The 576,716-nt window shown below is 40.4% G+C and overlaps 3 protein-coding genes across 9 annotated transcripts; 1 reads left to right on the top strand and 2 right to left on the bottom strand.

Annotated features, from left to right (window-relative positions):
- Positions 1-172,579: 172,579 nt before the first annotated feature.
- On the bottom strand, positions 172,580-255,819 carry aebp2 (AE binding protein 2). 3 transcript variants are annotated; one of them, XM_052033803.1, is made up of 9 exons: positions 255,168-255,819; positions 223,390-223,594; positions 217,907-218,014; positions 215,726-215,912; positions 209,526-209,650; positions 195,717-195,784; positions 186,482-186,595; positions 176,862-176,951; positions 172,580-173,963 (listed from the first exon to the last, which is right to left on the bottom strand). In XM_052033803.1, the coding sequence occupies exons 1-8, from the start codon at positions 255,776-255,778 to the stop codon at positions 176,900-176,902; spliced, it is 1,470 nt and encodes a 489-aa protein (XP_051889763.1). In that variant the 5' UTR covers positions 255,779-255,819; the 3' UTR covers positions 172,580-173,963; positions 176,862-176,899. The 3 variants fall into 3 exon arrangements, 2 of the variants coding, with proteins under 2 accessions (XP_051889763.1, XP_051889764.1); XM_052033804.1 differs by lacking the exon at positions 176,862-176,951; XR_007957817.1 differs by lacking the exons at positions 172,580-173,963; positions 176,862-176,951 and adding an exon at positions 191,390-191,514.
- A 16,990-nt stretch (positions 255,820-272,809) lies between these two features.
- Positions 272,810-484,715, bottom strand: plekha5 (pleckstrin homology domain containing, family A member 5). Of its 5 annotated transcripts, XM_052033631.1 has the most exons (28): positions 484,488-484,715; positions 484,276-484,352; positions 483,461-483,518; positions 390,654-390,737; positions 379,491-379,522; positions 365,721-365,809; positions 349,531-349,635; positions 348,112-348,184; positions 339,902-340,002; positions 335,705-335,820; positions 331,097-331,594; positions 324,800-325,268; positions 324,151-324,234; positions 306,789-306,854; positions 303,477-303,557; positions 303,224-303,373; positions 302,788-302,889; positions 302,357-302,459; positions 298,865-298,917; positions 298,121-298,309; positions 296,523-296,643; positions 293,577-293,701; positions 292,441-292,665; positions 285,081-285,242; positions 284,329-284,444; positions 280,163-280,296; positions 275,462-275,566; positions 272,810-273,748 (listed from the first exon to the last, which is right to left on the bottom strand). In XM_052033631.1, the coding sequence occupies exons 1-27, from the start codon at positions 484,571-484,573 to the stop codon at positions 275,475-275,477; spliced, it is 3,591 nt and encodes a 1,196-aa protein (XP_051889591.1). In that variant the 5' UTR covers positions 484,574-484,715; the 3' UTR covers positions 272,810-273,748; positions 275,462-275,474. The 5 variants fall into 5 exon arrangements, 4 of the variants coding, with proteins under 4 accessions (XP_051889591.1, XP_051889588.1, XP_051889589.1 ...); XM_052033628.1 differs by lacking the exons at positions 298,121-298,309; positions 379,491-379,522; positions 390,654-390,737; ... (1 more) ...; positions 484,276-484,352; positions 484,488-484,715 and adding an exon at positions 311,994-312,113 and having other exon boundaries at positions 365,721-365,758; XM_052033629.1 differs by lacking the exons at positions 339,902-340,002; positions 348,112-348,184; positions 349,531-349,635; ... (4 more) ...; positions 484,276-484,352; positions 484,488-484,715 and adding exons at positions 311,994-312,113; positions 338,515-338,590; positions 339,170-339,271 and having other exon boundaries at positions 335,705-335,858.
- Positions 484,716-511,759: 27,044 nt separating this feature from the next.
- LOC127580579 (1-phosphatidylinositol 4,5-bisphosphate phosphodiesterase zeta-1-like) lies at positions 511,760-562,097 on the top strand. The gene is made up of 10 exons (XM_052034167.1): positions 511,760-511,837; positions 512,322-512,553; positions 514,960-515,161; positions 533,874-534,018; positions 536,681-536,833; positions 550,650-550,832; positions 556,848-556,956; positions 557,977-558,093; positions 559,239-559,408; positions 561,906-562,097. Exons 1-10 carry the CDS (start codon positions 511,760-511,762, stop codon positions 562,095-562,097), a joined length of 1,581 nt encoding a protein of 526 aa, XP_051890127.1.
- Positions 562,098-576,716: the final 14,619 nt, after the last annotated feature.

Below are 576,716 nucleotides of genomic sequence, written 5' to 3'. Positions count from 1 at the left end.
AGTCCCTCCAATTACATTTTTTCCAAGATCATCCCCTCTTGTGATTTGACCAAACAAACACATTATCTATATTTCTGATACCTCAAAATAATCCTTTGCACCACAGTAACCATTCAGGATCAATGCTTTCTGTTACATCCATCTGTAAGTCTCCTTGAACTAATTATTTCTAAGTAGCTCAGTTTTTGGCCCAGTTTGCATTAACCTTATCTAGAAATTCAGCAAACTTACAATTAGTTTCCATTTCCATATCATTTGTGAAGATAATTGATGGTGCCTGAGCCATGAATCGGAAGTTTCTGATCATCTAATCTAGATTAGTGACCGATTCATTTTGTTTGAAGGTCAAAAACCACATTTTCTTCTGGCTAAGGTGCAAAGCAGCAATAGTCTTTGCTTCACTGAACTTTGTACAATAGGGCCACAGGAAACATTGAATACCCACAACAGCTGGGTAATGATTGTTGAGGAAGAGGGGCAAAAATCTTTTTAAAACTCAGGAACTGCAAGGTGGACCCACCCCACACACAGCTGTTGCTACGCTAACAGTGGCGGATTGGAGAGTTAGGTCTATGTCCATATCTCAAGCGGTGATACATTGCACTGTAATCTTTAAATTGGACTCTTGCACTTGGAGCTCCCACAGTTAAAATTAAGCAGTAAAATGAAAATGGGAGCAGGAAGCGGGGGATAAAACACTGCTTTAGAATCACAAGGTATGGGACTACTTCCTCATTATCCCAAAACAAATTTACCATTATTGACAGCCAACCACTGCCTTCCCTCTCCAAACCCGTAAACCTAAATTTTCAAGTCCATACCTTCACCCAAGCCCATAGCTCCCAACCTCCAGCAACCTGGGAATCTCCTTCTAAGGAGCAGGGATCGGTTTCTATGTGTTCAGTAATCAAAACTGTGCTTTGATCAGCGGCAGTGTAACCCAGCTGGTGCCAACAGTGCACTGTTCACTGGCTGGTCTCAGCAAGGTCAACATCTGCCTCTGCCAAGGAGTTGGTGCCAATCTCAGGGAGCTGAGCCTCACAGTTGCCACAACTGTGTGCCCAGCATCTTGCCTTTTCCACAAATTGGTATCTAATATGTTGAGCTATTCAAAGAAGATACCTGGGCTATGAATAATATTTACAATTAAAAATGTTTTAAGTTTATTCATTCACAGTTGTGAACATCACTGGCGAGGCTACCATTTCTTACCTAATTGATGCACCATAGAAAGCATCCTATCTGGATGCATCACAGATTGGTATGGCAACTGCTCTGCCCGTGACTGCAAGAAACTGCAGAGAATTGTGAACACAGCCCAGCACATCACAGAAACCAGCCTCCCCTCCCTGGACTCTGTCTACACTTCTTGCTGCCTTGGTGAAGAAGCCAGCATAATCAAAGACCCTGCCCACCCAGGTCATTCTCTCTTCTCCCCTCTCCCATCAGGCAGAAGATACAGGAGCCTGAAGGCACATATCACCAGGCTCAAGGACAGCTTCTATCCCACTGTGATAAGACTATTGAATAGTTGGTTCCCTAATACGATGAGATGGACTCTTGACCTCACAATCTACCTTGTCATGACCTTGCACCTTATTGTCTACCTGCAATGCACTTCCCTGAAGCTGTGACATTTTACTCTGTATTCCCATATTGTCTTTACCCTGGACTTCCTCAGTGCGCTGTTTAATGAATTGATCTGTACAAGACAAGTTTTTCACTGTACCTCAGTACAAGTGACAATAATAAACCAATACCAAAACCCACTTACTAGGCCATTTCAGAGAGGACTTAAGAGTCAACCACATGGCTATAAACTTGGAGTCATAAACTGGCCAAAACCAGATAAGGACAGGGGATTTCCTTCGCTGAAGAAGATTAGTGAACCAGATGGATTTTACTACATTCCAGTCGCTTCGTGTCCGTCATTACTGATATTAGCTTTTTAATCAAATTTATTCCTTAATTGCTTGAATTTAAATTCTCTGGTTGATTCAAAATGAATTCCACTATCATGTTCTAATGCAAAGGAGAAAAACAACAAAAGACAGTGCACATTACTTTGGAAAATGTCTTCCATAACTAATGCATGCAAGTGACACAAAACTGACACACCAGTGTTCTGATTCACCATCAAAACTTTGGCAATTTACTTTTGAGAATGCGATTTTATCTTATAGCCAGTCTTTTGAAATTGGAAGAAGTGTGAGCATGTCTCTTCCAACTTACAGAGTGTGATTAACAAAAGCAACAACATAGCAGCTTTAAGCATCCCAAGGCACTTCACAGGAGAGTTTTCAAACAAATGTTGACATTGATACACACGGAAAGGTATTAGATCAGGGTAGGCATTAGACAGGATATCAAAGGATGCAGCAAGGTGCAGAAGCAAAGTGAGTTCCATTGCTTGGGAAAAGCCTCCAATGGTGGAGCAGAAGGCGATAACTGGAGAAGCAGAGAAATCTCAAGAATGGAGACTACAAGGACATGGAAGGATGTGAACTGTCTGCAATTTAAACCAACTTCTTTTCTTTCATCCCTGGTTCTGATGAAGGTTCTTTCACCTGAAACATTAACTCTTTCTTTCTCCCTAGATGCTGCCTGAGCTTTGCAACATTTTCTGTTTTATTTCAGATTTCCAGTGTCTGCAATTATTTAATTTTCACAAGAGACATGCAGGAGTTTGTTACAGGCTAGTATTGGCAGACTGCAATAAACATCTCACTGCTTGATCCATCAGTGATGTAAAATATCAATATCAGGTGAACATATCAAGTAATCTGACTGTAACCCAGGGTAAAGCTCTTCATATAAAGTACCAACTAACTTGCAATTGCTCAATAGATGCTGCCTAACTGCTGAGTTAGGCCACCATTATCGGTTTGTGTTTCTGATTGTCCTTGATTGAATATGTAATGGAAATACTAATCCTTTGTTAGTTGTTGCAATGTAAGCAACATAATGATTTACCCGTGGTCATTCAATGCATCAAAAATGAGCTGTACATTGGAGCAGGAAGTACCGGGACTTTGGCCAAATTCAACTCCCTCCAAAGCAGCCCACGCAGATCCCAAGGAAGCATCAGGGCTCCGTTTTAATCCCATCCATCTTGAGTGCTGTTCACACATTTCTGCATTTGACACAAGGCAAATTTTTTCCTCCATCAGACTAACATTTGGTCTCAATATCACTGTGTTAATCAGGACAAGGATTCCAATTCTCACCACTTAACATGGACCCAAAAGTAAAAGGACATATGCACACAGAAGGAATTCTGAAATTTTGGTCACAGTGGTCAGCCCTTCAACAGTTGCTACTCTTCAAGAAGTATTTCCATGCTCTTTTCAAATATTATCTAATTCCCGTTCCAATGGCATTAAAGTCCTTGCCTTAACAGCTACTCATGATAAAACCTCATATTCTAATGGCTCCATATGGCTCCTTTAATATTCTAGTGATGGTGAACAGAATCTATATATGTAAACAGCAAATGATGGAAGGCATGGAACTGAAAGGAGAATGGGGTTTCCATTAACTGCAGGACCATTTATTGCATTGATCTTGCATTTACCCAAGGTCTTTTATGGCATTTATCTCAGGCATCCTGCCTGAAAAAGGACTGCCTAGAGTGCAACTTGGCCACCTCCTCCTCCAACCTTCTCTTCCCTGGACAGCTGGTGGCAAGAGCTGAATACTCATGGTTGTGAAGTTGTGTAGCAACACAAACCCTGAACTTCAAACATACCACTCCCTGTAAAGTCTACAGAGCCTAAAGAGGTCTGGCAGCAATAAATACCCCTTTATGGTGAGGGGGGGATGGGGGGGAGGGGGTGAAGAAATCCCCCACTGTTGAATGATCAATCCTCCATGTGGTGAGATTTATACAGTCATCGAGTTATACAGCAGGGAAACAGGCTGATCAAGATTTCTATCTACGCTAATCAAATTCGCCCGTTCGGCCCATATCCTTCTTAACCTCGGAGACACAAGAGACTGCAGATGCTGGAAGCTGGAGCAACAAACCATCTGCTGGAGGCAGAGGATCGATGCAGGGTTTCGACCCGAAACGTTAACAATTCCTTTCCTCCCACAGCTGCTGCTCGACCAGCTGAGTTCCTCCAGCAGATTGTTTGTTGCTCTTTCTAAACCTTTCCTATCCATGTACTTGTCCAAATGTTTTTGAAATGTCGTAATTGTACCAACTTCTATCACTTCCTCTGGCAGCTCGCTCCATGTACCCACCACCCTCTATGTGGAAAAACCTGCCCCTTAGATCCCCTTTTCCCTCTTACCTTAAACCTGTGTCCTCAAGTTTTAGACTCCCCTTAGGCCCTAACTTTAGACCCTAACCCCACATAATTTTATAAAACTCTGTAAGGTCACCCCTTAGCTACCTTCCTTCCAGAGAAGGAAAGTCCCAAGCTATCCAACTCAAGCCCTCCAGTCCAATCTTTTCTGTACCCTCTCTAGCTTAATCACATCGTTCCTGTAGTATGGTGACCAGAACTGCACACAAAACTCCGTGCTCTCCAACCATTCTGTACAACCGTAACATGACATCCCAACTCTTGTACTCATTGTCACCCCCAATTGAAGGCAAGCATGACATAAGCTTTCTTCACCACCCTGTCAACCCGTGTTGCCACTTTCAGGGAACTATTTACAGGTGATCCCCACATTACCACTGTTCAGTTTGCAGAAGTTTGCCCTGAGGGAATTCACAAAGCACTATCCAAAAATTTGAGATACTGGATAAAATTCACTCTCACCGAATTTATGTAAAAAAATGTATATAAGTCAACACAAATTTTTTTTTCCATTTGCATTTCTTGACACACATGCAGCTTCATTTTATGGAAAATCACGATACAGTCCGTCTTCTTGGAATGCAGTCCCCCACCGCATCAGCTGTACTTGTACCCACTGGTCTCTCCAATCAACGACATTCCCCAGGGCTCTGCCATTCAGTCTGTATGTCCTGGCCTGCTTTAACTTCCCAAAATTCATTGCTTTATACTTGTCTGAGTTAAATTCCATCTGCTGGCCCTTTGCCCTCATTCCCAATTGATCAATATCCTGTTGTAAACTCAGTCAATCTTCATCGCTGTCCACTCTACCACCAATTTTGGTGTTATCTACAAACTTACCAACCATGCCACCTACATTCCCTACTAAATCATTAATCTGTATGACAAACAACGGGGAAACTAGCACCGATCCCCGTGGCACACCATTGGATACAGGCCTCCACTCTGAAAAGCAACCCTGCTCTACTACCCTATGTTCCTACCACCAAGCTAATTTTGTATCCAATTGGCTAGCCCACCGTGGATCCCATGTGTTCTAACCTTCGGACCAGCTTACTTTGAGGGACCTTGTTAAAGACCTTCCTAAAGTCCAAGTAGACAACGTCTACCACCCTGCTCTCTTCAATCCTCTTGGTCAACTCTTCAGAAAACTCAATTAGGTTCATGAGACATGATTTCCCATGCACAAAGTCATGCTGAGTATCCCTAATCTGCCCTTGCCTTTCCAAATGCAAATAAGTCCTGACTCCTTGAACACATCGTATTGTTGAGTTCCAATTTACAAGCTCTGGTGTTAAAATCAGGGTTACATATCAATTTCCATCATGGTCTGCCTTCTTCCCATGTTTACAGCAGTTAAGAATCTCACACGTTAGTTCCCTTTCCAATAAGATAGCATATTGTGTGAAAAATTTGCACTGGATATCAAACTGGAAATTTTATTTAAATGTTGGAAACACTCAGCGGGTCAGGCTACATCTGCAGACCGAGAAACTGCTAATGCTTCAGGTCAAGGACGTTTGATCAGAATTGTACTTCTGGACATCAGTCCTGATGAAGAGTCCCAGACCCAAAATGTTAACTATTTCTCTTTCCACAGATGCCATCTGATCTGCTGAGTGTTTCCAGCATTTTCTGGTTTTATTTCAGATTTCCAGATTTTCATTTACAGCGGAAGCTTCATCTATATAGGCAAGAGAGACTTGAGTAGTGTTGTGTGGCTGGTTGGTCTGAACTGACGGACATTCCATCTTAAAACTGCTGTCACTGCAAATTCATTATACAAAAAAGTCCCGGCATTCTGTGAACTGTGTCTACAGTTCTCACTGCCTCAGTAAAGTAGCCAGCATAATCAAAGACCACACCCACCCCGGACATTCTTTCTTCTCCCACCTCCAAAAGGCCTGAAAGCACGTACAACCAGGCTCAAGGACAACTTCTATCCCGCTGTTATGAGACTATTGCACGGTTCCCTAGTGCAATAAGATGGACTCTTGACCTCACAATCTACCTCGTTATGACCTTTCACCTTATTGTCCACCAGCACTGCACTTTCTCTGCAACTTTAACACTTTATTCTGTATTCTATTATTGTTTTACCTTTTTCTACCTCAATGCACTGTGTAATGAATTGATCTGTACAAACAGTATGCAAGACAAGTTTTTCACTATACCTCGGTACATGTGACAATAATAAACCAATACCAATACCAAATATAAATAGAAGCTATTTTCTTCAGAGAATCTGTTTGAAAAGAATTCATCAGGTTGGAACTTCTGAAAGAAAGATAGTAAATCTGAATGGCAAAGAAACAATCAAATAGGCTTCTACAATAACTAGCTCTACAGTAGAAAGAGGTATGAATGTAGCGTGAGAGAAGGAAATCTGCCCCTGGTATCTTGTATCCAAAACATTGTGTGGTTCTCTCTTGTGTGGAGCATTGCAGTGGTCACCACCACATATTCACTGTGAGGTGATAGCTTCCACTTGTACTTGGTTCATTGGGTACCAGGTGCTTTCTGGCACCTTCACCCACAGGCCATTGTTCATTTGAAAGCTGTGGCCATCGTGACCAAACCTATCTGGATTTTCTTTGTATTGTCACATGTAGGAATCAGTGATGGATATTATCTGCTTTATCTGGAATCATCAGCCATGTTCAGGCCAATCATTCAAACATCCTGCTCAAATCTGAATTCGTCATCTCCTCCACACCTTATAAATAAAGCACCCAGCTTGGTATCCATTGCCAGCTGCCACATTGGGAAGGGCACTGGCATGTGTGAGACTCTCAACCACTCTAAACTTGGAAAATAAGCAAAGCACTGGAAGGACTCAGCGGGTCAGGCAGCATCCGTGGAGGGAAGTGGACAGTCAACATTTCGGGTTGGGACCCTTCATCTGGACTGAAAGATGACGGGGAGGTAGCCAATATAAAAAGGTGGAGGGAAGGGGCGGAGCAAGAGTTGACAGGTTTTAGGTAGATCCAGGTGAGGGGGGGGGGGTCGACTGTCTACTTTTCACCATAGATGCTGTCTGACCCACTGAGTTTCTTCAACGCTTTGTGTGTTACTCCAGGTTCCAGAGGGCATGCATTTAAGGTGAGAGGGGGAAAGTTCAAAGGAGATATGCAGGGCAAGATTTTTTTTCACACAGAGAGTGGTGGGTGCCTGGAATGCACTGCCTGGGTTGGTGGTGGAGGCAGATATGATAGGGTCATTCAAGAAGCTCTTAGATAGGCACATGAATGTAAGGGAAATGATAGGATATGGACATTGTGCAGGCAGAAGAGATTAGTTTAGTCAGGCATTTTATTACTAATGTAATTTGTTCGGCACAACATTGTGGGCTGAAGGGCCTGTTCCTGTGCTGGACTGTTCTATGTCCTACTCCAGCATCTGCAGTCTCTTGTGTCTCCATCTTGCTCCATCCCTTCCCCTCACCTCTTTATATTGGTTATCAGACTACCACAGGAAATGGTGTGCAATCCTGATTAGCTTTTCCAAAGTGAACCTCAGCAATAGATCTGATCCCATGTGTTCAGCATGGATGGAGGATCAAGCATTCAGCAGCAGGAGGGATTATCCCCCACCACTTTGTCTGGCCTGTCTCCTACTTGCTGAGTCCAGCTACCAGTATAGTTACCCAACTACCAGCCAATTTGAAAGAGAATATATCAGCACAAACTGGGAATAATGTCATCCTATCTGTTCTATAGTTTAACTTGAAAATGTGTTGTGAACACTTCTGTTCCTTACATCTATTTTTCGGAACTTTCCATTGCCTCGACTCTCTTTCTAAATACGTGTTTTCTTCAAACAACCTGTTGGGTTATCTGCACTGTGTATCGACAAGTGAGTGAACAGCAAGGGCTCCACAGGTGGTCTCTTTCTGACCTGTTGCCTTCATAAGCAAGAAGATAGAGTCACAGAGTCACGCAGCATGGAAACAGGCCCTCAGCCCAATGAATCCAAGCTGACAATTGACACTAAACCTATGCTAATCCCATTTTTTATTCTCCCTACATTCACATCAACTCTCCATAGATTCTACCACTGACATACACACTGGGGGCAATTAACAGCGGTCAATTAACCCACTAGTCTTTGGGATATTGGAAGAAACCGGAGCACCTGGAGGAAACCCACGCTGGAGAATGTTCAAACTCCACACAGAAGGCACCTGAGGGGAGGCGTGCGCTGATGTAAAGTCAGTAAGAGGCAGAAGTAGGGTGGGGTCTGCTTGTGCTGTAATGGAAGCCATCAAGGCATTGTGTCCTGGTTGGGGTTCCCAAGTGCTGAAACGGTTCCTGTTTCCGTGCTGAAATAGATGGGTTCCAAGTTCTGCAAAAGTCCATTCTAACACTGGCACTGTGCAACCTCATTTCCTCAGCTCTCAGGCAGGCCTGCCAATGGCCGAGCATTTTGGAAACGCTGCCCATGGGCATTCTGTGTGTTGCCTCAGATTTGTCACCCGTGTCCTTTGCACTGATCCTGCAGGGTGATTGCACTGCTCCGTTCTTTCACCCTGCACTGACGGCAGGGCGCATGTCCAATGACTTACCACACACAGATGCTGCCTCCAATGAATGCAACAGACCAAATATTTCCCAAGCAAGGCCTCTAGTTTTGAGTGGAACTGCTGGCATTTACCTTCATGTCTTTCAGGAAGCTCTGGATTGTCACACAGTGCACAAGTCCTGAGTTTCCTCCCAGCTGATGTTTGGTCTTATTTCCTGGGAAAACTTCCTGCTGAGTTCGCACTGGTACCCGTCACTTCATTCATTTCAAAGAAGAAGAACAGCTGAGAGGGAGAGTGGCAAGGTTCAGGTAATGTACACTTTCTCTGATTTACTCGAGTTAATTTAAATGCATTTGATTCTTTTCAGATTTTTCTAATGTTTTTAAGCACTTTTAATCATATAAATAAGTGTGATGATATAATTAACTTTAAAAAATCACCCAAGAGTGTAGAACTCACTGCCTGCCTGAAACGTACTCAAAGTGCAGTAACTTGGAGCAATGGAGCAAGTGCAGGAAGGTGGTATTTATTCTGCTGGGGAGCTCTTTTTTGACCTGCCCACCCTCTAGGAATCAAATACCCTCATCCCGTGTCATAAGTTTTCCACAATTTTAAGAAAATGGTTCCAAAATATGGTGATAGTTATAGGAGGGGACTGGGTAACTAAAACAATCTTACACATATTTACAGGAGAGTTTCGAGCTTTATCATTCTAATCCTGTTGAGCATGTGAAAAAAATTGGTGCACAGAGGGCTGGCTCATGTTAATTTGGCCCCGAGTTTCCTGAGGTTGTCCTCCTACGAGTGCACTCTATCAACATGGGACATTACCACCATTCCACACCTGAAAGTTCAGCTTTTTTCCTCATTTTGTTAAAAGGAAAAGTCAGGCAGCATTCCTGTGAAGTTTTTCTGATTGAGCAAGGGAGAGGTGGTGCTCAGGGGACAGAGAGTTGTGGGGGTGGGGGGTGGTGGCTGATATATAAAAAGAATTCATCCTTCGAGGATCCTGGCTCTTCCCTCTCCTGTTGCACCAGACAGTTGCTTTTGCAGAGACGAGTATGCTCACATTCATTCCTCTGCTGCCAGTGTCAGGCCCCCACTGTGGAGTAGGAGCATGAAACTCCTGCCATGTGTTGCGATCATCATTTACTTTACAAGAGGTGTAGAGCTCTGCACCTTACAAACCAACGGCAAAGCTCTCAGAAGTCACAGAAACCCAACTGGAGTCTCATTGATTTCAGGGTTGATGACAATCCTATTTGCCTGTGTACATGGAAATCATTCCATTCATTGTCAAACATACATAGATTACGCAGACAGTACAAGTTGCTCTGACCCAACCATACTTTCGAAAAGAAATTATTCCATTGTTAACTAAACAGCTATTTATATTTTAAGTATAAATATTTTAAGTTTGCATGTTTTTGGAATATTACTTAAATAAATCCTTTTGATTATGCCAATCAATTGCTTAGTTTTCAATGGTCCAAATAATTTCTGGTTTGTATATGATGTATTGGTATGGGTTGATTATTGTCACTTCTACCGAGGTACACTGAAAAACTTGTCTTGCATGCTGTTCGTACAGATCAATTCATTACACAGTGCATTGAGGTAGCACAGGGTAAAAACAATAACAGAATGCAGAGTAAAGTGTCACAGCTACAGTGTCATTGTATATTACTTCTCTTTCTTTTGGAAGCCCCTTGTTTGTTTCCCAGTTCTTGGAGAAACTGCAAAGCTGCAGAATATCCAAAATGAAAGCCAGCAAAGAGTGCAAAATGTCAATGTTATCTGTGCCAAATTCAGAGTGTAGACAACATAATGGATCAAAACTATTGCTACAAGTGTTGTTCTTAAATAGAAATATTGCTAATGCAATGCAATTTTGCAATCCTACTGTTTAAAATGTGGATATTTGGCATTTTAGTCACTTTGAATATTTGGTAGCAGCAGGTCAACAACTATTTGGACTCACGTGACAATTTTGAAATAGAAAATGATGCTGAGCAGAACAAGACACAAAGGGAGACAATAAAAACAATTGGTTTCTGTTTTTTATTATAGACTACAAGCAAAAAATATCTGCATTTGCTGGCATATTTCTCTTTTATTGATGTTGTTTTAAGGATAAGCATTGGCCAGAACATGTCAGTTTTATGCTCTGACAGCAAGTTTAATTCTAACCCAACATCTCTTACCATGTGTGTGTGTGTGTGGCTGGTTTTAAACATGGGAGGCACGGAGTGCTCTCTGAAACTGGGACTGAGGCTCATTGTTTGGAAAAGAATAAATGGAGTTTTAACTTGCACTTAACTTAGTCACACTTGCTGCAGGAGTGCTCAATGTTTGAATGAAAGGTATTCTATTTCCCCAACGTTATAAGCTTCATCATGATGAGGAAAGAAGGATACATGTTGCTTTAAAACTGGAATCATCTGTAGCTGTCATGGACTTTGCTTCTGATAATGGAATGTGCTCTGTTTGATATAAGTTGTGATATTAACACAAACACTAAGTGCTTAATAAAACAACAAATTCTTTTTTTGAATCATTTGTTTAAAGAAGAACAGATGCGACTCTGCATAGAAATCTTGTTTTAACCCTCTCTTCTCAAGCACTGATTTGATAAAAGACGTGGCTTTCAGAAGCATTATTTCACTAGTGATATTAAACAAAAAAAAGGGAGTTACTTGCCTAATCAAATATATCGGATAAAAAAAAGTTCTACAGATATTTGAAGAGATTAAACCATGTTCCAAGAAAATCACACATTTGTAACAACCACCAAGAAAATATAATCAACCAGTTTGATACCATGTTTACATAAAACTTTGTTGATTAGCGACAATTTTCATTAGGTCCAGTGAGGATTAGATTCAGGCTGAACAAATTCCACTGCACTCGAATCTACATTTGTTGCTGATCTACCAAGGGCATCATCACTTTGAGCTCTGTGGTGGACTGATAACATGGGTCATGAGTTCTTTGTATTGTGGGTACAGGAAAAGTCATTTACAATGGGCAGATTGTCATCATCCTCTGCAAATCACTGCCCACCACAAATATTTGCTTGTACTTTTGTAAATATCCATCAGGCAATATCCAACACCATAAACTGCCTTCAAAAACCTGGATACTTTAACACCATGGATCTAATCATCATGTGATAGAAAATACCAAATTCATGCAGCCAGAAAGCAGATGAGAGTCCTCGTCCCTATAAGTGAGTTTGAATCCAGTTATGGAGGCCATTGTTTTTTTCAAATAATGAACAAATCTACTTACACTGTGGCACGACTATTGAGGAGCATGAAATCAATGTTGGATGATGTACAACAAGTTTTCAATAAACCCCTTTCTACCTATTTTAGGGAATCATCACCCATTTAAAATAAGGTTAACATTGCAAAGGGGGGGGGGGATTTTAATTTCAGCATTTACAAAGGATCTCTAAAATAAAATTTCCATATCGTGTTGGTTCTCATTCACACCACGAGGGTAGTCCTTTCTCTTTGAACACATTAATGAGACTGTCCTGATGATCAACAACTACCCAGAACGCAAGTCTTTCAACAACTCCTCCTTGCTTTAAGTTAGAACATAGAGCAGTACAGCACAGGAACAGGCCCTTCAGCCTACAGTGTTGTGTTGAAATAATTAAACTAATGATGCCTAATTATACTAATCCATTCTGCCTGTATATAGTCCATATCCTTCCATTCTCTGCATATTCACATGCCTATCTAAAAGCCCCTTAAAACACCTCTGTCGTATCTGCCTCCACCACCACCCCTGGCAGCGCATTCCAAACACCCACCACTCTCTGTGTAAAAAAAACTTGCCCCGCACATCTCCTTTGAACTTTCCCCTTCTCACCTTAAATGCATGCCCGATGCATACACATTAAATGCATGTCTACTCTATCTGTGCCTCTCATAATTTTATAAACTTCCATCAGGTTGTTCAAAGTATGTGGGCCACACTGTTGAGACATTAATTTCCCATCTTTAGCCTAATTTTAAACAGCTTTTCTTCCTTCAAAATGTGTTATTTGATTGATGGTATTTAAAGAACATTAAACAGATATTACAGAAATCCTAAAACGATGTTTATTTTCCATAATTCTTACTTTATCAGTTATTGATCAATTTTGATTATATCATAAGTATCTCCATGAAGTTGGGAGGTAACTGGTCTTACCTTTAATGAATGTCTTTGATTGAGTGACTGATTTTGAGAAAGTCACTTACTGTATTTTCTCACAGTAATCCACAGAACAGGAAGTAGAAACAGATGGCATTTTACTGCTGACTTTTAAAATTGCAACATGAGTCTAGATGATGGCAGCTGGAATACAGCTGTGTGATTGACTGCACTGTACTCTTCCTTGCTGGCTCCATGAGTGTATGTTATAAACACTGGTTAATCACGGTATAAGTGGTTTTCAGTCCCATATCAGATCAGGGCCTCCACAAAGACAACATTAATATGCTCCCTATTGCTGGTGTGGATTTAATATGTTCTTCCAGTTTAACACATCATAGATATTTCACATATGAAATGTAAATAATCAAATTAATCTTAAACACGAACGCTAAGAAATTCAATCGTGTAACTTTTGCTTGAGCATTATATGACTGAAACTTGACTCTGACCAACCATTGCAGGTCACTTCAGAAATTCAACCTGATACTTCCTGAAGTCATTGACCCTAAGATGCTTGACATGGCTTCTGTGTTAGTTGCCCACTAGAAGATATAATTCCATTCTGTTTGAGGCTTGCAGAGGAAATTAGACCAGGAATAACCATGTCAGTAAAGTGGTGCTGGATTGAGACCCCTGTAAGTTGACCCATGCTAATTTTGATCCTTGGACACACTCCAAATGGCATTGACCTACACCCCTGACCTTGCTCCCGATACCCAACCCTGCTGAGCTTCATACCCTCAACCAGAAACATTCATTCTTTCGATGATTGATACACCACAGCGACCGAGCGCATTTTCTACCAAATCCACTGCAGTTACTCCCTCAGGCTACTCCGGCAGCACCTCTGTAACAAATCTAACATTGGCCTTATGTCTGGATCGGGCCAATTTTCTGCAGAAGTCTGCACATCAATCCAGATATGTCCCTTGAAGTGAAGAGACTGCTGAATCTCAAAGTTTCTTTCGTTGCTCACTCACAAGCTTATGCAAAGAAGGCAGGCATTATGCTCACGACAAAAGCAGGGGGGATACAACTTGGACTCTGAGAACTTTGCAGGAACATCGGAACAGCCTGCCAATTCCAAAGAGTGGACTTTGATTCTGGCAATCAGTGGTGCACAACTACAAAGGGAAGCTTGTGTAAAATGGTGGGTCAAGCAACACCTACGTACACTGGGAAGCTCAGAGAGTGCACAAAGATTCAAGAAAAGTTTGGTACCTACTTGGAACTATGGAACTTTTCTTCTGTGTCAACATATCAGAGGTACTGAGAGGTAGTGATAGTGATAACAAAGCTAACTAGGAATAAAAAAAAAGCCACACTTCTAATGGGAATGGACCCAGACACTTGTGCCACATTGACTAATCCATGAGCACCTCACGGCCTGAGAGATGCCCAGTTTTAGCGACATGACAGGACTACTGTAATCCAGTGCTCTCAGAAATGTTTCAACTTTTCAAGTTTGAAACCCACAACCAAAATCCAGGGAAACCAACAGTCGCTTCACTGATGAACAGGAAAATTTGTCATGGCACGGTAACTCAGCATGTTTCTGATCTGTATACGATATGATTGATTTATATGTGGCCTTGCTGAGGAGCATATTCAGACTAAGCTCTGAAATACACCAGAACTCATGTTTGAAAAGGCGAGTAGGATTGAAACAGACATGGAAACAGCATTGGAAAAACCTGAGCAAAGTCCATTTGGAGCAGGAAGCAGGTACATAAACGCACGCTGTGAGTAAAACAGTGACTGCAGCAACGGCAGCTTCTCCTTCACTGGCTGCTGGTCACACGACCACAGGGGCAGTCTCTACAGGGAACCTGTTCAGATTGTCAGGGCAACCATTCAAATCAATTGTGTTCATTTGGAACAGGAAAAAAAATGCAGAACACAAGGAACGGGTTTGCAAAGACATACTAAACACGGTAAGTACAGAATCCACGAGAACTTTGACAACATGGAAGCATCTTTATGAAGCTATAACCAAGGGCCACTCCAAAGTTGTGGGAGTAAATGTGGGCCAATGGTACTTATGTCATGGTAACGGTAAAAAGACAAAGACCAGCGATTTTAAGATCGCAATGAAGGTGGTAAGTAGTTACTGCTGCAAGTTGTTCAAACTCAGGAAGAGTAAACAGTTCAGCAGGATCCCATTAAAGAACGGCAACATAGCACCACACGCATACTCAGCCGAGATAGTGAAACATTAGTTCAGATGATGTGCGAGACTCATCACAATTTTCCAGAAGTTGAATTGCCAATCATAGTGTTAGACTGCAGACATAGACAGCCGGATCTGGGCAGAGACTGGACAATAGTTCTCAACCTCAACTGGAAAAGAATAATCAGTCTTCATCCTAACCACCCAAGTCAGATGGCAGTCAAGTACCATGGCATTCAGGAGCACTGGCTCCACTCAGTGGAGTACTGGTCTGTTCATTGAGGGTCTTGATCTTACGCCTTCGTCATGAGGGGCAGTTGATACTCCACCACATCTGGGAAAACAAGGGCAGGCATGGTAAAAGGAGATGGACAGGAAGGCAGGAAACAGTGTCTCAGGCTGAAGTGTCGCTTTGCTATTCTTTGGAGAATTTTGGGGAAATGAAGGAATCATTGACTGATGTTTTCATTGAAAAGGATCTGCCTCTCCTCACAGTGAGCTTGGCCACTGCCTCCTTCCAAGTGTACCTGGCTGTAGCTCAAGGTGGCCTCCTAATGATGACCCTAACCAGGGACCTCATGTTGGTCTCCTCCACGAAGATTCCCTGACTGCAATCACTGAAGCAGGAGTCTAGCTCTCTGTCTCTGTCAGTCTTTCTCTCTCTTTCTATCAAACTGCACTTACAGCAGTGGTGTATGTCAGATGCACAGGTCCCTTTAAAGACTCAATCCCCCAAAAGTCTTTGAACGTCAAGTTGCTCAGTTACAGTTTTCTTTGCTTCACCTTCCAAAACTCAAAGCATTTTATAAAAAATACACTGCTGCACAACTGCCCAAGGACCATGATCCATTGACTGTGCTTAAAAGTGGCACTAGTGCTGGGTGTTCCTACTTAGGAACAAATGAATTCCAATGCCATGGTCTAACATCCAGCTGCTCACATTGGGCAGATGTCTCTGGCTAAAATGTGCTAAAAGCCCCAGCTTCAGGTCACTTTCGACATCCTTTCCCCTCCCCCCGTTTCTTTGTACTTCTGGCCTGCTTCCCTTTGACAGACACATTCACGGCCTCCTTTGTTTAGTCTCATCTGCTTTGCTCTTGCCTGTTGCTCAGTTCCTCTGTCACTCCAGTGGTGATCCACTGTTGTGCTTCCAGCTGACATCTGTGCTCCATTCAAAGGTCAGTCACCCTGTGCATATACTTGGGGCATTGCCATATGTTGGACAGCTTCCAGCAATCATATTCTCCCGTAAGTGCTTCCATTTCCCCTCACACCCCAAGGCAAATCTCTAATCATGCATAGATGCTGCCTGACCTGCTGAGTTCCTCCAACATTTTGTGTGTGTTGTCATATATGTATTTTCTGAAACACCAACACATGGGATCAAGCTTTTGTCAAGATTTCCCAACAGCTGTTTCATTTCTTACCATCTGTCTATTCGAACATTAGAAACAAGTCAAGATATTAAGTGGCTACAATGGATAGTGGGCACTCTTGTCAATCGAGGGTGGCTGTGTATCGTATCTTCACAGAGGCTTTGATCTGTTCACACCAGCATTATATACAATTCCACAGAATTTACAACAAAGGAGACCATTCAGCCCAATTGGTCTATGCCAGTCACCCTTATGTTCCACCATAAGACTCCTCCTACCTTACTTTGTCAAACCTCATCAACACATCCTTCCATTTTTTTTACCTCATGTTTTTATCCAGCAACCCCTTAAATCCCTCTGTGCACCTGACTGACTCCATGTGGTAGGGAGGTCCACATTCTAATCTTTCATTGGACAAAGAAGCATCTCCATTATCAATCATTGAACTTAATAGTGACAATGTTTTGTTTATAGCCCCCAGTTATGATCACCTTGGGGACTACTTCTCAACTACTCTATGGAATCTTTCCAATGTTTTAAAGGCTCCAATCAAATCACCCTTGGCTTTATGGAAGATAGAACAGATTTTCCTGTTCTATGACCTCAATCCTGAGTTTTAGATTTGAAAATTAAGAATGGGCTCATCAGTTTTTGGTGATATCAGAAAAGAGAATTCTCCTTTGACTATATCCACTGGAATATGAAACAAAAACAGAACGTTTTGAACAAAGGGTCTTCTGAAATTTTAGCTCCGTTTCTCTCTCCACAGATGCTGCTCGTCCTGTTGAGTGTTTCAAGCATTATCAGTATTTCATTCAGATTTCCAGCATCAGCAAGCTTTTATTTTGGTTTTCATCCTCTGGAATATTACCATGATTTAACATGATCGTCCACTAAGCTATGTGAGCAACAGATCTAGTAAAAACATCCAGTTGGATCTGCGATTGCTTTACTAACACATTTCCTGTTGTCCTAATCCTGAGAGATCTCTATAAAATGTTCCCTATATCATCCTGTTAATCAAAAATATAATATGAATAATCCTTGGGTACCTTCATTTCAGGAGTCCACATCTCTCATCACACATATCCTTTTCTTCATTCGTTCTGCTAACATGCTTCTGTCTCACTTCTACCCATAGGCTCTTTTGATATGTACATATACAGAATACAGTTTTTTATCATGAACTCATAGAGATACAGAATGGAAACAGGCCCTTCAGCCCATTGAGTCCAGTCTGACCATCAACCACCCATTTACACTCATCCTGTTTTATTCTCCCTCCATTCCCATCAATTCCGTCAAGATTCAACCAACACACTAGGGGTGACTTCCAGTGGCCAATTAATCTGACCATCCCACGCATCTTTGAGATGTGAAGGAGACTGGAGCACCCAGAGGAAACTCATGCCATTGCAGGGAGAACCTGTAAACTCCACACAGACAGCACCCAAAGTCAGGATTGAACCTGGGTCTCTGGCGCTATGAGGCAGCAGCTCTACCAACTGCGCCACTGTACTGTTGTGAAACAACAACAGAAAACGCTGGAAACACGCAGCAGTTCAGGCTGAGTGGACCCTGTGAAGGTGAGGGCAGGACGGAAATTGGCAACAAAAGTGATGACATTTTCAAGACTAAGCTCATAGCAAACATTGTGAAGCAAGAAGCAAAAGTAATCAATTAGTAAACACAGGAGAAACAGCAACATAATAAATGTCAATCAGAATCCGTTCACTGGAAGAGTGGAAACAGGACAAAATGGCTGCTCAGATTGAAGGTGGTTACAATGGAAACCTTGGTGAATACAATTAGGTGCCTGAGTCATTCAGGTCTTATGAAGAATGTGTGGAAGTGTGTTGTTCACCGCAAATAACAGAGTGGAAATTAATGGTAATAGTGAAAATGTGCCTACACAAAACAAGAAAGCTATTCTTCTAACTGAAATGGGTTCCAAAACATGTGTTACATTGGCAAAGATTTTAACACCATTAAACTCAAATGATGATCAGCACAGTAATCCAAAAGTAATAGGACCCTGTAACCATCAGGAATTGTGGTGAGCCACATGTTTAGAACCAGCAGTCAAAAGTCCAAATCCATAGCTCCCTGAAAGTGGCTGTACAAGTCGATCTGGTGGTAAAAAAGGAGCATGGCATGCTTGCCTTTATTAGTTGAGGCACTGAGTTCAAGAGTCAGGAACTTATGTTGCAGCTTTATAAAACTCTAGTTAGGCAGCATCTGGAGTACTGCATTCAATTCTGGTCACCCCATTATAGAAAGGATGTGGAAGCTTTGGAGAGGGTGCAGAAGAGTTTACCAGGATGCTGCCTGGATTAGAGGGCATGTGCTACAGGGAGAGGTTAGACAGTCTTAGGTTGTTTTCTCTGGAGTGGCAGAGGCTGAGGAGAGACCTGATAAAGTTTATTTTTTTTTAAATTTCAAAAATAAACTTTATTCATAACAAAAAAAATACAGAAGAAGAAACACTGCAAAACCTTGAAATTCATGGTCAATACATTCAGTAGTGTTAACTCATTTTTTTCAACTATAGCACCATAGCCATTTACATACACCCCTGGGGTGATACACCCTTGGCTTCCCCACCCAACTGAGAGGCATAGATGGAGTAGACAGCAGGCATCTTTTTCCCAGGGTCAGAACATCTAATACAAGAGGGCATGCATTGAAGGTGAGAGGGAGAAAGTTTAAAGGAGATTTGTAGGGCGAGTTTTCTTTTCACATAGAGAGTGGCGGGTGCCTGGAATGCACTGCCAGAGGTGGTGGTGGAGGCAGATACGATAGAGGCATTTAAGAGACACTTAGATAAGCACAGGAATATGCAGAGAATGGAAGGATTTGGACCATGTGCAGGCAGAAGGGATTAGGTGTCAGTAGCTTAATTAGTTCAGCACAATATTGTGGGCCAAAGGGCCTGTTTCAGTGCTGTACTGTTCTGTGTTTGTTCTATGTTCTAAGTCAGGTGAAACTGTTAGTGAGTCCACATCTCATTGATGGACGTGTGCTGGGATGACAACTTTTGCACCTTCTTGGATCATGCAATGCATGACACGTTTCCCCTGTGGATTTAGTGATGATTCAATTCAATCAAAGTTATTAAGTACACAGAATTGCACATTTGAAATTGCATTCAAAATTACTATGTCTCTGGCAAACAGCATTGATAAGTGGCAGGAGAAGTTCATTCAAGGTACAGATATAGTCGCAATTTATAGCCACAAAGTGATAGCAAAAGCTCGAGTTCCAAAGCAGAGACTGGTGTAAATTGCTGCTTTCAATGTGGTAATGAAAGCCATCCATTGCAAGTGTATCAATCTAAACTGCTAACAAAAAGCCACATAAGGACAATCAAGCCTAAAACCCAAGGTAGCGATTTCTTTAGAGATGGGAAGTTTTCATAGTAAAAAGGCACAGAGGAACTCCAGTGTGAAGCCATCCTGTGGAGAACTGGGCTTATACAACGTGTAAGCCATCAATGGCAGAAAGTTGAACGATTCCAAGTCAAAGTATCGTTCAATGGTCAGTTTTTCAACATGAGCATCAATGCAGCAGCAGATCAGGCAGTTTGTGGAAAGAGAAACAGAGTTAACCTTTCAGGTCAATTACCTTGCACCAATTTTGTTTTTAAGATTGTAGATTTATTTAGTTATTAGATTTCGAATTCCCAGCTGCCAGGGTGGGATTCCAATTCATATTTTTGGATCAATGATTTAGAACTCTAGCTGTTAGCCCAGTAATTTAACCACAATGCTACCACACCTTACTGAATGTGTGATCTTCACATTGACTACAGTGGAAGATGAGTTACTGATTACAGCAAGGGTTTACGTCAGATACATGAAAGTTATGTAGCAGGCCATTCAGCTGAACAGTCAATGCCAGAGATAGTGAAGACGACACTAAAAAATTCACATACACTGTTTTGCCAATGTTAAAATTACACACACACAATCTCCTTAACATTATTTTGAAAAGCTCTTAAAAAAGGAACACAAAATTCAAACAGTGTTAGCAGGTTCTCCTGTAACGATATTCTGTTTCATGAACACCAACATTAGGGATCAAGTGCACCACGTTAATAGTATCTTTCATCACAACTCTCACTTCAGGAAGTTGTCTTTAAAGGGTCATACCACAACACAACCAGCACACCACCAGCTACTGGGGAGTTTGGGCATGAAATGAGTGTGTTCTACAGCAATGGGAAGTGAGTGGTTGCTGCTTGAGGTTTGATGAGCAAATGCAAGTGCCTGCTCTATCTTCAGTCAATATCTGGGTCATCTTCACTCTCGGAAATGCTGCCTCAGGGTCCTTGCAGGCTGTCTCTGTAGCTACATGCCACATACAGTATTTTGCTTCTCAATGCCGCATTCACGTTTGGAAGGATTATTCAGCTGCAGTTCAGGACAAACAATCACACAGGATACATTTGTCCTCACTCACTTCTCCCTGGCAACTTCCAGCCACGAATGTAACTTGTTATTTCTGACACCATTCTCCATTTGTCTCACTTGTTTCTGAGCTGTTGACGATGGAAACACATCTCTTTTTGCAGATTTTTTTTATTATTCATTCAAGGGCTGTGGGCTTTGTGGGCTGAGCCAGCACTTAAAAGCCCATCTCTAACTTCCCTTGGAAAGGTGGTGATGAGCTGCCTTCTGGAACCGCTGTGGTCCTTGAGGGGTGGGTATACACACAACATTGCTAGGGAGAGAGTTCCAGGATTTCTCCTGGCATTTCTGGCCACAATTTTAAGAGGGAAGTTGCTGAAACCACCCGAGGATGTGGTGAGTAGGATTGGGTCAGTCTACTTGAGGTTTGGATGGAAGAAAGTTGTGTAGCACTCTGCTATGGCTGTAGGAAAGGCGAGCCAAGCCCCTTAGATCACATTCAGTCTGAGTCTTTAGCATCAGGAAGAGTGGGTTCTTCTGCATGTTGTGGTTCAGATCGGCATGGTTGCCAGGTACAAGGTTTAAGTGCGCACAACTGTTGACATTATCTAGGTGAGCTTAACACCAGACAAACAGCAACACAGGGTATCTTTAATCTTCCAACAAGAGATCCATACCTTGTAAATGCAACATCGGTTAACATTATATCAATGTATTTTCACTTGTGCAATACTGTATTTTGGGTAGTGTGGAGATAAATTTCTAGGACATCATTCAATACAAATGTACTTTGAAAGTTTTAATAAGAATGGACTGAATCACAGAGAGACTGTACTGGCAATATAGAGTCATAGTCATACAGCACAGAAACAGGCCCCTTAGCCCAACTGGTCCATGCCGACCAAGATTCCCATCCAAGTTAGTCCCACTTTTCCACATTTGGCCCATATCCCTCTGAAACTTTCCCTTCCATGTACATGTCCAAGTAACTTGTAAATGTTGTTAATGTACCTGCCTCAACCACTTCCTCTGGCAGAACATTGATAGAACAAAGTTGGGTTAAACGGAGAGATAGAGTCATCACATCAAATGTATCATGAAGACAAGTTTCAGAACCTGGTATTGTGAGCGTGGCAGTGATAGCCAGGAGAGTTGATTATTGGCCAGGATTGGACAAAGATCTTGAAGGGCTTGCAGGTAAGTGTACTATAGGTCCATTTTGCCTTCAGAGTTGGGAACGGCCAATGAGACCTTCCAAAGTTTACACATTGATTATAGTGGGAAGGAGGATTGAAACTTCTTCAAAAGGTGATAGGAAAACTTTCACAGAAAGATGTTGGAATCAGTGTTACAAGAGAGCGTAATATTAAAAAACTGAGTTTCAGTTGCTTACATTATGATGCACCGAAGAACTAGCCAAAATGTTTTTATTTATTTCTACATTTTTGGGGGATCTGAGTGTGACAGGCAAGGCCAGCATTTCTTACCCATTCCAAATTGCCCTTGAACTGTAATGTTTGCTTGGTTTTGCCAGAGGGCAGCTAAGAACCAATCACATTGGTCACAAACAAGACAGAGGACAATTCTGGAGGATTGGTAACTCCAGCCGTGGAACAAAGACTCTTTCAGCTATATTTCACAGCAGAATGCAGGCCCCATCAAGGACGAACTTTCCCTCTCCAGGATTTTTCTCACATGTCAATCTTAAAATGGACCGCAACTAAAGATGGTTGACCATCAGATTACAAACTGTAACCCACTCATAACTCCATGATGTGTGAAACTTCTTTATATCTAATGGCCTTTCATCTTTTAACAGGTAACATATAGATATGGCAGGAGATGAAATTTCAAAGACAATTCATAATTTTGGGAATCTCACTAAATAAAATGTTTGTCCAATCCAATAAACAAAATATTGGTTAAGCAATCCTTGGACCCTCTCTGACTCATTCCATGCAATATGAGTTTCTAGAAAACTGAATGTTGCATAAACGCAAGTTGATTTATTTTTTAAATTCATCATCCACTTCTCATCAAGTTCAGGATCACAGTAAACGATGTAAATGAGAACAGAAAGTTACAAACAGACAAGATCAGATAAAGTGAGTGGGACAATAATGACAAAAATAAAGTTCAGTGCAGGGTCATGAGAGGTCATCCACTTTGGATTCAAGAAGGACAAATTGTATTATGTCCTCAATGGTGTGAAATTAAGCACGGTGGCAAATGAACGAGGTTTGGGTGACCAGACGTATAAATCAGTAAAAACAACAAGGCAGGTACAAAGAGTAATTAAAAGGCAAATGAAATATTGGCCTTGATTTCAAAAGGACTTGCCAGCAAAACAGAAGGAAAGGTTCTTTGGATCCTCAGTCAGACTCTAGCCACCTTACTTCAAGAGGACTGTTTTGATCTTGGAAGACATAATGTAGATTCACCAGAATGATAATAAGGGTTCAAGAAAGAAAGATTTGCATGTTTGCAATTGCTAAATGTCTCAAAGCACTTCACAGTCAATTAAATACATGATTGCATTGCTGGAAACATAGCAACAAATTTGCACACACTGCAAGCCCCCACAAACAGCAGTGAACTACACAGCAAGATAGACTGCTTTAGCTGCTGATCGAGGAATAAGTATTACCTTGGACACCAGGTGAATTCCAGCTTTTCTTTAAATAATGGGCTTCACACTGGCACTGCTAATAAAGCCGCTGCCTCATGGGTCCAGAGACCCGGGTTCAATCCTGACCTCAGGTGCTGTCTGCGTGGTTTGCACCTTCTCCCTGTGAATGGTGGGTGCTCTCATTTCTTCCCATGTTCCAAAGACGTGGGGATTGGTCAGTTAATAGGCCACTGTAAATTCCTCCTAATACGTGTAGGTAAGTCAATAGAATCTGGGGGGGGGGGGGGGGGGGAGGTTGATAAGAATGTGGGGAGAATAATATATGCTTAGTGTAGGATGAATGTAAATGGTCGGTGTGGATTCGATGGGCCTGTTTTGGTGCTGTATCTCCTGTAATGTCTTGGGATCGTTGATCTTCACTTGACTGGAGCTCAGTTTAGCATCTCATTGAGCAGTTCAGGATTTTCACAACATGGCTCCATTGTATTGGTCTTTTGACCAAGTCCTGAATCCATAAACCTTCCAACTCAAAGGCAAGAATGTACCACTGAGGCAAAACTGGTATTTTTTAAGAGTTAAATTATGAGGATGAGCAGTATCATCTTAATTTGAAGACTAGTGGATTATCTGAACAAGGTGTTTTCAAAGAATACACACAAAAAAAAGGTTAGGTTAAGACAATTATTTCTTCATGATGCAATCCAGAACAAAAGGACAAAAGAGAAAATTCAGAGTCAAATGATCCAGGCGTAGAAATCGGAAAGTGTGTTGTTATACTAAGGACAGAAGAAATGTAAAACCATCTTCCCCCAACTGCTAGGATGCTGATTCAGTTAAAGCTTTGAAGACTGACTTCTACAGATGGATATTTGGTAAGGGCTTGAGAGACCTTGTCAAAGGTGGGTTATTGAGGTTAAGATTCAATTGAGTAGTGCAATTGGTACAAGGGACCGAGTAACCTACTCCTGTTTGATATTTGAGGAAAATAACTAGCAATGGAAGCTTAGAGAATTTTTTCTTATTCCCGATCTGTCTTTGCAGTCAAACGAATTAACAGGTAATCTGACCCAGTCCCCTGCCCCTTGAACATTTGAATGGAGTTACATTACTGTACTTAATATGACGAGACAGAAGTAGACCTTTCCTCCCATCAAGTCCATACTGGCTCCCACAGAGCAATCCTATCAGTCCAATTCTTCTGCAGCCCTGAAACTTATTCTGTCTGTCTACCCATCAGGTCCCCTTTTGAACTCTTTGCCACCTACACACCAGAGGCAATTTGCAATGGCCAATTAACTTTCCAGCCTGCACGTCGCTGGGATGTGGGAGAAAACTGGCGCCCCCCCCCCCCCCGAAAAGGAAGCCCACAAAGTCACAGAGAGACAGACAAACACCACATGGACAGCTCCACAGATCAGGATCGGATCAGCGTCACTGGAGCCATGAGACAGCAGCACTCCCTGCAGCACCACTGTGGCACCTACTTAAATTCCCCTGTTGCCATTGTGGGACTCAAACCAGTCTTCCTGAATCAGTGGTCCAGTCTACGACAGCCTAACCACACTTCCTTTTATACCTTTTTTTGAATAGTTGCAGTTAGCTTACAGCACTAAAATGTTCCATGCTTACCTGTGAGGAATGACATTTTGCTTGGTAACTGTCCCCAGATGTGTTAACCATCACTGAAATGGAAGACAGCCTTGACCTTGACATTAACTGATATTTACAATGTTGGCTTTAACTGATTTAATTAAAAAGTTCAAACCATTTCTCCTCTGTGAAGTATCACTGTGTGGAGTATCACAACATTTATTGATCAATACCAGTGTAAGTGTGTAGTCAGGACTATGTGGTTACAAAATTTATGAATAGCACCACAACTGTTCCCATTTACAAAAGACTGCACTGGTAGGCAATGTATATGCCTGGAAAATTGGGAATGTCCATTTTTCAAGACTAGTGACGATCCCTCAGAATAACTGAAAATGTTTGTTAAATGCAGCAAGACGAAATGGCTTGAATCAAATCAGTCGATAGTCTATCCGTCTCCATTGTGCTGTATGAAAGGGATGAATGAATGTACGGAGTAGAAGTGCAAAGCTCCATCATGTTTGTTCTTGTTCCAGTAAGTTATACTGCACCTCTTTACATCAACCCCATGCTATCTTGATGTGTCCACTCTCCCTCTGCACTGCCTTCCTACCACCAGATATCAGACTCCTTGATTTTTGATTGGATCACTCTTAACTTTTGTTCACCATCTCTGATGAACTGTGTTGACATAAAATAAGCATTGAAACAATTATTAGCAATGAACAGACTTCAGATGAGCTCAGAAATATCATGCACACACCCACTGAAATAAGTTGGACAAGTCCTCTCAAATCACTTTCTTCCCAAGCCTGCAGTGAAAAATTATCTTTACACTAATCTAACTTTTCCACGTCTTTCAAATAAGACATTAAACCAAGGTTTACCCTCACTGGTGCTCCCCGGGGTACCTTCCTGAAGAGCTGATTTATTCCTAGCCAATATTTATCCCTCAACCAACATTGCTATATCAGATTATCTAATTAAAATCACATTGCTGTTTGTGATACCTAAATTGCTAGCTTTCTTTTTTTGCATTGCATCAGTGGCACACATCAGAAGATATTTCATTGGATATAAAGGACTATGGGATTTCCTGAGGCTATTAAAGGCACCATGTAAATGCAAATATTTTAGTCATAAAATCACAGAGTACAGAATCAGGCCCTTCAGCCTACTATATCCATACTGACCATCAAATACTTATCTGTAGGTTCTCGCCAACTATGTACAACCCAATTATTGGACAGCCCATACATACAAATGAGCATTTCGGAGACCGGTGGGAGAGACTTGCTGGTGGCTATGGAGCTGCATGCATCTTCTGCCCCGTAGGAACTCGGTTCACAGCCACATTTCCGACTTGCAAACTGCTTGGGTTACGAACAGTTCACAGGAATGGAACTGCCGTAACCTAGGGAGGACCTATATACCACTCCCATTTACCAGCATTTGGTCCACAGCCTACTACTCTTTTGCAATTCAAGTTCTAGTCCAGACGCTTCTTTAATGCTGTGAGACTCTCTGCTTCCACCACCTTCTCAGGTTTAGTTTATGTTTTATTTGCAGTTCCAGCGCTATCACACTTTGAAGTAGTTGGGCTGTTGCAGTACTCCCTGTAAGGTACAGAACCACAGTGAGCACACTCTAATAAACTTCCACAGATGCACTGTTGAAAATATCCTGACTGGTTGCATCATGGTCTGGTACAGCAATTCGAATGCGCAGGAACATAAGAAGCTGCAGAGAGTAGTGGACTCAGCCTAATGCATCATGGACACATCCCTCCCCACCATCGGTGGTATCTACAGGAGGTGCTGCCTCAAGAAGGCAACAGCCATCATCAAAAATCCCCACCATCCAGGTCATGTCGTCAGGCAGGAGGTACGGAAGCCTGAAGTACCACACCACCAGGTTTGAGAACAGCTACTTCCCTTCGACTATTTGGTTCTTGAACCAACCTGCACAACCCTAATCACTAGTTTAGCAACACTGTTACCACTTTGATCACTTTGCACTACAATAGTTGCTTATTCTAATTGTGTTCTTTCTTGTAAAAATTGTGTATGATTTGTGTTTAATTTATGTTTTTCTTGTGAATGCTGCTTATATGACGCTATGTGCCTGTGATGCTGCTGCAAGTTTTTCATTGCACCTGTGCATACATGTACTTGTGCAGATGACAATAAATTCGACTTTGACATTGAGAAATTACAGTTGAAAGCCCATGGTTTAGTGTCCATTCGCTTTCATGGACAAACGTCCATAGCTTCCACCTATGGTTCTCCTGAGAGTGCTGTTCCTCATTTGAAAAGCTGGATCACAGAACTAATTCAACTTATCAAAGGCCTTTCCCAAGTCTAGTCAGTAATGTGTTTAAACTACTTTACTGAGTACATAATGTCCTTAAGTGTTTTCGGTAATATGGATAGGAAATAAAACCAGTTCCAAAGTGCATCTGAAAGTACATTCAATAACAATTACTTTGCATTTATTCAGCAATTTTATCAAAGTAAAACCTCCTGTGCCACTTCACAGAAACAAAAGTAGACAAAATTTGGCATTGAATCACCTAAAAGAGTATTGGAATGGGTGACCAAAAGATTGGTCAAAGTGGGGTTTAAGCAATATAAAGCAGAAGATCTTCGGAGAGCATGAGGTCCAAGAGCGGAAATCCATGCAGAGATTTGAACACAGAGATTGAGAATTTCAAAATCACTGGAGGAGCATTAATTTCTGGTTTGATATCTAGAGATTCACAACGGCATAAAATAAAACAGCAATATTCTGTTTTTTTCTGAAAAGTCAAAATAATGTAAAAACAGATGCCTTCTAATGAATTTTATTTCTCAGCTGCTTGGACAAAAACATGTTTAAAAGCAACAAGGAAGCCTGAAACAGCCTGTGCTGCTGAACTGGGAACAACTTTAATCTGGAATAAATTTAATATAAACTGCATATGAAATTGGCCTCTGGAGAACACACTTACTGAGTCTCAAATCTGCCAATAAAAACAAGTTGACTGAAAATTCTGGGAAAGAAATCAATGGAAAAAGGTCATGAATATTTGGACCTGCTGGCTGATATATTGTTTCTAAGTACTGTGGATATAAGTACACTTATATCACTTCTCATAATTGCATTTGCACTACCTCTTATGAATGCAGTTCGAACCGATGCTTCTGTACACATTAATATCATTGCTTTTTGACTGCACTTGCACTATTCCTGAAGAGTGCATTATACTTTTTCTCACCAATGTACCTACAACTGTTCCCTCTCAATATTTAAACAGGAAATGTTTAAAATGAATCTATTTCCTATAAACGTGTCAGCCTATAGTCATTTCTTCTCAGGGGTTCCCATACTACTAACAATTACAAAATAAATTACAAGTCATTGCAATTATCTGCCATTACAACCAGCAAAACAACCATTTGTCAATTTTTGTAATCGGTTTAAAAATAACGCAGACTACATTACTAAATCCGCAGACTACAAAAAACAATCACTAGGATGTGCAAGTTCTAAATCAGGTATTGGAATCATGGTGCATTATTGACCTTGTCTGTTTATTGCAATATGCACAGCACACAAACATCATACTGCCTGTCAATATATTGGTTTCAACAACCTGCCAGAGCGAAGCATGCCATTTCTTGGTTGGCTGCTTCAGGAAGGGGCAAATATCAGGAGGCAGCTCCAGTTAAAGCAGGTCTTCACTGCTTAAAGCAAGCCCACACTTCCCAAACAGGCGAGGTGCACTGTGTGTGGAGTTCCACTGTATCTGGAGCAGATCTTAGCTGGCGTTCCACGATAGAAGCTGACAAGGGAAGTACTGAGGAATGATCCTCCATGGAAGACCACAGGTGCACAACATTTCAGACACAGAAAGCCTTGATGGATGAGGTGGAAAGTGGGAGAAGCATTCTGTCTGCCCAGTGGGCCAGGAGGCATTCAGAAGGCATTGGAGTCAATGTCAAGAGTCAAGCCACAAGGAACAGAGCCACGAGAAGTTCAGCGACTTCATTACAGTAGTCACGATCAGTGAATGTCACATCACATCAGCTCAGATACTACTCAATTCACCACTCCATCATCACTTCCTTGCAACAATTTATTTCACTCATGATTGATATCTGACATTCATACACTCCACTGCATCATCCAACACTTTGCAATGCTGCAGACTCACACCCACAATTCACATTCTGCACTCACTGCCAGCTTTTAAGCTGTGGTTCCAAGATTATCTGAAACCCTTACTGTAATCAACATAACTGCTTCTTTGAAGGAAGTTTCCCAATTGCAATGAAAACTGAAAATAAGAACTCTTTGATCTATCAGGATCAAAGAGCTCTTTTATATCCAGTTGTAAAGACTGAACCCAAGGGGAGGAATGTGACCATGTTTATCTTCAGGTGATTAGTGAATTTATGACACAAAAGTATATCCTTACGCAAAAGACAAGCACATAGAGCTTAATCACATACTATGAATGAAGCACCCTCCTTCCTTGAAAAAGACTTAACTACCTTGAGTTACAAATTAGAACTTGCTAAAGCTACAAACTTCCAAGATTCTGATAAGCATATTTTAATGAAATCTGAGATGAGAGTAAATCTTAAATCATGAACACACCCACCCTGTCATAATGTCGATTAGATACAAGTATGCACAGTTCCACAAATAAAAATGAAGACCTAACCAGAAGCCTTATAAATGTTAAAGTTTGGAGGACCCAGGAATTCTGATATATAAAGACCAATCTAATGTCACTTAATTTTGATAAACTCCATGTCATTTCCATCAAACATCAAAAATAACCAAAGTATCAATCCACCACCTACGATTGAACAAATTTAAATTACTTCTAAAAAAAATATGCAAGAGTTATACTTCAGCAAATCAGAAATAATATTTAAAAGCTTTAAAAAAGCATTCCTATCATCGGTGTAGCATCCAAAAGAAAGCAGCTTAAATTTTGGAATCTCCTTTAAAGTCGAGAACTGTGTATAGTTATGGGAAACTCCCATATGTGATTAATTCACACTGGGGACGTGGCCAGTTTGTGGGCAAGATCCGTTTCTCGAGCAACCTCTTTTTAAACTTTCACAAATGATTGAGGAAACTCAAATTGAACTGAACATAATTTGTGTTTAAAATTCCATGATTTTTTTTTTAATTCAATGCATCCAAGAAGAAACTCGAGGCCAAGCTATGTAATGTTAGAAGCCAGGGAAACTGTTACTTGTTTGATGCTCCCCAGGGTACCTGCCTTTGAGTATGAACCTGGATTCAGGAGACCACATGTAAATCTTTACAAAGAGAGTTTCTTTCTTTAATAGACACATTAATGGAAAGAAAATGTACATGGAGAAATGCTCATAGTTCTTTGAATAATGCAGGCATTTATCACAGAATTACATAGAACATTACAGCATAGAGAAAGACCCTTTGATTGTACAATCACTGCCAGTGTTAATACTCCACCCAAGCTTCTTTCAAACCATATTTACTCATCTGGTAGTCCTGTTCTTCCAAGGGTCAAGTATTTGTATCCTGGCTTGTTGTGCCTTACTATATAAGAAAAATGATTCAGTCACATTTATTAAGGCAATCTTTATTCCTCAGCTTTTAAACTTGACGTAAAGTTTACTGCTGATGCAAAAAGCATGAGGAAGATTTTCAACATGTTTTTAATAGGAACTACTCAAGTTTCCTATCTTCTATTCTACATAAATTTCAGATTATCCCATATTCTACTGCCTGTGCCCTATCTTGCACCAAACCTCATTCATGTACCCTCTTCTTCAAAAGTCCCTCAGGACTGTGTGCAGTTCTGGTCACCACACTGCAGGCAGGATGTGATCAAACTAGAGGGAGTGCAGAAGAGATTCACAAGGGTGTTGCTGGGACTGGAGGGCTTGAATTATCAAGAGAGACTGAATAGGCTGGGACTGTTTTCCCTGAAGTGAAGGAGGCTGAGGGGTGAACTTAGGTTTATAAAATGAAGGGCATAAATAGTGTAGATAGTCACAGGTGGAAAGCATTCTGACTGGTTGCATCACAGCCTGGTATGGGAACTCAAATGCACAGGAACGCAAGAGGTTATAGAGAGTGGTGGACTCAGCCAGTTCCATTGTGGGTATAGCTACTATCAAGCAGGAGGCATAGGAGCGTGAAGACCCACACCTCAAATTTCAACAACAGCTTCTTCCCCACTGTCATCAGGTTCTTGAACCAACCTGAAAAACCCTAATTCTACCTCAGACTATATTTCCCTCAACTTTCACAAATGCGTTATGTTTTTTTTTGTCATGCAAGTTATGTATAACTTCTGTTAAATTTAAGTTTTATGTAATTTATGTTTGTAATGTACTGTGCCGCTGCTGCAAAAAGTGAATTTTCATGGCATTGATACCCTAGGTATGTATGCCCATGGCAATAAATTTTAACTTGAACTTGAGCCTTTTTACCAAGGTAGGGGAGTCTAAAACTAAAGTGCATAGGTTTAAGGTGAGAGGGGAAAGATTTAAAGGAGATCTGAGGGACAAGTTTTTCCATAGAGGGTGGTGCGTATATGGAACAAGCTGCCAGAGGAGGTGGTAGAGGCAGCTACAATTACAATATCAAAAAAAAATTTGGACAGATACATGGATAGGGAAGGTTCAGAGGGATATGCAGCAAATGCAAGCAAATGGGCTTAGCTTAGATTGGCATCGTGGTTGGCATGGATGAGTTGGGCTGAATGACCTGTTTCTATGCTGTATAACTATGAATCTATAAAAGATGACTTGATTCTGCTCCATTTCTGTGGATTGAGGTGACTGATGAGGGAACCACAGACTCTTCCGTAGATAGTTCAGAAGGTAGCTGATGGGCAGGTAGGTGTGTAATTTGTGAGATGGTGTATTCATCCATACTGGGCCTCAAGTATGCTCCTGATGCATGGACTCAAAGCTTTTGATACCAACCAAATGCTTCTTCTTCACTTCGAGCGGTCCGGATAGGGATTCCCAGAAGTCAGGGGATGTTGTAGTTTTTCCAAGGAAGCTTCAAGAACCTCCTTGGCTCTTTTCCTCAGTTCACCTGCTCTCCTCTTCTCATAGAAGAGGTTGGAATAGATTGTTTCAGCTGGGCGTGTGAATGACCTGCCTAACAAATGGATTATATCGAGTGTAATTGTGGCCTCAATACTGGGGATGTTGGCCCGGGAGAGGACACTAACATTGATTCACCTGTCCTTTCTAATGACTTGGATGACTTTGCAGAGACATCATTGGTCATATCTTTCCAATGCCTTGTAGTACCTGCTGTAGGTGGTCCATGTCTCAGAAGCATACAGGAAGACAACAATTACAGCAGCCTGGTAGAACATGAGTTTTGTGCCAGATCTGAGGTCTTGTTCTTCAAATACCTTTTTCCTCAATTGAGAAAAAGTTGTGCAGGTGCATTGAAGGTAATGGTGAACTCCATCACCGATGTTTGTTTTCATTGAAAGGTGGCTCCTGAGAAGTAAGAATTCCACATTTTCCAAGATCTTGCTTGAATCACTCCTATGTTTGCTAACATACATTGGCTGCCAGATTGGTAATTATAACAATTTCATTTTTGTTTTCAAACCTTCAGATGACTTCACCTCATCCACAGTGGTGCAGTCAGTAGAGCTGCTGCTTCACAGCTCCAGCAGCCCGGGTTCAATCCTGACTTCTGGTGCTGTCTGTGTGAAGTTTGCATGTTCTTCCTGTGACGCGTGGTTTTCTCCCACGTTCCAAAGGTGTGTTGGTTGGTAAGTTAATCAGCCACTGTAATTTGTTCCTAGTGTGCAGGTGAGCGGTAGAACCTGTTAAGAATTGAGGGGAATGTGGGGAGAATAAAATGGGATTAATTTAGGATTAGTGTGTATGGGTGCTTGATGGTTGGCGTGGACTCAATGGAGGGAAGAGCCGGTTTCCGTGCTGAGTAACTCTATCAGTGTAACCCCACTCTCTCCCCTCAGTCCTACAGCCTTCATAATCTTTATTATCCTCCAATTCTGTCTTCTTGCCCATTGCCCATATCTCCACCAAGGATCTTGTGCCACCATGCCTTTTTACTTCTCTTTCCTCCTTTCAGATGCTGGTTAAAATTTATTTTTTTACTCAAGCTTCTTATCATCTGTCCTAGTATCTCTTTATATGGGTCAGAATCAAATGCCATAAGACATTTTACTACATTAATAATGCTGTATGAATGCAAGTTGCACTTGTTGTTGTCAAAAGATTGAGGTTATTTCAGGAGAAAAATAAGATAAGATAAACGATCAATATAAGTGTTCAACTATTGCAAATTTTCAATTAAAGTCAAACCCAGAATTGAAAGTTATGATTCTCAGAAATGTCTTTAAACATTAACTTGGAACCAAAACCCATTATGACTCATCAGTTCAGGCTGAGCCCCGTTAGCTCAACATCTGTTTAGAGCTGCAACAATTATTGTAAACAAATTTTCTTATAGTTTCCTTAAATTGTACCTTTTTTAAAAAAAAACCTTTCTCTCCAGAAATTATGATGTCTCGGAATTCTCCAATAAACATTAAATGTCACTGAATAAATTGCTATTTATGTCTTCAAAATAACTCTCTTTGTGCTTTGGAAAGCATGTTATTTCATAAGAAAGCAAAGTTAGAGGAACCTTCTTTGTAAAATCTACCTCTAAAAAAATCATGATCTCTGAATGTAGAGTTCAATGCATTTCCTAATTCTGTGGGTATTATTCACCTACTTCTCCTGCTTGGCATATTGCTGTTCATTAAAAAAAAACTTTAAACTGTTCAAATTCTCAACAACATTTCTGAGATGGCTTGTTTATACGTGGGGAATACAAATATGGTAATCTCAAAAATTCCCATTTTCACAAACAAAGGGATGTTTTACTAGTACCACTTTTGTAACCAGACCATTTGATTCATCGGAATAATTTCACTCAACCGAACTTTCATCTCCTTTGACCAGGATAGATATGATTAATATATAGAAACCAAACCTTACTCCTGCTAGATACCTTGACCAAATATGTGCAAGGACACTATATAATTGTAACAGCCCCAGGCAACCTTTTCTGCTGTCTGTAGTGGGGGATTTTCATTCTAATCTGTTGGCTCAAGTTCTAACTTTGTTCTCTAACTCTGTTCCTTTTGTCACTTCCTAAATTTGACTTCAGTAGTGAGAACTTTGTTGGCGACTGTCTTATGGGAAACAGACATCAGTTGTGCTAATGTTCCACCATCAAGAGGAGGGTTTGATGAGGTATTAGGGAAGTTGCCAATTTGTGATCCAATGATAATGGTCCTTCTTTGAATTTGGATCCAGAATTTAGTTGATGAGGGCAGATTTAATCATTTGGATTATGCATTCAAATTGAAGCAGGGTGATACAATGGAAACTCCATGTGTCTTATATTAGTCCTGCTCATGAATGTGCAAGTTCTGAGCAAAACTTTCAGCAATCTGCTGTAGCTAAGGATTGTAATTCTGTTCCAACTTTGTCAAAATGTACCTCACCATTCAACTTTGTTGGGACAGGCAAATATTTAAGATTCTGTCAACCTCAAAGGCCTCCTACAGTTAAAAATATTTTCTCTTCAACATTACCAGTTGTTTAAAATTAAAAACATTTCTCATTGTTCCACATCAGCACCAGAACTCTCTTGGTCACAGCTTTAGTCTCCCAATTACTCCCACAGGCAGAGTCATTCCAAAATGATATGTGTACACTCTTGTACTGGCCTCTCTACCTCATCCATTCTCAGGCTCCATTCTACTCTGTAGGCCTCAAAATAGATTCGGTGTTATTTTACCTTCAGCAAGTTAAAAAACATCAGAGGTCTCCCTTGTTTGTTAAAATAATTCTCCAACAAAAACTTTCAACCAGAGAATCCATGATACTATCCCCTGGTCACCAAACTGTATTATTTCCATGGGCAGTACATCACTGGTGCACACAATGGCTGACAAGTTCAGTCCATGCAGAGCAGCAGTTTAACCCTCCAGCCATAAGAAGGCGCTATTGATAAGTAACTGCAGTGAATGGTACACAAGTGCAACTATGATAGTCAATGGATTGGGTGTTTACCATTGTGGAAGTGGAGCCAGATCAATAGGTTTTTTCTGTCTTGTGTCTTGCAATTGATGGAAAAATTCTGGGCAGTTGGGAGAGGTGCATTGCTGCTCAATATAAAACATAGAGTTATAATGTAGGAAGTGACCTTTTTGTCCAATTAATACATGCCAATATTTATGCAGTCAATGACCCACTTCCCATCCAATTGTACCTCGGATTATGATATTTTGTGTCCCTTTCTCCTTCATGCACTTATCCAGCTGCTTTTAAATATATGTCTATTTTTCAATTCAGTTCTCCTTATTGTTAACTCTTTCTAACGATGGATAAGGAGGTTTCTGCTAAATTCCTTTTTAGGTTTAACAGTGATCTCTGGTTTTTGATTCCAACCACATCTCCCCTGCATCTAATTCTTATAATCATCAGAAGCCACCATCAGTTTACAAGAATAGGCAAGAAATTCTTCAGCATCCATTGAAGAGGTGCTGAGCAAAGAGCCTGGGCAAGATCAGTGCAAGGTCCTGACAATCTGGCATTCTACAGCATAACTTTGTAAGTGTAAGGATGGTCATGCATCTTTTGTGGCAGAAACATCCTTGCAAGTACAACTTGCACATATAAACCTTTCCTTTGCAATGTTCCACCAGCACAGAGGCTAGAAATTTATGAGACAGCATTAGGCAGAAAACTGGGTGTTATAATCAGTGGGGAGTAAGGAGCGAGAGCGTGGAAAGAGGATTGTGGAGAGTTGATGGGAATGGCCTGGGAGATGATTGGGGGGGAAACCAAGTGGATGATAATGGTAATGTTAGAGTAATGGGGGGAGACTTGTGCTGGAGAGATGATTAAGAGGTCATTGAGGATATCAGAAAATTGAAGTGTGGGGAGGGGGAGAGGATCCAGTAGAAGTTTGTTGCAGAGAGAAGTCTTAAGCACGACGAGACCAGATATGGGAGGTGCAGAAGATAGCAGCAGGGAGAAGATTTAAAAAAAACTAATTCAAGGAAGGTTGTGGCCATCAGGTGGGGACAGGCTATTGAATTAATGCAGATTACAAACCCCAATCCTTCAGTTGAGGGCCACTCTATTTGCAAACTACATACGTGCATTAAAAATCACATCACTGTGCATGGCATGATCTGCCTGGATGGCACACAGACAAAGCTTTTCCACTGTATCTCAGTAGGTGTGACAGTAGTAAACCAATTCCAATTCCAATGTGCGTGGACAAACTGGATCAAGTTTATTGAACTGTGCTATGCATGCATTAAAACCTGGTCATGGTTGATAAAAAAAGGTCCTGTTTCCATGTTGTTTGTCTCTCTGACTCTATGACTATTGAGAATAGGGTGCAAGTAGTTTCACAGCCTTGCTTGAACCCCTGTTTGCATGAGGATTGGTTCCATTAACATGATCAAAGACACTCCCACCCCAGACATTCTCCCTTCTCCCCCCTCCCATCGGGCAGAATATACAAAAGCCTGAAAGCATGTATCACCAGGTTCAAGGACAGCTTCTATCCCACTGTTATAAGTCTATTGAATGGACCTCTTGTATGATAAGATGGATTCTTGACCTCACAATCTACCTCATCATGGCCTTGCACCTTCTTGCCTGCCTGCACTGCACTTTCTCTGTAACTGTAACACTATATTCTGCATTCTGTTATTGCTTTTCCCTTGTACGATCTCAATGTACTGATGTGATGAAATGATCTGTATGGATGACATGCAAAAAAAACAGTTTTTTATTGAGACTCAAGAGATTCTGCAGATGCTGGAATCCAGAGCAACACACACAAAGTGCTGGAGGAACTCAGCAGATCAGGCAGTATCTATGGAGGGAAATAAACAGTTAACGTTTAGGGTCGAGACCCTTCATCAGGACTCAGTTTTTTATGGTATCTTGGTACATGTGACAATAATAAACCAATTTACCATTACACCGTTTGTGGAAATCATGAACATAATCTGAAAGCAGATACAACAAAAGAGGGATTACGGAACCATCAGGTCAGTTGGCAATTATTTAGAAGTCTCAACATGTCAAATAAATTCAGGTAATAAGCATTTTCTGGACTTTGTATCTCCCACTTCCAGCTACAACTACAGCAGCAAAAGAAATGGATTGTAGGCTCTTCTCTGTAACCAGCACATGGAGGTACCGATCTCTCTGGTTCCCATGGAAGTTCTGCAACCAACACTTCTGCAAGGGAATTAGTCACAAGTTAGAAGGTTGGTGGCACACACGACACTTCAGTGCGAAGATGAAATGTGTTGCAAGTATTATTTTTTTCTCTCTGTGCTAGTAATTGAAGACAATTATTCATCCTCTCCTGACGTACCTTTTGCTCTTCACTCATACCTTTACCACCCTCCTTTAGCCAGCTCTATCAGTCTTTCAGTCACTTAATTCTCCTGTCTTCCGCACTCTCACAAACCATACTCTATCTTCCCTCCTCCTCTCCACACGTCCACTGCACATTAAAACTTATTCATCCTCTAACTTTTCCCCATTCTGTTGAAAGGTCATGGATCTGAAAAATTAACTCTATTACTCTCTCTCTCTCAACAGACGCTGCCCGGCCTGCTGAATATTTCTAGTATTTTATGTTTAATTTCAGTTTTCCTGTGTCTGTAGTACTTGGCTTTTGTTTCAAAGTATTAGGCTAGGTTTTGCAGATAGTCACCCTAAATAAAGATTCCCTGTTGGAGAAGTGATAAACCAAGAACCTCACATTTTCATTTTTCCTTATGATATAAAAAGGAGGCTATTCAGCGCACTGAGTCCATGCCAGTTCCCATGACATGGTCATCAATTCTATTCCCCCACTTATTTCCCTGTCATTTATTCTTTCTCATATGCCCAATAACTCCTCCCTGATTCTGCTATCACCCACTTACACTCAGGGTAAACAATTAACCTTCCAGCCAACACACCTTTGGGATGTAGGAGAAACTGGAGCACTGAGGGGAAACCCACGTGGTCAGAGGGAGAATGTGCAAACTCCACACTGATAGCTAGGAGGTTAGGATTGAACTAGGCCGCTGTACCACTGAAGGAATCTGCGGACCCTGACAGGAAGAGGATAGGCAGTCAGAATGACCAGAGTACTAAACATTAATCCGAGCTTAATGGTTGAATTCTCCTGCAAGGAACACCCCCACTGGGTGAAGCTAAGAAAATAATTCAAAGCACCTTCTTTAATGCACTGACCTCTAAACTTACTCAGCCATCAATGCCCACTGTATGCTATGCCCTCATCTCCACACATTCACAGAAAACCCTGCTCAACGCTCCAATGTACTCTGACCAATTAATATTTACACTGCAATGTGTTTCCTCTTCACACTAATATGTTGTGTGTTCCATCTCGCTCCTAAAGTGACTTCTTCCAAGTAATTCCTTTGCAGAAGGGCTGACTGTGGAATTTCCATGGGAACCAGCTGCAATTCAGAGGCTCCAGTTCTCCTTGTCCTCATTGATAAGAATCCATATCTATTGCTTCTATAGGTTGGCTGGTCTTGATTCCAGTCACTTATCCATGTTGCTGGGCACACAGCCCTGAGATAATCTTATCATCTGTGCTTGCTCCAAATGTGCCCTCTTTCCTGGTTCACATCCACAGGGCCTAATCCAACGAGAATTTCCTGTCAAAGCCTGTTGAAATTCCTGCCCAGCAGCATGACATCTTTAATTCTAAGGTCTGTAAGCTACAGTCTGGTTATGAATGCTAAACACCAAATAGAATGTGAGACTCCAAGTATGACTGAGCAGGAGTATTGCATACAATGCAATAAGTTGTATTTATGGGTCAGGTGTTCAAGAATGAAAACTGCACTGTGGCCTTGCATTGATAACTTCTTAACCCGTCTCCAACTGAGTTACTGGGCATCAGACATGTGAATGGACGTGCCTTGCCTAAAGATAGATAACTGAGTACAACTAGGGACACAGTACTGGGGATCTTGGCCAGACAGAAAGCACTGGCCTTGATTTTTCTATCCTTCCAGTGAATATGGAGGATTTCGTGGACACAGATATGATGGTGTCTTTCCAGTGTCTCGCTGGAGGTAATCCAAGTCTCAGAAGTATTTCAGAAGACAGGGATCACTGTTGCCCAATAGACCAAGAGGGTTAGTGCCAGAAATGCAAGAGACCGCAGAATTAGAATTGGAGCAACACACAAAATGTTGGAGGAACTCAGCGGGTCAGGCAGCATCTATTGGAGGGCAATGGATAGTCGAGGAGTACAGGAAGGAGACAGAGAGCTTAGTGACATGGTGTCATGACAACAACCTTTCCCTCAATGTCAGCAAAACAAAAGAGCTAGTCATTGACTTCAGGAAAGGGGGAGGTGTACATGGACCTGTGTACATCAATGGTGCTGAGGTCGAGAGGGTTGATAGTTTCAAGTTCTTGAGAGTGAACATCATCAATAGCCTGTCCTGGTCCAACCACGTAGATGCCATGGCCTAGAAAGCTCACCAGCACTTCTACTTCTTCAAGAGGCTAAAGAAATTCATCATGTCCCCTTTGACACTCACCAACTCTTATCGATGCACCATAGAAAGCATCCTATATGGATGCATCACGGCTTGGTTTGGCAACTGCTCTGCCCAGGACTGCAAGAAACTGCAGAGGGTTGTGGACACAGCCCTGTGCATCACAGAAACCAGCCTCCCCTCCATGGACTCTGTCTATACCTCTTGCTGCCTTGGCGAAGCAGCCAGCATAATCAAAGCCCCCACCCACCTGGGTCATTCTCTCTTCTCTCCTCTCCCATCAGGCACAGGAGCCTGAGGGCACATACCAGACTCAAGGACAGCTTCTATCGCACTGTGATAAGACTATTGAATGGTTCCCTGATACGATGAGATGGACTCTTGACCTCACAATCCACCTTGTTTGACCTTGAACCTTATTGTCTACCTGCAATGCACTTCCTCTGTAGCTGTGACACTTTACTCTGTATTCTGTTGTTGTTTTTACCCTGTACTACCTCAATGCACTGTGTAATGAATTGATCTGCATGAACAGTATGCAAGACAAGTTCTTCACTGTACCTCGGTACAAGTGGCAATAATAAACCAATACCAATACCCTTCATCTGAACCAAAAGAAAGAGGGGAGACAGCCAGTATAAAAGGGTGGAGGGAAGGGGTGGAGCAAGAGCTGGCGGGTGATAGGTGGATCCAGGTGAGGGGGGGGGGGAGGGTGGGAATGATGTCAGAAGCTGAAAGGTGAAAGGCGGAAGTGGCAAAGGGCTGAAGATGATGGAATCTGATAGGAGAGGACGGTGGAGCCTGGAATGAAGGGAGGGAGGTGGGGAGGGGAACCAGTGGGAGGAGCGCATGGGTGATGGGCAGATAGGGAGGGTGGAAGAGATAGGGTGATGGGGGCGAGGTGGATCGGGAGGAGAGAGAAGAGAGAAAAGGGAAAGAGGGACAGAGAGGGAGCGGTTACCAGAAGTTTGAGAATTCGATTTTCAAGCCATCAGGTTGGAGACTGCCCAGGAGGAATATGAGGTGCTGTTCCTCTAATTTGCGTTTAGTCTCGACCTGGCAGTGGAGGAGGCCGTGGACACACATGTCGGTGTGGGAATGGGAAATGGAATTAAAATGGCTGGCCTATTTCCCTTCTTTCTTTCAGTCCAATATGAAGGGTCTCGACCCGAAACATCAACTGTCCATTTCCCACCGCAGATGCTGCCTGACCTGCTGAGTTCCTCCAGCATCTCAAGGGTTAATACCAGATCTGAGTTCTTGACCTTTGAATACACTTTTTCTCAGTCAACCAGTGGTTGTGCTGGGACTTTGAGGGCAGTGGTGAATTTTATCATCTGCTGCTTTTGCCAAGAGAGGGCTCCCAAGATGCGGTAAGTGGTCCATGTTTTTCAGGGTCACTTTATCTTCCTTTTTAAAACTTCCTGCAACAATGGCCACAGAATAACAGAAATCTCCTGTTTGCTGAAGTTTCAGAATGCTAATTCTATCACACTATCCACAGCCCACAGGAGCCAATTTAAATCACTGCTTAAGGCCATTTAAATGCTGCTCAGTTACTTTACAACTGCAGATGCATCTCTGACTGAACCACTGTGCTGATAGCTTGCATGATTCAACTGGGCTGAAAATCTACAAGAGCATCACATTAACAGCCGGTCAGCACAGTAACAGGAATGTCCAGCCCTTCATTCTTCGAGAACTAAAGAACAAGTTGAAAAAACCCATATAAATGCATTTAAAAGCAAGTCAGACAATTGCATAAGAGAGAAAAGGAACCAAAGGTTATGGTGCTAGGGAGGTAGAGAGAAAGTCAGGAGACTCATGCATGGAATAAACATCAACTGGCCCGACCAACATGGTTTGTGCTGTAAATGCTGTGTAATTTGAGGACATCGGCTCCATTTGCAGAGGACCACACAGAACGACAAAGATTAGGTAATTTATTGTCAATCCTTCTGTTGTCAACCACACTGCTGTCAGGGATCAAAGTTAAAGCTATATAAGGTGAGATAAGATCTTTATTAGTCACATGTACATTGAAACACACAGTGAAATACATCTTTTGCGTAGAGTGTTCTGGGGCAGCCCACAAGTGTTGCCACGCTTCCGGTGCCAACATAGCATGTCCACAACTTCTTAACCCGTACGTCTTTGGAATGTGGGAGGAAACTGGAGCATCTGGACGAAACCCAGGCAGACACGGGGAGAACGTATAAACTCCTTACAGACAGTGGCCGAAATTGAACCTGGGTCTCTGGTGCTGTAAACTGCCCTCTGTCACTTCATTTTTCTGGAGAAACTGCCCTGATTTTACTGGCAGAAAATGCAACATAGAGCAGTACAGCACAGGAACAGGCCCTTCAGCCCACCATATCTGCACTGACCATGATGCTAATCTCAACTAATCTCATCTGCCTGCACATGGTCTGTATCCCACTATTCTCTGCCTGTTCATATGTCTGTCTAGATGCCTCTTAAACATTTCTGTGGTATCTGTTTCTACCATTTGCCCTGGCAACACATTCCAGGCAGCTACCACTCTCTGTAAACAACTTGCCTTGCACGTCTTCTTTAAGCTTTCTCCCTCTAACCTTATACCAATGCCCTCTAGTACTTGAAATTTCCAGCCTGGGAAAATGAGTCTGACTATCTACCCGATCTATGGAGACACAAGAGATTCTGCCAATGCTGGAATCTGGAGCAACACACACAAATTGCTGGAGGAACTCAGCAGGTCAGGCAGCATCTATGGAGGGAAATAAACAGTCGACATTTCAGGTCGAGACCCTTCATCAGGACTGGTGACTTCTCAGCTTTTATACTCAATGCCCCAACTAATGAAGGCAAGCATGCCGTATGCTTTCTTTACCAACCTATCCACTTGAGTTGCCACTTTCAGGGAGCTATGGGCTTGCGCCCCAAGATCCCTCTGTATATCAATGCTCCTAAAGCTTTTGCTGTTTACTGAACACTCTCCTCTTACATTTGACCCCCCAAAATGCGTCGCCTCACACTTGTCTGGATTAAACTCCATGTGTTATTTCTCTACCCAAATCTCCAACTGATCTATATTCTGCTGTATTCTTCCTCACTATCCACAACTCCACCAATGTTTGTGCTGTCTGCAAACTTACCGATCAGACCACCAACATTCTCATTCACATCATTAATATATATTACAAACACAGAGGGTCCAAGCACTGATCCTTGTAGAACACTACTAGTCACAGACCTCCAGTCAGAAAAACATCCCCCTACAACTACCCTCTGTGTTCTATGACCAAGCCAACTTTGGATCCAATTTACCAACTCAATATGGACCCCATGTGACCTCAAATTGTGAATCAGCCTACCATGAAGAACCTTGTCAAATGCTTTAAAGTCCACGTAGACAACATCCACTGCTCTACCCTCACCAATCATCTTCATCGCATCCTCAAAAAACTCAATCAAATTTGTGTGACAGGACCTACCCAGCACAAAACCATGTTGACTATCTCAAATATATCCATGCTTTACCGAATAGAGAAAATCACGGACCTATAATTTCCTGGTTGATCTCTCTTGCCCTTCTTAAACAAAGGAAGAACACAGGCTATACTCCCATCTTCTGGCACCTCACCCATGGCTAAAGAGTTTATAAAGATCTTGGTCAAGGCCCCAGCAATCCCCTTCCTTGCTTCCCTCAGTATCCTGGGATAAAGTCCATCAGTCCCTGGGGACTTATCCACTATGGTCTTTAAGACACCCAACACCTCCTCCTTCTTAATATTGGCGTGCCCTAGAATATCAACGTACCCCTCCCCAGTCTCACCATCATCCATGTCCTTCTCCTTGGTGAATACCAATGCGAATTACTCATTAAGGATTTTGCTTGCTTCCTCTGGCTCGTTGCATAAACGTCCTCCTTTGTTCTTAATTGAACCAACCTTTTCTTTAGATACTCTCCTGCTCTGAATTTATGTATAAAATGCCTTGGGATTCTCTTCAATCCTACTTGCCAAGGACATGTAATGGCCCCTATAGCCTCCTAATTTTCTTGTTGAAGTTCTTTCCTGCTTCCCTTATATCCCTCAAAGGCTTTATCTGGTTTCAGCTTCCTAAACCTTACACACAGTCCTCTAGGTTCTAATTTTTCCACCCTTTTGATTGTGTGACTGCTGAGTCCAAGGTGCTTGTTCTGTGCTGTCACTGATGTGAAAGCGGAGCGCTTGATGGCTCTGGATCAGAACTCGATGGTAAGTTGACAATATTTGCTCAAATACAGACTGCTTGCCATCAATCCAGCATCCCACCACATTGTGACAATTGTGGCATGTCAAACACCTGGACACTTCCAGCTTTCTGAATGGTCAGCTCCTTTCCTTCTGGATCTTGGAGATAGTTTCAGTAACTTGGTTCAAAGTCAACAGAGAGAGACATGAATAATAAATTGCTCACTGGAATAGAAGACACAAAAAATGATATGTCTTTCTTTTATTCCTTGTGTAACAGCAAAATTAATGTGTAGGTTAAAAAGCCCCAATTTTCTTCTCACTGTTAGTTTTATGTCATGATTGACTGATTTACTTAAGTGACTTATGCAGCATTCCGCCAATCTGCAATTCTAGTTTAAGGTGGGGGGGAGGGGGTCACATTTAAGCAATGCTATTTTATGTACATAAACCAAACTCTCGCAAAAGACTGCTAGTAACCTTTAGTTGTTTTCAGTCCCATGTTTATAAATTGATTTAATTAATGCCAATTACAAAGTCAGGAAAGTGACCTGGAGGAATAGTCCAACCCTATAAAAAAATCCCCCTAGTCTTCTATGTTAATTGCATACACTGCTCTCAAATTGTCAGCCTCAGTAACTTTTCCACACCAGTTCACTAATCTCATCAGATCTCACTATTTAAATGGATAATGCTTGTCATCAAGACTGACAGTTTATGTAAATCTCAAAGGTACCAGGCTTAAAGTGTCTATTTTTTTGAAAGGCAAAGAGAGACTGTTTTCCTGGGAAATTCACGACCTGCCACTCAAATTTTAGATAGGTTAGCTTTGAAAAAACACAATTAACTGGCTTACTTAAGAAGGCACAAAAGCATTTTCAGAGTTTCCATTCCAAGGGAATGAAGGGGCAAATACTTTTCGGGCCAGCACACTAACCCATAAACATTCGGCAGGGCTATGAATTTAGCCTGGGCTGAGGACAGTTGCACTATACAGTCTGCTTCAAATGCTCCGGCTTAATGCGTTTCATATGAAAGGCTGAGTCCAAGGAGCTTGTTCTGTGCTGTCACTGATGTGAAAGTGGAGCGTTTGAAGGCTCTGGAATTGTACTCAACGAAGTTCAGAAGGATGAGGGGGAAATCTCATTGAAGCCTACCGAATACTGATAGGCCCGGATAGAATGGACGTGGAGAGGATGTTTCCAGTAGTGGGAGAGTCTAGGATCTGAGGGCAAAGCCTCAGAATAAAGGGACGTCTCTTTAGAACTGAGATAAGGAGGAATTTCTTCAGCCAGAAGGTGGTGAATCTATGGAATATGTTGCCAAGGAGGGCTGTGCAGGTCAAGTCATTGTGTGCATAAAGGTAAAGATTGATAGGTTCTTGGTTGGTAAAAAAAAAGTTGAGGGTTACGGGGAGAAGGCAGTAGAATGGGGTTGAAAGAAAATCAGCCACGATTGAATGGTGGAGCAGACTCGATGGGCTGAATGGCCTAATTCTGCTCTTATATCTTATGGTCTTAAATTTTGAGACATTGGCTCTGTTTCAAACCCAATGCTGCCATCAAATCTGGTGACTCAAACTCTACTAATCTTCAAATTGGTAACAATGCATTACTAATGGTGTTTAGAGAACATGAAATTTAGGATTAGATTTTGCATCGATTAGTATACGGCATTCAAATGCCAATATTGAAATTGATTTCCACACATTATAAGTCCCTCCATCTTTCCACCAAATGATAATTAACCATTCGTTGTATTGTGCTCAACTACTGAATGCTTCTTCGACTTCAGCTCTCTTTCCTTTCACATTAACAATCTTTTGTTTTGTGTCACACCTCCATCGTTCACCATTCTATATTCATGTTGCAATGCCTTTGTCTCTGAGCAGTGGTTCTTTGATGCATCAACCATGGAGCAATTAATAAATAATTACCAGACAATCAGCAGTACCAGCTCACACTACAATGAAACAGATTCTGTAATTTGCCCCATTTAGCTGTGAAAATTTAATTTCCATCCCTTTTAACATAGTAAAATATTCCATTGCAAATTTTAGTTACTCCTTAATGCAGATTGATCAAACTTCATTCAACTGACATGATAAGAGATACAAAAACCTGCTAAGAGGTCGATTTTAATCTACAGAATGAAGAAAAGGTACGGGAGCAGCGAGGGCTCAGGCAGATGAACGCTGCGAAGGAAGGACGAGAGAAATCAGGATGCAGTAAAGACTAGAATTAGAGTGAAAGGGACACGGGGGCAACTTTTTCACATAGAGGGTGGTGCATACATGGAACGAGCTACCAGAGGAAGTGGTAAAGGCGGGTACAATTATGACATTGAAAGGACATTTGGACAAGCACATGGACGGGTAAGGTTTAGAGGGATATGGGCCAAATGCAGGCAAACGGGATCAGCACAGTTGGTCAGCATCGACCAGTTGGGCCAAAGGGCCTGTTTCCATGCTGTAGAGCTCCATGACTCTATGAGTCCAATGCAAAGTTCCCAGACGGCTGAAGTGCGAGGTACGATAGGAACTCAGGGAGGGGCAAGGCCACAGATTACTTTAAAACAAGGATAAGAATTTTAAATTTGAAGCATTGTGAGACCAGGAACTAATGAAGGGAATAGTGCAAATGACGATATGAATCTTACTTCACTTTGGTAAAATAAACTTCACTTCCAAACAACCATTTTTACATAAAATCGGAAGTTAGAACAAATTGATTGATTGTTTATTGGGATCTAGATGTTGCTAGCAAGACCACTATTTATTGCCCATCCATTATTGTTCTTGAGAAAGTGCTGGTGAGCTGCCTTCTTGAAGCACTGCAGTGTTTTTAGTGGAGCTACTGTTTCTCGGTCTCAATGCCAAGGTAACAGTACAACTAAGCAGCTGGCTCGGCCTTTTCCAAACCGATCACATTGCTGGGTTTGGAGTCAATATAGGCCAGACCAGCAATGAACATTATTGAACCAGATGGGTTTTTACAAAATCCAGTAGTTTTGTAGTCAACATTAATAAAACTAGTTATTGTCTATTTTTCCTCAAATTCCAGATTATTAACTGAATTTAAATTCCACAGCTACCATGGTGAGATTTGAACTCCAGTCTCAGAATTGCTAGAGCAGACTTCCCAATCACAAGTCTAGCAACTTGGCCAATGCCATACCATCCAAAACATAACACCCAAAACACACCATTGAGTTCATTGCATCAGGTTAAACGTTGTTGTACAATAAATGTCTGGCTACGATGACTTCCGAAAACTGATTTGTTTAATTTCCTCAATTTAAAGTTTCTTCTGCTTTTGCCAACTGAGAATTTTACTGGTTGAGACCGTAAAGTAACAGAATCCTTCTGTGCCTTGATTGTTGATCTGCTGGCTGTCCCTCCCCACAATTACCAAGTTCAAAGGGATTGCTGGATGCACTTGGCTGTAGTAAAAGCAACTTTGGTTCGACGCACAGAAAGCATTGGCACTTTCCGTATGGGAAGCAAGCTTGACAATACATGTAATTAGGCCAGTTTCCAGAGGTTTCTCTTGACCCACAGCTGAGTAAAGAAATGCACATCAAGGGATTTCTGTGCCAAGGATGCCACAGAAGAGCCAATGATGGAAGTCCATGTACCCACAGCCAATGGCCAGGGGCCCCAGAAACAAGCTAAGGGCAACAGAAAGCTGGAGTAGCAAGACGCTAGGTTGTCTGCTGGCTCTTACTAGATTAGAAGAAGCAGAGTGTGCAATTAAGCTTGGGCTTCTTCCAAATACATCACAGAAGTTCATCAATCAAACTATTAAAGGCACCCCTTTTATGATTGTTTCCCTTCTGTTTGATGATGCATGTATCATTAAAAGTATAGTGTGCATAGAAAATGCATGTAAATGTTCAAGCTTTGCACATATAATTGGCTTGAATAACTGTTGGGAAGGAAAAATACATTAATCACAATCCATCAACTCATACACCACCATTTAATTCTCTGATGTATTTTCAGAACCTACCAGCCAACAACCAGAACCGGGAGAAATCAGTCCAAATACGTTGTTCACATATTGTGCATTTTATTTCAGTTGCTGTGCTACTTCCTTAAACAGTTCATTTTTATGGTTTAAAAATGTTCTCTTAGAGTAACAAATACATTAGAGTTTATGTTATCAGCAATGCAATTCTTATGTTTTTCTTTAAAGTGTTCTAGTAAAGCTGCAGTCCATGATGCAAGATCTGGAGCAAAGTCCAAGGCTACAAAACTGAGCTGGAAGTAACAGTGAAGCCAGTTCAGTCAGTTGCTATCATAGCAATGTCCATCCCTCAGATTAGAACAGCTAATTGTTTCTGTTAACATAGAACATAGAACATAGAACATAGAACATACAGCACAGTACAGGCCCCTTGACCCACAATGTTGTGCCAACATTTCATCCTGCTCTAAGATCTATCTAACCCTTCCCTCCCACATAGCCCCCTATTTTTCTATCACTCATGTGTCTATATAAGAGTCTCTTAAAAGTCCCTAATGTATGTGTCCCCAGAACCTCTGCAGGCAGTGCATTCCACGCACCCACCACTCTCGGTATAAAAAACCTACCCCTGCCATCCTCCTTATACCTTCCTCCAATCACCTTAAAATTACATCCCCTCGCGTTAGCCATTGTCACCCTGAGAAAAAGTCTCTGACTGTCCATTCGATCTATGCCTCTTATCATCCTGTACATCTTGTCAAAAGAAAGGTCACATTTTGCAGTCTGCAGATCCAAGCAACAAAAGCAAATTCAGTATCAATCCAAAATGATAACAGAAAGGAGGACTTCATTATTTGGAAGTTTATTCACACGGTGAGGAACTGAGATTGCACAGTATCTATTTCACTACCAGTATCACAGCAAACAGGGAGATGTTTGAGAAAAGATATTCATCAGCAACCATTGCACAGACATACAAATTGGTACTGATACAGCTTATTTGGTAATGACCAAGTTCAACTAGATGCCATTGATGAAAAGTGCCATTAAACTAAAAAGCTATTCCCATGATTTCTTATGGACACTGGGGCAAGTGAAGTGTACAGCAAAAGAGACAGCAAAATAGCCACCTATCATTATGGATGGCCATGGAAACAATCTAACTTTAATGGGAAGGGACTAGCTGACAAACCTCAAGCCAGACTAGAAGAATGTTTTCAGCATTGATGATCTAGAGTTGCACCTTGACAAATTGATGGAATGGTGTGATGTTATGTTTGAAAAGAGCTCCACTGGCATAACAGGGAAAGCCAGTGCACTGCAAACCCAGACCAGTCCCAAATGCTTGAAGGAGTCGAATTGAGAAGAAATTTAAAAGGCTCGAAAAAAAATGGAATGCTTGTGAAAACTAACCAGAGTGAGTGGGTCAGGCCATCACTGGATGTGCCTTAGGTTGACAAAATGGTATGAGTGTGAAGAGATTACGTCACACTAAACCAGACTCTAGATGACAAACACTGCCTGCAGGGAAGACCCTCCATTCCCGAAAGTTAATCACTGATCTAGATACACCATTCAGTTCAGAGAACAAGAATGGACTTCTTTTCACCCAGAAAATGGCCCAGGACACTTACTTTCTTTTTTAGGTGTCTGATTAATTTCTGACTAGCAGTTAGTTAAACAAAAATGTCTTGCTTCTTGCTTCACAAGAATAGTATGCCATAAGAAATAGTATAATAGCAAATAAGAGTAAATAGGTTTATTATCAATTAACTCTGCAATGGCCATCATGGTTAAGAGTTCATTCGACATGGGGAGACCAGTCCCTTTTACACATTTCCACTCAGACAGTCAGCATGGTCCTGAAAAATAGAACAAAATCCTTTACAGATGTTACCAATAGAACATAGGCACAGATCAGAAAACAGGGGCTGGTCCAGCACAGCGGAAGTGATAAAGGGTTGGGGGTGGCATCATTCAGACCCTGTTGTTTAACAAACTGCCCTGCAGATACCTGAAGAAGATAACCGTCCTGGTGTGGGTTCCTGGGTGAAGAGAAGTCTGTCCTACAATTGGAGGTAATGGGTGTATCCAGATAAGGAATTGATTTGGGGTCTTCCTGTCCCCAGTAATAACAATGACAATAGACAGTACAATGTCAGAGGTGGGGAGCTACTGGGAGAGAGATCATTGATGTGAAACCATGCAAGCATTGACCTGCTTCGGTTTATTGGCATTGGTGTTGGTATTGGTTTATTATTGTCACTTGTACCAAGGTACAGTGAAAAACTTGTCTTGCAAACCTATCATACAGGTCAATTCATTACACAGTGCAGTTACACTGAGTTAGTACAGACTGCATTGATGTAGTACAGGTAAAAACAATAACAGTACAGAGTAAAGTGTCACAGCTACAGAGAAAGTGCAGTGCAATAAGGTGCAAGGTCACAACAAGGTAGATCTGGTAGACCTTAACTAGCTCAAAACAATGGACCAGATCTTGATCCATATGAAAATGCTCATCTCTTTATGAACTAATAACTTTGGGCCTCACATTTAGGGTAGTCTGTGATCTTAGAAGAAGTATGAAATCTCATATTGCAAAGTTAGAAGGATGAAAGGTACTCACAAAATTGGACCGCCCCCACACCTATTGAACGTCAACAAAGGTCGATCATCGGTACCTGACAGTCAACATGTAAAGGCTCCACGAATACACAACATTACCCCATGGAGTCAAGTCTAAATCCAAGGTTTTCCAGGGCACAATGAATAAAATATTGCAAGGAGTGGACATTGTTTGTGTGACCAAGGTGGTCTGTTGATTACCTTTAGCACAGAAGAAACAAATCATCTGATTTTGAAGGATGTGTTCAGGAGATTACAATAGTATAATGTGAAGCAAATCCAGTGAGAAGTAGAGGACCTTGGTCTGAGTGTTGATGTCAGTGACCTGCAACCAGTGAAAGAAAAGGAGAAAGCTATCACCAATGCACCAATGCCCGAAAATATTAGCAGATCTGTGGTCATTCCTGGGGATGGTGCAGTATTCCATCAGATTCCTTCCAGACTTTGCAATGGTGTGCTTGCTATTTCATCACATGTTGAAATGGATGTGGAACAAAGAGCAACAAAGTTCATATGATGAATGCAAGAGAAATTTTGAAAGTGAAGCTGTCCCTGTTCACTGTGACACTACATGAGTTCAAATTGGCAAGTGATGCGGCAAATGATGGTGCAAAAATAACTCACGAGATTGTTGACGTTCAGGACAAATCATAACTGCACTCACACTAAATGGGAGTGCATTTCTTGCCTTCCACATAATATGAATGCAATTCTGTTCAGATCGAGAAGAAAACCCTTTGAATATTGTTTGGAGTCATCAAAATCTTTCAGATTTTACCAAGCAGATTCTTTACCCCAGTAGTAGATCATGAGTCACTCTGAGGTCCTAAATCAGCAGAAGCAACATCAAAGATGCAGAGGTGGGCAATCTTTTGATCACATTATGATTATACAATTGAGTTCAGGCAGAACACCATTGCAGACAGTATGTTTGAAAGTGTGAATGTGATTTACATGTTAAATGTGGTCAATGATGACCGATGAAGACCCAGTATGGTAAAGAGTCTCTAGACAGATATTGAAGAGATGGACTGAATTTAACCAGTGCATAAGCGAGGAACCAAAACCATTCCAAAATTGTCGAAAATCGGCTGTCAAGAGCAAGGATGTAAGAAATTGGGACACAAGCTGGTCGTCGCTAGCATTTTGACAGAACAGATTTTGGCTGAACATCATATTGAACACACAGGAATATACACTTTGAATGTAATTGCCAGAAGCTTTGTTTACTGGCTCCATTTAGAAACTGGCCTCAAATCAGTATTTGCCAAATTTTGGAGGAAAAAACCACGAAAAGTTCACTTGCAGAAGAGGTCTTGGCCTACAGAGAGTAAATGTAGCCTTCTGTGAAAAGGAGGATGAGAAATTCCTGGTACTGATCGATAGTCACTCAAAGTAAATTTTAATACAACACATGATTTCATGTACCACCACTGACCACAATAGATTTTATAGGGCTGGGAATACAGGGTGCAGAGGAGATTCATCAGGACGTTGTCTGGGATGGAATGTTTCAGATATGAGGAGAGACTGGAGAGTCTGTTTTCCCTGGAGCAGAGGAGGTTGAGAGTGGATATGATTGAGGTATACAAAATTATGAGGGGTCTAGATTGGGTAAACTGCAGGAAACTTTTTCCCACATCAGAGGCAGATAAAACTAAGGACATAGATTTAGGGTAAGGGTAAGGGTAGATTTAGAGGGCATGTGAAGGGGACCTTTTCCACTCAGGGAATGGTGAGTACCTGGAACATACCGCCTGAGAGAGTGGTGGAAGCAGAGTCCCTGACAGTATTTAAGAAGTGTGCAGACAAGCACTTGAATCGCCTACGTATAGTAGGCTTTGAGTCAAGTGCTGGAAGACGGGATTAATAAAGATGGGTGCCCACTGGTCATTGTGGACGTGGTGGGCCAAATGGCCTATTTCCCTGCTGTATGACTCTATGACAATGAGACCAGTTAATGTGCATGCAACATTTACCTGAAGAGTTAGCTGCAGACAATGGCCCTCTGTTTCAGTCTGGTCTGTTTGCAGATTTTATAAAATGGCATGGTACCAAGATACTCTAATTCCTCCTCATCACCCAGTTTCAAATGGCGCAGCTGAGAAACCAGTCAGAATCGCAAGGGCAGCCCTCAAAAAGCTGGTTTAGCAGGGATATTCAAAATGCAGCATGAAACATCCCTAGGCTAATTTCTAGCCGAAGTATAGAACAGATCGATCCAGTGGTATGGTGTACACATGTGCAGAACTTGATGAGGAGAAGATTGAGAACATGCCTGAGCTTTCTTAAATCCATTTTGATTCTGGAGTTAACAGTTGAGTCAAAAAATGTCACCATGACATCAAGCAGAAAGAATAAGTTTGTTCACGTTCTTAGTCTCAACCTCCCGAAGCAAGTTGAAAGGCAGGAGGTTTGCAGTATTAATAGGCATTTCATCGAAAATGGTGTTCATGTAAATCAAATGATTTCTGTTGGAGATGAACCAAGTCTGGATGGTGAATCATTTAGTCATGAAGTTGTGTCTGAGTTGGATCCAGTGCAGACTTCAGGAAGTGAGGCAGTAAACCCAAGCAGGTCTGACAAAGAAACTAAATCTTCTCTGAGTTCAAATCCAGAACCAAACATTCTGAAAATGCATTCAATGCCACAACTTGTCACGAGATAAAGAAGATTCTGAGAAACAATTACTATATTAGATTTATAATTGTTGTTCATTTAAAAGAGAACACCCATTATAATTATGTGAAATGAGCATATTAGATATGTAATTCTTGACAAAAATAGCATACTTTTAAAAATTAGGAGCAGTGTAATGTGCTTATATTAGTATACATATTAAAGTCTCGGTATCCATCTGTATAGCCCTCAATCCTGTTGGACAGGAGAATCATGTGACATTCATGCTTTTTAACAATGACATTGGAACAAGCAGTCCATAGCAGGAGCATGAAGACTCAACATATTCTGCTTTGCAAATAAACCACTACCTCTTTGATGTACAAAGAACAATACAGCACAGGAACAGGCCCTTCAGCCCACCAGGTATGTGCTGACCACGATGCCAAATTAAACTAAACCTATCTGCCTGCACATGATCCATATCCCTATATTCCCTGCATTTTCATGTGTCTATCTAAATGCTTCTTTAATGCCACTACCGTGTCTGCTTTCACCACCACCCAAAGCAGTGCGCTACAAGCACCTCTGTGTAAACAGCTTAACGTGCTATCTCTTTCAATCTTTCCTCCTCTCATCTTCAAGCTACGTCTGCATAGACTGTATTTGTGCTTCACTGCATACAAAGACATAACAGGTGAAAATTGCAATCAAGAAATCTTTTAGGTTGGTCAATAATCATTTCAGTCCACTTCAGTCACCCTCCTGGTAACAGTTGCAAAAAGCTACTCTGTTAACCAACAATGAAAGAAGATGTGAAACTGGCAATAGGGCATCTAATGAAGCTTTGAATATATAGAATCCTCCCTGCTGAACTAGTTTCAGCTCTCAGCCATATCAGTATTGCTCACTTACAGTCTGAACACTACTAAATGCAAAGATCAACAAAATCCAATCTCTCAGATGGATTACAGTCCATGCTATGTGTGGACATCACGCCATGGAAATATAACACAAGTAACAAATAGAAAGAGGAATCAGCATTGGGTCTCTCCACCGAGGAAACAAAAAATAAAATTGTTTGCCACAATCAGAATCAATTTAACAACTTGTCAAAGAATAAAACACCTCAGCCTTGAAACTGCAACAAACCAAAATTAAATTCTTGATTTGGCACAACACAGGAGATCCCTCTGAAGTACAACAATGGAGTAGAACATTCTGTTATTCAAGAGACACAAGCGACTGCAGATGCTGGGATCTGGATCAAAAAATAAATTGCTGGAGGAACTCAGTGGGTCAGGCAGCATCTGTGGAGGCGAGAGGGATATGTTGATGCTTCGGGTCTGGAACCTGCATCATAACTGATGCAGGGTCTTGATCCAAAATTATTACTTCTCTTTCAGTTTGCTATTCAAGGTGGACTTACACTTAACAGCCTGGGACCACTCATTGCAGGCTGGATGTAACTCATGTGTAGCCTCTGAAATTCCAGTACTGCACCTCTGGGGATACGCGAGTGCTGAGGTGCATTAAGTCCTTTACAAATAACAAAGATACGAGCCACAGCATTTGAAATCGGTTCAAGAAAAACTATTCTGTCCTCCCAGAATTAGTTAACATTCATCTCTTGAAGGGATGTGGACATTGCTGGCAAGGTCAAAACCTACTGCTTATCCAAATTGCTGCTGAGCTGAGTGGCGTCTTTGACAATTTTAGAGGGTAAATAGAGTTAACAACACTGGAGTGTGCGTTGGATCAGGTACAGGCCAGGATGGAACACTTCCTTCCCTGAAAAACATTAAAAACTGAATGTGTTTTTACAATACAGTTATTTCATGGTCACCAGTACAGAGACTTGCTTTTTGAATTATGGATTGATTTTAATTAGTTTAATTAAAATTTCTCGTCTTTCATGTCTCCAAACCAATGGTTCAACCACTGTGCTACCATACTTTAATCTATCAAGGCCACTGAAACCTTGCTTCCAGAAACCTATTGGCCTTCTAATGACATCTCTCGTTGAGAACACACTTTTAGTTAGCATTGTCCTGTTGGTAAATTTGCCAGTCTCCAGTCTAAGTGAGGTCATAAGTGACAAGTTTATGTCTGGTCTCCTAGAATGCACTCTACTACCTCTCTGGTCGCTGAGTGCAGCTCAGAGGCTGGAGTTCTTTGCGAGCAGAAACAAAGTAACAGCCTTCTGGAAATCCATCTGTGACTTGGAGGATTTTCTACAGCTGGTTATAAGGATTTGACCATTCAGGAAATTGATTCAGTTCATAGCAATGGCCAGCAGTGAATCAGTGGTGTCCTTATGCTGAACTGACAGAAAATTACCAATGTGGTAGAACTGGGGACCAATACATTTACTTTAGAGTCACCCATTCACTCAGTGAGGCAGGACAGAATGATTTTGGATTAAATTATAGTCCTGTTTACACACAGCAAAACGATACATTGGATGATATTTTCACTTTATTTGTATGATCATTGAAGAATATTTAAATTGCCAGGCATGGTCAATTCTTAACTCCTACTCAAGGAAAATAACATCTATTGTGTTCTATGGAGTATCATGAAAGTGGTACAGAAGTGCTGGACAATGATAATCTCATTGAGAGAGAGAATCTAACCTCCTACCCTTGACATTCAATGGCATTACCATGAATGAGACTCCGCCGTCAACACCTTAGGCATCACCCTGGATCAAAAATTCAACTGGACCAACCACATATTTACTATGGCAAGAAATCAAGTCAGAGGCTGAGTATCTGTGGAAACTGACTCACCTACTGGCACCCCAAAGCCTTTCCACCATCTACAGGGCACAAGTCTCACTGGCCTGGATGAATGCAGCTCTAACAACGTTGAAGAAGCTCAACATCATCCAAGACAATGCAATCTGCTTACCCCATTAGCCACCCTGAGTATTCATTATCTCCACCAACAGCACACAACGGCTACACTTTTTACCATCTACAAAATGCACTGCTTTTACTCACCTAGACTACTCCAACAACACCTCCTAAGCCCAAAACCTCTTTCACCAAGAAGGACAAGGACAGCTGGCACATAGGAACACTACCACCTGCAGATTCCTTTCCAAATTACACACCATCCTGACTTGGAAATGTATCTCCAGTCATTCAACATCACTGGGTCTAAATCCTGGAACTCCCTCCCCAACAGCACTATAGGATTCATCAGAAGGACTGCTGAAGTTATAGAAAGCAGATCACCATTACCTTCTCAAGTAGAGTTAAAGGCAATAAATGCTGATCTTGTCCAAAATGTGAAAAATCAATAAATGAAATAAAGATCTGCTAACAGGAAGTAGATTTTGAGCCATTGCTCGGAAATGAGTCAGAAACATAGTTTGCATTTCCAAGTGTGCTGTCACGGTGGACCTTCCTAAGCCCAAAGCTTAGCTTTGTATTATGAACTCAGATGCACTGATGTATTTTCATGTGTTCAATTAACACCACTGCTTTGGTGTCAAGCTTCAGATTTGTTAAATGCTACCAATACACATTTAGAGAGATGAGCAACTTAAGACTTGATTTATAACCGAGGCTCCTTAGTACTAGGCTCAAACTTTCTTGTTCCAGTTGATTTGAAATTGGCCTTTCATCTTGATTTTCATTTCCAGTTGTCCTGAGCCCACTCGCTATTGGAACCTAGAGCAAATTCCCAGTCCCCCACCATTCTGCTCTTCCCAAGCAGCCTTCAATTCATCATGTATTCCTCGCAATCGTTGCCAAATAGCAGATGTTGTTGTGACAGATTTTTGACTCTGGGTATTGAAATTTTTCCATCTGTAGAGATGATAGTTTGCAGCAAATGTGCCAATACAATAGAGATGGCAATTTCCCTCAAATGAATGAGATCGTTGTCCCTTTTTGTCCAGAATTATGCTGCTTTATTTCACTAGATTGTACTTCAGAGATCCATGCTTGACCTGAACAGTAAAAGCACAGCTAGTTTCACATAAAATTGACCAGCAGCACTTGCATTATTACACAAGTCAAAAATAATGCCAACTCTTCAAATGGATCGACCATGCTGTTTTTGTGTACATTCTATAATTTTGATATCTTCCTGAAATCCACAATGCTCCAATGACCTTATCAAATTCTTGCATAAGTTCAACATCACCTGGTTGCCACAATACTCAGTGCCCAACACAAAACTGAAAGGAAGAAGAGGACAGTGACAAATGAATGCAAACATGGAAACACCAAGATTTCTGGTTGCAATTCATCGCTTCGGTACTGGACATGACTCAGAGACAATCCTAGTGAGGGAATTTGCACTAGATCTTCTAAGTTCATCCCTTGGGATTGAGGATGACTTGCTTCCACTCCATTTTGGAAGAATGGAAGATGTCTGTGTTTGAATATTTTTAATGTGGGATAGATATTGCATACCAGCTATCACACAGAATCTACAGTGAGGACTTGGTCCAATGGCAAGGAGGTGCAAGATGATTGGAGACCATATTCTGCTGCATAAACCACACACCAGCACCCATGCACAAGCAGGTATATGCAAGTACACAAACAAATACTGTGCACAGATAGATGCACTCAGATCACGCACATGTGAATACCAGACACAATCTTGCTTAAATACTCTTCCTCAGTCTCTCTCCCTTACACTGTTCCTCCACCCCCCCCACATCAAGCACCCTTCCCCAGTCTTCCAAACTCTGTCACCCTTACCCTGACTGGCCCCTCCACCCTCCACTAAAAAACTCCATAGAATCCCGCACTAATTCCAATTCTTGTAAATCTCCCCCTGAATTGAACAACATGAAAAATCCGTAAGAAACCCAGGAAAGAATTTAGTAATTTAAAAGCACTCTTTGATAATTTATTAGATTAATAATATACAGTTAATTTTACCAAGATGCTTTTGTAAATCTCCAACTGGATTATTAATTTACTTTTTAAAAAGTATTTAACTGTATTTAAAATTGTTTTTGGTTTCTGTGATATGTTCTTTGCTTTTATTTCAAGCTTTTAATGCATTTGAAGGTCTCTGGGTATTTTAGAATTATTTTGAGTGCTTTTCAAAGAATTTTAACATTTTCATGATTCTAAGTCTGGGGGCCTGGCTTAGGCAGTTGTCGACATTTCGGGTTCAGACCCTTCATCTGGATGTTCCAACACCTGCAGCCTCTTGTGTCTCCGTTAAACTAGTTGATACCCTGCTCACCCTGAATGTTGTCCATTTGGACTTCTATCAATCTTTGATAAGGTTCAGCACAAGAGGTTATTGGCAAGTATAATGCTTATGGCTTTGGAGATAACCTTGTGATAATGGGTTGGTTATTAGTTGGGTGGTTGGAGGTAGAGTGTAAATGTCATGGCCTAGATATTGTCAAGTGCTATTAAAAGTGCAGAGTATGGTCATTGTGCAACCATCGATCTACAAACTTTAGTATCATCAGAATACAGTGTGGCGTACTCCATGGCGCTCTCTATGACCAAGGCCTGTCCTGGTCTCAATGAAGAGAAAGAATCATAGGTCAGAGGCCCAATTGAGTGGGTTGTGATGGAGATTTCAGCCATTGGAAGTCATTAGAGGAATGAGGTCCGAGTGGATGGTGGTGGGGGGAGCACTTGGGGGGAGGATGTTTTCAGTCATGAGAGGCTATTGGAAAGTTTAATCCAAGGGTGATCGGAGGGTCAGGCCCAGAGGACAATGGGGCAGTTGAGAGTTGAGACTGATGCAAGTGGTCATCAGCGACCTGTGGTTGAGGTGAGGGGATCCTGAGAGATAGAAGGTAGATACTGGGGCTTACCCCGGTTGGGTTGCTGTTCCACCAGGCTAGCTTCTTTCAGGAGTGACCAACAAAGCTCTGATGAACTGCATCAGATACACAAGCAGGACTGGAGACACAGGAGACGACAGATGCTGGAATCTGGAGCACCACACAAAATACTGGAGGAACTCAGCAGGTCAGGCAGTATATACGGAGGGAAATGGACAGTCGGCATTTCGGGTGAGACCCTTCATCTGGAGTCCAGAGTCCAGAGGAAAGGTCATGACCTGACACACCGACTGTCCACTTCCCTCCACAGATGCTGCCTGACCTGCTAAGTTCCTTCAGCGTCCTGTGTGTTACACAAGCAGGATGCATGCTTGGTCAAATTTCCAAACCAACACAAAGTGACATGGAAATGATCATTAAAACACTTCTCTCCAGAAAAAAGATGCACTGAAATCTACAAAGCTGCAATTTTGAGGCCAATGTATTTTTTTAACAGGATGTGAAAAATAACGTTCTACATAAAACCTGCACTGGGACATCAGCTTTTGAGCGACTTGGATGAAGGTATAGAGAATGCTGTGTATCCAGATTTGCTGATGATTCTTAGTTGGGAAGAGAGCAGCATTGTGTAATTGGAACCTGGAGTTTGATTGTGTTAAATCATAACAGATGGAGTTTGGTGTGTGGATATGTGAGATCATCTACTTTGGACACAACGAAGTAAAATCAGAATGTTTTCTTCATGGTAGAAAACCAGGATCTGTGAAAGACTGTGAAAGATTTTCAGTCAAAGAATCAGAGAAAGGTTATGGCTCAAAATGAGGCCATTGGGCTTGAGGTGGCTGTGTCAGTCGAGGAAGAACTGCCTGACTTCATCTCACTTTCCAACAGTGGGTCCATAGCCCTGCAGGTCATGGTTCTTCAAGTACAGATCTAAGTATTGTTTCAATGAATGAGGGTTTCACAACCCTTTCAGGCAGTGAGTTCCAGACAACCACCATCCTCTGACTGAAACATGCTTTCTCACCTCCCCTCTAATTCTTCTGCTATTTACTTCAAAGTTATGCCCCCTGGTTTTTGACCCCTCTGCTAAGGGAAGTAGATCCTTTTTATTTGTTGTCTTTGCCCTTCTTCATTTTGTTCAAATCAATTAAGTCTCTCCTCAACTGTTCCAAGGGAAACAACTGCAAGCAATCCAATCTTTTCTCACTTCTGCAGTTTTCCAGTCCCAGCAACATCCTTGTACATCTCCTCTCCATTCTCCTCTGTGCAATTACATCATTTCTGTGGTGTGGTGACCAGAGTACCCAAGCTATGACCCAACCAATGCTGGATACAATTCTAGTTTAACCTACCTGCACTTACATTCTCTGGCTCATAAAGAAAGCATCGCATATGCTTTTTTTAAAACTCCTTATTGACTATGATGGATCTTTGTTCATGCATTCCAAAGTAATAGAGAGATACAGCATGGAATCAGGCCCATCAGCCCACTGAGTCCCCACCATTCGTCCTACATTAATCCCATGTTTTAAATTCTCCCCACATTTTCATCAATTCCACCCCACCCCCAGGTCTACCACCCATTTACACACTAAGGACATCCCACAGTATCCAATTATCCTACCAACCCGCACACCTTAGGATGTGGGAGGGAGCTGGAGGACCCAGAGGAAACCTACGCAGTCACAGGGAGTAAGTGCACGCTCCACATAGACAGTGTCTGAGGTCGTAGTTGAATCCAGGACTCTGACACTGTGAGGCAGCAATTCCACCAGCTACTAGCTGTTCTTCTGTCCTGTCCTTCTGTTTCCTCACACTATGCAGTATCTTTCCCATAACTTGTGTTTTGCTTGCCTTATTGTCCCTCCCCAAATGCATTGCCTCACTCTTCTCTGAATTAGATTTCATTTATCACTTTTCTGACCAACTGGTCATATTATCTATATCTTTTTACAGCCTGAAGCTTTCCTCCTCACTCTCAACCACATGGCCAATTTTTGAATACCCAGTCTCACAAAAAACTTTTATACAAGAAAAATAATCAAACCAGTACAAAGGGTTTGATGGAGTATTGGCTGTTATCCTAATGAGGTTGGAACTACAAAGAAGAGGAAATGATTCATTGGTTGATTAAAGTCTTGGCTCCCTACTTCAGGAAACATTTATTGATTCTGGCGTGTAGGTTCCAGAACAAGAGTGCAGAAGTTAGAGCTGGGCCATTCAGGAAGCACTTCCTCCACACAAAGTGTAACGCAAATAAAACACTCTTGCCCAAATCAGGTTGCCATTGAATCAACTGAAATTTTTACGGCTGCATTAATGAGTTTTATTACCAGACAAGCAATGCAAAGGTGTGATCTAATCATCTGGAAGTATAACTACGAATCCTACTGTGACAGCTGAGTTACTTAAATTCAGTTATCTCAGTAATCAAATATGAAAACCTAATAGGAGTAATGGAAACCATGAAGCCACCAGATTGCCATAAAAAACCAATCTGGTTCATCAACATCCTTCAGGGAAGAACATCTGGATCTTGACCTAATTTACACTTTATATGATTGTAGATACACAGCAATGTGATTGACTCGTCATTGTCCTCTGAACTGGGAAAACATGACACCCCAAGAAAATATAGAGGAACCACTGCAAGGAACAGTGCTTAATCAAGGAAGGGTGTGCACAGACTTGACCAAAATTTGACGTGCAGTCAGGTTTTGGGGACATAAAGTGTACAGAGGCTGAGGAAAACAGGCAGCAAGCAACACCAAAGCTGATCGTCAAGAGGTCTCTGTTCATTGTTCGAGCATTGGCTACTAATATATTGTATTTATAATAAAGTTCTTCTGGGGTTCCTGAAAAAGTATGATAATGCAATTGAAATAATTTTAAAAGAGAAGTGAAACAAAAGTCGCACAACGAAATGGGGTTAATTATCTGGCTGACTGGAAGATGCACAGTTTATATATATTATGTCGTAACCAAGAGCTTTCTGTTCATTGCAATTACTTGTCTGCATCATTATGCTACATATCAAATACATTGTAACCTTTAGAATTAGCATTGCTGATGCAAGCTTTGCAGAAGCATATGTTGAGGCATTTAAGGCTTTTGTCACCACAAGAGTACCTCAGGGAAGCACCCTGGGCCCAAAGTCTTCGATGACCTTCCCTCCACCATAAGGTAAGAAGTGGTGATGCTGGCGCATGTGTGCATGGTGATCAGCTCTGTTCACAACACCTCAGGGAATGAAGCAAACCGTGACTGCATACTACAAGACAGGAACAGCAAAATGGCAAGCAATGTTCACACTGCATAAGTGCCAGGCAATGACCACCTCCAACAACAACTTGACACCTGCTATTTCACAATGAAATTGTCATCAGCTAATTCCCCACCATTCTGTGCCCAGAATCCTTGGCCCATGGCCATTCAAAGTGCAGGTGGAACATTCAGGATGGCACCAAGGGCCTCGAGTTCATGCATCAGGAATACACAGAACCCAACATTAATCAACATAAGGAGCGCAGCACCTAACTGCCCATCTGCACAACTTGTCAGTCACCTCCTGTCTCCTTTGTGCAAGCCTCTGCGGATCCCACATCGGTCTCACCAGTCACCTCAGCAGCCACACACTGAGTGAAAGTGAGTCATCCTTGATCCTGAGGGTCTGCCTAAGAAGAAGGACCCGCAACAGCAGATATTACACCATTAGACCAGATTATTGAATATTGTAGCTGCAATGGCAGGTTAGAATTTGGATATTCCTACAGCAAGTTATTCACCCTCTGATTCCCTGAAGCCTTTCAGTAATCCGTGAGGCACAAGTCAGAAGTGTGGCAGAATCCCCTCCACTTGCCTGGATAATTGCTGATTGAGCGACATTCAATACAGTTCAGGGGAAAGCAGCCCCCTTAACCGGCAGCTCACCCACCATCCTAAATGTTCAATCCCTCCATCACCGCTACACTGGATAGGTAGGTCTGCTCGTGTTTTTGTTCCAAAAGCCCTATGGAATTCTATCATTTGGTTTATGAACCCATTCCTCACTCTCCTGACGAAACATTTCACACTGTGTTAGACTTTATCTTCCCTGTATCTTCCATTTCTTCGGTCTGTTTATGCTGATGCCTGTGCTTCCTTGAAGTGATGTTCTCCCATCTGTTAACTGCATTGCTGAGTTTCATATCATCTGCAGACTGAAATTTTGCCCCATGTCCAGTTATACAAGCAAAATAAGCAGTGGTTTACTACCAAGCCTTGGAAAACAACAATCCTTGCTGACTTCCAAAATAGATATAGAAAATGCTCAAAATACTCAGCACAGCATCTGTGGGAAGAGAAACAGAGTTACATTTCAGCTCAAAGAATCTTCGGCAGAGGGCTGAAGAAGTGTCTACTAACTTCCAGTCTGAATAATAACCATTCACCATCAGGCCCTGCTTTTTCTCCTTTAAAGAACATTGTGTCCCTTAGCCACTGTCGATTTAACCCTGGAGTTATCAATTTTCTAATGTCCATTTTGTGGTATTTCATCAAATACTTCTGAATATCCACACATGCTGCATTAACTTCACCATCCTCAAAGAACTTAGAAGAAGTTAGTCCAGCATGAGCTGCCTTTATCAAATTTCTACTGGCTCCATTTTGTGCTGGAGGATGCCCCCAAAAGAATACCCAGCCCTGATGTTAGATGGACTATCCTGTATTTGTTAGCTTATCCCTCACCTTTTTTATAAACAGGGTGTAAGCATTTGCATTTCCAAATATTCTTACACTTCTACCAGGACCAGAAGGGCTTCCATTATTTTTGCCCTTACTTTCCTCAGGAACCTAGAAAGCATTACGTTATATTATGCACCTATTTCTCTATGACTTTCCTTTGGAAAAGATTTGTTCTGCAGCTCCAGCAAAATGTGTAACTGCGATTGAGAACAAATCAGAGGAATAATTTCAAATCCTGCCACAGTGTATGGCATAGTGTATTGATACAACGACTAATGTGTGCATAAGTAATCTGATAAAATAATTTCTGTGGAACAGCTTCCATACTGAGGCCACCTAAAGGCACTTAGAGATAGCTCATCAATTCTTCGTCATGTTTTCCATCGTCATATTTGTATTTTTCGTCAGATTAACACTTTAATGTGTTTGCTGTTGTCATAAGCCAAAGTTATTATGAGCAATTAACAAAACTACTGAGACGATAACATAGAGACCTCTTTGTCATTGGTAGTTTGGCAAGGATTTGCATGGACTGAACACAGTTCCATTTTAGTAATAGAAATTTGTGATGTTCGAAGTGCTCTTGGTAACTGAAAGCTAGGTCAGTATGGCAGTAACATTTCCAGTGAAGAGTTATAAATTAATATTGATGTTCTGAAAAGCATTGCTAGATTAAATTACCCTAACAGTAATGGATTGCTCTGCGGCGTGGCTCTATGCAAATTGTGGGACTTGGTAATGCAGGGGAGAGGACGGGCCTTTTGAGTTTGGAAGCCAGGGCAGAAATATTCTTCAGCAATGGTGCTTCTTGTATACAACAATCGTGGGATCATAGAATGGTTACAACAAAGTAAGGGGCCATTCAGCCCATCATGTTCACTTCAGCTATCCTGATGGCAGTCTACATCCCACCACAGATGGACATGAAGCCTGCACTCAATGAGCCATACTCCATGGTCAACAACCTTGAGACAGGATACCCTGAGGCCCTCTTCATTATCACAGGTGACTTCAATCAGGCCAACCTCAAGAGTGTGTTACCAAAATACTACTAGCACATCTCCTGCTCCACCAGGGGCACCAACACCCTTGACCACTGCTATACAACCGTCAAAGATGCCTTCTGAGCCACCCCTCATCCTCATTTCGGGAAATCAGACCACCAAGCTGTACTTCTTCTCCCAGCATACAAACAGAAACTGAAATGGGAGGATCCGGTACAGAGAGTCATGCAGTGCTGGTCTGAGGAAACAGATGAGCTCCTACGTGACTGCTTTGAGACAGTGGACTGGTCCATGTTCAAAGACTCAGCTGCCAGCCTTGATGACTATGCCACCACCATCACAGACTTTATCAGCAAATGTGTGGAGGACTGTGTACCAAAGAGGACAATACAGGTGTTCCCAAACAGGAAACCATGGATGAACTAGGAGATCCACTCCCTACTGAAGTCGAGGACTGCTGCACACAAATCTGGTGATCCTGATCTGTACAAGAAATCCAGATATGACCTTCGGAAAGCTATCAGGGATGCCAAGAGACAATACCAACTCAAAATAGAGTCCCAGACCAGCCGTCAGCTATGGCAGGCCTTACATGCCATAACAGACTACAAGATGAAGACGGGCTGCATAGTTAACAACAGTGCATCCTTTCCTGATGAACTTAATGCATTCTATGTGCATTTTGAACAGAAGGGAAGTGGATTGTCACCACCCACCCTATCAGCTTCCAATGCAACTGAACCTGTGATCACCGTTGAGGACATAAGATCAGTCTTCAGGAGAGTGAACACGAGGACAGCATCTGGCCCAGATGGTGTCCCTGGCTGTGTGCTCAGATCTTGTGCTGATCAGATGGCAGAAGTATTTGCAGACATATTTAACCTCTCTCTGCTTCAATCTCAGGTTCCCACCTGTTTTAAGAAGACCACTATCATCCCAGTACCGAAGAAAAGCAAGGTAACATGCCTCAATGACCACCGACCAGTGGCTCTGACATCCACCATCATGAAGTGCTTTGAGAGGTTGGTCATGGCACACATCAACTCCAGCCTACCAGACAATCTTGACCCACTGCAATTCGCCTATCGCCGAAACAGGTCCACAGTGGACGCCATCTCCCTGGCCCTACACTCAGCTCTGGAGCATCTGGACAGTAAAGACACCTATGTTAGACTATTGTTTATTGACTACAGCTCTGCATTCAATACAATAATCCCAAGCAAACTTGTCACCAAACTCCGAGACCGAGGACTCAACACCTCCCTCTGTAACTGGATCCTTGACTTGCTAACCAACAGACCGCAATCAGTGAGGATAGGCAGCAATACCTCCGGCACAATTATTCTCGACACTGGTACCCCACAAGGCTGCGTCCTCAGCCCTCTACTCTACTCCCTATACACTCATGACTGTGTGGCCAGATTCTGATCTAATTCTATCTACAAGTTTGCAGATGATACCACCGTTGTAGGCTGTATCTCAAATGACGATGAATTAGAGTACAGGAAGGAGATAGAGAGCTTAGTGGAATGGTGTCACGACAACAATCTTTCCCTCAAAGTCAACAAAATGAAAGAGCTGGTCATTGACTTCAGGAAAGGGGGCAGTGTACATGCACCCGTCTAAATCAACGGTGCTGAGGTCAAGAGGGCTGAGAGCTTCAAGTTCCTAGGAGTGAACATCACCAACAGCCTGTCCTGGTCAAATCACGTAGATGCCACGGCCAAGAAAGCTCACCAGTGCCTCTACTTCCTCAGGAGGCTAAAGAAATTTGGTTTGTCCCCTTTGACTCTCACCAACTTCTATCGATGCACCATAGAAAGCATCCTATCTGGATGTATCACGGCTTGTTATGGCAACTGCTCTGCCCAGGACCACAAGAAACTGCAGAGAGTTGTGGACACAGCCCAGCACATCATGCATACCAGCCTCCCCTCCTTGGACTCTGTCTTTACCTCTCGCTGTCTTGGTGCAGCAGCCAGCATAATCAAAGATCCCCACCCACCCGGGACATTCTCCCTTCTCTCCTCTTCCATCGGGTAGAAGATACAGGAGCCTGAGGGCACATACCACCAGACTTAAGGACAGCTTCTACCCCACTGTGATAAGACTATTGAATGGTTCCCTTATACGATGAGATGGACTCTGACCTCACGATCTACCTTGTTGTGACCTTGCACCTTAGTGCACTGCACTTTCTCTGTAGCTGTGACACTTTGCACTGTTATTGTTTTTACCTGTTCTACATCAATGCACTCTGTACTAACTCAATGAACTCTGTACTAACTCAATGTCACTGCACTGTGTAATGAATTGATCTGTACGATCTGTATGCAAGACAAGTTTTTCACTGTACCTCGGTACAAGCAACATTAATAAACCAATACCAATACCAATGTCTACTTGTCTTCCAGATCAACTCACAAGTTCCAATCCTGGCCCCTTCTCGATACCCTACTTTGCAGAATATCCCTCACTTTTTATCCAATTCCCCTTGAAGGCCACCATGGAACCCATCTCCTCTATATCTGCAACAATTTTGTGTTTTCCCAGCAAAGAAGATGTGATTATTTACTTTCTCTCTGGATTTATTTTCAACACCCTCACATCCCAAATACAATAAATCACTAAACAGTGATGAGAACGTTAAATGTCTGAACATAATATCTCCGTTTATTGTTTTAAATCCAAACAAATCTTGACAATGTTAGATTGTCAAAGGCATTAAGATTCTTCATACTTAGCTCATTTTTCCTTACATTTTTCTCGTTATTATTTTGTCTTCTAGTTCAAGAATCGAGGCTACTCATTTAAAACTGTGGTCCTTTCGAACTACTTCTCACAGAGGGCCATGAATTCCCTACCTCTGAGGGTTGCAGAAGCTAGATCATTGGGGGAATGTAAAGAGGAGCTTGATATATCTTTGAAAGATTAAGGAATTGAGGGCTATGGGGAACTGGCACAGAAGAGGAGATGAGACATGGGACAGGTCAGCCACAATCATGCTGAATGGCAGGGCAGCCTCCTACTTTGTTCTGGTCTTTTGTTCCGCTAGAGCAGAATGATAGCTCCCAATTTTCAGAGACAGGGAATATTTATGCCTATCTGCAAGATTTTTCCAAATGTTTATACTGAAATACTCCAGACTTTCAAGTGACAGTTCAGCATATAAATATTTGTTCCCAAATAGTAACCCCAGGATTAGCCTTCTCCATGAAGCCCTGTATCATATTCTCCAGGCTTTTCTAACATAGCAGTCAACACTCACAGCTTCAGTTTAGGTTTCCTTCCGTTTTACAATCACTCACATTACAGGTGAAGTTTTTGGAAGTATTGCCATGACCCCTTTAACAATACCAAGTTATGAGAGTAATTCTTACAAGCTTACAAACTAAACATTTTAAATACTATTTTCAGCCTTTGTCTTTCCCTCTGAGGAAGACAGGAAGTGTGTTTGTTCATGTCAAAACACAGAAATCTCCTCATATTAGAAGTCAGCAGAAGAGTCTAACATTTTATCACAATGGTATCACATTAAGAAAGGCAATTCAAGGATCTTTATGAGCAAGATCAGAAAGAAGAGTGGATTATTAGGTCAAAGGCATATAAAACAGATCCCCCTATGTCAAGCGGAGACTTTTTCTTTTTTTGTGAGCTATTGCCTACATTTAATGTGCCCACTCAATGGGACAAGTATGGCTGGAGGATTAACATGGTGGATTCAGATGAGCTGTTCTCACATCTTAGCAACACTCCCAGCAGAATTAATGAACACCTTATAACCATTGGGCTCATTCCAATGTGGAACCACATTACACCATGGTCATCAATGCAATCCTGGAAGCTTCAGATGAGCCCACGGAGGACTTTTACTCCAACTTTGAAAAAGTCCTGCTCTGCGTCCCAAAGGGAAACAAACCAATGACAGGGTGGGAAGAGACACAATCCTCCGGCAAGATGTGATCAGCAAGAAAGTAGTAGGGAAGGCTAACTCAAATGAGGTTCTTCTCCTGACAAAATGCTTGGACACGATCTTATGACGACAAACACCCTGTTGGGTCAGAGGGACAAACACAAGACATTATGGTAACACTCCCAATCCAAGCAGTGGCCCCTGTAAGATTATAATTTGACCAAGCAAGGGACCACAAAGATGTTCACACTTCACCTACCTCACAACAATCACCGATGACTGCTGGACTGATGCAGGGAGCAGCACAGATGCTAAATGTGACCTGTTTTGACCTCACTAGTTTAGTTCAGTTTAGTGTAGTTTATTGTTATATACACCAGGGTGCAATGAAACTCCTTGCTCGCGTGAAGCTCGCAGAGTAGACAATACACATGGTAATAATAAATACAACAATAAATACAGTGACAGGCACAAAACAATTGAACGGTGTGAAGTACAGTAGTGCAAGCAGAAGTGTAAAGTGAAATGCCAAATTGACGACAAAATAAGAGGTAGAATTAAGGGTTCGAAAATGTGGCAGCATCACTGGGAAGGGGATGTGATAGAGGTGATTGGTTCAGAAGTCTGATAGCAATGGGGAAGAAGCTGTCCTTGAGTTCATAAACTATTCTTAAAGCCTTTAACTTAATCATTTAGAAGGGACTGTGGAAATTCGGCTCCCACAGAAATTCATCTCATCCTATGTTTGTTCTACAAAGGCTTTCAAGCCTTCACAGTATCCAATATGTCTGAAACAAAGCACAAATCAATGGAATGGACAAAAGAGCCGAAGAAAGTTGAATAAAATTTAATTTTCTTTTGAGTCCTTCAGGTCAGGAGCAGTACAAACCCATCCAAAAATCAACTGGGAGTCTTTAGCACCAGCTCTGTCTATCCATCCCAGTGCTACAGACTTCACCCAAACCCCATCCCTCAGCAGTACCAAGCTTTGTGGCCCAAGACTCCTTACACACCCACTCTCTGGCCCTGTCTGACATGAATCTGGTCAATTTGAAGCAGCAAACAGTGGCCAAGAGTTAAAATGATGTAGGTCTCACTGAGCAGCCTCCCGTCCTGCACCCCAAGTGAAACTCACTTTAATTTGCATCTATTCCTGACAATAATGGATCCAGGCTGACCAGATTTAAATGTTCTTGGTTAAGAAGGCTATGGCTTCAAAAACAGTCCAAAACTCTGTATCAACAAAATTTAAGAAGGTCAAATGAGAAACGTGAAGTGCAGACTTGGTTGTGCAGGTTTCAAATGCAGATTGGTGAAGCTCAAGATTAGTAAGTGATCTACAGGCTGTAGTATACAACTCTTGCCTCATAATATTAGCAAACTGTACCACGGAAACATGGCAATTGCCATTGATTGTTAACAGAGAGAACATGCAACACTTCATCTTCCATTAACTTTAATGAATAATCCAAATAAATAACTATGATGAAACAAAAACAGATCTTCAGATCGTACCATTAACTTTACAGTATATCTCTCTCCACAGATGGTGTCAGACCTCTTGACTATTTTGCCGTTTTCTGTTGTTATTTCAGATTTCCAGCCTCAACTGCATTTTGTTTTTGTAATAAAACTACCTACAGTTGTTACTTTCGACAGTAAAACGGACAGTTTATAATAAAATGTATTAAAACTGTCATTGCAACAAAGGATTTTTTTTGTTATTACTCCCTCCTGGCAAATAAATCTAAAGGATTTATTTCCAAGCCATGATAGTGTTTGCAACACAAATTGTTGTATTGGAATATAAACATAAAACATAGAAAATATGTTGGTGTGTGTGTGTGTGTGTGTGTGTGTGTGTGTGTGTGTGTGTGTGTGTGTGTGTGTGTGTGTGTGTGTGTGTGTGTGTGTGTGTGTGTGTGTGTGTGTGTGAATAAAAAAATCTTCACATAAATTTTGTGGCCAAACATTGTGATACAAAGTGAACTGAACTCTCACAATATTGAAGAATTCCAGTTGTAACAGTTAAGTACAGAAGAAAACTAAGATATGGGGCAGTACAAACATGCTCCTCCTTTGATGAAATTGATCATTTGTTAACTACAAGCATCATTAGTTTTCTGTAACCTGTGGTAGGTTTAATCAGTAAAGAAAAAAAATTCTAGGATGTGCTCAAAGCCTCTGAAGAAATACAACATCCCCACTAAGTCCTGGGAATCTCTGGCCCACGGCCACTCAAAGTGGCAAAGGAGAATTTGGAATGCTCTTGGGAACCTTGAGTTTGTCCATCAGGTGTACACTGAGACCCTGTGTGCATACAGGAAAGTGCAGACCACTTCACAAACTACCCACCCCCTCCAGCTGCTGCCTGTCACATCTGTGGAAGAGTCTGTGGTTCCCACATCAGCCTCATCAGGCACCTCAGAACCCATAGAACATCAGTGGAAGCAAGTCAGCCTTAATCCCAAGGTACTGCCTAAGAAAAGAAGAATCAATATAGCGCCAGTGAACTCTTTGAGGTGAACAACAACTTAATAAAACTAAGACAGTACAACACAGCCAAAGCTTTTATGGCTACATGTCAGGCTGAGGACATCAGGGAAAGCTCTCTGGAAAACAGGGAGTACTGGACTTGCTGCGGGAAAAGCCATGCATCTCATGATATTATAAGGCAGGAAACAACACTTTTCATTGAAAAGCTGCTGCAGTGATGGCTGAATTTTATTCTGAGAGTAGTGCTAACCATTGTTGATTGCAATGAATATTTCTGAACTATCAAACTTCCAAATTATGGTTTCAAATCCAGAAGCCTACCTCAGTAATGACAACAAACACACATTTATGGAGCTCCACACTTTACAAGTGCTGTTTTATGTTTTCTCCCAGTTTATCACCTGCTAAGAACTTTTGTTCTGAACCAGTCACAGGTGAACAGGAAACCAGATGTTTCAGCTTCCATCATTTCCACCATTATTGCTCCTTCATAAGTAAAGTGAAAGTTGAAAGAAAGGATTGTAGGGTGGTACAATGATGCAGCAGTTAGTATGACTACCTCACAGCTCCAGTAATACAGGTTCGGGACTGACCAGATAGCCTCTTTTCTCCCCTCTCCCATTGGGCAGAAGATACAAAAGCCTGAGAGCACGTACCACCAGACTCAAGGACAGCTTCTATCATGCTGTTATCAGACTCTCGAACAGACCTCTCATATGCTAAAGGATAAACTTTTGATCTCCCAATCTACCTCATCATGGCCCTTGCACTTTATTTGTCTACCTGCACTGCACTTTCTTTGCAACTGTAACATTTTATTCTGCATTCTGTTTTGCTTTTTACTACCTCAATGTACTTATGTGTGGAATGATGTGTCTGGATGGCATGCAAACAAAAGCTTTTCACTGTATCTTGATACAGGTGACAATAGTAAACCAATTACCAATACCAATCTTGGGTGTGAAATTTGCATGTTTTCCCTCTGACCGTGTTCCATCAGGTGCTCTTGTTTCCTCCGACATCCCCAAAACATGCTGCTAGGTTAATTGGCGGCAGTAAGTTACCTCTTAGTGTAGGTGTGTGGCAAAAGAATTCAAGGGGGAGTTAATGTGTGCGTGCAAGAGAAAACATTGAAGGGCTACAGGGAATTACAGAGAGAAGGGACTGATGGGCTTGGTCTGTTGGGAGCTGGCATGGACTCAATGGGCTGAATGGTCTCCATTTGTGTCATAATAATACAGTAAGTATATGGAACTTCTGCAAAAGGACTGCTGAACCAATATATTCCAGCACATCCCCTTGCCATACACTCCCTTCTCTCCTCCTAAACCCATCCTGGAGCCCCTCAATACCTTGCTATAAAATATATTGACAGAATTTTAAGAGTAAACCTTATTTTTGATCTAACAAAAGAACTGCAAAATTGAACGAACAATATTTGAACAGAAACTTGCAGTGTTGTGGATTTACAGTTGAACTCAGCCTCACAGCCAAGATGAACATTGTTTTTTTTCAGATGAGCGAGTTCACAGACATTACAGGAACTTAATTTATCTTAAACTTTTCAATGTCGTGACAACAACTCTCTTAAGAAACAGAACTTGGCTTTTCTCTTTTCAATTTTTATTAAGTTGCTCTTTACAGGTCAGTCCTTTGCACACAGCCTCTTCCAGTCAAGAGTGCACAATGATCTAAACTGGCAGCAGGCACACACAGAAGGTGAAACTCACTTTCATTCCACTAACAAATTAAACTGTGTCAAGGATAAGGTAATATATAAAATTATCAAGAACTGAAATGGTGTAGCAAAGTTCCACAGAAAGTTTACTGTCAAACTTCCATTGTGCCAGTTGATTCTTGTCCCCCAGTCAACAATATTGAGAAAGTTAGTCAAACAGCATGGAAACGTGCACTTCAGCCCACTAATTCCATACTCAGCTTCAAACACCAACTTACACTAATCATTTTATTCTCCCCCAAGATGCAACCACTCACCAATACTTTAGGGGTGACTTACAATGGCCAATTAATTGACCGACTCACGTCTTTGGAATGTGAGAAGAAACCAGAGCACCCGGGAGGAAACTCATGCAGTCACAGGGAGAACATAGAACACTACAGCACAGTACAGGCCCTTTGGCCCACAATGTTGTGCCAACATGTCATCCTGCTTCAAGACCTATCTAACCCTTCCCTGCCACATAGCCCTCTATTTTTCTATCATTCACATGTCTATCTAAGAGTCTCTTAAATGTCCCTAATGTACCTGCCCCTACAACCTCTGCCGGCAGTGCGTTCCACGCACCCACCACTCTCTGTGTAAAAAACTTACCCTGACATCTCCCTTATTCCTTCCTCCAGTCACCTTAAAATTATTTCCCCTCATGTTAGGCATTGTTGTGAAAACTCCACACAGACAGCATCCTGGGTTGCGATTGAACCCAGTCTACTGCAGTTGTGGGACAGTGGCTCTACTAGCTGTGCCACTGTGCTACCCTAGATATTATCACCTTGCAGGTTATTGTGCACAAACTGTCTTTCTTACATTACAATTGTCCACACACTTCAAAAGTACTTCACTGGCTGCAAAGCTCTTTGAGACAAACTGATAAAGCAAAACATGTTAAATAAATAGAATAATATAAAACAAAATCAGAAAGAGTTGAAAATACTAGGTCTGGCTGTATCTACAGGAAGAGAAACAGAGCTATTGTTTCAGGTTGAAGACCTTTCATCAGAACTGCCGAACATTTAAATAGATGCAAGTCTTTCTTTCAGTGATGGCGTGGAGCTTCTTTTTCCTGAATTGGCTTAATTTCCTTTTTTGTTCAACTAGGAGATGGTGTCAAATGAGGAGACTTAGTTACAAAGGGACAATCATTTAAAACCGAGATGTGTCGGAATTTCTTCCCATAGAGGGCAGTTGATCTCTGGAACTCTCTCCCAGGGAGGATTATGAAGACTAGACCATTGGGGTACTTAAAGAGGAGATTGATACATTTTTGAAAGATTGAGGAATTGAGGGCTCCAGGGAACTGGCACAGAAGAGGAATTGAGGCCTTGGATATGTCAGCCATGAACATATTGAATAGTAGGACAGGCTTGAGGGGCCTGGTGGGCTACTCCTGCTCTTGTGTTTCTTGTGTTCCTGTGTTCTTGAGAGGGTTGTGATTCGGAGCATTCATTGAGTACAATGAGCCAAAGTCAGACCATGACAATATAGGGCAGGCTTTCTGCTTCAGCTCCTCTCTTCCTGTCTTCTCATCTCTAACTGTCCATATGTTTTTTCTCTTCCCTGCATTAGCATGACCACATACACATATATACACTTCATCACTTGTATTTTGGCACCAACATTAACAACAACAGAAAACAGGAAGTAGTTTTGAAAGAGACCTTGCATCAAAGTTTTACAAATTTATTCCTCGCTTTATCTCAACATTTTTCCATATATCATTTCAGGTTGACTTCTATATTTGTACCACAACCATCAATAATTGATGTATTGCACACATGTATAAACAAGTAGCAATGAGAGATAGCCAGAGGGAGCGATGATATGCATCACAGAGCATGATTATACAAGGATTTAATAAGGTCACGAGGACTGGTGTAGCTGAAAGCAGCAGGAGGACTCTAGTTATGCAATATGTTTGCTTTATTAATGGTGGCGAATCAGAATTGAGAGATTTTCCAGCTGTGGTTTGATGCCACATCTGGATTTCACTCAGTTGCAGTATCAGCAGCTTGAGTGATTAGCCTGTACAATATGAGCTGCTGACAGGGGCAACAGAGCTCCCAGAGTAAAAGCAAATGGAACCAAAATGACTTTGGCCCCTTTGCCATATTGGGACCCATTGTGTCATATATCATTGAATGGCAGTGCAGGCTCGACAGAAGAGATGGTCCTGCTCCTGTTTCCTTGTGAGGCAAATGAATTGGACCATCCAGAGACCATAATGTACCAAAGTCATACCATGATGATATGGAGCAGACTTTGTGGTTCAGCTGTGGGCCTGACATGGGTCTGATCTCCCCTCTGTCTTTGACTGAATACCATTTGATTTACAGTTGCATTAAATGCTGCAAGGAGTGACTCAACAATTGGTCGATATATGGTAGATATATTTCTAATAAGTGGAAAAAAATTAAACATTCTTTATGTCTCCTTCTATTGAAGTAAAATTAAGTCCAGCTCACTGCGCCAATTTCTAAAACCATTCATAACTGTAGTATCTTCAGGCTGTACTACATTCTGTTTTCAATCATGACAGGATGAGGAAAGTGCATTCATACTCTATCTGTATGTTTTAAATTGAAAACAGGTACTTTGACACAATTATCCAAATCAGTAGGTGGCCATTGAAAACTTGAAGGACAAACAAGGTGTGTGAACAATATAACAATAGAGAGGTGTATTACAAGGAGAGGTTGCGTAGACTAGGACTTTATTCCCTGGAACATAGGAGATTGAGGGTTGATCTGATCGAGGTATATAAGATCATGAGGGGCATAGACAGGGTGAAAGCACATTGTCTTTTTCCCAGGGAGGAGGTGCTAAAAATAAAAGAGCATAAGCTTAAGATCAGAGATTTAAAAGGGACATCAGGGGCAGCTTCTTCACTCAAAGAATGGGGCATATTTGGAATGAGCTGCCAGAAATAGTGGTTGAGGCGGGCACATTAGCAACATTTAAAAGCCGTCTAGATAAGTATATGGATAGGAGAGGTTTAGAGGGCTGTGGGCCAAATGCAGGCAGATGGGACTAGCTCTCTGGCAATACAATCGACATGGATGAGTTGGGCCAAAGGGCCTGTTTCCATGCTGTATGACTCCAATACGCCATAGACATCCTATTGCAGGGGTCACAGGAACTTACTAGGAGAAAACAGTAAGCAATTGGGAAGGTACTTTGACCTACATTGCAAGGGGATCACAGAATAAGTGTGGAAGTCTTGCCATAATTGTGTAGAGATTTAATAAGACCTCACCTGGAACATAGATTTGACTAAAAATACAAAAAAAACTGCAGATGCTGGAAATCTGAAATAAAAACAGAAAATGCTGGAAACACTCAGCAGGTCAGGTGGCATCTGTGGAAAGAGAAAAAGAGCTAATGTTTCAGATGGAAGACCCCTCAGCAGAATTGGGATTGAGAAATAAATAAAAGCAGTTTTAAATTGCAGAGAAGATGGTGGGAGGAAATAATTAATCTATTCGACTCGATTTGTCTGTGTTATTACTCTCTAACTTTGACCTGAAATATTATCTCTGTTTCTCTTTTCACAGGTGCTCTTGACCTGCTGAGTTTTTCCAGAATTTTTTTTTTGTTTTATTGAAGAGTTTTGACCTCCTTATTTTGGAATGGATATATTTGCCTTAGGGGCAGTATAACGAAGATTTACTAGATTGACTCCAGGATGTGAGGGATACCCTAACAGGAAAGAGCCGGTGGAATGGCTCTATATTCTCCAGGGTTTGGGGTGATCTCACTGAAGCACAAAAAGATGACAGGAGCAATACTGAGAGATTGTATCATCAGGCTGGAGAGGCTGGAACAAGGGAATATAGTTTCACAATACAGATGCAGACATTTGGGGCTGAGGTCTGGTGGAATTTTCTTCATTAACAGCGCTGTGAATCTTTGAAAGTCTCTACCATATTGGGATATTGTTCATCAGTCTTTGAGTATATGAAAGGTCAATATTGAGAGATCTTTTGCATCCAGGAGGTCCGGGAGGATGGGGATTTGTTGAGAAATTGGTTAGGAGAAGATCAGACATGATGTGTTGAATGGTGGAGTTGTATGGATCAAATGTTGAATGGATGAAAGAACCGTGTGGCTCCTACTCCCCCTGATTCTTAAGCTCTCATCTTTTGGCGTCATTGTTGAAATACTTTTAAAAAATGGTCTTTTTTAACTGTCTGCATCTTAAACAAATATAAGTTGAAGGGTAAGTTTTACAAATAAGTTGCTTCAGAAGAGGTGAAGAGAAGAAGAGGGAGAGAGCAGTAACTCTTTTGAAAGTGGATGGGAAATCTCAGCCAAGATGCACTTCCAGTGAAATCCACTCCACACCCAAAATGCAGGGTCAGGGAATAACTCAGGAGGACCATAAGACCTTAAGACGTATGAGCAGAATCAGGCCATTTGGACCAGTGAGTCTGCTTCGCAATTTGAACATGGCTGATTTATTATTCCCTCTCAACCCCATTCTCCTGCCTTCTCCCCATAATTTTTGACACTCTTACTAATCAAGAACCTATCAACCTCTGTTTTAAATATACCCAATGACTTGGCCTCCACAGCCATTCGTGGCAACGAATTCCACAGATTCACCACCCTCTGGCTGAAGAAATTCCTCCTCATCTCTGTTCTAAAGGGACATCCTTTTATTCTGAGGCTATGCCCCCTGGTCCTAGAGGAATTTACTTCTAGTAATCCAAAAGTTGCTTCTTTTATTACCAGCTTCATAAAAGATACAGGGATGCAATATGCTTCCATCTTGACTTAAAAAAAACTTGTTTCATTCACAAGAGATTCTGCAGATGCTGGAAATCTGGAGCAACAACTGTGTAATGAATTGACCTGTATGATCGGTATGCAAGACAAGTTTTTCACTGTACCTTGGTACAAGTGACAATAATAAACCAATACTAATACCAATACAAAATGCTGGAGGAACTCAGCAGGTCAGGCAGCATCTATGGAGGGAAATAAACAGTCGACATTTCAGCTCGAGACCCTTCATCCCAAAACGTTGACTGTTTATTTCCCTCCGGAGATGCTGCCTGACTTGCTGAGTTCCTCCAACATTTTGTGTGTGTTGAACTTATTTCATTCATTGTCTTTTTATCTGCAAGTACTTTTCATTCATAATATGATTCTGAGATGTTAACAGGTGTGAATTACCCTCCTTCTATTCTGCAAGCAATACATGAAAGAGTTAAACTACCAAAGAGCTGTTTTTTTTTCCATTTCTTATCTTGAAATTCAATAGCATCCAATTAAAAACATGTGGGCTGACTGCTATTTGGTTGCAAGAATTCAGACTGAGTTCTTCAATGCAGGATTTAAATTTTATTCAGATATTAAGAGATCAAAGAGATATAAATACAATTGTTTCCAGTGATGTCATGTCAATCAGAGGCCTGTTCTATGGGAAATGAAGCATTATTCATTTAATGAATAGTTTCAGCCCCTTTCGAAGTTGGTGGGAATCCACCTCCCACTTCCAGTGATGGAATGAAATTCATTTTATTTTAAAGTGGGAGCATTTTTGTATTTGTGACCTTCACTGAAATCTGCCTTCCACCGGCAGGTTTACATCAATAAAGTGCTGACAAAAATTGTTCAAAATGCAATCCATTTAGATTACAATGTGATATATAAATTGCATTTTATAAACCAACCCAGAGGACCATAACCACTCTGCTCAGAGCCACTAACAGTAACTTTTATTTTGACAGCCATGGTTCATCTTCCTTCTTTCACCCTTATCTGTTGCATCCTCCGCCATCACATCACTCATCCTAACCAAGAGTCTGCAAGCTCCTCTTATGTGACATGTGCAACTACCTATCAGCAAACCAAGCAGAAAGATGAGCTGTCACTCACTCACGTCTACACTTCTGCTGCTGTTATCGATTCCAGGATGTTGCTGACTGCCTGCTATTAGGTGCTCGATGAGTCATAACCATCTTCAGCAGAGCTGCTGCTATCTGCGTACCTGTTGACAGCAGCCATCTGCTTCCCTCACCCTTCACTTATGCTTAACCTGATGATGAGCAACCTCAGGCTCCAAACTTGAACAAAGTTTTCTTATCCCATAGGCGGTCTGCCAATAAAATCTGTAACTTCCAGTGGGATATCAGACTTCTGCATCCCTCCTTCAATTGTCACTCTTATAACTAATCAAAGCAGCCAAATTGGCAGATGCTCTCTTCAATTGACCTCCCCTCATTGAGGATTTCAAATATTCTGAATTCAGCGGCCAAGCTTTCTCCTGAATAACATTTGTCACCTTCTGACCCCTCAGCTGCAGTTGCCCTCTGTCCATACAACCTCTTCCTTCCACTATGAATGACCTTTTTCAGTATAAATCTTCATCTTAATCCGGGTTATCACTAGTCCTCTAAAAGTGTTCCCATGGACCTTACAATCGTCAACCTCCTCTCCTCCGGGTGCTCCGGTTTCCTCCCACATTCCAAAGACCTATGGGTTAGGAAGTTGTGGGTGTGCTATGTTGGCGCCGGAAGCGTGGCGACACTTGCGGGCTGCCCCCAGGACACTCTACGCAGAAGATGCATTTCACTGTGTGTTTCAATCTACATGTGACTAATAAAGATATCTTATCTTACTATAGCTACCTTAGCATTTTCTTCTTCCTTATCTTTGAACGGATCTTCAAACCCTTTTCAACTCTGTCTTTAATCTTTCCTCCACATTCCTTATAATCTACCAAGTATTCACTTTGCCACCATCTTGAGAAGCTTTTACATGAGCAGCACAGTATAAAGACAATCAATTACCAACTAGATAAAAGATTTAAATGACATAACTTAAAAGCAGTAAATTTTGGAAACACTCAGCTGGCTAGGTAGCTTCTGCAAAGATAACAGAGTTAATATTCTGGTGAATGGTTATTCATCTTAAATGTTAATACTGTTTCTCTCTCTACAGAAGTGGCCTGGCTGTTAAATGCATCCAGCATTTTCTGTTTTCTCAACAGGCTTAATGCTCAGGTTCTTTAAAGTTTAAGTTTTACTTGGTTTTCCATAATACAGAACTGTCAAATCTGCCAAACTCAACTTGAAACCTGTGTTCCATTTTACTCAAATGCAGTTGGCAAAAAAAGTGGTAGTGAGTTGCCTTTGGTAACTCCCATTATCCCATGGGTGACCCCCATTATCCAGAACCTCAAGGGAGGATGTCTTTCCCCTCTATCTCACAGAGCTATTTTTTGGAGCTGAATCCTGCTCACTGCAACCAAGAATTCCACTGGGAGCTGCTGGCTAAGAGTTGTTCAACATCTAGGACATTCACCCTGAGGGATGAGAGAACTAATTTTGGTGTCAAGGCAGCCATAGGTCATTGAAGACTGAGAGGTGACACGATAGAAGCATGTAAAACTATGAGAGGCAGAGATGGAGTAAATAGCCAGTATCTTTTCCCATGGGACAGGTGTCTAAAACTAGAGGTGCATAGGTCAAAAGTGAGAGGGAGGAAGTTTAAAGGGGATCTGAGAGGTAAATTTTTCACATAAAGAGCAGTTGGCATCTGGAATGAGCTGCCAGAGGAGGGAGACAGAAACATTTAAGAGGCATCTTGGCAGGTACTTAAATGAGCTGGGCATAGAGGGATGTGGAATTAGGATAGATAGACTCAGTGGGCCAAAGGGCCTGTTTCTCTGCTCGTCAGCTTTCACTAAACTCCACAGTTGCTGACCCTGGCCATCAAGACAATCAAACGCATAGTTTGACAGCAGAGATTTTATAAATCATCTGAGAATCACTCGGTCACAAATTATGAACAGCTTTCTATAGCAGAGCCCCGTCCACTGGAATCTGATTGAGATCTACTTACAACTGCTTTGATCCTTTCTAGACTGTGTCATCTAAACCCCTGAAAACTCTCTTGTAATTCATACGAATTTAGATACTACTAATAACGTTCAGGACAAGCACAATTATGCAGGAACTAATAGGCACGGTTACATGTTTATCAGGCAAATCCTGAAGCCTTCTGATGTAAGAGAATGCATGTACAGTAGAATCTTGTGGTCACAAAGTAAGAATGGTATGAGTAAAAAGGTGAAGATTGAGAGGACATATTTGAAATGCATGATATAAGTGGCTTCTCTTAGCAAAGATGGATATGACAGCTGTGCAAAACAGCATATTTTTACTGAACAAGCCAGAGTGAAATTATTTACAGAAAGACATAAAGTTGACAGAATAAATATTTTTTCAATCATTAAGCTTACTTCAGCAAGAGTTTTTCTTTGCAAAGGAGAATGAAAATAATGTGAGGTCTTTCAAGAGGGAAGGACCCTGATCTCTTGACTTTAGACTGGACAGGGACTGATGCTGAATGGAGTCTGACATGCCACCTGTCAATTGCATGGGAAAGAAGTGAGAGCTGGCTCGGGGCAGCTCGGGTCTATTCACAGGAATTAAACCCCACAAATACAGTGCAACCTCAGTATAATGCACCTCATTTTATTGTGGTTTTAGATATACCGAGGGTGTTACCATGTCTCACAAGATGTTGTGCACTTTCACTCCAGGGTCACAGAGAGGCAGTGATATTCCCAGCAGAACGTAAAAAAAATCCTGGAGCGAAAAAAACAAGCTGATGGAGAAACTCAGCTGGACAGGTAGCATCTGCAGAGAGAAATGGACGGTTGACATTTCGGGTCAAGACGCTTCATCTGGGCTCATGTCAATTTGTCCATCTCCTTCCACAGACGCTGCTTGGACCTCTGAGTTCCTCCAGCAGTTTGTTTTTTTGCTCCATATTCCAGCATCTGCAATCTCTTGTGTCTCCATGTGAAATAACCTCTTTGACAATGGTAACATTGAGGAGTGAGCAAATAGAAACATAGAAGAACCTACAGCACAATTCAGGCCCTTCGGCCCACAAAGCTGTGCCAAACATGTCCCTACCTTAGAAATTACTAGGCTTACCCATAGCCCTCTATTTTTCTCATCTCCATGTACCTATCCAACAGTCTCTTAAAAGACCCTATCGTATCCGCCTCCACCACTGTTGCCGGCAGCCCATTCCACACACTCACCACTCTCTGAGTAAAAAACTTACTCCTGACATCTCCTCTATACCTACTCCCCAGATTCTGGGAAAGGATAGATAACCAGCACTGTGGATCTGTTCTACACACTGTGGGATACAATAATGAAGACAGTGTGGAAACATTGGGGGTAGACATTACTGTAATATGTTCACATTGACTGTGAATGTACTGCACCATATTAAGAAAAGAAAGTCGATTCCAAAAATTGGTGTCAATTTCACTTATAAAGACGGGTGGGTTATAATGCAGGTGTTGTCCACGACCCCTATTTGTTATCAAAGTTGCATTCTATCATTGGCATGTGTATTAATTTACTTTCTTAATCGTCACACCCACCACACCCTCTTGCTCTAACAGCAAACTGATTAGTTGTGACTCAGCTGAGGTACGTCAACTGTTTATTTCTCTTCATAGATGCTGCCTGACCCGCTGAGTTCCTCCAGCATTTTGTGTGTGTTGCTCCAGATTCCAGCATCTGCAGAATCTCTTGTGTCAACGCCACACTCCTGGTTCTTCTCCAAGAATGGACCAGCTAAGCCATTATTTACTTATTAGAATGAGGCCATTCATGCCAGCTCCCAGTAGAGCAAACCACTCTGCCCCATTCCACCTCTCTTTATTCCCTGTGGTTTTGCAACTTATTCTTTCTCATACGCCCATCAACTCACCTTTGCCACTCACCTTCTGTACTGTACAGCAGACAATTAACCTCACAATATGTCTGGGATGTGGAGGAAATCAGAGCACAGCAAATACCCACACAGTCACAGGGAGAACGTGCAAACTCCACACAAACAACAGCTACGCTCAGGATTGAACCAGGTCCCCGCTGCTATGGGGCAGCAGTGCTCACTGTTGCACCACTGTACTGCCCTTTGGGAAGAGAAACCAGGTGGGGCTGAGACTCAGCAATTAATGGTGGAGGATATCCACCAGGTATTAAATGAGAAAAACACAGGTATCCAAATTGCTCAAGCACCTAACTGGAAGCAATATGTATTCCCACAACACTCAAGGTTCCTGGACATAACTGGTAACACACAGCTTTCATTTCTAACCTACATAGAACATAGAACAGTACAGCACAGGAACAGGCCCTTTGGCCCACAATGTCTGTGCTGATCATGATGCTCATCCTATCAGCAAACCTGCCCTTGTGCACAGTTCTTTGAGCGTGCAAACATTCTTGAAGATGACAGAAAATCCACGCAGATTTTCAATGGCATAACATATTTGCACATTAGACTGTAAGGCTGAGTTCTAAACACTTGAAATAAGTAGTTTCTTGTAGGCAAGCAGAAGGACTGGGAAACAGCAGTAATGAAAGGCTAGGACAGCATGAACAAGGTGCAGAACTGGAAGAGTTTGCAGAAATACAATGAGAGATAATTTGTGGATTAGAATTAGATTTAAAAGTAGAGGAAGAAAGCATTGTTTGAGTAATGTTGCTTTCTGGAGGGTGAAACATTACATGCCAAACTTTCTGTTGCAGTAAATGATGGAAAAAATGTTACCCAAATCCTCAAGGGACAGATCACTGTTTATTATGAAGATGATTTAGTGGAAGTACCATAATCTGCGAGACAGTGCTTACACTGAATTATGCTGACAAATGGCTGGCTATAAACGTTATTTCTTGTTACATAGCACTGTCAGTTGTAGCTCAACAAGGAGAAGTCGTCCAATGTGTTTTAAGGTTGCAGGTTAAGAGAATAACTTCGGCTGATGTTCACGCATAGGACTGAGGGTATGCTGTATTGCTGGAGGGGTATCATTCAAATGAATGACAAAACCAAGGACCTACCTGCCCTCTCAGGTGGACCAAAGCAGTAACATAGTGTGATTTAGATAAAGAGCAGGAAACTTATCCCTCATGCCTGATTCAATGGTTATTCCTCAATCATGTGCTGTCCTTGAAGAAAGTAACCAACAAAAGCTAGGTGGCAGTGTAGGCTGTGAGGAGAAGGCAGAGAAGCTTCAGGGGATATAGACAGGCTAAGAGAATGGGCAAGGGCACGGCAGATGGAATATAATATGAAGGTATGTGTTGTCATCCACTTTGGTAGAAAAAAATGGAAAGGATGGCATACATTTTAAATGGTGAGAGACAGAAAGGTATTGAGCAGAACCTGGATAAATTTGTACAGTAGTGGTATATGGAACAAGCTGCCAGAGGAAGTGTTAAGGGTACAATTACAATACTTAAAAGGTATTTAGACAGGTACATGGACAGGAAAGGCTTAGAGAGATATGGGCCAAACGGACAAATGCGACCAGCTCAGTCAGGCACTGATGAGTTGGGCTGAAGGGCCTGTGTCCATGCTGTATAGCTCTATGACTTTATGACTCTACTCGCTGGAAGTAGATATGCAGGTATAGCAAGATGGCAAGTGATATGTTCAGCTTTATTGCAGAAAGTTTCAGTGCAAGAGTAAAGATGTCTTCCTAGAGAACTCCAAGGAAACCACACCTGGAATATTTTATACAGTTAAGATCTCCACACTAAAGGAAGGATGATGCTGTGATTGAGGGAAGGCAGCAAAGGTTCACCAGATTAATTCCTGGGATGATGGGCTGCCTGAAGAATTTTGGGAAATCTGCCCATCCCACCAGTTAGTGGTAATCAGGGCCAGTGGGACCTAGACCCAGGGCTGGACTGGGCTAAGTGTTGGGACTTGATGTAAGAGGGAGTGAGGCACACCTTCCCTTCCCACCCTGCACCATCACTGCTTAATGGTGGCCCTTTCACTCTCTTGCTGAACAATGATGGCTGGAAGCTGAGGAAAGACAGTAGCTGGCTCTCAAAAGAAGTAATAATATTATTGTCGCAGAAATTCTCTCTCTTCTCAGCGCATCCAAGGATGCAAACAGCGCATGCAAACAGGATTCACATCCTGTTTATACGAAGAGTCTAGTTTCAGCAGTTCCTGTAGGACTGCTGACTATAGGCCCATTTCCCTAAAACAATGTCAAGTATCCTATCAGCCCCAGCATTGTCAAAGAAGGCTATTTAATTCTTTCACAATTAATATAATGTTATTTAAATAGTGTATCAAGTGTTTCTGCAGTTTAAGCTTCACCCCACAATCAAATGTGCCTACTTCTCAAACTATATCATGTTTAAACTTGGAAAAAATTAGGAGTGGTACTGTTGATCCTTCGCTTAAATTTGAAGATATTTGGAGTCCACTTATTCAATATTTTCACATAATGTAGATCCCCTTTCAATAACTTTCCAACTTGGAGGAGCGGAGTTGACAACATAATATTGCTCTGTTTCTACTGAGAAATTTTAGCCCAGTTTTTTTTTTCTCTTTTTTTTGTTGTTTGTTTTTTTTTGAAATTTTTTTTGTTTGGTTTAGTTTATATTGTTTACAATTTTTCTTATTGATTTGGTTTTTTTTAATGTATATAATAAATCTTTTTCTTTCCTTTCTTTTATATTATATTCATTTACTAAGGGATCATTGGATCTACAGATTTTTTTTATATTTTATTGTTCTTTATGATTATCTATGCCATGATTGTTCTCCTGATCTCTTTGTATTACATGTATAAATATTGCTGCTATATATCAACCTGTATTAATTTGAAAACTAATAAAAAGATTGAAAAAGAACAAATGTGCCTACTATTTTTGTAATTTACTGCTATTAATAGAAACTTAACAATACTTAACTGCAATTTTGTCTGTCTTGTCTGCAACTCAGGTGCAATGTTTTTGAAGTTCATTTTCAATTTAGATAGGGTGTCATAATTATCTGAAATTTTCATCGGTACCCTGATGTCCCTTGATTGCGTGGAAAAGGTTCCAATGGAGGCACGATGAATCTCAAACAACAACCTTATGATCTCTATGTTAGGAAAGTCCCCAAAGCTAATTCAGTCCATGGTGTAGTGAAGGCAAAGGCAGATATCTGATCATTATTGAGAGAGTTTGCTGAGTGCAAGTTGACTGCCTTTCTTAGATTTCAACAGTCACCGCTTTCAAAGTATTTCATTGACTGTAACACATTTTGGAAAGTCCTGAGATTAATATAGATATAAAAATGCAAGTCTTTTTTCTCTGTTTGACAATGTTGAAAATTCAGCATGTTCATAATAGCATATAACCTATAACTATAGATTTATCCAGCCTACAAGCAATAGTATGGGGATAATCTGAAAACTTTATCCACGACAACTGTGCAGTTATCCAAGAGATATGTTCAAGCAGTGAGACATGAACAGAACAAACACTACATCTACTAATGTTAGGATAAATTCCAAGTCACAGAAGCCTCATGGTAAATCTCCAAACACACAACATTGGTTCCAATTTTCCATGGAATGCTGGAATTTTTGTATCATGTGTCGGGAAATGTGGAATTATCCACTTTGATCGAAATAGAAAAGCAGAACATTTTTTAAGATGAAAGTCTACTAATGATGGCTTACAGAGGAAATCGGGTGACTTCGTCAAAAACAAAATCACAGAAAGTTAATTCACAGGTCAAGCAAGCAATTAGGAAGGGAAATGCTACATCTGCCTTTACTGCAAGGGGCTTGAAGGAAAAGAATGAGGAAATCTTGCTGCAATTATCCAGGGTTTTGATAAGACCACACTAGGAGTACTCAAAAAGCCACATATCTAGGAAACAGGGCCTTTGGGCCACTTAGTTCATGCTGACTATCAAGCACTCAGTTACACTAACCCCATATTAATTCCATTTTATTCTCCTCACATTCCCACCAACTCCCCCAATTCTACCACGCACCAACATACTGGGGGGAATTTACAGCAGACAAATAACCCGTTAACCTGAACATCTTTGGGATGTGGGAGGGAACCAGAGCACCTGGAGGAAACCCACACAGGTCACAGGGAGAGCATGAAAATTCCACACGGATGGCACCAGAGATCAGGATTGACCACAGGTCCAAAGAGCTATGAGGCAGCAGCTCTACCAGCTGTGCTGTTGTGCCAGTATATGTGCAGTGTTGTCCACCTTACTCGTGGAAGGCTGTACCTGTCTTAGAAAGCCCTTGACGTTGGTTCAATGGATCAATTCCATTCGCTCTGGCTGGTGGCATGATGGCAGGATACGGAATTGGGAATTTAGACCTGACAAAAGGAGAAATTGCTTCACTCAATGGGACCTCCATCATATGGCTGTGGATTACATTCCAGAATAAGACCAATAAATTTCTGATCAGTAAAGAAACAGAGTTACAAGGATGGAACAGGAAGCAGTGGTTGAGACAGAAGATTACTCATGTAATGTTGAAGGGTGGAGCTGATTTTATGATCATTGCTCCCAAATACTAATTGTGTTCTCATTTTCTCAAAGCCATCTACTAGTTCAACCTTGTCATATATGTCTGGAAATTCTACCCACGAGAATTATAATTAATGATCAAAAATAGAGAGCAACCTGCCCTTAATTTGATAGCACGTTCAGCCAGCAGTCAAGAACGTCTGTCAGTCAACCCTGTTTGGAAAACTGAGTTTTTAATCCTTATTTTGAATCTGTTGCACAATCCTATTAAGGAAAAAGAGAAATAACTTTTCTTTTAACGTTAGCAACATGTTTTGCTTCTTCTGACAAAGACAGAAGTTGCTTTTATCCAGTGTACATACTGTAAGTTACGGCATGCAGAAAACTATCTGGATGATCTTAATTCACCCACCCAGAAAGACTCTACACCTAAACCTAAAAAAGAACTCAGTCATACACAGTCTATCACAGAGTGTGGCAGAATGTGAAATTATTCTTGTCCCAAGTCTATAACCAAAGAAATGCAGGGTTGCATGAACGTAAGCTGCAACTCTTTTTAACTACTGTGACTGAATTTAAATGTACAGCACAAAATAAAACTTTACTCAGCTCTTGAGTTTTGTCTGCAATTTTCATAATAATTTTAGGCTTGGCTAAAGTACAGAGCCTGAACTTCTGCCTCTCAAATTAGCTGACTGCCTAAACCCCCATTAGTATATGCAAAGTAAAATAAGGAAATTATTACACAATAAATATTCCTTTCCACTCAATAAACCAAACTAAAATAGTAGCCTAATGTTTCTTAATGAAATGACCTGAAAAAAACAACAGTTGCCTGGCAAATATTTACCTAGTTACTAACTTTATATGTAGAAAATAAGCAACAAGCTGTGTAAACAGAACACTAAAGTTAAAATACATGATAAAATGTATTTTTTCCACAACATTAGCTTTATCCCATCTGCACAATTAAGCAATAGCTTTTCAGACTCAAATGACACACAAGTCAGTCTGGCTAATCTGCTGATGGTCTAGAATCAAAAGTAAACTAAATGTATGTATATACAGTATATATATGTGTGTGTACATATATATATATATATATATACACACACACACACACACATATATATATATATATATATATATATATATATATATATATCAATTGCATTTTCAATTCCAGTAATTTATATGTTAATAAATTCTTGTCTGATTTCTTACAGGCTTTTTAACAGTATTTAACAGGCTTTTTAGCAGTACTTAACTGGCTTTTCTTAAACTGGCAACAATGTTCAGTTTAGAGCGACATGCTTCTTAACTTCTTTAACCAAACTACCATGTAAACATATTAATAACTAGGTTTCCTCTCTCGATCTATAAAACACCTTACAAATGTTGTCAAATTCGTAGTTAAATTAAATCTATGACAATGTGGTGATTTCATCTCAATTTACCATTTATGAGTTTAGAATGTAAATACTTCAAAACTTCTCAACTTATTGCATTTGCAGAGGTCTTATTTGATAAACGTTATTTCTGGTAAAAATTCTACTACTCCACCTATCTACAAATCAACTAAAAACTATACATTTAGAGCAGCCTTCCCCTAGAGTGATGCTTACTTTGTCAACCACTTCCCCATCACATTTTGACAGGTAGAAATCAATTGTTCTGATAGTGATGTGGGTGTGCTATTTCGGATAGCACGCCATTCATTCATTAGCATTACCACAGAAGTTCTGGAGGCACATTACAAGTACGTTGAGGACATCAAGGACATTAGGAATATTCATATGGAGGAAGAATGATAACTATTTTGTGCTGACATCAATCCATGACCAGAAGGATCACTGGGAGAAGTACCTGAAGCACATGGATGCTGGTGGAAACCAAAAAAGGATAATTTCAATTCAGCTTACATTGAGAGGAGGAAATTGTCATTCATCCATGATTCAAAATTGGAAAAGTATTCAGATAATCCCATGGGAGTCATTACATCCATTAGTAACTTATGGGAAAAGTGATTTATGTGGCATTGGAAAATGAGAGCATTTCACAGGTGTGAAAAGTGGATGATAAATGGTAACAGGTTCAAGCTAGGCAGCTATTTAAAGACATGCGCCAAAGACTATATTTTACAGAATTATAGAGGTAGCAGGGTCAGAAATTCCAAATTGTGGAGCAGGTGAGTTAAAGGTAGAGAACAAAAATGAAAGGATGAAATGAAAGCCAAAATAAGAAAGAACTTTCAATGCAACTGTAAGAAACTGCAGAGCAAGGGAGGGACAAAGCTGGCAATAGATTTAGAGTTATCGAGTAATTCAGCACAGAAACAGGCCCTTCAGTCCAACTTGTCCATGCCGGCAAAGGTGCCCATCTAAGCTAGACATTTCTACATGACAAAGTTTTGCAATTCAGCGTGCTGGGGAGTGAATGCTGCTGATAACAGTGGGGATCTGGGAGCTAGACTTTGTGTGAAATAGGATTCATGTTGTATGTTGTTTAGAATGGGACTTGAGTTGAACAGGTTGTGTTTGGATGAGCATGTTTGAGCAAGAGTGGAGTGGAGGAAAGGGAGCTGACAAGAGATGTGGGAAATGGGCAGCACTGATTTTGAACAGGACATGAGAGATGCACCTGAATGTCGAAGGGGACAGTCACACCAGCAGGCTCTTCAGTGTTGGTACTTACTAAGGTAAGTAACAGAGGTAGACTGATTAACAGAACACCCTTTAATGAAGGCAGTGAACCATCAGCTGATCATCAGTGCCTGGTACAATGTATCAAAAGTTGTACCACAGGTACACTTACTTCTTCAAGGTAGACTAATCCTTTAGGAATAGTAATAAACTCAAACAGGCTACAAATTATCTTAATGCATAAAATTTTATTATCAGTTAACTTGTTACCGAAATAAAATTATATAATTACCTAAAGTTACACAGCAATAAAGGTAACTAATTCTAAATTCCCTCAAGCTTCGTGTTAATAAAACTCTTCACTATAAACTGCATTTAGCACCTCCATATTATCACTCCAAGCACTGATAATTCCAGTGGATTACTTCTCCACATACATTTCAATACACATGTGGTCTCAATTGTGATTATGCAATTGTTACTTCAACATAATTATCTCCATAACTATAAATATGTTGTGTGATATGTTCTTTATCACTACCATGTTAGTGTCATCCATAATCATGAAACTTAACCTAATCTAGTAGTTACAATTGTTCATTATATTTAGTACTTAACTGGGTACCATAAATTGATCAAGAATGTCCACCTTGATTGCTTCTTAAAGCTCTCCATCTTGGTGCCTCTGTTTACACGCCACTTTGCATCCTGACTCTCACTCTGGCTTTTTCTAGATGCTGAACTTTACTCCTTCTTGCTGAACCTTTTGAAATCATTGTCAAGGGTCTCCACTCTGCCCTAATTCTGGCCTTACTGCATTCAACTGCAAAGTGCATTACTACTGGGATGTCCCACAGAGCTCTTGCAGATCTCTGATGACACCATATCAAAAGGCCTGTTACGGACTCAGTGAAAGTCCCTTTAAGATAGAGAGTGTGTGTGTATGTGTGTGTGGGGCGTGCTTACGTCAATAGAAGATAAAGGACGTAATGACGTTGTTGAAGAAGTAAGAAGAAGAAGAAGAGAGAGAGAGAAGGGAGAGAGACACCAGCCTGCTTGTTTTTCTCTATCGATGGATGAGAAACAATAACTGTGTTTGCCACTGAAATCCATGTATGGAAGTTGGAAGTAATCCGGTGGAGTTCACTTTGTTGCTGACCTGTAGAAGGAAACAGGTATTTGTGTGTGGACGACCACGGTTCGGATGCTTTTCAGGGTGAGCAAGTCACTACCGAGTAAACACTGAAGTGTCGTTTGGGTTCCATCGTGGAACATTTGGATTTCGTATGTACTCTCTCTATGTTTTTCTACATCTACATCTTATCTTCAGACAACGGTGGTTGTTGAAGAAGCCCTTGCTCATGTTTCACCTTATGGCTTGCGGAACTGAACTTTAAGAACCATTCAGGAACTGGGAGTTTTGGACTTTGTCACACACACACACGAAGAGTTTAGTTTTGGGGTTAACGTTCGAGGTTTAACATTCTTGAATTCTAACATACTAACATTTTTACTTTTATTTTACGTATTAACATAAGTAGTGATTAATAAAATAGTTTTTAACACTGAATCATGCTCAGTGTGTTTCCTTTGTTGCTGGTTTGTGACAAAATTGGGGCCTTCCTCAACATCAACATCAGGCATTCTAGAAACAACCTTTACACCATCCACCAAGGCCACCACTGAATCCCTCTCATAATAAGGTTTTAGCATGTTTACATGACAGAGTTGTGTTTTCTTGCGTCTATCTGGTGTTTTGATTATATATGTTAGATCAGTCACTCGAGATTCAATAACATAGGGTCCAGAAAAACGAGCTTGCAAGGGATTATTTTGGCTAGGGAAAAATACCAACACCTTTTGCCCCACTGCGAATGTCCTAGGCCGAGCACGTCTATCAAAATATGTCTTCATTCTTATCTGGCTTGTTTTCAGATTCTCTCTCGCTAGCTGGCAGACTCTCTCCAACCGAGTTTTAAATTTTTGGACATAGTCCAACAGACTCAAGTGAACTTCCTCATTAACCCATTGCTCTCTTAACAACTCCAAAGGTCCTCTCACCCTATGTCCAAACACAAGCTCAAACGGACTAAATCCTATTGACTCCTGGATCGATTCTCTAACGGCAAACAAAAGTAAATGGATACCTTCTTCCCAATCCTTGGTGTTTTCAAAGCAATAAGTCTTCAGCATATTTTTGAGAGTAGAATGAAATCTCTCCAGAGCTCCTTGAGATTCTGGGTGATATGCAGATGATACAATCTGCTTTGCTCCCAGCTCATGGACTATTTGTTGAAAAATTTTTGACATAAAATTACTACCTTGATCAGATTGTATTTCTTTTGGCAAACCAAACAAGGTAAAAAATTTTACAAGAGCCTTTGACACCGTCTTGGCCTTAATATTTCTAAGGGGTATTGCCTCTGGAAATCTAGAAGTGGCACACATGATGGTTAACAAATACTGATTTCCAGTCTTAGACTTTGGTAAGGGGCCAACACAGTCCACAATCACCTTCGAAAAGGGTTCACCAAAAGCAGGAATTGGTTTCAAAGGAGCCACAGGGGGTTTTTGATTTGGTTTACCTACCATCTGACATGTGTGGCAGGTTCGACAAAACATCACCACATCTTTTCTCAAACCAGGCCAATAGAATTGTTTCAAGATCTTCCCTACAGTTTTATTCACACCAAAATGACCACCCAAAGGCATACTATGGGCCAGGTTTAAAATCTCATCCCTATAAACTTTTGGAACAACAACCTGATGAATAACTTCCCATTCCTCAGTAACAGGAACATGAGGAGGTCTCCATTTCCTCATTAACACTCCATTTTTGACATAGTATCCAATTGGCACTTTTTCAATCTCCTCACATGAGAGTGCTTTTTCTTTCAATTCTGTCAACTCAGGGTCCTTTGTCTGTTCCACCATAAAATCCTTCCTTGACAAAGACAAATCTTTAAATTCAGGCTCACTATAAGGATGTTGATCCTCCAGTGAAGACAGAAAAGTCTCAGATAAGGCATCAAAATTTTCTTCCTGTTTAGGACTGTCACAAGGAACTACATCAGACTGCACCGGACTGTCTGTCTTGGCTAATTCTCTAGCTCTAGCTCGAGTCACCGCACATGATGGGTAAACATCTGAATCATCCTCAGACTCATCAATCCTTGGTTTGGTTGTTAACCGTACCACAGGATCACTTTCTCCATTTGCAAGGTCATTTCCCAATAACAAAGAAACTCCTTCCACTGGCAAACTAGGTCTTATCCCTATCTCGACTGGTCCTTCTACGAACTTTGACTTTAAAATCACCCTGTGAAAAGGGACAGACATGGTCTCACCTGTAACGCCTCGTACTAGATTTACTTCACCAGTGTCACTTTCTTCACCAAAATTTAAAACACTGTCCAGCAAGAGAGATTGACTAGCCCCAGTATCTCTAAGAATTTTCACTGGCACCTGGGGTGACTCATCATTCAGTGAAACAAAACCCTCTGATACATACGAACGGAATTCTTTTCTCACCTCCTCCAACTTTTCCGCTTTTCCCTCTTGCAAGGACTGATCTTTAACAGCATCTCCTGAACCTTTTTGATTTTTAATTGCCTGAAAGCAAGCATTGGGCCCGGCTTCCTTCTTTTTCTTCAAAAGGGCACAATTAGATATCACGTGGCCAGGTTTCCTACAGTAATAACAAGTACGCTCAACAGGTTTCTCCAGCCCTGGCTTCTTTTCATCCTTTCCTTTTTGATTACCTCCCAATTTAATCTCTGGTTTACCTGGATTGTCTTTGTAACTCTTTTGAAAGGTTTTAGGTTGTCCCCATTTGGATTTTAGGTTGTCCCCATTGGTGGATGGTGTAAAGGTTGTTTCTAGAATGCCTGATGTTGATGTTGAGGAAGGCCCCAATTTTGTCACAAACCAGCAACAAAGGAAACACACTGAGCATGATTCAGTAATAAAAACTATTTTATTAATCACTACTTATGTTAATACGTAAAATAAAAGTAAAAATGTTAGTATGTTAGAATTCAAGAATGTTAAACCTCGAACGTTAACCCCAAAACTAAACTCTTCGTGTGTGTGTGTGACAAAGTCCAAAACTCCCAGTTCCTGAATGGTTCTTAAAGTTCAGTTCCGCAAGCCATAAGGTGAAACATGAGCAAGGGCTTCTTCAACAACCACCGTTGTCTGAAGATAAGATGTAGATGTAGAAAAACATAGAGAGAGTACATACGAAATCCAAATGTTCCACGATGGAACCCAAACGACACTTCAGTGTTTACTCGGTAGTGACTTGCTCACCCTGAAAAGCATCCGAACCGTGGTCGTCCACACACAAATACCTGTTTCCTTCTACAGGTCAGCAACAAAGTGAACTCCACCGGATTACTTCCAACTTCCATACATGGATTTCAGTGGCAAACACAGTTATTGTTTCTCATCCATCGATAGAGAAAAACAAGCAGGCTGGTGTCTCTCTCCCTTCTCTCTCTCTCTTCTTCTTCTTCTTACTTCTTCAACAACGTCATTACGTCCTTTATCTTCTATTGACGTAAGCACGCCCCACACACACATACACACACACTCTCTATCTTAAAGGGACTTTCACTGAGTCCGTAACAGGCCCATCAATGTGTTCACTATGCCCTCATATGAGACCTTCTCTGTATACAAGACAAATGTCTGAGTGCACTGGCATCACTTGAGCTCACCATAACCATTGCCTGCCATTGAAAACAATCCAGTCCTCTATTTCCTTTCCATTGAATCACTATCCTCAAGCAACAGCATCCCATCCTCATTAACATAGCATCTGTGTGCTCTTTAATATTGCTTATTATTAAGGTAAATAATAGGGGTAGAGACCGTCAATGGCTCATTGTTTATTAAAAGCAGTAAACTCTCAACCAATGGTGGTGCCTGGTGCAGCAATGTATTCAAAATTATACCACATAAATCACTTAGTTCTTAAAGCTCTATTTATACTCCTGTACAACACTGGGACAGCATGCACTGCTGTGCCTGAGCAGGGGACAGAATCAGGTCCAACCATGTACTGAAGTTCAACTGTTGCCATTGATCATTTTATTTTTACCTTCCCAAACAGTTCTAGTTCTGTGCTGATGTGATTGACTGTGTGGAGCATCATTCAAAAATCTATTATTACAAGGAATGTTCTTGCTGACTTTGATGAAGGTGCAGTCAATGAATCTCCAAATGCTTCCCATGTGTAAGAAGAGAAACTCAGACTCTGCATCAAATAGATGAGATCCTGATGCTTCAGGACTGCTCATCACCGGGAGCTAATGTGTCCAGTGATACGGTGGTGCCTCACAGCTCCAGTGACCCAGGTTCGATTCTGATCAGAGTGGAGTTTGAACCTTCTTCCTGTGATTGTGTAGGTTTCCTGCAGGTGATCCGGTTTCTACCCCCCATCCCAAGGATGTGCTGGTTATGGGTTAATATTTGCTACTGCAAATTAACCTTTCTGTGGTTGGGTGATAAGTGATTCAGTGGGTGCTAAGGGGCATGTGCGAGAGAAAAAGTTATAGAGAAATTAGTGGGTGAATGCAATTGATCTGAATGAATGCTCTGAGTGCTGGCATATACTCAATGGGCTGAATGGCCTCTTTCCATGTGGTAAAGATGGTTGTGCTGATCAGAGGTCAATCACCTCATCCACAGGACATTTCTGCGGGAGTTCATCAAGGCCCAACCACCTTCAGCTGTTTCATCACTGACCTTTCTTCAGTCATAAGGTCAGAAGTGAGGACGTTCGCTGATGATTGAACAATGTTCAGCATCATTCGTGACTCTTCAGGTAATGAAGCAGTCCACATGCAAATACAGCAAGACCTGGACAATATCCAAGCCTCGGCTGATAGGTGGCAAGTAACATTCGCGCCACACAAGTGCCTGGCAATAACGATATCCAACAAGAGAAATTCCAGCTATTGCCCATGACATTCAATGGTATTACCATCACTCAATTCCCCCACTATCAAATTTCTGGGGGTTAGCATTGACCAGAAACAGGACTGGAGTAGCCACGTACATAATGTAGCTACAAGAGCAGGTCAGAGGCTAGGAATCCCGCAGTAACTCACTCCGTAACTTCTCGAAGCCTGTACATCATCTATGAGGCTCAAGTCGGGAGCGTAATGGAACACCCTCCACGTGCCTGGATGAGTGCAGCTTCAACAGCACTCAAAAAGCTCGACATCATACAGGACATAGCAGCCCATTTGATAGGCATTCCATTCACAATCATTTACTCACTGTACCACTGACACACAGCAGCAGCAGTTTGTACCAGCTACAGGATGCACTGCAGAAACTCACCAAGATTCCTTAGCCAGCACATTCCAAACCCATGACCTCCACCAGCTAGAAGAACAAGGACAGCAAAAGCATGGGGAACACCACCTGGAAGCTGCCCTGCAAGCCACACAGCATCCTGACTTGCAAATATATCACTGTTCCTCCACCATCGCTGAGTCAAAACCCTGGAACTCTTTCACCAACAGCATTGTGGGTTTTCCCACACCTCAAGGACTGCAGCAGTTCAAGAAGGCAGCTCACAACCACCACCTTCTCAAGGGCAACTAAGGATGGGTTGCTAGCTGAGCCTGCAAAGCCCACATCCCTTGAATGAATAAAAAAAATTAGTGGGTATAATTGGTGCTAATAATGATTGTCCCAAGAGCAGGAGAAGAGTTGGTGACGTCAAGGTAACGATAAGAGGAAAAATGTAGCAGAGCCAAATGCAGAGAATGTGAATGAGCACAGCAGAAAGCAGGAAACAAACATCAGAGGGATGGAATGGAAGTCAACCAGAGGGCAGAGAAAGGATGAGGAAAATGTACACTCTGGGAGAGAAGTTAAAACAAAATAAATAATTTTTGTCAATAAAATACAGAGCCCTATGGAGACCCAATCAGAGAAGCAAGGAGAGGAAAGAAAGCCCTGAGAAAGAGAGCAGCAAGGTTGGTGAGAAAAAGGCTATCGAAGAAGCTAAAATGAAGGGAAGAAAATGAGAGTAGGAGAGATGATTAACAGTAAAACTGACGTGAGACAGAAAGAATATGGGAACAGAGACATATTTCTGTAAACGAATAATTTGATGGTTTCCTTAGCAATGGCAGGAAAGGTTTGTCGGGTATCCTTTAACCCTCAATTTTGATTTATGTATTCAATTCTGATAAATCTATTTAATTTCATCACAAGTTTTTGATTAAAACCAGTCAAAAATTGTAGATATAAGATCTGCATGGTTAAAAATGTTTTTCTGTCCATTTGAAATGTGCTTTTCTCAAGAAGTTGCACTTTTACTCAATCAGATATTTTTTTTATCTTTGCCCAGTCACAGTCCAATTAGAAATTAGGTATGTGCTTCTCAATTTTCAGATTTAACCTCTGTGCTAATTTAAAACATAGAAGTAAATTTTACTTAAATTATAAATGTGTTGAATATTTTTCACATGAATGACTTTCTTCCGGTTCTTGGTTGCATTAGCTGATACTGAGTGATGTTTCATTTCCCTAAAATTGAATGGCACTCTGGTTGTTATACTTCACAACTATTTTATTGTAATTTGGTTGAAAGGACAGGGCAATGAGCTCTGCTCACAGGAGACAATTACTAAAGCTCCTGCTACACGATTATCACTGCTTCCTAGTTGTGTGCAATAATGCACCATTGTAGTCGCTCAAAATACTGCTTGACAAGTTGAGTATGGTGCAGCAGAAGGCTTCTACACAAGTTGAGCACATTGAGTTAATCTGCAAAACCAGACAATGATGCCAAAATGGCTGAGGTCTGTGGTAAATCATGATTAAACTTGTTTCACTTCGACCACTCAGCATGGGGCTCTCCAACAGACGCAGTGCAGTATCTTTAGTATATGACAAGAACACCAGATGAGTTGGCATCTGATCTAACAACCACAGTGAGGACACATGCACATCAAAGTGCAAGAGCAAAAGGCATTGTGATCATAGTGAAGCTCAGCTATAGTGAAATATTATTATATGGTAAAATATTACTGTATGACCCAGTGCACCTGTTGTTCTGCTTTTGGGCAGAGCAGAAGGTCATGAAAATAAGAAAGAACTGCCTCTGTTTTCTCCAGCTTTGTATTTGGTTTGGCCAGAAAGTTATGAGTTCAAGTCCTTCTCCAGGGATTTGAGCACAAGGGTGGCTGACATTTTGGTGAAGGTGTGTTGGAAGATTAAATTTGCTGTCTTTTGGATAAGGCATGACAGTGAAGGCCTGCCAGCCACCTTCGGTGGATAATGTTTGACGGCAAGACAGTATAATGAAGAAGACCAGAAGAGTTCTCCCCAATGTCCTGGACAACATTTATCCCTCGACTAAGTCACTAAGACAGAGTACTTGCTCAATCGCATATCGAACTTTATGTGACCTTGCTGTATTTCTTGTTTCAGCATTTGATACAGTTCAATACTATTTGGTTGGCTCTTAATCACTTTATATCATCCTGAAGTTTTAAAAGTTGCAGTTTTTCTTTCGTTGTAGATCATGCAATAAGAAATATGCTCACCCCCAAATTCAAAGCTGCACCATTGGCAGCTAGGTTGTTAAAGCTCCCTCCATAAACATCTCTGACTCTCTATCTCTCTTTCCTCCTTTAACACGCTCTTTAAAACTTAAACTTATTTGGCCATCTGTCTCAATATGCTCTTATGCGATGAACTTTAAGACATTTTACTATATTAAGGGTGTTATATAAATAGAGATTGCAGTTGTTATCTAATAAGTGATGGTATGTGCCATACCCAAGAAACAGTGAATATCAGTTGCAATTTTCTGATTCTTTGAGTTTTGCAGGTTAATCTGATTTCTTTTCTATGCACTTCATTAAGGGAGACTATTTATTAAAGTTAAGCAGACATCTACTTAGAATGGGGCATTAGGTATAAAAATCGGGTAGTGGGGCATTGAGTATAAAAGTCATGTTGTAGCTGTATAAAACTTCGGTAGGGCCATATTTGCATGTATTATGTTCTTAAATGAAATTGGATAGCTTCAAGAATTTAGTCCATTTGTAATGAAGAAACGAACAATTGTCCAAACTATAGCCACAAGCAGACAATTTTCTCTTGAAGCTCCAAAAAATCAGTTTTATTTTGTACATATCTGTTTTTTGTTGCCATGTCCTATTTAAATTTTCTGATCCTGGAGATCTTAGGAAGCCATAAGATGCTGAATGTGTCACTCCTACAAAGAGCACATTAGCCTGGGGATGCACAAGTGAGAAAGCTTCCAACTATTCCCAGCACAAATTTATTGCTTTACAGTGTTAAAGTAGTTACATATTGTGACAGCATAGCATATTGAAAAGACTCCTTTGAATTCTAGGGTCAAGTTCACAAAGATGGGAATCATTTCGCTGATATTTGTTGTTCACTCTTAATGTTATCTATGAAGGCCAATCAGTTGTTTGGTGTAAATACCCTTAGTCTAACAATCACAATTTTCTATGGCGTCATATACCTTTGCAATATGTTAAAAATATCAAATAATTTAGCCAGGGACATTTAGTGGCAGGAGGATAATGTCTAGTCCTCCATTTCACACAGAAGATTAAACTTGATCTGTGCAATAGGCTTAATTTTGTGATTGATGAGGTAAGAAAGCAGTACAACGCTTATGTGCCAGTAATGTTACTTCTGAATCCTGCATTGGGAACTCACTGATGAAGGATATCTACTCATGTTGGTTTTATAAGTACATTTTTCTGATCCCCTTTATACAATAAGCATTGCATCTAGATAATAATCTGTTCTCAATAGAAATGTTTTCTTTCAAATTATTTCTTATGTCAAGAACATACATTGTTAATGCTGCTCCCACAATGTTCTTCTTAAACTTTATCAACGTTAAAGGATATTCTAAATTGCAGCACCAGCGACCCGGGTTCAATTCTGGCCGCTGACTGTAAGGAGTTTGTATGTTCTCGCATTGTGTACATGGGTTTCCTCTGGGTGCTCCAGTTTCCTCCCACATTTCAAAGTTAGGGTATGCTATGTTGGTGCCAGAAGCGTGGCAACACTTGCAGGCTGCCCCCAGAACACTCTACGCAAAAGAACTATTTTACTGTGTGTTTCAATGTACATGTAGCTAATAAAGGTATCTTATAAATTGATACCATTCTCATTTTAGGCATGATATCTCATGATTTTACATTTATATTTGAGCAGCAGTTGCTTTATTGTCCATACTATTAAAAACTGACAAGCTGTAGTGTGTGTAAGGGATGGGAGCAACAAAGAGGTCGTGTTTGTACTGTTTCTCAACTTCAGAACATCTAGGTGTACTTCGAGTAAACTACCTGATTTCTAAGTGTATTCAATACCATTATGTAGACAAAAATGGCTGTCAATGTACCCACATCATTTGCAGATGAAATCTATGACCAGAGAATCTTGTAGGGTTTTCATTGAGAGATAAATGTTATCCAAGACATGAGGAGAAATCCTGTTCTCCTCTTCATATGGAGCCTGAGACCTTTTGCCCTCCCCTAAAGAAGCAAGCAGGGCCTGAGTCCGAGCCAGAAGTTGATACCTCTGGACAATGCAGTATTCCCTCTATGCTCAGTCTAGACTGGTGTTGATTGGACGCAAAATGTGCACTGTGTATTTAGGTATGTTGGTTGATGTGCTCCTCTAGTATGCGTTCCACAAGTTTAAGGGATAACCATTTGACAGCTATTGCAAAGCCAACTGGCGAGCTACAGAGATGCAGCTGTGCCTGTGAGTAATCCCGACAGACCAGCATCAATGTGCGAGTTCTCCTTTGCTAGAGTCACTGTGGGCTCTTTGATTTCATAATGTACATCTAATGCCAATTTTGCAGTGCCTTATGTTGCTAATGAATCAGCTACAAGCCAAATCAAATCCAGCTGCTCCTGTGCTTTTCCACCTAACTCCGTTGTTTGGGAGCATTTATCATTGGGCAAGTACAGAGTACCAGGCATTCACTAAAGCCTTGCAGTCCACCCACTTGGCCACCTGTAATACTTTCCCAGGTGAAGTCCAAATGAGCTTAACCGTTCAAGGAGTTTTGTTCCCAGCAGCTCCATTGCAATTGTTGGGCATTTATTAGGACATCCTGTTGTGATCATTATCAACATTCCTCAGGTCACCACGAACAGCAGTGATCCTGTGCATTCCAATCACCAAAACTATGAAGTCAGTTCTAAAGTATAGCCATCGTCAGTATCTGTATTGCTGCACTTACAGTAAAGTTGCAAGCGTTTCTCCCCCATTTATTTTTAGATCAGAGTAAATACTGACGCTACTGAGTTGGAGGTGGAGAGGGGGTGCGTGCGGGGAACTTGTAGTAGTTTCAAAACTTATGACTGGAATGAGTGGAAGATTTCTGCACGTAAATTACGTGTGTAAACTCAGTCCCAGTCACTTTGAGGGGTGTGGACATCGGTCATAAATGACAGGAAAATTTCCTGTTCATCCATATTGCAACTATTTGTGGTCTTTTTATACATTAACAGCTTTCTTTTTTCTCATATTTTATGTGCTGGTACTTTACAGTAATTTCTTAATTATACTTTTGTTTCACTTATTTGGTTGTGCCACCTCTTCTAAGCTTCCAACTGGGTTCTCAGAATAGGAGGTACAATGCACTCTGATGCCTAGTCACTCTACTGCCTAGAAATTGGATCCATAAATGCCCAATTTTTTAAGCCACACATGAAAGTACTTTTTTTTCCAGGATAGATTGTGCTGTCATTTCTGGATGAAATCACGCCCAGGCACTTTCATGCAAGATTCACCTCAGCACAGCTCCCATTCTTGTGTTCCCATCACGTCACACACTAACACTACCAATCTTGAAAGCATAAATCAGAGCTATTGGGTACAACTGAAGGATTTTGTTGGACAGTCATAATACTAACTGCTGCTGACTGGCTGCCAAGGGGTCTGTACCTTTAAGTGTTGACACCCTTCTCAGGTTGCTCCTCTGAAGCATCAGGAGATGCATTAAATGGGTGAGCTTCATCGGGAATCTCATTGGTCCTGTTTCAAACACAATGATTCTGGGTGTAAACTACCTTAGTGCTTTATCTTATATGTTCTTTGCTAATTCATGATTTTTTGCAGGGATTTAATTGGGCTTTAGTGTCATACACAGATCAAGTTTAGTGCACCCAAAAAAGTACAATTTCTAGGCAACAATATGCAGATCCTATCTCCCAACCACCTCTAATGTATGCAAAGTGCTAGGATCTGAGCTGCCAGATTCATGTGATAGATGCAGGGTCATTTTCTTCGACCTCCAATGGCTGAAGCTGTCAAGGCCTGGCTGGGTGGTAGGACCTGGATATCCGAAACCAGAAGGATCCAAGGATGTGGTCATGTTGAGAGGAGGGGCAGGTATGAATGACACATTCTGACCATCAGGATGAGAGGGAATGGAGATATGGGAAAGAGATGTTAAAATTATCTTGGCATCATCCCCAATGGCTTCCAAATGATCAATGAATCAGTGGTGAATGAGCTCATGATTAGTCACTCTCTATATCAAATTACTGAACCTATGGACATCGGTAAGGTTCTCCTCCAGTACGGAGCTGCATTTTGCAATTGTGAGTAACCTGCTGCTGAAAGGCTGGGGAAGACTGTTAGTGAGTTGAGCCAATATATTTGTATGGTATGCCTACTATAGTCAAAAAGCTAGGAGTGAGAGGGTGAGAGAGTGAGAGAGAGAAATCGTAGTAAGTACTTAAATGTTGTAGGAAAGTTTTGGTAGATGGGAATCTTTGTTGTTTCCACTTACCTAGAATGCACGTATGAGGTCATTAAAATTTTCTTGTGGCACTGGGAGCAGGTCCTTGGGGTTCCTTGTGTGTATTGACCATTTAGCCTCTGTCTCAGCTTCATATCAGTCCTTAGGCCCTCTGGAAGGTTGGGAAATTTTCTGTGCATCCTCCTCATCCACTGGAGCCTGAGTTGTGTCAATGAAAGGGCTGTCCACTCTCAGACTGTGCCGTCATTGTTGTCAGTGCTCCACAGGTTGTACCACAAGTACAAGCAGAGGTTGGAGCCGTTATCAACTGCCCTTTAAAAGGCGTAGGCATGATGTCAATCAGCAGTGGTTAGTTACAGTGGATACACAGGATGTGCACTTAACTTCATGCACAGGGTCCACACATGGAAATTATGTACCAGTGACACCACAGCAAAATGATAGGGGTCCTTCATACAGAGAAACAGTAGAGCATATCTCCATGTGCAATTAAACTTCTAGTTCATGGTATATTAGCAACCTTCATGTCCTAATACATAGCATTCATTCCTGCACAAAACTTAACCTCAACTCATTTACCTTGAATGTGATTCTGATTTCACAACAACTTTTGTTCTTAACTGCCTCCTGAATTGGTTCAATGGCCACTCAGCTCTACAGACTCACAATAGCCATGGCTTCCTCCTTACTCAACAGGGTATGAATGATAATCCTGGAATAAAACTATTCACTTTCCCCATTTATTTCTGGTAATATGAGCATTCCTGGCAAGGCCACAATTATCACTCATACCCTGTTGAGTAAGGAGGAAGCCATGTGATTCTGTGAAGGTAAATGAGTTGTGGTTAAGATTCCTTGCCAATAATATCAGAGACATGTAAACTGATAACACTATTTTATTCCCAGAATTTTTTAAGCCAACTCCAAGTTCTCAGACTACCTTGTGATGGTGTATTATATTTTGCAATGAATCTTGCACCTTCATTTCCAATTTCTTTTTTTTAATACGTACAATACTCAACCCAAAGAGAGAGAAATAAAAAAATAAGTATTTTTTCTCTTAAATCTTGTACTCTTATGTATTTTTTAACACAGATCAAATTAACTAGCGACCTAAATGAGACTGAGGAGATTTGTTTTTTTCACTGCAGCTGTGCAATTTCAAGATCCAGTATATAGTGCTTCCGGGGTAAGATTGGTTCGGATGAGAGTAACAGTGAGATCATGTCAATTGATTGCTGAGGCAGTAACCAGAAGTCAGAATTTTATGGGGAATTAAAAAGTAGTTTAAAGTGACAGAAACCACTATTCAAACAGGCTGAACAAATTCCTCTAAAACAGAATTGGAAGTCGATGTGGGTATTAAAGAGTGAAAGGAACATACAATGGAGTGGGTTTGGACTACATGTTTCATGCAGAGGAAAACACTGGCATGGGTTTTATGGACCAACTCATCTGTAATATTCTCAGGTTCTATAATTTTATATTAACAGGCAACCAAATATAATTAAGAGGGAAACACTAAATCAACACTGCATCTGAGCCATATTTGTCTGCAAGATCTGAGAAAATTAAACTGACCAAGTCTTTAATCAGTTTTAATATATTATTAGATTTCACTAATGTGCTGAAAGCCCACTTCAGAATTGCACACTTCAGGCTTTACTGTCTGATAATGTCATCCTTTGATTGACTTATTAATATATTCAGGTCACTAGTGGAACACCCCGCATTTGCCAAAGTTTTTGAACATGGACCATAGAACAACACAGCACAGGAACAGGCCCTTCACTTGCCATGTCTGCCCCAACTTTGATGCCAGTCTAATTAATGGTCTGTATTCCTCAATTCCCTGCCCATTTATGTGTTGGTCTAAATGCATCTTAAATGTTGCAATAGTATCTGCTTCTACCACCACCCCAGCAATGCATTCTAGGTACCTAACACTCTCTGTGTAAAAAAAACTTACACATTTTCTTTAAATTTTCCCCCTCTCACCTTAAACCTATACCATCTAGTATTTGATATTTCTACCCTGGGAAAAAGACTCTGATTATCTGCCCTATTTATGACTCTCATAATTTTATATTCTTCTATAAAGTCACCCCTTTGCCCACTTGTATAATCTATTAAGAGCACATTGTAAATGAATGCATCCATTAGCAGTGATTACAATGCCATCTTTCCCCTGTATCACTGCAAAATTGAATATGTAGCTTTCTATTCCACTAAGTCTTAATGGCTGGGGCTCCAATATGCATTGTCACATCCCATCCCTAAGAATTCCTGTCCATTATCTTTACTCCTCATCTCCTGTTACTCAGTCAGCTTCCTAACCAAATCAATAATTTGCCTTGAATCCAAGAGCTGTAACATGAGTAAATATTCTTTTGAAGGACCTTGTCAAATGCCTTATGGAAGCCCATAAAAATACCATGATAGACATTGCCCCGCTTTCTGCCTCATTCTCCTCTTCAAAATGTTTAGTTATTTTCATCAGGCATGTCCAACACTTTACAAATCCCTGATAAAAACAGAAAATGTGGAAATACTCAACAGGTCAGATAGCATCTGTGTAGACAGAAACAAAGTTTTCAATTCACGTAGATGACCTTTCATCAGGATGAATCACTGCAACCATTTAGAGTGGCTGTCTGAAACTTTTCAATTCAGAGTTAAGTCCATAGGGGGGCAGCATGCCCAATTGTTTGGCGAGATGTTGTTCCTCATGCTTGCATTGGGCTTTGTGGAGACAAAGGGATCAACAGGTGGAGAATTGTAGCTACACCTTCCTGTTTTTATTTCAGATTTCCAACTGTTTCCCCAAATAATCCATGTTGGTTCCTTCTGATCAGCTGACCAAGGTGCTCAGTCACTCTGCCCTTAATTATAAGGCTCCAGTAATTGCCCAACAATGGTATTTAACCTTATTATAATTACTTAGTTTTCCTCATTCAGCTTTGTTAAATAGCTGCAATTTTTCAATCTGAAAAAATTTCTCAAATTGAGAGAACTTCGGAGGACTATTATCCAAGCACTTGCAATGTTCTTGCCCACTTCTTTTAAAATCCTGGGATGCAAACCATTTGGCCCTGGGGATTTGTCACTCTTTATTCCCATTATTTTCTTCATTACCATTACTTTGTTCATGTTAATTTTGATCAATACCTATCTGTGACTCCATATTAGTTTCCTTGGGCTGTCTCTATAGCAAATACCGATGCAAAGTAATCATTCAACATGTCTTCCAGTCTTCCCATTTTCAAGGGGCCTGCACTACCTCTGACCACTTATTCTTTATGTCATTAGAGTAAAATCAGATTCATTTTAATGTTCCCTGCAATTTTCTATTTTTCTCCATTATTAGCTCTTACTATTTGTTCTGTCATTTTTTTTTGTTCTTTGTCACCAGGATCTGTTCTAGATCATGCAGTTTTGTATCTTTTCTTTAGTTTTATGTTGTACCTTACCTCTTTAACCATTCATGGATGGGTACCTGCATCTCATGCTCCTCAGGTCATAGAATTGTAGAGTCACAGTGATACAGTACAGAAAATGGCCCTTCAACCCACCAAGTCCATGCCAACCATCAAGTGCCCATTTACTCTAAGCCTATATAAATCCAACATGCCCATCAACAAACCCTCTCCCCCAGAATCTACCACTCACCATTACATTTTGGGCACTTACAGCGGCCAATTAACCTACTGGCCTGTGTGTCTTTGGGATGTGAGAGGAAACCAAAGCGCCTGGAGGAAGCCCATGCAGTCATAGGGAGAACGTGCAACCTCTACACAGACAGCACCCAAGGGCAAGATTGAATCTGGGCCTCCAGCACAGTGAGGCAGCAGCTCTTTTAGCTGCTCTACAGGTGGAAATATTAGTTTTGTATAATGTTAACTTCTTTTAATGATTTCCATTAATATTCTGTCATTCCGATCAAACGATTTGCCCAATTTACAGGTTGCAGTTAACAGGTTTCAGGCAACCTCACTTAAGTTTGGAATCTTATTCACTGTCTTGCTTAACTCCCTATCTATAACTACACTGAACTTGATGATATTACTTATGCAATTAGATCAATGATTATGCTCCATTAACTAAATCCTTCAGGGATGTCTTGAGAGTTGAGATAAGGCACCATACAAGTTCTTCCTTCTTTCACCACTTTAAAATGTATCACTTACGATGCACTATTGGGATTAAATGCAGTGTGAGGAGTTCATAAGATTGCTGAATACATAAGCGAATAGATAGTTGCCAGAGTCACCAGGCACCAAGCCAATCAAATAGTTCCAATGGTATCAAGAACAAAGCTGGATTTTATGAATAGTTCAAAGACAGTAAAGGATCTCCAATCTGAACTCCTTGAGACCAAGCAGTATTTGAAGTATGGATTTATTCAGATACCAAGGTGTCTCACTCCTTATCAGTGGTATTTTTGATTACATGATGCAATTTTAAAATTTGCTCTATACATGAATATATACCTTATAAAATATTTTAAAAACATTTATTATACATTTACAATGCAAGATTCGTCATTGCGTGGAAAACTAAGTGATGACCTTTGGAAACTCATGGTGCATGAAAGGAATCCTGAATGCATGACCATTTGGATTTTTGATATATTCAGACAACGGCTATTCGAACTGGAAATCAAGTCAAGTCAAGCTTATTCTCATATGCACAAGTACAGTGAGGTACAGGCACAATGAAAAGCTTGCTTGCAGCATCATCACAAGCACATAGATTCAGACAACACGCAGAACTTAAGTTATATGTAAATTATACAAGAGTGAAAAAAATTGTGCAAAACGAGACATTAGTGCAAAAAAGAACATGATCAGAGACAAGTTCATGGTAGTGCAAGAGGTGGTCCATAGTGTTTGGTAGCTGAGGTAGGATTCCTTCTCCAATATTATCTTCTCCTATATTACCATAAACAGATTGCTGTTCTTTTACTCTCTGGTAGTCCCTCGGGATTGAGGTGCTTTGCTCCACTCCAGCTCTAAGAGTTCTGAGGTGACAGACTGAGGTGTCTGTGCTGACCACAATTCCAATTTAAACTGCACATCTGCCTGCACAAGGTCCATATCCCTCCATTCCCTGTCTGTTCATGTGTCTGTCTAAATGCCTCTTAAACATTGCTATCATATCCGCTTCCACTACTGCCCAGATCACTGAAAGGACAATAATTATTGCTTGATACTATAAAAATTGTACAAAAACATATGACTATGCAATGACTTACAATATCCTTCCGAGAACTTCACATACAAGCATTACCTCTGAAAGGCAGTCACTGTTTCTAATAAAGAGCTGATGCCTAGTTTTACCTTGCTGCTGGACTAACTGTAACTAGAACATCCTGAATGTCAAACCAGTTGCATTATCGTAAGAACGACTTCATATTCTGAGTCCATTTGTTGTAGTGTATCTTGCAATTATCAGTTTATGTTGGACTGACCTTCCAAAAAGGCCTGAAGTAGCAAAACGGTGTGGCGCAGACACCTGATAGAGGGGATAACAGTGGGACTGATTAACAGTAAGGATTAAAGATGCATTGAAGATAGCTTATCTGTAAACACAGAAAATAACGCACAATATACAGGAAACTCCAAAACAAACATGCATTACAGAGACAGAGACAAACAGAAAATAAAAATAATCCATGTTGAGCAACCCCAACCCAGTTTTTACAGAAAACACATGAAACATTATGAGTTGGTTATGGGAAACTAATTTTACTTACATAGCAAGGCTAGAAAGGAAGTGTTCCCTACAAAAGTGTAACATTGGATAGCAGCAGAGTAAAGCCCCCTTCACTCGGGCCTCGGTAACTTGCCTTGATCAGCAGCTCTGAAGGTAGTTTAAACTTTTCTCATGCACTTTCTATACCAGTTAACCCACAGCCCCACTTAACAGTCTGCAGTTCCAAACTGGATATAATCCAGCAATCCTGCTCTAAAAGGCTATAGAATGGCTGGATTGGAAATATCAAAAATTACACTCAGGAGGTTGGGTGGTATCTGTGGACAGAAAAGCAGTTAATGTTTCTCAGTAACGATCTGTGTTCTGATGAGACAGGTCATCTAACTGAAATATTAGATCTACTTTAACTTCTACTGTTGGGGCTTGATCTTCTGTTTCCTGCATGTTTGGGTTACATTTCAGATTTAGAACATAGAAAAACTACAGCACAATTCAGGCCCTTCGGCCCACAAAGCTGTGCTGAACATGTCCCTACCCTAAAAATTACTAGGCTTACCCATAGCCCTCTATTTTACTCAGCTCCATGCACCTATCTAACAGTCTCTTGTAAGACCCTATCGTATCAGCCTCCACCAACATTTCCGGCAGCCCATTCCACGCACTCACCACTCTCTGACTAAAAAACTTACCCCTGACATCTCCTCTATATCTACTCCCCAGCACCTTAAACTTATGTCCTCTTGTGGCCACCAATCCAGCCCTGGGGAAAAGCCTCTGACTACCTACCCTATTTCTGGCACTTTTTCTCTTTTTAACTTATTCCTACGCAGAAGTTCATTCAGCACATTGGGTCCATGCTGGTTCCCAATAGAGCTATCCCAACAGTCCCATTCTCCCTCTTTTATTTTCTTGTAGACCTGCAACTACTTCTCTCTCACGTGCCGAACAACACCCCTTTGACTGTTTTGCAACTCACCTACACTAAAGAGTACCTTACAGTAAATAATTACCCATCAGCTCATTTCTGGCACGTGGGAGGAAACCAGAGAACCTGGAACAAACATTGTTATAAGAAGAACATGCAAACTCCACACAGACAGCACCCAAGGTCAGGATTGAACCCTGGTCACTGGAGCTGCACAGCAACAGCACAAACTGCTGTGCCGCCCCAATTCACATGGAGCATCTGCTGCAATAACATAGGATTAAATTAAATATAAAACAGTTTAATAAAAACATCTGTGTTTGCTAATGGTATTTGGTGAGAAATAAGCCAAACAAACTGCTGCAGGGTGCAATCATCTGAATGCCTTTGTCAAATACGTTTCATTTCATTATTGTTGTTAGTGTTCCAGCAGTAACATCCACGATGAACAGTGTAGACACCACCAGTAATTATTGCTCTTGTTATCTCGTATCTCCCAAGTGTCAGCACCAGCTCAGTCTGGAACAATGAGTGAGATAAACAGTAATCGTGCTCTTCATTAAACTGCTTGAATCGTCGAGTTGTGAGATTGCATGTTGTTCCATCTGGTGCATGTTGAGGAGCAATGGGTGACTCATTTGGTCTCAGTCACTGAGGGCAGGTCAGCTCTCCCCTGACTGTTTATACACATATTACTAAGCCTCAGTTGATGAGCAGGTAGCTACAGGTTGCACTGAAACCAATTACTTGACCTTTAAAGCTCAAGTAATGGCCAATTCAGAAATCTAATCAGATGGTTGGGTCTCAACAGCTAGTGGGTAAGAGCACACACGTGTCAAGAAAGATAAAGGACAATGCTAAATATCAACACGCATTGCGGAAATGAAGAACAACTGATTTGCCTGGCATTTGTTGCAATACAACTTAGAAAAGACACAAAAAAAAATCACCTGACACTTTTAGGTAAATAAGATAAAACTGTACTAAACGTGTCTTTAAGTATGCCTTCTCCAGTATTTACTATTTAATATTCCCTGATTATTCACTCTATGGTAAGCAATTAGAACAATCCATATACTGTTTAAAATTATCTTGCGGATGGTGTACACTTCCTATCTATAAGTTTTACTGTCCATTGTGATTTTTGCTCACATTTTCCATTCACAGTTCCCACTCAATCTTTCTCAGTCAACGTTTACAATGTAGTGGCAAGCTTGATTTAAATGGTTCCATGAACTGAGTTTATAAAATCTCCCTCCCAGTTCTGCAAACATTTTGTATATATTGTAAACTTCTCGCTATCTGCTGACAACAGTTGGAGTCATGGGCAGGTGACTGGTACTTGTATAACTCCAGGGTCACATAGGTTTAATTTAACATAGAACAATTTGCTTAATTTTAAGACTGATGTTTATTTGGATTGCTACTCAGCTTTTGGAATATTTGGAGAAAATGATAGGGTACTGCTAATAATGGCATTTGATTATTACTATGTTTGCATATCAATCTGCTTGGTTCCATGCAGTTTCTGTCAGCTTCTTTGCTCCAATTCCTAAGCCTTATGTAACATCTTCATGTATGATTGAGTTATATATCTATGTATTCAAATATTCATAGTTTATCTGATGGGCAGCATGGTGGTGTAGCAGTTAGTGCTGCTGCCTCACAGCTCCAGGGACCTGGATTCAATCCTGACTTCAAGTGCTGTCTGTATGGAGTTTGCACACTCTCCCTGTGAGCACACGGGTTTCTTCCCACATTCCAAAGACGTGAAGGTTGGTAGGTTAATTGGCTACTATAAATTACCCGTTGGTGCAGGGTAATGGCAAAATGAATCAAAGGGGAGTTGGCAGGCGTGTGTGGAAGAGAATAAGTTGCAGGTGTGGAGGGAAACAAGGAGAGGGGGAAGGAGACTAATGGGATTGCTCCCCTGGGAGCTGGCATGAAGCCAATGGGCCAAATGGTCTCCTTCTGGTCACACCACATGACTCTCCTGCGCAATAGGATTACAATGTGAACACACACACGAAAATACAGCTAGAACAAAACATTCCTACTGAGAGGTACACTGCAGCTAAGTAATTCTTCCACATGTCATAAGACACACTAAAGAGACATTACAAGGGTACCAGAGACGTTAATGCAATGTGCCTCAGCAGTTAAACATTACCTCACATGATGTCCGAGGCCTTAAGCATGTTAAATCAAGCCTCCTTGTATGTGGAAATGAACACAAAGTCCTTTACCCCAACACTGCGAGTTAGTGGAATAGAACAGGCAGGCTGCAAATAACCAGTGGGGGTGGGGGTGGGAGAGAACAGGGGATGAGAGGTGGGATGGGTGGTAGGCTGGATCAGGTATGAAACTGCTGGCAGCTACAAGGCAAAGGTAGAAGCAGCATCAGTGGGTGGGCACTTTCAGAGCCATGGTGCGGATTGGTGCATGGGTGGAGCATCAAAGAATGAGCCAGCGTTAGAAGAATGTGGTGCATCAGAGGATGGAATATTGGATAAGGGGCAGTGGAAGGAAATGGAGCAGCAGCAGAGGATGGGGCTCCAACACTGGACTCCCAGGGAGCAGACCACATAAAGCTGGCCTCCTTTAACACCACCAAAGCGAGCCTTGTCTCCAGTCGAGGCCCATCTGTGCAAGTGGCCATGCTGTTCTCAGGCCTGAGAAAAGCATGGCCACTAAAATGATAGCAACACAAGCTCTTCTTGCAATGGCTATTTACGTCCATAGCTTCTGATGAGGCCATATGGATGGACGTTCTGCCAAAGCATCAGTTAAGATATAAATTCATGACCATACCCTGAATGGCAGAGCCACAGTTGGAGTTGGGCATTCCTCACCTGTGTAGCAGGTGGCCTCATCTTCCCTGGCCCAATCTCAAACTGTTTAAGGTAAGTTACATTTTTTAAAACTAAACCCCGAGCGATCTATACACCTATACACAGTCGCTGTACCAGAGCACAAGTTGTGACATTTCTGATTAACCAAGAGTTAGCTGGTTAAGTAAAGTAAAAATGTGTCTGAAGCCTGTTGACCACACAGGGAAGACAGTAACTTTTATGTGGTCCTCCTGTTAAAGCAAGCTTTCCCACCTCCTCCGCATCCTTGACTTTGTCAACTAATGTTGTCACAAAGGCAATAGGACACCTGACATCAGGCACGTGGCCTCAGCATCACTCACTCTGGATTCTTTACTGGTGACACAAACTACTCAATGGGATTATTTCTATTCTTATATTACAAGGAGCAAATGGAAAATAAAAGAATCCATTTTAGAATGAAGCTCACAGAAGACTTGTTTCCAAATACGTACCCACACCTTCAATATTCACAAGATGAAAATGTCTTACATCAAACATTCCAAATGTCAGTGCTCTGAATGCTGATCTTCCCCAGAAGCTGTTTGGGATGTATGTCAACATTCACCACTGCCTTAAATTTCTTTGCCTTGCATCCTTCCTGGCAGTGTTATCTGCTGCATCAGACAGTCAACAACTCAGCATAATTGCTCTTTTCTGGAGGGCACTGCATTTCAAGTCCTTGCCAGTGAAAACAAACACAGCAAGAGTAAGCCACAAAGTCAGAAGTTACTCCAGAGCAAGCAGCAATTGATGGAATGCATGTAATATCCATTTTCCCAGATGGCAACACTTTGATTTTATGAGCAGACAAGCCTGGGTTAGTGTGTGTTGCTAATCACTGCATTCAGTGTGTGAATACCAGACACCCTCACTGAAAAAGGCAGAGTATATTTCTCTTCAAAGACAGCATTCCTTGGTCTTTGGCCAGAAGTTTTCAAGGATATATGTAGAAGAATATGTCTTCATATGGTTTAAATAACCTGCCACTGCTTTTAAAATTAATAAAGGCACTGCTCGCGAAATGGTAGAATGTTAAAAACATTGCAGTGATGGGTGATTACACTTGTGACGATGAGTTGATGTGATGTGTGGATGTATCACTGTTGAACTTATGCAGAAAATAAGCTCACGGATTCAGGGAGGCTGGTAATTTGGACCAAGTTTATGTCGGGGCCATTCTTGCAACTGTTGTTGCTGCTCTACAGTGCAGGTGATAAAAGAATAAGAAGCCTCTTATATTCCAGATCTCTTCCCTGAGGTGTTCAATGGGATGGAATATGTTGCTATGGTGTCCTGTGACTTGAAATCTTCAGGGCTGACAAAGCCTTAGTGCCCATCTTATATCAGCATGTGAAGGATTAGACTATCTCATCCAAATACAACTTTTCTCTTTTTATTCCATCCAATGCAGTAAACTGAAGAGTTGAAAAGCACTTTTTTTTTGAAAGCATTGTTCTTATAGAGTAGGTTTATTAGATTGTGATACTCTCAGACCAAGCTTGGTACACAGTCCAGTTGGAAGCTAACCTTGAGACACAGAGGAGTTCTAAGTCCCTTGGAGATAACAATTAGTCCACCAATCTCACGACCTTTATTACTGATCTTTCCTCCCCTCTTCATGTTGTTCTGGTATAAAATGGCACAGGCATCTCTTATTCTGGCTGAAGTGCTTTGCACTCAGTTCTACAATTTTTTTATACACTATTTTGCTTATTGACAGCATTTTCTGATTAAATTTCATATTCTTTCATAGATAATTCCTTGGTAATGATCACTAGTGTCCATTTCCATTGGTTCTCAGGTGATCAAAGAGTTCTATGCAGCATCTATAACTCTTGTAAGTAGTTGCTTTTGTAAGTAAGGCTTGGTATCTTCAAATACTCTATATTGTTCAATGTTCATCTAGCATTGATAATTTTTGTGTTGTTATTTGGTTTGTTAAGATGCAAACTATAACTGCAAGGCATGATGGTAAAGCTTTGGTTAAAAAATGTCAGTGTGTATTTGTAATAGTTTGTAAGGTTGATATCAGTGTTGTTCAATGCTGACGTTGTGCAGGATGTATCTGCATGGGTTTACAAGAGCAGGAGTTCATAGAAATGTTTGGGAAACTGCAGACTTGCAGAAAGCAAGGAGTATTTGAGGAAATGTGAACTTTGAGCCGCTTCAGATAAAGGATGCAGGAGGACCATCTGACACCATCATGAGCAAAAGATGATCACAATCGAATCGTTTGCAGGCAAAGCAATACTTTACCTTTTATGGTAAGTCACTTAATACACAGGAAGATAAAAGAGACGAGTTGTGTGACATTACCAGCACGTCTGGAGAAGGGAAGCAGACTGTAGTCAACAGAACAAAGCAAGAAGACTGTGACCTAGGGAACGTGGATGGGAGAGCTGCTGGAGCCAAGTCTCCGTATAGAGGAATTGCCATTGTTGAGTATTGAGTTTGTATATCCCTGCAATACTCAATAAAATTAATTGGAGAGCTTGAGTTCATATCTTGCAGGTCAAAACTGATCAATAATACTAAACAAGATGGGTTATGTCTCTGTCAAGATGGTTTGTGTCCTCTGTTTCACCAAAGTTGTTATATCCAAAGAGGAAAGAAAAATTCTCCCTCAGTGTTAGAGTTACAATGGACGAGAGAGATGGAGCCTAACTAGGCAAGTGTGTGAATTGTTTGGATCATTGTGCACTTCTTCTACTTTTTGTGCTTGGGGACAGAGCTTGGCTTTTCTGGAGATGAAGTACTTGGAGCTTTCTTCAATGTTTCCCTGCCAGTTTCAGCAGCCACAGGCTGGAAATTCCCATAAGTTGGTGAAGATGTTACACCTTTACAAGAAGACTTTGACTGTGTCTTTGATGCGTTTTTTCTGTACTCCTGCAGATTGCTTACCAAAACTCAAGGCAGAGTATTTGATTCAGCTGTCTTGCTTCAAGCTGACCTTGTAACTAGTTACAAAAGCCAATAAAGAAATAGGACATATTTATAAGGCACTGTCCAATATCACACGATAAACAGGAGGTTTCTTATACTTAAGTAAAAAACTTATACTGAAAATCTAAAATAGAAACAGAGAATGTTGAACATCCTCAGCAAATCAGGCAGCAGCTAGAGTGAGTTAATATGTCAGGACCTTTCACAATAATCATTGTATTACTGAATTAATAATGAAACACAAAACACATGCCCAACCACTGAAAATACTGGGGCCTGAATCTTCATATTCCAAAGTGTCAACCAAAAATACTTGTAAGTTATTGGGTCTGTAAATATGGTCAATAAAACCTTCTTTAATAGTCTTCAAGAATCTCTGCACCAGTTTTATTTGCTTTCAGCCTGACTCATTCCTCTCTCTGTCTGACTCATTGTCTGGTGGCGATGTGGACTCGGGTTTCATGTGAGTTTCGACTGAGAGAAAGATACGTTGTCTTTTTCCAGGAAATGAAGGCAGTTCGGAGAGGAAGAACAGAGATAAAGGACCCATTAAACAGAAACCAAGTATATCAATGTACTTTTTCTTGCTTCACCCATTGATCAAAGTGGATGACAATTATATGACAAACAATCTTTTAAGACAGCTATTAGATTAGTGGGTTCACCATGCTTTGTGAAAAGATATGAATGAAAATAAAAGTACCAAATAAATATTTTACATAAAAGAAATGAAAATCAAAAAAAAACCTGCAGATGCCAAAGATTTGAAATAAAAACAGAGAATGTTGGAAACACTTCACAAAACAGGCAGCATCCGTGGAGAGAGAAACCACTAACATGTTGGGTCCGAGACCCTACACCCGAAGGTCTAAGACCTCAGATGTTAACAGTTTTTCTTTCCACAGATGTTGCCTGACTGCCTGAGCGTCTCCAGCATTTTGCATGTTTATTATAAGGAGAACTTAGATTAACTCCTTCTATTACCCCAGACTATACCAAACAGTTCTACTGATAATTAAAAACTTTTTATCACATTTCTGATATGGGAAATATGGTAGCCAATTTGCAATAATGCAAGCTGCCATGAACAGCAACATTCATTTCTTCTTGGTGATGTTGAATGAGGGACAGAAGTTGGTGAGGATACTGAGCAGTGCTGACTCTCCTCTTTGAATAAAGTCAAGGGATCTTCTGCACCCATCTGAGAGGGCAGAAGATGGCATCTCCAACAGTACAGTGCTGCCTCAATACTGCAAGTATCTACAAACTTCAGAGGCAATATTGCCCCCACTGATTCTTGGCTGCTTACCTTTATCATTTGATTGTCACTGGCACAATGCAATGTTTTCTTTTACAGTTAACAATATTATAGAGTTATAGAGTTGTGCTGCATAGAAATAGGCTCTTCAGCCCACTGTGTCAATCTAACCATCGTGCGTCCATGCCAACCATCATGCCTATTCATACTAATCCCACTTGCCTGTATTAATTCCATATCCCTTTATGCCCTGTCAAGATGCCTCTTAAATGTTGTAACCATTCCTGCCTCTACCACCTCATTCCAGATTCCAATTACTCTTTGTGTGAAAAATTTACCTCTCGGATCTCCTCCCTCTCACCTTAAACTTATGCCCTTGAGTTTTAGACACCCCTGTGGGAAACAGACACTGGCTAACTATCCTACCTATACCTCATAATTTTATGTACCTCTCGCATGACACTTCTCAGCTTCCTTTGCTCCAGGGGAACAAAGACTTAGCCTGTCCGATCTTTCCTGATAACTCAAGCCCTCCAAGCCAGGCAACGTCTTAGTGAATCTTTGCTGGACCCCCTGTAGCTCAAACATGTCCTTCCTATAGTGTGGCAACTTGAACAAAGCTATTCAAGTATATCATCCAGTGAAAATAAACTGTTCAATAGTGGACTGGCATGATATTTAAAAGCAGTTTCTTGCATCACTCTTCCAAAATCTTAATGTCTTCTGGACTATTCCAGTGGACTATACTTCCTCAGATGTTGGGTCAAGATCTTTTCTCCGTACACATAGAACAGGCTCCTCCTAGTGATATCTCTACACTGTATGGGAATCCTGCCATTGTTATTCCTGGTGTCTGAGAAACAGGAATGTCTGAAGCTAATGGTCGAGTGGACAGAAGCCAAGTGGTGGTATAAGATAAATTTTAAAGATAAGCCTTTGTGGATCAATTTATTAACTTGCTGTGGTGGACAAGTAGGTGGGAGGAGATGTGTTTACAATCAGATCCCCTCGCCCCATGGCCAGAATAGTCCTACTCTCCCCAATTTTGAACAGGGAGAAGAGAAATTACGCAGTGTGATGGCCAATACCTTTTATTTAAGTCATAACTTGTCTGAATGATGTTTTGAGAGAATTGTGGTCAATTCATCTCTCATTCTTCACCATTTTCAACTTGTTTTCTACATACTGATAACATGAAAGTCCTGTAGATAGATTTCATCCCTGACTCAGTTTTGTCCACAATTTGATCAGAATGGAATCAATATAATATTCAACTAGACTACTAGTGTATGAAAGTATTATGATATTTTCTACTTAAGCATTTTGTTTTAAAGTTATCAGTCTTAGCCAATCATTGTTTCCTAATTTACCTCAGCTCTTTTACTATAGGTGAAGTGGACGACTTTAAATATGGGTCCCTCATCTCATCTTCCCAGGTTTAAAGAAAGAACAGTGAAGTGTATTGAGTAACAATCTGCTGGAGGAACTCAGTGGGTCGACGTGCATCTCACGCTGCTTGACCTGTTGAGCTCCTCCAGCAGATTGTTTGTTGCTCCAGATTCCAGCATCTGCAGTCTCTTGTGTCTCCAGTGGTGAAGTCTATTAACTGCCAGTGAGTTTAACTAGTGTTCAGATTAAGAGAGGCTGAAATTCAATCTTAATGCATGGGAGCTAAGTCTATTCAGTTAGAGACGGGAAGGGTGGAAGGAGGGAATCAGTCAGAATCACTACTCCCGGATAATCAACTAATGTCTTGCTTGCTGTCTCACCACTTGGGCAAAGTGTCAGCAGCCAACAGGCAGTATAATTGGCACTATGGCCTCATACCTCCAGCAACCCAGGTTCAATCCTGACCTCAGGTACTGTCTGTGTGCAGTTTGCACATACTCCTTGTCACTGCATGGGTTTTCTTCGGGTGTTCTGGTTTCCTCCCACATTCCAAAATCACGCTGATTGGTTCATTTGCTGTGTAAACTACCCATTAGTGTAGATGGGTGGCAGAAGAATCAGGAGAGAGTTGATTAGCACATGAGAGGGAGTAGGGTACAGGGACAAAAGGAGATGGGGAATGGGACTGTTGGGTTTGCTCCGTTAGGAGCCACCATGAACCTGATGGGCAGAATGGCCTGTGTCCTAAACTGTAACACAGCAAATAACCAACATTGTATAAAGAGGAGGCAAGAGGAAGGAATTATTTTTTATTAAAAGTGAATAATTTTGCTTCTTCCAACATTTAACAGCGAGCAGTTGATTCTGCACTGAGGAAACTGCTTTATTTAAATCTGATTCGGTCTTGGACTTTATTGTAGGAGCTCATTACCTTCTAAACTTCCTTTCTGGGGCTGTAGGGCTCTGCTTTCGTTCATGAAGGCTTAAATTGCTAACAAGTTTGTTGTCTGGTTGTCAGTTGTTCATCTGCCTGATCTTTCGTTTTGTCTGTGTTCCCTTTTTCTGCCACCTTGTTAGTGTCATTGGAGATAGCACACTCAGTTATGTTTATTTAATATCTATCCAACTATTTCACAGTTCTTGCCAACATGCTAAAAAAACAGTCGGATCCCCAGAGGAAGAAAATATATTAACAGCTTATTTTGGCCTGTTCCTATTCAGAATTAAACTGGAGATTAAAGGCCATTTTCTCTCACTCTAAAATGTGGTAGCAATTTACAAACCTCCCCCCACGGAAAAGATAACTGCAACACTGAAACAGAGGCTTTGAGCTCTGTTAATTCAGGGGATTAAGTACACCCCAATGGAGATTATCATCCTAAAGTTTTAAGTAAAGTAGCTAATTGAACAGAAAAAATAAAATACGTCCTCAACCAGCTCATCATCTATTCCCACTAATTCTGAACGTTAAGCAAACTGAATTCAAGCAAAGTAAATAACACAACAGGATGGAATTTATTGAGGAGAGTTATCAGATGCTTTAATTAAGGAGATTTTAATGAATTTACTGCATTGCCATATTTAGTGAAATGAACTTTTATCAACTGTTTCAGCACGGTACAGAGGAAATAAAGTTCTGTCAGTGGTACTGGTTTTTTCACATTAAGCCCAAATTCAAGGATAGGGTGAAGGGTCCATGTCAAAGGAGAGACAGGAATTATTCCTGCTCTCGGCCATCATTACATTGATTCCACCACAAATCGATTAACCATTGCACATACTGACTACAAAAGTGACTACCTATCAAAGTTCTGCATTGGTTTTGAGGTACTTTGCATTTGCTTAAATTGGGGAACAGAATATATAATTTTTTTCACTTTTATCAGTATTTACTCTTCTACTACACAAGTTACCATACAGACCTCACAGATGGCAATGATGTCCAAAATGAGTGGAGGGTCAGTTCTGCTGCATTAGAGACACACACACACACAGACTGAAAATCTTGCCTCCACCCTCTTCCTCAGCCTCCCACTCTCATCCCCTCCCTAATTCACCCTCGCACCCTGTATTGTCTCTAAACCCACAGGACCTCCGTGTCACACTTGCCAGGACCACTAATTCAAGACCTGAACACAACTAAGGAGCTAAATTCCACAATGAGTTATTACCCTTGGCATTCAGGCAGCATTTGGAAATGTGGCATCAAGGCACCCTTATAAAATGAAGTCAATATACATGAAGGGGGGAAAGACTCCAATGATTGGAGTCATACCTTGACAAAAGAAAGATGGCTTTGGTTGTTGAAGATCAATCATCCAGCCCCAGAAGATCAACGCAGGAGTTCACTGCTTCACCAATGTCCTTCCTTCCACCATAAGGTCAGAAGTGGGGATGTTCACGGATGATTGAACACCGTTCAATTCCATTAGGAACTCCTCAGCAAATGAAGCAGTCCATGCCTGCATGCAGCAGAACCTAAAAGAAAACATTCATGCCACAAAAGTACCAGGCAATGACCATCTCCAACAACAGAGTCTAATCACTTCCCCTAGATATTCATTGGCATTACCGTCACTGAGCCCCCCACCATGAATAGAGTCACAAAGTTGTACTGCATAGAAACAGGCCCTTTGGCCCAACTTGTCCAGGCTGATTGCAATGTCAATCTAGCCCATTTGCCGTATCCTTCTACTCCTTTCCTAAGTGCCTATCCAAATGCCCTTTAAACATTTCTCCAGGAGAGTCACCATTGACCAGAAACTCAGCTGAATCAGCCACATAAATATCATGGCTACATGGGCAGGTCAGAGGCAGGACGACCTGTGGTGAGTCACTCTCCTAATGCAGGCAAATGGGATTAGTGTCGATGAGCAAAAACGTCGGCATGGATGTGTTGGGCCGAAGGGCCTGTTTCTGTGACTCCTCCTCACAACCAAGCCCTTTTCACTTTCCACTAACCACCAGTCACCAGCAAGATGGAATACTTTCTACTTGCCTAGCTGAGTGCAGCTCTACATTTATGTCCAATCCTGAAGAATTGGAAACAAAATCTTGACTGATATTCAAGTGCAGTATAAAAGGACTGCTACACGGTTGGCGGTGCGTACTTTCAAGTCAGATACCTCATCTTTCCTCTGTGGTGGATAGAAAATACCTCATGGACCTATTTTGAAAAAGAGCAGGGGATTGATCCTTTCCTACCAATTGACCAATCACCAACCACCCCTCAACCAACATCATTAAACATAGTTTACCTGGCTGCTGTCAATGCTGTAAAATTGACTGCCTTACTTCCCCATTCAAACCATGACTACACATCCGTGGTAATTCATTGGCTACATTGTTTTTGGGATGTCCTATGGTCATAAAAGGTGCTTCATAAATGCAAACCTTTCTTTTAAGCTCCTTAAAAATGAGATACTTCCATTCCATTTGGTATTCCAGCAACAAAATGTCAAAATATCTCGAGAAAAGTCGCAGTGACTCAGAGCGACATTTAAACGGTACAGTTTGGTTTAAACCAGTCTGATGCAAATTGCCCTAGATGCTGTGAAGAGTTAAGTGAAGCTCTCCAGAGATTGATTGCTGCACATATTTACACCGACCAGCGAACCTCACATAAAAATGCCACTTTCGAGTATTGAATTAGATTATTGCAAGGCAGAGTAAATGTAAACTAAATTGCAACCACAACATCTGTGATTAATCTGTTAATTTGCCCATACCCAAATAAATAAAAAGCCAATACATATACTCAGCAAAACAAGTGCTGCAACTATGATTTGAACGCAAAGGCAAAATACCATAGATGCTGGAAAAGTTTATAATCCGTCTATCTGAACTGCTTGCATTTGTAGTGGTGGATACATTTAACGGTCGTAGGAATAAAATGGATGCTCACTGACTCTGAAGCTGCATTGATCTTGCCAAGACTCTTGTCTGAGCTCCACAGGAGCTTCAAACAGATCAGTGTTGCCAAGGCGTATCCAAAATGGTGGACTCAATGTCACAAGGGTTGCAAATTGTGGGAGGGGGTGTTCCTGGACCTTTCAGAAGGAGGTCTGTCTCCTCCAGCCTTACCATTAAAAAGTCTTTCATAGATATCCAATGGTGTAATAATTGCAAAAAGAAAGGGTTTCCCCACAGTGTCTGGGAAATTAATCTTTAATCCCAAAGAGGTGCAACCTTGAATTCCAGTGACAAGTATCGATCAGCTTTAAAACAGCTGGTGTTTTCAGTCAGTGACAAGAAGTGACTTGCCCTGACCCCTCTGTATGCTGACAACCAGTGTGAAGTGATGCCAGGTTCTCAGTGCCTTACGGTAGTCTGTGGCTGACACAAGGTGCTTTCTCATTCAGAAGCAGAGACTTTTCACAAAGTCAAATACAAAAAGAACCTATTTACAAATCTGTGTCAGTCAATAAATTGGATTGGGGGGGGGGGGGGAGGGAGCATGGCGAACATCTGGATTTACAGTAAAAAGTTGATAACAATAGTAATTTACTCAGGCAACAAGTCTATTAAAGGAGCAGAGGAAACAGAACTTGTGAAAGAAGCACCAGGAACTTCTCCCACTTTTGGCAGGGCCCTTTTACGAGAGATGCACGGAGCAGGAGATAGACAAATTACACGATTCAATTCAATTGCAATCAATTACAGCAAAGAGAGCAACAAGTTTGACTGACAATGGAATCACCCAATCATATCCAATCTGTCTGAAGAAACCTAAATTGGGAGCAGGAAAAAGGCGAAAGGGACTGCAGATGCTGGAAACTAAAAGCAGACAGCTGGAAGAACTCAGTGGGTCAAGCAGTATCTGTTGAGGCAAAAGGGGAAGGTCGACATTTCGGGTCAAGACCCTGCATCACAACTGAGAAGGAACATGAAAGATTGGCAGTATACAGCAGTACGAGGGGGGTCGGGATGGAAGTTGGTGAGTGATAGGAGAAACCAGATGGGGAGGGGTTGATGGGCAGATGTAACCAGGTGGGGAGATGGGATGGGAGTGATGAACAAAGGGAGAAGAAAATTCAATGTGGGAGGAGAGCACCAAAAGGTTACCTGAAATAGGAAAATTTGATCTTCTTACCATTGGTTTGTAAGCTCCCCAAGTGGAATATGAGATGTTGTTCTTCCAAATTGCAGTTGGCATCTCCGTAGCAATGGAGAAGGCTGAGGACAGGCAGGTCGGTGTGGGAGTGAGAAGCCCAAGATAGCCATTGCGGACAAAGCGCAGGTGCTCTGCAAAATGATCACCTAGCCTGTGCTTCATTACACCAATGTAGAGGAGGTGACATCGCAAGCACTGAATGCAATTGACCAGGTTGAAAGAGGTGCAGGTGAACCTCTGCCTTGCCTGGAAGGGCTATTTGGGTCCCTCTTGAGGGAGCAGGAGTAGGGTGCAGAACCCCTTGAACCATTTAGTGTGATCGTGGCTAATCTGAGCTCCACTTTCCTGCCCATTTCCCACTACCCCTTCCTGCCCCTGTTGGCCAAAGATCTACCTGCCTCAACCTTGAATATATTCAATGTCTCAGCCTGAAGTAGAGAATTGCGAAGATTTATGGCCCTCTCATATTTTCTTACAATACAAAACAAGACCATTTATCCCATTGACTCTATGCCAACTCTGTGAGCATTCCCATCAATCTCATTCTCCCACTCATTTCCTTGCATCCCCTCCTCTCTCACAAGCTTGTCAACTCCCCCCAAGTTCTCCAACCACCCAACCACATTAGGGGTAATTTACAGTGGGCAATTAATCTACCAACCAGCATGTCTTTGGGATGTGGGAGGAAACTGGAGCATCTGGGGAAAACCCATGCAGTTACAGGGAATAACATGAAAACTCCACACTAGACAACACCAGAGGTCAGGATTGAACCCAGGTTACTGGGCCTGAGGCAGTAGCACCACCTGACAACCTCATAAAAGGAAATTCCTCTTTATCTCCATCTTAAATAGATGGCACCTTTTGTTGAAACTGTCCCATATCAAGATGAAAATACATCATCTCAGTATCTGCCTTATCAAGCCCCCTCAGAATCATATATATTTCAGTATGAACTCGTTCTTCTGAGCTTCACTGAGTGTTGTTTCTACAGGCAGTCCATAATAAACATCTTTTAACAGCAACAGGGCATTGAACTAATACATGGAGAGCTTCACAATGAGGAAAAAAAAGTCTCACAAGAAACTAAATCATTCACTTGTTGAGGTGACTGTGGGCATAATTTCATATTGTCATGAATGGTGAACACATATCTAAAGGCAAATCTTGAACCAAGGGAAGATTACACAAAGTGAGAAAGTGGGAAACTGAATCAAATGAATAGGATATAGAAAATCAAAGAAGTGGGAAGCAAATTTGAACTCCAGAAACTACAAAAGCCACAATTCCAGAGCTAATGCCTGCTGAGTTGTATCATTAGCCACCATTTAAAAGGCTTATACATCATACCTCATGAACTTCATTTATGTAGTTTAAAGAAAATAAACATGGATGAGATGGTCATTAATGCTGAGTTAAAGGACATTCTGTTTCTTCTATGACGTGATGTCCACCATGATGTCAGAGAAGTGGTGAGGAGGCCACCAGTTATATACGTATGGAAACTGACTTCCCATTTGCAGATGTTAAGGGACAATTTAGCTGAGAAATGGAAAGTGATTTTAGAGAGCCTGAAGATACCATAATGCAGACAAGTTTTGATGAGTATACACTTTCCTATGTTTTCCATTTCTTATTCCCCATTATTTGTCAGTGACTGAGGCAGGGCCAACATTTTATGTCCATCTCTACAGATCTTTAAGGTGGTGGTGATAGGTTGCATTTTTGAACAGTTGTGGTCCTTGAGATGAGGTAGTACATATTTGCTGTACAACACAAGGTGGATTTAATGAAAAATCCTTCCAAGCTTCTAATTCTATCCTTGCAAGAGTACTGATCATTGCAGCATTCACTTCTCAACAGATCATGTAACTCATTCCTTAACTGACCTGGTAATCTAGTACAAGCTGTGGACTGTTCTATGTTCAATGAGATATTTCCTGAGCTCTGTCCAGAACTTGCCCTTTAAACTGTCTACCTGTGGCCATTGCTCCCATGGCATTGATGTGAGTGTTGAATCCTTTCTGAACTGTCTTCCTCAGTTCACAAGGAAATAGGCAGCAAATTTAAAACTTACACACTTTGAAACTGGACATACATGAGTATGCATTGATTAGCCATCTGGAAAATGCCAAATCATTAAAAAGTTATGGATTCTGACTAGTTTCATTGCAGTTTTAAAATTCCAATGCCAATAATTTATGCTGATGTGTGTGTTGTTTGGCAATACCCTATCTTACTGTAAAATTACATTGACTTTGAAAACTGTTCCATGCTCCCAGGATCCTGCCCCATAAAAGATGCAGGTAGTCTTGGCAGAGATTCATTCCATATTGATTGCATTCTGCATCCCTGTGCTTGAGGCAGCCTTTGTTCCTGAATTCGATCCACACGTCCTGCAGTACATACTAAGGAACCTATCCAGCAGTCCAAGGCCCATCTCCACACATATAATATCTTCCCAAACTGATCCAGCACTCCCAGCTTGGAACTTGAAATCTGCTCTTGAAAAACTGACCTTATGGCTAACCTAGATTAACAACTCATTCCTCATAACCCTCTGTTCCAATATTAGGGATCAGAGCCTTTACAACTGCCTTTTTTATGGTGAGCAGAATCATGCACTCTACTTCATCTCCATCCTGACTAAAGGATTCAGCAACATAATCCAGCATTTCCTATGCTTAGTTGGGCTTAGTGAGCAAACAAACATTTTACACTCCCCCACATTCCCAAGGACTCTTGCTTCTTGTAAAGTTCTATCCCACCATGGAGAATTCATACTTCCAGTAGCTAACTCCAATTTATGCAGCACGTTACATTTGGCTGTGTTATACTGACCAGTCCAAGGACAAGTCAGGTCAAGCTCCCATAGGTCCACATTCTCCCCACCTTGGTGTCACGGTCAAGTCCCACACTGAGAGAATTTTAGCTCAGGATTTGGATCAGGATCAGGACTTGAGTTCACAAAAAAATACCCCAGGGATTTTATTTCCCAGCAGGGATTTTATCTGTAAGTACTCAATTGACTCCCCATCTACTTCCAGCCCAGCTTTATGTTGGTATGATAGTCACAAATATTCTCTCTCACTCAATCCTGATGCAGGGTTTCGACATGAAACGTCGACAATTCCTTCCCACCCACAGATGCTGCTCGACCCACTGAGTTCCTCCAGCAGATTGTTTGTTGCTCCAGATATCAGCATCTGTAGTCTCGTGTCTCTCTCATTCAACCAGCCTGTAACTCAAAAGCTGAAGCCCATGAATGAGAGACAGGCAGAGTGAACCAGTAGTGTTTCCAATTAGTGTTCATTGTTTTAAAATGTCGTGAATGCAAGTGAGATTTGCAACAAAATGTATTTCAGGGATACCACTGCAATATCCAATATCCTTGTGAAATCAATCTTGTGGGTCGGGATTCAATCTATGCCAATATCATTGAGCTAATTTCACACTCTCTTTCTTACCTGCCCAAAGTGCATTTGAATCCTTCAGATGAATCCTTCATTTCTCTCGAGTCCAAGGTTTGATTTCCACTTTTGACCATCACCTTCCACCTACATCAATTATATCAATGTCGGTGTCATCCACACTTGACCGGGAGGCAGTTGTTCTACCACTGTTAATCCTGTCACCCTCTCCCTACCCAGCAATGAGTCTCCATCACCCTTGAACTGTGCACTGTAATGTTACCCAATCTCTCAGACTGGAGACCATCTCCTCACTTTTGCTCAAAGCAATAAATGAACATTAACTACCTTAGCATTCTCTGCTTCAGGAAGCAATGTGAAAGGCACTGGTAAATTATAATCTTTAATCTTAAAGTGCTTGGTAACCAAAAGTGAGAGAGGATTTGATTGAAACATATAGGATCCTGAGGGGCCTTGACAGGGTGGACGTGGTGAGGGTGTTTCCTCATGTGGGACAATTTAGAAACAGGGATCACTGTCTAAAATATAGGATCACCTATTTAAGAGATTAGGCAATTCTTTTCCTCTCAGAGAGTCATCCTCTTCTTCAAAGTGCAGTGGAAGCAGAGTCTTTGAATACTTTTAATGCAGAGGCATATAGATTCTTGATTAGCTGGGGGGGTGGTAGTGGTGAAATGTTTTTCGGGGTAGGCAGAAATGGGAAAAGTTTCAACAAGATCAGCCATGAAAGCTCGAGAAGGCTTGAGGTGACGAACTGGCTACTCTTGCTCCTAATCGCACGTTTGTAGGTACCTGCAATTGACCAAGCTTGTTGTAAAGCTTCCAAAGGTCAATTTGTCTTTGGTTCTAAAACACAAAATGCTATCACTTCTTTCATGAGGTTTCAGCAGCCATCTTCCATGCTGAGTGCTTCTGTGATGCTGCCATGGTTATGATCACATTGCTGTCAGTGGGAGCTTGGTGTGTGCACATTGACTGCTGTGTTTCCTATGTTATAATAGTGACTGCAGACATTTCAATCGTGCATAGCAATTGCAATGCCCTGAACTCAGAAAGGAACTACATCAATGGAAGTCGTACCTTTTTATTTCACACACTGCACCTGGTGTGGATCCTCTTTCTGTGTGCTGCTTCATTCTTTGTTTACAATCATTTTAATATAACCATCAACACGTACAGCAGAATTTTTAAATCATAGGTAGGGTAAGGATACATCCTAATAAAATATCACACAGACAAAAGCAGCTAATTCTGACCTTACCTGCAACTCAACTGTCATGTTAGGTCATTCCATCTCACCCTATCAGGGAAATTCCCTCTGTCCCATCCATCCCCCTTCCCCACCTTCTCTCCTACCTACACTGAATAGTTTGTCTTGTTCCCAGCTCTGATGAAGAATCCCATACCCGAAACAATAACTGTTTCTCTTTCCACAGATGCTGTCTGACCTGCTGAGCGTTTCCAGCATTTGCAGTTTTTTTTTTATTTCCAGTAAAATCAGGAGCTTTGTTCCATCCCACTCAAGATTCTAATTTATCTGTAAAACTCAAAAACTCCAGGTTGTCATACATGCAAGTTCATATCTCATTAAAATTGATAGTGGATAGGGTAGTGAAGAAGGCATTTGGTGTGCTTGTCATCATAGGCAGGTTTTTGCAGCTGCACAAAACATTGGTTAGACATCATTTCAAGTAGTGTGTACAGTTTCAGTTGCCAGGCTACAGGAGGGATGTGGAAGCAATAGAAAGAGTGCAGAAGAAACTCACCAGATCATTGCCTGGAATGGAGGGCTGCAAGTGTAAGGAGAGATTGGATGGGCTGGGTTTATTCTCACTGGAACACTGGAAACTGAGGGGTGACCTTACAGAGATTTACAAAATTATGAGAGGCATGGCAAAGAGAGATATCAGAATCTTTTTCCCAGGGCAGAGGAGCTGAGAACTAAAGGGCACAGGTTTAAGGTGAGAGTGGAGAAGTTTAAAGGAGATCTGAGGGGTAGGTTTATCACACTGAAGGTGGTGGTTATCGGGAGCGAGCTGCCAGAGGAAGTGGTAGAGGCAGGTAAAACTACAACATTTAAAAGGCATTTGGACAGGTATATCAGTCCAACTGTGCAGGAAAAAGCATGTGGCAGAGTGCAGAAAAATAATCTGAGGAACCAAAGAGACAAAACAACGGAGAAAAATAACAAAAGACTCAGCTGTATGAAATGCAATTTGCAGAATACTAATCTGTGCAGTGCTCTGTTATATAAATAGTGTTTGATCTCCACTTATAAATATTGTACCGAGGGGTCAGGGATTGAAGTGAGTCTATGACACATGCATTAAAACCACTTAAGAACAAAATTAAAATCTGTAGTCTTAAGCAGAGCACTAATCTATCAAAAACTAAGGGATCTGCCACAAAGCCTCCAAGGACAGTTTGCATTTATAATCAATGGTTCAACGCAAGCAAATAATAAGCTTGGGGGTTGCCTATCTGAACCTTCATTTGCACTAACAAGTGTGGTGATTCACAAATATCTTCAGGTCCCTTGTTGTTTACAGAGTCCCCTGTTACCAATGATAGAATTGAATTAAGTGAACCAAGTTTTCCTCGCTTGATCCACACAGGCAGCACTGGAACCCAGCCCAGACCAGAGACGATGGATATCTAAAGCATTCATAGCATCTCCCACACCAAAAGCACCGGAAAATAGTAGAATCTGCAGCTGATGAATGCAGACTGATAAAGCATCATTAAAATAAACTGCCCTTCCTCCTGGGTACCAATGAAACTTCAAATAGTAAAAATATTTTTGCACATCTGCAGATACACATTAATAGATATGCATATATAACACACACTGACACAATCATACACTAACACAGACACTGACTAATATGTGCATACACACACCACCACTTGCCACTGCCTGAAAAGACTCACTAAATTTTCACACTTTCTCTCTATTGTCCTGGGAAATGAATCCAACACCATTGTGACTGTTTTTGATTTCTACATACAAAATGGATCAATTGACTACCTCACTACCAGCCTTTCAGGTCTTGTAGGTAAATACCTTCTGATCAGTATCTCAGCAGGAAATGTCTTCTTCGCTCCCTTGCAGGCGTCAAGGTTGTTATTTTTAAATCCTACCTTCATTGTAGTCTTTTGGGGACACTAGGTAATTAATATTAAAGTTGCGGGAAGCAGTTTGTGCTCGTTTTCTGCACAATGTTTCTTACACAGGCACACTGTTCAAACTTCTCCAAATCTAAATTGAGGTGCAAGAGTCTCACTTTAATCTGAAGTTTCATGTTCTGGGTCTTCTTTCAGATCACTGCTGTACAAGTACATGCTAATTAACCTTCAGTACTCAGCTAATACAGCCGCAGAAACCCAGGTTTGATCCCGACCTCTGGAGCTGCCTGTGTGGAGTTCGTACATGCTCCCTGTGACTGTGTGAGTTTCCCCTGGGTGCTCTGGTTTCCTCCCACATATGAAAGACGTGCAGGTTGGTAGGTAAATTGGCCACTGCAAAATTCCCCATAGTGTGTGGGTGAGTGGTTGAATCTGGGAGGAGTTGATGGGAATGAGGTGAATAAATCAGCATTAGTGTAGGATGAGTGCAAATAGATAATTGATGGACTCTGTTGGCCAAAGGGTCTGGTTTTGTGCTGAAGAACTTTCAGTAGTATTGCTGGAGGGGTGGTCACCTTGACTTCATCCAAGTGAGTAAAGTTAATTCCTTTCTTCAGAAAAGGGAGCCCATCACATGGTAACATTGGAGTGAACTGATGCAGACACTTAGCACTGGATATCTTGCTTGTCAATGCAAGAATATGTATTAGCCACTATTACAATTTTTAGCAGCATCTGTTTTATTGCAAGATTTCATTTTATCTTTGTTCCCTTTGATAGTCTTCTGCTGGCACTACATCAACAAGGCTCTCAGTTATAATGGGAATCTCATCCACCTACATTATTGATACAAATGTCTCTGGTCAACTATTTCTTTCCTTTCTAAGGCAAATGTCTTCCCTAAAGAGCTATAGAGATACTGAAAGACAAGTGTTTTCCAACTAGTACTGACAAAGATGGTCAGTCAAATTCTCTCCCTCCCCAATACAACAAGCCAAAACACAATTGTTGCATTGGACAATTGTGAATAATATTGCTTTTATTAGTTCAGCCGGAACAACATCAAAGTGGGTAGTGATTACATCTGAGGCCATTGTTAAATAGCCTTGGATCAATGCACAAGTGCACTTTTGCAATTCCTTTCATTACCGCCTAGTCAATGCTTTGCACAGATTTTTCAAGCCTCTTTGATGTTGTACTTTATGGCCCATGTGATAAAAAAGCCCAATATGCTATTGGCAAAACAACAGTAGAGGCTGGGAATCTGTAGCTAAAATAAAGCTGATAGATAAACTTTTTATGTTGGTGTCACAGAATCACCAGTGAACCTAATGTTTACTGACCACACTTAGTTGCCTTGAGAAAGTTTCATCTAACTGTGTACCTTGCTGGACTACTACAGAGAGCAGCTGAAACACAATCAGGCTGGTGTAAAGGCTTCTGAAACAACATCAGCTTTCCTTCCCTAAAAGATGTTACTGTCTTTACCTCTCACTGCCTTGGTGAAGCAGCCAGCATAATCAAAGACCCCACCCACCCGAGGCATTCTCTCTTCTCTCCTCTCCCATCAGGTAGAAGATACAGGAGCCTGAAGGCACATACCACCAGGCTGAAGGACAGCTTCTACCGTGATAAGACTAGTGAACGGTTCTTTATACGATGAGATGGACTCTGACCTCACAATCTACCTTGTTGCAACTTTGCACCCTATTGTCTACCTGCACTGCACTTCCTCTGCAGCTGTGACACTTTACTGCTATTGTTTTTACCTGTACTACATCAATGCACTCTGTACTAACTTAATGTAACTGTACTGTGTAATGAATTGATCTGTATGATCAGTATGCAAGACAAGTTTTTCACTGCACCTCGGTACAAGTGACAATAATAAACTAATACCAAGTTGGGCTCTTTGACAATCTGAAAGATTCACGTTGAGTTACTTAGTTGAAGCATTAGAACATAGTCCAGAGGCAGTTGTGACAAACACTGAAGTGCTCCCAGTAGAGGCACTGTGTTCAGTGTCCTGTGTTTTCATAATACAAGGGAAACATTTGAGCCTGGGAGGAGTGCCGAATGCAGTCATAATTCTGGTTCTTGGTTTCAACACTCTAATTTAGGAGGAAAATTTAGGAGTCATGCTGGCTTTGAGTTTGGAAAGGATAGACTAGAAATTGGACCCGTCCGCACTCATTTGTCATTCATGAATCACCTAGGTGACGTGACGCCCATTGGAAACTGGCCCGGGCAATTCACCTGAGCATAGCTGACATCTGCCTGTCATTGGCCACGTGCCCAATGACATCACAGGTGATGCAGCATGCATTTCTTCCTCTGCTGGCAGAAAGTGGAGCTTCTGGGGAAAGCCCACGACCTTCACCAGGAGCACATTGCAACAAATAATTGGCTGAAGGAACTCAGCAGGTCATACAGCATCCGTGGGAAGAAAGGAACTGTCAACATTTCGGGTCGAGACCCTGCATCGGGGCTCACTGCACACCGCAGAGGGATCAGGAAAAAGATGGTAATCGAAAGGTCTGGACTGTGACGTCAATGTCTTGACCAGCACCCTTGATCCTCAGTTTTCAATGGTCAGCATAAGTATTGCTCCTTTCACTGATTGTTGCCTCTTTATGCAATCAGCTGCAAGCTGCATGATGTGATTGGTGGGCCCTGATCAGTTTGAGACCAGTCACGACACAAGAGCTGATCAGGGTTGACTACCACCTCCTGGAGTCTAACCCTGGCCCTAGACAGAGAGCAGCGCACCATCTCCCCTCCTTCCTCCACTTTTCTCCCCCCTCACTTCTATGGCATCCCTTTTGGATGCTGCCCTGAAGAGAATTCTTTAATTTTGACTCACTTCCCTGTGGTTAACACAGCTGCAAACACTTTAGGTAGCTTCCAAATGGAGAGTGACAGGACCTGGTTTGGGGCATGGTGTGCTGTTCATTGTGTAGTGCACCAAAAGAGGATAAATCCATATTCGCAGCATGTGTGCCCATGATCTGACCTTACAGAATTGTTTGAGGTGGGAAAGGTAAATCCAGGATATTATTTTAAGGTATAAGATAAGATCTTTATTAGTCACATGTACATCGAAACACACAGTGAAATGCACTTTTGCATAGTGTTCTGGGGGCAGCCTGCAAGTGTCGCCACACTTCCAATGCCAACATAGCATGCCCACAATTTCCTAACCTGTACGTCTTTGGAACGTGGGACGAAACCGGAGCACCTGGAGGAAACCCATGCAGACACAGGGAGAACATACAAACTCCTTACAGACAGTGGCGGGAATTGAACCCGGGTCGCTGGCGCTGCAAAGCGTTACGCTAACCGCTACACTACCGTGCCTGCCTAATATATAAGGTTAATAAAAGGGAACATTTACAAGCACATGAATAGAACTACATCAATTGATCCATCAAGCCAATCCCATTCCCCCCACAAGGCAGCTATAGATCAAGATCGCCCATATCTCAAACCCACCAGCTGTACAATCTTCTGAAAGTGCTGAGCCATTTCACCACGTGAAAGGTACTATGTTAACACAGCTGAGAAGCAAAGACTTGTTTTTTTTTGTTAAAAAGAACATTTGAACAATCCTAAACCTTCTGGCATCTAATCTAATTTTACAGTTACTTGTAATTGACCTCCCCTAAGGAATTTTGAAAATCATTGCACATGGATGCAGAATTGTACTCTCAATGCTCTAAATATTTCAATTCAGTTTCCATAAAATCTATGATTTGCTCGAGTAAAAAAAAAATCACTGACCCTATCATGGCCACAGATGAAATTTTGAATTACTGATAACCCAAAGACCTTCCTCTCAACTATTTTTAGGGCTTTTAATACCTTTCACTCTGGCACTAACAAAAGTGAATTTGTACCCTTTGGTCTTCAAGAGGGACTTGCATTTGGATTTTGACAACGATAGACATAGTGTTTAGGGCAAACAGAACTCAGGGAACAACTTAATACCCCAGCTCTCACACCTGCCTCTGAACCATGACTCTGCCACTGAATGCGGGGCCATTGTCCCCCAGACTGTCACCATGTTATTCTGCCAGCCTTGCTGCAGTCTTGCCTCAGCACTTAGCATGCTCTTGCCGCTTTCCTGGGTTCAAAGAAAGCAAGGGCCATTGCAATTTGCCATCTGCGTAATGGTAGGGTGAAAGCTACACAAATATTCAGTGGAGAAGAACGGTAGGGAATTACTCTCCAAATCCCATCTCAATCCCGACTCACTATAAAGACTGTAAATGTTGGTCACACTTTACGTAATATAAAGAGGCCAAGTCTTTCTTCCTCCTACTTCCAGCAACAATATCCATTTTCTTGCTGCTCTCATTTTATTCCGGATGCTGAATGGACCCTTTTGTTTTGCGTGATTTAAGTCTCCAGGAGTACTTCTGGTGTTTGATGCAGCATCACAGTTTCTGCCTCATCCGCGCACACAAGCTGTTGTGGAAACCACAAGGGCCTCCGTTCTTAATGTTCCTGAACACACAGGTTTAGCTTCCTTCACACGTGGACTGCATCTGAAGGATGCTCTGGGTGCCACTTGGCCATCCATAGAAATAGCACAGGAAAAGCCCACAGAGGTCTTGAACAGAACTACTCCTGAAATACCATTCCAATATCCTTAATGTCCATGGCGACACAACTGATTTTCTGTGCTTGGTTTAATTTATACCATAGTAATTCAATTTTTATGCCATTTCATCCCATGAAATGGTAAAATTGATCATAAAACAGGTTTACAAATTTGCATTTCATTGTATAGGATGCTTCTACTAATTTAATCTAAGTAATAACTTTAAAACCACTACTGCACAAATGAAGCAACAAAATGAAAAGCACAGGCGAGGGCTGGTGCTGCTGCTCCTGCTCAACAATCCAGCAATTGTCTGTCCTTATCTTCTAATCCAAAATGCTGCCGATGCATAAAGAAGCACTTTATGTTTCTCTGCCGTGAGGAGGTACCAGAATGATTTCATTTCTCTTGTTCTGCTTCGTTTCCCAGCCTCTGGCAAAATATTGGAGCTAATCAGTTACCTGATACAAGTCACAAAATAACTTTTGTTTCTCTAACTGCAAATGTGATTAGCAATCAAATACCTTTTTGCAATGAAAGGTTATTGAATTTAACAACTCATTAAATGTTTCCAGTACAGTTCAATTCAATAAGTAAAAGGCAGCCTAAAATTCTTTTGATCACAGGTGCAGAGAAAAGTTATACCCAGTACAGCTAAAATTCATGGGAATAGTTCTCGGAATAGAGCCCCGATTTATTGCTTATGTGACCTTAACAGCTGTAATTGGATAAATGGAACATTTTCATCAAGTTATCTATTAAGAAGTATCCACTGAAGTACAGGCAGAGATTAGATGAAGTGATAAGGTGCACACCTCGTCATATTAATAGACATGGTATCTGATACAGTTAAGCTAGCAACCTCGCAAGCAAATTATCAAATGTACGCAGGGACTTGGTGATGACGCAGGACTGAACTAACCAAGCAGCAATTGATAAAAATTTAATTTTTTTTTGTTAGAGAGTGAAAGGCTTTCTGAATGGATGGGCAATGTGATTAGTGGCCTCTAAGGGAGAGCTCAGATGCATTCTTTTGAAGCAAAGCAAGCACTTGAGGCAAGATTTGTAGAACAATGAGCCCAAAGAAAAAAAAGTCAAAAGGGAAAAAAAATCATTGTCAAAAGGAATAAAACTGAAAAAGTGTTACACAACCATAGAAAACTGGAAACCTGATTAAACCAGCTTAATTTTTTTTAAAAGGATGGTTCAACTATTATAGAAGTTAGTACAGAACATGGAACATAGAACGTAGAGCACAAGAACAGGCCTTTCGGCCCACCATGTCTGTGCCAACCAGGATGCCAATTTAAGCTAATCCAATCTGTCTGCGCTTGGTCTATATCCCTCTATCCCCTGCCTGTTCATGTGTCTGTTTAAACACCTCTCAATATAGTTTAAATGCAAATAAATGAGCCCTAATACTCCACCTCAGTCAGATATTTAACTAAAATAGAAAATGCTCTTAATACGCAGCAGGTATGACATTAACTATGAAAAGAGATCAGAAGATTGTTTCAGACCAGTGACTTTTCATCAGAACCTGAGATGTTAACTCTGCTTCCCTCTCTCTACAGGTACCATCTAAAATGCTGCATACTCTTAGCATTGTCTGTTTGTAATACTGGGATTCCAACAACAAGAAATTCATGGACTCTTTACACAACCTGCATCCTGGTTCACATGGGATGCAACAGAGATCAGAAGCAATGTGTTATTGCTATTTCAACTGTGTAATAAAAGATGACATTTTATTTCAAACCTTGATATTTTCAATGTAGACACAACAAAAGCAGCTTGACATGTCAATCCAGCCTCTTGTTGACTTTAGACCTTACTCGGATGAGAGGGTTGTCCTATTGAGGGTTGCTGGACGGTTTGGGTTTGTATTCCTTAAAGTTTAGAAGAATGAAGGGTGATCTTATTCAAACATACAAGATCCTAAAGGGGCGTGACAGGGTAGACGTTGAGACGTTTCCACTAGTGGGGTATGCATGAACAAGGGGACATAGCAACAAAATAAGGGGCCAGTTAACTAAAAATGAGGTGCATATTCTCTCCAAGGGTAGAGAACATCTGAAATTCTCTGAAGGTGGTGGAGGCCAGATCAATAGATATTTTTCAGGTAGAGATAGATAGATATTTGAAAGATTGAAGGGTTGAAGACTGAAGCACAGAAGAAGGGTCGAGGCCAGCACAGATCAGCCATGATCATATCGAATGGTGGGGCAATGAGCTTGAGTGGCTTATTCCTGCTCCTATCTTGTGTTCTTCTACAGCCTGCACAAAAAGGCTGCCAATCCTTGCCTCGAGGACATAGACATAAAAAACACGTCACAGGTTCCAGTTTACAAGATCAGGTGAAACCAGGGTGAAGTTGAACGTGGATATGGTCACAAAACAAGAATATAATGCTGCCTGACCTTCTGTGCGTTTCCAACATTTTTTGTTTTTATTTAAGAATATAACATCTGCTGCCCATTTTAAGTCCAGTTTGATGCGTTATGCTGAACTTCATTGGTCCAATACAACAATTATCTAAAATAATAGAATCCTACAACACAGAAGGCAGCCATTCACACTGCTTCTCCTTTGCCAGTTCTTTAGGATAGACCCACCACCACATTGCTCTTTCCCCGAAGCCATGGAATTTTTTTTGATAATATACCCAATTCTCATTGATAGAATATAACCATTAATTATCTCCACAACTGCCTTATTTATCTGCAAAATCTGAGGCAACATTCTCTCATATCCTCCCACCTGGACACTATCCTGTCCCCCCGTCCAATCCCTTCCCACCTACGTCCGTGACACATCACACGCTCTCCAACTCTCTCATAGCTTTAAGTTCTCTGGCACGCACAACCTCATCTTCACCATGGAAGTCCAGTCCCTAGAAACCTCCATTCCCCATCATGACAGCCTCACTGCCCTCCGCTTCCTTCTCGACCAGAGATAGTCCCCTTCCACTAACACTCTCCTCCGCTTGTCTGAACTTGTCCTCACCCTTAACAACGTCACTTCCGATTCCTCTTACTTTCTACAGACCAAGGGCGTAGCTATGGGCACTGACATGGGCCCCAACTATGCCTGCCTCGTCATTGGCTACATTGAACAGTCTCTGTTCCAAGCCTACTCCGGCCCCATTCCTCAACTCTTTCTCCGCTATATCGACAATGCACTGGTGCCATCTCTTGTACCCATGCGGAACTCAACAGTTTCATAAATTTCACCAGTAATTTTTACCCTGCTCTCCAATTCACTTGGACTATCTCTGACACCTCTCTCTCCTTCCTCGATCTTTCCGTCTCCATCTCAGGAGATACTTTATCCACTGACATCTTCTTCAAACCCACTGACGCCCACAGCCTCCTCGATTACAGCTCCTCCCACCCTGTCTCTTGCAACGATGCTATCCCTTTTTCTCAATTTCTCCACCTCATCTGCTCCCATGATGAGGCTTTCCACTCCAGGACATCCGAGATGTCCAACTTCTTTTCTAACCGGGGCTTCACCCCGACTGTGGTTGAGAGACTCACACCCATATCTCTGCCATTTCCCGAATCTCCGCTCTCACCTCCAACCCTCCCAGACCCAACAGGGATAGGGTCCCCCTTGTCCTCACATTTCATCCCACCAGCCTACATATCCAACACATCATTCTCCGCTACTTCCATCACCTCCAACGGGACCCCACCACACTGACACTGCTCTCTCTGCGTCTCCCTATTTCACTCCCCTCCCCCCACCCATCCCACTCCCGCTCCCACTTTCCACTGCCCCCACCATAGGTGCAACACCTGCCCCTACACCACCTCCATCCAGGATTCACCTGCACCTCCCTTAATATCATCTACTGCATTCGATGCTCTAAGTGTGGCCTCCGCTACATCGGTGAGACCAAACGCAGACTAGGTGACTGTATTGCAGAACACCTGCGCTCTGTCCGTAACCACAATCTACATCATGCCAGTCACTTCAACTCCCCCTCCCACACTATCACTGATATGTCAGTCCTTGGCCTCCTCCACTGCCAGGAGAATTCCAAGTGCAAACTGGAGGAACAGCACCTCATTTTTCGTCTTGGAACCTTGCAGCCTAATGGCATGAACATTGAATTCTCTCACTTTAAGTAAACACCACCCCTTTCCCTCCTTACTTTGACCCATCCCCTGGTGGATCTGCTCTCCCCTCCTCCCCCATACTTGCCTATCACTATCTCTTACCTGCAGCTACCTATCACTATCTTGTGCCCACCCTGTCTCCCCTCTTTTGTCCACTTATCACTGCTCTGCTTTTCCCTCCTATATATTGGGCTTCCTCTTTTCCTATCTTCAGTCCTGAGGAAGGGTCCTGACCCGAAATGTTGGCCGCCTGCTTTTCTCCACGGATGCTGCCTGGTCTGCTGAGTTCCTCCAGCATCATCATGTTTTTCATCTAGATTCCAGCATCTGCAGTCCTTTGTTTCTCTCATGTTGGTTTGATTCTGGAACTAGGATAAGTGTCTCAAGCTGGCTGCAGACTCCACATCCCAGAATGCACTGACTTAACTTCCTGGGGGCAAAGTTGCCTTCAGAGTTAAATGAAAAACACACTCTGGAGCTGATGAGCAAATGAAGGAAAGGCAGAAAGCCAGGATTATTGTGTGGCTGTCACACTATTATGGCCATTTGCAAAACATGCAAAATAGTTCTGTTTGTGAGCCTTCATCCTAATTTCCTTACTACAGGTTGAAACACCGCAAGTCTGGTAACTCTTGTGGTCTGGCATGTTTGGAATCTGTAGTACACATCCAGCTGAGATCCAAGACCGAACTGAGATCCAAGATTATCTAAGATCTGCATTAACCTGTAACCCCAGTGCAATTTTTCTGATCTCAGCCAAAATAGTTTGTGACTTACTTCAGGTTACAGACAGTTCTTGGAACCTTTACATAACCCTGGGAGTGGCTATACTAAAAAAGAACAGCTCTCCTGTTCAGAGGAAGATCAATGGAAATTTGTGGTCTGACACTGGTCAGGTCTCAAGGGTGCCGGAGCACAGAGTTTCAACCCGTATTAACATTCTCTTATGACATAAGGAGCCATTCCACCCGTCACATCCATGCCAGCTTGAAGAGCAATCCTATCAATCCGTTTCCTCCACTTAACTCCCACATGCCCATCAACTCCATCTTGGTTCTCCAGCCACAAAAGGATAATTTACAGCGACCAATCACCCCAGCAGCCAACAAGCCTTTGGATGTGGGAGGAAACCAGAGAACCTCGGGGGGAAAACCCACAGGGTCAGAGTGAGAACATGCAAACTCCATACAGACAGAACCGGAGGTCAGGATCGAAGCTGATCACTGGAGCTGCAAGGCAGCAGCACCACCTGCTGCAACACCCTGCTGGCCCCAATGGAAGGGTTGTAATGAGCCGGTCCTTCTGGTAACTGTGAGCCACACCAGCTTGCCAGGTACCTGCCACAGAAGCCAAACCTCACTCAGAGCAGGTGCCCATGCCCACTCATCTATTGGAAAGCTGGCTTCCAGCAGAGTGGCCACATGGAGCTTTTCCAATCAAAGTCATAGGCACTGTACTGAGATGCTGGTCGAAGAGTTACAGCAGCACGCAAAACAGGCTCTTCAGTCTATCAGGTCCACGCTGATAATCAATCCTTTTGAGATGTATTCAACACTAATCCCATTTTATTCTCCCCATATTCCCATGATTCCCCCCCCCCCACCCCCCAAAATTCAACAACCACTCACCCACGAGGGGCAATTTATAGAGGCCAATTAAGCTACTGACCCGTGCATATTCGGGACCCGAAGGAATCCCACACGGTCTCAAGGAGAAGATGCAAACTCCATGCTGCCAACACTGGAAACCGGGATCAAATCTGGGTCGCTGGAGCAGTGAGGCAGCATCGATACCAGCTACACCACTGTACTGCCCTGAAAGCACTGTGCTTTGAGAACTGGTCAGAAACTGCCACCAAGCTTACTGTCTGTCAATAATAAATAAAAACAGAAAATGTTGGAAGCTCGGTAGGTCAGGTTGCATGTGTGGAAGAAGCAGCAGAATTCACGTTTCAGATCAAAGACCCTTCCTCAGAACAGTCAGCTGCATTTTCTTCCTTTTCATTTACTGGCCACCAAGGGGATTGAATGCCAGAGCCATTTATACCATTAAAATATACTCAAAATGATAAACAAAAAAACAAAAAATATGAACATTTAAAATATTAAACAAACTGGGAAACAATTTTTAAAAATAGGCAGTTAAAAGTTCATAACATTTAAAACAAATGAATTTTTCTTAAAAACGGGACATTAGCTCCAGCCATTTTCCACCTTTGAGATGTTTGGAATTTGTCCACCAGTGGACCAGGTTTCTCAGTCAAAATCTGTAGAAGTTGTATTATATCAGGAGAACAGCAGCAGAACATCTCTGCCCAGTAAGTAGCAATCAGCTGATCACAGGTTCAGCACATCCATCCTATCTCTGCAGTTCCAAACTTCCATTCAATTGTGGAGGGAACAGCCAATACTTCCAGGCCATCATGATAACTGAGGGGTTATTTATATAACACAAATTGATTTGACTGCTTCCAGTTAAAAGTAGAGTCACAGAGTCAGACAGCTCGGAAACAGGCCTTTCAGTCCACCAAATCTGTGCTGACCATTACACACCCACTCACATTAATGCCATTTTATTCTCCCCACATTGCCATCAAATTTTAACCACTCACCCACACAAGGGACAATTACCTTACCAACCAGCATGTCTTTGGGATATGGGAGGTAATCAGAGCAGCCGGAGGAAACTCACGCATTCACGAGGAGAATGTGCAAATTCCACACAAAGAGCACTAGAGGTCAGGATCGAACCTTGGTCACTGGAAGAGTGAGGCAGCAGTTCTATTACTTATGCCACTGTGCTGCCCTACTTGTCCATTCGCCCTGGACAGAGCCAGGGTTTTGTCTAAATATACCACAACACTTGGTTACTTCCTGTATCATAGTGAAAATGCCTTGTACTTTCCAACTTAGCATAGAACTAAAGGGTGGTCATATTTAAGACTGAAATAAGGAAGAATTCCTTCTGTCAGAGGGCTGTGAATCTTTGGAATTCCCTGCCCCTCACAGTTGTGGACCCCAAGTCTTTAAGAAGACTTCAGGCTGAGACAGATGGCTTTTAGGATCAAGGCAGGGCAAGCAGAGGGGAGGCCAACAATCAGGTCAGTCATGATCATATTGAATGGAGGAATAGGCTTAAGAAGCTGGGAGACCAAGCTCCGCTCTTCTCTCTTGTACTCTCAGAAATAGTCATCATCTTCTGCATTTTTCTCTTGGGATTGAGCACAACTCATTTCTACTCCAGTTCTGTAGATTTCTAAAGAGGCTGATCTGCCACTGGTGAGATAGGATGTGCTTGACAGGATGGATGGGTGGGTGATTTGGAAGGTCACATGCTCTTTCTGCTGTTAACAGTGGGCTTCTGAATGCTCCCAATGAATCAGCTCACTCTCAAAGCCAACTGGAAGGCTTATCCATTTTGAGGGGTCATGCACCAGGGCCTGTTACACTTTTTCCAAGGAGACTTTGAGAACATATTTGAATTTTGTCCCAGTCATCTCTTGCTGTAACGGAATTCAGAATAGTATATCTGCTTTGGACGTCTGGTATGGTGCATGTGAACAAAGTGATCTGCCTCTCAGAGCTGAATGAGTGTAATTAGGGACTCAGTGCTAAGGATTTTATCCTGGAGAAGATATTTATGTAGTTTAATTTGTCCTGTCAGTGGATTTGGATGATTTTATGGATACAGTATTGATGGTATCTCTCCAGGGGTTTGCTGTGTCACTGCATTTAGTCCAGGTCTCAGAAGCATACAGGAGGGCATTAGAGATTGCCAATTAGTCCACTGAGTCTCTGTCAGCTCTCCAAGCAATCCCATCAATCCCCTTCCTTGTTCACTCCAACACACCCATCAACTCCTCCCTGATTCTGCTACCATCCATCCACACTTGCAGGAAGTTACACCAGCCAATTAACCCACTGATCAGCATATCTTTGAGATGTGGGAGGAAAGTAGAGCAAGCGGGAGAAATGCATGTGGTCACACAGACAGTACCCGAAGTTAGAATCGAACCTGGGTCATTGGAGCTGAGAAGCAGCAACTCTATCTGCTATGCAACCATTTTTTGCTCTGTGACCACAGGCTTTGCTCTATGTTGGAGGTCTTCATCGTCAAACACTTTTTATACAGATGACCAAAGGCACATTGAAGCCAGTAATAAATTTCATCATCAATTCTACCTTCATTGAAGGGTGGCTCCTGAGAGTCCCCTCTCTTCAGCTTCTTGATAAGGACTTTTATTGTGAAGACACAGTGTTGTACAGAGGAGGGTTGGAGGAGGACTTTTGTTTTGTGGAATCACAAGGGCCCATCCCCTTGTGTACGTTAGGAAACAAGGCTACAATGACTAGGAACTTGACCTCAATGTATGCATACACAATGCTTGGCTGTGGACTGCAGATGGAATTGTCTTGATTCTGGAACGGATGCAATGTAGGTTGAAGAGCTTCCAATTTGCCCTGTGGACCTGCTCCACCCCACCTTTCTCAGAATCAAGTGACAACATTGCAGTAAGATGGGTGCTTGATGGTTGGCAAAGAGCAACTCTATTGCTCTAAAGATTAAAGGTTGGGGTGATGATACAGCTTTACCCGGCATCAGTCTGCATTGAGATTGGCTCTCTTGTGAACCTGTAGATTTCGATAATGACATGCACGTCATCAGACAGCAGACACAAGATGGGAACCAATTCCTACTGATAGTCATTGAGGAATATGTTCCACAGTGACCAAGGCTTCAGCAATGTCAAAGAAAAAGAAACCCATGTATAACGGTTGATGCTTCTCTTTGCATTTCTACCGGAGCAGAGGTCCAAGAAAGATGTCTATTGCTTCGTTAGATGGACGGAATCCACACCGTGATTCAAGGAGCAGCTCTTCATCCACTAGTAGGTGGCAGTTGAGGAGGACCCTGGCAATGACTTTCCCCGTGGCAGACAGCAAGAGAGCCCTCATTAGTTAGAATGATTCTTCTCATCTCCTCCCTTGAAAATAGTCACAATTACAGCATCCTCTTTTATCCAGATGTGTGAGAAGAGGTTTTGAATTTATTATCAAAGTTCCTTGCTGCCAAGTTTTAGAACTTCAGCTAGTATGTTACCTGCTCATACTTGCTTTTTTCCCTAGTTGGTAAATGACCTTTTTGACTTCTTGTTGATGTATTAATGTTTATTCAAACTAATTAAGTTTAATCACTCTAAAATCTATATTTGCAGTGATCTTTTTCATTTACTCATACAATGCTTAATAAATCAATGGATTAGGCAAGTGAAGTGTTTATTCCGCCAGCTTCTGATGCAGAAGGAGAAATGCAAGGCAGTACATAAAATTCCCTCTCTAAGCCCTGGCAATTGGAACTGCATTTTGAGTTGGGGACTCTGTTGCAGGGGTAGCTTTCCACAGTACACTGAAGAACACATTTGGGCCTGAACAGTCCCAGTCTCCCAGTATATGGCTGCACATGTGCCCCAGTTCCAAAGATTACAAATACGTTTAATTTACTCTATATTGGTTAAAAATGTTGAGGACCTGTGTTCACAAGGTACAGCAATTATCTTTCACAATCTGTAAACCTCATCAACTTGTATGCAGAGTTGCATGGATGTGAATTTATAAATATACCAGTAATTACTATTAGAAAGTCACTCAAAACCAGTCACCATAATAAAGCTTATAGAATTCATATTTTAAGTACTCAGCTTCATTTTGTGCAAGATTCTATTCCTCAATCAAATATTTACCCACCTCCACTTTAAATATTTCTAGTGATCCATCCTCCACCATTCACCGGAGCAAAGAATTCCAGAGATTGCAGGGTGATTTAGTTTGCTCTTTTATTTTCCATTTGTCCTTTTTTATTCTCTCTCTCCCAGCAGCCCATTCTCAGCAGGCAATCAATCCTAATCACTCACAGGGGCCACCTCATCTCCAGTACCTCACTTACATGGTCATTCTGAGATTAAACTTGCCCAAAGCCTGTTTGACTGCAATGGGCAACAAAGTCATTGAAATATTGGAAATGCTGGACATGAGAAAAATCACAGTTGATCTCGACTGTTGGTGAATGGAGGGGAGCACAGGCAGGCACTGGGGGTCAGTGGAGTCAGAATCATACAGCAGGGAAACAGGTTCTTCAGCCCAAGTCTGTGGTAACCGTCAGGCACCCATTTTACCTCAAACCCTACCCTAACCAATCTCATTCTCCCCACATTCCCATCAATTCCTCTCGAGATTCTACTCCACACTTGCACATGGGGGACAATTTACAGTGGCTAATTAACCTCCCAACCTACACTCTTTGGAGAAACCAGAGAGGAATAGGAGAGAATAGCCACATAGTCACAGGGAGAATGTGCAAGCTCCACACAGACAGCACCAGAAGTCAGGATTGAATCTGGGTCACTGGCACTGCAAGGCAGTGGCTCTACCAGCTGAATCAGCCAGAGATGATGGGCTAAAGTTACTACATTGTGATAACAGATCACAACTCCTTTAAACATTGAATTGATCTAATTTGAGATCTGATCAAGGGCATGGATAGCTACGTAAGACTGGGATATTATAGCCATTGCAGAAACATGGCTAAGGGAGGGACAGGACTGGCAGCTTAACACTTCAGAGTACAGGTGTTTTTGGCAGGATAGAGGTGGGGGAAAAGAGAGGAGGGGGTGTTGCATTTTTGATCAAGGGGGATATCACAGCAGTAGTGAGAGATGAAATTACTGAAAGATCACTCAGCGAAACTTGATGGGTGGAACTGAGAAATAAGGGGATGATCACGTTGTTGGGGTTGTACAATAGGCCCTCAAGTAGCCAATGAAAATTAGAAGAACAAACATGCAGGGAGATTGTGGAGAGTTGCAAAAATAATAGAGTTGTCATAGTCAGGGATTTTTAACTTTCCTAACATAGACTGGGACTGCCACACTGTTAATGGTTCAGATAGGGTGGAATTTGTTCGGTGTGTTCAGGGCAGTTTCCTTGGGTAATATCCAGAGGGCCCTACCAGGGAGAGGGCAAAGCTTGACCTACTCCTGGGTAATAGGGTGGGGCAGGTGACTGAGGTGACAGTGGGGGAGCACTTTGGGACCAGTGACCATAGTTCTATTAGCTTTAAACTCGTTATGGAAAGGGACAGAACTGGTCCACAGGTTCAAGTTCTAAACTGTGGCAAGGCGAATTTTGACAGTTTGAGACAGGAGCTTGCAAAGGTTGATTGGAGTAAGTTGTCTGTGGGCAAAGGGACCACAGTCAAGTGGGAGGCTTTTAAAAGGTGAGATAGTGAGAGCTCAAGGTCTGCATTTTCCTGTTAGAGTGAAGGGCAAGGCTGGTAGGAGTGTGGAACCCTGGATTATGAGGGATATTGAGGCCCTGGCCAGGAAAAAGGCTGCATGGGATTAAGCAAATCCCTGGAGGAAACTGGGATTATGCAAATCCCTAGAGTACTGGGGATACAAGAGGAAGGAAATCAGGAGAGCAAAAAAGGGGGCATGAGATAGCTTTGGCAGAGAAGATTAAGGAAAATCCAAAGAGATTTTATATGAGTACGTCAAGGAAAAAGGAGTAACCAGAGGGGGAAAATGGGGCCCCTCAAAGATCAAAGGGGACATTTTTATGTGGAGCCACAGGAAATGGACAAGGTCTTTAATGAATATTTCTCCTGTTTTTACTATGGAGGAAGATATGAAGACTTGGGAACTTGAAAAAGTAAACAGAGAGATCTTGAGAATAGTCTGAATTACAGTAGTGGAGGTGCTGGATGTCTTAAAAGGTATGAAAGTAGACACATCTCAAGGGCCTGACCAGGTATATTCAAGAACACTGAAGAAATTGAGTGAGTCCTGGCTGAAACATTTACATCATCGTGAGCCACAGGTTAGGCGCCAGTAGACTGGAGGGTAGCAAATGTTCTATCTTTATTTAAGATGGGTGGTAAAGAAAACTAGGAACTATAGACCAGTAAGTCTAACATCCGTGGTAGGCAAGTTACTGGAGAGGATTCTGAGGGATAAGATATACGTACATCTGGAAAGATAGGAGTTGATCTAGTCAGCATGGATTGGTGTGAGAGATCATGTCTGATGAACTTGATTGAGTTTTTTTGATAATACGACCAAGAAAGTCAATAAAGGCAGGATGGTAGGTATGGTTTATCTGGACTTCAAGTAAGGCCTTTGATAAGGTTCCACATGGTAGGCTGCTCTGGAAGATTAGACTGCATGGAGCCCAGGAAGATCTGGCTAATTGGATACACAATTGGCTTGATGGTAGAAAGCAAATGGTGGAAGGTTGTTTCTCGGACTGGAGGCCTGTGACTAGTGGTGTGCCTCAGGGGTCAGCGCTGGGCCCATTGTTGTTTGTCATCTATATCAATGATCTGGATAAAAACAAGGCATGGTAGTAAGTTTGCAGATGACACTAAAATAGGTGGTATAGTGAACAATGAGGAAGGTTATCTTGAGCAGGGATCTTGAGCAGCTAAGTAAGTAGACCAAGGAAATGGCAACTGGAGTTTAATTTGGATAAGTGCGAGGTGTTGCATTTTGGAACCCTGGAGAGGCTTGTAGAAGAGGGACCTTGGAGTACAAGCACATGGTTCACTGAAAGTTACCACAGATAGACAGGGTGGTAAAGCTTTTGGCATGCTGGCCACCATAAGTCAGGGCATTGAGTATAAAAGTTGTGAAGTCATGGTGTGGTTGTTCAGAACGCTGGTGAGGCCGCACTTGGAGTGTTGTATTCAGTTTTGGTTGCCCTGATAAAGGAAACATGCTATTAAACGGGAAAGAGTGCAGAAATGATTTACAAGGATGTTGCCAGGACTTGAGGGACCAAGTTAAAGGGTGAGGTTGGACAGGCTAGGACTTTATTCCTTAGAGTGTAGGAGACTGAAAGGTGATCTGAAAGAGGTGCATAAAATCATGAGGGGCATAGATAGGGTGAATGCATTCAGTCTTTTTCCAAGGGTTGGGGAATCAAGAACTAGAGGGCATAGGTTTAAAGATGAGAAGGAAAAGATTTAATTGGAACTTGAGGGGGAACTGCCAGAGGAAGTGGTTGAGGCAGGTACAATAATGACTTTTAAAAGAGAGTTGGACAGGTACATGGATTGGAAAGGTTATGAGCCAAACTCTAACATATAGGACTAGCTTCGATGGGGCATCTTGGTCAGCATGGACCAGCAGGCCTGAAAAGCCTGTTTCATTGCTGTATAACTCTGACTCTAAGCAAGGTGATCAAAGCAATTGATTGTGTAGACAGAGAGAAAAAGGACAAAGTATTTCCTCTGCTAAGGAGATCCGACAAGGGAGCAAGCCCGTCAGATTATAAAAGGCCACTCAAGGTTGATATTAGGAAGCACAACATAGAGCGTGACAGATTTTTGTTGGGACATGATAGAGGAAGAGAGATGGATTTCAGAAATGGATCGATCATAATCTGTTTGAATGTTGCAATCAGCTCAAAGGGCTGAATGACCTCTTTCTGAAACTACATTCCCTGCTTTGCTATCTCCCATCCTGACAGTTGCAATGATACGGCCTTGGTGATATTGCTTGCCAATCATGATTGATATCTAATGATTAGTCTAAAATAGACCTAATCACGCCTTAAATCAAGTGCAGCGAAATTCTCATCTTATGACCAACTGTAACGAAATCCCCTGAAATGCGATAAGGATAGCAATTTATGCTGAGTACATCCTCTAAAGAGAGCAAAGACTGTAAGGCAATATTAGAAGAGTCACTATAAATTGGAGGTTTACCATATACATGAACAATTTAGTCAGCATTGCTGAATATCAGTCACAAAAAGGTGATCATTGAACCCATCAGCGAATTCTTCTGGTAACTTTCTTTTTAGGCTAAGGCAATGGAATTGATATTAAAGACAAGGAAACCACTGAAAATTTCTGGAATAGCTATCTATTCAGAACGTATCCCTTACATTACCAGCGGCTTTATTTTAATCTCTCCTTATAAACAAACGTTATAACTTGACACTAAATACATTTGTGTTGAAATCCAAATTCATACTGTAATTCAGTTGCAGAAACAGTCTTGATGTTTGCTCAGAAACATAGGTAAGCTGGTCAGCTTAACAGGCCAATACAACTATTTAATTAGATCAGGGGCAGCACAGTGGCCCAGCTGAGAGAGCTGCTGCCTCACATTGTTAGAAACTCAGATTCAATCCTGACCCCTGGTGCTGTGTGGAGTTTGCATGTTTTCGCTGAGACCACTTGGGTTTCCCTCTGGGTGTTTCAGTTGCCTCCATCGTCCCAAAGATGTGCAGGTTGATAGGTTAATTTGCCATTGTAAATTACCGCCGAGTATCAAGGGAAGTGGCAGAATCTGGGTGGAATTGATGGGGATGTGATGAGAATACATTGTATAATCCAATTAACCTACCAGCACTTCTTCAACATGTAGGATGAAACCAGAGCATCCAACAGAATCCCAAGTGACCACGTGGAAAAATAATGTAAACTCCAAGCCAACACCACCCAAAGGCCAAAAACTGAGATCAAACCAGAGGTCCTGGAGTGACACGAACTGCTGCACTGCCATGCCACTTTTGCATTCACCTGACTGCATAATAGGGAGCCTTGAAGTACAGGCTCTTACAGACTAGTCCTTGGTAACGTCTTCCACAAGAGTCCTTTGCAGAGGGAGATTGCTTCCTGTGTGCCCTGTTCTTCAGGAGCCTGTGTTAGTACCTCTGCCTCTCTGGAAGGACTCTGCCACCCATCCCCCAAGCATTGTGCCTCACTAATGCTCCCCTGTAGTTGAAAGAGCGTTAGTTATATTGTGGTGTGACCTTTACAGGACACTCAGAAGCTAAAACTTTGAGGAAAACTAATGCAGGAAATTCATCCCTTTGTCCCTCCTATTTATGAAATGGACTAGTGTTAGAAGAGGGAACTTGTTAACACTAGTTCCAAATCGCATCAACAAGCGTCATGTTTTCTCTTGAGGATTTTTTAAATGATGACAGGAAGGTTCTAAACTTTCTTTTGACGCCAGACAATTAGAAATCATAACAAACAAGTTTCTAAGCCCAAGTATCCAGCTTGGAGATCACCACGTCTGCACTGATGTGGCAAAAACATAAACCCTATGTGTAAATGCTCAGAACTGTGCTTGAGCATTTATCTTATACAGAGAGGATAAAGGATTGGAGGCAAGCAAAGAGTACAAAGTCCAGAGTCAACGTGAAGTAAAAGGCATTGCAGTGAGAAGTGACAGAAATCGATGGATTGAATGAATGAAGAGCAGTAACAACGTTATCAATATTATGACCCAAGTACTAGTATTAATGCTTTTTTTCTGGTCTGGGAAATTTGATTCTTGGCTTTAAAGCAAAGTTGGTCAAGGAATGGCTGAAATAGCTGGAAGATATATGGCCCTATAAGGATTAGCTAATGTTTCTATCTGTTGGCCAAGTTGACTCTAAAATAACAATGTCTCTTGCAAATAAATAACCAAACATGTTCGCATTTGTGCACATTGGGAACACATGTCCAGATATAAAATTGCTCCATTAGAGAACAAATTTTGGCACACTCAACGTTTCCAGCAATGAGACATACATAAAATGGAGTAGAAATTTAATAGTGTGTTATTCTTCAGGGTTCAGAGCCATTTTTGCAGGTTTCAAACTCAAATCCAACTTTTCTTCAGAAATTCTAAGCATTACTCAGAAAGGGTCTATTAAATGTACATGACTTCAAGAGCTTGAACAGCTTCAGCTGCATTAACAATATATATGCAACACTGAATCTTGTTAAGAGACAGTGTATTAATCAGTTCACATATCCAACAGCCAACAATATTTCTGTTCAAGTCTTACATGACAGTGACAAGGAAAAACATGTTTAAGTGCATTCCCCTGGGCTTCACCTTTGGTGGAATAAGTGTGAGGAATGGTTTGCACTCATGGGTGAAAGTTGTTACAATTTTTCCTTAATGCTTCTGAAGTTGTCATGCTGTCCAAAATACCATGTGAGCACTTACCAAGGGTTGGAGCTTTACTTCAACACCCACAGAGAGTCATCCTCTCAGTAGGTACCATTATAGTGCAGACAGTGCTGATTCACAAGAGTGCAGGAGAGGGGCTAGATTATAGAGACATTTCACAAGCCAGGATAATGACAGCTTAACAGATGAATAGACAAATGACCCCAATCACATATCACGATCTTTGGCCTTAACTATTTCCCTACCAAAGACCCATCACTTCTGTAATACAGCAGATTTGGAATATACCTTAGCACATCCACAGATCTCTTGAGGTAGAGAATTCCAAGGACTCAACCTTCTGGAGGTAAGAAATTCCTCTTTGCCTCAAGTGGCCAGCCTCTGATTGCGAGACTTTGGTTCCAAGTTTTAGATTCTCCCATGAGGAAACACCCAATGTCAAACCTGTGATGCAAGGTGGTACCAACATGAGAATTTCAACATCTCATGACCACTGTTCTTGAAACACAGTGTTGTTACACAAGGGAACCTGGTAGCACTGATTTGGAACCAGCACTAATGCATTCCACTATAATACTTTTAAGAGCTTAATTTAAAAAAAAACATTCAAGAGATCTCTTATAGGATTGCAATACTGGAATAATAATCTTGATGAATTTCTAGATTGTGTCCCCTCATAACTTACTCATCAGTTTGTGTATCAGAAGTAAACTTCAGGATATCATACCGACACCTTCAGGCAATGGGAATAAAAAGAACTGCAGTTGCAGGAAATCTGAAATGAAAACAGAAAATGTCAAGTCCCTTCTATTCAGTCCCAATATTTTCAGTCGAGTCTCCAATAATAGATTGGAAATTGTTAAGGTCCCAGAACTGATCTCTGAGGCTCCCACTCATTGGAGCTTGTCGATTTGAAAATGATCCATCTATCTCAAATCCTTGCTTTCTGTCTGTTCACCTATCCTCCAATCCATGATAATGTTAGCCTCAACCCCATGAGCCCCATTGTCTTCTTGTGGCATCTGATGAAATGTCTTTCAGAAATCCTTGACCATCAACTCCTCCTCCTCTATCATGCTTGTTATATCTTCAAAAGATTCTCATAAACCTGTCAACATAATGCTTCCCTTATGAAACCTCTGCTGAACTATACTCTGCTTTGCTAGGTTATTTGAATCCTTAATTATGGATTTCAGCATTTTCCTGACCACTAAGGTTAGGCGAACTGGTTTACATCTCCCTGGTTTACTTTTGCTAATTCTTTTCCTTTTCGTGTATAAGCTGTTTTTCTAATTCTTTCTCATTTACTGTCCTTATCTTGACTCTCTCTTTATCAATGTTTTGTGAATCCTGACTAATGGTCTTTGACCCAGAGATCAAGTTTGTCTGCTCTCTCTCCAAAGATGCTGCCTGATCTGCAAAATATTCCTGCAACCTCTATTTTGGTCACGCTCTGCTGGGTTTTAAAAATACTTCCGACACTTGGGTCTAGTACTTTTCATTCAAAGTAAGACCATCTTTCTCTTTAGTCATGGTTAGATCATTTTTCCCCATATCTTACTTAAGAATGTATATTCATTGAAATATTTCTTGAAATGGCCACCTCCGTTCAGTTTTTAATCTGGTTCCTGATCTACTTTAACCAACTCACCCTTCATACAATTACCTTTATGACTAATTTGAGGTTAACTTCCATAACGATGAAGTGATATTCAACTATTGTGTGATCACTCTTCCCCAAACAGTACTGAACTATGAAATTTCTATTTCATCCCACATATTCATAAGAACAGATTTAAAGCAATCTGAAACCTAGAGGGTAGAAGAAATTTTCCTTATCCTTCCTCCCCGTGTGAGAATAAAGAGCATTTGGCTCTAGCACTTTGTAAATGTGGCCTCAACAAGTTTATAGAAGAATAATTTTAGTATACGAGATCCCTTCTGCCTTCTCATTAAGTTGCTATTTGAACAGCTTAGCTAAATGAAATGCATTTAGAGCTACAGAGAGCAAAGCAAATTCCCTGTATATTTAAATCTTACTTTCTGCAGGGAAATTAGATCTAAAGCTAGATTTCATTCTATTGAAGCCTTGTTTTTTTTCTTATTCTAATAAAATTGAGATGGAAATTCTAACAACCTTTCTTGAAAATCAAATCACTGATGCTGATAGTGTCTCCAAGGGAACTAAACCAACTTAAGCTAGTTGCACATAATGCGTCATTCTTCATTTTAAAAAAAGTTTCCTTTGTGCAGAATGTATTGTTCTTGCTCAAAAAGAATAGAAAGAGTCTTACAGGAAGTATCAACTTTATTGCCAACAGTTGGGGTTACCTGATAGATCTACAAACACTTAGTCATCTTCACTGCTGCATTCTGGAGACCTCCATTTCATGGTTCCTGCCATGAAACAAGGCTATCTAACATTAATGCTGGTTACGTTTCAATACCATATGGTACACATTTCTAAATACAAAAATGGAACCAATGACACAAGACAGAAGCCTCATCAAGTCACCTCCTATACCATTTTATTTTCATCTACACTGAAGCCCATCCAATTGACCTCTGGATAAGCTGTGCAAAAGTAATCACTAGAATGAGTATTTGTTGAGTCTTACATGAACAGGCAAAAAACCTGGAAATCGAAACAGAAAGGAACTTACAGCTCAGTCAGCATCCATAGAAAGAAAGGAGCATGTATTTTGGATACAAGTCTTCTATGTTACATGGCCAGCTTCATTAGAACCCAGCTTGTGACAACTACTACACATCTCTGGGAGGAAGGGGGAAAGAACTGTATCACAAGAGACTCATGGTACACTATCATGGAGGGAGGAAGTATGAGTTAATCATTGGTATTTGTTCTATGTACACAGGAATGGAAGTTTCAATTCTAAAACTGAATCTTTGCAATCAAGTCAAATGTAACTTGCTGATCTTTGGCTCTTAACAATGTAAACAAATCTCAAATAAATTTTTTCCAAAGAAAACAGGTTGATTTTAGATTTCTCTCAGCAATTTGTTTTGTGATACATGGGCATGAAAACTCAAATCAGAAGGGTCCCTATCCCTTGATTTCTATAAGTATTCAGCAAATTCAAATAACATGGCAAAGTTGCTTGATCTCAGTAGTGCATCACAATGCAGCCATTTTCAACGTTTAGTTTGTTTGTTCAAGCCCCTTTCCTCAATAAGGTATTTTGTAATGAAGTTACTGGTCTTTCACAGCTGTACTTCACATCACTTACCTGAGGGATAGAACAGCTGACAACAGTTGACATGATCTCATGATTGGTATTCTGTGAAGGCTGACAGCCAGGAATCTGAAGTCTGGGCAAAAATTCTTTGGTTCACGAGGACTTTTATAAGTAACAGACTATTTCATAAGTTTACATCCATAAAGAATAAATCCTTAAACAGAACTCAGTGCCAAAACATTTCAAGAGCTTTAAATATATAATTGTTGGGTGTCTGATAAAGTTCAGCATTAAGTCAAAGTGGGCTCAGAAATCCAGCACCTTTGAAGTATCAACTGGACAAAATGAATCCCTGGCAATGTAACAGTCATACTATTTTCTCACTCCATTAATCCCCTCAAGTCTAGAATTGTTGATATAATTTCTGCAGTGTTAATACCATCTGCTACATAACTTCAACTTTTATACAAGCAATATAATTTCCAAAGCTGATGTTGATGTTTTTCCTCTCAGGTTGAAAATCTTGTGGCAAATTTCGGGCATCACACGGTATGCTTTAAAGTTAGAAACATTCACAGCCCTGTTTTCGTGGATCATCAGAAACAAAATTCAAGATTCTGATGCAGGACCCTTGCAAGCCAATTCAGATTCCAGTCACATTGCTATTATATACACATACATACATACACACACACATATACTATATTTTATATATCAAGATAAATAAAATGGAACTTAAAGCACATCTCACACAGAAACATTGAATAACATTCATCCTTCTGCAACACATATATATGCTGAAAGCATATCAAGCTCAAGACAGTACAGGCCGCACCATGGAAATTAAGCTGAAGAGTCAGTTGTTATGGCACAGAAAGTAGCCGTGCAGCTTACCAAATCTATGCCAACTCTCTTTAAAGCAATCCAGTCAGTAAAATTCTCCCTTTCTATCCTCTCAGCCGTGCAAGCGGATTTCTGTGGAGTGCCAACCAATTATCTTATGAAATCATTCATCAGTTCTGCTTCTGCCATCCTTGTAGGTGGAGTGTTCCAGGTCATTACCACTCACTGTGCAAAGAAATCTCTTCCTCACATCCACATCTCCTCCCACCCCCAACCTTTTCTCTTGCACGAAATCTTACATCTTTACCCCCTGGTCCTTGTTCCGTTAGCTTATAGAATAGCATTTCTTTGCCAATCTTACCAAAATCTATTATAATCTTGTACACCTTCATCATATCTCTTCAAGATCCTTAGCTCCAAGGAAAACCCCAGCTTCTCCAACCTGGCCTCAAAGCCACATTTCCTCATCCCTGGAACTATTCTGGTAAATTTCCTCCGCACCCGTTCAATGACCTTCACATCTGTCGTAAGAGTGAAGGCAGAACTGGATACTTAACCAGAACTGTAAAGATTCAGCAACATTTCCTAGCTTTTACACTCGATACCTATATTTATGAATCCCATATGCTTTATATGTCCTGCTGCATGAACTCCCAGCACTCACTTTTCATACATATTAGAACTATACCATTAATTCTGCATAGTCTCTCTGCTCCCCACTCCTGCCAAAATGCTTCACCTCACACTTCCGTGTATTGAATTCCATCCCCAACTTTTGTGCACAATCTGCCAACCTTGGTCTTCTTGCATTTGGTTTTCTGCACTTTACCACAACTCCTAGTTTGGTGTCTAAAAATATTACTATCCCTATTGAATTATTTGCACACTTCTTAGAAAACAGAGGTGTTAAAGCAGAAGTCTGGAGGACCTCACTGCCTTCCATCCTCCAGTTTGAAAAAACATATCATGGCCTATTACTTTGTACTTATTTTCCTTTATTCAAGCTGATGCCATCCATCAACAAACCCCACACGTATAAGGGGACTGCAGGTTACATGTCAGTTTATAATTTACTCGTGGTCTATTGGGGACCAATTGGAGCAGACTTTGGAGTCAACAACACAGAAGTTGAGTTGCAAAGTATCTAGAAATGTCATAGCATTTAGCAGTTTAAATCTTCCATTTTACAAAGAATTGCTACTTAAGTCAGGATCTCGTGGAGCCTCTTGTACATTTGAGGCTGGAGAGGGAAATGAAGGCAAAGCTTCTTTGCCAGGAGGCAGCAAATGTGGAAGAGGGAGAAGGGATCTGGCAGGGGCCACCTAACCCTGAAAAAGATCTTCTGGGATCATCACTCCTACGTGATCTGGTGTAAAGAACCATTGTTGCCTTGATTTTCTAAGGCAACAATGACAAAAATTTCCCACCTTCTGCAGGCAGAGCTCCAGGGATTCACTCATGCCCAATGGTTTCACCTGTTGAATGATCATCCTGAATTTGCCGGCCTCTGGGTCATTCTTGTCTGAGGATAATGTAACAGTTTGCAGCTCTCTTCTTAAATGGAAGCAGCACTTGCAGGATATTGTAAATTCTGCAGAGCAACCGTCGTTAAACCAGCTTTAAACCTTGCAGAGATTTAGTAGAGGGATATTTTTGCTCATTGCGGATTCAGGTTTCTTCCACTCCAGACTTTCCCCAAAAGTGGCACCTTCATTCTTGCGATTTTATTTTTATTCAATTACTGGACCAGTTGTCGAGCTTTAAGTATAACTTCCCTGCTTCCAAGGCAGACTTCTGCCATTAACTTTGAAAATATTCTTGATGAGGTGTCAAATTTTAACCTGATGATGCTCTATTAGTCTTGGATATTTACACCTATAACAGCAATAAATTGTCAGATCTCCTTTGAGCAATAAACTATTAAACTGTTATTTAGCTTTCTGATGTTTGCATCTATCTTGCACTCATCTGAAATGCAAATGTTTAATGCTTCACCTGGCTGGATATAGCCAGGTTCCTCCCCCTTCCCCACCCCAGACACGTTGCTGGGTGTTCAGCCCTGCCTTAAGGACTGTCATTTTCACTGAGGCAAGTGAAAAAGGATGCAACAGACATATGGAAACTTGGGCTCAATGCTTGCAACTGAACTTCTTTTGCACTTTGAGACAAATCTAACCAAGTCATCTTTAAGTAGCTGGTATTCTACAATTACAAGAAAATCGTTGCAGCATTAAGCACGGAACAGTACAGCACAGGAACAGGCCCTTCGGCCCACGATACCTGTGCCAAGCCAGATGCCAAATTAAACTAATCCCTTCTGCCTGCAATGTAATCCATATCCCTGCATATTAATGGGGCTATCTGAAAGCCATTTTGGTAAACTTCTGTCCATCCATCTGCAATTCAGGCTACATCACAAATCACACTCAAAAGCAATGTCTGCAGTTGATCTCCTCCATATCTGGACAATGTCAACATACCTCCTCTTGCACATCTGAATTTTTTTTCCTTCAGTGACTGCTATCTGTAAATGATAAACAAGGATGTTCCTTCCCTCATCACCTTTCTCTCTCATCAAAAATCAACCTCATTAATTAAGGTTCCGATCATGTTCTAAAATCTCCAATTAGTTTGGTGCCCGCCTTTGTTTGCAAGTGCTCCTATTGCATGAATGCAATCTATTCTGATCAGAGTTTCAAGTTGCCCAAAAATGCAGTGTAGTCAATTATGACGGTTAAAAAATCTTGCTACAGACTGTATAAATTTTGATAAATATTACTTCCAAATGCAATCAATTTGTCCATGTATCAGTACGGGAGAAGCGTATTGCACATTTGTAGGAGCTTTTTCAACATGTCATCAAAAAGCCGATGAAGGGGGTGAAACTGCAACTGTCACACTGATTCATAGCTGTTCAATAACTATCCAGTGATCCAGAAACCTGGATTAGTGATCTAGAGACCAGAGTTCAAGTCATACCATGGCAGGTGATAGCCACTATGAAGAGGCGAGGGCGAGAAGTATGACAAGAGCTGACAGACCATATGGACAAGCCAGGTGGATCCTGGTCAGGAAGGGTTGCATGACAGCTTTAGAAACAGAAATGGAGTTTAGCTTTGTGTCAGCAGCTTGCTTCCCAATCTTGAAATAAATTCTTCTATCTTGAAGTAGCCAGGCAAGAAATTCAACAATGACCAATTATTAATATTAGGGAGGGGTGAAGTGCAGAGGCCAGGATCTCAGACTAGATGAGAGTAGGAACAGACTACTGTGCAGTTTCATTTTGGCCCGAGGTCAGGATGCCTCTGGAATACATGTACAGTGTGTGTTTACTCTGTATTTATCTTCAAGGTAGAGCTGGAATGTTCTCAACTCCACATCGTACCTCCAGAGATAATACAGACCATCAATATCTTTATTGATAATACCAGACTCTGTGATCCAGCTGAACTTGTAAAATTCTTGTGACCCTCACAGAGTATATTAACAGTCCTGGATATCTTTCCTATTGTCTTTTGTTTGGTCTCTCCTAAGACACAAAATATCTGCAGGCATGAGTGCAAGGTGGCTGAGACGCTTGAAGAGCTTAGCCATGACAGTCCAATCATCGGGGTGGGCAAGCTTAAAAGGACTAGCTGTTCTTTTCCTGCCTGTCTTATTCATATGTTCATCTGCTTGTAACCTTAGCAATAACCTCAATAATAAACTGAAGTCTTCCAAGTATATTTGTCATAAGGGCCGAGCACGGGACGTTGTTCTAATGGGAATTTGCATGATGACAACTTTGGTCTTGGCCAAATTCAATCAGGGTCCTTGGCCAAAAAGAGACCTTGTATCAGGGTAAAGTTTCTTCTAGTGCTTACTTGGATTTACATTTTCCTGGGGGAAGCAACATAAGAATGCAAGATCATGCAGCAATAAATATAAACATAGTTCACAAAAATCTCACTAAAAATGGTCTTGCAGAATATCACTCATTTGAAAATATCAAGTAAAATAAATACACATTTCAGGTTTTAATCAGAATCTAAATAAGTCAAAGTAACAATCCATTTTGGTGCAAATGGCATGTGTAATCATGCTTCTGCTCCTTGTCCATTCGATTTTTTAATAAATCCCCTAATGAAAATGTTCAGTGGAATTTTATAATCAAGGCCATCCCTTCAGTGGTCAACACTTCCTCGCCCTTCCTGCAGGTTAAAGCCACATCGAAATTTGTCCCTGACCTATTCCTTTGGACAAATTCTTAGGGATTGCCATTACACTTTATTTTAATAATTCCACGCTAAATTATTGAACACTTAAAGATCACATTACAGCATCTTTCTTGGAGTCAAGGACAGAAGTTAACGAGAAATGAGATTGACAATGGAAATCAGCAATGCCAAGAAATAAAAGAGGCTCCTTTGTGCCAAATATTGAGATAAGTGCAGCACCAACACTTAGAAAACCAAAATCATCCAGGACAAAGCAAGCTGTTTAACACCCTGCTACACTAAACATTCACTCCACAGATGCACAGGAGCTACTGCATGCAACATCGACAAAATGTACTGCACCAACTTGCCAAAGCTGCTTCAACAGCAGCTCCTGGAAGGATAAGAGCAGGAGCAGAAGCATAAGCACACCACGAACTAGAGGTTCCCCATTAAGCTGCACACCATCTTGACTAGGAAGTATATCGTTCCTTGGAAATCACTGGGACCCTATGAAACAGCATTGGGAGTTCCCTCGCTGAATTGGCTACAGCAGTTCAAGATGGTGGCCCACATCATGCAAATGAAGTCCATTATGCATTTTAGGTATATTTATGCACTAAATGTGCAGTTGCTGTGCTACAGCTTGCTGCATGTTTGCATCATACGAGGAGTGTAAATGGACTCTGAATTTAGAGCCAAGATCTTATGGGAGCCATGGAACACAGCAAAACAAAACTCCATGCAAGAAGTAGCACCTTGCTGCCTTATTTCAGAGACAATTCAGGGCTTAATCTCTAAATTTGCAGTGCACTCTAATGACAGAACCTACATGTTTTAAAATTCGAGCTGACAAATTAGAACATATCAGTTATTTACCGACATTTTAATTTGACTACTCAAAGTTTGCAATTGAGGGGATCCCCAATGTCATTGTTTGAGTTTGACAGTGTAATTATTTTAGAAAGTTAAATTCAGTAATCCAAGAGACAATGGTAGTAACAAAGTCCTAAAGATGATAAGCACATGGTTAATTGGTCCAGCAAGCATCCATTACACTTGATGGCTGAGGCATCATGAATAAATGCTTCCAAACTACTGGCTTCACCTCTATCTATAACCCCCACTCCCCACCCTGACAAACCCTGCAGCCATGTAACTAATTCTCTGTTACAGATAAAAGTATGCAGAACACCCATGGCCAATAAGGGAAAAGTACAATGAAAAGTTCTTCTCCCAACTACTCTGCCATCTTCAACCACTCCGAACCATTTGGTGAAAGTATACAAGTTTATTTGGAAACTGAGAAGGAGCATAAATAAAACTGTTAACATTAGTGTGACACAGCTCATTTCAGAGAAGTCCCATTTATTTATTGTGTGAAGAAAGAGTTGAAGCTCAAGCTTAGTAAAGGTCCTTTTGAAACCAATACATTTGTTATCTGCAAATTTGGCAGAAGTCAAAGGAGCTGTTCATTAATGCTAAACACTGAATCAGACATTAAGACCAAAAAGGAAGTAAAACAATGTCTAAGGTAACTTAATCCATTTTAAACGGGTCCTAACCCAACCCGACCATTACATACAGGCTCAATAGGCTAACTGAGGCTTAGGTGCCTGACAACTTTCACTTCAGATCTCTCGTTAAAGGAAGTTCACATTGAGTGATGAGGATTTGGCAGAACCCATTGACTCTTCTCCTTGAAGCATCCTTGTGAAGCGAGTGGCCTGCCTGTTCACCAGTGGCCTCCAGAACACCCTACCTTTATGTGTGTTCGAAAACCAATTTAGTGAACACCTTGTAGTTTATGTAGAATAAAATCAGATCGACAGATCTTCTTCTAAATGGTCACATCCATAAATGCAGTGAAGCTGAGATATCTCCACGCAAAGGTGTTTTGCTTTATTTGTGGCATTTCAAATTGTATCCGTCAGCAACCCATTATATGAAGCAATTTAGCTCGAGGTTATTTTATGATACATGGCCCTTTTAAAAATTAACAGTGAGCCAATCTAACCATAAAGATAATTATGGAATTTTTTCCTGGCTACTTGGAAGTTCCTGCCTCCTTCCTCAATTAAGATAAACATAATATTAATAAGCTTCATCCAACTTAATGTTGCAATTTTACTTCAGATCACCCAGTTATTTGAAATCATAATTCATTGCACTATTACCCCGTTGCAAACAAATTACTTGTGCCTGTGACTTGTCACATTCCCTTCAGAAAACAGCTTTCTTGTGCTTGCATAATTGGTTTAGAAAAATGTGAACTGCAATGTTCAACTTAATGGTGTTCAGGGAATCATTAGGACAAGGATTTCTCACTTCATAGAAGCACTGAGTGATTACTTCAGTAAATTTTATAACTCTGATGAATTACTATTTATAGAATAAAATTCTCTGATCATCTCTGGAGAGATGGGATCAAACAATGCAGCGGCCTATCACACTTCACATAGTGGTCATGGATTACTGTAATTAACAAGGGACTGAAAAACCACGTGTCAGAACATCCATTAGCAAAACAAGTGCGAAAGTGCACACACAGAAACAATTGCAAGCAAGGTTACCTGGAGAACACCTTCTCCCTCAGTCTGACCAGAGAACTGGAAAGGAAGTGATCTTAAATAAACTCTTAAATACTCTGATCAGAGAACCTCTATGGAGTGAGAAGTACTGATCAGTGTTAATCACGTGGGAGCATTCAATTGCTGCCAGATATTCAAGAGATAGTTAGAAACACTTCAATTTTGCTCTTTTGTTTGATCACATCAGTGAAGTGACTCAATCATGTGGTAACTTTACAAACCATTCTCAGTTTGTCATGCATCAGGAACTGGATAATTGTAGGAAATTTACTTGAATACTGCATCCAGCCATTTCAAATCTAATGTTTGCAAAACAAATTTCTTTTAATTATGGCATAATCTGTAACTAATTGACTCATAATCTCAACAACTGTGATTCGAGATATGATGTTCAGTTAAGCAATTACTTGATACATTAAATATTTAAACAAAATGCAACTTCAAATTGGTTGTGCCTCATAAAGCAATTTGATAAAGGATAAATCCATACCCTAATCTTTTAATATTCTCTTAAAATGGACACCTCGGACAACACAAAGCAAGTCAGGGTGGGTTTAGAACTAACACTTTAAAATCTTTACGTGTTATCATTCAGTTTCCGATTTCTGCATTACAAGTTTATAAATCCATCCAGCAATTGGGCTGTGCATGCGGAATTCCAGTAGCAGCAGTTTAATCAAAGAAAACAGGACTTCAAAACAAACCGAGAGCTTTGAGATATTAGTGCTTGCAACAACAGTATCATCTACTGCCATTACCTTTCCTGGTTGTTAAGAAGTCTTCAATAATTCAGAATGAAAAGGACACAACCTTTGAGATGTCAGTCAACAAATTAATAGCATGCCAAGATATTGTGCAGATACAAAGCTTTCACTTCAATCATTTTCAATATGAATAGTTTGGTAATTATTAGATACATGTTCTATCAATCTGAATTTTGCTTATTGAACAAGACTTTAACACAAATGCCACTGTAACAATTTTAAGGAATAACTGATGGATTCAATGGTACCTCTATGGGACACAAATTTTAGTTTGAGAGATAATTCAATTTTGTATTAAGAAAGGAATAAAAGTGCTGATGTTTTGATGTCATGCAGCTCTCGACTGTGTTTGCAGTCCTTTTATAATAGATGGTTGTAGTTCCTCTGTGAGTGACCTAGAACCATGAATGCGAATCTCCTCAGGCTCTTGGACCAGAAAGAAAGCATCTGGACTATGGGGTCTGAAATGATTAAACATTTATGGCTGTCAGGAATGATGCACATCAGTCTGTGCACGACAGTAAAGAATCAAAGGCGGCGGCTTTTTCTCCCCCTCACGCCACAGCTCCAGCAAAGCTTGGGGAAAAAAAGGCAACCCAAGGTCTTCTAACTATAGAATAATGCTCTTGCAAATGCCGTCAAGGTTGTTTTGCCACAGTAGTAAATGACTGCCCTGTTGACAGCATTATTGAATCAATGCTAACACAAGTTACTGCCTCAGATTCAATATTCTCCACCACAATGATTTAACAAACAACTCATATGCAGTTAACTTTAGGTCATATAGAAGGCAGTGAAAATTGTGTAATTAAAACGCACTTTGCCAGGAACAATTGTGTTTTTGAAAAAGAATTCCTCTTATCGTTGATGCAGAGACATGCTTTAAGGTCAGGCTTAGACAGCCACTGTGAAGCAGGAGGCAATTACATCTCAATTTGCAGCAGTGTGCAATCTACCCTATGAAAAACATTTTGCAAGAGATTTGAGTGCAATCACTTAGGAAACCAGATACTCACTACCCTCTGCATCCATATTGTTTGCAGCTCTCACTGCACTATGTAGTTATATACAATTCAGTCCCCTGGTATCTAATGTATTCATACAAGGCCCAGCCAAAGTGACTAATGCAGTCATAAGACTCAGCTCATTATTCAATACACACGTCCCGACTCCCATTGTTCTAGATTATATGGAGAAAATTTCTATCGGCTAACTCTTTTCTGGTGAACATTAAACCAAACTACCATTAACCTATGTCAACATGGAATACAGCTCTCATTATCATTTAAGGACACAAAGCCATGCCAGAATTTTCCAAAATCTTTCAAGCTGCTTGAAATTGAACTCTTGAAAACTGAAGAAAGCTGAGGCATAAGAACAGTGGCCTCCTTCACATTATATGCTTTAAACTTTGAAAACTGAATCAGAAAAAAAAATTAAAAATCCTGAAAGAAGTTGTCAACCTCCTCTGAAATCAATTATGAAAGTGAAAAAAATTGCTTGCATTGGTACTTGTAAAAAGTATTATATAAAAATTATAAATTATTGGAAAAGGACTTTATCTATAAAAGCATAGATTTGTTTAGGTTGTCTTGTATGAAATACATCTTTTCAAGCAAGTCTCCTCAATCTGGCATTGCTGTGCTCATGCATAGATAATTACTGGAACAAGGAACATTTTGCAAGTAGATTTTTTGAAAAGATAAAAGTGTAAATACCAACACTGGCATGCTGGGCTGCCCATCATTCTTCTGTATGGTTGGATGTGATTGTTGAAAGAAGGTCTTGAAATGGTGAAGTGCAATGTGTTATGTGATCATATTTTCTAATTGACTCAAGTGCCAATTATGTTACATTCTCTATGAAAATGCTAACAACTTTCTCATAGCCACAGGGTATGGTTGATTGTAGGATATACATCTGACACCAACTTTAACGTATTGGTCAAAAGCTTTTATTGACAGACAATCCAATACATTTCCATATCATTTTACCATGAAATCTCTGCCTGTCTGGTGGGAACATTCAGTTGATGCAATTAAAAATTGTGCAACCACCTCAGTGGAAAATGAACAGCTGTATCCACATGTGGATATAGTAAACCACAATCACTTCATTTTCAATGTACTTAATACATTAAAACAAGGTTGGATTAAAATAACAAAGGTCAATTTTCTCCTCTAATAAAACAATTTCAATTGCCTCAATCCCTCATCAAAAGTTTCAATGCAGGAACCTAAATTTTTTGCCTGTTCACTTCCAATAAAATTAGGCTTTCCAATAAAATTTGAAAATACAATATTTTTATTCAGTTCATTGAAGAATTCACTTGGGTGTGCAGTTTTTGAATACAAGGTCCAATAAATCTCACCACTCAATATAAAATGGCAATATCACTTCTTCCAGATAGCCTCAAATAAGGAACACACTAATTCAATTACATACAGAATAGGGAAAGATGGCACAATGCTCAAAATATTCATTTTCTCCTTTACTCCATACTCCGGTGAGCATGAAGATGCATTTGCATTTGGAGCAAACTGGGTTTTACAAATCATAGAACCCAGAACAGTACAGCGCAGGAACAGGCCCTTTGGCCCAGCTCGTCTGTGCAAGTCACGATGTCCATCGAACTAATCCCATCTGCCTGCAAGTAGCCTGTACCCTCCTTCTCTGCTTCATCGGGACAAATTTATCCCCAACATCCTGCAAGAGATCCCTGAACAACGACCACATCTCCATAGTACATTTCCCTTCAAAAATGTCATCCCAATTTACACTCGCAAGTCCTAGCCTTATAGTCTCATAATTTGCCCTTCCCCAATTAAATATCTTCCTGTCCTCTCTGCTCCTATCCTTGTCCATGACAATGCTAAAGTTTAGGGAGCGGTGGTCACTGTCCCCCAAATGCTTACCCACTGACAAATCTGTCACCTGACCCGGTTCATTACCTAATATTAGATCTAATATGCATTCCCTCTCATCGGCCTGTCCACATACTGTGACAGGAATCTGTCCTGGACACACTTAACAAACTCTGCCCCATCTAAACCTTTGGTACTAAACAGGTGCCAATCAATATTTGGGAAGTTGAAGTCTCCCATGATAACAACCCTGTTATTTTTGCGCCTTTCCAAAATCTGCCCCTCAGTATCCTTGCTGCTATCAGGGGGGCTATAGATCACAAGACAAAGGAGCAGAAGTAGGCCATTCGACCCATCGAGTCTGCTCCAAAGAAAAGGGGAAAAAGAAAAGAGAAATGGGGGGGGGGGGGGTGGAGGAGTCTTCTTCATGAGCAAAAAAAACTCTTCTAACCCCAATTTCTGGCCTTGTCCCCATGTCCCTTGATACCTTGACTAATTACATATCTATCTCCTCCTTAAGCGCCTCCAGTGATCTGGCCTCCACTACTGTACATGGCAAGGAATTCCATAAATTCACTACCCTCTGGCTGAAGAAATTTCTCCTCATCTCTGTTTTAAACTTGTACCCTCTAATTCTAAGATTGTGCCCTCTGGTCCTGGACTCACCCACCAAGGGAAATAGCTTGGCCACATCTACTCTGTCCAGTCCTTTCAACATTTTAAATGTTTCTATGAGGTCCCCTCTCGTTCTTCTGTACTCCAGTGAGTACAGTCCAAGAGCCAACAAACGCTCATCATATGTAAGCCCTTTCATTCTGGGAATCATCCTCGTAAATCTCCTCTGAACCCTCTCCAACATCAGCACATCCTTCCTAAGATATGGGGCCCAAAACTGCACACAGTATTCCAAATGAGGCCTCACTAGTGCCCCGTAGAGCCTCATCAACACGTCCTTCCTTACTTTTATACACTATACCTCTCGAAATGAATGCCAACAAAGCACTCACTTTCTTTACCACCAATCCGACCTGGTGGTTAACCTTTAGGGTATCCTGCACGAATACCCCCAAGTCCCTTTGTACTTCTGTACTTTGAATTTTCTCCCCTTCTAGATAATAATCCACCCGTTTATTTCGGTTTCCAAACTGTACAACGGCACATTTCTCAACATTGAATCTCATCTGCTATTTCCTTGCCCATTCTCCTAAACTATCTAGGTCTCTCTGCAACCTTCCTGTCTCCTCAATACTCCCTACTCCTCCACGTATCTTGGTGTCATCCGCAAACTTAGCCACAAAACCATTTACTCCATCATCCAAATCGTTAATGTACAAAGTAAAAGGAAACAGCCCCAGCACCGACCCCCGCGGAACACCACTAGTAACCGGTAGCCAACTAGAACAGGTTCCTTTTATTCCCACCCTTTGCTTCCTGCCAACCAGCCAATGCTCCACCCATTCTGTTATCCTACCTGTAATTCCATGACCTTTCATCTTATTAATCAGTCTCTTATGTGGCACCTTGTCGAAGGCCTTTTGGAAGTCTAAATACACAACATCTACTGCCTCTCCCTTATCCACCCTACCCGAGATTTCCTCAAAAAACTCCAATAGGTTGGTCAGGCAGGATCTTCCCTTCACGAAACCATGTTGGCTTGGACCTATCTTGCCTTGCACCTCCAGGTATTCCATAACCTCATTCTTGAGGATCGATTCTAATAACTTTCCCACCACCGACGTCATACTAATAGGTCTGTAATTTCCTTTATGTTGCCTCCCACCTTTCTTATACAGCGGAACTACATTTGCGACCTTCCAGTCCTCCAGAACCATGCTGGAGTCTATCGATTCCTGGAAAATGATCACCAGTGCCTCCGCTATCTCTAAAGCCACCTCCTTCAGAACCTGGGGATGCACCTCATCCGGTTCGGGAGACTTATCAGTCTTTAGTCCATTTAGTTTTCCTAGCACCTTCTCTCTAGTAATCTTAACTGAACTCAGTTCCATTCCTTGAGACCCCTGACTATCCGGTATATTGCTGACGTCCTCCACAGTGCAGACTGATGCAAAAGACTCATTTAGTTCCTCTGCCATCTCTTTATCATCCATTATAATCTCTCCTGCACCATTATCGATTGGTCCTATATCAACCCGTGTCTCTTTTACTCCTTATATATTTAAAAAAAACTTAGTATCCTTTCGAATGTTATCTGCCAACTTCCTTTCATAATTCATCTTTTCTTTCCTAATGACCTTCTTAGTTTCTTTCTGCAGGTTTTTAAAAGTTTCCTAGTCTTCTGTTTTCCCACTAATTTTTGCTCCCTTGTATGCCCTCTCTTTTGCTCTTATTTTAGCCTTCACCTCTCTCGTTATCCACATTTGCCTTTTTTCCATTCAAAACCTTTTTTCTTGGAGTATATCTATCCTGCATTTTCCTTATTTCTTGTAGAAATTCCATCCATTTCTGCTCTGCCATCCCTCCAGCTAGCTTACTCTTCCAATCAATTTGGGCCAGCTCCTCTCTCACGCCACTGTAATTTCCTTTGTTCCACTGAAATATCGATACACCAGTTATCAGCTTCTCCTTCTCAAATTTGAAACTGAACTCAATCATATTGTGATCACTAGTTCCTAATAATTCCTTTACCTTTGGTTTGTTACACAGCACCCAATCCAAAACAGCCTATCCCCTGGTGGGCTCATCAATAAGTTGCTCCAAAAAGCCATCCCGTAGACATTCCACAAACTCACCCTCCTGAGATCTACTGCCTTGCTGGATTTCCCAGTCCACCTTCATGTTAAAATCCTTCATAATTATCTTAACATTAGTTAACGTTAGAGGAGTATAGAATATTCCCAGTAGAGTAACCATTCCTTTCTTATTCTCAACTTCCACCCATACTAACTCTAGAGATCTAGAGAGGATCTTTCTACAGCTGTAATAGTATCCCTGGCCAGTAACGCCACCCCTCTTCTTCTTCCCACCACCACCCCCCCCCCTCCCCCAAATGAAAACACTGAAATCCAGGAACATTCAGTATCCATTTCTGCCCTGGTGACAGCCAAGTCTCTGCAAGAGCCACAAAATCATTGTTCCATGTATTTATCCAAGCTCTCAGTTCACCCTCATTCCTGATACTTCTTGCATATAAGTAAATGCACTTTAGCCCATCCACCTTTCTACTTTTATACCCTGTACTCTGCTTCTCCTTCCTCAAAGCTTCTCTATATGTTAGATCTGAATTTACTCCATGCACTTCTTCCACTGACCTATCCCTCTGGTTCCCATCCCCCTTGCAAACTAGTTTAAACCCTCCCGAACCACACTAGCAAACCTGCCTGCAAGGATATTGGTCCCCCTCGAGTTCAGGTGTACCCATCCACTCTGTACAGGTTCCACCTTCCCCAGAAGAGATCCCAATGATCCAAAAATCTAAAACCTTGCCCCCTGCACCAACTCCTCAGCCACACATTCATCTGCCATCTCCTCCTATTCTTACTTTCACTCCATGGCACTGGCAGCAATCCTGAGATTGCTACCCTTGAGGTCCTGTTCTTCAGCATTCTGCCTAGCTCCCTAAATTCACTTTTCAGGACCTCATCCCCCTTCCTACCTATGTCATTGGTACCAACATGTACCACGACTTCTGGCTGCTTTCCCTCCCGCTCAAGAATGCTGTGGACCCAATCAGAGACATCCTGAACCCTGGCACCTGGGAGGCAACATACCATCTGGGATTTTCACTCACGTCCACAGAACCTCCTGTGTGTTCCCCTATCGAGTCCCCTTATCACTATTGCCCTCCTCTTCTCCTCCCTTCCCTTCTGAGCAGCAGGACCAGTCCCCGTGCCAGAGACCTGGCTTCTGCCGCTTGATCCCTGTAGGTCATCCCCCTCAACAGCATCCAAAGCGGAATACCTGTTATTGAGGGGAACAGCCTCCGGGGTCCTCTGCACTGTCTGCCCATTCCCTTTCTCTTCCCTGACAGTCACCCATCTATCTGCCTCCTGGACCTTAGAAGTACCTGCTCTTGGGGGGGGGGGGGGGGGGGAGTGGTGACTGCTTCCCGATGCACAGCATCTACATATCTCTCTCCCTCCCCGATGCTTCGCAGTGTTTGAAGCTGCGACTCCAGCTCATCAATTCTGAGCCGAAGTTCCTCCAGCCTCAAGCACTTACTGCAGATTGTGTCACCGTGCACCACAGCAGGGTCCACTAGCTCCCACATCATTCAGCTGCAGCACATCGCCTTGCCCTCCATCTGAACTATTTTTTTCTTCTTACCTAGCTGTAGTCTACTTAAAAGCTGTAACAATAACAATAAACCTTACCTTTACTTACCAGCTACTCACCAGTGTTGTTGCAGATGGCCTCTGCCTCTTGATGCCGAAGCTCGTTGTGCCAAAGCCACTCACTCTGACCCTGTCCTCTCCGACAATGGCCACTCCACTTGACATGACCTCCTTTTTATTGGCCCTTCTTAATTAGCCCATACCTGTGAGGGACCCACTGCTCCAATGTCTCCCGGGCCGATTCTGCACATTTTGTAAAGTGGTGAGAGAATAGCCTGACATAAATTGCATCCATGCAGCCTGGTAGCTTTTACCTCAAATGTCAAGATAGATGGATCAGTGAGAGCCATGGCCAAGTTGACAGCCCATTTGCTTGAGTCAAAGGGCTGTGTGTTCATATCTTAGCCCAAAGTGCAGAACACAAATGTCTACACTGACACACTGAATGAGTTCTGCTACATCATAGGGGCTATCTTTTACATGAGATTTTGAAACAAATGCTTCAACTTCTCCTCTCAAGGGTGTCACTTACTTTCTCATGCATAACTTTGTTCCTCTTTGAAGTCAGTTGATATTTACAAATAATGTGATAAGGACCAAAAAAAAGTGCAAGAGTTTGGTGTTCATAAATTGACTACTACGTTACCCAAATTATAACAGTGACTACTCCATTGCTGCAATTTGGAATAATGCAAAGGCACTGCAACAATTTATCTTAATTCCCATTGTATCAGCAACGTGATATCCTGTTTCTGAGAAGCATAACATTTAAACTTGAGTGATCAGACTTCAGGTCCTGAAGTAGTGGCAAACAATGCCATGTAGAAAAACAAATTAAAAGATGGCAAAATTTACTGCCAAAATATATACCCAAATGTTATCAGCACACATTACTTTGGCAGTAGTTAAAGTATAAATAGAGATTAAGTTCCTCAATTATGAAAACCAGTTTAAATGCTACCTCAATAAGCATTCAACACAGACAAGTTTATTTTAACAACTCTTGTTGAAAATAGATAGTTTTTATAAATTGAGGATGCTGAAAGAACTGATCCAGAGACACCTCACTCCCATTAAATCACTCAATCACTAGTTCACTAGTTTTCCCAAAATAATAGAAATCCTGATATATATATATTTTTAATTAACACACAGTCAACTAAAGCTCGGCAACAACATTTTATACCATGGCAAAACATTTGCCAACTGAAACTCTTACTGACATCAAGGAGTAAAGCTTCAAATGTGAGTGGAGCGGGAACATCAGCATAAGAAGTTGGACAAGTATCACTCAACAAGTATCTGAGCAGCAAATTTTTAAACTAAATTATTCCAATGCTATGCAGAATTCATTTAATGTAATAGCTATTAACTGGTTCTCCCTCGTGCCATGTGAATACTAATCCCAATTTTAAAACATTACCCAACCAAATGATTTCGCCCAAACAGCGGAATCAGGATGTACAAGTATGCACATGGTCAAATTCAGATCCCAGTGTCTCTGCCAGCATTTAAAATTTGCATCAACTCACATTCCAAAACTCTTCAATAGTTAACACAATCCTTTCGGCCCCAGTGTCATGGACATTTTACTGAACTATTGTGCAGGAAGTCCTGGCTCTTTGGGTTAAGGTCTGCTGAATTTACAGAGTATTAAGTGGCTCTAACAATTAATAACTTTGGGAGGGCAACAAATATTGGCCTTCTCGGATAGTGCGATGAGAAAAGTATGCTTAGCCAAGTTTTCTGTGATAATGCATAGATAGCAGGTGACTGTTAAAGATTCCAAAGTACACTTAAAATTTTCAGCAATTTGGTACCCCTGCAAACATTGATCCTGTTTTAAAGGCTGGCAAAAAATAGATGAATTGGTCACTCTGTGTTGCTTGGAAACTTTAACAGCCACCTGACATCCATGCATGGCAATTTGGCTAAGCATGCTTTTCCCTAAGCACCACCTGAGAAGGATAATTAATATTTGATTCCTTCATGAAATTATAAATTACAGGAGCTACTTAAAACTCTGAGTTAAGCTCTGATGAAGCAGTTAAAACCTAGGGCTTCCTGCAGAGTTCAGGATCACAGCATTTAACACATCTGTAAGTAATCATGTAAGTGTTTAATCTTTTTTGTATGATTCTTGCATTTCAAAAAGCTTTCTAAATTTTTCCCAAAACATATTCCTTCCAATGGATCCAGAAAACTGCTCATTCCACTCAAATGACAGTACATCCATGCCATTCTGGTATATAGAACATTTGCCACCCTGGACCAGTTGAAATAGTTTCCTAGTATAATCCCACCTAGAATCAGCTTTGAAAACAACCGTCTGACCAAAGTCTTCCTTTATTACTTTGTAGCTCGTCTTAAACAGGCTCTTTGGCACACAAAAGCTTTTGACCAATTTCTTCTTAGCTTATAGTGCATTTAATTGTAACCCAAACCAGTGAGCAATTAAGTCAGTAGTTTTTTTTAGCTGAGCCAAAATGAGTGAACAACCAGATCACTGATGCTTCCATTTGTTTTAAAAACATCCACCTTGTCTCTGAACTTTGGAAATGGTTAGACCCCTTTTCAAAGCCCAGTAATCAAGGATCATGACAGACTTGAACACATTTCTGTGATACTCTCAGCAAAATGTTGAGGTTCAGAGACTTTGCTCTTAAAAGCATATTGTAGATCCAAATCACAAAACTTAATTACTAAGACTAAGTTGTTGCTCATAGCACCAAAGGAGAGATGAGAAACTAAACTGGATTGGATTACACTGTACCTGGACTGCAACTCATGTTTGTCTCTCACAGATACCTGCTCTTACCTTTGCAGCCTCGTTGTTCCCAGTGCCCTGCCTGCCTCAATGCTGCAGCTGTTCCATGGGCCTCGCCCACATAACGCCACAATGGCCTTCTGACATGACAAGTGCTATGAGACGCCCCTTTCCATTGTTTCCAAGTGACTATGATCAGAGAAATTTAGAAACAGTGGAAAACGGTTAAGATTAGGGAAATTTAGAAACTGTTGAAAAATATCTAAATTAATTCAATTAAAAAAAAGACATTTGACTTACCCAATGTAAATAATTAACTTACCAGTATTTTCATTCATATACTCTATTAGTTTGCAAATGATTAATACATGTTCTAAGCTCACACTTGCGCTCAGAAGAGCAATGTTTTTAGTTGATATTATGAATGGCTCTCAAATCCTTCATCTTTATTAGTCTTTAAAATTGAGAAAGCCTGTCTTTATACAATGAAAATGATGAAATGGTCATATGACTAAATATATGAATTTTACAAGACCTTTGTCTATCGGAGCATTCATTGGGGAATTACAGACACAGATTATGAAGTTGATAAAACTTGTAGCAAGTCACCAATTCATTTGAAGAGAAACTAGGTACATTTACAAGAAAGGAGGAAGAAAGGATGAGATGGGTGGGGATGCAAGAAAGACTCCCATGTAGAGGGGGAGCACCTTGGCTCAATACAATCTACAGCACAAATTGGGTAACTCATTTTAGGGGCTTCTGCCTTCACTGGATAAACTGCATTCCAACTGGTTGCATTGACCAACTTCCACTTAATGGTATAACTATTTGATTCAAACAAATCACACAATTATCCATAAACTAAAGATGACAGGAAATACAAAACCTTCCAGTTGGTACTTTATTATATAAAAAAAATAGCCGATAAAGCAGTGGCGTTGATTTAGATGCAGAACAAAGCAGTGGATACAGATGAAGTGCTCGGGTACATTGCATGAACGGCTTACAACTGAATGAAACAAGGGTACTTTACTGAAGGCCTTTTTAAAGAAAGCCTGCCTCTGTCCATGAAAACTAGCCTTCTGTACAGTTTAAAGACACAATCCAAGTCATGCTGATTACATCCTGAACAAAACTTTAAGACATTAGCAGTAGTATTAGGCAGTTGCAGCAAACTGCAAATGTCCCTTTATATTTATAATTAGGAAAGGTGCTACTTTTCTGGGATCCAGGGAGGGTTTGTTAACAGATATTCTGCCAGCTCAAGTGAATTACATTATCCTTCAACATTTGTTCTACCATAATATATACATTTCAAAATTTGCTTCCATGCTCCTAAAAGATAAACCAAAATTAAAATCTACAGTACATTTTAAAGTATAAAAATATATTACAAATCTGCAGAAATATTTACAGGCAATTTACTATTAACTATATGCAACTCTTTACGCCTTCTGAAACTATGTCTAGGATGTTACAGAATATTCTAGAAATCTTCTCATTTTCATACAAGTAAAAATACAGGCTCTTTTCATGTGTACACAAGCATGAAGATTAACAACTATGCAAACAGTTGGTTAATTTCGACTCTAAGATCTTCTATGCAGCAAGCTTTGGTGCATTGAATTAAAACTTTCCAGCCTTTACTCCCCCAGAAGATTGGCATCCTAAATTGGCGGTAGAAAGTAATCCATTTTCAATGTCTAAGATCCGTTTCATTTTAAAAGACTGATGTCATGTTTAAATGTTCCCGGATCTTAAACTCATGACCTTTTACTATCAAGATGTTTAAAAGATACAGATTAAAGAAAAACAATACAATGAGTCCCGTTACATTGAGGCATTACTCCACACGTAACAAACAGGAGACAAAAAAAGTTGTCTGTACTTCAACCAGAAGATAGACAGATATTTTTTTGTTTGGAAACCCTTGTGAAATTTGAAATCCTGATTTGAGATTAGAAAGGGGCACAGCCTGAAGCAGCAAGCAAACGAATCGCAGGAGAAAGTTTCTCATTGCACTTTCTCCCAATAGATACCAAGCGTTCCCTGTAGAGTTTTTCCATTGTACCGTTGAAAAGGGTGGAGTGCGAACCCAACTGAAGCTTCAGATCCATTCTCCCAAAGTCTGCTTTTAGTACAAATAATGAGCTAAGACTGGGGGAACAACTGATTCTAATGTGCAATATTCTATCCCAGTCTTGGCGGCTAAATTTGACACCATTTTGGTTCCTGGATCGGGCCTTACCTCCTTTTCAGCCTCTTCTGTGGCATTGTCCTGTGGGAGGGATTGTGGGATGGGTGGGAGAAAAAGACCAAAGTTATTTTAAAAATCAAATAACAACAGTGTTTCTAAAGTCAGTTATGATAGGAACAGAAAATAACTGTGCAGCTTTTAATGGATATTAAATGATTTAACTTCTGCCAATGACATTTAAAAAAAAATATCCATTAGATAAACTGTGTCCCTATACTGAAAATTTATTCTCAACATTATTTCACTGATGCACACTGGTTTCTTTATTAAAAGACTGCTTTGCCACAGACTAGTTGATAATTGCATCCTTTTTAAAATGTAGAGTTTAAACATCGGAACCATTGGAAGATACTGGTATCAGGAGGGAGCAAAGCAAGGCAGTGGACTTAGCTGGACTTCTCCAGCAAAGACGCAAAGAACCTCAAAAGTTCATCTCTGCCATCAACATCTGTGGATCAGTAACAAAAAAAAAAATCAAACAATTTACATGCTGATTTTGTTCATCAGGTTGAAGTGTCCACAAATCTTAAAGAAGGAAATGAGAAATAAAAATCTGCAAAATAATGGAGAAATAAATGCAGAAAGAATTTTTAAATACTTAAAATTTCCATCCCCTTTCCTCCAAAAACCCTCCCAGAAAAAGGCAAAAGGTGACCATCTCACCACTGGGCTCCCCAGACTTTCCAACACATACAAGTGCACATACAACTCCTAAATCAGATTCCCAGTCAAAATCAAGCCTTGAATTTACAAAACACGACACCAGAAACATCAAACCATATTGTGGTGGACTCTTCTGATAGAGATTATTTAATCCTCTTCTTTGAGGAATGGAGGTCTGATGAGATTATAAAAAGACTGGTTGCCTTCATATGATCAATTTTAGTTAAATGATTGCCTGGCCAAAATTTACTGTTTATCACTAATCTTGATCAAATTCAAACTTGCTCCAGGTTGGGGAAAAATGACATCTTTGAAGTTGGCAATTTAGAAACCTTTCAGGGAAATGTTCTCTCTTTAAAATATGGGAGCTCAGAACCAGTAATTAAGTCTATTTGCTATCCAATTATTCTGCAAATTATGAAACAACAGAAGCAAAAGCCCCATGTTCCCTTCTTCAGATTGTACTGCTACTGCTATTGCAGGAATCACCTTAACCACCAGCTCTGCCTCAAGAGATAGACTATTGGTTAGAAGTGCTGTTATTCAGTCTCTTGCACTTGTTGTGTCATTCAATGAGATCATGACTATCCTTAACTCCATCTACCTGCTTTGCTCCATAGTTATATACACCTGTCCAGCAAAAACTCCAAATTTAAAGCAACTGAGAAAACATCTACTGCTTTTTGAGGATGTTTCCCAATTTCCTTCCTAAATGGCCTGGCTCTGACTTTGTGTCCTTGACATTGAATTCTCATCCTTCAGTAGGAGAAAGTTGTTCACCAATAATCAATTCCTTTCAAAACACCAAAAATCAAATAAAAATCAATATTTCAAGCAATAAAAGCTTTGTGTTTTGGAAATCTCTCCTCATGAATGACTCTCTTACAAACCTTGGTATAATTCTTGGTGAAGGTAAACCTTGAAGGTAAAACACATAAGTACAAAATGATCACATGGGTCCAACAGCTTCTCTGGAGAAATAGAGCAAATATTTTAAGTCAATGACTTTTCACTGGTTCTGAAGAAAGGTCATCAATCTGAAAATGTTAACTCTGTTTCTCTTTTCACAGATGCTGCCTGCCTTGCTGAGGATTCCAATGAGTCTTTATTTCAAATTTCTAGCACCTATGGTGCTTTGAACATTTTGGTGAATCTGTATTGTACTCTAACCACATATTCCTCCCAATATATGGTAGAATTATTCCAGACATAACTAACCAGTACTTTGTATTGGTGTGGCAAAATACCTTTACCACAATATTTTCAGACCTCTAATTACAGAAATTTACATTTGATTAGCCTTGTAGATGTTTTCTGGACCCAACCACTACACGTTGGACATCTGTGTAAATTGATGCTCAAATTTTTAGACCTCCAGAGGGGAACAACTACAGGAAAGGTAAAAATGACAAAACCAAAACCATGTTTCTTGAAGCTGGGAAGGGGCGGAATTAGGAAAAGAACACCACCACCAAGATCAGGGTGTACCTAGCAGTATTGTCGTTTTCTGGCATTTCTGTGACGTCAGGATTCTTGGCAGAGGGACAAGGGTGTATTACAGAACAAGGCCTTGCATACACAGTGAAAAAAGGTAGATGGCTTGATAAAGAATGTTTTTGCCACATTCTGAAAGAATTAACATCGTTCTGCTCTCTTTGTACAAATAGCAAAGAATACAACCAATGACTTCAAATCAGCATGTCAGCCCGGACAGACTCTTTGAACCTCAACAATTTTTTTTAAAAAAATGGAACCTGGGATTAGCTTTTATACTTTCAATATTCTCTTCCTTGAATTTGTATCACTAAGCCATTTATTGCAAGTAATGAATATAAGGTAAAGTTGTTTTTGAATTGATTAAATAGGTTGGTTTACAAGTCTACAAGTTTTGATATGTGAAACCATAAATGCAATCCAAAACTTCAAAATTAGTGTGGCTTAGGTCTTAACATTTTTTAAAATTATTGTTAATGTTCTTGAAACTGCAAAGTTATTTTCCTACACTTCAATTTATGGGTAGACTTAGGTTTGGTGGTGAGGAGTCAAATGGAAAATACAAACAAAAGATAGATAAATATATTATGATTCATCGAAGGCTGTATTAAGTTTCTTTCTGTGACACACGAAATTAATTTTGTAAAATACTACTACTTTAAGGATCAAGAACGAAACCTTTCTGTAAAAATGTGACCTGCCTTTCGGGTACACTTGCAACAATACTAGTAGAATGCAGATCGAGTTTTATTTTAGCCCTACCTGTGCTGCTTCTTCTAGACTTATATGAAGTTTAGTTGTCATGTGTCAACCATGGAGCCATGTTCATAATGTTGTAGGAAGCCAGTCGGCCTGTCAGCACAAGTAAAAACAGCTCAAAGCCGAATTATTCAGAAGTACAATACACTGCTGCAGCACAAAATTGTACTATTTGATTTGCAGTGATAAAGACCTCATTCTACATGTGACCCATTGAAAAGACAGGCTCTTAAAAGGATGGCAATATATATCATTTCATAAATCTCAAGAATACAGGCAAGATATTAAATATATCACCTATCTATCGTTATTCTTAAAGTCTTTTAAGACAGATTTAGGCAACTATTGATATAAAGCTTTAAGAAAATTCAAAAGCATTTTCTATCAAGCACAAATGCAGCATTTTAAGTGCAACAGTTCCATTCTTCCTGAACTTGGGAATGAGCCACAGAAACTATGATTAAAATACAACAAAGAACGTTCCTATCTATCACAGGGGCAAAGCATGACAAAGTTAATGATTGATACTGCTCAAGTGACATGCCCAGTTCACAAGGAACTTCTACATACACAATAAATAGTTAACACTTGGAGTGCTAAGTTGCCCAGGATATTCATCTTTCAGAAAATTTATTTGCAATGTTTCCAAATCAATGTTGGGGTGATTGTGTCACTGATACAACAATATTTTTGCATGATATTCAATGAATACCAATCTTTGGAGAGTTCTTTAAGCAGAATGTAACAAAGCAGGTGAGTAACTGATTTTGCATTTAATTAGTAGTAAAAGGTGTTGCAAGGAAAATGTTAAAATGTAAAGGGAATACAGGAAGGATGGAAAGAACAAAACATGCTTCTACTGCTTTAAGGCTAAAAAAATTGTGAAAATTTGATTAGCTTAGTTTCAATGTTACAATGAGTATTAGAAAGTCAATGATCAACAGAAATCCGGTCAGCACTGGAAAAATAGGTACTTTCTCAGATTTGTTAGCACCTTAGTCAATAACTTATTTTAAAGAGTAGAATGCCACCTCCTGCAAGTCAAACAGTAAAAAAATGAAAAGAGGTGCAAGGCCAAGAGATATTTGGAGACAAAATGTTTAGGTCAGTGTGTAATAAATGACCATAATTATACATTGATTGTCCACCTTACATTCACATATTTTTGAATATGCTATAGAATAAATCAGCAAAACTCAATCAAATTTGGGAAGCTTAGTTGGCTCAATGTTGAATTTATTCTGTGCAACCAGCTGAAGAGTTAGGAGATGCAAAAATAACAGAAGCACTGTGACATCATTACTGACTTGAGGGTGTAATGCAAGCCCAAGTTTTACACAAGCAGTTTCTTCCAGAAACAGGCACAAGAACTGAAATAGTGAAAACAAAGATACAGAGATCATAACATCAGGGTTGGCAGACAGCTGTTTTACCAGATGTGTCTTTTATTTAAAAAAATAGCTTAACTGGCAAATTTTATCCACATCTCAGAAGTTCAAAAGAGTATTGTCTGTATCGTTTAATAATGCCAGCCCCATTTTTTTTTAAAGCATGCCTCCCACTTTCCTGAAATACTGGATGCATGAATGTTTTTTTCCTACCCAGCTTCACTTAAAAAAAAGAACATGTAATCTGCAGGACAGACATTGCACTCATGGAGCCTACTAGGAATGAAAAATGATCCACTGCATGCTATTTTCAAACATATGGGAGGAAATTGCCATTGCAGCCAACAAGATCATAGCTGATCCTCTAGCCAAGGTCCTCACCTGATTGCCAAATCCAACAAGTTCACAAAAATCTATCAATCTCAGCCTTGAAAATGCTCAACTACTTAGCCTCTGCAGCTTTCTGATCAAACATTTACAAAGACTCAGTCTTAGAAAAAAGAACTTTCTTATTTTGTCCTGTATGGTTCAGGCCCAGTCTTGAGACTATGCCTCCTAGTTTCAGATTTCTTCAGCCCTGGGTTTCCCAAGGAACTTTCCAATAGAAGTATTTTCATAGATGGAATTTCACACAAGTCTTGGATCCAACCAAATTAAAATAGTGCAGAACAAGGTCTGTAAACAACAATGTCATCGCAGACAGATTTATTATAGTGATGCTGATTTTGGATAAGTATTAGTCAGGGCACCAAAAACACCTCCGTATTCCTCCAATGATTGTTTTCCTCAAACATTGGTATTTGTTTGTACCATCGGAGCAAACAGACCTGCTCTGTTTAAAGATGGCACCTCTGACTGTGTAACACTCTCTCAGGAGTGCATTTGATTTCTAACCTTAATTTTGTGCTCAATTCTCTTGACAGTGGATCTGGATCCACTGCATTCAGATTCAATGTTGAGGATTCAACTTAGAGTTGGCCAAATCCAAATTCTACCACAACCTATACAGAGACTCTCAAAAATCAATGTATTACAATTCCCAGTAATGGATTCCCAGCCTGTCAGAAAACGCAAGCTCCAAACAGGAAATGCAACACATGTACAACACCTCTCCTAAGATTCCCCTTCCCCCATTCCAAAGGCTCTTCTTTGTGAGTTAGTTTCAAGACAATGAGCTTGAAATGAACACGCTTAGGCAGTGGACATGGTAGAGTTAGCAAATGTGTACCCTTTCCCAATTAGGCTATTGAGGGAAGGTGGCATGGGGGGGGGGGGGGGGGGGGGTGGTGCTTTGGGGGATGGAGGGAGAAAGATCAGTCCAGTGGAAGGGGGTTCTAGCAGTGAAGCAACGTGATGGGCCATCTCAGACACTTCTGGCAGTTGTGTCTGTTCCCTTGTGAAGGGAGATACAATATTTACTATCTCAGCCAGTTTCCTTTCTCTTTTCTAGTTTCTTGCTTGTAAGAGCTGATTTTTGCTTGTGTCTTTTTTTAAACAAGCATTTTCTAGTTGTGACACAAAGTCAGTTTCTTAAATGTAAAAAATGTTTTGCAGGTGCTGCTCAGTAAATGAAAATATAGTAACATTCTCTGCCTACCATTCTGCAAAAAAACCATGGATGCCATTTTTCTTTGCAGTCATATCAAAACTTGCACCTCAATGCAGAATTTTATGACTTTGGAAAATAGACATGGATCCCCCAACCTAATCAGTTTAATTTGCTAGACTACTCAAACTAAAAGCATGAAGCTGTGGCAGTCAAATTCTACTGGCACCCTTTGAGCAAAAAAATATACACAAACTTATGGTATGAAATAGACTCCAAATAATCAAAGTGCTTGGTTTGTTTGCCACGTCCAAAGGCTCGGTGAGGGATCTGGTTTCTCAGGGAAGCATTCTATCCAACATATTATTATAATCTCAGAATCAATCAAAGGGAACACCCTCTGGGCTTCACACCAGTGCAGGCCTCATTCTTACTTCCTACCCCTATTTGCTGAGAAGCTGAAGCATTATTCTCTTTAGACTGCACATGATCAAAGATCAGATTTAAATTGTCATAACCAATCCAGCCACAAATCAATTCTCCCTGCACCTAGCCATCAGCACTTGCCATATTTTGCCATATACACTCAATCTCAGATTTTTCTATGCCCACACCGCTCAACCTTTTATCTATACCAAGCAATTTCAGCCATTAAACAAACATTTTGAGATTGTTGATTTATGACATGCAGGCCTCATTACTCCAGAACTGGGTACTTTTCTTTCGGGTGATACCCAACAACTTCCTTACACAAATGTGTGTAAATGCTTAAAACCTGAAATAAAAGCAAGGATAGAAATGTACATTTCAGGTAGCATCTTTGGTGGGGGAAAAAAAGCTCACATCAAATTAATGAAGTTTTATCAGGAGCTATGGCAGGTCATTGCCCCGTAAAGTTTACTTTCCTCCATATTTTCAAAAACATTCATTGACAGTACATGGATGGGAAAGGTTGAGGGATATGGGCAAAACGCTGGCAAATGGGACTAGCTCAGGTAGACAATTTGGTTGGCATGGACAAGTTGGGCCGAATGGCCTGTTTCCATGCTGTATAACTCTATGACATCGCAGCCTTCAGCATCAGACCAAAATGCTGTCTCAAAAATATCAAATCCAACCACAGTATGGCATTTCTCATTCAAGTGTACCCTTTTACTAACTTGGAAGCACCTCAGAAATATTTTCATATCTTAGCCCAAATCACCTTTCGAGTTCAATTTCTCTTGGTAATGACAGCATGAACACGATATCGCACAATTCAACGTTTCTTAGCTTGGAACCAAATAAACTTGCCCAATAGCAAGCAACAATTGGCATTGGTACTTCTCAAGATGGCAAAGTTAGCAGCTAGAGGACATGAGATCAGGATCAGTCATCTGCTTGGTACCACCTAATACATTGCAACTCCATGACTTTGTGCTCTAATAGACCACAAATGGAAATGGCAACAATGAGTTACTTCTACCTCCACTGTGCTTCACCAAGTTTACAATACTTTGAACTTTAAATGACCAAAGACAAAGAACATTAAGAACCTGTGCCCACAAGGCTGCATTAAAAAAAACTTATAATTGCACCAGAGAATGCAGAGTACATTTTTTACCCATGACCCCAGTGATGCCATGTACATGAGTCCCACAACATCATTAGTGTAAGAAATCTGATTAGGAGAGAGAATTGGAGGCAGAAGGTCATTTGAAATTATTTTTATAACACTGTAGTTTGCCATATCAAATGTTACTTATTTTACTATTTTCTTTTGGGGGTTTTATAGAATTGCAATTATTTGCAATGGACAAGGAGTATTTTACCGAGGTGTGAAGCACAATCCCACTAAGGATGCAATATCATTTGTTTACTTCCACTGAGCATTCATGCCAGGGAGTTATAGGCAGTGAGCCAAAATGCAAGCATCTCTGGTCAGCAGTTCCTTGGAGATGAGCAGCAGATTCTGTTTCTTCACATGAAATGACCCATAGGTCTGAGAGCAAAGTATAAACTGCTTGGGCTAAAGATTCCAGATCCTGCCACTCTATGGCAAAGGATGGCTGACCCAAATAATGAGCCAGTATTCACTTTAAGGGGTGCATTCTCTAATGTTTAATTAATTTCTTGTGGTTTAAGTTTTTTTCCCCAAATAATTTGACCTTCGCGGTGTACAAAATTAGGAGGGGCAGAGACAAGGTGAATGCACAAATCTTTTTCCCCAGGGAGAGGGAACCAAAAACTAGAAGGCACAGTTTTAAGGGACTCAAGGGGCTACTTCTTCATGAAGAGGATGGTGCGTATACGGAACAAGCTGCCAGAGGAAGTAGCTGAGGCAGGTTACAATAACAACATTTAAAAAAACATTTTGATAAAGTATATGTACGGGAAAAGTTTAGAAGGATATAAGCCAAATGTGGGCACCTTGGTCGGCATGGACGATTTGGGCCAAAGGGCCTGTTTCCGTGCTCTCTAACTTTCAAAAAGAATCATTTAATTATTTAAATCACTTTATACCTTTTTTCCCAAAAATGTCTTTGACTATTACAAACATTTAGAACCAGCTGCAAGGTCACTGGCAGCAATAAGGTGCCAACTGGCTATTAGGGTATTCCTGGGCAGGGTTAGAAAATCTGCTGCTCCAAACCCTGTCATTGCTCAGAATTTGCTGACCTTCACAAAAGGGTTTTGGTATGCGGCTAAGCTCAATTAGAACCACAGAGCTGCACGTGGTTATTGCGGCTGTGGGAGGAGCCTTGGGGTGAGCATAGCTGGTGGTACAGATTGAGCATGGCAAGAGTAACAGGACCCTAACTCAAATCAAAAGCAATTGGGATAAAATTAAATCACACACAGGTAAGGAAAATCTTCTTTTACCTTCTACTTTCCTTGGGCTGACTCAGTATTCATTTTCAACACCACTGGAAGAATAGAGGGTAGCAAGTGCACAAAATGCACATTGAATGGGGAACTTCAATCTCCATCACTGGCTCAGTCGCATCAGTTCTAATATAACTGGCCAATTCCTGAAGGATGCGGCAGCCAGAGTGGACCTGCGGCAGGTGATAAGTATCAACACCTCACACTCGCCAGCTGCAAATGAATCTGTTCGTGTTGTAAAGGTGACGTGGTACAGTCCTTGTGAAGACAAAGCACCACCTTCATGCTCAAGTTACCATTCATTATTTGCGCATGGCCTTAACAACATGCATAATGGGAGCAATTGAGATCAGATGAACCCCAATTGTATGTGTTCTGTAGGATGGAATGCCATTAACAGCAGTCTTATTTTATTTAGTCACAGATGTGGACATCACTGGCAAGACTGACATATATTAGCCATCACTAATTGCTCTACGAGTTGAGTGCCTTACTGGGGCAATTTGGAGGGCAGTTAAATCACATTGGTAGGTTTAGAATTAGATATAGGATGCACATAAGGATGGCAGATTTTCTTCCATGCACAACACTGGTGAATCAACTGGGTTTATGCAACAATTCGGCAGTTTCATGTTTATCACTACTGATACGATATCATTCCAGATAGAATTACTTGAATTTAAAGTCATGACTCTCTTTTCATTGTTCAGGTTTCTGGATACCAATCCAGGGATGTAAGAATTGTTGCTATAATACTGAAAGTGAGGAACCAACAAAGCTCTTTACAGCATCTCATTTATTCCCTGCACCTTTGCTCTCAACCCCTTCTCCCAGAAAGCAAGACTAGAATTCCCCACGTCCTCATTTTTCACCCCACCAGCTTCCACATTCAATGGAACAGCCTTCTGAGTTTCTGTTCACTTCAATGAGATTTCATCACCAGACATATCTTTGTTCCTGTATCCTTACAGCATTAAGGGACTATTCCCTTTGCGACTCCCTGTTCTGTCTTCTGCTCTACCCCACTCTCAGCCCATCACATCTCCTTCCCAGATCCAAGCAACTGCAGGAGATGCAACTCCTAGCCTTTTACCTCTTCCTTTCACAGCATCTAGGGACTCTAACTATCTTTCCAGGTGAAACAGCAATTCATTTGCACTTCTTCCAATCGAGAGTACTGTATTCATCACAATGTGGGCTTTTCTACATTGGAGAACCAAACACAGACTGGGGACAGCTTTGCAGAACATCTGCATTCAGTTGGCAGGGGTGACCCTGAGCTGCTTCTTGTCTGCCACTCCATTCCACTCTGATCTATTGGTCTGTGGCCTTCTGCATTGTTATAACAAAGCCCAAAGCAAGTTTGATGAACATAGCACCCGATCTTCTGTCTGGAGACGTTGCAGCATTCTAGGCTGTATGTGGAATTCTACAACTTCTGGTACAACAGAATGATTAAACTGAACTGGCCATTTTGCTATAGATCATATTTCTGCATCATTTTTCATCACTCTAATAGCATCTGCTTGACCTGTTGGGCATTCGTTCAGCTTTGCATTTTACAGCTTTTGAACTCCTTTGTGTCTTCTCCCTCTCTCCCATTGCTCTCATAAACCTAACAACTGAGTGAGCTCATCTAAAGCTTATCCCCACAGCAACCTAACAGAGATTCCTCTGTCCAATCTATCCCTCGCTCATCCTTACTACAACTTAAAACTAACTTATTCTCTCTCATTCCCAGCTCTGTCAAAAGGTCACTACTATGAAACTTTCACTGTTTTCCTTTCCACTGCTGTTTTGCTTTTTTTTAAGATTGAAGGCCAAATTATGCTCTGGTCACCAACACACCTACCAACTCTGCAACACCTTTCCACCATTTAAAAGGCACAAAGCAAGTGCATTATGGAATACTCTCCCCTTGCCTGGATGAATGGTGCTGTTCTAACACCATATTTTGACCCATCCTGGACAAAGCTTGATCAGCACTAAACATTCACTCCCTCCATGCTGACACTCTGTGGCAGCAGCATATTTATAAAACATTACAGCAACTGACCAAGGCTCTGTCATCAACAACGACCAACCGAGAATTACTACTAATTAGTGGGACAAGAGCACAGGAACACCACATATCTGTCTCCTAAAAGTAGTACACCATCTTATCTTGTAAGTTATCACCTTTGATTTATAACTGCTACGTTGAAGTCTTCAAGCTTCTTACCCAGCAGAACAGTGACTGCCCCTTCATGACTTCATGGTGGCAGCCCACCAACAACATATTAACGTCAATAAGTTTTGGACTTGCCTTCAAAGTCCACAGGAAATTAAAAAAAGGGCTCCACTCAGATAGGGAGTTTCATCGTATTATTCTCATTTCCGTGGGGCAAAAATGTATCTTGAACTTCCAAAATTGGTTCCTTTGCATCAAACAGAGGAATAGGAATGTCAATTTACTAAAGGAATTCTTTCGAAATGAAAGCTGAAATAGTGAGCATAACAATGGGCAAGGGATGCCCGCTATATGGTAGCTGGCTAGTGCATTTTTGATCATAAATGCAGAAAATAGTGGCTGTGCTGCATTCTCAAACCTTTCAATTTCAATGCGTATGAAGATAATTCCAATGTTTTTAATCTAAATATACCCAAATGACGCCAGGGTCCAAAAATTTGCATTATGCAGCATTTCAAAACACTCACTCCTTCAAAATGCAACTCAAGCCCTAATGCAAATTCCCTGCTGCTGCCTACCCAAATATTAAAAGGTCTGCAGACAATATTCAAATGCCTATGTTCAATATCTCAACATTCAAATATGTGAGATCAGCCAGATATTATTACAGTTTTGCAAAATAAATTTCAAGCAGACATCGATGGGAATGTAGGTGATACTGCAGAAAGATGTGTGTATAAAAAAAATTGGATGTGAAAAGAATGCAGAAAACTTGGATGTAGTTCTTAAAAAGGTGTGGGGCCACAGAAGGAGCAACTGAGACATTGGAGGTTCAGGATAATTAATCACAAGCATAAAGGATAGGTTAAGAAACAGGAGGGGAATCCAAGGGGCTGAAGGTAGTTGGCTATGGCAGCAAGTGCAACTTAAATCAACTACCAAATCAGTGAAGCAAACAGTGAAAGAAGTTTGTCTAACTTTATCATTTGCCACCTTAAATAACAATGAGACACTGGATGTTATCAAATGCTTGAAATTCATTTTCAATTTGCTTGACTCAGTCCTTCATAAATTTTCCAGCTAAACTCACCCAACAAAACAAAAAAAAAATCACAATCTTGCAAAAAATCTAAACTGTCAGAACGTGAAGTTGCATTGAAAAATGCAGCTCACGTGGCCTTATCCTACCAGACTTCAAAAAAAAATCAAATTGCCACATCATTTTGAAACAGGAAATGCATGTTCCAATGGATTATTAATACGATACATTTTCAAATTAGAGTGATTTTAGTCAATTAAACCTCACTATAGTATCTCCACATCTTCTCTGCTCATTATGAAAATGAGAAACAAATTTGCTTATGTGCCCTTTAGGTAAATGAAATGAATTCTCGAAGGATAAAGTCCTCAAATTTTACCCAGGCATACAGGTTACAGAAAGTTTTAGAAATTTTTCCAAAACATAAACTGCACACATCAGGAGCGATGGGTAGACAGTAATTTTAAAAGGAAAATTGGGATGTTTATCTGAACTACTGTTCCCCTCAGGCAAGGCATAGATTGGTACAATTTGGGCCATGGATACCAACTTACTACACAAGGTACAACGGATAACACGCACTGCACTAAGTTAGAAAATATACTTCAACCGTACCGGTATATGTTTGGGTCAAGGAGTAAAGCAGCATCCTGTGGTAGTTTTGATAAATGAACTGTTTTTGTCCTCAGTTGAGATCTGTCATTTTCATTCACCCATACATCGGGCAAACTGTAAAAGAAATCAAACAATTACTACAAAACACATTTGCTTTACCTAAATGCACGGTAAAGTAACTCACTTGCATTATCAGATGCCAGTTCTTCTGGCAAATTAACTCAGCCAAGGACACCCATTTTATTGCTAAGAGCTTAGATCGCTTCTGTTCCCTTGTTTGTGGTCCATCCACACACTTCCAGATATGAGAAGGCTGAATAAACAAACACCACTAACTTCAGAACACTGCAGATACATGTGCTCTGTTTCTCTCTCCACAGATGCTGCCTGACCTGCTGAGTATTTCCAACGTTTTCAGTTTTTGCTTCACATTTCCCACATCTGGTGTGTTATTTGCTCTTTGATAACAAATGATTTAAAAAAATCTTTTTCTTGCACTTAGCTAATCATATATACACCACCCACCCTATTTATTAGGGAGGAGTTACTTTGAATGTTCTCATGTCAGACCGGTGAAAGCATAAATAGGTTTTGAATTAACTGATCAGCTATTACAGTACCAGCTAGGAGTGGGGTTAAAAAAAAAATCTGAAAAAGAGGAACATTATATTTACTGATCAAATTTAACCATAGTTTTCGTAGCTATTCAGCAGCATTTCAAAATCATGCAAGGTCAATGTTAAGCAGATCCATGGGTTTACTTTGGACCAGTTCACAACCAGGGCCTTGACCCGAAACATCGACCATCCCTTTGCCTCCACAGATGCTTCCTAAGTTCCTCCAGCAGCTCATACAGAAAGGCTAAAAGGGCCTCTTGACTAGTGTAATCTTTATCTTCCTGGTAACTTCCACAGGCCAGTTGGAAAGTAGAGTCAGAGTCAAAGTAAGTGGTTTCAAGATAGAACTGGGCATCCCCATACGTGTGGGGGCTAACCATGAATTCTGGAAAATTAACATGGTTTTAAACATTCCCCTCACATTCACTAATTAGGAATAATTAACTAAGCAAAGACATTTCAGAGATGAAGTTAAAATAAGGTTTGAAGTAATAGTGCTTGCTGTGAAAACAATTCTGTTTTTAAAATTTGATATTGCAGACAATTAAAAGTGAACAGCGTATTGTCTTCTGGTGAGTGTGTGGAACTCCAGTATTCTACAATGTTTTAAATATTAACCAGTTGATAGGAAATTGGGGTAGATTCTATAATAACTTGGTTTTATGCATCCAAAAAATGTCATCAAGTTTTGTACTGCATTTTGATGAAATATAATCTTAATACTTAAATGCACAAATTATTTAATGAGTTGAGATGGATATATTTAGAATTGGGCTTTCAAAGAAAACTGGGATAAAACTAACCATTTTGATCCTTCACTGTTATGGACTAATTTCCCATCACGAACACGAATGAGAAGATCCCATCTTAAGTGGCATGCATGGTGAACTCAAAAGAATCAGATACTAGCCCATTTCTAGCAGAGGACAAAAGAAAAATTAACAACCAGACACTGAGTCGGTAGAATAGGTTAATTTCTCACCTACCTAATAACAATAGTCCGTAAGTCAGTGAAGAATGGGATAGGAAAGAGATGGTGATTGGAGGCTGAAGGACAGGGATGAAAAGGAGGCACAATTTAGTCTCTTTTCCTTAAGTGTTCAACCCGTTTCTAATTTTTTTTTCCAGAAAATACAATGATTTAGACATCCAGATCAGCAGCTTCAACTATGGGAAGGCACTATAATTTTTATATCTGGCATATGAGCAGTATCCTTATTCTGCCACTTGATGTCTCTGTAGTCCTTCATACAACACAGGTGTTCATGTAGAGGAACAAATGAAGGTGATTAAATAATCTTCATTGATTGTATATTGGACTTCCACTGGAACAGCATACAAAACCAAAATGAGAGGTCTTAGTGGAGTGTGATGGGCATCTAAAATGAATGACAACTGGAAGCTGAAGATCATCCTTGCAAACTGAATGGAGATGGTCTGTAAGGTAGTCATGCCATCTGCATGTAGTTTCCCCAAATGTAGATTAGACTGCATTTTAAGCACAGTTTGCAGTAATTAGTAGTAGTACAGCTAAATAGTTGTTTCACTGGGTAAGTGTTTGGGCTCTTGGACAAAGTAAAAGGTGGTTTCATTGCCTGCTTTTGCACAGCAAGGTGCCATAAGAGGAGGGGTATTGGCAGAGATGAAGAGTGGACCAGAGCATTGTGGATGAAATGATTCCCTTGGAATGCCGAAGGGAGAGTGGGGTGACGGTGTGTCTGGTTCTTACCACATTTTATTTCAGAGTTTGAGCACTATGCTTTTGGATAGTGCAGTGAGCAGTTGGAAACTGCTCAAGATGCCAAAATCTATGTGATGATGTTAAAACTGTTTAGGTTATGGCTCGGACAGCGTCTTCAAAGTGCCCAATCTTCAAAAGTAATGAATTCAAGATCATTGGTAAATACGTTAACATTAACCAGCTGGCCTGTAGCTCCAGAAAACCAATGATGCTTATGGACATGCAATTCCTTCCCTCTTTTCCTCGCCATCTCCCTGTGTGGGAAATGGAATGTATCATTGGGTCCTCATGCATTTCCAGGACCTGTCATTCCCTACAATTAAATTGCAGTAATGAAGGGTGGTGGGATTGATTTCCTCCCAATTTTTCCATTCTTAGTCTCCACTAAGCAAGTAGCTAGCTAAAACTTTATGCCACTAAAAGAACTGTACTTTAGGTTTCTCAACTGTACTCTGCTTTTGCACTACTGCACAAGTATCGGCCTCCTATACCAACAGGGTCACAGAACTGTTTTTGTTTCTGAAAAACAAATAAATTGAAGTATTTACGGCAGAGAAATGGGCCATGCAACCAATCAGGTTCATGCTGGTGATGCAAATAAGTCATCTAATACTTGATTCAACAAATCGTAATGGCTGTCCCCACTCTCTCTCATGTACTTATCTAGCTTCTCCTTAAGTGTATCCATGCCAGCGCCTTAACAACTTTGTTGTAACACTAAAGGAAAAAATATTCCGAACTGCTTACTGAATTTATTAGTACATTGTATTTATGGTACACTGTTGCTTTAAGCTGCAAAAGCATCAGTTCTACATTACCCCTATCATGGTATCAGTTCACTTAGCAGTCTTCCAAAGATCAAAGAACTGCAGTTGCTGGAAATCACAAATAAGAACAGCAAACATGGGAAGTGTGCAGTTGAACATTCTGGGTTGAAGACCCTTCTTTTCCACAATTGCTGCCTGACCTGCAGTGTTCCTAGCTGCTCGTTTCTTGATTTCTCAAAAGCTCTGCAGCAGTTAACAATTCCTGTGCTCTAGCATAATTCAAGTTAATTCTTTTTCATGGAAAATCAAGAGTATTGTATTCCAAATGAAATCTATCCACGGCTTAATAAATTTAATGCAACTTGTCTATTTCCCAAATCTAGACCACTGGAAAGGAATTCAAACATTAAAAAAAGTATACACTCTCCACTTTCAGAAGGGACCAGCCTCTCCGCGACTCCCTTGTACACTCATCCCTCCCCACCGATAACCACCCCACCTCCACCCCCCACCCCCGGCACTTATGCCTGCAACCGCACCGAGTGCTACACCTGACCCTACACCTCCTCCCTCACCACCATTCAGGGCCCCAGACAATCCTTCCAGGTGAGGCAGCGCTTCACCTGCGAGACCAAGGGTGTAATTTATTGCATCTGGTACTTCCGGCGCGGCCACCTGTACATTGGTGAGACCAGACGCAGATCAGGTGACTGCTTCATCAAGCGCCTTCACTCCCTCCGCCGCAACAGCCAGGACCTCCCGGTGGCCACCCACTTCAATTCCACATCCCATTCCCATACTGACATGTCTATCCGTGGCCTCCTCCACTGTCATGTTGAGGCCAGGCACAGGTTGGAGGAACAACACCTCATATTCCACCTTGGGAGTCTCCAACCTGATGGCCTCAACATCTATTTCTCTAACTTCCAGTAACCCCCATCCCTTCTTTTTCTCTCCCCCCACTCCTTCCTCTTCCCTTATTCCTATAGCTCCCTTCCCCTTTTGATGACCTGCCCATCTCCTCTCCTCCCTTCCCCCATCATTTATTCCATGGTCCACTGGCCTCTCCTACCAGATTCCTCCTCCTTCAGTCCTTTGCCTCTTCTACCCATTACCTCTCAGCTTATTACATTTCTCCACATCTCTCCATTCAGACATAGTTTTCAAGTAGTGCATGACCTCATTTCTCTTTTCAAAATGCAGAACCACAACAATGTAGTGTGGAACAATACCTTGTATAAAAGTCTCAAACACCAGCAGTAACAAGTCCTTTTACTTTCAGAAGCAGGACAACAAAACATATTTCTACATTCCTTTCAAAAGTGTAAGTTTTCCTTTTCAAAGCTGTAATTTGAAATCATTTAAATATAAAAATCAGCTTTGAATGCATGACAATAATATTCAACAATGTCTTTTGCATATTTACCAGATTCATTTCCGCTAATCAGTTGTTTTATAATTACTTCCACAACCAATCACTAAATACATGCATGCTGCCAGATGAGTGTTTTTTTAAAATTTATTTCAAGGTACTGGCAGAACATCAGCAAACTGGGTGGCTTTCAAATCATCTTAAGGAAACATAAAGAAAAAGTAACCTCAGTTATCCAGAAAATTCCTTAGAGGCGCCAAGACAACATGCTCTTTTATTAAAGTGTTAAAGCAGTATCAGTTTAAAGGCTGTGCTAACAATTACCCAAACAAAAAAAATCACAAGGAATAACTCTGGGAGAATATCGGCAATGCAATTGATGAGAACAGTGGTGTTGGCCCACTAAATTACCTTCTGGAGTCTAGAATTCTGTGTTTTATCTTCTAAGTTCCAAATGTGTTTGTTAGCATCTTTCAGAAAAAAACAATACGAAAGCAAAATACTGCTGATAGAAATACTCAACAGGTCAGACGCATCTGTGGAGAGAGAAAGAGAGTTAACATTTCAGGTCAATGACCTTTCATCAAAACTGGAAAAACAGATGTACATGATTTGAAATGAAGAGAAAAGGGGCAAGGCAGAGCAGGGAAGATCAGCTGTAGGACAGCATCAAGGAGAGATTAAATAACGAGGACAATGGTGCAAAATGAAAGAATGGCAATGGCATGTATAGAAACAAGGATCAGTCTAGAGAAGAGGTAAATGGGAGAATAATCTGAAATTGAACTCAATGGCAAGTCTGTAAGGCTGTAATATGCTGAAAGTAAGATAATGTGCTGTTTCTTGAGCTTACGCCAAACTTCATTTGAACAATGTGGGGGCCAAGGACAGAATGGGAGTGAGACGGAGAATTGGAGTGACTAATTCTCTGTCCCACTTGCAAACTGACCTCTACCCTCAGCTTCCCACACTGATCCAGTGCAATGCAAGCTCTTTGAACAGCACCTCATCTTTCAACCAATACAACCTTCTGCCTCTCTGCTGAGTTCAATTTCAGAGAAACTTTCTATCACCATTTACGCCACCTCCCCCATGCCTTCGTTTCTGTACTTGCCCAACCTTACGTCTTGCACCATCCCTTTGTTACATTAATCTCCCCTCTATTCCATCCTATCATTGTTCTTCTCTTTCAACTCATCCTCCCTTTGCCTCCTTTCCTGCATTTCAAAACTTATCTGCAAAACTTTATAGTTTTGATGAAAAGTCACTGACGTGAAACTTTTACCTCTCCAATAAATGCTACCCAACTTGAGCATTTCCAGCAGGCTGCCTTTAGACCAAATCAGTGATATAGTTTTATGGCAGGGCAAATGTCAGAATATTTATTGCAATTTCAAATTCAACCTTTGCAGAGGAAGTAGTCAGCACGAAGGTGATCTCCAAGGATCAGGACTACAATACCCACCATCTCTAGCTCATAATATTTTGGTAGTAGAATCTCAATGCAAACTGGTCAAACTTACTAGATGAATGTGACTGGGGACAAATGGCGATGTTGACTCAAACGCGACTGCTTGAAATGAATCAAATAATATCTAAGCTCATATTTCAATAAAGGGTAACATTTACAACACGGGGTGCAGCATTATGAAAACCAGACTAGGAGCTGTGTTGATATCTTGTGAATGGTGTGTTAGGATAAACTAACTGGAAAGAATTAAGCATTTTACTCTGAAATTTCCAACAACTGCAGAGCAAAGGCAACCAGAATGTTGAAACCGAGAAGGGCAAGTTCTTACGACAGAAACGTAAATTTTTTTTTTGTAACAGCCTTCTATATACTTCCATTATTTTCTGTGTTACGTCCTTGTTGGAGTTTGAATAAAATCTTGTACAAATCAGAAAGTTTAACTGACAAAGAATACCTGTTGCAAGTTCCGACATACATCCCAATTTAAATGTTCCTTGACAAAGCATTATAAGATGTGACCTGACCAGAAAGCAAGCTGAAGTTTATGGACACCAAGTGATTAGAGACCAACTGGGAGATTATAATCCATTCCCGATGGCAATAAGATGGCCTGAAAATCAACTGATGTGTTGGCAGAGGAGAAAATCACAGTTGTGCAAGTAGGAAATGCCAGTGACAGGGATGGGGACTCAGTTCAGAGCCAAACTGCAATACTTGTGACCCAACAGGTTGATAAACAGATCAGACACAGCGATGTTAATACAAACTCTGCATACCCAGACACCCCTTGTCTGAAGGACACTCCTAATCAAAAGATAGTTGTTTGAAAAAACAATTAGATTAACTTTCCAAAGAAGTGCCAACAGTTCCATGCAAAAATGAGAGGGGTTCATGGCACAGGAGGCAGTCATTCATCCCAATGCGTCAACAGGAGCCAAAAATGGAGCTCTTTAGATCATTCCATTTCTCAGCCCACAGTCTTGTCATTATGACTCGGGCAGTCACCCTTTTAATGTGATGAGGGTTTCTGTCTCCATCACCAGGCAATTAGTTCCAGACTCTCAGCATTCTTTTGGTGGGAAATATTTTCTTAACTCCCCATCAAAGGAAGCATCCTTCCTGTTCACTCCAAGACTCTCAATTTTGTATACCTCAGACCCTGTCAGCCAGAAACATCTATGCATTACAGTCAGAGCTGTACAGCACAGAAACAGGCCCTTCAGTCCCCCATGACTTCCACCTTCTTGCCATCTACACTAATCCCATCTGACCGCACTAGGTCCGTATCCCTTTATACCTTGCCTATTTAAGTGCCTGTCTAAATATCTCTTAAAACTTGTGATTGATTCTGATTCCAGCAAATTCTCTGGCAGCAAGTTCCAGATACCAACAACTTAAAAAAAACTCTTCAAATCCTCTTTGGAACTCTTTCCTCTAACCTTGTTGTTTTGATACACCAATCATAGGGAAAAGATTCTGACTATCTGTGCCTCTTACAATTTTATATACCTCTATCTTGTCATCCCGCAGCCTCCTTCACTCTGGGGAAAACAAACCCAGCCTGTCCAATCTCTCCCCAGAACTAAAATCTTCCAATCCAGGCAGCATCCTGGTGAATCTCCTCTGTACATTCTCCAACACAACCATGTCCTTCCTATAGTGTGGTGACCAGAACTGCACATGATACTCCAAGTGCTGTCTAACCAATGTTTAGTAAAGTTGCAACATAATGCCCCAACCTTTATATTCTATGCCCAAACCTGTGAAGGCAAGCATACCATATGTCTTCTTCACCACCTTCGTTGTCACTTTCAGATAACTATGGACTTGAACCCCAAGATCCCTCCATTTATCAATATTCCTTAGCATCCTGCTACTTCCTGTTTTGTCCTACCCCTATTTGACTTCTCAAAATGCATCACCTCACTTTCCACAACACCAACACTTGTGTCATTCGTAAACTTACAAATCATACCTTCTACATTCACATCCAAGTTGGTAACAATAAGGGTCTCAACACCAATCTCTGTGGTACACCACTGGTCATCGACTTCCAATCAGAAAAGTATCTTTCTATCACTACCCTCTACCTCTGATCACTGAGCCATTTTTGGACCCTATCAGCCAGTTTGCCTTGGATCTCACACGGCTTAACTTTTTGGACTAACGTACCACGCAGGACCTTGTCAAATGCCTTTATGTCTATACAGATAATGTTTACTGCCCCACCTTCGATCTTCTCAGCTAAGTCCTCAAAAAAAAACTCAGTCAAATTAGAGAGACAGGATTTCCGCCACACAAAGCCACGCTGACTTTCCATGATCAGCCCCTGCATTTCTACATGTACATAAATACCATTCCTTAGGATTTTCTCCGAAAATTTTCCAACCACTGCCAATAGCCCAATCTTGCCCATTTTTAAGCCATGCTATACTTCCATGAGTATCCTCATTTGCCCCAACACAAATTAAAGACTTTGGTTTCATTTATTACTGTTTCCTTTCTTTCTTCTGCCCCAAAAGCCCTTTTTGCTGCTTTATGGATTTGTTTACCTTGCACGTAATTCTGTTCCTAAAATTCATTCAACTGTTAAAATATATACAGTATAAACCTAGATATAGATAGTGTAACATCTCCCAAAAGCAAATCTCTTTACAACAAAAGAGGTCTCCACCTGCCAGCTTGAACAGACCTTGCCTCCCCCAGAACTGGTCCCATTAGCCCATTAATCTCTTTCGTGATGCATTCATTGTCACTCTCTTTGTCTTTACCAACTCCTAGCACCAGGAATAATCTCAGCATTCCTACATTTGAGGTCCTACTTTTTAACTCTACAACCCATTTCCTTGTAATTTGCCTGAAGGAGCTCATTGTTCTTTTAATTTTTGTAATTGGTACAAAAATGAACCACCGTCTCTGGGTTGTACATGCTCCCCCTTAATATCTACTTCACGTTATTCTTGACTCCAGCACGACAAAGGCAATATAACATTCTGGAATCATTCCTGTGGCCATAAAAATATCTATCTGCATTTCTTAACTGTTGAATACCTCATGAGTGCAGATCTCCTGTTCTTTCTCCTCTTACCCCATAAAGTTTAGTTACAGCTGTACAGCCACAAGGAACCACATTCTTTTGCCTTCATGAGTTTAGAGTAATATAATAATTAGCCTCTATAGAAATCTTGCATTAAACTAGTGACATTTGAACATGAATACATCAATTTTCAATCTGAAAGAACATGGTACTTAATTTCAATAACTTACATGTCTTCTGGCGTCCAGTGAAGCAGCACTTTCACCTTCCCAGAATCCTCTTTCCTCCGTGCTATTACCTGAAAAAATATTAAAAGTTTAGGTCTAGGGAACAGTTGCTGTAATTTCATAATGAACCAACAATAAATACGGACCTAGCACAAGATTAAGAGCACTTGCACTTTGCCTTTACCAGTGAATGCTTCCCAAAATAAAAGATAATCCAACTGACGTCTCTATTTCAAACTCAAAATCTCAAAAGAATAGTGCTGATACAACTCAAACTTGTGGACTGTGAACTTTCATTTTCAAGGCAAAAATATTTGAGACCAAGAATGCTCAAGGAAGAAAACTTCTCTCAATCACCCAGTGTTAACACCAAACACACTCTGAGCGTCCATGGATAGTGTATTGCTCACCACCGTATCCAATTAGTGGTTGAAATCTGGTAAACAAAGACAATTCAATGACAGTTATGGAGTTTGCTCACACCACCCTATGCAATGCAGACTAGAATATATTAGGATTCCAATGCATTCATGATTTTCCAAAATCACAAAAAAAAATGGTTTATCAATTTTGTTCAGAATTGCACAATCTGAAGCAGCACCACAGTTCAGAACAGTGCTGATTGTGGATGCTGCATTTCAAAAGAATCACTGGTGTTTAGCTGTTCCCAATGAGTCCTGAATTTGGTCTTGCTGAGCAGCACCACGTCTGTCACTCCGTATCATCTCAGGACTCCACATGAAGTCCAATGGAGGGCACCCGAAGCGTAATCCTGGGGATTCCACCCCTTCGATCCTATGGCAACAGAGCTGAAGTAGGCTCAAAGAGCAGGGAAGGTGTGTGATGTTATTTTTATTTTAATATTTCTATTGATTTAAAATCGATAGCATTTTATTTCATTTACTCAATTTTGGAAGTTTTGATTCGTTTCCAATAGGCATTTTATAACTATGAAGTACTTCTCATCCACAGCTTTGCCTGTCAGGGTGCTCCAGTAACAGAGACCTGGTTATGTGCCTCCTGAGGCACCTTCAGTGCTGAATGCAGACAGTCTTCTGTAACCAGCCTACTTTAACTGTGGATGGCTGGGGACCACAAGCGGTGGCCTGGAAAAAGGACAACTAAGCCCTAAATTTATTCCACAAAATTAAATTCCTGCATAGAACAATTCTCTACAATCAAGCACAAGATCAAAAAGCCCTCAAACCAATAGCGCTGGAAGTGAATAAAGCACCTTAAATACCCAGGTTTCCATGTGCAATATTAACAAAATTATTTAAGAAAGCAAGCGTCCAAGTGTAAAATTTGCAACATTGGGAATCTGAGATTGTTCACATGATAATTATGCATCCAAAACATGCCCAAACGCAATGGCATACTGCAGATACATCACATGACCATGGCACAGAAGTATATCAATTTGGAAATGGCAGTGCAAATATCCATTTATGCAATTACAGATCACTGCATTTATAGCCAAATTAAAGAGTCACCTTCTATACAATAGAACTCATGGTTCAAAAGACATTTGAAGTTATCTTGGAAAAATAAAATTCTTTCACAGAATAATTTAAACACCTGTGACAAACTGATCAATTATTGCTCCAACAATCCAAGTACCTTAAGTACTCCACAATTAGCCAAAAAAATACAGTCATTAACTTTTATCTGCACAGTTGGGTTCCTTCAATGAAATAAAATGGAGCAGCAAACAATCCCTCCTGTCAACTGTACCATTTTCTTTTAAGAAAGAAAGGCCATTCCCTATTCACGAAACACTAATTTGTCTTAGGGTTGATTCAAACTCCTCGCCTCCCACAAATCTTTTGCAGGTGGGAGATTGACCTTCTATTTTATATCCAGGCTATATTCTTATCAGACGGTATGACTAAGAGCTTGCTCACACCAAACAATACCATAAAGATGTCCGAGAGACATCCAAGTTCAGGCCATTGGCACCAGTTTGATCTGACCATTACCTAATGTAATGCACTTAATATCCTCCATACAGTCATTACTGCTGAGTGCAATATGAATCAGTCCTCACGTGCATCAAATTCAGGATGTAACTCTTCCAAATACAAAGGCTGTAATCACACCAATGCCAGCCAGTCTGCCCATGCAGGAAATAAGAGTTCTTCGACTCTACCGACCAAGCACTTTCTGGAGTTTCCCCATACAGAGTGCAGAATTGAGTTTAAATTATTCTGAGGCACTATTTACAACACTGTATGGAATGCAAGTGACATTCCATGTGTTCAGGGGGTACAAGCAATGCTGGTAAGCCCTATATCTCAATTACCTCTCTGAAGTACTTTTGTGCTATGCAGCGAAGGGATATATTGCACTGTTGGGTAGGGTTCTCCTTGAAACTATTACTCACACCCTGACAGTTCACATGCACAGCCCTCAGCACAACTCTGTCAAATCCAAGGGACACAACCACTGATCAGATATACCTGGACCACATGAAAAGTCATTGGGTCCAAATCTCACTCGCTGAAACTATTCAATTCCACAACAGAAGCAGGAGTAAGCCATTTGACTGCACCGTACAATACGGGGTCCTAATTCAGTACACTGTTCCTGATATCTCCCCATATACTTGATCTCATTACCCTTTAGAACCATATCTAACTGTTCCTTGAATAATGACTGGCCTCAGCTACCTTCTGTGACAGAGAATTCAACAGGTTAACAACAGATGGGTGAAGAACTTTCTCTGCATCCAAGTCCCAAATGGCAATTGCCAGCCTTCTTTCTCTAGTTTCCTCCAACCTCACCAACTGTGCAAAACTCACTACCTCTTTTGAACTATCCATCTGATGTTATCAGGTTGTCTGACATACAGCATGAAAGGAGTAATTTCCTTGAAACTATTGTTTTTAGTCCCAATCACAAAGTCCATCATCTGACCGACAACAACAAAACTGAAACCAGGCTTAATAACCTTAGTTGTACTCAACTCCTAGATAAGCTCCAGATAATATAATGAGATCGGCTAAACTGCTAATTTCTACTTACTCCTGCTCCAGCCAACTTGCTGCAGAGTCCCTCATCTATTCCTTGGTTACCTTCAAACCTATCTACCTCTGGTTAATTTTCCTCACTAGTCCTTCTGTAGACTTGGGCAGAGTGTTGGATATGCTCATATCCTAGCTTGCACAAAGTCACACTCACACATCATCCATATACCTAGTGATTTACACCAGCTCCCGATTAACCAAAAGTGATGTTGGACATCCAGAAAATGCTGGAAATACTCATCAAGTCAGGCCGCATCTGTGAGAAGAGAAACAGAAGTAATGTTTCAGATTGTATTTCCAGTATTTTCTGTTTTTATTTTAGATTTCCAGCATCTGCAGTTCTGAATTCACTAGGATATCCAGAGACCATTCAAGGATGCCATTCAAATTCTTTCCACGTGATCTTGAATTACATTACTGAAAACGTCAAAAAGATGCTACCACTGGAGAATATTTTGAAACAGATCAGTTTATGAAAGATTGAGAGAGGGTTGCCCTCTTGTGGACAAATGAACAGATAATGGCTGAAACAGAATTCTGACAGCCAAATGTTGTAATTTGTACAGTTTACCATTTCATAATGTAAGAAGATACTTGCTACAGTAATACTTTGGGTTTTGCAAATCAATGTAGAATAGGAAGGAGACCTTAAGCAAAGATAAAGCAGAGTACTTCCTCCTTATCAACTTCAACAAGAACCTATGATGGTGTATGGTGAGACGTCATCTCATTACTGGCTGTGAAGAATTGCACACAGACAAGGTCGTGTGTAGGGCCAGTCATCTCAATTGATAATCTATAAATCACTATCTGAGATACAAAGTTTACAATACCACAAATCAACCATTAGCCAACCATTCAGAATGGATACAAGAGTTCCTGCATGCGTAGAAAATGATTGCTCAGCACACTGGGACTGGTTGTGACATCAGACAGGAGCATTCTGCACTACCAATACACCCTTCCAAATACATCCAGCATCAGTTTTATCTGCAAAGTCAAAATAAAAATGAGGCTCTCCTCTTTGGTTTCCTGCTGAACAATAGCTTGGGGTTTTATGTTACGAAAGAAATCCACGGACAAATATGGAGAAAGATCACAACATGCCTCTCGAGACGACAAGTAGCTTTTTCAGAGCTAAACTGCCTGATGGTCTTTATATCCTCACATTTCTGCATCCACATATCCGAGCCCGGATTCTGAGCTATTCTTGCTACTTTCCCCGAACCACCTTTTAAGTTCTTGTCAGAATGGAAACACAACAGAACTACAGTTGACTTTCTTGACATAAAAAGGCCAAGGTCCTAATTCAAGAGTATTTCTAATCTAAATCAGATATCCTTTGACTTGTAGGCAGATTATGAAATGGACGTGAACTATTCAACAACACCTTCCTTTACACATTTATCTTCTGAGTTCAAAGATGAGCATGATATTGTTGACCGATTAGGTTTCCATGAACAAGTGGCCACTATGGGCAAGTTTGCACTTTGAACTGAAGTACACTGAGCACGGTTGGGTTGTACAATTACTTGCAGCCATGCTGCTACTGCAAGGTATACACTGCATACACCTCAGCCATTCTTATAGGCAGTACCTCTACTTTATAGAACCAGAGTCATACAGCATGAAAAGAGGCCCTTCAGCCACTGAGCCCATACTGACCATCAAGCAGCCATTTACACCAATGTGACACTAATTCATTTTATTCACTGACATTCCCATTATCCTCCCAGATTCTATCACTCACCAACACAGTAGGGGCAATTTACAATGGCCAATTAACCAATCAACCCACACATCATTGGGAAGTGGGAAGAAACCAGAGCACCGGAGGAAATCGATGTGGTCACAGAGTACATACAAAATTTACAGAGACAGCATAGGTGGTCAGGATTGAACCTGGATTGCTGGAACTGTGTAGCAGCAGCACCATAAGCTGTGCCACTGTGCTGCCCTCTTGATGGAATGGTGAGAATGACTCTCCCTACACCAGGGACAAACACAGAAGCATCAAGTATGAATTACGAAATTCTTAAAAAAAAAATTCCAGCTTCAACAAGCGTTTTCCCTGTTGCTCATTTGACATCTTGGGTGACATGGCCTGGCCACATCAGCACTGTGGATACTTGGAATGTCTTCTCACGCTGCAAACCTTCTGGTTTCTCTGTAAAAATGGTTCAAACATAGTATCAGCAAACTATCTAGATTTTGCGTAGATTTACCATACATGCTGGAAGCATGTCAAGAACAGATCATATGAAAGGTGGGTAGGAGAGAGAGGATGATGCATGACCAACTTACTTCTAGTATTTTGTTTACATTGGGCATACTCTGGAGACCTTCATGATTTGTTTGTTAACTGCTGCATCTGCAATCACACCTATTTGCATCTAACATGAAGGTCATAACTGCTTTGACAATTCAATCTTTGACTCTCTGGCATTTCATATTTATAAGGTAAACAACCAAGCCGTGCAGCATGTGCCAATTATTACAATGGAACACTCCAAATAATTATGTCTTTCCTGTTGCACAACTCATCTTGATGTGGTTTCAGAGATCCAAGTTATCACAAGCCAAACAAAAATGGTTCACACTTGCTGGGATGACAAGCTCGGAACAGTGGTCAAGAACAAGATCATAAACAGTTGGTTCCTGAGCTTGCCTTTGTTTCCCAACAACTTAATATCTTGTGGCAATCCCAATGTCACATCCAGATGTGGAATCTGTATGCATGGCAGAAAGATCATAATGAAAGAGAACAATGCCACCACACAGCACTGACTCCACTGTTGATTGGGAATGTTTCAGATGACTCACTGTAGAACATAACACAACCGAACATTCCATTGTTGAAATACTGAACTTCAGCCGTAAGTTTCCAAAGGCAACCACATTTTGCTACGATGCCTTCTTGGTCAACTGTAAAATGCTTTTGTCAGGTCAAAATTGTATAAAGATTAGAGTTTCATTCGTTTCTCTCCTCTGAAAGTGCATAAGCTTCAAACACATCTCTATGGTCCAGTATCCTTTCCTGAAGGCTTGTATGAATGGATGGACACATCCTTATATTCGTGGGGCAGAGATACACTGTACATTGATAGGAAGAGTTCAGCCAGCATCGGAGCCATGTAGACTTCTGCTGGTTTCGCATTTGCTTCAGTTGCTTTTCCTTTTGACACAAGGTCAATTGCATTCGCAGTTTCAATCAGCAGTGGAGGGTCAGCAAGAGAATGTTGATGATTACCTCTGGCAGAATATCAATTGCTTACTGACTAATAGCTGATTGGTTTAGTAATATCAGTCAATCAATATCTTTCATTTAACTCCCAAACCAAGAAGGGGGTTAAGGAGAATCTCAGAGAGGGAAAATAGTTGTAAAGACCACAAGGTTTGGCAAGAAAATTCCAGGGCTGTCCACTAATAGTAGAACAAATAAAGTTGGCAAGGAGCACAGAAGGCCACAATTAACCTGTCTGGGCAGGTATAGAGGTAGTGACTAGATTGGAAGGAATTTTAAAAACAAGGAGGCCATGATTAGATCAAGTATGGGTCACTTGGGGAAAGACCAGAGTAAAGAATGAAGTATCAGTCGATTGACACAGCTGCTCTAACAGCAATATTTTCTTGTAGAATTCTTCTTCCTCTTCAACAATTTTTTCCCCTTCTACCGAGTTTCAGCAACATCAGCAACTGCAATTGTTTCCCTTTATCCGCCACTTCTTCATTATGCGCTATTTTGTGCTGTGGGCATCAATAAAATGTTTCAAAAGCAATGATGATGCACAGAATCTAGCTCAATATCCAACTGGTAGTGGGCAATCCACATCTATCCCAAGGTTCAAACATTAAAAATGAAAGATTTTTTTTTGGGGGGGGGGGGGGGCGAAATTGAACAAATGCTCACTGTAAATTCACCCAATTTTTTAAGATTTTGCATTCACAATACACTTATTTCATGCCTTAACAAAAAGTCTATATACCGGTTAATCACAGCACTTGAAATGACAGCTTGGATACAGCAGCGATCCTTTCATATAAAGGTTGTTCCAAATCATGCAGTTCACAATTTGAATAAAATGAGGTACCTGTGGCACCCAGGGCACTTAATATTAAAGTGATGTTGGGTGAAGCAGTATGTCAGATATCCATCTCAATAATTGCAAATTTGTTCCAATGCCCCTCCAATCTCTTAACCACAGCAGTGACATTTTCCATTTTCTGCACCTGTTTCCCCAAAAGCAAACCTGTTTCCCAAAAGCAAGACTGACAATTTAATGCCATTTTGTACTGAGTCAGTCAGAAAGGAATGGGAAAAGCAACAGATGGCAACCAACCCCTTTGGAAAATAAGTCTAAAACTTCATTACAAGTTGTGATGTGGAATTAGATTAAAGAGAGGGGTGTTATTACAAGCTTTACAAAAAACCAAAACAAGACACTTCCTTCCATTAAACCATTCACCCGTACAACACACAAATTAAGCATTATTGGATTCCTGGCTCTTATCCACAATGTTGATTAATCCACAAAGCGGGCAGCATCATTCACACCTGTTACAACTGGTGAATGTCCCTTTAAGATAGAGCATAGTGGTGTGTGTGTGGGCGTGGTTACGACAACATAAGATAAAGGACGTAAAGACGTTTTTTGAAGGAGTCAGTCGGGGGGGGGGGGGGGGGGGGGGGGAAAGAGGGATACCAGCCTACTAGTCTCCATCGATGGATGGAAGACAGTAACTGTGTCTGTCATTACAATCCACATATGGATTTTTGGAGTAATCCAGTGGAGTCCACTTTGTCGTTAACCTGTAGAGGGAAACAGGTATTTGTGTGGACGGCCACTTCTCGGATGCCTTTCGGGGTGGCAGATGCTACGGAACAAAGCAGTGGAGTTCACTTTGTTGTTGACCTGTAGAAGGAAACAGGTATTTGTGTGGACGGCCACGTTTGAGTAGACACTGAGGTGTAGCGTGGGTTCCAGAGTGGAACATTTGGATTTCGTAATTACTCTCTATTTTCTCTCTACATCTATGTTTTGTCTTCAGTCAACGGTGGTTGTTGAAGAAGCCTTTGATCACATTTCACCTTATGGCTTGCTGAACTGAACTTTGAGAATCATTCCTAGACTTGGAGTTTGGGAATTTGCCACACACACACTACGAGTTTAGGTTCTGGGGTTGATGTTTAAGATTTAACATTTTTACTTTTATTTTTCTTATCATAAGTAGTTATTAATAAAATAGTTTTTAACACTTATACTTGACTTGGTGTGTTTCTTTTGTTGCTGGTTCGTAACAACACCACCACTAGATGGCACCCAATAATTTTCTCAGACAAAAGTGAATTGAAGTTCAAAAGAATGACTCATTTTTCAAATTGTAAAGGAAAGCTTTTGGAGCTGCAAAATGGCCCCGAACTGAGGAATGATGATCTTGAAACACGTGTCATGAAATGAGGGCACGACATGTTACTCACACACTTTGCAGAAATGCTGCATCATGCAGCAAATTTAACAAAGTGAAGGAGAAAAATGCAACAACTTGCAAGTATTCTGTACTCTGAATTCTTGTCTCAAGAGCTCTTGTTAGCAAATTTCTGCTCTTAACAGAAGACCTGTTTTATTCCATTTTGTTATTCTCGGATTAATTTAAGATGTACTAATTGAAATATCTTCAAAAATCCGAACCTCATGCACAAATGTGTTAGAAATGTGTGATGATCCTGCTTCAGAGAACGTGCAATCTCAAGTACAGAATACAGTTACCTGGTGTTGTTCAGAGATTACCAAAAATTAAGACACTGCATTGGAGCATTACTTTAGCAAGTGTTTATAGTTGGTTCACAGCTTGTAAACAACAAACTTTTGAGTTGGTCAGATTTAATTTGGAGTGCTACAACGATCAGTGCTTCAGCCTCATCCACCACTTTAATCAATGACTATATCCAGCATTTTATAGGCTTCCAAGAGAAGAGAAAGCAGGTCCAGTTAAGTCACTGGAATAGAAAGTGACAATGAAAATGTAGCAAATATACCATTATGATTTATTAAAGACAAATATTTTAATCAGATGTTAACAAAAAACTCAGTTTCCAAAACGAAGATGCATGATTGTGGAAAAGCATCTTAATATTCAACAGAACACAGACACTGTGTCAGTATTTAATTCATTAATATAAAACATTAGTAGTGTTTTTTTTTCCAGAAAGAAGTTATTATTAAATGAACTATGTCCCCAAAGTTCGAGGAAGAAATCTATTCTACATCAATGTCCAGGTAAGCACCTCAACAGTCAACTCCTAAGAAACTTGATAATTGAATTTTTTTTCCCTCTTTACTCCTCTTGTGAAGCAGACATTAAATCACTAATGAATCATCTCTTCATAATCATAATGACTCACTTGCTTCACTTCGCATAACACATTTTGCAAATGACTCCTTTTAAAGGTCAACCTGCAAATTTTAGTTTTGAGGATTGCAAGGACTTGGTTAGCTGAACAATACAAATGGCACCTTCAACTATATATGCATCTCAAGGACCAGACTGATTTCAAAACTTATCTCTGAGTACACAGCAATACAGCTGGAATCTTCTGACAAACTGAATTTAAAGCTGTGTGTGAACTAGTGCCTGGGACACAATATCAGCATTTAATTACGTGCAACCTCTAGTATAATGCATATAGTTCAATAAAACAAAGAAAATCAATTTTACCTGGTCTGACCTGTGACACCATAAAATCATAATTATTACAATAATGGAAGCAGTCATTTGGCCTGTTAAGTTTATACCAGCTTCAGCAGAGTGACATCACTCCCATTCCCGACCTTTCCGCCTCTCAAGGTCTTACTAGGTTCCCTTTTGACGCTATCTATTCTGTTTCCACCATTCCTCAAGGTAGTGAATTCCAGATCATAAACCACCCACAGAGCCAACCATGCTGCTGTTAACTAACCGGAAGTAAAATGAGCCATGAAATCATGTGTTTTGTTTAAAATACAGTTCCTTTCTTCAGCATTCAAGTACCTTCAAAATTACAGCATGGATTGCCACAAGATTTGGACGTGCTCAGAAGCTTTTGGGTAGTTGAGCAAAATGCCTAAATATTATGAAAGCTGCCAGGAGCAACTAGCGTTGCACTACCAATGTTCCAAATATTACTTGACATTTTCTGTAGCTGTAACCTAAAAGGTAGATTGACAATTTAATGTAATTTTGTAGTAACATGGGATGACACCAAAAACACTTAACGCTCAAGACTGGACAGGACTTCACTTACACTATAAACTGATTTGGCAAATGAACTGGGGTTTAGGTCAGGAAGAATTACAGGAGATGGGCAAGGTCTTAAATGAATACATCTGTATTTACCATGGAAACTTAGGAATTCAGCAAACAGAATGGTGATATCATGAAACATATTGATATTACAAGAGAGGTCTGGACAGTCCTGAGGCGCGTAAAGGTGGATAAATCCCCAGGGCATGACCAAGTGCATCCTAGGACACTGTGGGAAGCTAGGGAAGAAATTGTTACGGGCGCTGGCAGAGAATTTTGCATTTTCTAAGGCAAGGTACCAAGCAGACTGAAGGGTGGTTAATGCTGTGCCTTCATTTAATAAGGGCTGCAATGACAAGCCAGGGAACTACAAGTCAATGAGCCCAACATCGGTGGTGGGAAACTTACTGGAGGGACTTCTGAGGGTCAGGATCTATGTGCATTTGGAATGGCAAGGACTGATGACGGATAGTCAGCATGGCTTGTGTGGGGGAAATAAGATATCTTTATTTGCCACATGTACATTGAAACACACAGTGAAATGCATCTTTTGTGTACAGTGCTCTGTGGGCAGCTTCCGGTGACAAAATAGCATGCCCACAACTTCCTAACCCATACGTCTTTGGAATGTGGGAGGAAACTGGAGCACCCGGAGGAAACCTACGCAGACAAACGTACAAACTCCTTACAGACAGCGGCCAGAATTGAACCTGGGTCGCTAGCACTGTAATAGCGTTATGCTGACCTCTACACTACCATGCCTCACAGATATATTTTTTTTTGAAGAGGTGACCAAGATGATTGACAAGGGTGGGGCAGTATACATTGAAAACACAGACTTCAGTAAGAGCAACAAACAATCTGCTGGAAGAACTCAGCAGGTTGAGCAGCAACTGAGAGCGGAAAGGTAGGGAAGTCTAAAATTAGAGGACAAAAGTTTATAATGTTTAAAGATGTTTGGACAGGAAAATGGATAGGAAAGGTTTAGAAGGATATGGGAAAACATGGGCAAATGGGACTAGCTCAGCAAAGCAGCTTGGTCAGCAAGGACTAGATGGGCTGAAAAGGTCCGTTTCTGTACCGTACAACTCAATGATTGATTGACATTCTCATTGAAGAGCACATCTTCACATTGCCAGAGGCCAAGTAAACTGTCAGGTTTGCATTGTCTAAAACAGTTACACCTTTTGAGCTTGTCATTCCGCTATGAGAAGTGTGTGATGATCTATCCTCACAGATCACTGCCATCTCAAATACAGAATACATGAATTACAAGCTGCCACACAAGATGTAAGTATCAAAAATTAGGACATTGGATTGGTGCATTACTGTAGCAAGGATTTAAGGCTGGTTCACACCTAGTAAACAGCAAAATGAATTGATCACTTTCAGGTTGGTCAGATTTAATTAGAGTTCCACAAGAATTCGTGCTTTGACCTCACCCAACATTTTAATCAATGACTTGGATATAGGGGCTGTGTGTGGTATATCTAGCTTTGCAGACGACACAAAGCAAAGTAGGACTGCAGGCTTTGAAGACAAGAGAAAGAAGCTCCAGTTAAGTCACTGGAAAAGAAAGTGACAGTGATAAATGATGCAATGTAAATGCAGAATTTGAGAAACTAGTTAAACATAGGTATTCAACATTGATTTACCATGTGTTGTTAGCTAAATTAATAGCTGCAGCAACCACTTAAGATGACAAATAGAGAGTTTGCAAAATCAAGTTTTGCTGAGAAAACACAGCTGAAATACTGCGCAGTTTTCATTTCCTTGTTCTGGGAAAGATATGGTCATCTCAGAGCCAGAATGCAACAAAGCTTCACTGGGATGAAGGGTTGTCTGGGAGGAATAATTTAGTATAATGGGCCAATATCTTCCAAAAGAAACAAATTTCTTCAGGTGACTGACTGGCTAGATGTTGAGAGATTGAATTTTCCAAGTGGGAGGAAAACCAAATCAATTTCAGGATGAGAGGTCAACTATTTAGGTCCAAAGACAACTCTTCACACAGAAGATGCAAACCTGTGGAAGTCTCTATCCTAAAGGGACATTGCTGCTCCCACAAATATATTCAGAACCAAGACAAATGGGTACTTTAGATTATAAATTGAACTTGGTTGTATGAATGAATAAGAGGGCAAGTGCATTTGATGTGATCTTACAAAATGGTGCTGCAGGCTTGATGAGCCAGTTCATTCCCTCTGCAAATAACGTTAAGCAGGCACCTATGAACCTTCACAGGTGTGTGTAGTAGACAAGAGAAGCAAGAAACCCAAAGAGTAGATGAGGGTGTCATGAGCATCTTTCTCCAGAACCACTGCAACACAAGACAGACCCAGGATTGCTCAAAAGAATTCTGTTTTATGCTTCCTAGTCATTAATTTTATTCAGACAACTCTCACTCCATGTCTAATGGCAAATTTCCAAATTTTATGAATCAAGGTCCTCAGAGCAGTCAAAAATCAAATATTTTTGCTCTTACACAATTTTCAACATAAAAGATGAAGTCAACTATACTGCAGAGTTGGATGCAGTGTGACATCAAAAACATAAATTACTGTATACCAGTCAGCACAAGTTAAAGTCTTTGAACCAGCTGCATTGTGTATATGTAAAAATTCTCCCTTCTTTCTCCATTACCCTTATTTTGGCTTAGTCCCAAGTGTGCCAGCAGTTGTAATGCCTTGCCCTAGAAAACATTCATATGTAATCCAGCATAGGGAACATTGGAAGGCATTTTGAATCAAGGCCATCTTACTCCAGAAGTACTTCTTATACCAGAAATTTGCTTCATAGAAAGCACTGGGAATGATCAGGTCGGGCAATTGTCTTTTCATCAGAACAGAAAAAACTTTCCCAGTTCTTTCTCTTAGGATGCTGCCCGACCTGTTGAGTGGTTAAACCATATTCTTTTTCTCTATCTAACTTTGAGGTCGAATTCCATCCTTGCCTCATGTGCATTCCTCACAATGCAAATAACATGTAATGGACTTTTACCACTTGCCAATCCAGGGCTGCACTGGATAATTAATAACTCCAATTGCTACCTCACTGGACTGATTAACCCCAAAACAAATCAATTCTTTGGGTTATTAGTTAGTATTACACTCAGCACAGGTTAACATACAAAGCCAAATTCTTAAATGTGTGTGTAGTTCTGGAATATGAGAAGATACACAATTCATTCTATAATTTACAGGACATGACCTTCATAGCAACACAGTCAATTTCCCAGTTTGTAAATATCAGCATGCCACTGTGTCGGGAGAGGAAAATGGCCAGGACTAGCATGACGTTACTGATGTGGTGGTCTCATTCTGGTCAATGAACAGTATTGTCTCGATGACAAAGTCAAAATATTATCTAACCTTCTTTAATCGAGGCTATTTTTAGTTTTCGCTAAACTGACAGGAATGGAAGGACAAGTGATAGCAATAAATTATTTTTATTAGTGAACGAACCTCTTCATTGTTGGAAGAGCTATTGGCAAAACTTTACTCACTGTGCTATGGAACACAACACTATGCCCATTTCCATGACTTTCAATATGGGTCGACAGATTAAAGCAGATGGCACGATGTCTTATGGCATCCATTGTTTGAGCATCAAAAAAGTCATGTGGTCTTGCTGTAAAGACAAAACACAAAAAGGGGCAGGTCACCAATGGGCATACTGTCATTTTAAACAAGCATTCCAGTTAAAGTTGTGGTGAAATGCAGTACTGGAAATGTAAAGCGACAATTGACATTGGAAAACTGGTCAATATTAAAGAATTCTATCCTGAATTACAGATTAGTATCTTAGACAAGTCAAACAAGTGTATTACCATACTGAAGTCATTGCTTTGCACACCATCTGAAAGAGGATGAAATGGAGAGTGCAAAATTGGTACAATACTGCTTTTCAACACCAGTTACTGAGTACATCTGTATGCCATTTAGTTAAGTATTTATATGCCGTTTCTTCAATAACAGCAAGCCTCAAAATAATTCAATCTAAAAACTCATTTTACTGCAAAGTCACCTCAGCTCCAGAAGCCAAATGCAGCTACCTAAATCCATGAGTTTACAGCCAGCTTCTGACAAATACAAACATTTTACCTCAACCCAAACATACCTCATCATCTTACAACAACTCGTGTTACAAAGCCTGTAATTCATCTCTCTACCATCTGTTGCTGGTTTGTTTAGCCTGTTTCCCTTTTGAATTGTAACCATGTCACAAACTGAGGATGCAAGACCAAATGTTAAACACTCATTTGAAAAGTGTGGCTATTATGAACTGACAAATATATATTTCAGGATTTAATTTAATTTATAACCAAGTGAGCAGTAAATATGAAAATCTTAGCTACAGCACAGAAAAAACCCTTCAGCCCACTGAGTCTATGCCAACCATCAAGCAACCATTTACACTGATATTTTTGAGTCCAATCACATTCTTCAGATTCCACTCCTCACGAGGGGCAATTTACAGTGCCCATTTCACATACCAACCCATACATCTTTGGGATGTGGGAGACAATCTGGGCACAAGATACTCATGCAAGAAGAACATACAAACTGTACACAGACAGCACTGGAGGTCCAGATTAAAGCCAGGTCCCTGGAGCTGTGAGGCAGCAGCTCCACCTGCTGTGCCACTGTATCCAAATCTCTAGAAGAAAAGTAAATTCATACACGATGAATAGTTAAATCATGAGGCTTCTTTCTGATTCTAAACAAGTTCCAGAATACGAAAGGAATCTGGGTGGGGAGGAGAGAACTTGAGGGAAGGCAGATAATGAAGGTGGCAGGAAAAATTAAGTAAGGGGATGACAGAGGAAAGTGAAAAAGGACAACAATGAATCATGAAATAAAAAGATTAATTTCAAAGAGCTGCAAATGGAATCATCTAAAAGTTCAAAGAAAAATATTGCAAAAACTGCTTATCTGAGATTGATCTCAGTTGAGTCCAGAAGGCTACAGTGCGTTTTTGCAGAAGATGAGGTACCACTCCGTAATATTAGGTTATACTTCATTAGAACAGGTGAGGAGGCAATGGACAGAGTTTAGAGTGGGAGTGAGACAGAACTGAAGTGACAGGGGTCTGGAGGCTTGTGGGTTTAGTTGCAAACAGAAGGGAGCAGTTTCTGCAAAGTGCTTACCCAAGCTTGTTTGATCTCCCCAGTGCAGAGATGGATATATCACAAGCAATGACAACTGTAAACTATATTGAAAGTTCAAGCAAATCACTGACTGCTTCATCGGGATCTTGGATAGAGATAAGGAGGATGCGACAGGGCAGGGGTCCCAAAGGCTGATTGCTGCCACATTGCCTTACTCCTTCCTTTACATTCTATCCCTTAGTTAGTCTGTACTTCACTCCTGGGAAGATTAGAAGGGAATACATGGCGAGGAAAGTAGTTAAGGATGCTGTATCTTTGGAGAGGAATATCATTAAATAAAAGGGCACAGTAAATCCATTCCTGCAATCCTGAGACCGTTCAACCATTTTAAATGGGTTGCAACAATGACAGCATTAGCAGGCAGAACCAGAAAGAGGAGAGAAGGGAGATAAAAATTATGGGCCACAAATCTGAGAGTTATCCCACTCAAATTGTTGTTGAATGATGAAAATTATCTGCCCTGATTCACGATGGTGCTAAGCTGGGAAATCTGTAAAGCAACTTGATCCATTCAAGACAATCCATTTCAGAGTCTGTCTCACCCCACAGCAAATAAGAATCTAATTTTGTCATCCAATCCTTACTACACTAACACTAGTGGTCATACAATAGCTACTGCAAAATAAAAAAAAACAGAAAATAGTACTTTAAGTTTACTCATTCATGCCCTTTCATTAAAAAATTGTAGCAACACACAGGCTTATCAAAGATTTGCTTTTGAACTGATCTTTGTATACTGATGTTACTCAACCAACTTAACTCCCAAGTACAGGTGGGATTCAATACAAAATTGAAGAGAAACCAACTGGAAGCCAATTCACACGACTGCAGAGGGCACTACAGTAAAAATCAAGAACAGAACATCTGAATAACCTCCATGATATTACAATTGATATTCTTTACTTGAACCTTTCTATAATTTTAGTTTCAATTATGGTCAGTTGTTTTGCTGTATGTGAAAAGCAATGTATTATTTGTACTGTTATGACTTATGCTGGTCAGGCAAGAGGAATTTCCAAAACTAGAAACTACAACCAACTTATCACTAAAATACACATGGGCACAATCATTGGAATACATCAGTTAGTCAGGGTTTATTTGATAGAGTTCAGGCGATTTCATGTATTGCAAGCACACTGGTCAACTGTGTAAACTGTTGCCTTTTACACCATGGGCAGATATTTTTTAAAAACTTTTTTCCTATTCTTGATTAACTACATTGTAATAATTTTCCAGTTTGAAGATTCAGATAGGGTTCATTTGGTTACCATTCCATGTCTGCACTATCAAATAAAATGGAAAATTAAACTATTGCCAAGTTATTTCAGATTTGTGGACAGATCCCTGTCCTCACTGGCTGTTACTTTGAAGTTTCATGTCAGTGAACATCTGGTACCAAGTTCTAGTATATAATTGAAGCTGTTAATCCAAAACAAGTTTCAGCATACAAGGAGGAAAGGTGCTTTGTACAAAAGCTTTTACAGGCATGTAAAAAGGGAAAAAAACTGTTGACTCTTACAGACAGGCAAATTTCATATTGGGGCTAGGGAAATGGCCGATGAATTAAACAATTTTATTATACTTGAATTCACAAAAGACACAAGACCTGTTCTATATATCAGAGGAAAAAGTCTAGCAGTGGCAGAGAAGGAACTATTAGGTAAAAAATGTACTAGAGAAATCGGTGAGCTGATAAAATGCCAAAGAGCCAATGATGTAAGAAGTGGATGTTCTGCTTATCATATTCCAAAGTTCTATGGATTTTGGAATTGATCCCATGGATTAGGGGGTAGCAAATGTGACCCCACTAATCAAGGGGAAGGGGGGGGGGGTGAAAAAAGACAGACTTATGACTTGTTAGCCTCATGCCAGTGGTAGGGAGAAAGTTGGAATCTATGAAGGGTATAGCAAAACTCCTTAAAAAAAACAAAAAGCATTGAAGACAACATGGATTTATGAAAGGAAAATAGTGTTTGACTAACGTGCTGGAGTTCTTTGAAGATGTGTTCTTTGAAGGAATAAAAGGCCGTGGAATCAGTAGGTGCTGTATATTTGAATTTTTGGAATTCATTTAACAAGGTCACAGGTAGAGCTTGATCAATAGGAATAGAACATAGCAAATTGAGAAGTAACATACAGAAATTGATTGGGAATTAGTTATTGGACAAAAAACAAAACGGGAATGAGTGGATCCTTCTCAGGTTGGCAGGCTATGAACGGTAGGATATCATGGACATCGGCCCAAATTCTTCACAATCTGTACAAGCTGTTTGAGCAAGGGGACCAGATGTCATACTTCCAAGCTTGCTGATGATACTAAATTAGGCAGTAGTGAGAGAGTTATGGAGAAGGATACAGAGGCTTGAAGGTGATATGGACAAGCTAAGTGGGTGAGAACATGGCTGATCGTATATAGTGTGTAAAAATATTGCTATCTAAAAGCGGAGTCGTTATAAATTGCTGTGTGGTGGGGCAGTATTCATGCTCAAAATCGACACTAGTGCATTTATACACAAGTTGAAAAGCAACACAGGAGGTGCAGCAAGTGATTAAGAGGGCAATATATTCACTTTTATCACAGCAGGATCTGAATGCAGGAGTAAGGAACTCTTATTGCAATCAAATAAGGCACTAGTGAAACCACAGCTGGTGCTATTTTGTATAGTTTTAATCTCCTCAAAAAAAGGATCAACTTGCCAAAGGAGGATGGCAGGTTGTTTTGAGTACATTTGAGATCTCATCAAAATGCAATTTTTCTTCTATATAGGGTAGATGCAAGGAAGGATGTTTCCCATGGCTATGTCGATAACCAGAGATTCAGATTTAGGGAGAGAAGACTTGAAGGCCAACTTTCACTTACTTTAGCTGCTGGAATACCCATTATTGAGTGATCAAGGTTCCAGCTACAGAAAAATGACCATGGGTTGAAGTTTTTGCTCATAAATTAACATTTGGCAATAATGGATTTTTCTGAACTAGCTGGATTATAATGTTCCATTGTTTAAAAAAAAGTGCACTTCTCAAATGCACATAATTTAAGATACCCTCGTGCAAACTCTGGGGTGGTAACTATAACAAAACCAACAAGGCTTTCCACATCATTGCCAATCAACTTTAAATTTTCAGCAGTGTTCAGCTTAGTTTTATAGAATCAAAGTAGATAGCCCATCATTCCTGCTTTGAAAGGGATATGCAATTAACCTCACACCCTGCTTTTTGTCCAGAACTCTGCAGATATTTCCTTTAATAGTTATCCACTTTCCGTTTGAAAATTACGGTTGAATCTGCTTCACTACCCCTTCAGGCAGTTCATTCACAATTCACTGTGTAAAAAATCCTCTGGTTATTTTTTTTTAAATTGCCTTAAACACTGCCAATGGAAATAGTTGCCAGCAATTACTCCATCAAAACCATTTTCATCATCTCTTTAAAAATTCCCCTTACTTAACCTCCACACTTCCAAGGAGAATTCCACATTTTCTCCTCTCTCCATTCAGCAGAAACTCTATCATTAGTACCATTCTTGTAAATTTCTTTTACATTTCCCAAGGCCTTGACATCCCTTAGGGCATATCACATTCAAGTTCCAAACTCCATTAAATATCTATCACATCAAGGCTAGCTTGATATTCTTTGTGCAGAGTTTTATGAACAGTTCATCAAAATTTGAATCACTTCCAATTAACAGATGTTCCTCTACTTCATTTGAGGAGGAAGGATTTTAAATCATCCAAGTCTGCTTCTTTTTCAAGTTGGTGAGAATAAGCTATCATTCGAATTGAGAACTACTTACATTTCCAATAACAAGGAACACACTATTTGGCTACATGCCCAATTCAAGTACAGCATTCCTACAGCAAACTACATTTGTCAGAGTCCTCAGACTGAGCAACACTACTTCTGCACCATTCCATAAGAAAACAAGTCACTTAATTCACAAGACTTTGAAACAATGCAGAACTGCGGCATGCGAGGTCACTTCAGAAGGCATTTAAATATTATCTATATAAAATGAGTCTTAAGTCACATGCAAGCCAGAGAAGGTAGTAGTAAATACCCTTTCAAGAAAGACACCCACAAACCAGTTTGGTTTTTAAACAGGAAGATTGGAATGAGCAGGGGAGACAAAACATCCAGCCAAGAATAGGTACGTATACATTTAATCTCTTTAGTTTCTATCTGCTCCGGACTGCACACAAGCATTCTCATCGCACATAAATATTTCCTATGCCAGCCACCTCACAAATCACTGGCAATATTATATCCAAAAAGCACTATGCTGACAGTGCCTAAACTTGCATCGTCCACAACACGTAACAACAAAGAACAAAAGACTTCCATCTTCAATTCAGGAAGAGGTTTACCCACACTACTTCCTTCAGCTACAACCACCTAATCAGTGAGGCATCAAATGCTGAATACAATAATGCAGCAACAAAGCACTGTAGTGTAAACCATGAATAATGTAAAGAGTTCGAGAAATCACCTCATGAACACCTGATACTGGTTGTGGACATGTTTAAAAAAAAACTTACGTAATGAGCGTCGTCGCTTATTTTTTAGCCTCCTTCGTTTATTCATTACTGCTTTAGAAGGGGACTCTTCCTTAACCTTCGGCTGACTAGTGACCTTTGCAGAGTTTTGTTGGCTGAAGTGAGTGGGGACATGACGAGCAAGGCCACCTTGAGATGCAAAGCTAGCAGTGCACCCACCAACAACACACTGGAAAAAAAACGAAAGTTCTTGTTATAGCAAAATGAAGTCACCACAAAGCCAGTTCAAAATTCTGAATGTTGAACAAATGAAACTGTTATGATTAGCTAGAGAATAATTGAAGTGTCGCGCTCCACTCAAAATCACTTCAGATCTTAAACAGTTCAGTTACATCAAATAGTTTATTAAGCACTTGTGAAAAATTTTGAAGATGCTGAAATGGCATCTGGATGCCAATTCATGTGCATGCAATTATCCACAAAATCAGTTTGTGCATAATAAGTGAAAAGCATGTTCCAAAACTGGCAAGGAAACTGGGTAATTTTTTTTTAAATTGAATGCCCTGGCCTTAATTAGCAAGTTGGAAACATTAACTCTGGAAGAATCCAACCCGGTAGGTATAAATTGAGATAAGGTATAGCTTTGCAGAACACTGAACATTTAATGCTTCTGCAGAACATACTCAAGGGAGAGGACAAAGATGTATTGGATTTGGAGGTGTACTGTTCAGTTTGCAAGATGACAAGAATATGAACAGATAAGATACAAGGACAATTTGCATGGTCAGACCTGCATTCTTTTGGGAGTGAGAAATGATCAAATCAAGATCAGCAGGAAATCATTTATATGGTAAAACTACTTCCCCCTGGTGAGGTAACCCAGAACAAGAGGGTAAGCTCTCAAAATTAGACACAAGCCATGTAGCAATAAAATCCAGAAACTCAGTCATGTAAGCGCTAGACAAAATCTGCAACTGGCTCCAATCAAAACCTGTGACCTATGAGGTCAAAGAGATTTGTTATTTAAAAAAAAGCAACAAGTGATTTGAAGCAAAATTGAAATACACAGTGAGAGAACACTGAGGAACTGAAAAAATTAATCCTGTCCCCTATGGAAAAATGGGGTGGTGGTATTGGTTTTGCCTCCTGAGCAGCAAAATATGATCAGAGGGTTTGATATCATGAAATCCAAACCACTCTTATCAGCCTACCTGATCAGTTTCAGCTACTGTCCATTTAGGTTTCCTTTTCAGTTTCCTTCATTAATAACTTTCAAGTAGTAACTCACCACTTGTTTTTAACAGAAACAACAAATGCCAGTTTATTAAATAGTTTACAAATGGACATTTGACTTCAGGGTTATAGGGATAGTAATGAAGTCTGTTGTCAATTTATAGCCAACTCATAACCATATACTTTTAAACCATTATCCAAGCTATTGGAGAACATTGATGAAATAGACAAAATTACAGTAAAAGATGACTGGTCGTGGTTCCAACTTATGATAAACTCCATTCCAGGCATTAATTGCTGTTTTTTTTAAAAAGTGTAATGCTAGTTTCTCATTTACAAGTGTTAATAATCCACTAGGACCTAATCTTCAAGTGGCAAGTATCTGGTGACACAATGTACAGTAATAAAACAATGTTATTGACTCTGTGGCTTTTATAATAACATGATGTTCCAGAAACAAGTTCGGCTGCAGTTGTCAACTTTTCATTTCAATGCACAGCAACACATTCCAGCTTGAAACCCATGACCACAAAAGCAAAGAATTGAGATCCAAACAAGCAGTAGTCCTGCACCATCCAAATATCAAAATGTGTCTTGCACAGGTGCTTTTTAGATAGCACACTGGCCCATACCATTCAGATTGTAAAATTTGGCTCAGCCTTCCAGACACATTTTCAAGTTCTCTGGCACAAAGCTCCTTTGTGGGTCAATCACGTGCAACCCAGACAGGTGTTTAGCCAGCATTATTTCATATGCAACATCCACAGATAGGCTGGCCAGTACCAAAAAGCAACCATATATTCAGACATTATGATCTGCATATTCAAGCCCAATATCACCTGCTCAATTAAAGGATAGCCTTTTGGGATCCCCAGGGTCCATTAACAATCCTTAAACACATAGGACTTCTGGTTCATTCCACAAGAAAGTTATCCAAAGCTGTTTCTGCATTGTGACTGGTTTAGAATTTGCCCAAGTTTTCACACCTACCTTAAATGGCTTGTCTCCGCTGTGTGTGAGCATGTGCCTCTGCAACCAGCTCTGGCTAGTAGATGGCGTGTTGTACACTTTGCACCCTTTCCATAGGCAAACAAACACCTGAAAAACAAATTTACAAAGTTTGAAACACTATTTGAAAGTCAAGATTCAAGGAACATGCCTGTTCTTTAACATCATTTATTTTGGCAAAATGAGTAAGGATATCAATCCTCAGTAATGGAACATTTTTCTCCCATTATCATGGCACCCCAATATGTACAAAGTAAAATGTAATCTCCTCTGCATTTGGTCACAATGAGCTTTGAAGCCTTAAAAACGTTCATTCTTACATTGAAGTTGCCCAGTATCCAACATTCCATACTGTACACCTTTGACATCTTTTGTCTATTAATTATAATCAAATGACTGGCCTTGTACTTATGCCAAGATTTCCCCACACATTGAACACCTAAGTAATTTCACATCGGACTTTTGCAAATCGTCGACAGGTTGTACAGCACGGTAAGATCAATCACATCAGGCCTGGTTACTTCAGACTAGCATTAAAGAACACATTTTTTCAAGGCTCTAATTGAGAGTCACATAAATACATTACACACACTTTGGATGCACACCAGAAAATCTCAAATTTTAGTACACACTTTAGTGTAGAGTAATTTTCTTCAACTATCTAAAGATGGATGATCGATACAAAAACAACAGAATTCAGGTTAGTAGGCTGGATGCCTTTTCCACAAACTTGCCAAGGAATGTTAACTGATTGTTAATGGACGAGAAATGAAGGTGTTGCAGTGAAGCAGTGAAGATTTCAAGGTCAGCACAACAAGATTTCCACTAGGGATAGTGATAAATGGAAGTCAAATGGCACCGACAAATGGAGACTGACCATTGTCAATTATGAAATTCATGTTGAAAGGAATCTACAAGTTATTGGCTAAATAATTCCTCAGCATCTTCAGCATGAGCCATAGACAAGATGGACCATCACAATTCCAAGGTCACTTCAAATCTCAAGACAATACATATAATTATCTAGTCAGACAAATGAACTACCAAAACCTAATTAAAAAAAAGGCCTACAGATATCATACATGCAGGCCAAAGTAATGAGGCTAATATTGAATCATGAGGGATGAACTGCGGGAATAAGATTTGAAAAATAGACTACCCTTAAGATCTTACCATGATACGAGTTATCTAAAGAATTAGAGAACTTGGAATAGTAACAGGGCTTTCAGATCTGCCTGTCTTTTAAAAAGTCACAAATTTGGCTCAATTATAGATGGCAATTCCCCTTATAAAGCATAAATGATTACATTTCTGGAAAAAGCAGTTGGTATCAGTACACTGCACAGATTTAGTACCAGGTGGATGCAGAAACTGATAGATATATGGGTTGGTTCTCTGGAAATATGAAATCAATTGGAATGAAAGGCAATAACAAATTTAACATCCAATAATTTCTTAGTAATATTTAGGCAATTTGTAAATTGCTGAGAAAAAGAAAAGAAATATTCTTTAACAATTCACTTTTATGTTTTAAGAACTGGGGATGAAGGAAAAAGATGAGATTGGATTTCAACCAAAGTTTTACCATGGAATGATGCAGTTTCTTTGGCAAGCAATAGCAATGATCTTGCTGCTCTGTAAATTTGAGTGATCAAGCAAAAAACGAGCTGCTGGAGGAACTCAGGTGAGGGCAGCATCTGCAGGGAGAAATGGACAGTAAGATGCTGCCTTATCCGTTGTTCCTCCAGCAGCTTGTTTTGCTCCAGATTCCAGCATATGCATTATCATATCTCCATTTCTCCGAGTGATCAAAGCAGCTTTCAATTACCTTCGATAAAGTGCCACTCTAGCAATTCAATAGCCAAGAGATTCTCAATGGAAAACACTGCATTTGAACCAGTAACTTGTATTTCAATCTGAACAGATATACAAACAGCTAATCCTTCACAATTGAGCCATTTCTAATCTTTACCTCAAGGGAAACAATGCATCATGTTAGTGTTAGAAAGCACTAAATGACTAATTAGATTTCTTGCTATCCTTCCAGAATAAATTTAGTAGTCACTCAACTATCGTGTTTTGTTTGCATCGAATTGGAACACTCAATTCAGTACACACAAGACTGCCTATAGCTTTGTACCAATACAAAGTGTCAAATGAGGTTGCAGGTCAAACAATGGATGGCCACAGGGTACTGAGACAAGTTCTGGAGCAGGTACGTGTTGAGCATAGTGCAATTGACTTCTCTCCTCTGTCTCCCAAACTAGTATCACACCAGCAACAAAATTGATCAGTTTCTCAGCATACATTTGAGGATAAACCCAATTACAAAGAAACTCCAATCGTCTAGCATCCAACTGTTCAGAAATCCTGATGGCCTGGCGTCATGAGCTGTGCGTCTGGACGTTCGGCTGAGTATTCGGTGGGAGCTGGGACCAAAAGTGCTTGTATATTTCCCACTTCCTTTAAACTTAATGTGTTAACGGGAAAATTTATATTACTGTGTAACATGTACAAAGGGTGAAATAAAACTGCATTTAAAGGAGTAATATCCAATAGTCCAGAAAATCTGCTGGTCCATCTGGCACCAATTACCACAGGATAATTGTTCAATCTGAAAGGCTACTTGTACAATTGTAATCATGCTTAAACTATCATTAAGGCCTAATAATTAAACACCTAAACGATCATATGACTGATTTTAGACCAGACTTTTGCAACCTTCAAGTTTTATTTTCCCCTCACTCAAGGTTTACTTGTCCACCAATACATTCTGCTTCCACAAGGACTGCTGTATTTTGCCAAAACACACACACTAAAGAATGTAATATCCAAAAGAGGATTTCAATTTACAGTCAAAACAATAATAGGCTTTTTGAGCCTACTCCAAAATTCAATGTCATGGCTGATCTCTGTAATATATCTGCTTCCCCAATACCCCTTGATGCCTTTCGTCTGGAGATTTTTCTACCTCCTCAAATATATTCACTTTGCCTCCACAGCCCTGTGGTAGCAAGTTCTGCAGGTTCACCACCATATGAGCAAAGAAATTTATCCTCATACCAGTCCCTGTCGTTTTTCTTCCCCCACATATCCTGAGACCATCAACTCTCGTTCTCAGCACCCCAGCTGAGGGAAAACATCCTCCTCTCATTCAGTATGTCTAACCCTGCCGGAATTTTGTACGTTTCAATTAGATCCTCCCCTCATTCTTCCGAGCTCCAGCAAAGGCAAACCTCATCAACTTAATCTTTCATCATATGGTAGTCCCACCATTACTTCTTTACCTCCAAGACATGTGTATCCTTTCTTAGGTGAGGAAGTTGGGTCTCAACAAGCCTGATTAATTGGAGCAATACATCTCTGCTCCCGTACACAAATCTCTTGCCATGAAGGTCAATATACTATTTGCGTTCTTAACTGCTTGCTGAATTCGAATGTTTGTATTCATTGACTGACACACAAAGACACTATTTGTACATCAACACTTCCCAATTGAACACTATTTAAATGATTATGCCTTCGGTTTTTCCTATTAACACCACTTGTGCCAATTTTAAGTGAACGGAACCAAACAATCCATCCCAGCAGAAATTATGTCTATTTACCCAAAGATTTAAAAAAAAAACTGAAGACAAATCATAAATAATATTAGTTAAATTTAACTTTGCCTTGGCCATCAGAAAATGTATCTATCCCTCTTTACCTATTTTTAAATTCAAAAACTAGTTATTGTTTTTGAGGGAAAGCATTTACAACACAACTGCCAGATAATTCAAGATAGTGTGTCCCAAGTAATAAGTGGTACAGCTAAGCTATTCACTTTGCCTGCAGCGATGTGAAGTGCTTGTAGCTACAATGCAAACATTCTTCCACGAGAATCATTATGCCATTGTCTGCATCAGCCCCACGGATCCAGAAGCCAAGTAACCTCTAAACGCCATACCTACAAAAGGATTAAGGCTGGGTGCCCTGTGGTGAATGACTTGCCATCTGACTCTTCAAAAAGCTTTTCACCACCTATACGGGACAATTCATGAAGTACAATGTAAACACATTGCTTGCCTGGTTGTATGTCCCTAATACTCAAGCAGCTTAGATCTGTGCAGGCATATCAAGAGATATTCCAGGGAAGGAGGAAAATTTCAAACTAACACAATATTTTTAATACTAATTGGTAAAACATCTTGATTAGGGTTACTGAATCTTCACGGAACATTTGGCAGTTACGCTGGTCTGTGTGGGCAGCTACTACTGAAAGACTGCAATCAGGCAAGTAACTAGATAGAAACTAGTCCAGGAAACAGAAAAAACAGAGACATTTCAAGAACAGGTTATGGAAAGATAGCATGTAGGATGGGCATATTGCAAAAAACACCAAATGCTGTTAATTGATATCAACCATGATTAAAAAGTGACATTTGCATGATTATCAAAGTATAACCACAATAATTTAAACTAAGTGTTCAATAGCATGCAATATTGAACACAAATCAGAAATGCTGCAACATTACATTGGAGAGTTAGAGTATGAACCAGTTGCTTATTAAAATAATTCAGTGTTGTACCAACTTTTAATTACTATTCTAAATATTTGAAGAACAGTACCAAATCCACTTCAGTTCTGATGAAACACAGTTAAGCATTGTTTCAGCATGTGTTCCATAAGGACTTTTAACAGTGTACCATGTAGCAGATAGTCAACTTCACCCTCCAAACTCAGCACAATTAAAAAGGAAATCAGATCCTTTCTCTGTTTTAAAACGTGTTTTCCATGTGGGCAACTGCATTCAGAAAATGAGATGGAAAGGGAGGACAAAAATTTAGAAGTCCTGTACAGTACAGGGAGAATAGATATATAAACAGATCAAACCACACGTGGACATCGAGTAGCTCAGTGGACCACCAATGACATGTATACAGACTTTAACAGGAGGAAACTGATGCATGAAATTTGGAAGTTAAATGAAGGAAGCATGTGAACGATTACTTGAAGTTCAATCTTCCAGATTGATTAATGATCTGATATTCTTACAGGGAAATTACACATCACCCATAGAGCATGCTGCTCACAAGCTCCATGATACATGGCTGCAGAACCTTAAAAGACATGCTATGAGAGGGGGTGGGGGGGGAGGAGAGAGAAGTTAGTCGCAGCAAAGTCAACGTCTTAATCAATCACTTAATACCTGTAAACCCAAAAAATGAACTTAGCCAACATTTCATTGGCAGCAAATACAAAATATCAAATCAGAGATAAAATGACAAACCTATAATCAGTAAAAACAGGTTCTTCAAAAACAAATCCAAACTGGGATCAAGCAATTTATACAGAAGAACATAGTTGGCAAGTAACCGACTTTGAAAATAAAATTTTAAGCAGCCACCACTGAACCTTACAAAAAACTGAATTACATTTTGGTACTTAGCTATCCAAATGCATAGGAATAAAGAGAAAAACAGACCCCTCCGCGTTGCCCATCCACATGAATTGAACGGATGTGATCTGCCAAATCTGGACTGGAGCAGAAACTGGTCTGGCATTGGTCCCAACAGCAGTTGTAAGTGATATTCTTTCCTGAAGTAGTGCTTCCATGACCATTTATCAGCGCTGGAGTAGAGCGTCCACTGGAGATAGTACTGTCCATATCCATTAAGGTGCTGCTGATACTTTGAAGAGAAAGCAGTATTTTTAATAGAGTGCAAGGTCATCAAATCTACAATACAAAACGTAATTCTCTATTTCCCCCTTCCCTGGGATACCTCTCTCGATGGGACTATACTAAGCTGAGCTGAACAGCCAATGTGGGTTTCTGGAAAAATTGCCCTAATGCCACGGGCAGTAAACTTCCCAGAGCAACTTCAAAGGAATTGTAAGCCTGTTAGAAAATGGGTTCCACTCAATAATATCTAATACACAAAATTCAAACCTGGGAATCAATACAAAGTGGCACCAAGATGAGCAAAAGTACTCCGTGCAATTTTAAGCTCCACACAAATGAAATAGTCAGACTACATCTAAGGTACACTGCATATTCATTAAGTTGCTGACTAGAATAAGAAAAACCAGGCAGACTTGAAAATGTGGCTATTCCAACCGAGGTCAACTTTGAGAGGTTCTTCAAATTGCAAATCAGTAGGACAGAGTCAATGTTCAAATGATTTACATGCCTAGAACAGGAGAAAGTTTGATTAAAAAGTCACGTTTCAGAGATTTCTACCCCCACACAAGATCCACCATATGGTTTATCTTTTGAAGTAGACTACCATTTCTTAAGAATATAGTAGGGGTGGTGGTGATGGTGGGGAGGGTGAGCTGAAAAAATAGAACCTGGGTTCATGGTAAACATGATTTAGAGCCACTGCCTATGCAGAAAAGAAACATCAATACTGAGTGGTCAATACAAACAGCATATTGCAGTCTTTCAATTTCCTTGCTTATAATACAATTTCCTTGCTTATAATACAACCTCCATGAATTAAAATGCTATATCAGAAAGTACATTTAGTCCCTGAAAAGTCAAGTTTTACTCATCTGATGAAAGGTCACTGATCCAAAACTGTTTCTTTCTCAATAGATTCTGCCTGCATGCTACAGATTTCCAGCATTTATTCCTTTCGTGCTTCTGGATGGAATTTGGATAGTATATGGAAGTGACCTAGTTTGTCTCATTGCTCTTTGTGCAATCTAAAATATCAACCTCTCTTCATAATTGATAATAAAATTCTATCCTGGGGGTATTTCATCTTACTGGCCAATTCCCACGATAAGTTATAAAAGCTTGTATCAACATATATAAAAGGCAGAGAACTGCCAAAATTACTGACCATGTTCAGACATCACTGGCAAAATATCTGCAGAAAGAAGGTGATGAAGGAGAAGAATGTATCTTTCATGAGAATATTTAAATGGCAGGGATCTAAATCACCATTTCATGTGGGTTTCATTACTCCTGGCATAGGCATGTGCAAGTTGGTCAAGTTATTTTGCTGAACACTTTCATTTAAGTGCACGCAGTTCATTAGCACAAACCTTAAGTTCCAGATGCTTTTCGATTCTCGACTCAACACTATTCTCATGGAAATCAAGGAACTGCATCTAATCTTCTGAAGCAGCTTTCCTGATGTTTTGATGAAACCCAAGATATACATGATTAGTGAAGTTAATCAAGTTTTTTCTCACTTCGTAAGTACTGCCAGACATGCATTTCCAGCAATGGCCCCTAGCTCGCTTTTACATTTATCCCAGTCTGATTGCCTGTCTTGCATCATTAATCTCTGAATCATTTAATGACTCCTATATTCTACCCCCAAGTACTGTTTATTTTTTTTATCCCTTTTCCATCCCGTGTCTTGGGATTTAAACTTTATTACATCTGAAATGTTATCTGTTTCTTTCTCCACAGATGCTACCTTGGTAGAGGTTTAGTACATCACTTCACAAGACTCTAGATGTGAACTTACCAGATCTTAGTATATCTACATTGTTCCACCTGTGCCCTTCACTCTCCCACATTTAATTATCCGTACCTTTTCATTACTATTTAATAACTAATAAAAAGATTCCCAAGACTCTCTGGACTTCTGCTGTTGATTATTCAGACAGTACCCTGTTATAACCTTTTAGTTCCCAAGTGCAAAAACATTTGAGAGCTTCAAAATCCATTTGCCATGATTTTATTTGCTGAATACCTAATTTGGTACTTTGATATGCACCACTTACAATGGTAGCTGACAATCTGCCTTTAATTCCATGCCACTCAACTTTAATCAACTTGGTCTCTTGCATGAGACTATTAAATGCCTTCCGGTCGTGGAAATAAATTACATTCATGAGTACCTATCTGCTGCTTCAGTTTTATCTTCGAAGTACAAATAAAAGTGATCAGACTCATTTGAGAGCGTGACAGAACATGCCGAAATTCTGAACTTGTCAGATGAGCCTGATCATCAGGGTAGTGTTCAAAGTCAATTTCAGATCTAACAAGAATAGGGCATTGCACACCAAACAAAACCAAGTATCTCGCTTTGATATTCAATGGCATTACCATAACTGATTCCTGCACCATCAACATCCTGGGAATCACTTTGACCAGAAATGCATCTACATCATCCATATAGATGTCGCTACAAGGGCAGATCATAGGCTGGGTAGCCAGCAGCGAGCAAGTCATCACAAGAGGTGGTCGTCCGTGAGGCACAAGTCAGGAATGTGATGGAGCACTTTCCACTTGCCTGAATGAGAGCAGTATCAACGATATTCAAGAAACATGACACCAACCACAGCAAAACAGCCTGCTTGATTGGTACCTCAACTATCATCCAAAACATTCCATTCCATCCAATACCCATGTACACCGTAGACATTCTTTGCAAAATGCACTGTAGTTGCTTACCCAGGCCATTTCAATAGCATCTCGCATACTGATGGCGCAAGGACAAGGGCAGCAGGCACATGGGAAATCTACACTTGTAGTTTCCCCTTATGTAGCACACTGTCCTCATAAAAATATAGCACGATCCCCTCATCACCCGATCCAAATTCGTTAAGTTCCCACTCTACAAAACAGAGTGTACTTTCATTGGAAGGATTCCAGCAATTCAAATTGGCAGTTCACAACGTTTGTCCCAGTGATAATTAGGGGTGGATAACAAATGTCAGTCTTTCCTGTGTTGCCCCATCTCCAAAAATAAATTATACAAATAAGCAATTTATTGACAAGAGATATTAAGCTAATAGTTTCTGATCTTTTTTTAAAAAAAATAGAAGTGATACAAGTAGCTTTCCAATCTAAATGTGCACAAAAGGCAGTTTTAGTTGGGGCATCTAATATATTCATAACTTCCTTTAAAATTCTGGAATGGAAACTTAAGCCCTGTGAATGTCACACTTTAGGCAGCTTATTTTTCAGACATTAGTTCTGGCTAGTCTCCAGGGTCAATATGATTCACTCAAGTTGTCCAACACATTATCCTTCCCTGTAACTGCACTGGACCAATTTTGTGGGACCCAGCATCCTGCTCGGGAGTCACTGCCACCTTAATTGGAATTTTAAATTCATTCTGAAAAAAGGTAATTAAACTGCGAACAATTCACAGACTACTTATGCTTTGCCTCCCTGTCAACATTATCTGTAATTGTACATCAAGTCTGACCAACCACTGGGAAGTCAACTACTCAATGAGATGCTGGAGAATCACAGCAAAACTTGGCCCTCCCTTCCATTGGGTTCCCTGCAGAGTCCAGCAGTGGAGCTCAGGGACAGGTAAGGTGCTATCAGTCACCAAGTCTCAGACCGTGTTCCGGTTGCCCTGCAGAACAACTGAAAGTCAATATATGCGACCCCCACCCCCCCCAACCATTTAACCATTCAGGTTCCGGAAATTCACCCTTGCGGAATTCATAAATCAAAACCCAACTGTGGTATTCATCATTACTGTTGGGAGAAAAAGCATCCTATAGGAACACATCTCCACTTATAATATGGAATTCAATGGGAAACAGAGTTTCAGATCATGGAAAATCATGGTATGGACTTCTGGGAATACAACCCCCCTCTAAAGGGGTCACCTTTATAAATACAGTGGCATGCAAAAGTTTGGGCACCCCTGGTCAAAATTTCTGTTACTGTGAATAGTTAAGTGAGTAGAAGATGAACTGATCTCCAAAAGTCATAAAGTTAAAGATGAAACATTCTTTTCAACACTTTAAGCAAGATTAATGTATTATTTTTGTTTCGTACAATTTTAGAGTGAAAAAAGGAAAGGAGCACCATGCAAAAGTTTGGGCACCCCAAGAGATTTGAGCTCTCAGATAACTTTTGCCAAGGCCTCAGACCTTCATTAGCTTGTTAGGGCTATGGCTTGTTCATAGTCATCGTTAGGAAAGGCCAGGTGATACAAATTTCAAAGTTTTATAAATACCCTGACTCCTCAAACATTGTCCCAACAATCAGCAGCCATGGGTTCCTCTAAGCAGCTGCCTAGCACTGAAAATTAAAACAAATGATGCCCACAAAGCAGAAGGCTATAAGAAGATAGCAAAGCATTTTCAGGTAGCCGTTTCCTCAGTTTGTAATGTAATTAAGAAATGGCAGTTAACAGGAATGGTGGAGTTCAAGTTGAGGTCTGGAAGACCAAGAAAACTGAGAGAGCTGCTCGTAGGATTGCTAGAAAGGCAAATCAAAACCCCTGTTTGACTGCAAAAGACCTTCAGGAAGATTTAGCAGACTCTGGAGTGGTGGTGCACTGTTCCACTGTGCAGTGACACCTTCATGGAAGACTCATCAGAAGAAAACTGTTCCTGCATCCTCATCACAAGATTCAGCGTCAGAAGTTTGCAAAGGAACATCTAAACAAGCCTGATGCATTTTGGAAACAAGTCCTGTGGACTGAAGTTAAAATAGAACTTTTTGGCCGCAATGAGCAAAGGTATGTTTGGAGAAAAAAGGGTGCAGACTTTCATGAAAAGAACCCCTCTCCAACTGTTAAGTTGTTAACAGAGGTGTTGGGGGTGGATTGATCATGCCTTGGGCTTGTGTTGCAGCCAGTGGCACGGGGAACATTTCACTGGTAAAGGGAAGAATGAATTCAATTAAATACCAGAAAATCCTGGAAGCAAACATCACACCGTCTGTAAAAAAGCTGAAGATGAAAAGAGGATGGCTTCTACAACAGGATAACGATGCTAAACACACCTCAAAATCCACAATGGACTACCACAAGAGGCACAAACTGAAGGTTTTGCCGTGGCCCTCACAGTCCCCCGACCTAAACATCATCGAAAATCTGTGGATAGACCTCAAAAGAGCAGTGCATGCAAGACGGCCCAAGAATCTCACAGAACTAGAAGCCTTTTGCAAGGAAGAATGGGCGAAAATCCCCCAAACAAGAATTGAAAGACTTTTAGCTGGCTGCAGAAAGCGTTTACAAGCTGTGATACTTGGCAAAGGGGGTGTTACAAAGTACTGACCATGCAGAGTGCCCTAACTTTTGTTTCGGGCCCTTTTCCTTTTTTGTTATATTGAAACTATAAAAGATGGAAATAAAAAAGTAATCTTGCTTAAAATATGAAAGAAATGTGTCATCTTTAACTTTATGCTTTTTGGAAATCAGGTCATCTTTTACTCGCTTAGCTATTCACAGTAACAGAAATTTTGACCAGGGGTGCCCAAACTTTTGCATGTCACTGTATCTATCAATTCTACTCTGTCATGCAGGATATTTTGCTACCAGTATTAAAATAATACATTCACATCAAGTATCATTCAAAATAAAATTGTCAATTGGTTTTGCCAATCAGGACTTTTCTGACAGCATTCCCTTAAGTCAGTCTTGGCAGAATCTGGAAGGCTGATCTTGCAGGCCCAGATTGTTCCTGAGCTGATCAGCAATGCCTTGAGCAGTAGCAGGGTCTCAAAAGATAAAATGCTTCTGGCAGAAAGGCTTAGGCATTTTTGTACTTTACATCTTGGTAGCTCCACAATAGGTCATTAGAGTCATACAGCATGGAAACAGGCCCTTTGGCCCAACTGGTCCATGCTGACCAAGATGCCCCATCCAAGCGAATCCCATTTACCAGCATTTGGCCTATCATGTTCTAAACCTTTCCAATCCAAAAACCTGTCCAACTGTCTTTTGAAGGTTGTTATTGAACCTGCCTCACCCACTTCCTCTGGCAGCTATTTCCAAAGAGATACCACCCTGTGTGTAAAAATGTTATCCCTCAAGTTCCTATTACATCTTTCCCCTCTCACCTTTTAACTTACGTCCTCTGATTCTTGATTCCCCAACTCTGGGAAAAAGATTGAGTGCGTTGACCCTATCTATGCCCCTCATAATTTTATACACCTCTATAAGATCACCTCTCAGTTTCCTACGCTCCAAGGAATGAAGTCCTAGTCTATCCAACTTCTCCTTGTAACTCAGTCACCCATGTCCTGGCAGCATCCTTGTAAATCTTTTCTGCACTTTCCAGTTTACTAACCTCTTTCTTATAAGAGGGTGACCAAAACTGAACATGATAAAGTGCGGCTTCAGTAAAACAGTAAAAAAAAAACTGCTGATTTTAAACTCGTTTCAACCTCCACTTGAAAATTCAATTGATTTGCAAATGCAGCAACCCCTGAAAAGAAGCATGGATTGCAATTTGGCACCAATTCTGAACTTCATATTGATTAAAAAAATCTTTTCCTCAAATCTACACCTTATTTAGTAGTACTATCATACATGCTTTGCAGCTCTCTTCCCTCCACATCTTACAAACAGAATAACAAAATTATTCAATTTATTCAAACAAAAATCAAGTCAAGAAGGTGCTTTGTGCAATGGTGAACAGGGGAAGCTAATTTGATTTCAAATGCGAGTCCACGATGCAAGCAATGTCTTTCTTTCAATATAAAAAATAACAAAATTGAGCTTCAAGGCAGTTGGACAAGTGCAGATATGACGGCATGAGAATTGATACAATTCCTTCACTCAGTTCTGTGTTAACTCTTTGGCATTTAAATCCAGAATTTGTATGCCAAATCATTAAACTATTTGCTATCCTAATCAGGCTCCAGTTCCAATAACAGGCAAGTGTCTAAGAAGTATACAAATAAAATTTTTATTGTATCCAAGATGCTATAACTCTTTGGCAGTAACACACATCTGGTTCCTATATTTTCTTTAAGCTTAATTAAAAACCTGTATAGGAATAATTGAATATTATGAGTAATATGGAAACTGATCAGAAACTTGCAACAAAAACTATGAACTGGAGATTCCCACCGGTCGCTGCTTAATGTGCCTGCACTGTGAAAATAGCACTTCTCATGCTTCTTTTCAGGAGGTTGCTGCACTTGCAAATCAATTGACTATTTAAAATAGTCACAAAGTAAAAGTCTTATCATTGACAGTGCCAAGTAGACTTTTAACAATACAATAATGGTTAATGCTGCCAATCAAACGGAACCCAGAAATTGAAAAAAAATGTTGCCACATTCCTTTGAGAATTGCTGTAGCACAACTCGTGTCAAATTTTAACAAATCTTTTCTCTCAATTTCTTATTCTGTGGGTTTCTAATAGGTCAAAGAGAAGCACCACTTCTGACCATGCAGACCAGTCTGGCCAGTAACCTTGCTGCAAACTGGACATTGTCTAATCAAATGCAGTCCACTTTGTTGTTTTTCAGATATTGTGCTAAAAATAAACAAGCAGATGCTGAATGAAGAAAAAATAAGAAAATCCAATTTAATTAAGGGCAGCCAAGCTACAATGACATACAAGGTAATTAAAAAAAAATGATTTTCCTCATCATTAAGGCAAATGAAACAGTAATTAAAGCCAAACATGCAAAGAACATTAGGTAGACTTTGTGTATGAAATCTATATTTTTTTTTAAAAGAACAGAAGCACTGGAGAATGTGCACAAAGAACAGCTAGAATGATACAAGAAATAAGAGGATATACCCATCACCAAATAGCCGGACCTCTTTCCTCCAATAAAATAGGGTCATCTGATTACACCCTTTCATAACCTTAAAAATGTTAAGGTGGATAGAAAGGAGATGGAAGCTCTGCAAGTGCAGCCAAGACCTGTATTCGAGTGACAAATGAATTCCATATTTTGACAGTGGTAGAACTACTTTATTTCTACACTAAAGAGTGTAGCAAGAAATCTACCACATTTCTGTGGATCAATGTGCACATTTTGGCCAAACCAAGGAGAATGGCAGATTTCCTTCATTAAAGGTTATTCATGAATCAGATGGTTTATGACAAGCCAGTAGTTTCATACAGCCCCATTAACTATTAGTTTTCCATTCCAGGTTTTGAATACTTGCCACAGTAAGATTCAAGTATCTCCAGATGAATGGTCCAGCATCTGGATAAAGTAGCTTAACTATTATGCTGCCATTCCTCCAATGAAGTAGGATGTTCCTGATTTAGCTCTTTTATTTCACCATTTGGTATAGTTTCTTTGCTGAAGATACTCCATTGTGTTTGCAAATCAAACTGTTCACAAATCACATGGCTCAAGGTACTCATGTTTCCTCCTCCTTCTACACACACGACTTTTGTAAAAGGTACCTATTGGTCTTGGATTTTAAAAGATTATAAACCCAATTGTACCCTTTTAGGACTCAAGCACATCTGTGAGATTGAGTACATAGGAGCTCCCCTGAAGACTTGTCTGGGAAGGATACCATACTGTCAGCACGATTCATGAAATAACACTGATTTGAAGGTTCCAGATTCAAATCAATATTTTTGTTGTCACAGAATCTCAAGGGAAACTGTATATAAAACAACTGGGTTGTTGGGGAAGTAAGAAAGAAAGAAAATGTTTCAGAAGGCTTCCATCTGTTATTCAGTGACTCCTGCTGGAAGACAGGAAGAAAATATAAACTATAATTACTGGATGTATAAAGTGAACCCTGTGAAGAATTCAGAATCTTATTTAGATTGGGGAGAGGTAGAACTCACAAGCAGAATAGGCAACTTGTTATTAGCAGGTGAACCAAACTAATTGAGAGAGTAAACTGGGTAAGTACAAGGCAGAAAGGAAAGCAGGATTCATTGACTAGGTAAGGTGAAGAATGGGAGGGTACTTCTGCAGAGTAAATGCTACCAGCTTGGTACAGTCAGGTTGAATGATGCATTTTTGTGTCATATGCACTATTTCATAGTATCAAACATCCTCTTATTCCTATCACTCATGTACTCAGAGGTTACCTTCAATTGGATTCACACAATTCAAATTATTCATTCTAAGTGTCACATCAGTTGAAATTATGGTGACTAATGCATAGGACAAACATCTGCATTACTGAATATTCATTCACAAATCCCTAAAACTCTCCCGTGCAGTAGTGTACACAAGAATGAAAAATAAGACAGCAGATTCAAAGAGCTGCTGTTGCCATTGAACAAGACCCTGACCAATTTGGCTCACATATCAATTCCTCTTTCCCACCTGTTCTCCACAACATTTCACTCCGCTTTGGACCAAGAACTGTCTTGGCCTTGAATATATTCAATTATTCAGCCTCTACAGCTCTCTGGGGTAGAGAATTCCAAAGATTTGTGGCTCTCACTAAATCCCTCTTCACGTGTTAAATAGAAGCAGCTTTTACTAGATTCAAGTCCCTCCTCTCCGCCAACCCCTCCCATACATACCCCCATCCCAACTCTGCCAAGAATCAAATTCTGTCAAAATTCTTCTCGTCCAGCACACACACTTCAAAAAGATTGCCTCGTTCTAAATTCCAAGAAGAACACCACAACTTGCTCAATAATTCCTCTTTAAAGACAACCCTTCGTGTCTTGATTAAACCTCATGAACCTTCTCTAAACTGCCTACAATGCATCTCCCTCTTAAGGAGACCAGAAATGTATCCAGTAATTCAAGAAGTCTCATTAACAGGTGCAGCAAGACTTTTGTGCTCAACCCCCCTTTGCAATCCAAGACCAATAATCTATTGGTCTTCCTAATGACTTGTTGTGGCTGCATGTTAACTTTCATTTGCAAGGAAACCAAATATGCCTCCATTAATCCAAGTGTGGTTTAACCAACACTTCAGAAATAGCAAAAGTCCCTCTGCACTGCAGCATTATAATCTCTCACCCCATTTAAAAACATTCTGCTTTTCTATTCTTCCTATTAAGTGTAAATCACATATTTCTACTTTGTATGTCAATTGCTGAATGTGTGCCCCCCCTACAACCTTTATCCTTTTCAACTTTTTTCCTCAATTATGACACAGGAGGACATTTGCCCATGCTAGCTCCCAAGAGAGCAAGACCAATCCCATTCCCACCTCCCCCATTTCTCTCCATGTCCATTAATTCCCCTTTGATTCTCCAGCCACTTACATACACCAAGTGGTAATTTACAGTAGCCAACATACTAGCATGTCTTTGGGATATAGGAAGAAACTGGAGCACCTGGCAGAAACTCAACAGGTACAAAGATAACATGCAAACTCCACACAGAGAGTACCCCAGGTCAGGATCAAACCTGGTTTCCTGAAGCTGAGACATCAACACTACCTGCTTTGTCACTGTGCCCCTCCCTATCTTTGCAGTGTTAGAAACTGTGTCGACATTGTGTCTTCATCCAAAACATTAAAATAAAATGCAGATAGTCAAGGCTCAAGCAATGATCACTGTGGTATCTAATTATGGCTTGCCAACCTAAAATGTAGTCATTTAACAGATGTTTTTGTTTGCTAACCAATTCTCCATAGGTGCCAATGCATTACTCCCAATATCGTGAGCTACCTTGTGCCATAACTCTGAATGAGGCACCTTATTGATTGCCTTTTAGAAATTCAATTAAACTACATCTACTGCTTCCCCTTTATCTGTTATGCTCACTACAATAAATAACACTTCAAAATTTACTTAAAACCAACCATGTTGTTTTCCAACTTTCTAAATGATCTACTGGTAGGTTGATAATGGATTCCAACATCTTCCCAATGATAAATGTTAGGACAAACACCTATAGCTTGCTTTGTTCCCTCATTTCTTGAATTGAAGTCTTTACCAATCAACTGCCCTCTTTTCAGAACCCAAGGATTGGGTTTCAGAATCCAGTAGTCTGGATGTACTGGTAGTGATCCTTGGGTTCTTTTCAGAAGAGCCCAAGGATCTGGGTTCTCTGCCTCTGGCAAGGCTCTGGAATATAAATTAAAAGAAAAATCAGGGAATTTGTCACTCTTCATATCCATTTGTTTGCCTAATGTTAATTACAATGATGGTTTTGAGATCCTTCCCCTCCTCCTTCTGCCAGTAATTTTCTGTTATTAGAATGTTTTTAAATATCTTTAATCATGAACACTGATACAAAATATCTGTTCAAAGTTTTAACCATTTCCTTATTTCTGAATATTTTTTCCAGCTTCATTCTCTAAGGAATCAACATTTACTTTACTTATTCCTTTTTACATATAAATGTTTTTATTTCATGCACATTTTGCCTAATTTTTCCTCCCTCACAAGTCATCCTTCATTTCCTTTAAATCTTTATACCCATATGCTGACCTACCACTGAGCTTCACCTTTCTTTTCAACTTGATGCCATCTTTAAATTCAGTCAGCCACAGGCATATTATCACTTTAGTAGAATGTTTATTTTTCGATATCTTTGTTGAGAATTGGGAAGTCTCAAGTGTCTGCTGTTGCTTATCTTCGGGTTTTGATCTAATTTCTAAGCCACTGCGTGCCCATCTTTAACTGCTTTTAAGATAAGAGATGCTTATCAATATTTTCCATTCACACCAAATATGAAATTTGGTGGGGGGGAAGAATCTTGTATCATTAATTAATCCCATTTTATTACTCATGACCACATCTAAGTAACTAGTTCCAAGGTTGGTTCTACAATATTGTACTAAAAGAACTTTGTTCCTTTCATCTTTGAGACCACTTTTGCTAATTTGAGTTGTTCAATCTGCAATATTAAGATTGCCTTCTATCATTCTAGTACTTTCCCTATACGCCTCCATTTCTGGATTTGTACCAGTGCAGCTACCATTGGGTGGACTATGAGCTATTCTCTCCAGTGACTTATTTTCCTTGCTGCTTCTTAATTCACCTGAAGTGATTCTACATCCTCATCTATCAGCCAAGATTTTAACACTATGGTTCTAATCTCATCCTTTAATCAACCCCACCTTTTCCTTTTTGACTATGCTTCCTAAATGTGATTGACCCCAAAATATTCCATTCCCTCCAGATTACCTCAAAACCAGACAGCACAAATATCAAGTTTTATGTATCAGTATGGCAGGCTAAATATAGCTGCTAACAATCATCACACCGAATGTCATAAAAGCTTCAATTTTTTCCTGGTGCATGCTGTTTGCTACTTGTGTATTTGGTTTGAATAATTAGAACAGAGGGCTCTCAGAAGTGACTAAGCTATTTGCAGAGTTTTTCTCTGAAAAGTTAACCACCAATGTAGTTTAGTTTCATTCCCTAAAAGAACCAAGATGTTGTGTTTTTATTTTGGGGGGGGGGGGGGGGGGGGTGGTGGTGGTGAGTGGTGTGGAGGTGGAGAGGTGGAGGAGGAAGTAAAGGTTGAAGCATAACACAGTGTCAGTGCTGTTATATTTTGCAGACCAGTTCTGTTGTGTGTCAATGCTTTATTACCAATTTTATAGTAAATGATCTGTCTGTATATTAAATATTTTAGAGGGTTTACTGCAACTGCTAGGTGTAATAAATGCAAGTATTTAATAGGTTCCATAGAAAACTAATCCATTAAGCTATTTCGAATAGTACTGTATTGAGTTCAATGGCAAGTCATGTTTAATTTAGGTTGTTGAATTTAAATGTGGTCCTGCCCCCTTGAAAGAGTCAAGGAAAACATGGATTATCCTCTGACACAAAAGGCGATAACTTTTTCCCCAAATGTTTTATTATATCAGCTGCTCTGGCTAGTCATTCATTTTTCTCCAGAAAGTATTTACAGCCTAGATTCAAAAGCTTTCTGATAGTTTGGAAGAAAATGCAGGGTCCTGAATTTTAGTATTACCTGCCATCTACAGTATGCATCTTTTATATTATTCATATTAAGCTTGCATTAAATGCGCCCTTCAATTATTCCAACATTTTGATTTCTTGGTTCTGAATGTTTTAATACAGTCTAGTTATTGAGAAACAGATTCCAATTTAAAACATACCAAACAAAACTCCAGGATAAAAAGCCAATTGCAAAGCTTACAGACCAAAATGATTAAAGAAGGGAAGTTTTTAATAAGTATCTGAAGTCATCTCCTGTTATTTCATCTATTTCAAAGTTGCCCCCGCCCCTCAATCACCAGGCTGTGCAGTAAACTTTCTGGTTCAGAATCACTTACCAAAAATATTAACATTATCTCTTGGTCAAACAAGACTGCATTCACTGTAACAGATGACCAATTCCTACCCTCATTACAAAAAAAAGCAATGTATTCTTGCAGACAGATAAACTGAAGGGACAAATTTCCTATATTTGATGTACTGTAATTTTTCTGGCGATACTGTCACGTTGGGTCACAATTGCATACAACCCTAAAGGATCAAAAACAAAGGAAAATGCTCCGGCAGACAGGAGTTCTGGATTGATATCCTAAATAAAATTCATAGTTGTAGATGTTGGTACAAACCAATTCAACAGCAATACTTCTTAACATTGTGCTCAAAGTTACAAATAGTTGTAAAAATGAATGCCCGAAAGAATCACAAAATTGGGGGAAAAAATATATAAATGGAAAACCCAAATGAACAAACATTACCGGCAACCCTGGTGTCACCTAGAAAACACTCCATATCATGATTTTCTGGAACATGAAGCAGAATCATCTGCATGTAAGCCAAGAAATGTGAGTTAAAATAAATAGTGTTTATTTTTCACATAAATTCTGCATGAGTGAATTTTAATCCATTTCTCAAATTTTTGGGCATTTGTGAGGGTGAATTTCTGTAACATTAACGGCCAAAATGCGGTGGTCACCCATATACATAACTGCAGCAAGAAGAGTGCTTTCTCTGCATGCATTCAAGACAACTGACAATATGTAAAAACAGTCATTATCTACAGGGTTTGTGCCAAAGTGATTAGTTGCTCAGTTTGAACAAGTGTTCAAGAGCATGAGACAACTGAATAGCTACTCCTGACACCACTTGTGCTACTCAACTGAACGAAAAATCAGCTAACTTCACAAATAAATTCCACTTTGCCTTGCAGCAGCAGCAGGTTGGCAAATTTGGCACTTTTGCCTCTTTAATGTCACTACATTTCCCAGGTGTTATTCTTACTACAAGCCAAATACAAAGCTGTAGGATTTAGTAACACAGGCTGGCAGGAAAGAGCTTCGAAACCAAGTCTTAGGAGCTCCTATTAATGAACCCCAGCAGTTAAAGGTTCAACTTGCAGCATCCACTGACTGACCTGCAAAAATACATTGCCTAGATTTTTTGACCGCCAAGTCAATTCTGGATTTCTTTCTCCCCCCTTGTGACTAAATCCAGTTATAAATCAGTAAACCCTGACTTCTACAAGAGTGCTACAAGAAATGTGGATATCATGAGTCAAAGCAAGTAAACAGGGCAAGATAGTACAGGAATGTCATCTTTTAGATTGGTAACAAATAAATCCAGTCACAATGGAGTTTAATGGTTTATTAAGTGTGCTAATAGACTTGAAATACCCACATCAAAACAAAATTATTCAAACTTTCAGTACCTCTTTCATGTCTTTCCACTATATATAGTCATTTATACAAGCAATGAAGCAGAACTTCTGATTTGCCATTTGAAACTAAAATAGCTACGAATCACAAAATAAATTTAATTAATGGAGTAAACCAATGATGCTGCCTGAAAGATTCTTAAAACTTAGCTTGTAAATTCAGCCTTTAACATGAAGACATGGAATCCTTGAGTGACAGGATTAAACTTTGAAAATTTTAATTCTTCCAGAAAATTTGCAAAAGACCAAAGTGATAATCTTGCTTAAATGCAAGTAGGAAGTTTAAAAATCTGTTTGCATAATACAATCATGTAAAATTACTGGTTATCTTTTGCCTTTTCAAATCTGTCTATTTATAAATAGCAATAGTTCAAATAAAACATTCAACAGGTTTTTTACAAGTATTCTTTACTGCTCATTAAAATTACAATCGCAAGCTGCAATTTCAAAATCTTCAATATTTCACAAGAACAGTTCTATCAATTAACCTTGGACAATGTTACACAAAGATTAATACAGAACTTAAACATTAGTTTTTCATAAGTAGCTTTAGCGTTTGTAATTATGTGATAAGCTTAATGCTTGCATACAAAGAAACAAAGCACCCTGCATTCAATTCTGTGCAAAAATCAAGAAATCTGGCAGCAGAGTGGCACAGCTATGACAGCTGCCATCTCAGACCACCAGAGAACTGGATTCAATCCTGATCTTGGGTGTTGTGTGGAATTTGCACATTCCTGCAGTTTTGTGGTTTGTTAGGTTAATCGGCTAATGTAAAATGCCCCCAGGGAGTAGATGAGTGGTAGAATCTGGCTGGGGGATGGTGGGGGGGGGGGGGTGAGTTTGATGAGGATGTGGCAGAATAAAAATGGGATTAATGTGGGATTAGTGTAAATGGGTAAATTAATGGTCAGTACAGAATCCATGGGCTGGAGAGCCCATTTCAATGATGTACGACTCCATAACCAGTTGCTCAGCTGTTCTGCTCCTTCAGAAACTTGCATCCCTTGTATTATTTTAACGATTAATGAAATTCAAGGAAGGGACCGTCTTTGATAGCTTGTAGCGGCTAGCTACACTACTATGAAATGAGTTGGTTGTTTGGAGCCAGAAGTCGAAGGAAGGACAGGGTCGCAGTGCGCCTTTAATACCCGAAATCTTCCCACGCTACAGTTCCCGTGCTGATGTCGCGCACGGGCTTTCCTAGCCCAACGATGGAGAAGGAGGGCCCCGCGCCATCTTGGGTCGGAGCCTCCGACAATACTTGTGATCTCGGGAGCCGGTTCAATACTGGTGAGTCGCCACGTAACTCCTCCCTCTCCCACCCTGCAGAACAGACGATACCATCACGAAAACCAGAATTAAATAAACTATGACTTGGGTGGCCTGCCCCTGCGTCGCGCTCGCTGGACCACTACGGGTTGGTCCAAGTTTAAATGAGTCGGCTTCAGCCAGTCAATTGTAAAAACCTCCTCACACCCCCCAATGTCCAGCACAAATATAGACCCATTGTTCTTGACGACCCAGAATGGCCCTTCGTATGGCCGCTGCAGCGGTGTTCGGTGCAGGCCCCTCCTGACAAAGACAAACTTACAGTCTCGGAGGGACGTCGGCATACGTGTCGGGGCTTGTCCGTGTCGTGAGGTAGGCATCGGGGCCAGGTTTCCAAGCCGCTCGTGCGGCCAGTTGAGTGTCGCAGCAGGTTCTTCCTCTGGCCCCCGAGGGGCTGGTAGGAACTCGTCCGGGACGGCCAAGGGCGTTCCGTAGACCATCTCCGCGGACGAGGTATGCAGGTCCTCTTTTGGCGCAGTACGTATCCCCAGCAAGACCCAGGGGAGTTCGTCCACCCAGTTGGGCCCCTTAAGGCGGGCCATGAGTGCCGACTTCAGGTGTTGATGGAACCTCTCCACCAGCTCATTGGATTACGGATGATAGGCGGAGGTGAGGTGGATCTGGGAACGCCACAAGTCGGTGATGGCAGACCACAGGCCGAAGGTGAATTGAGCTCCCCTGTCTGAGGTGATATGTGCCAGGACACCGAAATGGGTCATCCAAGTTGACAAAAGGGCCCATGCGCAGGACTGGGTGGAGGTGTCTGCGAGGGGAATGGCTTCAGGCCAGCGGGTAAAGTGGTTGACAATCGTGAGGAGGTACCGCGCTCCTCAGGAGACTGGGAGGGGACCGACAAGGTAGACATGGATATGGTCGAACCTCCAACAGGTAGGTTGAAAGTCCTGCAGGGGGACCTTGACATGCTGCTGTACTTTCGAGGTTTGGCAGTGTGTGCAGGACCGGGCCCATTCGGAAACCTGTTTACGCAGGCCATGCCACACGAACTTGTCGGACACCAGCTGGACAGTAGACCGGATGGATGGGTGTGCCAGGCCATGGATGGAATCAAACACCCGTCGACGCCAGGCAGCTGGACCAATGGGGCGGGGTTTACCTGTGGAGATATCGCAGAGCAGGGTGTGCTCACCAGGGCTTACCAGTAGGTCTTGCAGCTGCAGGCCCGAGACCGCGGTGCAATAGCTGGGCACCTCCATGTCTGTTTACTGTGCCTCCGCCAAGGCGCCAAAATCCACCCCGGGACAAAACTTGGATGGTGGGCCGTGAAAGTGCATCCGTGACCAAATTCTCTTTCCCGGACAGATAGCAGACGTCAGTGGTGTACTCTGAGATGTACAAGTGCCGCTGTTGCCGTGCTGACCAGGGATCTGAGACCTTGTTGAAAGCGAAGGTCAACGGCTTGTGGTCGGTGAAAGCTGTAAACGGCCTGCCCTCCAAGAAGTATCGGAAGTGTCTGATGGCCAGGTACAACGCTAACAGCTCGCAGTCGAAGGCGCTATATTTGAGCTCTGGTAGTTGAAAGTGTCTGCTGAAGAACGCCAGCGGTTGCCAACGCCCTTCGATGAGCTGCTTTAGAACACCTCCGACTGCTGTGCTGGAGGCGTCGACCGTGAGGGCAGCCAGGATGTCCATACGAGGGTGCACCAGCATGACCGCGTACGCCAAGGCCTGCCTGGTTTTGACGAATGCGGTGTGAGCCTCCTCTGACCAAACAATGTCCTTGCTTCCGCCCGACGGGAGAGCAAACAACGGGCGAATGATGTGGGCCGCGGATGGTATGAACCGGTGATAAACGTTTACCGTACCGAGAAATTCCTGCAGGCCCTTGATGGAGGTGGGTCTGCTGAAGTGGCGGATGGCGTTGACCTTTGCAGGCGGGGCGAGGAGCCTTGTTTGTCGATCCGATGGCCCAGGAAATCGATCGTCTCGAGCCCGAACTGGCATTTGGCTGGGTTGATGGTCAGGTTGAAATCCCTCAGGCAAGAAAAGAATTGGCGGAGGTGCGTGACATGTTCCTGGCAGCTGCTGCTGGCGATCAAGATGTCATCGAGGTATAGGAAGACGAAGTCAAGGTCGCACCCGACTGCGTCCGTCGGTCGCTGGAAGGACTGAGCAGCGTTCTTGAGGCCAAGGGGCATCCGGACCAATTCAAAGAGGCCGAAAGGTGTGATCAGCGCCACCTTTGGAATGTCATCCGGATGCACCGGGATCTGGTGATAGCCGCGGACGAGGTCGACCTTGGAAAAAATGGATCGCCCGTGCAGGTTGGCAGCAAAGTCCTGAATATGCGGCACGGGGTACTGGTCCGGGGTAGTTATGTCATTCAGGCGTCGGTAATCGCCGCAGGGTCGTCAGCCTCTGGCTGCCTTCGGGACCATGAGCAGCAGAGAGGCCCATGGGCTGTCCGACCTGCGGATGATCCCCAACTCCTCCATCCTTTTGAATTCCTCTTTCACGAGGCAGAGCTTGTCCGGGGGTAGCTGTTGGGTATGGGCATGGAGGGGTGGGGATGTGATGCTGGACGCCGTGCTTGGGCAAGGTGGTGGAGAACTGGGGCGTTAGTACAGACGGGAACTCTGCCAGGACCCTGGCGAACTCGTTGGTCGACATGGTGACGGAGTTGAGGTGTGGGGCCGGTAGCTTGGCCTCACCCAAAAAGAACGTTTAGAAGGTCCTGGCATGTACCAAATGCTTACCCCGCAGGTCAACCAGCAGACTGTTGGCGCGAGGAAGTCTACCCCGAGGAGTGGTTGTGCAACGGCGGCCAGGGTGAATTTCCAAGTAAAGTTGCAGGTGCCGAACTGGAGTCGCACCAAACGGGTGCCAAAGGTCCAGATGGCACTGCCATTGGCGGCTCTGAGGGCAGGTCCTGGTGTGCAGTTGCCAGTCTCGTGGCTGTTGGGAGGCATGACGCTGACTTCGGCTCCAGTATCCACCAGAAACGACAGCCGAAACACCTGTCCCACACATGCAAGAGGCAATCCGGGTGGCAAGCTGCCGTAGCCATCAGCGGCGGCTGGCCCTGGCATTTCCCGGAAACCTGCACGGTGGCCGGCACCTGCGGGTGTCTGCGTCCCACTGCTGGTGGTAGAAACACCATTGGTCAGTAGGTGCCTCAGACCTGGTGGCAGGTGGGGTGCAGTTGATTGCCGGGTCTGGCCTGCTGGGCCCATGGTGTGGTAATGCACTCGACAGACACCCAGCTCTCCTTCGGCCGTCAAAGAACATCAGTACGGGTGGCCACCTTCCCGGGGGGGGGTTGCTGAAGTTGGCATCCGCCAGGAGCAGGTGGATGTCATTGGGTAACTGCTCTAGAAAGGCCTGCTCAAACATCAGGCAGGGTTTGTGGCAGTCTGCCAGGGCCAACATCTCGTTCATGAGCGCAGAGGGGGGTCTGTCACCCAACCCATTGAGGTGGAGGCGGCGGGAGGCCTGTTCACGTCGGGAAAGGCCAGAAGTCTCCAGAAGGAGGGTCTTGAACTTATCATACTTCTCCTCCTGGAGGCGCCTGGATGAAGTCCTCGACCTGGGCTGCGGTGTCTTGGTCGAGGGCACTCACCATGTAGTAGTTACTTGGTGTCGTCCCTGGTGATCTGACGAATCTGGAACTGGGTCTCGGCCTGGTCGAACCAGACACAAGGCCAGAGGGTCCAAAAGGTGGGCAGTTTAAGGGCTACTGCCTGTACCTCTCGTTGCGCAGACATCGTGGGTCCAAAAATGTTTGGGCCCGTCGGGGTCACCAATGTAGCGGCTAGCTACTACTATGAAATGAAGACACGGAGTCAGTTGTTTGGAGTCAGAAGTCGAATGAACGACAGGGGCACAGTGCACCTTTAATACCCGAAATCTTCCCGCGCTACAGTTCCCGTGCTGACGTCACGCGTGAGTCACCTGGCCTTCCTGAGCGCAGGCTTTCCTAACCCAATGATGGAGAAGGAGGGCCCTGCATCATCTGGGGTCAAGGCCTCCGACGACGCTGGCGATCTCGGGAGCCAGTTCGATACCAGTGAGTCGCCACAAGCTAAGCATTTTCCTGATCCATTTAATAGTAACAAGCTTGTTCATTTAAACATTGGGTACTTTTCTCCTCAAAATCTGCACAATTTGCTTCAATTACTATCAAACAAGCCTTCTGGCACTGAAAATTAGCTTTCACAAGTGTGGAGTCTTATTGGAGATTTAAGCTATAATATATTGAAAATTGTTAATCCCATAAAAAGGTTCCATTCTTTAGCCATTTGGCTTAAAACTGATTATAACACACACTTCCTGGCTTTGACAGCACAAGACTCAATATGACTTCGTCCATTTGACTAGTTATGGTAAGAACAGTGCCAAGAAAGGCAGCAAACTCAGGGGATGGGGAGTTTTAGATATAGCAATAATGACCAAAAGGAAAACTCTTTCACACACTTCAATTTATGAGAGAGAATTATTTAACATGTTTGACTTACACCCAGGTAAGGTTAGATCTAATCTTATAAGATATGGATCTCAAAAGTATGAGAAGATGCTGAGACACATTTCCTCTAACTAAAAAAAAACTACAGCTTGGTCTGAAATGAGAAATGTCCTTAGGTTTACAGATCTTTGGAATTCTCTTGCTTAGTTGATTGTCTGAGTATATTTCTGGACACTATGGGATTGGGTGGGACAGTAATATGAATGCATAAAATCCACCATGATCTTACCAAACAGCAGAGTAGACACGGCTAGCTTTATAACCTACTGATTCTGAACAGTACTAAACTGTCAGACCACAACTAAAATTCTGGCCATCACACTGCAGGGGTGGAGGACTGGGGATATGACAGCACTAAGGTCCAGAGGAGATGCAAGGATGTTGCCAGGCTAAAGAACTGCAGTTATGAGTAAAGTCTAGTTAGGTCAGGGCTGTCATCTTTAAAGGTAAAAAAAAAAGACAAGTACAGATTTGACTGACGTACATGAAATGATAATGGAAGTCCAGAGAGCGCCTCAGCAGTCAATACCAGAGAGCACAGGCAAGTTAATTGGAAGGAGGATTAGAGGGTAGTTAAGGATATTTTGATTTCTTCTATTCAACAAAAAGTTGGGTCTGAAATATGCTCCTGGAAAAAATGTTGGAGGAAGAAGCCCCAAACAGATTCTTAAATGAGCTCTTTAGGTATGCCATAACTAGCAAGGCTGAAGTCAGAGGTGGGAAGTATAACCATACCAAAGTTAACTTCTGTGAAGCATAGACTGCTGGACTGGATGGCCTCCATTAGTACTTCAAATTGCTGCGTTACATCAACTGACACCAGCGGTCTCCAGCAATAACTGGTGACACAGGTAGCGTCAGGCATGCACCTCCACTGAACCGCTGATCTTCAGATTATTTTGGATGACACTGCAAGGCCCTCACTGCAGTGCTTAATGACCATAGGGTTAGGCATCCAAATGGGATGTCTCACCCCTTGCATCGACCAACAGCCTCTGCTACCTCGACATCACTGACAAGCGGGCACACATAGACTGCCGAATAGCCAGGCATGCCTTGGAGTCAAGGGAGCCCTCAAGAAGGGACAGTCTATCTAGCTCAGTCTTAGTTAATCCTGATCTTAACACTCCCAGCTTGCTTAAAAAGTGTGAAGATCCAAATTGCCAGACTCAAATTCTGTTGCTTCATTGTTTAGTTGACTTGTTCATCTGTTCAGTCGACTTTCTCATCTGTTCACAAATCTCCAGCTAAGTGCAACTGATTCACTGGATGAAAATGCCAATCCCATGTATGCTATTTGTCCAGCTATGAATAAACAAGGTCTAAAAATGTTTCAACTCTCCACTGACCACATTCACAAATGTCAAACTGCATCATATTTCTCAGTTCTGGTTTAATTCCATGATGCAATATTCTCTGCTTTGAATGTTCCTGAAAAGGTCCTCTCATTCCAGTTAATAGAGGTCAAAAGCAGTAAAGAGGAAAAAGTAGAGGAGGCAGAGCATCAATTTAATCACAATGTCTATTTACAATAAAAGGCAATATATTTATTGTCCGGGAACAAATCTCTTTCATTGCACTTAATTTAACGGAATACAGGAGAGGTACCTGGAAGTACTTGGATAAAATCCTTGAAGGACACAGGACAGGTTGAGTGGTTAAAGCACAAGGTCTTGGGACTAAAAAGTACAAAGGCAGGAAGTTAATTTGCATAAAACACTGATTAAGACCATAACTGGAGTATTGCATTCCAAGTCTACTCACATCACTAAGCATTGACGTGAAGATCCTGGTGAGGATACAGAAAAGATTTTCCAATATGGTTCCAGGAATGAGGAATACCAGCTACTGGAGAACCTGGACTTCTAGTTGAAGCAGGAAAGGTTGTGGGGACATTTTATTCAGACAGAGAACTGCCTGGTTTAGTAACAAACATGGAGGAAAATTGTACCTAGATTCAAGGACCGGAGGATAGAGATTTAAAATTCTGGCTTTAGGCAAAACACATGAAAAACTTATATGCAGCAGTGACAATCATGAACATACCATCTGTCAAGGGTATGAAGACAGAATCTAATCAGGTCTTTCAAATAAAAATGGATAGGTATGTGAGGAAAAAATTTGCAGAGCTATTTGGGGGGGGGGGGGGTGGTGAGTACAAGGAAATGACATATGGGATGGTTCTAGGAGCTGGCACAGGCTTGTTGAGCCAAATGACCACTGCCCTAATTACCTTAGTATTCTAAACATTTGATGCCTTATCCCAAGACTAATGTGAAATTCTCAAAGGAAACTAGCTCAGTATCTACACTCAATCCTTCCATAGCTTATTTTAGTGATGTTATCCTCATTCTACCAAACTCCAGTGAGAATAGGTTAGCCCTACTTGATCCTTAGAGATCAACCTTCTTAATCCAGGGCCATGCCCACATATTGGGAAGAGTAAATTTATCACTTCACAGCCTGCAAGCATATCCATCTATGGGCAGGGAGAGCAAAATTGCATAATATTCCATGTACAGTCCACTAAAGCAGCATTGAGGCAGGATAACATCTTAGTCCTTTTAATCGATCTTTTAGTCACATGAATACTAGTCCAAGCCTGAGCTTATGTCCCACTGTCAGACCACAATAAGCACCCTGTGAAAAGACCAGAACTGCTATAGCCACATTAATATCACATCTCCCATTATCTATCCTGCCAGTTAATTATTAAAGCCAAACACTATTTCTCCTTCACAATACGATTAGGTAGTCGACATGATTAAGTTCTTCGTTACCAATTTTTAAAAAATGTCGTCTTGCACTTCTCCATTATCTGATGTCAATTTACTACTTTGCATTTTAATATGGGAGAAAATATGTAGTAATGCATTTGCTATCTTACAATTGGCTCCAATGGTTCCAGATTCTAAGGAATTCTGAAATGTTATTGCTTATGTATCCATTATTTCTGTAGCTACCTCCAAGCCAAGTCAAAGAGACTTGATCGATTTTAGACTTGTTCATGTCTCTTTACTGTTGCTATCCTTTACATAACTCTTTCATCAACAGCGCCATAACAATGTATGTACTAAACCATTCACGTCCTTTGAGGTTTTGTGTCCAAAATAAAATGCAGCAACCCCAGATAGGGTCTGAAGCTCCATGCAGTTTTGCCAATCTACCAAATTGCTGCTTACAATTTCAGGAGAAGATATCCACCATGCTAATGCACTAATGAATAAATCCAACTAGCGTAGATGCAATTGACAAATACACCAAAATGGAAAGAACAGCAATACAGAAATGAACATTTGTTTTCCAATTTGTCAATATGCCTTAGTTACAAATTTGTATTGATGCATTAAGAGGCAAGGAAAAAAAAAATCAAATGCAACATTGCTGATAATTGTCACAACTTAAATAAATTTAATGCCATCACTTGAGCACCTTATCAGTATTTAAACCAAAAGGCTCTCTGTGCATGCAAATAACTTCAATAGACTATTTTTAGTCAAATCACAAACCCACTAAAGGACTTCTGAGCCAGAGCTGAAACAGTCTCTTTTTATTTTAAGTATAGCATCCAATTCAAACACACAACAAAGATTTCAAGAAGGGACCATTCCCTCCCAACATTCACCAAGATCCAGTCCCCATCTCTTGCAACTTCCCACGCAGTACCTGCCTTTTACTTCTTTCCTTCTTACCATCCCAGAACTCTGAACACTCCTTTCACATGAAGCAGTAATTCACTTGCATCTCTTCCAATTTAATATGTTGCATTCAGCGCTCAAAATGTGGTTAGGCTCCTTTACATTGCAGGAGCCAAATACAAGATGGAGAAATATTTTGTAGACGATATTTGTTCAGTTCATGAAAGTCCTGTGCTTCCATTTCTTTATCATTTCAATTCTTTAATTTAACCTTGGCGATTAACATTTCACATTGTAAGCTGGCACAATACAGGCCACAGGACTCAGTGAATTCACAATAATTATCAAACTTTCCCGTTTGCATCAGAACAGGCCTTAGCCACCGATGTTGTCTGAACAACTATTTCAAACATTTGTTTTCATTATCCTTGTTAACAAACGTTATGTTACTTGAGGAACAGGCTTGCCGGGCTACTGGTGGCATTAAGGAATACCAAGCAGGCAAATAAAACCTTAGCTAAAAAACCTTGTCAAAACACAGCAGCACGTACTGAAATATCATTTTGCACAGCCTTGGACTGAAGCTTAAATCAATGTTCCAATACTGGAGTGTGCTGCCAACTTTGCTAAACATTGAATAGAAAGCAAATACTACAGAATCCTTTCCGCAATTTATCCAACAAATTTTCAAAAACATTTATGCCATTACAAATTGGTTTACTAAAGTTTTCACATTCCGAGCATTATATTGTTGAGCAAAAATGACTTGGTAATCCCCTTTCCAATCCCAAACCTTCCATTCGCACAATTAGCAACTCACACTCATTACCAGCTGCTGATAGAATCCTCCTTGCACTAAACAGTTTTTTTTTCCCTTGTTCAGATTTTATTCCTGTCCATCTACTATTGTAAAAATGAAATCAGTAGTGTTCTTTCATCAAGTAACTTCTTGAAATTCACAAGAAAATCTTTTTTGTTTCATTCTTGATCAGTTGGTTTGAAAAATTATCCAGCCAATAAAACCCAAAACAGACTGGAAGAAAGGGCACATTGTAATAGGGCTTTTCTCAACCATGGTGATCGAAGTAAACTGTATAAATCTGTTACAAGATAATTAAAAAGAAAACTTATTCCTTGGAATATTAAGTGCACATGTAAAACACTATAAATGCAGAATGCACACGCATGACAAGTCAGGACCATGTAGCATTAAAATCCTTAAAGATCAGGTTTTTCTAACTGCTGCTATTACAGTTTAAAAAACTAGGCTAATAAACATTCTAGCCATTTTGTACGAGCCAACATCAGAATGGCAGGCAATAAAGAATGTAATTTAAAACCATGCCACTGGAAGCTTTAGACACTGTTCTCAAATCTTTAGGGACAAAAGTGCTCAATTCAGTTGAGCACTACTAGATGCTCTTAGAAAGATGTTAAACAAATCATTTGGACTGAAGAAAGAATACGACTTTGAAAAGGTTTTTGTAGAAACAAGCATGGTCCGGTGGGCAGACAAGTCATAACCCTTGCACACTAAAAAACAGTCTGTGACCCACTTCCTCCTACAATTAAAGACCAGAAAACTACAGCTGAAAAACAGACCCAAACAAATACCAATGTGGCAAAAGGACTTTTGTTCTGCCATTCTGTACAGCCTTATGGCAAAAAAAGAAGAACAAAAGACTGCATGCACCTTAAAACTGTAATGAATAATGTCATAACGCTGATATCATGTAGAAGATAATCACTTCACCATAAAAAACTGGCAAACAATTATGGATAGATCATACTAAACTCATTGCATCCTCCTGTATCAATTTTATGCATAATATGAAAAATTATTATGTATACTTGTCAAAATAATCCAGATTTAAAGAGGCGGCATTACATACACATCATGTTAAAAGTGAAACCAAACCTGTTTTTCATTTTACAACCGAAAATGCAATCTTCCAGACCATATTCCAAAGCAAATGGAAAATTAACAATGGCAGAATAGATGATCAGGAAGTTAAAGAAGATAACAGAAAAGGGATAAAGACAAACTCACCATGAAAAAAAACCAAAATGACTGGATTTTGGGGACTGAGCAATGAAATTGTACTAACTGAAAAGAAACAAGATGTGCCCATTTACAAATCTGGGCTGAACTCAGTCCAAGCCTTCTGTGACTGGGAATTGTGGTGGGGCAAATTCAGATGGAGAATTGGGATTATAAATGTATTTATTTATCTTCTACCTCAAACTTTCCTTTCACTAGTGGATTTTGAGCTTCAACTTAACATTTCTAAATCACCTTAGTTATCCACAATATATGTTGAAAGCTTCAATAACTCAGAATTCCAATTCCATTCTTAAAAATGATTTACACACTCCCTAATACAATTTCAAGAAAGTAAGCAACTCCATAAAACATTTGGAAGTAAAGAAAACAAAACACTGCACTGAGGATATTTAAGCAAATCAGGCAGAGTCCCAAAGAAAAACATCATACTTTCTACAGGAAAAGACAGACCATACCCCATTGTCATTTTAAATCACTGACTACCCCGGAATATGGGAAATGTGTTTGCTTTCTTCAAGAATTTCTGTTCACAAGTCAGATGCAATTTTAACCATTCCAGCCTACTGTGATCCCCACACAGAAATTTACTCATCACATCAGAAGTCTCAGAAGGCAGGGTATCAAACATGGTAAAAAAAGTGAAAAGCAAATGACATTTCATTTCCAAATTAAACATGATGCACCCAAAACCAGTAAGCATCTCCATAAATGTGTAAATCTGAAATCAAAACAAAAATTGCTGGAAACACTCTGGAAACCGGTCTGTTCTCTATCAATTGATGAGATCCAAGTTAACATTTCAGGTCAAAGACCCTTAATCATCTTGTGTTTTTATTTAATAACTTATTTTCTTCAACTTTACACATTTATCCATTTATTAAAAGTCATTAACATCTCTTGCAGTAAAGTTAATGGTCTGGATACACAAGCGACTGCAGACACTGGAACCTGGAACAACACAAAAGTTAGTGGTATTGTGTTTCGACAGCAGTTGTACTTTCTCTGCGCAAGCAGCTCCCAGGATATAAATTTTCAGGAGCCAGCAACAAGTAGCAAGAAGAAAAGCTGATGATCATAATCTTCTAACCAAGCAATTTAAGAGGGCCTCGGTGTTCAAAGTAAACCACACATTCTTTTATTTTGGGGAACTCTTCAAATAAAGTGTGTCAATTCTGTAATTAAATTCTTAAAGCTATGTATAGAAACTGCATAACAGCTTTCTGCCAGGAATACTCTGCAAGCCTAGATTTCAAACTGCATCAACAAGGGCACAGGAATTCCAACCAAGTTACCTTGGGTGCCATGAACATGTTCTTTTGAGTTAAAAATGGTTGTAAATTAATGACAGCTAACACACAAGATAGGATGAAGGTTGCTCAAAGACAATATCTGCCGACAAATTTTTATAAACAGTATCTGTTTTTACAGCATTTAGTCACATCTTGGCTTCATTCAAAATTTTATTCTCAAACCAAATTCTCCAACTATCCTTTCTTCCTATTCCAATAATTGATATTCTGCAGTTTTTATACAAGTCAAACATGCAAACTTGATCTTTCAATTACATCTTTTACTTTCAAAGTTAAATCTGTGCAATTTATGCAAATAGGGTATTGAATATACAGGGACATGATTAAATATTTGAATATACAGCTTATGCTTCCATTTATAGTAATTTCAGAACCAATAGGTTGTTTCCCCATTCTTTAAATCCAAGAGATCAAATCATTGAACTTGAACCCAAGCAAATGTATTCAGATGGTTTCTCACATGACAGGAAGAAGCTCACTCCCCTCCACCCACCCCTTAGATGGTTAAAAGGTGAAGTTTATGATGATTTTTCCACATATCCAAATCATAACCATTTCCAAAGGAAACAAAACACCTTCTGGAACCAGATTATCATACTGATGGAGGAAACATACTTGGCACATTCGGGAGATATAAAGGACAGTCTAAAACATGATAGGTTAACAATAGTTGCACGTGGAGAAAATCTTTGTATACTTACATGACTGACAATAGCAACTGAACAATGCATATCAATGCATCATATTAAACACTGAACTGTTCTTACAGTCAATACCAAAGGAAGGTGCTAGATAATAGAGACAAGAGGTTGGGGACTGTCCCCACTTCAAACACATTAAAAGTTGCTCGACTTATATATTCTTTAGAGCATGAAAAAAGTAGCAGCACTGGTACAAAAAGCTATTCAAAATACAAGAGCACTATTCTGCATTGCACAAATCAACTCCTAAAATGCTATTTTCAGATCAGTTACTCAAGTCCTAAATAGTCAACATTTTGATTAATACATCAGTGTATTTAAAATATGAAGGACATTAGCCACAATAAATTAATAGATTGTTCAGTAAAAGTTTCATTCAAAATGGTTAATGTTGGCACTGCTATTTTGAAATGTGTACATTTGTCAAATCGATGTCTCCAAATTAATTTCACAGAAAGAGACCTGGAAACTTCAAGGTATTTGCAACAGATGACTTATTAAAAAAGCAAGGTAACATGAATAGTTATGGAAGTTTGTTTGAAATTGTTTCCCTAACTATGTCCGTCAGAGGATAGCTTGAAATCAAAATCGTTTGCCTCCACCTTTTTATTCATAAGACCATTCTTCTTGTTAACTGTTTGAGTGCAATTTGTTGACAAGCCTGAACTTTCATTAAAACAAAAAAGCAGACTTTAGTTGATGCTATCACATGGTTTATCACTTGCTTTTTTGTAGACTTCCCCCAAATCTGAAACCACTGGACAATCAGACCTTCCTGTTTTCTAGTGCTTCCTTGTGGTTCTCCAGACTAACTCAGGACTTGTATCTTGCTGACAAAAATCAACATAATGCTCAAGACGATTGCTCCATCTGAAACACTATCCAAGATGGCATTGCAAAGTTCAGTGTTCAGATGTACGTTTATTATTCCTTGGAATGAGATTTGATGTTTAAACTTAGTAATCTAGTCCCAAAAATATTTTATTTAGAAAAACGTCCACGTAAATATTTAAAACAACTGTGCTGAATGAATGGACAATGCAGACAACAAAAAAGGACTGAAAGACGCACGACGACCTATCAAGATACGCCCACGTAAATTTGTATCCTCACTTCAACTTTAGACAAGTTCTGGATAAAATGTTAATGAATGGTGGTGGGGATGGAGAGAAAGAACATCACAACTAAATTCATAAGAACTTTGTTAAATTATAATTCATGTTTTACACTATTTAACTCTTAAAATGTGGTTTACCTTCCATACGCCCAAGTCACAAGTGCAACAGCAATTTCCACAACATTCTTGGACATTAGAAAAAATCTTTCCCTAAACAGCCCAATCAGCCATAAGATCCAGTTCACATTTCTCAAAGTCAGTATGATCAAATTTAAGATGCAATAACTGAATTGATGGACCACCCCCTCAACAAAAATAAGCTCATTTTACTTGTACTGCATTTCTATTTGGGATGAAAACTGGTACAGAAAGAACCTTTTGAACACAGGTAACAGTCGCACTCAAAATATCCAGCTGGAAAGAGTGCATAAGATAACAAACAGGATTTTGTAAAGGCTGTAAAAATTTTGCACTGACAACCAAGTCAATGGGTGGCAACTTCATTAGACTAGTGTCAAAAATTATCCCAAATAATTATTCTTCCCCCCCTCACAATTGTACACATAGTATAAAAATATTCAACTTGATGAATGAGATAGAAACCATTTCCAAATAAATTAGATGTCAATTGTGATCAATCTCAATTTTTTTTTGCTGTCAACAGTCTTTAAATTTCAAACTTCCACAACTATTTGTGTCATGAGATCAGCAAAATGTAGAAAGCCATATTGGAGTTTTAAAACAATTTGATTGAACTTCAAAATGAAATAATCAATATCTTCTTTGCAATAATCACTGATGATCAAGCTCCAAATTACAGGTCACAAGATGCCAAAAACTATACCTCATTTGTTGAGAATTAACATGTATACGTATAGGCCTATTTATTAGCTATTTTTATTACTTGCATAAACTGCACCTTGTTCCCAAAGCAACAATGTGCTGGAAAACTCAACAGGTCATGTAACATTTGTGGGAGGAAAGAAAATGTCGACGTTTCAAATTGAAACCCTGCATCAGGACAGGGGTCTGCTCCCCACCTCCACCTTGTTCCCAAAGTTGGTGATAACAGTTAAATCACTCCCGTGTCAAATCCCCAGAACAATGGTTAGTTTGGGATTCTATTTCTCTCATTCTCCAAGGAATTTAAGTTGAACTTAGTTACATCCCATAACATTTCACATTCTGCACGTTATTTTTATAACATATTTACTTACGTAGAAAATCAAAATAAATATTAGGCTGACAGTTAAAATTATTAACTGCAAGCTGGGGGAGGAACCTTAACTTGGATAAGAGTGAAATCCCTCCTCCTCAAACCAGCAGATTTTATGCTTTTGTTCAGGGTCTCATCTGAAAGACAGCAGTTCTGATAATACAGCACTCCCTCAATACTGATGTCAAATTAGATTACATGCTTAAGTACGGCACTGGCATTTAGGCCACTACCTTGAGCCAGATGCAAGTTCTATCATCTATGCCAAACTGACACACAATTGATCTCGTGTTCAAAATGCAAAACAGAATAACTCCAAACTGAAAAATGATAACTCAATACACTAAATGCTATCTTAGCATCCCAGTCTGGGGACCAATGATACCTCAAACAACACTTGTTTTGCAACATTTTGATCTTCACGTGCATGTAGAGGATAATTCTCAAACGCTGGAGACCTAAATCACACCCACATGCTTATTTACAACAAACAGATCGAGGGTCCGATTATCTATATGAATACATCACCGCCCCTTTTTCTGTTAACTGTTTGCTGTAAGTCACCGGTATCATCAATACTTTAGATGTTACGGTTACTTAAACTTGGGAATTTCCATTCAACATCGCGAAACCACCATCTCGTAAGATATGAAAATTACGTCTCAAAACTCCAATGATATACACGAATCACTAACGTACAGCAGGGCTTCCAAAGTCAGACTTCCTAATCTATTTACAAAACCTATAAGTATCCACTCAGACAAAACGACGACAGGAGGTAAAACTTTTCACCCGAAATACGAAAAGGGAAAACACAAGGAGCATTCAGAGCAGAGTTGGCTCTTGAAAGACGGGGAGGGGAAAAGAGTTGGCGTGGAGCCGAGGAATAATACAGAGCGGGAGGGGGGGGGGGTGGTGGAAGAGGCTGCTGCATCTTCTCCGGGAGTTGGTGAATGAGTTTGGGACAAACTATTCAACTTGGTCTCATCACACTGAAGCTTAACAGCGAGGCGAAGGCTGGACCGGGGGGGGGGGGGGGGGAGGGGGGGGAGGTGGAAGCGGCTGATTTTACACCAACGGACATCCTCTCCCCGTACATACGCCCCAACACCCCCAGACCATCCCACAGAGGCCGAGTCCGAGCCCCGGCTCTCCTCACCTGTCCTCCGAGTCCATGCGGCTGAGCGGCTCCCCGTCCGACGAGTTCTCCAAACTCTGCCTCCTGTTGCCCGAGGCCGGTGCCGCCGTCTCGTCCCGGCCGCGCTGCTGCTGTTGCTGGTGGTGCTGCTGGTGGCCGCCGCCACCCCTGGCCCCGGTCCGGGACGCCGCGTTGGCCGCCGGCTGGTGCTGGGGGCCGCGGGCCGGGCCCGGGGGAGCGGGTTGCCCACCGCCCGAGTGGGAGCGGGCCCTGCCGGGCTCACTCTCCTCCTCCTCGTCCTCGTCGTCCTCTTCCTCCTCCTCCTCGTCGTCCTCGTCCTCTTCCTCCTCGTCTTCCTCCTCCTCTTCCTCGTCGTCGTCGTCGTCGTCCTCCTCCTCCTCCTCGTCCTCCCGCCGCCGCCGCTGCCGCCGCCGCTGCTGCTGCTTCGAGGCCTGGCAACGGCCGCCGCTCTTCGCCTCCGAGCGGCAGCTCTTGCCACCCGACGCCGCGCCGTTCAGCAGGGCGGCTGCCGCGGCCGCTGGCTCGCTCGGGGCGCCCGGGGTGAGGTGAGTATCGGCCAGCGGAAGGGCCGCGGGGCCGCAGGCGGCTGACGGAGCGGCGGCTGCGGCCATTTCTCGGCGCGGCTTTCAGCGGCCTGGAAGAGGGGCGGGGGGGTCACGTGCAGCGCCCGCGCCTGCGCCGCAGCGCGCGACGGGGTCCCGGCCGCCCAACGGCGACCGCGCGCCGCCCTTTCGAAACCGGCGGGCGGGGAGCGCGAGGCAGCCGCCTCGAGCCCCAACGACCATGTCGGTCAAGGCTCCACCAAGCCCGTCAGCGGGGCAACAGGTAGGACAGACTGAGTGAGCTTCACCAATCGGCATCGGTGCAACTTTTAACCAAATGTTTATTCAGTTTTATTTTTTAACCAAAACAAACTTCATTCATAATGATAGACAAACTACATACAATAATAAAACAGTGCAAACCTTTACATTCGTGTACAGATCAATCATGAATGTTACTTCTTATTAAAAAAACAGCACCGATGCCACTCGTGATACCCCAATCCCATATTTACAATCTTTAAGGGGCTTCCTCGCCTGACCCTCCCCCCCCCCACCACCCCTCCTCCCTCCCCAGTAGCAGAAGAACCCTGAACTGTAGCCCTTCCCCACCCAGCCCTTGAGTCGGCTGCGCCCAGCCTCAGTGCGTCCCTCAGCGCGTACTCCTGCGGCCTGGAACGTGCCAGTCGGCAGCGTTCCCCGACGGACATCTCGCAGTGCTGGGGGAGACCAGCAAGTTTCGGGCAGACCAAAGGGCGTCTTTCAGCGAGTTGATGACCTTCCAGCGAGTTGATGACCTTCCAGCATTTTGTTGGATTTGCCACAGCACCAGTTGTAGCTCTCCCCCCCCCCCCCCCCCCCCCCCCCATTACAACTACTCACTTTCCCTTTGGACCTCCCAATAACTCCTCACCTTGAGGGTGCTTGCTTAGCCCGCTGCTCTACTAAGATAAGATACCTTTATTAGTCACATGTAAATAGGAACTTCTAAATAAAAAGAACTGCAGATGCTGGGAATCAAAAATAAAAACAGAAAATCTACCTGCTGGAGATAATCAGCAGGTCAGGCTGCATCTTTGGGAAGAGGAACAGAGTTAACATTTCAGGTCAAAAACCCTTCCTCAGAACTCAGAAGATAAGATTTCTTTATTAGTCACACGTACATCAAAACACACAGTGAAATGCATCTTTTTGTGTAGAGCGTTCTGGGGTCAGCTGCAAATGTCGCCACGCTTCCGGCGCCAACATAGCATGCCCACGACTTCCTAACCCATACGTCTTTGGAATGTGGGAGGAAACCGGAGCACCCGCAGGAGACCCACGCAGACACAGGGAGAACGTACAAACTCCTTACAGACAGCGTCAGGAATTGACCCTGGGTCGCTGGCACTGTAATAGCGTTACGATAAACAACACTACCATGCCTGCACCCATGACCACGTGGCTAAGCCCAGCTTGAGCGCCATCTGCGAGTTCGCCGATTGCACCGCCATTGTCGGTGGAAGGGCAGGTGGCGGTGGGGAGACGTACAGGAGTGAGGTGGAGCGGCTGGTTGAGCAGTGTCAACAGCAACAGCTGCGCACTCAACGTCAGCGAGGGACCGAGGAACTGATTGTGGACTTCAGGAAGGGGAAATCGGGAGTACACACACCAGTCCTCGTTAAGGGGTCAGTGGTGGAAAGGGTGAGCAGCTTCAAGTTCCTGGTCGTCAACATCTTGGAGGATCTGTCCTAGGTCCAATACATTGATGCAATCACGAAGAAGGTGTCTCTACTTCGTTAGGAGTTTGAGGAGATTTGGTATGTCAGCAAAGACTTACAAATTTCTACAGATGTACGGTGGAGAGCATTCTGATTGGTTGCATCACAGCCTGGTATGGAGGCTCCAATGCCTAGGATCATAAGAGGCGGTAGAGGGTTGTAGACTCAGCCAGCTCCATCATGGGCACAACCCTCCCCACCATCGAGGGCATCTTCAAGAGGCGGTGCCATCCATTGCTGAGGACCCTCAGCATCTGGGATAAGCCCTCTTCTTGTTCCTACCATTGGGGAGAAGGTACAGGAGCCTGAAGATCCACACTCAACAATTCAGAAACAGCTTCTTCACCTGTCCTATCAGATTTCTGAATAGTCCATGAACACTACCTCGTTATTCTTATTTTTTTGCACTATTTATTTTCATAATATATACTTTTATGTCTTTGTACAGTACTGCCACTGCAAAATAACAAATTTCACATTATGTAAGTCAGTGATAATAAATCTGATTCTGATTCAACCCAGAATGAAACTCAATGCAGATGGTTGCATTTCCTTGCAGTGGATTTTGAGGGGATTTGTCTTCAAATTAATGAGGATTTGGTACTGATTTGATACTGAGGGACTTTCTGCTTTATTTTTGTTCTGCCCTTTAAAATTTAATCAGTATCTGATTACTGATGCAAAGGTGGGGAAGTTTCAAGGAAATTTTGCTGAATTATGAAAGTATCGATCAGATAATAAAATCTGTATTGTTTTATATATGTATATGAGCAATGAAATAGAGCCAGCTTCAGCTAAGATCATCATTAATCATCAAACTAACTGACAGAGATTAGCTTGTTGCATCCCAAAGTATTGGTCACACCTTTGTTTTTAGTACATAGGACAGGCCGATCAGCTCAGCTTTGAAATGTGATATGCCTCAAAGATCCTCCCCATGAGGCGTCTAGACTTGTACTGAGTGGTTGCAAATAAATAGATGACCCCAGGCAGGAAAGCAAAATTTTGTGGACGTTGAAATTTTGAAATAAAACAAGAGTAATTCCATTCACGTGGTCTGAGGAAATGTTAGGTAACTTAGAGCTTGTTCCAGCACATACTTTGAAGATACCAGGATTATACAGAGTTCTATTGTGTTCATCACATTCACAACAACTTTTGCAGCTGCATTAAACACTGAGCATTGATCAAAAGGACAGATGGTGGGGAGGAGCAATGATTAGAAACAGGAAACAGAAAAAGTTCTTAGCTTTTGAAGGCAGGAAGGGATGTGATACAGTTGAGTTGTCAAATGAGGCAATCTCCAGCATTACAGCAGGAATGAAAAGTATTTTTGATAACTTGGGATGTCCCTCATGCTTCATGATCAATGAAGTATTTTTGAAACACATTCACTGTTGGTCAGTATTCAATGACAGGCCAAAGAGAAAAGCTGTTGTTAGGGATCAATGGAGTGGGGTGGAGATTGTGATGGAAGGGTCAGGAATGGATCAATGGGTCGTGGAAGGAGACATGAGGGTAACAGGGAAAGGCGACTGGACGTGACTGGGGCAGGGACATCCAAGGTAAGAACAGGGATCAATGTGGGTTCAGGATACTAGTACAAGAGTGGAACATTAGATGAGGGATCAGGGAATGAGTGGACAGGGCATTAGAGGGAGGACAGGGTATCGGAGAAGAGAGAAGATGGTATTGGAGTGAAGCAAGGATTGTCTGTGGGATGAGAGATGGGATAGGCTACTGAGGGAAGAGAGGATGAGGTATCAAAGGAGAAAGAGGGTGATACAGGAGGGGAGCGAGGGAGGAGACTATCAGAGTGGAGAGACAGGATAGAAAGAGGTTAGTTTATTGGAAGGCAGAGTAGACATGCCATTATATTGGGGGGAGAGAGAAAGATTATGAAGTATTATAGGGGTGAGAAGGTACAGGGTGTTGGAGGGGAGAGAAGATATGGTATCAACAGAGTGAGAGGAAGCAGGGTATTGGAGGAGAGAGTGAGTGGGCAGTATCAGCGAGGGGATAGGATGGTGAAAATGATAAAAAAAAAAGTGGGCAGGGTCCTGGAGTGGAGAGAAAAGACGAGATTTGAGCAGAGGGAAGACATGGACTATAAGAGGGGAGAAAGAAGATCAATGTGAGGGGTACAAAACAAAGGAAAATGGAACCAATGCAACTGGCAGACTCAAACCTCACACAGCTTCCACCATGCATACAAATTCTGCACTTCGTCAACGTACAGCACCCTCTGACAGTTGCTCGAATGAGTCTGAACAATGTTACTGTATTACACACAACACAATCTGAATGTGCTTCAATTGTGTGATATCACACCTTTAGTAATTATTTGCATAATTTATATGTATCTGTGGTTAAAATATAGGCTGTTAAAGATTTCCCTTTAAGATGTTGCAAATTCTACATTTTCAATCCTGGCAAATTAATGTGCCAACACTCCATGTCTTCATAGATTTAGTTTTGAAAACTTAGTCACTCTGTCCTAACAACTTTATACAGGAACAAGAACAGGCCATGGGTTCCTCAAATCTGCTCCACTAATCTGATCATGGTCTCAGCTCCACTTTTTTGCCTGTTCCCCACAACCCCTGAATCACTCCTCCGTAGACAAACAAACATCTGGCCAGCCCTGACTACATCAGGTGATTCAGCCTCGTTGCCCCTCTGGAATGGGGAGTTCATGACCCTCTGAGAAATTCTTCCTCATCTCCATCTTAAATGGGTGATGCCTTATTTTGAATCTGTGTTGGTGCAGTTCGAAATTCTACAATGAGGAGTAACAGTCTCACAGAACCTTAGAAGTAATATGTAGCATCCAGGGCACTCCTTCAAGCAGAGCAAGGACTGTTTACGGTCACCTGAGATCCCCAGAATGTTCCTGGAGGGGAATGGGCAGTGGTAACGCCGTGAATGCCAAGGGGTAATGACTGAACTTCCTCTTGTTGGCTGTCATCATTATCAGCCACTTACCATTCAAAGTCCATTTATGGGCAAGGTCTAGCCACAAGCCGGTACAAACTGTTTCCTGATGCTGGCTGACTCACTGAGTTCCTCCAGAATCTTGAGTGTTGCTCCAGATTCTAGCATCTGCAGTCTCTTGTGTGTCTCTCAACTGCTGCTTTGTCTGAGCTCTTCTTCTGAGCTCTTCTTTGTTTGAGCGCTTACTTTGTGGAGTGAGCGAGCTGAACCACCAAGCAATTATGGTTGTGGGTAACAAAACCAGAGAGGATCTTTCTCCTCATTTTTTCATCCTCCTTCTCCAGCAGTGTGAAGGGGCTGTACTGCATTGTGGCCAGATTGTGAAGGATACAGCAGGTGGCAACCAAGTGAGAGATCCTGTCTTGTGAGTACTAATAAACCCATGCCACAAAATCTCTGCTTGAAGATCCTGAAGGTTATTTTCACAATGTGGACCTTGGGCTCTGGTTGTAATTGTACTCCCAGCATTTCCAGGAATCTGCACTACGCTGAGGAGTATTAGACACAGGAAACAGGACTTGTCCCCCAACAATTACACCTGGCATGTGGTGGTTACACTGCAAAGTGTCAGACTGAATAAACCATGCAAGGTTCCTGGGTGTGTAGCGTTGACCATGTGTAGCTTTTAATGGTGGTCACACACGAGTGTGGTTGACATCTAGAATGTGCTGCCAGAGGTGGTGGTGGAATCGAATACAATTGTGACCATTTAAGACAGACACTTGAATAGGCAAAACATAGAAGGATATGGTCCTAATACAGGCAAAAGGGATGAGGGTAGAAGGACAAAAAGGTCAGCATCAACATGGTGGGCTGAAAGCCCTGTTTCTGCACTGTACGACTCTATGGTCTTTAAGTGCTGGTCTGTACTCAGAAGCAGAAGGAGATGAATTCCCTTCTCCCAAAGGAGAGAGCCTCAGTCTTGCTGATAATGCAATGAGCTGTAAACTGTGAAGATAGCATCAATCAGCTGTGTCACTGAACATGATCCATAGTTCAGGGTAACTGTGACTTTCATGTTGACAGGCAGAGCAGTACGTGTGGGTCAAGGGCTGGAACTCCACCTGCAGCAGGTGGGAAATCTTTGCTTTAACTTGTAAATAAAAAAAAATGAAAAGAAGTGCAGATACTGGGAATCAAAAATAAAAACAGAAAATCTACCTGCTGGAGATAATCAGCAGGTCAGGCTGCATCTGTGGGAAGAGGAACAGAATTAACATTTCAGGTCAAAAACCCTTCTTCAGAACTCTGAAGATAAGATATCTTTATTAGTCACATGTACATTGAAACACAGTGAAATGCATCTTTTCTGTAGTGTTCTGGGGGCAGCCCGCAAGTGTCGCCATGCTTCCGGCGCCAACATAGCATGCCCACAACTTCCTAACCCGTACGTCTTTGGAATGTGGGAGGAAACCAGAGCACCCAGAAGAAACCCACACAGACACGGGAAGAACATACAAACTCCTTACAGACAGTGGCCGGAATTGAACCCGGGTCGCTGGCGCTGTAAAGTGTTACGCTAACCGCTACACTACTGTGCCTGCCTACAAAACTTGTTAAGCAGCAGGGATGGTGGGAGAGGGAGATGTCTCTGAAAGGATAAAACCAGGGTGACCATGGGATAAGCTGTAAGCAAGGATATCTGGCCAATGAGTGGATCTTAGCTTTAACTTGTTTTGTAAACTCTGACCTCTGGATACATTGCTTTCTCGATGAAACCCTTCCATCATATTGTCCACTTCTTCTCCTGTTGTATTGGAGGCTCAGTGGAACCAATACCAGTGCGGCCTTATTTAACCAAACATTTTACTGCCCACATCTTGGCACTGAGAGTAAATCTCAGCAACCCTTGGATATTATAGCCCTGTGGAGTAAACTGAGCTCTCACCCACGTATATCCTCAAAGAACTTTGCAAGTAATTGATGATTTCTTTTAATGGTGCAGCTGTGGGACTTCTTCCTGCCGTTCAGATCTAATTTCCTGTGAGAGTCCACATTTTATATTAGGTGCACACACGTGGGCAATTATGGCAGAGAATACATTGAGAGCTACAGAGGGTTGATATTAGTCTTGCATACTCTGCATGTGTAATGTGCACAGAACTGCCTCATTTCAAGCAGTGTAAAGCACAATGTAATAGAGTCATACAGCAGAGAAACATCAGTCTGTCAACTTGCAGCTGACCATCTAATAACCATCTATACTAATCCCCTTTACAGGCACTCAGTCCATGATTTATTATTGTAGATTCAGGTGCTCATTGATATACTTCTTAAATGTGAGAGTACCTGTCTCCACCGCCCCCTCAGACAGTACGTTCCAGGATCCAACCAACCTCTGGGTGAAAAGATTTCTTGTGCAGATCCTCTCTAAACCTCTTGCCCTTTACCTTAGACCTGTGCCCTCTAGTTTTGGACACATCTGCTACGGGAACTCTGCTATTACAATCTACCCTATCGATGCCCCTCATAATTTTGGATAGCTCTGTTTGCCCTCACCCCCCCCCCCCCCCGGCCTCCTACACTGCAAAGAAAATAAACCCAGCCTATCCAGTCTCTCCTCATAACCGAAATACTCCATCTCAGGCAACATCTGGGAGAATCTCCTCTGCACCCTCTCCAATGCAATCATGTCCTTACTGTAGTGTGACAGCCAGAATTGTGCACAATACTCTAGTGTGACTTAAACAATGTTTTATAAAACTATACCATAACCACCCTGCTCAAATATTCTATGCACAGATTAATAAAGGCAAGTATCTTAAATACCTCTCTCACCACCTTGTCTACCTGTGCTGCCACCATAATATTATAATCACTATTCATAATCCCACCTACATGGGGACATTGGTGATAATAGATGTACTGCTGTGTTGTCAGATTTCTGGGCCTGAGGAGGAAGTAAGTGATTTTAATAACATTGTTATTTAAGTAGATGATCTGGTTGCTTACTGTCCTGTTGTTTGGGGAACTTCCAATGTGCAAATTAGCCACTGTGTTTATTACATTACAGTCACTACATTTAACATACTCACTTGGTGCAAATTGCTTTGGGAAGTTTAGCCATCATCAATGGTGTTACATAAACACAAGTTATTTATTTTCTTTTATAGATATACATATACAACATGTCTATATGCGGATATATATGCAATTAGAGTTCATTGGAGCATTTCTGTTCAGTTTTTGGTCAGATGGTAGATTAGGTCACCAGCACCCTCTACTATCTATTTTTATTGTAGGTTCTCATCCATAGTGATATGGTTTCTCCTCAATTTGGGTTGAAGGACTTCTCGACATGCTGCAGGATAGCATCTTCCATTTTGACTAACTTTTATTCAATTATGACTTTGCTGCCATACCTATGATCACTCAGCTAAGCTCAAAATGAAGTTAAATATTCCACTATTTTTCTAATTTATGGGAAATATGCTCTTTGCAAGCTTTGTTTTTCACTTTGGGACCACTAATGTTGAGCTAGACATCTGAAGAATTATTGTTATTGATTTTCCACGAGCTTGCTAGTTGGAATGCCACTTCAGTAGTTCAAAACAAGCTACTAGCTTTACAACCCTGTCCTCATTCATAAAAAAGCCCATTGCTCATTGCTCAGTGCTCCATCTATTGGCATTGCTAAGCAACATGAACTGAGGCTGGAATCCAAACTCAGGAAAACTAAGACCTCAAACACTATTACCCTGTGAAACCTCGAACAAAAGCTTAGTCCCAGCACTGCTGCAACAATGCCAACATTCCTTTCTTTTTAGGTACATAATTTGACGTAACATAAAAACAGAAAAGGAAACCCAAACCTCTGCAAAAGTCGTAAGAGGTACCCACTGTAAAATTAATACTTCCTTCATAATTAAAGAAAATTGAGGAGGATCAGTGGGGAGACCATTTAAGTAGCCCCTAACCCATGGATTCAAAGCCTGCAGTTTATTGAATCAACACTGCATTAATATCAATTTCAAATACCATATTTTCCAAAATGGCAACATACCTCATGATGGGAGGAGAAAAAACTTTTACCTACCATCCTCTGAGTTTAGCCTTGCCCATTGAAAAGCAGTTAAAAAAAGTTTATCACTGGTCAGTAACAAAGATGTCCAAATAAAAAGCAATCAATTTTCAAATTGGTAAATTCATCAAGCTGTAACATTTTCTCTAGAAATCAATTTCAAAATGAATATATTTGTCATCACTGAGCATAATTTATATTTGCAATGGGACTCTTAAACCTAATCATAAATTTATTGGATTAGACCAGAGGAACCAACCTTTGTGCGGAGGGCCATTTTCAGGTTAGAACAGAATACTGTGAGTCACCTCTATTCACATGACATACAAGCATACACAGGCTGCTGGGGATACACAGTGATGTCAAAAGACATACAATGCTTGTTTAACATCAATTGTGCAAAACTGCAAAGATATGAAGCCTGCGAAAGGCACAGGACTTCAGTGGAGTTTGTCCGAACCAGCTGTTTAAATCTTTCCACGTATTAAAGAGGCTGATCTGACAAGCTATTGGTAGAGGTGATCTTTAACTTTTATCCCTTAGAGATTTTCCCACCCAGCCTTAATCCCCATACTGGTGATGTCCTTGGGTATCCTTCCCTGCACCCATAAGACCACAAATAATCTTTCTGAAGTAAACATCCTCAAAAATGCTATCAAAAGGTACTTTACGTAACCTATTCACCAATGCCGAGTTTGTGTTTCGTCATCTCCATACTTCATCTCAGTCTTGGTCTAAACATGGACCAAAGAGTTGAATTCTGAAGGTGAGGTGAGATTAACTGCCCTTGGCGTCAAGATAACATTTAACCTATTCTGGCATCAAGGAACCCTGGTAAAATTGAGGTCAATGGGCATCAAAGGAAAACATTCCAGAGGTTGGAGTCTTAACTTGCACAAAGAAAATGGTTGTGGTTGTTGGAGTCAATTATCCAAACCCCAGGACATCACTGTAGGAGTTCCTCAGTTGAGTGTCCTGGGCCCAAGCATTTTCAACATGTTGAAGTGGGGATGTTTGCTGATGATTGCATAATGTTCAATTCCATTCACAACTGCTCAGCAAATAAAGATGTTGATGCCTGCAAAGGTAAGACCTAGACAACATGCAGGCATAGGTGATAAGTGGCAAGTAAAATTTGTACCACAGAAGTGTCAGGCAGTCATGATCTCCAACAAGGGAGAGAGAGTCTAACCACGTACCCTTGACACTTAATGGCATTACCATCACAGCGTCGCCTAACATCGCCATATCATTGTCAATATTGGAGGTGGGGGGGGGGGGGGTTAAGGGGGTGACTATTTACCAGCTGCACCAGCCACATAAACATCATGGCTCCTGAAGTGAATAATTCATCTCCCAAAACCCCAAGGCCTTTCCACTATCTGCAAGGCACAAGTCTCAATGTGTGTAGTGCCAACAACTTCTAAGTTCAACGTCATCCAAGACGAAGCAGGCCACGTTACTAGCACTCCATCATCCACCCAGAACATTGATTCTCCGCACCACTGGTGTACAGTTGCGGCAGTGCATACCACCTACAAAATACACTGCAGTTGCTCACATTCGCTACTCGGACAGCACCTCCCAAACCTGGGACCCCAACCACCGAGGAGGACAAGAGCAGTAGATGGATGTGAGCATCACCACAAGCAGGCTTCCCTCCAAGTCACTCACCATCCTGACTTGGAAATATATCATAAGTTCTTCATCGTTATTGGGTCAAAATCCTGGAACTCCCTATAACCACCTTCTCAAAGGCAATTAGGAATGGGCAAGTGATACCCATATCCTGAGAACGAATGAAAAAATCAAGGCCTGTGCAGCAAAATGAATGCCAACATCAGTGGAATGGTGGAAATCAGCCGAAGATCCATCATGTCAGCAGAAGTAGTGGAGATCAATATCCTTGTCAGTAAAATGTTATAATCCAGAAACTCTGGAGGAAATGCAAGAAACAAAAGATTAGTTTTGCCAGCATGCAAACACCCTTACCACTTTGAGAGACAGACTTTGAACCAAGAATTAGCTTTAGCAAACAAAGCCTACAATAATGTATTTTCTCTTTAAATATAACCCTTAAACTCGCACGTCAGCCCGAGCACAGCAATGTCTGTAATGAATTTCTTCGGCCATGAGGTGGTTGATCTAACTGAAAGTAAAATCTGGCTTTGCCAGTGGTGCACAGATGCCCAATAAATAAATAATTCTCTCTCTTTATCAATTTCTTGTCCATCCTTGGCTGACTTAATACTGTTCCAGTTCTCAGGCTTACTACCTGGCAGCATTGTAAGCCTCTTTTTGACATAATATTATTGCTAACTTCCCAAGTTATCCATAGCAACGCCATTATTTCAATGGAGTTTTTATTCAAGAGAGTGAGTAGGGAGAGTTAAGATTTTATCAATTGTTGGGAAATTGTAGGAAGTACCACATGAATTGCCATTACTTTTCCTTTGTGGGCAAGGCACCCTGAGGGGGAGAAGAAAAAGAGAAAGGAACCCTTAAAGACAAACCAAGCCATGCTGTTTTATCTATAAACTGGGCAGTATTTCCTGTTACTTTAACTCCACTTCAAATTAAGGCCAGATGACTGGAGCATTCATGCAGAGATTAACGGAGAGCAGGACCAATGATCTTACCTACAAACAAGTTTAAGAGGTCTGAACTAGTTTGATTAAAAAAAAAGGAACCCATTTAAAACTTTAGGTCTAGTTTGGAACCACAAAGAACTCTAACCATTGTTGCTATTACCTTTATTTTGTGTCAGGCATAAACCCCATTGAAGTGATCCCTTATCATTACAGAAAGGAATGTTTCCTAATGCCACTGGTCATTCTAATATCAAATGCAATAGGAACATGATTTTTAATTCTTTTGTTACTTCTGACAACAATATTATCTATAAATGTAGAGTAACAGCTTCAAACAAGTTGCTGAACAAATGAGCTGAATTGCATGAATCACAAGCAGTGAAATCACAAGCACATATGCCCAGGTTTAGGATTAAATTTGGTAGAAAGTGTGAAAGGTGGGTTCTTCCCTGTACAAAAACTTATCTGAACATATCTGATTTTTTTTACTCCTCTTCCTGAGAAGTTAATGTTGTTTTGATTTGATGATATAACTGTAAATTCATTATTTTTATAAGATCATGTATAAAGATTCAATGGCTTTTAGATTGGAACATGAGAAAAGTTGTGTTTATTAATGATGATAACTTAAAATTAAAGAATAGTCTGCTATTCAAAAGTAGCATAAAATGAATTCCTGTAATGCCACAGACATTGGGTGAATGAGCTGTGCAATATTGAAGAATTGCATAGACTTTCAAGTTAAATTATCTAAAGCATTAACAACTGAGCTAATATCCTTTCATCACCGCGACCCAGATAAAATCCAGCCCAGAGCAATGAAATGAAAATCTGTTCCATCTGCTGACTTTCTATATTAAGAGACTGGAAGTCTCTACCCCTTGGCAACGCCAATATAAAGTACCTTTGGTAAGTATTGTTTGACCCTCTAACTTATAAACACAGGTAAAGATTTATATTTACTGCATAATGCTACTCATGTCCTAACATTATTTCAGTTTTGTTGAATACACAAATGATTTGAGTGATTTAGAGTGAACACATCAATTTAAAGCACCGATCTCTACTCTTTAATAAATGCAATTTTGGAATCTTCCACACAACTCAATGCCGCTCAACTTTCCTGCCATTCATTCTGGCACATCTCGGCTATGATGGGGACCACGTACATTGTGGTCACTTACCTGGGCTACTCCAACAGCACTTCCCAAATCTGTGACATGTACCACAAGGACAAGGAGAAAGGCAGTGAGGATATCACTTTTTGCATGTTCCCCTCCAATCATTCTGAATTCTAAATACATTACCGTTCCTTTATCGGTGCTCGTTTGAAACTCTGAAATTCCCTAACAGTTTGCGAGAGCACCTTCACTCGGAGGACAGGCAGCTCATCACCATCTCCTCGAATGCAATTAGTGATGGATAGTAAGAGCTGGCTAATCCAGTGTTACCCATATCCTAGAAGATTAATAAATTTTAAAATCTCATTTGAAGTGTGCACTAATTGCCAACATCTCAAATTCACACAGGTCTCCTACCTTAGCTGCTGCAATTCTTTATCCTCAGAACTTCAGTCTGTACTCTAACTCTTCAGCTTTTCTTCTCAGACTTGTGTTTTGATTCATTCCTATTCTGCATAAACCCCCTGTCAATACCCACACCCTCTCCTGTGGCCTCTCTGTGCCTGAGGTCTCAAACCTGACTAGCACGTCTTACCTACATAACTACACCTTCCCAAATCCCCTCTAACCTCACTAATTCCTTCATGGAATGAAAACTGCTAGCTCAGGCACAAAGTCCTAACTTCCTTTCTTTTGGCCCTTCAACTAACAGCTGCTGTCAGTCTTCAGAACAGTCCCAGCAGTACATTTGATGCCATCATCGATGACAACCGAATAATTGGATCATGATGTTATTTTTATGCCTACGTTCACATCTTCAACCCAGAGGTAATCAAATGCGTGCTATCAGCCACAATTAATTTTTCCATTAATTGCCCTGTTTGGCATGTACTGCCACGTTTATTTTTCCTTACCCCCTACTTTCTAGGCCATGATCTCCCTCAAGAGGAAAAACTTCCTGTAGTTTCTCTTCAACGGCGACATACGTTTTCTGTAAACCCATTCACTCGCCCGTTCCATTCTTAATTTAAATATTAAGAATATCTGTCCAGCTAGCTCTGCTGTTGCCTTTGTCCATCTAACCCAACTGCCCTCATAAGAGCACAACCACTCAATTTTGAACCACGATTGTTTTACAGTTAATTCCACCCCCCCACTGTCTTTGTCATCCTATCTTCTGTGTATTCACGCCATAGAGCATATGCAAGACAGAGATCGACATATCTTTCGGTATTCAGAGAATCAAGGGATCTGGGATCAGTGCAGGAAAATGGGGCCAATAAAAGATGAGCTGATTTTAATAAATGGCACAACAGGTGCGAGGTGCTAAATGTCCCAGTCCTGCTTCTATTTCTTATGTTCTTATTTCCATCCCTTAGCTCCTCCCATGCCGCCTTGTAGTAAGTGTGCAAAGAAATGGGATTGGAGGAAGTTTCGTAGGTAGAATGGTGACAATATATTGGTGAGTTCAACAGGAAACATGACAATTTTAAAGTTAACTTTCAGTGACGGGGACACCAGTGGTACATGACAAGGATAAAGTTGATGGTTGTGGGAAAATAGACCACAACAATTAGCATGATGTCCTCTGGGATTGGTAGGCATGATAAAATTGTTTACAAAAATGTGTACCGATATTAGTGGGACTACAAAAAGCATGGGTTATAACAAGGTGTATACAACTAGATTTCCTCAGTATATAGACCTCGACTTAATTATAAAGGTTTGCTCAGAATAATTTTAGACCAACTAGTTCCCAAAGAGTTTTCTTTCATGCATTTGCTTACTTAAATTTCTTATATCCAATCTCCATCCTTACTTATACTGTCGTAAACTAAAATCAGCTTCTCTGACATCTGATTAAAGTTTACTAAACACATAACCAATTAACTGGACCCTTGATTTTGATAGTGGCTTGAACAATGATGCCCAGACACAGCTTGCCACCAAAACCAGTGGTTTGATAGATTGAATAATCGCTTGCATTAAAAAATTTTGTTCACGTCTTTGTTCTGCACCTTTTGACCAAAAATGGAAGCGTGGCGATAAAAACTTTTGGACAAAATGGATCTGTAACCAATGCATTTTCCTGCTTCAAATGAATTTTCCCAGGGCTTTATACTTGTCCAGAATTTGTGCATCCACTTGATGGAGGACAACCTGACCAAAAGTCTGATCAAAGAGGTGGTTTCTAAAGAGGAAGGAGCTGCAGAATTGTGGGGAAGGAATTATAGTTTGGGACACAAGGCAGATAGCATGATTCCAATAGTTCACTGAAGATAAAGGAGATCAGAGTTAGAGGGAATGTATAATTCGGCTGGAGTGGATTAGAGCTTGAGAGCAATGATATCTTGAAAAGAATTTATGCACAAAGACAGAATTTGACATTGACTCGAGAGGTTCAACCAACTTTAAAGAGAAAATCAAAAAAAAAAATTCTAAGTGTTGGAAATCTGAAATGAAATCAAAATGCTGGAAACACTCAGCAGGTCAGGCAGTGTCAGTGCAAAGAGAAACCAAATCAACGTTCCAGGTCAGAGGGCCCTCATTAAAAAGATATTTACTCACCTTGTGCAAATAATATAATGCAGTGAAGGAAGCCCGTGGAAAGTGAACTGGTTTGATCTTCCAGCTGAGACTATGGGAACTCCTTTGCTGCCAACACACATCAAGTGCTCAGGTATACATTTACAAACTGATGAGAAGAAATTGTTTACAGAGATAGCAGGTTGAACTTTAAAGATGACATCCCCGATTGATAATCATTCCGACATGACAGACAAATGCGTTCTCTTTTGATACATTTGAAGAGTGTGATGTTGGCACTAATGACATTTACTTTGCCCATTCCCAGATTTGCAATTTGTGATTATCACTAGATTAAAATATGTATGAAGGATTCTTCCTTCCTATTTTGCAGAAGGCTCACTTTTCTCCTCCAGTGGAATTGGAGACATTAACACTTCTGAACAGTCAGCGTAACGTTTCTAAGACTTGTCCTTTTAATTTTCCATTCTTCCCCATTCTAATCATGGTAAACACCATCCAATACACTGTTGCAGTCAGTCTTAGTAAAAACCTGAGCAATACCTTGCCTTTTGATTTGACACTTTCAATCTTCCAGGCTCAACGTTTAGTCCAGGAATGAGAGACTATTCTTTGAACAACAACGATTGCCAATGATGTTAACAATTCCTCATACATCTCTTCCAGACCCATCTATTACCAACTCTCTGTGGAGAGATTCCTGTCGGTTTGTTCCTGTGATATTCTGATCACATGATGTCCAAATACGTGACTTCTGAGAGCTATATTTATATTAAGATTGGGTCCAGTGCAGCTGAATATCTCTGCTTGTGCTGTCCTTCCTACCAGCATGCCACTCATGACTAATCAAAGTGGAGAATATTTGCAGGGAAGAGAGGAGGAAGGCTTGTGAGGAGAGAAAATGCATGCAGGTGAGGATAGAAAGATGACCAAGTGCAGCTGTAGGAGACAGAGGCAAAATTGAGGGCAGAGGAAGGGGGTGACAGACAAAGATGGGAGAGTGAAATAGAGAATGGGAGAAGGAAATGAAGAGGTGGGTGGACTGTGATGCAAGAAAATAGGATTGTGTAAATGAGTTTAGTGGAGAAACTAATAATCAAAAATTCCCTTCATTCTGTGTGTTGCTGTAGGCAAGATCATCAGTGAAAAGCAACTAACCAAGGTTAAACAGGACACTATCAGGACAGACAAATATTAAGCAATTTTACTTCATTATTTTTGGGAATCAGGGAGATATTGTGAAAAGATTAAATGGATTTATCATTGGGTAGATTGTACATGGGCTTTAATAAGAATCGCCTTTTCTAATTTATCTGTTGTGAGGATTTAGCACCATTATCACGCTAACTAATCCTGCTCACGCTTTACTTTTCCGGTACCTGCATTTAAAATTAAGAAAATTTTTTCAGGCTAAATGTATATGATCAAAGGGACAGAGTGATCAAAGAAAGAGAGAACATTTTTTCTGTGGGCAGACATATGTCAATCAGAGGACCTAGAATCACAAGGCAAAGGGAGGGAGGGAGGGAGGGAGGGAGGGAGGGGGAGAGAGAGAGAGAGAGAGAGAGAGAGAGAAAGAGACAACTCGTTACATTAAAGCCAGATTCAGCATCATAATTAAAAGGTTGGTATAGTCCCTTGTGGTGGAGCCTTGTGATTTATTGCTAATTTTATACTACACACAGGATTGTTAAGATTTGTTGCTTGCCAAGTATTCCTGTCATAGTAAGAACCCTGATTGGTTCTTTTTAAATGTTCTGTCAGAAGCAAAAGTACCAATTAAATGGTCCATTGCAACACAGTACTCAGGTTCACATGTCCGGCTCAATCTTTTGCTACTGTGCTACAGTAGAGAAGAGATATTTAGTAATTACCCCAGGGTTAATACAGTGCTCTATTCATACTGTCTTGAAGGGTACACTATTAATATTTTTGTAACTTTAATGAAAAAAATCAATATTCATGAATAGTGAAAAATTAAGTTTGATACCTTAACAAGTATTCCTTTTGGGCATTTTTCCCACTTGATATATAACAACATTAAACACATTTTAAAATACCACCACCAAAATAGCATTACCATTTATTATAACATGATATAAAACAGGATGTGATATGGACAAGGCATATTAACACTTGTAATTAGCATTTTATAATTATAGACTCTGCTCATTGTACGCTATGTACACAATGAACATAATTACAATTTTTACATACAATGGGGTACTGAATATTAAGCCCTCTACATATTGCTTTGCATTTGAGCTATACTGGCATAGTGGAGTTGCAGCAAATCCTCCACAAAGCTTGTATGAAAAGTTCACGAAAGATAAAGAACATAGGGAAACTGGAAAAAAAACAGTGGAACAGTTTTCATTATGCTGAGAGCAGTTTGGCAGTAACTGCATTCATTACAACATTAAGTATAAATAGTTACAGCAGATGGCATTACCAAATAACAGCATTATTCTGCACCAGTACAATGGCACTGCAATCATTGAAAGTAGTAACAAAACAAATATGAATCCACTTCCTATTTTATATCTTAAACTTTAGTGATTTTATAAAAGATATGGCAACAGTTACAAGTAAACTTAAGGTCAGGCATTAAATTAAACATACTACACAATTTAAAATGCAAACAAAATTCTAACATATGAACCAAATTAAGATCCTAATCACCATTTATGCTAATGTACCATGATCTCTACATATGGTCAATTTAAAAAGAGTAAGTTACAAAACTGCCGTGAACCAATACATGCTCCTGAAGTAAGCAAAATATCGGTATTATATCCAACAAAATGGTATTTCCTATAAGGAGTGTTTAATAGTGAGTCAAGTGTCGCTGCCTACACTTCCTTGAATTCTTGTGCTCTGGTGCACTTGATTTCCACATACAGGTGCTGACTTTTGACCACAGTCCCATAGCGCTTCTGAATGTAGTCAAAGTCCTTCAAACTTGTGTTGTATGGGTTATAATTTTCCTGTGTCGATGGCCTGAGCTGCATTATCAAAAAGAAAGTCCTTTAAAACTTATTCAATGAAATGTATTGTTCAGTATATACCAAAATTCATCATAAAGATACACAATTATCTTTTTAACCCAACTCAAAATGAACATCATATTAATAAGCCCAAAGTGCCACAATTAAAAGTTAAAAAGTAATGTCCAAAAAATCATTTTTCTTTGAAATTGCTTTTATTTCTTTTCTAAAATTTGCACTTTGATTTATTTTGTAACAGCAGAATCCAAAGCAAAAATAAAAATCATCCAAAGTTATTAAAGACATGACAACTAAAATTTCATTTCATAGTTGTACTTTATGAGAAATTTCTCTCTTTCTTTCAAGTGCCAAGACTAAGGTTCAATAATTATGAGATATTGAATAGCCTTCTATGGTCATTACCTTTTAATCACTCCATTCAATCTCATCCACTAGTATTTTCTTTAATATTCTGACTTTTCCCTGCATGACTCTCCTCACCAAAATCCTCAGTTTCATCACATGGCCCACACCTCAGTAAACTTCAGACACAGCAACATGGGGAGCTCATTTCCTATCAACCTCGACTCCCCATCCACTTTCTTCCCATCACAAAATATAACCTTTGAGCATCTTGAAATTTCTCACTCCACCTGCGTCCCTCTATGTCAACTCTTTTCCCCCTTTCAATGTTTTAATTTGGAGTTTTTAATTTGATATTGGCAGTCTCATTTTATCTACTCCCTTCCTCACCCTGAACTTGAAGTGGCATGTTCTCTTGGGTCAAACCCTAATATTGTCATTAAATGTACTGACAAGAACAATATTGCTGTTTGATGGCCAGAGCCCTGCTTGTCAGAGGCTAAATCCTATGATAAAGCATCTTCTCCAAGACCACTATATTATCACAGAACATCAATGCTATTGTTTCCCTGACCATCACTGCTCCCACCTGTAGATCTTAATCCAATAGCTTTCAACATCCTAAACCTATTTCTACTTCAACCTCAAGATTTACGATCAGAACTACCCTGGTAAATAAAGTGTTTCAACTTATTCATATCTCTAAAGAAACTTTTTCTTTTTATCTTGACTTTTTTCTTTCCTTGTACAATCTTCTAACTCACACACAGGATACCTCTGTACCTCTCGTCACCAACAGTTCTTAGTTTTCTGGCTCTGTCTCTTCTTTATTAAGAATGTATAAGCCCCTCCAAATTCCGTCCCCAAAAAGGAGTAAAAAAAAGTCTGGAGCTCCTCTGCTTCTTCCTTGAATGGAGGCTTATCTTTCAAGGACCAGATTTGATGCATGTTGTTAGTTTGTTTAAAGAATCAATACCAAGAAAAACTTCTTAACTAACTTTTCTAGCTCTGAAATTTTCTATGCCACTATTAAGAAAGGACTATGGTTGTGGTAAATAGACCAAGCTAGTTACTAGCAAGTTGAAATGATGATTCTGGCCTTCACTGCCATTACTGTGCCTGTTGGACTAAAACTAAAGTCAACTGGTCCTGATAAAGTGGAGCTTGTCAATTTTCTAGCCCTGGAGCAAACATCTGGAGGAAGTAGAAGCATAAAAATCAAATGACTTGATGAGAATTTGCACCAAGAATGCAACAGGACAACATTAGCAGTACCTTGCAATTAAAACAAACTATTGCACATACACTGCTTATGTGATGAAGACAAGTACAAAGTAGATAAAAGAAAAACAAATAAATTAAGCTTACTTTTTTCTAAACCTCATACACACATGAAATGAGATCCTTCAGTGAGCTGTGGGTGTGATGGAGATGGAGATTTTGGGGACTGAGGTGGAAAAGACAAATTATTTTCTGAAAAGAACAAGGAATGTGAAAAATAAGCAAAAATATTCTTAAAAAATAAACAGCCACTTAAGACTATAATCAGAAAGCACAAGAAACAGTTTTCCAACTTAATATACTTTCGGTATATACAATGTAACCTGAATATCAAAAAATCCCCAATGATTAATACATTATATTGAACAAGCCACATTTAGTAACAAGGCTTGTAGATGTAACATTTAACGATCACACACCATGCCTATTTTAATACATGAAGCAAAGCTATGACTAAATTAGCTAAAATCTCTAAATTGTATCTCAATCCCTTTACTGCATGTGTACAAAAACAGAAGCAATGCTCACAAAATACAGCTAATGTAATGAAGCCACAGCCAACAATTAAAAGAGCTCCATCTTAGAAAGATGGAGAAATTTGTGCAATGGAAAGTTCAGAGAGAATGACTTTCTAGACTACAGTGTCAATGTCATTATTTGATACTTGTTCTGAATCACAATTAGAATTGGCCATATTAGCTATGTTCTCGTCTTTCCTGAAGGTGGTGGCAGATGTGGAAGAAAAAACTGCATGCTTTCATACAAAGGTAAAAATGGAAAATAGTCCATATAACATCATAAAGTGCTGCTCCACCTACATTAATTTTCTAAGGATTCAAGCAACATTTGAGTGAAATTATTAACATTGAGACATAAGAAAATTACATAATGTAGTAACTATTTTGCATACCCAGATTTTAAAATATATTTAGCATCTTGTGTCAAATCCTTCACCAATAAATGATTGCAGGTCAAACACAGAGCAGAACTGGCCAAATGCAGAAAGCACTGCCAGTAAAAGACCATCAGCCCTCAATAACTCAGCCATCCAAAATGGGACTTCCCACACATCTCAAATGTTGTCACCTCTGCCTACAATCCCTGTGACATTTCCACTTCTCACATCAGCCTTCTGGCCTCTCGTTGGCAGCTTAGCACTAATTAATGGTGCTGGAACTTCAGCAACACTTCAAACAATTCTGTGACCACATCTTCTTGGCTTAAATTCTTCCAACATGTTGTTGTGTTACAGACAGTTCCTTCTGAGTTTTGTTGTAACAACATCTGGATATAAGCCTGATAGGAGGAGAATATTAATTGAGGAGGAAAAAACAAAAACATTTGCTTACCTATAAGGGGCATTAATTCACACATAAGTATTACCTGGAGTCCATACTGAGAGCACAAGAATGAACCCTTCCCCTACATTCTACGCCAATTTATTTTAATAGAATCAAAACCGAGGAGGAGGAAAGTTCTCAAATTTCTGAACTGCATTCTGTCAACACAAATTCTGCGTGTTTGCGATGAATTTTTAAAATTGCCAATAGACACATTTTCAAAAGATCATATTGTTTGAAGGAAAATCAAATGAAGCTTGAATCCAGCATTTTCTGAGCTCTGATGAATGCTGAAGAGATGGCAGGACCTGGCAAATTGAAATCGTCCTGTTTTTGTTTGGGCAATGACCAAATCCAGAATGATTCCTAAAAACTGATTTCAAATTCAGAGAAAACTGGAAGGTGTTGTGCTTTGCTGTTTCAGTCTTTAATATCATTCTGATATAATTCTTTCAGTATCATTCTAGATGGAACAAATATTCACAAATGATTAAAATCTGAAAAGAATCTATTAAATAGAGATCAAAGAAAGAACAAATTTAATGAACATCTTTCTCAATTTCAGTTGTCCCTATTATATTAGAAATATTAAATAATGCTGTAATGCAGACAATTGTAGCTGCTGGTTTAACTACAGCAAAGCCCCACATGGTTAAAATTCTCATTTTTTTCTGCTTGCTGAATTAGAGAAAGCGTGTATTGTGTTGCTATATAAAACCAGACATTCAGGCAATGCATATGCAGTAAAGACGGACAACCAGATAATGTTTGCTTCGTATCCAACAAATCCCTTTTGATCTTTTGTGAATGAATAGTTGTAAAATTGTAATCATAAGCCATGATGGGAAACTTGGCTACATAAGTTAAACATTAAATAATTGTAGCTAATATGTAAACCATACATCTGCTGGTGTAACTGTGATTATAATCTTTGGTCTTGTAATTAACCAAGATACTGCAGAGCTGAGACAATGCACAAGTACCTCTTTGTTGAAGTGGCCTTTCTATGCAATCAGTTTTATGAACATTATTTTGTCAGAATCAATTGTTCACAAGATCAGAAAGAGGGTGGGGGTGGGTGTGACTGTAGCATTGATAGAGCAGAAACAACTTAACAAACTGGGGTGTACAAACAATTGTGTGTCGTCACACAAATTTTTCATAAGGATTGCAGATTGGTAATTGAGGGGGCTTTAAACTGAGCAGAATTGGAACATCCTCAGATACGTCTGAGGAGACAGACCACAATCAAGAGAATGTAGCAAAGAATGGATGGAAGCAGTGTCCCAAAGGAGCTTGGAAACATAGAAAATGGTGCTGTGTCACTGATAACCAGGTGCGATTGATCAGTATTTCCATTTTTACTTTATGGGAACTTAATCAACCTCAGCTTAATATGAATCCTGAGTCTGTACCTACGAGGTCAAAGTGGACACTTCCACCACTTTCCTATTTAATTGCTGGCAGTTGCTTTTGGAAAATCCAGTGTCTTTCTCTACCTCATCCCTCTTTCTCCTCTACTCCTACCCTCATTGTCATCCTGCCCCCTTCTACCCTTGTTTTATTACTGGTCCTGTGAGTCTTCTATCATTCAAAGAGTGCACCTGGGGTACTCAGCAATTCAACTGATTTCAGCTGAGCTATGAACATAAACACGTTTTGCTCAGGGCTCAAGATGGCAATCAATCTAGGTCAAGACTAAAACAGCAGCAAAAATAGGTTAATATTTTTAATTATTTAAACATATTTTGAAGTGGTTTTAGTTGACTTCTTAAGATATTTTTAATAATTATTTTCAACGGTGTTTCAATCTTTCTGAAGGTCAGAGGCAACAGAGCTTGAGAGACTCGGGTTGCTCTGCCTGCTGTCAATGGCTTCCAGAGAAATTTCATGGCCTTCTGGGTCTGACGAATGAAAGTTCAGGGGGTGGTATACTCTGGCAGTGAGCGAGTACAGGAGAAGATACATGTGAAGTGGATTTCCAATAATACCTGAACAGATAGTTCACAGTCCCAAGCAAATAAAAGGCACAGCTCACGGCAGGGTGAGGGGTTCTTAGTCACTGTGAACCTGGACTGCACAAATCAAATTTTCTGTGGCCTTTTTTTAAGCACCAGCAACTTTTGTCAGCGGTGTTCATTATAGGTGACTTAATGTGAGTAAGGGGACAAACTCTCACTTGTAAAATGGGGTCTGGAAGAACTGAAATTGTACATGAAGCTTTTTCAATAGCACTTCTTGTCAACAAGAAAATATGCAGGAGTTGAAGTGATACTTTGACAGGAAATACAAGAAATTGGAATATGTGTCCAACAAAAAGATGTTTGCGAGGATAGGATGCCTAATTTCTTGAAGGACAAGTTCACGTACATAATCCATTAACTAAGTCATTACCTTTTAAATTTTCACAGAGACGGGCACAAGGCACAAAACCAAAGAGTTAACAACTAGTTAGTAAAAGATAATAGGTCACAGTGAGCAACTTTGAATGTTTGATTACACCAGATAGCTCAGCAAAGCAGAGGAGAATAAACTCAGCACAGATTCATTAAAATGTCATCAAGGATGGAAAATACAGCAAACAATAGCTCTGCAACTCTATAGACGCAAAGGTGCCAAAGCAGGAAATATTAAATTAACATAGAGAATGCTGGAAAACCTTAGCAGGTCAAAAGCATTCCTGGAGAAAGAAACAGAATCAAGGTTCCAGATCAGCGACCTTCTATCAGAATCTAATGTTAATGACAAACTATAATCCTCAAAAGGTATGGCACTAAATCTATTTCCAAGGGCAGGAAAGGTAGTGTAGATTTTGAGAACTGATTCCTTGGGGGCCTTAACTGATCTTTATTCTGTTAAGAGGAATATTTTGGTGGGTACAGTGAGGAAAGATGGGATATTGATTATGAACACGATGAGAAATGAGGTGAGTGCTTGTTGACCAGATGGCTTTTCCTCAACCAGAATACATCACAAAATTTGTTGTTGTCAGGAATGGACACAGAATGCAAGTTACCGTCAGATCCACTCTTCAAGTAGAATGGAGAAATACAGAAATGAAGTAAAATTGTGTGTTGTTTCTCACACGGTAGCCAGCTGCATATATATAGGTCATTCAGACTGCCATTTATTCTAAAACCACACAGGAAGCAGATACAGAATTGTGATAATGCAGTGCAATAAAAATGATCACTATTAGAGACCACATTGAGTGTGAACTACCATAAACAGAAAACTATAAAATATATAGTACGAGTAAATTAAAACACCAGTGCAGATTTTATTTGGCATTTTCTGATTTAATACCTGCTCTACATGGTGTCTGTGCAATAAAACAACACAACAACTACCAGGTCATGCAAAGACAGAAGATTAAAATCTAGTAGTTTTGCAGTATTACTATTTGTTTTAATGTATTCACTTGACTCAAAACTGAAGCTTAACCTACCTCTCACAAGCTTGCTGCTTCTTGGTACATCAGTTGCTACTTCATTGGAGATATTAATCAACCTTACTCCTTCCTCTGCATTTTCCTCATCAGTATTGGTTTTGCGGTTAACAACTGGGGCCACAGTTTGCACACTAAAAGGAAAAGAAACAAGAAAGATTTTTGCCAAGTTGTGGACCTTCATTAAGATACTTGGTCAAAGGATGGTTTATCACATGAACTACATCATTGAGTAAATTTGGGATGTGCTCTTCAACCAAGAAGCAAATTCTCAAAATTTTAGAGCAAAAGCATTCAACTCAAAGCCAAGGACATGTTACTAAAGGCATTCATCAATGAACGCAAGCATAATGGACTCGAGAGAAAGTACACTGTATGGAAACATTTAGAAAAGGGTAACGTTGGGATATCGAAAGCAAATAAAAGCTGATGATGTTGAAATCTGAAATAGCAAACAAGAATACTGGAAATACACTGGAAAAACACTGGTCAGGCAGCTGGAAAAAGAAACAGAATTAATGTTGTGTCACAACTTTCATCAGGCCTGGGAAACGTTAGAAATCAAACATGATCTAAATTGCAGTGAAAGAGGTGGAGAGAATAAAGGGAATGCCTGTGACAGGGTTGGAGACCAGAAGAGACTGAACGACACAAATGGTGGTGGTGCTGAGTGAGGGAAGATGGTGCAGGCTTGTAACTGTAGACGACTGGACTATAGGGAATGTAACAAGGCCAATGAAAACAGAGGAGAACACCTCTGTTACAGAAAAACTCCATTCAATCTGCAGAGGTGAACCGATGTTTCTAATTAACTGTTACTTAAATTCTTCATCATTCTCCCACCTCTCTTTCTTTGACCTCTTATACTGTGCCAATGAAGCCAGCTAGAAGATCATCTTTTCTGACTCAGCAAATTACTGCCCGCAGGACTTAACAGTGCAAACAGGCCTATTCTGATCAAAGGTCATTGATCGACAGCATTAACTCTGTTTCACTCTTCATCGATGCTGCATCACCTGCTGAGTATTGCCAGCATCCTTTCTTTTGATTTCAGACTTAAAGCATCTGCACAGGTTTATTTCTTTGGTTTGTACTTTTTTTCCTCTCACCTTCATTTTAATTCATTTCCTATTTAGATCTCGAAACAGAACATCTACAACTAACAAGCCTTCACCATCCTCTCTCAGCTGGTACCCCACCAACGTGTCATTCACTATCTCCTTGTCACCATCCTCTCCCAGACACTCCCTTTGTTCTCTCCATTCTGTGCACACATCTGCAGAAAGCCACAATTATTTAGAAAGAGAAAATATTCTGCTGCTCAATGATGCAGATACCATTTTTTTCCCCTAAATTAGGGTTGCGTTTTCAAAATATTGCAACGCTATTGTTTCCCTTATACTGCACGGACTGCTTGTACAGAGAATTTGTCAGTTTTAAGTGGCTATCAATTCTGGAGTATGTTTGCCAGTGGACTTTGATTTTAATTGGACTATTATGGGAAGATTTGCTGGATGCATTATAACTGATTAATGGCAAATAAACTGAGCGCAGGACTACAGAATGAAGGTGGCCGATTAGCCAATTATTTCTGTGCTAATTCTATAAACGAGCTCTCCAATTCGTCCCATTACCTGCTATTTTTCCATATCCTTGCACTTTTTTTGTTCCTTTTTAAGTATACAATCAATTTCTTTTGAAAGTTACTGTTGAATCAGTTTTCGGACAAAGCATAAACTATTGTCCTAAAAAAAAAAGTTACCCTCATCAGACCTTTAGCTCTCACCAACGATCTTAATTCTGTTCCATTCACAACACCTCAGGTCATTATATCAAATCTACTTTACAAAACACTTTCATCTCTTGATTAAATTTCTCCTTTACTTTCCAGATCATCTCAACCACAAAAGCAAAAGTTTAAATCCCTGATCTTGTCCTTGTAAATTTCTTCTGCACACTCACCAAGGCTTCAACATTCTTATTCCTGTGTGGCACACACTCCAGCCGTGGCACAACTGTGTTTTATAATGTTCAAAATTAACTTCCTTGCTTTTGTACCCTTGCCTTTGTTGAGAAAAGGAATGGTACCAGAAAAGTAGATTTTATTTCATTTGGAGCTTCACATTACAGATCACTTTTTGCATTTATGCTCATTAGCCAATTAAAGGGGTCTTAATCCAAATTTTAAGAGGACAGGAAAGCATTTATATAGCACTTTCCTCAACTTCAGAACATCTGAAAGTATTTTACAAACAATGACATGCATTTGAAGTGCAGTTACTCGGGACTAAATTGAATAGCATCGGTAAGTGTGTGCTGGGAATGCAATGCATAATTAAGTTCAACATAATGCAAGCAGCAATAACAGTTCCTGCCGTCTTCTCTTCATCACGTTTCATTGATCAGCCCACACGAAACGTGCTGTTTATTGCTCTAGGCCATCACAAGGAAGCTCGATTTCATAAACAATTAGCACCAGTGGTAGCTAGGTGGTTGTGATTAAGCCAGGTTGTCCTAATTAATGGTGAGGTCCATTACTGCTAGAATTAGTTGCAAAAGTTATTCCAGTTTGCTGGAAGCCAGGTTGAAAATAAGCAAAAGCTGGCATCAACATTTACTTCGACAGGTTCTCTACTCACTAGGAGCAGGAAGCCCAGCAGATATACACTTAAGTGGAAGTGAATTCGGGTTAGGAATCCATGGCCAACTGCAGTAGAAACACTGAAGAATGTGATATGTTTAGGCATCCTCCTCTTCACATTCCTCTTGACTGTTGCCCCACAATCACGTTTGATTACAGGCTGCAGATGGTGTCAGCCGAGTACCTCTCACTTTCCTTCTTCAACATAACTCTACTAAGTCATTCTCTCCATTTAGATGACAAAGAGTACCAAGCTGGCCAGGCAATGGTGCAACAACAGAAGTACAAAGATGACATTTGATCTGACGCTTGCATTACTGTGGAGAGTAACTTGGAGATGGAATCGGTATATGATAAATTACAGGGCAAAAGTAAAGGGTAACATAGGGGTCAGCTGTCCAGATGGGAAAAATTCTGCTACAGATGATTCAAATGAGGATTTTGGTGAGATAATCTATAAAGGTGGCTAATGAGTGTGCATGGTGAACTGCTTGGTAGATTGGCAGGCCTGCCAGAAAGCATGCGTGCAATGTTAGAGGTCCCAAGGAAGTGCAGCTCCAACCTTGCACAGTGTTTTACAGTGGAGCTTGAAACCTCCACCTCCTTCCGCTGTGGAAGTTGTAGCCAACACTCACAGACCCAATTCTTACGTAGCAGGCCAAGCTACATCTGTTGTAACTCCAGATACCACTGTAATCTCATCACTGTATTTCTGCAATTGCTCTCCCCGTTGTCTGTCAAGTGCCCAACCAGCCTCGGCCGCCACTGCTCATGGCAAGGTACTCATCTGAAGCTGAGATTCCCTGGCGCTGAGCTATTCAAAGTCACCCTCCAGAGCATTCGCAGTCTCGTCTACTGCAAATCATCAGCCTTTTAACAAGCCCCAACCACTGGAAACACAGTGAGCAGAAGCATTAAGGCTTTGGACTGCACATGGAAGACAGGCAGAAATGGGAAGCACAGGAACGATTAGTTGATGTTAGTCAAAGGAGGGTTATAATTTTGATTTAGCATTGGTTTTTGTTCTATCATTGTGGTCAGACAGATACTGCGATGATCAGCAACAAAGAACAGAGGAATTGCTGAGTTAGCATGGAATTGGATCGCAGCCCAATCTGTTAGTCAGAAAGGAGCTGCTGTTACTGGTTCCTCCCCCTCCACAGCTGCAGGCAAAGGTTGGGCACAAATTATTGTCAGGTCATGGCATTCACATCAGACAACCACGGGTTTGGATACTCTGCTGCATAATGCAAGGTACTTGCAGAGTGATCCAGATGTTTTCTGTTTGAGGAAATGTTTGAGTGCACCGATAGTTGCTTGAGGTTGTGGGCACAACATAGGTCTCATTCTAATCCAAATCAGCTTTCGTACATTGGATTGCACTGAAGTCCTGAGTCAGGTGGTGAGACTTTAAGCCTCTTCTTGAAATGATTCCCCAGACTATCTATTCCTTTGGGACAACCTACCTCGACCCTTAAAGATTTAATGAATTCTTTCATTCTTTACATATCAATCAAAAACATACCTGCTTCTGATTTCTATTCCATCAATGTTCTTTGATTTATTCATGATTTTGTCAGGACTCAGCATTTCAGATTCAGCTTCATTGCACCTTTCAATCTTGAGCACTTGGCTTGGAAACTGTCAAGTTGCAAACACAAAGAATAGTTTTAAAGATGCCTGAAGTGTGTTAACATTTTCCTTTGTTAATCTGAGACCCAGGAACAGCAGGTCTCAGGCTTGACAGCCATGAAAATGGAAAGAATTTTCACATCTTTGAATGCCCATAGGTTGAGTTCCATTACTTTGCTGTGTCAGAACTGAAATAAGCTGAGCATGCAGAGTATCTAACCAGGAGACCAAGGCTGGCTCAAAATATTGCTGTGGGCCTCATTAGTATTAATTGAGTGAGCCTCATTATAAAAGATGGATGTGATTTCTAAATTAATGCCACTTTTCATTTTTGATAATCAATCTTTGTCTCTTCGTATTGATCTAAAATTATGTTGGTCTCCATGAGATCATCCCTCCACCATCAGAACACTTGTGAGTAGACATCAAACTTCTCAACTTCCTTTCCATAAGTTTAAGACCCTCCCTGTTAACGTATGAGTGAATCTCAGCAACATTTTGTAACTTTTTATAACATTTTATTTCTTTCAATTATTGACATGCCCAAACTTGACACATATCTATTCCCCAGCATTTTTGAACTAATGGAGGATGTAAAATGAAATGAAGCGAAGAAAAATTCAGCATAAAATGACCTGAACTCACATCTTTCCTGCTTTCTGACTGCTGCTGGTTTGACTCAACGTTCCCTTCCTTTAAACGGGCAATTTCTTCGGCTGCAGTTTCTCGATGTTGATCACAATTATCATTTCGAACAGCAGCTTCCAACTCCTTGATATTGCTTTCAGCTGTTCTATTTCTGTAGAGCTGAAACAAGCAACATCTACATTTTACTGTGGAAAAAGAGGCACGTTCTTGGACCAGCTGTCCAGAGGCCCCAGTATAGTCCACAGAATACAAGTTCCAATCTGAGAATTTGCATTCGGTTTAGAAATAAAAAGCAGTAATGGTCACCAGTGTAGCTGCTGGATAACTGTAAAAACCCAACTAGTTCACAAAGTTCCTTCAGGATAGCTACAATCCTTACGCTGGTCTGTCCTATACTGGCAATTGTACAAAACCACTGAATGGACATCAGCAGCCCAACAGGACGGGTAGAAGACAGTAGATGCCAATCTTGACAGCAGTAGTCAAATCCCAAAAATGATTCAGAAAGTTCACGAAACTCTCATCACAACTCACTATTCTTTCTGAATCACAAAATTTTGCATTTTAATTAAGCTAATTTTATTCATGAACGAGTGAAATTTAATTTCTTGCCAAAGTAAGATGAACAAAAATAGTAGCCTGGAAACTGGTTTCCACAGTGCTGTTTTTTTTTTCAAACATTCAAAATCCAATTTTACCCAGAGGAAATTGCACGAATGATCATATGCCAGTTAGAGGATTGGACCAGGCATTTCCAGTCACGGCGCACATTGATGTGCCTCTTAAAAACTTAAGAATCACATGCCCCATCAATGTCAATATTCAACACAATGCCCTTTTCTGTCCCTACCGAAATAAACGAGAGCTCAGAGCTTCACGATATGACCGTGGAAGTTTGCTGCTTATCTTGCTAATTAAAGAGACATGCTGCTAACATCAGGCGGCCTGACTGGGTAGCTTCAGATGTGACTGCACGCTATTCAAGCATATTCCAAATTCTGAAGGGAACGCTTACGGTGTTTCCTTCAGCATTCAGCTGTGGAGATGCTCATCCCACGCATTTCTCAGTCATGACACTGCCAGCAGGGAACGTTGTGGCCGTGACTACCACACAGGGAGGGTTGGCAATCTCAAGGCATGAAGCAAAGACATGTTTATCTGTGAAAGGCCTACTGCTGGAGTCTTCATGGAAACACACTGAACTGAGTGTCCCTGATGAACAATGTATTCATGGGCTGAGCTTTTCCACGTTCATTATCACCGAGGTACGAGACATTCAGTTGCAAGACCACTGGCCATGCTTTTCTGCCTATATCGCTCTCTCCATGGAGATCAAGGTGACGTTGACTCTCAACTTCCTCCACACAGAATCATTCCAAGCAGCAGCAGCGAATTCCAGTCTCATTTTCCAATCTTCTGCTCATGGCTGCATCAGAGGGATCACCCAGGGACCGTATTCGTGAAGAAACTAATTTCAGTGAAGCGCGGGTGGCAGGTTAGATACTGGGTTTTGCAAGAATTGCTGACTTCCCGTAAGTGCAGTCTGCCATTGAGCCCATAGGAGCTCCCATTAACAATCCAAAACTTATTAATCAACAGAAAAGATTTCCACTCCTTCAATGTGCAAGTTATTCTGGATCACTGAGAAGCATTTCCTGATGGTGAATGCCATCTTTCTAGGAGACACACAACTCATTCGACCTGAGGGAGTCCACGTTGCCAGTTATTTTCACTGGCCAGCACTGTTCGGAAGCTGTGGAGACGCTCAACTTTCAGGGTTACTCACTCCAATTTGGGTTCCTAACAAAGTAGATGAGTGCCAATGCAGCAAGAGCCAGACAAATATCAGAGTCATTGTGGAAAATACCACCGGTCTTCTGCTAATGAGATTTCTCTGTCTGCATCAGTCCAGGGATGTCAGTAAGGTGTGGGGGTTTTATCATGTTGCAATGCATAACTTTGAAATCAGGGCATTGAGGAGATGCCAGACCTGTCTTTTCAGTTCTTCCCTTCTCGCCAACCAATGACCCAAACATCTTTCCAGGTGAAGCAGCAATTCACTTGTAGTAGGAACTGCATTTGATGTCCCCCATGTGGTCTTCTCAATGCAACACCTGCATTTGGTCTGGAGGGGCCATCCTGAGCTCCCAGCTGCTTTGATTCTCCATCCTATCCCGTTATGACCTGCTTGAGGCCTTCTGCACTGTTACATCACAGCTCAAGACAAGCTAGAGGGGCAACACCTGACTTCCACCTGGTCATGTTGCAGCCTTCAGGACTCGTGTTGAATTCTCCAACTTTCAGCAACCTGCTTTCTTGGCCTGTATCAGAACTGGCCATTTCTGCTGTAAGCTGTCCATCTGCGACATTGGCTGAGTTCTTCTTTCTCCATCAGCTCAGCCTGACCTGGTGGGCGTGTATGACAGCTATGCATTTTGCGTCATTTTACATTCCTTTGTCCATGTGATCACTTTCTAACTGTTAACCCATCAACCAGTACTTATCCCACAACAATGCTGGCCTCACCAATCTCTGGTGAAGATCAACAGCCTCATCCTCCAGGCAAAAAGGACAGACACAAAATCTGCATGGGATGGCACAGCTAAATCACTGTCCCCAATGCAAAACATGCGACCGTCTCCACACTCTCGTCCTTAACATCAATGCAGCAATGAATACAATCTATCAATGCATGAGTCACCGTTCCTATAAGCTTACTGGCTTGCTGCAAAATTCTGGTAAGTGGCATCCAGTTTAAAGAATTATGCGTTCCCCGTTGTTGTTCCTTGTTACCCTGTTCAAAAATCCTGAACCCTTTAGACTGCTGCTCAACATCGATGGTGGCCAGGCATCTCTGTATGCACAGCAGCCAAGAGTATTGCACATAAAACATACTGATCAAATTATCATTCATTTGGTAAAGAGATACATTGAGTGGCTAATGTTTTAATATAATCAATTGATTTACCAATGAGAAACCACGCAGCTCCCAGTATATTTTAAGTCATTGCTCCCTCGCACAAAGAGTTCAGATCTCCTTGATGGCCCAAGAGAAGCATTTGACTATTTCAAGGTGCACAATGGGACAGAAATGATGAAATCTCAGCATTAGAGGCACCACGTTTCACTCAGCTTGCGACAATTGGACTGTGTTGTCTTGACGTCCCAAGAGAAGCTCTTGCCTTAGATATGCTGGCTTCAGGCTGCTCCGCAGGTCCATTTGAAACAAAAATCTCGACAGTGGTGCAACAAGCTGCTGCCTTTCAAAACTGGTTCTTACCCCTGCTTCAAACCCCAGATCTGGAGCTAACCCAATTTTATGCAACCACAAAACATTAGTTCACACACATTATAACTAGGACAAACCAACTTTCCAGGCTAATATATTTTATTTACCATAAAATATTCAATGGAAGTTCACATCACTGCAAAAGCTGACTGCTCAGTGAAGTTTGATATTAAATGAAGAAATGGAAGCTACTGACAATGCTGTGGCGAAACAGGGCCCTGTGACTTCCCTACTGCTGCTCGAATATTCTATCAAAGCGCTGCAAGAGGGATTAAGAACAAGGGGGACAACGTGACTAATGACTGCAGGGATATAACGGCTTCAGTTTACAAGTGTAGTATGTAAGATGAGAAAAAAGAAACCAGGGCAGGGGAGAGTATTGCCACTTTGCAACACTTCACTTGAAAGCAACAGTAGAAAAGTAGTATAAGAACCCTTCACAGAATATCACAAATGGCACTTTTACACTACCAGTGTTACCGAAAACTAAATTTAACTAATCAAATGTTGCTTCTCTTTAGCAAATTAAAAATAGCTGTTCAATGTTTCCTTTACTAATTCAAGTGAGTTACACGCTAAAGCTGTTAACATGCTTTTCTAAGAATTTTTACATACAGTCACTGAACTTTAAACAAATTCCTAATTTAGACATTCCTGTGGCTGACTTGGAAGGCCCAACAATCCAACATAAGTACAAGACTATTTTTGTGCATTCCCAAAGACATTGTTATTTGTGCTTGTAATTAGGTAAATCTCAGCACACTTGTGCACTAAAAAATGCATCGCAACAGCTGCAACTTGTGAATGTCTAGTGTTTCAATAATCAAATAAATTAGGCCATCAAAAAAAATCCCTTGCCACAATCGTACTTAACTGCAAGAAAAAAATAAATAAAGGGTACCCTGGGGAATGTTATCCCACTAAAATTCTACAATCATTGTCTTATTGAAAGACACCAATTTATTGAATATTCTTTCCCACAGCAACTCAACCCCTCCCCCACAAAAGAGCTCCCTTCGTTATTACTTAATGAGTACAACTTTACATTTATTAGATGTGATCCCTGGAGGGAGCAGGATATATGGATTAAATGGGATTTTGACATTTCCACTTAATGGTCATTCTACTTCAGGCAGAATAGTTCTTAAATTACAACCAATCTTAAATTTTATTGACATGTTCATCCAAGAAATATATATTCTAGAAATAAAAGAAAGCAAAAGTTCTCCAAGGAGGTTTTTTTGGGAGGGAATATCAATACAACTATACACTTATTTGGTCATCAGTTTTCAGCTACTGAAGGCTAAACAAACAACACAACAGTATATTTTGTTAAAGATGCTGCAATGCAATTGAAGTATTATAATTCTGCTATGAATTATGATTACCCTCATTAACTGGCTGCATTACAGAGAAACAGCAGGAAACAGCTGTGAATAATAGTTTCCTTGCTGGGTACTGGATTGTTGACATAAGATCATTATGCATTTTTCTATCCAGCTCAAATTCTCAACAACTCATATTTGCATAATATCTTTAACTAAATAAGATATCCAGGGTGATTCACAGTAGAGTTGGCACACAGAATTTGGCACCGAGCCACACTCAAGAGATATTGGAGGAAGATGGACATTGAAAGGGTTAAGGAGCATCCTAGAGCAGGAGAAAAGGGTTAAGAAACCTGGAGACGTGGAAAAATTCAGGATGCTTAGGCCAAGCTGGATGAGCAGAGATACAGTATGTCAGAGATATGAAGGGAGGAGGAGATAACAGAGATAGGGAGGGGTGAGGCCATGCAGAGATTTGACAACAAGGTTGATAATTTTGTCAGTGTATAACCAGAAGTCAATGTAGGTCAAGCTGGCTTAGGGAGTGATGGATTAACAGGACTTGGTGGGAGTTAAGAGTGCAGTATTTTGGATGGAAAAGTATTTCAATAAGTCTTATCCAGCGCTGCAATTGTTGGCTATTAAAACTGTTTAATGAATGAAGATTTCAACCAAGCTGGAAACCAAATTCATAACAGAAAGAAAGCTGAAAATCAAACTAATTTATTTTTATACTGTTTTAGTAACACATGAAGTCCAGTGAACAGTTCCTTTTAACAGCATTTCCTTCCATGCAAACCAACCTTTGTTGGCAAAATGATGGTGCTGTTAATTATTTCAGCCACTAAGCTCCAGCTGCAAAGGTTTAAATTATCAATTTGTAGCGTGACAAATTCTTGCTGATAGGCAGTTTTCTAAAGGTTTTGCTTTGGCTCAGTTACTGAAAACTCGAGTCACTAATCCTTATCTTACTACATAAAGCAATATAAAAATGTCAAGGGTAAGGAATTCTGTATTTTCTTTTCAAACTTGCCTCTAAACTGATCTCTTTTAGAAGATTTCAAAATATGAAAGAAGTTTCTTCTGAAAAGAGTCTGAGTTTTGAACAGGACAAGCTCCACTTTCAGCAGCCAATCTTTTCTAAAGAAAACATTATGAATGACTCATTCTAGTAAAGATCATTCAGTCTCAATGGGAAATTTATATAGGACAAGATAGACATGTAGAATTGTTAGTCATCACGCAGAAATAGGGAATCTTAACCTTGCTTGAAGGTGTCTTGTGGACCATTTGGAAGTAAATATTCCAACATACATGAGAAATTCTAGTTTGAACCCTGCATTAAAATGCTACAAAGAGCATTCAAAATATCTGAGTCATCATAGTTTATAACTTAGTTGGTGAATGACAGTCATGGTAATTTCCAGACATCCAAAACCAATTTCAAATTACTGCAGACTATACCAAAATGCACAAAGATTATTTCAATTTCTCAAAATTCTACAGTGGTTATTCAGATTCAGTCACGTACCAAAGACAAGCTAATCAGCTGAATGGCTGGCTCACGAAGAAATCTAATGCCATGCTCGAGTCTCCAAAACAATTTACTGAAAAATCTATATGAGCAGAGGTCATACAAAAGAAAAAAATACTGCAGATTCTGGAAACAGAATGTTCTGGTAAAAATCAGTAGGACAGGCAACATCTGGAGAGAGAGCGAGATGGAATTTTTGCTTCAGGTCAATGAGCTTTCATCAGAACTGGAAAAAATTGGACATAAAAACAAGTTACTTGCCTGAAACATTAATTCAGTTTCTCTCTCCACAGACACTGCCTGATCAGCTGAGTATTTTTAGCTTTTACGACGTACTGGTTATATTTTCTTTGAAATATGGAATATTTAGAGAGGTTAGTTACTGATTAACACAGTAAAGGCTTAGAGATTCCCATTTATGCACTTGGATACTTAAGTTGAAGTAGTTCATGTCACACAACCTATCAAGAGGTGACACCAGCAAGCTTCTTGTTATTTGTCCAATCAGGAACAACCTTACCCATTATAACAATGGTTTTTGAGTTACCTGAAGACAAGGGGGAAGCTTCCCTATGTCAGGTCCACTCCCCCACGCACTAAACTGACTGCTCAATTGGCCAGCAATAATGGTCAACTATGGACTTGCCTGGTTCAGGGTTGAGCTTTCAGAGGATTCACCAACTCCTCAATTTACATCATGGGGTAAGTCACTGAAGACATGCTTATCATTGCTGTCCTTCACCCAGTTTATCCCCAGAGAGCGGTCTCTAGTTTTGAGCAAAATCAAATGTTTGTATCTGCCAGGAAACAGGGCCGATTAATTTTGTCCAATTCTTCCAGACAATCTGTTATGTGACGATTATGTTTTTCTAAAATTGATGGTAGTGCAAGTTCAACAAGCTTGGGGGTACAGATTAATTTTCAGATTCCGTTCAGAACTAACATGGTGAAGAGCAATAGTTTAACGAGTTGGCAGGAGACACGAGGATAAACATAGCTGGGTGGGATGGATGTGAAGGCTCCAAGATCCTTATCTCATAAGCAGAAGTTAAATTTAAGGATAAGTACTTTGCGGTAATAAATTAAATGGTTGATTAATTATTCTTTTTTATAAAAGGGCACAGCAGTATTTCCAGAAATATTTATTGCAGCCATCTTCTCTAGTTCCAAATATCACAAAATCATTTCCATAAATACAGAACTTACTGAGTACTTGTCCATGGGATGAAGAGGCTTTGTCTGGCTGTTTTCTCTCGACAGATTCTTTGCTGGTGATTGATCTTGCAGAGTTATCAAACTCAATCCCTTCCTTTTATCTTTTAGAGAAGCCTGCTGATGGCGTTTTATCCTCTCGAGCTGCTCTTCAACACTCATTCTTGGCCGTGGACCCTCTGCCAGGAAGAGCTGCTCGACTGCACTCCTGGGCCGTTCCTGCAATAACACCCCTCAGATTTAGCAAATCAGCATGAACAATCCTGCAGAAAGTGTTGCCAACACTTTGGATAATACTGTTCACTGAAGGAAAAAACAGTCCCAAAGCATTTTGATTTGTAGAAATGACACAGTAGTGGCGCTGCTGCCTCAAGCTCCAGCAACCCAGGTTCAAACCCGACCCCCCAGTGCTGTCCTTGGGGAGTTTGCATGCTCTCCCCATGTGCACATGGGCTTCCTTTGCATGCTCTCGTTACCTCCCACATCCCAAAGACAGGTTAGTAGGTAATGAGAGCACGCAAAGGAAACCCATGGGTATGTGTGGAGAGCATGCAAACTCCACAAGGACAGCACTGGGAGGTCAGGTTTGAACCTGGGTTGCTGGAGCCCTCCACCTCCCCTTTAATCTCTCCCCCTCTCCCCCAGATTCTATCACCCACCTATGTACTAGGCCACTGTAAAGTCCTCCTAGTATATAGGTGAGTGATAGAATCCGCTGGGGCGGGGTGGCAATTAAAGGGGAGGTGAGGAGAACAGTGTACAAGGAAAACTAGTGGAGCAATGCGACTGGTCTATGAACTGGCATTGACTCGATGGGTTAAAGTGGCCTATGTCATCAGGAAATATGTGCTTATGGCATTAAACAAGCAATGAAATAAAACAGAATGAAAGTATGACTAAGTCATGCCTGGATGCCAAAGAGTTTGATTTCGAGGATAAATACAGGCGGAAGGAGATAATTACAAGAATCACAGAGTTCTCAACACACAATGAAGAGATCTAGAAATACATTTACTGACTGCACTAAATATTCCATACAAAGAAAGGAAAACATACCCAAGTTACACTAAATTCTAGAGTTCTGCACTTTGGTTCATACAATTTTTGTAGGGTACACTCTTTACACATACCACTTGAGGCACAGCTCCATCCATCTTTTTATGTTTTCTTAATGTGACATATGATGCAATCGTGGAAGATTCAGGCATTGGAGATTTGCTTCTAGGTGGAACTATCCCAACTGGAAAAGACAAGCCTGCAAATATAGAAAAGTATTTTGTAACTAAACTCTCTCAAAAATTACAATAACATGCAACATAATGACTGACGAGAAACTATAAACATATACGTTTATATTCAGTTTGCAAACTCTTGCCAACTATCAAAAAAAATCAACAAATTTAGTTAAAAATATTAGCAGCTACTAGATGGAGCACTGTTACTTCACAAGTGCAATAGCAATCAGAAATTGCTCACGAGGTCACAGGCTCACTTGATCAGTGCTACCTCAGAAAGTGATGAACGAAAGTATTCTTAGTCCTGGAGTCCAAGCACTCCAGGAATGTACCCACTGAATTTAAAAAAGAAAGGCTGCTCAGTGCTGTGCTGGGTACCTGTTGCAAACTGCTGTCCTCTGCTGGCACGCCCGCAGCAGGAACACAGTGTAACACATTGCCAGGTGGTTTGGCATGGAGCGAACCACCAAGGCAAAGTGCAGAGGCTGCCTGTGAGGGTTGGTGATGGGCAGGCTGGGGCGAGTGGTGCTGTGATGTGAGGCTTGGGGCTGCATACTGGCTGGCACAGCTAAGCCTTTGCTGAGGACTGGCAGTAGCTGGTCTCTGTGTTGACAGACTGCCCAAATCCTGTGATCTCTCTCATCACCTCCAGTTGATTTTTCTGGGGTAGCAACCTCAATAGCCACTGACCACCGTTGAATGTGTTATAATAAAGAAATGTCAAGTTAATCTGGACCATTTCCTCAGAAAGTCACTGCACTGGCACCTGACCTCCAGCTTTTAACAACAGACAATCAGGTAGCTTGACTTGTTTGAAAGTGGCAATGGAAGTGGATAGGATGGTAAAGAAGGTGTATGGCAAAATTGGTGGGAAAATTGAGTATAAAAGTTGGCATGTCAAGCTGCAGATGTATAAAACTTTGGTTAGGCCATATTTTAAGTATTATATGTGCAGTTCTGGTCACCACACAAGAGGAAGGCTTTGGAGGAAGTGCAGAAGAGGTTCACCAGGATGTTGCCAGTATTGGAGTGTATTAGATATAATGAAGGGGTTGGACAAACTTGGATTGTTTTCTCTGGACTGTCAGTGGCTGAGGGGCGACCTGCTAGAAGTATTGAAAATTCTAAGAGGCATAGATAGGGAAGATAGACACAGTCTTTTTCCCTGGGTGCAAAAGTCAAATACGAGAGGGGACAGGTTTAAGGTGAGAGGGGGAATGTTTGAAGGAGATTTATGAGCCAAGATTTTTTTGTAAACACAGAGACCTGTAGGTATCTGGAACATGCTGGCAGGAGAAGTGGTTGAAGCATTTATGATAGCAATGCTTTACGAGGCATTTAGACAGACACGTGAACAGAGAATAGAGGGATACAGACCATGCATGTGCAGGCAAATGGGATTAGCGAGATTGGCATCGTGGTTGGTGCAGACATGGTGGACATGGTATGTTCCTGTGCTGTTCTATGATGACAGAGTCTGGTAACCCAAAGGAGACCCATTACTGGTATGGAGGAGATGCTGTGCCCCATGACAGGAGGATCCTTGATTTGAATCAGCATCGAGCATTGTCCTTGGAAACTAATAAAGTTAACTGATGTGAGGTCATCTAATCTGCTTTAGCTGACTGTTAGATGAGACCAGAGCAGCGTGAATAGCAGCCAGTTACAAAAACTTCAGCGTTTTGAATTGTTTTGCTATTAACTCGCAAATAAACTGTAAATTTGCTTCTGACAAAGGCTGATTACAGGAAAAGATTTTTCCCCCTTTTCTACATTAATTCTACATTTTTCACAGTTCTACTGTTGCTTTAGGGGTTATTTAGGTGGAGATTTCCAGACAGAAAATGCCTTCTTCTTACTGACTTTACCATTATGAATTTCCCTTTGTGAACAAACTTGATTATTTCATCTCATTTATTCACACAATTCTCCTACTTCCCCACCTTTCCAACATATGCTCCTTCTTACGTATAGAACGTGACAGTCTTTAGGCATTGGTGTATTTCTTTTAAGGTATGGGACCATTTTAAGGGGTTTGGAAAGGAATTTTATAGGAAGGTGTTCCCTTCTTTCCACAGCTGATCTGATCAAACTGCAGAACTAAGATTTTAACTGATTAATTGATATGCTGTTATTGGGGTGCACTTTTAGTAAACCTATTAAAGACCAGGTCTTTCATATGTCCTAAGAGAACAAAGGCTTGCTAGTGACTTAAATATCAGCCCATCTGGATGCAATTATAAAATGTAATTAAAAAAAATCTATGAAAAGGCAGCTCTATATTTAATCTACATTAGGCCTTGGAATATCAATTCAGATCTGAACCAGTTTAAAGGTTCTTGTCCTTGATAAGGTGTGGACCAAACCCAGCCTGGCCTGCCAGGCAGTTCTTCCTGCTCTGCATTTTGTAGCTCCCACATTCTTCTGTCTATGTTCTCATTCTCTAACTGCTCCCAGATGTTGATCAGATAACCTCGTTTACAGTGTTATCTTCATGGTCACACTGGTTTTTACCTAATCAGAGACATCCCCCTTCCCAACTCTCCCTGCAGCTTAACAAACTTCTTTTGTCTCCTTCCCAGTTCTGACGAAAGGCCTTCGACCTGCAATATTAACTCTGTTTCTCTTCCCACAGATGTAGCCTGACGCTTAAAGTATTTACAGCATTTTCTGTTTTTATTTTAGATTTCCAGCATCTGCAGTTATTTTGACTTTCCCTTGAAGGTTCCCATGAATAGTGATCTTCAAGAATGTTAACTCATTCTGAACACATGAACATGAGAAAAGTAGTTTAGGTGGAATCTGAATAAATGAAACTCAATCTGTAAATATTACAACTACCTTTAGACATGACACTTTCTTTGTCAGGTGCCACTTCTGACTTCTCATCAACATTTGATTCATCAACCTCTGTGACAGTTGTCAATTCTGGTTCACTCTTGTATTGTCGATAATCAGGACCCTGTAATTGTAAAACAAATTATTCATCTTAAAATCTTTCTTAAAATCAGTTAAATTCTAATCTAGAAGAATTATTTTGATAAAAAAGTAAACAAATTATAGCCCACAAAAAGAAATATAGAGAACTGCACCATTTTTGTTTGTTTTGGTAACCAAGCTTGAGACAAGAATAAAAAATACAAGTAACTTTGCACAAATGCCAAAAAATACAATTAAAAACCATCTGTACAAAAAAATTATTACATTTTTGCTCAAAAAGCATTTTTTCGACCTCATGTCAAGTATTTGATAACTAACCTCAGAGGCATCCTACTTATTATTCTGGTGTTAGGACCACCGCTAAATTTTTAATTGCTTGTGTACAGTGCGTTTTTTTATTGAAAAAAATAATTTGAAGGAGTAATCCAAAGGCAATTTAAGAATCTTATCAAGAATCAAGGTTTCAAAAGCCAGTAGTTCTTAGCATGCACCCCTGATATATATCCATTTTACTGTCAACATAAATCTATTTTATGTGAGTTTTTATGTCAGCCTAGCGGCTGAGTCTTAAAGTCTTTGGAGTCAAGTTTTATACTGACTTTCAAGAGCAGTAAAGCCCTGAGCTGAATGGACTATTTATAAAGCAGGTCGCTTCACACTAGATACAGGTTCCGATGAAGGGTCTTTTAATCTGAAATGTTAACTCTGATTTCTCCACAGATGCTGCCTGACCTGCTGAGTGTTTCCAGCATTTTCTGGTTTAATTTCAAGCTTACTCTGCTGAGATTTGCACAGTATTGTATATGTTAATGAATGGCACATTGAAGTTCCAAAACTTTATATTAACATATTACTTGTGTTTGCCTCCAATGACATAGAACATGAATGAGGCAGAGTTCCATGTGTCTAACCAGAAATCTGCATAATTTGTCACTGAAACCAAAGTGACAGAGTTCAATTTAACAGTGCATTCCAGTGATACCAGTTATCTAAGATAGTTTCACATTGTTAACTACATCAATAACCTTAATACACAACCTATTGATGGAATTCACTTTAAAAGTAACATAAAAGTCAAATTTACTAAATGAATTGTCTTGCCAAAAAGCAACTGAACAGCCATTAAGGTTTTAACATACTTGTGTAACTGTGGTGTAAAAACATAAGGTATCTTATCAGATGTCGGTACCGTGACAGGACATTTGAGACAACCTGTCTGAGGAACAATGAAAATATCCCAAAACTAAAAATATTATTTACAATGTATAATTCTATTTTAGGATTTTTTCCCAATAGTTTACGTAAGCTGCAATTATGCAAGACAGCTCATTCACATGTATGAAAGACAAAACAAAAAGCACCAATGGTAAAATTATAAGTAAAACCACCAAGAAAAAAGTGAGGAAGCAAAATAACTTTATGGCAAAAAAACAATGAAGAAGGAAATGTGGATGGAGCAGGTTTAAAAAGGTAAACAGTGGCAGTTGTCAGCCACTTACTGAATCTGCACCATTCCTTGGATCTTCCAGTTCAGGGTGGATCTTCGTTTTGTCTAGTTGATGCACCAGGTTTCTGGTAGAACAAGGGTAAAGATTTCTCTCACTGGGAAGAGGAGGAATTGAGGGACCCTTCTCTGTCAAGTCAAATAATTGGGGGAGAGGAGGACGAGGAGGGGCTGTTTCATCTTCCTAAAGAGTGTAAGATGGCCACCACATAATAAGTGCACAACACAGTTTGAGATATGCCAGATGTTGCTTACTTTATATGTATGCAAATTAACTCATGATCATGTTCTGTATATAAAGATACATGAAAGCAAATATTGCACTACAGTCTATTCCTTAATTCAAAGTCAGCTAATTTAAATACAATCCAATTATTGTTACACTTTTTGACAATGACATTTTAATTCTGTTGTCTGATTTATATTATTTAATGATTCAATTTTTCCATACCAAAATGACTTTGAATAATCAGAAATAAAGTGTATAAGCTCAAAGAGATGGGTCTGAATAATGACCATATCTCTGTTTATTCTTTCCACTTTAAAAACATGTGAGTGAAAAGTAAATGCCCCATAATAAAGCAGCCAGCAAATTAATTTAAAACATTTTACCTATAAATGTGAGATTATTAATGTGAGACTACAAACTTTTTTTCACCTTCCGATCATTTTCAAATTTATCTTAATATTATTCCCATTCTAACAGGTTACACATCAGTGACTGAGAACAGCTCCTTACCTCCTGTCTATGCCTTAAGGCAGAAGCAGGCCCAGATTGCGACACAGCAATGGCTTTGAACAGAAATAAAAACACAAATTAGATTATTCGTGTCAAGGGCAATATCAGACTTTTTTTTCCAATTTGCTGGCAGGAAGTCTTTTTATTTTTAGATTCCATGTGATACATTGTTATTCTGGAAAAGGTTGTTATCTTCGTCTTCTACATAATTAGAAGTAAATGATGTGGATGAACAAACATTGTTTTCTGTGCTTTGCAAGAACAAAACTGAATTTGTGTAAAATGGTTAAGTTGGGAGAAAAATTCAGAGGTTTAATGTTTCAGAAGCTGTGAAGACTGGACCAATAAACATTGATTAAATCAGTCTGAAAGATTCCTTTGACAAGTGCTTAAGGGCCTCTCACCTACTTTTCCTTAGAAATTGATACTAGTCACAACAGTAGAAGTGAGGCCAACATTGCTACAATGCTGCATGTTCCCATTCAACATCACATTGATCACAATCAAGTTACTAACTTCTTGCAGGGTAAACTCACTTGTGTTTCAGATATAGTAAGATCCTTTAAATACCGATAACAAAGGAAAGTCGGGCCTCCAACCGAAAATGCTTTACTTTCAAAAAGGAAAATCTAATCGACATTATTGTCGAAAAATTGACTTGTGTATTCGTGTGAACGGAAAGGATGCTGCAAAAATTAATTTTCCTTCAAGTAAGTTTTTTTGTGTAAGCATCACAAACTGGAAAATGAAGCTGGACACAGATGCCCTCTACTTAGACGTGTAGCAGGGAGCCTTTCCAACACGGAGACAATTTCCAGCTTTCGGTCTCTGTAAACACTGAGCAATGTCTCCAGTGAAGGTAGACCCCACAGGACCATACCAATACACTCTAGTCAACCACTGGACTGCTCCACCAATCCAGCATACTGCTATTTCAACAAAAACCCTTGTACTCACTCCCTGAATTAAACTCAGGCTTCAGGTAATTAAGAATCACACACAACAGAAAGAAGATTTTAAACCAACTACAGACAGGGAGGTAAGAGAGTTGCATGTTTACCACCAGAATTGAAAAGAAAACAGCCAAACAATATGCGATTGGAAGGTACAGATTGAACATAGAGAATATAGTTGTACACGCCAACCAAGATAAGGTAAAAAAATTGGGTGCGTGAATTTTAAAATTTATTTCTCAAAAGCATTTGCTAGTGGATTATGATTAAATAAGAGGATAAGCAGAAGACTGGAAGAAAACTGGCTGCAAAACATAAACTATTAGTTGGATTGGAAAATGTTAGGAAATGATCCGCAAGGTTTAATGCCAGGAATATTGTTGTTCACCATTTATATTTAGACAGGAATCAGAAGGACAATTTCAAAACTTAAGGATGGCATTAAATCAAATATGTTTAAAATCTTTCATGGAATGAGTGTGACTTGTAATACCATAATATATTGCATTACTTTTATGTTGATTGAGAGTAGACGCATGCTATTGTCTCTGGGTAGATTGGATTTTCCTTGTTTTTCTATGGCCAGGACTTACTGTGGAAACCTCCACATTGTTGGGTAAGTATTGTTTCTGTACTGGAACAGCTTGACTAGTAGGGCAGCAAGTTTTGTCGCATCTAAGTGGGGTGTCACTGAATCCCATAACATTTGCTATGCGGTGTACGTTCAGCTATTTCTTGATATCTCAGAGTGAATTAAATTGGCTATAATGCTTTAATGATTGCGAGGCCCTCAGAAGGCTGTCTTGGGGGATTATTCACTCAACACTTCTGGATGAAGCTGGTCACAAAAGCTTCAGCCTGCTCTTTGGCACTCGTGCACTGCTTCTGCCATGGAACCACCTTCTTCTGTTCATTGTTTAATTGTCTGCTGCCATTCATGATAGGTGTAATAAAACAAAGAAGTACTGCAACTGAATTACCTTACCAAATGCATGTATAATTGCCAAATGCACTTCAACATGGAAAAGTACAAAATATTACATTTTGGTAAGATATATGAGGCCACATATTCCTTGAAAAATAAGCATCTAAGTAGGTTAGAGGAATAAAGGGATGTAGTAGTACAGATGCACAAATCACTAAAATTAATGGGAGAGATTAATAAGGTTGTGAAAATAACCAAACTATGCATTATGTTTATTCAAGTAGGACAGAACCGAAAACCAGAACACTTGCGTCAACTTTGTGACCACACTTCAGAGTACAGTGAACAATTCTGGTCATCAAAACATTGAGCTACTGGAAAAAGGTTAAAAAAAAATGTTTGACCATACTGATACTAGAACTGAGAAATTATACAGTATATTGTGGGAAGGAATAAATAGGTGGTGACCTTTTCTTAAGCAAAAAGATTCACTGGTGACCTAAAAGAGATTTTCACACTGATCAAAGGGTTTGATAGGATAGATGCCCTTTCCACTTGTGCATGAAAGCAGACTGGACTTCATTAATACATGGCAGTTAATAATGGGCTGAATTGGTGCTCGACCTAAGCTTGCCCCATGTGTTCACCTGCCTACTGTATGCCGACATTCGCACTTAGCTTTGGCAGCCACGCTGCCCCCAGTGTCATTAAGGACATACCACTGGAGCTATCCCATGAGATGGAACAATGACTGGACCTCAGGCAGAGCAATTCATGGCCCCACCCTGGCACCGCCCTGATGACTTCCTGAAAGGCCATTCCCACTGTCTCTAAATTCCACTGATGATCAGAGAAATTTAGACACAGTTGAAATATATTTAAATAGTTCAAAACAAAATGGAGCTGAAAAAAATTCAAAATAATACATTTAAAAACACAATGTATGTGATTTTGATAAAAATACTGATATTAATTGAAGGAAAAAAACAATTAGCCTTATAATGAAGATAAGCAATTCCGTTAAACTCTGAGGAGCCGGTCATGGTGTATTTAACCCCCTCAGCTCAGTATGATAGGGAACCATCCCTGATGCAGTATGCAGCAGCTAGCGACATGAAACACGCTAACACGCACACTGCAGCTGGCCGGTAATTCTCTCAGGAACAGGGCGCTAACAACCAGAGCCATCTGGCCCAATTAATCCATTCAGATTTTTCACTTCTTTACCCAGAATGTGGGTTATGATGTTGAACTTTCCATCACATCATAGTTGAGGTGAATGGTATAAATGCAGTGAAGATGTTGTGCAAGTACAAGGGAGAAAGAAATAGAAGAATATATTAATTAGATGAGGGAAAGTAAAGGTTTGTGTGGAGCATAAACAAGGGCATGGATCTATTGACCTAGTTTTGTGCTGCAAATGCATCAAAAGATGTTGCAATAATGCTGCACATTTTTGCTTAATGCTGGGCAAAAGGAAATCATTTTCTCAGAATATTTTAGTGTTAAGGACTAGAAAAAGATAAATAAAACCTCGCTGGTCACTTCTGGAAACCACAATACTATTCTACAGTGTGAAATGCTGTATAAATATATACGGTAAGCTTCTCTTACCAATGTTTCTTTGCTGTTTGTTCTTGTTGAGTCCTTCCATAACATCCTCAATTCTCCAGAGTTCCTTTTGGATCTGAGAGCGTTGGTGGGCAGCTAAATCCGCCTTGTGAGAAATATAAAAGCTCATCAAATGACAAGAACAGTACTTGTGGAAAGTTTGCTGAAGTGTATTATATACACAAGGAGAATCTAACTATTTTATCCAATGCCCTACAAAAGCTTTAAAAATATTTACTTGGGTATCCTGTGTACCAATAATACTGTAAATGAAATATGCTTGCCACAAATGCATAAAATACAAGGAAATAATGCATGTAACATGCCCTCTCATTTTGCTCCACTGGATTTATGGTTGGAAGAGGAAGATTACTCCATTGTAAGTATAAAAGTGCCCAGACACCAAGTTTATTTGATCAAAACGTGGTGAGTACCTGAACTCCTTCACATCTGTCCAGTTGCTCATGTAAGTGGCTTCTTGCAAGAGTTACATCATATTCTAATTTGTCATATTCTCTCCACATTCTTTCGAGTTCCTAAATCACAAGATACATAAAGCTCTATAAATAATTGTTACTGTAAAAACAGAAAAACTCTGCAACTAAACAATAATTTCTGTAGTAGAAATAACCCTATATACCACTGGGAGTGGGGATAGTGCCTGCACCTAGGACTTCGACTTTCTGGCACACACACCATCCACCAGGTGGGGTGCATGAGCTGACGAATAGTAAATGTCCTGCCCCTTCCCTCCGCACCTCACTCCCTGCTTCCTTTGGGAATAGCGTCCTGCTCAATACCTTCCACACAAACGGGACCTGCCTTCAGATCACAACAGCAGCAATTATCAGTAAGACTGTTACAACTTACTGCAGTGGCTCTTGATACTTCCCGACAAGTGCTGAGCAATCCATTTTGTAAGACATCTCTCTGCAAGGCCACACTTTGCACCACACTAGGGTTGTCTGCATTCATTTCAATCTCTTGACTGGCTGCTAGCAATGCCTGTTCCAGTGTATGCTACAGGGGACAGAAGGCACACTTAGTATTTTTAGACCAACAGTGGCACATTAACTGGATGTTCTTTATGTTCAAGCTCAGGAATTTAATCTCAATTATTTACTTTTTCCTTGTGTAGCTGCTGCAGTTTCTCCTCCTGCTCATGAACAACCTTATCCTGTTCACACAGCTGGCTCAGTTTTGCCTGAAAAGGAAATCACAAAGATGGAAAACGTGAAGGGTTGACACACAAATCAGTGTTATAACTTCAAATGAAAATCAAAAACCTGCAGGCATTAAAAATCTGAAGTAAAAACAGAAAATGCTGGAAACACTTAGCAGGTCAGACAGCATCTGTGGAACAGTGTTAGTATATCAGGTCGAAAATCCTCCATTTTAACAAAGGTTCTTCCACTTGAAACATTAACTTTGGTTCTCGTCCTCCAGTTTTGTGTTTCCAGTATTTACTTACGGTAACTTCAAACAGGTTCTCAGGATTGGCAGGTACTAAGAATATGCACCCAGAAAAATGTCACCTCAAGCTTTACTTTAGTGAAATAGTGGGAAAGTGCATTTAACAGAAAAATAAAGGAGTGCAATATCAGACGACGACAACTTGTATTTACATAGAGACTTTACCATAGGAAGACAAACCAAAGCATTTCACAAGAATGTTAGCAAACAATGGTCAACAGTGTGCCTCATGTGAATAATGCAGGTAGATGACCAAAAGCTTGGTCAAATTTAATTTAAGGGAGCATTGTGGAAGAGGAAAGAGAGAGGGCAGCAGAATGTTTTAGGGAGGGAATTCTAAAACATGGGGTCTTGACAGCTGAAGCACATGGTGGGTCAAATGTGCCCGAGAGGCCAGAATTGGAGAAGCACAATATCTCTGCAGGTTGTATGAATGGAAGGGGAACGGTGCTTGACAAACACAAAGATGCATCTGGCAGAGGTGATAAGGGAAAAATCAGCGGATGTGGTGCACTTGGTTTCCAGAAAGCCTTTGATAAAATCCCACATAAAATGTTAGTATGTAATAGTAAAGTGTTTGGGATTCGGAGTAATGTATTGACATGGATTGAAATCAGTTGACTGAGTGGAAACAGCAACAAGAAAAAATGCCTTTTGCAGAGTGACAGCCAAATCCAAGTGGGGTACCACAGGCTCAGCGTTAGGGCCACAACTATCCATAACATACGTCAATCATTTGGATAAAGGAACCAAATGTAATATTTCAAACTTTGCTGATGAAAATAAACTGGCCACAATTGTGAGGAAGGTGCAAAGAGGTTTCAAAGGGAAACAGACTGAGGAAGAGGCCAGGGACATTGCAGATGCAGTATAATGTGGATAAAGTTAGAAAAAACAGACAGGTGGTGTATTATTTAAAAGCTGTCAGATAGGGAAGTGTGGATGTACAGATACTTTAGTGTCCTTGCACAGCAGTCATTGAAAGCAAACATATATGTGCAGCTGGCAGTTAAGAAGGTAAATGGTATGTTGACCTTCATGGGAAGAAGATTTGAGTACTGGAGCGAGGATGTCTTGCTATGATGATGCAGGACCTTGGCGAGACCATACTTGGGAGCATGGTGTTCAGTTTTGATCTCCACACCTCAGCAAGGTTGTGCTTGCCGCAGAGGGAGTGCAACAAAAGTTCACCAGGCTGATTCCTGGCACGGTGGGACTGCTGTGCAAGGAGAGTTTAGGTCAACTAGGTAAGTATTCACTAGAATTTGGAATGAGAGGGGATCTAATTGAAACTTACAAAATTCTGATAGGGCCAAAACAAACTGGATATGGTGAGAATGTATTTTTGGGTTGAATGGCCTTCTCCTGTTTCTGTTTTCTGTGTTTCAGTAGTTCAGGGGGAATAGGGCCATGCATCGTATTGACAAGAAGAGCATGGAAGGGCAGAATAGAAATTAATGCCCTTGGAGGGAAAACCTTGGAGGAAGCTAGGCTCTGCGTTCCAGAAGGGAGGCAACTGACTGAGATAATCGATTTTAGTCACAATCAGAGCAACAAAAGAGTTTGTGTTTGTTGCTTGTGGCGAGGGTGTAGGGACACAGGTGAATTGGGAGCTTTCTTCAGACACACAATAGTAGCAGGAATAGGCCACCTGGCTCCAAAAGCTTTCCCCATCTTCCCATACAATCATGGCTGATCTGTCCCAGGCCTTTTCTGTGCCAATTCCACATCGTCCTCAATTTTCCCCATCCTCCTCTTCAAATACCTCTCCAGTGATCTGGCCTCCACTATTCTCCAGTGTAGAGAATTACAGAGATTGACCATCCTCTGCAGGAAGTTTTCCCATGCAGCTCAGCCTCAAATGACTGTCCTCTTATTTTGTAACAACATCCCCTTGTTCGAGATTCTCCTGTTAGTGGATACATCCAAACATCTATGCTGTCATGCCCCCTTATGATCTTCTGTTTAAATAAGATCATTCATTTCTTCCGAATTCCAAGGAATACAGGCCAAACTTTTTTTTAGCCACTTGTGACAGGACAATCCTCTCAACCCAGGAATTAGCCTAATGAATCTCTTCTGGACCATCTTCAATGCTAATATATCCTTTCTTACATAAGGGGACCCAAACTGTACACTGTACTCACCAACACCCGTACAATTGTAACGAAACTTCTCAATTTCTGAACTCCAATCCCTTTGCAATAAATGCCATGTCTTCCAACAGCTGCAGCTGAATGCTCGCTTTTTGTGTTTCATGCACAAGGGGACTTAGATCCCCCTGTTCTCCACGCAGTTGCAATCTCTATTTAGTTAATAGTCGGCTTTCTGATTCCTCTAGAGAGGAACAGAGGAAACAAGGTCGGGTGGGGGAAAGAAGATGTGGGCGAAGTACACAGCAGTGCCATGAGAAAAGGCAAGATCATGGGGCAATAATGAAATACAAGATGCACTCTTTTTCAAACCAATTTTCACAGCAAACTAGTGAACATCTATGTATCCCTTAAATGACAGTGGATGCTGTTTCCTTGTCCCTAGAAACTTTACAGGAGGAAGCTGGTGGTTTAATATCACCCACAACCAGAAAAAAACAGGATAAATCTCTGCTGCTCAGAGCAAAATGGCAGGAAAAGGGGCAACGTAAATTTCACATCTGGGAGATTGTTGAAGGTCAATTAATTGAATGGGAACAGAGAAAAAAAATATTCCTGCCATCCAGAAGGAACTTGGTATTGTGCAACTCATATAATAATGTTTAATATGGAACAAATTTTAGATGTACATCGAGAGAACAATGACTCAAAGTAGCATTTACCAGTTAAGTTGCAGTGATGAAAGCATCTCCATTATGACTTTAAAATACCTCAGAACCTGCTACATTGTCTCCCACCACATATAGAATCAAAGTAGAGTGCATAATTAATAAATGAACTAACACAAAAAAGGTAACATTTTTACATACATCTACATCTAGATCTTCGCTTCTGTGGCTGTATACGGTTTCTCTGTATTCATCATGCTGAGCCAGCTACAAGGAAACGATTAAGAAAAAGTGACAAGTGTTAAAATTTCAACAGATTAACTGGAGAAAACAGGTTCAGTGATGTGGTGCTCCCAGCAGGAAGCCTAATTTGAAGCAAGTGTGAGTTAAAGATAGGGCTACGATACTGCAGTGCCAATACTTCAATCAGTATTCTGTTCAGACAAGATTCCCACTGAGAATGTGGGACAGGTAAGTTTAATCTGAGAATTGCATTAGTTTATTTTTCCTTGAAGTATGACAACAAAAGTTACCATTGGTAAAAAAGATGAACAGGTAATTTTATTCCAGAGGGAAGGAATACTTTTCACAAATAAATGTAATCTCAGCAAAGGACTAAACAATGCATCACACCTCTAAAATTATAATATTTAGACATAATATAGCATACTAGGAAAAACATGTTGAAATTAGGCTCTTTGAAAAATATTGTACCAATGCAGACCACAATTGCACCATATTGTTCAGCCTACCATCTGAATTGCTAACCTGCAAGGAATTGTAGGGCAATATTCAAGAATTAAATTACAGTAAACCATTTTTAGAGACACATAGCTTCAAATTTAAAGTATTCCTAATTTACCAGTTAAACAATAAATTTTACCATTATCTTCCAAGTAATTAAGTAAAACTTTAAGCTTGCTCAAAGCATAAAGAGAGAACAAATTGTAAACACCATGGTCAAATTTACTACATGACAGAAGTACAATCCTTGATGATTCTTGCTTCAGGGCTGTGGCACAGGCTGTGCACTGAGGTCCCAGTTGCATCATGAAACAAGAACAGTCATCACTATTGGGCAAATCATACACAAAGGCTGAAATCATACTTCCATCAACTCCAGAGCTATCAAGTAGTAGCAACATTACATTCAGTTAGTTTTAATTTTGAGAAAATTCAATGTTATATATTTTGTCTAGGTTAAGTGATGTTAAAAAAGACAAAAAGGCGAGGTTTTCTCATCAGCATTACAACACCAGTATTAATAAATATATTGTCTGTGAGGCAACAGAATAGTAAAATACGACCCTAATGTGGTGCATTAAAGTATCCTTGGTGCTATTTAAGATAGGTCAATAAAACAGGCTATGGAAACTGGAATAAAATTGAACTCCAGCTGTAACATAAATGTGCTTGCAGCTTTTTTTAAACACTGCCCCATTTTCTTTTCTGCTATTGCAACTGGAACAGAAAGTTGAATGAACGGGGGGGGTAGAAATGAGGGAATCCCATTGAAGCTCTTTACATGAATAAGTTTTCTGCAACTGGCATGACAATTTTCACACCAGTGAGTGGATAATTACCAAAGTGGTACAGGATATTTGCACAAATAATTTGACCACAACTTGTTTCACTGTTGCTTTAAATCATTACTCATGCATATACTGATCAAGTTTAATGATTTGCTATTTTAAAAAATAAAATTGAGGTTAATGTGTAATACATAAGTCGAACTGCTTTTCATTCATTTTACTGCATTAAAATATGTTTCAGGGTTGGTTAAATTACAATAGTAGCTAATATAAACTGCAATTTACTGAGCTACTTGCCAACTCTCAAACCCTTTACAACAAACAAAGCTGAAATACTCATTTCACTGTCCCTTTACAACACAGGAAGAGACCATTTCGGCCCATCGATTCCATGCCGCCTCACAGAGGAATCCCATTTCCCACTAATTTCCCCGTAACCTATGCTCCCCACATTCCCATCATTTCCCCCATATTTTACCATTCAGCTAACACCAGGGGTAATTTATGGTGACAAACTAACCTACCAACCTGTACATCTTTGGGATGTGGGAGGAAATGGGAGCAGCCGGAGGAACCTTGGTGGTCAAAGGGAGAATATGCAAACTCCACACATACAGCACCAGAGGTCAGGATTGAAGCCAGGTCGCTGGAGCTGCATCACTGCAAACCACAGCCAGTTGGGCTGCCAGCATAGACAGTCTCTAAAGTTAAGGCTACCCATTTTTAAAATATAGCAGTTTTTCAGAATGTTATATACATGGGGTTATTAATCTCCTAAACCAACAAAAGATACCACAAAGCTCAATTCATATTGGAAAGGCATAAAAGAGTTAAGATGACAGTCGTAGAATTGCATATGTCATAATCATTTAAAATTTCTATCCGACAGTGCACAGAATTACAACTTTGCATAATAAGTGCCCATAGCATCGTAAAACATACCTTGGATCTGATCTTAAAGACGTGGGAGTTAAAGAAAGTATTGGCGCAAAATGCAAACATGTTTCTTCAGGTTCTATCATGAACTATATACATTTAAGCATGCAGTCACAACCACCATGCAGAAACGATGAGCCATGTTTAAGGAAAAATACAGTAGGAAAGCACAACGCTTGCGATCAACTTTGTGGGTACGTACTTAGGGTGGAACAGTGGGGGCCAGTGTATGAATAAGCGATAACATTTTGTTTATATCAGAGTAAAAGTTTACAAAATCATTATGCTTTTGGTGTTGATAAATGTCTTATTTTTCCAAAACTCGACACAAATGGAATTAGATACCTTTGGCAACAGAATACCAGCCTAGCTTCATGAACCTCAGGGTTGAAAATTGACCTACATTTCCTCAAGATACAAACCCACTTCACCAATTTATTTCAGTTTGACTTGTTACTGTTAACAAGTCAATGGGATTCTCTTTGGCACAGTTTATTTCACACTCTGTTCTAGGTGAGATTAGATTCAGACAGGAGCTCGTCAAATATGAGCCTTCTATACAATTACAAAAACCAGATTGCAAAACATATCCGAGCATCTACAGTAGAGATTGAAGTAAAGCATAACAGATCTTGCAGATGGTAAAATAAGCCATGCTAACACTGTTGCAGCATGGTTCAAAGCATGGATGAATGTCACTGGAGTAAAATAAAAACTCTAGGGTATGATTCAAGTGTAATAAACTGAAAGCTGCCATACACAGGGCTTTGTGATTAAGCAAAGCAACCAACATCCAAGACCTTACTTGCTTGTATACTTGTGGCCTTGGTGCTGAGTTCTCAATCATAGTGTGAACTGTGGCGATTAAAGGTTCATTTTCTTTCATCTATTTCAAATCAGGAGGAGCATACAGTAAACATCAGTTTACAGCATGGCTGGATTTAAAAGATGAAACAGTGATTATAGCTCCTGCTTTTTAGAATAGATATCAAAGCCTTTTGCAAGCATTATACATTAAACCAAAAAAAAAATCACAGTACGGGGATTTGCTATGATCAAGCAGATAAAAAAAAGTTGGAAATCATTTTACAGGTCTGATCATGAAATTCCATGAACAATGTACTGGGGAGAATTAATCAACCAAGTTTTCTTTTAGTAAATTTGTCATAATGCAGAAGTTTGCATTTTATTCAAAAAATAAATAAATTTGGAACAATACCAAGATGAACTGCTTGAAACTTGGACAAAATACTTCTTTTTCCTGCAGTAAGAGGTAAAAATATGGCGTTTTCTTTGTTTCTCAGCACTTCAATGTTTTTTTTTAAATGGAGCTATAACTGGTTCAAAAATATCATCTCTTACCTCCCACAACAGCCAGAAATTTATCAATATATATAGTTTCAGTTAATGAGAAGGAATTCTCACAAAATCCTAAATGATGACACAAGGAGGCACATACTGGGTCTGCCTCAGTCCTCTTTTGAGGAAGATTTTAAGATGACACATAGTACAAAACATTGCATTTTTACAATTAGGCAGAAACCTTTACGTACACTAACTGCTGACAAGGATCCAAAGTATAAACTACAGGAAAAAAGAACTGCAGCACACTTACATGCATATACACCAATTTTAATAGCATAATGTTTTATATTAACTAGAAGCCACGGTTAACACTTAAAGGTTAACTTCACAGTTTGTTTTCAAAACAACACATATATTTAAAGTTATAGTTAATATTTGTGTACCATCAACTTGCTAATAAAGCATTAAGGAAGTTAGTAGGGAGAATCAAAAATAACAAATAAACTAACTCAAGATATTAGCTAGTTACTTATCATCAACTATCTAAGTAACCTTTGAAGATCTCTTGACTAGTGAACTTTAAAAAATGCATTAAACTCAAACAGGCTTTTAAACTTACAGGAATTTCTCATGTGTGTCCTTTTATAGGAAATGGGGCACTGAGGCAAGGATTGCAGCAACAAATGCATCAGAGAGCCCTGAACTGCAATCATTGGCAGATTAAAAGGTTCCCAAGATTTTCTACATTTGAGCTGGGGGTTCATTAGCTACCAGATTGGTTGAGGTATTTGTGGTGGCATGCACTGGGAACTAAAGATGATGAAAAATTCATTTCTAGTGCTCCCACCTGATAATCCAAATACACGAGATTTCTTTGAAGGTGATGAATGAGGATATCATTCTAAGAGGCAGCAGTAAATAAGAACAAAGAATGTGAAATTAGAAAGAAGAGGAACAGCAGCAGACTATAGTTAATTCAAAAAGAAATAACAGGAATTTAAGGAAACTAATTAATTGTCACTACAAGATTACACCTGCATAACTCAATTTGAAAAAAACACAACTCATTCATTCATAAGGCAAAGCTAGGTTGAACAAGTTGTTGAGAAGTGTTTCAATTTGCCCTGAATAAGAGAAACGAAACAGAAAAATTCCAGTGTGATGAGGAATAAGCAAGGAAATGCGACTAAAAATGACAAACCTGTACAATTTAAAAATGGTAAGTAAGCTCTTGGGCGAATGTACATTTGCACTACAATGCTTTAATACTTTAGGACCAAGCTACAAAAATGCTGTTAATAGAACAATAGCTTTCTGTGCACACACAGTCAGGCACAAAATAATTAATTTCAGCATTTTGATTTATATCTCCCCTTCAATAATGAAATGCATTTGCAGAAGTATCCAGATGCAACTTCTCTTCACAAAACATGGCTATCTTCACAACACACTGGTGAGCAGTTTGCCATCTTTAAAGTCTACAAAATAAGACTTGGAATATAATTTTATCCCAGAAGGTGCAAAATAAAACGACAGAGCATAACAACTGAACACCAACTATACAGATCAGTAATGGATGACTAGATTATAAAACAGTGGTAATGGAGTATGACAGATCATTTTAGCAGCTGACCTTGGGATTTGCATCACTGAGATTCAGTTGCATGAGCTGAGCTGCTGTGTGCTCCCGGATGCTGTTCAGTTCCGCTTGCTGCCGCCTCAGTTTGATTAGCAGTAATGTCAGCTCCTCCGGCTGCAGGAATGCAGTTTGGGGAGCCAAGGGGAAAGAAACACATTAATTTATCACCCACATACCTGGATTATCTGAATCTGCCGGCTGAACAAAATATTAACACTGGGCATCATCAGCTGGGATGCAAAGGGTTAAAAAGATTAATCTGTCAGTGATAACAGCTCAGCATTTTTGGCAGATGGTTGTGTAGGAGCAGGGAGATATCTTGGAATAATTCATAACAAAATGTTTCCCATTTTACCATGTGCAAATTCTAACAACAAAAAATAACACACAATCAATAGTACTTAAAAAAACATGGAGATTTCTAACTGCTCTAGACATATGTCACAGCATGTTGTATGCAGTCCATCAGAAACAGTTCAAGCATTATTCCTCTGGGGACTTTCATTGAGATTTGACTGCAATAGGTCCAGTTACATTTTTACTGAAATGCATCTCACATAGTTAAAGTTTATTACCATTTTTGAAACTAAGAAGTTGCAGAATGGTATTGAAATCAAAGATCAGCCACAATTGCACTGAATGGCAGAGCAGGTTTAAAGAGAAGACTGGCCTACTCCTGTTCCTATTTTCTATGGTACTGTCCTGTTCCAGGTGATCAAATGCAGGAGATCAAAGGCAAAATTACTTTGGTACCTCCATCTCAGTTTCTTTTACTTACGTTCAAATTATCCTAATAATAAAAAAAGTGTTCTATTTTCATCACTGTTTTGCAATCTCATATAATAGTCGTCAAGTTAAAGACCAATACCACACAGAAACAGGCCCTTCGGCCAAACTCGTTCATGCCGACCAAGGTGCTCAACTGAGATAGTCACAGTTGCTTGTGTTTGGCCCATATCCCTCTAAACCTTTCCCATCCATATATTTATCCAGATGTCTTTGAAACATCATTATTATACCTGCCTCAACTATTTCTACTAGCAACTCGTTCCATATACACACCACCCTCTGCATGAAGAAATTGCTCCTCATGTCCCTTCTAAATCTTTCCCCTCTCACCTTAAACCTATGCCCCCTAGTTTTTGATTCCCCTTTTGCTGGGAAAAAGACTGTGTGCATTCACCTTATCTATGCCCCTCATGATTTTATACACCTCTGTAAGTCACCCCTCAGTCTCCTACGTTTCAGAGAATGAAGTCCTAGTCTGCCCAACCTTTCCCTACAACTCATGGCCCTCGAATCCTGACAACATTCTCGTCAATCTTCTTTGCACTCTTTCCTATAGCAGGGCGACCAAAACTGTACACAGTATTCTAAATGTGCCCTCATCAATGTCTTGTACAACTGCAGCATAACATCTCAGCTCTTATACTCAATGTCCTGACTGATGAAGGCCAGCATGCCAAATGCCTTCTTCGCCACCCTATCTTCTTGTGACACCTCTTTCAGCGAATTATGTACCTGTAACTCCTAGGTCCCTCTGTTCCACAACATTGTCCAGGGTGCCACCATTCACTGCGCAAGTCCTACCCTGGTTTGACTTCCCAAAATGCAACACCTCACACTTATCTAGATTGAAAGCCATTTGTCAATCCTCAACCCACTAATCTTGCTGATCAAAATCCCCCTGTAATTTTTGACAACTTTCTTCACTGTCTACAATACCACCAATTTTAGTATCATCTGCAAACTTACCAACCATTCCCTGTACATTCTAATCCAAATTGTTTATATAAATAATGAACAACGGTCCCACCACCAATCCCTGTGGCACACTACTAGTCACAGGCCTCCAGTCCGAGAAACAATCTTTCACCATCACCCTCTGCTTTCTACCATTAAGCCAATTAGGAATCCAGTTAGGCAACTCTCCCTGGATCCCTTGCGATCTAACCTTCCAGACTAGCCCAATGCATTGAAAAGATGCAACCTGCATACCAGGTACTGTAAATGAGAATATTTTCCCCAAGAGGCTGTACTCAACCATAACTCAGATACATGATTCCCTCTTAAAGCAATCTGCAGTGGGGCAACCAGAACAACAGACAATACTCCAGGTGAGGCCATGTGCCCATGGTGTCTCTGCCAACCACGATGCCAACAGAAACTACTCCCATCTGCCTGCACATAGTCTCTGTCCCTCCATTCCCTGCCAGTTCATGTGTCTGTCTAAATGCCTCTTAAACATTGCTACTGTAGCTGCTTCCACCATTTCCCCCGGCACCACGTTCCAGGCACCTACCACTCTCTGTGTAAAAAAAACTTGCCTCATAAATATCCTTCCAACTTTCCCCCTCTCACCTTAAACCTGTGCCCTATTATATCTACCATTTCCACCCAGGGGAATAAGACTCTGACCATCTATCTTTTCTACGCCTCTTATAATCTTATATATTTGTATCAGGTCACCCCGCAGCCTCCGACACTCCAGAGAAAACAATCCGAGCTTTGCCACTCTCTCAATATGGCTAATACTCTCCAATCCAGGCAGCATCCTGGTGAACCTCTTCTGCACCCTCCGCATCCCTCCAGGAATGCGGCAACCAGAACTGCATGCAGTACTCCAAATGTAGCCTAACCAAAGTTTTATACAGCCGCAACATAACTTCCTGACTTTTATACTCAGCAGCCCGACCGATGAATGCAAATATGCCGTATACCTTCTTTACCAACCTATCTACTCGTGTTGCCACATACACGGAGCTATGAACCTACATCCCAAGAACGCTCTGTACTTCAATGCTCCTGAGGGTTCTGCCATTTACTGCATACTTTCCCCTTGTATTTGAACCCCTCCCCACCCACCACCCCCCCCCCCCCCATTGCAACACATCACATTTGTCAACATTAAACTCTATCTGCAATTTCTCTGCCAACATTTCCAACTGGCCTATAACCTGCTGAATCCTTTGACAACCTTCCTCCATAATTTCAACTCTGCCAATTGAAGGAATCAGAAGACATGACCATGCTACAGGAAAATGGTGTTGAGGTAGAGGACCTGCCTTGATCTTGTTGAATGGCAGAGCAGATTCAAGGAGCTAAATGGCCTAGTCTGCTCCTAATTTTTATGTTCTTATTTCTCAATAGCAGTTGCCATATAAGTAGCTTTTAGAAAATAACGACATTGTAAAAAGAGCTTATCACCTTCATTCTGCCTTTTAAATCCACACCCAATTATAAATTCTAATCCATCTTTTCTGATTGGAAACGATGTAACAATAAGCTTGCTTTTATGCAGTTACAGTATTTGTCAGAGCCTCAGAAGATCCCAGTGGGACCTACAGTAAATTAAGTATTTTGCACTGTTGTCCCTTTTAGCTGTACTGCATTCCCACAAACAGCAGTTCTCTGATAACACACTTAGTGATAATTGGTTCAGGACCACCCAGGACACATCAAAAACTCCTTTTCGACCTGCTGAGTTCCTCCAGCAGTTTGTTTTTTGCTCCAGATTCCAGCATCTGCAATCTTTTGTGTCTCAAAAACTCCTTCACTTTCAAATACTGTGAAGAGTTTGTTTTTAAACCCATGACTCTCTGACTTAAAGCTAAGATTGCTGGGTCAACAAGTTTCTGGTAAAAATATTCTGACCTTCTACTTCCATTGCAGAATTTCTTCTAGTAGTGTCGTCAAGGATGCCTGCCACCCTGGCCATTCCCTGTCCTTTCTTCGACCTTCTGGGAGAAGACACACGAGCTTGCAAGCCCAGATGTCCAGACTCAACAGCTTCTTCCCTACTGCTATCAGACTCCTGAACAAATCACCTCTGAGACGCTCCCTTCCGGTGGTGCTGCCATTCTTAAATTTACCTCTCTCAGTTATTCCTCTATTGTCACTTCAGTGTTTTTTTTTTGCACTACTCCAGATTGCACTACAATCTTTGTACCTTTCTGCTGTTTTGCACTCATCGTTGTATTTATTATTACCGTATATACTCTTTATTCTGTGAGCTACATGCAAACGAGGAATTTCATTGCATCCTGGTTTATATAACGATGAATAAATTTAATTTCATATGATCGGAACTCAGACCTGGAATTCAAGGTCTGACGTCTGAAGGCTAATTTGCAGGCTGAACAATTTCTTGTGCATTATGAGCAGGAAATATTTCAAGCTAGGAAATTGGTCACACTGGGAATGGTTTGCCAAATAGCCATCATGTCCTCTCATTGAAGAGCCCTTCCAAGTACTGGTCACAATATTTGAAATTTCTAAAAATGTATTTTCCCAGTAGAACTCCAAGACAAATCTATCATCCAATGTAACAGCTCAAAGCGAATTTTTAGATGCAGTTCTTTTCTTCAATAAGACATTCCAAGAATAAAAATGGCACGAGGCACTTTTGCAATATTTGTCACCCTTTACATTAACATCGATAAATTTAAATCTCCATTTGTGTTCTGGCTCCATGCCAAAATCTAGACTTTTAGAACTGAAATTCTTTCAGTGAGCATTTATAAGTTATGGTTTGTGGCAGGTGTAAAGCTAATGGCATCACATTTTGAAAAAAAAACAGGTCATATCTCAGTGATTTCTGAAGTAAGTTTTCCCATTAGGGCTCCAAGCAGATTACAGCAATTCATCTTCCATCGACGTGACAGCAGGGAGTAATTATACACAGCATCATACTTGATATACAAAATGTTAGTCTCTACTTTCAGCACTATTGAGGTTAGCCAAAATGGCACAAGTCTATCAAAATCCAGGGTATCCTGACTCAAAATGGGTCATCTCTTAATGTATGCCACTTAAGAAGTGCAAAATAATAAAGGGGAACTTTCACCATCTGATAAAGACAAAACGACAAAAAATGGTTTAAAGTCCCAATCATGGCTTCTTTCTTGCTTTTATGACTGGAGATATAATATTCTGGGATAGCTGCATGGACAAATAAATGGCTTATCAAATTGAAGCATTATCAAAATACCCATTAAATACTTAAGTATTAAAATAATTTTCAAACTGCAAGCTTTATATTTTGCACTGAACAGAAACAAAATAAAAGCATGTCGTTTTGGAGAAGCCATGTATAAGAAAACAACATGGAGTCTCTTAGAAGCAGCAGGAATACAGCTGGGAATGATTATTTTGAAACATAAGGAATATAGCTGGCAATGATTATCTTGAAACGTCAGGAATACAGTTGAGAATGATTATTTTGATACCCATATGTATCGCATGCTTCCTGCGGTCATTTGACTACTTATCTCTGGAAGAACAGTTTTCTTTTGCTGTGAGACCTCTTAAGCATCTTGTCGCATGCTTCACTGATTCCAGAATGCATTATTTTTGGTTAAATTATTTCAGGTTTCTCAGAGTATGTCACCTTTGCTAAGTCTTCACTTTAGGTTGTTCCTGAATCATTTCATATGACTCCTATTGATTTTCCAATTAACATCTGGCTGAGGAACTTGGCTTTAGGAAGATACTCATCCGATAAGCAGACAGCTCCAATACTGACCAACAAATCTGAGTTCTTACAAATGTTAGGAACACGTCTTTTTTTTAAACTAACAGTTGTGTAAGAACATGTGCATACATTGGATAACAACATTTCTCACAAGCTCTTGGTTCTGAAGTAGTTTGCTGAAGTTCAGCCGCACTGCAGCAGGCTCTTCACTCACTGGAATTCTTTCACAATCACAAAGGATGTGAAGGAGGAAATTGAAAACTTTGTCCAAGAAGGTATTGCATTTAATTAAGTATTAATAGAAAGCACTGATCTGCTTCCGTAAGGAAGCTAAATGATAGAAGAAGCAAGTGCAACGAAGTGCGCTGAAGACAGAGGACCAAACTTTTCTTCATCAAAAAATCCAGTTAGCTTCTTATAATAAAGCAATTTCCTTTCTTAAAAAATATATGGTCCATTGATAAGGAACATTTTATGTAAAGATAAAGGCCTTGTAAAATGTGCAAAGGATCTCTGGTTAAAGTGCTCCCATGGAACACACACGAAAATGACATTGACACACTATGTTTTCCAAATATAGACATGTGGTAGTGAACAAAAAACGGCTAGACCTTAGTCAAAGAACACAAGAGCTTTTTAGTTTATGGATGTGATCTGACCCCAGATATTAAATTACAGCTTTTGGCATTTGTGATATCTACCATTATTTCAAAATGATGAAAGCTAGGCCAATTGTAGTTGAGTGGAGATGTAGTTAGATTAACTGGAAACCATGAAGCTATCATAATGTAATCATTGCGACATAATATCACAAGAGGAAAAAGAGTCTTCAGTTTAAAGAAAAATTTGAGGGCACATCAGACCCACAAATTTATAGGAAAGACAAAGGCCTCAAAATTCTTATGGTACTATTTCACAGGGCCTTTGCAAACTTACAGCCCATCGTGTCCAAGTCAGTCAGAAGTCTACCAACACAAGTTATCTTCACTTCCCAGTTCTTGCTTGGTTCATTACCTAAAAGGTTAAACTTCTTCAAGGAGTCATACAGGTACCTTGTAATGAGGGTTTCCGCCTCCACCACCTTTTCAAGAAGTGACTTCCAGACCCAAACTACTCTTTGCAAGAATTTTTGTCCCCAACTTCCCTCTAACCCTTTCACCAATTAATTGAAATCCATGCCCCATAGTTAGTGACCATTCTTCCATGGAAAGTACGTCCTCCTGTTCAACCTGTCAAGGCCTCGAAAAATTTTGTATATCTCAATAAAATCTCTCCCTTCCGCTACTCTGCCCCAATCTTCTCTGTTCCAAAGATCTCCAGCCCAGTCAGTTTGCAACGATAAATCTCCAGCCCTGGCAACATCCTCATGAATCACCTGCGGAATCCCACAGCATACACCTCTGCAGTTGATAGAACTTCTGCTGTCCATTATCATTTGCCCACTGGACCAATGCTTAATCCAACTTCACTTTCCCTTGGATTACCTGGGGTTTTACTTTCTGCCATGCAGAACTTTGTCAACTGCCTTGACAAAACCTACGTAACCTATATCAACCAAGTTATCTCTGTCTCCCTCCTCAAAAACAATAGACTGGACACAACTTTTTATTAAACAAATCCACGCCGACTGTTGCTGGCTAACCTGTGCCCCTCATGTTGTCCCTCAGAGGTTTTACCAAAAACTTGCTCGTCATTAAAGTTGGAGTGACTTGCCTCTTCTTACACACCTGTTGTTTTATCCTTTTTTAAACAACCGTACCATACGAGTTATCTCCCAGTCCTCCAGCATCTTGCCAGCAGACAAAAGCAACTGGAAAATTACACTCAGACCTAGAATATCTATTCTCTTCTTTTAAGATTCTGGGATATAATTTACATTGCCAACTTACCTATGTTTAAAAATACTACATCCTTAATGTGTCCTTCCTCTGTTCATTATTTTCCAATCCTTCAGATTCTTCCTCCTTTATGGCAAAGTGTGTATCACCCTCTCTTCCATCTCCCACTCTCCTTCCATGTATTTACAAAGACCTTGGGGTTTTCCTTGGTTTTAACTTCCCATTATTATTTCATACACCCTCTTTGCTTTCTTAATTTCCCTTCTAATTTTACCCCTTTCCTTTCTTTATTGCTTCAAACTTTCTGGAGAGTGCCTCTAGGTACCAGTCATTTGTTTCACTTTTTGCCTTGTGGCTGCACTTTGTACTTCTTGACATGCATTGTGTTTAGATTTGGAAATTCTTCTTTCCTTATATTAAAAATATATATTGTCTGAATTCTTAATATCTTCTCCTTGGGTGCCTCCCACCACTCTGACACTGATGTGGCAGCTGTTTTCAGTCCATTTTTGCTAAATACCTCAGTCTGGCATTTTCAGCTTGTCTATCTTTGAACATTTTCATAACTAACTGAGTCATGATTACTGTCTCTAAAATGTTCTCACACTGTCACTCTTTGTTTGTCTTGGGTCATTCACTAAAACCAAGCATCATACCATCAACTCTTGTGTTGGACTTACTGTGCACTGATTAAAAAGGTTCTCTTGCATGCAGTTCCATGAAATACTGTACACTTTGTTCTGCTACTGTCCCAGCTGTAATCCTTTACTGTCTCATTATTTATACACCTGTCAGAACTTACCTCTGTATTTGCTCTTCTATCTCCCCCTGACTTGGTTGGGATCTACAATACACTCCCAGCAACATGACTGTCAGGAAATCAGATATTTTGTGGGGGGTGGGTCTAGTTGGAGATGGAGGTTTAGAAGGATAGGAAGGAGGTTTGACAAGGAGATGACAGGATAGGAAGGAGGTTTGACATGTGATCAGCATGGAGGGATGAGGTTACAACCAACAGTGGCAGTGAGGTGGGAGTAAACTTCAAGCAACATACCCAGAGGACCTACACAAAAGAAAATTAACTCAACTCTCAGACAGTAGACCAAATAAAATTGTTCCTCTTTTCTGCTGAAGTAGGTCTGGAATCTCCAGTTAAGACCTGCTTCAGTGTGAGTGGCTCACACCACTCACAGTCCTTGGATGTGCAAAAGAATTCATCTCGAGTGACAGCAAAACATATGTTGTATTCCACTTGACACTGCTGAGCATGCCCAGCAGGTTCTGTGCACATGGACAACATACACATGGAGGTCCTGAGCCATATCTCCAGGAATGCAATTCACTCATGAAAAGAATCCAATCATGCTTAATAATCATGTTTCGATAAAATGTATTTCCATAGCAGACAAAGATATTATGATGCACAAAAATTCTGCTCCATTCACCAGTCAGTGAATCACAGACTGTACCATGTGACAGCCCTGTAAGTGTTATATTGCAGGTGACTGCACTAGAGAGGCTTGAAGAACCAACATTAATTTATTTTATACAATACATGGTAGTCCCACTGCAAAATAAAAAACTGTCACATCTTTCCTTCTGTAACTATATGTTTTTCAATTTTCATCTCAATCATTTTTTGCCTTCTTACGTTTCATTTTTTCCTCATCTCCTTCTGCCCCTTGTGCAAGCCTCGCCGGTCTGAGTCAACAACTTGCATTTATTCAAGGGCCACCAATGTTGTAAAACGTCCCACTGTGCTTTACAAAAGCATTATGAGGTGAAAATTCAACCAAGCCACAAACAGACTGATGGAAGTTAACCACAAAGAAAATATTGAAGGAAAGGTAGTGGGTGGAGATGTTTATTAAGGATTTCCAGAGCTTGGATTCTTAGCAGCTGAGGTCAGTGATAACCCAATTAAAATTGAGGTAAAAAAAAATAGATAAATGCAATAGCATGAAAAGATTTGAAGAAAAGGATGAGTATTTCAAAATTGGAGTGCTGTTCAACCAGAACTTATGGTAACACATGTGGAGAGAAGACAAGGTTGCTTCAGGTAAAATTTTAGGATTAGATAGACCGATTACTGAAGGAGAAATCAAGATGTGGACACAGCACAAGATTGCTCAGTATCATGGATAGGAAACACAAACTGAGAAAAGGTTAGCTGTAATTAAAACCAAGGTCCATCTGCTAATTTGTTCTCCCCTGAGACAGAAGATAACTTTGCAATCTCCATATTATGATGAAAAACTGGGAAGAGGCCTTATAACAAATGACTCTATGATGTCAGAGATCAAAAAGCAAAGACATGTTACACTTCTACTTAGGTGATGCTGTTGGGTATAAGTATGTGGGTACTGATCTTGAATAAAGGTATAAAAGGATGTTTTTGTGTTGGTGCCGGATGCATATGAAGCTCATGGATTTCATATTTTATGCATGCATCTAGGCATTACATGTAAAGACTTGGACTCTATTAATAAAATCCATGCTGGAATCAGAATGGTCTGCTTTGTCAAGTAACCCAAGAGCAGCACTCAAAGAAAAATGACAACTAATTGTAAGAAAAATAAATTATAAAGGGATGAATATGGGTCAACAAACAGACCCTATATGTAAACAGAAATCGTCGAGAGTTAGTAAATGTGTGCCAAAGAATTAAGATTAAGACTATCTTTATTAGTCACATGTACATCGAAACACACAGTGAAATGCATCTTTTTTGCATAGTTTGTTTTGGGGGCAGCCCACAAGTGTCGCCACGCTTCTGGCACCAACAAAGCATGCCCACAGCTTCCTAACCCGTCTCTGGAATGTGGGAGGAAACCCACGCAGACACGGGGAGAACGTACAAACTCCTAACAGACAGCGGCAGGAATTGAACCTGGGTCGCTGGCACTGTAATAGCGTTATGCTAACCGCTACACTACTGTGCCTGCCCTGAGGGAGAATAATACACGGGAGCTGCCAGAGGTGTTGGTGTGAGAGCAAACATGATGCTACTGAGGTGACTCACTGGTTACAACTGGACAATCAGAAAGTAATTGGGCAGTTCTACTGAAATGGATGCCAGAAAGGAGATGTTTGATCAGGAAGACATGGTTAACCATATCAAAGTCTGTGGACCAATTGAGAAGGATGAGAATGGATAGCTGACCTTGGCCAGATCACACAGAATGACATTTGTGAATTTGAAAAGAGACTGTTGGAGTTATGGAAATTTAAAATGGAGCCATTCAGAAAAGAAGGGTATGTATTTTGGAGAACACAGGACTGGAGGAGAAAGTTGGAGGTCAACTAACCATTTGCCAGGACTGAGGGTCAAAGATGACACCAGTAAAGGGGAAGTGGATAGTATCTAGGGAAGAGAACTACTGATGATAACAGCTATGATAGGGGCAGAATAGGACATTAAGTGGGTTATAAAAACAAGGCGAGCGTGGGGAGAATATGAAATAAATTAGTTCAGCTCAAGAGAAATGAAACTGCAGGGATAGGGCAGGAAGGATCCTTGCTGGAAGTTTTATACAGTGGATCTGGGGGAAGGAAGGAAACAACAGATGCAGATATTTGGATCATGACAATCATAGTGACAAACCCATAACCTCCATAAGTTTCCTGATAACAATAAGATTGGAGGAGGCAGGGTAAGTGGTTTCAGAAAAGAGAGAATAGCGAAAAGTTGGGAGAAGGGTTATCTCTCAATTCCAGGGCGAGCAGCTGGCATATGAAAGCAGAACCCAATGGTGCTTATTTTTGTGTCCTTCCTTATTTACTACATGTCACTTCCTATCCCCCCCCCCCATGTATATATTTACTTTAACTTCAGCCTACTTTACATATCAAATACTTTCTTTTTCTTTTGCTGGAACTCGTTTCATCTGTTGTGGAAATTCTACACTTGACTCATGGCTCCAAATATCTGATATTTTTCTGACAGAAAATTGCTTTAGCTTGAAAACATGCAAAGCCAGTGCCTGGATTTGCAGAACCACAGGAGCAATGTGAAGGATTAGTTGCAGAGTGATGGCATGGAGATGGATGGTTGGGTGCTTGTTAATGACAATCGAATACAAAGATCAGATTGATGGAGAAACTTCTATGAACCTTCTATGAATACAGGTTACTTACAATTTTAAATTAATATACAATAATTCAACATACAATTATAAATTACAAGCCATTACATTTGCTTTGCTAAGTATCCTGAACAAATTCTCTCACCACAAATGGAAACTTTGAGGAGACATGTAGGTAGGAAAGAAAAGTAAGAACTTTAGGCAACTTAAGAACATGAAAGTCAAATTTCAGGAAAGGTTTTTAAAGGGGAGGGAATAGGAATAAGTTTGAAAACTGAGGCCAGGAGGGGGTGAAGACAATACAAGTAGCTAAAATGGCTTTGGCATATGATTGTTGTAGAAAGGCTGAATTTATCATAAAAAACTGAATTTCTTCCAACATGTTTGATCTAATTGCTCTGTGGTATCACAAGGTTAATAAAGACCAATCATTAACAATCATTTTAGATAAAAGACAGGAAAAATATAATTGAAAGACTAATCTTTGCACATCAAATCATAAAAATTTTAGCACTTAGTCACAATCAAATTTTTTTTTTACAATGAAACAATTGAGGTGCTTTCTCGAAATTTTCTCTTTCCCTTATTAACAATCCTACACTATTTACAAGCCATATAGTGGTACTTCAACTGAAAATCAAAAATGCTGAAACAAACCTAAGGAAGATGTCTAAGTGGCATACTGCATGAAGATTATGCCTCAAATCAACAAACTTAAAGGGAATCTTTCATAACAGGACTCCAGTGTGACTCACCGTTTTGCCCTGTAGGTTCTCTGGTGTGAAGGTCTGTACAGGTAAACTAGCTGGCATTGACTTTCTTTCAGGCGGACAAACAATCTGGGAAGTGCAGAACAGAGGCAGAAATTTACTATTTTACCACCCTTGCCTGCTTTATAAATATTAAATCCATTGGAAATTCACCAGATACAATCCAAGAGGAAGAGCACTCGACCTGCACACAATCCCTCACCAAATCTTCATAGTTCATTTGCACACACACTGGTTACAAAATTCTCCCTTTAATACTTTAGATATTGATTGTTATGGATTATTCAGATGTTACATTTTCTAATGTTCCATGTGGTATTGTTTTATCAAAATAAGTACATTTCTAGTGCATTATTTAGTTAAATATAACTTAAAGTATTCCCTTCTTGGAAACAAATACTGTTTCCACCATCCCAGAAAGAAACGTCAGCAACCGTATCAGTTTTGATTTTCACCAACATGATTTTTTTACTTATTGAAGGACAACAACATTATGCAACCACATTTTCCTGGAACAAAGGAATAATGCCGTATTCTACCTAGTAAAATAAAATTAAACTGATTAGTAGTGCTAAATCTCAATTTTGAGAATGGTGTTTCAGAATGAATGGCAAAATCAACAAAACTGCTTTACCCTGTTAACAGGTGTTCTATGACGCCGAGACTTAATGGAATCAATTGTCATGTCTCCTCTTAAAACAGGCGGTGAAAGTTCCAATCTTGATTCCATGTTGTAGGATCTTAGGGGAGAGTATACCTGATAAGGAGCCAGTGAACCATGGGAAGGTGATGGAGGAATGGAGCGTGATTGTTCAACAAGATTTACCATAGTGAGAGGAGTACTATGTCTGCTTAGTGTTCCATGCTTATGATAAACTTGCCGCTGTTGCCATTCATATAGTTGCCACATGGTATCATCCCGCATCGACTTCCGTTTTTCTTGTGATGAAGGTGGTCGAATCACCCTGTCATATGCAGAAGGCAACACCGTACAGATGCCGTCAGTTCTTGTGGTGCTATGGCGAGGCAATGTTCTGTAACATGGCATGGCCTGAGCCCGATAACTTGGCAAGTTTCTTGGTAGTGTCTGATAACAGGTGATGCTGTTAAAGAAATAGAAAATCATTTAATCAATTTTAAACTGCTCTATTGATATCCCCAAAGCCATAAAGCCCTTCAACTCAATTTATTGGAATAGTTGCCATTGAAATTTTTCTCTAAGGGTCGCGAGTCTTTGGAACGCTCTTCCTCAGATACTTGGTCAACAAGGGATGAGAGAATATTGTGGGTAGATGGGAATGCAGAGTTGAGGTTACAATCAGATCAGCCGTGATCTCATTAAATGGTGGAGCAAGTTGGAGGCTTGCTCCTGCTCCTAGTTTGTTTGTATGCCTTGAACCTAACAGCATTCATTCCAAGCGCTAGTGATGATCTTCTAACTTTTCTAACTTCTGGAGCAGGCCCGGCAGATTGAAAGGTTGCAAGTGTTACATTGCTATTCAAGAGAGCGAGAAAAGTAGTAAAGAACTGGAGACCAATTAGCCTGACATCAAATGCCTGCATAATACTACAATACATTATTATGAGAATGATAATATGGCACCAAGAAGCTGAAAGCATGATTGGAGAGAATCAATATGAAAATCAATATGAAAAATATGAAAATGGAAAATCGTGCTTGCCAAACATTTTCCTAGGATACAGGTGGTAACATGATAAATAGAACCAGTGGATGGACTGCTTTTGGATTTTCAAAGACCATTTGGTAAGGTGTTACACAAAATGTTATTGTACAAAATAAGGACACAGAGGACTGAAGGGAACATATTGGAATAGCTGGAGGATTGGTTAAAGAAGAGAGATCAGGGAACTGGAATACACATATCAGTCTTAGAACACAGGGTCAACAATTTAGCACGAAGTTGGGATTTTTGTCCTCAGAGAGAAGTATTTGGAATTCTGCACCACAGGAGGAAATGGATGCTGAGTAGTTGCATATACTCAGGGCTGACATTGACAGAATCAGACAATGGATACCAAATGGTGGAACAGCCTCAGGGGGTTCATTAATCCTCCACCTGCTTCTATCCCTCAAGACAACTGCTTTTCTTGATTTTTTTTTCCAAGTGGCAACTGTGTTCATACAACATCACTTATGACGTCGTAAAGGACTTGAGTTAAATTAGCAACTGGAGGTGTGCTTTATTTTGGGGAAGGGGAACAGAAGGAGGGAAGGACACCCTCCAGAATAAAAAAAACAATTCTGGTGAAAAGTCATTGCCCTGAAATATCGTTTGTATTAATACTAACTGTTTTCTGCACTTTCTGCTTTTATTCCAACATTGGTTGGCAGAGTGGTGCGGGAATTAGTGTTTCTGCCATACAATTCCAGTGACCCAGGTTTGATTCTGACCTTGAGTGCTGGTTGTGTGGGTTTCCTCTCACATTCTGAAGACTAGCTAGTAAATTACTTCTTCTATAGGTGTATAGTAAGGGGATCAGGTAGCAAGAGTTAATGAGCATGTGAGAATTGACGTAAGGGAAACATGTAGTGGAATGGGAATGTTCTGAGACCTGGGTATGTCCTGAGATCTGGCACAGACTTGATTGGCAAAATGGCCTCTATCTGTGTCATAAGAAAACAAAATATAACAAAAGTGAGGTGGATTAGCAAATGAACCATTCCCCCATCGCATCTGTGACACAGCAGAGATCAGTTTGGATATACTACCATTTTACTCTTCTGAAAACAGGTTCTCCCAACAACAAAATACACCTCCTTTATTGCATCCGTAACTCATTTCTAATCTTTTTAGTTCTTACTGAACAGCACTGAACAATACAACTTAGATGTGCTTGAGAATTACAACCGGAATGGGTGATGCAGGGAATTTCTCACATAATACCAATATGCTGCAATTTATAAACAGCTGAACTGGGGACATGCAGCATTCAGAAGATGCAGCAAAAGAATGCTAATTGTGCCTGAAAGCAACATCAATAATTCAAGTTGAAACTCGCACAATGAGCAGCTTTTTCTTGTTCCATGATCTTCTGATATCTACACATAAACAGGTGAAAGTAGGCGATTTACTGAAACTGCACATTTCAAGTAATTCAGCCAAAGTTGGTTTTACATTAGTCTGAACTGGCCTCAGGCTGTCCTCATTCTTCTCAGGCTGCTGAGTCTGCCTTGCCAAGTCAGAATAGTCTTGTTAGAGCTAAAAAACGGTCCTCAAACCAACTCATCGGGAAGATGATAGCAAATAAAATTTGATTAAGCATTAGCTAACAACACACTTAAAATTTTATTGCCAGTGACAATAATCCAAATATACCAAGTTTCTTGGTATATTTAAATAAAGTTTAATTTGGCAGTATTTATCCATTTCAGGATACATTTATTCAGAGCAGAATGGTAAATTCAATAGTTCTGCAGAATATACAAGACAGTGAAAGAGAATTTTAGGTATAAATTAGGATTATCATCTGATTTGGTTAGGTAAACATTAGCTTCCTATCCAAGAAACCATTAATTTGATTTAGAGGTGCCTTAATCTGAATGAAACACTTTTGATTGGAGATAGAAGATTCCCTCCTTGTCAATCAATGACACACCTAATCATGAGTGATTCAGAACCTGTACTTCCAGCTCATGGTGGTGGAAATCCAATGCCGTGATGGGAACCCTCCTCCTCCAGCCTCTGAAGTGGTATTTACCAGCATTTTCTACTCTCATTGTAAAATAAGCAAACACACTTACAGAATAAATTCTAATGCTTTTTCACACTGCAATATGCTCCAAATTGTTTAGAGACAGTGCATTTACCCACTTAGCACAGGCAACCCATGCAGATCTGAACATACAGATAACATTTAAACAAATTTAAATTTAACAAATCAATCTCACAGTATCCAGATCCCCCTCTCTATTTGGTTTTAATTTCAAATTAAATTTTGCACAATGATTTTACTTTCAGATTGGGTGATGGGATAAGTGAAAGGGATCGCAATATAATCACTATTTTTGCCTGACAAATTGTATTTTTCCCTGTAGATGACAGCTAACATGAAGCATGACTCCGAAATGTATCGTAGATCATAATAATGGTGGATGACATAGATGCAATAGAAAGATTATGTTTAATCGATTGCTTAAAAATGATCTATTATTGACTATTTATTCAGTATTTAGACTGTGCTGGCTGCAGTTAGACCAGTTACACTGCAGCACTGCCATGCACCAACATGAACTAAATGTGCTTTGTATACTATGGTGGTTTTGTTTGTTGGAAAACACCTGGAACTTGGTCAGAAAGAGGATATTATTTGCCACAATGCTGAATTAAGCAGCCCTAGATGTAAAATCTAACAAAGATTGACTATAGGAATTAATAATGAACACAAATTACATTGTAACAAATTTTAATCCTCAAGCACATATACCAAAAACGAAGAAATTTCAGTCAAGAGTGGCAACAGATTTGAATATTTAAGAATTCCTTGGTATAAACTGCTGCTTTCAACCAGCACACAGCAAGACTATTTAAATTGTTTGAAGTGTTGTCCCGATTTATACTGCAAGGTTCACATGATCAATTTCTATATTAACTGTAGGCACTAAAATTTATAACAAAAATAAAAAAAGACAGTCATTGTATGGCTTTGAAGTGATGACTGAATTCGAAGTGTGGCTCTGGATAAAATAACTATATTTTTTCACCTTCATTTCAACTTCAAATGATCATTACATTCCACATGCAAAATCATGGGAGTTCAATTATCTATGCATGTAGCACCCTCCCTTGTTTGACTGCCGTTTATTAAAACTATGGTTCACATGTGAACCTTGACGATCCTTAAACTTCCAGTCACACAATCATTCTTGCAAATGGACATTTCAATTGTGGCTAAGAGAAACAAAGATACCAGTGTTTCTGCTCTGTCCACCACTAATAATTCTAAAGCTTCTAATTTTATTCATGATTTAGTAGGTTCCACTTGCAATTTTTAATTCTAAATTTTAATTTTTGCACATTTGGACTGAGAGCACATTTTGTCCTCAGTAGCAAGTTCAAATGATTTCAAAAAGAATTTAAAGTGAATACTGCACAATAGGTTAAATTCACTGGAGACTTTACAGGCATATTAATTTGGTAATAGGTCTGTTACTTGCCCATTCAGCAATGCCTATTTCTGGGCATTTCTGAGCTCACCTCATGCATCGGAATTCCACACTCTGTACAGAGTATGCACAGGAAAGCTGGTATGTCCTGAGCTATTATGGGGTCCAGGAGGAGGGACTGGGGATGTGGAGGGAGAGGCATAGATTGGAAATGGGTCAGACAAGATACTAGTGAAAAGTGAGCTAGGGGTCTGAGCGCATAAGTTTTGATATATTTCCCCTCAAAGTTGTCTGAAGAACAGCTGCCTTTAACCCCTAACCAAACAACAGTTATAAGTAGTGCAAATGTTTTAAAGAAATCTCATCAATGTCAGACTTTGCTATCCTGCTTCAATGCAGAATTGTGTGCAGATTGCAACAGCTGTTTGCACACACTGTTGTAGAAAAAGATGGAAAAGTTGTTTAAATATTTTTTCAATAGGAAACATCTAATGTATCTGCAATCAGTACATCGCATGACATATTTCCAAGATTTGGCAGTCCCTGGGTTATGTAAGGGTTCTGTTCCTGAGAACCATCTATAAACTGATTTCTCCCCAAGTCAGATAGTCTGTTCTCTATAGCAACCCATATCGCATCACTTCACATACACTTGCTGTGATTCTTACACTTAAATCAAATATTCATCTGAAACTACCCGTAATTACACTAATGGAATATGTACAGTATCCAGTCATTAATAAATACCATGAAACATTTTATTATTCTTAGAACTTGATTGAAAAATGCTTTAAAATGTATGGGAGAATTGGCATAAAGTCAGATTTCTGCTAGTAAGGTCATTCGCAACCTGGAGAGCCCCTGTACTTGCACGATACATGATAACTCCTCACATAAAGGCTCTGAATCAGTGTTATTTTGAGTTATGGCACAGGACAAATCTTTTCAATGGAGATTAAATGATTAGCCAGGGCTTCAAATGTTAGTACATTACCACCTCACAACACTTCATTCCCAGTCAAAAAGGCATGAAGGTCGATGTGGTCCAGGATACGGTTAATTATTTAAAAGAAAACTATGGTGCATGAAATTGAAAAAAATGCACTCCACTTTTACTCTTGAACATAGTAGATAAAATGAGCAGAAATGCAGTGAAAGCAAAGATAAGTACACTTAGAAAAACTGAATGCTTAAGGCTTGCTTCCCAAAGTCAATGCCTTTAAGTTGAAAAGCAAATCAAATCCATTAAGACTGCCATGTTTGTAGAAGCTGTTAAAATTATGCAGCAAAAAACTCCTCTCCTTCCTCCACTTGGTGGGCAGTAAGGTGGAATAAAGCAATTTAAATTCATGGGAACTATCCCAGCACATCATACTGCATTGCAGCACCAAGATGTTTCTTTGTCACATTGTTTTAAAAACTATTAATTTGTGACAATAAATCCAAAAGAACCAGACTGAAATTATCACATTTTGTTCACTGCTCAATTACAAGTTAGAAATATGCACTGTGAATAAAAGGTAATTACACCTAAATCAGAAATATTGCCAGTCTTCATTAATGCAAACAAAGTTGCATTTTTTTAAAACAATTATTTTCTTTCTGCTTCTGTGGAATGCAAAAACAAAAGGATATATATTTACCTTTTGACTGCTGAGTTTCATGTACACTTAATAAAAGAAAATCAGTCAAGGTGCAGAGGTTCTGATTATTTTACCAAATGCACTCAAAACAAAAATGTGAATTTTGATTTTTCTATTTGAAGTTGTATAATCAAGTCTTTCAAAGAAAAGAAATCCTCCATACCTCCTGGGTTCTTCCTCTTGGCCCTTTCCTTTCTGCGTTCTCACCCACTGTTCCAATTGCACCATTGAATTAGTCCTTTGGATTCCCCTTCCAGTGTCATTTTGACTAACCAGCCTCTCTCTTCCAGAGGTCACATTTCCTACAGGGTCAAAGATGGGCCCAATTGGACTGTGCTCATTGGAACAATTTGCTTGCAAAGACTTATATTGTTGAGATTGAACAGTCGTGGTACTTGATACAACACTTCCGGTTTCTGATTTTGCAGGATGCAGTTTTGCGCTATTGATCTTAGTTAAGGGCTTGTGCTGGTCCTGTCCATCTGTCTCAAAACCATATTTGTCAGTATGAGTGATGTTTGTATTGTCCGTTGATTTAAGACCTAACGTGAAGTCTATATTTTGCTGGTTGTTCTGAAGGTCAGGCTTCACTAATATTTTGTGGTTTGCAACATGGTTAACCTCTTGTCGTGGTACAATTTCGGTTGCAACTTTTTCCGTCCTGTGGGTATAAGAGAGCAAGAGTGTGGTTATCATTGACATCAATTAGTATTGTCAGCAACATGTGTTTTGAAGTAGGCATCTTCTGCAGCACATTGCATTCCCAGCTGCAAGCAGTGCAGAGAAAATCATTCATTAATAGTGAGGTTAAAGATACATTAAGTTCACAGTACTAAAGAGTAACCGATCTTAAATTATAATCCATTGCAAATTTTGCCTCAAATTTCTGCAAATGTCCATTAATATTGCTTGCTTGAGCTTACATCAACTTGAAAACAAAATTAGTTAAATTTTATGCTCTCAGAATCTTATGCACAAAATTCAGCAAAATAGCTTCCACAGGCAAAATCAGCAATTAGAAGGCAATATTCAGCCTCAGTGCTTGCTTATTATGAGGTAAATTCCACTCAACAGAAAGAGAAATCATTTGGGCTTCTGTGGCTAGAATAACTTTTTACCTCGTCCTGCCTCAAGAGGCCACAAACAAAGCCAATAACAAATGTTCTACAAAACTGGGGCATTGCAGGCAGCACGAACCTGGGAGGTTAAATAATACTCATTTTTGAACAATAACAAAAGAAAGCTTTCAACCGTATTCATCAGGGCACCTGGAACATATGTTTCAAATGACTGAAGATAAATTAAAGGGTGCAATTGCAAAAACCGTTCCGATCAATAATTTAGCTGCCTTAGCTATTTGTGGTCTGGTCTCAAGAGGTAACATGATCAGTGCAGAATCAGGGATGTGTCAAACTCATACATATACACACACACATATACACTTAAACTGGAGATGGTGTCAAAGTTACAAGCTGCTGCAACTATACAGGATGTGATGCATCATTATTATAACCAATCAGGTTTTTAGGAGGTGCCAAAGCATTACAAGGTCATATCCCAGAGTCTTCCTGCTCCAAAATCTGAGTGTCAGTCTATGCATTTGCACAAGAAGCTTAAATTGAAATTCTTTTCATTCCAGAGATCAAAGATTTCCTACATTGGAGGTGTGGAAAATAATACAGGAACACAAGAAATGGAAGTAGGAGTTCTCCATTCAGTCCATGCAGCCTGCTTACATTCAATATTAATGTGGGTAAATTTTAACACTGAGGGATGGGAGGGGGGAGAGGGACGGCGGGTGGGGGAGAGGGAGAGGGACGGGGGGGGGAGAAGGACGGAGGGGTGAAAGGGACGAGGGGAGGAGAGAGACAGGGAGACGAGGCTTGCACACAATTTTCTAGATCAGTCTTACCAGGATTCCATGAAACTTAAGCAAGACATCTCTCCTCTCGTACTCAAATCAACATGTCATTTGCTTTCCAAAAAGCTTGCTAAACCTGTGAGCTTTCAGTAATTTGTTTACAAGGACACAAAGGTCTCTGAAATATCAACACTTTCCAATTTCTCTCCATTTAAGCAATACTACACTTTTTATATTTCATATTTTGCAATTTTTCCTGGTATTCCATGCACCATGCCTTTACCCATTCAATTAGCCTGAAGGCTCTCTGCATTTTCCTTGGAGCACACACTGTCACCTATTTTTGCAGCAACCACAAACCTGGATAAATTACAAATGGCCTCCTCCTCCAAATCACTGATTAAGAATGTGAGCAGCTGGAGGGTCAGCAGCAATCCTTGGGGCACCCCTCGGGTCACAATCTCCCAAACATAAAATTATCTGCTTATCCTTTGTTTTCTGTCTGTTTGCTCGTCCTCAATCCACACCAGTATATTACCTGGGGCTGTGAGGGTCAGGTGCAATACAATGCACTCTCATTTTGTTTAGTAATCTACTGTCTGATACTTTACTGAAGACCTGTTGAAAGTTCAAATATACCACTAACGAGTTTACCCTTATCTATTTTGCAAGTTAAACCTCAAACAATTCCAACACATTTGTCAAAAATTATTTCCCTTTCATAAATCCATGTTGACATTCCTCAGTTCTTATTAATATTTTCCAAGTACCTGTTACCACTTCCTTAATAACAGTTTCTAGCATCTTCCCTATTACTGATATCAAGCTAACTTGCCTCAAGTTTCCCGTTTACTCTCTCCCTCCTTTTACATTAGTGGGGTTACATCTGCTACCATTCAGTCTGTGGGAATATCTAAAAATCTATGGAATTTTGGAAGATGGCAACTTATGCATCCACTCTCCCCCTCACCAGCTCCTTCAAAACTCTAGGATGCAGGTCTTCAACTCCTGGGATCCCTCACGTTTCATACTCATCTTCTCTAACACTAGTTTTGTGTCAATGCTAGTTTTCTTTGATCTTATTTACTCTAGATTTTAAGTCTGTCACAATTTCTGGGAGGTACTTTTTGTACTTTCTTCGACGAAGGCAGGCACAACATATTTGTTTAATTTCAATGCCATTTCCTTCCTTCCCAATATAATTTCTCCTCTCTGTAATTGGCTTACATTAACCTTAGTTAACATTTTTCTTTTCACATTTTCTATAGAACTCTTACAATTTACTTTTGTTTCTCGCCAGTGTACTCTCACGTTTCACGTTCCATCTTCCCTTTCCTCATCAATGCCTTGGTTCTCCTTTGCTGAACTCTGAAATTATCCTAATCTTTGGGTTTACTGCTTTCGTCATCATCAATTTTCCCCTTCTCATTTCACAATACTGAATCTAAAGTAGCTTGTTCTCTCATTGGCTCAACATACTTATCTAGATGACCATCTCTTAAACACTGCATGAATTCATCGTCCACTCTAATACTGTTAATTTGTTTTTTCCCCCCAGTCATTACATTAAATACATTAAATTGAAGTCTTCCATCATTACTGAGTCAATATTACACATGACTCTAATTTTCTGATCTATAGTATGTCCTCCACCATTGCTGCTTTTGGTGGGCTGAAAGAAATCTCTCACCAATTGACCCTTGCTATCTTTTAACTCCACCCAAACTGATTCCACTCCTGGATTTCCTGAGCTGATCCCCTTTCTCTGAACTGCCTTTGTCCCATTCTTTGACATCAGGGCTGCCCTCCTTTTCCATTTTGGGAATATCTCTTCTAAAAATTAAGCATCCTGAAATTTTTAATTCCCTACCTTAGTTACTAATGGTTTTTAGATCATCCCTATTTATTTCTATTTGTGCTATTAATTAACCTGTCTTATTACAAATACTATGTGCAATTAGATAAAAAGCCTTCAAATTAGTCTGATTTCTCCTTGTTCTGACTCTAATTGGAGGAAATTTCAAATATTTGCATTCATTTTCCATTCCTGAATGATAATTACCTATTTTACTATCCTGTAATATGGCTTTGTCCTTCTTGTTTAACTTTTTAGATTTCCCCTCACTAGGTTCTGACCTTCCCTCCAATGCCCACCTCATCACCACCTGCTGTTTCATTTAAAGCATTATCTGGAGCCAGATTATTCAATTTCCTGGGACACAATTTAAGTGAAGCCCACTCCATTGGAACGGCTCTCTCTTTCCCCAGTTCTGGTGTCACTGGCTCATGAACTGAAACCCATTTCTCCCACACCAATCCTTAATCCACACAAGATATAATAAATTGAAATAAAATGCGGAAGATCAAAGTAAATTAAGCACTGTCCCATAATAAGGTCAAATGCTAGTTCTGATAAACAATTACTCTTGGAACAATAAACGAGTAATTTTGATCAGCAGTTAGCTACTGGGGTCTAATTAATGTGATTTCTCAGTGGATCCCCTCAATATTCCTTATGACATTGCAGCCTTGTGAATCAAGATTCATCCTTTGTCCTCTGCAGTTGGGCAGTTATTGGAACGTGTGTTCCCACCCCAATAAATCAAGGCAATATGCACAGAGTAGTATTGCTTCAAATATCTTACCTTCTTCCATCATTCTCATTCCCTAATTAATTCAACTGATACTGTTCACTAAGGAACAGTGAATGTTCTTTAGGTATTAGTGAGTAAATATTAACTTCCTAAGAGCAATTGAATGGTAATAATTTCAGATTTGAACCACAACCTGACGAACTCGGTAAATGTGCAAATTTAAACCTCTTTCTGAGGTTCTGCTCTGATATGGTGTTTGAAATATACGGGGAGATGGTGCTGGGGCTGTGAGGGTAGGGTGCAAGCAGTCACGTACCTCTTCACTGGCTCTGTCTGGACAAGCGCAGCTTCAATCATGGCCTTCATCCAGGACTCCATCTCCTTCGCAGTTTCCGTGTAGAAATAATAGGTTCGCATATTTGGATGAGCAGCCTGGTCAAAATGATAGTGGTTATTAAATTGTGCGATTCCTGCAAAAGAAAATAGAAAAAATCAATGGATAATTATCACAAAATTTATTTCGAATGGAAATAGAAACAAGTGCAGTGTCTTAAGCCTATAAGAAACATTGGCCTAGATTGAGATGCTGTTTGTCCCCACCACCACGTTTGAAAGTTGATTTTTCTGCCCAACTGGAATGCATTTCTGGCATGAAACACGAATGCAAAAACTGCAACCAGGAATTGGTTGTGATACCCATTTGGACATCCCATTCAAATCCTTTTGGAGAATTTCAGAGGAAATAAGATCAAGGTGTCCTTCCGATGCGCTCCGAGACACCACAGTGCTGGACTGGGGACCCCACTAAGCTAAGTCCTATACTTGCCTTTATTCCTTCCGAAATTGCCCCACTCCCTACCCGCTGACCTCCATCCTGACACACTGATCAGCCAAGGCCGAAGAATGGCCGAGTCCCACACTGCAGACTCCAACCCAACCCCCTCACTCCAAACACCTCCCTGATGGATTGCCAGCCGCTTACCTGACTTCCGGATGCCCCTCCACTCACTCCTTCCCTAAAGTTTGCTCACCAACACCCAACCTCCCAAGGAGACACAAGAGCCAGGTGCTGGGATCTAGAGCAATGAACAACCTGAAGCAACAACATCCCAACCTCCCAATCTTGTTTTCCCTCCCCCAACTGATTATGATCTCTCTTTCCTCGTCAAAGCCTGTTCATCTGGCCTCTTTCCTGATTTCAACATTCTCAGGCCTGATTTTGCTCCCCTCACTTACCCCGTTTGCCTACAGACCTAAGTCCTGATATTTGGCTTACAGTCACTGGTTGTTGGCAGATCTTTGCTTTGACGATTTAAGTAAAACTCTAAATTATCCGGTATCTGATTATTTGGAAATCCTGATGGTCCGGTATCAGGCTCATTCATTGGTCCAGAATGTGAGCCAGGGGTCCAGAATGCAAGCCAGAGCTGGGAGCGGAGGGGTGGCGGGAGGTGCCCAGAGTGTGGCTGGGTCTGGGATCAGGACGTGGGCTGAGTGTGCAGTCACAGTCAGAGTTGGGATTGGGAACACCAGGGCTCAGGAATGCAGGTAGGTCTGCAGCTGAAGACAGGATCCAGAGCACTCAGTCTGGAAAAATCTGCTGGTCTGGCACTACCAAAGGCAATGGATTATTGGAGCTTTACTATTTTGTTCACCTATGAGGGTATACGATAATCCCTGGGCCACTGAGATTCCAACTTGACCAAAATGCATTATTGCGATATGTCTGATGTTAAATTAAGCTACATAACATGCTAAAAACAACAAAATCATATTTTCTTGAGTCCCTCTCTCAGTTTTTGTTCAACTCTCTCTCTACAGTTATCACATATTTTAACACATGGTTTCTACTTGGGTGACTAATCTTCATAACCATTACGTTTTTTTTTGCAAATGGCTCATTTTTTTGCTTTTTTCTGTCTCCCAATGCCTCTTGATGCTTCTCATAATTTTTTCCTACCAATGTATTCAATTTTGATGACTTATTTTTATCATGGCATGTCTCACCATGCCAGGTTGTTTCAATATATAAATTTATAACTATACTACTGATAGAAGATATTGCGACTTCAGTTTGATGACGCTGTACCTACTTATCTGCCTGACTTTGTTCAAAGCCCTCTAGTCTTTTGTCTGGACTGGAGGCTGAGCAGACTCACTCACTCACTGAGTCAGTGAAGCCAGCTGGCGGTCACTCTTCCCACGCCTGCTCATTCTCCCATCACAGCTGTTTCTGTGATCCTCTCCCACACAGTGTTAATTCATATCTGACTTATGGAAAAACTCAGGTTACGAACAATTCTCAGAAACTGAACGCTATCATAACCTGCCTGTGAGGAGGAATTGGCTAGGCCGGGACCGTGTTCCCTGGAGCAGAGGCTGACAGGTGACCTTAGAAGTTTATAAGATTATGAGGGGCATAGAGAGGGTAGGGGAGTCTTTTTCCTAGGGTAGGGGAGTCTAAAGGTTTAAGGTGAGAAGTGAAAGATTCAAAATGGACCCGAGGGGCAAGTTTTTCCACACAGAGGATGGTGGGTACATGGAATGAGCTGCCAAAGGATGTGGTAGAGGCAAGAACAATTACAAAGTTAAAAAGAAATTTGGACAGGTACATGAATAAGAAAGGTTTGGAGGGATATGGGCTAAACGTAGGCAAATAGGATCAGCTCAGATCAGCATGGATAAGTTGGGCAGAATGGCCTGTTTCCGTGCTGGATAATTCTCTGAATCTCTATGAATCAACTGTTTAAAGGAGAGCACCAGTTGGTGCAGTGAACATATATCAACCTTTAGCTCCTTCAATGTGGACTATGGGTCCACCTGTTTTCTCCTGCATCCTAAAGATGTGCAGCCTGATAGGTTAATTGGCCAGTGGAAACTGCCCTTGGTCTGGAGGTGAGTGGTAAAATCTTGTGGAAGTTAATGGGAATGTGAGGGGAATAAAATTGGGATTGGTGTAAATGATGGTCAGTGTGGATTCAGTGGGCCTTCTTTCTCGCTGTACGACTCTGTGGCTCTACTTTGTCCCAAGGCCAACGAGCAGATGCACCAGGACGACATGTGCTGGTCAAGAAATTCTGTTCTTAAATTTTTCAAATATCTCTTCAAAATTGATTGGTTGACAACCTCTGGGATATATTCAGGAGGCCTTTTTCTATGCCTTTAGTTCATTTTTGATTGAATCCACAGCAATGTATGAGCTCTGTAGTGGAAAGCAAGAACACTATCTTACTCACAAACAGATCAGGAGGTCAAATAAAGTCACTGGTCTACACTTATAAGAAATATATTTTTAATTGTTAAAGACTTGCTTAATCCTTGTTGCATTAATCTGAAGATCATACTTATTGTTTTCTATTCTTATGTACAAATCACCATGTAAATTTGACTTGTGGTTTTAATGTGAATAAGGAATAGTCTAATTACATGATATTCTTCCACCTGCCAGAAAGATGAGCTGTGTTTGATGAGAAGTCTGAATCATCTTAGTAAAAAAGGCAATAGTAGCACGTTAGTCCTGTTCAAAGCAAACAAAACAATGTATGCTTGTGATCACAGGATACACTGGACTGTGTACAGAAACTGTATTTTGCTGTGTATTTTGAATTAGGAGTTAGCCAAGTTGCAACACTAACGGCATGAGAGGTTGTTTTCACTTTCAAAAGGCATATTGTTTTACAATCATTTCCCTGTAATGAGACATTTCAGCCAATCATTTTGCCTATGTGAGCCAGGCACCTAACCTGGATAGGTATTTGTAGCAGATGTAAAGCATACTTACTTGGCTGTTTCAAGCAAACTTCCAATGGCGATGAAACATCCTGAGCCCAGCAGTTGCTCGAAGTCCAATTGTAAGTTGAAAATAAACAAAGATATATTAATAATTATTTATTCTATTTATATTAATAACAACAGTAATGCTATTGGACATCACGACAGACTGTACATATTTACAATGACTATAAAATGACAGAATTCACACACCATTACACCTAGCTACCAAACCTGCAACTTTTAAAAAAAAGACAAAGTCAAAAACCAGAATGAAATTCAAAGGGAGACAATGTCAGGCTTTTTTCTGTCCATTCAGATCAGACAATGCACCTTAGTTGACTTAAGATTCAGCAGTTCAGTGACCAGAGTTGCTGAGCTGTCAGAGATGTGTCTATTTTAAATTACAGACAAAAATTAGAATGTCAAATTTGAATTTCTAATTACTCCATACATATTAATTAGTACAATACATTAACAATTAGAACAGCTTAAAATATCACTCCATTTCTTCAAGTATCTCAGATTTTCAAGGTGGATTGTGAATCAGTCAAAACTCACTCTTGGATATTTAAAATAACTAAAAATAGATTTTACAAAGCACTTCTGAGCTGCAAATGGAGAGATAGATACATATTCCTGAAATAAATGCTCATGGTTTATTTGACTCAAGCTATCCAACTTTAAGCTTTCTGAGTACAATTCTCGCACAAAAGACCATGAATGGAATGAAAACACTGACCTTAAATGCATATTTTCGGTTTATATGATCTTCAGGCATAACTGGAGTTATTTTAAAACTAGGAAGAAGAATGCTTCCTAGAATGCCTTCTTCCTTTTCATCTGGCAGGAAAGAAGAAAAATTAACTACCTTTTGCATTCATGTACTACTTGCAAACAACATCCAAAAGCCATTCTCAAAGACATAATTAGAAACCCCACAAAGGTTGATTTCAATTCGGACCTTTAAGCTGGAGAGAGGTGGGGAAGCGGGGTAGAGTAGGGAGGAGCAGCAGAGAATTCCAGGGCAGAGGGTCCAGGTGGCCAAAAGATTTTTTGCCAATAATGGGCAAAACACAAAGTGGAGGAACAAAAATTCAGAGAAGACTTCAGGGTACGGGACAGTTGCAGGAGATTACAGAGACAGTGGGGGAGCTTGGCTGAGATACTTGAGCACAAGGATGTGATTAATAAATTGGCCACAACATACATCAGTGAGGAGATGAGTGACAGATGTGAAGGACCTCATGTGGGACAGACAATAGCCGAGTGATTGAATCACTGGGTTTGCACTTCAGATGCCTGGATTAATGACCCAGAGGTAGAAATCAAAAATCAAGAAAGTACTGATGCTGCAAATATGAAATATAAACAAAAAGTGATGGAAACATTCAGCAGGTCAGGCAGCATCTGCTTCCAGCATTTTCTGTTCTAATCCAGAGACCAAGTACAAGTAAGCTTAAGGAGATAAATTCAATTCATTTAAATTTCATGATGTCACTCCATCTGGTTCAGTAAGATCCTCTCTGAGGGAAGGAAATTCCCAGTTTATAACCTGGTCGAGCCAAAACATGACTCCAGTTCCACAGTGTTGTCGATTCTCCAACTTTTCTCCTGAATAAACAAACCACTCAAATGGTACAAAAAATCGCTCCAACATGATCGTAAAACCAGGCAAAATCCCTAATGTTAGGCAATGCACTGGATTTGGCTACAACAACACGTGCAGCGGTGTCCACGAAAGTAGGACAAGTTCAATCTGGGAAATTATTGCTCCAATCAGTCTACTCACAATCATCACCAAAGTGATGGAGGATACAGACAGGTTTCAGCAGGATAAAGCAGGATAATGACACGGCAGATAAAATATCATGTGGAGAAATGCTAGGTCACCTTTCAGGTAGGAACAACACAAAAGCAGAGTATTTGCGAATAATGAGTGGTATAAATGCAATGCCAACAACACTGAAGAGGTTCAACACCATCCAGGATAATGCTGCCATTCTGAATATTCATTCAATCTAACACTAACACATGGTGGACATCGTGCGCTTCATGAACAAAATATACAGGTCACTCAGACTTCCTCGATGGCACCTTCCAAACCTATTTCACCAAGGACATCAGAACATGTACTAACATCTGCAAGTTCTTATCTAACTGACTTGAACATATATCACTGTTCCTCAAAATCCAGGAACACCCTACCCGATGGCATTATGGGACAGACTGCAGCAGTTCAAGCTGGCTCACCATTCCCTTCTCAAGAGTATCCAATGACATGTATTACAAATTGGGCTTGCCAATGATACCCACACCCCGTGAATGGAGAGCAAAATTTTGAATAAATGGAAGTCTATAGAAGATGGGTTTTGGTGGGGACACTGATCACCAGAAAAATCCAGTGATCAAACTCAAAAGCCCTGATGAGGACAAGTTGCAAAAACTAAACTTGCATTCCTTTTGATTTTGATTGAGTAGACAGAGAAGCAATTTTCTCTGGAGAAATCCAGAACATGGCATGCTCCCTTAAAATTAGCATTAGACCATTTAAAAGTGAAGTCAGGAAACACTTCTTTCACACAAAGAACACTGTAAATTTGGAATTACCACACTTAAATGTTGGGCTACTTAGACTTTTTTTTAAGACCTAGGTTAACAGTTTATAACTAGGTAAAGTTTTCAAGGGATTATCAGGGTAAAAGGTATCAAAGAAAAGAAATGCAGTTAAAGTGCAAACCAAATATTAAATTGAGTAACAGAATGCTCAAATGGGTTCAATGATCCGAATGTCTCATTCCCGTTCCTATGTTTCTGTAATCAACTATTTGACTTTTGCACCCAAATCTAATTTCACACTTGGTTTGTGCCAACCATTTTTTCTTATTTTTAGGAATTATTAAAACAGATAAGAAATTAGCATAATAGGTTTTACAATTTAATTTCTTCAATTAAAGTTTACTTCCAATATCCATTGCCAGGAGTGGCTTTATTGCACTATCACTAGCCAAGCTGGCCAAGACCTGAAGGCATGGCTGCTGGACTGGGACTGTGGGAGAGAACATGAGGGATAAGCCGACGATTTTGTCTTTCCTGATCTATCCGTGGCAGATGCATCTGTCCATATAGCACTGGTAGAAGTGACCACTGTAGAGTCATTGTGGAGACAAAGTCCTGTCTTCCCACCAAGTAATCCTCCACTATGTTCTGTGGCACTGTGATACATGGCATTGACTGAGCACACAGTGGCTCAGCAGTTATTGTTGCTGTTTCACAGCTTCAGGTATCTAGGTTGAATCCTGGCTTCTAGTGCTGTGGATAGCACATTCTCTGCAATGTGGATTTCTTCTGGGTGCTCCAAAAGACATGCTGGAAGGTTAACTGGATATTGTAAATTCCTCCTTAGTGCAGGTTAATGACAAAAGAACCAAAGGGGAGTTGATGGGTCTGTGAAAGGGAATATGTTGAGGGGCTATGGGGGGGGGGGGGGGGGGGGGGGGGGGAGGGGGGTGGCTATGGGGTTGCTCCACTGGGAGAATCACCTTCTTCTGTGCTGTAATAAGTGAGCAAGCAACAGACCTGGCATGTCAAAGCTGGGCATTCGTGAGGCAATGTAGACGATCAACAGCAGTAGAAATATCCACCTGCATAATCCGTAACCTCAAGGCCTGACATAATCCTCACACTACCATTTCTATCAAGTCATGAGATCACATTAGTTCAATGATGAATGCAGAAGTGTATCCAAAGAATGGACACATGCCTAAAAATGATGTGCCATCCTAGTGAAGATGCAAAAAAAAAAGGACAACATGCAAGCTAAACAGCAATAGCAGAGCTAGGCAATCTCATAACCAATGCTAGATTGTAGCTCTGCAAACCTACCAAATCTAGTGATGAATAGTGATAGAAAATTAAACAGCGTATGGGAGGAATGGACTCCAGGAACAGCCCCATCCTCAATGTTGGTGGGGCCCAGCATGCAAGTGCTAAGGAAAAGACCGAAGAATTCATAAGAATGCTCAGCCAGAAGTGCTGCATAAATGATTCTTCTCAGCTTCCTGCAAAGATACTCACCGTCACTCCAGGCAATTCAACTCACTCCATGTGATATCAAGAAATGACTGAGACCACTGGCACAAAAAAGATGACAGGAATGAGACAACATCCCAGATACAGTTCTGAAGACCTGCATCCGGAATTAGTTGCACTGCTGTCCCGGTACAGTTACAACAATAGCATGTATTCAGCAATGTGGAAAGTTGCCCAGGTATGTCCTACCACAAAACCTCCAGTCCAGCCAATTACTCTCAATCATCAGCAGCGTGATGGAAGTTGTTATCGGCAGTGCTTTTGTGCAGCACTTCGTCACTGATACTCACCGAGGCCCAATGTGTTTTTTTTTGCCAGGAACACTCAACTCCAGACCTCGTCTCAGCTTTGGTCTAAACGTGGACCAAAGAGCTGAATTCCAGAACTGAGGTACGAGTAACTGCTCTGAACATCAAGGCAGCATTTGACCAAGTGTAGCATCAGGGTTCCCTGGTACTGAAATCCATGACACCAGAGGGAAAGCACTCCTTAGCTGGAGTCATACTTTGCACAGAGGAAGACAGTTGTGGTTTTTGGAAGTCAGTCACTCCAGCCCCAGGACATTGTTGCAGGAGTTCCTCAGGACAGGGACATAGGCCCAACCATTTTCAACTGCTTCATCAATGACCTTCCTTCCATCATAAAGTCAAACTTTCACACCACAGAATCAATGAGTTTCTCCAGCCAGAGGGAACCAAACCTCCTCAATAGCATTGCCAAGTCTTCACAATCAACATCCTGGAGGGGTGGGTGGGCAGGGGAGGGGGAGGTGGTGTCACCAGTGAACAAAACCTTAGCTGGATCAGCCACACAGATATCATGGCTGCAAGAGCAGGTCAAACTCTGGGTTTCTGTGGTAAGTACCTCACATCCTGACATCCCGAGGCCTTTCCATTATAGACAATGTTTTCCACTTGCTTGGATGAGTGGAGTGCCAGCAATTGTCAAGAAGCTCAACACCATCCAGGACAAAGCTGCCCAGTTGATTGGCATCCCATCAATCACTCCAAGCTGGCATTTTTTCCATTGCCAGCACACCTTGGCAGCAGTGTGTGCCATGTACAAAATGCATGGCAGTTAAACTTACCCAAGCTACTCCAATAGCCACTCTTTAACATGGGACCTCAACCACAAAGGAGGAAAAGGGCAAATGGCACAGTGGAACCACCACCCTGCAGGTTCTCCTCCAGTCGCATACCACGTCCACTTAGAAAGCAGTTCTTGAATTCACTATCCAAAGCCACTGTGGGAGCACCTTCCCCAGAAGGATTGTAGAGGTTCTTGAAGGCAGCTCACCATCACCTTCTGAAAGACAATTAGAGATGGGCAATAAATTGCCCGCGATGCCCAGATCTCAAGAAAGGATGTTCAAAAAAAGGGTTTACTTCCTCAGGCTAAAATTTGCTTCCAATGAACAGTCTAAACAGGAGATGCAATTTGCAAAACTAGATTAAAAATCTATTTGCCAAGTATAATCTTGCTACAAATGTGAGATCACATGAGCAAATAAATAAGATAGTTTATGTAAATATGATATATGTGCATGCTCAAGATTATTTGAGATACAAACTGGTTCAATATTTAAGAGAATAAATTTCCATAGCTTCTGATCAAGAATCCAGACCATGATGAAAGAAAATTCTGGACTTCATGATGGACAAAGAAAAGTGCTTTTCTTCAAGTAATCCAGAAGCAAATGCCCATAGCAATGAGCATTTATGATTTATAGCGAACAAAATTATCAATGCAGAATTAAAGATCAAGTAATATCAGAGAAACACCTTCGAAAGCTCTTCCACAAAATGCAGGTACGAAGAGCCTGTTTGTCGCAAATTAGCATGCTGACATGATAAACATCTGTCCAAGTAAAACTTGTTACAGTCTTATCACTTGCCCTAATGTTACACTTTGAAAGATAAATGCCATTCCCAAACAAATGCTAGCAGTGTGAAAACAGTGAGCCATGCAACAGCTTAGCAGCTTAGACGCCTCCAAGTGTCTAACAGAGCTGAGCAGCAAGAAGTGTGACACTGTTTTTAGAGACTGAGAAGCTATGCTCAAGATTTCAAAATCAAGTCAGTTCATGTAATCTGTTCATCTTTAGCTGTGGATAAAATACATACGAGACATTTTGTAGCTAATCCCTTGATGTAACTTGTGATTTTTCAAGGAAAGATGTAACATTCACAAAAAAAATATGGGAATCTAAAATTTGCCTTAATAAAACAAACTTGCTTGGTAGACATTGGTATCAGTTGCTTTTCTACATAAAATGAATACAAAAATGAAGATATCTAGCTATCCTTTGTTGAAAAAAAATAAATAAATGATCTTAAAATGTATCTGATGAACGCCATCAAAAACACACTCCATAGCAATTCAACTGAATAGCACTCAGGACAAATCAGTCAAATCATCCCATGTAGTGCCTTTTTCCTCCAATTTAAGGCCAAAGGAAATACAAAAGCACTGTTATAAAGCAGAGCGAAGTGTGAGCTAAATGCAGTTAATGGTCACGCAAACTTTCATTTAAAACAGTAACTCTGAATTAATTATGTTTTGGTCCTGCAGTACATGAAAATGTTTGTACAGTATATCCATAATGTTTGTACAGTATATCAATAATGTACTCTGATCAATTAATAGAGCTATTTAGGAATGGAACCCTCTCAATGACCACCCAGAATTATGATCAAGACATGTAGGGCATACACAAGAGTGCACCACATCTGTGAATTAAAGGACGACTTTGAATCCAGGTTCCAAAGGTGGAAAACTCATGACTGCATTTCAGACCCTATGCAGGGGCAAGCAGGAAGAAGTAAATAAAAAAATACAACACAGGGATTTCAAAGAGCATTTGGGATGCTCAACTTCAGATTACCAATTAAATCATAATCCACCCGTTATTAAAATTCCAAGATTACACAGCAAGGATTTTTCCACCATTTTTGTTTTGCTCAACTGAACTTTCATGTGCAAATCCCAAACAAAATTCAATAATACTAGTCCTCATTTCTGAATATCTCAATGAGTCAGATGCAGAGGTTTACCAAGACAGTGTTGCATTCTTTTGAATCAACAGTTAATCAATGTCACTGTCAAGATTTATGATTTAAACATTTTGAATAATTTATTCTTCAATTTACCCTTATGAACTATTTCTAAGTTAGTGCAACCCTTAAAATGTCCTCAATAAATTGTTTGCTGTATGAAAACACATGAACTTGTTGTGCTCTTGGGATGCACATCCTGAAAGCAGTTTTAAAAAGGTCATGGATTATTAACTGTAAAAGAACAAATTCCAGAGTTTAGAGAAAGGATAGGGACGGAGGATTAATTTAATTGTTCAAATTACTAGCAGGGATGCAATGAACCAAATTCTCTTTTCATTGTATATAGTTCTAATTTACCCACAACCATTCAACTTTTAGCCTAGTCATTTATTTTGCACTTCTAGTTGAGCAATTAATGCTCTTCACATTTTGGGAAAAATTAAAATTAAAAGAATTGCTTGCATCACTTTGTTACCCTGCATATCAACTGTTGTTGTTTGATTCGTCAATTTCAGAAATCCATCAGTTTTGTTTTTAAATTCATTTTGGCTGAACAATTCAGCAGAAAAATAACTGGATTTCTGTCATGCTTTTCATGTCTTCACAAGATCTTAATCTACTTCAAAATCAATTGGTTGGTTTTGAAGATAAGTCACTCAAAGTAAATAAATATGACAATTTAAACACACACAGGTTCCATGAGCAATAAATCAGATAAATGACCCATAAATGATGGATAAATAATAAATAACAATGCCATAATTAATTGGGCATTGTTATTTCTAAAACTTGGGCAGGAATCCAAAGGCTGTTAATTGCAGTATCTTGGTAAAGAGTTCTCATTGCCAGTGCTATAACTATTATGGGCCTCATTGTTGGTGATTATTTTATCACTGGTAAAAATGGCTTGAATATAATGGGAGAAGTGCATTTGCAAAGACAGATACAATGCTAAAGTCACATTTGGTTCAGTTTTATCAGAAATCAAACAACTTGAATTCCACATGGAAACTCATTTATTCTATTTTTGCCCAAACATCTTCACAGCAACAGTTTAGCACATTAGCAATCTACAGAATAATAATCACTCATGCTCCACCTCCTCCTATCGCACCTACGCAGAGCAAAAATGCTGGCGATTAGGGTGGGGGGGAAGGAGAGTTATTTGGCAGCTTGCTGGAGAGGTGTTATATGGATAGTGCTCTGAAAAATAATTTATGTGCACAAATCACCTGAGTAGGTTAATTATTACAAACATTTGCTGCAAAACTGGAGACACAATACATTTTGAATAAAACTAGTTTTCTTTTAATGTGTATTTCTTTCTTTTTCAATCTTTTTATTAGTTTCCAAATTAATACAGGTTAATATATAACATCAATGTTTGTACACGTAATACAAAGAGATCAGGAGAACAATCATGGCATAGATAATCATAAAGAATAGTAAAATATAAACAAAATCTGTAGATCCCACGACCTCTTAGTAAATGAATATATAAAAGAAAGAAAAAGATTTATTGTGTATATAAAAGGAAAGGAAAAAAAATCCCCAAATCAATAAGAAAAATTATAAACAATATATCAAACCAAACTGAAAAAAATTTTTTAAAAAAGACAAAAAAAAAAGAAAAAAAAGACTGGACTGAAATTTCTCAATAGAATCAGAGCAATATTATGTCGTCAACTCTGTTCCTCTAAATTGGAAAGTTATTGAATGTATTTCATATATTTTATTTTCAGCAAAATAGATCACTGCATTAAATAAAAATGGATTTGTCTCTCCATTTTACTGCACATCTTACCTCGATAATAGAACAGGCAGAGATCAGCAAGTACAAACCAGCGTTTTTTCCAGAGCTTCATACCAGTACTGTCCTACAAAACAAGCAGAGATGATATGAGAGCAGGCTCTGCCAGATAACCAATTAAAGATAAGAAGACAACAGAAAGCAATGAAGGTGAACAAAAGAAGACAAACAGAGGCTTGGAGAAAAGAGCATAATTTCTTTTTAAGGTTAGCATTACAGGAATTGAAATGTCAGTGAATAAAACAATGATGCAGAAAGACCACATTAATGTTTCAAATCAATGACCTTTCACCAGAACCTTTTCTGTGTTTCTCTCCACAGTTATTGCCTGATCTCTCAAGTATTTCCAGCACATTCTATTTTAATTAGAAATGCAACATCAGGGATGTTAAATATTAAATGCATCTTTATAGGCTGATGGGGAGGGGATGATGCATTTGGTGGCAGAATCCCATGGAAGTGACAGAGATTATCCACTGAGTGTGGAGGCTACAGGGTGGATGAAGATAAGAGGAAGCCTATCGTGCTTCCAGGAGGAGGGGGATGGTTAAAAGCAGGAGAGCAGGAAATGCAATGGACACTATCAAAGACTCCTCTAATGACAATGGAGGGGAATCCTTAGTTGAGGTAAAATGAAGACATAACAGAAGCACTGCGTGGAAGATGACATTGCCAGAACATGTAACAACAAAAGTAACCTGGGAGAAAGAAATGAAGCTCTTGCAAGTAGTTCAAGAAATTTTGTACAGGCTTAAAATCCAGAAAAAAATTACTATTTAATTACATTAAGCAGAGTTGGTGAGAATGTGAAATACAACACCAGGATTGGTAGGTAACAGATATATAAAAAAACAAAATGATGAAAATATTCAGTAAGTCAGGCAATACCTGTGAAAAGAGAAACAAAATTAAGAACTCAAGTCAATAACTTTGATCCAGTCGTATTTCTCTCTCCACAGATACTGCTCAACTTGCTACCAATCTCCAGTGTTTCCTGTTGTTTCAATTTTCCAGCCTCAACAGTCACTCTGAGTATTACACAAGTATCACTTCAGTAAACCAGGGAGATAGAAAGCTATTTAGCATAAAAACTACTGGAGAAACACAGTGGAGAGGGATTGATTTTCCAGGCTTGTGCATTAATCCGGCTGGCATGAATATTTTTCTGCTCTCCTGTGCTTTAAATCTCATCTCTTTAAAACTTAGATCTCAAGAAGCTGAAACATATTGGAGATGGAATGATAGTAACTATTTCCATTATTAATAGTTTTGAATGCTGCTTTAGCATTTAAGAAAAATCTTGATGTTCCATCATAACTTCTATACATTATATATTAAAATCATTTAATTAGATGTCACACATCAATAGATCCCTCCCCAGTTCCCAGTTAAGTGGTGTCTAATTAGCAGTACCTGTTTGTAAAGCCAGCCGTGCTTTATAACTGGTGCATTTGTATTCCTCTTAATTGAATTCGACCTTTTCCCAAAGTTGTGAATTTTCTTCGAAGGTCTTGATGACTGCAAAAATATTGCAAAAAAAAACATTCAAGTGGGTGTGCTAAATAAATAAATAATGTAATAGAAATTGGAAATAAAAGAACTTTTGACACTTCAGTGACTGATGGTTGAAAATACTTAAATGTAGCCATATATTCTCTGCATATTAGAGTAGAACTGTTAGAATACCCGACTAATTACTGCGCATTGCGGCAATCTGCAGCTAGGGCTGCTTCATGTTGGAAAATGTAATGTCCTGATTCAAAATTATTAAAAGCATCTCTGCACCAATTTCACGAAGCACCACTCAAGATTTTTAACAGAAAGAACACAATTTCAAAAGAATATCTTTGGTCAAATTGCCTACATTTAGAAATAGTGCCAGCCTTTCCTCTCATTTTCATGTCTTAACTAAAGCCTTCCCTCCAAGTAATAGAACCAGAGGGCTGGAACTCACTGGCTGACGTTGACAGTTCTGAACAGAAGGCTGAATTTGACAGTTTGTTCTGCTGGACTCCAGTGCCATGTCTTGCTTACATGCCCCAGCATTATGCTGGGGTAACTCTCTCTCATATCCTCCATCAGATGAAATCTGACACAGATTCTGAGACACTAAATATCAAATGGGATTGCAGGTTCTGTATAAAGCGGCTTCAGTCTAATGTTTTAAATTATTGCAAGTGCTTTTAGGTATTTTTTTTAATGAACTTTATTTTAAAATGTATCAATAATTTCAATGTTTAAAAAAAGTTGCTTCAATTTTCTTAGTTCTTATATCTACATGTCAGAGACACTTAAAAAACTATCAAAAATTATTCACAGCTTCTACAGCCTGCAGCATAAAAACAGGCCCTTCAGCCCAACTCGTTCATGCTGATCAAGATGCCCATCTAAGCTTGTTTTGGCTCATTTTGCTCTAAATCTTTCCTATCTATGCACCCATCCAAATGTCTTTTAAATGTTGTTATTGTACCTGCCTCAACCACTTCCTTTGGTAGCTCGCTCCATATACACAACACCCTCTGTGTTAAGAAGTTGCCCCTCTCACCTTAAATCTGTGTCCCCTAGTTTTTGATTGCCTTTCCTTGGGAAGACAACTGAGTACATTCACCTTATCTACACCCCTCATGATTTTATGCACCTCGATCAGGTCAGCCCTCAGTCTCCTACACTCCAAGGATTAAGGTCCTAGCCTGCCCAACCTCTCCCTATAAATCAGGCCCTTGAGTCCTGGCAACATTCTTGTAAATCTTCTTTGCACTCTCTCCAGCTTAATGAAGTCCTTCATACAACAGGGTAACCAAAACTCCAAGTGTGGCCTCTCCACAGATACAACTGCAACATAACGCCCCACCTTCTATATTCAATACCCTGACTGATGAAAGCCAGTGTGCCAAATGCCTTCTTCACCATCCAGTCCACCTGTGATGCCAGTCAAAACCTTCAGGAATAATTTGGGAGTGGAGTTTTCTTTGTGCCATCGGAATCCAGTCACTGTTCAGACCATTTCATTGGAATCTCGCAAGGTTGGCTCATTACGTTCAGATCACGTAAGCACGGCAAGTTCAATGTGGTCTGGCCAACGGAATCGTGTTGAAGCATTAGATAACTACCACCAACATTGTCTTCATTAAATGCGCTGAATTATACAGGGGGGTGGATCACCGCTGCGAGGTGGATCACGAGTTCAGTTCCAGGTTCGAGGTCTTTGTCTTCTCCAGTCGATCAAAGACAATGCTGGCAAACTTGAGAACACGGCGAGCTCCATCAATGATCTTTGCCTTCGATGAGAGGTGGCCACCTGGTCAACTGAATCAATCTGTGTACTTTGATGAACAACCCAGTTAACCACATTCCATTCCCTCCCAGTAACTCTGCAAACTCTGAAATCTCCCTTGGGTAGTGTGCTTTTAATTCCTTTCTGAAAGGCCTGATTAACGTGCTTTCCACCACTCCGATCTGGCAGTGAGTTCCAGATCACATCCTCTCTGGTTTTCTTTGAGGATCAAAGACGACTTGCTTCCATTTCAATTCTGTGGATTCTGAGGTGGGACTTATCAGAGATGAGCTAGGTGGAGCTTAAGGGGATTATTTGGGATGTTGTGCGCGCTCCTTCTGCTGTTCATGCACTCCTGTTGCAAAGGGTTGTGGTGCTCAGTGATCCTCCTCCATTTTGACTGGGAACCATCACGAATCAAGAGAGTGTTACATTTATTCAAGAGGACTTTGAGGTTGTCCTTGAGATGTTTTCTTTGTCTTCCAAGATAAGATAAGATTTCTTTATTAGTTACATGTATATCGAAACACACAGTGAAATGTATTTTTCGCGTAGAGTTTTCCGGGGGCAGCCCACAAGCGTCACCACGATTCCGGTGCCAACATAGCATGCCCACAACTTCCTAACCCGTACATCTTTGTAAAGTGGGAGGAAGCTGGAGCACCCGGAGGAAACCCACGCAGACACGGGGAGAAAGTACAAACTCCTTACAGACAGCGGCCAGAATTGAACCTGGGTCACTGGCACTGCAAAGCGTTACGCCAACCACTACACTTCCATGCCTGCCCATGACTTGATAAAGCTTACAGCAAAGTAGTTGTGTTAGTAGGCCTGCTAGGAACATTGGCTTGGAAAAGGACACTAACTTTGATTTGTCAATGTTGCCAAATGGATTTGGAGCATTTAATGGAGACAATGTTGGTGGTTCTTAATGAATGTTTTGCAGTGCCTGCAATAGGTTGCACATCACTCTGAAGCATCCAGTAGGATGGGACCTTTGCTGCTCAGTAGAATATGAGCTTGACTCCAGGTTTGAAGTCTTGGTCTTCTTCAGTTGACCAGGGGCTGTGCTGGCACACTAGAGGACATGCAGAACTTCAACAACGAGATTTGCCTTCACTGAAATGTAACTCCCAAGATATGATATGTGACCACTATTTTCCAAGATCTCATCATGTAGCTTCATTGTTGTGGGATGGAAGTTGGGGCTGGTTCTCAGAGGACCTTATTTTCTGAATGTTTACTGTAAGATCATTTCTCTCACATGCTTCACTGAAGAATTCAATGCTGACTTGAACTCAGCTGCGAAACGTACAGATTCATCTACATACTGTAAATTAGAAACTGATACATGAAATATCTGCACTGAAATCTACTGAAACTGGGTATATCAGACATGTTACACTCTGTTGTTTCCTGCAACCTTCTGCTTCATGTTATAATACTGCATGTCAAGAGAAATCTACTGTAATAGTTGACCAAAAAGGCACAGAATTGGACCAAGTAAATAACAAATCCTCACACATTAATTAACGCAGACTAGGAATTTTCACATATTAATCTGCAAAGAATACTTAAAAAGTCCAGAGTTTTGAATGACTCAACATGTTGTCCTAAAAACATTATCCAATACCTAATGAAATGCCAAAAGTCAACAGCACTTGAAATCGCAGACACGTTGCTAGATGATTCATTAGAAGTCAAAAAAACAGTGAATTAATACAAACCACTTCATAGCTGAAATTCAATCAAATTACAGATTAGATTGCAAGTCTCCAGAACAAGGTGCAATCTGGAATTCTCAAAATGTACTTTTTTAAAAATTAATTTACAAGATGAGCATATTGTCAGCAAGGCTGATACTTATTATCCATCCCTAATTGTCCTGAAAAAGGTGGTTGTGTGCCACCTTCTTGAACTGCTGCAGCTTGTCAAGTGAAGGAACACATACAGTGCTTCTTGGCAGAAGATTCCAGGATTCACACCTGGTGACAATGAAGGAACACTTCCTCATCAGGAGTGTGCAAACCATGCACCTGCAACCTTTGGTACTCTTGGTAACAGAGGTCACGGGTTTGGTTGGTGTTGAAGTAGTCTTGTATCTGGAGGGAATGCACTGGTAATGGAGAATGCCATTTACCTGCAAATCAAGCGGACTGCTTTTTAGCCTGCATAGAATGCAGCTTCTTGGGTGTTGCAATCTTATCCAGGCAAGTGCAGAGTATTTAATCACACTCCTGACTCGTGTCTTGTGGAAGGTAGAACGGCTCTGGGTCATCAGGTGGTGAGTAACTCGCTGCAGGATCCCCAGCCGCTCTGTGGCCACTCCAGTTGAATTGCTGGTCAATGATGACGCCCAATCAAGCGAAGATAATACCACTGAATATCAAGTGAGATGGTTGGCCTCTCCCTTATGGGGAATACTCACGACATGGCACTTGTGTGACATTAATTTTACTTGTCACTTATCGGTCCCCACCTGATTGCTGCTCAGCTCCTCTTGCCTGCAGGCACGACCTGTTTCAGTTTTCTGAGGTGCTACAAGTGAAATGAGTAATTCTGCAATCATCAGCAAACAGCTCCATTTCTGACATTATGATGGAGGGAAGATTATTGATTTAGCAGCTGATGATGGCTGTGTAGAGGACACTGCCCTGAGGAACTCCTGTAATGATGCCTTATGACTGAGACGATCGACCTTCAACAAGGAGAAATAGCTTCCTTTGTGCAAGGTATAATTCCAGTCAGTGGTGAGCATTCACTTGGACTTCAGTTTTTAACAGGGGCCCTTGGTGCAACACTCTGTCTGAGGCTGCCTTGGTATCATGGACAGCTATTCTCAACTCACCTCTGAATTTTTTTTCCCCACGTTTGGATCAAAGCTGCAATGATTCCTGGAGCCAAGTGCATTTGGTGAAATCATAAATGAGATCCAGTGGGCAGGTGGCAGGTGAGTAAGTGCTGTTTGACTGGACTGCCAGAGACACCTTCCATCATATTACTCATTGTGTGGTAATGGGCCAGATTGGACGTGTCCTGCTTTTTGTGGACAGGATACCTGAGCAATGTTCCACACTAAAGGGTAGATGCCAGTTTTGTAAGAGTGCTGAAACAGCCTGACGAGAGTTGCGGCTGATTCTGGGAAAGGAGTCCACAGCACGACAGCTGGAATATTGCCTGGGGCTTTGCCCCTGATGTATCCTGCACTCTCAGCCATTTCTTAATATCATGGTGTGAATCAGACTGACTTCTGTGATGGTGGGAATGTCAGGAGGAAGCCGAGATGGATCATCAAGATGAATGAGTTCAATATTTGATATTGCATGAAAATATCTGAACATTTTCCGACTTTGTCGAATACCAATACATAATTCTGTTTTTCAGTTTACAGTTTAGTTTCCTGTCAAGCAAACTGACACAAAAGGAAAGGCACATAATTACAATTCAGTTATTGTACTAAACATAATTCAATTATTTAAAAGATCAAATGATAGCCGACAGAAGTAGTTACTCAATTTAACTACGTCACTGATAGAAGAAAATTGACAACTGCAACCAAGTTTAATTCAGCTTTCCATTATCATTTGCAGTTATGCAATGCAGTGATCATATATTTGATGAGAAACTTCAAGTAGAAGATAGATTAGTGATGTGGTATTGTTCTCAAATCTTCATTTTCATTTCAGCATAGCAATTTTTCTTTCTTTAATGTTTGACTTAACAATTAGTTGTGAACTAAAATGGGTATCACCCAATAGGTATTTTATGGAATTGTTGGGAAATTAATTATGAAGGAAATGTTGTACAGACAGCATCGTGTCACGATTCAAAAAGGGAGGCAGGGATAAACCAATTAATTACAGAGCAATTAGTCTCATTTCAGAAGTGAGCAAATTTTTGAAATCCAGTTCTGAGTGAAAAGGATAAACCTTCATTTGGAGAGGCACAAATTATTCAAGGACAGCCAGCATGGATTTGATGGGGGAAGTTCATGTGGGGGCAACTTGATTCAATATTTTAATGAAGTAACAAGAATGGATAATGAGGTCAGTGCAGATGATGTAGTCCACATCACTTTCAGTCAGGCTTTTGACAAGCTCCCACATAGAAGAATGGGCAAGGATCCAAGGGAGTACAGTTAAATGGATCCAAAAATGATCCATTAAGAAGGAAGCAGAATGTAATGATTGAAGGCTGTTCCTGGGTTCAAATCCCAGTTCAAATCCGGCCACTGTCTGTAAGGAGTTTGTACGTTCTTCCTGTGTCTGTGTGGGTTTCCTCTGGGTGCTCCGGTTTCCTCCACAACCAAAGACATACAGGGTTAGGAAGTTAAGGGCATGCTATGTTGGCGCCAGAATTGTGGCGACACTTGCGGGCTGCCCCCCAAAAATCACTACGCAAAAGATGTATATCACTGTGTGTTTCGATGTACATGTGACTAATAAAGATCTTATCTTATCTGTGACTGACAGATTGTTACAGGTGAAGTTCCTGATGTCTCAGTACATGATTCCTTGATGTTATTGTGTCTATTAATGATTTTAAATTAGCATAAGGGGCATTTAAGAAATTTGCATGTGAGAAAGAAATTATTTGAGACAGAGGTGGAAAGATTTTAAATTCAGAAGGATATGGTTGGTCTGGTCAGTCAAGCAGAAAGTGGCGAGTGCAATTCAATCCAGACGAGGTGTGAGGTAATGCATTTGGCAAGTTGCAACAAGGCAATTTCAATAAATAGGAGGATGTGGATAAACAGAGAGACCTTAGGACGAATATTCACAGATCATTAAAGGTAGCAGGATAGGTAAAAATGGGTGGTTAAGGCATTCCAGATTCATTCTCACACAGCAGAGGCATAAATTATAAGAGGAGAAAGGTTATCCTTGGATTGTATACAGTACTTACAGTATGTGGCTACAGCCTGAATATCATACATAGTTTTGGTCCCCACATTACGGGAAAAGACATGATTGCAGTGGCGAGGGAATTACCAAAGTGTTGCCAGTATTGGAAAATATTAGTCATGATGAAAGATTATAATGGAGGAGGCTAAAATGAGATGTAACTGGAATTTTTAAAGTTAAGAGGCTGGATGATAAGGAGGTCCAATTTACCTTAGCTCTGCAGTCAAGATCAGGGTGTTCATCCTTCAAGTTATTGGGAGAAGGATTAGCGTGTAGCTGTGGTGGGGATCTGGAACTCTGTCTGAAAGCACAGTCGTGGCAGAAACCCTGACCACAACTTAAAATGCGTCTGACAAGTAATTGATGAGCTGAGACCCGCTGGGTTCTCAATCAAGTGCCAGGTGGTGGGTTTAGGCTGGGCAACATTTAAACCAGCATGAATGGGGTGGTCTGGATCATCTCCTCCTGTATGGTTAATTTGCAATGTTCAAACGATAATTTAGTCCAAAGGTGTCATTATCAAAAGCAAAAAAAAATTAGTGCGTAAGATATTACTTCTCCCCTTTACATTATAGATCTCTGAAGATAACAACAACATGGAAATGAATGGACTCAAACTGATCTTTTTTTTTAAATTTGGAATGTAGCTTCGCTTGATCCAGCTGCAATAAAGGGAGGGGGAGGGGGGGAGAGAGAGAGAGGTGGGGGGAGAGAGAGAGAGGTGGGGGGAGAGAGAGAGAGAGAGAGAGAGAGAGAGAGAGGGGTGGAGGGGAGAGAGAGGGGGGGGGGGGGAGGAGGGAGAGGAGGGGGAGGGGGGGAGAGAGAGAGGGGGGAGGGGGAGAGAGAGGAGGGGGAGGGGGAGAGAGAGAGGGGGAGGGGGAGAGAGAGAGGGGGAGGGGGAGAGAGAGAGGGGGAGGGGGAGAGAGAGAGGGGGAGGGGGAGAGAGAGAGGGGGAGGGGGAGAGAGAGAGGGGGAGGGGGAGAGAGAGAGGGGGAGGGAGAGAGAGGGGGAGGGGGAGGGAGAGAGAGAGAGAGGGGGAGGGGGAGGGAGAGAGAGGGGGAGGGGGAGGGAGAGAGGGGGGGAGGGAGAGAGAGGGGGAGGGGGAGGGAGAGAGAGAGGGAGGGGGAGGGAGAGAGAGAGGGAGGGGGAGGGAGAGAAAGAGAGGGAGGGGGAGGGAGAGAAAGAGAGGGAGGGGGAGGGAGAGAAAGAGAGGGAGACAGGGAGGAAGGGAGGGAGGGAGGGGAGGGAGAGAGAGAGATTGCACAGAGTGGGAAAAGTGACATGATGAAAGGATTTAAAACACAAGATAGGAAATTGAAAACAAGGGTGATAAAATGATGACTTACTTTTGTGTGACTTTCTAATCAATACTACTGACAAAAGTGAGGCAAATAAAAGTGCTACTATCATTCTTGCAATGCAGTTCATACAGATTTGGGAGAGAAATACACAGACTGATAAAACTTGAATGGCGTTGGGCCTGGATTGCAGTTTCTGTGGTTTACTTTAAGTCTTTCCGTAGGCTATCTGCAGCAACAGTTGACTCCCAACTGTGATTTAGAAAATTTACTGAAGCAATTTCTAAAAGGAGGAGATAGAACCGTTTAACTTTGGCTAACAGCCAACATTTTGTGGGCAGTGTTACAGTTGCTAATGGCAGCAGATGTAGTCTGAGCTAACAGATCTCCGGGCACTGGTGCCGACTCAGTGATGTTTTGTTTTATACGTGGGAGTTTGCAGGCCCAGCTCCAACTTAATGTTGCCTTGTTCACTGAAGCATACATGAAAATGAGAGCATACAATAATTACTCACAAAACAAAGGTCCTCCATCAACCTACCCTACTGCACAACACCAAACACCCCACCAATATCCTCTAAACATGGTTAATTCCTATATCTTGGTGTCACTTCTCACTGAAGGCAAACGGCAATGATAAAATTCCCTATTACCATCCATATACCAGCACAGCCTTTGGCCAACTGAGGAGAACCCTGTTTGAGGACCAAGACCTCGCAACAAGCACAAAGCTCACTATCAATTAAGAAACAGTGATCTCTGCTCTCCTGTATGCTTCTGAGACATGGATATCTACAGCAGGCCAATCAAGGAACTGAAGGATCACCAACACAGTCTCCACTGAATCCTCCAAATCCATCAGCAATTTAAATGAACAATGTCAATGTTTCTTTCCAAAATCTCCAGCATTTGATGCTCCAGTTACAACCCTGCCAATTTCCATTCAGCGAGCCACATCAACCACACTCTCAACATCAGTCTTCTGAAACATGTATCCTGCTCCAAGATCACTGATAGCAAACACCTTTACCAGGTGAACAGAAACAAAGGAATTCAATGATGTTACAACGTGACACCTCCCACTGATCCGTGGAATTCCTGCCCCAGGGTCACTCAAAAGTGGAGAAGGAGCATTCAGGATGGCACTGATAACCTTGAGTTACATCATCAGGAAGTTGTCGAAGCCATCAGAAATTGCATGAGGACCACATTACCTACCAAACCACCACCCATCAACCCCATCCCGCCCCACCTACGGCAGTGTTAGCAGCTCGCACATAAGATAAGATTTCGTTATTAGTCCATGTACATCGAACACACAGTGAAATGCGTCTTTGCGTAGAGTGTTCTGGGGGCTTCCCGCAAGTGTCGCCACACTTCCGGCGCCAACATAGCATGCCCCACACTTCCTAACCCGTACGTCTTTGGAATGTGGAGGGAAAACGGAGGCACCCAGAGGAAACCCACGCAGACACACGGTGGAGAACGTATAAGCTCCTTGCAGATAGCGGCCGGAATTGAAACTTGGGTAGCTGGCACTGTAATAGCGTTTATGCTAACCGCTACACCACAGTGCCTGTCCTTTGACTCATTGGTCACTTCTGAACCCAAAGGAATGGAGTGGAAGCAATCATCCTCGGTCCTGAGGGACTGCCGAAGAAGGTGAACCAACCCATTCGCAAGACTAGCTTGGACTTTGGAGGTTGCTGGTTTAGTTACGAACAACCTGTCCACAATCAGATGTAATAACTCACGCAGGAAAATCCTCACTGGTACATGAGGCACCCCAGCAGACTTCCTCATCTTCCAGCTGTGAAAGATGGTGGAAAAAGCTATGTGGATGCATTGGGCAATGGGGCATCCATCGGTTCAGTTTCTGCAGGATCTGACGGTCATTCACTGCACCCACAACGTATAATGCGTCAATGCATATAACTTTCCCTCATATAAATACAACTCAGCTGCAATGCATGACATCATCACACAGCACCACCCACCTATGTTACACCCCATCAAACAACACGACCACTTGCTGTGGTGACAGGCAAGCATCAAAGCCGATGTAGGTAAAGGCAGAGCTAAATACATACAAGGATGAAGCATTCACACATGGCATTCAGCCAGAAATGCCAAGTGCATAGTCATCTGTATCTTTCTGATATCTTCACCATCATAGAAACTAGTCTCAGCTATTCACTCCACATGACATCAAGACAGTACTGGTTATATCCGAGGCCAATGGATCAGAACAACAGAGACCCAGGTTGGAAATATAAGCAGGAAAGAGTAAATGACAAATAAATATGACGGCGTAAGGCAAAAGAGTGTGCAATGGAAAAAGTAAAGAAAGGATTAAGCTGTGTCTGGATGACTTGCAAAATAAGAATATCTGAATCTTTATCCAAATCACAGTGGTGCAGGAGTTAGCACTGCTACCTCAGAGATCCAGTGACCAGGTTTGATCCTGATCTTGCATGCTGTCTGTATGGAGTTTTGCACATTCTCCCTGTTACTGCATGGGTTTCCTCCACATGTCAAAGACTGGCTGTTTGATAGGTTACTTAGCCACTGAGAAGTGCCCCCAGTTGGCTGGAGAATTTGAGGTGTGGGGATAGGCAAGTTGATGGGGATATGACAGAATTAGTGTGGATAGTGAGGTATTATTTCAATATTATTTTATTATATACTACTCAGAGCTATTAAGTGCAAATACAGGTTGGTGCAGATGAATGGTGCACCAGGTCCTAGTGGAAGCGCTTTAGATTCTTGGGAATTGAGACCGGTTATGGGAAAAGTGAGACCTGTCCAGGCCAAGGCAAATATCCCTACAGAGGCAGGCTGCTCTGTTGTGAGGATTGACAATAGTTTGGCAGGGGGTTTGGTAGCTGATCATAGATTCGGAACGTTGAAAAGCTGACTTGGAAATGGAAGACAGAGTAAACAAAGGCAAGAATGGGAGTCTGGCTGTACTTAATAGAACATATACCAAAATGCAAAGAGTGGTGAATAGCGCAGGTGAGCTGAGAACACATACAGATCGGTGGAAGAAGGATATATCAGTAATTACTTCAACTCAACTCAACTCAACTCAGCTTAATGTCCCTAGTTGTTTTCAGACAAGTGAGAAAGAGGAATAAATGGGAGGGGGTGGTGACGATAATAGGTTAAAGAAACAACTACAACTATGAAAGGGATAGCAGGTTAGAAGGATCATCAAATGAGGCTTTATTGATTGCACAGACGTACAAATTAGGAGCAATCACTGCTGGGAGAGTAATAAACACGTTTCAACTGTCCAAGCAAGAAAGAGAAAATACGTTTCTGGGCAAACTTCTGACAAGTGCACTAATAATAGGGTTATAATCTTGAGATTATGATTAACTGGGGTACAACAGTACAAAAAGCATTCAGGAGCAAAATTCCGAAGCTACTTTCCCTAAGAACGTTTTTTTAGCCCAACATGTTGCAAGCTCAAATGGGTGCATTTCTGGACTGTTTTTTTTACGCGGGGGGGGGGGAGAGCAGTTTGAAGGTGGGCAGGTGGAAGGACTAGAACAAATAGAAATCTGTGGTCATGATATTATTCATTTAGATTAGCATAGTTATAGAGAAGTGAAAAGGTAAAATCAAGGTAAAATTTCGACACAGGATGAAAGCAAATTTTACCAGGCTCAGAAGCAATTGGGCAAAAGTGGATTGGAAGCAGGTACTTGAAAAGAAATCAGTGTCTGAGCCCTAGGGGACAGTGAAGAAGATTCAAGGTGTTCAGAGTAAACATGCCCGAACAAAGGATGAGGCAAAACTGTACAAATATATACTAAGCACCTGAATGACAAGCAATCTTTTAAAACTGTCTCCATTTTGACAATCTGGAGATGTCCCGAGGGATATTGGAAATGGACGAACTTGTGCACCGTTTTCCAGGACTTAGGCCCCCAAAGCAGATGACTAGAAACAGTAGAAATTCACGGCTTGAGGACAGTCAATGTCACCAACTCAAACAATACACAATCAGCTGGAAGAACTCAGTGGGTCTGTGGAGGAAAGGAAACTGTCAACATTTCGTGTTGAAAACCCTGCATCAGGACTGAGACCATGTGATGTTGTTGTTGCATCTGTGTTGCGTGGTGTGGTGTTGACCTGTAGAAGCTTCCTTCCCTGCCCCTAAGTGGTAGGTTTAAACAGCAAGCTTATTGAAGAAAGCCCGTCGACACGAGACTGCAGATGCTGGAATCTGGAGCAATAAACAATCTGCTGGAGGAATTTGAAGGGTAGAGCGCATCTGTGGGAGGAAAGGAATTGTCGACATGTCAGGTCAAAAACCCTGCATCAGGACTGAGAAACTTGCTCATGAACTAAGTCCAGAGCAAGTGGAACACCATTACTTCATTGATGAGGGGTATACAAAAATCCTAGTCTGCAAACTAACAGAACCAGACAACATCGTCTGCCTTCACAATCCACTACTTTCACATGTCCAACAATACAGACATATCCTTAAGGGGACATGTGGAATCATTGAGAGTCACCCCCAAGATCTGAGTGGGTTTCGACTCACTTCCCTCATTTGATAACATGTCCGTCTTCCAGCTCAATCAGTCCAAAAAGACTGATGCTTTTACTCCGTTTTTGATGGACATTTTCCACGTAATTTACGAAATTTTATTCCTCAAGACTATTCCAGCTCCTTAAGAAGAACCTAAGTTTATGATGGGAAGCACAAGTTTGATACACTGGTCAATGACAAATGCAAGGTAATCAATTCAAATTAGTCTATTGATAAGCATGACCTTGATAGACCGTGGCTGTCTCAGAAATGGACTTCCAATAGCACTGGATATGCTTTATGAAATTCTTCCATGCACAGGCAACGCAGGCGACATGCCGGAAATAACTTATTACTTGGAACATATGCAATGCGTAGAGATATAACATTTTTTCCATGTTATATTAACTCACATTTGGATGAGTGGTAATGAATGCAACAGACCCATTCATCACAACCTTGGCCAAGTACCTTGTAAAGAACCTTCTTTGTATTTCAAAATGAAACCTTATGGAATATGCATCTACGATAAAGTTAAAAAATCCCCAAGGGCAGTTCTACACAGCAAGTTTATGAATTCCCTGATATAAAATTTTTTATATACTGTACTCCTGGTTGGCTAGAAAGCAATCAAGAGTAAACTACAGAAAATACGTCAACTGCATGTTACTATGTCAACATTTGCAGAAGTTTGATAATATTTCTCTCAAATATTTCAATCTGATGTTTATAATGTTGTGTGCCTTTGAATCAATCTTTAACCAAATTCATTTACAAGAAATATCCCAATTTGAATGCAAGAGAAGTGCTCAGTAACTTTGAACTCATCTCTACCATCTATTCTAACTTTACTTGGCATCTGTTCTCACACTATGTCAATGCATCAGGATCAAAACTTGGAGAAAATTCTGAATTTTGTTAAACTTCTTTAGTCGCTTCTAGTTACAGGTCCTCAAAATATCCACCTGCAACTCATCTCTGTCAACCAGAGACAGTCGATAATCTCTATCCACATGTCACTTATAAAATTACAGTCCAATAAAGCCTCTGGGGCATGGTATGGGATCCTTGCTTCAATGGCCTTGATCTTAATACTACAAAAGAGAAAATTCTTGCCAGATTCACATTGTATATCATGCTTCATAAATATTAGTTCCTTCTATTAAAACAAGCTACAGTTTGGCATGCAAATCTATCAAATAGAAATTAAATTTTCTTTTCACAGGCCCACTTATAAGACAGACAGAAGTCCACAAGAAGCTGTGGAAAATCCTAAATTTAGGTCTGAAAACATCTCAGGAATATTCTGATCCTTGGTAATAATTCAACACTCACATGATAAAACTAAAGCTTAATTCCACTTTTAATTCCACATTCAAGTATTATGAGATCTTAAAAGCTCCAGAAATCAGTTTCTTTTTGCAACTACTGGAAAAAATTCACATATAGCAGAAATGACAAGGCAGTTGGCCTTGTCTGAACTACTTCCTAGTCTGTTAGATCAAATTATTGGCAACATTTTCTTTGGTAATGGATCTTGCAGACGTTCTGATTGAGGACTCAGCATAGGCGCTGAGATGCCAACACTCCCCAAACATGTTCACTGTTGTGGACAGATACTCTAGTATGTTAATCTTCCACATCTAAGAATTCCTATGGCTCCAGTATCAGCTATGCACCTATCCAACTAAGTATTGTGGTTATTCAGTTATAGGACATGGAATTAATTATTTCCACTCATGACTTAATCAAGGACACAATTAAGAGAACACAGCACTTGCTCTCAGCATGTAAAATTGGACAGTATTTGGCAAGCTCCAGACTCACTTAACACTTTGGTCAGTGTATCATAGAGGCAAAACCAGGATGAACTTCAGTTAACAGAAAGTGCTTTTGATTTGATTGTAGGTACTAAGGTGTAGATGGAAGTATTCCTGGTATCTTTTCATACATTATTTCAGTATTCATTACAGCTGGATCCAACATTGTTATTCTGGTTTTAAAATACTAACCTTATTCTCCACAACAGGTTCCTAAAGTGCTTGACACTCAAGCATTGTTTCATTTTTTTTTAAATTTCAGCGACAAGCATTCACCATAGTTATCCTCAAAACAGTAATTTTCTTATTGGTCCTAAACGATAACTCAGAGATTTTTGCCTGGAAGGCCAATACAGTCCTTGAATGTATTGTACACCTTCCTACAGATAAATCCCAGGCTTCAAATGACTCATCAGACATTGAAAACATCTCGTAGACTGATAAATTCCAAGAAACTTGCCTTTTACATGCACTTTTCTTTCTTGAAATATAAATTTAATATTCTGAACCTTTGTTTGAAAAATATGGTCTGACCTGGCTTTGATATTCATGTGCCAATCAAAAGTGGGGGTGTGAAGCAATTTGAAAATCAAAAGTTTATCAATTATACAGATATGAATCCCTTTTAATGAATCAGATTAAAGTATGCTTAGAATTGAATCACTATGGAAACTTTGTACGAGTTGTTTAAAAGAACTTGACTCATAAAAACCTTGAAGATATTTAACTGAGTTTATGAAAGCAACGATAGTACAACAGCAATAATGGGCTTTGCTCAGGAACAGTGGACTGAACGTACAAGAACATCATTGGACAGTGGCTGAGCAAGCAAGAACCGAGGGATGATTGACTTAGCCCACAAATAAATTGATGACTTAATAAAGAATCATCATGTTCCCACATATGACAGCAGTTCTACATAAACTAAGAGAGTTCAATGTACTGTAAGACAATGTGCTCAGCTAATTAGTATTAAACTTAGTGAAGTCCTCAAACAGGATATCATCATTCATTCATTCATTGTGACCCATGAAAAATATTATAAGATAATTTGATCAGATCAAGGTTTTTAGATTTGCTTAAAGAACTGAAGCATTTCTCAGCTGTCAGCATGACTCAGTTTTCCATCAGTCAGGACAACTGGTAAAATTCACCTTAACAGCTGATGGATATCCTACCTAATAACTACATGTCTTGCTAATTCTGATGAGTTTCTGTATATTGTATCCTCAACAATCAGTAAAGTTATGATTTTACACATAAGAATAATAACACGTCAATGGCATCTTTCTGTGTTGTAAATTTCCTGCGATTCAAGGATAAAACAATAATAAGAATTCTTTCACGCATATATCAATTCACTTCTACAGATACTAATCACTGAATTATTTTCAGTTAGTCTTTGGAAGTGATTTTTCAGACTCCATTTTTCACAACTCGTGATGCTTCTTCATTGTCAGTGCAAAACCAAATGTTCAACTTCTTAATGAGACATATTATCGCACATTTTTAGGATCAAGCGAAAAGATTTATATCCTTACTTATTTGAAAGTATTGTTAATCTTGTTGCAAACAAAAATTGAAATAGATTGTGTAAAGCATCGCACTTTTTCCTGCTCAATGCAGATCAAAGATCAAAAAAAAAGACAACGCTGGATCTTGAATAGTTACTGTTTTTTAATTGCAGGACAAATTTGAAAGTGTCAGAGGAACCAAAAGGGCACTGGGATTTGAATTATAATTACAAGAGTCAGCACTTACTCGGCAAACAGGACTAGTTGGAAGCAGTGCCATTTCGGATGCCATGGTGTAGGTAGAAACTTCACTGACCATGCTCACTGGTCGTCTTTCTTTCTTGTGATGCCATTGTTGCAGCAATCCTGAAACTGGAAAATGGGGTATCATAAATGCAGACTGCCAAACATATTGCAGGACAACTATAAATAGAAATGTTCCCTTGTCACTTCTTCAGCCATGTCCTATTTTCTTGCTTGCTTACAGGATCTACACTGTACTTTCATCTGCACTCCAGGTATACTAAATGCAAATTGGCAAAAAAAGCAATTGTTTTGTCACCCAGCTGTCAAAACTGCTTTTTTAAGTAACTGTTCAAAATAGAAATATATTTCCTTAACTTTATATATTCGTATTCTTTCATTTTAAACATGCTTCAACAAAATTAGGAGGAGACACAAGAGACTGCAGATGCTGGAAATCTGAAGCAACACATAAAGTGGTGGAGGAACTCAGGCAACATCAATGGATGGAAATAGAGAGTTAACGTTTCAAATCGAGACCCTTCATCTTCACTGAGCTCAGCTTTGAGTCCAGATGAAGGGTCTCGACCCGAAATGTTGATTGTTCCATTTCCCTCCATAGATGGCTGCCTGACCCGCTGAGTTCCTCCAGCGCTTTGTGTGTTGCTTCAAAAAATTTAAGATTATTTCTCATTTTGATACATGTAAGTTTTAATTTGAGATTGGGAATAACATGCAGGATCAAATGTTATACCTGTACCTGAGATATTATTACACTGCTAGGTTTTCATCATTCATATGGAAGCATATACAATCTACACAGAACTAGTTCCACATCTAATATGTTAGTGCAATATTCAGAGTTGAAAATTGATAATAAATTACTTTTTCAAAAAAGAATCCTTTCATTTCACAGTTCCCTAAAGGGTGAATTGCATTTCCAGAGAAATACTTACTTAGGCTTTCTATATGTAAGATGGGTGAATTTCTCTGCAGTTAATTAATAAGACCAATTGGTACATAAAAGTTCTGTCAATTCAGAACTACTTCAGTTCAGTTGAAATATCAAAATATTTCACTGAAATGCATCAGTGGAATCCACACTTTTAAACTAATGTTTACAGAAAAAAATAATTACTGTGCTGTGGAACTTCACTTCAGGTAATTAACACACACAGAAAATGAGTGTGGGGAATGAATAATGAAATATGTGGAAAACGACAGGTGAATGAAACAGGTATTTTGCACCAGTTTTCTCTCCAGAGTAGATGTAACAATATAGAAATAGGAATAATTGGATGAGAGGAAGCAACTCAAGGAGATTACCATCACAAGGGCAGTGCATTGAGCAAAGTGTTGGAGCTGCTGACTTACAAGTCCCCAGCTCTTGGATGGACTTTTAACTAAAAAGTCACTAAATTGGATTAAATTTTCCAAAATTCCCTGGATTCAGAGAAGGTTCCATTTGATGAAAAATAGAAATTGAACTCCTTCATTCGAAAAAGGTAGAAAGCAGGCCAGTTAGCTTAAAACCTCTCATTGGAAAAATATTAGAAGCTACTATTGGAAGACATTATAGCAGGACACTTGGAAAATATCAAAAAATCAACATGTTTTATGAAATCATGTCTGACCAATTCATGAGCGTTCTTGGAAGAAATAACACATGCTGTGAATAAAGGCAAAGCAGTGGATGCACTATACTTAGATTTCCAAGAGGTATTTGATAATGTGCTACATCAAAGGTTATTTGGGAAAATATAAACTCATAATATAAGCTGATATGGATAGATAGGTTGGCTAACAGGAAACAGGTGTAGCTGAGTCTTTTACTGGTTTGCCACAGGGATCAATGCTGAGGCCTCAACATTTCACAAATTATATAAAAGTCACTTGGATGCAGGTACCCAAGAAATCATTGCTAAATTTGCTAATGACCCAGGATAGGAAGGAAAACCAGTTGTCGTGAGGACATGAGGTGATAAAGGGATGTAGATAGGTTAATTGTGTGGGAAAGGATCTGACAAATGGAGTATAATATTTGTTTGGCAGGGAAAAAAAAAATCACATTATCTAAATGATGAGAGACTACAGAGCTCTGAGATACAGAAGGATCTGGGTGCCCTGGTACATGATTTGCAAAAGGTCAGTACCCAGGTCCAGCAAGATACAAGGTAAACTAACAGAATGTTATTGTTTATTGCGAGGAGACCCAAGTAAAAATGTAGGGGAGCTTCTTATGCTTCAGTTACAGTATATAGGCTATTGGTAGGGAAGTTGTAAGGGAGACGCAAAGTTTCTGCAAAGGGTTATACATAGTGAGCGAGCAAAGGTTTGGCAAATGGAGTATAATCTAGGAAATTGACAAGTTATTCACTTGTCAGGAAGAAAAGGACAGCAGAATACTGTTTAAATGGACAGGGACAACAGAAGGCTGCAGCACAGGAGGGATCTGGGTACTCTTGTACATGAAGCATAAAAAATTAGCATTCAAGTACAGCACATAATTAAGGTGGCAAATGTAATGATGGCCTTTATTGCAAGGGGAATGGAGTATAAATGTACAAGGGATGGTAAAACCACACCTGGAGTACTCGCATTGGAGACAGTGCAGAAGAGGTTCAGGAAGTTGACTTCCCGGGGTGAAGTGGTTGTTCTATGAGGTGCAATTTGGGTTCAGGCACAAATTCAGAAGAATGAGTTGTGATCTTACTGAAACATTGATTCTGTGGGGCTTGGCAAGGTAGATGGTGAGAGGATGTGTCCCTTTGTGGGATAATCTAGCAATAGGAGCAAAGTTCAGGAGAAAGAGTCATCCCTGTTGGGAGATGAAAGGGAAACTCTTCTCTCAAGGATCTTTGGAATGATTGTCTCCAAATGGCTGAGGTCAAATCATTGAGTATACTCAAGGTTGAAATGGAGAAATTTTTATTCTATAGAAAAGTCAAGTTTAATCAGGAACATAGAACAAAGTGGAGCTGTGACCAAGATCAGATGGCCTGGGATCTTACTGAATGGCACAGCAGGCTCCTCTAACTCCTCTAACTCCTATTTCTTATGGGTCTTATGAAGAGATATTCATGAAAACACTAAGAAGAGGGAAAAGAAGAGATTGAAATTAAAATATATCAATATTTAATAATGCATTGAACAAATAGGGCTTCAAGGAATGCAGATGCAATGAGGTACAGTCAATGAGTCACACGGCAAGCTCCTACCTGAATGTGCCCGTGGCTTAGCTTGCCCAGATTATCAAACTCTACATACAGCTTTTATAAATATGCATCTTTTCTACCATTGCTTGTCCCAGCTGTACAAAAGAAGAAATACACAAAACAGCTCCTCTATCCAGTTTTTAAAACATATGTTTAATAAAAGGAAGAAAAAAAATCCTTGGTTTAAAGTAATAAAAGACAACGAAGTTGGGCTTAAAAAGTCAATTATGAAAACAAACACAGTTGAAGCTAACTGAGTTCTAAAAGCATAGCTGGCTCCTTTGAGAAGTTTTGCATTGAAAATATGTATTACTTAATTTTTACTTATCTTAACCACAAATTAAAATTCTATTAATGGAAACAAATCATAGTCATCCCAAATCAGGTATTGTCAATCCAGAGTCAATTACTAGAAGACTGCCAGAAGAAACACTGCAGATTAATCCAATTTATTTTATACCATGCTGTTACTACACCAAGACTCAGACTTTACAGCACTCTCCCTTTCTGATTACAAGATAAAAACCACAGCAGAATTCACCATTGTTTCAAATATATCTTTATATCTTTGCACTGTACTGCTGCCACAAAGCAACAAATTTCACGACACACAAGTCAGTGATAATAAATCTGATTCTGATATCGCTCTATTACTTAGGCCTGTTTATTATGAAAGAAAATTTCCAATTGAATGCAAGGAACTGATACCATTGATGGTGACCAAAAGGTTAGCCTAATTCAGTCCACTGCCAGTACTTGGGTTGATCAGTTATTGCTTGGAAGCAATACTCCATTTGATATGGTTCTCAGACACAATTTTGTTTTGACCAAATGTTTGACTTAAAAGTGATAAACTGATATTCAAAGAAATTCATTTACTAACGTTACTTCTGAAGTTTCAATCCTGCACAAGGTGTGCAGTGTGCACCAATCAAAAATGCGAAACATAATTTGAAAAGCCTACCCAAACCAACATAAATGGCAGGATCCTTCTATTTTGACCAAGACTGTTGCCACCATTTCTATGCACACAACATGCTAATATCCAGAGAGTCCCAGGCAAGTCCAGTGACACCAAATAATGGGCAATGTGCATTTGAGGTCACTTGAGGAAACTGCTACTACCTACGTGAGCCCAGAGAACAATAAGGCAGGTTCTAACCAGAGCCCTGCTTTGGGTTCAGTTGAAGACATTCGTGTTCCTCCAGCTGGAAGCCTTCTTTAACTTTTCATCATTATTGATCAGTACTACATCCTCCTTGTTGCTGTTAATGTCGTGTATGTCCCCAGCCATCAAGCCACCTCCCAACTAAATTTTTAATTTTCCATATGCCCTTCTTCAGTCAGGAACCACAAGGGTATTCCAGAAATGAATTTCCAGTCAATTATATACAAGCTGAAAGAGCAAATGCTGTAACAACTCTGAAAATACAAAGGCAAAACGTAGCAGAAATCTGAAATAAAAACAATGTTGCTGGAAACAGATGACCAGATAGCATCTGCAGAGAGAAAAAGTAATAAAATCATATGTCCATGACCTCTCATCAGAATTGGGAGCAACTCTGGGAAAGCTAATTAATTGATTCTAATTGGAGAAGCTTCATTGGATCCGCTCTTCTCAATTAGTATCTTATGAGGATAGGTTGAGTGAGCTAGGGCTTTTCTCTTTGGAGGAGGAGGAGGAGGAGGAGGAGGAGAGGTGACTTGATTGAGGTCTACAAGATGATGAGGCATAGATCAAGTGGGCAGTCAGAGACTTCTTCCCAGGGTGACAATGGCTAACACAAGGGGGCATAGTTTTAAGGTGATTGGAGGAAGATATAAGGGGGATGTCAGGGGTAAGCGCTTTTTGTTTTACACAGAGAGTGGTGGGTGCATGGAACTCACTGCCAGTAGAGATTGTGGGGGCAAATACATCAGGGACAATTAAGAGACTCTTAGATAGACACATCAATAATAGAGAAAATGGGGGGCTATGAGGAAGGTAAGGGTTAGATAGATCTTAGAGCAGGATAAAATGACGGCACAACATTGTGGGCTGAAGGGCCTGTACTGTGCTGTAATGTTCTAATGATCATTTTACGAGAACTGAGGTGACATTCAAATCACACAGGAAAAAAATCATATCTGATCACACTGGTTGTTCTAATTGCCTGTTAGCTGATTAGGGTCAGTATGGTTTCCTGTGCTGTATCTGGACTTCTATTTGCATTAACAAAATTCAGTCAATTCAATATCCATGTAAGCTCATCAAATACTTGCACTGAGAATCCATTTTCCCTCATTCACTGACAGTCAACAAAATAACTGTGGTCACCTCAATGGGAAATAGCACCTGTTATGAGAAACTAGCAGAAACCTGACATTAAAAGGCTTCCCTTCCATGAAGTAGAGAGGTGCTTGAGGAATACAGTTAGACTATGTTAATTGCTACAATAGAATACTAGAAGTCAATACTACTCCTTTGTCAAATTAGTACTTCAGCCTTCAGCCCAACAGTTTTCCTCTGGCAAGGTATCTATCCAGTACCATGTTCAAGTGGTGTGGAAGCAAAATGGACAGGGAAGCCATGTTCAATCCAAGTTCTCAGGTTTGTTGTAAAAGTATTTCAGCTGCCAATAGGTGCTCATTTTAAATTCACCTAGTCAAGATTCAAGACAAATTCTATCTCCTCCATGTGGAAGTATTTCTGTTTGACAACATTTCTTCAATTATTTTAGAGACATTTTATTTTTTTTTGAAACAAAGTTTAGCCTCCCGAGCCAGACTTAACTGTTAGTAAAGCCACCCAATTCTATATAATCATTCGCAACAATCATTATTTTCACCACCATCTTTATCCTTCTGAATACATACTATCATTATGCATGGGCTACAGTCAGGCACAGTGTTCAGAGTTGGGCAACGACGAGGCAGGTCATAATGAGATACTGCCTTCACACACGATCCAAAGCGCTGTTTCATGCTCATGACTAATAACCTCTACAAATATGCTTCATAAAGGCTTTTATATATAAAAAGTAAAGCACCGACAACAGTAAAAACCTAAAAAAAAATAGAAAATACTGCAGGCAGATCAGGCAGCAGCAGAGCATAATTACTGGAAAGTATCTATCACAACAATACTGCAGCAGCACCCCTTTGAGGAGAAATCAATAATGAATTCCAATCTATACTTAGTTGCGAGGCTATGGATTTATTCTAAAATTCAATGCATAATGTGCATCTAATTTTAAGGAAAACCATATTCTATAATATTCATCAAATCACCTCTGAAATATTTAAGAAATCCAATTACAGAGAAACAAACCTTATCTCTCTCAGTGCTGTTCATCGGGTTACAGAGGGGGGCAGAACCGAAGGAAGGAGGAGGCCGAGAAGAACTGTCGGCCTGCACGTGAAAACTGCAGATGCTGGAAATCTGAATTAAAAAAAACACAAAATGCTGGCATTCTCAGTAAACTCAGCAAGTCAAGAAGAATCTGTGGAGGCAAAGGGATGGCCAACATATTGGTTCAAGACCCTGTATCAGGACTAAGAGTGTAGAGGGAAGATAGCCAGTATAAAGAGGTGAGAGGGAGGAGTGAGACAAAGGCTGGAAGATGATAAGTGAAACCAGATAAGTGAGGGACGAGAAGCAGATGGAGCCAGGTGGGGGAGAAAGGAATTTTGAGACAGAGGTTGGTGGGTGATAGATGGAAACAAATAAAGAAAATTGAAATAGGCAGATGGAGCCAGGTGGGGTGAGGGGAGGGGAGGGGAAGGGAAGGTAGAGACAGAGCCTGGAAGGTGGTAAGTGGAAACAGATAAGGGAGGAATCATGTGCAGATACAACTGGGTGGAGATGGGAATAGAAAGGGGAAGCCAAGGGAGAAGAAACCCAGGAGAATAGGTGTGTGGATGATGGGCAGATGGAACCGGGTGGGTGAGGGTAATGAATTTTGGTAACGAGGGGAGATGGAAAAGGTGAACAAAGGGAGGGAGAACCTAGGTGGACCAGTAGGAGCAGGAAAGGAACACTGGGAGTGTGGGTTATCTGAAATTGGAAAATTCACTGTTCATACCATTGGGTTGTAGGCTATCCAGGTGGAAAATAAGGTGTTGTTCTTTTGGTTTGTACTTGGTCTCACATGTCAGTGGAGAAGGCCAAGGACAGACAGGTAGGAGTTAAAATGACATGCAACTGGATGTTCGAGATGGTCGTTGCAGACAGAGCATAGGTGTCCCACAAAATGGTCGCCCAGTCTATGCTTGGTCTCACTGATGTAGAGGCCGCCACATCAAGTGCACATGAATCTCTGCCTCACCTGGGAGGGCTGCTCAGTTCCCTGGATGAAAGTGAGGGAGGACAAGTGTTGCATCTCCTATCTGCAGGGGAGAGTGCCAAAGGACGGGGAAGGGTGGATGGGGAGGGATGAGTGGACCAGGGAGTCACAGAAGGAGTGGTCCCTGCGGAAAGGGGGCAGGGAGAAGGGAAGACGCGACTGGTGATGTGATCTTGTTGCAGCTGGAGGAAATGGCGAAAAATGATGTGCTGGATACGGAGGCTGGTGGGGTGAATGATGAGGATCAGGGGAACTCAAGCTCTGTTCTCTTTCGGGGGTGGGGGGGCTGGTGTGAGAACAGATGTCCAAGAAATGAAGGAAAGGAAGAAATGCGAGGGCTCTATCAACTATGGTACAGAGGAAGCCAGGTCTCCTGAAAAAGGAGGACCTTTCCGCAGTCATGGAAATGGAAAGCCTCATCTTGCGAACAGATACAGTGAGAAACTGAGAGAAAGGAGCGGCATCCTTACAGGAGTGGGAGGAGATGCAGTCGAGGTAGCTGTTGGAGTCAGTGAGTTTATAATAAATATCAGTAGATAGTTGTCTTCTGAGATGGAGACAGAGAGAACTAGAAAAAGGAGAGAAGTGTCAGAAATGATTCAAGTGAATTTGAGGGCAGGGTGGAAGTTTGTAGCAAAGCTGATAAAATTGATGAGTTCCGCACGAGTGCAGGAAGCAGCACTAGTGCAGATGTGAATGAAGCGGAGCAGGAGTTGGAGGGGGGTGTGCCAGAGAACGTTTGGAATGAGGATGAAAAGACAGGTAGCTGGGGTCCATGCGAATGCCCATGGCTGCACCTTTTATTTACAGAAGCTGGGAGGAATTGAGAGAGGTATCATTGAGGGTAAGAACAAGTTCTACCAGATGGATGAGAATGTTAGTGGAGGGGAATTGGCTGGGTCTTTGTTCCAGAAAGAAGTGAAGGGCTTTCCTGATGAGGGACAGAGGTGTATAAGGACTGGACACCCATGAAGATGAGAAAATTTGAGGCCAAGGAATTGGAAGTTGTCAAGATGGTGGAGAGCATGAGAGGTGTCCCACATGGATACGAGAAGGGACTGGACAAGGGGAAAACAGGACAGAGTTGAGGTACAAAGAGATCCGATGGAGTCAGGGACCTGGTCTAGGGGCCGGGCGGGAGAGCAAGGAGCTGCTAATTAACCTACTTGCATGTCTTAGGGACGGGGGAGGTATGGAGTACCCAGGAAAAAAAACCCAAGAGTTGTGGTGAGAACCTGCAAGCTCCACACAGAGAAGGGCCCAAGGTGAGGAGCCCGGGTTCCTGGAGCTGTGAGGCAACAGCAGTAACTGCTACACCACTTTGCTGGACCAAAATTAAAAATTCCTTAACTTGGGCAGGTACCATGCCAGCACATCCAGAGACTCTTTTGTTCTCCCCTTCCCACTTTTCCTGCAGCTTAAAACTTGCTTTTTCTCCATCTTTTCCCAGTTCTGATGCACGGTCGCCAACCTGAAACATCAACTCCTTTCCAACTTCACAGATGTTGCCTGACCTTTTGAGTACTTCCAGCACTTATCGCATTTATTTTACAATTTCTGCAAGCTGAGTTGGATGACTTCTACTTTATACCACTGAGGACCTGAACAACAAGAAATAATAGAACATTACTGGAGTGTCCTTTGACCTCAATGTACTCACCTCCCAAAAAACTGACTGCCACTTTTCCTGGGTATAAGTACAGAAGTAAATATATCAGCAACACTGTGGGTCGATGAGAGCTTTGATTCTTGATTCCTCTATTTTCCTCCCCCACCCCCACTACAATTGACATGCTAATCATGCTGTCCTGACCAGAAAATATAGTCAAAATGCTGCATCATGTTCAAATGTCCATGTGGTTATTCCAGATGAATATTTAGATGGATGCTACACACTGCCTACTACTAAGTGATACGTACATACGTCATTGTGTGTATCAATGTATCACTGGTGGCTTCAAACTCACTCAGGCTGAATCATCCAGTGGGCTTGGTCATGCATCTGGCCCCAATGGATGATTCAGCCTGAGCTGGGAGCCACCCAAGCTCAGTCCTCCACTATCCACACTGCCCTGCAACAGAAGGCTGATCCTTGAAGCTGCCCGGGCCCAGTGAGCCTTTCCCTCAAAAGCCAAGCCAAGAAGCACACCAGAAGAGTATACTTACAGATACCACAGAACCAATGGGCCTTCTGTCTAGTTATTGTTTAAAAAGTACCACTGCAGTGGTGCACTGGATATATGGGTTCTGAGGGAGACCCATGGTGTCTCAGTGGCTGTCCAGGTCATCTGTACACAGGAGCCTACATGTCTCCCAAAATGCCTTAACAGTGAGTGAAGTCTATTCCTCGGTTGACCAGCTGTATAACTGTCAAAAAGCTAAGCATGTTTGTCAATGTCCCCAACATTTGCATACTGCAAAATTATCAAAAACTAGTAGAATTAACAAATTAAAAAATATAAAAATTAAAAATGTAAAAAATTAAGATATCTTTATTAGTCACATGTACATTGAAACACAGTGAAATGCATCTTTTGCGTAGAGTGTTCTGGGGGCAGCCCGCAAATGTCGCCACGCTCCCGGCGCCAAAAAAGCATGCCCACAACTTCCTAACCCGCACGTTTTTGGAATGTGGGAGGAAATCTGAGCACCCAGAGGAAACCCACTTGTACATCTTCAAAAATACTTTATATTATTTAAATATACTAAATATTTTAAGTCAATTGAATACTTTTGCATTAACTCAATAAAGGCTTTGACTCCCTAAAACTTATCTTTCACTCTCCAAACTATTCCCCTTCACTGAAATGAATGAAGTCACTGAATCTGCATCAGGTGTAAACTGGTGCAGTTCAGCGGAAGATTTCCAAGTGTAACTGCTATGAAGCTGCACAAAGCTGGCACTCCTCTGATTGACTCCGTCAGGAGTCCAACGTCAGAGCATTGCCATAGTGCTGCAGCAAGAACTTCCCAGGGTATTTAATGATTTAGATTGTCAACCTGGCCTTCTGCACAAAAAAATGTGCCTCAATGATTTGAAATGAATTCTGAAGGTACACCTGGCTAAAACCTCTCAAAGAATCAACATAACTAAAAATGCTGTTACGTTTTCATTCTCCTCACTGCCACTTCCACAATCTTGCTGCAGACGAGATGTTGATGCTTCACTGCTCACTTAACAGGCATACACTTCAATGTAATCCAGTGCAAATAAATTGCTTCAAGAGATTTTATGAAACGTCGCTCATCTTTAATTTTGATGACATACTTTGATTATTTTGTACTGTTGCACTGTGTCTTCTGAACAAATCAAATTGTTAAAAACTTAAATGAGATCACTTTCACTGCAATCCACAGTAATTTATGCCCTTTACTTCCCTTCAAGCCTTTGAAGTGGAATATGTGTAATTTTAAAAATCCATTTCACTTCAGACTGAGCAAATTAGGAAAACTGCAATTGGGTACACTTAATTGCAACATTACTTGAAAAACTGCTGTAAAATATGATATTCATAACAGCTTATTTCCATGCAGATACTCTTGCTCCTTTTCTGTGAGCTGAACAATGAGATGAAAGGATACGAAAGGCAGAATGGACAAAGTGCAATATATTCACCTAGAGCAGATTTTTAAATTAAAAAACCTTCATACAATATTTTGCATTAAAAAGCCATTGAGATTATAAAGTTTATCTGATCAATGGCTAAATTGTTCACACATGCCTGAAGCCTTCTTCCAACTCCAATTCCAATAGTTAAACAGAAAATGAGAAAAACAGTCAACTTTTCAGTTCAATGACCTGAATTACCAACCTGAAATGCCAACTCTATGTTTCCCACTCCAGAAATGCTGCCTGACCTTCTGAGTGTTCCTGGGATTTTCTGGTTGTGATTCAGATTTCCAGCATTTGTGAATTTTTTTTGCGTCAATTCCAATAGTTCTTTTTTTTAAATCAAAATAAGCAACATTTATTAATGCCTTTCTACATTTGCCACTTATGATATTAATCATTCATTTTTTTTCTCCCAGAAGCCAGAAGTTTCCTTTTGAAATCTTCACTGCCTCTGTGTTCACTGTAATCAGTTGTAAAAGAAGTATTTTGTGGAATATTGGAAGGAAGCCCTCACCTCCAAAATGAATGGCACATCGCAAAAAAAAACCACATGGTTTACTCAAAAGATTTTAACCAATGACATAGGAAACTGATTCAAGATAAAATAATGAAACTAGAAATTGCAAAAAAAAATTAAGAGCCAGCTGTTGTGGATATAGATTAGGTGAACAATCCAAAATCAATTCAGCCCAATAAACTAAGATGAAGAGAGGCCAGTGTTCCATCTGTGTACAAAAAGGCCAAACAGATGCTAGATTAATAAATCTCACAGTAAGAGAAGAAGGGAAATCTTGCAGGTTTGTTTAGAAAAACTACCACAGGAAAGATACCATGAAAATTAAGGAATCACCAAGGACAGTCAATAGAGAGTTGTTAACTACATGATCTGCTTAACTAGTTTTCAAATAATTGGAATTATTAAACAAATTAACTAAGGGAATAAGTGGAGAAGTAGTTTTAGATTTTCAATTATCACATAAAAATGTGCAGCAAAGATTAATGCTCATTTAATTATGGATGTCACTGTTGAACAAGTAACTGATGGATGGTTGGCAGAATTATTTAATGATGAGTAAAAATGTACCCAATGGCATGGGACTGTATTCAGTTTTAGTAGCTAAAATTTCCACATGTACAAATGATATGGGAAATGACATAAATTAGCAAGTCTCCCCCAGTCAAAAAGGGGGTTAAGGTCCTAAAGAAGTCTTAACATGAGAAAATGCATATAGTGGGGACAAGAGTATATCCTTAACTTTTGCAGGAATATCAGTTGCCAGGCACGATGAGGAAAGGAGTTAGAAGCTAGTCAATCGCCTCCCAGTACAGATGCATTAAATCAAACGGAAACCGTACTTGTTTCAACAGGCTAGAACAAGCAACCCGAAACTTAAAGGTCATTTGTCCAATGGCCATTGCTGTAACTTGGAAGAACGCAGACACTCAAGAATTTTTACCGCCATTTTAAATAGCTCATTTATGGAAAGATGCAGCATTGAAGCAAGCCCTTCTGCCCATCGAGTCCATACAAACCATCAACCAGCCATTTTACACTAACCCGACACTGATCCCACATTCTCATCAACACCCTCCAGATTTTACCACAATAGGGACAATTTACAATGGGCAATTAACCTACCAACCACAAACATCTTTGGGATGAGAGAGGGAACTGGAGCACCCAGAGGAAACCCACATGGTCACAGGGAGAACATGCAAACTCCACAGAGACAGCATGAGGTCAGAATTGAACCCAGGTCTCTGACACTCTGAAGCAGTGGCTCTACTAGCTTCACCACTGTGCTGCTCCATATTTCAAGCACTCCTTCCCATTAACACAATCAAAAAAGTTAAATGTTCCTGGTTTTCACAAACTTGTGTTTGAAAGGCAGTCTCCAAATGTGTTTCCTACCCTTTGTTGTGGAGAACAAAACCTTTGTTGAGTGACAAATTAAATTCTCAGTGAAGATTTAGGGAGACCTGTACAATGTCACAGTTCAGTTAATTCCAAGAATTATTAGGATAAATGAAAGCAAATTATGGCATGGCAGATATGTGCCAAATGTAGCTCAATATAAATAAATGCAAAGTAACATATTTTAGGAAACAAATAGAATTGTGCTCACGTGGTAAATGTTCAGTGGAGAAACAAAACAATTTCTTAGAACTAGGTGCCCAAATCATTAAGATCACAAATGAAAGCAAAATTAAAACATGGTCTATGGATTGTAGATTTCAAATGAATAAAAGAGCAGGAGGTTAATGATAAATCTGGACAAAATATTGGTTAGGTTGCAGTTGAAGCAATCCCCAGTGTTGTGAAGCTTCATAGTTGAAGAGTATCAAGGTTTTAGAAAAGATTCAACTCATGGAATTAAAAAAGATTCATGGGGTATGGATGAGACTGATAATCCCACACCTATGGCCTTTGGATTGAATGAACTGCTAGGCCACTTCAAAGGACTGCTTAGAGTCAACCACACCACTGAATTACTCCATGATCATAGCAAAGTTCCTTCTCCGAAGGGCAGTAGTGAAACAGATAGGTTTTTTAGAACAAGCTACCAATTTCATGGTCACTGTTGCTATCACTATCTTTTATTCCAGATTAGTTAATTAACTCCTTTTAAATTCCAGAGACACTGTAGATGGACTTAACTCATGCCTTAGATTATTAGTGCAGGTAATGTATTACCTCTTCAGTAGCACCAGAATACCAGAGTGAAGAGACTGAGTTGTGACAATGCATGAAAAATCAGAACTACATTTATTGAGGCAGACATAGTTAAGGGATGACTCCACTAATGAACAATTTTAAATGAGTTTGAGAGGCTGAAGGTATGCTACTCATTAATAGGGCAGCAAGTTTGCCCAGCAAATCTTCATCCTAAACGATGGCATAGTTGGAGACAAAATCCAACAATTGTCAAATTGTACCCCAATTAATACTTAAATACTTTGGTGACTCAGTATTGAAAATACAACTAGAAAAGGAGGTAACCACATAACTTTGATACCAGCATCCAAGCCTTTATGATGTGTGATCGTATTTCTGGCTTTCACCCAAGCTGACAATTCTTCCCCACTGATATTTATCCTCAGGAATAGTGATGAGTAAGGATGCAAGAGGAAGGGAAACACACTCCTCTGGGATGAGGCAGGAAAAGAGACAAGGGACAGAAGATGGGCAGAAAGAAGAAAAAAACATGAAAAATGGCAAATGGAAGAAAGTCATTCATACGCCTTACCACATGGCTGAACACACTCAATAGTGATTCCAAAAAAACTCCATTTCCTTAAACATAGCCAATCCAGACAATGTACTACAAACGAGTGACCAGTTAAACAGTTCCTCGGTTAAGAGAAAATACATGAACAGAATATCATAGTTTCTTGAAAAATAAACATGACCTTTAATGTATACCATGAAGGACAGTAAAAACCTGAGATTAATGCTGTCTACAAAAACAGTCTTTCTTCACATTAACAGGGCCATCATTTTGGTTTCAGCTGTGTGGGCTTTGAAAAGGGTATCAATTCCATTTTTCCCTGAAGGAATGGGTTAAGTACACTGAAACTGGCAATTTTGTCTGAAATCATTGCTTACAATCTTCAATTAAAAGTCCTTTGCAAGATAAAGAAGCTGAAAAAGATCATATAAAGCTCCATTGCATAAAATAAGTCTTTTTCTCATTTCATCATGCTGAAGTCTTCACAGAATTAGGCTCAAGCGTCTTTATTTTTAAACTGCCCACAACAGCGAGATAAGCAAGCACATTCATTAGATAGGGTGGGGATAAGAATACCCACAATGAATCGAAATTTTTATAAACTGGTTAATTTTTAGTTAACCACAATCCCAAGAATAAACTCATCATCCCTTGTGCAACATTTAGTGCTGCTTCTGCCTTATCTGATACAGTATTGCCAAACCCTATTGCCTAAAAATCTAATTAATTGCTTTCCTGTAGATTGAAGAAAGATCTGACCAACAACCAAATGTGCAGTTTAAAACATGCAGTCATCACTGATTCAATAAAGACTGTAAACCCAACTTTTTACTGTTTTGCATTATTAGTGGTTAGAGAATTTAAATAACATTGCTGGCAGGTCTCGCAGCATCTGTAGAGAGAAAATTGAGTTAACGTTATAGGATGATGACCTTTCATCCAAACTGACCAGTCTCCAAACAAACAGGAATGGCTGGTTATCTGAAATTGTTGAAGTCACTGCTGAGTCCTGAGGGCTGTAACATGCCTAGCCAAAAGATGAGATGTTGTTCCTTGAGCTTACACTGTTCCATTAAAGCCCAACGTATGAGGAAAAAAAACAAAGAGGTCAGCTTGCAAGTGGGATGAAGAATTAGTGACAGGTAGCCGGTAGGTGAGGGTCACCCTTGTGGATTGAATGGAATTGTTCTGCAAAGTGAACATGCAATCTTCTTGGTCATTCCAATGTAAAAGGGACTATATTTTGAGCCCCAAATACAGTCAACTAAACTGGAAGTATAAATTAACTGCTGCTTCACCTGGATGATGGGAAAGGAAGAGGGAAGAGCAGTAGTTGCATCTCTTGCTGTTACACGAAAAGGCAAGTTGGTGTTGGTGGGAATATAAGAGTAAGCCAGGAAGTTGCAGAGTAAAGGTTTCTTTTGGATGCTGGAAGAGAAGAGGTGGCATTTTGTTGAAGACAGTGGAAGTCATGAAGGCAACCACAACAGGGACTTGATTCTTGCTCTGGGTGAAAGGAGAAGAATAAGAACTGAAGCGCGGAAAAAGAAACGTCTACTATCCCTTTGCATCCACAGATGCTGCTTGACACACTGACTTCATCCAGCAGTTTATTTTTAGACAATAGCTTGCGCCCTTGCAGGTCCACATATCTCCATCTTTGATTTGAAGTGAGTGGAGTTAATGATGCTCAAGTACCGACTTTCCAATTCACTTGCACTCCAAGCCAGAAGTTCTTAGGCTGTGACACAATGTTCTCCATCGTGCTCAATTTCCTGTATGAGTTTCCCTTCCCTGCACCATTCAAAAGAACCCACTCTCATCATTCCTGGTCGTCAGCACACCTGGACTGTGGAAACATCTGCAGGAGGTAGGCTGGATTGCAACGTGTCCCTTTTATCCCCCCTTCAATCTCACAAATCGATTTATTTCAATTCCAAGTGATTTACAAAAATGTGAATGCCTTACCATCAATGATGCTGCCCGACTCTCCTGATTCAGGCCCTCGAAACATCATGCAACCTGTTATTGCACTGTTATTCCATCCTTCCCCATTACCCAATCCAGTCTTCTCCACAACTATTACGGGTCTTAAGTCACTGCCGAGAGGATGATAGGCAAGCTGCTTGTGGAAGTGCCACAGCTGCCTGCAGCTTTCAATTATGGACATTCCAGTCAAGTTTGGGCTGGAATGCCAGCCCTAGTGCACATTGTGCTGTCTTTCTATCCACAAAAGGAGAAACAAAGCCAGGGCTCCTCAAATGACAGGGGAGATAGAGAATGCGATGAAGCAAAAAACAGGGTGTTGGGTACGTGTCAGTTGAATTTTTCAAGCAAGAACCAGGCAAAATACAGTGAGCTGTGAAGGGAAGTAAAGAGGAAAAAGGAAAATAAGGCTGGTAAAGAGAGAATCACAGAATAGAACAGCAATTAATTTGTTATGTGTGAAGTTTTAGAAACCATAATCAGGAGGGGAAAAAAATGACAGGTACTTTGAGATGTTTGAGTTAATAAAGGGGAGGTAGGATAAGTTTGCAAAATGCAGATCATGTTTGACTAAGAATTCAGTTTTTTTTAAAGAAAGAGCAGTGAAAATTGATTAAATAAACACAGGACTACAGGAATAGAACAGAAGAATGAGATTGACTGGTTGACATCTGACTGCATACATCCAGTTTATTCTCTGTATTAAGTCACAGACCAGCAACTGCCTTTGACAGCCAGTGAGCTGGGAGCTAGGCCTCACCATCCAGAGACAGAGCCAGCCACTTACAGTTGGAAAAGTCCCGTGTGGTGGAGGGCCTCGCCAATCAGTGGGGATCCGGCATTTGTCAGAGGTTTGAGCCCGGGACCATCCTGGAAGAAACAGTGTGATCCAAGGACTGATTGTCTGCCAGTCATCTGAAGATCAGGTCCATTAAGTACCTGGGTATAGTACAAAAATTTAATCTTTTTGATATTTCCAATGAAACGTGAAAATATCGTGAGAACTTCTTCATTATTCTGACAAATTTATTTTGGAGATTCTTTGTAATTCTTTCAGATGCATGTTGGTTCTGGATATGAGGCAGCGATAGAACCTGGAAAATAAGACTTGTTTGTCTTTCATGACTTCTATGGAACAATTGAAGTTTTGATGCTTCTTCAATACTTGTCAAGACAAAGAAGCACTTCTACATAAGCTTGTCAGTATACAGACTACACTGTATAAAGCATGTATGGAGAATACTGCTCTCTCTCAATCTGACCTTCATTAACAGGTTAGAACATAAGAACGGGAAGCTGAACTAGGCCAGCCGCTCTCTGGTGCCTGCTCCATCATTCACAAAGACCACTGCTGATCTTTTACCTAAACACCACTTTACTGCATATCCCTCAATCACCTGAATATCCAGAAAACTACTGATTACTGTCATGAATATACATAATAACTGAGCCTCCACAACCCTCTTGCATGGAGAATTTCAAAGTTTCACCATCAACTGGGTAAAGAAACTTCTTCCCATTTCTGTCCTGAATGGCCAATCCTCATTTCGAGATTGGGAACCCTGATTCTAGAGACACCAGCCAGGGGAGACGTCGTCCTGCATCCAGCCTGCCAAACCATGCAAGAGCTTTGTATTCTTCCATGTGATAACTTCTCATTGTAAATAATGAGACTGTGATAAAAATTGCACAAGTACAGCTGACTTGCACATGGAGGTATCTTGTCTGCCTTTTGCAGTCACTGCCTTTAAAAAAGCTGACAGAAAGTAGTAAGTTGATGGAAAAGACTGACGAATGAAGCGCCATGCTCAAATTGCCAAGTGCACAAGATAAATAACACCAACGTGCTGAGTGCATTTAAAAATGGTGCTGTGAAGTAAAGAGCCTTGGGGATTCCATATTTATGAAGGTAACTGAATATTTTGTTTCCAGTTGTGTATCCTCAAACTGCCACATCATGGGATTAAAATATGTAAAACAGTTGCCTTTTTAGTGTAAAAATTCCAACCAGTATGAGGTAATGGGAAAATGAAATACAGAATGGTATAAAGAGTCCAATGTCTATTACTTCCATCCTCCATTTCATCTGGTCTGAATGCACAATATGTATTTGAATAAATCAAAATATACATGCAATTAGCCTGAAGAGGTCAATATTTTTCAGTCCTTATTACTAAATATCTACAAAACCACCAAGATGAAGAAATGGGACACAGTCCTTAGCATTTGGACAAAACAAAATGGAAGCAGTGGGTCCTTGCAGTATAATTCTGAATTAAGCCTGTTAGAAATCCTAATTATAACTTGCAAACTGCTTACATCAATAAAAAATTCCTCGTGCATCTCTTTTACTATAATCAGCATGCATAATTATACACAGTTTATTCTAACAATAAAATTCTTTTATTCTCACCACTGAGATTGCAGATCACTCAAGCAGTCAGAAATAATTTCTGCAGACTGTGATTCAACCGAGAAACATACCCTACAATTTTACCTTTTGTATATAGCGATTGCCTTTGCAGTAAGATTGGATTGTCAGTAGAACTTCAAGCTGCCTAACAAGGGCGCAGTTAATTAGGAATGTTTTCCAAAATAAGATTAGACCTTCTCATCCTGGTTTTCACTCATTGTTGTGGTAAACCTGTTTCTTTTTCCAAACAAAAGTTGGTGCAGGCAGCACACATGCATTATATAGTTTTAGCAACAAAATTCAATGTGCTGGGATGTTCTATTGCCTCCCTCTCAGAATACTCAAAAATAAATGTTCAGTGATAGCTGTAACCAGTAACCCATAATTACCAACCCCAGTAAATACTGGTAACGAACCAGCCCAAATTATATTTAAAACAAGCAAGCATGTAGCTTATTAAAATGAATGATTTCAGTCCCTAAAAATGAAGCACTTCCCTCTGTTATTGGTCCAGTATCAGTATTATGGACTATCAGCATGATAGGCCACATTTTTGGAGACTGGGACCTTACTGTGGTCTTAAGTTAGTATTCCATTTGTGCCAAAATAAATGGTGAGCACCATTAGCCTTACCACTGTTTTAGTCTGCAATTAATTCTTAAGTATTACCCAAACTAACTCTACTTCCATAATGCACATTGGGTCGAATTTTGAGAGCAGATCTGTGACTCTTGCAAATCAGTCAGTTAATTTGGAGGTATTTACCCAGAGAGTGGTTGGGGCATGGAATGCACTGCCTGGAGTGGTGGTGAAGGCAGGTACATTGGTCAAATTCAAGAGATTGTTAGATAAACATATGGAGGAATTTAAAATAGGGGGATATGTGGGAGGAAGGGGTTAGATAGTCTTAGGTGAGGTTTAAAGGTTGGCACAACATGGTGGGCCGAAGGGCCTGTATTGTGCTGTACTGTTCTATGGTTCTATTTAGTACCACAGAAGGCTTGAGTTACAAGGACAGACTGGATAGGCTGGGATTTTCTTCCAGGGAACTTTGGAGGCTGAAGTGACCTTAGAGAGGATATAAAATCATGAGGGGCACAGATAGGGTGAATGATCACAGTGTTTTTCCCAGGGTCGGGGAGTCTAAAACTATACAGTGTAGATTCAAGCTGAGAAGGGAAAATTTTAAAAGGAACATGAGGGGCAACTTTTTCCACACAGAGGGTGGTGCTATGTGGAACAGGCTGCCAGAGAAAGTGGCAGAGATAGGTACAACTTCAATGTTTAAAAGGCATTTGGAGAGGAACATGGAAAGAAAAGGTTTAGAGGGATTTGGGCCAAACGCAGGCAAGTGGGACTAGCTAAGGTCACCAACTTGGTCAGCATAAATGAGTTGGGCCCAAGAGCCTGCTTCCATGCTGTATAACTCTACGACTCCACACTCACCAGGTACTGATTGAATCTATTTACATTGATGCAAAACAGACGTTTTCAACCCCCTTTGTCTGTGTTGGATATAAATGTTCGACCAGACACTGCTCTTTAGTCTGAGAAAGGCTGCCTTCAGTTGAACTCTTCTGTTGTCTGCTCAGTGTGATCTGAATTATAGTACTTGCAGAAACACCAAAGAAAGCCTTTGGCCTACAAGTAGTTAAACTATTGAAAAATCATTCAATTATAAAATCAGTTTTCCTGAACTAGTAACGCAACTTCTACAAATAATCAAGAACAGGAACAAGACCAACAGACCTAATTAGGGCTACAGTAGCATAGTGGTATTCTGGACCATTATCCTGAAACTCAAGCCCAAAACCCATCATGACAGCTGAGCAATTTAAATTCGAGTAATTCAATAAGTCTGGAATTTTTTTTAAAAAAGCAAGCCTCAGCAATAGGAACCATGAAACCACCAGACTGTCATAAAAACCCATCTGGCTCACTAATGTCCTTCAGGGACGGAAATGTGCCATCCTAATGCAGTTTGGCCTAAATGCGAGTCCAGATGTGGTTGACTCATAGGTGCCTCCACACCTCAGGGGTAATGAGGGATGGATAGTAAATGCTCACATTACAATGACATCCACATCGCATCCACAAACACAGAACAAAAAACCTGCAACTAGAAATCCTGAACTAGAAATTACAAATGCAGCCTTTCAGGGCATTTGGAGATTTAGATTTTCTGGGAGAAATAATACAACTGGTTCCCTTTGACCTAATTAAAACTACTTTCCTTTTTAATAATTTTAAACTGCAAATGAAATGGATCACCTGGCACCCAGTGAGATGGCATGTATAGTTCCACTGTTTTCTTTTTATAAAACTATCCAGTAAAATATTAAACCAAGTTGCATCATCAAACTAATAATATGAATAATAAAGTTATCACATAGTTGAACAGGATATTATTTTAATCGATATGTTTTACAAGTAATGTGCTCAGATGCAAATCTTCCAAAGTTTAATGTTTCATTAGACATGTAAATACATTTTGCATAATATTTCAAAGTGTTCTGGTTTCTAAGCTCTGATGAAGCGGAGGGAAACTCTGAAATGCACATTAGATTTAAAAGGATTAACTTAATGGCTGAAGCAGATGGCGTGGGTATAGATTACAGACACTCTGCACATTTTAAAACCATGAGCTGCCATTAATCGACAGCTGAGAACAAGTCCCATAATTGATCCAAAATAGATGGCAATAGGCTGAAATTTACAAATACCAAATAAACGACAAGAAAATTTGTATTAGTCATTGTGCAAGATTAACCCACACAAGTTTTTGAACAAAGATCTTCCAAATTTTGTAAAAATATAACCAAACTTTGTGAAGATCATTCTTCATATGACAAACAAGTTGGTCAGAGTTGTGAGGGCATTGGCTGGAAACTATCAAACTGAGCCCAATCCTTATAAACCAAAGCCTAAAAACCAAAAGAAGCTAAAGCTTCTTTCCCCTTCTCTTTCATCCTGATAAAAAAGCTGAAAGCACAGAAGTAACATGAAGAATCAGAAAATAATGTGAAAATATAGTTGGCCTTAAAGTTAAGTGACATACAAGCTTTTATGGCAATCACATCTTAAAATGTGCCTATACAAGATCACATCATAGGGGAAAATACTTGGGACACAAAAGTTTACACCAGCGATGGAGTTAGAAATTACTGAAAAGAGATACAAAGGCCAAAGTCATGGTATTTATTTTCTCATGGGGGAAGGGGTGTGCCTGCAGGCACCAACGTTTCAAAGAAGCAGCTGCAATCATTCTCAAAGAAAAGACCTTTGACAAAGAGAGCAGCTGAACATGCTCCAGAAAGTTTCTCTGAAGAGAATGACATTTTGCACATTACATTTCAACATTTTGTTAGCTGTATCTTTTCTGCAGGGCAAACAAAAATACAGTACGTATAAAATGATCCACAGACCATCGGCTCATTTTGAAATTTGTTTTAAATCTCAGGTTTACGCACAACCAACAGCAGGCAGAAATGTTTCCAGAATTACTGGTCTGAAATGGTCCAGTTGATCAGATTAGTTTTAATGGAGGATTATCAGGTTGATTTTGAATCCCCAGTTCCTGCAGGGAAAATTTAATTTTCTGCTGAAATGAAAATGAGCTGACAATTGGGTGGATTACCGTCAGCTTACAATGCTGGCAGTTGCCCTGGATGATACATAGTACAAGATCAACAAGGCCTATTGTAGCCATCCTGGTCAAGATAAATTAATTTGCCACAGATTCAGAATCAAGCTGGTGCATCTGACCTGCATGCCTTAGAGATAGACTGGAAGTTGCCTGTAACTACAAGGCTTTCAAGGGAGATCTCCCGAGGACTTTTCCACACAAACTATACTAATTTACAGTAAGTGGCAAAGTTTATAGGACATGCAGTCCCAGCACTCAATACAGCTGCTGATGGGAAAACATTGACCAGATATACAGTTCTGAATAGGGCTTTTTATACAACACTGCAATGGGATGAATTTATGAAAACACTTCTCATCCGCAGATGACAATCCTTGTTACCATGTGATAGTTGAACAAAATAGTTTTTCATTAAATCAGGAAGGGGATTTTCACAAGACTATTGTCAAGATATTCCATTATATCATGCTGTTTTTCTCAGCATTATGTGCTGAAAATTGATCTTTTTCTGCTGTGAAACATGCAAATAACTTTCGCTGGGTCCATTTGTGTCACTCTGGAAATTTTCTGGGTGTGTCCCAACACAGGTGACCCCCGTGTTACTGCTTATTGGGTGACAGAAATTTGCCCTAACAGAATTTACAAATCACAACACACAAAGTGAGATATGGAATAACATTTGCTCTCACGGAGGTGTGTGGGGAGAAAAAAGTAACTAATCAACACAACTTATTTTTCAACTCTCTTTTCTTGACATATGCACTAATGATGTGGCTTTTATAGAAAACCACGATATGGACTGCTGTTATTATTGCAACTCTCATCTTCCATAGCTCGTTATATGGGAAATATGCTTGGACAAGGAAATACAAATAATGGACCCTTTTGCAGCATTGCAGGGAAACTTGCATACATTTTCCCTGGAATGAACGTAGTTGTGCAGAATGAGGATAAACAGGTCTTCCCAGCACAACACCAAATTGGGATGACTGTCAGGTAACCACCCTGATCACCCTCGTGCTCCCAGATCCTAAGGCTGTGGCCGAGAACACTACCCAACCGCCACCAGTGGCCCCCTCCACGGCGCAAATTGGCTGCCACCCCACCCCCAGCTATCCATCACCGTAGAACTCAGCCCCAACCTCTGACCTTCTATTAACCCAACCAGCCACCATAGTGATTCCTGTCCCACCCATCCCAACTCCCTCTGGGCCATCAATTATCGCTGAAATCTGAACCCCATCCAGGCTACAGAAGATGAATGATTGGACCTCTGGCCACCATTCATTTTGACCCCTTCAAATCTGATCTCGAAAGAAAATATTGGCTGGCATATTGTTGCTATCAAAAGCGTGTAAAGCCTGACTGAGGACTAATTGAAGTTGCAGAGACTGCTGGTGACTGAAGTGGTTGTTCGTGCTCTGCTCCCACAGCCATTGCTCATAATCCTTTGGGTGTGGCAGAATCTCTGGATTTATGTATCTCATCACTAATTCCACAAAGAGGAAAACTGATACGAGCATGCAAAAACCTAACTCATTTTAAAAATGAATCTGTGCCATTTCAAATGGTTCTCTTTTAATAAAACATCCATTCGACAGTTTGGGAAGTTTACAATTTCAGTGAGACACTAAATATGTGCACATAACAAGAATGCTTGGTTTTTGTAGCTCACAGAAATGTATTTAAAATTAAAGCCTGTAATTTTTAGTGACCCCAGTTTCTACTGTAATACCATTGTTTAAAATGAATACTCACAGCATCCGAGGGCTACTTCCACTGACTGACCTTATTCTGCAATATAAATCATTGTGGCTTAATTGAAGTGCTTTTAGAGGACAAGGACCAGGACAAGCAGAAAGAGAGAGAGCCTGGGGCCACTATTTTGGACCTTCAACCATCTGCTCTAAGATATACAAGTGACACACATGCTGGAAGTCCATTTGACCTGTTTAGGAGCTGGAAAGAGGAATTGCAAGCTTCCAAAGATAGCTCCAGTAAAGAGGAATATTTGGGCGTCCAGCATTAAAAAAGTCAGATGAAAGTTAGGCAAATTCTCATCATCTAACATAAACTTGCTGTTAGGAATAGACTGTTTATTGAATTCTTAGTTGCAGGACATAAAAATGTCATATTTTCCCCGAAGTTTTAGCAAAAATTATAGAAGATTAAGGTCAAAAAATGTTGGCAAACACAAAGTCACTGAACATTTGGATGCAATTATGGTCAAACAATAAACTGCTATGAATACTCCGCAGAAATTTCAATTACAGTGTAATATTTTTGTGCTGCCTTCCCAGAAAAAAAAGTATTCAATTTAAAAACCACATTGGGAACTAAACCACAGAGTGAAAATTTAAAAACATCTGCAAGCAGTGAAATTAATTGGACAAGAATGTGGAATATTTCTAAGTCAGCAAATTAAACATTTAGAATTTTGCCTTTGCCGACTTTCAGCTGTTCACATAAATACTGTAACAAAGCACAGAAGGAGAAAGTTGTGACTTACTCGTCGTTCATGACAAATATACAGTTTTCTTGCGATGTATGTCCTGTCACTGGATGTTTGCAAGTTACCTTCCACTCATTGTGACTGCAGAAGAAGAAAATATGTGTCAGTTCGCTTTACTAATATTATAATTACTTTGCATCTCACTTCTCTCTGGATCACACACTCATGCATACAGTGTACAAACAGTACAGTGATCAGATATCCACCTCTTGGAGCCAGCCTTAATCTTTAAATGCAAAGCAAACTGCTCAAATTTACCCCAGATGAACCGGTCCTGTGGTATATAACCACTAAGCACAACCTTAATGAATTTGCCTGTACTGGACAGAAGTACATTTGGACTCAAACTGCTATTTTATCATTCTGATCAGTTGCAAAATTTAAAATGAACCTGGATGAAATTCATATTCAAACAAACAAAGCCAGGCAGCATCCTTGGAGAAAATAAGATGGTCAACGTTTCGGGTCAGGACTTTTCTTCAAGACTGAAGATAGGAAAAATGGGAAGCCCAATTCCCCTTTTCCTATCTTCAGTCCTGAAGAAGGGTCCCGACCCAAAACGCTGACCACCTGCTTTTCTCCACGGATGCTGCCTGGCCTGCTGAGTTCCTCCAGCATCGTGTTTTCATCAAGATTCCAGCATCTGCAGTCCTTTGTTTCTCTTCAAACAAACTGAACTAGTAAAGGACGGACTGGTCTGCGTGAAGAAAATCTACCTGTTTAAAAGGCAAAAAAAATAATTCTATAGCTGTCAAAATCCAAATCAGAAAATATTCAAAACACAATCAGCATGAGAACCCTTCTGTGAACCTAACAGTTCTGAAGAAATTTATACATAAAATAATACTATTCTCTCCACAGATAATTGCAGATCTACTGAATGATTCCAGCATTTTCTTTTCCAATTCACAGAATACAGATAATCTCACATATCGCAAAGGAGTGCATCAGAGTGATACAATATGTAGAGCAGATATCCATTCAGAAGCAATTAACCTTCTGTCAGACCTAGTTAAAATAAATCCTGAATATTTGCCATTGTAATGTTCAGTAAATGGAGGAGCATTTTGCATTGTTGCTTTACAAACATTACCAGCTCAAACCAGATAAAGGAATGAAAGCAAAAGGTAACAGAAAAAGTGGAATGGCTACTTATTTCCCCTGAGTGAATGGCAGCAATGAAAATTAAACAATGGAAACCATTTTACCAAATGGTCTTCATGCAACAAACTTTGGAGCGTGAACATAAAATCAGAACATAGAGCAGATGTAGTGGAGTTGTGTTTTGTTTCTGAATAACAAGGCAGCAGACCCAGCTATCATATCCACTTATTGCTACCGGCAAAATCAATGTCCTGACTAATCTTGCTTGACTTGTCACAGTAATATCTCTAACTTCCATTACCTTAATCAAGGCTGACATTGCTGTTCTTCAGAACATTAGTCACCTTCTGATTTTGTCAGGTCACACCGTTATTTCAACCTACTCTGAACTGGCAGGAAGAAGAAGAAATTCACTACCTTCACGTGATCATTAGGGCTGAATTCTTTTAACATTCCTGATGATGTGACCTGTGGCTTGATGTTCAATAACAGGCCAGCTCTCACTGTCTCATCTTTGCCTTTCATAAGATTTTTCAGATGCTCTTTTCTTTTGGCTGACTGGGTTTTATCATCTGCAGATCTTAGTGGTTGATGCTTTGACCTTTTACTTTGATTTCTGCCTCAGCTTCTTTCATAAGAGTCATACAACGTGGGAACAGGCCATTCAGCCCACCATATCTATGCCAATCTGTGGAGAGCCATCCACATCAATCCAATCTTCCAGCACTTGGCCGATAGCCTTCTATGACTTGGCAATTCAAATGCTCGTCTCGATAGTTCTTAAATGCTGTCAGTGACTCTGCTTCCACCACTCTTTCCATTTTTTTTACAAATTTCAGATGTGGTGCTAATTGCTCAAAATTCCACGGACAGCAAGGAAACCTATCCACTCTCCTCCGTGCCAAAGAGAGTTCCTGATCCCATGGAGCACCAATGCTCAAGAAAAGGATGATATGCGTTGATTGTTATATAGACAAACAAAGGATAAGAGATCATGCTTTGGTAAAGTGGAAGGAAAAAGATGATGAACAGCAAACAAGATGGATGGATGTGCTAAGAGGCGGCACTGGTATCCCTCCACAGCAGCTTTGGAATAAGGTTGGCAATAAGTCATCTTGGAGAGGGTTAATCTGTCAAATCATGTGAAATCAACATCCACTCAGAAGGATCAAACCTTGGAACATTTTCTTCAAATTCCTTTTCTGTGTTTTTTTAATTTGCCTTAAAATTAGCCTTGGGAGAGCATTGCACCAATGAAATATTTAAATTGTTCTTTCAGAATAATTGCCATATAAATACTAAATTCTAATACAGCACACTGCACCACATAATTTCATTCAGAGATCCTGGGTTTCTTCTTTCTCAACAAGGTAAAAGAAGGTGCCTAAAGTGAACAGAGTCTTCACCTACAGCAGCACTGCTTATCTCTTACAGAAGTCGTCGTCGTACTTTTGAGGCATGTGCAAGCACGATTACATCTTTATGTATCAGTATGAAGCAGCTGGCGACAAGTCAAATGCACAATTGACAGGATAGACTAACGTCATCTGAATGACAAAAAAATTCAGATGTTGGAAATCTGAAATAAAAACTAAAGAATAACACCTCATCTTACAACTTGGCCGATTACAGCCCTGAGAACTTCACACAGAATTCAGCCATTTCAGATAACCAACCTTTCCAGTTTGTAGTAGAACCATCCAGTTTTGATGAAAGGTCAAATTGAAACATTAACACTGTTATTTCTCTCTCAGCAGATGCTGCCTGACCTGTTCATCATTTCTATCATTCTGGTTTTATTTCTGATTTCCAACATCTGCTCTCTTTTGCTTCTCCAGTGTTTTCTCTCTCTCATCATTCCATCACCCCCACCCTGTTCTTTCACTCCTTTCTGTTTTCATTCTTCTCCTTTCTAATTATATCCTTCCAAATACATTGTGATTAACAAGCCTTTACATCCTCCCTCAGCCAGTATCACCACTGCTTGTGTCCTTCAGACTCTCTTGGTCTCCACCTTGTCACAGGCATTCCCTTAATTCCCTTAATTCCCTCCACTCCTCCTCCTCCTTTGCAACTTAAAACGTATTTGATTTCTGCACTTTCCCCAGTTCTGATGAAAAGTCATCAACTTGAAACACAAATTCTGTTTCTCTCTCCACAGGTGACTCTTTCCTGCTGAGTTTTTCAATAATTTCTGATGTTGTTTATCTCAATGAAAACATGGCAAGGAGAAAAAAAAATCGTTCTGCTCACCCACAGGTCCAAGTAAGATGTCATAATTATTTAATCAGCACTACCTCCCAGCACAGCCCCAGACACACACGGCCAACAACAAAATCTTTTTTCCAAGACCTGACAGTTTGGAGAAGTGCTTAAGGCTAATCATTTACTACTGTGAGACTAAATGAATCCTTTACTCTCGTCAACAAAAGAAAAGTAGTTTGTAATTATTTGCCGATGTGGATAAGCTCATCTTTTTGATGACCACTTGGTCTCTATATACTTGCATCATAATCTAAATTTGCGGCAGTCCCTGACTGGACTATGAAAAAGATATACTGCGCTGTGTTAAAGGCCTTTCACCAAAGAGCCCTCTTTACCTTTGCACTTACATGAAATAGACTGGTGGAAGTTTACAATATTATCTAATTTGATCATTCAGAAATAAAATTAAACCCATCAGAATTGAGATTGGTTAGCGTATTGGACTGGAAGCAAACTGCTGTTACTTTTGCTTATGATATGGTGTGCATAAACTTGAAGACATAAAAAACTACAATGAGTTCCCGATTTTCTTTTGGTGTCCCATCTACTAATGTACTGATGCAGTTACTCCATCAAGAAGTGATATATGTGCAGTCTCCAAATACTTTTTTAGTTTCCTCAGAAGGATCTCTCTGGGGTAGCTGAAGTTTTCTTTATTTAATACAAGTTATAGCTATTTTTGAAATGTGGTATTCTCTTCTACGACTATATTACCTGCCTTGATTTAACAATTCCTGTGACTAATGATCCAGAATTGTATTAAATCTGCCTTGGTTGCTTGCCCACTGAGATCAACACTGCCAGTAACTTACTGCCAGTAATGGTACTGGAAGGCTTTGAACAACAGAGGGAATGGAAGTTAATGCTGGAATACTCAACTCTATCAGAGTGCAGTAAATCAGTCATTACTCCAGCCTTGTTTCACACTAAATGTAAAGTTAAAACAGAAAATGCAGGAACCATTCAGCAGGTCAGGCAACAAATGATAAAGGATCTCTTTCCAAAGATGCTGCCTGACCCGCTGAGTGTTTCCAGCATTTTGTGTTTCAGCATTTCAGATCGCCAGCATCCGCAGGTTTTTTCCCCATTAGATGCACATTTAAGTTGGAGCGCTCATCTTCTGAGCAGTGACACCAGTAACTGTTTCAGGTGTAACTGTTAATACAGCAACAGAAGATCTGCCCAACTATTTTACAGAAATCTATGTCGAGGTCACAAAAGCGTGGGCAGCATGTCATGATTTTGAATATAAAACCAATCGTCAAAGAAAGCCGTAATATTCTTTGTTAGGATAACAGTTCCTACAAAGCCATTACATCAATAATGAAGAGTATCTACTGACTTGACTAATCCCAGTTCAGCTTTATGTTGCAAAATTGCAATGAGTAAGCCCTATTATTCGTTGCTTTACAGGAATTAATCAAAGTATCATCATTTGTGGAGCATATAACTCATAAAAGACATTCAGGTTTCAAGTGGACAATCAACCATGCTATCTCAAACATCTCCCTCCTACTTCCATGGAACTCACTCATCACTCCTAGGCTTTGGACTGAAAGCTATGTGAATCATCCCACTCACCCAATAGTAGAAATTACAATGAATGGCCTTATTCTTTTTAAAAATGTATTTATCATCAATTTGTCAACATAGCTGAATTGTTTCTTATCTGAATAATTACAAGAAGACCAGAGGCCAAACACATTGAAATTCAAAGACAGAAGGACCAGTTTTCACTATCAATACCTGTGATATGAAAACAATCAATGAAAGTGATCTTTGTGAAGGGGAATTGAGCACATGACCCTTAACCAACCTATCATGGCATGTGAAGATGCATAAACGGAGAACAACACTATCACAAAAGACCTTTGCTGATCAATTAAATTCAGAATGCTATAATAAAAATGCATTCTACACAGCAATTAGACCCTATAGTTCGGAGTGTGATTACCTCGATGGCTTAAGATCTGCCCCGTCTTTTTTGAAATCACATGATCTGGGCAGGATTTTCTGCATTTTCAGAGAGATGGGCAGCACAGTTCAATTAGTAGGCAGAACAGCATGTACACAGTTCTGCAAAGTTGAATCCACCTTTCTATTATAAAATTGCCTGAAGCAGAATATAACTGGGGTATAGAATCGACTTTGTCTAAATTGAAGCAGACTGTGCACCTTCCAGATGACAATTCAAGGTTGGCACCATAAGACCAACAGTAGTAACTACTGATTTCATCTCCCGAATTGGTTCATAACTTATCTGTGATATTGCCCATCTCACTTACATTATAGCTCCGTCAATAAAATTATAATCAGCCACATTGAGACTAAAGAGTAATTCCCCCAATTAACCAGGCTTTCTCTAGTTGGAGCAGGTTGCTTTGCTTCCTTCCCCAGAAGTCTGTTCGGCAACAGTTTGAAATGGAGGAATACTCAGCAGGGCTGCGGAAGAAGTAGAAAGTGCACATGCCTTTCTGCTGATTTGGTGGATTTGCCCAATTACACCCATTCATGTTCTCGAGGATCTCCATTAGGTCACCTTACACATCATGCCTCAATTCTCAAATCCACATTTTTTCCAATTGCAAAATTACTTTAAGTTTAAATTTGTTTAAAAAAAAAATGAACAGCAGTTCCTCAGATTCACAACCAAAATATCTATATGTTAAAAATATGATGAAGGCAACATGCAAGAGATTTGGAGTAGAAACCCACAATTTCTATTAAAACTGGAAGGGCCCCTATGAAATCTTATGTAATTATACATGAAGTATACAACACAGAAACATATTTTTAGCCCTACCAGTTCCATGTGATAATTATGCTTCATTCCAGCCTTCTACCCTCATCTACATCCATCAGCAGAAACCTCCATTCCAGTCCCCTTTATGGGCTTATCCATCTTTCCTTTAATGCTTCTTTGTCATTCATCTCAAATATCCCTGTGGTGTTATGTTCCACATACTCCCAATCCAAGACATTTTATTTCTTCATGTCTATCTCACACTAACAGCCTCGTTTTATACTTCCTTTCAAGTGGAAATATTCTCTCTGTGCTTACTTTAACAAAGCCCATCATAATTTTAAGACCAAACTCTTTTCTTACTCAGAAAAACCAGTCATGCTCTTCATCCTTCACTTGGTTCTGATATTATGCTTGTAAATATTTTTTCACTATCATCCTTTTTTACAATGTGGTGACCAAAACAGAGTACACTACTTCAAATGTGACCTCACTCAGCTATAATAAACATTTAGTCCAACTTCACTATTTTCCAATTCCATTTGCCTGGAGTTAAACCCTTGTGCTTGGTTTGCCTTTTATTGGCCTGATTAATCTGTCTTGTTAATCTGTCTTCAGCAATTTGGTTATTTGTATGAACAGATCCTTTTTGGCTTCAGCCCATTTTGATTATTATTCAAGTCATCCAGAACATCTTAACTTTGCTTACCAAAATGGAACATCTCAAAATGTCCCCTCTAGCAAGACCCCACACCATTAATCATCTGTCCATATCTTTTGTCATCAACTCACCTGGAATAGAAATGAACTTTCACTACCTTGTCAAATCTCAAATTCAAAACTTCTATTAGACCTTCCACTGAACACAAATACCAATATTTCAAAGTGTCTCACCCCATCTATCTCCCCTCATACAATTTCATTCTTTGCAATTTACAGTACATTTTTCCTGACTTTAATATCTTCTCTGTAATGGAATGTCCAATACCTAACCAAAAATCCTCACTGATAGTGGAAAAATAACCACAATTTGAGATGGCTTTTTTTTAAATGTTCACTCACTTGAGAGTCTAAATAAATGGATTCAGCTGCACATTTCAACTCTCAGTGCCGAATCTCCATTGTTACTCTTTTATCAAATTACTTGGATTTTTTTTTTTAATTTCCCCTTTCCACGGTGGGATTTGAACTCAAATGTCTGGATTAATGAGCAGTCACTTAACACTATGCTACCGTACTTTGGGACGCTGTGTTGACCCATATCCTGCAGCTGACATGATTGGCCTTCAACAATCACAACCACCTGCATTGGACTGGAGTCAATTTTAACCAGTGCAGGGTTTTCACCTTGATTCTTTCTGCCTTTCACTATATACACTTCAGTACATTTTGTCAAATGCTGTATTTATCTCGAGGGCAATTATAAGAAATTCAACTCTTTTTTTCATGTCTGGACCAAAACTGTAATCTTGTGGGGAGACACAAGAGACTGCAGATGCTGGAATCTGGAGCAACAAACTATTTGCTGGAGGAACTCAGAGGGTCGAGCAGCATCTGTGGGAGCAAAGAAATTGTTTTGACCCAAAATGTTGAAAATTTCTTTCCTCCCACAGATGCTGCTCGACCTGCTGAGTTGCTCCAGCAGATTTATTGCTGTAATCATGTGTTCTTGATAGAACCTAAACTGAGCAACAGTAAGTTGTTAGTAAGTGCTGCTTGATGGTATTGTCCATTTCATTTCCCATCACTTTGTGGTAGTAAATGGTAAGATTGGATTTTTTGTGATTTTTAGAGGGCATAATTGCATAAAAATAATTCTACAAATTGGTTTTGAATTCAGACTGGATTGCTAGAACAACAATTTTATGAGAAACTGCACATATTAACTTTTGTACAGTTTTGACATGAGTTGTAACATACTGATTCAAGGAAAATGCGGCACACAGCATATTTTACATTAGAATTTCTTCCAAGATTCTACCTTTGTAGAATTAATTCTGGAACAGAAAAATCTCACTCACTTGCACGTTAATCATTCAAGTGAATGATAATTTATAGGCCGAAGTCAACTCAGTTCATTGTACAACAGGGAGAATTTTTGAAAAAAAACTGCACTGCTTGCAAAAGCACTGGGCTACAAATTAATTGTATGGCCTGCAATCACAGTCTGTGTTCCAACCACACTAGTCGTTATATGTGCCAGATGCAGGGGGCTAATCTCATGGGTCTTCCTACCCCAGAGTCCAGAGTCCAGAGGTGTGGTCAAGATTGCAACTGGGCTCAGCTGATGCCACACTGAAGCCCTGTCTCCAAACCTTCCCTTACAAGTTTTCAAGCCAGGAAAGCAAGGGCTCTAAAAGCTGTCATTAATTTTAATGGTTTTTAAATGTTGAGAGACAATCAAGAACAAATTAAAAGCACAAAGAAACACTTCTAATAAAAACATTAAAGGAAAATAGTTATTAAACAAACATCTCCCGTTTATCTGAACCAGTGGCAAAAGTCAGCACAATTTGGCCCACAGTTGTTATCCACAAAAGGCACAGCAATCATTGCTAACACCTCACAGTTCCACCGACCCCGATTCAATCCTGACCTCCAGTTGTGTGCGTGTGGAGTTTGCACATTCTCCCCATGACTGTGTGGATTTCCCCGCATTCTCCGGTTTCCTCCAACATTTCCATATGCTGATTGAAGGTTAATTGACCACTGTAAATTGCCTTAGTGCAGGTGAGTGGATCAGGGTGGGGTTGTTGGGAAGTGATGGGAGAATAGGTTACAGGGAAGTGGGGGGATGTAAATGTGCTGAGAGGTAGAATGGACTGAATGGCCTCCTTCTACGTCACAAGGAAATATGAAGAAAAAGGTCATGCAGTAAATTCATAACCAAGGCCAGACATTTATAAAGTGCAATTAAACATTTTTATGCCAGTAAAGTAATGGCACAGCATACTGCACAAAATCTTACAGTAGCTTAACTTTTTAAACTGAGAAGTCATTCTTCATGTTTACTGTTGCACAACTGGATGAAGTTCACTTTTAGTTATACACTAAGGAATTCTACTACAAATTAATTTTTGAAGGCAGACAGAAGACTCCCGTATATGTCGAAGTTTCAAGGCATCAGCTAAACTTGTTACACAAGGAAAGCAAAATACCACTTCCCCACTCACTTTTTTCTTATTAAAGCACATGATTTCCCAATCTGAATAAAACAAAATCAAAATTAGTTTCAGAACAGACTGCTAACCCTAATCAATACAGACCTGTATGAATCAAGTTCTATTAATTTTACATGCTCTTTTGTTAATTAGTAAATGTTTGAGACTGGAAACCTTGGTCTAATATGAGAAACCCCATTAACAGAGCACAATTTAAAAAAATTGTGGCTGGAGAAAACTAGAAGAAAAACAGAAAATGCTGTAAACACTTGGTCGGTCAGGCAGCATCTGTGGTGAGAGAAAGAGAGTTAACATTTCAGGTCAAAGACCCTTTTGAGCAACAGGTGCTGCCTGACCTGCTGAGTGTATCCAGCATTTTCTGCTTTTATTTACCTCATAAGTACGTGTTATCTTTTGATCAGTAGCTCCTTAGACTTAGAAGCTAGAATCTCTTATGATTCTTATAAAAACATTTCTAATCTTATTGCAGAATACTCCATTAATTTATCAGGATTATCAACTTAAATTAACAGCATTAAATCTAAAGCTACAGTATGATTTTTTTCCCCAAAAAAACTGCATTAAAAAGAAAACAATACCAAATATAGTGGGTGAAAAATCAGTACATGCAGTAAAACTTTAATATCATATTCTGCACTTAATAGCACCCACAAATTGGTGACAATTTTGAAATTACCACATTAAAGGATTTAAAGTAAAGATTTCACATGAGAATTAACAGTACCACTCCGTATGCCATACCTTGGGGTTTGACCAAATTGGAATTTAAGCATCATCACCAAAGCGCAAGACCACGACGTGAGAAACTCTGATGTACCCTACAGATTCTTTATCCTCACATTAATCACACTAAAGTCACAAGTATGTTCTCACATACTCCTTCACCCAATATGTGTAAAAAGCTTCATTCATACTGTAAATCAGACTCATGAGAACAAAGAAAATGTTGTTGTACAGTCACTTCCATGAATAATCTTTACAAGGAACTGCCTCCAAATGTTGAAAAAAAACTGATAAAATACCAGGCTCAGAACTATATAATGGCAGCTTAACCATCTATAATAAAAGGGCACAAAGTACCTTAAGCACAATGCACTCGGTACTAACTTAATGTAACTGCACTGTGTAATGAATTGACCTGTAAGATCAGATTGTAAGACAAGTTTGTCACTGTACCTCAGTACGAGTGACAATAATAAACCAATACCAAGATGCATGTATGGAGCATGGGGTTTGGGTCAGGCACTGAGGGCGGGGCTTATGTGAGGAGGGGCGGGTGTGTAGGTGGGGGTGTGAAGAATGAGAATGGGAAGGGTTTTTGGGGTGAGTAGATGTGGAAGTGTGCAGTGAGAGATGACAGAACTCAGATCTCCACTAATTGCTTTGGTGTCACAAAAAGGTCTTTCTAACATGCCTGGTTGAAATAGAGGAGAATTGAAAAGAATCCACCATGTACAGCTTCAGGATACAATAATACCTAGCCTTGCTGCTTAAGGCTTATCAATGAAGCAAAGCTTTGAATTAGACATGGCATGAACTGTCACTATTATTAATTTGTTCATTAATTGGCTCAAAGAACAAGAGTTTACAAGATCAACTGCATTTGAAGATTATACTTTAACCTTTGTATACTTTGACAGCATGGCAAGTCAAGCCAAAAAAAATTAATTTTAATTATATTTTTCTTAATTCAAATATTTAACTTGTTATGACAACAAAAATAACCACAGGAAAGAAAAATTTCAAAATTTTCAACAAAAATATGATGGTAGGTGTAATATAGCCATTCCTTTAACATGACACTTCCAGTTGCCATTTTGACGATGTGATTGGAAACCTCCCCAGATCCTGCTTCTTCTCCTCATTTGAAGAGATATTCAGATGAAGCACAAAAAGATACAAGTACCTCTGAAAGAAAAAGTACTTGAGAATGAAGTGCACCAACTGATTCATATGCCATTTTAGGCATAATGATTCAACAAATGACAATTATTGATCCAACGAGTGGTGAACGGAAAAGTACTCTACATCATTGATGTAAAGATGGGATGAAATAATCTTTTATTAGAAGATGAATGTGGTCGACCATTCCAGCATTTCTTTTCATACTGCTTCAAAGCACTGTATTGACCAATTACAGTTTGAAGTCTCCAGGTTCCATGTTACTTTCATTCGTCTATCTTTTACAACTCTTGAAGTACCCCAGGTTATTAATTGGCCTAATAATGTAACTTATACCAAAATGTAGATAGTGAAAGCTTGCAAAGCACTAAAACAACTTAACTGGTCTGTCACAAATATTCTGTTCTTCAGATAATTAAGAGCAACAATACATCCGAGACATTCATGCACATTTTTTTTTATTTTGAACAATTAAATTTACTCAGACTTGTGTGCCAAATTCCAGTTAGCTAGACATCCAACAGAAAACAAACCGTCTCCAGAGAAGTTAACGTTACCCGAGGCACATTGTAAAAGACAACATATTGCTGTACAGTGTGATATACTTGCTCTAAAAGATGGCACCCATGACACAGAACAACATCCAAATATGACATATAGCCCAACATTCAAAGATGCTAGTACTACCTACTAGCATCTAAATCTGTTCTACTGCAATGTTATATCAGTATGTTTATGTCAAACTGTTGATCTGGTCCAATTTGAAGACTACGTACTATATTTAATAACACGCTTTCCAGAGAATGAATGCATAAATGCTTATGTGAATAGAGACATTATAGAATCACAATTGCAAAATTAGTGGTTGAATCCTGATTGAATTCATTACATTGGCATGGCAAAGTGTTACATTGACTCTTGGCCTCCCATATAGTGCAGCTTCATACTGAATAGTGTCCCTTCACTGAAATTGAACAGTACAGCCTTATAATGAATGAACCATTGTTCAGATCATAGTTTTCAGCTAATAGCTCTACTGTCTAGCTAATAAATGGAAGACAAAAAATGTTTGTTAATTGTCAGTTTTCAAAAACAAAGAATTTGAAAGAACAAATTAAATGTCTGATAGCACAATCTTCTCACACCAACAGCTCTGGGAAGTCAATACCTTCTGAGCAAATGCAATTAAATCAATTGCAATTAACTGACACTGTTTGTTGGTACAAAATAATGCCATACTCAATAAAATACACTTTTTGCCATGAAGGTCACATCAGTGCCTTTTGCCTTTAAATTGGTTACCTTATTTTAAACAGAAATTCTCTATGTTTTATAATTGTTCACAAACTAGCTGAGGCAAGCAACACTGACAATTGCTTTTCAATATACAATCAGAAAACTGAAAACATCTTATAAACTAATATCGTGCAGCAAATCTTTCTGTATCCTTTGAAGCTTGACATGTCCCCATTTACCATTATTAAAAAAGGTATACATGCTGTTCTCCATTTCATAGGGAAAAAAAATGGTTATGTTACTGCCTGATTACACTCTCAAAAGAGAATATTCTACCATCTGGCATTGTTAAATTCAGGATCCATAATCAATAAATTCTGTCAAAGTATAAAGGAATATTTTCTTTTATATATTTGTTCACGGCATGAGAGAAACTCTGAAAAGGAAAATTTATTCTCATTTCTCCTTAAATCTTAGGAGGCCATTCAACCCATCAAGTCTGTGCCAGTTCTCAGAACAATACCACTCCCTAATTTATTTCTGGTAACCTGTTCTTTGTCACATGTTCAGCAACTCACCCTAATTCAGATACCACCCACCGAGCTACACGGGGGGGGGGGGGGTTATTTATACAGGTAGTGTGGGGCAGGCACACGCTATTACAGCGCCAGAGACCCAGGTTCAATTCCGGCCACCGTCTGTAGGGAGTTTGTACATTCTCCCCATGTCTGCGTGGGTTTCTTCCAGGTGCTCCAGTTTCCTCCCACATTCCAAAGACGTATGGGTTAGGAAGTTGTGGGCATGCTATGTTGGCGCCAGAAGTGTGGCGACACTTGCGGGCTGCCCCCAGAACACTCTAAGCAAAAGATGTATTTCACTGTTGTTTCGATGTACACGTGACTAATAAAGATACCTTATCTTATAGTAACCAATTAACCTGCCAACAGATTTTTGGATGCAAGAGGAAACCAGACAACCCAAGTGAAACACATGCGGTAACAGGGAGAACATGCAAACTCCACAAAGACAGTCGCGGAGGTCAGGGTCAGACCCAGGTCACTGGAGCTGGGTGGCAGAAGCTCTCTCTTGCCCACTGCATTGCCCATTAAAGTGTTGATAGAACTTCTACTTCCATGGTTTCAGGCTTTGCGGTGAAGTGTTACAATGATATAGACAAGAGATCTCACCATTCTAAACTTGCAACAATGAAAGATGAATAACATGTCTAACTCAGGAAAGTGCATAATTTAGATGGGGACTTGGCAGCGAAATCTTATGATCCTACTACCTTCTCCTTCTTCCTGGCAGATGAGTTCTGGGTAAAACCACCACTCAAGGTGGTACTGGATATCTGGTCATTCACTGAAATTAATAATGTGTCTGCCTATAGTGCAGGATATGGCAAGGTGAAGAGTGATATTTACCCTGGCTTTCCGATCCAATTACATGCCAGAAGGGTTTTGCAGATGTATGTTTTTCTCACATGGGATTAACCTCAGCCTTGATGCCTACCATGGTCAATCAGCAGCCAATTCAATTTGGGCATTTGACATTAGGAATGAGCACTTTGAGTGTAATAGTGCAATGTTAAGACTTTCTGGAGGAGATAAAATTTGAAAACAAATGAAGTTTCTAAGTGCTTTAAAGTAGCACTTAGTGTTGTGACTAACACTATGCAGCTGTGCAGATAAGAGTTCACCACCACCCACTGTTTTATACAATAGAAAGATCGAGGTTAATAAATTGAAGACACCGTAAAGTAGAGAGGGTAGGATAAGCTGAGGTCGTAGTGAACATTGGTGAACAGATCATTAGTGAGAAACCCCTGCTTGACAGCACTGTCTATTTCAATCACTTTGCTGATTAGATGTAGGCAGGCAGACCAGTAATTGGCCAGATTGGGTTTGACCTGCTAAATCACCATTAGCATATGTTTTAATTTTAATGGGTTTTTGTAATTTACTGTTGTCCTTCTTCATAAAGGCATATATTTGCTAGAATAAAGCACACGATGTGATTGTAATTTGTGCAATTTTATCTTTGTTCATTCACAGAATGTGGTGCTGCTGGCAAATAAGTGAGTCTGGTTCTACTTTCATGGCTTCAGTCTCTGCAGTGAAGTGTTGTTTAGATAAGAGGAATTTCACAATTTTAAACCAACAACAATAAAAGATGAGTGACGCGTGCTTTACTCAGAATGGTGCACAACTCAAAAGGAACAAAGTAGCAAAAGGATTCCAATGATGTAACTGTTTTATTCTTCTTCCAAGTCAATGACCTGGTGGGTAAAACCACCGCTCACCATGGCACTGGTTATGTGCTGGAATTAATAATGTGGAAAGCATGCCTCAAGATAACCCAACAAAAGCATCGCTCCATCATCAACTTGAAAACTGCCTGCAGCTCAGAGGAAACTAAAATTCAGACATTGTGACGTGGTCAAGTATGTTTTCAAGAAATTCAAAATTCCCCACTAGTAAGTGGGAACCCCCTAGCACGTTCAAGCTAGTGCAATCACTCTGGAGAGCCACTCAAGCCAAAAGGTATTGTGCACTCCATCCATAGCCACTGTGGGAAAGTTTGCTCTACTCCCATACCACTGACTTGGTCACGTCTCCTTTTATCAGTCAAGATGTCGGATGGCCTTTAACCTGCCAATGGTGCATTTAACTTCTATTCACAGAATAGAAAGGCAGGATTAAATGGAACAACTACATTATATAACAATGGAAAACATCCTGAGATGCTTCAGTGATGGGATTCAACTGGGCAGTAGCCAGAGGAAATATGAATCGGCTCCAAAAGACAAGGTCCCAGAGAATTTTGAAAGGTTTTTGAAAGTGGAGGAATAAAGGAGAATTCCCAGGCATGATGCAAAAGTGTGGGGAGAGAAAAAAAAAGCTTTAACAGCAAAGGCTGTGTGCTAGCACTTAAGATTGAGAGGGTTGAGAGAATGCCATGGGACAAATTATGGCAGAGGACAAAGACTTTCAACATCATATGGTGAGGGACAGGGAGGTAATGGACATACAGGGTTGATAAAGGAGCAGCTCTTAATGTGGCATAAATTGAAAACGGAGCTTATGTGGGGAGTATGGCAGAAAGGACACTAAAAACCGCAATAAAACAATAAACTTTTGAGGCCGGTTATCTCAAATAAAAGTAGAAAATGTTGGAAGCAATCAGCAGGTCAGGCTAAATCTGTGGGGTAAGGAAGAGAGTTACCGTTTCAGGTTAGGTGTGCTTGAAGAGAACCAGGCATACATGAGGATTCACATGAAGGTGAGGGGCTGGTAGAAATGCAAGTAATAGTTTGAAAACAAATCCAACTTCCAAAGGTAATGTAAAGTTCTAATCTATCACTGAACCTCAATGAGAACCTAAATAGAAAAGTTTGTTTTCCTAAACTGTTAAGAATATTCACTAGTTTAAATGCAACATGATCAATCTGTGGGAAGCTATTATTTTCAATTAATCAAATTGAACCATAACAAACCTGTGCTTAGTTTCAAGTCAACACACCTATTATCATCAGTCACAGAGCGCCAAGAAACTTACAGCATTGTCAGCAATTCATTTTTATTTAAACACCAATGGTAGCTCTTTCTACTACACCTGCTTTTTACCTGCAGATTCACATCTTCCATGGCTTGTGACTAGTGCTTTCGTGATGCTTGTTTTAAACATTTCCCAATTCCTCTGATCTGCAACCCCTAGCAACCAAATGTACAATGATTATAACAAAGATCCCATTGAAGCCTAAATGCAGTCTGATCCAAAATTAAATATTACTTTGCAGCTTTTCTCTTTTATACACTTTAGGTCCACGATGATAGATATGACTTCATGGGGAGTGAGAAGGTGAATATGAATTCACAGAACTTGAATTTGCAGTACAAATCTGGTAATTTAGTTTCGATTTAATGTGGAAACGTAGCCAGTGCAGCAATCATCAGAAATCATCAACAGAAATTATATTCAATGCCGTAGATTACATACAAGCACTACCACAGGAGAGTTATTGCTACTGGATATGAACTTGTCTGAATATTACAAAGAACTGGAACAATCTTAGATTGCATTTCAATGCCTCCCAAATACTAAAGGAGAAATCTACTTCAAGAGCTCAAGGCAAACCATCTGCACAAATACACAATGCAAGTATTTTTATTTTATAACTCCCACAACACTTGGTTAAAAGGCACAGATTAGGAAAGGATGCTGTCAGATACAATACTTTCATTGAACATGCAGAAAACTTCATATTCACTAACAATGCTGTATGTCATTCACGAAAGTATGAATACAAAATTTCATGGTGCAAATTTTGACAGGTAAAAAGATCAGAGCTTGCACCTTTAATATTTCCTACAGAAAGTAAACTCAGTACAAAGTTCTGATGTCCTGGAAAAAAATGTGTACCTTAGATTTTAAACACTCTTAATTCGAAGTTGCAGAATTTTCATCTCATGCCTCAAGCACTGCATACCTGACTAAGAAAAGGAAAATAATTTGACAAAATCTTTGTTCACTTGCCTGACTTTATGTGGCTTCTTCTTGAAAGGAGAAACAGAACAGCACTTCCAATTCCTTCCATTGGACCTCTTCAGGTTCAGTAATTCAGGTCTCTATTTCGCTACTAAACTTGAAACCCACTACACTTGCAAAGCATGTCCTACCTCATTACTTCAAAGCAGTCTAAGAGCCTGTGTAACCTATCATGAAACATGCTGTGGAAAGATTTCAAATAACTAAGTGTCACGAGGAGTTGAAATACAAAGACCACCAAAAACTTTGCTCCATAAAGATGTCCAAAAATAATGAAATCAAAAACTATTCATGAAGGTCAATTAAGATATGACACATTATGTTGTTTCAAATTAAGAGGTAAGAAAGTAATGTGAAGGAAGATGGAAGTGAAGTGGAGGATGACTTTAGTAGCTTTTGAGGTGTTGGCATCTCATCAGTTAGTACATTGAATATTGATAAATCCAGACAATAGATTTAATTCTGGGAAAGGGCAAGCAGAAGCTGTGTGTGTAAATGACAAGAGAAAACAGTACACCTCATGCATTTTCTGTATCTTGTGTCAAACAACTGCCTTAGGAGCATTCCAAATAGGGTGACCGAGAAGGGAGCAGGAACCAGCATAGAAAGTTAAATATAGCCATTGATAATCTGTCAATTAAAGCCAAAAACAGATGCAATAATGAAGTTTCCAACTGCGGAAACAATGCAAAAGGACTAAAAAGGAGAGACTGAACTGAATTAAAGCCTCAATTGGGAATGATGGGAAGGGTAATTGACAAATAATTTGCAAATTGTGGCCCAATGGCTGTCGATTTCTGAAACAAATGAATCCTGTTAGACCAGGTTTAAAACATGTGCTGAACAAATCTTGGAAATAACTCAAAATATGCCTTTGCATGCACACCAAAAGATGAGCTTTTCCTACATTGTACTAAATTGTTTTTGTTCATGTCAGTGAGAATTATATGGAAAAAGGAAACAGACAAGACTCTACATTAACAGTAGTCATCCTTCAATACATAAAATCAATTGGAATACGTCTGATCCAATTTTACATCTCACATCCAGCAGATTTGCAAAACGTCAGCAGATATCATTTTAAAGTGGAATTATACAGAATTAAGCATCCAACAAAACCCTCTTTGCCCAATAAAGAATCCCGAAAGCCTGGAAATTTCAGGAATAGTTTTGAGAAAACATGCTTCAGCCAATATGTATGGTAACATAAAGACAATTCAGCTCCCTTAATCAGAAAAGGGAAAAGATCAATTCCATGACAACTGAAACTAACCATGCATAAACTTTTATCAAATAATGACTGTAAAATCTTTCCCAACATCCTTAGAAATGGTTTATTCACATCAACCAAAATTTTATTTACTGCTTGCTCACTCACTGTCAGAGATTTTGAAAAGCCTGAAAAAAAACCTTTGTGCATATGTGGGAGCAAAGTACAGGGAGCATGAGTCAGTGTCAGAATTATGTAGGAGTCAGTGTCAAAAAAAATACTCAAACCATACTGCCAGTCACCTACTTTTTTTAAAATCTATTTCCCAGACTTTATTAAGTTGCCAGTTTGCTCCCCATTAATTTCATGTACAATTAAGAGTTTTAATTGGGAAACAGAAGTTTAAAAAAATATTTGCAATTTGTGACTACAGATCGAACAATGGAATAACAGTGATAAGAATGAAACACTTTGGTACCACTGAGCAAGTTCTCTGATGAACTGAGAATATTCTGTGGACTATCTGGAGATTACATGGATAGACTGCATTGCGTAATAGGATACTTAAGGAATGGGTTGTTAAGATCATTCTGTGGGAACAGAATCTTTATTATAGTGTTAAATGTGACTAAGGGTGTAAAGTTCTAAAAACAACTTTTTTGTTTTTAGGGACTACATATTAAAGCGATACGTCTGTTCCCATAATAGCATAATGCAGTTGCTTTTATTTGGAAGAATCACCAGCTTATTCTGACAAGGTCTTTTTCCACCCTGGGTTCTTCAAAAAAAAGACAATGGTTCATCATCTTTCAAAATCTCTTGCTTGGATTGTAGTTTTGAGTAATTGTACTTCAATCCAATCTCATCCAACTAGAGATATAATAATAATTTTGGCAAGTGTCTAAAAGTGACCATGGGAACAAAATGGCAGTCACACTTGATTCCAAATAAAAACACAAATAAGGTGAAGTTTACACGTCCAAAACTGTTGAAATAAAAGCTACATGATGGGGCAACCACGTTGTTGACTGAAAACTGAGTCTACTTGGGGCAGACGCCACAGACGGTGAGCTGCAAAAGGAAACTGTATCTACTTTTGGGAGAAAAAGACAACCGACCATCAATATGCAAAATTTTAACCACAACTTCTACTTAAAACAATCAGTCAGTTCCAGTTTCACAAAAGCATGAGTAAGGTTCCCCCAGTCGTTATAACTTGCACCAAACCCACTCCACAAACGATAATTTACATTGTCAGGTAAGGGTCTCCAAATCATTTTACAGATGGGACAAATAAGGAAGAACATTGATCAGGAAGGCAAGAGGCAAAACTAATAGATAAGTAAAAGGTTTTGAGTGGGTTTCTGAGAGAGAGTAATGGCACAGGGTCTTTGCAAAAGAAAGAAACGCATTAATGACAGAGGAAACATGATTAAAATTGCTCAGTGATGACATCAACAGAGCAAACAAGATGGGAACAAAGTGTGGATCTGTGTCAGAGCAGCAAAAGTGTAAACATCATCATTTGGATTAGGTTGGGCAAAGATCCTGAAATTTAACTGCGTGGAAATGTCACGCCAAGGATGTTATAAGACAAGGGTAATGGAATCACTGGCTGTTGGGTTCATAAAAAGAAATTGAGGAATTGCACAGTAAGGGGAAACATATCAGTATGTTCTCATTTCAAGAATCCAACAGCATCAATGCCCCACTTACCACAGTCTAGGAAAAGAAAATTAAAGGACCTGATTTGATCAGAGTTCCAATGATCAATGACTTTCCTTCTATCATAAGGTCAGATATGGGGGTGTTCGCTGATGATTGCAATGTCCAACTGTACTCACAACACTTCTGCAACTGAAATAGCCAACGCCTGAATCCACTCCAGGGTCCAGATAACTCTCTGGGATGCAAGGTTGGGGTGGGGAATGAGGGATGTGGAAGAGAAGGTTTGGAAGAAATTTTCTATAAATGCCAGATGGATTTTAAGTGATCTCCAGCTGGAACATGCCTGACACGTCAATGGATACAACAGATAAAAAGTGCATTTACCAATACTAAAAGAAAAAAAAATTACTGCAAGCTCCACTCAGGCCATACTGTTTCTTCAGCATTGCTTTAGGTGCAAAAATTCAAAAACACCATTGCAGTGTCCTTGCTTCAACCATCTTCCACTGATTTATCAATGACCTTCCATCATAAAGTCTGCAGCTGGGATATTCGCTGATGATTGTACAACATTACTCACATTTGCAACTCCTCGGCAAATGAAGTAGTAACACATGCCTGCATGCAGCAAGATCTGGACAACAATAAAGCATGGGCTAATAAATGGCATGTAAAATATATTTCACAAAGACGAACTCCAACAAGAGGGGGTCTCATCATCTACCCTCGACATTCAATGGCATTGGTCACTAAGTCTCTACTATTAACGTACTGGAGGTACCTTTCACCAGAAACTAAACTGTTCCAGACACACAAATACTTTGGCTACAAGAGAAGGTTGCAGTCTGGATTTCCTGCAGTGAGTGATTCATCACCTGACATCTCAAATCTTTTCCACCATCCACAATACATAAACCAGGAGCATGAATCACCCATCACTATTTGACAGTACCAACAGAAGTCAGGAAGCTCAATGTCATGCAGGACAAAGCACCCCACTTGACTTGTATGCCATTCACCACACTAAATATTCATTCCATCTAGCACTAGCACATCGTGGCCACAGCTTGCACCACCATCAGTGACGCAAAAACTCAGAACCTCTGCCACCAAGAGCGGCAAAGGTTTCAGATCCACAGGAAGTTTCCCTCCAAGTCGGACACCACCCTGCCTTGGAACTATACTGCCATTCCGTCATCATGGCTGGGTCTAAATCTGAAACTGCTTCCACAACAGCATTTTGAGTGGATCTACACCAGGACAGCAGGAGCTAAGGCAGGTAGATCTTGCGCATTTAGAGGTGGCCAATAAATACTGGCCTTATGAAGCCCCAATCCCAATAAATAAATATTAAATGAAAATAAATGTTTTCTTTCTTTGCCACTCAATACAATACAATACCACTCAAACTGGAAAACCTCCAAAGATATTTGGAACATTTAGTAAGAAGTTGCACGCTTGCCATTTAGCATTCTGTTAGAATAAAAATAGAGCCCAACCAAATGTCTCAACACTGTGTCAAGCAAGCATTAGTTAGGATAGCCACAAGTATGCAAACGAGAATCTTTCTTGATTTTATTTAAATAGTTTTTGAAAATAAAATGAATGGATTCCATTGAAATAAATGGTAAAATGACAAGACCTCATTATTTTTCAGTCTCCAGAATTTTCTATTCCCCCAGCCTCAGTTAGAATATGTTGCAGTTTTAAAGAATATGTCATGCATTGAAAAACATCATTGTTAGCACAAGTTATTTCCTTATGAAGAGAAAAATGTTTTAAAAGGATTGAATTGATGAGTTAAATATCCTTTTTTTAAATCTGATTTCAGAGACTGCAATTTTCTGGATAAATAAATATACTTTAAAGCCTCCTTTAGTATGGCTTACTGAATTAACAAAAAAAAAGTCTATACAGAGGCATTTGACCCATATAATAATTTTTGAAAAATGAACCAAGGGTTAAAATATTCCCATAAATAGTGAATTCCGTCTCAGGTTTACAACTTGCAGATGAAAATGTTAATGGCCATTTCTGAATTCCTCCATCCTGAATGCCAAATTGCCTGTAATGCAAATATCTGAGAATTTACAAAACAATCTTACTTCTAATTTTTGTTTTCAATGCCGTTTGCAAGCTCGTTCCAGTCCATGGAGTAACGAGCAATCATCAAATCACAGAGGCACATAATCTGTCACCAGTGATTGGAATAAACAGTGCCAAATGTAAAATCAAACATTTTCTCCATCTAGCCATAAAAACCTAACATTCAAAATACATATTAGACTGCATACCATCCAGTATGCCTGATTAGTCTTTACAAATTTCAAGACAATGTATTTTGCTTGCAGTTTGAAGCATAATAGTTGTTGCTGCTTTAAGCTTGAAGACTTTTATCTATACTGTATATTAAATGTCTGTCTTAAACTGAAATAAGAAAGGAAAATCACAATCATTGTAACAGGAGATTTTCAGCAAACTTGAAGAAAAGCGCTACACAAACGTAACATGCAACTCGAATACAGCATTGTTCTTCTTATCATAATCATACTTACATTGTATTAACCAACTGCCTTGGTATGCCGCACAATTCCAGCAACTAAACCAGCAAATAAAAACAGAATCAGAGCACAAAGTCAGACTTTAGTCTTCAAGGTAATTCAATCCTTTTGCTGAACTCCCGACATCTGTCAAGATGCAGCATTTGCTAAGTTCTGAAATGGATCCCGTTTCTTTGAAGAGGCTCCCCAGTGAGCACTCTATTGCCCAAAGAGAGAGAAATAAAGCATCACAGCTGTCAAGCTGCTTGCAGGAACTGAAACTCGACACCACACATGATGTCACTTCAACGCTACGTTATGTGGAACAGCTCTGTTTCATACCATGCAAACATATAATTCATTTACTAGATACACGAACTATCAAATTATCAAATGTTCAAAAAAAAAATGGATACTGGCCAATGAATTTAAGAGAAATTATATCAGTCTGTTCTTAATACATTCTACAAACCTTTACAGTAGCGTGAGCAGAAGAGATTTGCAGTACAATCACCACTAATTCTGCAATAGTGAAATCTGAACACTTTTTGTTAACATTTACATTACTTTCTCTGCAGGACTTTATGAATCATGGGTTGTCCTGACCTGTCAGATCAGAAAGACAGGGTGAAAAACTGTAACTCCATTCCCATCCAGCTTCTATCTCTGAATTGATAATCTTCTGAAGTATGACCACTAATTGGAGCACCCTATCCTTGAGAACAAACCATCATACTACATCAACCCTCACTCAAGCAGAAACATAATACATGTATCTACAAATAATGCTAATTTTGTATAGATTTCAGTTGTTTGTTTTGAAATGTTGTTAATTAGGTCTTATGTATTGCCTTATGAACTCCACAAACTTTGTTCTCTTTTTAAAGGCACTGAAAGTAATAAGATGATTGCATTTTTAATATTTGCAGGTATCCATTATTCTCTATGCAAGTCAGATTTGTACCAGACAGTGCCTTTCAAAAATGCACTAAATCACAAAAGTAATAAATTATGTAAGCTTATTCATTAACATAGTTAATATTTTACAATTGAATTGAACTTTTGGAAATGTGCACTGAATAGAAATCACAAGAAAAATACTTCCCTTCCCTGCATTAATGATGATAGAAGTGCTTTATAAAGATTAGTGGGTTGAAAGTCATGGACTTATACAGCATGGAAATAGGCCCTTCGGCCCAATTTGTCCATGCCGACCAAGATGTCTTCTGGGTAATATTCATACCAGTCATAGAATAGAATAGGATACAATATTGCTTGTTAACTTCTACTTAGATAACAGAAACTCTTTCCAAATTTAAATAACAAGATATCTTTCAAAACAAAGAGTAAATAATGGAACAGACTGAATTGAGAGCATGTGCTCATTGCTGTGTAAGTACGAACTTACCTATACTAGGTATTTGAATCACAGACCTACAAAACTTGGAAACAAATCCTTCGACCCACCGAACTCCATGTGCACTGTCAAGCACTCATTGGACATTAATTCTTCACTAATCCCATATTCTCTGCACATTACTCATCAAACTTTCCCCAGATTCTGCCACTCACCTCCACACGAGGTGCAGATAACCTACCAACCTGCACTCCTTTGGGAGGAAACTGCATCACCTTGGAGGAAACACACACAGTTAAGAGAAAACATGCAAACTCCACACCAACAACACTAGAGGGTCAGTTCTGGGAATCTAGTGTCAAACATGTGAATAATGTGACTTTCACATTGCAGCTGGCCAAACGAAATTTGTGTTTCAATGCTGGAGATGTTGGCATGGGAGGGAATGCTGATATTGGTACATTTATCTTGCAAATGGATTTGGATGATTTTGGCAAGCAGAACTAGTGGTATCTCTCCAGTGCTTTGAGGTGCCCCCTATAGGTAGTCTATGTTCAAAAGCATACGGGAGGGGAGGGATCACTGCTGCCCAGTAAACCATCAGCCTTGAAGTGGATTTGAGGTCGATCTTTATAACACACTTTTCCCCAGAGAGCCAACAGTGAAGGTAATGGTGAATTTCATCATCTATGCTGCTCTTCATTGAAAGCTGGTTTCTGATATATGGAAAACAGTCCACATCTTTCCAGGGTCTCGTCATGGGCCTTTAATGTTGAAGACAGTGCTGTAGAACAGAAGTAAGTTTGTGGAGGACCTCTGCTTTGCAGATGTTAAGTGCATGGAAACAGATCTTTCAACCCACTGACTCCACGTGCACTGTCAAGCACTCATTGACATTAATTCTTCACTAATCCCATATTCTCTGCACATTCTCATCAACTTTCCCCATTCCTTCCTGTGATCCAATGAACAATTCAACAATATTTGCAGCTCAGCGTCAAACAGGCACGTGTGCAAGCATCATCGGCAGGCTGCATCTTGATTACTGAAGTTGGGGTAACCATGGTTCGGAAGTAGAGGCAATGTAGGCTGAACGGTTTCCCATTTGCCCTGTAAATTAGCCCTGTCCCAGCGGTAAGTCTCCTTGAGGCGAGGTGCAGCTAGTAAGATTGAGGAAAATGTTGGGGTGATGGAGTTTTGTTTCATACCATTCTGTGATGAGATTGTGTCCCTTCTGAATCTATTGATAAAGATCGCAGCTTACATGCTTTCATGAAGTAGATGCAAGATGGAGATAGATTTATGTCAGCAACAAAATTTGAAAAGAATTTTCCAGTGTCTCCCAAAAGATGAAATGAAAGGCTGTCATGAGGTTGAAAAAGACCATGTTTAGAGGTTGATATTGCTCTCTGCATTTCTCAAGGAGTGTTGCATGGTGAAAATCATGCTCATTGTGCCTCCCGATGGTCAGAATCCTCAATGCAATTCGGGAAGCAGCTCTTTTGGGCACAAGTAGTAAGTGATTAAAATTCCCAAGTGACAGACAGCAGGGAGATTTACCTGCAGTTACCACAAAGTGACCGAGCCGAATATATTACTTGTCAGTCACCCATGGCAAGATGCGTAAAAGGTCAAGGTCAATAGCAATCTATGGGCAAATGGGTTGAGACGTTAAGGGAAGACGAACTAACCTTCCCAACAGAATTCAAACCTAATTCTCAAAATTCACATTCACATGCAGCACCTTTTTTTAGAAGCAGGGAAATGAGGCTAGACATCAAGAATTTCCTGTGCACTTCAGGTGAAAAATCAAGGTGACAGTGCAACTTTGAGCGGGTGGGTGTAATTGCAATGTGAAGTTTGCAGATGCAATTTCCATCACAAATGCCAGCACAGGAATGAAGGTTAATGCTAAGCATAGAAATAAATTTTGTAAACGGCAACAGCACATTGGTAGGATAATTAATTTTTCTTCGACCCGAAGAAGAAAAGAAACAGGAACAAAACTTGGCTCCTACATGCTGGTTAGGCATTCAATGAGATCCTGACTGAAAATGACCCAACTTCACTTTTATGTTGTCGCCCTGTTTTCCACAATGCACATTAATAACTATTTCAATTGCAGATAAGAAATTAATTAACTGAACATCAAATGCTTTTTTCAGAAGTCCAGACTAGTACCACCCTTTCCACTGAGAAATGTTTCCTAACATCATTCCTGAAAAGCCCATCTCCCAAATTAAGTGACTCCCTCTAATCCTGGACTCTTCACCGAGCAAAAATAGTTCCTCAACCTACCCCATCAATTCCCCTTAATACCTCCAAAACATTAATCATATCAGTTATCATTTCAAATTCCAGGGAACAGACCCAAAGTTTATGTAATTTCTTGTAATTAAACGGTTGCAGTGCAGGTCTCACTACGATAAAAGCTGCCTGGAGGGGCATATGATCTATCTAGACCTCCATTCTCCAATCAGGACAGACTGAGGGGTCCTTGTTTCTTCAGTGATCAGAGTTTCTTCAGTGACCTCAATGACCACCCTCCTTCATCTGGCGAAACTCATTATCACATTGAACAGCTTCTTCTCTGACTACTCAGTTACTTAAAATAAATGGTGCTCTCAGTGGGAACCTGCATAAATTCAAACTTTGTAAAATATGAAAAGCATTTTTTATTTCAGTCCAAGTAAACCTCCTCCTTCACCTCTTTATTTGGTGGACCGATGGCTTTATTTTGGGTGGAGACCCTGCCCGGCCTTTGCCTTCTTCGATCCAAACAAACAAACTCAGCCTCTCCAGTCTTTCCTCAGAGCAGAAATGCCCCATCCCAGGCAACTTCCTGGTGAATGACCTTGGCACCCACTCCAGTGCAATCCCATCCTTCTTCTTGCATTGCAAACCTGACCTGTATACAGTATTCTAGCTGTGGCTGAACGAATGGTTATGAAGCTGTGCATTATAGTTTTGTAAGACAAGGAAGATGTGATAACATCAGAGGCTAGAGAAGTTTTAAGATGATATTACCAGTGTTAGAAAGTAATAATTATGATGAGAAACACGCTAGGCTGGATTCTTTTCTTTTAAACAAAGGAGGTTGAGGAGAGATTTAATTGAGGTATACGAGATTGAGAGAAATCTGAATAATGTGAACAGGAAAGACCTATTTCTTTATACAGAGAAGTCAATAATTTGGGGAGATAGATTTGTTAATTGATGTAAAGAACAGGAGGTGAGGAAAATTCTATTCACTCAAAGTGTTGTGGGATCTGCAATTTGCTGCCTGAAAAAGTGGTGAAGATAAAAACATCACATTTTAGAACTACCCAGGTAAGTACTTCAACAGATACCATGTACAAGACTACAGACCGACACCAAGGAAATCAGAGTAACGTAAAGGCTCAATATTTGGTCAGTGTGGACATGATGGGGTAAGTTTCTGGTTAAGAGGTCACAAAATGAAGCTGGCCATGAAAATGTTGAAGGAAAGTGGTGAGACTCTTTTATTGGCACACTGTGGTGTGATTAGCACTGAGATGATTGTCATCAAATAACCACAACACTTTTGTGTTTGGTATGATCCCAAAGAGTGGAGAATTTCACAGTTTCTGTGCCTTCAGTTTTGCTTAAGCTGTCTGAAACCTTCCCTGAATAAATGCTGCTCTGATATCAAGGGCCATTATTCTCCCAATACCTCTGGAATTCAGCTTTGCCCATTTTTGGGGCCACAGCTGTAATCAGGTCCGAAGCCTGGTGGTCCTAATGTAATCTAATCTGAGCAGGTTCATGGGTGAGCAATTAAGCACTGTCCGAAGAAGGGTCCTGACCCGAAATGTTGACCGTCTGCTTTTCTCCACGGATGCTGCCTGACCTGCTGAGTTCCTCGAGCATCCTGTTATTTTTTCATCTCGATTCCAGCATCTGCAGTCCTTTGTTTCCCTAAGCACAATCTATGTCATTTTCATGAATTTCCATGCAACGTTAAACTGAATTTTTCACATTGTCCATAGTCGGCAGTCAACATTTTTGGTGTTCTGGAACAGCTTGGCACGCAAAACAGTTACTCATTGTCTTCAGCGCTTCCAACTGGGATGTCGTTAACAGTATATTTAAGTCTATCCTGTACACTTAGCCACTCCTTGAAATCACGTGGAGAGAATCAGATTGGATAAAGATCAGTTTACAATGGTAGGACTTCAGGACAAGGCAGATCACTTCCTCTTCATTTTTAACTGGAAAAAACTGCACTTCACAGTTATGTTCTGAGATCGACCCTGTGAGAATGGGGGCACTGATGGAGTTTTCTTTAAATTGTTCACCACAACTATATGCAGCAGGATTGTTGAGCTTTGATTTGATTTGCTGGGTGCTGATTCACTTAGTTCTGTCCATAGCATACTGTTTTTGCTGTTTAAAATGAATGGAGTCTTGTTGCAGCTTCACCAGGTTGGCACCTCATTGTCTTTAGGCATGCTTCATGTTTTTTTCCTGGCTTGCTCATCGACCATCTCCATTGAAACAAATTGCCATGACGTTACAGATTGTGGTGGGCTATGTTCCTCCTGTTGAAGGCCTACGGATTTCCATTCATGAGCTGCTAGATCTGCAGTGAATCTATGCCATCTATTACAAGGCTGGTGTCACACACCAGAATGAAGGGTGACCTCAATCATTATATGTTATATCATCAACCTCATTTCTCGTCCATTGTTGTTTTATTGACATATAGGAGTTCTCACCTCTTTAGGGATACAAATTCATTCGGTATTATATTAACTTCTTTTTGATCACTGCCCAATTACCTATCATTCATTAACTAATTTTGCCAATTAACTGTGGATGCACTATTATAAGGAAGTCACCTTTTCCAAAATCTAGAACCTTAATAGGCACCTTAGATTTCTGCTTTTTAAACACAATATTGAAATCAATTACTTTATAGTCGATATTAGATTTAAGTTACACTATATTAGGCTCCTAACTAAATCCGACTTGTGATGAATTATTAAATATAATATAGCCTGCTTCATAGCTGTTTCTGGGACATGTGCTCTGACCGCAACACACTCAAAAAGTTTGCCTTCTTTGTTTACCCCAATCTATATCAAAGGTAAAATTCCCCATTAAAACCATTCTATCTTTGCTGCATGTTTATTCAATATTTGCATTGATATATTTTATCAACAACGTTGGCTATAAAAGATACTACAAACACAAAAGAAAAAGACAAGGGCAATCAAGTATAGGTTCAGAAACAGGAGAATTCATAATGGGGAACAAGGAAATGGCAAAGCAGTTATACATATATTCTAGTTCTGCCTTCACTGAAAAGGACACAAGTAACTTTCCAGAAATGTTAAGGAATCGAGAATCTAATGATGGTGAGGAACCAAAGGAAATTAGAATTGGTATGAAAATGGTGTTTGAAAAATTAATGGCATAGAAAGCTGCTAAATCTTCAGAGACTGATAATTTGCATCTAAGAGTGCTGAAGGAGGTAGCTGTAGAAATACTGGATGCATTGATTATCATTTTCGAGAATTCTCGATCATGGAACAGTTCCCACAGACTGGAATCAAAATCAGCTTTATTATCACTGTCTTACGACTTGAAATGTGTTGTTTTGTGGTAGCAGTACAGGGCAAAGACATAAAATTACTATAAATTACAAAATAAATAAATAGTGCAAAAAAAGGAATAATGAGGTATTGTTCATGGGTTCATGGACTGTTCAGAAATCTGATGGTGGAGGGGAAGAAGCTGTTTCTGAATCGCTGAGTGTGGATCTTCAGGCTCCTGCACCTCGTCCTCTTCACATTACTACTATCAGGGAGATATCCCAGATGGTGAGGGTCCTTAATGATGAATATCACCTTCTTGAGGCACCACCCCTTCAGGACGCCCTCAATGGTGGGAAGGGTTGTGCCCATTAGAGAGCTGGCTGAGTCTACAACCCCCTGCAACCTCTTACGATCCTGTGCATTGGAGCCTCCATATCAGGCTATAATGCAACCAGTCAGAATGCTCTGTAGAAATTTACAAGAGTCTTTGGTGACATGCCAAATCTCCTCAAACTCCCAATGAAGAGCCACTGGTTTGCCTTCTTCGTGATTGTATCAATGTGTTGGGGCCAGGACAGATCCTCTGAGACGTTGACACCCTGGAACTTAAAGCTGCTCACCCTTTCCACCGCCGACCCCTCAAAGAGGACTGGTATGTTTTCTCCCAACTTCCCCTTCCTGAAGTCCACAATCAATTCCTTGATCTCGCTGACATTGAGTGCAAGGTGGTTGATGCAACACCACTCAACCAGCCGATCTCTCTCACTCCTGTATGCCTCTTCGTCGCCATCTGAGATTCTGTCAACATCAGTGGTGTCATCGGTGAATTTATGGAATTTATAGATGGCTAAGCACAGCTCAAACACCACACAGTTATGAGTGTAGAGCAGTGGGCTAAACACGCATCCTTGAGCTGCGCCTGTGTTGATTGTCAGTGAGGAGGTGTTATCACCGATCCGTACTGACTGTCGTCTCCCGATGAGGAAGTTGAGGATCCAGTTGCAGAGGGAGGTACAGACACCAGGTTTAGAAGCTTGGTGATTAATACTGAGGGAACGATGGTGTTGAACTCTGAGCTGTAATCAATAAACAGCAGCCTGACACATTTTGCCGTTGTCTTTCTGCTCTAAAGCAGAGTGGAAAGCCAGTGAGATTGCATCTGCTGTAGACCTGTTGTTGCAGTAGGCAAATTGCAGTGGGTCCAGGCCCTTGCTCAGGCGGGAGTTAATTCTAGCCATAACCAACCTCCCAAAGCATTTCATTATGGTAGATGGGAGTGCTACTGGCTGATAGTCGCTCAGGCAGCTCACCCTTCTTAGAGGATAGCAAATGCATTTTTTTTTAAAAAGGGAAAGAGAAAAATGGAATCTCGAGATTGGTAAGCCTAGCATAAGTAGTGAGGAAAATGCTGCAGGCACTTATAAAGGATGAGATAATTAGACACTTGGAAAATATCAAGCGGATTAGCCCAAGTCAACATGAATTTCTGGAAGCAAAGTCGTGTTTGACAAACACTGGAGTTTTTTTTTGAGGGTTTAATCGGTAGAATAGATAAGGGATAATAAAGTGGATGTGGTGCACTTGGATTTTCAGAAAGCTTTTGATAAAGTCTTACATAAAAGATTAATGTGTAAAATTAAAGCATGTGGTATTGGCATGGACTGAAAACTGGTTGACAGACAGTGAACAGAGATTCTGCATAAATGAGTCTTTTTTTTGGTGACAGGTACTAACTAATGTGACATCACAGTGATCTGTGCTTTGGCCTCAGAATATACATCAATGGTTTGGATAAGGGGACAGAAAGTAATATTTCAAAGTTTGCTGAAGACATTAAATTGAGTAGGATTGTGAATTATGCAAAGGAAGCACAGAGGCTTCCAGGCAACTTAGACAGATCGAGCAAATGGGCAAAAGTCTTGGCAGATGCAATATAGCATGAATAAATGGGAAGTTGTCTATATTGGAAGGAAAAACAGACATGAGGCATTACTTAAATGGTGTTCGATTGGAAGTGCTCTTGTACAAAGGGATCAAGGTGTTCTTGTAAACCAGTCATTCAAAGTAAACGTGCAAGTGCAGCAAGCAGTTAGGTAGCAAACGTTAGGTTAGTCTTCATTGCAAGAGGATTTGAGTGGAGTAACAAGGAAGGCTTGCTGCAATTGTGCAGAGCCTTTGTGAGACCACAGCTGGAGTATCGTATGCAATTTTGGTCTCCTCACCCGAGAAAGGATTTACATGTCATTGAGGGAGTGCACTGAAGATTCATCAGAGTGATTTCTCTAATGGTGGCATTGCCATATGAGGAGCGTTCAGATCAACAAGGTTTGTATTTACTTGTTTAGAAGATTAAGAGGGGATCTAATTGAAACATACAAAATCCTAACAGGGCTAAACAGACTAGATGTGAGGATGGCATTTCCCCTGACTGGGCTGTTTAGAAGAAGTCACAATCTCAGGATTTGGGGTAAGACAGTTTGGCCTGAAATGAGGAAATGAGGACAAATTTCTTTACGAAGAGGGTGGAACTTGCTACCACAGAGGGCTACAGAAGACAAGTGAATGAATATATTTAAGGGGATAGATAAGTTTCTAGACATCAAGGTTGGAAATATGGTATTGAGATAGAGAATCACCCATGATAGTACTGAGTGGCAAAGCAGGCTTGAAGGACCAAATGGTCTACTCTGATTCCTATGTTTCTATTATCTATTCTATTATACTCATCCTAAATATACTTAACACACAATCTCTATGTGAAAATTACACAATGGCAATACACAATACACATAATTATGAACAAAATTTACAATGATTCTTTTGAAAATGAGTTTTTAACCGATGGTGCCAGTGAATATATTATGTTGTGGAAAACAGAATGCAAACTTAATAAATTTAAAGATTGTTGATAATAATTTGAAACTACAGACCTACTTATCAATTTCATATGTTAGAATTTAATGATGAACTTGTTCAGATGACGTGTAATAAGATTTCCACCTGAAGTCATTACGTTGCTTCTTTTATTCAAACACATTAGTTTGTCTCAACCATGATTTAATTCTCGATCTTTCCAACACCCTCATTGCCAGCTTCCACAACTTAACAGCTTCATCACCCACATTACATCCTGGACTAATTCCTATTCAACCATCATCCCCTCTTCACTGGTCTGCACTGATTCCTCATTAGCATAAAGATTATTAAATCTTTACTTACAAATCCTTCCACACCAAGTCACCTCACAAAGCACCTTCCAATACATCACATTCCCCCACCCCCCTCTGCCAATAATTACCCGTGCTGTACCTATGAGAATCTTCACCATGAAATCTCCGCATGTCATACTGGAGCCTTCCATCTTGATAGGGCTGCTTGGGATATGAGCATTCACAAATCATAACCCAAAAATTTAAGATATGGAATAAAATTTCCTCTCATGAAATTTATGTTAAAAAAAAAGTAAATAAGAAGTTAATTGTTTTTTTACCAACTCGTGTTTCTTGACACGTGCAGATGACACGGCTTCGCATTACGAAAAATCACAATACGGTCCGTTTTCTAGAAATGCAACAACCCCCCCACCCCAGTAACCCAGGGGCCGCCTGTACATCACTCCCATGAAAATTTCCCAGTCACCTCTAGCCATATCCAAGGAAAAATGGTGCTCATATTGCTCACTTCACTCTCATTTTTCAGTTGGATAGCCAGCAAACTACAACCTCATTCAGGCTGAAGCACAGACCAATTCATTTTTACAGAAGATAAATACACAAGAATAAGCATACAATAAAATTATAAAACTGCATCAGGACTTATTTTACAAGAAAATGGACGAAACAATACACTGAATTCAAATTACTCTCAAACAATTTGTGTAATAAATGGAAACAGTGCAGTGTCCAGAATTTGTTGAAGCTTCAGTTTGTGGCCAAAGTGTGAAACAATAAGATGAAAGTCAGGACACCCATTTTATTACTCCATTATGGTAAAAGACAGTCAGATAGGAAATTAAGATTCTTATGGCTAGTATCTAAATAAAATTATTCTTTAAGGTCAAGTCAATTTGAAGAACAATTTCTCTTTCAATCACAGAGAAGTGAAAACCAAACTCTTGGGTTTCATAGAGATACAAGAGACTCCACATGCTGTAATCTGGCGCAAAGAGCAAACTCTGGAGGAACTTGGTGGATCAAGGGGCATCTGTGGAGAAAAAGGGATAGTCATCATTTTGTATTGAGACCCTGCACCAGTCCTGATGCAGGATCTTGACCCAAAACGTCAACTATTTCTTTGCCTCCAAAGATGCTGCTCGACCCACTGAGTTCCTCCAGCAGTTTGTTTTTTGCTCTTAGCTATCAATTGGTCCTACTTGAATGCAAATCCTGGCTTCAGCAGAATTCAATTCCAGTCCAACATCAATGTGCAGGCTCATTTTCATGTTTCCAGTTATCTACCAGAGAGCTCTCTGTACCATTATTTTGTACTGTCTAAGCTGTAACTAAAAAAAAATTAAAATGATAAAAAGCACTACTCTTCCTGTTCCCAAGAAATGCAGAAACTATAATGCTTCTGCTTCTATCAGTGTGGTCGACCCACAAATTGAGGGAAATGGGAGCGAAGAGGAAGTGTGTGGCCATTCACAGAGGGAAGGAAGCAGAAGGAGTCAAGTGGTCCAGGGGCTTTGAATTCAAGATACCACATCAATGAGAACAAGCATGAGAGGGCAATGAGAGATTCTATTGCCAGGGGAAAAGACATTCTGATGGGAATGAGAAATGGGAATCAAATTGGGAGCTAGAAATGGGAGCTGATATGAAAACAGGCAGAGAGGAGTAGAAGCTAATTTTTGTGGTTTAAGCAAGAAGTTGAAGTACAAGAGAAGATAACATGGAGATGAAAACATGAAAATGAATCTGCTGAGGAGATTTGTGAGTACATCATCAATAAGGTATCCAAAATCCAAACATTTTTGATGGGCTAAAGCCCAAAGGGAAACAATCTTAGCAAAAGAAAGATGTAGATTATGGTGAAGAAAGCAAGCTACTTCACCTTGGATAATTAAAATGGGAACAAGAATAAAAAACCACAAACCATGTAAGTGGATCATGAAAACAAATACTTCTCTTTATTAATTAAATTGCATATCAATGCACAGAGCCCTGTGTAATTGTAAAAAAAAAGTTCATCAATAGAAATAACTCAATGAAGAATAATTTTCCAAATATACTGACATGAGTAATTTAGAGCATAATAACCCTGCAAAGCAAAAGACACCCAACAAAAACACCAGTGGCAGAGAAAACAAAGTAATGCACTTGAGAAGCTGTTCTCAGTACTTCCCCTCCCTCACCTCTCTTCCCCACACAGAATAAATGGATTTACAGTTCAGAAAATGCCTGTGTTTATGATCTCGATAATCTTCCTCCCACCAGTTGCTTCATCTTACCCCATCATCCCATTCCTTTTCTGCACTTACCTCACTTCCCTCTAAATATACTGATGTTATTTGTTTCAATTACACTTCAGCGGTAAGTTCCACATTTCAAGTAAGAATGTTTCCTCCGCATTTATTGGTGAAAGTATTATATTTATTATCCCCAATTTTGAACTCCAAAAGAAGTGAAATCATCTCTCAATCTATGGTCACAAATTCTTCATGGTTATGAACACCCAACTTATGGACACCCCTACGTATGAACAAGCTCCCATAATATTAAACTCAAAACATATGTTTCCTCTCTCTCCACTTTTAATAATTTTTCTTTCTTATCAGTCAAATGTACTTTTGGTGCCATTCATTACAATACAGTGGAGGTATGGTTACCATATCAAGTGATTTTTGTGTATTTTCCAAATTATGGACAAAATCGACTTCTGAATGTCTATAAAAAAGGAAGCCATTCATAAGCCAGGGATGGCCTGTATTTACAACATCTATGGAAAAAAGAACCAGATTGTTCACCCTCTCCCTTTTTCCAAAAATGAGCAAAGTCAGCATTTGAAAAAATTCATGCTTTCAACATAAACCCTGAAATCTGCCTTTGAGCTATTAATTGGTTACACTAAATGAGAAAATACAATTTTTAAAAAGAGGTCTTTAAGTCAACAAGCTACAACTGGTCAGCGTACTGGAAAACAAATCAATTTAAGTGCAGGTTTGACTTTTTTTTTAAAAATAAGTACGGTCCCTATCGTCAAAGTTCAGATCAATTTAAATAACTACTGTTAGTTGAGTAACTTTGCAGAGGGGAATGTTTTTGTGGAATTCAAATTTTTAAGAATCAGCACCCATGATTTTCAGATTGTTGCAGATCTAAAACAATACAAGATACTCAAGTAAAATACAGCAAATGCAAAATGTGTTGGCAATACTCAAAGTCAAGCAGTATCTGGAGAGGCAGAAAGAGAGTTAAATGTTTCAAGCTGATGATCTTTCATCAGAAGGTTGGAAGATGTCAGGTTATATTCAATGTACTTAGTCAGAAGATCTTGGACTGAAGCATGTAACTCAGTGGTATTTCACTGCAAGTAACTGTGACCTTACTTGGGAATCAAATTGATTCCTATCAGCCATCTCGGGTGAAACATTACATTGCACCGACATCCTATCTCCACTCAAAGATGGGTGCAATTTCTCCCATAGCACAACAGGAAAATGAGCAGGGGAGTTATCCTCGTATCCTGACCACCATTTATTCTCAACCAACATCTAGAACTGATTATCTGATCTTTCTTCATTGTTATTTATGGGATCTTGCTGACAGGAAACTGACTGCTTCATATACCATAAGAGTGGGGCAGCACAGTGGTGTACGTGGCAGACTGTTGCTTCACAACTCCAGTGACCCAGTGAAATCCTGACCTCCAGTGCCATCTGTGTGGAGTCTCCACTTGTCCCTGTGACCGCATGGGTTTCCTCTGGTTACTCAGATGTACAGTTTGGTGGGTTATATAGCCAATTAAAAATGCCTCTAGTGAAGGTAAGCGGTAGAATTGGGGGGGGGGGGGGGTAGAATTGATTGGAACATGGGGAGAATAGATTGCAGGAAAAATAGGCATCAAATGGATTTGCTCCGTGAGCCAGCGTATACTCAATGGGCAGAAATAGCCTCCATCTATGCTGTAAGGAAATATGCAAACATATGGATTATGCTTTACAAGTACTTCAGTGGGCATAAAATTGCTTGTGAACCTCAAGATCATAAAAAAGCATAACATGTGAAAGTTCACTTCTTCACTCTTTACATTAAACTTGTATTTCATGTCTGTCATACATTATTTATGACTGCTTTTCACATGAGCAATACCAGAGAATTATGAAGATGAAAGTTCTCAGGTGCAAACGAGTGAACAGATTGACGCCACAGTATTGCATTCTACAGTTTCCACTACTGAACAATCTATATACGTTTTGAATTTAAGCGTTAAAAATATGAAAAATTGGCCAGTAATGGAAATATATCAATTGATGCCAGAGCCTGAATGTCTGTAGTCAGTAACCACCAAGTAGCCTTATTCAATAATAATGAGAAAAAGAAACAGTGCACCAGAGTTGTGATCGATGCAGCAAGAAAATACTTGCTAAGTGACTTACCTAAGGATTTTTTTAAAAACGATTATTTCACTGAAATTCCACACTGCTTCAAGCTTGGCAACAGTAGGCACAGTGCAACTATTCTTCAAGTAGAGCAAAGCGTATTTTCTAGAAGCAACACTAACGCATTGTTAAGCTATATTAGTGCACTTCCACTACAGATCAGCGCAATGTTCACTGGTTACTACCAATAATTAAGCATGCTTTCAGTAGAACAAAAGCACCAACAGAATATCTGAAGTTCTTCCAAAGATTTATTGCTGGAAAGTCACCACCCAGACTTTATACATTAATTGTATTTTATCAAAAATAATCTGAACCATTCAAAAATAAATTTAAACCATTGAATCTTTCTATCCTGATCTCACCAGTACTCAACGCCCACCACAATTGAGTACCATAGGACTAATAATCAATAGAAGGACACATAGCCCATCAACTTGTGTTTAAAATACCAGTAAAGCCAAATAGATGGTTATATACTCATCACGAATGTGTGACACAGATAGAAATAAAGGCTATAGATAAGATTCAGATCGTGAAATACAGATGTATGTCAAGATATTGTGTAGCATTTGCAAAAGTAAAAAGCCTCCAATTTAAATTCTTTTAAGCATAAATTCAAAGTTTTAATTGTAAAACATTAACAAATTTTGTTAATATTTTCCCCGTTCCAGAAAACAAAATATCAAAAGGAACGACAGAATCGGGTAGAAGATACAGGAGCCTGAAGACACGTACCACCAGACTTAAGGACAGCTTCTACCCCACTGTGATAAGACTATTGAACACTTCCCTTATACAATGAGATGGACTATGACCTCACGATCCACCCTGTTGTGACCTCGCACCTTATTGCACTGCACTTTCTCTGTAACTGTGACACTTTACTCTGTACTGTTATTGTTTTTACCTGTACTACATCAATGCACTGTACTGACTCAATGTAACTGCACTGTGTAATGAATTGACCTGTATGATCGGTTTGCAAGACAAGCTTTTCACTGTACCTCAGTACAAGTGACAATAATAAACCAATACCAATAGATTCACCTCAAAATGATGTAATTAGTTATTGAAGTTTTGGTTCTACACAGCTTAAAAATTCCATCCCCCCCCACCCCCACCGAAAAAAAAGCCTTAAGAAAGGCCACACATGTAAATATTAATCAGAAATGCTTTCTTGAAAAGCAAACAATGCGAATTAGTAATTATTTACTGTATATGCTCCAAGTCTTCCATCTGCTGCTAATATTGTTTCAGCACTATTTCACTTAAGTACCTGCTACATATCATGGAAGAGACCTTCTTTTTCCCAATCTCCTTCAAGATGCTTGTAAGAACTGCAATAGCATTATTTTCCTTCCATGTAAAGGACTTAATTGTCCTTGGTATCTTAGGTAATAGGAAATTATGGACAGAAATATAAAAGCGTAGTTTTTGAAATTGGCATGAGAGAAAATACGCAGTGCAAAAGAAATGTGCAACTGGTAAAGTGATGAGGTGAATAGAGTTTTACTAAGAATATTCTTTTAAACTTAATTCTGTGGCAGTAAACTGTGGCTGTCCAGATTGGCTGTCCATTTCACTTTTCTTTGGGTTGCAAAGATACTTGAAGCACTGTGTAGAATAAAGAATGGGAATTATGTTCAGACAATGTGTTCTGTGGCTGGCTATGTTATGATGGCAAGTTATGATGTGAAGGGTTATAAAAAGGTACCAGAAAAAGGAAGAAGATAACATTCAGGAAGTAAAAGGGACTTCACATTTCTCTGAACATACGCAACTTGTACGCTGAAATGCACCTGCCTCTGGCTGATAGCTCCACAGCAAACCACCATCGGCATCCTCCTCAGGGATCAACATGTCTTCAACTTCCACATCTCCAATTGGTATTCACCAAGCTGGTGCATACAGCCCCCCACTCTTGCCACTGGACTCATCACCTATATCAGTGGCAAAACACATCCAGCTCCTCAGCTTTACGCCAGTCATGATGTAATCAATTGAAACTATGAAGCTGAGTTTTTGTATCAATGGTAACAATACTGTAAAAAAAAGTTTTCAAATAATGCTATCACAATACTCGCAAAGCATATTAGGAATCAGGTTGCCAGCAACCTTTCTTTGATAATTTTCCTTTCCTTCTCATTGAGCTCCCTTCTGCTGAATTCAGGTAAGAAATACTTCTCTCCTTCAGCCTCATCACTTACATTTTTCACTTCTGCTTTAAGTCTTCTGGCTCCAGCATTGTCTATGTATGACATACAGGTCACCTCAATGCTCCGAGTATGGAACACAATAAAAAAAATCAAGAGATTAAAAATAGAGAGTGCTTGGCATGTGTGAAGAGAGAAACAGTTAATGTCTCAGATTGATTCATGAATATATGAATTAGAAAAAGTTGGAAATCTAACACTTTAAGCTGCAAAGGGGAGAGGAGAAGGGAACAAAGGGAGTGTCTGTGATTACTGTTTGATTACTTGTAAATCATGGGTATCAGCTAACCATTTGCAACAGTACCATTTAGTTCATTACAAGCTATTGTTTACATTGATCATCAGCTGTCAATTCCTGCAAATGGGGCCAGATGAACTCAAAACAGATTGACTTTGTCAGGCCATGTCAATGCTTGCTGCCAGCTTACCCTTAACTGTAAAGCTGCAACTGTCTGCTGTTAACTCGTAAGGCTGCTGCCCAGATATCATCTCAAAAATGGTGCCATATTGATTTTTTTGCATCATAATATTGATAATCTGTGCTGTCAGAAAAACTGTGCTGATAGACTGTGCATGTATTTATCTTTACTTTTTTATCACTTCACAGGCAAATTAAGAACACAATTGGAAATTCAGAAGGAAACACTTCAACAGTTCTCCCAAGTCACAGTCCAAAATGCAAACTGCACTGTCTGCATACATTAGAGTCTTAAAACACAAAATGCCATTTTTATTTCTAAGCACATAAAGATGAAGGATATTGATTTGGTTTTATTCTATTCTGGACAACCTTGGCAACCACAAGTATAGCATGTATTCTGAAGATACAGTATCCCATGGTTTAACATAAAGTGATTTTAATTAATTAAATTTTATTTCACAAAGAAGCAGCAATTGTTGTGCAAATCCATAGTACACTAAACAATGCCGTCTGTGAGACTTAAGATAGCTCATATTCAACAAGATTAGCCACACAAATACTGTAGGTACAAGAGCAAGTTATTGCCTGAGTATCTTCAGGGAAGTGGTTCACCTTGTGACACCCCAAAGACTTTCCACCATCTACAAGGCACAATCAAAAAGCCGGACACTATTCAAATCAAAGTAGCTCACTTGATTGGTAGCCTATCCACCAAACTAAACATTAATTTCCTTCACTGTAAGTGCATCGTGGCTTCAGTGTATATTTATCTACATTGTACTACTCCGATAGCAACTCCCGAACCAGCAATCTTCACCACCAAACACGAGAAACAGGTGCACGGGAACACCACCTGCATTCTCTCCTCCAAACTTCCATCCTAACTTGGGAATATATCACCATTCCATTATCACCACTGGGGCTAAGCCCTGGATGTCCCTGCTCAACAGCACTGTCATCAGAAGGAGTACAACCGTTCAAGGCAGCGACTCACCACCACCTTGTGGATAATTAACAGTGGATAATTAATTAATTGTGGATAATCCCAAATAATGAAGAAACAACAAAGTAAAACTTTGAGGTTCCACACAAATCTGGGAAAATCAAGCACTTCCCTGGACCTCATTGTTTTTATACTATTCTTACCAGCTGAGTGGTGCTGCAACAACAACAACAACAACAACCTCTTGCTCAACATCAGTAAAACTAAAAGAGACTTCAGGAAGGGGAACGAGGGCAAACATATGCCAGTCTACATTGGGGGATCTGCAATGGAGAGAGTCAGCAGCTTTAAATTCTTGGTATTAACATATCGGAGGACCTGTCCTGGGCCCAGAACAAAAATACAATCACAAGGAAGGCGTGCCAGAGTCTTTACTTTCTTAAAAGATTAAGGAGGTTCGCCATGTCGCCAAACATTCTAACAAACTTCTACAGATGTACTGTTAAAAGTATCCTGACTGGTTGCATCATGGTCTGATACAGCAATTCGAATGTGTAGGAATGTAACCAGCTGCAGAGAGTAGTGAACTCAGCCCAATACATAACGGGCACAGCCCTCCCCACCATCGGTAATATCTACACGAGGCGCTACCTCAAGGCGGCAACATATACCATCAAGGATCCCCACCATCTGGGCCATGCCATTTTCTCACAGCTACCCTGGGGCAGGAGGTATAGAAGCCTGAAGTCCAACACCACCAGGTTCAACAACAGCTACTTCCCTTCAACTATTCTGTTCTTGAACCAACCTGCACAACCCTAATCACTACCTCAGTACACCAACCCTATGATCACTTTGCACCACAGTGGACTTTGTCTTTTTTGTGTTCTAATTGTGTTTAATTTATATTTTTCTTGTGAATACTGTGTATCTGATGCTATGTGCCTGTGATGCTGCTGCAAGTAAGTTTTTCATTGCACCTGTACTTGTGCATATGACAATAAACTCAACTTTGACTTGGACTTTGAAATGGCGCATCATATCTATATAATTTGCTGGTGACACAGCCAGTAACAATTACTCGAACCTGCTAGATTGCAAAAAATTTCAAAGAATTCAAGATGCATATAATTTGCTTAAGGTATTAATTTGACATTTAAAAAGAATGCTTTTCAAATTATATTGATGATTTATGCAATAAATGTTATTGCCTTTACATTTTATTGTCAACTGAAAGCTTTATTTAAAGCTGTCTTTATTTTTTGAATGAATGCCTGTTATATTCCTAAGACCTGAATTCATTTAACAGAAAATAGAGGTTTGACAGTTATGAGCAATTAGTGGTGGGATTATGGCTACACTTGTGTATTCTAAGGATCAGGGGAAATATAATTATGCAGATTTCCTATTTTTCATGGACTTTCAACTCAATACTGCACAAAGAAGCCAGAACCCGAGAATAAAACAACCACCACAGCCACTCTCTACAGAAAAATATCAAGGACCCTCACAAAATCACAGTAAACATACCCAGTCATGCCAGTGCTGTGTGGAGTTTGCATGTTTTCCCTGTGTTCTCTGGCTGCCTCACCCAGGTCAGTAGGTTAATTGGCCACTGTAAATTGCCCCCAGTGTATATGGGTGGTAAGATCTGGGGGGAGTTGATGGGAATGTGGGGAGAACAAAATGGGATTAGTGTAAATGGGTGCACGATGCCTGGCACTTGGGGGGGGGGGGGGGGGGGGGGGGGGGGTCAAAGGATGCGTTTCCTGACTGTAAAACTTTAAACAGAAAAAAAAGGAAAGGTAATTAAAAGCATAAAAGAGGCAAATGTTTAGACAGCAGGATTTACTCACCTCAAGAGTTACCAAAGGGAAAGAATGAGAGACTTCAGGAAAGAAAATGGAGATTTCAGGGAAGAACTTATTGGAGTTGATGAATGATGAAAACAGGAAGCAAGACGAATGCAAGATTAGATCAGTCAGGAGCTACAAAGGAATGCACAAGAATGTTAGGGCATAGGAGACAATATTATTGAAGTGAACTTAAATGTCATTTTTTGAAGAAACTCAATGGAGTGCAGAACAAAACAAAGGTTGTAAACTGCCAAATGCATCCTGAACGCATGGTCATGGAACAGGTTTCAATCCCGCTTCATGGTTGATCCCATTCAAGACAAATTTCTTGCTCTATCACCATGTTTCCAGATTCCCTGAGTTTCCAATGTCCTTCAATCTCAATCTTGAATAAACTCAACTGAACCTCATGAGGCCTCAAAAGCAAAGAATCCATAGATTCACAAATCTCTGCACGAAGAAATGTCTCATCTCAGCTCAATATGGACAATCCTTATCTTGCAACTACACCCCGTTCTAAGCTCTCCACCATGAAGAAACAGCTTTTCAGCCTCTGTCCTGTCAACCCCTCTCAAGAGACCTTAATTTTTTTTTAAATTCCAGGAAGTATAGGACAAGCTTTTTCAATCACTTTTCAGAGGGCAATCTTTCATTTCAGACCTACTAACTGTAGGGGCTGAAGAATCTCAGTAAAATGACCCAAGGCCAACAATCCAACAGTAGAAAAGCAACATGTTTTTTGGTAATGAGGCATTATAGCTGATGCCACATCTTTACATGATTTCAGGAAGACGAAGGAGAGACATTTGTCTAACTCCAGGAGTCACGACTGAGTTGGCGGAGAAACCAAGAGATCACTAGCTGTATTCAAGCAAACAAAAAGTATTCACAGAGATTCTCAAGTTATGAGTGATTAAAGAAATATCAGTCCCAATTTATGATTTATAGCCCAGAGCTGGAGGTTCTAATAAACGCTAAATTTGCTTGGACATCGTATTTGATAGAAAGAAGACGCTTTGGTCTTTCTTTTTCCTCCTCCATGACAACAAAGATCTTCTGCAGGTTAAGAGTATGCTACTCAAGACTTGGATGAACAATTTTCCATCACTGTTCAGAAATTCAATGTGTGAATCAGGTGCAGGACTAAACTGTGGGTTTGTGGCAAAAAGGAAACACAGTCAGAAAGGAGGCTCCAGCCAACATCTACCAGTCTCTCAGTACCCAAGCATCTATTTCATGGCAAATTGGTCTGAAAAAGACCCATATGAAATAGCATCAACAGTTGCTGAGCGAGTGTAATGTCTAAAATACCAAGATGATTAGCAAAATTTCACATGCAAGTCTTTTCATCCAGAGAGAAATATAAACATTCAAACGACATGCAAGACAACTGTAAGACTGGAACAATGCTTAGCCTCAGAGGTTAATTGGTGGCCAATAATAGGAACACAAAATCACATTTCCTTCAGCTAGCATCACAGGAAAATAAGCAAGGCACCTCCAGTAAGTGGAACGACTACTTAGTGAGCAAGCCATGAACTCATGCTGCCTATGATGATCAATCACTTCAAGTACGTAATGACAATCTGTGCCAATTGTTATTCTCTTGCTCAGGAGAAGCTTACTGCATCCAGTCTTCACTTGAGAAGAGCTAAAATTTACCCCTTCCCGGTGATGATACAGGGATACCTTTGGACTGGAATATGAACAAAAAGTCAGTTCTGCTCCTAGCACATGGGTTGCTGGGAAGATCAGATGGTTGGGTGCCAGAGAATACACACATTGTTTAAATAGTTAATTTAGATGTACTGTTAGCTGGTAGCAATGTGGTTGTTTTGGGAATATTTTAGTAGTTCATGTGGGATCTGTGTTTCTCCAACTGGAATTGAAAGCAGTAAGATAACTACCAAAGTTAAAACACCCTGCCACCCCTTGCTATGCACATAAATTGAAGTTGCAGTGTTTATTCATCTTATGAAATACATTGTTTTGGTTGGGAGATGAGCCGAGCGTAACACTAATGAGATCTATATATAGAACTTAACAGATGTTAACACTTAATTTTTTTTTAAACTATTCACTGTTGCTGATGTGCATTACGCAGCAATGAATCTAGCCATCAACTGCACATTACAAGTGGTGTATTCACAACATTCCAAAGGCACTGGGCATTCAGACAACAAGGAATAAGACAACATAACACAAGGGGCACAGCAGACAAAAATTAACAACTTTGCTCTGGAATCGCACAAGAGGAAATAGGTTTTCAAAAAAATGCAAGAGGAAATATGGGTAGATTTTCGCTCTAACCAAATGAGCACTGGATACAACCAGCTTCTATTTATATAGCATCATTAACTTGATGCTTCAAACAAAAAAAACAGATTGAAGCTTAACCAAAAAAAAAACAGGTCATTAAGGCAGATAACCAAAAGCACAGCTGAAAAAAAGTTAATTTTAAGGAATGGCCCAAAGGAGGAAAGAGAAGTCAAAAAGTGGAAGAGTGAGAAGGGAGGGGATTTCCAGAACTCAATGCAGCTAAAGGTATGAGCACTGATGATGAATAAATTTGCTGATGAGCAAGAGGTCAGAACTGAAGGAGCACGGAGAGCTGAGGATTTGGGGACTGGAGGCAATTGCAGGAAAGAATGGAACGACTGGAGGAGGATTTGAAAAACAAGTTTGAGAATTTTTAAACCGTAGTTTTATTTAACTGAGACCTCATTTGAGTACAAGGGTAATGTGTGAAAGAGGGCTTGTTGTGAGTTTGAACATGGATAGCAGAGATTTGAATGAGTTCTGGTAGGAGGGAATTGATGTGAGGTATTAATGTTGAGCATTTTCAGCATTTTCTGTTTTATTTGTAATTTGGGTAATCTCATGTTTATGTCAAAGAAGAGAACCAGCCAGGACTGTATTAGATTATTCATTTCTAGAGGTACATAAGGCATGGTGATTGCTGTTGTGAAAAAGAGCCAACTCTGAACATTGGAGGAATATAGCAAAAATGCCACAGGGGCAGAAGGAAAGGCCACTATTCCAGATGTTCTGCCTGCCCTTGGATGGTCAGGAGTGGAATCAAACCAGGACTTACCCCCACCCCCCCCGAGTTGAAACATGGAGACGAAACATGAACGTGCACTGTGGGGTGAACAGGGAAATAGAGTTATAATTGATCTGTGGGTTGTGAAGGTGAAACATTTAACACAGTTCCCTCTCCCAACAACATTATGCCTGATTTAACAAGTGTAAAACATGATCAAGGAACAGGTCAACTTCAATACAATTGTGATTTAATAACCAAATAACATAATGGGCTCACACAGAGAAAGAAAACATTGCCAAAGAACAAAGCCTCATCAAAAGCATGAAGAGTGAAGATGAACCATGATATGAGAGAAACACTTTATTTGTAGATCCTCTACTTGCTTGAATCTTCTCACCTGCTATTTAAGAACTTTTGATTTACAAACAAGATGTTTCCAATATACTCAAAAATGTATTGTTGTGTATAAAACATTACAAGAGAATCAAGATATCACGAAAATCAGACCTAATTTCCTTTTGGTTATATGGTTTAGTGTAGGCTATTTTGGTAGACTAATTTGAATGTCAAGTAACTTCAATATTTTATTCAATTGTTATTTCTTTTTTTTTAATATATTCCACTACACTAATACAAAAAGAAAGAAAGTTTTTGATAGCATGTAGCAATTAATTACAGAGCAACAGATCCAGAATTCACATTTGGAGATTCTGAAAGCCCAAAAGAAAAACCTGACCACAGAAGTCCTGTAAAAACAAAAGTGTGGGTTGAAATTCTAGACAATAGTTACAAGGCATCAAGGAAAAAAAGACGACTATGATTTCTATAATAAAGCTTGCTGTAAGTTAATATTTAATAATTCTTACATCCCTGGTAAAAATTGGACCTCCTCATAAAATACTGTTCATGAATGATTTGAAATTGTTGTTATACATTTTTAAGACTAGTTCCATGACATTTATTTTTCTTATAATGATAAATTGCAGGTAGAATATGCAAACTATTTGCAAGTGTAAAAGATATCAACATAGCATAACTTCATTTGTGGTCCATTTTGTATCATAAATTCTAAAGGTGCCCTTGTGAACACTGAAATCCATTAAATTAATCTAAACAGAATTAATGTCACCATGTATGGTCTTTCACAACAAGATTCAGGAGGGAGGGGGTCTTGAATTAAGATTGCCCTAAACCGCTTTCTTAAAGCTTTCCACCATTTTATCTTGTTCAAAACCTGAACTTGTGAAATATATTTTTTTAGAATATGTATATAAAAAAAACAAATTAAGCTATTTATACAGAACAAATGAAATAGCAGTAATTTGTTCAGTTCTCAAAAACATGCATTTGTCTTAAGTAGCTGGAGTGTTTAAGATGTGATGATGCAATACTACAAAATATCTTTTCATCATAAACCGAAGCTTGTCAATGCTCAAGTGTAACATTTGGTTACTACAGCTAGGATGCCCATTAGGTTGAAATTACATCTTCTCCAAATTGCACAAATGCAACCAGGAGGGGAAGTAATTATCAATAATGAGATTTAAAACAGAAACATTTTCCATGCATTACATACATCAAATCCTTAACTAAAATTTCTACTGACCAAAATAACATCATCATCATCAATTCTAAACTGGAGTGCTACTTCTAATCATTTTTGGATCTCAAACATTTTCACAAAGTTCTTTTTAGAACATAAGCTTCCCCTTACAATCTACGAGACTATTTTTATGAAAGTGAAAAACAGAGAAGCACCTCCCTTTCAGGATATTTAACAGGTTAAATAAAAGGAAGTACGGTTATCCAAAAGCCTTCAATAAGCTGTGAACTCCATTTGCAACTCATTTTGTTTGAAACATGGTAATGGCACCAGAGATAACAGTGCTTCACACTTACCAGTACATGGTTATTCTGCCCTATCAATGAAACATGTCTGAACCAGCTCTGTGATATCTTCTATGAATATGTGCTGTTATTTTAACAAATGCTCCCTGTTGCTTTACTGCCAGAAGATTTTGAATAAAAACAATGCTGCCACAATTTCACAAAATCAAGATGCTAATAAATGCTTTGAGCATGCTCAGTGGCCAGTAAATTGGGCCACAGCTACTAATTTTAAAGTAATAACTGATTGCTAGGTATTTCCTGAAATAAAATTGCCCAAAGCACAATGCCGTAAGTGTGGAGAGACTAATAAAGTGCCCCAGTAACGCAAACTCTCAAAGAGGTGAATGCTGCAGCATAACCAGAGGAAGAAAATTTCTTCTAATTCAATAGCTTCTGAGCTCATTTTGCATGATTTATTCCACGGACAGCACATCACAATATTTTACACCCAAGTTCAAAACACCAATAAAAACATTTTTTTCCAAGGAAAAGTTTCAGTCCATATTTTTCCATTCTGTCAATCTATTGTCAAGCCAGAAAAACCAGTCTGCTAAATTGCAGTTGGATATTTGTTATAAGTGATAACTACTCACTAAAATTGACGGCATTCAACAGCCTAAGATATCTCTCCCTTATCTAACCAACTTTCTTGTTGTGTAAAATGGCCAAAGTAAATCTGATTTACTAACTACAGGATTACAATTTTAACTGAAGGGATGGTTAATCTCATTCACTTAACAGCATTTCTCTCAGTTGATCCTCAATATGATCATATATTTTACAACATTCCATGTTACTCTATATTATTACTTTCACCTAGAAAAACTTTGATGCCAATATGACTCAGACTTGCTTACAGAATTTATTCATTTTCACCACATAAAGCCACATCCAGAAATCCCCATAGCCAGTGAGATAGCCTTACCCATTCAATCATTTAGGCAAACAATGTAATCTGTGAAAAAAGGTACAAGATGGTACATGTCACTACTATGTCTTGTATCAGATCAGAAGCAGACATTATCAATTTATATAATAAATTGAAGTGTTAATTGTGAATACAGCTACTTGCAGATGAAAACAAAATAAACAATAAACAATTCAATTAGAGTAGAAACTATTTGCATAACAAATAAATGAGATGATTTGAAGTTCCCTTCTCCAAAAAGGACTAAAATGTCAGACAATTGCCAAGATGCATTTTCTTCACCCTCCTTCCTGGTGCACTAAAATCAAGAAGAATTTGTAATCATAAGGCATTTGACAGCTGAAAATAAGCTGTATTCCATGTTGCTTTTTTTTTGAAAATTTGCATAGGAAGACAAAACTTATTTTCCTGTGAAATTCAAATGTTTAAAACAGAAAGTTAATATGATGACTTTCATTCTCAGTTGCAAGACTGTAAAACTCTCAGCTTCCAAATGATTTTAAGGCATTTTCATCTTCCCCATAACTTGGAAAATTATTTCAGGAAGGTGTGATTTCTAAATACACGTTATCACACTAACAATGGACATGCACAGGTTTCTTACAACTTGACGATGTAGGCCTAAAGATTGGCAAATTGAATCCTCCCTCCTTTCGATGTCCAAGAAGAAAGCTGATCCCTGCTCCTCCCAGCTCTTAGGCAGATTGCTCGTTCCTTCTCTTCCCAATGCCAGTGTGCCAGTTCCTTCCCCTCCAGGTGTAGAAGCAGAGTATCAATTTGTTCCCTTCCCCATGTTTCAACATTGTGCTGGTTCCTTCCAGCTCCTGCTGCCGAAGCAACTTGCAGTTCCATCCATTTAACCCGACAGTGCCAAGTCCTTCCTCTCCAAGTATCTCAAGTGCAAGTTTCTTCCCATTCCTGAAGCCCCATTCACTCCCAATGCAAAGGAACATTTCTTCCCCCAATCCCTCTCCAACTTCCCAACTGTCTAAGATTGCCCAACCTTGAGGACCTTGCAACTTAAAATGAAAGTCATCATGTTAACTTTTTGTTTTAAACATTTGAATTTCACAGGAAAAGTTTTCTCTTTATATACAAATTTTCAAAAAAAAGCAACATGGACTGATTTTCAGTTGTCAAATATCTTAAGAGGAGAGGAAAGCAGGTGGCATATTTTTGCCTCCAAAATGTGCAATGGGCCCCCCAGTCACAATCTTGCTGTGCAGTGGACCACTGACCAAAACTGCTGTTGAGCATTCAGTTGGCCTTTTACAGTACACCAGAAATTCGAGGAGATATTTATTTTGTATGTAGGTTGAAGGCTACAATACTATAGAATATACTATTAGAGTCAGCAGTTTACAAGATCGTATATCTTTTAAAAACAGGTGAGATCTGAAGAAAACAATGTGTGGGATCAGAGGAGACAAAGAATACGTCATTTATGTAGAATAACTGGTTGAAACAAACACTTCGCTACTTCTGTAATTTCCCTCCTACAGGCCTGGAAGCACTTGATGTAGACAGCACATACCCAAACCGATGTCAGCTTAGGATTCCCATATGTGAGCGATGGCAGTGCCCAGGTGATTTGCTCCCACTATCACATGATGAGATGAATCCACTCAGTTAGGAGGGCAGCCACATGCCAAAACTCACCAACCTACCCACACAGCACCAGGACAGCACTAGTCCCATTAATTTCTTTAGTACCTTTTTTATTAACATCATCCTCATTTGAATTGGATTCTTGGTTTCCACATTTTCCTGCACAGTGTTTCTTACTGTGAAGACACACAAAATATACGTTCATTGCCTCTGCCAGTTCCTTATTTACCATATAATTCTTTTGCCTCTACCTCCGAGGTTTTCTTTCACATACTTTCCTTATCATATACTTGTAAAATCTGTTTCTAGATTTGATAGTTTACATTCGTTCTATTTTTCCTTCAATCAATCAGTTTCTTGATCATCCTTTTTAAAGTTCAACCTCCTGTTCATTGCTCCTTTTGGAATCATTATAAGATTCTTTTAATCTAATAAATTTCTTAGTTAGCCACAATTGTCCATGTTTCCAGTCGTGTTTCTGTTCCTCAAGACAAAGTGTGTTTACTGTGAACTATTTCTTGAAATCTGTACCATTATTTAGCCATCATATCTTTTAATCCCATTTCCATCAACCATCTGGCCCCTCAAACTCCAATCTGGCTTGGCCAAAGTACCCTGTGCTTAACAATTAGCTGCATGATAGCAAGTGACTTTGGCACCTTAATATTTTTTTTTAGCTCTCATGAAATATCAGACTGTCTTTTCAGTTAGGAGGCCGAAAATGCTGCTGCCCTACTTTGCAGCTTACAATCTCCACATACAGTGGCATGCAAAAGTTTGGGCACCCCTGGTCAAAATTTCTGTTACTGTGAATAGCTGAGTGAGTAAAAGATGACCTGATTTCCAAAAGGCATAAAGTTCAAGATGACACATTTCTTTAATATTTTAAGCAAGATCACTTTTTTTATTTCCATCTTTTACAGTTTCAATATAACGAAAAAGGAAAAGGGACCAAAGCAAAAGTTTGGGCACCCTGCATGGTCAGTACTTAGTAACACCCCCTTTGCCAAGTATCACAGCTTGTAAACGCTTTCTGCAGCCAGCTAAGAGTCTTTCAATTCTTGTTTGGGGGATTTTTGCCCATTCTTCCTTGCAAAAGGCTTCTAGTTCTGTGAGATTCTTGGGCCGTCTTGCATGCACTGCTCTTTTGAGGTCTATCCACAGATTTTCGATGATGTTTAGGTCAGGGGACTATGAGGGCCACGTCAAAACCTTCAGTTTGTGCCTCTTGAGGTAGTCCATTGTGGATTTTGAGGTGTGTTTAGGATCGTTATCCTGTTGTAGAAGCTATCCTCTTTTCATCTTCAGCTTTTTGTTTTTACAGACAGTGTGATGTTTGCTTCCAGAATTTTCTGGTATTTAATTGAATTTATTCTTCCCTCTACCAGTGAAATGTTCCCCATGCCACTGGCTGCAACACAAGCCCAAAGCATGATCGATCCACCCCTGTGCTTAACAGTTGGAGAGGTGTTCTTTTCATGAAATTCTGCACCCTTTTTTCTCCAAACTTTCCTGCGTCCTCACTGCAAAATTCAGCGTCAGAAGTTTGCAAAGGAACATTTAAACAAGCCTGATGCATTTTGGAAACAAGTCCTGTGGACTGATGAAGTTAAAATAGAACTTTTTGGCCGCAATGAGCAAAGGTACGTTTGGAGAAAAAAGGGTGCAGAATTTCATGAAAAGAACCCCTCTCCAACTGTTAAGGTGTTAACAGAGGTGTTGGGGGTGGATCGATCATGTTTTGGGCTTGTGTTGCAGCCAGTGGCACGGGGAACATTTCACTGGTAGAGGGAAGAATGAATTCAATTAAATACCAGCAGATTCTGGAAGCAAACATCACACTGTCTGTAAAAAGCTGAAGATGAAAAGAGGATGGCTTCTACAACAGGATAATGATCCTAAACACACCTCAAAATCCACAAGCTGAAGGTTTTGCCATGGCCCCCAACCTAAACATCATCCAAAATCTGTGGATAGACCTCAAAAGAGCAGTGCATGCAAGACGGCCCAAGAATCTCACAGAACTAGAAGCCTTTTGCAAGGAAGAATGGGCAAAAGTCCCCCAAACAAGAATTGAAAGACTCTTAGCTGGCTGCAGAAAGCGTTTACAAGCTGTGATACTTGCCAAAGGGGGTGTTACTAAGTACTGACCATGCAGGGTGCCCAAACTTTTGCTTCGGACCCTTTTCCTTTTTTGTTATTTTGAAACTGTAAAAGATGGAAATAAAAAAGTAAGCTTGCTTAAAATATTAAAGAAATGTGTCATCTTTAACTTTATGCCCTTTGGAAATCAGGTCATCTTTTACACGCTTAGCTATTCACAGTAACAGAAATTTTAACCAGGGGTGCCCAAACTTTTGCATGCCACTGTATATGATCCCCTACCAGTAAAGGCAGAGTTCTATACATTATCTTTTGTAAATTTTACATCAAAAGTATTCCTTACAATTACACAAATACAATTATAGAAACAAATTATACCGAATTCAAAATGTCAGACTTATGAAAACATACATTTTCTACTAAAATTACAAAATTTTTATTCCTTTTATACCTCTTTAATAAAAAAAATCACCCCAACTGTTCACATAATTTCATCTCTTTTCCAAACAAATTCATATCTGTATATAGTTTTCAACCTTTCATGGGTTTCACCTCAAATAATTCTCTCATACATAATGTAGAACAGTGCAGGGGAAAAGTTAATCTCTGGGTATCACTTCAGGCTCAATTCTGCACACTAAGGTTTTTTTTAAATTATGTAAGATAATCAACTTCATGGCATTAAAATCTTTAAGGTACTAAAGCTGGTTTTGGTCACTTAAAGACTAGAAGACGAACCAAGTATTAATTCAATACATGCTCCACCAATTCCTTTGAGTACCATTGGCTCAGTCTAGCAGTTTTATTCACTTTTCATCTAATTTCAAGGCATAGAAATAGGACTTAAAGCAATTGTGAAAATTATAGATATTCAACCACTTACATACCAGTGACTGATGACATGAGGAAAAACTCAAATTCAAAAATGTCATGCCCCGGTTTACTTGCTCTTAACATCAGAGAATACCGATATCCAAATCTGATGTCAGACATATGACAGATATATGCATAGATCCATGAAGAAAAAGCAGATGGGTTTGAATGTCAAACTAACCTCTAAATAGCTGATTCTATTTCAAATGGTCCACCCTCCTTCACCAACAAAATAATGGAGTGTGCAAGAAACAAAAATAGCTCCAAAAAGTAACAGCAATCTGTCTGCTGTTGAGGTATGAAATGATAACACTTCTATTTCCAAGAGATGCTCCACACTATAAATAGAGCAACTGTACAGAAGAACCAATTTTTCATTGAAATCAAATATAATAGCCCATGATCTTAATTTAAAAAGACTGCAAGTGAAGTAAAGTTGTAATGTATCTGCAATCCTGTGTCAAGGACTTCTAACCCAAATTAAAGCACATATATGTAAATAAGCTTTTGAAAGTGATTCCCAATGCCAAGCTAGTTGTTACATACACAATCCATTCATCCACTGGTTTAAAAAAAAGCCCACCAAGACAAAGGAAAAGAACAAAAGAAAAAGTTACTTAGTTCAAATCAGTGAACAATTTGCCATGCTGACCTTCAGCAGTTGGGGCGCTGAGTACAGATGTTGGGATGTTGCAGTTGTACAAGACATTGGTGAGGCCACACTTGGAGTATTGTATACAGTTTTGGTCGCCCTGCTATCGTAAAAGTGCCATGAAGCTGGAAAGAGTGCAAAAAAGATTTGAGGATGTTGCCAGGACTCAAGAAACTGGGATATATGGAGAGGTTGGGCAGGATAGTACTTTATTTCTTGGAGTGTAGGAGATTGAGAGGTGATCTCAGGCATATAAAATCATGAGGGGCATAGATAGGGTGAATGCATACAGTCTTTATCCCAGGGTTTGGGTATCAAGAAATGGAAGGTATAGTTTTGAGGTGAGAAGGGTAAGATTTAATGGGAACTTGAGGGGCAACTTTTTCCCCCTCACAGAAGGTGGTATGTATATGGAATAAGCCGCCAGAGGAAGTGGTTGAGGCAAGTAAAATAACATTTAAAAGACATTTGGATAGGTACATGGATAGGAAAGGTTTAGGTGCAGGTCAAATGTGGGCAAATGAGACGAACTTAGATGGCATCTTGATTGGCATGTACAGGTTGGGCCGAAGGGCCTGCTTCCATGCTGTATGACACTGACTCCAATTTATTCAACGAATAAAATTAGTTTCGAGATCAGTTGCATTGTGCACAATATTTAGTTAAATAACCCCAAATGGGTATTTCAATCTATTTAGTGCCTTATTGCTATGACTAAACAAAGGATGAAGATCATTTCATGATGTAATATACAAAATGATTAATAATGCATTACACTTTCCATTGAAAATTTTTACTGGAAAGAGAACTGCTCGTTTATATGGCCACTGTCCAAATAAACAAACACATTCATGTCTTCATTCTCATGGAAAAAAAACTTTTGCATGGGAGAGTCATCAAGGGATGTTGCTTCATTTTTATTTGCAAGATTAAGTGAAGTCCACTGTCTTATCAAGAAAAGAAACTGATGCAATTCTCAATGTGAAGATATGCAGGCAATTTCATCCAAATTAAAGGCATTGCAGACTAATCAAGCCCAGCAAAATTACGAAGCATGATAACAAAAATATGTTGTGTACCCTATTGAGAATCATTATAGCCAGCAAGCCAGAAGGGAGTGAAAGAGAAAACTTTGGGTTCCAAATGGAACAAAATAAATAGAGTAGTTAATTATTATTTCAAAAGGCACACAAAAAAAAAAGCTAGTCACAAGAGGCTATAAAACAACAAATTCATAGCCTGAACATGCAAATATCAAATAATAAGTACTATATTCCAGAAGCTAACAAACCCCTCAAGAAAAATATTTCCCATTACGTAAGGATACAAAAAAAAGTTTCTGGAACTTTCACGATTGCAAAGATGAAATTAAGGAAACCCATCTTCAGTGGCAATAAATGGAAGCAGTTCTAATACTGGAAAAGAACAAGCAATTGGAAGCACTATTTACTGGCAAGCTCGCATGAGAACTGACCCTGACAACAATTGCAATCACCTTCCCCGTAACAAACCACTGTCGTCTCAGCTTATTTGAAAATAACTTCTTTAAAATGGTTGATGTAAGAATTCACAATGAAGCAAAAGAAGCTGTTCTTGTGTTGTTTGATTGGTTGATTTCAATATAATCTTGATTTCTAACAAGGGAACAGATAGACAACAGGGGAATAAGTAAAACAATGAATAGTTGCCCTCTCCACTTTCTATTTTGATGAGTTTTTTTTCCCTCACCTCTAGTGCTTTTATTCATTAAGATGGGTTAAAATCAAAGCTGCAGTTTCAGGTTGCTGGATGCATACAGATAATGAAGCTTGTGATCTGAATCCAGTAGATATAAGCAAGTGACAATGTGCACCAAACATACAGTACTTGGTAATAATAGGTATCCAGACCAAAAATGATGAATCTTGCCAAAATTTTGTAGATTATTATGGCATGTAAATTGCTGCATCTGAGTGAACCTTAACATTACCATTAATCCAATATGCAAAATTATATTAACTTATTTTGTACGTTTAAGTTGCTTTATACATTCGTCAAACTTAAGTTGCAGCAGAGCCACTGACTCCAGATGCAGTAAAGCTCCAATAATCCAACATCCTGGGCACTTTGGTGGTGCCAGACTGGCAGACTTTTCATTCACAGCTATTTTTTTTGAAAGAAGTTACAGAGCGCAGCATTAAGATAAATTTTTCAATGAACCTGGTGAGCTTAAAATGAGTATGAGAATGGGGTCCCAGTGTGTTTAAAGGGATCCTCGATGCATTTAAAGCAAGTGTGGGAATGGCATCCTGGTGAGCCAGATGCCAAACTACAAGGATTTCCAAACAATGGGATGGTTGATAATCAGAGTTTTATTGTACAAGGTTTTCACATACTTGAGTACTATCTACTACTATTAATAGTACTGTCCCGAGCAAGAAAGGACCAATTCAAAGAACAGGTTAGTGTATACACATTCATTTGGAAGGAAAAACCAGCATATTGTCTTTTTCGCATTGGCTTCATCTTCAAGAATGATCTAGCCAGATGCCACAACCTCTTCCACTGTGCTCACTCTGGCTCATTCTGAAGTGAAGCCAGTATGCTACAGTTATCAGACATAGGCAGTGGATGACACCAAGAGGTATTCCATTCAGACCTTGAACATTCCCTAGCCAAAGTCCCAACAGGAGACAAACCGATTCTTATTGGTGACTTCAATGTTGGAGTCAATATAAAAACAAACCTTTGGAAACATGTGATTGACAAGGAAATATTAAATGATTCCTCCACCTGATAAAATTCTTGGAATCTGGCTTGTCATAACCAATGTACTGTTTCATCAAAGAAAAATTCACCACCTTATCATAACACCCTCAGTCAAACCATTGGCACCTACTGGATGATGTCATCAAGAATGAACTTCACGAAAGCCTGTCCTGGTCCAACCACATGGACGTCACAGCCAAGAAAGCTCACCAGCACCTCTACTTCCTCAGGAGGCTAAAGAAATTTGGCATGTCCCCGTCGACCCTCACCAACTTTTAACGATGCATCATAGAAAGCATCCAATCCTGATGCATCAAGGCTTGGTATGGCAACTGCTCTGCCCGTAATCACGTGAAACTGCAGGGAGTTGTGGACACACATCACAGAAACCAGCCTCCCCTCCATGGACTCTGTCTATACTTCTCGCTGCCTTGGTAAAGCAGCCAGCATAATCAAAGACCCCACCCACCCCGGGCAGGCATGGTCGTGTAGTGGTTAGCATAAATGCTATTACAGCACCAGTGACCCGGGTTCAATTCCAGCCACTGTCTGTAAGAAGTTTGCACGTTCTCCCCGTGTCTGCGTGGGTTTCCTCCAGGTGCTCCGGTTTCCTCCCACATTCCAAAGGCGTACGGGTTAGGAAGTTATGGGCGTGCTATGTTGGTGCTGGAAGCGTGGCGACACTTGTGGGCTGCCCCCAGAACACTCTACGCAAAAGATGTATTTCACTGTGTGTTTCGATGTACATGTGACTAATAAAGATATCTTATCCTCTCTTCTCCACCCTCCCATTGGACAGAAGATATAAAAGCCTGAAAGCAAGTACAACCAGTATCAAGGACAGCTTCTATCCTGCTGTTATAAGACTATTGAATGGTCCCCCAGTATGACAAGATGGACTCTTGACCTCACAATCTACCTTGTTATGACTTTGCACCTTACTGTCTACCTGCACTGCACTTTCTCTGTAACTGTAACACTATTCTGCATTCTATTATTACCTTATACTACCTCAATGCAGTGCTGTAATGAATTGATCTGTATTAACAGCATACAAGATAAGTTTTTCAATGTACCTTGGTACATGTGACAATAATAAACCAATTTACCAATTTTGAAGAAAGTAACTGCAGTGACGTTCACACCACAAAGGCTGCTGATCACTGCTGGACCATCCACTCTATAATCCCATCTGTCATCGCCCTCAAATGGTCACAGCAACAGAATCACTGCAGCAGGAAGATCAATGTCAAAAGGAATCAAACCCATGCAACAGAAGTTCCACTCAGTCAGTGCCTCATGAACACACAGGCATCTGCCAAAGAGTAGGAGCTATAGGGTGCCCACAATGCCTGATAAGATCCAAGAAGTGATTAATCATATTCACAAAGCTTCCCGGACTGGAAACACCATCCTCAGACATGAATTCTGAGGTCCAACAAAATTATTCATAACCTAAAGACCAGATGGTGCATGGAATTAGTGCAAGAGATCCATCCGCTACCTCCTAATGACAGCATGCGTGGATTCTTCAGCAATGTCAAAACCAGCTACCCTTTGAATGCCCAAGGACCAACCCTACATAGAGTCATGAATGGAATAAAAGCTCAAGGGCGGAGGCTACGAGTGCCTCCTGGAACGAGCATGTCAAGGTTCTCTTCAACCGAGACTGGCTTTGACACACGTGTTCTCAATGCCATCCCAGAACACAATATCTGCCACAACATTGGTGCTATCCCAGCCCTGCAAAATGGGTGAAAAGACCATTCAACAATTGAGAAAGTACAATGCACAGAAAATCACTGCCAGGGTTTTAAAAATAGCAGAAAAGGTACTTCTGGCATTAATCCATGACCTCATCTCTGTCATCAGGGAAGAGATGAGCATGCCAGCAGATCTCAGGCTTGCATTGAGATGATCTATGACCATGGTGGTTCCAACAACAGTAATTAAAGATGGGTCACCCCACTGCCTGACCTTGAGCTTTTTTCCATTCACAACTCACAGTGGGGTTAGTCCTTCGAAGTTCAGAGCACAGTGGCTCTGACATTGCTAAGGAATCCACAGATGCAATAGTTATCACAAAGAACCTCTTCAAAGTAGCTGAGGAGCCCCTCTGAGAGCAGCAATGGAGATGTTGCTCATAAAAACGTCACCTTCACCATGCAACAAATATAAGGATACTGTGCTCAGCAGCAACAAACTTGATGACGCAGAAAATCCAACTGCCCCAGCTGAGAGGAAGAATAGGGAATCCTTCTCAAACTTGGCTATCAACAGAAAGTTATTGTCATTCTTTACCTGCCATACAATTACATACAAGGCATAATCCTCACCAAGGAGTCCAATCCTTGTGCAAAATGAAGTCAAGGAATTTCCTCGCTGAAATACTGCATCTCAGCTCCAACCAGCTTGCGCAGTGAAGTTAATCTTCAAAAAAGCTATTGAAGTTTCATCCAATTTCAGCACGCAGATGCTGCTTGTGTATCGTGTATTGCGCATTTGGCATGAGTACCCAAGTCATCAACTGCTCCTTCACTAAAGCATTCAAAACGATGGTCTTTTACAAAGTATCCTAAAAACAAAAACCCTCCACAAAAGCTCCTTGCACACAACACCTCCAAACAATTAAGATCCAGAGTATTCCCTGGCTTCACTGAAGCATCTCAATTAATTTTGCTTGTCCTTTCACATCTTCCCTTCCCACCATCCCAGGACCCAAACAGTCTTTCCAGGGGTAGCAGCGATTCACTTGCACTTTTTCCAATCTAGTGTACTGCATTCAGTGTTCAAAATATGGTCTTCTCTACATTGGTGAAACCAAACAGAGATCGCGTGATCATTCTGCAAAGCACCTGTGTTCACTCTACAACAGTGACCCAGAGCTTTCCATTGCCTGTCACTAACTCCTCATCGTACTCCGACTCTGACTTACTGGTCTGTGGCCTCCTGCAGTGTCACAGTGAGGCCCAATGCAAGCTTGGGGAACAGCAGCTCAACTTCCATCTGAGCACACTGCAGCCTTCTGGACTCAATTCGAAATTCTACAACTTCAGGTCACTTGATTTATCAGTCTGCGTCAATCATCAATCTGGAATATTAGCTCAGTTTGCTTTTTCTTTTCTCTGGGAGTGGAGCACCTGCCCAGTCTGACCTGCTGGGCATGTCCTCTTGCTCTGCATTTCACAACTCTCACATTCTTTTGTCTTGGTTATTTTGTCTACGTTCTCAGCCTCTAACTCATTGAACAGATAACCTTGTTTACTGCTTATCCTCATGGTAACCCTGGTTTTACCCATCAAAAACATTTCGCGACCCCCCCACAAGCATTTTTTGTCTCCTTTTCAGTTCTGACAAAAGGTCTCTGACCTGAAACATTGACTCTGTTTCTCATCCCACAGATGTGGCCTGACCTGCTGAGCATTTCAAGCATTTTGTATTTTTGTTTTAGATTTCCAAAATTGAATCCTTGCCTACAATGTGGAAATTTAAATGGTACAAATTGCAGGCAAAAATCACAATTACTTTTTGTGTGTAAGCTATGACTATAACTTGGAAAACTCAGATCTGTAAAATCCAAATTTTGATTCCTGGTATCCATATTCAGGATCAAACAGAGAGAAAGTGGAGACTGAAGCCAGCTAACATTAAAATTCTGCAAAGACAGATAATCACTGGGTTGCAGCAAGAGCAAGGCTGCAAAGCTCCCTCAGCTAAAAGAAATGCACTGGTTTGAGAAGGGAAAAATGTTTTACCTTGCAACATGTCCAGTTAATGACGAAGAGGTACAAAAAAAAATCACTAAATTTGTTAAGAAAATACATCTTTCTCCAGAATATAGAAGCTGCTACTTCCAACAGAGAGCAAACTTTTAACATTGCAAATTACCATCTTTTTTAAATGTACTTGGATGACTCAAAGTTAGACTTGTCATCATCTGTTGCTAAATAAATGCTGCCACCATCTGGTAACTACAATTTCATGAATAAGATGTTCCAAAACGTTTCTCTTGATTAAATATCACCTACTAGATTTACCAGCTCCACACTATCCCTACCATATGTTTTACAATTTAACTCCTTATATGCCAATTATTATAACTGTCTGCCCTCTGACCAAATGTCTGACTTCCCCCACTCAACTTCCAGCACCCACCGCATAGATGTCTGGCTTATCTCTTTTCATCTTATTGTAAAGAATTCAGTAAGATCTTCCCACATAAGGAGTCCAGCAAGTGCAAATCTGTTGTCGTGCTCAGTATCATGATTTTGAGCACAAACCGAATTCCCAGTGTAATTTCAGATATTAACTGTCAAGGAATGACAATACATAACTTAACTCACATGCTATGACCAAGTTCAAATCTTTTGGAATTATTTTAAAAAAAAACAGCTGCAGAATAAATTTTAATCTTTTCATCAAATCCATGACCTTTATTTCAGAGAAAAAGCACAAAGATGAGTTTATTTTTCCTTTACGAAACTGACTGACGTACACTATTAGTTTTAGAAACTTCAACCAAGGATAAAACCCCCAAATATTTATCACTAGATAGCTAGAAATTAGCTCAAAGAAATTGCCAAAGAATAGGTCATCGTACCAGGGGTGCTCTCTTTATGTTTACACATCAGAAATTTTTTTTATTTCTCAATACAATTGTAGAAATGACTAAGTTACTGAGACACCATCAAGGTGACTAAGACACCATCAAGACATTCTGGAGGCAGTGCTCAAGGATCCTCCCACCTGAGATCTTATCATTGCTCACGCACTACCCCACTTTCATTTTAACCTACATATCTCTTCAATGACATTACTTTAAATAAAAAACACCCATGGGAAAACGAGAGGAATTTCAGGTAAGCAGAGTCACCTCAGTTGGCCACTCACATCTGGATCAGGTTAGTGCCAGAGACTTTATGAGCAGCAGGCCCTATCCACAACTATCCAGCTCATTTTAATCAAAGTACACATCAATTACTTGACACATTCTGCACTGCAGACCAGAGTAACCCTTTTATAAAACAGGATATATTCCAAAGTGGCACGGCCAGAGCCAACAACGATAATAAAAAGCAAAAAGTCCCAGCAGAGGTCTCAACAACACACAATAAAACATTAACCATACTGAAAATCCACCACTTCGCCCTTGCTCTGCTATCGCACCATCTCTCTATCCACACAGTCACCTTACCTTGAATACAATGAGCCTTAATTTTCACAGATTGTTACTGTTAAACATTTACATGGTTGTAAATAACAGACAATATATCAATTTTAAACACTAGATAAGCATGATTACTTAAGTACAACCCATAACCTTGTCAAAGGGTTTATCATTTGAAGCCAATAATGGAAGATGTGCTGCCTGTAACTAAGCTAGTGTACAAAGCACACATTCTCCACCTACGTAAAAGTTTCTCCACTTCAGTATGAGTACTATGCCTCAGGGATAGGTTTACTGCCATTTTAATTTGCTAGTAGACACTGAATTAAATTACTTACATAATAATTACCATCGTCCCTGTTTTACAATTTCAACTTTCTAGTCACCTGTAATTCTAAGCAGAAACAGAACTTCCACAACCATTCAGCCAGATAAAATGCTGTTTCAATGTTCTACTCAGAGAGGCAACACAAACTGGCTTGACCTGAAAGGCAGACAAACTAGGAAATTTACAACTTTTGAAAGAATAGGTTGTCATAGCTAGAATGATACAAGTAAACTTGCACAACAGACAAGAATCTGGACAAAACAGAGTAATTGTTTGACATGTTCAAAACTGATTCTTTCAAATCAAAGGGAAACCAGCTTCCCTCTATGTTGTTTTATAAAAATAGCCTCACAATATGGTGAAATATGCCTGTTGTTTTTGACCATTTGAAATCAATATCACCGACCAGATTCTAACAATGTTCTTTCAGTGCAATGGGTCAGTAAAGTTACCAAAGGCACCACTCCCCTGATGTCATCACAAGGGGAAACTTTCATTGCACATCTACTTTCTCATCAGACCCACCAGTTTCGTTCAGCTACAAACTTCAACCCCACATATTCAATTACATCGTCCCCCAACAATGCACTGCAGAGTTATGTAAAAATTCAAAATAATACAGGAAGAATAATCAAAATTATGCAAAATATGCATTTTCAGCAGGCAATTAGGAAGGTAAAGTGTGTTGGCCTTAACTGCAAAAGGACTTGAGACCAGAAGAGGTCTTGCTGCAATTGCTCAGATTCCCAGCGAGTCTGCAGGGTTGTTATTTCCCCTGGCCAAGACGTCCACAGCCAGGAGTTACAGTCTCAGGAGTCTCACGGTGGTCAGCCATTCAGGAGAGAGGTGAGAAGAAATTTCTTCACCTGGAGGGTGGTGAACCTTTGGAATTCACTACCCAAGATGACAATGAAGGCTCAAACATTGAGTACATTCAAGACAGAGATTAATGGAGTTTAAATATCAAGACATTCATACTGTAGGGAGTTAGTGCAAGAAATTGGTACTCTGTCAAAAGGCAAGACATGCTCATTGAATCAAAGGGCAGGCACCAGTGGCCAATTGCTTGCTTTGATATTCCACTCTTCTCCCCCCCTTCCTCCTCCCACTCCCTTGCCCATACTCTCCCCATTTCTCCTCTTTCAACATCCTACTCCCTCCTCCCTGCATGCTCCCCACCCTGATCCCCCATTTTCTTCCTCTCACCCCTCCCCCAACCCCCACCCCTTTTTACCTTCTGTTCTTCCCTCCCTCATTGATCCAGTGTGAGCTTGATCTGGCAAGCCAGATCAGGCAGATGAAGATCACTCTTGCCATCAATGCAACGGGAAGGGTGGGAAGATCAAGGCACAACATCATGTGGGATGCTGGCATGGACTGGGCTCATCACTGTGGGTGGGGAGGGCAGGGGGATTCCAAGCTGACAAAGGGACAGCGTGAGAAAGACTGAGCTTGGACTGTCAATGAAGGTGGGGCAGAGTTGACAGGTTTCCATGGAAACAGCTTTGCAATATTATGCATTTATGCTTGATTACAGACTGTACTGGGATAGAGAAGTAAAGTGACAGGCAACTGGAACCCAAGGATCACCCTTCAGTCCACATGAAGGGTCTCGACCCGAAACATCAACTGTCCATTTCCCTCCATAGATGCTGCCTGACCCACTGAGTTCCTCCAGCATTTGTGTGTTGCTCCAGATTCCAGCATCTGCAGTCTCTTGTGTCCTCATCACCCTTATGGTGTATTCTTTTCATTCTCTTTTCCCAGCAGTTCAGATTTCATTCATCGTCTCCTATTTACACTGCCTCCAGACCTCTAACTTCTGTTATTTATTTACCCTTGCCATCTTTCGGACAGAACTGCCACCACACCTTCAGTAACTCAATCTTCACCTTAGCATAGGCTTTCCTTTTGGTCTTCTCAGTACTTTTCCCTTTTCTCTGCAACATTTCATTTCTAACTTGTCCCAGCTGTGACAAAAGATTATCAAGCTAAAACATTAACTCTGCTTCTATCGGCCCAATCTACTGGGTAGTTCCAGCATTTTTGTGTATTAGTTCCAGCATTTTTGTGTGTTAGTTCTGATTTCCAACATCTGCAGTATTTTGCTTACAGCAGATTGTTCACAAGCTTGGTCTCATTCAGTCTTGAGATAAGCTCTGGACCACTTGTTCTTGTGATCCCAAAGATTGTTGATCTTCACCTCTGCAATTCACTGCAATACTTTATTAATAATTCTTGGAATACAATGTTGAACAAAAATGCCATATCACTCCTTTCAAAGTCTTGGGACGTCCCAAGGTGCCTCACACTCAAGTATTTTTGAAATAGTTACTGTTCAAATATAGGTATACATGGCTGCCAAACTGAACATACCAAATTCTTGATAATAGCAAGCAAATAAATAACCAGAGAACTATTATGACATTGGTTAGAAGAAATGGACAATGGGAAGGATATTACCAATTATCCTACCCCTTCTTCAAAAAAATGTTATGGATCCTATATACTACCTGAGGAGGCAGACAGCTTACTGATTCATCTAAGAAGTGGCAGCTCCATTTGTACGACACTGAAGTGTTGGGTTATTTGATACACTAAGTTATGTGTTCTCGCCTTTCAGTCAATCATGGACCACTGACTCAGGCAACACTGAGTCGAGGCAAACCGATTTTAAACAGTCCGAGTTCTATTATTTCTGTGAAACTGCAGCCCCAAGGAGAAACATAACAGAATTTGGAAAACAAAGGTTAACATGGAAGAGGTCACTGATCAAAATTTTTACTTTCGACTCTGAATCTTCAATCACCTGTCTGAGTGACCTTTGTCTCTGGATTCACATGACTATTGACTTGGTAATTAGGCAATAATATTCTCATAGGTAACAGACAACTGACTCATTTAGTCCATGGAGCAATGAAATTATGGAAAGATAATTAAACAGACTGTGAGCATTTCAACTCATCTTTTACTATTTCAGTTCCTCTCCCATTTAATTAGTCCACTACAGTTTTTGGTAGAGTCTAATTAGATCACAGATCAAACTTATGTACACAATTTCTGAGGTTCCAAGTCCAGAATTCAAATTAATTTGTTTTTTTAATGTAAAGGGAAGTGGTTTTACATTCCAATTTAGCTGTCAACTTTGATCAGAAAATAAGCAAAAACTGAGCATATGACTAAATATATTGCTCATTCAACCATGCAAATCTCCGTCCAGCAATTTTGTTCACATTTGCAATATTGTTTCTCTTGCACCTCAAATTTTAATTCAATTACTTCAATTTTTTCCATTTATTTTCTTGACCATGTTGCACTCCATTAATACCAGCAATCATATTGTCTTTGCTCTGAACATCTGGAAAACAAAGAATCAGGCCACAATTTGCACAGCTTGAAATTCTCAGGCCTTAAAAGGAGAACATTCTCTCTGTTAAATAAATACCAACTTGCCTGGAGGGGTCTGATTTGTTCTGGGAACAGAGTACATTTGCCTCCTGCTGGTTAGGAAGCTTTACTGCAATGAAGGACATCTTGAATAATACTGAGCATCGTTGTAAACTAATTTGACATCAACTTATTCATTCCACCAAGCTCCTGGCTTGCAGTGCATCTGAAAATCATAACCAGCCACAAATATTATCCTGTTTATTTATCACATTATGAACAAAGATCATGGTAGAGAAATCATGGAGCATATGTTCTACAGGAAATAGAATACTGATAGTACTGTGAAACAAGCAAAACAACATTTTGTGAGACAAGGATACAATTTGGGAAATGAATTGCAAATGTGGATGTTTTACTCTGGCAGGTCCACATGGTCAGCAGGATCAAATGTGGGTCCCTTAGAAGTAATGACAAAAGAAATTATAATAGGGAGTAAATAAATAGATGGATGAGACAAATATTATTCATCTGTGTTTATGGCAGAAAAGACAATAGATGCGTCAGTCAATATGAACTCTCAGCTGATCAGCTTCACCTTCCTGCCTGTTCACCAACACCCTTCACTCTCTTAGAGACTGAAAATCTGTCTATCTGTGCCTGAAATATGTTCCATCATTTAGCCTTTCCAGCTCTAAAGAAAAGGGAATTTCAAAGACACATGGCCTTCCAAGAGGAAAAACTCCTCATCTCCAACTTAAACGTACAATAACTTTTCCAAAACTATGCCCTTTTGTGTTAGGTACTTGCACAAGAGAAAACATCCTCTTGACATCGACCCTATCAAGCTCCTGCAGAACCTTATATGTGTCAATAAGATCAATTATCCATCTTTTAAACTCCAATGAGTATGGGCCCTACAATCCAATTAATCTTTTTCCATTGGTCACTTTCATCCCAGAAAGCAATTTAGTGACACTTATCCGAACGGACTCCAAAACAAGTATATTCCCCCTTACATAAGGATGGTAAACTCCAGGTATACCAATTCCCTGTTTGGCTACTGCAATATTTCCCCAATTTTATACTCCATACCCTTTGTCTACCTAATTACTTGCTGACATCTTGTACCAGGTCCCTCTGAACATGAGTATTCCATATATTTAATCAATATTCGGTAGTGTAGGGAGCAGGCACAGTCGTGTAGTGGTTAGTGTAACGCTATTACAGTGCCAGCAACCCGGATTCAATTCCGGCTGTTGTCTGTAAGGAGTTTGTACGTTCTCCCCATGTGTCTGCGTGGGTTTCCTCCGGGTGCTCCGGTTTCCTCCCACATTCCAAAGACATACGGGTTAGGAAGTTGTGGGCATGCTGTGTTGGCACTGGAAGCATGGTGACATTTGCGGGCTGCCCCCAGAACACTCTACGCAAAAGATGCATTTCACTGTGTGTTTCAATATACGTGTGACTAAAGATATCTTACCAATATTCTGTTTTTTTTTTCTATTGTTCTTACCAAAGTGGATAGGCCTCACATATCCCCAAACAAAATTCCATCTGCCAAATTGTTATTCACTCACTCACCCATGTCTCTTTGCAGATATGTCCTCAGAATGTCCTCAAAGTTTGCTTTCTTGCCTGTTTTTGCATCATTTGCTAATCTGGCTACAAACACTCAAGATCTTCTTTTCAGTTATGAATGTAGATAGTAAACAGCTGAAGTCCTGCCCAATGATTCCTCTGGCCAGGAGTGAAAGCAACTTAGGTTTCTTACCGGTACGAATGTATTGCTAATAATGCCACGTTAACTCAGTCGCACAAACTGTGTATCAGAATGCCTCCGCAGCCCACTTTCACCTCAGCTGTGGCACCCTACCAGTCACAGTTTGCCAACCTGAAAATAACCCATTCATCCCATCAATGTTCTGTTAGCTTGCCAATTTCATGCTTATAAATGGTCTCAAATGCTATGGGCTCTTACCTTCTGCAGTAATCTGATATATCTGATAAGTGAATGAATGCACTTTGGAAATCCACATGCATAATATCCACAGGTTAATCTTAATCCACCTTGCTTGTTACATCACTCAAGGACATTAATAAACTTGTCAAATACAACTTCCCTTTCATAAAACCATGCTGATTCTGCTCAACCTTTCTATGATTTTCTGAATGTCTTGTGAGTACTTCATTAATAATGGATCCCAGCATCTTCCCAATGATTGATGCTGGGCGAATTTGCCAACAGTTTCCTGCTTTCTGTCTCCCTCCTTGCTTGAGCAGGAGCAATACATTTGGGGTTTTCCAATCTACTGGGGCCTTGAGAATTGAGGGTGGGGGGTGGGGGGTGGGGGGTGGTCACCAAAGTTTCGTTTCAAATAATTTCGGATTTTTTTTTCCAATTTGCAAGTGACTGTGCTGCAGTTGGCCAGTGGTGACAGGTGGGCTGCATTGGGCAGTCATGATGTGAAGTTAATGCATTGGGTGAACTTTTTCTATGTTCAAAATCCATGCAACATGCATGAGAACAGACAATGGGACATGTAAAATGTTTAAACTTTCCCAAGTCTGACATAAGGTAGCATGAAATAATGAGATTAGTGATACTTCCACTGCTTTTGGACGTTCTGTCAGTAATACTAATCAAGCAATCAGTGGCCAATGCTGCAACAGAGATGCAGTTCAAGCACTCAGATTAACTGCACTTTTTTGCTTCCTGTGCCACTTCTATTAGAAGACAAAAAGACAATGGAGACCGTGTGACACCAGTTAATTAATAGCACCTTGTGTTTGAGATAAAAAGAGGCTGTGACCCAGAAATAGCTGTAAAGAGTCAGAATATAATGACTACCCATTCAAGGGAAGCAGATTTCACTTATTGTGTTATATTTGTGCTAATTAACTAAAATGCTAGTTTGGTAATATTTAGATTGGTTGGTTATGTAACTAAGACACTCTGACTTTAGATTGGAGGAAATGAGACAACAGGGTTATTTTATACTGAAAGCTATAAGGGGTATACAGAAAACATACTGGTGACATCAAGAAAGCCACTGATTCCAATGGAAATGACTGTGCAAGCCATCATATATTGTTCAGCCAATAGGATTCATGAAGTGTTGTTGCCACAGCTATGTTGAACACACGGAACAATCACTTTAAATGTGTATCATAGAAAACAAGGTTCAGTTTTAAGCCAAGAAGATCCACAACTGAAGCAGCTACTCAATTTTACATTTATGAGACAGCAATGCAATTAATTGGGTTAAGTGTGAGGGCGGGAGTGGGTGGACAGCTATTTTCATTCTTCAGCAGGTACTCCCAGGAAGTTTAAAAGATGAAATGTGAACAAATGCAGAACAATATGCAAAAAGAGCATACACAAATGCAGATGCCATTAAGTTTCTTTAACAAGCAATCATCAGTCAAAGCACACTTCAGCAAGTATCTACTAGGATCAGAGTTAAAGGCAGGGCAGTGTTCAGAGCTCCCTCTATAGGGAGACTGGCAATGTGTGGAAACCCAAGCACTGCCCAGCAATGGCGATTTCTGCACAGATTCTTTGGAATATAATGCAGATATGAAAACCATACTTGTCCCATGGAACACAGTTTAAATGCTCACCTAGGCACTGAGTAGGAATAAGTAACTACTAATGTTCACCAAAATAGTCCCACTTGTTAGGATCAGTTGATTGACATTTTTCATAGGCCGCAATGGAGTACCCAGAGTCACAGAACAGCGCACACTTTTTGAATATAGATGAATGGAGCAAGGCACAAACCTGCAGCCTTGTTACCCAACTTACATACAGTGAAACTTCAATAATCCAGCACACTTGCCAGACTGGCAAATTTTCCAGGCTATTGGATATTACTTCTAACAATACATCAACATACATTTAATAACTTTTAAACAAAAATGTTACACAGTAGGATAATAAATATTCCAGTGACCCAGGTGAGTTTAATGGGAGTATGAGAAACAAATCTGATGAGTTTAAATGGATCACAAGAAACAGGGATCTCGAGTTTAAAAGAAGCGTGGGAATGGGGCCCTAATAAGTTTGAAAGGAGCCGGGGAACAGGGTCCCACTAAATTTAACAGGTGCATGGGAATGGGGCCCCACTGAGTTTGAAGAGATCGCGGGAAACAGAACCAGGTGAGCTGGATGCCCAACCATCAGGAAGCTCAAGTCTCATCAAGTTCTTTACAAATTGGTTAAATAATTTCAGAACTCATTAAACATCAGAAACCAGGTGGAAATCTCAGTCATTGGTAAAATCCTACCTGGAACTTGGTGTACCTATAATCCTGATGAATAATCTAAACACATTATTTACAATATTACTTACTTTGATTATGACACATAGATCTGTGGGAAGCAAGTGAATGGAACAAACTCACAGGGGACATGAATGATCCAAGATAAAGTGACAACTGAATAAAGGGCTTTGGTCATTATCAGCTGAGAAGTCCAGTTTGGGGGTCAGTGATTTCTCAGGACAGTTAGTCGTCCCTCCAAGCTAAGGGAAAGTCAACATCAGAGTCATCAGACATGAAATTAAAAAACAGAAACCCAGAACTATCTGGTCAGACTCTGAATGGAGTCTATGAAACTTGCATTTTATCAATTGAGTTTTCTTCTGTAACCATGGAACAAGGAATATCCCACAGACATGGTGTACTTTGCACACAACATCTGATGACATGTAAACAATACGTGCAAGCTCACTGCAGCTGATAACAATTCAGTCATTGCCTAATGACACAAAGTGCTGCTCATATACAAGCGAAGTTATTCCCTATGTAAACTGTGGTGTCTCCACTGCACTTGGATTATCTTAATCCCAGTTCTACACAAAGGCAAACAATAATTTAAATATAAAATACAAGCTGGCAGAGGGCAGCATGGGTGAAAGATCACAACTGACTTTGAAATTAACAGGCTTGATACTAGCAAAGGAAATTTTAATAACTTCATTGCACGCTGGTGTAAGTGACAATAAACTAATCTGATCCAATTGTCAGAAACATTTAAGTACTATTGAAGCCACTCAGAAAGCACAGAGGGCCAGTGACTAGCCTCTCCACATCTGACCCAGATCATAATGTGTGGGTGAACAGGAGGTGATGATTCCAGGTGGCAGTACCTGCAGAGAACAATCCAGCCTGCTGGAAAAGTTTGTCACCAATCAAGCTCTCCACCACATCTCTCAGTCACGTGAGTGAGCATTAAGCAGGAAAAAAAGACAGTGCAAATTAGCCTGAAGAGTTAACATAACCAGATCTGTCATCTTCTAAAAAATTGTGCACTCAAGATAAGGTTTGTTTTGTGCTGAGGAGTGGAATTCATCTATGTTGAAGCAGCAAACATCAGAATTATGTGGTCCCGAGTCAGAAAAGGTACAGCAAGATGCAGAGTAACATTCTTCTTGATGTCACAGCCCCACACACCTCCGGAAAAGCAGGATGTGCCTTCTTGTAATCTTGTACTGTCACTAAAAATAAAGATTGTTGGCCAACAAATTAAAACAATGTTTGGTGCTGTGGACTATACACAACTAGATTGTGTGTACCTACTTTGAGGCAATCACAATGTTTGTTCATGTAGCACCCTCAATATACTAAAATATCCCAGAAGATCCACAAAACCGTTAACAAAATCTGAGACTAAGATTAGGACATCTGCCTAATCAAAGACGCAGGGTTTAACGAGCAACCTAAATTTATTTAGCTAAGAGAGGGTTGGAGATTAAGGAAGAAAATTCAAAGCCCAGAGGTTTGGCAGCTGAAGGCATAGCCACTAATGGCGATTAAGAAGCCAGAATCAAGTGGGGTGGGTGGGGGGGGGGGGGGGGGGGGGGGGGCAGGTGGAAAAACAGATTTCCCACTAGCATATCTGACTGAAGACCACCAAAAAGATAAGAAGGATGAATTTAAAAACAAAGATGTGAATCTTAAAATGAGCTGTTGCCTAACCAAAGGCTAATTCAGATCAGCACTGAAATGATGAGCGAGTGGAAGTTCTGAGCTGCGACATGGACAGCACTGCTCTTGATGTAACAAAGCTGCTAGAAGATGGGATGTAGATGGATGAACCGAGAATGAGTCGAGGACTGAGGCGGAGGAAGGAATGAGTGATACTGCAGAGTGGAGGTACACAGTCTCTATGATAGAACAGATCTAAGGTTGGATATACTTCTTGAAGTCTTGCAGGTTGTGAAAATAAGGTTGGAAACAGTCTGATTCAATCTCAAACAGTGACCAGAGAGAAGGATAGCTAGAAACAGTTTGTGGCAGTAAATGAGTACAATGGCTTCCCAACATTTAATTGAAGGAAATTTCTGAACATCCAGGTCTGAATGTCAAACAAGTAGCATAACAAATTGGAAACAAAGGAAAGATCGAGAGAACATGTCATTTACAAGCATCAGTTTGGCCGAGTTAAATACCCATTTCCAGAGATAAAAAGTCCAATGGCCGTCTCTTTGTTCCTCACCCTATTGCATCTTTGTAAGCTAGTGTAGCAAACATTTAAGAGTTTGGCCAATTCTGTCTCGAAGCAGAATTAGCTTTCTACCCTGCTTTCACTATTTAGTATCACTGAACAAAATAAATACTAACACCTGGTAATTCAGTATTGAAAGGATACAGCAAGGATTGAGCAATAACCATAAAAATCAAAATGTTGCAATTGTTAGAAATCTAAAGATAAAAATGATGGAGAATCTATGGAAAAAAAGTTTTATTCTGAAATATTCAAATAGTAATGTTATCTTGAAGTGTTCTCTGAACAATTTGTTTGGAAGAAGGGAGGAGAAGGGGAACATTGTGAAAGATTCAACATCAATTCCCTGTACACAAATTACCCATTACTTTTACATTTCATTACAATGAATCTCTGTAAATATTGTATTTTCTCTTGAACCTACTAGAAATACAAGTAAATTGTACGTTTACAAACAACAAGACAAGATCAAGATCTTTCCTGAGGATCATTATTAGGCACAGATCATCCAATTTCAACAGTTATAAATTCCCACTGGCCTTACAAAAATCAAAAACAATTTTTTTTTAAAAAGAGGAATTCAGATATAAAATTGCTATAGTCCATTCCAACAGCAAGTGTACAACTTTGAGATAAATAGAGCATTAAAGAGTGGAATCAAGTCAATTTCGATTTACGCAGCTTGGGCTTAAAAATGGAGATTGAATACAAAATAAGGTATTTTGTTCGCAAAACTAGAAAACACTCGATATAAACAAAGTAATAAATGTGCTACTTCTGGGGTCACAGACTGAATTTACAACTTTTTCTGCACTGTACAGTATACAATTGTACAGCAAGCTGTAAATTTTACCGCGACTCAAACATAAAGTCAATAAAGTAACATGTGGAATGTATCCAAACATTTGCAACTATAAATCAATAACTAATTTAACAACACACTAAGAGTAAGAGCTCATGTAGTGTAAATTTTGAACATCTAAAAGCAATCTTATATGTAATCTTATTACAGCTTAGACCAATTTTTTAATCATCTAGAGCTATTCCACTTCCTTTTCTTTCACAGTTAGGTCACTTATTAAGTCAAATGTCAACACAGCCGACAGAATTCCCTTGTGTGAGCAAGGACTTTTACACTAAACATTTGTTTATTTAAAAGGGAAAGAGCAGTCTTTCTCTGCTATCAGGGGCCAGATACTACGATATCTGAGAATGAGTAACCATGAACAACAAAGGATCACTGGCTTGCATTTTAAGCAGAAAAATAGTGTGAATTACACAATATAATGCTGAACTATGGTTACAATCCTTGGTCCCATGTAATATAAAGAGAGGTGATTTATTTATTCAATGTAAATCACTGGTCTTTTTACAGCATCATACATTTCTTCAGAACACAGGTCAAACTCGTACACAACGATGACAAGTGCCCAATTTAACCTGCAGGGTGAGTTACGGAGAAAACATACAATTGCAGAATAGTAATAATTACTCATATTAATTGCAATAATTTGTAAAAGTCAGAAAGCACATTCGTCTCCGGCGGAAAATCCATATAAACCCTTCTCTAAAACGTTTAAATCACGCCATTATGTCACGTGTGTGAAGTATTTTATCCATTGTTTTGCTTCAACACGGTGCATGTGAATTCACTGCTTCAAATGAAGGCCATGATTGGGCTGAATAATCAAAAAAGAACTGCAGATGCTGGTAATCTGAAATAAAAACGGAAAATGCTGGAAACATTCAGCAGGTCAGGCATTATTCATGGAAAGAGAAACAGTAAACATTTCACGTCAAAGACTCTTCTTCCGATTGGTTTGGTTCCCTGGCTCTGCTGCAGAAACAGGTGAGTTTTGGGATGAGATGAGCAGGTGCCAAGCCCTGAGAGTGGCCAAGAGGGAGGCCAGAAGCTACTAAAATGGCCAAGAAGAACTTTAAGAGCGACCAAATGGCAGGTCAGAAGCCCCAGGAACAATTGAGATGGATGTCAGAGACTCCTGAAGCAGGAGGAGGTCTGATGATCGCACTCATTTCAGTAAAAGGTCTCTGCTGCATCTGCATTATCAACCATCACGATATAGGTACAGCCTTAGCAATGACACAAAAAAAACATTTAAAATACTGTATTTAAACCGTGCAATGAATTGATCTGTACGAACGGTATGCAAGAAAAGTTTTTCACTGTACCTTGGTACAAGTGAGAATAATAAACCAAGACCAATAAACATTTTAAATACTTTGGCACTCAACCTCATACCTGTGCAAAAAAACTTCCCGCCAAAGAGTAGATTTATAACCTCCACCACTGGGTTAAGAGAACATAATATAGCAAAGTACACATTTGGATTCAGTGCACAGGTTTTACCAATCTTGAGTTACAGTTCATTATAACCCGATGTCTGGGTAGCAGGGCAAATTCAGCCATGCAACTATTGTTGGTATCCCCATCCTGTCACTTGCTAAATGAAACCAAAATTTTTATCTTGCAAACAACATTATCACACTTGAGGGCATGGTGACAGTGGCTGTCTGAAAACAATTACACTATTTACATGAGAACCAGCAATGTTATCTACCACCAGACCTTCACTAATGCTTGAAGTGCTTTTCGAGACAAACAACAGCTTTACTTCAATCAGATTTCCCAATGAATTGACATCATTAGCGCATCAAGAATACCACAAAACGATGAAGTCAGACTCATTTTACAAGAAATATTAACCCGTTCTAAGTTTAGATAACAAATTAATTCACAACGAGCAATGGATAATTAAAAGGATGCAAGCAGATAAAACAACTGATCTGCTTTCCTCATTGTCAGCACAATATCTCCATTTCCGTATCTCAGTGAGAGATTACACAACCACAAAAAAGATCAAAGACGTCCAGTTTGGTTTCGACCATCCTCTCGTAATGATTGTTGCATTTTGAAATTATGGGAACAATCAATCTTTATGAATTAGTCTCCAAGAGACAGAGACATAGACGCAAGGTAAGAAACGCCAAGTGGTAGAAAGCCAATCCTAATATGACTAACTGGTAGGAATACAATCGCCAACACAGACTGAAAAAGAGCATCCCAAAGCAAACAACAGGTCTACAACTAAGATAGTCCCACTAAATAAACATATTTCTACCAGAAATGGTACACAAAGATATTACTGCAAGGAGTACGTAATAAAATGAAGACAAAAACTGTGGGCTTGTGCGCTGAGAAAATCATTTTTCTATTGTGAAATGAAAAACACTTTTAAACTGGTTGCCCAGAGCATTAAAGTTCCCAGGAGACTAAAGTGCAAAGTAAAGGATGAAGAGTGCAAACAACTGACAGAATTATAAACCTTTCTTTTTCCTCTCTTTCAGTTATACTTGTTTGAACTTTGCACAAGAAACTTTATAATAGAAGTAGGAATAGTACTAGCTGTGAAGTGTCAGAATGTATAAATGCAGAGATTAGACAGTCATTTGAGACAGGCTATTTTTCTTTTAATTTTCCCATGTAGATTGGGATAATCAGACAAGCTCGTGCCTGAAAGGCAGTGAGTTTTCCGCGAGAATATAGTGTAATTTCCACAAAATTATATATCAAACCTAAAAGGGGAGAAGACCAAGAAGTTTTCGCTAGCTTGGAATTTGATTTGTCTGCTATATTCGAAAAGGAAAAACTGAAAACTTTTAAGATTTCTAGATTTAGATACAGTTGACCAACATCATGCAACGCAGTGGAGACCAGGATTAATCAAGCTATGAGTAAAATGATAGTTAAGGATAGGAGGGGTGAAGGAAAAAATGAATTCAACATGATACAGAACCAGTATACAAGGGAAAAGAGTTCAGCTTGCCAAAGAGAACAGCAATAGATGAAGAAAAAATGAAACTATTAGAAAACCCATAAAACCCATACAAAAACTAGCCAAATTCTGGTGACTGGAAGAGTTACAAAGTGTAACCCACAAAGGATGGCAAAAAGATAGCAAAAGCTACAAAATTAAGAGACTTGCAAGGGATATAAAAAAAGACAGCAAAATATTTTTACAATTATATTGATAATAATAACGTGGTCAGGAGCAACACAAAACCCATGAAAAACTTATAAAACTGTTAATGACAGACTTTCTGAATAATTGGCATCAGTATTTATAGTCGGGAAAGAGGAAAGCACGTTAGACAGAGCAAGCAGTCTTAATATTGATTCAAGGATGGGGACTCATCAAAATGAACATCAAAAAAACAGCAGTAAGTAATGAACTTAAGAACTGAAAATCTTAGGACCAGATGGCTTCCCTCCAGCACTCTGGGAAAAAAGTAAGAACATTGCAGATCTCCCATAATCTTCCAAGGTTCTCTCAACTTGGGGACAATTACTTTGATCTGAAAAAATACATGTCACTAGCATTTGGGAAAGGTGAGGAATAAACCAAGAAATTACAAGACAACAAGATGAATACCTATTATCAAGAAGAGATAGGTATCTTTATTAGTCACATGTACATCAAAATACACAGTGAAATGTATCTTTTGCGTAGTGTGTTCTGGGGCCAGCCCACAAGCGTTGCCACGCTTCCAGCGCCAACATAGCATGCCCACAACTTCCTAACCCGTACGTCTTTGGAATGTGGGAGGAAACTGGAGCACCCAGAGAAAATCCACGCAGACACAGGGAGAACGTACAAACTCCTTACAGACAGTGGCCGGAATTGAACCCGGGTTGCTGGCGCTGTACAGTGTTACGCTCACCACTACACTACTGTGCCTGCCAAATTACAACAATAACAACTATAATAAAGAAAAGTGACTCCAATAAGAGAGGAAGTACAGATTAGGAAAGACCATGTCCTATCTAATATGCCGAACTGACTTTTAGTTAAGAGTTGACTAAAATACATCCAGTCTGGACCTAAAGGATAAAACAAAATACCTCTACAAGATAGAACATTATAAGTTTTATTGCAACACCATTCAACCAGCCAATCTATCTCACTCCTGTATGTCTCATCATCACCATCAGAGATTCTATGAACAACAGTGATGTCATCGGCGAATTAGTAGATGGCTCGAGTTGTGTTTAGCCACACAGTCACGAGTGTGGAGTAGAGCAGAGCAGTGGTCTAAGCACGCATCCTTGAGGTGCACCTGTGTTGACTGTCGGCAAGGAGGAGATGTTATTACCAATCTGCACTGACTGTGCTCTCCCGATAAGGAAGTCAAGGGGTTGCAGAGGGAAGTTCGGAGGACCAGATTTTGAACCTTGGTGATTAGTACTGAGGGGATGATGGTGTTGAATGTTGAGCTATAATCAATAAACAGCAGCCTGACCTATGTTTTGTAGTTGTCTAGGTGCTCCAAAGCAGAGTGGAGCACCCAGACTCTGACAAAGATTGCATTTCCCCAACATTTCTAAAGTAAAAAAATACAATGCTAGTGAAGAAAATATATATGAGATGGATGCAATGATCACAACCATCAACACCTTTAAGAATCATAATACAAAGGACCCAGGTGGTTTTCAGAAACACTGGCTTTCCACCTGCACCTGGACTCTAAACCACCCCAAAGATTTCTGGCTACAATGGATATATCTGAAAGGAGCAAGGCAGGTTGCTATCTGACACAAATCCCTAGCATAAAACTGACACTAATCGATATTTAGAGAATGGCAGAGTCACCTTTGCATATTTTAAATAAGTTACACAGTTGCAACTTCTCTCCACATAGTGTCAAACCAAAGGATCCAAGCTTACTTCCTCTATTGGCCTCATACTACTTCCCTCTGTGGCAAGGTCAACAACTGATGCCAAAGCCACAACAATATTAAGGTAGTAATATGCATACTCATGATATTAAATTATATAGAGAAGCAACAGTAGGATATATTAAGCAATATTAAATACATTTCAAAAATGTGCAGTGGAAAAAGGTGCTATCACTTGAAGGAAAAGCATCTGCAAAATATCCAATTCTTGACTAGATGCCCACAATAGTGGAAGAAAGAAAATGAAAGTTCATCAGGTCACTGCCCACTACAAGTGCTGGGGAGAAGCGGAAACATCCAATTTCTAATTCTCCAAGTCATCAAATTGTCTGGAAATGTTCAATTAGTTCTTGCAGGCAAGAGGGTTTGATGGAGCATCACATGCACTATTGCATGCAGAGGCTATAGTTGACAAAAGAAAATAAACGTATTCCCATTCAGAAAGAATTGCATGCAGACTACAAGCAGACTGGCAGACAGCACTGTCTGGTGACAATGACTAGGATGCACTGTGGCATGCAGAAAGCTGTTGCTTGCCCATGCCTGAAATTTAAAGGGAGGTCTTTATTCCCCCAAAAATTGCAGATGTAATTAATTTCAGTGTGGATGTTATACCTGGTCTTTACTGGAGATCTTGGAAAACAGTACGAGGACCAGAGTCAATGATAATTCAAGTATACTAGTTATATGCCCTGTCAAACTATTTAGGACGTGTGTTCCCATTAATTAACTTCCCGCTTTCTTTTCTACTTTTTATTTTTGCCTCCTTTCCTACTATCTTGTCAACAGACTCCCTTGTCCACTTGACAATTCATCGTAAGACCCCAGTTGCCAAGAGCCGGGAAGATTTCTGAATTTAAAGGAATTATACTCCGTTCTGATCTAACCTTGTATGCATAAACACTTCCGCACAAGGTTCACTAGACTGCTACCTCGTAAAAATCTGGACTTTTACCCTCCTCATTTAGGAGCCAATACTAACTTTCGCAATTGAGCATTGAACATGTATTGTTCTGAACTCCACAGCTTACAGATACGTTGACCTTACCGATACGTTGACCTTACCAATGTAATTGTGACAAACCTCAATGGCAGTTATTCATATTTGCGAGATTTTCCACATCTGATAAAAATGCCTGTGGCCCTTTCCACGTTATAAAAAATTTATTTATCGTTAAATTAATAGAAAACAGAAGGCAAAGTATAAAAAAAAGTCTTTCAAAGCTTTATGTGGTTTACCAAAAGGGCTCACATTACCCTCTTCAGGTTAAAATTAGGTCACAAATAACCACACGACCAAAAAGATTAGTCCTGGAAGATCAATAAAAGAAAATACATGCCACTCTCCCAAGTACTTTGTCCTTAATAATGCATGAATTTCAATCTTCCAAGTTTTGGTCAATAAAAAACAGGAAGTATAACCATTTCAAGTAAAGGGTCAAGAAAGAAATCTAGTCAAATTTTCAGAGAAGATATGCATGTGGTGCAACATTGGGAAAGAGAAAACAAAGCAGGTTTTAAGCTTGTGTAGTCAGGAATTGTAAAATATGAAACCAACAATAATATTCTTGTCTATATTATCTTTCATATTGTATTTGAGAATATGGAATTCTAACTTTCGTCCCAGAAAGTGTGTTGTGCACAAAGCCTTATGGATAAGAGGTCCTAACAGGTGGTGGGTGCTGATTCATACTAAGATGTATCTTACGATAAAATGCCAGCGATTCCATGGAACTGCAATCAAGTTTAGCATTCCCATGCAAAAGCAGAAATGCTGAAGTTACAGGCCACTCTTTGCCAGTGATTACCCAATTGCACTCCAATGCCAGACTCTTCATTGAGTCCTGTTGTAAAGTTCAAACCAACAATAGTCTTGAATCAACACCAGGTTTGTGCTGGTGCAAGAAGAGTGACTCAATTTATTTCATGGAGAGCCACACCTGCAAGGGACGATGATTCAAACCAATTTACTTTGAGCTTTTGTTAAGCTTTGGTAAAATGCTTTCAATTATTTAAATGCTTAGTCCTTTAGTTTTGGTCAATGTTTAATAATTTTTAAAATCAAATTGAAAATTAGTTTTTAAATCATAACTGAATATCAGATATATTCAATACTTTTGAAAACTGACAGTCAGTGAAGCAGGGGGCATAGCTCAGTTGGCTCAGGCTTTTTACTCAGCTGTTTCATAAGTAGAGCTTACGCAGGACCAACTACCACATAGGACCTTGCCACTTAGGACCGAGGCTGCTTAAGAGTGCAAATCGCTAATGGGAGATTCAATAAAGGCAAATTTGTACACCAGGTACTTAGTGGCTAACGGGTCACTGTCAACATCTAATTCTGGCCATGGAATTTTTTTCAAAGAAAGTATGACTGCTTCAGTTATACTCTACAAATTATTTTGAATGTTATAGGCTTCACGAGTCCCTTGGACCTTTACTTGGCTGTTTGAAGGATTGGAGACTATTTCTCATTTTTTGTCTCTTCCACATGAATGACAAGAGCCTTTGATGGGACAGATTTGATTAGGATGTTTCTCTTTTGATTGCCTTTTGTGTGTTCTCATGGGGAAAGTGAAAATTCTACAAAATATTTCAGAAAAAGCAGGTCCTTCCCTTATGAAATAACACTCAAGATACAAACCATGTCACCAGGATTCAGATATATAGCCTTAGCAATGGGTTCTTAGTACAGTTGGAATCCAAGTGGGACTGGTCCCTTCACAACTCCCTGGCCCACTCATCTGTTTCCACCAACCACTCGCCCTTCCTTATGGCACTTTCCCTTGCAACCACACACAATGCAACACTTGTCCTTTCACCTCTTCCCTTCCCACCATCCAGAGACCCAAACAGTCTTTCCAGGTGAAGCAGTGAGTCATTTGCACTTCTTCCAATCTCGTGTACTGAATTCAGTGTTCACAACATGGTCTTCTCTACATTGGAGAAGGCAAACATACTGGGTGACTGCGTGGCAGGGCACCTACATTCAATCCACAGGGCCAACCTCTAGCCTGCTTGCCATTTAATTCTCCATCCCATTCTGATTGATTGGTTTGTCTCCCCCTGCGCTGTTATAGGAACAGCATCTCGTCTTCCATCTGGGTTCAATATCAAATTCCACACCTTCAGATAACTTGATTCCTCTGGCTGTATTAGTCATCAATCTGAGATGTTAGCTCACCTTGTTTATTTTTATTTCCTTTTACCACCTTCTGGAAATGGAGGACATGCCCAGCCTGACCTGCTGAGCACATCTTCCTGCTCTGCATTTCACAACTCCAACATTCCTTTGTCCACGTTCTCACTGCCCCCATTCACTTTTTGACCAGATAACCTTGTTTACTGCTTATATCCACAGGAACCCTGGTTCTACCCTCTTGAAGACATCCTCCATCTCTCACCCTCCCTGCAGCTTAACGGGCATCGTTTCTCTCCTCAATTCTGAGGAATAATTCTGCTTCTCTTCCCACAGATGTGGTCTGACAAGCTGAGTATTTCCAGTATTTTCTGTTTTCATTCTGAGTACAGCATCTACAGCAATGAGGTGGAAAGCAAATAAAACTGCAGATGCTGGAATCTGAAACAATAATGAAAATGCTGGAGGAAACTCAGCCAGTCCAGCAGTGTCTATGGAAAAAGAAACTAGTCAATATCTTAGTTCGAAGATCTGATGAAGGGTCTTCAACCCAAAACCTTAACTGGTTTCCCTTTCCACAGATGCTGCTTGACTGGCAGAGTTCTTCCAGTATTTCTGTTTTTGTTACAGAATTGAGCTGTCATGGTTTAAAGCAAAAATCTGGGTTTCCAAATTCAGGAAAAATAAAACAGAATGAAGGCAACCTACAGTGATAAAGGACAGCCTTTCTGAGGAATAAATCCTGATTTGTAAACACTGAGGATTTAAACTTTATGTCAGTTGATGAAGAGATCATCAGATCCCATCTTAAACCAATTTCATTTTGGAATTCCTGTTTCGTAAAGTTGATTGCATTTTCTGCAGTGCGAAACCTCTATAAGACCCTTACTAACACAGTTGTCTCAGAAGAAACCAATTTACTGAACACTTAGATGCTGTGATGGATTTTTCTTATGCCAGCGTAGTTCAATTTTCTTTTTAGCTTGCTCTCAATATTTTATTCCAGTGAAAATCTTCAATGCTCCTGCACTGTTTCCACCTCACCTCCCTCAGCTCCCCCAAACTGAAAATACCCAGTGATAACTCCTTTCAATCAAAAGCAGCAGTACTGCAATACAGGTTGCAATGAAAAAAATCATACCCAGTGTTCACAACAAGAATCAAGACCTGGCCTGTTAATGACCCAGCAGCAAGTCGTGAGAATAGAATGGGAAACTCCAAATGCGGCCAACACTGTTCCGAGAAAGGCAACCTCAATTGGATACATCAAGTGAGTCTGCGGCTGCACATCATCAATAAACTACAAAGCTACAAACCTTCACCTGCTCTTCTATCCGCGAGCGACAAGGCAAATGCTCCAAAAAACAAAGAGAGAAAAAAAGCATTAGGTGAACAATTTCCCTAAGAAGGGAAAAGAATTACTTCTGGGAAAGGTCCACAAATAGAAAAATTAAGAATTTCACCATGATAGTTTGCATTCCCACAGTGGCTGTGGACTCTTTGTAAAGTTTGACACACATAACAAAGTCCTAGTTTCAAAGCCAAAAACTGCATTAAAAGATAATCCTTTGCTTACAATTTTGCTATTCTGCGTCAAGTGACTCACCAGCAAATTCTTCAATGCCTTTCCATCACTTCCAAGCCAAGAACCAGAACAGCAATTAAATATTCTTCGTTTGCCTGGATGGATGCAGGTGCAACAGCATTCAGTTAAATAAGAGTGATGGTACCTACGTTTATGAAACTTCTCCAACCTAGCGGAACTTTCCATTGTTTACTTCATTCAAACTACCCACTTGGCCCTCATCTCTAAATCTTGTCCCAGGCTGTCTCCCTAATCCTCTGACAACTTTTTCTCTTTCAAGCATCGAACATTCCAATTAAAATTCTTGCTCTCTGCTGTAAATCAAAATCATGCCAAATTTCCAGATGAGCTGATTTTTTGGGCTGTAGACTTAAATATCGTAGTGGACTCTTAGCCAACCCCAGTGCGTTCATTTGAAAAGACACTACCTGTATCTTAACTCTCACTAAATTTCATTCACCAATTATACCAGAACTTCCTTACCTTCACCAGCTTCTAATGCATCAACACCTAAATTTTGACATGATTCTTGTTTTCAATTACATGGAATCCCCTAATCTCTCTCTGCAAAGTTGTGCAGTCTTAAGCTTTCAAGATTTCTTTGATCTTCAGATGCTCTTCTGCACTCTGTTCATTTTAAATGCTCCACCACTGGCAACCAAGTTTTCAGCTGGCTTGGCCCCCAATTCCTTCTGAAAATCTCTATACCTTTCACTCCTCCTTCAAGAAGCTGTTTGAAATCTCCCTCTTGGGCCAAGCTTTTGGTCATTTACCTCGATACTGCATGTTTTTTTGTTTGATAACATTTTTATTTAGCAGCCAGTGCATTTCACTGCATTCGAGCTTCCATATCGTTAATGTTATTTTCCACAAAGAAAAATGAACCAACTTTGTACCAAATACAAAAACAATGTTTTGAAAACAAATTCAACTATTTCCCAACAATTTTTGACCAATAGTAAATACAGTGTGACATTTATAATTTCCATTCTCATGACTGTGTGGCACGAATTGGTCAGACTTAGCCAATGAATTTATAATCCATCATAAAGCAGTGATATGAATCAATAATTTTGAAAATTTTGGTTGCCTTACACACACTTTATCCAATTCACCATCAAAAATCCATTTGATTCACTTTCATATTTTTCAGGGAAGGAAATCTGCTGTACTTACCCAGTCTGAACAATATATGAATCCAGATCCATCAATCTGGCTGACCCTTCATTGCAAGCTCATGTCAGGGACAACTTATGCATGGACAATAAACACCAGCACTGCCAGCTGTATCCACATCCCATGAATAACTGACCAGATTCCAGATCTCACGCAAAACATTTTTTTTTATATACATAATTCTGATCGTATTCATTTACTTCTCACAAGAAGCACTGTTACTTATCCTCATTCATTCCTTCCTAAATCCAGCTTGCTATCCAGCATGTCTTTCTGGCTAGCTGATATACAAAAGAACAGTACAGCACAGCACAGTACGGGCCCTTCAGCCCACTATGTAGCGCCAAACTATATGTACAACTCCTCCATGATCAATCTAACCCTTCCCTCCTGCACAACCCATAACCCTCCATTTTTCTTACTTCCATGGGCCTATTTAAGAGCCTTTTAAATGTTCCTATTGTATAGAGCCTCTACAACCATCCCCGGCTGTGTGTTCCAGGCACCCACCACACTCTGTGTAAAAAACCTACCTCTGACTTCTCCCCTGAACATTCCTTAAACGGATGTCCTCTGGTATTGGCCATTACTGCCTGGGGAATAGGTGCTGGCTATCCACTCAATCTATACCCCTCTTAATCTTATACACCTCTATAAAGTTGTCTCTCATCCTGTGTTAATCCAAAGAGCAGAGCCCTAGCTCACTCAACCTTTCCTCATGAGACATATTCTCTAATCCAGGCAGCATCCTGGTAAATCTCCTCTGCACCCTCTCTAAAGCTTCCACATCCTTCCTATAATGAGGTGACCAGAACTGAACACAATCCTCCAAGTGTGGTCTAACCAGAATTTTATAGAGCTGCAACATTACCTCGCGGCTCTTGAACTCAATACCCCGACTAATGAAGGCCAACATATCATACGCCTCCTTAACCACCCTACCAACTTGCACGGCAACTTTGAGGGATCGATGGACTTGGATCCCAAGATCCCTCTGTTCCTGCACTTGTACGCCACCTTCATGTTCGTTCTTCTAAAGTATATCACTTCACACTTTCCTGGATTGAACCCATCTGCCACTTCTCCACCCAGTCTATAACCTGTTGTAACCTACGACAACCTTCTACACTATCCACAACCCCACCAACCTTCAGGTCATTCACAAACTTACTAACCCATTCCTCCACTTCTTCATCCAAGCCATTTATAAAAATCACAAAGATTAGGGGTCCCAGAATCGATCCTTGCAGAACACCACTAGTCACCGACCTCCATGCAGAATATTCTCCATCTACTACCACTCTGACTTCTGTGGGCAAGCCAATTCTGAATCCACGCAGCCAAGTCTCCATGGATCCCATGCCTCATGACTTTCTTGATGAGCCTACCATGGGGAATCTTGTCAAACGCCTTACTAAAGTCCACATACAACACATTCACCGCTCTACCTTCATCAATTTGTTTTGTCACCTCCTCGAAAAACTCAATTAGTTTGTGAGGCACGACCTGCCCCTCACAAAGCCACGTCGACTATCCCTAATAAGACTATGCTTCACCAAATATTTAATATAGTAAACTGTTTTCTTTTTTGACAATCCAACAGGTCATCACAAGAGTGACTATTTTGGCTTCTTTTTCCCCCTCAGTAAAGAAACAACCCATTTATGTTCCTGAAACTTCCAAATGACACAAAAATTTTGCAAGGCCAATTGATAAAAATGTAACTGGCCATAATCGAAGGTCTGCCCTGGTACTACTAACTGGCAATAGCAACAAAATTCTTCAAACGTATCATTCTTCCCTCAGCCATTCCAGCATCTCAGGTTATTTCCCGTTTTGTTTCCCATTTTAGAGCAAGGTGTCATTTTTTGACAAACAAAATCTCCAATTTTTTATTTGTTAGATATTTAAGCAAAGAGTTACCAAGTTCTAGTGCTCTTCACTCATTTGAAAACTTCACCTTCCTCGAACCTTATCATGCCTTTTAGAAGTTTAGTTGTTTATTACCGACCCAGAGTCTTCCCCCCCTCCCCAGATATCTACCTTTTAGTCTTTCAATTTCTGCTATCTCACACGGTGATAGCAATTTCCACTTAACTGTCCTCAAAGCCATTAGAAACCTCCATAAAAACTCTTATGTCCATATGCACAGCCTCAACTGCACAACTCCCACCCTATCTCTTAACCTTGCCAAATCATGAATATGCTGGAGACGCGAGAGACTACAGGTGCTGGAATCTGGAGTAATTCAGTGGGTCAGGCAGCATTTATGGAGGGAAATGGACAGCTGATGTTTCATGTTGAAGGGTCTCAACCTGAAATGTCAACTGTCCATTTCCTTTCATAGATGCTGCCTGACCTGCTGAGCTCTTCCAGCATTTTGTGTGTTGCTTCATCAAAATGTTGCCTGGCAATTCATATTTTTTCTATTTGCAAGTCTCTCCACTCAGGTTTATTTCTGTGCACAGTGACAACTAGGTAGCAATTTACTTCCAATGACTGTGACAATGGTGCATTAATTTTTTTTTAAAAACTTCCTCAAACACACTACAGCTCAACAATGTTAAACCACAGCACCTTGCAATATTCATCCTTCCTTGTCCAACCTCAGTGAAAATGTTTGTTCTGCTCTGGCCAATGTATCTCCAGCAATGGTTTCTATTTACCCACAATCCCCAATGATACCATCAGCTCCAAAGTCCTTCTAATAAAGAATGTCACTTGGTAAATAAAAAAAGTATTTAGTCTGGTCGAAAAACACAGCCTAGATAGGGGCATAACTTTAAAACTAGTTCAGCCACTCAGGGGTGATGCCATGTAACAGTTCTTCACTCAAAGAACAGTAGAAATCAATATTTTGATCCCCTTAAGTTACTGAGGCTATATCAAAAGTAAATTTCATTACTGGCATTGATACAAATTGTATTAAACAGAAAATTACGACAAATTTGGACTTCTTTCTACAACCAAATTAAGTGAAGTTACACTTAATAATCTGGAGAAAAAAAGACTGCACAGTTGGTACAAGAATATTACGTTCGCCTCAGATACAAAGTCAATTCCCTTGTTAAAGAGTGAATAAAAACAATTGTTTTTTGTTTGGATACTTGAAAGCAAAAGGAACACAGTCCTGTTTTGCAAAACTTTATTTGCACCGTGCAATCCACTTATAGGAGACCTTTCCATGACTTTGGGACATCCCATAGCATTTTTTATGATCAACCACTGTTGTGATGTGACAATCAATATGCACATGGGTTGGTCCTATAAACGGTAATGAAATTGTGATTGATTGTCTATTTTTGAGAAAAGTACTGACCAGGGCATCAGGAAAATTCCCATTTTTCAATAGTACTATGAGATCTTTCACACTACTTGTGAGAGTCTTGATATAATGTCTCACTGAAATTTCACCTTTTTGACATATCAGAATTCCCTCAACTTTCTGAAGTGCAAGCCTAGGTCTTTGTGGTCAGGTTTCTGGATAAGAACTTGAAAACTATAAAAGCAGAAGGCCACAGTTGTCAGCTAGCCAGGTACATACTCAAACCAAACTGTTCACTCAATAAAGATTACTGTCCCTGTATTGTAATTTGAGAGAATTACACTGTATACGGATTGTTCAACAGCCAGAATGACATACATGGAACCAACTGTTATGGAGCACACAATTGTCAAATAGCCTCAACACTGGTCTGTGTGAATTCCAGAATCTTTATTTACTTGCAGTTTTCTGTAGAGGGCAGTAACAGCAATTTTAAAATTTATGGAGTACAGATATTTCCCAAAGATTTACGAATTACCTCGATTTTTTAACAATGTTTACACACTGAGAACAATAAGCACCTTGAAGTGATTACAAGGCAGTCTAACTGAGAGATTCAAGTGATACCCCAAATCATTATCCTAAATCACTTCATTATGGCAAAATGAAATGCAGGATTGAGTTACTATATTTTAATGACTTCCAGTAAGGACAGGAGCTACTAAATATTCCAACCTACTATTATATGAGGGTGCTGCGTTACAGCATGGTGTACTCTGACATCCTTGCTTCAACGCAAGAACCACCTTACTATAATTCACTGTAAAATTGTATCAGTAGTACCATAGAAGATCCAGTCATTCATTCATTTATTGCGCGAGGAACTTTTAATGAGGACAAACTGACTGCCATACTTTCCACATAACAGTAACATTAACCTATTGTGCCACAGTGGTATTTTTAACATCAGGAGAACATCACAGATGCTTAACAAATGGAAATCCAATTTTTTTTTAATAGAATACTTGCATTGAAAAACAAATGATTGTAATTTTTTTTGGTTATTCATTCATTGGACGCAAACATCAGTTGCTCAGCCAGCATTTAACACCCACTGTAGGTTCCCCTGAATTTCATGGTTTCCTTGACATTTCAGAGGGCAATTAATAATCAATAACATGGATGGATCTGAAGTCACACAAAGATACGGCTGGTAACTTCCTTCCCCAAAGAACAAGAATACAAGGAAATAGCAGGAGCAGGAGTATGCCACCTAGCCTCTCAAGCCTGCCCCACCATTCAATATGATCTTTGCTGACCTGCTCCAGGCCTCGTCTCCTCTTCTGTGCCAGTTGCCCTTAGCCTTCAATCCCTGTTCTTTCAAAATGTATCTACCTCTTCTTTAAATACCGCAAGTATCTAGCCTCCATAACTCACTGGGTTAAAGAATTCCAGAGATTCACCACCCTCTGCAAGAAGTTGTTCACCTCAGTTTTAAATATCCAACCCCTTATATTGTAACATCAGAAAATAAAAAGGAGTTTTACAACCTTCTGGTAGTTTGTTGATCATCATTACTGATACAAGCAGATTATTCCAAACGTATTCATTTATTTGCATTTAAGTTCCCTAGCTACCAAACTTGGATCTCCAGGTCACCTCTCCAGTAACTTAACACCATCCTTCAAAGTTCTATCAATACTTCATGAAATTGTTTGTGACCTATTGTGAAAGTCTGGGGTCAGTGCATTGATTAAACAAACAAGCTACAGATACTAATGAGCAAAAGTTCAGCAACACTAGAAAATGTAGTATTCTACACCTTTTGTCTTTTATTCAAATCTAAAACATCACATTACACACCCATATAAATAATCAAGAGCAATGTATTTTGAGGGTACAGCAAATCAAAAATATGATTGTTTTCTATCATGGTATATCACAAAGGCCAAAGGCACTTGCTGTTCAATACGCTGACAGCTTCCCCCAAAGTTTTCGCAGGCTTTTGAGCAGAGGCTTGTTCTAATCTGGCATCTGATCCAATATGGCATCCTCTACAGGGGATCTGTGGAGCTGCAAACAGTACAAAAAAATTGAAACTTTCAGCCATATTTAAGTGTCACCAGGACATGTGGTCTAAACCAGGAAGTACGATCCAGGATTTATAAATAAAATTTAAATCATGGACAGTGAGCAAAATGATGATTGTGAAAGAAATATTAGATTAAGAAGAAAGTGATTTTTTTTATAATTCTGACAGAATCAGATCTAACTATAACACTTTCTCAGGGACAGACAAGTTATTTAACAGTATTAATGCCTGATCATATCACTGAAAATTCATACATCTGCCCTATTTTTATTCTGCCATGCTTAACGGATAATTATAACACATTCACGATTTTGCTGGGTCTATCAGGAAGAAAATGTTACAGAGCAATGAAGAGGAAAAGATTACTCAGACTATTATTTCCAGATTTCCGCATTTAACCACACATAGGTGTACTTTAGAAATTGCTGTCTAATTTAGTGCATTATTGCTGTTAGACCAGATAGCCTTACCCTTATTCTCAGTGCAAAATGTGGGTCAAATGAGGCAAGATGTTATTTGATAGAAACAACACTCAGAATGGACTTTATTTACCACATCAAAACCTTTTATTGTTTGTTACTAAATCTAAGCTAATGTATGCTGCAACTGTAGGTACTGGAAAATCAAATGTAGGTATTCTGCTGCAAAACACAATGCAATTATTCAGAATACCTGTATGCAATTCAAGGTCCCAACAACTTCAGGCCTTTAAAAACTCTGCAATAACAAACAGCACTCAGCAAATTTCTTTTTGCTCCTAACCAAACACTCCCCACATACTTGTTCACCAGAAATTTTCCAACATTTCTTCAACCTACCCACTTGATCAAGGCAACATAAGAAACAGAAGCCAAGGAGGGTATGCAGCTCCTTGCACCTCCTCCAGTAAACAAGCCCAGGACTGATCTTTTACCACAGCTCCACTTTCCTACACCAACCAAATATTCATCCGTCTTAAACATACTCAGCATCGAAGCTTCCAAAGATTTCTTTGGTAAAGAACTCCAAAGATTCACCAACATTTGGGAGCAGAAATTTATTCTAACCTCAATCCTGAATGCTGGCCTTTTATTTTAAGCCTGTTCTGGCAAACAATTCAGTGGGAACATCTTCCCTGTGACTACATTGTGAAGAAGAATTTAGTATGTTCCATTGAGAGCACTCCTCATTCTCTCTAAGCAGACAGGGCCTATGCTTTAATCCCTTCTCCCAGTATATTCCCTCTACTGCAAGAATATCCTTCGTTACATAGGAAGACTGCAAACAATATTTCATGAGAAATCTCACTGAGACCCTATATAATTTCAGTTAGAAGTCATGGCTCCCATACTTAAAAATAAAGGCTGAGATATTATTTGCTTTCCAAATTGCTTACTGTATCTGCATGTTAATTTTTTTTTAAAAATCGACAACCAGGTCCCTCTGAACAACAATATCACTTAATCTCTCACTATTTAAAAAAGTACTCTGCTTTTCTTTTCTGAAAAAGGAAATGGAGGACCATGCAGTTTTCAACATTAAATTCCATCTATTCTGTGCTCTCATGGTCAATTAGCCTGTCTCTAATCTCCTGAAGCCTCTCGCATCCTCTCCACAACCCATACTCTCATATATCATCAACAGCTTTAGATTCATTACATTTGGTCCCTTCATCGAAATGATTGATTTTGTTTGTCAAAAGCTGGAGCCCCAGCACCGAACCCCATGGCACCCCATCAGTAATCAGAGTCTCCCAACCCGAAAAAGATCCATTTGTTCATATGTAATTCTCTTCACAATCTGACCCTTCGCATCACCCAATGAAAATACTCTACATCTCAGCTTAAATCCTCTAAAATTTTTCTCCTCATCTCATCCTCCAGCCCATTCAAATTGACAAAATCAGTCAGATAACATTAAGTGTGGAAGCTTCAGTTCTCCAAATACATCTGTTATTTCACAAACCTCCCATCAACTGCTAACTAGCAGTTCCAAAAGAGTAAATGAAATTGCAAACAAATCATCTGATACATTTCCTGATGAAAAGAATTACATTCCAAGCTTTCAATACTATTTCTCCTCTTCTCCATTTCATAAATTGAAACGTAATAAAGCTCTAACCCTTTTAACCAATAACTAACCAATAATCACTGTAGTTTAACATATTTTGGAAGTAGTGATACTTTAACTTCCACATGAAGCCACTCTGCTGTACAAGCAGCACATTAATTACATACACGTACAGAATGCATAAGTAAGATCAGTGTTGTGAAAATTATTCACAGTAAATCTCAGCAATATCCAGAACAACGACAACATCATAATGCAGAGATTTCTACCCTTCAAATGTGGCTTCACCTTGATTATTGTTCATTGTGAATGGGTTCAACTTCATCATATATTATCAACATGTCAAATCTGTACTGCTTCTCTAACTGGGAACTGACAACCTCCCATCAACAAAGGAACACAAGCACTGCGTCCAAAGAAATAAGTCCACCAAAGGAGTGTACTTTCATGAAAATCAAAAACTGCAGATGCAGGAAATCTAAAATAAAAACAGAAAATGCTGTCAACACTCAGCAGGTCAGAGAAACAGGGATAACGTTTCAGGTCAAAGGCACTTTGTCAGAACTGACAAAGGGTCTTCGCCTTGATTTGTTAACTCTGTTTCTCCTTCCACAGATGCTGCCTGACCTGCTGAATGTTTCCAGCACTTTGTGTATACTTTCATACTTAGATATAACCATTTCAGCACCACAACCACAGTCAATTTCTGCAGTATGTTCTGAAGCACATTTCATCTACCCCCACTCATAGCAGCACTAATTGATGAAAAAGCAATTTTAAACTGTTACACTTAACAGCTTATGATTCAAGCAATATCACTGCTAATGCCACAACATGCTGAGTCCAGTAATGCAACAACAAAAAGAAACACAAAATTTCAAGTATATTATGGAAACTTTTGCCAAGGACGAAATATGTTCAACCTCCAAAACCAAAGCCTTCACGGACTAAAAAGAAACACTGATGCCAGGCACATTTCTTTCCGAATTTTAATACAGAATAAAATAATGAGAGTTTTAAGTAGTTCTAGAATTACGGCGAACTTTCCGTTGCACATTTTCCCACTCTCTCACTACTGTCTTCTGTTCGCCAATCCGGCGATAGTGTTCAAAAGTGGTCATAGACGTGGTTGAGAGAAGATAAACATTATCCATGCACAAACAGGAGGAACAGCACCTCATTTTCCGTCTTGGAACCTTGTAGCCTAACCGCATGAATATTCTCCCACTTCAGGTAATCGCCACCCCCACCTTGCTTCTTCTCTTCTTCCCTTTCCTAGCCTCTTTTTCTCTACTTTTTCCCCCTCTCTCTCCTTATCTTTGACCCATCCCCTGGTGGATCAGATCTGCTCTCCTCTCCTCCCCTCCCCCCAACATCTGCCTATCACTATCTCTTACCTACATCTACCTATCACCACGGTGCCCACCCCGCCTCCCCTCTTCTGTCCACCTATCACCGCTCTGCTTTTCCCTCCTACGTATTGGGCTTCCCCTTTTCCTATCTTCAGTCCTGAATAGAAATGTTGACCGACTGCATTTCTCCACGGATGCTGCCTGCCCTGCTGAGGTCCTCCAGCATCATCGTGCTTTTCATCTGGATTCCAGAATCTGCAGTCCTTTGTTTCTCAAATGTTATCACATTCTGATTTTAAGCAAGGTGCATTTCTTTTAAATTACAGTTCGATGCATAACCAAGATGACATCAGCTTTTGTTGTGAGCACTTTTCCTTCAGCACATTGATTCAAACTACAGTAATTTGATTCCAATAAAATGAAGGAGGAAATAAGGATAAAACTTTTCTCTGCGTCCTGCCATTAGGATAACCGAATTTGACACGTCATCGTTTGTAAACAAACGAGCAGAAACCTCGCCGAGAGTAACGACCCACTGCATTTTTAAATTTCGGATGACGTTCAAACGTAAAATTTTAATCAGAGCGTTGCTGGAACCTATGTCGAAATCTACTGGCGCGACACACCCACCCCAGGCAAAATGTGAAATCCACGTTGAGCAACTTTAATTCGAATTTAAAACAAATTGGCATTCGCTGCCAACCAGCACTTGGGACACAGCGCCGCACACGTACATGAGTTAGTAATCAGAGAGAGTACGAATCCACTCAATGCAGTGTGAACCTTGGATTTACTCACTTAATGTAATATCTCGCCCCTTCGAAGGTGTATCCTTCTTCCCAGCCGGTTGGTAGATCTGTCCGGAATACAGGAAGCCTTAGCAACTCAAACAATGAGCATCCCAAACAGCCCCTTCCCCACCACTCACTCCGACTGGGGCACGGAGCTGCAGCGTGGTGAAGGACTGCACGGACACATGGTGTTCCGGCAGTCTGCTGAGCCGAGGACAGTCACCAACATAACGCGCGCCGAGAACTCAGGACAGGCCAGGGCTCTGGGCAGCACCCCAAAGCCAAGGCAACCCAGCACCCCCACCCGTTCCCCAGCATTTCACAGAGAAGGAGCACGCACACACAGATACACACCACTACCTGGTGCGCGGAAGGTGCAATCACCCAGTATTCATTCCCACCCACACTCAGGGAGTTCCTGTCCAGTGTCCCACCCCATCCCGAGGGTCAGTACCCGCAAACTCTGTACCACACCCACCCAGGGGTGCCCGATCAGGACCCACACTCCCACCCACACCCAGAGGTCCCCGGTCAGGACCCACACACCCACCCAGGGGTCCCCGGTCAGGACCCACACACCCACCCACACCCAGGGGTCCCCGGTCAGGACCCACACACCCACCCAGGGGTCCCCGATCAGGACCCACACTCCCACCCACACCCAGGGGTCCCCGATCAGGACCCACACTCCCACCCACACCCAGGGGTCCCCGATCAGGACCAGCCCAGCACTTCGGGCTCCCTGCTTTCCCACCCCCACCGCGGTCCCGGCCGGGAATAGAGGAGGGTGTCGGTGTCGGGGCCGGGACGGCCTCTCCGTACCTGCCGTCTTGCGGTGGCCGCTGATGACGGCCTCGCCCGTCGCTGGATGCAGCCAGGTTGTTCGCTGGGCTTCCTCACTGGGGGGGGGGGGGGGGGGAAGAAACACACACACATATATATATATATAAACACTGCGGGTCAATGGCTGGCTTCCCGTCCCCTCCCGTTCCGTCCCGTCCCGTCCATCCCCCTCCCCGCCGCTCCGCACTCACTCGATGAAGAAGACGCGCCCGTCCCGGGTAACACCGTGGGACCAGGACTCGGGCAGCCGGAGCCACTCGGACTTGCAGTCCGCCATATCTGGAGCCGGGGAGGTCCCTGCGCGCTCCCGACGCCCGTGACTCCTCCCCGCCGCGCCCGCGCGTGGTGTGCGCGCTCCGGCGGACGGCGCGCGCCCCCGGACAGGTAACGACCGTTGCGCGCGAGCGTCGCCCGGCCGGGCGCCGGAGGGGAAGGGGGAGATCGAGGTCGGAGGAAGGAACGTGCTCGCTCACATGCTTGCGTGAGCTCGCGACCGCCGGTGCGTTGCCGGGACAACGATGGGCTGCGCCGACCCCGGGCACCCTCTTTTGCCCCCAGCTCTGGCCAGGACACTCTCCTCTTGCAGGTAACCCCCTCCCACATAGGTAATCCCCTGCTCAACTGTGCCCCCAGCTCTGGCCGGGGCACCCTCCTCTGCAGGTAACCCCCAGCTCTGGGTGGACCCCCCCCCCCTTCCCACAACTAACCCCCTGCCCACTGTGCCCTCAGCTCTGGGCGGACACCCCTCCCACAAGTAGCCCCATGTCCAACTGTGCCCCCATCTCCTGCTAGGACACCCTCCTCTGCAAGTAACCCCCAGTTCTGGGCAGACACCCCTCCTACAAGTAACCCCTGCCCAACTGTTGCCCTCAGCTCTGGCCAAGGTAAAACCTGTGGGGTAACCCCTGCACATTGTGCCCCAGCTCTGGGTAAGACCACAGTCCTGATAGGTAACCCCCCACCGCCCACTGTGCACCAGCTCTGGACAGGACAACTTCTCATAGGTGAACTCTACCCACTGTGCCCCTCATGCGTAGCAGGGTATCCTCCCACAGGAAACCCTTACATATTCTGCCCCAGATCTGGGTAAGACCACTCCAAATATTCTCCCTTTGGTAACCCCTATCCATTGTGCCCCCAGTTCTGGGTAGGACAACCTCCTATAGGTAATCTTTTACTACTCTGCCCACAGCTCTAGGCAGGATAACCTCCTTTAGAAACCTCGACCTACTGTGCCTCTTGCTCTTGGCAGGAGAATCTCCTGCAGGTAACCCCTTCCCTACAGTGCCTCCAACACTGGGTAAGACAACCTCCTGTGGGTAACTGCAATCCACTGTGCATCCAGTCAGCACCTAATGTTAGCTCTGAGCTGATGTGCAGCCATTTTTTCTTGGGAAGGCATTATCTATGGACACCTCTTACTAGTTATGTTCAGAATCAGGTTTATTCTCACTGACTTAGATTCCGTGAAATTTGTTGTTTTGCCTCTTATTTGGGATGAGCACTTCCTGAAGGTAATTGTTATTCACTGCATCGTCTTCTTTTTATTATTCAGAGTCTCCAGTGTTTAAGACCATTCCATTATCCATCCAAGTTTGAGGTTAACACCCACTTAAATGTTCACCCATCTTTGTGGAGACTCTTGTTATGGGTTACTTCTACCTATTTTGGGAAGGAACACACACATTTTTGGGGTCAAGCATGAGAAATCCCAGATAAGTAACATCTATCCACGTACAGCTCCATTTCGGCATTGATTCGTGTAGAGTGCAGACCTGCGGGCACAAATGTCCATATCTTTATCAAGGAGATCGTAATATGCCCAATGGATAATACCTTCCAGCTGGATTCAGAAGATCGTCAGATACAAGTCTAAGAAGATTCTGACATGCTCCTAATGGGTGATGTTTCTCCTCTGCACACCAAATTTATGATCCCTTCAGTGAAATAACTCACAGATGCCAATGGCTGTACACAATCTTGAAAGATTGTGATGTTCTGCCTTTGGGTATATTTTACCATATGAGCACTCGGGTGGGTGAGATTCCTTTAAGTTCGTCAGCAGACACAAAATGCATTCAGATAACAAATGTAGGTATTGCAGCAGTTTTTCTCTTCCCTGAGTTTTGGAAAGAAATGAAGTGTATGAGAGAGTGGTTGAATGAAAAAAAAGACTTTGCATGGTATATACAATCAATATACAAAATGAAGGCAATTTGTCCAAATATAAACATGACAGACTGTAAAGTGAAGGGAATTGTTAACTAGCCATAATTGTTAAGGGCAATGCAACCATACTTGCCCATGTAAAAATATCTTCATGACAACACTTTGCTTTATCCATGTCCATCATGTTGCCACACTGGATAATTCTGGTACATATACAAAGGTCTCTTAACTTGCAAGTAAACCAGGCTCTGATCCAGCAAAGATAACAATATGTACTGGAATTTTAAATATCCAGCATGTTATCTGGTGTCAGCTATGGACCAGTTGGTAACACTCACTAAGTCCAAAGGTTGAAGGTTCAAGTACCAATCCAGAGGCTGACGGTCCAGTGCAGTGCTTGGGTAATGCTCCACTATCAGAGAAGCTTCCTCGAGGAATGAAGTGTTGGAACTCAAATAGAAGCAGGAATAGCCACTCGGTCCCTGTGCCTGCTCCACCATTCAATAGGATGATTGCCAATCTTTTACCTCAGCACTGCAATCCTGGTTGAACCCTATACCACTTAATACCTAAAAACACAATCAACTGTTTTGAAAATCCCAAGCAACTGAGCCTCCTCAGGTCTTTTGGGTAGAGAATTCCAAAAAATCACTACTCTTTGAGTAAGGAAATGCCTTCTCATTTCTGTCCTGTATGGCCAATCCCTTATTTTGAGACTGCGACCATTTGTTCGAGGCACACCAGCCAGGGGAAACATCAACCCTGCATCTATCCTGTCAAGCTCAGCAAAAGTGTTGCATGTTTCAATGAGATCATCTCTCATTCTTTGAAACTCCGTATAGTCCAAGTGCTTAACTCTCTTCGTGTGACTGGAATCAATCTGATGAATCTCTACTGAACTCCCTCTACCGCAAGTGTAGTCTTCCTCAGCCAGTGAGGCCAGACCTGTAAACATTGTTCCAGATGCATTCTCACCAGGACCCACATAACTGGAGCAAGACATCTCTAATTTTGTACTCAAATCCTCTTGCATTAAGGCTAACATACCATTTGGCTTCCTATTTTCTTGTTGAACCTGCATGTTAACTTTAAGTGATTTCAAGGATATTCAGATCCCTTAATCTCTCACCTTTTAAAATATACCCTGCCTTTCTTTTTGCCGTCAAAGTGAATGACCTCATATTTTTCCACATTTATACTTCATTCATGGGGTGGCACGGTAGTGCATGGGCGGGTATGGTAGTGTAGCGGTTAGCATAACGCTATTACAGTGCCAGTGACCAGGGTTCAATTCCGGCCACTGTCTGTAAGGAGTTTGTACGCGCTCCCCTGACTGCGTGGGTTTCCTCTGGGTGCTCCAGTTTCCTCCTACATTCCAAAGACGAACAGGTTAGGAAGTTGGCATGCTATGTTGGCACCGGAAGTGTGGCAACCCTTGCGGGCTGCTCCCAGAGCACTCTACGCAAAAGCTGGATTTCACTGTGTATTTCGATGTACATGTGACTAATAAAGAGATCTTATCTTTACCTTGCCGATTAACTTCACCTGTTTTATTCTCCTTAAGCTATTCTCCATCCTCCTTACTGCCCACATGGTCACAAAACTTTGTATCATTGTCAATATTGGATGTAATACACTCGATCCCATCATCCAAATCATTGATATGGACTGTGCACAACCGTGGCCTCAGCACTGATCCCAGTGGCACCTCAATGATCACATTCTTCCAATCCTAATATAACCCATTTATTCCTACTCTCTGTTTTCTGTCCATTAATGAATCAATACACGTCATCAAGTTACCCACAGTACCCATGTGTGCTAATTTATTTAATTAGCTTTTGAGTGGCACCTTATCAAAGATCTTCTAAAAGTCCAAATACACCACATAAACTGTTTTGCCCTCATGTACTTTGCCAGTAGAAACCAAAAAATTTCCAACAGATTTATAAACATGATTTTCCTTTTGTAAATCCACATTGATTCTATCCAATCCTATCATTTTTCACAAGTGTTTTATTACTGCTTCCTTCATTATAGATTCCAGCATTTTCCATTGTACTGATGTCAGTTTCTTGTTTTCTCTCCCTCTGTTTTCTTAAATATTGGTGTTACAGTTGTTACTCTCCAGTCTATGGAAATTGTTCCAGAATCTAATGACTTTTGGAAGATGACGATCAGTGCATCCATTATCTTCACACCCCTCTCTTTCAAATTCCTGGTCATTCAATCCAGGGGATTTTCAGTCCTTTTTATTTCTCCAATAATTCTTTTTTATTCTAAGTACTATCTCTGTGTTTCTCATTTACTCTAGACCAGTTGTCCTCCACCATTTCTTCCACCTTCTTCCATGAAGATAGACACAAAATAATTGTTTAATTTCTCTGCCATTTCCTTGCTTCCCAATATAATTTCTCCTCTCAGTTCATAAAGGACCAAGATTAACTTCAGCTGTTCTTCTTCCATTTACATTTTTCCTGCTGTACATTTTTAAAATTTCTTATATTCTACTTTCCCTTTCCTTATCAATGCCTTGGTTCCCCTTTGCTGAATTCTTAAATTTTCCAATCCTCAGGCATACTGCTTCCTTTCGTCCCATTACAAACATTTTCCTTTGATCTAATACTCTGTAACTTCTCTGACAGCCAAGGCTAGGTTGCTTTTATTGTTTTTTGCCTTATATACAATATATATAATGCTATGTATTAATTCTTTACAAGTTATCCATTGTTGGTTTTCTTTCATATCTTCTAATTTAGTTTCCTGATCAACCATGGGCAACTCGTGCCTCATGCCTTCATGTTTTATTCACATTTAAGACTCTGGTTTCAGATTGAACCAAATCATTTGGAATCTTCATACAAAATTCTATTCTGATCACTGTTCCCTGAAGAACCCTTCTCTGTCGGATCATCAATTAACCCTTACTCATGAGACAGTAGAAAATATAAAAAGGTCTGTTTCCTCATTGGTTGCTCATCTGGAAAACTATCTCATAAACACACCATAATTCATCCTGCACATTATTAATGTTAATTTGATTTGTCCAGACTTTATGTGGATTAAAGTGCCCCATGACTGTTATTGTTATATTAACTTTGTTAGATGTACATCCAATTTCCTGATTAATACTATGCCATAAACTACCATTACCGTTTGGTGGCCGATATATGACTCCCATCAATGTTTTCTGCTTTTTGTTTCTTAGCTCCACCCAGACTGATCCTACTCCTTGATTTTCAGAGCTAGGGTCCTTTCTCTGTACTACCTTTACCCATTCTTTAAAATCAAGGCCACTTGACTTCCCTTGCCATTTCTCTTGTCTCTTCTAAATATCAAGCATCCCAGAATATTTAATTCCCAACCGTGGTCACTCTCTGAAAGGGCCATTAGATCATACCATGTATTTCTATTTGTGCCATTAATCCACCTTCCTTGTTACGTGTGATTTGCATTCAGAAAAAGAACCTTCAATTTTATCTTCAGTGCATTTTTGCCGGGTCTGACTTCAATTTCAGGTACACACCAACATTTATAAGCACTGCCCCATTCTGCCGGTCTCCGGTTGTCATTAGTAATAAAAGATCAATGAACTGCAGATGCTGGAAATCTGAAATAAAAACAGAAAATGCTGGAAACACTCAACAGATTGGGCAGCATCTGTGGAGAGAGAAATTAAGTTAATGTGTCAGGTCAAAAATCCTTCTTCGGAACTGGGAAAATGAGAAAACATGTCAGTTTTACGTTTCAGAAAGGATGGTAGGGGGATGGAAAAAAACATAAAGATTATCACTCGTAGGTTTAAACGAGGGTCTCTTCATTGATCTAATGTTCTCAGAGCCATCTGGTTAGTACATTAATAAGGGGAGTTAAAGAGAGAGAAAACAAACAGAGGAGCATGTTAAAGCTGTGAAATGCAGGTCAGAGGAGTTGCTAAAAACTGAAATTAAAAGGAGAATGTTAGAAATGCCTAGCAGATCAGGCCACGTCTTTGGAGAAAGAAAAACTGAGCTAAAATTACACATGGATGACCTTACAGCAAAACTATCCAGATCTGATACAATAAGAAAAATAAACTACCTGAAATTGTGGAATTTGGTATTGAATCCCAAGGGCTGAAATATTCCAAGACAGAAAATGAGGTGCTGTTCCTCAATAGTATAGGAGACCACAGAGAGATAGGTCAGGATAGGAACAGGATGGAGAATTAAAATGACAGACATGAATGGAGCTTTCTTGCAAAGCTGTCATTCAGACTGCTTTTGGCTTCTTCAAAGTTGAGGGGGCCACATAGTGCACACCAATCACCTTACACCAAGTTGGAACAACTGCAAATGAATTGCTGCTTCACCTGTATGAATCTAGGGGGAGCTCCCACGGCTGGCAGGAAGTGGCTTACCTGTGAGTCAAGAGCCTTGCTCACCTGTTCCCAGATAAGGGAACGAGGTCATAAGTTACTTCTCTGCCATGTTTTCGCACTTCAGCAAGAATTGCATCTGCAGCAGAGGCCATGTTGCTTATCAACTGTTGGACGGCCTTTTGAACCTCTTCTCAGGTTGGGATCAAGGTTGTCGCAGGTAATGTGTTATGGGATGGAGTCAAGGGCACTTGCATCAAGCACAGGATCTCGGCAGAGGAGATCATTTGAAGTATTCCTTCTAGCGAGCACTGACTGCCTTTCTGTCCTTGATAAGCTTGATTGTCATGACGCATGCAAATTGGTTGTCACATTTCCTACACTTAAAAAGTTAGTCATTGGCTGTAAAGCACTTTAGTATGTTCTGAGCTCGTGACAAGCATTATGAAAATGCAGATCTTCAATAATGTGTGATATGTAGCTCTTCTGAAATGAATTCCCTTTCCTTACATTCCATTATCAGTTGAAACATTTGGCTGGTTGAAGGCAATCCTGTCAGACAAAGACTCCTAGAGTAATGTCACAGAAAACTCTTGGCACACTAGATGAGGGAGGGAAGGTGAGTGATCCCGCAGGTAAATTCCTTAGCCTCATTAAAATCACTTTCATCTCTTGATCCACAACCAAGGAGGGAATGCAAGTTAAGAACAAGTAACCGATAATTGACACATTTGACAGAAGACATGCCTTATGGACCCAAAGAATCAAATAAACAACAGTTGTGCTGATGGGTCCTTGGCCTGAAACATTAACTGTTTCTCTTTCTGCTGATGCTGCCTGACCTGCTAAGTGTTTTCAGCATTTTCTCTGTTCAATGAAATAGTGATCAGGCTCAGGGGAATATGCAAGTAAACACTACAACAGAGTGACATGATCTGATACACTCGAATCAAAGAAGTTAATCATATAATAACTTGAATAGAAGGGTGCATGGAGGGTAAAGTGTGCAGGGAATTGCAACATTGCCTCAGCCAGCAGCTCCCATTACATTACCAGCAGTGTAAGAACTGCATCCACACAAAACCGTATTGCTAGGGATAGAGGAATAGAAGGGGAAATCAGAGTTAACACTTGGAGCAGTGTACAGGGCAGAATCTAACAATATCTCATTTGATCATCCAGCAAAAAATGTTAAAATATAAAAAAATCTAGTCTGTTGTCAATTGCAAAAATATTCACAAAGAAAATATTGCTCATTATCTAGAATTTTACATTTCATTGAAAACATTCTGGAAATCGAAAAATACTTCTTTGGAATTACCTACCTAATTTTATATAAAGCATAATCCCAATTTTCCCAAAGCTCTGTAACTTCATCCATTCTCAATCTGATTCTGATAGGACAACATCACTAAACCAACAAATACATTTCCCCATATCCAACAGGGATCACGGCAATTCAGTCTCATTGTGAGTATTATTGACCGAACAGGAATTGGATTCAGACTGCACAAACTCATTGGAGATTGCATCAGTAAAGGATAAATCTGAAGACCAAGAAATTTTATTATGTGACCCATTTTACAGTGTAAGACTGCCCAAGGGCCCAATGTGGCTTGCAGTACGCATGTGCTCATTCAAATGAAAATGAACTTCCCACCATATTGTAGGGGCTGTTTGTCGGATACCTGGAGCACGTGCCTAGCACTAGCATATTGGAAACAAAGTCTTAATGCATTTTGCAGACCCTTTGAGAAAGTAGATTGTGTCAGCATTTGCCCTGAATTGTTCAATTCCTTCAGGCAATCAGCAACCAAATCAGGAGTTCTTAGAGGAACAAATGGAGGTTGCTGCTGAGAAGATTTATTGAATTGTTTGACAGTCACTTCAAGACAGAAATCATTTACTGCTCTTCCAGTTAATTCTCCCTTGAATTCTTTTGAGTGGCACAGCGATGCAGCTCCTGCCTCACAGCTCCGGTTAACCAACTTGTGTTCCGACCTTCAGTGCTCTCTGTGTGGAATTTGGACATTCTCCCTGTGACCACGTGGGTTTCCTCCCACATCCCAAAAATGTGTTGGGTTGGGAGGTTAATTGGCAACTGTAAATGCCCCGAATGTGTAGGTGAGTGGTAGAATCTGGCAGGGAGTTGACGGGAATATGAAGAAAATAAAATGGGTTCGGGTGAGATTAGTCTAAAAATGGGTGCTTGATGGTCGTCCTGGTTGTAGGGCCTGTTTACGTCCTCTATGACTATGGGACCGCTGGACTGTGTCCTGGGCAGTCAATATTTCTACCGTCCCATAAGACTGGTGAACTGGCTCCGAGCTCTCAACTGACCCTTAGCAGTACCATTCCAAGAAGTCTGAATTTTAAAAGTAAGCACAGAGATGCAGAAGCAAATAACAGGAAGATTAACCAAAAAATGTATCAGAGGTGGATCTTGACAAGTGTTTTAAAGAAATTGTGGTAAGTAAAGTCAGTGGGAAATTGGTAGAAGACTCAAAATGTGGGTTCTCAACATAGAAGGCATAACCATCTATAATGGGGCAAATGGAGACAGAAATGCACAAGGGGAAGAAGAACGACGACCAGAAAGTTTTTAGAGCTTTTAGTACTAAGGGTGAGTGAGCCCAGGAAGGGATAAATACACAATTATTTTAGTTTGATGACATGGGGGGGGTATGGGGAACTTATGTGGGTCAGCTAGAGCAGGAGTGAGTGTCAATGGAATATGACCAACTCAGCTTTGGATAAACTTAAATTTGAGGAGTGAATCTGGAAAGCATCTTTTAATTGCTGGCTCTGGGAGTGACAAGGTCTGAGGCTGGATTTCAGCAGCAGATGGACTTTGTTGGGATGAACGTGAGTAATGCCTCAGAGGTGAATGTAGGGATGGAGATGATTCACACTGTGATAGTCACCTTGGTGTTGAGCCTGATGTTGAGACTGTGGGTGGTCTGATGAGCTTATTTCCATCTCATGTGACTCCAGCCCACATCAGCTCATCCAAATAAACCTTCACCCATTCCTTGATACCACAGACTTGACCATTTCAGTGCATTACACCGCACCCCCAGCCCACCCTGGCTTCCTTCATTCTACTCCCTGTGAAGCTGAGGTCATCTAAAACTGCTGCTTCAACTTAACTTGCACCAACCTCTGTTCACCTTTGCTATTTTGAACCAACATTGGCTTCCATTAAGCAGTGCTTTGATTTTAAAACCCTTGTCCAAGTTTGAAACCATCAACGGTCTCTCCCCTCTCTATCTCTACCATATCCTTCCACCCTACGGCTCTCCTAGACATTTGTACTCCTCCAATCTCACTCTCTCACTCTTCCTGAATACAGGCGGCAAACCTGTTTCCTCCACCACTACCCTCCTTCATTTGGCTGAACATTTTCTCCCTTTGATCAATTTCTTCGTTAATTCCTCTTTCTACCTTCAACTCAAAGGTGTGGCTGTGGGAACCTGTATAGGTCGAAGCTGGGCTTGTTTCCTTGTGGGGTATGTGGAACAGTCCCCTTTGCTGTCCTATTTAGTTTTTATCCTCACTTCTTTTTCCAGCACATTGATCACCACATTATGCTGCTTTCTATCCCAAGAAAGAACTCAATAGACAGAGGCATAGACAGAGTTAATGCAAGTAGGCTCTTTCCACCTAGATTAGGAGAGATAAGTACGAGAGGACATGGCTTTAGGGTGAAAGGGGAAAGGTTTAGGGGGAACATTAGAGGGAACTTCTTCACTCAAAGAGTGGTGGGAGTGTGGAATGGGCTGCCATCTGATGTGGTAAATGCGGGCTCGCTCTTAACTTTTAAGAGTAAATTGGATAGATACATGGACGAGAGAGGTCTGGAGGGGTATGGGCTGGGGGCAGGTAAATGGGACTAGCAGAATAATGTTTCAGCACAGACTAGAAGGGCTGAATAGCCTGTTTTCTGTGCTGTAGTTTTCTATGGTTTCTATGGTTTCTAATACTTTCATCACCTTTATTGCCAATTTCCATTTGCCTATCATTCTAATTCAACATCTCACTTTCACTCTACCATTTCTGCCGTTTGCTTCTTAGACTGATCTAATGAAGCTCAACTCTAGCTTGAGGAACAGCATCTCATCTTCTGATCAGTTGCATTAAAACCCTCGGGACTTTATATTGAACTTCCGCCTTTCCAGTTTGTGTCAGAACTGGCCAGTTTTGATGTAAAGTTGTCAGCCTATGATATTTAATTGGGTCTCTCGCTCACCAGGTTTTGTGTGACCGGCTGAGTATTTTCAGCATTCTCTGTTTTACTTTAGAATTCCAACATTTGTATTGTTTTATATATCACAGTTTCAGGATTGTGTGGATTCTCTCTCCTCTGTTCCCATTCATCACCTTCTATTTACATCTCTTCCAGACAGAGCAGCTGTGATTAACAAACTTCACCACCACTTGTGTCATTCAGTCTCTCTTGGTCTCCAGAGACGTTCCCTTTGTTCTCTCCAATCTGCCCTCCTTTCTGTAACTTAAATCACGTATGATTTCTAACTATTCCTAGTTCTGATGAAAGGAAATTGATTTGATTTGTTAACTCTTTTTCCAACATTTTCTGTTTTGTTTTCAGTTTTCCTGTGTCTGCAGCTTTTTACTTTTCAGTCATTGTTTGTGTAATCTCTCCTCACTATGTGTAAACCTTTGTAGCTCTGATGACGTTCTGTCGAATTGAAACTATACTCCTAAAGTTAACATAATCCCTTCATACAAGTGGTCTAAAATATACATAAAATTCTAGATGTGCTCCAATAAAACTTTGTATGGTTGCTGAAAAATGTTCTCCCCTTGATATCCCAGTCATCTATTCATAAAGTCTGAAAATTCATTAATATTTTTGATTATTTTTTGAAGCTGACAACTTCATTTTAGTGATTAATGTTAAGAACCTCTAAATCTCTTTGGCCCTTCAATATTCCTTTCTTTTTGTCTTTTAAAAAATACATAGATCGATTTTTGTTGGTCCACTCCTAGGTTCCTCTCATATTTGCATTGAATTCGATCTGCTACAGTTTTGCCCATACACTTAATCAAACAATATCTTACTGTAAATTGTCCAGATTACATGCTATCAAGTCAAATTTATTGTTGTACACGAGTACGGTGAAGTGCATGTATGATGGAAAAACTTTCTTGCAGCAGCATCATATTTTGGGTCAAGCACCTGGAAAAGTGAGAAAACAACTGTGTTAAGTTGCGGGGAGTTGGGGAGGTGCGGGGTGGAGGGAAAAGAAAGAATGTCTATGAGAGGCTGCAGACAACACACAGAATATAAATTATACACAAAGTATGCATCAATCATACAAGACAGTGAAGAGAAAAAAAGACTGTGCAAAACAAGATATTAGTGATTAGCATTAGTGATTAGCATTCATGATTGTCATTAGCAGACTTGTATTTTGGATCACTTAGTCATTAGTAAATACACTACATAATTGAGATCTGAACTCAGATCCTTGTTGACTGTGAATATGCCAGGTTTCAGAAGGTTCCAATGAAGAGATATTCCAGTTGTTCACATGAATGTAGAATTCCCTATCGCTATTCAGAATGCAGTGTTCTCTCAAAAATCTGGGCAACATTCCTACTTCACACAACATTATGAAAGCAGAACAATCTCATTTGTATTTTGGAGGAATGTGCCTGCTTTTGCCTTCTCAATAATAGCTGCAAAGTAACTAAGCGATTGGGAGATACCGCAAGAACACAAGGCACAATTTAATTGCAAATCCTTTGTAAACCTTCGTGGTAGGATGCTTACCTCACCATCAAAATCACGTTTACCTTCAGAAGAAAAATGCAGGAACAATGAAGGCAAAATGTTCATAAATTCACCGACAGATGCTATGCCAATTAAAATATATCTAATCAAAAAAAGCTTGGAATAGTATGAAACAAAGTTGTTAAGCAGTCATTTTGCAAGTGACAAGTGAGATGAATAACTAGTTAATGTATTTGCAATGTAGTTTCCTGGGATATAGGACTCATGCAAGATGGTAGAGTGAGCTGAAGTATCAGAAGTACTAAGAATTACTATTAAAAAATTGGTAATTTACAGATTCAGAGCAATACAGCACGGATACAGGCCCTTCGGCCCAAAAAGTCCATGGTGACCACATTAACCACCTAGCTAGTCCCAATTTCCTGCATTCTGCCCATATCCTTCCAGGCCCAGCCCCTCCATGGACCTATCCAAGTGCTTCTCATATGATACTATTGTAGCTGCCTCAACCACTTCCTCTGGCAGCTCATTCCATATACTCACCACCCTCTGTGTGAAAAAGTTGCCCCTCAGCTCCCTTTTAAATCTTTCCGCTCTCACCCTAAATCTATGTCCCCTAGTTTTCAGACTTATCCCACTTAATGCAGTGTAAGGCTGCAAATACCTCGTCCCTGGTAATATGAATGTTCTCCAACACATTCACTCGTTTCCATTATCCCTTGAGCAACCATGTAAACACAGAGGAGAAATATTTGTTAAAAATCCCACCCACCTCCTGTGGCTCGAGACATAGGCAGCCCTGCTGATCTCTAAGGGGACCTACTCTCTCTCTAGCCACCGTGTTTTACTCTTAATATATCCATAGAACCTCTTGGGATTTTCTTTAACTTTACCTGCCAGATCCATCTCAAAAGGGATCATATTAGCTAATCTTCCCCTTGAAAAAAAAGATATCCCTAAAAATTAATCAAAAAGATTTGCTTTTTGTAGGCACTTAAAAAAAAACATCTTGGCTAACACATTCCAAAAAAAAAGATCTGTGTGGTTATTTTTGCAATTATTTCATAGTTACACTCTTAAATGAACAGAATGTAACAGATTACATGTATGCTCAGTGAAGGACTATTCCTCTTTTGTAAACCCGAAACAACATATAATTACATTTTCAAATTGTTAGTAGCATGCCAGGAAATCTTATGAATGGTTTCTATTCAGAAACTTGATATACTCTTCCTTACCAGACAGCAATCTTGTATGAGACTTCAGGAAAGCTGTGGATTGGGTCCTGCAGACCAGTGCCACAAAGAATTTGTTTACTTAGAAGCTTGCAAACTAAAAGTACCACACGGTTAATGCAGCATTCTTGGAGATATCCTGACCATCTGAGTTTTTAAGTATTAGTAACTTTGGGCAGGACTCCATATTTCAGTTGACAGTCAAACATCATTTAATTTTATTTATATCACAATGTTACAGAAAAATCTTAACTTGATTTAATCCAGTATCGTTGTATCTTTATTGCACTCTTCTTCCTAATCATCCTTGGAACCTCATCCATGTTAGATAGTTGAACCAACCCTATTCGTCTCTTCTGTGGTCTATCTCTATATCATGGTACTTGCTTGCTTCCATCCATACCCCTCCTACCTTCTGCAAGGGCATCTCCCCTTATTACTGTATATGGACACTACCTGCTCCAATGTTGCTGACCTATGTTTTGCCTTTTCCTTTGACAGTTGGGCATCAACCAGTAATTGCAATTTCCACAACCACCACTGTACATCATGGATCAGGCAGAACTTTCACCAAACCACAGGTCCCCCCCTCCACCCCCCACACCCAGCATACGAATGCCCGAATTATGAACAGCACATACATAGGAATGAGAATTTGCGTGACCAGCGGGATACATTTGCCAGCTGCTGTGGGGCTGCAGGCATCTTCTGCCGCCTGGGAACTCGGTCTGCAGCTACATTTCCGACTTGCAAACTGTCGGGGTTGTGAACAGTTCACAGATCACGGTCACGAAACCCTGCTGTAACCCGGGGATGACCCAATGCTGTTCTTCCCCTGACAAAACATTGATTTCTGCAGCTCAATTCCAGTTCCTGGTTTCTGTCAGCTTCACAATTTCTGTATGCTCCTGAGCTAAAACTCTTCACATTCTCCTTAAGCAAAACTGCCCATTTTACTAATGCAACATTATCTTTTATATTATCTCACCCCACTGGCATTTAAACCTTTGTTCATGTTTTGTAACTTTCAGAGTTGGCTTCTTGAACATTTGCTTGTTAGATAAATTATAATTTAGTCTATGCTGCCTCATTCTCTCCGATGCTAAATCTCACTTCCCCTATGCAACAGCCTTTGTTTGCTTTCACTGGTTCTCATCCACCAAAACACTGAATTGAGAACTCACTTCTTCATTTACAAGTGTCTCTGTGGCCTTTACCCACCATGTATCTGCAACTTCCCTGGCCCGATATCCTAGATCATTCCCTGGATTCCAATGCTGGTATTCTGTGCAGCCCTCTGGGCAGCCCTCTGCACACCCTGTTCCAGCACCAGTGGCAAAGTCTTCTAATATCTCAGTCTGTATTATCTCATTACCCCTCTCTCTGATCAAGTCTCTTCAAACCGACCTTTAGTAACTTTTCCGTTCCCCTTCTACTGCTCTGCGTTCTGATGCTCAATGTGTCACAGAAACTATAACAATGCAAGCTGTCATTCAATTGAAGAGCTCCTTATTTTTTTTATAAAGTGTAATTGTTTAATTTTAGCAATTGTAAATAGACTACTTCTATGTGACGACTAGACTACTCACACAATGTTGGAAGAGATCGATAAAGAAATGCTCCAAATGAATAGGCATGTGCCAATAATCAGTTTGTAGTGTTTTTAATAAAAATTAAACTGAACATAACCTTGGTTTATCCATCCAGAATAAAAGGCATATATTCCCCTTTCACATTACTTTTCAGTGCAGCTTAGGGGTTGAAAAAAGTAATCACAGTTAAATATACTAACTTGCAAAAAATCCCTATTTTCAAACCAAGTTAGCAATTGGTATTTCTATGCAAAAGGCTGATTCTGCTTGTCTGCTGTCTCTGCCCTATCTGTACTCTGGTCCAGTTTTATTGATTCTGATTGTTTACATTGAATTGTGGTAATCAAAACCTGAGCTGCTTTGAATTCTTGTTCAATGTTCATCAGAACTATAGATGTGCTCATGTGATTTCCAGAATAAAATTTGTAATGCTTGAGCAAAGAGATTTAATATGCAATGACTCAAATTATAAAGCAAGGATAATTCATTGACAACTCTGCAGATAAATGTGACATGCCAAAGAAGTTTCCAAACCCTTGAACTGTCCAAGTGAGGAAGACCACAGCACAGCTTGTATCAAAAGAACAATTTTTATTATACAACAATGTTAGGGAATATGATCATGTTTCAGACTCCCTAATGGGGTTACTCTATATGTTGGTAACTCCATTTTATTCATGGAATCCGCATCTTTTGGCTTGGGATTCTCTTGCCTGGGAAAAGCTTTGCAGATGCTTATTGCCTGTACTGTACATGTGTTTTGAGAATGGAGAGTCCACATCAACTGGGTACATGGTATTTGCAAAATTGATGAAGGATGAGAAAGCACTCTAACTTTATATACCTTTGTTATCACCTCAAGATGAGCTAAAGTGGTTTAACACAAGGAGGCCATCCTGGTTTATCCATCCAGAATAAAGAGCATACCCTTTCACTTGATCCTACTCTTGAAGGAATCTCAGGACATTTCCTCCACCATTGCTAAGAAGATAATATTCCAGGTGTCTCAGACTTCCCTTGCATTGATCTAACCATAAGTGCTTCCTACATGTGCTGTTTGGCATTCCCTAATGTGATGTTCCAGATTAACCTTATCAATAGTCATTCAACATCTTGTCTACTAAAACTTTCCTGCTCACTTAATTACTTCAAAGGCTTCCTTCTCATGAGTAACCCACATATTTGATCCTACTTATCAGCTTTATCACTCTTGTGTTTAAATATATTAAGTCCCATCAATGTTAACTGATATGTTGAATTTTAATGTATTTGGTTTCAAATTAAAAATTACAGAAGCTATCTTTACAAAGAAAGTATTCCAATTATTCCCGACTTTTTTAAAAAAATTGAACTTGCTACTGATTTGTTCTGATGAAGAGTCTCTGACCTGAAACATTAACCCTTTTGCTCTTTCCACAGATGTGGCCTGACCTGCTGAGTATTTCCAGCATTTTCTGTCTTTGTTTGGCTTATAAATTCTTGTAAATCACTGTTAGATAAAATCTAAACCATCTGCATCAACTTGTAATAAATGTCTACTATTTTCTTTTTTATTGGATTATAAATGATTTAAATCTAAACACTATTTTTCAGGAAGAAAGCTAACTAGATCCTCAAGCACAGAAAAATACCATTGAATGTGGCCCAAATGTGTGTTCCAGTCAAATTGATGTGGGCAATGTGCGTTTAATCAAAGTCACTGCTGATTAAATTACTCAGGGATCAGCTATGAAAGATGCAGCAAACAAATATCGATCTCCTATAATGGTAAACTAACTCCAAATGCAATACTTATCATGAATTTGATTTATACCAACACTAAGAGAGGCAAAACCTAACTGTTACTCAAGCCAAACTTGCACCATGATATGAGGTAATGGCTTTTCTTGCTGCTTTGGCAAGCATTATCCCAAAGAATTTGATGAAAAGGCACTAACAGATAACATGTAAATAAACAGAAAATGTACAGGAATCAGCTAGAAATTATGCTGATAAGAATGCAAAAGCAAGCAACACTCACTTCGCTAGAGGCAATATAACAAAGAGCAAAGGAAGTTCTACATAACTTGACAGATTTCACCAGTATGTAGATTTTCCCATTAAACTATCTTAAAATGGAAAAAAACAAGATTTTGCTTTGGTCTAGTGTCATGTCTTTTATGTATAGAGGGCACGGAGATGCAAAAAGACATCAACAAAAAAAAATTATGCAAGTTTCTAAGTGAAGAAGAATGAGAAGAACTAGATCAGGTCTGAGATTTAGTGGGTTGCTGTCAAATATGTCAAATACTACAAGCACTTCTTGTAGTCTGTCTCTCATCCAAAACATAACTCAGCCAGGCGAGACTGATAATCAATATTTTATAGGTTCGTAAAAGTTTAGTTTAAACTTTCAAAAGCATTTAAATCACTTTAAAAATGTTCAGGATAGTTCTGAGGTAATACATAGAATCACAGAAATACATAGGACCAAAGAACAAAGACAGGATACTGGAAGAACCTCCTGCAGCTGTAGAATACTAAAGGTATAAATTGGTGTTTTGGGTCAATACCCCGTGTCAGGACGAAGAGGGAACAGGAAAGATTGCCAGTATATAGCAGTATGAAGGGAGATGGGACAGACATTGGAAGGTGATAAGGTGGAGCTAGAAGGTAAATGGTAACTGATATTGGTTTATTATTGTCACGAGTACAGTGAAAAGCTTTTGTTTACATGGAATCCAGACACATCATTCCATTAGATCATTCTGACCATTCCATACATAGGTACATGGAGGTAGTACAAAAGGAAAACAATAACAGAATGCAGTATATAGTGTTACAACTACAGAGAAAGTGCATCGCAGGTAGACAAACATGATGCAAGGGCCATGCTGAGGTAGATTGAGAGATTGAGAGTTTATCTTTATCATATAACGTGTCCATTCAAGAGTCTTATAGCCGCGGGATAATGGGAAGATGGAACCGGATGGGGGAAGGGGATGGGAGGGATGAACCAAGGGAGAGGAACACAAGGTGGACAGGTGAATGTGTGTCAGAGGAGAGCACTGGGGGAGGGGGGGGGGTGGGTTTCCTGAAATTGGATAATTCACTATTCATACCATCCCTCACCTGAATGTTTGAACAAAATGACACAAAAGCCTCACCTTCCACAGCTTGACCACTTTATTGGACAAAGTAGTTTGGAAAGGCATTTGGCTATCTATTTACAGTTAATGAGTGGTCACAAACTCAGCCCAAGTGTTTGATTTTAACACCCAGTAGTGCTTTGCATCACAGAATTTTGAACTTTATTTCTTCATGAAGTATGTGGGAGAAATTCACCTTTTGTCGTTGGTGCAGAATGCATGCAAGAATACTGGTTGCCAGCCTCACTCATCTCCAAATGTTCAGTTCCACTTAAATCAAAAGAACTGAAAGAGTGCATGAATACACATGCAGCTATTGGTCATGCACATATTTTTGATGATAGTGATCAAGGACAAAATTGTCCAGTGGTATCATACTCATCCTGTTAAATGTGTAAGTATCAGGCATGAGTGAATTATGCACTGTCGAACAGTGTAAACTGTACATAACATCAATCAGAATTACCTGCAAATATGTCACATGAATTAATTACATATAACATTTTTGTGCTGATCCTCGTCAGATGTGATTAAACTAAAATCAAAGAAACTGACTTCATAAATATCTAAAAAGCGTGGAGCTCAATGAATTTGTAACAATGAATTAAACAATATATCTTCATTCAACATGTTCCACATTGTTTCCATCTCAAAATGAAATAGTTCAACAAAGTCTTAAGAACAACATCTTCAAACGTTGACTGCCTGATTTTCTCCACGGATGCCACCCGGCCTGCTGAGTTCCTCCAGCATGATCGTGTTTTTCATCTAGTTTCCAGCATCTGCAGTCCTTTGTTTCTCTGGTATTACTGCTCCACTGTGAAGTCTCTTCAAGGATACCCACTTTGAAGGTGTTTTCTTCCTCTCTTCGACGGGAGCTATGTGAGTCCCTCCCTAACTGCTCCCCCTCTGTGATCTCCTTAGCTCTCTGGCTCCTCGACTGCTCTGCTTTTCCCTCCTAAATACTGGGCTTCCCCTTTTCCTGTCTCCAGTCCTGAAGAAGGGTCCTGACCCGAAATGTTGACTGCCTGCTTTTCTCCACGGATGCTGCCTGGCCTGCTGAGTTCCTCCAGCATCATCGTGTTTCTCAGCTGTATTCCAGCATCTGCAGTCCTTTGTTTCTTACGCTTCCAAATATATCAGAATCATCTGCACACTAACATAATTCGAAATATTTTAAAAAATGAATTTAATCTAGAGAGTAGGTTGAGGAATGTGAAAAAGAAGTAACAATAGTTATAGAAAATATACAGAGGGACAGAGAGAAAAACACTTGAATTTATATAGAGTCTTCCACAAACTCAGTGTGGTTTGCAGCTAATGAGGTAGTTTTGAAAAGTAGTTACCATGGGAAATGTGGCAGTTCAATTGCACACAGGAGAAACCCACAAATAGCAATGTGATAAAGTGTAAGAGTGCTGCCGGCACTCACTCCCTACGTTCAACATTCCCTCAGAGTTAGCTGTGCCAGCTCTGGAAGTTTGATCTCACTGAGTCAGGAAGTGTTGGAGCTAAGCAATGAAGCCCTGAGCAGCAGCAGAGCTTTGAATCGTTTAATGGAGTGACCTGGGCAAATCCCTCCCTTCAGCTTCATTCCCTCTCAAGGTCATTCAATGTGCTTGGATGTATCTGACAAAATAATCCTCTGGCAAATGTAATAAATAATCACAATATTTTAAAATCCAAGATATTTTTAAACATGGGAAAATACCAAATAAAGCAAAACATTTTTCAAATAATTAAAAGCAATTAATAAAATAGTTATTATATAAAAATGTGATTTCTTTTATTCTTTCATTTTGTTCTCACTACACTATAATCTCCGTTCAAATGAATGGGCTTTGGATGTGATGACAGTGCTGCCATCTTGTGCACAGGTTTCCCAACATGTCACTAAGTTCTTGCTGTGCTTCTGTGGAACAGATGAAGAAATGGCTGAAAGAGCTTGATCAGTAAGTTCGGGATTCCCACATCCATGCTGGAATTCCCAGCATCCACCAGCTTTTACGGTGAGAAATGCTAGCAGTTCCATAGGGAACTGGCACGAAAACCCAGTCCAATTTGTTTAATTGGTTTTTGAAACTGGGAGATAAATATTGACTTCCACTTCTCACCTCTTCTGTGAAATGTTGCCATGGGATCTTTTATATTCAGCTGAGAGTTTAGGACAGTTCAGGAGCAGAGTGTTAGCCTGTAAATAATGCTCAAGTCTCTGGAGTGAGGGCTTGAACTCGCAACTTTCCACCAGGAAGGTAAAGGTGCTGTCACCGATTGTAATACCAGTCTAACAAGCAGGGCAGGAGAAAGCCAACCTCCAATTTTTCCATAACATGAAATGTGAGAACTACAAGGGAAAAAAGTATAAGGAAGAGGAGTCAGCTGAAGGGCAAGTGTAGGGAGTGGAGATGGAATACAGCTGTGCTTCGATATTTCTAGAAATATAATGAGGATAAAGACTGACTGATGTGTGTGTGTGAGAGAGAGAGAGAGAGAGAGAGAGAGAGATAGGGAGGGGGGAGAGAGAAAGAGAGAGAAAGAGAGAGAGAGGAATGGTTGAAGGTGAGATGGAAACACAGGAAAATGCAGAGGATTGGGAGAAAGCAAAACCTCGGGAGAAGTGCATAACAGTGGTTGGGCAGAGGAATAATGAAAACACCAGCAACCAACAAGGTGGAGGAACCAAACAGCTCAGCAAGTGCTGGAATAAGAGGAAAGCAATGAGGTTAACCATCCAAAGACAGTAACCACAACAATGCTGTTCAGTTTTGAAGGTGATGTCATAAATCTTGCCCATTCATTGCATCATCAACCAGTGAAAGCTTCTGCTTTGAGGGTATGATTAATATACATTACTGGAACTGGATTGTAATTGAGGTAATTGCTGAACTGCATGTTATTTTACATTAGCCTTATGATGGCAAGCAAGTCATGATCCTGATGACAGGTCTCAACAAGGCCATGACATTGCCCGAATACTTCTTTCAATCTTTCTCGCTGCAATGTTGCATCTTCCCTTCAACAAACTTCCTGCGAGAGTGGAGCTGATCTTCAGAACCAACAACAAATTGTTTAACCTGTGGTGAATACACTTCAGAACCAAAGTCACCTGAACGTAGGTAGTCAAACTGCAGTATGAAATGATAGCTGCACCTCCATGCACTAAGGCTGATGGCCAAGTCATTTCTGACTCATTTATTGAAGAATGGATCTTACACTCAATATCCACAAGACAAGGGTCCTCAACCAGCTTGTCCCTACTGTACCACACTCCCCTCTGCCACTAAAGGTTCAGGCCGAACCCTGGAAGATAGTATTCAGTACTATAATTCCAAGCAAACTCATCTCCAAACTCCTAGACGTGGGATTCAACACTTCCCTTTGCAATTGGATCCTTGACTTCCTGACCAACAGACCACAATCAGTAAGGATAGGCAGCAACACCTTTGCTATGATTATTCTCAACACTAGTGCCCTACAAAGCTGTGTCCTCAGTCCCTAATTCAACTCCCAATACACTCATGACTGCATGGCCAGATTCTGCTCTAACGCCATCTACAAGTTTGCAGATGATACCACCATAGTGGGCTGAATCTCAAATAATGATGAGTCAGAGTACAAGAAGGAGATAGAGAGCCTAGTGACATGGTGTCATGTCAACAACCTTTTCCTCAATGTGAGCAAAACAAAAGAGCTGGTTACTGACTTCAGGAAGGGTGGTGATGCACACATTCCTGTCTACATCAATAGTGCTAAGGTCAAGATGGTTGAAAGCGTCGAGTTCCGAGGAGTGAACATCACTAATAGCCTGTCCTGGCCCAGCCACATAGATGCCACAGCCAAGAAAGCTCACCAGCGCCTCTACTTCCTCAGGAGGATAAAAAAATTTGACATGTCCCCTTTGACCCTCACTAATTTTTATTGATGCACCAGGAAATCATCCTATCTGGATGCATCACGGCTTGGCATGGCAACTGCTCTGCCTGTGACCGCAAGAAACTGCAGAGAGCTGTGGACACAGCTCAGCACAACATGGAAACCAGCCTCCCCTCCATGGACTCTGACTACACTTCTCGCTGCCTCAGTAAAGCAGCCAACAAAATCAAAGATCAAAATCAAAATCTCTTCTTCCCTCTCCCATTGAGCAGAAAACACAAAAGCCTGAAAGAAAGAACCACCAGGCTCAAGGACAGATTCTATCTTGCTGTTATTAAGACTATTGAACGGTTCCCTTATATGATAAAATGGACTCTTGACCTCACTGTCTACCTCGTTATGGCCTTGCACCTTATTGTCTACCTGAACTGCACTTTCTCTGTAACTGTTAACACTTTATTCTGCATTCTGTTATTGTTTTCCCTTGTACTACCTCAATGCACTGTTGTAATGAAATGATCTGTATAGATGGCATACAAAACAAAGTTTTTCACTGTACTTTGGTACATGTGACAATAATAATAATTATAGTAATAATAATACATAATACTTTCTGTATCTCAGGATCCACCTCTCAGGAAAAGGAAGACATTGATGATCATCAATGTCTTCTTTTGTCACCACCACTTACAAAGCACCAGCATAACTGTTGGTCAGTTGGTCAAGAACTCAGCTCTGGCATAAAACTCATGGTCTACCAGGCAGCCGTGATCCCTGCCCTTCTGAGACGAGGACTACCTACAGCAGGCATCTCAAGGTACTGAAAAATTACCACCAATGCTAACTATGCAAAATCCTCCAAATTCACTGGAAGGATAAATCCTCTCCCAGATCAACACCTCAAGTATTGAGCCCTAGTTCCCCTTCACCAGGCAGCCTGCACTATTCCCAAAACAGACACTCTATTCAGAGATCTGCCATGGGGAAGTATTGCCAGGTGGATGAAAGAGAAGATTCAAAGAAGTGCACAAAGCCTCCTTGAAAAAAAATTGCAGCACACCCACTAACTCTTGGCAATCCTGGTCTGTGACCACTCAAAATGGAGAAGGAGCATTTGGGATGACTTTAAGAATCTCAGATCTGTGCATTGGAGCACACAGAAGCCCAGTGTATGTCACAGAAGGTGCTTAACACCCACCTCCCCTACTAGTCACCTCCTGCCCTATCTGTGGAAGAGTATCTGGTTCCCATATTAGCCTTATCAGTCACCTCAGAACACATAGAATCCAAGTAGAAGCAAGTAATCCCTGATCCTGAAGGAGAAGAAGAAGAAAACCTTATATTAATTATAATGGTGTCAACTATGAGGCAAAGGAAAATTGCACTGTACTACTCTGAGTTCAACTGATTAATGTCTTATGAAGCAAGGTGATTCAGACTTGCCTGTGGCATGCTGAGCAATAAAGTGTTATTACCATGTTGTTCTTGACAAGTGTATATTAATAGCTGCCAAGGAGATTAGTGACTTCAAATTATTGAGAAGTGGTAACTGGGAATTTGCAACGTATTTATGATTAATATACTCATCCCAATAACTAGTAAACTTGGTACTCGTGGATTGCCAGCATAACATGTTAAATCTACATCAGGATTTGTGAACTAATAAAGATTGGCTCCTGAAGTTGGCACTGAGATTCTTGATGGCATAAAATCATTCCCCTAGTACCCTTAATGATATATAGATGTGAAATGCATCTATCTTTTCAATTACAGGACTTATTAGAGCACAATTAGAATTTCCTATCAGAGTATTTTAAAATGTTTTATATACACGGAACACCCACCCAGAGTGTTAATTGCCAACACATGTTTCTTACTTCACTACTGGCTCTATTGTACTTGTTTGAGATTGAAGCTGTCTGATATTTTTAAAATTTCTATGGAGTATAATAACCAACTTCTCTCCCTCAAACATCCCCTTCACATTATTACTTGGTTTTCTAGTCTCTTAACTCTATGACCTTCCAAGGAAGGGAAGGTTAACTGACCTCAAGCTTCTTCAATGATACTACGGAATACCACTTTGGAAACACAAAAGATAGTTTCATAGTTAAGGCCAATAATTACTATCATGGTGTAGAGCCATGTCCCTGACATGAATGGGATAGGAATTCATTCTCTGAAGCTGCAATATGGTGGCTTCATTATTCTGAGTAACAGCAATAACAATTCACAATAATGCTATCAGACATCAAGTCACATATTATACAATAGATGACCAAAGGTTCAACAGAGTTTTAAAGGAGTCACTTAAAGGATTTATTGGGGATTCAGGAAAAGAATAGTTGAAGATAAAGACCTCAGGTCTGACACAAAGCCATGGGCTCCTATGTAGACTTGGATTACTTACAGCAGGGACATTAAGGTATATGGAAGATACCACCAATGCTAATTCAGAAAATCCTCCAAATTTTCTGGAGAGATAAGCGAATCAGCCTGAACTCTGATTCACTTCTCTCCCAGACCAACATCCCCACCAATGAGGACCTAATTCACTTAGTCAGTCCTCTTGAACAGGCCACATTATAACATGACCAACACCAAACATGCCAATCCACAATCTGTCACAGGAAGAAAGGAAAAGATGCAAGGACATGTTCAAAGCTTCCTTCAGGAGATATAGCATCCCTATTGACTCCTGGGGATATCTGGATCATTACTACTTAAAGTGGAGAAAGAGCATTTGGGATGGTATTGGGAACCTTGAGTCAATGCGTCGGAAGTACATAGAAGTCCTGCATAAACTTCAGAAGGAATACACCACCTCACAAACTATTCACTCGTCTACCCCGTCAGACACCTCCTTCTCTCCCAGTCTACGGTTCTCCTGCTTCTCTCAGGAGTCTACAGTTATCTCAGAACCCACAGAACTGGAGAAGTCATATCCTTAATTCCATGGGGAAGAAGGAGAAGGACAAGGAGAAGGAGGAGGAGGAAAAGGAGAAGAAGGAGAACAGTACTAGAGACTCAAGTTTGATTCTTGCCTCAGGTGCTGTCTATGTGGAGTCTGCATGTTCTCCCTGTGATTTCATGGGTTTTCCCCGGGTGCTCCAGTTTTCTCCCACATCCCAAACTTGTGCGGGTTGGCAGGTTAACTGGCCGCCGTAAATTGCCCCTAGTGTGCAGGTGAGTGGTAGAATCTGGGGGGGGGGGGAGCTGATGAAAATGTGGGGAGAATAAACGATGGTATTAATGGAGGAATAGCGAAAATGTGTGGTTGGTGATTCGTGCGGACTCAGTGGGCTGAAGGGACTGTTTCTGTGATGTATATCTCCGTGAAGACTTAAAGGATGGCAGATAGAAAGGAAAGAAGAGAAATTCTAGGGAAGTCCATAGTTTACGGCTTAGTTGACAGATGTTGGAAGGTTGGCAGTGTGAGCTCATGAAGACTGACAGGTGGTGGGGGAGGGTAATCAGAAGAACACTGGAACAGTTGGATATGGAGGCACAAAAGACATTGAAGTATTTCTTATTGCGAATAGGATGTGATTAAATTTGTTGATTTGAAAAGAGAGGGCCTTTTCAGGCAACTTTTTAACCACAATGGTTACAATCTCTAAAGTCACCTGGGTGGGGGAAATTCATTATATACTTCTGAGCTAATCTCCTGGCTCATCTGGTGGCAAATTTGGCATTGATGCAGCCTGACATTAAAACTGGTTGAGGCTGCCTGCATGTTGCAATCCCCCCAGAGAGGATTGCTTTGTCACACTGCCACCCAGGATTATTCAGGGTTGTGGTAATGTTGTCAGGGGAGCTGTGGGGTGGGGTGTTTAACTTCTTACAGCTCTGCACCTCATTACTGTACAAGTAATTATAAGACCACTGTAAGTTGTCACCAGTGGTCCTTTGAACACTTCTGGAAACTGCTGAACTCAGACACAATTTTTTTTTAGACAATTTCGTGATAATTGAAGTTGGACACAGAATTCACAGCATTTTGGCTAAAATTCCTTCCTCAATCAGTACTGCCAAAAACCGATTGCTGTAACTGGGTGTTCATCTCAGTGGGAGCTTGTGGAATATTTTTTTGTGTAAAGTCAGCTACTTGTCAGTTTATACAATGATCCTGAATGCATTTCATAAAGAAATATGAGAAAAATAAAATAAAGTGAAAGTGTTTTGAAGTATTTTTGGAACATAACGAAAATGTTGCAAGGCTCAGTGCGAACTCAAGTTCTTGTCTTCTGATGATACTTCTACATCCATTTCATCCAATTATTTTGAAACGGTTATCCACATCTTATTGCCCAACATACATTATTTCACATACTTACCCAACCTTCAACAACTCAGCACAAATCTGCTCTTGAGTATCATGATCTTTCAATACAACAGGGACTACACTTCTGAAAATGTAACACTCCTTAGGCCTTGAAGTCCTCGGGGAATGCTAAGACCAGGAAAGGCACAAGGGAAATCCAGTTACTTCATTAGACATTACATGAAATCACACAGCTTGGAAGGGAGCAATTTGGCCCTTTGTGTCTGTACTAGCTCTCTAAAAGGTGACCAATTAACTGCATTATTATATTTTATTTTCCTTCAGTACATATTCATCCTAGTTCTCCTCTGACAGTTGCTATTTCACTTGCTCCACTTTGCATTAAAATGGACTTTGTTTTTTTTGCTCTAGTTGTGTTTTTGTCTTCTAGAAATTGTGTATAATTGAGGTTTAATTTATGTTTTTCTTGTGAATGCTGGTTATGCTATGTGCCTGTGATGCTGCTGCAAGTAAGCTTTTCATTGCACCTGCGCAGATATGTACTTGTGCAGATGACAATAAACTCAATTTTGACTTTGATGACAAAAAAAGTTGCTCTTGAGTGTTAGTGCAGCCCATGTCTGCATCACCACCAGTGCAGGCCAGTCAATCTCTGAGCCGTGAGGTCATTGCCACCTCTTCTCTCATTGGGCCGCTGGGACTTTGTAACAAATGTGCTTCTATGACATCACCGCTCGGTGCCGCCAAACAGGTTGCGAGGTCTCCCCCTGCCACTTACCCCTTGTAGATGGGGAACTGTTTGCTGTATGGGGATGATTTACCAATTGGAGTGAACGATCTGGAATGACATATCTATTGTTGATACACACCACAATTCAGTTGATCCACAAGCTTGTGAAGTGCTCGTCTGTCAGAGATGGAGGCAGTTCAACACCCATCATGTCAATGCGCAGTTCAGAAGGAAAATGAATATCCTTTAGCAGTGTCTTTAGCTTTTTCCAATCTTTAGATATGTTTAACACTGATTGTCTATACTCATTATTAATAACTAAAAGTAATGAGTGTAATGGAACTAAAACTCAGCAATAGGTGGCGAAGCAAAGGCACATTGTATTACCTAACACCTGTTAATCTGATCAAGACAGTATGTGAATAAATCAAGTGCACTTATAATGCCTTTTTGAAAAGGCATTGACAGGAGTAAACAGAACCAACATGCTGGATCACTGAGATTGATACATTGTTATTGCTGGAAGACCAAACTGAGTTTCTCTGAATTTGTGAGATGTTGTCTGAATAGTAACTAGATTAGAGACACTTAACACCTTTCTGTAGATGGCTCCTGCACGCTATTAAATATGACTTTAGGAACGGAGACATCGATTTGCTAAAAACCATTGATCTTCTACACAAACTGAACATTCCTCTGGCCAGCATTTACACAGAGAGCTATGTTGAGGTCAGTATGAGAATTGACAAATACTACAGGAAAATTCTTCTATAGCTGTTGGAATGAATACTGACTAGTTGCAGCAATACAACAGGAAATATCCTCAAGATTAGCTGTTAGTTAAATGCCATTTTGTGTGCACTATAATCTTGCTGTAATGTTTGGTATTCTTGCACAGGCCATTGACAAAGTGAAACATCGGAAATTTGGGGCAGAGGACTTTATCTATATGTATAAGGTTTTCACCAGACGATCAGAGCCTCAGGACCTATTCAAGCAATATACTTCTGATGGTAAAAACCTGACAGCCCTCGATCTGCTGTACTTTCTGAACCATGAGCAGCATGAGATCAACGCAGACGAATACACTGCTTTATCGATAATTAACAGCCACGAACCAGAGATGAGGTGTAAGTACTGATTCTTTTTTCAGTAGAGCCAACACTTCCAGGTCCTGAAAGCTCCACAATCAGGCCTTTATCAGATAATATCATTGTTCCCATTGTCTCTCCTCTTTACATTATTAAAACCACTGCTAAAACGCTTCAGTTTTTTACTTATGCCAAACACTTATACCACACCACCCCCCCGTAAATTCTTCTCATGATTAGATCCATTCCGGAACCATGGCCAAGGAAGGTATTTTAGCAGTTCTCTCACAGTCTAGTTTATTCAAAATGGATGAATGCCTCCCATAAAAGAATATTTAATGTTGCAAACCGCAGGACATGGGCACCAGGTTCTCCAATCGAATGGCAAAACTCTTACAAAGTCCATGAAGATGAAGGCTATGAAGGGGGTGGAAAGGATAACATGCCCACCCAAACTTAACATGGCTCTTACACCAACTTCTAGGCCTGGTTATTTAATACCAGCATAGAAATAGTCACTCTCCTTTGAGCCAGGTGATGAGTCACAGAGTCAAAGATGAGGGTGGTGTCCTCCACAAAGAGAGCATGAGCTATTTGTTTGAGGTGCACAATCAATGTAATCCTCTGGGGTATCTTCAAAGAGAGAGTTTGAGAGAATGGTTTCTTTTTTTTCCTTTACTGCTCCTATGTTTTCCCTTCCCAGGGGATTTGACTGGTTGTGGGCAGAGGATGGGAAAGAATAGTGGTAGTCACAGATTTCAGTAATCCAGGTGGACCATCTTGTCTTCTGCCTGCTTGCCAGCCTGCTATTCTTTTTGTGCATTTTAGAGTATCTGATGGATCAGATATCCCTCTTTAGTAAGTCTGAAGGACGCAGTAGCTTGAAAATATTTTTGGCAAGAGTTGTGCTTGCAATCGATGTTGCAGACCTGGAGCTTCTGCTGAATAAAGGGATCCCACTGACATGGCTCCTCTGATTACTTTGATGTCACAGAGTCTATCAAGGTGCGTTTTGGGGCACCAACAAGTAATGTGCCTGTGATGTTGCTGTACACTTGATTTCCCTCAGAAACTGCTTCCCCTTGTCTAAATTACCTAGGGCATTCTGCAAATAGATTAAATGCCCTTACCAACCAAATAAAAGAATCCAGCTTCTCCAGTTTTTCTCTGAATCTGTACTCCCTTATGCCCAGCATCATTCTTGACGCTTATGGTCTTTTGAGGCTATTGCTAGCTTGCTGTACTTTCATCATTTCATATTATCTGAACTTCAGTAGGTAGAGCAACTACACTGTATCAGATCATGGTTCAAAGTCAAAGTCAAGCTTATTGTCAAAGACACAAGTGCATGTATGCACAGGTGCAATGAAAAGCTTGCAGAAGCATCAAGCTATAATGTACATGAAAATGTTATCAAAGATAAAGCAGGTGAAAGAGCAAGTAACATAATTATGGTAATTATAAATGTTGCTAATCCTGACACAAAGATAGATCATCTGCACTAACTTCAATATGAGACCAAACCTCAAAATACCATCACTTATTTATTTAGCTTTTTACTATTATATGTCTTTTCACTAAACTTCTTATTGAGTGCAAGAAGAGTAATATAAACCTGTTGCTGACAGGATTTTCCAGCAAAGGATCTATAGTTGAACCCCAGCTTCATTCTCCTTACAGAGTGGATGGACTTTCAAAATAGTGGTGGTCTTATCAAAATAGTGGTATCTTATCTTATCTTGGTGTCGGTCAAATGTCCACAAAAGGAGCTAATAGCATATCAATTACCTAGAACGTTTGAAGTGAATGAAATAATTTATCTGCTCCAAATACCTTGATCAACTCATGATAATAGAACATTATCATTTGTTCCATCAGTTGTAAGGATATTCTGGACTGAATGACTTTACAGATTAGTGGTTCAATCTCTCAGGTGTCCCAAATTTTTGTTCCACACACCAAACATTACTGAGCTGCCAGTGTTATCACATTCCCCTTCACAGCTCTTTAATTTCATTTTGTGGTGCAAGATTACATACAACTTTGCAATTAGTTTGTACTAAGGAAAATACTATTGGTGTATTTCATTACTTTTGTTAGCAAGATCAGTGTCCAGGAGGGGGCTCAACTGGAGTGACCTTTGGAAAACATTGACTGGCTTTTGTGCTTGAGAGCAGGAAGCATGGTTGCCTCCTTTGACTCTATGCTTGTGCCTGCTTGTACAAGAAATACTTGTGCCTTCAAGTCTTGTACCACAGACTTGTGTGGCAATGGTCCTCTGGCACTTTGCCAGGGCTCAGGAGTGAAAAATAACCACTTTGATCAGATGTCATAAGAGCATCTCACCCTTGTCAAAATGCATTCTGGTGTTCCAACATCTCAGAAAGAGGGGAGAAACAGAAAATATAAATAAGATCTATTTTTAAACATTGTTCTGTCATGCAGCCAAGCTGAAAAGAAGGTTAATGACATCCAGTGGCTTCTTCAGATATATAACCTCTACAGACTGTTGCATATTCAGTCAAGATCATACCGAGGTCTACCAACGCATGGATTTGCCCATGACAGCTTATTTCATAGCATCTTCACAGGACACCTTCACAAGCAACCAGTTAATAGGACAAAGCGACATTAATGGATATATAAGGTAGGTAACATGCAGCCTCAAGTGATTCCAAGTTTAGGTTATGAACACGTGATTACAATATTCAAATTCATGTTCTAGAAACTGAAACAACAGAACGATTTTAAGAATTGTATATTCTTTTATGTACTTAGCAATGTGTTTTCAGTTAATTGCTGCTAAAGCTACAATGGCTTGGATGTTGTAGTAGTGATGAACACAGAACATGGAACAGTACAGCACAGGAACAGGCCCTTCAGCCCACCATGTCTGTGCCGAACATGATGCTAATCTAAACTAATCCGATTTGCCTGCACATGGTCTGTATCCCTCTCTCCCCTGCCAGTTCATGTGTCTGTCGAAATGCCTCTTACATGTTGCTATCACATCTGCTTCTATCAACTCACTGTGGATCACCCATGACTTAACCTTCTGGACCAGCCTACTATGAAGGACTTTGTCAAGCTTTACTAAAGTCCATGTACACAACATTCACTAGCCTACCCTCATCAATCCTCTCTGTCACTTCCTCAAAAAAACTCAGGGCCTCCCCTGCACATGTTGATTATCCCTAATAAGTCCATGCTTTTCCAAATGTGAGTAAATCCTGTCCCTCAGAACCTTCTCCAATAATTTCTCTAGCACTGATGTAAGGCTCACTGGCCTATAATTTCCTGGTTTGTCCCTCTTACCCTTCTTAAACAAAGGAACAACATTGGCTATTCTCCAGTCTTCTGGCACCTCACCCATGGATAAAGAGGATACAAAGATCTCTGTCCAGGCCCCAGCAATTTCCTCCCTTGCTTCCCTCAGTATCCTGGGATAAAGTCCATCAGGCCCTAGGGACTTATCCACCTTTATGTTCTTCAAGACACCCAATGTGACCTCCTTCTTAATATTGACATACCCTAGATTATCAACATAGCCCTCACTAAACTCACCACCATCCATGCCCTTCTCGTTGATGGTGAAATACCAGAGATCTTTGCCATTATGCTGCAAAACTGTCATCAGCTTTGGAATTTTCATGCAATGTGTAGCTTAATGTGGGAATCTCAAAGTTGTTGCCAAAAATCCAGCAAGGTTTCATTAGCTGTGTTTTTTGCTGCCTTCTTTGTTGCAATCAAGCTGAAATCATTTGAACTGTTGTGAATCTTGGGTATTTACCAAAGCAAAATATTCAGAAAATTTTATGCTTGACTACATGAGATCTGAATGAGTTTTAACGGCACACTGAATCATTCTTTCTGCTTATCACACAATCCCACTCAAAAAAATTAACCTATTGTATGTGTACAGCAATTTCCTAAAGTGGAAATCTCAAAATGTAAGGGATTTAAAAATATTTTCTAATTCTTTGGGAAGTTTAATTGTGATATTTCAGCTTTTACTCCAATCAAACATATGCATTCCAAAATTCACCTGGTATCCCTTATAACAGCAACATATTTTCTGTTGCCTGTTCAGCCAACTGGATGACATCAGAGCTGCAGGGGTCCAGGGATCCTGTTGAACTCGTGTGTGACAGCAGCAGGTATCAGAAAAGGAGGTTTCTTCCAACAAACATTATTAGGTCTTTGTGAAAGCTTTCTTTGTGATTGGTAGGAAGTGTCATGGTTTTGCAGTGACTACAAATTCTGGATATTGTTTTCACTGATGTTAATGTGCTATAATGACTTGTAAAATTAATTAATTAAATAAATGCTATCAATTAAGCTGACAATATTTCCGATTACCCCTCTTGGAAACACCATTACACATTGAGATCAGAGAAAACTAGTGGAAATTTTTCACATTTTAACTTGTTTCTGAAAGTATGATATGATAGGTTAATGCGTGATACAGGATGTTTTTCTTTGATCAATGAAAATACAGGTAAAGTTGATTGATTGATACAGGTATGCTGAATAGGATGTTTCCCAATGCAACTCCCCTGTACTAAACCATTAAAGGGATTTTTAAGAAATAATTAAAGGAACCTGAGGATATGACATCAGCTATCATATCACAGATTAGTCAGTTATCTAAACCACATAATAACAGGCAGGTGTATATAAGTCATTGTTTTCTTTTGAAGTGTATTATGTATGTAGAAACTGGAAATGCAAGCTGCCATGAATTCATTCTGGTATCTGGATGTTCAGGATTGTATCTGACTGCTAAAAGAAAGCATGCGAGAACCTTGTATTATTTGGATGTAGAAGAATTTTCCCTGAATTTTGACATTAAAGGAAGAGGCAGTGCACAACTCAAACTTAATCCAGAGAGGGAATAACTTTAGAGGAGTGGGTAAGATTAAACATTCAGCCTTCCGGTGTTCCCTTGTTATTCATGACTCATTTAATTTGTCTGCTTCTGCTTTCTCTTTTGACACCAAGTCATTCAGTCCCTGCTGCTAGTTTAATCAAAAGTCTGTCTTTGATCGAATCAAATCTAAAAATCAATTTATTTCACAAATTATAACCCTGAATGTGAATTAAGTTACTCTCTGCACAAGATATTCCTTTAACTGCAGCCTCTCATTCTCGTCTACTGATTCAGAGCATGGAACATTTTAATATTTGCATAAAAGCATTTAAGATGAAATAGCCAGAGTCATAGAGCTCAGAAATAGGCCCTTCGGCCCATCATGTCAATGCCAACCATTAAGTACCCATCTCTACCAATCCCATTTACTGGCATGTGGTCCGTAACCTTCTATATTTTAGTGATTCAAGCGCTCATTTATATTTCTTAAATGTGTGTACTTGCCTCCAATATCCCTTGACCACTGTTCCAGATTGGACTGCCCTCCAGGTGAACAAAGTTCGTCCTCAAGATCCCCTCTTAACCTTTTACCCCTTACCTCAAATCTATGCCCTCTACTTTTAGACTTCTTTGCTATGGGAAAAAAGTTTTCCATGATTTACACTGTCACTGCACCTCATAATTTTCTACATCTCTCATCCCCCTCCATTCCAAGGAAAACAAACCTATCCAGTTTCTCCTCATAACTGAAATGTTCCATCCAGGGTTCCACCAAAGTCAATCAGCTCCTGACCTCATTACAGTCTTGGTCCAAACATGGATGAAGGAGTTGAACTCCAGAGGTGAAGTGAGAGTAACTGAAGTGAGATGTCAAGACAACATTTGATCAAGTATGGTATCTAGGAGCCCTGGTTAAACTGGATTCAGGGGGAAAACCTCTGCTGGTCGGAATCATACCTCGCACAAAGGAAAATGGTTGTGGTGGTTGGAGGTCAATCATATCAGCCACAGGACATCTCTGCAAGAGTTCCTTAGTAGTGTCCTGGGCCCAACCATCTTCAACTGCTTCATCAATGACCTTCCTTTAATTGTAAAGTCAGAAGCAGGTATACTCGCTGATGACTGCACTGTGTTCAGCACCATTCATGACCCCTCAGACAATGAAGCAGTCCACATCCAAATTCAACAAGACCTGGGCAATATCCAGGCCTGGGCTGATGGGTGACAAGTAACATTCTTGCCACACAAGTTCCAGGCAATGACAATATCCAAAAGAGAAAATCAAGCTATCAAACCTGACACTCAATGACATGATCATTACTGAATCCCCCACTATCAATATGCTGAAGGTTACTGTTGACCAGAAACTGAGCTGAAGTAGCTATGGACATAATGTGGCTATAAGAACAGATTAGAGACGAGGAATCCTGTGGCAAGTAAATGATCTCCTAACTCCCCAAAGAATGACTATCATCTATAAGGCTCAAGTTAGGACTGTTAGAAATACTCTCCATTGCCTGGACGAGTGAAGCTTCAACGACACTCAAGAAGCTCGACACTATACAGGATATAGCAGCCCGTTTAATTGGCACCCCATTCACAGCCATTCATTCACTCCACCACTGATGCACAGCAGCAGCAGTTTGTACCATCTACAAGATGCACTGCAGCAACTGACCCAGATTCCTTAGACAGTATCTTCAAAACCCATGGCTTCTACCAGCCAGAAGGACAAGGGCAGCAAAAGCACAGGAACACCACCCCCTCCTCTACTTACTCAGGAGGCTAAAGAAATTTGGTTTGTCCCCTTTGACTCTCACCAACTTTTACTGATGCACCATAGAAAGCATCCTGTCTGGATGTATCACGGCTTGGTATGGCAACTGTTCTGCCCAGGACCGCAAGAAACTTCAGAGAGTTATGGACACAGCCCAGCGCATCATGGACACCAGCCTCCCCTCCTTGCACTCTGACTTTACCTCTCATTGTCTTGGTGAAGCAGCCAGCATAGTCAAAAACCCCACCCACCCTGGACATTCTCTCTTCTCTCCTCTTCCATCGGGTAGAAGATACAGGTGCCTGAGGGCACGTACCACCAGACTTAAGGACAGCTTCTACTCCACTGTGATAAGACTATTGAACGGTTCCCTTATACAATGAGATGGACTATGACCTCATGATCTACCTTGTTGTGACCTTGCACCTTATTGCACCGCACTTTCTCTGTAGCTGTGACACTTTACTCTGTACTCTTACTGTTTTTACCTGAACTACATCAATGCACTTTGTACTGATTCAATGTAACTGCACTGTGTAATGAATTGACCTGTACGATCAGTTTGTAAGACAAGTTTTTCACTGTACCTCGGTACAAGTGACAATGATAAACCAATACCAATACCCTGGAAGTTGCCGTCCAAGCCACACACCATCCTGGTTTGGGAATACATCGGTGGTCCTTCACTGTATCTGGGTCAAAATCTTGGGGCTCCCTTCCTAACAGCATTGTGGGTAGACCTGCACCTCAAAGACTGCAGCAGTTAAGGAAGGCAGCTCCCCACCACGTTCTCAAGGGGCAATTAGGGATGGGCAATTAAATGCTGGCTCAGCCTGTGAAGCCCACGTCCCTTGAATGAATAAATAAAACATATGATAAAGCTCCTCTGCATCCTTTCAACTGCAATCATGTTCTTCCAATAGTCTGTGAGGAGAAATAGTTAAAATTGAATACTATAGCATCAATGTTGGAAGATGAGTTAAAAAGGAATAAAAATTACCAGGGAGTCTGCAATGATAGCAAATTAAAGGAGTGGAATTGAAGGAATACAATACTGGCAATATTACATTGTTCCCACCCCTCCTCATCCTGACGGGTTATAATGAGTCCTCATTGTCTAGCCGAAAAATGATATAGCACCACGATGGGACAGGACAGGATGTAACTGTGCAATGATTATTAGCATGGAGGATGTAATCTATATAGCATCTTCAACAGAGTAAAAGGTCTAAATAAAAGGAACCACTTGATGAGATAAAAAAAAGTCTTGTCAAAGTGGTTAGTTAAAGGACAGTGAGATGTTCAGGGATAGAATTGCAGAGACAGGAGGAAGCATGGCTGTCAATCACAGAGCACAGTCCTCAGTCAATTTGACATGACATCAAGGAACATCTGAGAACACAGATGCAGAAAGGACAGTGAGACCTTACAACATCTTAGGTGTGGTGCTGAAGGTTTGTGCTCCAGAACTCACTGTATCTGTAATCAGGCTATTCCACGACATTGTCAAAATATCGGTTGCCTGACAATGTGGAAGGCTGTTCACAAAAGCAGGATAACTCTAATCTTGCTAATTACCATTCCATCTACTCTCAATTATCAGGACATGATGGAAACTGTTGTCAATAGTTTTATCAATTCAATGCTTTTATTACATTCTGCCAAGACCACTGTGCTCCAAATTTCACCACAGCCTTGGGATCATCTTTGACAAACAAAAAACTGATGGAACATGTTAAATAAAAGGACATTTTGGCTTGTGTGAACACCACCACCTGCAAGTTCCCCTGCAAGTTGCTGTTCCTTCATTATCACTGGGTACACATTCCAACCAACAGCAGTGAAAAAGTGCATTCACCACACAAACTGCAGCAGTTCCAGAAGGCAGCTCATTCTTACCTTCTAAAGGGCAATAAATGTTGATCTTGTCAGCATGTCCAGATCCTGTGGTGTGGTTAACTAAATATGATGGATTTGGAAGAGTAGATTAGATCAAAATAACCCAGCAGATAAATATGAGTAATTTGCCACTGTTCTTCGAGAAACCTGTTTGGATTTAAGCAGCAAATTTGCAGAATTGTGCTGTTTTGTGAACAATGCAAATAGCTGGATACATCTTTTGATGACCTTTTTGCATTGAATTCATTGGTTTGAACAATTCTTGTTGATCGGGCATTTAATTAATACGGTTGTTTCTTTATATTCCAAGCAGCTTTAACTGTGTACTTTTCCTAAGAGTGAGGGTGAGAGAGAGAGAGGGAGAGAAAGGGGGAAGGAGAAGGGGAGGGAGAGAGGGAGAGAGAGAGAGAGAGAGAGAGGGAGAGAGATGGGGAGAGGAGAGGGGAAGATGGGAGAGAGAGGGAGAGAAGGAGCATAAGATTTTAATTTAAAAAATAATCTTAGTTTAAACTACTCATGGATCACTTGACTTACTTAGCTAACTCCCACTGCAGAATTAGCATCTGGATATACAGAGATGGGTTTTATCATTAACATTTCCTGCACAAAACGTTGACAGAAACATATGCTGGGATTTTGGCAACACCTCATAAAATGAATGAATAATGCATGGGAAATCACATTGAGCGCAGAGGCTTTGGTTCCCAAATTCCCAACTTTTGCTCCCACTGCATGATTTCCTTTCCTGTGACTGTAAATTAGTGAAGTCTATCCCACTCCAGTGACTTGAATGCATTACCTTAACTGACTCTTCAGTGTGGCACTGAGAAGATGATGTGTTGCCCAAAATACTATCGTTTGGATGAGAGTTTAAGCTATGGCCCCCTCTGTGCTCTCATGTGGACGTAGGTTATCTTCTGGTTTCATTTTGAAAAAGAGCAGCGAGTCCTCTATGGTGTCCTGGGAAATATTTATCTTTCAATCAACATCTTCAGATTAGATTGTCAATGCTGTTTGTGAGAACGTACTGTGTACAAGTCAGCTGCCACACCTTTGTCATTATTACAGTTACCATGCTTTGAAAGTATTTAGTGAGCTATTTTGAAAGCTTATGAGATTGTGGGTCTCCTTTTTTTCCCCTGGGTTGCAGAGCTAATTAGTAAACAATTAAACCAATAAGTTTATCAAGTTTAATATTTCCAACTACTTTTGCTATTAATAGTCTCCAGTCAAGCCAATGGAGAGAAAATGAACTTTATAACATTGGCCTCCAAATATACTCCCAACCTGCTTCTCAGTTCTGTTGAATCATACAGAATTGTCAAACAGGGAGTATACCAGCCTGTCATGGTGATGCCAGCTGTTTGGAGCTATGGTCCAAGATTAATTTTTACCTCCTTGCAATTAATTTTGATATTTTTAAGGCTAGTAAGAGCTCCCATGACAATTTTTTATATGTATAATACACCTTGAAACAATTCTAATCAATTTTTCACAAGATGGCACTTTTTCCAATCCTTGTAACAGATGCAGAGGCAAATATTATAAGCTGATGCTCTGAGAAATAAAGGCTGGTTTAGGGCCTTATTACATCACTTTTTCAAGGTCCAACATGTTGTAGCTAATTATTTTAAAATATTTGTTCTTATTTTACTCTCTGAAATAGGAGGATTAGCGAAATTAAATACATCCTGTGCAATTGTGAATCTCATCTTCAGTAAAACTGAACGGACATCAAATTACTGCATTCCAGTTGAGCAGGTCATCAGTTACTCTTGGATGTTCATTGTCCTCTTATATTACGTTCAACCTGAACAACTACCAGTAGTTTTGTGCGTCATACCCACTGGCACATGCCCATTGATTTTGGACCTTGGGCGTTTTTCATTGGTTAACAAGACCTTTCAGCACAACCTCTTCTCCTCACACCCAATGGTTCTCCTCCTGCCTTTTCACCTTTATCCTTTCTTCCTCTTATGTCTCTATATGCCCATTCACAAAACCACAATAATCCACTTTCACCTTATGCATCCCTCAGCCACTGACTTTCCATATTTTAGCAGCGTACATACAGCAGCACACATTCCCCCGTATTTCAGTCAAGTCTCACACAGTCTTCTTAATCTTATGCATTCCCTCGGGATCAAGGATGACTTGCATCCACTCTAGTTCTGTGACTTCTATGGTCAATAATGAGGCCACTGTGGGAACCATAGGCTCTTCCACCAATGAAGCAGATGATAGTGGGCAGGGCAGGTGGAGATGGGTGGTATGTGAGGTGGGTTTACTCCTTCTGTCTCTTAAGCAGGGCTTCTGTGTGCTCCCACTGCATAGCCTCAAGTTTCTCAGTACCATCTAGAACCCTGCTTCTCCACTTTGAGCAGTCATGGGCTAGAGATTCCCAGGAGTCAGTGGGAATGATACATTTCTGCAAGGAAGCCTTGAGCACATCCTTGAGTCACTGCTAATGAAGCAGATCTTTGCTGGAGGTGCCATTTTCCAGCTGAGTAAAAATTCATTGCACTTTTATTTTCATCCTAAACCATACAGGAGGGTAGAATTATAACATTCGATTTGAATTCAGCATGAATTCCAAATGAGCCAATTAAGATTGCTTTACAGAAGTAACACGTATTGGGGTATACAAATACTAAGAGCTTCAGAACAACAACATCAGGAATCGGTGGAACGTTTTAAATCTACTCTGTTGCATCATGACAGCAGTGAATGTGCTGATGGCTTCAGAACCAACACATTCCTGCTCTCATTTCCACACTTTCAAAGTTTGGTCTCTCAAACTTTTGAGAATAGTTGTGGAGGTTTTCCAAACCTTTCACAGTCGCAGTAGCTCATTCATTTCCAAGGGGAGCCGAAATGTAATTCCACTACATGACACATCAAAATCCAGCTGCACATGTTGGCAACCTGAATTATAAACAGAAAGTGTTGGAGATGCTCAGAATTTAAATCAGTGTCTATGGAGAGAGAAACAGAGTTAATGTTATAAATCATTAACCTTTCTTCAATTCTGCTGAGCACCTCCAGTGTTTTCTGTTAATATATAATGTGGCTTTTATAACATTTCAGGAGAACTGAGGGGGAGCCTGATGGACCAGCAGCTGAACTTGAGAGCCTGGGTCCATTTCATAATGTTAAAGTGTTGATACAGACAGACCATCAATCCGCACCATCCTCCATGTTTATATTTCAGGGACGTGCCAGGATTGAGAGACGTCCCCGTAGACTGACCAAACTGAGGGACACTCACCCAAAGTTGTACCTTTTATCCAGTGTCCCAGATTCTTCCATCAACATCTTCAGTTATATCCTGTCTAGAACATAGAACATAAAACACTACAGCACAGTACAGGCCCTTCAGCCCACAATGTTGTACCAACAATAATCTAACTCAATGAGCCTTAGGTCTGTCAGTCAGGAGCTTGTACGTTCTCCCCGTGTCTGCGTGGGTTTCCTCCAGGTGCTCCGGTTTCCTCCCACATTCCAAAGACGTGCGGGTTAGGAAGTTATGGGCATGCTATGTTGGTGGCAGAAGTGTGGCAACACTTGCGGTCTGTCCCCAGAACACTCTGCGCAAAAGATGGATTTCACTGTGTGTTTCGATGTACATGTGACTAATAAAGATCTTATCTTACATCTTATCTAACTGATAAGACACACCAGAGGTGGTGACATTGTGGTCAAGGGGAGCTCCTCAGCATTGACTCTGAACCCCCTGAGTCTCTTGGTATCAGGTCAGACAGAATCAAGGAATCCTTTTGTTTATTACAATTTACCTCCCTCCCTCAGCCGATGAACAAATACTTCTCCAGGTTGAAGAAGCACTGAGAGAAGCAAGAACACAGGGAGTAATTTGATTGGGATATAACCAATACCCCATCTGTAAAATTGAAGAGGTACACTGGGACTATCTTTGACTCAATCCAAGATGACTAAGTATCAAGAATTGTACTTGTTACTGGACTAGTAACCTAAAGGCTGTGACTGATGATTGAAAGACTGGAGGTCAAATCCAACTCCCATGGCAGTTGTGGGGATTTAAAGTTCAGTTTAAAGTTTAAAGTAAATCTGGAATGAATAGCTAGTGTTACACAAATCCCTCAAATGACAGACAATTGTTATAAAAAGCAATCTGGTTCACCGGTGTCCTTCCAGGGAGGAAATCTGTCCTTAACAGAAAATGCTGGAAATACTCAGCAGGTTAGTCTGCACCTGTGGGAATGGAAAAAGAGATAACATTTTCAGGTCAAAGACCCTTTGTCAGAGTCCTTAACCTGAAGCATTAGCGTAGCCTACAGATGTGGCCTGATCTGCTGAGTGTTTCCAGCATTTTCTGATTTTATTTCAGATTTCCAGCATCTGCAGTTTTTAAAACATTTTTCAGTCACCTGTCTTTACCTGGTCTGATCTATATGTGACCTGGACTCACCCTGATGTAGGTGAAGTGCCCCCAGAAGTGGCCTGGAAAGCCACACAACTGTATCAAATTGCCACAATCAATAACAGGAAGAAAACTGAATGGACTGTAAAACACAGAACAGTACAACACAGGAACAGGCCCTTTGTCCCACGATGTTGTGCTGAACTAATTAAACTAGTAATTAAATGCTTAATGAAACTAATCCCTTCTGCGAACACAATGTCCCTATCTCTCCATTCTCTGCAAATTCATGCATCATGGATAAAATATTGAGGCAATCCGTGACTGGATGCAGCAAGATCTAGATGATAAATTGCAAATAACATTGGCACAACACAAATACCAAGTGGTGACCACCTCCAACGAGAGAGACTCTAACCACTTCCCCTTGACTTTCAATTCTCCACCATCATTAACACATAAACAATGTCTATACAAGAGCAGGTCAGCTGCTGGATACTCTGTGTGACCAGAAGTTTACATGGACCAGACACATACCATGGTTGGAAGAACATGTCTGAGGTTTGGAATGCTGCCTCCCTTCCTGATTCCCCAAACTCTTTCCAGCATCTACAAGGGATGTCAAGAATGTGATGGAGTACTTGCTCTTGCCTGGATGAGTGAAGGTCAAACAAAATTCAGCAAGCTCAACACCATCCAGGACAACGCAGGCCATTTGACTGCTACTCCACCAGCTACCTGAAATATTCACTCTAGTCATACTACTGCACCAACCAAACTTATGACTTCAAACATATAGTAGCTCATGGATTGCAGGCACTTTGGAAGACCACCATCTGTATGTTCCCTTCCAAGGGCAGGCACAGTAGTGTAGCAGTTAGGGTAACGCTAATACAGCGCCAGCGACCTGGGTTCAATTCCGGCCACTGTCTGTAAGGAGTTTGTATGTTCTCCCCGTGACTGCGTGGGTCTCCTCCGGGTGCTCCGGTTTCCTCCCACATTCTGAAGGCGTACGGGTTAGCAAGTTGTGGGCATGCTATGTTGGTGCAGGTTGCACAGTGACACTTGCAGGCTGTCCCCAGAACACTCTACGCAAAAGATGCATTTCACTGTGTGTTTTGATGTACATGTGACTAATAAAGATACCTTATCTTATATCTTATCTTATCAAGTCCTGAAAGTGTCCAATTAACAGCACTGGGGTTGTACTTTCTGCACACGGACTACTGAAGTTTAAGAAGGCAGCTTACTGCCATCTTCCTGAAGGCAATGAGGAATGGACAATGAGGAGGTTAAGCAGCACCTGTGGAGAGAGGAACAGAGTGATTGTTTCAGCTCTGATGAAAGGTCATTAGCACTGCTTTCCTCTCCACAAATGCCGTCTGAGTGTTTCCACAAATAAATAAGCAAAAATAAAAGCAAACTTGGAAATTGTCGAGACAATTGGTATCTTACAGCAGTTTTAGGGTGCATTGAAAATACTTTTACATAATAATACATACACAGTTGACAGCTGGTACTGGATGCATTTCTGGCATTATGTGACAGCAGGATTCATTGCCTTGGATATTTACACATAAGGCTCATTGAGTATTTAGCATTACCTTCCTGCTGGGGCTTAGCAGCTTTGCCTTAGGTTTATGTGCTTCCAGATTTCAAAGCCACCTGAGCTAGATTTTTCTGCATGTGACCTTCTGCCACTGGTGTGATTCTGTTTTCCTTGCTCCTCAAGGGAAAATGTGACATTTACCACCCACCAACCCACCCTTCTCAAAAACAAGCTTCATGCAATGGCCCCATTCCGACTGTGGTGAAAAGGTAGAGTCATAGAGAGAGACAGCAGAGAAACAGGCCCTTTGTCCCATTGAGTCTGCGTCAACCATCAACCACCCATTTTTTACACTAACCCTACCCTCATCCAAGGGTGAGCAGCTTCAAGTTCCTGCATGTCAACATCGTGGAGGATCTACCCTGGGCCCAGCACCTAGATGCAACCATGAAGAAGATGTGCCAGCAGCTCTATTTTCTTACAAGTTTAAGGAGATTCGGCACGTCACTGAAGACTCTGTCAAATTTCAACAGATGTACAGTGGTAAGTATTCTGACTGGTGAGATCACAGCCTGGAATGGAAACTCCAATGAACAGGAATGCAAAAGGCTACAGAGAGTGGTGGACTCAGTCATTTCCAGCACGGGTACAGCTCTCCCCACTATCGAGGACATCAACAAGAGGCAATGTCTCAGGAAGGCGACATCCATCATTAAGGACCCCCATCATTCGGGCCACGTCCTCTTCTCATTACTACCACTGGGGAGGAGGTACAGGGGCCTGAAGACCCACATTCAACATTTCAGAAACAGCTTCTTCCCCTCCACCATCAGATTTCTGAACAGTCCATGAACCCATGAACACTACCTCATTATTCCTCTTTTGCCTCTTTATTTGTTTTTGTAACTGAGAGTAATGTTTATGTCTTTATGTCTTGCACTGTACTGCTGCCGCAAAACAACAAATTTCATGACATATGTCAGTGATAAACCTGATTTTGATTCTGACTGCCATCAGATTCTTGAACCGACCTGAAAAAGCCTCAGTCTACCTCAGAATATATATGTTTTCCCTCCCTCAACTTGCATGAATGTCATTATGTTTATTTTTGTTTATTTTGTCATGTAAGTTATGTATGATTTATATTAATTTAAGTTTATGTTAATATATGTTGTCATGTTTGTAATGGACTGTGCTGCTGCTGCAAAAAGCTAGTTTTCATGGCATTTACACACACTGTGTGTGTGTGTGTGTGTGTGTGTGTGTGTGTGTGTGTGTGTGTGTGTGTGTGCCTGTGAATCTAAACTTGAACTTTTATTCTCCCCACATACCCATCAAGTACACCCTTGTCCCCACCCACCCTCACACCTTCCACGAGGTACAACTTAAACTGGCCTACCATAGTTTACAACCTACCAACCTGCAGGTCTTTGGGATATGGAAAGAAACTGGAGGATCTGAAGGAAACCTATGCAGTCACGAGGAGAATGTGCAAACTCTACACACACAGCACCAGAGGTCAGGATTGAACCTGGGTCACTGGAGCTGTGATCAGCTCTACTAACCGTGCTACTGTGCTGTCCCACTCTCCTGTTCACTCCCTGTCCTGAAGAAGGGTCCAGACTCGAAACGTTGGCCGCCTGCTTTTCTCCACAGATGCTGCCGGCCTGCTGAGTTCCTCCAGCATCGTCGTGTTTTTCATCTAGATTCCAGCATCTGCAGTCCTTTGTTTCTCCACTCTCTGCCTTCTGCCTGGTTCTCCATGACATGATAAGTGCATGGGATTGGGACAATACAGATTTCTTGTCATAAATGTGTTTAATTTAAATGGAGACTTCTTCTTGTGACATCCAGTACTTGTCTGGAATGAGAAAAGTCATCTTGATCAAACTGAAGCCGATCATGCTTTTGCCCTTATTGCTTTTTCCTTGAGCACCCTGTGACCTCACAACACTGGGGAAGGGACAAATCTCTGGAACAGAATCAGAATACATCTAGAGCAGCAGAAAAAAAATGCTGTCCTCCCTGGTAGAAGGAGACTAGGGAAATATGGATAGCATTGAAAGCAAATTCATCTTCATTGACTCTTCAGTCGTTCCAAAACACATAAGAGATAAGATAAGATAACTTTATTCATCACATGTACATTGAAACACAGAGTAAAATACATCTTTTGAGTAGAGTGTTCTGGGAGCAGCCCCCAAGTGTTGCCATGCTTTTGGTGCCAACATAGCATGTAGGTTTCTAATCAAATGCGCTTTAATGTTTTGGGCAAAATTTAAATTGAATGGAGAGTTAAACCAAACATTTACTTCTTTCCTAGACTTATTTTATTGAGAAAGGATCACTAGGAGGATGGCAGATATCTCTCTGCTAAAACACAATGTTATGTGCCATGACCTAAAATACTTATGCACTCAAATTACTCAGGATTATCCCCTCTATGTCAATACAAAGCTCATAATATATGATTGCTGAAATCTTTCCACAATTTCGCTCCATAAAAGGACACAATAATGTTAATGTTATTGGCAGATGGGCACATTCTCATGGCAATCTTCCACTTGACATTTTAATTGTGGTATTAACCCACTCTGCACCAGGTGTAACTTTAGATGTGTGCTCAGTGTGACAATCCTAATGACAGCAGTGTGATAGCTGTGCTGTTGTGCTCGAGGATATCTTGAACATGGGAAGAATGAGTGAATGACAGGTTAAACTGATGGAAGGATAAGCATGTTAACTGCAGCTGCATTGATAATTAACACAGTAATTCTACCATCAAGAATCTGAGGAAGAATTTTTCTCACCCAGATGGTGGCTGAAATCTGGAACGTGCTGCCTGAGAAGGTGGTGGAGACAATTCCACTCGCAACATTTAGGAAGCACATCCATCGCCAAGGCATATTAGGCCATAGACCAAGTGTTGGCAAATGGGATTAGTATAGATAGTTATTTAATTGTTGGCATGGTCCTGTTGGGCTAAAGCTCCTGTTCCTGTTTTGTTTGGCTCTGTAACTCCACTAATTATGATACATGACAATATATAATTGATTGAGTAATGGCCATTATAATTTGTTGCATGGGCTATTGTACCAGGTTGGACAGAGGTTGAAAGTAGATGAATAGATGTGCATGGACCATGCAAGATGAACTGTAAAGCAAAAACTGGAAAGAATGATAGTTTCATCCTCACATAGAAGGGAAATTTCCCTGAACCACGTGAAGTAAAAGCACATGAGCCTTGAAACTCCTTCTCATAACACTGCAGAACAAAAAGCACTGAGCTGTTGAGAATGAGCTTAAACTGGAGTCAAACAAAATTTCCAGGCCTTTCAATGTCAATCTGATTTTCTGGTGGGACTCCTGCTGGTGCACAAAACCTTCCCCAAATGATGCCAACATTAACGCAACGGCCAATGTTCATCTCCAGTGCAATTTTCAATCTCACTCATCTGAAAAATGACAGTCTTACTTACTCACAGAGCAATCAGCTTTTAGAACCACTGTTTCATGTGAAACCACATGAATTAAAGGGTCTGCGCTCAGACTGCTTTGTGTGCTAGGCTACTCTGCAGCCTCACTGCTCACTCTACATACTGCTTACACTTAAGTCTAAACCATCCTTATATGGTTAACAGCTTCTTTATGCTTTACAATAACTTTCAAAGGGGATTTGTCTACACTTCACATGTCTCTTGGTGGATAAGGAGATGTATTCTAGTCATAAAGCACAGCAACAAGTCCTTTGGGTCACTGAGTCTGCACCAAGTATCCATTTACATGAATCCCTTTCCTTTATTCATCTGACATTCCCATCAACTCTCCCAGGATACTATCACTCACCTACACACTAGGGGCAACTGACAGTGGCCAATTAATCTACCAACTCATATAGCTTAGGGATGTGGCAGGAAACTGGTAGAAATCTGCATGGTAACAGGGAGAATGTGTAAACCCCACACAGGCAAAGCTGAGGTCAGGATCGAACCCAGTCGCTGAACATAGAACATAGAACACTACAGCACAGTACAGGCCCTTCGGCCCACAATGTTGTGCTGACATTTTATCCTGCTCTAAGATCTATCTAACCCTTCTCTCCTACATAGCCCTCCATTTTTCTATCATTCATGTGGCTATCTAAGAGTCTCTTAAATGTCCCTAATGTATCTGCCCCCACAGCCTCTGCTGGCAGTGTGTTCCATGCACCTACCACTCTCGGTGTAAAAAACTTAGCTCAGACATCCCCCTTATACCTTCCTCTAATCACCTTAAAATTATGCCCCGGCGTGTTAGCCATTGTCGCCCTGGGAAAGGTCTCTGACTGTCCACTCGATCTGTGCCTCTTATCATCTTGTACACCTCTATCAAGTCACCTCTCATCCTCCTCTCCAAAGAGAAAAGCCTTAGCTCACTCAACTTATCCTGATAAGACATGCTCTCACATCCAGGCAGCATCTGCACCTTCTCTAAAGCTTCCACATCCTTCCTATAATGAGACGACCAGAACAGAACACAATACTCCAAGTGTGGTCTAACTGGAATTCTATAGAGCTGCAACATTACCTCGCAGCTCTTGAACTCAATCCCCCGACTAATGAAGGCCAGCACATCATATGCCTTCTTAACAACCCTATCGACCTCCATGGCAACCTTGAAGGATCTATGGACGTGGATCCCAAGATCCCTTTGTTCCTCCACACTGCTAAGAGTCCTGCCATTAACCTTGTATTCTGCCTTCAAATTTGATCTTCCAAAGTGTATCACTTCACACTTTTCTGGATTGAAGCTGAAGCTGTGAGACTACTAGCTGCACCACTGCACCGTGATGTCTCTATAGCTGGGAGGCAGGATATGATGAAGGAAGGATGTGATTAAGCTATAAAGGGTGCAGAAGAGATTCACAAGGATGTTGCCTAGATTTGGAGGGCTTGATTTAGAAGGAGAAATTGGATAGGCTGGGTTTGTTTTCCCTGGAGTGGAGGAGGGAGGCTGAGAGGTGATGTGATGGAGGTATATAAAATTATGAGTGCACAGATAGGGTTGGTAGCCAGTGCTTGTTTCCCATGGTAAGGGTGTCTAAAACAAGAGGGAATAAGCTTAAGGTGATAGGGAGGAGGTTTAAAGGAGATGCAAGAGGTACATTTTTCACACAAAGAGTAGTTGGCATCTGGAATGAGCTGCCAGAGGAGGTGTTGGAGGCAGGAACAGTAACAACATTTAAGAGGCATCTGGACAGGTACTTGAAGAGCAGGGCACAGAGGCATATGGAATTAATACAGGCAAGTGGGATTAGTATAGATAGGCTTGATGGTTGGCAGGGACACGATGGGCCAAAGGGCCTATTTCTATGCTGTACAGCTTGATGACTTTATGCACTATTGTAGGCAGCAACATAGATCATGTGGGAGGCAGGGATCTTCACTCAAGTCCTTGTCCCCAGAGAGCTTACGAAGACTTCTCTCGCAAGCAACGCATCACAGGTTAGGCTTCACTGAAATCCTCACTGATACCAAGACCCAGAATGGCATCATGTAAAAGCTCATGTATGCATGGACTGTTTTGTGCATGAAGTTTAAGGTCCCATCACTCTTAGCATCCTCGAGTTTGCTTATATTTAGTACTTTAGAGAAACATACGGCATTACATCTCACAAAGCACACAAAAAATAAGTTACCAATGGCTTCATTTCACATTCAGCTCCAATTTCAAATTCATTATGACTTGGTGACTAATATACACAAGGAAATAGGCACGATATTTCATTTTTTGCTTTGTGCTAATGGTTAGAGAGCCTGTCAAAATGTAAGTGGCTGGATTTTGTTGGGGAAAAAAAAATTGCCTCAGTAATGGTGTCATTGATGTGCAAATTGACTGTCAAGTTCAAGGCTGAAATCACGACTTGTTAATTTGAACTGTCACTGATTTGCCTCTTCACAATCCAGGCACAGGTGTAAGGCTGTACGTGACATCACCGCATGGATATCGGCAAGGACTGTCTCAGTGAAGCGTACCCAGCATCGACATTGCTTCTCAGAGGGGTCTATCTATTAGCATTGGTCCTTGTAATCCCTGGGTGGACGAGGTGCATTTGGGAGCTCACCCAAGTGCCACACTGAAGTAAATAAAATATTTCATTTAGTTTTGCTTCAGTGCACAGGAGCAAGCAGAGTGGGCATGGATATTTGCTCAGATTGCAAGTCTCTAAGTGCAGACATTCACAGCGTGCATTTGTGTTATATCACTATTTACAGGGTTTGCTCCTTCCCTTCTTGCAACATTGTAGCATTCATTCTTGAAACGGCAGCGCTCTCCAGGAACAGGAAGAGCGCTGCTTGTGTTGTGCATTTGTCCCTTTAAGAGATGGTTGTTGTGAGGCAGAGTGCTAAAAGGTCAAAGCTACAGCATGCAATAAATGGTACACAACATGTCATCAATTTTGAAATGGGACAATGCTGCCCTGGAAACTTTGCATGAAAATATTGTGATACGTGTAGAAGCCTGAAAACCAACATCAGGCTGGCACACAGTATTGTTTTATCATCATTAAAAAGTGTGAAAGGAATTTTTATGTCACAAAGTTAATTGTGTGTCTTGTGTTGGATGTTTTTAAAATTAAACAAATCGGCACCAAAGAGAACAAAATAACTCTAGTTTTCTCTCTGTTAACTTTCGAGTGCATTTATGTAGCATCTTTAATTTAAAAGCATTGATGAGGTGATCAGATACATTGATAGAAGTTAAGTATTGGGCTCATTTTTGTGTCTGTAATTACTTTTGTGCACTGCCTGGGAAACATGGTCAGGGTGAAAATTGTTAATCCAGTTGAAGTCGTTGTAACTTTGTTTTTCTCTTGGTTTCTAAGTGCTTTGAAAAAAGGCTGCCGTTGTTTGGAACTGGATTGCTGGGATGGACCTGAAAATGAGCCCAGAATTTATCATGGCTTTGCCCTGACTTCCAATATTCTGGTCAAGGATGTTATTGAAGTTATTAACATGCATGCATTTGAGGTGAGCACAATTTAGTTTTCTAACCTGCATTTGTGGTCCTTCAAAGGAAAGGACTGTCACAATAACATTAGTGCATCTCATTACTGAAACCTGGAGTTCTGGTTCAGTGCAATCAATCTGGGTTAACTGTGTGGAAACAGAAAGAAACCGTGATATGTGCAACACCCATCAGACTTTATGTGGAGAGAAATAAACAAACGTGGTTCATGTTTACAAAACAAAAAGAAAATGCTGGAAACACTTAGCAAGTCAGGCAGCATCTGTGAAAGAGAAACACCTTCCACAGATGCTTCCTGACCTGCTGAGTGTTACAAGCATTTTCTGTTTTTGTTTCAGATTTCTATCATCTGCAGTTTTTGACTTTCATTTACTGTTGAGCTTATATTTAGTTTTATGATCTGGTGATTTTGATGACAGTTCAACACGTTTATTTATAGAGTCATTGAGTTATACCACATGCAAACAGGTCCTTCAGCCCAAGGTGCCTTTCTGAGCTAGTCCCATTTGCCTGCATTTGGCCCACATCCCTCTGAAACTTTCCCATCTATGCACCTGTCCAAATGTCTTTATAATGTCTTTTAGGGCGTTGTTGAGATTTAGGGATCAGGAAGGTATGGGTTTGATTCCCAATCTGTCCCAATTTACTCTCATCTGGACCAGATGTTGTGATAGTATGTTTGGCCATACCATCCTTCAGTTAGGGAGAAGAAATTTGATTGAAGTTGTCCCTCTTAATCACTATTCAATGATCCTTGCTCAAAATATGCATGTGACACAGTGTCAAGACTCATACCTATTGTGGTGCTGTGCCTTGTTCAGATGAAAGCTGACCCTTGTAGCTATATATAACATTCAGAATCCCATGAACTTTAATGGTATTTTCAACCAGTGCTTCCATGTTTCTATGATCTGCATAGCTGTGGTCTCAGGTCTCTGCCCTTCCCATCAATTGAAAGTTTTGGGCCATAGGATGCAGGTCCATGGCACCAAATATTTGGATGTTCAGGGTGCCAGATTGATTTGACTTCTTCACAGAATGTGAATGTGGACCTTTGTTTTTGCATGACAGGAGCTGTTTGCCATTTGATAAAGGTTCAGACATGCCAAACATTTGTGAAGGAGGCAGATCCCAGTGTGTTCCTTCTCTGCTGGTATCAACATCGATGTGAAATAATGCTGCCAAATTGGGCCTCAACAATGCAGGTGATTACCACAGAGTAATCTTGCATGGAGAACCCAAAGTTTATCATTGGGAGGAACATCCCGAACATACTCCCGGAATTACCTTTCAGGCTTATGGTGATAGTTTTATATATGTCCTGGTTGTCAAAGTGTACTTATTTGCAATAGCAGTTCACAAATAGTTTTAGCAGCCTGCGATTATGCATGGGATGTCCAAATTGTGCTTCTTACAGTATCATTTTTATCTGTGCTGCATCATGTCAAATGAGGTGAATTTATTGTGCCTCATGGTTCCAGTGCCTGCTTCAGAAGGCTGTGCAATTTAGCTCCCTCGCTCTTGAGGATCTATTATCACTTCACAATTTTCTGCTCTGAAGAACAACAGCTACTCTTCCAACTTAACAGTCTCCCCCTTCAGCTGCAATAGCATAAATATGTTAATCTTTGGCATAGGTTTCTATTTTGATACTGCTACATTTCCGGGTCTTTTAAATGTTCTCATCTCCAAGAAACGCTTTAACCTCTGGGCATGGTTTTGGTTACAAATACATGAAGGAAAAACTTTGTTTGGTAATTGCTGTTAGATACTGGATTATTTACTACCTCCTTTGATTCTCACTTTAATCATCAAAAGTGATTAAGCTACAGATCAGTGCATTTGATGTGGGTTCTTTCGATCTTTTAGAGTTGACGATGAAATTCAAAATAATTGGCTGAGTGCATTTGACAAAATAAGTTACACCAATGATTTTTTTGGTTATCCGTTCTTCCCTTCGATCTCAAGGTCCAAATGCCAGTTTGAACGAACCTTGTGACACCACCGTCAAAATAATCTTGGTACAGGAATCATTTAAATAAATCCTACCAATGGAGAATCACAAACTAAAAACTAACATAATGCATGATAACCATCATGAGTGTGGTGCCACTTTAAGAAATATGTATCTGGGAAGACGGGCATTGCCTATCAAATCAGAATTTATTGCCCATCCCTAATTACTGTTGATATGATCCAGTAGGTCTTCTTGAAACTCTGTAGTCTCCTTTAAATCAATTTTGACATCAATATGATATTGTTCAAAAAAAATCACATTCAGTCTCTCAATCATATTCTGCTCTTTCTTATCCCATGCTGATTTTCTATGACTATTTGATCTATTTTTAAAGGTTTATTTTCAAGGAATGTTACGTTCATTCATTTCTTTTTTCCCATAAAAACACTGCAAATTGTGTGAATGTACTATTCAAAAGAATATCTTAAAATTATTCTTGTCTCTTGTGAACAGGGGATGTTAGATTCCAAATGTAGTTTGTAGAAGTTATAAGATGTATGAGGACTGTTCATTCTAAAGGAAAAAATGTTATTCTGAAGTGTTGACAGTAGATCACAACATGTTTCTTAATGCATCTGGTTTGGTTTGTGTGCTGATGAACTTGAATTAATGCTGCACCAAATTTTTGAATGTTATTTCTTTCATAGACATCTGAGTATCCTTTGATACTTTCTTTGGAGATTAACTGTAACCCAATTCAACAGCGTGTAATAGCCAACCATCTGGTCAATATCCTGGAAGACAAATTAATCACCATGAACTATGCTGGTGATGGCCCAAATCAATTATCTTCTCCTAAGGTAAGAGCTATCAGTATTAGTTGCTGATAATCATGGCATCATTACAACTCAGTTGTAAGGCATGGGTAAGCTATTGAGATTCATAAAGAGACCAGAGATTCTCAGTTATAATCTGATCATTCTACCTTCTTACCATTTGGAGAAACAATCCTCTTCCACTATGTGTTGGAGCACAAGCAATATTTTCAGGAGAACAATTAGTGATTAAGACAAAAATAAATGGCAGATGAGGAATTAGCCTGTTGGAAAACATTACATGAAGAAGACACAATGGAGTATATTTATTTTCAGCACAGGAAACTTTGATTTGGGTTGGCCTTTGAATTGGTTAATTCTTGATAAGTATGTCGAGAAATTTACAAATATTTTAAACAGGAAGAGGAAAATGGAAAGAGTTACATCGAATAAAGCATCAGGATCTGAGAACAGAGTACAATGAATAGGACATGGTATCGTACTGATTAGGTAATTTTACACAAATCACAAAAGGCATATTGTGTTTATGGTGTTGCTGTGGTGAGATGGTGTGTTTATAATAAAGTACAATCATGCTTGTTCAGTTGTAGTCCTGATTTGAAAATGAATAAAACATCTCAAGTTCCCAACAGAAGGGACTGAGGAAGAAATAACCTCGGGTATGAAGAAGGATCTCAAAAAGCATTAGAAAAGGAGACCAAATATTTGATTGCAAGTTAATTATCCTTTAAGACCTATATGGGCAAATCTTTCATTAAATCATTTGCTTTTTAGCAAGCACAATGAAACAACACATAGTGTGCTTAGCATCAACTGTTTTTCCAGTCATGTCTAAGTTAGTGGCAAGTTGGTTCACGAAGAACATAGAGTACCTGATGGCTGACAGCAAACTGCATTAACACTCATCTGGAGGATCCCTTGTGAAACCGTATCACAGATACATGGCATACTTGTTATGGCATACGTTGGAAACCAGGTTTCAACAACAGGGAAATGTCGTACCTCTGTACTACTTAAAGAAGCAATCAACCACTTACTACTTCTATGCACTTCAGTCCAGGAGGCAAACTACTGCTTACAGATTTCTAGTACAGATTTGGGATGGACACAGGTCACAAGGATAACTACAGAAATGTGGGCAAATGGCTACACTGGACGAGCAGCATGATCGGGAACAAGGGGTGTCAGAGGACTCCAGGGGGAAAAGGGAGCCCTTGTCATGGAACTTGCCTCCTGAGAGTTGAACATCGGCCTTGCTCCTACTTCCAGCGGCTTTGGTTTTCCAAGACTGTGGTGTTGGGGATCAGTCACAGCCGCACATCTGAACTGCTCTGTCCATGCAGTTGAAAGGTACTGTCTCCTTCAACTTCTCTCTCTCCAATATTCTTCCTGTGATGACTAAACTTCACTACATTTGCAGCTCTCTGCTGTATTAGGGACATCCCTGATGATCTCCACACAAGGAGGGGGACTTTGTCTCCTCGTGTAGATACTGGAATAGTGGCAGACACCTCTCTTGCAAAGATTCTGAGCTTTCCAAAGGTTCAGCGGGTGCTGGACTGTATTCTGGTGGTACTCTGGGTTCTCTCACTCCTTCAGTGTTCACTTGCTCTGTGACTGCGTGTTGGAATTACTCTTAACTACGAGGTCACATCCTCAGTCACTCTGCTGCACCAGGCTTTATTCAGCTGCCACACAGCACAGCTCACGGGAACAAGGCTTGTCCCTTCCTTCCTTGGCTCCTCATCCCAATATTTGTTCCTGATTGGACTCCAGAGCATCAGTACCACCGCAGCCAAAGGACTATTGGGATTCTGGTCCCTGGATAAACCAGGGGGCATCTGTCAGTACCCATGGAAGGAAATCCTTTGCATCACCTCCCCCTTTGCTGTGTGCTCCACAAACAGGTCAATATTGGGGCAAAGCCCTGGCTGAAAGCAGTTGCTGGTCCAAGAGGAGTATGTCAGTAGAGGGTGACGAGGAAGGGGCCCCGACTGGGAGTACTTCATGGGTGCAAGAATCTCTTGAGGACTCCAATCTGCTGGCTCCTCATCTATTCTGTCTCATGGGACCATCAGCTCTCCCTCTGATTCTCCTACCTCCCATCAATACCATTTACAGAAGTCAATCAACGTTTACAGAACGTTATGTGTTCAATGACAGGGTCATTTGCAGAAGTCAATTAACTGACCAACCTGCATGTTTTTGGAGACACAGGAGATGGCAGACATTGGAATCCGGAGCAACAAACAATCTGCTGGAGGTAGAGCAGCATCTGTGGTGGGGAAAGGAATTGCTGACATTGTGAGTCAAAACCCTGGATCAGGACTGAGAGTAAAGAGGAGAGAAGGCCAGTATGAAGAGGAGGGGGCGGGGCGAGTGGTGAGACAGGGGCCCGAGGTGATTGGTGGGCTGAGGAGGGGTGAAGGATGACAGGCAGGCTGAGCCAAGTAGGGGAGCGGAAGGGTGGAGCTGGGCGACAGTGGCAGGTGGGTGATGGATGGAGGCAGAAAATAAAGGGAGAGGGGGATGGAACAAGCTGGAGGGAGGGAAGGGCGACGCTGCATGTTTTGGGATGTGGGAGGAAATCAGAGCACCTGGAGGAAGCTCACACAGTCACAGGTAGAACATGCAAACTCCACATAGACAGAACCAGAGGTCAGGATCGAACCCGGGTCACTGGAGCTGTGAGGCATTGCTCTGCCTGCTGTGCCACTCTCCCACCCATGATTCAAATGCTTGCCTTAGGTTGGGGTAAAATGCCACACACTAATGATCAGGGGGACAAATAGGTAGGGGTCCCATATACAACACTACTTTAGCACATTTTTTTTAATGGCAATAGAACTTTCTTCCCAGAATCTTAGTTGGAGGGATACAACATCTGAAAATCTGCAGGGAAAAGGGGAAAAATATTAAGAACCAGGAGTTGAGGGAGGTGGAAAGCTGACACCATAGGGTGGTGGAGAATTATTGGAACAGATAGAGAGAACCTCACAATGAAACACTTATAATTATCTGAAGTATTAATTATCCCAATGTGAAGTAACAGGAGAAAGGCAGCAGTTAAAAAGGAGGCAAGCCTCTGAAGCTGATTTCGGAATAGTTCTTAGCAGAATTCAGGAGTACTCAGAACCCACTCCGTTACCTAAAGATTGGTGGGAATGTGAAACAGAGCACAACAGGGGGCAGTTTATGTGATTATTATGGACACGTATAAGATGGAGTGTGGGGAAACATATCATCATACAGCATGGAAACAGGCCCTTCGGGCATTCCATTTGCCTGCGTTGGACCTGTATCCCTCTTAACCTGTCCAAATGTCCTTTGAGGAAGAAGAATGCTGATAGATTTATGTGAGGAACATTAGAAATAGAAGTAGGAGTAGAGAAACAAAGGACTGCAGATGCTGGAATCTAGATGAAAAACACGACGATGCTGGAGGAACTCAGCAGGCCAGGCAGCATCCGTGGAGAAAAGCAGGCGGTCAACGTTTCGGGTCGGGACCCTTCTTCAGGACTGAAGATAGGAAAAGGGGAAGCCCAATACAGTCTATAGGAGGGAAAAGCAGAGCAGTGATAGGTGGACAAAAGAGGGGAGGCGGGGTGGGCACAGGGTAGTGATAGGTAGTTGCAGGTAAGAGATAGTGATAGGCAGGTGCGGGGGAGGAGGGGTGTGGGGCAGATCCACCGGGGGATGGGTCAAAGGTAAGGAGGGAAAGGAAAACAAAGGTAGAGAAAAGAGATAGGCTAGGAAAGGGAAGAAGAAAAGAAGCATGATGGGAGGTGGGAGGTTTGTGGGGAAGTGGGGTGGGGATTACTTAAAGTGGGAAAAGTGGGAGAATTCAATGTTCATGCCGTTAGGCTGCAAGGTCCCAAGACGGAAAATGAGGTGCTGTTCCTCTAGTTTGCGCTTGGAATTCTCCTGGCAGTGGAGGAGGCCGAGGACTGACATCTCAGTGACAGTGCGGGAGGGGGAGTTGAAGTGACTGGCAACGGAGAGATGCAGATTGCGGTTACGGACAGAGTGCAGGTGCTCTGCGTTTGGTCTCACCAATGTAGAACAGGCCACACTTGGAGCACCAAATGCTGTAGGTGCTATTAAAGGAGGTGCAGGTGAATCTCTGTCTCACCTGAAAGGACTGTTTGGGTCCCTGGATGGAAGTGGTGGAGGTGGTGTAGGGGCAAGTGTTGGACCTATGGCGTGGGCAGTGGAAAGCTCCTGGGCTGGGAGCGGGATGGGTGGGGGGGGGGGGAGAAGTAGGAGTAGGCCACTTGGTCCATCCTGCCTGGTTTACCGTTCAATACAATCATGGCTGATCTTTTACCTGGGTGCCACTTTCCCACACTTGTTGCATACGCTTGATGTCTTTAATACCTAAATGTGCCAATCTTTGTCTGTGGAGAATTATTTGATCAGAGAGTGAGAACCTTACAGAGAAATAGTTGTAATTATCCATGACACTGGCACCTACACTGGGGGTGCAGTGTTTGGACAGTCTGCATCTAAACTGGAACCGGATTTCATGAAAAGATTAAAAGAGGACATGATAAAATGGTTCATCTTCTAGAATGGGTAGGAGATCTAAAAGAAATAGAATGTGAAGATAAACAAGAAAGAATATAGGACCTACTAAATTAAGGAAGGGCATCAAAAGTCAGGGAATAAACACTCCTACCGTACGAGTCCGAGAAAGTTAAGTGTACAGTGAAAGTAGGTACAATTAAAATGTAAGTTAAATTCCTACATGGCAATGTATATAATCACACAGAGGAACTGAGAACAGCAATGTTTGTTCAGAATTACTGATTTATGGCAACAGAAAAATCAGACTGATTGCAGTGTATAAATAATTAACACTGCAGTGTGTAAAATATTTAGGGAGGATAGAGAGGTGAAAGAGGAAAGGAGAATATTTGTACTTGCCAGCGGTAACACAATGGGGTTAGATCATAGTGACTCCATCACAAGACAAAATAGAATCAAAATGAGCAGATTTAGAAGAAAATAAAGGATCCACCACCCTAACTGAATGGTCTACAGATCTACTGACTGACTCAAAATGGCAGGGAGAGGGAAAATGGGTAAAAGTTATGGTTTAATAATTATGGAGAATTTCAAATGCACTGAAAATAACCGGAGCGAAGAAATAGAAGAAGGGAATCAGAAACAATCATAAATCTTGACAACCAATGAGATCTTGGTCCAATTATGTCGAGCGCTGGTGATACTGAATGAGGAATACAATGTACACGGGTCTGGTCTCCCGATTTATGGAAGGATGTACTTGCGATAGAGTAAGCGCAGTAAAGCTTCACCAGATTGGTTCCTGGGGTAGGAGTATGTTCTATGAGGAAATATTAAGCTGACTGGAACAAGACTCTCTGGAGTTTAGAAGAATAAGACATAATCTCAATGAAATATACAAAATTCCTGTGGGGCTTAACAAAGTAGATGAGGTTCCCCTGTGTGATTATACATTGCCATGTAGGAAATTAACTTACATTTTAATTGCACCTACTTTCGCTTTATACTTAAATTTCTGGGACTTCTTTTGTAGAACTATTTATTCCTTCAATTTTGACATCCTTCTTTAATTTAGTAAGATCTTTATTCCATCCTATTTTGCTTATCTTCACATGTTTTATTTCTTATAGATCTTCTCCCCATTCTATAAAATGAGTGCTTTTGCCACCTCCTACTTTAATCTTTTCATGAGATCCAATTCTGGCTTAGGTGCAGTCTGTTCTAACAGTGCAGCTCCTCTACAGGTGCCAGTGTCATGGAATGAGACCCTTTTGTCACACCAGTCCTTTGACTTCATGTTTATTCTCCTGATCTGTCTGCCTTAATAGGCATGAAGCTTGGGCAGTGATCCAGAGTTTATTAACTTGAGATCCTGCTTTTTTTAAAGTTTAGCTCATTATACCTGCACAGCAAGACTTCCTCCCTATTCCTATCTATTTTATTTCATCCAAAGTGTACCAGATTTTTCACGTCCGTTTGCAAATTCCTCATCATGATGTCCCTCATCCCAGCACCAGACAGGCAACATGATGTTTCATGGTCTGAACCTAAGCTGTTTAGGATGTTATCCTTTCCCCTTATCATAACATTTCTTACCACTCACAGATTTATTTTCCCTCTTTGCAGCTTTCCAAGCCAAAGTGATTGACTTGCAATGCTGTTATGCATCCTGCAATCTCTCTCGCTGTCCATATGATGGAAAACATATGGGACACTTTTCCCCCAATCTCTTGGAAGCCCCCACCGTCCTGCTCCCCGAGAGTCACCTTTTCCCTCTTCCTGAATCTCGGAATCTATGGAATGAATTAGCTTCTCTTGAAGTACCTCCGCAACCTTTGGGGTAGAGAACTTCAGGGAATTACCACACCCCTACCAGAAGGAACAGCTTCCTTCTCTCCACCTTCAGATTTCTGAACGGTCCATGAACCCATGAACACTTTAGTTTTCCACTATTTATTTATTTTTGTAATCTATAGTAATTTTATGTCTTTGCACTGTACTGCTGCCACAAAACAACAAATTTCACATCATCTAAATCAGCGATAACAAATCTGATTCTGATTCTGAAATCCCGATGCATTTCAGTTTTAAATAGCCAGTCCCTTATCCTGTCACTACTCTCCCACTGATGGAAACACCTCATCTGTCATGGCCCCTTAGGATCTAATTGTTTCCATAAGATCACCACTTATTCTCCTAAATTTGGAAGAATACAGGTCTAACTTTTTGTAAGCCATTCTTGATAGGACAAGCCTCTCATCCTGGGAATTAGCCCAGTAAATCTCTTCTGGAATGCATCCAATGCTGGTATCATTAGACTGAATTAAAATTAGATGGACCAATTACTTAGTATTTACTTACCAGATTGACTCACTCCCAGAGCACCTCCTCCGTGCCTGCTTTAACATCATTAGACATTCATGGGCTCCAAAAGCCTGTGGAGAGTGATGCAACATTGGTATATATATTCTCAGCATTTCTTCTGCTTGCCGTGCCCACACTATGCTCTTGCTCTTCATCACTGCTGTTGAAGTACAGGTGGCCCACTCACACGGAGCTACGCACCCTCCCAAAGGATAAAAGCACGGTCTTGCTAACTTCAGTTCTCCCAGTTCTTGTTCCCATCACAAGGAACTCCCCAATGATTCATTCCAAATTGTAGAATTTATCTCCCACTGTCATTCAAAAACCGGAATACTTCAATATTAAAGGCTGGGCTAATTGACATGCAGAGCTAAAGAAATTATGAAGCAAAAAACTGCAGATGATGGAAATCTGAAATAAAAACAGAAAATACTCACTGAGTGGGTCGGGCACCATCTGTGGAGAGAGAAGCAGAATTGCTGTTTCAGATCAATGACCCTTCATCAGATAAGGAATCAGATGAAGGGTCATTAACCCAAAATATTAACTCTGTTTTTCTCTCCACAGATGCTGCCTGACTTGCTGAGCATCTCCTGCATTTTCTGCTTTTATTAAAGAAATTAAGCTTTTGTGTTTAGATCTCCTGTTTAAGTTCTTATCACAGCTCATTAAATAGAAAACGCTGGAATTTTTGTCAATTGACCCAGAAGGGAAATTTTGAGATCTATTGTAGGATCGCTCCCTTGAATGTAAGTTGATGCATGTTGAAAGGCTGGTCTTCATCTCAGAGTTCAGTCCTGTCTTTGTTTGACATGTTCACTTTCTTGCTGAATCAAATGTATCTGAGTATTTGGACCAGTTTAGTTCCCCTGTCTCTACCCACTTAAGATGACAAGCATTGACTGAGAAAGGAAAATGGAGCCTTCTAGTCTATGAAAATAAAGTAAAATGCAGATTCTGGAAATCAGAAAAAAAAATAGAAAACACTGGAAACATGTTGAAAGAGAAGCAAATTTTTCAAGTTGAGGACCTTTCATCAGAGCTGTTTATATGGCTCAGAACAGGACAATACTAATTAAACAGGACAACACTAATCATGGGAATTTGAGAGGCGGTTAATGCTTCAGAGGTTTTCTAAAGGTTTAACTAGATTGGATGATGGTGTAAACTGGTGGATGCTTAAGAACTAATTGTCTGCCTCCATGAGCCTGCCACATAGTATTTAACCTAGTGGATTAACAGCACCATGGAAAAATCTGCCTCCATCATGGATTCTTAACTCACCTCAAATAAGTCAATAAATGCTTAGAGGTACTGATGCTTTCTTTTAGAAGAACCAAATGTCCGAGTTGAAAAGCCACAATTATGAGTTAAAGAAGCTTGTCAATAAGAAGAATAATTGAAAGCAAGGCCTGGTAGTGTTAGACGTTCTAAATGGAGCCTATTAACACACCACATGGTCAGTTCTTCCACTTGCTGTGCTCAAGGATCAACCTGATGGAAGAGTAAAGTTCAAAGCACATGGAAGGAAGTATGCTTCAGAAGAAACCAGAGGTCTTGCAAGAAAGAGATAAAAATATAGGCTTGGAAATTGGAATCAATTGTTCATGATTTTTAAGCACAAGTTGCACATAAAAACATTTTTCCACGTTAGATATCATATTGGTGATCATTACCAGGTCATTTTTAGCACCCATGAAGAAATTGGCCTAGGTAGTTCTGTGCCCAATTCCCCTCAGTGTAGCTAATATTAGCCCAGTGTCAGTCATGTAAATAATTATGTTGTATGCTGAATGCTTCTTTACTGCTGGAAGAAATTGGAGATTTTGGGGGAAACCTAAAACCTTTGGTGTTAAAACTCACTGAGGACAGCAACACATTGCATTGGGTTTGGGGATGAAACAGCAATGAAAGGATCTGCACTATAACATTGATGTCTTGTACACAGCATCTCCCAGTCTCAGCACCCTTTGGTTAGCATTTTGGAGAACTAATCAGTAATGGACCCTTCAGCGATCATGGTTTTTTAATAGCTGAACACTGTAATTGTTGGTCTATTGACTTGGGCTACCCAGGGCATAAGAATCAATTGTGTGGGTTTGGGATATTGCCTGTCTCACTACCTTCTCAAGTGCAATTAGTGCTGGGTTTGCCACCAACATGCAGAGTCTGAAATGAATGAAGTAAAAATAGCCCAAAGGCAATATACTAAACTGGGATGAATGAAATGGAAAAATCACCAGTCAAATGAATGCGATAAACACTTAGTTCAAGTAAAGAGCAGTGAATGTTTGAACTTCAGTACAGGCAGGAATTCCTCTTTCTGTCAACATAGCCAGAAGAGCCACAGCAACTTTGAAAAATTATGAAACAGGGGGCTAACTCTTGCATGTACCTTTCGTTTTACGTACTCTAGTGTACAGTTATTATTCACCTCGCTGTATAGTCAAAGTCATTGGCTGATAGATTAAAAATGTGGTAAAAAATCTGCTTTTTTTTGTAAACATCATGGGAACATCAGGAGCTGGATAGTCCTTAAGATTCGTCCCTGATTTTGGGTAACATAGCTGAGTAGTTTGGGCAGGAAGGTCTACTTTCAAACCCTGAGCCCAAAGTTGTCCCTGACTATTCCCACCCCTTTGTCCTGCATCCCCTGCTCCATCCTCTGAACCACAGGGAAAAGTAAACCAGGAATCTTCAGCTTCAGAATACCACCTGTGAGAGGCATCTAGGGCCCTTTGAAGAATATGATGGGACACACATAAATGTAGAATAAACTCTTTATGCTAAGGTGATTAATAGCTAGGATAGCTCACAGTAAGGGGTAGGTTGCAGCCAGAATATTGAACTCTAATGAAGGACCGAGATACAGTTAGAGGGAGATGGAAGCAATAGTATTCTGGAAGGAGAAAATAATAAGATCTGCTATTCTCTCAAGCTTATCTGGTGAAATATGAAGTTAGTAAATGCTATCAATATATTCATTAGTCATTTGGAAAAATGGCATGGGGATTTATTGAAGATAAAACGTAAGGGAAACTGGTGGAAGGATAATTAAATGGACATCTGGTTTTACGTCTTTATTACACATCAATAAAACATGCAACACCACAAAATTAAAAACAAAACGTTTTTTAAAGGCCCTTGTTTCCACCAGTTACTTTCAATGCGATTCTCGTCCACTTAAATCAAATCTTCACATTTGGATTCTGGACATATAATGCAATCACTATAAAACAAATGGTTTCAATAAATTACAGTCCATTGTCCCTTCAATGTGATTTACTTCAATGTTACATCTATAAAAGTAGTATTATATACACAGCTGGCTTTTAGAAGAGATAATGCCCAAAGATTTTTAAAATTCATTTACAGGATGTAAAAAAGCATAAAAAAGCAGCATATAATCTTAATCTTGAGTGATTGCAGAGTTTGGAGTGCAAAGCATGAGGCTGTCCTCATGCTTGATTTTAAAAGCCTGAAATGCAGGTACAATAAGCATTTAAGAAAGCTAAAAGTAAGTTATCATTCATCGCTTGGGGAACTGAATACTAAAATAGGGAGATTATGCTTGAGTAAGACAGACATTGGTGAAACCATACCGGGACTACCAAGTACAGTATTAGTCTTATTTAAGAATGGATGTAAATGCATTGGGAGTTCAGAGAAGATTTACCTGTCGAATATGTGAAATGGGTGTGTTATAAGGAAAGCTCGGACAGTTTGGGCTTGTATCGGATTCAGTGATGATAATGCCAAAGGCTGACTATAGTAGATTATTAGACAATCTCTTCTTGTGTGGCATGATTGTTACTGAACAATAATCTTTCAATGCCTGAACATTGTCTAGATCTTGCAACATTAAGCCAAAGATTTGGAAATGGAAATGTGGTATCATCCATTAACAACCCCTGGGATGGGAGAAAATGTATTGATTAATATTGTTGGGCCTAGATTACTTCTCTGATGAACTACTGCAGCAATATCCTCAGCCTGAGATAACTGATCTGCAATAAACACAATCATCGTCCTTTGTGCTAGATGTGACTCTATTTGGTGGAGATTTTACTTTGGTTTTGCTGAGGATCCTTAGTGCCACACATGATCAGATGTTGTCTTGATGCTCGTCAGCTATTGTCACCTTGCTCTCTGGATTTTACTTTGGTTTTGCTGAGGCTCCTTAATGCCACACATGATCAGATGTTGTCTTGATGCTCGTCAGCTATTGTCACCTTGCTCTCTGGATTTTACTTTGGTTTTGCTGAGGCTCCTTAATGCCACACATGATCAGATGTTGTCTTGATGCTCGTCAGCTATTGTCACCTTGCTCTCTGGAATTTAGCTCCTCCGTCCATGTTTGGACCAAGGCTGCGATGAGATCTGAAGCCGGGTGGTCTTGATGAAACCAAACTGGGCATCAATGAATAGGTTATTGATGAGCAAGTGCTACATGATAGCACTGTTGAAGGCATCTTCCATTACTCTTGTGATGACGCAGAGTAGTTGGATTGGATTTGCCCTTTTTTAAAAAAAAATCATATCGAGGCAATTGTCCACATTGTTGGGTGCAGCCTGGTGCTGGAAAAACTGGGCCAGAGGCACAGCTAATTCTGAAGCACATATCTTCAATACTACAGTGGGGATATTGTCTAGTCCCATGGTCCTTGTTGGATCTGGTACTCTCTGCTGTTTCTTGATACCTGGTGGAGTGAATCAGATTGGCTGAAGAATGGCCTCTGTGATGGTGGGGATCTCAGGAGAAGGTTGAGATGGATCATCCATGGCAGTTCTGGCTGGAGATGCTTGTAAATGCTTCAGCCTTGTTAGAGACACAGAGACGTAGAGCACGCACAGGCCCTTTGGCCCACCAAATCTGTGCTGACCATCAACCACCCATAAATCCTACATTAATCTCATTTTGTGCTATCCCCACATTCTCATCAGTTCCCTCCAGATTCCACCACACACCTACACACAAGGAACAACTTATAGCAGTTAATTGACCTGAAAACCTGCACATCTTTGGGACGTGGGAGGAATTGGGTCACCCCAAGGAAACCCACACAGACACATGGAGAACATGCAAACTCCACATAGACAGGGCCCAAGGTCAGGACATAACTTGGGACTCTGGCACTGTGAGGCAGTGGCTCTACTAGCTGCACCACGGTGTCATTTTTTTTAGGCTTCCCCATCATTGAGTCCAATACCAATGTTGAAGTTTCTCAGGGCCACTTCGTCCTTATTGTATAATTGTCATGTCTGTTCTGCTGCTGGGATTAATTATTGATTAGTTGGCTAGAATTAACTCCTGCAGAGCAAGGGCCTGGACCCGCTGCAATTTGCCTACTGTCACTACAGGGCTACAGCGGATGCAATCTCACTGGCTCTCCCCTCGGCTTTGAAGCACCTAGACAAAAGCAAAACATACGTCAGGCTGCTGTTTAACGATTACAGCTCAGCGTTCAACACCATCCCCTCAGTAATAATCAACAAGCTTCAAAACCTGGGCCTCTGTTCCTCCACATCTCCTTCTCGCTGACAATCAACACAGGCACACCTCAAGGATGCACGCTTCGCCCACTGCTCTACTGTCTCTGCACTCATGACTGTGTGGCAAGGCACAGCTCAAATGCCATCTATAAAGTCACCGATGACACCACTGTTGTTGGCAGAACCTTAGATGACAACGAGGAGGCGAGGAGGCACGGGTGAAAGTCACAAAGGAAAGTGCACATCTTCAACCATTTGGACATTCAGGACCTTCTGCAGGGAACTGAGGGAGGGATAAACGGAATTCTGGGTGCTGACAAGTGATTGTATGTGTGCCAGCGAGGCTGATGGAACTGGCACTTATTGCAAGCAAAACCCCCAGCAATGTAAACTGATGCTGCAAAGGTTCTATGATCTCAGTAAGGTGGGTTAAACAGCATGTTGAATGTCTCTTCTCTTGGTCCCAGCAAACACTCCACTCTTTTAAAGCAACATTTCTACAACTAACTTTCCACAATGTCCTCTGGTTAAGAGTCAATCTTTTTATCTGTGGTTTATCCACATGGCTCCACTAACTCATAACAAGTACTTGGGCGATGTTGAGTGGAAGTAATGGGTAAAAGATGATTAAAGCAATTCAAGGTGGCTGTAGGAAAAGATGCTTCAACATGTTTTCCTTTTGTGCAGAGGTCCATGGTAAAGACATTAGCCTCTTCGTTGCTGAGGATCCTATTCGTTCATCACTCTGTATCTTCCTAACGCTGCACTGCTATGTGACCTCTTCCCTTCTCCAACTCTGATCCCTTGTTCACTCCAGTTTTCTTGCACCAGCCTTGGTCCTCGTGCCTTCACATGCTGGGGTCCTAACATCTGGAATTCCCTGCCACAACCTCCCTCCATTTCTTTCTTCCCCCATTCCAGGCCCTGATCACCCGACCAACATCGCTCCCCCTAATGCCAGGTCCCACACACACGTGATTCCATCCCCCTCCCCCTCACCCCCTCCTTCCCGTCACCCCGGTCCCAATCATGTGATTCCTTCCCCTAACCGCAGGTCCCATTCACATGATATGACCCCTGGGCTCTGAATGCACCCCCCCAGACTCATTGAAATAATCCATCTGTCAGTTCCAGAACTCAACTCACTGAACCTCCTTGCAATGAAGAATTATTGAGATACACCAACAACTATTGTGCCCAGTGAACAGAATCCTTGCACACAACTTAGTCTGCAGAGAGAACAGTTATGACCCAATTTAACAAATACTGCACCATTGTCTTCCAATCTGCACAAATATGATTACGGACTCATTTAATCCAGTATCAAATGTTCTGTTACCATAATGGAAGTAGTATCTTCACTCATGGTACACAGGAAGAAGAGATTGTCCTGACTGGTTTGTTTGTTTCGGCCTGTTTCCTTATTGAATTTCCATGGTTTTTATTCCCTTTGCAGGACTTAAGACACAAGATATTGATCAAGTGCAAGAACGTTCGAATGCTCAGCTGCACGTTTCCTGGAACGTGGCATTTGGTGGATGAGGAGGTTGGAAAGTTCAAAGGAGAATTTGACCCCGAGGCAGAATCTGAAGTCAGGAGTGTGATACCAGCTGGGGTACGGGCGTTCAGGATGAAGGAGGTAAAGACCGAGGTGCCTTGTAATTAGTCTAGTGGATAGTCTGGGTGATGGGTGCAATTGTCAAGGGAACAGTGCTGTACTGGAGATCAGTCATTGACTAGGGAATGGTCTCTCTGAGTGATTGATAGTGAGGAACTTGGAGAGCAGGGACTTGGGGAGGGAGAGCAAAGGCCGGGGTAGTGGAAGAGGGTCGGGGTTTGAGGGATGATTGGGAGGGATAGTGAAAAAGAGGAAAGGAAGTGATGGAGAAGAAGGGAGGGGTGGGCATAAGGGAAGGGAGTGGGGAGTGAGGTGGAGGAAGTGGGGGAAAGGGGATGAAGGGAAGGGGAGTGAGGGAGTTAGAGGGGCTGGAAGCAGGAAGGGCAGTGAGGGAAGAGTAAGTGAGAAAGGGTTAAGCTGGAAAGGGCGCAGAAAAGATTCACGAGGATGTTACCAGTGCTTAAGTTGTAAGGAGAGGCTAGATAGACTGGAATTTTTTTCCTTGGAGTATAGCTGGTGTAGATAACATGGATGGTCACAGTCTTTGTACTTGGGTGTGGGAGCCTAAAACTTAGGACATAGATCTAAGGTGAGATGGGAAAGATTTAAAAGGGACCAAAGGGGAAACTTTCTCACACAGAGGGTGGTGGGTATATGGAACGAGCTGCCAGATGAAGGTGTAGAGGTGGGTACAACTGCAGTGTTTGAAAGACATTTAGACAGGTACATGGATAGGAAAGGTTTAAAGGTTTATGGGTCAAATTCAGGCAAATGGGACTAGCTTGGATAGACATCTTAAGTCGGCATGAATGAGTTGGGCTGAAGGGCCTGTTTCTGTGCTGTATTCCTCTAAGAGATGAGAGGGGAGTCGGAGAGAGGGAAGGGGAGGGAGGAAGGAGGGTGTGAGTGAGCAATGTGGAGGGGGTGTGAGGGAATTGGGAATGGGGAGGGGAGGGGTTGTGTGAGAAAAGTGATGGGAAGTGAGGAGTAGGGAAAAGAGGAGGGAGGGGAGTGAAGAAAGGGACAGGGAAGGGGGAAGGCAACTATGGGTGGAGGGAGGGCAGATGTGTGTGCGATCAGAGTGCATCTGATGCAACTGGAGTGTGAGGAGGCATCAGTGTGTGTGCATCCACGTACAGGTGTGTTAAGTCCCTGCCGCCGAGCCTGGTTTCTAATTATCTCTGATCTCTCAAGACCTCCAAGACCTTACTCAGGTGCATAAAAGCCAACCATTTTAAGAAAAAATTAAGCACAGTCGTCTGCTGTTCTTCAACTGTGCTGGAAAATAGTCACCCTTAACCCCAAGGGAAATCATATAAGTACTTGTGAAGGGTCAAATTCACAGAGTTCCAGGGATGACCAGAGGCCTGGGAGTAACTGAATTGCTCATGTAAAGAGCCAGTACAGATCATTGGGCTGAATGGCCTCCCTCTGTGTTATATGATCCTCTTCTTTGTGTGTGTGTGTGTGTGTGTGTGTGTGTGTGCGCGCATGCGCGTGTGTGTGTGTGTGTGTGTGAGCATGCCCAATGTCTTTCACACTCTTAATGACATAGGTGATACTTTCTAACTTTAATGGTTTGATCAGATGCACATTTACTATTGTTGGGCCATGCCTGCACATCACCTTGTTAACAGTCATGCTGACAGTTGCAAAGACTTCTTCAATAACAACTCCCAAATTCATGATCTCTTCCACCTGGAAGCTCATGCAGTAGGTACATGGAAACACATCATCTCCAAATCCCCTCCCGTGCAACACACAAACCTGTTTGGCAAATCATCACCTTCTAACCTTCAACAACCTCTAACAAAAGAACATGATGGAAGTTACATATTACTTGGAGTTTACTATTTAATCCCCTGAGCCCTGTTCAGATCCCATATTTTTGCATGACATAGGAGACCATTTGGTCCTTTGAGTTCCTGCTGCTTTTCAGAGCAATCCCATCAGTCCCATTCCTCCACTTATTTCTCTGTCACCAATTCTCTCTCACATGCCCATCAACTCCACTCTGCATCTCTTACTGCCCACCTACACCAAGGAGTAATTTGCAGTAACCGATTAACCTACCGGCATCTTTGAGCTGTGGTAGGAAACCAGAACATCTGGGGGGAGGCGGGGTTGGGGGGGAAATGGGAGACGCATGTGACCACAATGAGACCATCAGGGAGGACGTGCAGGAGCCTGAAGACCCTCATTCAATGATTCAGAAACAGCTTCTTCCCCTCCACCATCAGATTTCTGAACGGTCCATGAACCCTACCTCATTATTCCTTTTCTTGCACTATTTACTTATTTTGTAATTTATAGTACTTCCATGTCTTTGCCCTGTACTGCTGCCGCAAAACGACTAATTTCACGTGTATAAGACAGTGATAATAAACCTGATTCTGATTCTGATACAGACTTCACTGGCAGCAGAGGTCAGGAATGAACCCGGGATGCTAAAGCTGTGAGGCAGCAGAAGTTCCTGCGGTGCTACCGTGCTGCCCTCGTATTAGATAGGGACTGATCTGTGTATTTCATCTGCCTGAGTTCCATTATCCTCACCGTATAAAGATGCATCAATCTCAATGTGACATTTTCATTTGTCACCCCAGCATCAGCAGTTTTGTCTTTGGGGAATGAGGTCTATTGTTTCACACACCTTGTGTGGATGGCTTGGTTCTGAGTTTAAGATTATGCCCTGTTGTTCAGGATACCTTCACCACCAATGTTTTCTATACATCTCCCCTATCAAGTTCTTTAACCATCTTAATTGCCTCAATGAGATCACCCTTTAATTTTTGTTTTATATGCAAGGAAATACAACCTCTTGTTTGTTTTCATATTTCAGTTCCATGGAAGATTTACCTGATAACGTTAACTTCCTTTGCTCATGGATATTTTCGCTTTTTGTATTCCTATCACTATGTCACTTTTCCCAATGAGTGTAATTTTCTACATGACGTGTTTAGCAATAAACAAGAAAAAAATGCCAAGGAGATTTGGATGAGGATCGTACTCTGAAATTAACCCCTGGGCAAAAACGTTCAATCCACAATCACATTTCTTGTCCTGCCGAAACAGGCTCGTTCTGATTAGTGCCCTAAAATTCCATCACTCAATGTCACTGTGGTTGCCTTTTCTTTAATTTCAGTAAACAATAAGCCCTATTAATCAGAACACAGCCAAGAAAACTTTTTGTAGGTTTCAGGCCATAACCTGACTTATGATGTATGGGTGCAATGGTGTGAATTGAAACACTAGTTTTACCAATTCAGAAAACAACAATTTTATAAAATATTTTAAACCGTGCATGTTCACGATTGAGATTCTATAGCACTGGGGTTTAACAAGAAAATCAGTGCAAATGTGTATCTCTGCCACGCTTTGAGTGGTTAGTTTGGCAAATATTCTGTTTTTAGAGAGAACACACACCATGGGTATATTTGGCACAATCCAAAACTAAAATGATCATAATAAATAAAGCAAAAAGCAATGGAAGAAACATCCAAAAACCAAATGAACTCTACACAGTGGGAGTTGGGGGAGTGGGGACTGGGGAATAAGGATGGATGAGTTGCAGGTTTATATCATATGAAATGTTAAGTCAGTCTGTGGGCCTGCTCAGAATAGCCAATTATCAAGACAAGTAGACAATTGAGTTGCTTCACAATGTCAAATCCATGCAACATCATTTGAACAGAGACTGAAAAGAGGACTTCATTTTTTTAAAGAAGCTTCATGCAGTTTGTAATTAACAGAATAAGTACAATTTTCCTGGTGGATGCGCAGCAAGCCTTTGTAAATGCAACTTATCCTGACCTCTTCTGAACATGGCTTTCACTGGTGAATCTGATAGTGTGCGTCACTGCCATAAAACAGCAGGTAAAATTATCACATGCTCCAAGTGACAGCACCGGATCCAAAGGTATAAATATGAAAGGGCCATCCTATCTAAAACCCAGATGTAAATGGGGTGTGGGGGAAAACTTGGCAGCACAGCAGGAAGCAATAAAGTGGCAATTAAAATTTCTACTGCTTTCTTTTCATCAGGCAGGGAAGGTTAAAATTAGGCCTTAAAATCCCTCATTAGCATCTAAGTTTTCCTAGTTGTAACCACTTGTCCTTTGGTGTGATAAACAACATGTATTTCCCTGTGCAATTTCATTGACTACCAACAAAGTCCCCTCCTCTCTCCTCAGCCAATATCTCAAGGATATCCTGCATTTATCCAGCTACTTTTTATCTGTTTTCAAGGCCAAGGAAGTGAGGGCCTGGACGTGGATGCACTTCCCTTACATCCTCATGTCAGCAGCAAGAGAAAGTGTTAGGATTTAAGTCCTGATATTATGGGCGGGAATGATAATTTAAAACAGTAAAGAGTGAGGAATGTTGAAAGATCCAAAGCACAGGATTCAGAACCCAGAGGTTAAGATAAATAGAGACAAATAAAAAAAGAGGAAGTGTAATAAGGAATATGAAGAAGGCAGGGTTGTACTGTTCTATGATGAAGCATTTGAGATTAAATTAGGAATGCTGATTAGAATAGGGATGGGATGTGGCCTTGTGAGAGTGGGAACAGTAGCATATGTGTTCTATGCCAACTGCTGGCAACAAAGGTCTGTCATAATACATGAAGGGAGGAAGCTAAGTGCTGGAAAATCAGTGGTCTAATACTCCCCCTAGGAACAGGAAGTTCATGTTGTGCTGTTGCACAACCTTCATGAAAGGGAAAAATCAAGAAAACTCCCATCTCAGGATTTTCCATTTGATTGTACTCTGTGTGGAGTTTGCTCGTTTGCCCTGAGACTGAGTGGGTTTCCTCCAGGTGCTCGGGTTTCTTGCAGCATCCTAAAGATGTGCTGATTGATAGGTTAATTGGTCACTGTAAATTGCCCCCTAGTATGTAGGTGAGGGATAGAATCTGGGGGGAGTTGATGGGAAAATGGGTTGAATAAAATGGGATCAGTGTAGAATTAGTGTAAATGGGTACTCGATGATTGGCACAGATTTGCTGGGCTGAAAAGTCTGCTTCCCTGCTGTAGACTCTATAATAAACTACCGGGGAAATTGAGGATTAGTGTAAATGGGTACTCAAAGGTCAGTGCAGACCTGATAGGCTGAGGGGCCGGTTTTATTCTGTGTGACTATGACTACATGACTCAATTATATGAATCTATAACCTAACATTTCATGGATGCAACAATAGTTGGATGAAACAAGAATGATCTCCAACCTTACATCGTCCTCCTTCTACAACCATGCTTGATGCTCATTAGATTATTTTTCTGTTGTTGGGCAGGCCATGTCGTTGACATGCCTGACACCAGAGATTACCAGGCAGACAGAGAAAAGGATTCAAGGATTTGCTCAACAGCCTTCTTGAAGAAATACAACATTCTCACTGACTCCTGGGAATCTCTGGCCCGTGACCATTTAAAGTGGAGGAAGGTTTGGGACAGTATTGTGAACCTCAGCTCTGTGCATTCATAATGCTCAGCAAACCTCTGTAAGTGAGGGAAGGAATGCACCACCTCACAAGCCCCACCTGCCTGATGCACCAGCCTCCTCCTAACCCACTTGTGGAAGTACCTGTGGCTTATTATCCACCACAGACCCCACAAAATCAGAATGGAAATAAGTCATAGTCAGTCCTGAGGGACTGCCTCAGAAGAAGGCACTATGGGTACTCTGGCTTTTCAACCTCTTACCCATGTAGATGACCAGTGAGTGCTTGTGCCAGTTATGTCATGCTACTGGAAATGAATGGCATTATATTTGCAAGCTCCCAGTTTTGATGACCTCATTTCATTTCAAGCCAAATTGTGTCTTTATTGTAGCTCAGAGTTTGTATATTCTGTTGTGGACATCACAATGATTACAAAAGAGAAATGAACAAAACACGCCACAACGGTGTGAATGCTGAACAGTGAAGCTACATTTATCCTGTATGGCAAGTATTATACATGGCCGTAATGTGTTTCACATTAGTAGTTCAGGTTCGATCCAAGGTTTACATTTTGACATCTTATGACATTTTTTTCACAGAAAAGAAAGGTTGGACTCGCAATGGAATTCTCAAATGTCATGGTATATATAAAACCAGTCAAATTTAAAGACTTCAAGCATTCATGGGACAATCAGCTGTTTTATGAAAGTAATTCATTTTCAGTACACAGTGCAATGAAGTTAGTAAAGCAATCAGGTAAATGCATATTAAGATCAATATTTTTTCATTTCCCCTGAAGTTTATACTGAGCGATTAAAAAATAGAGCATGCAATGTTTTCAATTTCTCCCTCATCTTATCATACAGGACCAGCTGTTATTTGCTCTTTTTTTAAAAAATATGTTGGGATGGTGGTGAATTCAAGTTTCAGAGCCATTACCATACTACAGCAGCTGAGTCAATTCTCATTGTAATCAACCCTACCACAGCCAAATTATTACAGGCTGCTTCCTGAAGCTGAACATTTTCAAAACCATACAGAAATGTGATAGAGAACTCAGAGGGAGGATTATTCATTAGGCATATGCTTTTGGATTGAGGTGATGTTTGACAGTACTGGGGTGGCACAGTAGTGACGCAGGTAGTGCAGTTGTCTCACATTCCAGTGGCCCAGGTTCCGTCCTGCTGTCTGTGTGGAGTTTGCACCATATGGTTTTCCCCTGAGTACTCTGGTTTCCACACATCTCCCAAAGATCTGATGTTTGGTAGATTAGTGGGCTGTTGGAAACTACTCTCAGTGTAGGTATCTGGTGGGGGAATCAGAAGAATGGTGATGGAATAGGTTACATGGAAATAAATGGTGGATTAATAGGATTGCTTTACGAGCCATCATAGAATCAGTGGGCTAGGTAACCTCTTTCTTTGTTGTAAGGCAATATATGAAAGACTGGTTCAGTTCTGCACCAGTTGACTTCCCAGACTTCAATAGATTCTTTGAGAAGGTGTGAATATGGAAATCAGCCTGAGCTATGCCTATAACCTTTCAACAGTCCACAGAGCAGCAGCTCCAGAGGTCCGGCGAGAGGTTCCTTGTTTGTCCAGTAATGAAACAGAGAAAATATTAAAATAAGAAAAGATATACATTTATAAAAATAATGTATTTATTTGCTTGTATTTAAAGGTGCCTTCTGTGTTTCTTTGAAATAATGTTAAGTATCTTTTTATTCAGCTTGTGAATTTGTACTGCACAATTCAAAATTCCTTTCAAGGATTTACTCTGCAGGCATCAGAAAGAATCCTTCCAATTACAAACCTCACGAATTCTGGAATGTTGGCTGTCACATGGGTAAGCTTCTGCTCCCATTCCTTCTTCCATTATTTGCTTGTGAGCAATTGGCATTGTCCATAAATAGAAAGGTCTTCCTAAGGAAAAAGGTACTTTGTCTTTGACATTTCATTGGGTTCTGGAAAATTATCATAATACTCACCTGATTTTTATCTTTCCCTCCCAGAAATAGGGATGAGAATAACCCTACCATCTTTCACTTTCCTCGGCTACATTTCTGTAGCAATGTTGAAGTGCAGTACACGTTTAAACCCTTGTGCCTATTTTGTCTTTCAATGACGTCATGGCGGACCTGTGACCTACCTTCAGAAACTTTCCCCATTTCCTCATTAACTTTAACAGAATTTTTTTTTCAATCTCAGACTGAAAAAGAAATAATAGATCAAAAGATTTACAGGAAGAGTTCCATGCTGCCACCACTTACTTATCTTTGCCTCTGAAAGGCCTGCTTCTATGTTGAGATGAATGTTCCCAATTCCTGGATACTATAAACAGTGGGAATTGGGTAAATAAAGGGAAATTAGCTGTTTCCCTGATTGAAAATGATCATATTACACTTTAATCTATCAAATCATGGAATACGTCTCCAGTTTGTTTAATCTCACTTTGCAGCTTAACGTTGCCAAGGTCCTGCTTCACACATGCGTGGGCGATAACATTCTGCTGCTGGATAAACCCTTTTAACAGTCTGTCATGAGCAAGTTGCTTGGAGTTCATTTCCTTGTCAGCTGCCATCTAAAGCCCTTATTATGGGTTAACCTGCCTTGGCCAAGTAATGTTTCAAAATGGAGATATCATGTTTGCAAATGAATCTCTCTAAATTAGCAGCTTGTCCATATTAAAAAGGTGCAAAAATTGTGGAACATGGCCTTAACAAAGACTAAACAAGAAAAGTGGAAACTAAATGTGAGGTTGGTCTAGACGAGAGGACAATAATCAGCTCACAAAGGTAGGAAACAATGTCAAAGATCTTCGAGGATTTTTAAATGTTAACAAGAACTCAGGTAGCACTCTTTCCTTTGAGTTACTTGGTTGAAATCCCACAAGATGGGTGGCTGGGATAATATTTCACATTGGGTGAGGAGCCAAACACTGCTACTTACATTTATCTCAACCATACTTGTACTTTTCTTTTTTATGTGCAGTTTCATTAAATTATGAGGCTCCTGGATTGGGCATGGACCTTAGCCGAGGCAAGTTTCAGGACAATGGAGGATGTGGCTATGTCCTTAAGCCTCACTTCATGAACAACGGCAGCAAATTTGACCCACTTTCTTCCAAACACGATTTTGAACCAATGATCGCTTTAATACAGGTTTGTAGCTTGCATTGCACCAAATGCACACAATAAATTTAATCAATTTAGGTAACTGTATCATATGTAGGAATAGTCTTAACCAAATTTAACCCACAGACTTCCGAACGGTGCTTTGATTCAGCAATTCACTGAACAGAGGTTATCATGAGGATTTGTATCAAACATGGGAACAAGTTAAATTAGTGGTACCAGCCTTAAATTTTCAGTGACAGGATGTATATAAGCACCATCGGTACTTGTTGGGAAACACAGTGTTCTTTTCTTCTAATTTTACCATTTGTGGCTTGCAACGTCAGAGGACTGGTTATTATGATTGAGGAGATAAAAGAATGATGATGTCTTCTGGTTTCCTTTTGCATTTCCATGTGTCTGATGGACTGGCTAAAATTGCAGTGCCAATGTGTTGATCATTTTATTACATAGTGACAAAATATTCATGATAAAATACCATCATAAGCTCAGTAAAATTCATTCAATGAAGCAACAGATGAGTGTGATCATTGAAGAGCAATGTGTAAACAGACTGTCTATCTCACCTCGTAATGACTGACTAAATGAGAATTGTTGTTCTCAGGCATTGTAGAAAGGAGGTAATTAAATCCTTTCCAGCTAGTCTCTGTATTATCCAAATGTTTACCAACGGAGAAGTGATCTGTGTAAATGATCTCTCATAGTTCAGGCTTGAGTGTGTTATCCAAATGGAAGTTTATTACTCAGACACAACACATAAAAGAAATCATTGTGGTTATTCACTGAATTCATACAACCTGGATTATTGAAGATACAAAATGATCCTGTTTAGCTTCTTTGGTGTTTTATTTCTGACTGGCCTGTGAATTGTCGACTCTTTTAAAGAATTCCTATTTATTTTTTCCACTGAAGTCACATGCGTAATGAAATATGATTCCTCTGTCTGAACCTCCAGGCTTCTTGTGATGTATTACAGAGGAACTAAATGCATCTTGGTTATTGAGCACAAATCTCCTTTCACTTATCCCACATTCCACGACTTCTGTCCCTTCCCCATCCAATAACATTGCCTTCACCAAACTGCAATATTCAGACCTATTCAAGCCCAGCAGAGACTCTGGATGTGAATAACTCTAAATGGGAGACTGGAAGACTTAACTCAGAGCTGAGAATGGTTTAACAACTAATTCGAACAACCTGACGGAGGGTTTTAAGATTATGAAAGCATTTGATAGGGTGGGTGTAGAGGTGTTTCCACTTATGAAGGAGACCAAAACCATTGCTCATAATGGTCATGAGTAAAATTGATATCGGTATTGGTTTATTATTGTCACCCATTCTGAGGTACAGTGAAAAACTTTTCTTGCGTACTATTTGTACAGATCAATTTATTACACAGTTTATTACACAATTGATTACACATTGTGTTAGTACAGAGTGTATTGAGGTAGTACAGGTAAAAAAAACAAGAACAGAGTACAGAGTAAAGTGTCACAGCTACAGGGAAGTGCGTTGCAGGCAGACAATAAGGTGCAAAGTCACAACAAGGTAGATTGTGACGTCAAGAGTCCATCTCAATGTATAAGGCAACCGTTCAATAGTCTTATCACCGTGGGATAGAAGCTGTCCTTGAGTCTGGTGGTATGTGCCCTCAGGCTCCTGTATCTTCTACCTGATGGGTGAGGAGAGAAGAGAGAATGACCCGGGTGGGTGGGGTCTTTAATTATGCTGGCTGCTTCACCAAGACAGCGAGAGGTAAAGACAGAGTCCATGGAGGGGAGGCTGGCTTCTGTGACGCACTGGGCTGTGTCCACAAATCTCTGTAGTTTCTTGCGGTCCTGGGCAGAGCAGTTGCCATAGAATTCAGTAAAAACAGTAGTAGGATGGTTAAAAGTGGGACGTAATTCAAAAGTGAGTGTTGAGGTGACAACAGTAAAGATACGAGGAGAAAAGAAAAGTAGGACATGCTGATTTGAATCAATGAATGAGGACAAAGGGAAGTTTGTGTGGAGTGTAGACATTGACATGGACCGGAAAGATCCAATATCCTACTTTTCTCTAATTCTCCATCATAACAGCTCATCAGCTAAATACTAGTTGTGCAATAGTGCATGAAGAATCAATGAGGAATAAGCTCACTGAGGAAGGTTCCCTCTGCTGTTGCAGCAAAACATGACTGTGGTGGTAAATAAGACATAAACAATTTCATTAAAATGGTGAATGGAAAAAAACATTTATTCTGATGTAGAAGATCTGTTTTCCACAAAAATAAATTACATTGCTTAATTTTTCTTTATGAATGCAACGGCAAATCCAATTCTGCTTTTCCTTTAGTATAAACCCTTGTTGGACAAGAGCAGAGAGTAAAGGTAGGGTTATTGTAGTTCTGTATCAACTCTCTGGACTAATCTTCTCATGGATTGGGGAATGGTGCGTGGAATGGTTGATTAACTTGATAAAAAATATGGTATCTATGATACTGGAAGCACTGTAAGGCTGGTTGATCGTTATTCTCTTTGCATAGATCATTAGTGGTCACCACCTACCAGTCTGCAGAGCACAAAGTAATATATCAATTGATCCCTGTGTGCGAGTGGAAATTTATGGTGTGCCCACAGACAGTGCAATACAGCAAACCAAGGTCTTACCTTCAGCAGGTGAGGAAGTTAGAATGTATGCATGTGGTGTAAGCCATGTTGTCACGTTGCTACACTAAAACATTAGGGTAATTATTTCTAAAACTGTACTGCTTGGCAAAGCAAAAATTCAAATCAACTCTTAATAAAAAGCTGTTTTCTCAAAGTATAAAATCACTCAATCAATGGAGGTTTATCATTTTACATCACTTCCTTCATGTTCTTATTCTGTTACCATTTTGACTTATAGAAGTCTGGATGCATTACAATCATCTTTTCAAATCAGAGGTATTAATAGCATAGATTGAGGTCATTTCCCCTGATGTGTTGCAGTGTTCTTTTGCTGGAGCAATGCAGAATTAATTCCCTTGCCTTACTCTCTCCATAGATCTGTGTCTTCATATTAAAAGGATAACATGGTTTCTGTCTCAGATGCCTTTGTGGTAAAACACATTGCATGAACCACAAATGTATAAAAATCCTATTCCAAACCATAGTCCATGCTTATTTGACTTTCTGATCCATTTAAAACTAAAAACAAAATGCTGTTCTTTTTGGTCTTTCATTCTCCTGTGGACGAAGTTCCAATACTTATTGGGAGAAGTACATATTTATGGACTGTGTCAAGCTCCATTAAATATATTAAACCCTTGAAGGCAAAAACATTTGGAAATGCAGAGGACTTATTGACATATTTCCTGCTGATGTACTTATCAATACATTCTGAGGATGGAACGTGTTTACAAAGACTCTGCTGCAAAGACTCTGTCCAAAGTGTACTTCCATTATACAGAAATAGATGTGTTAATTGATTCATGTGTTCATTGTGACTTTTATCAATGACCATGTCCCAGTGACAGAAAGAAGGTTAACGCATTTCCCGTCAGTGAACGTACCTTTGAGGCGGCGATTCCCTTCTGAAAGCATTGATGTGTAAAATGTGCTGAATTTGTTGTAAACAGCAGTGAAATTCAGGTAAATTTGCTTTAATCAAGATAATAGAACAGGAACCAGCAATTACAAACCATTCATGTTTCTCCATTCAGTTTGGCAGTCAGACATGCTGATAGACTTTATTGCTGGTGACACATGAAAGCAATTGCTTAGATAGAAAGACTCCAGAGGCATTAGAACAGACTTTATACAGGATTCATCACCATAGGTCAGATCTCCAAGTAAGCATAGCTGTGGAAAGCTAAGGAGATGTTATTTATAGCTCTCTCCAGTAGACACTTTTGCTCTCATCACACAAACTCTGGTAGCATCAGACTGAACTGTTTCCTTCTTTTCTTTAGGATGCTACCCCAGATGGAATGATTGTTTGGTCTTTTGTGTTCAAGTTCCAGAACTTGCTCTTGTACGATTTACAGTAAAAGACATGAATCCTCTCACCGAGAATGATTTCCTTGGTCAATATACGTTGCCGTTTACAAGCATGAGAAAAGGTAAGGCTGTCATGGGGTGTCCTGGCAGTGTTCTTGCAAAAAAGACCTGTCACCAGTGAGAAATCCGATAACATGTTGGTGATTCATGATTGGGAATCTGTTAATGGAAAAATGAAACAAAATTCTCAACTTAAATATTATTATCATAAAAGGTAATCACTGCCATTGAATTCATGCATGGGAGGCTGCTCCAGAAGGTTCAGTCGCTTGGCATTCAGGATGGAGTAGTCAATTGGATTCAACGTTGGCTTAGCAGGAGAAGCCAGAGAGTGGTGCTAGATCGCTGTCTCTCTGATTGGAGGCCTGTGACTTATGGTGTGCCGCAGGGATCGATGCTGGGTCTGTTGTTGTTTGTCATCTATATTAATGATTTGGATGATAATGTGGTCAACTGGATCAGCAAATTTGCGGATGACACCAAGATGAGGGCATAGTGGATAGTGAGGAAGGCTATCAAAGCTTGCAAAGTGATCTGGGCCAGCTGGGAAAATGGGCTGAAAAATGGCAGATGGAATTTAATGCAGACAAGTGTGAGGTGTTGTACTTTGGAAGGACAAACCAAGGAAAGACTTACACAGTGAATGGTGGGGCACTGAGGTGTGTGGTAGAACAAAGGGACCTGGGAATACAGATCCATAGTTCCTTGAAAGTGGTGTCACAGGTAGGTAGGGTCATAAAGAGAGCTTTTGGCACATTGGCCTTCATAAATCAGGGCATTGAGGACAGGAGTTGGGATGTTATGTTGAAGTTAAGTAAGATGTTGGTGAGGCCAAATTCAGAGTATTGTGTGCAGTTCTGGTCACTGAGCTACAGGAAAGATATCAATAAGCGTGAAAGAGCACAGAGAAAATATACATAGATGTTGCCGGGACTTGAGGACCTGAGTTATAGGGAAAGGTCGAATAGGTTCGGACTTTATTCTCTGGAGCACAGGAGTATGAGGGGAAATCTTATAGAAGTAGACAAAATTATGAGGGGTATAGATAGGGTGAATGCATTCAGGCTTTTTCCCCAAAGATTGGGAGAGACTAGAACTAGAGGTCATAGGTTAAGGGTGAAAGGTGAAATATTTAGGGGGAATCTGTGGGGGGAACTACTTCGCTCAGAGGGTGGTGCGAGTGTGGAACAAGCTGCCAGTGGAAGTGGTGGATGCAGGTTCAACTGTAACAAGTTTGGATAGCTACATGGATGAGAGAGGTATGGAAGGCTATGGTCCAGGTTCAGGTAGGCAGAAAAACAGGCCGACATGGACCAGATGGGCCGAATGGCCTGTTTCCGTGCTGTAGTGCTCCATGACTCTATGACAATTATATCAGTTACAATCACCACAGCATGTAATGGAATGAGCAGTATGTATGTATATGACCAAGCAAAATTCAACATCAAGTCCCACTTACACCCTGCCTTTAAGACAGAAAGCGTCCTAAAGTGCTGATGGAGGCAATGAAACATAGAAAGAGGAACAGGATCAAAGTCTTGGTCAGAGAGGTGAGATTGAAGGAAGAATTAGCGAGGGGATGATTGAGTGAAGGACTGTCAGCTGGATGGCTGAGGGAAAGTGAGGAGAATGTCAAGGAATGGAGAGTTCAGGGTTGGTTGTCACTCTGGGGAGTTTCTAGAAATTGTGAGGGGTAAGGCCGTAAATCGATTCAACTGGCTTTGTGAGTTTTATGTTTTAAGACAACTCGGAGCCAATGTAAGTGATCAAAGGCAAGGCTGGGCGAGGAGGGTGATGCGGGAAAGGATGGCGTGATGATGCAGCAGAGTTTTAGATGAGTTAGTTTACACAGACTGGAGAGTGGAGGCTGGACAACGACAGCTCTGCAATCATCGGTTGTCACAATGAGAAGGGAATAAAGAGCTTTAGCTGCTGAAAGTTGAAACAAGGGCAGTTGCAGTGAATGTTATGGAAATGGACATAGGATGGAGGGTGTAAAGGATTGGAAATGGGGCTGAGCAGGATGCCAAGGTTATGAATGGACTGGATAGTGTTTAGAATGAGTACTGTGGATAGCAGAGGCTGAAGTCAATGGGTCCAATCATTAACTGGGGAAAAAAAAATCTGTGGTTCTTTTAAGACTGGATATCCAATAAGCAGTTGCTTATGGAGAGGGAAAGGAGAAATAGCAGAGAAATAGAACTGAGTATTGCCAGTGGGTTATGGAAAGTAAGGACAGTTTGTGGATGAGAAAAAGAAGGAGGCCCTGGGCAAATATTTCAAGAAGTCTGAAGATCAAGGAGAACAGAGAGAGAGTGATAATGGCAGCTGCTGCTGGAGATTTTCTGACTTCAACAGGAGAGGTAAGATTGGAAACAAGGACTGGTGATCTCACTGTAATAAAAACAGAAAATGCTGGAAGCATTCAGCAGGTCAAAGACCTGAAACATTAACTCTGTTTCTCTTCCCAAAGGTGTGGCCCGACCTACTGAAAATCTCCAGCATTTTCTGGTTTAATTTTAGATTTCCAGCATCTCTGTGGGGAGGTCAAGAAAGATGTGGAGGTAAAATAAACGTGGCCATCATGACAGAGGACAATTACAGAGCGATTTCTGATCTTAGTTGGGTTCCATGCTGCGGCAGGGCTGGAAGCCTAATTAGACAATTTCAAACAATGAGGGAAAGCAGGAGATGGATCTGAGAAGGGGGCAACATGTTCTGAGAGTTATGAGGGTCAGGGATGGGTATAATTGTCATAGGTTGAGGTCTGTGCAGAACAAAGGTGCTTGTGTATTCTTGTTCAACAAAGTATAACAACACAGCCATCGTCCCTTTCCTCATTCCCCAGTGCACTGCAAATCTCACACATGCCCATCAATTTCCCTTTGATTCTTTTTGCCATCAACCGATACAAGGAGAAAATTTCAGTAGCCAATCAACATACCAGCACATCATTGGGATGTGAGAGGGAACCAAAGTAGCCAGAGGATGTGCACACAGTCACAGAGGGAGCACGCAAACTCCACACGGACAGCACCGGAGGTCAGGATTGAGCCCGGGTTGCTGGAGCTGTGAAGCAGCAGCACTGACTTCTCCAACTCTATCCTGCCTTATGTTTTTGGCCAATTGATTCCAGCAGTTATCAAGATCACAAACTCTAATACTAACAGAGTAATGGTAAAAAAAAGTAGTAATTGGAGTTTACAATTAGTGCACTTAGTATTGTCAGTCAAAACTATAGAGAGATTTGAAAATGTCAAAGGAAATTAAGATGATAGTTATGGGTATTTTCAGCTGAAGGTGGATTCAGTGCTAAGGTTCAGCATGGTTTACAATTTGCTGGACAGCAGATCAGCGACATACACTCCGAGTGTAGAAGTGGCATAGTTGGTTAGTCAGAGAGTCAGAAGGAGATCGAGCATGGAAACAGACCTTTCAACCCACAGAGTCCATGCTGACCATCAAGCATCCATTTACAATAATCCACTCTGAACCCATTCTATTGTCCCCACATTCCTATCAATTGCCCTCAGATTCTATCACTCACTACACACCAGTTAATGGGAATGTGGGGAGAATTAACCTACAAATCTGCAAATTATTGGGATGTTGGAGGAAACCAGAGCACCGGGGGGAAACACACAGAGACACAGGGAGAACATGCAAACTCCACATAGATAGCACCAGGATTGAACCCAGGCCATTGGCACTACAAAACAGCAAATCGACCTGCTGCACCAAAGTGCCACACAGTGTAATTTCACTGTAACTCAGTCCAAGCAATTTTCCTGATGTCATTCTCAGAAGAACAACCTTTATCAATGAGTCTGGTACTTAGAGTCAGAGAGCTATAGAGACATACAGCATGGAAACAGGCCCTTCAGCCCAACTGCTCCATGCTGACCAAGATACCCATCCAAGCACATCTCATTTGCCCGTGTTTTCCTATCCATGTACCTGTCCATTGTACCCGCCTCAACCACCTGTGCCTTCTATTACTTACTACAACTTATGTCTACCTTAAGCTAAATTACATACATTTTAATGCTGTGGGTTTTTGTTTCTTTGGTGCCAACTTGAGAGAAGTATTTAAGAAAGAACTAGGAGCACTTTGGAACAGTACTAAGGTCACAGTGGGTCATGAAAACGAACAAATGAATAATGAGCTGGAAGTGCTTTGGAGTGGTAGTTTAATTCCATCCTCTCTTTAAGATTTCTTTTTATTCCCCCATTCACGATTCAGCACTTCCTTCTTTGGCTCAGATCCTTTTCCATCTGGGCCCCTCAGCAACTAGTTTTAATTATCATTTGTTGTTCTTGGTCTCCAGTAGAATGGAAGATGTATACTTGCTTCAGTTTGGGCTGTTTTGTAAAGACCTTGGCCCAACGCCTTCTTTATATTATTGTTATTGTGACAGTGGTAAAAAAGGAAGGCAGAAGATTGGAGATACTTCCAACAATTCAAACTGCTGTAAGAGGTTACATCGAACATTGATTCTATATACAGTATATATATTCATCATAATTTGCATCATTAAACTCAGTTTAATATTGATCCTCAGTGGAGCAAGGGATGCTTTAGTTAAGGGAGAATTAGTCATAATATTTCACATCAAATGAGCTACAGAAAAAAAAGTCCTGAACACAGAAAATAAAATTGAACTTAGTGAACAAAGGAACATTTCTCAGGGCTTCCATTCATTCCTTTGGCCACAGATGAAGTTGTGTTTTCTGCAGTTCAATGAACCCCCAGTACGCCCGTTGGCACATTTTGAAGATAGGAGTAACAGGAGTAGGCCACTCAGTCTCTCAAGTCTGCCCTACCTTTAATGAGGTCGGGGCAGATCTGATTGTGATTTCAACTCCACATTCCTGTCTACCCGCAGTAACCTTACATCCCTTGCCTATCAAGTATCTATCTACCTCTGCCTTAAAAAATATTGAAGGACATGCACTGAAATCCAAGTAACACTATATCAGTTGCTGGGGCATTTTGCTTTCAGACCTCAGCTTTAGACCAGGGAGACCTGGTATTGAAATGGCAATCACACTCATTTAAATGGAGTCACTGACCTTGTGGAAAATGTAAGTCCTGGTAAGTGTTTGAGTTATTTTACTTTATTTTATTGCTTTCAAGTATTTTTAAATGTTTTAATCAGTTCTAATTCTTTGTTGTAAGTTATTTAAATTCATTTCAGGTGTATTTAAATCTCTTTATCAGAAAAAATTAAAATTGTTAAAAAGCCTTTGACAGCTTGCAAGGTGTGAAAGGCCATCAGCAATTTTTCTGGGTATACTACCTGAGACCTACTTATCACTTGGAGCCTTTTCTGCCTTCCTGGGGTCAGGGCATCCTGTCCTCTGCATTTGGAATAAGTGTGAACGAGTGGGGACATGCACAGCAATTCCAGGCAGCAGGCTAGGTCCGAGGTGATCCATCCCAAATTGGCAGGCACAGCGGCACAGCCAGTAGAGCAGCTGCCTCAGAATTCTAGCAACCCAAGTTCAATCCTGATCTCTTGTGCTGTCTGTGTGGAGTTTGCACATTCTCCCTTTGACTCTGTGGATTTCCCCTTACCATTCTAGTTTCCTCCCACATCCCAAAAATGTGCAGATATGTTGGTTAATTGGCCACTATAAATTGCCCTCAGTGTATTGGTCAGTGGCAGAACCTGGGGGGAGCTGATGGGAATGTGGGGAGAAGAAGCTACAGGGAATATTAGTGGGAAACAGGACGGCTCTGTGAGTTAGTGTAGATTTGGTGGGCTGAAAAGACCTTCTTCTATCTTGTAAGAATATGTAGAAATGTGGGTTGAAAACAGAAAAATATTAAAGCAATTTGCATGGTATCTATAAAGCTAATTCGTAAAAGATTGGAAACAAAATATAAATTTGGCCTTATGTATTAGCTCTTTATAGAATGAAATTTGCAATATTTTTGGGCACAGTAAAAATGGGATTGAAGCTTGTTTAAAAGCAAACCTTATGGAATTATTGCCTAGTTCTTCATTTAAAGTTGAAGTACATTGGATCACTTAATCATTTATGTGTTGTGTTGCCAATTGAAATTCACTGAGAATTTCAAATCAAGCTCAACAGAAATTCATTAACTAACTTCACCAGTTGAATTCATAAGGAACAATCTTGAGTAAATTTTTTAAAGGTGTAAATTTCACCATATTTTTATATTTGGCCCAGTTTTCACATTGAAACATTAACATTTTTGAATCATGCACAGAATAAGGAAGACAACCATAGCACAACAGCCTGCACGATGGGAATTGCAAGCATGCGTTTAGAAAGTAAAAGTGAAATGTAGTGGTTTAATTTTCAGTAAGAGGGCTGTCAGCATAAATGTATAAATTGCATTGATGAAGCAGCCACAATATTTTGCATGGTACTTCATTCTTGTTGGGTATTGCAGATGTACAATGATTGTAGGATCTAAACTTCGATAGTCTGAAGAAGACATTAATCTAGGTTAATCTGTCCCATTATCTGACAAGCATTACATTACCATGACAGGTTACTGCAGCAGTAATGGTGTAAATGTAATTGGCACTATGATAAAACTCAGGAAGGTGGATAAATTAGCAGAATGCACAATGTAGAAAGAGGTGTTTGACTGTGGCAAACAGGGGTCTCAGTAGATCAGTCCTCTGGGAAGCCTCGAGGACTTTTAATAAACAGAGTTGTCATTCCTGATTGTGACCTAAGGCCATGGAATCTTGACAAGGCAGCTGCACAGGAGGAACCAGCTTCCCTTTAACAACCAGTTTTCAAGACACTTGTCTTGTGTTCAGGAGGTTGTGTGCATTAACAATAAGGGCTCAAGTTTTGCCCTGCACCATCTCCTCTTTCTTCTCTCTCAAGAGGAGATATTTGATGGAAATATTTAAGGAGGGATTCATTGAAGCATTATGTCTAAGTGTAGCTTGGTCCCAGTTTTAACGCAGTTTTTATTTCCTGCATCATTCTCAACATGTCTCAGATGTATGGAAGAACCTGCTCTTTGACTGGAGGAAGTGAGGGTTTCTTCTTGCCTCTCCTGGATTGGTGGGAGACGGTCCAGTGAAGGTACACTAGCCATCATGAAGTGTGAAGCAGCTTGGAGGGGCTGTATACCTGACCCAGCTGTTTCATTCATATGTTTATTGAACACAGCTTCTTTAACGCTATCTCTTTGGCAACAGAGCAAGTGCAGATTTACATTTCAAAATATAGGAGTATTGTTAAATTATGTGACTTTCTTTTTACCAAATACTTCAATCCAAATCCTAACCACTGCTCAATGCTTCACTCTCAGGTTATCGTGTTGTCCCGCTGTTAAGCTCTGATGGTCTAAGCCTTTCTCCAGCGATTCTGTTTGTGTACGTTTGGTATGCGTAGAAGCTTGTCATTGATGAAGAACAGCTTTATTTCTCAATTGTGCATGCCATTTTCAGATTTTGTATCAAAATACAGTTCGCAACTCCAGAACTTTCATCCTTAGTTTATTTTAATTAGCAGAAATCATGTTAAATTAGCATTACTATTGTTAAGAATGAATATATTCTGCGTGGATTGCTGTACAATTAACTGGCACATCACTGTAAGTGTCAGTGCCTTGGGATGTTAATGGCTGACCAAGTCAAACAAGGGCTGAGCGGGTGAGAACCGAACAAACAACTCGGTCCTCTTGTCTCTTGTCCAGAACATAGAAGAGGTAGCTTAGGCTTAATCAGATTCTATTGCTTGCTTGGAAGAGTCATTTTATTTCTGTACTGTACCTCCTTTACCAATCAGGATAACTTGGACATTACCAATTGGAAGTTGAACACATCACCAGACTGTGGAGAAAGATCTAATGATGGAGCAATCAATAATCATATTAAATATGACAAATTATCATTTAATATTAAAACGCCAGGAGGAGGATTCAGATGTTTGGCTATTAAGACATCCAGTAAAACTATAGATAATTTACATAAGTCTACTTCCTGTGATATCCCCACATTTCACAGTTCCCTCAGCACCCGTGAACTGCAATTGTTCAATCCTTGCATCCGTGATTAATTTTTATGACCCATTGATCTGCATAAATAAATGGTTGCTTTCCTTATTGCCACACCCAAGATATTGTGCACGCTTAGAACTGTACACGGTCTTAAAGAGGAAATACATGATTAGAAATTGAACCCATTTAGAGGTCTTTATGCTTGATTTACATAAGAAGCCACTTTGCACAAGTTAGATTGCACTGGAAATCACTTGCTAGTCATCAGTGACCATTGCTAAATTGGCCCGGGCACCTCTGGTGTGATTCAGAATAGGGTGGCTGACATTTATCTGGCAAGAGGTGTGTGTCTGATAGTGCCAGTCAGCATACTGCAGGCTCTTGCGTGTTTACCAATAGAGTCTGCTGTTAAAGGCGTGACCGGCAATCTGCTTTGTTACTTACAGAAGCCCACCCTCAACAGCAAAAAAAAACAGAAATCAAAGTGTCCTGACTGCAATATCAATGGTTTGCCCACAGCCATTGGCAGACATCTTCCTGTGCTCCACGTTTGTCTACAAGCATCGCTGAAAGAGATTATACCATCCTGTACTACATACCTCAGTGCAAGATATTACTGTCACTGGCCCCTTGATGAGCCTGGAACTTTCATTGGCTCAGGGACATCGGTGGTACAGGGCTCACAGGTTAGACCAACACAAAGTTCCAGATCTACACAAGAGCATTGGGTTCCCCACCTCTCTTGCCAATGCTGCTGCCTTGAGCAATGTCATTTAAGTGCTGACTCCCTTCCCGGGCATCAGCACTCCAGACACACACCAGCTGTGTGAGTTCTGTGGCTGCTGCAGTCAGAAAATGGGCAAAGCTGTTGCACACAATTTGGGTTGTAAACTACCCCAACTATTTTTAATTGGCTTTTTCACCAACTTAGTGACTTTTTCCCACAGGCAATCTGACTGAGCAGAAACCTGACATGCAGCAACAAAAAATCTGCTGGAGGAACTCAGTGGGGGGGAAAGGAATTGTCAATAGTCTGCTGAGTTCCTCCAGCAGATTGTTTGTTGCTCCAGATTCCAGCATCTGCAGTCTCTTATGTCTCCAGCTCTACATTCAGCACCTATTTGGCCCCTACCAAAAAATGTTCTTAAAAAGAAAATATACCAACATAGCAGTAAGATGACATAAGAAAACTACCTTATCCAAAAACATATTGATTTTACTTGAATATAATCAATGATGAGGCATCCAGTGCACCTTGGGAGCAGAGAAATCTGAAACTTCACTCCCTGAAGCAAAGAATTTCTCTCCATCTCCAACCTAAATAATTGACTCTTTATTCTGAGTGTAACAACTACTTCTTAACTCTCCAACCGGGGAAACACCCTTTCACTGTCTATTTGCTAAGGACCTTCAGAATTGTTTATGCATTAATATCACCACACAGTCTTCTAAATTTGTATGTTTTAAGCCTACTCTATTCGCCCCTTAATCTTTTAATTCCAGGAATTAAGCTTGTGAAGCTCCATTGTACCCCTTCTAAGGTATGTACACCCTTCCTATGGTAAAAAGATAAAGCTTAGAAATTCACTGGGACATGAAGAAGAGCTTTAATTGGGTCCTGCATGGACCACCAATTGTATTTATGGTTGTGGGACTAAAGGTAGCAAATTGAGTAAAAATTGAGGCCCGGTAAAGGCCTTTATTTCAGTCACTTTACTGGTGTGGAGTATGTGAAGAAAAGTGTTGAGGCTGAAACCAGGTTCTGTGGAGTCATGGCGGAGATAGGATCAGGGATCTGAAGAAGGTAGGGGTGAATGATGAATGCCAGTGAGTGGTGAGTCAGGAGTCTGTTGTCAACTGAATGCATTGGGGAGGGTGGTGAGTCAAGGGGCTTCTGATCGATGCTTGGAGGAGGTGCCAGTGGGTGTGTGGAAGGGTGGGATGGTTAGGTCAGGTGATTGGAGCTGGGGGTGGTTGACTGTGATCAGTAGTCAGTGAGTGCTTGGGGAGGTCTGCAGATTGGGTGGGTGGGTGGGTGTGATTGTAGCTAGGTTTTGAGTTTAGGGTGGTAGTAAGGGCCATAGAGCACACATAATGCTGTTAAAACCTTGTTGGGCTGATTGTCTCCAGAGGTAGGCATGTTTTGGAACAATATGGCTTAATCTTTCATGGTGATGAGCATTGCATAAGGAATGATATCATTTACACATGTATGAATCATGAACGCAGAAAACAATTGATCCATTCAGTGTGATTTGAGAAAGGAATTCGCTGGTTGAATTTCCAGAGAGACAGAATTCCACAATAAAACTTTGGTAACTGAATTCTACTCCAGGAGATGTTGATTTTCACACACATAGCACCAAAAATGGCTCCTTTTGTACTCAAATAGTTATAAAACTTAACAGAGTCCTCCATGGCTAAATATAATCACAGATTTCACCTTTCTCATACTCCTTTAGTAAAGAAACCCTACCACTTGCTTTCCTAATTGCTTGCTGTATCAGCACATTAACTTTGTGTTGCTGATACCCAGTCCCCTCTATCAATAGTTTTCAATCACACACCACTGAAAAATATTCTGCTTGTCTATTTTGCTCATGTTGGTTTATATTGGATAAGATTGCAATTTTCCATATTTTATTCCATCTGCCGTGATTTGCTCACTTAATCCCAAAAACATGTGATTGGTAGCTCAATTGGCCACTGTAAATTGCTCATGGGTATGTGGGCAATACACAAAAAAAAGGATTACTGTGGGATTAGTGTAATGGTTGTCACGGACTCAATGGGCCAAATGGCCTGTTTCCATGCAGTATGAATCTATGACTGATTCAATCTGGCTTTATCCCTTTACAGTCTTTGTGATCTACTCACAGCTCTCTCTCTCACACATAGCTTTGCACTGTCAGCAAACATGAACACGTGACACCTGGTCCCCTTGTCTGCATCATTGATGTTGACAATAAATCGCTGAGTCAAGTCATGATCTTTATAGTGGTTCATCAGCTGCCTACACGAAATAGACCTATTTATTCCCACTGTACTTTTTTGTCATGTGACCATTCCTCAGTCCATGCTAATATATTGCTGCAATATGATGAGCCCCAGTTTCGTGTAAAAACCTCTTGAACCTCAGTTTATCAGATGCATTTACACTAAATGCATCCATTATCTCCCTTCATTCTCTTAGCTTGTTACAACTTCAAAGCTAATGGACACGTCAATCATGATTTTCTTTTCATAACTCCATGTTGGCTTTAGTGTAGCGGTTAGTGTAACGCCGTTACAGCGCCAGTGACTTGGGTTCAATTCCTGCCGCTGTCTGTGAGGAGTTTGTACATTCTCCCCGTGACTGCGTGGGTTTCCTCTGGGTGCTCCAGTTCACTCCCACATTCAAAAGACATATGGGTTAGGAAGTTGTGGGCATGCTATGTTGGCGCTGGAAGCGTGGCGACACTTGTGTGCTGCCCCCAGAACACTTTACACATACTATGCATTTCACTGTGTGTTTCGATGTACATGTGACTAATGAAGAAATCTTATATTATTGCATTGAACCTGTTTTTCTAATAACATAGATTCGAACAATTTTAACATGGATTCCTTTTAACAATAGATTCGAACAATTTCCCCACAGCTGATGACAGATTGATTCACCCATAGATCTGTGCTTTTCTTGAAGAGCAGTTTTTCACCCCCTGCTATCTCTCAATCCAAATGGGTTGTTCTACAACCACAGGAATTCTGGAATTTCAAAATCAATGAGTCCACCATTTATATAGCCACCTCTTTCAGAACCCAAGGTTATAGGCTACTGTCTACAGTTAATTAGTTGGTTTTAGTTCCATTAATTTTCCCACTGCATTTTCCTCTCCAAAACATAACATCTTCATGCTCATGAGATCCTTTGCTTTTCCACTATTTTCAAAATATTTGTCATGCCTTCTACTGTGAAGACAGACACATGTATTTGTATGATGCTGCTGTTTTTTCTTTATCCCTTGTAAAGATTTTTGTAAGGCTCCCAGTTTAACTTCCTGTATCTTAATCCATATCTTTTTAAGCTTTTACAATCGTTTTATGTCTCTTGGTAGATTTTTCTCATGTTATCTTTTCACTGTCAATTTCTTTGTCATACTTTGCTGGATTCTAAAATCCTAAGGTTTGCTGCTCTTTGTGGCAAAGATTATAAGCCTCCTCCTTAAGTCTTAAACTGGCTTTAACTTGTTAGTTACTCCCTTGGACCTTTACTCCTTTAGGGATTGTATGTACATTGTGAATAATTAATTCTTGTATAAAGTGTTTGCCAGTGATTATCTGCTCTGATATGTTTTGTTTTAGTTTTCCAACCTGTCTAACTGACTTGTCCCAGGCAGTCAGTTTGCTTTATGCAGATTTTAGACTGAGAGAATCCTGTGACAGCCATACTAACACAAAGTACATTTTTATGGTTCTGTCCACTGCAGCATACCAAACTAGGTAGTGCAACACCAGAATCCTCCAGGCTAAATTCAAAATCTCCTGGGATTTCACTTTTAACCGAAAGCATTTTTACGGCTGGCATCAACCATTTACAAAATATTTAAAATTAATTCAACATTTTTTGTTTGCAATTTGCTTTTTCAAAATCTATATAATGAAATCTGTGTTGGTATTATTTTCCTGAGTATGGCTATTTATGACATAAACAGATGGTCTTTTTCTCATTTTGGATGTCAAAGTCAGGCTTCTCAATGAGTTTTTTTTCTGTTGATATGTGACTCTGTAAATCACTTCCTTATATTTTGTTTAAGTCATTCTGCTCATCAATATTCAGTTCTGATAGGAAATGTTTGAACTCAGCTCCGTGTCAATGTTCTATGACTCAATTCTGTTCTGACGTTTGATGTTCAATGTCCACTTTGACGTTTTACGACCCAATTCTGGCCTCACATTTTAGTTTGGCTTCAGTACTGTTAAACGGTACTTTTGTTTGCAGAGATTTATTTATGCTTGTTTCCAATTTTGTGGCTTCTATCTTAGTGTCAACATCTTTTATGGAATGGCTGTCTACATGTGCATCACCCACCATAGCCATTATTTCACCCTATCTTAAAAAACACTGCTGCAATATTTCTTTTTAAAGACCAATTTGATCATTGAACACTCTCTACAAATACAGGGAAATTTAGAAGGCTTATGATGGAACTTTTCAATGTGGAATTGAAATGAAGTGACCGACCTTCAATAGGAAGGAAACAAAGTGCTTGTTTTATAACTCTGCATGTTATCTTAAGCTTTGAACACAAACAGATGACTATATCTCCAATCACTGTAA

This window comes from Pristis pectinata, chromosome 19, assembly GCF_009764475.1.
Source record: "Pristis pectinata isolate sPriPec2 chromosome 19, sPriPec2.1.pri, whole genome shotgun sequence".
Classification (NCBI taxonomy): Eukaryota; Metazoa; Chordata; class Chondrichthyes; order Rhinopristiformes; family Pristidae; genus Pristis; species Pristis pectinata.
Note: the sequence above shows the minus strand (reverse complement) of the source record. Positions and strands in the feature narration are given on the sequence as shown.

Coding starts and splice junctions, on each gene's coding strand:
- aebp2 (XM_052033803.1), bottom strand. CDS start 255,778: ATGGCCGCAGCCGCCGCTCCGTCAGCCGCCTGCGGCCCCGCGGCCCTT. Junction 218,015..223,389: donor TGGATGGGCAACGCGGAGGG/GTCTGTTTTTCT, acceptor TTTGTTTTTCAG/GTGTTTGTTTGCCTATGGAA. Junction 209,651..215,725: donor TAAGCGACGACGCTCATTAC/GTAAGTTTTTTT, acceptor TTGTCTTTACAG/CAAGACCACATGACTTTTTT.
- plekha5 (XM_052033631.1), bottom strand. CDS start 484,573: ATGGCGGACTGCAAGTCCGAGTGGCTCCGGCTGCCCGAGTCCTGGTCC. Junction 483,519..484,275: donor CGGCCACCGCAAGACGGCAG/GTACGGAGAGGC, acceptor TATTCCGGACAG/ATCTACCAACCGGCTGGGAA. Junction 293,702..296,522: donor AGAAAGTGTCATGTCTAAAG/GTAGTTGTAATA, acceptor CTATATTTGCAG/GCTTGTCTTTTCCAGTTGGG.
- LOC127580579 (XM_052034167.1), top strand. CDS start 511,760: ATGGAACTAAAACTCAGCAATAGGTGGCGAAGCAAAGGCACATTGTAT. Junction 515,162..533,873: donor GACATTAATGGATATATAAG/GTAGGTAACATG, acceptor TTGGTTTCTAAG/TGCTTTGAAAAAAGGCTGCC. Junction 559,409..561,905: donor CAATGATCGCTTTAATACAG/GTTTGTAGCTTG, acceptor CTCTTTGCATAG/ATCATTAGTGGTCACCACCT.